Below are 548,709 nucleotides of genomic sequence, written 5' to 3'. Positions count from 1 at the left end.
TGGCATTTCTAAGTATCTTCTCTCTAGCTTAAGCCTCTCAGCTAACCTGAAATCTTTTCCAGGATTTGCAAAGTGAAGAAAAAAAAAACCCACAGCACTGATGAACTAACCCTTGAACTGCAGTTGACCAGTCACTTAAGGATATTGTGTCACATCCCTGTAAGTTTGGGCAGGTCATTCCTGGTTAAAATCAGTGACCCCAATGCTAGAACGTGGCATTTACTGCACTGTTGGGGGGGTTGAGGACAAGAGGACAAGGAGAATTATGGGGAGTATAGCAAACCCACCAAATTCCACTAAAAGGAAGCCACCTCCCGGTTTTAGGCAGTACCATCCATATCTTCCAAGTTATATGGCTTTCTGCCTTGGATCCACTTGCAAATCCAGTCTGCTAGACCATCGTGGCAAAAGGCCAAATAAGTTACCCCTAGAGAAAGACCCTGGCAAACAAGCCCTGGCTGTTTATGGCCACCTAAACCAGTCCTTTGGGAAAGTAATGGTCACAGCAATGAAAAAAAAAAAAAAAAAAAACAAAACCAAACATCTTTACAAATTTATCATTACAGAAAGAATAGAATACACTCCCAGACAGGGCAAATATTCAGTGATGGTTCCTCCATTATAGACACCATATGTTAACTCATATAAAATATGTAAATATTTAATGTATGTACTTACGTTAAATAATTTCCTCAAGCATAAAGATGCTTACAGCGATCATCATCAGAAGCAAGATACCTGGATAGGTAAACTTTTGGTCTAGCCAGTCACCAGTACTTATGTTATGATAATATGAAGAGCTTGTCAATATCAATAAACATGGATGGTGCAATTCATTCTGTGTAAGGTTTCAGAGCCTGGCAGAAGGGAATGCAATACATTATGCAGACTTTAATAAAACTGGGTCATACTTAACTATACCGGAGTTAGTGCTTGGATATGGTTGACTTAGTGACAGGATCACTCCAGTTTATCTTTGAGATGAGCTACTGAATGTGTTGATTATACAAATTTGTGTTATGTAGCTGATAATCATGCTATCAAATTCTACTAAAGGTTTTTTGAAACTCAGGACAAAGATATCGTGAATGTAATTAGAAACCCTTCAGCAAAAGATGTGACTTATTTTAGGAAACTCATAAGTAAGCAATAGGAAATATTCATTTGGGTTAACAAAATGAGAGGAAATTATTTGTGCTAAATTCTGCTGCTGTCATCTTATGGTCATTACTATCTTCAGTCAGCATTCTAGATATTTAAACAGATATCATCACTCAGTGGTTTCTGTCACTGATAGAGAATCAAAATGTCATGAGGCAAGGAAAAAATAATCAGATATCTTCTGAAATTAATAAATTGCTATAGAATATTCTCATAGTGATGCAGTGCCAAGTTCTCAAAAAATATAGGACTTCATTTCTTCACCAATGAAAGAACAACCTAAGACTTTGAAATTGTTCATTATGGTAAGATGATGGAGAAGGTTTAGGTTGGAAGATAATACAGGGGAAAAGAAAACCAAGATTCTCAAGTGCGGATTGCACAATAGTCATTTGGAAGGTTTGTCCAAACTGCATCTGGTTTGTCCAGTCAGTGAAATTTCTCTTGACAAGAAATTCCTTCACATCACTAATGTGCTAATTTATATAGGTCAGTATTGGATTGCTCTGAGGTCAAAATAATGTAAAGTGATAGAGAAAAACCTGATGAATGAAAAAAAATAGTTTTGGCTGAGGGAAGATGAGGGAAGCACAAGGAGAACAGGCACACCCAAAAAAGCAGACCAGATAAGGCAAGAAAAAGTATGTGAGGCCAATATTTGTGAAGCTTTTCTAACAGAAGTCTCTACCACAAATACCAAGGAGATAGATGGCCCAATGTAAGCTTTATTAAAGCTATTCATAATACAAGGTGACATAAAGGAGATAAACTTCTGGAAGAGACAGAACTCATCATTTGCAAAACACAGCTTAGGAAGCCATTAGGGCACGTAATGTACCTGTGGAGCTAGTAAAGTAAGTGTAATATGGCAAATGTGCAGTGATGTAGAACTACAAATTGGCCAGGCAACATGACAAAAAATTCTGTTACTCTTAAGGTAGTAATAGGATGTAATACACTTGGACATCTCCTCATACCATCACACATGAGCAAATTTCTAGTTCATGTATAATTCAGGCTCACATAATATAGAAGACTATAAAATTACCATCATAACCAAAAGCATCTCAGAAAAGGAAAAACTGAATCACAGAATCATAGGGGTTGGAAGGGACCTCAAGAGATCATTGGGTCCAACCCCCCTGCCAAAGCAGGTTCCCTAGGACAGGTCACACAGGTAGGCATCCAGATGGGTCTTGAGAGTCTTGAGAGTCTCCAGAGATGGAGACTCCACAACCCCCCTGGGCAGCCTGTGCCAGTGCTACACAAGCACTGTACAAACACAAGCAGCCAAGTAACTCGCTCCAAAGAAATCCAGAGAACTCGAGATAGGTGACTGCCATGGTTCAGCCCCATAGTGCAGCTGAGCCCCAGGCAGGACGGGAAGGAGAATGGGCAGGCAGAGGCAAACCTGGGGATGTGCCAGGACAGCACAGGGAGAGAGGAGCAGCGACGACAGGACTGTGACAGAATATACACAGTGATAACACAAAGCATTTGACTATCGACTGGACACTCTGCTCACACTCAGCCCATCCAGGACCCACCTGTCCCCTCTTATGGGGGCGTGATGTCATGTGGTAGAGAATACCCCCTCGGCCAGCTTGGCTCATCTGTGGTGGCTCCTTGTGGGAATTAGCTCTGTCCTAACTGGAACCAGGACACCAACTCAGTCATAGTCTTCAATATGAAAGTCTGAGGATGATGGCATCTCGACCCCCCAAATATGATGGCGTTATTTTCACACCAATTGAGGGAGTAAAGGGCTTATTTTCTATTGTAAAACCTTACTGATGTGAATCACAAGGAAGCTGTGCTTTTGGGAAAAAGAAACCTGAAAGTTTTAGTATGTGTTTTTTGTGAAGCCTCTTATCTCTGTCTTAATGAAAACCATACATAGATATTAGACATGCCATCAGAGAAAAGCAGATGTTTTTCCAGTGTCATTTGACTCATATGTTAACTTTGATCCTTTCAGGCATTGAAAAAGAAATAACCCTGAAAAATTACTAAAAATCAAAGCAGTGATAAGCGCCTACAGAATAGGATCATTAAGATTAATTCCACCACATAGTATCCCCTTGACTTCTTGGTTCAGAATTTTAATCATGTTGTGTATAGCAGGTCTCTCCTTTGTCTACTACAGCCAGCTGCTATAATGTTCTGATGAAGTTCCTTCATATATATCTCCCTGAACACGCCAGAATTTTGATCAAGCTTTCAAAGACTGTTTGCAGCTCAGCATTTCTGTTCACTGTGTCTGCACAAGAACGTATGGAAAATCAGTCAGGTTTCCAACGTGACAGACCTCAAACAGTCCCTTCAGGAATGCATCACATCACACTGTATTCCTTGCACAAAACTGCAGTTTTGTTGCAATAGTTTTGACAGCTAAGGTCTCTAGCCTTGGTTTGCTTTATGTACAGTGTCTCTATTGCCTGCATTTCATGCTGTTTAGCTTAAAGAGAACATTTATGTATCAACAACACATACCTATAGCAAGCAAATATACCAACCAATGCCTCTGGCATGCAGATCCTTACTACCTTTAAGCTATCCTGTGTTACATATGATAGTTTGTCCTGGTTTTGGCTGAGATAGAGTTAATTTTTTTTCTAGCAGCCGGTGCAGTGCTGTGTTTGGGATTTAGGATGACAGCAGTGCTGATAACACACTGATGTTTTCAGTTGTTGCTGAGCAGTCAAGGACTTTTCAGCTTCTCATGCTGCCTGGCCAGCAAGGGGCTGGGGTGCCTAAGAAGCTGGGAGGGGACACAGCTGGGACAGCTGACCCAAACTAGCCAAAGGGATATTCCATAACATATGACATCATTCTGTGTATGTAACTTAGGGGAAGCTGACCAGGTGTGCAACTGCAGCTCAGGATCGTGCCTGTCATCAGATCAGCAGCTGGTGAGCGATTGTGCTGTGTGTCACTTGTTCTGTTCTTTTGTTGTCATTGTTGTTGTTGTTGCTGTTATTATTCTCTTCCTTTTCAGTCCTGTTAAAGTGTCTTTATCTCAAGACATGATTTTTAGCTTGTATTTCTGATTCTCTCTGCAGGGTGAGGAGTGAGTGAAGGGCTGTGGGGTTGTTCTAGCTGCCTGCTGGGTTAAACCACAACACCTTTTGAACACGAAATTTTGTATGTGTATATGCAGACATATATATTTACATATGCACCTACACGTTACAGACCTCTGCAAAGCCGTATAGGTTACGTTGTGCCCAAGTAGCGTCCACTGAATGCAGTCTGGTTTTATTGGCATGTCAGTACAAGAATTACACAACATTAGTCAGTCTGATAGAAGATCCCTGAAATAGCTGACAGTTTCTATCTCACTCATCAAGTCTGCAGTTTTAACCTATTTTATTTTTAGGCTTCCGTACCATACCCACTGTTCTTCTCCTTTAAATTCCTGATGAGCTCTGCCTCTGCACTACGAACCCAGCTTCACCCTTGACCCAAAGCCTAACCTGTGAAACAGGGACCCTACTGAAGCACAGAGGACCTCAACACCCACCCTGCAGCACAGACCTGCAGCTGTGACAAAGGGGCACAGCCCATTCTACACAGCTCTCTCAATAAAGACACTTCCAACACAAACACATTAATAAATGAATTTTTAAAAAAAATCCTTGGCATATGGCTGCATAATAATATTTAAAACATATGGGCACACTTGTGCTGGCAAAGGAGAGAAAGAGCAGCCAAAGTGGGAGTTGGGGGGCTGTTTCTTTGCAGGTCAGCGCTGATTCGTGCCCCGTTAAAGGAAGGATTAACAGTGACCCATACGCCCAAAGCTATAAAACAGGCATGTTTTATAACTTGGCTGAATCTGCTCCTTGAAAAATTTCCTATATTGTAATGTATGTGTACACCACGTTCCTCGGGTAAGTTTTTTTTCCTTTTTTAATTTTTTTTTTTTAGGATATGTAAGCATTGGCTGTTACTAAAACTAGTAACATTATTCTGGAACACGTTATTTGGTACTTTCTTTTCCCCTGAAAATGTGAATTTGGGAAGCTATTTGAACTTTGCATTTCTTAAAAATGCAATCTCTATCAGCTGATACTTCTAGAATTTTGCTTCATTTTGACTATAAGTACAGATCTAACAACAAAACCAAATAAATGTTGGATGAGGTTCCTTTTTGAAGTTTTTCCACAATTTTATACCTCTATTTTTTCTGTAATGTATATGCCATCACTACAAAGTAAGAATAGTAAGAATAATTTTTAATAAAAGTAGATATGTAATATAGTTCCTCTTAACTTTCTGCTTTAAGTTTTCCTTGTCTGTAGACCAATTCCTTCAATAAGATCATGTATTTTAGGTAAACTAAATATTGCCTAGAATTCAAATGGATATTTCAGGGAGCAACAGATAAACTCCTGATTTCAGCTATTACACTCATGATAATGTAAGTTCTTATGGACAATTACATATTGTGTTTAGTCTTCTTAGTGCATTTTGAAAGGTTTAGTGAATATTTTATTTCTTTTTTGGTGAAAAAATCCAATTTCACTTTTAAAACTCTTTAAATGTATTAATTATTCTGAGGATCTTCTGTTTTAACGTTCACATCTGAAGGCACAATAGATCTTCCCAGATACATAGATTTTACATAACTTGTCCGGTTACTCGACGTATTTTTACTTCTGACTGAAAACCCTTTGCTCTTTACATATTCCCAATCTCCCCAAATAATTTCTTTTTGCAGTCCTTCTCCATTAATTCATTCCAGGAAGTCTTTGTTGGGCTCCTCATGCTTAACATGTCTGTTAGTCTTTTCTAAAGTAATTGCAACCTTATTCAAAGAGAAAACCCCAAGATTATTTCTTCTGGACAACCAGATCTAAACCAGCAGCACGTTCCAGAAATGTTGGCTGTATCTTTAGGGTTTAGCCCTCTACCAGATAGAAATTAGGGAACCATTGCTATAAACTCAATGTCGATGACCCCAGTTGGGCTTCCTTTTTCCAAAGCTTGCTAGACATGGCTTCCTTTGCATACATTGTACATTCTTACATCCAGCATATTGGCATTTAATAGTTGTCTACAAACCATATTTACACACACATACTTAGCCACTATTGTGTTTACTGTTCCAGTTTGTATGTATGCTCTGAAAATAGATTTTATGCATATGTGATTACCTGTGATAGATAACTGTATAGCTGAATAAGAAATAATGAAATTCTATCCATACACACACACACTCATCTCAAATCCACCTGAATTACTTTATCCATGCTAGGTTGCCAGCACCAGGATAACTAATTATTACTAAGCATCCTTCTGGACAGAGCAAGGCCTCCACAGTAGTTGATGGCCTCTCTGTTGTCACACGTGATATTTATTAGCATCTAAAATGAGAAACAGCTCAGAGTGTATCCTGTGACCATGCCTGGTAGTGACAAGGATTTTTGCCCTTCGCTAGCAGCAGAAGTGCTTTCATGCACTCCTCAGCAATGAGGGTGAGCACTGCCCCATACTGCTTTACCAGGTTGAAGTCTGTCTCTGGGGTTGATCTCCACAGGCCTCCAACAGCAGCAGACAGTATGGTAAACAGGCTCTTTGCAAAACACACAGAGCAAATGACACCTCCAAGCTTGAATTTCAGCTTCCTGCTTAAGTTACTTTCACATGTTTAGGGTTTTTTTAAAAAAAAATCCCTAAACATGTGACCCCAGTCATCGTAATTGCAAGTTTAGACAAGACAAAGCTGCATCCTGTTGCGGGCAAAGGGAAAAAGCAGCAATGGATGTGGCATTGAGTATGAAACAGATGAGGAAATTTTGACTAAATGCCATGTTGCTTTTTCCCCCATAATTCTGTCAAACCATGAAATGGACTGCCCATCATCTGCATATTTTGGGATTTTCACTCATCTTCTGAATTAGTCTATAAGGCCACAGTGGTTGACTTTTTTCCAATCAAGAACACCGTTTTCTTCAGTGAACGAGCTTGTCACTAACTTCAATGGCTTCTTAGTCCATATTCTGTTTACTTTTAAAGCACATGTTATTCTAGAGGTGGCGGAAAGGATGAAGCCTGGTTTCCTACCAACATGTTTCCTTCAGCCCTGAAGCTCCTTCTAGTCCCTTTGTGGCAAATAACCTCCTTGGCTGTCCTCCTGGAACCCTGGCTACCTGTCAGGAAACAGCACGCCTTGGACCCAAATGCAGCTCACTGTGGTCATGCCAGCCCCCATGCTAGTCACACTTGTCTGTGCTGGGAGTATCTGTGCACATCTGGCACACAGCTGGTACCGGTGTTCATGAAGGTCCTTCGAGCTTCAGGGTGATCAGACTACCCCTTCCTTGAAAGGTAAGCATGCGAACGGGACATGCTTTCCGCCCTCCTCCTCACATCCCACGAATGGGCGACCCAGCGGCACCGGGCGGCCCCACTCTGCTGCCTCCCTGCCTGGGACAAGCGCCCCAGGAGGAGTCGGGACCATCACTGGCTCCACCGGTTGATGTCCACAGTGAGAGCCCGGAGCAAGCCGGAGCCGTGTGCCTCCCCGGGGATGCCGGGGGCCCTCGGGGCCGGGCAGCCCGCCGACCCCCACGAAACCAAGGAGCTTGGCTCCCGAGGACCTAGCTGGGGAGCGGGAGGGGCGCAGCCTCCCTCGCTGACAACGCGGAGCGGTTCCCCCGCCCGGGGCCGCCGGTAGAAGCGGCTCCCGCCCCGCGGCAGCGCCCGTGAGCGGCTCTTCCGCGCCGCGCCCCTCCGGGCCGGCCAGCGGCGGGGCGGGGAGGAGGGAGGAGCCGCCGGCGGAGGAGCCGGGCGGGTTTCCTGGCGGGGCCAGCGCTGGCAGCGGGAGGGTGGTGCGGCGTGGGTAGGTCTGTGAGAACTTTGCCGAGTCCTCCCGGGGCGGAGGCGCGTCCGCGTCCGTGTCCGGGAAGAGAGCGCCAGCGGCCCCGCCGCCTGCTCGGCATGGCTGGCCGATTCGGCCGCGGGATGTGCTGGGGCAAGCGGGGCCGGGGCTGCCGTGGCGGGGGCGCGCTGCTGGCGCTGGGGCTGCTGGCCGCCGTCGGCTTCCTCGCCTGGCGGCACGGCCCGCAGCCCCGCCACGCCGCCCGCCGCGCCCCACCGCCGCCCGTCGACGCCGAGCTGCTGCGGAAGCCGGTGTACGCGAAACCGGCCCTGGACCCGGGGGCATTGGGCGAGCTGGGCCGGGCGGTGCGGCTGGAGCTGAGCCCGGCCGAGAAGCGCCGCCAGGAGGAGAGCATCCGCCGGCACCAGATCAACATCTACCTGAGCGACCGCATCTCGCTGCACCGCCGCCTGCCCGAGCGCTGGCACCCGCTGTGAGTAACCCCCCGCTCCACCTGCCGCTGCCTGGGTGACACCGAGGGCGGGTGGGGACGGGGCCCGAGGAGCCGCGGCCACCCCCGGTGCGGCTCTTCTGAACAGAGCGGTGCTGGGGGGCAGCCCTCAGCGCGGGGGTTAGTCGCGCAGCTCCCTCAGAAAAACTTCCTTTTCTCCCCGCAGGGGCTTTTGCTCGCAGCAAACAGCACTGGCTCGCCAAGTTAAAAACCGCCGGTGACTTTTGCCTGGCTCCCGGCCCTCAGGGGAAGTAGCGTGCGGTGGTGCCGGGGGTTGTTTCCCTCCGGTAGCCCCGGCAGTGTGGTTTCAGCCCCGAGGCAGTGGCATGCGGCCGTCTTTCTCCTCCTGCCGTCCCCCGGATAGGACACGGTAGCCAGGAGCGGACTTCTCCAAGTCGCTCCCAGCTTTCCCAGTGTTGTGCTTCCTAGACTTCAGCTTTGCGTTGTATCCACGTGACTTATGCCACACAGTATAAAACAGGTTGTTTTTACCATCGGGCTTACTGGGAACGATGTGGCTGGTGAGAGGAATGGCATAACCGGTTATGGGTCTGTGCCAAGGACAGAGCCCTGGCTGCAGCCCCCTCTCCCTCTCCCTCTCCCTCTCCCTCTCCCTCTCCCTCTCCCCTCCCTCTATCGTCTGTTGACATCGGTGTGTCCTGTCCTGTAGCTCACACAACTCTAGCTGTAAGTGCTGACTCTGAAGCATTAATCAGTCCTGTGGTAGGTCCTGATAAAACCACAAGACAAGTGCGAGGTCTTTTTACCCTGACAGAAGGCATGTTGTTCTTGGTCGTCTTTTATTCTTCCCTTAGAAGCAGGCTGGAGACCACAGGCTAACAAGGACTGGTTTAGTTGCGTTTCTACAGGAAGAGTTTAAATCGTTTTGATGAATTATTTTGGACTCCTGCCATTTCTCTCAGACAGGATGTCGGAGGAAATGGGAGATCGCAGTTGTTGAGCAGGGGATATTATAGATGGTGGGGTGGGGTGGGAGATACTTGAAACGGAAATAATATAAATGGTCAGAGGGATTTTGTTACAATGACACCATTTTTCTTGTTTGAGTGTTTGGATGTGAAAATGACAAAATGTATCCGAACCAGGAGTATCAAGGCATCAGTGACATAATATCAGAGATAATTGCCTTCTGGGACTGTATTATACTGCTGTAGTATCTGCTGGCACGTGCTTAAATGTAAACTATGGCAGAAACATCACAGAACATCTATGCAACTCACAGAGCAAATGTAAAAAATACCCCAACTTCCTCGAAGACAATTTTGCAATAAAGTTGTTAACCTTCTCTCTAAGGAAGGAAGAACACGTAAGAGATCGAAGTAAAGAACAAAAGAAGTGTTCTAAAAGGTATTTCAAAGCCTGTAGCAGTGCAAAATTCATTGCACTTCAGTGTGAGGTTAGAGGTTATACAGGTTGAAATGTCTAGTTTAGGAATAATTGATTTTTAATTACCTTTTTAACTGTTATTATTTCGAGGTTGGGAACCCTACTGTTTGAGATCTTTAATGAACATTTGGGTGATGGGTGAGGCTACAGTGGTAGGAAAGAAGTAGTAATGGTAGGCTTCACCTAGACTTCAGCTGTCCACAAAAATGATGCAAAGGCTCAATTTTTTTAGGTGTGATCAAAGAAACAATTTTGGTACTTAAAGGCCAGAAGGTGACAAATACACCATTCCTTTTTTTTTTAGTGGTTATTTGAAGGAGAACTGGAGAACCTGTGCTGGCAAGCCTTGGATCTCTTCCAAGCATATTATTTACAAACTGTGGTAACGAAAGGAATTATCAGCAGATAGGTAGGTGTGGTCTATTGAGAAAGAGTTGATTTTGCTTTTGTTAAGGATGATGTGTCTCACAAACCTATTAGAGTTCTTTGAAGGTCATAATTATATGGTCAGGGAAGTGTCCTGTTACTTCCACAGGCTTTTGATGAGTTCCCTTAAGATCTATGAAGGTGGAAATTCCTTGCATTTATAAATAACTGGATAAAAACTGGGAATCACTTGTTTTCTTTTGGGGTTTTCTCCTTTTTGGTTGGTTTGTTTGTTTGTTTTTTTAATAGTGGAGGATTGCTGGTGAAGAATCTGCATCCAGAAGTCTGTATTGGACTCAAAGCTGTGCCACTTCTGGTGTGGCTTCCATAGAGAAGTGACTGATTTGCAGCTCTTCATCCTGAGGGTGCTGAGCCACTGCAATACTGTGTTGATGCTTTGAGGGGATAAAACAAATTCTGTCACTTCCCTGGTCCAAAAATCCATTTATTGTGAAGCCTAAGGAAGTCCATCGACTAGAAAATACCAATGAAAGATTCACTAGTTATTAAGAGATACTATACTTGGAGACTTCATTCCGGGCTATGAGCTTTTGGTCTGTTTTAAGCATATGCTTACACTGTGGAAGTAAGTCTGGAAATTTTAGATCCCAAGAAAAATGGAGGATGAAAGAAAAGGAAATATAGATAGGCAACGTCCCCACAACCTGGATGCTTCTCTGCTCCTTTTAACCTTAATGTCCTCCCAAATTCATCAATGAACCTGCTTTTTGGGTGGTTTTTTTGTAAAAAAACACAAACACGTGAATCTCATGAAAAGTAGGATTTTGCTAATAAGATTGAGAATATTTGAACCACTAAGCCTTTACATCTGGTCTGCAAAATTATGTATACAAGCTGTTTCTTTATCAGAAACCGATGATAAAACTTCTTCCTGTTGCTGCCTGTGGTACATCCTGGACCTGCTGTCAGACCAGAAATGTGCCAGCAGTTATTTGCTAATACCTATATCTGGTAATACTGTGTAGGAAGAGAAGATGAATAGTTTGACTGAGATTACTCCCCAAAATAGTGCATTATTTGATGATATTTTGACTATGAATCCCTACACCAATGTTATTTACTTTATAATAAAGTTACTTCAACTTTAGGTATTTCTCCTGCTATAACGCTCCTGCCAGTTTAAATAATCAGAAGACCTTTATTCATTCTTGTCATCACAGAGCACTGTAATGTGTTTTTCTGAGAACTGCTCCTTTTTCTGTTGAAACACGGACTTGGAGAACCCAACGAGTTCTGTTGTTCCCTTTAGAGAGTTCCTGCAGCCTTTAACTGTCGGGCCTGGTAACACTGCGTTTCATTGTATAGAAACTCTTCAGTTCTACAGGTGGCTAGAACTGTGTGTCTGTGTCTACATGCATATACGTAAATACATCTAAACACATAAAAAATAAATAGAGATATAAAGAAACTATTAAAAATATACTTCTTTTGGTAAAATATGATGAGCAAGAATGTAACAAGTCCCTGCATGGTGGTACAGTTTATGCAAGGGTGAGAAATGAAATGTGCCATAGGCTCAGAGAGTGACAGAGTTTGTAAGGTACCTCTGGGGCTGTCTACTCTAGCCCCCTGCTTGAAGCAGGGCAGCATCAGTGTTACAGCGTGTTGCTAAAGGCCATCCTTGTCCTGCCAAATTGAGAAAGTCTCCAAGGATTGAGATTCAGCAGCCCCTCTGAGCACATCTTGGATTCTTTTAGATTAAGGACTGTCCTCAAGCACTGTTACTGATCTTAGACATGCTCCCTTTTTTAAAAATTTATTTTATTTTCGGTATTTCTCATAGTAGGAGTGGATTACACATTTATTCCTGGGATGGTTTCTGTGAAATCACACCAGCTTTCCTGTGGCTAACTCTGGTAACAAAAGGACTGAGGCAGGGATAGGCACTTTTGTGCCGACTCGGGATTTTCTGTTGTGTTTTCTCATGGTAGGAACCTGAATCAGCCCTTGGGCCTCATTTCACTTGTCCTGTCAAGCACGTGGATTTACAAGTCTTTCATGTCTTTCTTTTTACCTGGCAAAGGATTTTGAGTAGCGGCAAAAAAGCACAGGAAAGTTTGAATGTGGTCTGCAGAATAGTAATTGACAGCTATAAAAGAAGTTTAGATACTCGTTCTTCAATCCTAGATGGTTTTCTGTGTTTGGGAGAGGGTCTTTGTTTATATAAGTTTTAGATGTATATTTAAGTAGCTATGTATATCTATTTAACTGGCTGTGTATATATAAGGTAAATAGATATACACAAATACTTAATTTCCTCTGTCTCTGTCACTTATGCCTGTAGTATTATTTGGATTTGGGGATGTTTGAGTTTAGACTAAGGATCCTGCCCAGAGATTTTTGCAACTTCAAAACTGCTTTTTCTGTCTGTTCCCTGATTTGTACGTGATTCTCTTACAATCTCACTCGCTACTGTGTTTTGTTTATGGGGTTGTAAATACCAAGTTATGGAGGGCTGCTCACCTGGTAGTATCTCGCTAGCAAATTCCCAGCCTAATCCTTGAGATGAGTTTTTTGGTCCCTCTTCTCCTCCAGAAGTCAGCATCGGATTTTGATGGGCAGGCTGCTCCTGCCAGGAGTTTTAACCTGACCCTGTTCCAGGAAATGGCGCAGCAGCTGGGCCTTTCCTCCCCGGCCCACCGTGACTGCCTGACTTCACCCAGAAGCTTCTAATTTGTGAAATAACTGCAATGAGGTGGTTTTTTCTTTGGTGTTTTTTTTTTTTTTTCTTTCTTCAGCCCATATAGTAAAATGGGGCTCCTGGGAGAGTTCACCGCAGCAGCTCAACCACGCTGGCATGTCACTTCCCTCTATAAACATGCAGCTGGTTGTGGGTGTTCCCCTGCTTTAGGTTTGATCAGGGGTCAGGAGGCACGATGCTCTCCAGCTTGTGAGCAAAATGCTCTGTATAAGGCACTGACAGGTGTTACTTGGTTTAGGAGTTCCGTAAGGCTACGGTTGCTGGTTTGGGATTGGGCTTTTTCCTTTGTTGTGTTTGATTCCTGAGCTTTCCTGGAATGGATAATTGGATTCTGGTAACTCCATTAATTGTGATACTTTTTAGGCGTTAGTTCGTTGTTGGTTAGCAGGATTTTTTGCATTTATAAATGCTTTAGACCTGCGAAGTGGGTGTCTCAGGATGTCTCATCCCTCCCCCCTTGCACAGTTGAGTGGGGAGTAAGAAATCTGCAGCACTGACATTTTTTTTTTAAAAAAAAAAAAAAGGCTTGCTTTTTACTTAGCAATTGTAGAAACTTTGCTGTATTCTGTACTTTGATATTTACAATATTTTACTATTTTTGTTTCCTATATTCTATAAAAATGTGTCAGTTTTCTTTGTCATGATGTTCTCGCTTAATAGAAACCTGCAAACATTCTCCAGAATCGCTCACATGACTTTTTTTTTTGACCGTTTTTCATGACAGCTTCTGGTAGAGATCCTCAGCTTCCTCTGATGTCTAGATAAGTTCTTGGTTTCCGATTATTTCGGTTTTAACCTGAGAAAGTTTTCAGAGCAGTGTAGTTACCAGAAATTATGGTTTCTTTTTTTTTTAATTTATTCAAATAGAGCTCTAACTATACACGATTGTCTGTAAGGACCAGGTGCATCCACACCCTACTATTAATGGTGGTTACAACAACTTCTCTTTTTTTATATATATATATTTCTTCTCAGAATATTTTTCCTGCCTTGAGTCAGCTTACTCGCATCAAAATAAGTTTATGAACGTAGGTGTAGGAAATCATGTGGCTCATTGCAAATGTTAGGTGTGTCCCACTACCTTGCAATGAAGTTGCAAACACAGGGAATCATTTGAGCAAAATGAATCTGCTGTTTCAAATCAGCAAGATGAAATAAAAATTTTTTTTTTTCTCCATGGACACATGCAGAAATGCCTTTTCATCTGCATATCCAGAATCTGGGCTAGGTAGGAACTCCTGTTGCCCTTTCCTAATGCTTTGGAATTAGGAGAATCTTTGGATTTTGCAAATTTGTGGATTTTAGGATATAGTTGTAGTCCACCCTCAGAGGTGGGTTTTCTAGTCATTTTTATCTTAATGTATTTTTAATCTGCCTTAAACAGATTTGCTCTTTTTTTTTCCTTCCCAAACTTCTTTGCAAATATTTTCTGCCATTTCACACTTCACAGCTTTCTTCCTTGCTTCTCACAGTGTTTTTATGTTAGCCAGCATAGCCCTTCATTATCTGAACACTTAAAGCAGTGTTTGGCAGTCCGTCTTGTCAAGACCTTGTTGTCACTGGGAGAATCATTCTTTAAAACATCAAATAAACTGGAAAACCATTTCACAATATTAGGCCTCTGTTTTCAAAGACTTAATCGTATCATGGTGTCTCAGTGTCATGGTTTGACCCTGGCTGGAGGCCAGATGCCCACCAAAGTTGCTCTATCATTCCCCTTCTCAGCTGGGCAGGGGATAAAATATCTATTGAGAGGCTTAGGAGGTGAGTTAATGACAGGAGAGATCATTCTGCCATCAGTTTTCTTTCCTTTATACCACGTTAAGTCTGTTTTGCCTGTGACACTATCTAATTTATTACGGTACACAACACACACACACACACACTGAAACCAGAGTCAGATAATGAGAAGTGTGACCAGATCTTACACTGTGTCTCCCCACCCCTCCCTTCTTAGCAGATTTCACTTTATTCATGATTTCTCTCCCTTCTTCCCCCGCAGTGTGGCACAGGGAGGGGCAGGGGATGGGGGTTTCAGTCAGTTCTTCACCAGCTGTTTTCCTTCTTAGTTGGGGTGGGGGGTGGTGATGGTGGAAGGAAGTGCATTCCTCACACCCTTCCCCTGCTGCAGCGTGGAGTCCCACCCACAGGAGACAGTCCTCTACGAACTTCTCCAACGTGAGTCCTTTCCTACACGGCTTCAGCTCTTCACCAGCTACCCTGGCGTGGGTCACTGCTATGGGGTGCAGTCATAGAATCATAGAATGACTCCCAGTCTCATGAGCCCAGATTGCTCTAGCCTGGTCCTCTACAGGGTCACAAACTACCCCAGCAAACCTGCTCTGGTGTGTGTGTGTGTCTCCATGGGCTGCAAGTGCTGGCAGAGGCTTGCTCCAACTCTAGTCACAGTGTCTTCTGTATGTCTCCACCTGCTCCAGCATGGGGCCTCTCCATGGGCTGCAGGTGGGGTCATGGCCTTTTCCATGGACTGTGGGGGGACACCCACTCCCCCATGGGTTTCTCCACAGGCTGCAGGAGCATCTTTCTCTCTGGCACCCGGGGTGCCCCCTCCCTCCACTTCCTTGGCCTTGGTGCCTGCACAGTTTCTTACAACTCACTCCCTTTTCTGGGGGCAAAAAGCATCTGCTTGCGTTTTTTTCCTCCTGAATGTGATTCCCAGAGGCGCTGTGACCATCACTGATGGACTCAGCCTTGGTCAGCAATGACTCTGCCCTTGAGTTTTCTGGTGTTTGCTCTCTCAGGCCTGCAGAGCACTTCTAGCTGCACATTTACCTGGGCCACTGGGCTGGGGAAGTGTGGACCAGCATTGCTTTAATTTGTGCTGCTTAAGTTTTCCAGCTTTGCCCCAAGTAATTTGGCCAGTTATCAGCACCCTGCTGTTATCTGCTTTGCTAATGGGACTGAGACACACCTTCCATAAACGTCACGTAATATCCAAATACACATAGGGTATGTAGGTGTGCAAAACCAGGTGCAGCCTTTTCATGCTCAGGTAAGACTTTAAAAAAACCACCCCAAAACCAACACCAACAAAGAAAGGAAACAAAAACTCAAAAAACCAAAAAAACTGACAGTTGGATTGAGGTGGTTTTATGTAAGAAAAGAAATCAGCATGAAAAGTTGGTTAGTGTTTGGAGACGAGAAAAATAATCTGATTAATCATACCCTTTAATTCCACTGGTAATGTTGCGCTTCTGTATCCCAGGTTTTGATGTAATAGGGCTGCATCACTTTTGGCTCATACATTGGACTTTATCCATAGGTTGGGGGGAGAGGAGCGGTGATTCAAGCACACGTTCAGACGGGAGTAGGTAAGATGGCTTTGGTAAACTCTGTAGGCTGGCTCAAAAACCAGCGCTGCTGCTGTCATGTTGCTGAGCTCATTGAGCGACCTGCTGAACCCTAAGCTGCTGCTGGGAGAAGGGAGCAGTAGAAAAGGGGGGGAGTGGAGGACCCCACCATGTCCCTGTCCTCTGCCGTGGCTTTGGGAGGAGATGGTGTTTTCTAGTGGGTGGAGATGCCTGGCAGACCTCCTGAACTGACACTGCCGCCTCCGCAGTTTGCGGCAGGAGGAGAAGGTGCAGTTGGATTGAAATGCCCATTGCTCCAGATGAGCCATTTTTGCTCACAGCCACCTTTTCAGCACATGCCTTATTAAAAGGGCATCTGTTGGTTTAATTCGATATTCTAAGCCTCTTCAAATTAGGAAGGGGAAAGGAGGTGGTGGTGTGAATTGGCATGACCCCTGCCCACCATAGTGAACCCAGCAAGCCTGGTTCTTAGCCCGCTGCGTGTAAGCCTGCTTGAAGCAGGGTGCTGACAGTGTTTGCTGGATGATGCTGTGATGGTGCGTGTGTGGCAATGTCAGGTACCACAGTCACATAAATCAAGTTAAATTGGATAGAGCAGTGACACATACTGGCTTGAACTTTATGAGAGAAGCTACAGTATCTTGAATTATTGTATTTTCAGGCATTCATAATGAAAGTTCAAAAGCAAAACATATTTTCAGCCATCTAGAACAGTTTTTTTTTATTGACTGTTGAAAATAATTTTGATGTCTTGATTTTCAACACCCTTTTTTTTCCCCATTAAAAGTGTTCAGATACATTATTTCTAAAAAAGTGTACCTTTAGAAAGCATGAAATAATGGGAGCCAATTATATTCCTAACAAATCTTTGAAAACTCACAGAATGTTTCTTTTTTTTTTTTTCCTCCCCCTTAATTTTGGCGTATAGAACACGAAGTTTGGAGATTAAGACTGAATTTTCTCTTGCCTTATTGTCAGTGCAGTTGTGGTGGAAGTCTTGCATAAGAGTATGTCGCAACCATTCCTAATTAAGTCATGGCAGCATGCCCGGTGCACACACATTCATGCTCTCTCCCTATAGATACGCATCTCTCTCTAAGAGAGAAACAGCTCCTTACAATGAAATAAATTGAGTGATTACATTAATTGACACAAACATTCACTAAAATAGCCCATTTAATTTTGTTTAGGCATTTCCTGACTGATGTCTCCTTAGTTGCTAATAAATAACCTATTGTAAAACTTGCTAACAGAAGATTTTTGTGGTGTAGCAGGTTCCAAGGTTAAATTATTAAACTTGTCAGCCCTACAGTCTTGCTTAGACTGTGGCTTACAAATTCAGTGTGAAAAGGTAAAACTGAAAATCCACAGGGATGTGGACATATGATGATTCATAGACCTTTACATGTTTTGCTAAAGTTTGCATTTTGTGGAGGTAGATGTTTGAGTAGGTGTTGCCATGAAAGATCCAGGAAAGCTGGGATGTAGTGAACTTGGTTTTAGGTTGTGTTTTTCCCATCTAGGTATTCAGAGATTCTCAGCTAGACAGAATTCTAATATTTAAAATGTAGGTGTTTATTATAAATTGATAAAAGCTATGTCTTGCCATTTCTTGGTTTATACTTGGTGATCGAGTGGGAGGATGCCTGAAACATCCATCCACCTGGCCTGGAAAAGAGCGCCCAAGGGAAACTGGGCATGAGGGTAACCAGGGATGATGGTGTCTGAAGCATGTGTCCCAGCCCTCACCCCAGGAGGTGGTGACAGACACGTTTTCTCTGGGTACAGCTCTGCCATGTGCAATGACTCTGCTCATGTGTTCTCTAGTGAGGCAGCAGAGAACAGGAGCCATCAGAGGGCAGAGGCTGAGATTCTGTCACTCCCTCACATCACGTTACACGTTATTGTTGGTATCCATTATATATCAGCGTTTTTCAGTGAAATCCAAGTGGCCTGTGTTGTGGTTTCTTGTAATATATGTAGCTATTTATATAAAATAGGAAAGATCCTGTGGTTGAATACAATAATGAGAGTAGGGAAGGAGTATGTTGAACCACAAATGACAGTGCTTCTGTGATTCTTGGCTGTGCTTGAAAATGTCATGTTCACGGGCAGCTCATCTCGTGTCTGTGTTAGGTTTTTACAAACCCCTTGGTAGTTACAATAGCTAGATTCGAGCTGGCAGCCAATTGTAGGTACTATAGGTAGTTTCCTGTTTAGCTGTAGAAAAGTTAAACAGCTGCTCTGTAGTTAAACATCTACAGATGAGGGAAACCTGTATAGAAATCTGTTTGTGCTGGGTAAGTGTCCTGAGAAGGGTGAGGTGAATCGCCTCTGGATTTCTGTTTGTGGACATGCTGAGTCTGGACAATTTGCTCAGAGGTGGTCCCTTGCTTTTGTATGGCCAACATGAGATGCAAATAACCCTGTCTTGATGCCATCTTGTACTGGGAAAGGACAGTGTTACGTATTGGAGGGTGACACTGAAGAGTGCTCTAGTCAGAAGGTGAAACCAGCTTGCAGTATCAGCATTATAAATACACGTTCCCAGTATCTGTAAAAACAATTTTGGGCTGGTGTCACCCATTTGAATCCTCCCTGTGATTTTAATGGCTTTTCTGAACAGCTCAAAGCAGAGCTGCAATGATTCACTTGGGAAGTAGGAGCTTGGATACTTGGCTGACACACACAGAGAATAACGATACGTCCTGAAGTTTGCAAAGGCTAATATAGAAGATGTGCTGCTGAGGTGGCTCTGTGTAAAAAGGAGTTGGGGAATGGAAAAGCTCATCTGTCACCACTGGGCTTTAAGTCAGGTTTCATATTTGGTTGGGGATTGGGTTTTTTTGAAGCTTGTGTATCTTGTGAAGTGGTAATGTTTAGTGTCCATATGTGTGTTGCTTGTTATGCAATACTACTTGTAAGCAGTTCCATTTCAGGAATTCATTCTTTACTATTATTATTATTTTCTTACATTCTTGTTTTTCCAGCATTTAAACACTTCAGATTTGTAATCTCCCCAGTGGGATTATTTTTTAAGACTGAGCAAATCTCCTTGGAATTTCATCGAAAATAGGAAGAGAAGGAAAATTATGCTTCATTGTACAAACAATATTTGAGACTACAAGCAGTTGAGATCTTGTAGTACTCTACTAAAGAATATATGTCTTGGCAATAATTTCAAGATAAACGTGCAGATCTGCACAGAAGTTGGGTTTGGGGTTTTTTTCTGTGTTTTAAAAGTTTCAAAATTTTACTTGGTCTGTATATGATGATTAGTTTTCCCCAAAATACATGTAATGTATTAAAAAGTGAAGCTTTCAGTCACACTGTGTGTGGTTGGATATACGAGGTGAGAGATGGTTCCTTTCCTCGGTGGGTTGTCAACCTAGTCCAGACAACTTTTTGAGGGGAAGTGGACTGGAGGGGACCCGGGTGACGGCCAGCAGCCTGCCCTGCCACTTCTCTGCGCTTGCCTGCTGCAGACCTAGAAAATAAATTGTTCTTTTTCGTTTTGGCCTCTCTCTTGACTTCAGAAACCAAAGGAACGTGCGCTCTGGTGTGCCCCCAGAGAAGCTGACCTTTTCCCGCAGTGAAAAGAATGCTTGTCAAAGGAGGCAGCAGTGCACAGTGAATCACAAAACAGTTTGGGGATTGCCTTGCTCTGTGCCAAATCATATTTCCAGTCTCCAGCATGTAATTTTCAGGCAAATCCTTTGAAGTCTTTAATCTATAATTAGGCTTATAATCTTCTTTAGACCTTGTGGATTCCCTTTTTTAAATAACAGTATACAACATTACTATTCAGTGAATCTTTCTGACATATTTTGCAGAGAAAGCTTTCCTGGTGGCTTTCTATTTGTGTTTTTTTTTTCCTTCAGTTTTCTGAAATGTGTAGGTAAAGATCCCATTTCCATCAAGAAATGGACTGAAATTACCTGGTACAAGTGACTGTGATGTGCAAGAATAATTTTTTCCTGGCAGTGCTCAGCATAAATGTTTTTCAGTAGGCTAAAGCAAATACGTATTTCTAAAATTGGATTCACACAGTAGGTTTCTCTGTGGTTGTTTTTTTTTTTTTTAAAAAGAGTGAATTAAAATGTCACTCCTTTTTCATGTGCTAATACACATAATTTGTTTGGCAAAACAAATGGCTTCTGCCACCAGCCACTGGTGTGAGGCAGTTCTCTCTGTGAACACCCCAGGTTTGCCTCTGGACAAGTCACTGTCTGGAGGGATGGGTATTTTTGTACTTTGTGTCAAAGTGTGCGTGTATACAGTGCCTACCTATATGTACCTGAGCACACAGTGAAAAGTTGTTGCGTAGCATTCCTTCCATGGTTAAGAAGCAGCCTCCTGTGTGCCTCCACTGCCCAAGTATCCTTTGTCCTCTTTGCTTCCTCATTCGCAGGTATTTCTTATAGCAGTACACCTTACTCGCAGGTATTTCTTACTCAACAGGCTTCTTTTTGTTCCTAAGGAGAATTTTAATTTTAGGAATGTTCAGATTCAGACTTACTTTGTTTCTACCCTCCTTTCTGTATCACAGATCTTAATAGATACTCTGTCATCTTAAAATATTACAGACTGGAACTGTTCAGCGTAGAGAAAAGAAGACTAAGGGGGGACCTTATTAATGTTTATAAATATCTGAAGTGTGGGACAGGGGGAAATGGCCAGCCCCTTTTCAGTGGTCTGTGGAGACAGGACAAGGGGCAATGGCCTCAAGTTGGAGCACAGGAAGTTCCGCACCAACATGTGGAAGAACTTTTTCCCAGTGAGGGTGACAGAGCCCTGGCACAGGCTGCCCAGGAGGGTTGTGGAGTCTCCTTCTCTGGAGATATTCAAGACCCATCTGGATGCCTGCCTGTTTGACCTGTCCTAAGGAACCTGCTTTGGCAGGGGGTTTGGACCCGATGATCTCTCCAGTTCCCTTCCAACCCTTGTGATTCTGTGAAATTTCTAAGAAGTCTCTTTTAATTGCGAACACAGCTTCATTAAATAGTCAGCAAATACATTCTCAATGTGCTAGAGGTAAGCTGTTTTCTTTTAATGTCGTGTTCTGGGATTTTTTTAGAGAATTTTGGTTCCCCTAAAGAGGCCAAAGCTAAAAAGGACAGTTTATTTTCTAGCTCTGCAGCAGACAAGCTGACCGAAGTGATTTTTCTGTCACGTTGATGAGTTTTGGCTTTCCTTCTCAGCTCCCCATAGCATTGGTATTGGAGGACTCAGTGGTGGTGTCTTTTAGCAGGAGGGATGTCCTACCTGCTTTAGAATCTACCATGACAGTAGTCAAGAGAAGCTGTAGTATGTCCTTCTGCCCTGTACAAGCCCTGGTGACACCAGGCAGTGATTTGGAGGCATAAGAAAATTCAAACATCTCCAAACCATTTTTGTTGGTTTTTAATAAAACTGCAAATACAGAATGCTCTGAGAAAAAGGAAGAAATGGTAATAAATACTATAATTATTTTAAAATTCTTTCAGACCAGGGGAATCTTTAACAATTTACACATTTGGCTCAGCATGAAGTTTCTTGGCATCTTTACATTCATTTAGGGAAGTTCATATATATTTATAGGAGCCACATTCTGGAGCTTAATCCAAAGGTTTGCAAACTTCCTAGCTCTCCATAGAGCCAAACCCATGCATTTCTATGTCTGCCTGTGTTTTTTCTGGATTTCACTATTATATCTTGGCAGTTCTGTGGTCTTCCCAAATTCTGCTTCAGCGTGCATATGTTTCAGTTCTGTTGCTGGCTTTTTTTTTTCCTTTCATCTTTATAAGTTGCTGTTCTTCACAGTTATATTTTTACTGTCTAGCACTTGTTTTACTTTCCAAAACACAAGTTATCAGTAATTTATGCTACTGTTTTTATGGCAACGAAGTTTTGCATTTCTCTGGTTGTTGTTTGTTTTTTTTTTTTTCTCCTCCCTTTTCTTTTGTTTCTGTAATCTGAACGTGTTTTGGCTATTGGTTTGTTCCTGTCTACTTGAGGAAATTTTATGCAGAGATATTTGGGGGAGGGTTTGCAGAATTTCAGTCATAATACTGCTGTGGAAATGGGACTTCCAGAAGGCCAGCTTCCTCAAAGTGTTCGTGTGACTTTTCCATGTATGTAGTTTCTTTAAGATCCTTTATATATTCTTGTTTACAGTTAAGTAGCATACAAACTCTTCATTTGAGAATAGTTTTCTGAAAATGGACAAATGTCTTTGCACTCATACTAAATGTAAACCCCCCCCTTCCTTTACAGATGCAGAGAGCAGAAGTATGATTACTACAACCTGCCAAAAACCTCTGTTGTGATAGCTTTTTATAATGAGGCTTGGTCAACGCTTCTGCGAACTGTTCACAGCGTTCTTGAGACATCTCCAGATATACTTTTGGAAGAAATTATCCTTGTAGATGATTACAGTGACAAAGGTAGGAAGGATAAGTCTAAATTATATTGATTCTTATTGGGGTTTCTTGTCAAGCCAGTCAGAGAAGGAAAAGATAGGCTGTTTGGGTAACATGCCATAACATTGTATAACGTGCATCTCATTGGAAAATGGGTTTTCTTGTAGCATGCCAGTGAAAATTTGGGGTTCTGGACCAAATTTAGTTTAGAATGGGGAAGCAGGTTTGCTGTGGTGTAACATGAGTGCCTGCATACATAGATAACTATGGTCTGGTTGGAGCATCCCAGGTTTCCTAATTTGAGCAAGTTTCAATTGCTCCAAGGTTTCCCTGTTGTAAGGCATAGTAAGGGAATACCATGTTATCTGCTTTCATTTGAATTATGGGACACAAGACAATGCTGGCGTTTTCCACCATATAGGAACTTTGTTCAGATTAAAACTTTTACCCAGAAGCAGCTTTATGTAACATTTGAGACTCGCATAACAATTTGGAAATGAATCACAGAGGCAAATATGAAGCGTTCAGTTTCTTAAAAGTAACTGTGATTCGTGTCCATCAAAGTTCTGGGCCTTTTCCTTGGCCTTTCTGAACACGGGCAGAGTCTGAGTTCAAAGTGCCAGTGTCTGTAACAGCCCTGCAGCAAGGGCTACGGCACTGCAAAAAGAGCTCTCTGTGCCATGATGTAAAACAGTCAGTCCACAACTGGATTCTTCCTTACTTTTTGTGTGCTTGTTTGTTGGTTACAGAACATTTGAAGGAGGCTCTGGAAAACTACGTGGCTGGCTTGCGCAAGGTGCGCCTTATCCGCGCAAACAAGCGGGAGGGGCTGGTTCGAGCCCGGCTGCTGGGGGCCTCTGTGGCCAAAGGCGACATCCTGACCTTCCTGGACTGCCACTGCGAATGCCACGAGGGATGGCTGGAGCCGCTGCTGGCAAGGTGAGGTTACCGTTGCAGAAGGAGAAGAGAGAGTTCGGCAGGCTTCTGGGGTGGAAAAATGTCTGTTAGCAGCAGAAATCTGGTCCCTGAGGCAACGCAAATGTCTCCTGGCGGTGGGGTAGCGAATGGAAGTGTGGAAGGTCAGGAGGTGGATTTTTGTTTTCTCCTGAGGACCAGGCTGCTGCTTTCCCAAGAGGAAGGGAAAGTGTTTTTTTTCAGGAAGAACAATCCAACCTCCAGCTTTGAAACTGTCTTGGCAGAGGTGGCTTATTCTGTCATCGTGAGAGGAAGGTCTGGAAATATGTGTACCCCAAGGCATCACCAATGGCAGAGCAAGATGCACATAAGAAGATTGGAAGAGAAGTGAATAATAGTCTTTTAATCCTGAATGAATCCATCTTTCCAAAGTGGTTCTGATACAAAGGATAGGGAGGAGTTAATGTTATGTCAACACTGACTTTTACGTGGACACCATCTGTCCTGGGGCACTGTACTTTAGAGCAATGCAGTTTTCCATCTATCCTGCAGATCTGTTGGGCAGTTCAGACAACCTCCATTAAAAAAACCAAAAGAAGTCATCCTGAAGAAACTCTCCAGACCCCTAAAAACCAGAATACTAGTGCTGTCTTACAGCTTAGAATATCTGATATTCTTGCAACCTCATCCATGTGTAGTGAGCAGCCATGCATGCACTTCTACAGTGAGTTCAGCCACTGGTACACCTCACCGCGCACCCTGTGTCACATGCTGTGTCGCTTTTGCCCCTCTTGCTAATAGCTTAAGTCTTTACCCCCTTGGATGCTGCTAGCAGATAATAGAGTACCTGAATCAGGCCTCCTGGATATTTTACATTAAACCCAGGTCTTTTTAAAGCAGATTAAAAAAAAAAAAAAAAAGAAAACAAAAAGACCTTTCCTCAAGGTCAGTGGTTTGATCCTGTAAAGGTTCCCACTAGGTAATGTGGACTTCAGAGAAGAAGCAAAGAGAAAACACCAGCCCTATGCACACTGGAGAGAGATTTCCGAAAGCACAAACTGTCTTGAGGCCTGTGAGTCTTCCTGATTCCTGGTGGAGCTTGTGCTCTTACCCACGTCCATTTGAAATGATATTTGGAATAATATTTTAAATTCTTTTTTCTTAAAATTGTCATTTAACTTGCTTATAAATTTCAGATAGCTGTGGGTTAACTAGTTAGTGTGAAGAAGAAGGTAAAAAAAAACCCCAAAGAATAACCGTGGTTTTAACAACTGTCCAGTGAGACACAGATCATAGCTGCAGAGGTGATTCTGGGGTTCCTTCACTTCTTTAGCAAACCACTGGATGGCAATATTGAGGAAGGATTGGGATAATTTTAAGTGTAACAAATCCCCTCCTATAAAAAATTAGCCCTGGATGTGTCTTGGAATTTTTGCCTTTCTTGCCACAGATGCAGAGGTACATCTCTGAGAGGATGTTTGCACGGCATATCTGGCTCAAATGTATGGGAGCAATACGATTGTGTTAGCATTTTGCAGTGCAAACACAGTTGTATTTGTAGGCTGCTTGTGCATTGAACCATCTAGTTAATCCTTAACTTACAAGAAGGTGATGGCTTTTCACTTATGTGATTCCTGTCATAACTGGAAGCACGTTACAGTTTCCTAATTTTTACTCCTTTTCCCTTACAGGAGGCACAAAGCAATTTTTACGTTTTATTATGGTTTTTTTCCCCCGTGTGCATGTCATTCTCATTGTTTCATACATGAGTTTTATGCATGTGAGACTGGAGGCAGCAGTATTTGTATGAGCTCTTTTGTGCACTCTACCAAACAGGATTTCAGTAGGACATCATAACGAAGACAACAGCCCTGTCACATCTTCCCTCCAGCAACAAGAGACCGTTTCGTACTGAAGGCAGCCTTTCTCAGCTCAGACACTACTTCCTTGGAGTTGCTGCTGTTCTCTGTTGTGTTCAACTGTGACAAACTGCTCTGATTTAAGAGTCACTTGGTCAGCCTGTGACTCTGTGGGGTTTAGGTTTAGTAATTCTGTGAGGAACTAGCTCCCTTCGAATGACAGATACATCGCATCGCTCCCTTTCAGTTTTCTACTCCTCTGGAAATCAGAAGGGGCAGGGCTAAAAAGTACCAGCATCCTGAAGTCAAACAAGTCACTCTGTTTCACTGATCTGACAGGAAATGTCCAAGATGGGTGTAGAGAAGGTTGCTAAAGAGCAATTTAGGAGAAAGACGTTAGCTTGAATTTGTGTGCTTGGAGTTAATCTCTCCTGGTACTGACTGAGAATGGCCTTTCCAGAAGTACAGGTGAAGGCAAAGGCTCCCACTGCCATTTGTAAGGGCAAATGTTTTTTCAAAGGAATCCAGAAACCCCTGTAGTGTTGAGACACGGGAGAAAGGGGTTTATCTCCTTGTAGAAGTAGACCTGCAAGAAGTGTCTCCAGCTCTGATGTATTCTTAGTATGATAAAGATCTTGACTATCTTTAGATCAGCCTTGCTGATAGGTATGTCGTTCTGCAGTACTATCTTTTTTTCCTCCTTTTTATCTCTTACGTGTCCAGGCTTTCTGGAGGCCTCTTTCAGCTGTGGCTTGCTGTTGGAAATCTAATTCTCATGTTGTACATCTATTTTGTTTAATCTCATCGTTTCTTTTTTGAGTTCCCATTGTAGTGCTCAGTATAACTGTCTTGGAGATGATGCCAGCTCCAAGAACAACCACGTTTTTAAGGGCCAAGAGGCGAGCTAATTTATTATACATCTTTGCAGAACTATACAATTCTCAGGTGTTCTTGTAATTCCTTAAATGAAGCTACCTGCACAAAACAAAATAGACATTTTTGTTGACAGTGTGGTGCTGGCTATGGCAGCCAAGCCAGATGCTGAATGTCTTACCTCAAGCCATCTGGCACACCTCGCTTCTGCTGTCCAGGATGATTGATGCTTGCCAGGTGCCTACAGCTGACACTGTCCTGATGCATCCTCCCGATGCATCCTCAGCAAGAAATCAGTGGTTATTCTTGTAGCCATTATTTCCTTGTATTGCAGCATGAATTGCAAAGGAGCAAAACCACGTTTGGTATCTGTAAGCATTCTCTGTTCTTGACAGTTCTAGTATTTGAGAGAAATTTCTAATGGGAGGAAAAAAATGTTTTCTTTTAAAACCATTATTAGGATTGCGGAAGAAGAAACAGCTGTCGTCTGCCCTGTTATTGATGTTATTGACTGGAATACATTTGAGTACCTGGGAAATGCTGGTGAGCCACAGATTGGTGGATTTGACTGGAGGCTGGTTTTCACTTGGCATACTACCCCTGAGAGAGAACAGAAACGGAGGAAGTCCAAGACCGATGTCATCAGGTTAATTTTTATGCATCTTATAAACTCTGAATGTTACAAATGTTTTTGATTTGACTTGGAAATGCCAGGCACTGAAAAATATTTGAGAAATGAGTATATTGCTATAAATGACATATTTTGTTTAGTTGCCCTTTCTTCCAGAATAGCTCCTGCTCACAGGAAAAATATTCCTGGAAAAATACTGCTCGGAAGCTGAAATTCCCTTGTAATCTTCCATATGGAATCCTTATGGCACAGGTAGTCTCTTGATTCCTGCAGGCAAACTCCTGTAGATGCTTATCAGCACACAGGAAGGTTGTAACTGATTAACTAATGGTGAAGGGTGCTCTCTGTGCAAAAGCAGAGAGATCCACATCGTGAAAAAAATGTATTGTGGTCAGTGATGGAAAACCCACAGGAGCTCGTGCAGATGTTTTCCTCGTGGGCTTTATTCTTGCTTCATTATAAGGCAAGTTGCAGACCATCGGTATTACTTGTCACTCAATGCTGTATTTTTAGAAGGGGTAATGTAAGAGTGCAAACAGTGCATCTGGAAAACGGACACTGTAGATGAAATCCTGACAGCTGAGGGTCTGTGATGTTCAGCTTGGAAGCTGCTGCATTTCAGCAGTGCATTGTAAGAAATGAAGAGGCTCTTTGGTATTTTTAACATCACAGTTTTGTTAGTTGTTGCTTTTGTGTAGAATCTGTTATCTTATGGACTACAACAAATACAGAATGATTATTTTTTTTCAGTCTTTCCTAGGTTCCTTATCATGATAATAATACACAGGACTTCACAAATATTAATGAACTTTGTCTTAAATGCGTGTTATTTTTTCTTTTTTTTTTTTTTAAATGGGAAAATTGAGGCAGTAGTTTAGCCCTCCCCAACATGTATTAGTTCACATCCTCCTTAAAAAGAAAGAAGTTTCAAAATACAGCAAACGTTTCTAAAGCTTTTAGTTTATTGATGCTTTTCACCATGGCACAAATAATTGTCTTTGGCATGCCAAGGGGAAAATGATGAGGGATAAAGCTTCGTGGAAACCCGGAGACTGATCTTGGCAAGTGTCTGGAGAAAGCAGCAGTGCAGAGAGTTGTGTCACCCACAGCTGCGTTTGGAAAAATGAGACCTGGAGTGAGACAGAAGAGGTTGGCTGGTTTGTTTGGGTGTTTGTTTTTTGGGTTTTTTTTGTCTTTCTGTGTCACCTCATCTCATTCCATTCCTTGAAACAACATATGACGGTGTAAGACAGCCTTGCTTCAAATAGATGGCTGGTAAAATTGTTTTGACAGGTTAAGAGTAACTAATCTCCACACGTAGCATTTGTTAATAGTTACCTCAACGGTGATTTAGTAAAATTCATAAAGTGTCAGCTGAATTTAGTTCCCATTGGCATCATATGCATGTCACTTTAAAGAGGGTCACTTTCTAAGACTGCAAACAATTTGGAATAATACTGAACGAATAGAGGATTACGGACATGTGAACGCACTACCCTGCTGAAAGCACATCCCTTAAGCGCCCTATCACTCTGTGCCTTCGGGTCTCTGATGAGAATCGAGCCTTAGCCCCTGATTTTCTTTTCCCAAACGTAGTAAAAAGTTTAAAAAAACCCCAAACAACCCAAAACCAAACAACAACAGATGGGCAGAACTTTTTAGGAAGGAAAAAAAAGGCATTTTTTTAGGAGATGTATTTACTGAATTCTGCTCAATTGATGGCTGAGAGTTTTTCTGCTTGATATTAATGGGATCAGGGATGTTATTAATTATTAAAGCACAAATATTTATTTACTTATTACTTAAGTAAAATATATAAGGATACCAAACTTAGAGTTTCAGTGCTGACTGATTTAATTCTGCCACAAAAAAAGCTCATGTTCTGCTATATGAAAGTAAGAGACAAATCATTTATTGTCACTTAGGCACTGCAGTTGCAAAAAATATATTAACACAATGTTTATCTTCTCTGATTTCATGGTTATTTTTATTTAAATACATTTTGGAGCTTGGTTTGGATACAATTTTTTACTACTAAATTAAATTAAAATGACCTGATGATAACTAATCAATGACCAACTGTTACTTTGTATCCAGAAAAGACTGAGAAAATGTAAAATAAAAATATACTGTATATTTTATCCTTTGCATTGGTTTGTTAATTTTAATTTATTTTTTTTTACAGTTCAGTGTTACTGTTTTGTGTTTTACAGGTCTCCAACCATGGCAGGTGGATTGTTTTCTGTGAGCAAGAAGTATTTCGATTATCTTGGTTCATATGACACGGGAATGGAAGTCTGGGGAGGAGAAAACCTTGAATTTTCGTTTAGGGTGAGTGGCTCAATAGAAAGCCTCTTTTTTTTTCCCTGAGAATAAACCCTAGTTTAATATTTCTTCCTCAGATCCTTTTATTTAAGGAGGTGGATGTAATGTAGTTAAGCGTTAAGAAGGTAATAGAGATGTTTATTTGAATCTCTTTTCCGTGTTCTCACACTTCATCATAGCTGTATTTTTCCTTCCAAATAGCCATTTTATAACAATTTTTAAGAACATGTCTTTGTTTTGAATGCCAGTACAAACTGTAAGTAGTGGTGTGATATTAGTGGATGAAGTTCACATACTGTGGCTTGAAGAGGATGGTTGAGAAGCAACATTTACAATTCTCTCATGTGATTCAGAGCTCTCACTGTGGTCAATGGGAGTGAGCAGGAGGCAGCTGGTGGCAGGACAAGCCAGCCCCGGCTCTCCTTTAAGGCTTTGTTCTGTTTTGGTTCAGGAAAAGTTTTGTATAAAGGTTATAAAAGGTGATGGGGAAAATCTTCAGGAACTGTGAAGCTGTATCCCACTGGAGGGTGGATGAGATAAATAGCTGGAACAAAAAGGATTTCTGGCAAAGGGAGAGAGAGGAGATGTGAGACAATCCAGACCGACAAGCAAAACACTCTTGTCCTTCTCAACTCTGCTCTTACCTGTGCTGCTGCTGATTCCTGCTGACCACTGACTGCCTGTGGTTCACCCTGTGTCATGCTTTGCTTGCTGAAGCATTGCAGTGGTGGTGTAAAAGGCACACTGCAGGGATGGTTTTAGCTTGCAGGAAGTTCACAGCTTGGTATCTTGGATTTCCCTTGGGTTATTTTTCTGCTCATCAGGTATGTTTTATGGTCATATTTGCATTTCCGTGTGTCACCTGGATTGGGGGACATTGAGGGTTGATGGCTTTTGTTTTGTTTTTTTACCAGGTGAGAGCAGATTTCAGGGATAAGTCATGTGTTAATGTTACAAAACCACTTCCTTGAGAAGGGAGGGCATCAGCAGACTGTCTCTCTTGATGTCTGCCCACTAACTAGAGAAGCATGGCATCTTCCTGGCTGCTGTTCTTGTCTTCTGCTGCCCGTAATGCAGAAATCCTCCTAAAGAGGGCACAAAAATTAGGAAAGAAAATGATTAGGGTGATAAGCACAGACCTAGAGTTGACATGGTTTTTGCCTGGAGGAGGATTTCTCAGTTCGGATCGCTGTTTGATCTGAATTCATGACCTTTCTCATGTAGGAAGAAGTTTCTGGCCCAACCCCTGGCCTACCTGTCTTGGTCAGTAAATTCATCAGGCCTCAGCCTGAAGCTCAAGCAGCTTGCCCACCTCTATCAGCTCTGTGAACTTCCAAAGTAGGAGCTTCCCACCTGTCCCTAGTTCTGGTGCAGCCCTTGTTGATGTGCCTCTTGCAGTGGATCCCCTCTCTCTGCTGGAAGGGATTTCTTTTCTGTGGGGTAACTGGTAATTGCTCAGTCATGGAGTCAGGAGCCATGAAATAGCTCTTGATGAAATTATTTTTTTTGGCTCCTTTTGAGAGGCCAGAAGTACCAATAGATTGGGTTCATTCTTGGGGGTCCAAAGAAATGATTGTGCTCAATATCAGTTGTAACCCAAGGCAGGTGAAGCTGGAAACTAGCCTGGTGGTAGATGCCATCCCCAGTTAATTCTGGCAAGGGAAAATTGCTTTTCTTGCTTACTAGAAGGAGCAATGATAAGGAGGGAGTCATGCATGTTTGGGTACAGGTGCTTGCTGACCTGAGGCTTGCTGTGTTTCTTACTTTCGTAGCTATGACACTATTGTAGCAGAATAAGCAGAGACAGGAGACAGTTTAGCAGCAAGCTACATCAGAGAGCATGACACCTGTCTCCCACAACCGTGGCATAGCAGTAGCAAGCAGGTTGGATACGTGCCCACAGGCCTGGGTGATATACCTCTGAGTGCCTGGGGTCTTCTCTTTTCTCATCTTTTTGTACTGTTTCCTTCTGTCCAGATCTGGAATTCTTGGCTTGCCGTGAATCATAGAATGTGTTAGGTTGGAAGGGACCTTAAAGATCATCCAGTTCCACTCCCCTGCAGTAAGCAGGGACACCTTTAACTAGATCAGGTTGCTCAGAGGTTCATCAAGCCTGACCTTGAATGTCTCCAGGGATGGGGCCTCCACCACCTCTCTGGGCAGCTTGGTCCCATGGGAACAGCTGGAATGGGTTCATGTGACTGAGGAGGTCCCTGCACCCACTCAGCTCCTGTCAAATTGTGCCTGAGCACTGTGCAGGGAGGAGGTGGTTCAGCCACCAGCCGGCAAACAAAATTGCAGCAGAGAGAGGGGCAGGAACAGTCTTTTCTGCAGCTTATTCAGGAGGTAGCATGCTTCTTAATTTTTTTATGTCTTCTGGAGAATCATAAAGTGTTAGAGTGGAGGTGTAGGAGCTTAAAGAGCTTTTCCCATGTAGAGTTCATTGACCCAGCAACTGGGTCAGTTGTCCAAAGAACCTGGCAAGGGTGGGCATCCCAAGGCAAGATCTGGACTTTGACTGCAGGTTTCCATAATGCCCACCATCTGAAAAGAGAAGGAAGAAATACTGATTGTCCACATGCATCAAGATGAAAGCGAAAGTAAAAATGAATGTTACTTTGGCTTTGTGCCCCAGGGAAAAAGTAGGTTTTTATAATGACCTCTGAGCTAGACAGGTCAAGTAGAGAAGCATGTTTTCCTGCACACAGGCATGCAAAATACAGATGAAATCTTACACGTTTCATTGTTAAAGGAGGTGCAGATAGTTCTAGGAGAGAATCTTTTCCAGTGTCACTTATTTATCGTTTAGTACTCAATGTTGGTTTCTCACCTTGCTTTTTCTCCTTTTCCTTGCTCTTCATTTGTACCTGATTTTATATAGAGGCCAAAACATGTTTTCTATTTAAAAAAAATAAACCTTTTGAGGAACTGCTTAGCTGAAATACATTTTTGGGTTTTTTTTGTAATAGGAAGATAAAATAAGTTATGAGCTGTTTTAATAAAGGAAGAATTTAATGAGCATTGCTTAGCAACCTAAAGGTATTTTTTAGAGAAATTAATAATTTTAGTTATTGAAAAATCAGTTGTTTTGGAATTTTCTTTTGGACAGAAATTGTCCAGGGATATGGTCAGTCTGTTTCACTCCATTTAAATTAGACTTTATCCTTTCTAACTGTGCATTTTTACTTCAGTAGTCTTGATGGCCCTTTCCTCATATCTTGTTTAAAAATAGACTGATCAAAACACTAAAAAATGTTTGTATGGAATGTAACAAATACGGAAATCGTTAACCTGTATTAAATGAAATGGCACTTAATATTTGCTGACAAACTTTGCATGATAAATTTCAACTTTAAAAAAGTAATCCCGGGTATAGAAGTAATGATGTAAGCAAGGTATTCTTTTGAAGCAAACTTCAAAAAGGGAGATCTTAAAGTGAAAGTGGATAGGTGGTTTCCTAGCAGCCTTCGAAATGCAGTAGTGTGAAAATATGCAAATTGTTAAGGTCAGTACAGAATTCTAGATTTCTTCCATATTTCTTTTAATCTTCTTTCTGTTCATGTGACAAATCATAGAATCATAGAGTGGTCTGGGTTGGAAGGGACGCCAAGGATCACAGAGTTCCAACCCCCCTGCCACAGGCAGGGCCACCAACCTCCAGGCCTGAATCTCCACAAGGTTGCCCAGGGCCCCATCCAACCTGGCCTTGAACACCTCCAGGGACGGGGCATCCACCACCTCTCTGGGCAGCCTGTTCCAGCACCTCACCACTCTTTCTGTAAAAAACTTGCCCCTAATATCTAATCTAAACCTTCCCTCCTTTAGCTTTAGTCCATTCCCCCTTGTCCTGCCATTATCTGCTCTTTTAAAAGTTGAATCCCCTCCTGCTTATAAGCTCCCTTCAGGTACTGAAGGAAGCAAATGCGCTGCTTCCCCAAAAAGCAACAAAAAGAAGCCTCTCACAAAAGCAAGAAATTAAAAAAAAAATTAAATCCAGAAAGTAAAGATTATCCAATGTTCCCTATAGTTGAATAATGAATTACCTATACTTTTAAGGAAACCATTTGCTTTAAGAATGAACATATGTATTAGAGTGCTTACACAGGGTTTTTTTTTATTAGGCATGGTATTTTGCCATATGTGAAGGTCTGATGTCATTATCCAAAGCCAAATCAACAGAGACAACAGTCGTTGGTTTATAAATTAAGAAATTGGAGAGAAATCATGAGTAACTTGGAAAAAATGGTCTGAAGATAACATCCATCTTGTGTATGCTTAAATCCTTCTTCTGTAGTGACTTTCTCCCTAGGACTTGGAGGGATCTAGAGAGATGGGAAAAGTCCCCTCACTGATCTGTTGTCACGGTTGTTATTTGCTGCCTTGTAGTGTTGACTCCTGCTGTGTTAATCTGATTAACGTGCAAGTAAAATACATGTGCTGGACAAGATGGTTGTCAGGAAGCAAACCTCTCGACCCCTTAAACATCTCAGCTGATTTCCCTTGTCCTCCAGTTAGAAAGGAAAGATGAGCTGCCACCTATGCCTGGTTGAACACACAAGGAGAATGAGCTCACTGCAGTGCCAGTTCTCAGAAGACTTTTGCAGAAAGCCCATCAAAGCCATAGCTGATAGCCTCAAATTTATTCTAGTGTAGTAACATGTCCTTCTCCCATCTGAATGATTTTCAGAAGCCTTGTTTGAGGCACCCTTCAGAGATAGGGTGTCTGCCACATCATGGCCACGCACAGTATTAAACAGGAAATACTTAGCTGTGCTTTCCTTTCATTGTATCGAAATGGTGATCAGCAGGGATGGTGGGAAAGCAGCTGTGTGGATGAGCAGCCAAAAGTCCATGGATGTCAAAGGAGAAAAGTATAATTCCAAAAACTTGCACAGGGTGCTGAGGCTGCTGTATCCACTTGGTGCTCATTTATGGGAACCAGGGTTGTGTGGTTCCTGACCTGGGGAGCCAGAGGCAGGAGGATGAGGGCAGAGTTCTGCCCATTCTGCATTGAGATGCCACTGCTTCCCATGACAGCAAGTAGGAATATTGCACTAGGTAGGGGAGGTTGTTTGGACTTCCATGAAATAGTTACAGAATTGCTATGCTTTTTCTTTTCATGCATTGGGTTTGGGGTTCCTTTCCCAGTTTTCCATTGGAAACGGTTAGTTATGTTTTTATGATCAGGGACCCACATATCTCTTCTGAAATGGTAAGTATAGGAATGGGAACACAAAACATCATTCTCCAATGACATGACAAACTTACCTGTTTGGTCAGGTCAGCTTTTCAGTAGAATATAGGCAAAGTTTTATAGCAAGAAATTGGTTATTGGTCTTTTTTTTTTCCTTTTTTTCCTAAGACAGCTGTTTGTGTGGTTAATGTGGACAAGAAACATGCCTTTCTCCTGCCCCTCCCCCCTCCTGATAATGCCTGTATGACATGAATGGTAGACCACAGCCAGATGTACAGAAATATTGTGGACCATTTTTTATCATGCCTTTGGAGGAAGTGAAGCTAAGGAAGGGGTAATTCCACACCAGATGAAGCCAGAGATGGGAATATCTCTTTATTACTTCCAGTGATTTTCCTCTGAGTTGAAAAGGATGTTGTTAGATCCAGCTTACTCATCAAATGAGACACAAAATTACTGTATGTGTTGCTTATAGTGTGCTGTGATATTCTTGAGAAGGTACTATCCTTACAAAGGCTTGTTGTTCCTGTATCTTTCTATTTGCAAAGAGTCAAACTTACGATGCACAATGTCGATTCTTTGCTCAGATATGGCAGTGTGGAGGAAGCCTGGAGATCCACCCATGCTCCCATGTTGGTCACGTTTTCCCCAAACAAGCTCCCTACTCACGGGCCAAAGCTTTGGCAAACAGCGTGCGTGCAGCTGAAGTGTGGATGGATGGGTATAAAGAACTCTATTACCACCGAAACCCGCACGCTCGACTGGTGAGTTCAAGGTGGTCATTCTGGGAATTTCAATTGAATTTGCTTTCAATGAAATAGCTATTAATTTCTCTCATATGTAGCATGAAGTGGTTTTTATATCTGTTTCTTATTTCTCACAGATTAAGTGTATAGGTGGTTAATTTTTAATTCCTTGGGAAAAATGAAAAATTTGGTAAGATTAGAAGAAAGCCAAATCTGTGTCAGTACTACATGAATGAGTGAAAGAATGAAGTTAGGCAAGGTGACCCAAGTAAGGAGGAGCTGTTTAGCCTGAAATGTGTGCTTCTGTAAAATAGTTGATGCAGGAGTCTAGTGATAAAGAATTGCAGAAGAGACACCCAATAACAAATGCTAATCAACAATCTTCCATGGACAGTTGAGCTTTTAAGTGAAGGGAATCTTTAGCAAAATCACCTGTAAATTGTAAAATTTTGGATCAGTGTAAGACAAAATGGATCTTTGTTTGATTTACTGCTGTGTAACGTTTGATTTAAAAAAAAATCAATATTGCAAAGGTTAAATTAATTAAAATAAGTCCTGGGAACTCAGGTGGAAATGTTCCTAATAAACTGTTTGAAGTATTAGTTCTGGGTTTTGTTTTGGTTTAGGTTTTTGGTTGGTTTTTTTGTTGCTGCTGCTGTTTTTTATATTTAAACTTATTGTTTTCACTCTCCACGAGGAAGAAATATGTGGGATCATTTGTTTGCAAAATTTTTCAGGAGATAAATACTGTGAAAATTGAGTAGGTCAGAACAGTAAAGCAATTTCGTAGCTTGGATACATTTATCATGGGGGGCCTGTAGGCTGGAAGACAATAACACTGAAATATCCTCACGATGTCTAGAAATGACTTATATGAACCTCTGGCACAAAGGCCAAAATTCAGGCCTAAAAGAAATCACTCTGTGCTGTTGCTTGATCTCTCCAGGCACTTCTCTCTGCATGGTAAGTTTGGGAATGCTGGCTTTCTGTTTTCGTGCATGGGGAGAACTGCTCCGTTGTGGGCTGCTGGCACCTTTACCTGCACTGCACCAGGGTTTAGGGACCAGATCAGGGGTGGGGATGGAGAGCTTGCCACATGTTTGGGTGGCCTACCCCAACAGACATGCTGGGGGAAAAATGCTCTTGAAACCATTATGCTTGTAAAGGACACTGGAGGACGCTGGGGAAGCTGAATTTGGTTAGCTTCCATCTCGTGTTCCTTTGGATTAAACGGGCTAATTAGATTATTATAGTCCATGCATTTGTAATAATTGTTTTATTTTAACATCATGAAAGCCATTTAGGTTTTATTATTAGAGTCTGACTTTGAGAGCAGTGCGGGTTTTGTGTATCCGAAGACGGGAGCTCAGAAGGCAGCGCCAGGCTGATTCTGCTTGTTGTGTGCAAAGAGAAAACAGCAATAAAAGCTGACAGTTCTTCTTACAAAGTTCTGGGCAGCTGATGCCTGCGATGACAGAACTTTAACTTTACAGGGTGTTTGTGTGTTAGCACTGCAAGTTTTGCACACTGGCTTATTGTAGCACAGCGGAGATGTAAGCTGAGACTCGTGTGGGTTTCTGCATGTGTCAGAGCTGCTGCCGATGCGCTCTGGTTTCCGTAATGCTCTGCGCTCCCCTTGTCGCAGCGGTTGAGTTCAGACCTTTTCACTTCATCTAACCCAAATACTCAGTTCTGTAGCATAATGGAAAAATGATTGATGCCACGGCTGCGGAATCTGGTTCCGTGAAGTTTTGCTTCAAGATTAATGTTCAGACCTCAGAGCTAATATGTCATGCTGTTTGTTTATTCAAGCAGGCACCTCTGCCTCTGTTTTACATCTGCATGGTGCTTCCAGTGGTATTGCCACAGCTTTGAGAAATGCAAATAATATATTTGCAGTTTGATGAAAGAGTCTGTCAAGTGACCTGTAAAATTCGGGGGGCTGCAAATGGTATCTCGTGCCTGACTGTCTGAACTCCCTAGGCAACATAGAGGTAGATTTTTGAGGATGGATGTGAAAAGATGTGAACTCTGTTCCAATCTAAGGGGGGAGGAAAGTCTGCAAGGAAAGCTTTTCTCTGGAGTTTTAAGATTTCCTACTCCCCACCCACCAAAGCAATGAAGTTCAAAGGAAGCATTAGCAGCTTTTACAAATTTCATCAGTTCAGTGTAAAACTGTCTGTACAGGTAAATTGTAAACGGATGGTGGAATAACCTAAAATTCTCAAGATTCATTCACTGCTTTTGAGTTTCTCAATTATACAGCTAAAAGAAGTTTCATTTTCCAATATGCATTCTCAGCAATTGGTATCCAAGGACATTCTTACTTCCAGGTTTGGGGAGTTTGCTCAGAATATCTTCAAGTTTTAGGTGCACCATTCCAATTCTTTTTTTGTCAACATTTAACAAATATAAGGATAATGAAATCAAATCCAGCACCTTTTCCTTCCCCTTTTTTCTTTCAGGAACCATATGGAGATGTGACAGAAAGGAGACTCCTTCGAGAAAAGCTGAAATGTAAGGACTTCAAATGGTTCTTGGAGAATGTATACCCGGAGCTTCATGTACCTGAGGACAGACCGGGCTTCTTTGGAATGGTACGTGGCTGCTGAGAAGGGACCTCCTCACGGTTCTCTGGGTTCTTCTACTAACTCAGTGTGAAGGTATTTTTTTATGCTGAAAACAGTTTGGGATTTTGATAGGATTCAGTTAGTGTTGTTAGGCTTTAAAATGTGGTTTCTCTCAGAATCTTTATACTGGGGGATGCTGTTTATAAAGGAGTTTTGTGAGAGGGTAGGAAAACAGGTAATGTTGCCATGAATTGTATCTTCCAAGTGACTCCTTGGGAGTGTTAAAGGCAGCAAAGGATGACCTCTCCATTTGTTGAAATGTTGCATAACAAAATAAGAGAGCACCAAAGTGTTCTGGGGTTTAGTGGTCAACTTGAAAATGGGAAGAGTGTGCTTTGAGACATGTGTTTACACGCTTCATTTGATGAATGCTACAATGCCCTGATGACAGAAAAGAGCTGGTGCTGTCTGCTCCCACATCATACAGTGTTCTGTGTGTCAAAAGCAACATGTTCATGTTTAATCTGGAGGTCACTTCAGCACAGCTTCACAAAGCAGTTTTCACTGGTTCAGTATCAGAATATTACTCTTTTAAGAGCTGACAGGAGTTCTATGCTGTTTGCAGCTTACAAATAAATATAAACTATAGCTCCATGTATATCACATTACCATAATCTCATTTGGAAGGGATGAAGGCAGAGATGATGCAGCAAATACCTGCTGGTTTTTCAGAGGAAGCAGGTATCTGCTGCGTGTCTTATTAGGAAAACAAGACTGCACCTTTCTGCCAGGCAAAGCTGTATTAAAATACCCTCCCTGATTACAAATGCCACATTGACTTAGAAGTACTTCAGCTGGTAACTCGATCACTCTGCGGATCTAGCTAGGCTGCATTCCCACACTGCTGCATCGCATCCAGCCCCTATCACATGGTCTTGCTGCTGTCTGTTACTCTGTCTCTGCTGAATCTCCTTCAGTGGAGAGAAAAACCTGATCACTGTGGGCCTGCAAAGCATAGGGGAATCAAGTCTCCCTGCAGCCTTCCCTAATAGCTTTGTTACCTGTTAATGAGAAAGGTTCTAATGTGGAAATGCTGCAGTCTCCTTAGGGAGCTGTATTTCCATGGGGAGCTCTAGGAGCTTCTGTAGGAAGCACAGCAGTTGGCAGCAAAGCCCTTGGGAGCCTCTTGAGAGAGTAGCCACCCTCCTCCATTTGTCTTGGAGCCTCTAAGTATCTCTGTGTGAATACTGGCATGAAAGGCAGTACCACTACTGTCTGGTACCTTTAACAGGCCCAGGTGCAATGTTGGTTTGTTTTTTCGTTGATTTGTGCTGGATGTGTAACTGGCAAGATCAAAGACAGTTGAAGTAATAAGAAATTATAAGACTTTCCTTCTAGGAGCATTTTGGTAACCGTGTCCTCCCCTTCACCTCCATCCTCCACCCTCCAAAAGAAAGCCTAGACTGGTGGCGGTGATTCTGCCTCAGCCTCCTGGGGAGGGGAGGGGATGTGCACGGTTTCTTTCATGATTTAACTGCACGTGTCATCCTCAAGAAAGGTGTTGACAACACCTAGAAATAATAACTCTTGTTCAGAGCCGCTCGAGGTAGCTGCAGTGTAATTTAGGGGAGCTCTATATATTTCTCTTAAAAACAATTCTTACATGCTGTCATCTAGTTGTGAGCCTAATAAGAATACACCATTTCTGTATTTCTGGCAGGAAGAATTTAAGATGTGATTAAAGTGCGATTATACTCTGAGAAAGTGACAGTGCAAAAATGACACCTACTGATTCCACTGATTTGTGGATATTGAGTCCCATCTGCTAACTTCAATGAATCATTGATCCTGTTCTTCCCTCCTGCCTCAGCCCTGTAGTGCTTTTCCAGTTCACAAGCCCACTGTGTTTAACTCTTGGCTTCGTTAATGGCTCAGCTTACTGTGAGGTTATTTAATTCTTCAAAAAGATCACAAGGGGATATGGGGTTTCCTCTCTCCCTTGAAAGTCTTTTTTTTTTTTTTTTTACATTGAAGTTCAAAAATCTTTCTTAGGTAGCCCGTAGGTCGACCATATGTTATTGAAAATAAATGCTGAATTGCTGAGCAGCACTCAGTCCTGTGCACTGACAGTGAGACACTTGTGCTCATTTTTTCCTGATACATGGATAGATTATTTTTTTTACTGTCTCTACTAAAAGGTTAGCTGCCCAAAACTTTATTTAAACATAACTTTTATCTAAACATACAGAATTCTGAATATTTTTGCCTTGAGCTCTGTTTGCATTCTTACAAGCTGCTTGGGGCTTAGAAATGAAGGAAATACATCTCCTTGCTAGTAAAATTAGTACGCTTTGTACCAAATCATATAGCATCAATAAATCTGGAATGCCACAGTGCTGACTTCACTCAGCACTCTGAACAAAATCTTACTTTGAGAAGGTGTGCTATCAATATTATGAGTGTTCTCATTCATAATTTCTTTTTCTTTTTAACTTAAATCAGATTTTTCCATAAAAGTCCCAATGCTGGAACAGTGGAATGAGGTTCAAAATGTAAAATTTCAAGCATTAAGGCTACAGAGGCCATAATGAGATGAAATTTTGAAAAATATTTAAATTGCGGTAAGAGTTTGCAGCGTTAGATAGAAAGATAATGAACAACTTAATAAATTGCCACAAATGCTTCAAGGGTTATTCCTCTTTTTTTTGCATAGCGTCTTTGTAGAAGCACATTGTAAGTCCCTATTCACTGTTTTAATGCAAGGTCAAATAAAAATTTGGAGAGGTTAATCAGACTTCCCATCTGAGCCCCAGTATTGCTCTGTGCCATCACGTGTTAAAGCCAGGTGAGCTAGAAGCTCCTAGAGCTCTGAATGAGACTGCATTAAATTTCTTCTCCGGGCACCTCAGCTGCCAGGGTAATGGCACAAGGCATGGCCTATTTTATAGGTCTTTCTATATATAGGTGTAAGGAAGAAGTTTTTTATGATGAGGATGGTAAGGCACTGGAACAGGTGCTCAAGGTCAGGTTGGATAGGGCTTTGGGCAACCTGATCTAATGACAGATGTCCCTACCCATGGCAGGGGGGTTGGACTAGATGATATTCAGAGGTCCCTTCCAGCCCAAACCTGTTGGTAGTTGTGTGATTCTGTCTCTGTCCTTCCTTGGCTCAGGCAACTGCCACTTTTAACCCATGCGGTGCCTTAAGCAGCTGCATTAGCAGCGTGTATGTCTGGTCCTTGGGCTCTGTGCAGCTTTGGAACTTTGTGTGGGACATGAGCAAAACATTTGGACTTTGTCTTTTTTTTTTTTTTTTTTTGTGGGAGTGAAGCTGGTCTGCACATAGTAGGTTCAAATAATAAGAAATCAGGGTTGCTGGAAACGTTGATGATCCCTTTTGGGCACTTGTGTAGAGCACTGATGCCTCTCTTTTTCAGGTGTACCGTCTAATTTGTACATCACTATGCACTTGTCAGTGTGTTGTTCTTGTGCTTCAGTAGATGGGAAGTCTTAAAAAGGCCTAACCCCCAGGTCTGCACGCAGTGCGGATGGCCCACACGGATAGCCCAGGCCCATCTCAGCTGCCCCTGGGCATCGGTGGTGTGGGCATGGATAGAGAGCTGTCTTGTATTGAGTTTTAGTGTTGTGACGTTGCTGCATTGTGCAGCTGGGTGAAGAGAGGGGAACTGGGCAGCGCTACAATCTTTTTGTGCTGGTGGCCGTGGAAATGCAGGGCTGCAGCGCAAGGACAGTCAGGGTTCCTCTCCTCAAGAAGGTGCACTAAGTACAGCTGGCATTCAGGGAGCACATCTGAGGGTAAAGATCATGGTCTGTCACCGAATTTGGCTCTGAACTTGGCATCCAGATCCCTTTCAAAAGGCGGTGGTGACACAAAAAACAGGATTTTATTTCTCCTTTTGTGTAAGTTTGATCACTTGGCGGTGAGACCAGATTATGTTATACAAGATGATTTTCGTTGTTCTTCTCAGTTCCTAGCTGATCTTTCTTCAAGCTGAATGTGAAGCAGCTAAGTTGATAGATGTCTATTGTGGCTGTTTAGATGATGGCTTTTTGCACCACCTGTCCTTCAAGGCACCTGTGGCTGACTGAATCATTTGGGAGATCAAAAACTTGAATTTTTCTATTGGTGGCTTCCTTCCACATCTTCCTTGAAGACCGTCTTGTCTTCAGTGAATTCCCAAATGCTTAGAAATTATTATTTTTTTAAATTTAGGCCAGCTATAACCTTAAAAAAAAAAAAAGGAAGAAAGATTAAGTCTTAAAAACTATGAAGAATACACTCAGATCATTCCCCATGACTGCTTGGATTACCTCTGAGGTAAAAGGCTATCCCTAGTCAGTACCAGGAAGCTGTTGGCTTGCTACAGATTCACGTCTTAGTGCGTCCCACAGTGTCAGCTGCTCATACCACTTAATGTATCAGCACTGTGGTGGAATGAAGGGGATTCTTATCTATGTTGTGGATGAGGAGAAAGGTTGGCCGTGCTCCAGTGGCTTTCTTAAATAATGTAACAAAGTTTTAATGTCATAAATCTTTTGGTGATCCTTTGCTTAAAGTTACATGAAATGGATTTTATCTTAAAAAACCAAACAAAAACCCCAAAGAATTCCTTACCAGCTGTATTGTGTTGTTATATGTGAGTGTCCAGATGTTAGGAAACATCAGATTTAAATTTCTCCAAGAATTAGTTGCTGATTAGTACTGGTCCCAGCCTCCATGCAGGACGGTAACTAAATGGCAGAGTAGAGTACACCTGCTGTGCTGCAATAGGAGGCAAGAGTTGCAGAAAGATGCAGCCAGTGGTCCTGCATGGGCAGAACTTTTTAGAACTGAATTATGTGCTTTAATGGCAAGGTGATCAACATTTTTCTTGCTTCTGTTTCTCTAATGCAGCATTCTGCACAAGAATTAAGGTAAGTCACAGAGAAAATTTTGTTCTTATTGCATGACTTGTTTGTGGTAGATAAGGGGAACAAAGATAGCTTCAGAAATGAATGGATGATTACTGTTTTGATAGAGCTGTTGTATGTAAAAGGAACTGAAACTGTGTGTTCTCATTTGACAAGAGAAAAATATTACTTTTGCAAATTCTCTCATAGTTTTTTTTGCCTTGGAACAGAGGGTGGATTTGATTATTTCTGTTTTCATAAATGGTCCTGTGATCACATTTTCAAATTTGACAATTTTCATGTATGTCATTTCAGATCAGGTCCTTTAACAGCTTAGTATGCACTATTCCCGCAGATTAAGTCTTGAGTATCTATTAGGCTTCCTGATGTAGGTGTTGAGTTGACTAGAAGGGCACCATGGAAAAGTGCTTTGCTACATTTTATCATCCCTTGGAGCCAATAGGCAGTCAGGCAAAGTCATGTGTTGATAATCATGCTAATGAAAGAGCCTCTGATCCCTAGCACAGCTGCTGACAGCAACCAAAATCGATTTATGTTTTTATAGATACACTGTTTTTGAGTGGTTGTGACTTTTAAGTTGATGTTCTGATGCAGAATGTAGAAACACAAGAAGCTTGTTGCTTGGTTTGTGTAGTTCCATGGTAGTGTTAAAAATCATCTGTAAAAGACACTTCTCTTGGTTTTGTAACTGTGTTATTCTTGCCTGGTATTATGAGGGTAAACAAAATGTGGTCTCCTGACAGTGCAGTGGCCCAGTGTGTTCCCATCAAACCAAGCAACGTTTTATGTAGAAAGGATGCCCAGGGTTTTGGGTCAGGTTTTTTTGTTTGTGGTAAACTTGCATGGTAAAACTAAGGATGAATTTTGTCATACACTATTTTTGGATATTAGTTTATCCTCCACTGAAAAATTACGGCAGGTGCATAGCAGAATTGTGTTCAGAGAGGAATTAATAGGCAAAGCCTGTAAGGGTAGGGCTTCACTCCTACATCTCTACATTTGGCTCCAGCAGGAGACCCTTGCAGCCCCAGCAGCCCTGCAAGGGGCACCAAGCTGTGGTGGCTTGGTGGTCGTCCCCAGCCCCTTAATATAATCGCTGTTGCCTTGGGCCAGCAGCCCAGGCTTGCAGAGCCCTGAGAGCTTGGCTGTCTTTCAGTGGGAGTGGGCACAAGCCAGTGGAATGAAACTGCTGGGCAGCAGTGAAAGCAGAAGTTGGGAAAGCAAGAATACATGTAGAACACAAGTATTTAATTTTCTGACTTGTGTGGCTTGCTCTGTGGTGGCTTTGGGTCCTGTGGGATTTGTCTTGTTGGGTTGGGTTCAGCCTTCTGCAGTCCTCCCGTGTCCGTTCATCCTCCACGTGAGGAACTGAGGATGCAATTATCACGGCTGGGGAAGAGCGGTGAAATTACACCTTGCTGAAGGAACTCTTCTGAGGTTTGCTCTGCCGGTTCTTTTTGTCTGAGATATAATTACACTGGGTAACGGGGGCATTCAGCTTGAACATATGTTTACAAAACCTGTTTTGCTCTGTGCAATTTTAAATTTGGTTAAGTGGCTAACACTAGGAGCCAGTAATTGTTATGGCATTGTTTAATTTAGTTACTTTTGCCTCCTGGATACTTAAAATGCAAATCTGTGTTAATTAGCCTGTTTGGGTTTTTTTTTTTAAATAATGCAATTTAAGATTTTAAAATTTAATCTAAAAGTTATGCTACTATTCTGGCAGAGATCAACAATACTAGTAAGGATTTAAATCATACCTAGTGTTTCTTTCCAAGGATAAATCTTCTCCAATTTCATGATTTCCAGTCTTAAAATCTGACTGCATGCTCAACCTCAAGAGAGTACTGGAGTCCTTTAGAGAACAAATTCTTCTAACATCTCCCATTTGACAAACTGAGAAAAGGATGTAGTCCTTTTTTCTTAAGACAATTGAGCAAGTGGATCCTGAGGGGAAAAAAGGACAGCGGACTCTCTTGTTCTGTATGAGTTGCTGATGTGTTGGGTTTCAACACGGCTTTTCATAGTTTCTACTTACTTCACTTGCAAATATACTGGAACATGGTGTCGTTCCTAGGGGAAGCCATTGTGTCTGGCTGCTTCGGTGCCCAGAGTCAGGACGGTCCCAACAGTCTTGTTTCTCTGTAGCCTGAGAGAGATGTTGCCATTGAATCCATTTAATCAATTCCAATTAATTTGAATCAACTCTGGGATATAAACCTTATAGCCCAGCAGGATGGGTGTAATATCTTCCTCGCTTCAGATAATACTCAATGATATTCTTTTGTTTTGATTAGCTGAAGAATAAAGGAATGGCAAACTTCTGTTTTGATTATAACCCTCCAAATGACCATCAAGTCACTGGCCAGAGGATCACACTGTACCCCTGTCATGGGATGGGACAAAACCAGGTAAGGTTCATGTTTCATTTTCATTTTGACTAATTCTGTGGTTGCAATGTGAAAGGTCCAGTAAAAAGCATTGCAGTAGGCCTTGGAGAATAGGTTACCACAGTGAGATGATCTTAAATCTAATTTGGATTTTTGCACTGGAGGCTTTTAATTTTGTCTTTTGAGGTCAGCTGTAGGGTAAAAGGTGAAAGCAAGAGACAGCTATAATTTGTAGGGAAATGGTTCTTCTGAGATGACATTCTAAAAGTTGTCTTTACTTCAACTAGCATTAAAAGATTAAGGGAATTTACTGCAGAGGTATCGCATCACCGGATATTAATGCTGTTGCGTCTCTGCTGATGGTGCAATGCACCGGCGTAGCCGCCACAGCAGGCACCAGGCTGAGAGCAGCCGTGCTGCGGGAGCTGTGCAATTCCTGCTCCCTCTGCTGGCATCCAGGGAGGAAGGAGAGGGGGAGAAACTCCCTGGCTGCAATATGAACCGAGGGAAGAAAACGTGAGATGACACAGGAGAGTTGTGGAGCCTGAGGAGGGGAGACCAAACACGGGAAAGGGGTGAAACAATATTAGTGAAATGGGTACAAGGCATGGGAGGGCTGGCAGGAGCCAGGGAAAGGGGGGTGAGATGAGAGAGGGCAGAAGTTTGGGACAGAGGTGGGGCAGTGGGTGAGGAGCAGGGCATGTGTGGCAGAGGAAGGAGTAGCTGGGAGCTACAGAGGAGGAGTGTGAAACAAGCAGATCACTGGAGACCTCTTCTGTGGCGGGGGCACTGAACGTGGGAGCAGAGATGCAGTTGGCAAATGGGGGCATGAGCAGGGGTAACGGGTAGTAGTTCCAAGAGAAAAAGTAGGCAGGAGGAAGAGCTGCAAGTAGGGGAACAGAGGCAGGCTGAAATAAGTCGAGACATAGAAGTACAAGTGAGATGGGAAATGGAAGTCAGGGTTGCTGAACTTCCACCTTCTTTTTCTGGCTCACAAATAGCTATGATACCTACTGTCAGGACATGTCTCTCCATTTCTTTCCTGTCCCACCACCCTTTTGACAGTTGCTCTTAAATGATAACAAGCTGTTTCTGGTGGTGTGAATTCCTTAGCTCGACTGGCAGGTAACAGTGACAGGACCGAAACAGTCACATCCACCCTGCCACCTGATGGGACTGATTGTGACAAGGCTGGTGATCCTCTAGCTGTATTGACACTAAGGAGAGCAAGGCACTTTGTGGTAACCACAGACTTTCACAGATGTTTCCTGACAACAGGCAGCCCTTAACTTCTATTTTGTCCTTGAAAGAGAATTTGCCATCCTTACTCCAAGCTCTTCTGCCTGCTCTCCGATCTGCTCTCATCACTCTACTTGTTACATATGTACAGCTTTAGCAGCAAAAGCCTCCTTATAAAGCTTACAAAGCTTCACTCTAGTCTCCTGCCCTGCATCACATGTCACAAAACCCTCCAGTTACTCCCCTGTGTGCTATTTAATACTTTCTTTTCCATGTTGACTGGCTTCTTGTCTTTCTCTACCACCCTTGTTCTGTCTCTCCCCTGACTTACTTCTCCCACCAGTTACTACCCACATTGGGTCATGTTTTGCTCCTTTTCAGGTGCCTTTCTTTCCTGGTGGGCTCAAATTTTTAAGTCTCCAGTCTTCCAATCCCTTCCTCCAGTTAGAGAGCTTGTTCCACCATTCATCTCTTTCTTCCTCAGACAGCACTCCCTGCTACATACTTACACTGTCTCATTGCATAAAGGAATGACATTTACTCTCCAAAGTACAGCTCAGTAAAGTTATTCTCCAAAAATACCTTGATAGGATTTAACATTAATGAAGGTTAACTTGGTTATGTGTGTCTTACACTCCAGCACCCCTATCATCTGGCATGATATGCTAGTGGCAGGTGGCTGTTTATCTAGGGGACAACTACAAAAACTCTTTTCACTGGAAGCAATTCTCCACCTAAAGTGACCTCTGAATATCTGTGTGTGCTGTGCTGAGAGGAGAGAGCTCTGTGCTCACGCTTATTTATGAAGTCCAGCACCTATGCCCATTTTAGATCTCAGTAAGTAAAACCACCCTCAGAAAACGGAGATCCCTGGTAATTGGTTGTTATTTTCCCTTGAATCCATGGCCTAAGTGAGAGGGTTCCCTTCAGTCACTTTGAATTGCTTTTGTGTAAGCAGTAAGAAAGCTGACAGTGGGTTGTTTAAAATTAGCATGTTCATTATAGCAAGAAGGTGAGACTCCAGCTGCAGTGACAGGAGCTGAGTGCCTATAGAAGAGAGCCAGGAAAACAAAACACCAGCTATTTGGTGCTGGCACTGCTGATGTTTTGTGGAAGTATCTGCCCCAGCAGATGAGAATTAAAGGCTTTGAAATCCAACACCAATAAAGCCCATTGCCCTTCTTGGTATGGCTGGGAAGCAGTACAGAGGGCACCAATATGTGATGGCAGGAAGCCAACCTGATGTGGTAAGAGGATGAGAAACCTCTGAGCATCCTGCTTTGTCTGACAGTTCTCTCCCCTGCCCCCCAGTATTCTCATTTGCAGCTGATAGATTTAAGGCAGATAGGGAGAGGTGAACAAAGAGCTGAGCAAAAGCCTTTGGGCTTTCTGTGAAAGGGTATCAGACCTCATAACCCTGCTGTGGGTTCTACCCATCAAGTGCAGACTTGATCCTGTGCGCAGGAGAGTGGTACCCAAGCACAGAGAGAGATGAGAGTGCGTTTCAAGGTCCGGTAAGCCAAAATCTGCCTCTGTCCCTTGTACCACAGAGCAGTGATGCAGCTGGGGTAAATCCTGTCGATTGCCTCAAAAGTGGTAGACACCAGGTAAAAGGCCTCATCAAGGTTCCCAGCAGCACTCGAGGGAACCTGCTGGCTGAAGAGATTGATCTCATGTATTACTGGAGCTTGAAAAAGCCCAAAGCCTGAATTATTTATTCTGTTTGAAGCAGTATAGGGTAAAGAACTGCATAGTGCTCACTGGGCAAGGAGGCAGGAGAGCTTGGTTGCTATTACTATAACCCAGATCATTAATGCTATCCAGAAAGTCATGGAATCACAGAGCAGCAGAGGTTGGAAGGGACCTCTGGAGATCATCCAGTCCAACCCCGCTGCTAAAGCAGGATCACCTACAGCAAGTTGCACAGGATTGTATCCAGTCAGGTTTTAAATATCTCCAGAGGAGGAGATTACACAGCCCTTTTGGGTAGCCTGTGCCAGTGCTCTGCTACCCGCACAGTGAGGAAGCTTTTCCTCATACTCAGGTGGAACTTCCCATGTTAAAAGTAACCATTTTACTTGCTCTTCTCCTCCAAAAGGAGGGAAGATTTAGATTAGATATTAGGGGGAGGTTTTTTACAGAGAGAGTGGTAAGGTGCTGGAACAGGCTGCCCAGAGAGGTGGTGGCTGCCCCATCCCTGGAGGTGTTCAAGGCCAGGTTGGATGGGGTCCTGGGCAACCTTGTGTGGATCCAGGCCTGGAGGTTGGTGGCCCTGCCTGTGGCAGGGGGGTTGGAACTCTATGATCTTTGGACTCCCTTCCAACCCAGACCATTCTGTGATTCTGTGAAAATCTGGTGCAAATCCTTGAGAGGCCCTTCAGGAAAGATGTCAGTAGTAAGGAGTGCTCTGACTAGTAGCTGCTCCATCTACTCTTGATGCATCTGGTACAATCAGCAGTTTGCAGGTTTCCACTGATACTGAATATGAATTGCTAAAAATAGTTGTTATATATTATAAATCCAGTAATGAGCAAGGCTCTAAATGTGACCTTGTAGAAGTGGCAGCTGTAAAAAAAACCTGTCCATCCAGACAGAAGCGAGCAGGAGTGAAGCTTTTTTGTTATTCACAAGTCGTAGGCTTAAAATGTGTTCACTGTGGGGCCCAAAGTAGCAGCCTTTCTGTGCACCATCACATACTGACCCTGGGAACTAAAGCCTGGAAGCCAGGGAATAGCCCCTGCCTGTTAGAATTAAAAAAAAAAAAAAAAAAAAGGCCAAATATTATCACAGCTGACTTTTATGATGAGCATTTCCAAGATAAAGCAAATGTCATAGAGGCAGTGCAGCCTCTGCGTCATAGGAGCTGGTTCTATCAATTGGTTTCAAGGGGAAATCGGTCTCCTCTGAGTAGATTTCAACCTTGAAGTTGCTTTCTTGAAACACTCACTCCCCTTTGTGGCATTGCAAGTGAATGATGGCCAGCAGGTCAGTTCTAGGGGGAACCAGGGAGGTCACTTGCATCGCTGTCCGAAAAAAAGCAGTCAAGCTCCACAAGCTGATGCAGGGGACAGCGTTGGTCTGTGTTTGGCAGCAACATCCACCTTGGCAGAGAAATTCCTGAGTTTGATAAGAGGGGAGGGGGCAGAGGACATTCCATGAAACAACTGCCGTCAGTGTAAGTCTAGATCAGAGCTCTTACACACAGACCGGGATGACATCAGACTTTGTCATCACACGGTCCTGTTTACATTGGAACTCCGCTTCCAGTTTTTCTTTCAAGGTTAATTAGCCTTGGTGGTTGTTAAGGATGGTTTTGTGGTAGGTTGAAGTGTATGAACCATTTTGGAATAGGTACAGCCCCCTTCGCAAAGCCGTACAGTCTCTTTCTCTGTGGGTGAAGCAAAACAAAGGATGGTTCCTTCTCTCCTGCATCCATTTATTGCTTTCCACTAATGCAGCCATGCTACTGGTAACAAGCAGTTTTCTGATGTGTATAAAACTCTAATCTACTGGGTATAATCTAAATAAGATCTAAACACACATCCGTGCACTATAGTCATCTAAATTATTTACAAGCATGCTAAATACAAACAACTCTCAAACTCTGCCGCTCTTTAATGCAGTCCAGAAACTGGCAAGTGTCCATGATAAATATAAAAATTTTAAGGAAGTCTTCAGCCATAATTGCTGCAAAAGCCAAGATGTTTTACAGCACGTTCAGAACACCTCTGTAGAATATTGTACGACAAGCAAAGCCAGTAAATTGTCTTTTATTAAAGTTCTGTTCCTGCATAAAAGCAGCTGTAGCTGGTTTGCTCCAAATAATATCTTAAAACGCTCATAAAATAAAATGCTCATCACCATGCATCCTGAGCACTTTGTAACTGGAAATGAACCTTGACCAAACTGCATTTGAACTATGCAGCGAGCAGCTCCTTAATTAAAACTAACATTGTTTTGTGGCAACTGAATTAAGAAGGCATAATGTCAGGCTATAAACTGGTTTCTGCCCTATTTTTAAGGGTGATCTAGAATGTGAAAGTAGTGTATTAGAGTCAAATGTTCTTCAATACTGGAATGTCTGTCTTCCAGGGCATTTATTCAGCATTTCATACATTTTAAGCACTACCAGAGTAAAGCAGTGATGTGGTGACATTGATTTTCTGTAAAATAGTAAGCAAACAGCAGCAGTTAAGGCTCCTTGAATGTTTTCGGTGGAATTTCTCATCACAATAGCAACTTTAATATGTCAGCTAAATCACAGTATCTTAGTATACCCTTCTCCTTATAAATACTTCCTTCTGCGCATAGGAACTGACTGTTGTCCTTTGTTTCTTCCCTTGGCTTTGTAGTTCTTCGAGTACACATCCCATAATGAAATACGTTACAACACCCGACAGCCGGAAGTCTGTGCAGCAGTTGATCCGGGGTCCGACTACTTGACAATGTACTTGTGTCACGAAAACGTCCACGATATTCCTGACAACCAGAAGTTTGTTCTCAGAGAGGTAAGTGTGCCTCATTGGGTTTGGGTTTGGTTTGGATAGCAGGAGAAGAGTTGAGGTTTCTTTCTTTCTGTCCCACTGCCTACACATCGTGCTGGCCACAACACTGGCACAGATCTCTGGGACAAACCTGCTATCTTGGCTCTTAATGTCTGAACCAAGAACCACAGTAGCAGCAGCGCAGGTGAAGAGTGTGCCAGTCATAAGGAATAGGAAGATGAGAGGAAGGAAAGACCCTTTTGTAACTTCAGAGGAGTTGGGGAAGATGGCAGACCTCTCTTGGCCCATCTTGTAGACACCACATTGGTTTCTTGGACACCACTTCTAGTGCTTTCTGTGGGCTGCTCAGTTACCTCTCATGTCTTACCCTTGCTGTTGTCTTCTGAGAACTATGTTGCTTCCATATACCCCTTACCCAGCCAGTCTCACGCTGGCCTACTTCTGCCCTCATTTCCTTGACTTCTTTTATTTCCCAGTACTTACGCCACCATATATCCCGTATCCTGCCTGTGAAGTATCAACTTCACATATCACTGTTACTTTACACTCTTCTCTGCTTTTGAGCAGCTGCTTCTCCTCTGTGAACCAGCTGCTTTTGAGCAGCTGCTTCTCCTCTGTGAACCATCTCTCTTGACCCTCCCTGTAAGCACCAGAGGTGCTCCCTGAGCTTTTCTGCAGTCATGTGCAATTGTGTTATTTGATGCACCATCTAATAATACCTTCTGGTCTACTCCTCTCTCCGCATGGGACACATCTTTTCAGCTGTGGGGGACTTGGCAGATCTGTACCTCCCTTCTTTGACCCTAATGCCTGCTCCCAAAGGGGAGAAATACTGGGAAGTATGGAGTATATTAATAAGCGTGACGTGATCTTAGAAAACCTTGTGTTTAGTAGTTTTTAATCTCTGAAGGAGCTCCTGGGTGCTTGAGAGAAAATAAATTGGAAGAAAAATGATGGCCTTGGTCAGGTTCTGGAGTGTTATTATTTGGCTAAGGAAAAAGGTCACATAATATATCAAAGTGGTATATTTACATAATGTGTCTGTATAATGCATCTAAACTTTACAGGCTCCGTGGTTGACAAATTTCATGCTTAGATACTACCTCCATGATAGGTGGCAGAGTAAATTCTAAAGAAAAACATGAAAACTACCGTCCATCCACTAAATCTAGTCTGGACCAAAGCTCACGGTGATATTACGGCATAAACCAAAATATTTTAAAAGGCTGACTTTATAAACAATGTTTTATTTTTAATGCTGGCTTTTAACAGTGTTTGTCAAGGTCATGTTCATTAATCCCCAAGATGACACATATGAGATGAATCTTCAGTCACTTCTGGAAATAACTGAGAAAACACAGTTTTGGCTTATATCTGTGTTCCTGCCCATTAACTTTTAAAACCATTCCTGAAGTTTCAGATGCCAAATCCTTTCTCACTCATGATCAGCTTGTGCCTGTGTGTGATTTGAATGTATTCCTCTGCTCCGATTCCTCTTCTATTGCATTAAATCCAAATCACCAGACCCTGCTTTTCAAGGCGAGTGGTGGGTGAGGTGTCAGTACCAGGTTCCTCTTCCTTTGTGCGGAGAAGTGTTAGAGGCTGGGGAAGCTGCCCTCATAGATGTAGCGTAATCAAAAGATTTGAACAGCCTTGTCAGCAGCCTGGCAAGAATGAAGTTCTTACGGGCACCAAGTCAAAAATGAGCGAGGCGGATATTGATTAGTCCCCTCAAAAATCTGAATTATCACAGATGGAAGCAGGGAAGTCATTCAGCAGCTAAGTCTGTCAGCAAGCCCGTGAGCAAGTGCGCATCCGTGGCTGTGGCTCGAGGCGCCAATTAATGAGACACTCCTGATGAGGGAAAAGCTGGTTTTCAGAGGAGTGAGGCTTATGCTCTGAAACAAGGTGTTGACATACTTCTTTTGAGGCCATCAGAGGCTTTGGAAATGGTTACGTGTGGGAAAGTCACCTGGGCTATAGGAAAGGTCTCAGAGCAGGGCAGATCTCCAGCAAGCTACGTGAACTAGAGGTGAAATGTTCCTGGAGAGTCCCATGACAGGAGGTCCTGAGACCTCAAAATATGTTCTCAGGGAATCTGTCAGACCTCACACTGCTTGCTGAGACAGCTGTGCTGCCCTCCAGCAAAGCAAGCTAACCCCCCCCCGCCCGGCATCTGCAGGCAAGGGGCACGCTTAATTAGTTTGCCTTTTCTACTAAAAATACACTCTGTAAAGAAAGAGGGGAAAAAAAATTGCTATAAATATATGCAACATCTACCCTTACCTAGCAATATTTAAATTTTACTTGCAAGATATGCAGTAAATTGGTGAATTTGGGTAGCACCTGTACTGGGCTTTGTTTTTCTCTGCCCATACTCTAGTTCAGCAATGAAAGCGAATGAGTTAGCGCATCCTTTACAGGCGCCAGTCACTCAAAAGCAGCGCTGATCTAAGTTTAAAAGGAGAGTCTTTTGATAAAGTTTCAGAAATCATCAAGTCAGGCATTTTGGCCTCTCTGCATGGCCCAGTGAGAAGGATACGTCTGATATTTATTTGTTATGTGTCTCTTCTGATGCTTTTAAAACACCATGATACGCCTGTGATTTTTAAGACCTGAAAGCAAACGTTATTTCTGTCTCTTTGCAGGACGGTACTTTGTTTCACCTGCACACCCAGAAGTGTGTACAAGCAGAGTCAAACGCTTACAACGGTAACCCAGCACCGTTACTACGACCGTGTACCAACTCGGACTACCAAAAATGGTTCTTCAAAGAAAGGAGTTGATCCAGGTGTCATCTAGGATATAGCTGAATGTGAAAATGTTCTCTTTCTAGTCGGCAGTTACTCAGCCTTTAGAAAAATCACAGAAGTGATTTATTTTTGTATGGAAAGGACTGTAATTAGTTTACAAGCCTTGGATTTTGTTTTCAGGAGCGTTAAAAGGCACTAAGCGTCGAGAGCTACGTAAAGTGATGTGGTTACATCATGCCACAGACCCTGCTCCTCTCTTCTCTCTATTTGGCAGCTACATAACTGCCTCTGAAGTGTCTTAGGTTCTTTTCACAGTGACAATACATTTTTTTGAATCTACTGTGTGAAAGTAAGGCAGTCAAAATAATTGCACTAATGTTATCTACCAGTAACTTAAAAAAGTTTATTTTTCTACTAAAACTTTTTGCAGTTGGGCCTTTTTAGCAGCTAGTGGTTAATAATTCTTCTTGTCTTTTAAATATCAAGAAGGCAAACGTAGGCTGGATTCTGCCCTAAGTGGCTGCCACAAAACCCTCACTGAAGACAGTGTGGATTTGCACATGAGGGCAGAGTAGGCCTGCATGGTTTTGCACAAATAACAATCTAAATGCATACAGATTGCACATGCTTGTCAATACTATACATCAAATTTTGGGATGATTTTAGATGCTGATGGCACTTGACGAGTTTCTAATCACGCTTAAGTCTGGTTTGGGAGTAAAACGGGGATTTTCTTATCTATCTTAAAGAAATAAGGCGACAATATTGAAAGATGATGCTCTGGGAAAAGCTATTTAGATTCACCTGGACCTAGCTATGCATCCGTGTCCCAGACTGCACAACTTACTTTAAAATTATGTGACAGGCATAAAACTTGCAAGACCAGACCCAGCAATAATTCTTTTGGCAAATTTTAAAATTACAGTTTGAGAAAATGAAGAAATTATCTCTTTCACTAAACTGTGAATGTTTACATGGTTTGTATAAAAATGGTTGTATAAACAAAGCCAGTTTTGCAAATAATTGACATGATATGCGGCTGATATTAAGGCAAAAGAGAATTGTCTCTCAGATATGGCTTCCACTTTGTCTGGGAACTCCTTTTCTGGTAAGTTGTTCATGTCAGCACACACAGTCCCGTAGAAAAGGCAGGGTTTAATCTGCACCCAGACAGGATATTTTCCACTGGGGTGTGTGGAATCTGCCTTACCCAATCAGACAAGCAGTGTGTATAGCAGCGTGTTTGGTCACTGACCATCAGCATTGCAATGTTGATTGAAAGGCTTTCACCTCCTAAGGGAAACTTCTTTCTGTATCAGCTGGAGGTATGCTGCTGTGTAGAAGTATGAAGAGGTTGAAACCTCTTTTCCTGAGAAGCCTTGGCATCTGCTTCATTTTGGTTTGGATTTCTACCATTATTTGCCTTTGTTCACGTTGTCTATGGGAAACATGCAGCCCTTCCGTTGAGTCCTCATAAGCCCGTCTCATTGTGGCGCATCTATTTATATGATTAGGGTGTGGGGGGAGGGTTTTTTTCCTTAGGCAGTGCATATGTAGGTTCTTCCAAGGGCTTTCTAAACCCATATAGATCAGATGTTTTTGTGAGCACCTTTGAAGTTTTGTCTCTGTGGGCTGGACTGATGAAATTAATGTTAGAATTAATAAAATATTTTGTGATTGAGTGGAGCAGGAACTGTCTTTACAACTTTGACTTCTTTTCTTATGGTCACTGGTTTTATTTTAAGCCTTTTGCTGTTCTCCTCCTCAGCTCTGATCCCTGCAGCACTTGGGAGAAGACACCTTCCCTTTTCCCTAGCAGCAGTGGTGTACACTTTGTGGAGCCATAAATCAAAACTGGGTGACTGCATGAGAGAACTGTGAGAGCAACACAGGCTTTTCTGTTAATTTCAGCTTTGCCACCTTGACTGTTGATTTAATTACATTAGTAAATTAATGAGAGCCCCGCAACAACAGTTGTAGACAAAATTCACATTGACTTCTAGAGTCAGTGAGGTTTGCTGGGTTTTGGGACTTCATGATTTCATCACCAGGTTGTGGTATGCTAGTGGAACTTGGCAATTGGAAATTACTTTCCACGTCTTCCCACTCTGCACTTGTTTAGAGGGAAGTATTGATGTCTTGGGCTTCTACTTGGTCTTCTACATGCAGCTGAGCTGTTTTCTTACATACCAGCAAACCTGCTAGCCTGGGTTGAGTATTTGCCAGGCAAATGTACTTATGTTGAGTTCAGAAGTAGACACTGAATGTAGCAACGGCATCAGCTTGTCCCCCCTACATTGGCCTTTTAGTCCATCTACTTACCATTTTTCTCCTTGATATCCTTTTCTTCTCAGCTCATTGTAATTGTACTAATATCTGGCTTCAGGTTTGGAGGGTGAAGGACTCCATCAAGTGTCTGAGTCACAATACCCATCTTCAGACATCCTTTTGTGTGAGGTCAGGGCTACCTGCTGGGAGGTAGACTGTGGACACTGAGTTTCTCCTCAGCATAGAAAGGGGCTGGATGCCTCACAGAAATGGAAAATATGGAAGGACTTTGTCACAAATTGATACATCTGCTTGTAGCATCCTAGGATTCTCTTTAAAAAAAGAGAGGAATGCTTCCAACGTAGTCCAAATCAAGAGCCAGTAGGTGTCGTGTGTCCCCCCCTTTCTTAGTATTCATCTTTGTTTCATACTTAGAGAGGTGTGTCTCTTCCCTTTTGCCACCAACCATGTGAAGCACCCATAAAGGCTATAGCTTGTGACTCAAACTTCTCAATAACCTTAGATAAAAATAATGGGATACTGGCAGTGCAGGCTGGGGAAGCTCAAAGGTTCTACTTCCATTTTGTGCCACCGCTTTGTTCTAAACAAGGATGACATTTTTGAAATACAGAGACTGACTGAACAAATTGTCCTAAAATATTGTCTCAGCACACAGTATGCTGTATACAATCCTGTGATGGAGATGAAGAACTCTGTCTTCCAAATGGATTTTATTCCTTCCTCATCATCTAGCTGTGAATACAACCCCTCCTGTGTTTACTACCCCCTTTTTTTTAGGCATTATACTGGTTCCTTCCCCCTTGTTGTTTGGATGTCCCTGGGTATGGGGCATATTTGCCATGGTTGTGGCAGAAAAGACCAAGCTGGGAGAAGTTCTTCATGAAACTAAACTGTACAAAGTCTTTTTCCCAATTTCCCATATGCACCTTGTGAGGACAGTAATATGCAAGGGGTTTAACCTTTAATAAATTTAATAAATACAACCTGATGGTAAAATCTTTGAAATGAGAATTTGGGGTTATAAGTACTGATTGAACTTGCTGGTTTTTTGGAAATTAAAAAAAAAAAGTAATTAAAAAGTTTCTATTTAAAAATGCTTAATTCTTAGTCTTTGTATTCCTTTATAAAAAAAAAATTGCAATCCAGATTGCAACCTGGTGGCTAATTCTTTGTTGTATTTCTTTGAATTCATCAGGTAACTTTTTTGCTGGGTTTTTTTTTGTATTTTTTTCTTTTATTCTTCCACCGTTCTCCTTTCATTTAAATATTGTGGGTCTTTGACATGGGGTAGAACTTACTGAATTTTCATTTCAACAGAAGACAGTATATGAACCTTACTTCTAAGAAATAAACCACTAAAACCTCTGGATGAGCAGACTTGACCAAGCCATTATATGATGGAGGACTTTTAGAGCCTGCACAAGCACCCAGGAACAGCAGCCATCGTTGTGTACGCATCAGTCAGCGTGCATTGGAAACAGTGCAATACTGCACTGTTGAAATGACAACTCCAACCTGTGTTCAATTTTTTCTTGTATTTATAGGGAGTGGTAAGATTTACTGGAAGGAGAAATGCACGTTGGTTGGTAGCACCGGGACTGATGGGGCCGTGCCCCTGTTTTCTGTGTATGAAACACGGGCGGTCACAGGGTAGTACAAAATCTGATGTTCCTTTAATGGCATTTGGCTGTTCTAAAGCCTTTAGACTGGGAGATTAACTTGAAGTTGAGCTTTGTTCTGATACCCCGATACAAAGACTTCACAGTCAATATGCCTAGAGAGCCTATAGGGTGGGGATCACACAGTTGTGGACATACACGCTCCCAGCTGTGGGGTCTTCTGGTGGCGTTTGAGGATGCTGTAAAGGCTCATAACAAAGGCATGATTTTGCCTGTGCTAGCAAATTAGCTGAGGTAGGTGGGAAAGTCCTTGGGAGGGAGGGAAGAGAGGGGTAGCAGAGCTCCCCCCTGTTCTGTCCGGGTGTAAGCAGCACCAGCAATCACTGTGCTTCACCTGGAGCACTGCGGTATTCTTCCCCTTCATGTTTACAGAGGAAAAACAATTAGGTACGTATGGGCAGTACTAGAATTACTGTGCCTCCATCAACAGTTTTCAATCTTTTTTTTCACTTCAATCCATTACTCACTGACATTTATATGAATAGACAAAGCCTGTTTAGACCAGGCCTAGTCAGCGAGACTGTCAGGAATGACGTGGCTCTAGATGACATACATTTCGAGGCTTCCAGGGTTTCCAAAGGAGGTTGGAGACAAAAAAAGGGCAGGACCTTGTCAGTGAATTCTCCTAACTCCAAAAGCAAGAAGAAAGAAGGTGGAAGGTGCAGGAAGCGAGTTTCTGGCCTGATAGGTAGTGTGACATTTTTCATGCAGCATCAGGCCATCTCCCAGAGTGGGAGAGGACTTGCAGTGGATACAATTTCTTTCTTGGTGGTAAGGGGAAAAAAAAATCAGTTTTCTGGGTTTCTTGAACTTACCTGTGCTCTGAAGGTATTCGACTTGCAGCTGAAGAAATAGTGGTCAAGGGGGTCATACCAGTACAGATGCTTAGGCCTGACATTAGGTGCGAATTCGTGAATTAGATACCCCGTGATGAGCAAGCATCAAGCCTATATAAAGAATAAATCTGCTAACTGTGCATATGGTATGAGAAGGCTTAGTAACAACAGAGAAGTCAGAAATGATCGTCAGCAGGAAGACACTCGACGTCATTGTTCTTACTGAAACATAGCTGAAGGGCTTCACGTGATTGAAACGCTGAAGTGACGGACTAACATGATGGGAAGAAACTGACTTTCCATTTTTCAGGCAAAGAACAGGATTTACAACTCGTGTGAGTGGCTATTTTAGCCAACATGGAGCAAACAGATTGAGAGGGTGCCTGGTGTAGACCACCCAATAAGAATACAAAGCCTTTTTGCATAACAGGTGCAGGATGCATGCTACTTCAGAGGGTTTCATTCCAGGGGATGCGCTTTGCTGATTTCATGGTACAAAACATCCTGGGGGTTTCTCAGGGGGAAAAAAAAAAGGAGGGAGGCTGTGCCTGGCACCATCTTGAATGAGCTGTTTGGTGCGATTCTCCTCTCCCTGAAGTGAGCTGGGCATCCCTTACACATAAACAAAGGACATACCTCTGAAGGGAGGAATTCTCAGTGCTGAGAACTGGAAGGAAGCAGGGTTTACAAAGTATCACCTACGTGTATACATCATGCTGACATCTCTGTGAATAGCATGGATGTTTTTGATAGTCATGCAAATGAAATATTATAAAATGTCAGAAATAAAGTTCTTTGTTGAATCTAAATTTAGCCTTCGTGCATCTATTACACAATTGCCTTTAATTACATGATTTTCTTGCATTATGTTCCCTGGCTGGTTTTTGTTTGGGGTTTTTTTTGTTGGGTTTTTTTTTTTGGTTGTGGGGGTTTTGTTTTGGTTTTTTTGGGTTTGCTTTTTTTTTTTTTTTTTTTTTTTACAAAAGAAACTGTCTTTTTCATGCCTCGCTGAGTATACAGGAAGGATTTTGAGAGGCTTACTTTGCCTAATCCTCATTGTTCGATATCTGGCCTTATTTACTTCCCAATAGTAAATCCCTCTTCTGAAAAATAAAGGTTATTTTCTTTGCTTTTTTTCCTCCTTTTTTTTTTTTTTTCTTTTCATGAAGCTTGAACATTAGAGTCTCTTAGTGCTTCCGAAGTATTTATTACTCTATCTTCACAGTCTGACCATGAAGGAAGAACACCCCTGTTTTACTGACAGGAAATGCAGTGGCAAAAAAGGTGAAGGTCAGAAGAACCACATCATTAAACGCTCTAATTTAAAGTGTCATTTTTTGCTTGGTTTAAATGATAGCCAGCGCCTCTCCAGGCTCCTGCAGTTCAGACAGAAGAGCTGGGATTCACTTGACCAAAGGTGGTCACCTTCAAACCAGAATCGTACACATGGATGCACTGTATATCCTGGGGTTCCTGTTATGCACAGAACGATGTATTTTATTTGTTTGTTTGTTTGTTTGTTTGTTTATTTAAAGGACCTCCTGCCAAGCACCCCAAAAAATGAAGAAGGTATCTGATTTCCTCTGAAAAGCCTATCTGAGGTTTCTGGGCAAACAAGGGCAAATCTTGCCTCCCTGCTCCCTGGCTTTTGGAACAGTTCTTGTGCCCCACGACATATGTTAGCTCAGTCAACGTGGCACCTCCCAGGTGTGTGTCTCTGACCTATGTCCCCAGCATGAGAGTGCCTGGTGCAGCGTGCGGGTACCAGCGGCGGCCAGGCTCTGCCTCCTGTGTGAGGGCAAACCTCGGGCTTTACGCTGAACGGACCCAAGCGGTAACTCTTTCCCACCTGTGTTTGGGGAGGAGCGAGCAGATGCATCCCATTCTTAAAATAACAAGGGGACATTGCTCTGCTGCATCAGTAGCAAAGAAGGGCATCAGGCAGTTGCTAATAGTATTCGGGGGGTTAGTTCTGTTGTACCTCGTAACTTGGATGCAGGCTTTCTCACAGAAAACTTGAGTTCTCAAAAACTGGGGAATTGCTTTTAAAAACTAATAATAATAATAATTAAAACAAGCTCGGAAAGCTGATGACATTCCAGAGGTGGTGTGTCTGTGCATTAATGTAGCACCACTACTGTGAAATGATAACCCAAGTAGCTGCAGTCCTTGTGGACAAGAACCGGGGGAAATCACTGAGTGGTGCGGGACAGGCGCAGTGAAGAATGACGTGCTGTGGAACGGACCCTGACAAGCCTGGTATGTGCTGCAGATCAGGCTGAGAGTGGGGAAACATCACTTAGCCTGTGAAATTCCAATTAAAAATGACGTTGTATGAAATCAATATGGCACCGATCCCTCTTGGCATCTGAGGGAGATCTGTTCCTGGTGTCACGATAATCAGCTTTCCGGAGGGAAAAAACGTTACCGGTAGCTTTGCAGGTGACAAAAAACCTGCTGGACAGGTCGCCTGTACAGATAAGGCGCGTAGTTTGAGCCTAATGCAAGGTCTGACGCAGGGATCTGAAAGCAGGTCATGCTTTTTTGGGTGGAACGGACCCAAAATGCAGGGTATCCCACAAAGAGGACAACAAACTGGCTGTTTTTTTTTCTATAGGGATTAGTTCTCCCCACCTGCATGGTCCTTGGAAGCGGCTGGCGCTGAGGAAGCTGCCGAGGTGGCTGCTGGTGGCCCAGCGCCGACAGGTCACAGAGTGGGGAGGCCGCACTCGCATGCAGAGCGGAAAAGGGAGAGGTGCCTTGGAAACGCCTCTGGGAATGATTCCTGAGGCGAGGGAAAAGTCGGCCAGGTTATTTTATGGAAGTAAAACGTGGTGATTAATGTCTTCGCCCGTGTGCATGGGAGAAGATCGCTACGTGCCCTTAAGCTGATTAAAGGTGTGATGAGAACATGCGGTTGGGAGCTGGGATAAGACAGATCGTTACTGAGCAGGAGATACACCTCTTAATTCACGATTGAAATGATTCATCAAGGGATGTGGTGGACCCCTCGTTGCTGATGTCTTTGAGTCAACGCTGCTGGATGTCATTCCAAGGGAAAGGCTGTAGAGCAGGGGCTGTCACGAGGCTGCGGCCGAGGCTTTTTTAGCCCCAGGTGAGACCTTGGTGGTCTTAGAACTTCTTCACCCACGAAAATTCCAGCCAATTCAGTGAACAGGTGCCACTGTCACGCACGTGTGTGGTATAAGCACACGTGTGAGATGGATCTTCAGAGGTTTCCTGGAGCCAGAAGAATGGTGAGCAGGCATAGAGCAGCGAGGGGATGAAGGCAGGGCCCTGAGAAGTATTGCGTGTTGCCAGTGGTGACCCATGTCCCCTCCCGGGGCTGCAGAGAAGCGATGCACTGCCCAAGGGACTTCGTGAGACCAGGGGCCAGGGTGGGCAGCATGTTCCCGCAGCGGAACAGGGGGTCAGGATGGGACGGGACACGCTGGCAGCACGGCAGAAAGCCTTGGCCAAGGCGTGGGGCGTGCCCACGGCTGCCGGCCGGGGTGCGGGGGTAGGCGCGGGAAAGGGCGTGGGTTGGGGGGGCGGGGGGGGAGGCGGCAGTTTCTGCTGGAAAAAGAGAAGAGTTTGGGGAAACGACCCCCCTGCCCGCCCCCCCAACACCCCACCGCGGCTGGAGAGCGGGCACGCCGCCCCCGCATCCCGCCTGGCGGACCGGGGCCCTGCGTGTGCGCGCGCGCGGGGCCGGCGGAGGCGCGAAGCGGGAGCGGGCGCGTGTCTGCCGTGCCGCGTGCGGGGGGTGGGGTGGGGTGTGTGTGTGCGCGCGGAGCCCGCCCGCCCGTCCGCGCAGGGCAGCCGCGCGTGCGAGCGGGCCCGCGCGCGCGCCCAGCGTGCGTGTGCGCGCCCGTGCCGGGTCGCGCGTGGCGGTGGCGGGGGTGGGAGGGCAACTGCGCCTCCGCGCGGGGAGGGCGCCGGCCGGGCCGCGAGGCGCCCGCCGGCCGGAGGCAGCCGCGGCGCTCGGCGGCCGCCCCGCGCCCGCGGGTGGGCAGCGGCCGCGGAACAGCCCCCGCGTCCAAGCGGCCGCCGGCGTCCGGGAGCCACCTGGAGAAAGGTGCCCGACCCACGGGCGCTGAATACTGATGCCGTGAGGGAAGCTCGGCCCGGCCCCCCGCTGCCGCCGCACACTTTTCCTCTGCCCCCGGCCCCGGGCTCCGCAGCCCGCTCGGCTGCTCTTGCTCGACCTTTTGGGTCGGGAGCAGGCGGCACCTCCCGCCCGCGGCGGCGGCGGCTGCCCGGCCCGCCAGGAGCCCGCGCCCGCTGCGCTGCCCCGGCTCCCGGGGAATGCGGCACTAGCACCCCCGCCCCGGCTCGGCACCGCTCCCCTCCTCCGCCTCCCCGGCTCAGGCGGCGGGGGGAGCGTGTGCGTTCTCCTCTCCGGCGTTTTCTGCCGGAGCTTGCTTTTTTTTTTCCCCCTTTTGGAGGAGGAGGAGGGGGGGGGAAGGAGGGAGGTGTTCAATGAGGGCTGCTCGGGCCCCCCCTCCGCGCCTGAGAGGTGCTGTCCCTCCCTGAGAGCGGAGAGGGGGGAGAACAGCCGGGAAAGGCAGAGGCAGGTCCCGCTGCTTTGCTCTGCCACCGGGGAGAGAGGAGGCGGCTGGTGGGGAGCGTGCCTGTGTGTGCGTGGTGGTGGGGTTTATTTATTTATTTATTGCTCCTGGTGGTTGCAGCTGGCAGACCTGGAAAGGAGTAGGCGCCATTGCCAGAAGGATTATTGCCAGGGGAGGGGAGGGCAGGGGAGGGGGGGGGGGGGGGTGAAAGAGAGAGGAGACCCCGAGGCTCCCGGGGAAGCAGGGAAAGGCGGCTCTTTTCCTCCCGCCTTGGCTTCTGCCGCCGGGGGATGCGCCCGGACTGAGAGGGGCTCGGCTCCCTTCCGCCAATCTGTCCGTGTCCCCCCCCTCTCCTTTCCCCCCCACCCCCTCCAGTCCTTCTCCTCCTCCTCCTCCTCCTCCCCCCGATCCAGCAGCATGCATCCCTCTCCGCGGAGACCGGCCGCTGCCACCTCCAACCCTGCCATGCTACTGCTGCTCCTGTGCCTGGGCTGGGCACCGCCGGGCTGGGGCTGGCCGCGGGGCAGCTCCCGGGGGGCGGCCGGGTTGCCCCCCAACGCCACCACGCCGATCTCCATCATGGGCTTGATGCCGCTCAGCCAGTCCGAGGAGGACCAGAAGAGCAAGATCGGCCGGGGGGTGCTGCCAGCCGTGCAACTGGCTATGGATCAGATCCGCAACGAGTCCCTGCTCAACCCCTATTTCCTGGACCTGCGGCTCTACGACACGGAGGTAGGGACCGCCGCGGGCCCCGCGCCGCTGGGCGCAGGGGGAGGCGCCGCCGCCCAGTCCCGGGGCGCTGCGGGTGCCGGGGCGCAAGGGCAGCGCGGTCGCCCGGGCCGGGGCTGCGGCTGCCGGCGGGGCCGTACGCGGCGCCTCCGAGCCCGCCCTGCCCGCCCGGCCCCGCGAGCCGCCGGCAGATGTGAAGGCACCGGCGGTGGAGGGAGAGGAAGTGGAGCCGGCGGGCCGTATCCTGCTCGCCCCGCATATCCGGAGCGGCTCCGCCGGGCAGCCGACACTCGCTCCGGGGGCGTCCCTGCCCGGCGCGGCGGGGGCAGCTTGCAGGCTCGGGGGTGGGCCCGGGCGGCCGCTCGGGTGGCGGGGGGTGTCTCGGCGGTGGCTGGGATCCGCTGCCCTTGGCACGCACGTACACCGGTGGGAGAGAGGCTGCCTCTCGCTGGCGCTCCCTCGCCCAGCACAGCTGCGGCCGCATCCCTCTCCCAGCCGCTACCCGTTCAGCAACAGATGCACGCCGGCCACTTCGCTCCCCCTCCCCGCCAACGGGCACACGCTGACATCCCGATTTAGCCCATGCAGGCGCCGGGACGCGAAAGCCAGCGGCCGCAGCCGTGGCTGGAGGAGGAGGCGGCGAGGCTCTCGCAGGCTTTCGCCGGGTCTCCCTGCCTCCCTCTCCTTTGGCTGGCGCGGGGGAGCGGCTGGGCTCCCGCCCGGGAAGGGGGTACGCGGCGGCGGGCAGCGCGGGCGGGCGGCGGCGGGGCGCGGAGGCGCGCCTCGGCAAGAGTTAAATTTGCAGTCCCTCTCCCCCGCGGAGCGCCCGGCAGCGCGGTGGGATGCCTGCGAGGTGCCCAGCTCCGGACCGCCGCCCCGGGGCCGGCCGGCGGGTCAGGCCGGGCCGGGCCGGGCTGTGTGAGGAGCCCTGCGCGGTGCTGTGCTGGGAAACGTCTTTCCCTCGCCTGGGGGAGAGGGAGGGAGGCAGGTTAGCGAGGCAAGGGCTTTATTAAGTTGGTTCCCACCGCCAGCCGCCCCCAGCTGCGTTTGGTTTTGGTCACAACTTCAGTGAGGGTGTTCTTGCGGAGGGCAGGAGCCGCTTCAGTACCGAGGTAGTCCTGAAGATGGCAGGCGTTTCTTGGGTAACGCCGGGTGCTCCTCTCCGAGACAACCCCCGGTAAAGCGAGGGACTACTGAAAATCTTCCTGGCTGTAAATTTAAGGAAGCCTCTTGTCTTCCCCCCTGTCCCCCCCCACTTCGATTCTCGGGATCCGGCGTGGGGTGGGAGCAAGCTGAGAGCAGCAGTGACAGGCTGTACTCTTTCCTGATAGCGTCTCTGTCCCCAAAATTAATACAAAAGCCTCTCCTTCTAGGGTGGCTGATTTTTATTGACATAGATTTGTCATAGTGTATATATATATATAGATATATATATATCTTTTTTCAGATATCTGATCAGAAATGTGTGTATGTGAGGGGCAATATTGCTGGAGATGTTACGTAGGAAGGAGCATCGTGTTGTGTTATGTGAACAGGACTGAGATGTTGAAAGATGAAAAAGGGAATACAGGCAAAATCAGCCTGGAGTAGCTGTTTGTTTCCTTAAAAAAAAAAAAAAAAAAGGAAAAGAGAGAGTCTGAGGGAACTCAGCAATCATAATGAAAAGAATTATGGGGGATTTTCTGAATGGCATTACCTGTTTCAGAAAGTGAGGTATGTGTAAAAAAAATGTAAGAAATCACAGTTCTCCTAATCCCGTTTTCATTACATTGTTTCATTTAAATCCTTCCCTTGGATGGAAATGTTACAAAAATAACACATGCATAGGAAGTATAGAAGCCTAGGCAAGACCTTCCTTCTTCATAGAGTAACACCATGATCAATAAAGTGCTGCACTTCACTGCAGTCAAAATATTTTCAAGTTCTTAATACAAATTTTGGGTTCTGAATGATGTAGCTAGCCTTAAAATATTGGGGGGGAGGAGGGGGGGGGGGGGGGGGGGGAAGTGCCCTGTGGGGAAGTGCCCTGTTTGTTCTGGAATGAGCTTCAGTATCTTAAAAACTGCATCTTTACTGTTTTGTACTCCAGGGACATAAAGAATCAGGGTCATGTTTCCTGCTTGCTGTGTAGCTCTGAATGCTTTTAAGCAATTAATAAGCAGATGGTTATGGAATGCTAAGTCAGGTGAACGTATATATTTGGAGTACAGCTGGATCATTATTGCACGCTCAACAGTGACAAGTAAATAACCCGGTGCTCACGGGGAGTGCTAGATTGACCACATCCACACGGAATAGACTAATGGCTGGAATGGCCATTAGATGCATAATGGCAGTGCAAACTTTTTCACTCTCTTCAGACATTACCTTATTCCTTTAGTGCACTTATGGTAAGCAGCAGGGTAAATGGCTCGTCATGCCCACTTGGTCCTCAGCCTGTTTTCTGAGGTTGCCAATAAATCGGTATGCCTGAAGGGCCTGGATCCCTATCGTTGCATAATCACAGGCCAGGGAGCAGTTCTCCCTCTCAGGGCTTCGCAGGTGCTCGTGGCATCGTCGGCTCTTGAGGAGTGAATATGGAGCCTTGAACACACAGGATTTTTTGTAATAGCTTGAGAAATAATTGTAGTATCAAGCTCAGGAAATGTATGGCAGTGGTCCAGATTCTCAGATATTCTCCCTCATATCACTCCAAAATCTCCCATTTGCCTCAATCTGATGTTTGTATTGCAATTTTGCATAATACTTAAGAAGAAGATCATGAAAATTATAATGAAAATTTAAAAAATGGTGGGTTTTTTTTTTTTGTTTGGTTTTCTTTTTTTTTTTTAAATATGGATTCAGGTATTTTTCAGTCAGGGTTGAACTGAGTATTTGAGTTTACTTGAAATTTCTTGTTTGTGTATCGAAGCATTACAATGTCTTTACATTCTGACCAACCACTTGAAGAACTGCTGTGTGCCTTCTAAGTTTGGCTGTTGTGTGTCAGCACGTGAACTCGCTAACCTTTGAGCACGCAGGCAGCAGCGCTGGTGTTTTTCAAAGCCTTTAAACTGAACGAAGCACTTTGGTTCAAACCTTAGTCTGTGTTTCAGCAGGTTGTGATTGTGTGAATTACATCTTTGTTACAAAGTACGACCACAGCAAGCACATAAAATATGCAGAGGCTTCTTTCTTGAGTGTTTTTGATGGTTAAGTAAATGTATTGGGAGTGCGATCCTGGTCCAGGTCGCAGAACTCTGTTTTGCCACCCCATGGGCACATCTTCCTCTATTTGTGTATTCCTGCATAAGCTCAAAGCTCAGGCATAGGCATCTGCAGAAGTCTGGTCAAAGTTAGAGGCTTTTAATTTGCACTGCTTGTTTCGGTGAGAGCGGGGGGGCAACCTCTGGATGAGACTCTTAAGCAAAATTTGCTAGTGACGATATTTTAGAAACTAGAGAATTTATAAAGGGATCATCTGCAAAGAGTCTCTCATCCAAAGCCCATTGAAATTAATGGTGGTAATTCACTGATTCCAACAGACCTTGGCCCAGGTCCTAGAAGTTAAGGGTGCTTGATAGTTTATGGCTTTGGATCAATAACTGTGATACAATATTTCTTCTTTTTCCCAGTCCTGGGATTCTAACTGTAGTTGGTGGAAAATGCAAATAAATACCTTGCAAAATAACGAAATTAGAAGCTCTACATACACTAGATGTAGTTCACAACTTCATCTAAATCAGGAAAGATGGTTTCTGCTTGAGCACCCCTACACACATCTGTTACAGGGGAAAAAAAGCAGAGTAGCCCTAAAATAAAGGAACTGAGCATTCTAGTAGACAATTTTATCAATTTCAACACTATTTAACTTGAATCAAGGCAAAAAACTGACCATGCAGAAACTAGAGGAAGAAGGATAGTGGAAGAAGACAAGGACTTCAATGGAAGTTGGGTATCTTCCCTTGGATTTGCATCATACTTTCTGATTTCTTGCAGGAGCAGTGCTGCAAGTGGTGCACAGACAGACTGAATTTGTTTTGAATCTAAACGCGTATAGAAAGCTGTGTGTGCAAGTTGGGATTCTGTCACTTGTTTCTGAAGATTAAAGTGAGCCTTGACAAGCTGAAAAAAGTATCTTTCAGAAGTAAATGGGGTATGTTACCACAAAGAAGGAAGAATATTCATACTATGGGGATGAGATTATTTAATTTTCTCTAACTACTACAAACAATTTGTGATAATCCTGATATAATCTCATCTTTGTGTCATAATACAGTCTAATACCTTTAAATAGCAGGTTGGCATAGAAGAGTGAGCTCTGGAAAATGCGCAGAACTCCACAAAATCCAACCCAAAATGCAAGTGTTATTGACATTTATTACGTACTTGCCTCCTCCTATACTGTAATTAAGCATAAAGCGCCTTGCCTCATTTATCTGACAGGTACAAGTAGACCTTGCCCAAAAGAAGTGCCCACGATGTGTGTGTTGGTCAGAGACCCTTTGTCTTAGGCCGCATGGATTTGAGTTAACCCGAGAAGATCTGGATTGGAGCAGGGAAGCATGGTGTATCTGGGACTCTGAGGGTGAGAGCCCTGACACCCTCGTGAGTGCTCTGAGTCCTGAACTGCCTGGAGCGTCACTTTCATCTGCAGAGCACTGCTCAAAATGGGACAGACAAGGTGTTGTGGTCATCTGAGAGTAACAGTCAGCTAAACACACAAGGAGGTGTCAGGGTCTAAAAGAGGGTCCAGTTTACAGCAGGCTGAACTGGCAGACATTTGTTCTTGTCAGATGAGCTTGTGTCTGGCATATGTTGAAGTAGTTGGGTAATTTCTTACCTTTAAATATTACCAAGTGCTTGTGCGGTCTGATATATGCAGAGAGTGGAGCATTAAAATGCAAAACACTCTGTGTGTGGATGACGATCTCTGTCTACTCTGCTGGCGACGTTCTGCTCGGAAGGGACACACGTCTTTAAATAGGCAGCGTCCCTTTTGACTTTCGCGTAATATGGCTCCACTTGCGACATCATAACCTCTTTTTGCTTCAGAGTTTTGTAAACTTGGAGGGCACAGTCTAAAAGTTAAGTGTTTATGTTAATTCTGTGCTGGCTTTCTCCGCTGATGCTAAGGTGTGGGTGGGGAGAGGAGAGAAATCATGTATTCACTGCACCCACTCCTCTGGGTGCGGATCCCAGACCTGCAGAATGTATATCCTCTAAATATCTCTGCAAAGAGATCAAAGCCAATGTATCATTTTTCTGGCATATGTCTTGCAATTTCATGTATAACTTATCCTATGCGTGCTGCAAAACACACTGTTATGGAGTCTTTTGATTCAAATGCCAAACGCGCTCCCTCAGCAGAGAAAAATTACTTTTTTGAATAAATCTAGACAGAATTTTCCATTTATATTTGAAGAAAGAAGGGGGAGGCCCTATCCCCTGATACGGTTATCAACCGGAGTGAATTACTCAAGTTTGTGGAAAAGACGGGGTGTAATATCCTGGTGATAACTGTGAAGAAAATATTTGTGATAAGAAAAGGGAGAGGAAGGAGCTAGGGGAGAGAGATTTAATGACGGCATTCACACAAAAAGCTGTCATCCCAGTATTTTTGTAACGAAGCACACGTAACTACTTGGGGTGACAATGTAGGTAGCATCGCACGGCGAGGCTACAAAACACCACCTCCCGGGAATGATCTGAGCGTCGTGATGCACGCCTGTCTCCAGCCTTGTTCTCTGCCTTCAGCTTCCTTGCTTTATGGATGTTGTCATGGCACGTGGAGGAAGAACAATGCATTTGAGCGGACTGCAGAAGCTGGGAGCCAAACGGCTCTTCCATGACACTTGGGTGTAGGCCACTGCTATCACAGGAAAGGAGGTACTTTTCCTTAGGAGGGGTTGAACCACTGTGTATGGAGGTCTGGCTCAGGGAATCCTCAGTGGTGGAAGTTATTCAAGGAAAATCCTTCTGTGGTCCGTTTTGACTCAATTTTTGGAGTACCTGGGGCTACACTGAGCCCAGTCGGCACAGGTGTGACTCAGTGCTGTGGAGATGTGACTTGATATGTAGCAGCCCCACGTATCCCAGGAGCCTTATTGCAGACTGCAGGATTCCAGACTGAGAGGGGATGGTGGACATACATCACATTGTTTTGAATTTATTTTTGTACTAGGAATCCTGGGACCAAATTAGTGAAGGATCCTGAAGCTTTTCGGGAGTCAGGTGCATCATTCTCAGGTTTGTGGGTCTAGCTGAGATTTGCTGTACTTTTGTGGTCCCCTGGCTCCAGCGTTAATGGACCAGTAGCCTGAGTCCTGAAGCAAACTGGTTCGGCCACAGCATCGCTCCATCTTAGAGGGGGTAATACCCCTTAGAATAGCTGGACTATATTTTCAGTCCTGCTGTGTCTCCTCTTGCCAGGCCACTGGCACTTGTGGGATGTTGTTTTTTCCCTAGACAGAGAGTCTTCTATTTGCAGAGGGTAAGATCTTGTGGGTAAAATCTGCTGGGTTTGGGGGCCACTTGATGCTGTCTGCTGAGTGGAATGGGACACACTGACTGGCAAACACTTTTTTTAAAGGTTGTTCTCTTTTTTTTTTCTTCCTTGTGATGGAATAACCATGTAATCTCATTGCCAAGTCAGTGATTGATGTCCAATTTCTCTGCCGTTAGTTTTTCATTATCATCAGCCTTTAGTTCTGACAATTTCATCTATAGTATTTTCCAAATACGTATTCTGAAATGTGAAAATGAAAGCTAACAAATTAAAGGCAAATATCCACCTTCTCTCTGAAAATAACAGTCACAAAGGACAAAGAGTGTAAGGGCTCATTCAGCAGGGCTGTCCAAATTGTTGTTACTGAGGCTCCTGAGAGATGAAGTCCCAGATAATGGACTAATTGCTTTAAAGTGAACATCACGAGTTTGAGGGGTAGGCTTAGAAAACTTAGGTTTCCTACTACGGCCATGGTATTTCTCTTAAATAATTAATGAGTTCTAAGATCAGAGGACCATTAGAGTAATCCAGCTCTTACAATATAGGCCATATATTTCACTTAGGGATTTCCGCCTGCTTCCCTGTGAACCAGAATAGCTACTTTAGAAAGCCCTCCTATCTTGTCTTCAGCATCCCCCCAAATCCTCCTCCTCCCTGGAAAACTTTTCTCTGTGATTTGCTTGAAATCCCTTTAAAAGTCCATTGCTACTTCCAGCTTAAACTCTGCTGACCCTGTAACCACTGATGCTGTGAGAGCAGCAGCTCCCAGATTTCGCATACGTCGCTCTCCCTGCAACCCCTTCCTGGCTACAGAGCTGGGAAATCGCTGGCAAGGCAGGCTGTGCAGGGTGACCATGGCTTTATGACTGTTTTACGGTTATCCAGAGGATCCAGCCTTGTATGAAAGGCTCTGATGGATTAGATCCTGCTGGAATCAGAAGCCTTCTTCCCTTCAGATTGTCACAGACCATAGGTGGACACTTGGTTAGCTTGCTGCTTGGCAAGCTGGGTCTGCTGGATTCACGTGCTCTCGCTGGGTGGTTGATTCTGCGGAGTATTTTTTCAGTTCTTGGTTGAACCCCCTTCTCTTCTCTACATTCGCCTTCTTTCTAAGACCATTTTGCCACATTGCCCATTAGAGGAACTCATCCTGTCTGCCTGATTAAGTTATTTCCATAATCTCAGGCTTTTTGAATAAAGATTCGCTACCATCTATCTTTAAGACTGTATTTGTTCAATCTTTTCTTTCCTTAAAGAAGTTGCATATTTTAATTTGCCATTCACCTATGGTAGGCCTCAGCTTCTGCTGCAAATTCATACACACAATAGGTGTCTAAGTAACCATTTTACATCCAAAACCTCCAGGGAGAAGTAGTGAGAGGCCTCTTTTGGGATGTTAATTAACTTCCTTTCCGCTGTTTACTGCTCCTGCTTTCACAGGGAATTTCATGTTTTTCTAGCAAAGAACATGTATCTTTCTTTACAATTTTTACTGTATATAGAGAGACAGTTTTTGGCAGATTAACACTTGGTGTGGTACAAAATACAGCACGTAACTTTCTTCAAGCATTGTGGTTATCAGACCTGCGTTCCTGTGTATCTTAACAGCATCATACAGAGATATTTTAGTATACAAGTAGATTATGAAAAAGTTATGATTATTAAACTCTGCGTTTCTGTGGGGGTCTTTCATGTAATTTGAAACTTCTGTAAAAGCACCTTGGGTTTTGCTTTCCCCTGGGAGTTCGGAGAGCGATAAATGTTAATAATTTAAAGGAGGCTGACCAAGACAGAGAGCCGACTTTCCCTTTTTCCCCTTCTGCTTTCTCCCTCTCTAAAAATTATAAGCAGGAGGAAATTCCATGTTGTCGGTGAGGATTTAATTTGGAGGGGTGGATGTGCTAGTGGCAGGAAGACTTCATGCAATGTAGAAAAATGTGATACAAAAAGTTTTGTATTCCAGAGCTTTAAACTTAGCCAGACTCCTGTCTGCTCCTTATTTCTCACTGTGAAGAATGCTAATGGTATCAGCTCCAGATCGCTGCTTTTCCCCCCTCCCATCTTCCTAAAAAAACCCAACCTGTCAAAAAAAACCCAGTTTCAAGTTAGGTCCCTGAACCAAAGATTTGCTTTCCAAAAGCACAGAGTGATTTGCATTTTCTGTCAACATCAGTGGGAATTGCTGGATGCTCAGCACTTTACAAAGCCAGCCCACCTATGAAAACGTTGTGTGCTTCTATGAGGAGGAGACCTAGAATTGCCACTTCTAATTAAGAACAAAGGCATTCATAGTTACTTGCTTTAAACTTTCAAATTGCCTAGTGGAATAAAATGCTGATTTTGTTCAGCCTTTGGGATACAGATCCTTTCAGGATCAGCCAGTATTGTCAGAATTAAATATCCTTTAGAATTAGTTTATTGTGCCTCAAAGATCTTGTAGCTGAGAAACATGCAAGGAGCAGGCATTTAAAAACCACCATAATCTAAACCCCAGTCATTTTTGTAATTAACATCTATCTAGAAATGGTATGTTTGACCTTGGCAAAAATAACAGCATGTACGATGCAAACAAAAGGAGTGACGTGGTGGGAGTACTGTGTCCCAAGGGTCTTGTTACTCAAGGCAGGTCTGTGGGGCTGGCACAATTATGTCGCCGGTGGGTATCGGGAGGTGTTATCTCAATGTCAGCAGAAGCCCTCAGTGTGGTTATTGCAGCAAACAGCTCATTTTAACTCATCTAACAGAAGGGGGACAGTTAGGGGACAGTTTACTGAAGGGTAGGAAGTGTGTTTTCATTGACCAATAAGTTAAAAACTTTTGTATTATTAGAAATCCTTTTTTCATCCATTATAGAGCAAGTTACAGATTAAGCCGCCTGTGAACATTAAACTAGACTGAGTTGCTTCATTCTCCCCTCCCGCCTCCCCCCCCCCCCCCCCCCAGCTTCTTATGAATTCCTGTGGCTTTCTTCTGAGTCTTTTACAGTTTGTCATCTTCATTCTCAAAGTGCTGCCACTAGAATTTGATCTATTACTTCAGGAATAATCTCACTGATGCTGTATATACTAGTAATTTTATCTCTTTTCTTCAAGCCTTCTGCTCAGAATGGAGGAAATGAATTTGATCTTTGTGCTTCAATGCCAGGGAAAGGAAGCAGAGATGAGATTTTCAGGATACATATATGGAGGGAGGCACTAGGATTTGCGGCAAAGATAAATTTTCATTTGCCTTCTCCAGGAGAATCTTGCTAGCTACAAATCTGGTCAGTATTGGTAGAGCAGTTGAAAGTAGATATCCTGGTCATTTGGGTAATGGGGAGGTAAATAATTTTACCTGAACAGCCAGCTACTTAAAAAGCTGGGACACGTTAGAGCAAATAATAGTGTCTCAATATTGAAGCTGCTCTTGGCATAGGTAGAAGCTTGGTCTTGATGTCAGATCGGCAGTTACCATCCAAAATAAATCATAATGGTTTCCAATGCATTACTAAGGTTTCTTAGGATGTGTGAGCATGCTGTACTCTAATTACTCTGAGCGATTAAGCAGCAAGATCGGAGACACTTGGGACAAGAGGGGTGAATGATAACCTACTTTGAAAAAACTAACATTTGAGGCTGGGATTAGAACATCCTGTAAATGTTAATGGGTGTTACTCAAGGGGGAGGAACTTCGGTGTGGGAGGCAGGAGGTGACATAAAGGCTGGCTATATATTTAAGCTATAACACAGTTAATACAGTCTTTAGTCAACCTTTTACATGAACTAATAACTCTTGAAGTGATTTACGGTTCAGAAATACTGATCAGGGGATTGAGAACTCAATTTAAAATGCTATAAAGGCAGAGGATAATGTGGTAAAGAGGACAACACAGGAAAGATTTCTCCTTTTGCCTTTGGAAAATATGGGCAAGAGGCAATACGTTTATGCCAGGTGTTTGGGTTGGTGGTGTTTTATTCAGTTCTCAGGGACTGTGCTCCTACGAGGGAGCACAATTTCCTCCCACAGTTTCCCTCTCTGAGAATTACTCAGTTTGTGCAGATCTCACAAAGGAGATGCCAAGAGTGAGTCATCTGGTCACCAGCTCTGTCCTGAGGCTTTCAGCTAGCTCTTGCAAAAACTATACTGATCCTCACTATGCCGAGGAACAATTATTTACCTTTGGTAAAGCCTCCCAAAGCAGCAGGGAAGGCGGGGTTTAAAATTAAATTGCCTTCATTTTCTGAATGCTGAAATCATGTCAAAATTAGTATTATTTCAAATAATTGTGGAAATTCAGCTTCACATCTGAGAAGTGCATGTAAGATGCACTGAGGTGGCTGATTAAGATTTCAAAATTGTTATGTTTTGGTAGTAGATTCTGAGGGTGACGAGTAAACTCTGTAGAAAGATTGCATCTTCATTTGTTTGATGGGGGCATGACAATGTGCTTTTGTAGATAATAAGCCTCAGACTTATTCTAAACCAGAAAAATATACCTGTATGGTTAATCATGTGTATGGCAACATGGGGTTTTTTGGTCAAAGTGAAAACATACAGGAACATTTTGGTGCAAGTTTTGCAGGTTTAATTAGCAACAAAATACTGCATCTGGATAGTCAAATGTTTCTGTCAGGAAGTGGATTTTAAGGAAGCCAGTAAGATGAAGCTGCACTAGTACATGATCTTCTTTGTTCCTTTGGCAGGCATGGGTTAAAAGCCGCATTGCCGAGGAGACCCGAAAGTAGCACAAGCAGAAGAAAAGAGGTTGAAACCAGTCATGTATCTGTAGAATTAGGTGATGCTCCCTAAAAATGTATGTTCTTAATATGTATGGTACCATACATTTGGTACCATATGTTTGGTACCATATGGTACCAAAAACTATGTCATAGCCTCTGATGAACCGCTGGTCTCTCATGAATTTAAAGGCATTGGTTGGGCAACGGGGCTTGAATGAGGTGTGATGGAAGATCTGGCTTTTGAACACAGAAGAGGATATTGGATATTTGTGGGTTTGGTTTTTTTTGTTACCCAAATACGAGTCAAAGCTCTGACTCACAGAGCCCCACGTCCATGCTTAGTTGATGAAAAGATTTAGGCATAGGAAGAGAGCACTTCAGAATACCTTAGCTGCTAAGCTCCGTCAGCATGAATGCCTTCTGCTTTCCCCCCCTCCTCTCCCTTAGTGTTGTCAATGCCGAAGTAATGCTGGTAAAGAAGGCTGGTCCAAGGACTATTCACCAACAAAATCCTGTTTAAGCCTCTAAGAAAGGTATTAAATGGGATTTAAGCAACATCTTGGCCTGCACTAGCCCTCTGCTCAGGGAAGAATTTCATCCCAAGTTTGAAAAATGTTTAAAAATTATGTTTTCGATAATCACATTATAGAATCATGAGACTAAGCAACAGAAAACATCTACTAGGTCACTGTGTTAAATTGTTGCAGTGCTGGACTGTGCTACTGGAATGTGTTGCCTCCTTTGTGCTTTGCCCAGCTAATTTGCTAAATTTCAAGATCTAGGGAATTCCCATAATAAATTTTGACCCTGCTGCATTTAATTTGAGCACAGCCTTGTGCAGGAAGAAGAGCAGTATCTATCTCCTTCACTGCACGAAGGGCTCCTTGCCGCTGTGCTGCTTTCTAAGTGTAGGCGATAGTGATGAGGAAACGCAAGAGTTATGCATCAGGTGTTTCTATTTCACCTCATGTTTGCTTCCGAGAATTCATGGAGAGGAATAATAATAGATTGGGCTCTTTTCTTGTCCATCCAGTTGTACTAGTGAGTTGGCAGAAGAGTCGCTCTGGACAGTTAGTAATAAATTGAGCGTAGCTTCTGCTTGGGGCTATTCATTCAGCCCAAGGCTGACATTTATTGCTTCTTTATTGAATATTGCTTTGCTTTTTTTTACTTGTACTTAGCTATTTGTTTCCATGCCCTCACATCATGCAATATATAGATTGTAATTATAAGTTAGAGTATTTCTAATTAGACTTTATTTGGAGATTTTCTGTAGAACCTTTTTAGTTGCATGTCAGTTTCAAAATAATTTATTGACCTGGAGCCCTGTGTTTTGAAAACTAAAAAAAAACCAAACACCCTTACTTTCTGCAGCAAACTAATACTTTGTTTTGAAATTTCAACTGCTCAGAAAATAAATTGCCAAGCTCTGAACATATAATTTCAAATTTGATTTATAGCAAATCAAACTTCTGCCTATGAGCCCTTCCATTGGTTTTTCTTTCAGATTATTGAGTCATGAAAACCTTTGAGGTTTTAGGTTTTCCATCCCAGCTTGGCACAGGGCATTTCTTTTGAAATCTTGAATTTCCACAAGCTGGCAAAACAATTTGCCATTCAGCTGCATGAGTAATGACACTGCGCTGAAAATCAGAGCTTTTTTCTTCTTGGACAAACAAGCATCTCCCAGTCCAGATGTTCTTCCCCTCCCTGTCCCTGGGCTTGGCTCTTCCCTTTCCCTCCTTTGCCTATGACAGGATCCCAAAAGGTGCGTGGGGCTTTCTGCACAAGGGGAGAGCTGGCTGTTTTGAGTGGAGGGAAGGAAGGGATCGCAGAGGGTGGCTGCATACAGCCACGTAGAGGGGCATTGCTGATGTGAAGGGGGCAGCGAGGATGGCGCTCGCCTGAGGGGTGCGGTAGGCTGTGAGTGCCGGGGAGCAGAGGTGCACATCCTTCTCTGGTGTGGTGGTCCCATATCTATTTCTTTCTTATCCTGGTGAGTTGTGTTATCCTGCAGCAAAGAAGGTTTTCTCCAGTATTTCTATTTTCTGTGCATTCTCAGCATCCATTCCATTCTGTAGCCTGGCATATTACTCGGAAAACTGCAAATAGTGTGATGAAACTACTTAGCTAGCTACGACAATATGTGAAATGCCTGTCAAAAGCTATGTCAGTGTACTTGGGAGGACCAGGCGTGAATTCTATGTATGCTCAGAACCCGCACCGAGTGTAAGGGAAGCATGGGGTTTCTTAGCAAAGCAGAACCAGGCAGAGGATATACAGCTTCGAGCTGGTGTAGCTATTGCACCAGGAGTGTATCAAATATTGTCAGCACTCAAGACTGCGTATTCTTTGTTTGGTCTGTATGAAGCCAATTGAGAATGTGGTATGCACAAGGTAAAACAAACTGAAGCAATCTTCCAGCCCGGTGCTGTACAGATTGCTGCAAGTACGAGTTCAGTACGCAACCACTTCGATCAATCCCTAGAATATCCATTTTCAAAGGAATCGTACTAGTTTGTTTATCGATTTGTCACCTATGGATGAGTATTTCTGCTACAGAAATGTTTAAAATGACACATGTTTAAAATTAGACTTGGCAGAGCACTTTGCCTAGAGATTATTCTTGTGAAGTATTGATTCACAGCACTGCTGTGAGCTGGATTACTGTCCAAATTGGAAAAGCCAGCCGTAGAGAGGTCTTTATCCTTTAATAACAATTAGCTCCTTTCTTAGAGGGACACAGCTGACTGGAGCGAAGGAAAGCTGCAAAATGTCGGGCAAGCAGGGAATGTAAGGCCTGTTCCACAGGGATGTGGGCTGCAGGGGAAGGGAACGAAAAAGGAGAAAAGCACCAAGAAAGATGGTTTTCTGGAACTGGAAACTAGTCTTGTCGGTGCTGTTTGTGTTACTAATCACCAGGTGCTCTGAGGAACTGGATCGCACTCGCCTCTCTCTTCTTGGGCTTTCACCCATCAGCTGCCTGATTGATCGGAGAAACATAACGGCAGGCGTGTTGCCCGCTGTCCATTTAGCCTTGAAGCATTTACACAAGCACTCGTGGATGCTGAAGAACTATGAACTCCAGGTATTATTCCACGACACGCAGGTAAATGGACATAGGCGTAGAGTTGTGTAACGTTTGAGCCTCCTCCGTGAGCGTGGTTTGGGGAAAGCTTGCGAGTGAATCCTGTCCTGGCAAATCCCACTCTGCTGAAATACAGCAGATGTGGCTGTCTGGAAAGGTTTGTGCTGTTGGGTCGTTGGATACTTGACCGTGATGGGAATCTTGTGGTGCTGATCATGCCCTGCTGGTCCTAGAAGCAGGAATAAAGAGCATGCAAATTAGGAGGGATGGCAAACACCTATGGCTCTTTGAGTGTTTCTGAGGTACCCAGAAATTGTTCCCCAAACCCATGGCTTGCTGAGTCTCTCTGTTCTTCTGCGTTGTCTTCTGTGTCTTGCTCTTCCTGCTTTCTCCCGAGACGGCTCTATAGATCGCTGCCTCCTATTTCTCTTTCTTTGTAAGCAGGAGAGGGGTCTGTGCTGTGCCATCTGAGCAGAGCGCTTGCCTCTGTAAAGCCTTGCTTGCTAGTTTGGAGAAAAATTAAGGGCTGATAGGAGGAGCTCTGAGGACCTAGGTATAAAGAGTGCTATCTGTCATTGTTAACACTTGGAAATTTGAGAAAAGCAGTGCTTTTCCTCTTTCCTACTGAAGGAAGAGTTATCTTCTGATACCTGACTGAGATGTCTCTGTCTTCCCTGCAGAAATTAAATCAAGACTATTAATTTCTAAGGCCTGTCTTTTATGCTGAGACAACTATGACAAAATTAAGAGGAGGGACTCACACGTCAGTGAATTCTGGGACTGTAAAACTGTTCATGGGAAGATTTTCACTGATTTGAAGGTCCGCCTCCTGCATCTGAGGTCCCAACATTATGGAGCAGGCTTATACACACTTATATACATACCTGGATACACACTCTGTGTACAGTAGTAAACTGCTTAATATTCAGACGTTGCAAAACAGTGCTTCTAAACATTTTTTCTTATCTATAAACCTTTAAACATGGACTGTATTGTTACGATGAATTTATAAAAGTTTGGTGTTACTCCACCAATAACAGTTGCACTTGCCTTATATAATGGGAAGAAGGTATTCTATGTCTTGTCTTGAAGCTCTAGGAAACAATCCAAGGGAGAAATTAAAATGTGATTTTCATTGTGCATTTGGTTCATAAGCACCTACGTGTAATTTTTGAAGTGCTTAACATATAACAAACATGGTCCCTTATGCTATAAAGTTACTTGAAGGTGGCTTCCATGTTTAATAATGGAACACAAGTCTATCAGCTGCATATAGTCATTAAGAAAATGTCTGTCTTGTAAATTACTTTCAATATAATTCACTGTTTTATTTATTTGTTTATAAGTTCCTACTGGAAATGTAATTATGGATATGGAGGCCTGAAAAATGCACACGTCTTAGTTTGTCATGTAAAAAGATAAAGATATGCAGTAACATTTCAGCTTAAATAACCAGGAAGTGTGGATGTGAGTTTAAGTGAGCAGCAATTAAAACCTACTGGTATTTGCTCAGATTCTGTGCTTTTAATCCTGTTTCACTGGGGCTGGGGGGATGTGGGTGGATGTTTATTTGTTAATTGTGTTTGTATAGTTTCCAATTCTAGAAGCAACTCCAAAATATTTTTCCCGCATAAACTTTCAATGGATTTGAATTGCAGAACTTCAACTTTGTTGCACTGACCTCTGCAATTTGAATTTTAATATCAAAGTAATCCTTAAATATCTTTCTGTATCATCCCTGGGAAAAGACATGGCATGATGACTTGTAAGAGATTAACTAGATGTAAGGCTTGTAAGATTTCTGATTTTAGTTCTTGGCTCTGAGAGTAGAGAGCCCAGTCTTGAGTTTTAAGCACTGATTACAGATAGAGGTCCTTGGATTTAATAATTTCTCAGGGGCAGTATGGATGTGAGAGCACTCTTTCTGTTTGTTAACGTTGCAAACCTGGATCTGCCATACATAACCTTATACAACCTTCCAATTAACTTTCTTTTCAGTAGAAAATATAGATGGCTGGTTCTTTGAATGTGAGGTTTTTTCAGGAGTGGGACAGATAATCGACTTTTTGGCTTAGCTGGCTAGGAAAGGAGAAAAGAAAATACAAAAAACCCCCATTCAACTTGTATTGCTTTTGCCGAAACAGGAAATGTGAAGCAATCACGTTGCCTGAATGTAGCGTTGCACAGGGCTTGAACACCATTGCAGCTTGGTTCATGAGCACAGGGTTGGACTCCATCCTGTGCCTCTGGGGCTTGGAATTCATGTTCCCTGCCCCCCCCTCCCCCATGAGAGAAAGCACTGCCCTACTGCACCGCAGGGTGTTTTGGGGAGGGTTCTCCGTCTTTTGCTTTGCTGCTGTTTTATTTCAACTAATTAAGCTGTCACTGCTCCAGAGTGCGGACAGTAACTCTGAGGCAAAGAGAACACTCTCGCAAGAGCTGTCTGAATCCTTTGTATTAAATGAAGCCATTTCATCAGGAGCCTTTGAGAAAACTTTCTTCAGCAGAGTACTTTGTAACCCAGTGGCTTTGGCACTGAGCTAAAAACTGCATCCATTCTTTGATTGATTCCTTTCGGGCCTCCTATAATTTAACATGCATTTCCCAATTACCTTGTTGTCAGTTCCTTGGAAGTGGGAATCCCTTGAACACTCATGAGGTAGCACTTCCAAGCCAAAAAAATTTAAAAAAAGCTTAAATATTCACTGAGAATGAAGAGTGAGTGAGTGAAAATGATCTTTTGGGTTGGTGGATGGCTGCTTGTCCCTCAAGTGGTACATCAGTGTCTGCAATGTTTGTTTCTATCAGAAAGACAGTGTTAACAGGATGGATACTTCCGTAAACTCCAGTCACCCCAAGCAGGGGCATCTTGGAGAGGGGTGTGATGTGTTTCCCCGGCCTCTAACTGAAGCAGGGATGAGCTAGGGTTGTGTGGAGAGCCCTAATCCCTGAAGTGGTGGACAAAGGATGTGGGAAGGCAGAGAAACTCCTTTTGGGGATCTGTGAATCCAGCCATGGAACAGCTTTTTAGTGTAGTAGGGGAATTCATGCCCTTGAGGTTTTTACCCATGGGGGTAAGCAGCTAGGTATAATGGAGCTGTGTGCATATGACTTCATTTCAGTGTTTCACCATATGGCTGACATCTGGAGGCTCTCCTTCTATGCTATCCTTAGGGTGACCAGGCTGGTGGATTCTTACAGGCTTAGGCAAGTCTAAAAATAGTTTTATGGGTGGATAAAGAAGAGTATTTTGGTCTTTCAAAGTTATTCTTCTGTCCCTAAATAGTTTTCTGTGAGTTAGTAGCCAATACAAGGACTGTGAAGCCAGTGGTTTGATTGTTTGATTAGTGATAGTGTTCAGACGCTGTAACTGGGACATAGCTTGAGTATACAAATAGACTTAGCTCTACCACTGTGATTTTCTCAGGAGTGCTGATTTGCACTGAGTGCTCGTTGACACTTGGCTGAGTCTATCCTAATGTGTATTGTCTCTGACAGGGATGATACAACATGTCCCAGACTGACTTAAAGGCTGGTTGTCTTTACTTTGGTAATAAATTGGTTCCTTTGTAATGGAGTGACACAATAACATGATAGCTGTGTGTCAGCTTGTTTAAGGCATACCTTTATGTGCTTATTCAAAAACCCCCACAATCCACAACCAAACAGCAATGCAACAGTCACTGAATGTGACATTGATAAGCAAATTATTTCTACAGTGAAAATTTCAAGGCGTGTTTGTTTTTTTATCCTACCTAAATAAGAAAAGAATTTCTGATTCAGGCTGAAGATGCAGTAAACTGAAGCATTGTACTAAGTTTTTCGGATTGTACATGTACAGGAATTTCTTCTTAAAAGCAAGTAAATGGCATTAACATAAAACATCACTTATTTATTAGAGTATTTAATAAATGAGAAAAAAAACCCAACCAGCTATTGGTTTTCATGTGTGCACCTCATTACGTATGATCTGTGACTCCATCTTGTACATTCATGTCTTCTGAGGTGCTCTATGAAACCATCTGCCAGGGCAGGCATAGGAAACAAAAACATCTTGTCATTCAAAGAGTCCATGTTTGGTAAAGAGTTGGCAAGACATTTTGGAAAACTTTTGTAAATTGCTGTCCCATGAAGTTGTTAGAAGACTGCGTGGGCAACAGAACAGTTCTTGACACCTAACGTTCACATGAGCAAGGTACTGTATTTTGCCTCTTAGAGAATACAGTTTCTCAGTGCATTATTGTAGGCATGAAAATTGCAAACCATGAAATACTTGACAAAAGCTAATTTTAGCTTCCTAAACAGCCACATCACTATGCCTATTATTAGAACTAGTTGAAAAGAAGAAGAAAAGGTGTTCTGTTATCTGTATTTTTCCCCCCCAAAAAAAAGTCTTCATTATGATTCTCTGGCAACAGCTCTTCGTTTTCTAAATGATACGTTTAAGAAGGAGTAAGCAGATGAGCCTGGCAATATTTCTCACAAGCTGTTCTTATGAGCTGCCACCGAAGGTATCCCAGTACTGGGGTTTATTCTAATATTGTGCTTTGCAGTGCAGCAGAGGTTCAGAGATGTACGAAGGGTACACAATGGCTGCTTTATGTTAACCCTTCCAAAATGTTTTGGAGCTAGTTCTTATACAGTGAAAAGAAACGTAATCTTGACCCTGAAGGACTCGGTCGGTTATTCATTGATGCAATTCTGGTTTTTTACTCCACCGTAGTGTTGTTTACTTCAGGCCTTTGAAATGCCTCACTGTAATGTACCTTACGTATGTCAGAAGTGTATATGCAGGCATATGATGTAAATAAAAAAAGAAAAGTGGGTTTGGCTTTTTTTATTTTCCTGTTACGGCTCCTGAGCCACAAAGGAGTTTGAGCAGTGGAGTTGACTGGTGGATCCAGTGAGGGCTGGCAGCCCAGGAGTGCTGTGAAGCCAGGGGTGTTTCCATCCATGTCTGGGCCAGAAGGGCTGTGCTAGGACTGGGGTTCATCTGACCTGCCTTTGGAGGTCTGGGCTGGGGATATCTCCCTTCAGCTAATGTGGGGTTTCCTATACTGTTAAGGAGTCAGCACTTGTATGTGGAAAGATTCATCTGACCTATTTTAGGTGACTATTTTAAGATACAAAGAATTGTATTCTAGAGGAAGTTTATTTCTCTCTGTGAAGTATAAAGGGAGCCTCAGCTGGCTAGTATAGACGTCGATATTTCCTATGTGGAGGTCTGTATTGCGTCAGCTAGGAGCCTACCCTAGATGTGGGAATTTTAATGTAAAAAGCTGTGGTAACAAAGCATTTATGTCACCTCCGGCTTTCAGTGGGATTCCAGCAGACAGTCCAGAGAACTCACTTCCCACCAACCCCACCTTTACCAGTTACAAAAAAATCCTTCCTTGGTCCCTCATGTCTAGCCAGGAAACATGTAAACCAGGTCAGCAAAGCCATATCATGTCCTGGGAACCAGGGTGGTGGCAGCGCCCTGGAGCGAAGACCGCGAAGCTCCTCCGTGCCACCCCCATGGGCACCCAGGCAGCCCACTGCTGCCACATGGGGCATGGCTGCGGCACTGGTACACCTCCCCATCTGTAGCTCTGTCATAGGTGATATATTGTGATGCTGGGGAGACATACCCTGCCCCCTGGTCTCGCTTTTAACTTTGGCATAAGGAGGAAATTGTGAGCTTTTCAAGCAGAGCACAATTCCTTTCAAAATCACAAGGACTGTGAAATCACATTACTATCAACAAGCCTTAACTTCAGAAGCCAAGGAAAGGGTAGTTTAGACAGTCTTGGCATTATTTTTGAAATTATGTGTGCTTACATTTTAGTTTCAAAATTAATTTCACTTGAGATGGTAGAGATTTGAGCTATATTATACATTAAGAGTAAAAATTTAAAAATTTTAAAAGTCAAAGTTTAAATTACTGATTTTATAAAGATTAAATGTGTTAGTCCATACCAAAATGGATTATTTGCAGATTTCTCTTTCATAGGGAGATTCAGTGTTTGGGATTTTCCTAATAACATGGCAACCCCTTGAAAATATCTTCACAAATTTCTTAACAAAACCACTCGCTCCTTTTTTGTATCTCCCTGCTCCACTCATGGATGTTTTGCTTGTGTGAAGTTCTACACAGATATATCTTTTGTAATCTTTATTCTAGAAGTTTCATAAAATGACTCTTTCCGAATTCTGACATGGAAATAAAGACCTGTCAGAATAATCAGATTCTGGAAGAATTAGTGCATTTCAGTACATTTTGTTTAGGGCAACTTCAGTGCAAGTTTTTATGCCGGCGTGTTGTGTTTGAATGAATCCAAGTCTCTGGTGAATACTGTTGCTCTTGGAGCAATCTACATGATTTTTATTTGTGACTTGTGCAGTCAGCCTCAGAAGAAATACCACCAGCGATGTCTTCATTCCGCTGTCATTCTCAGACTCATCTTGCAATTTTCTTAGCTTTCACCGTAGAGTGGTAATAAAACAATGCAGGGACCTGTTTTGCTTCTGAAGGCAAAGAATTAAAGAAAAAAAAAGAAAGAAAAAAGTTAAGTTCTGGATCGTTTGCAGCTAGGCTGAAGTGTGGCAACCTTACAGACTGCTCTAAGGGTGCACTGTGAAGCGCCGGACAATTAATAGGCTGTCAGGACAGGTAAATCAAGGTGTCTTTTAGGTCAGAGGTGGCCAAACCACTTGACTGATTGGAGTAGTTCCACTGAAAGATTAATCATTTTGGGTTTTGCATCATAATTAAATTTTATTCTTTTTTTTTTTTTTTTTTTTTTTTGCATAGGTGATCTTGTGAATGCCATTCACTTTCAGGTACCATCTGTCCATTTCAGATACCAGCTAACACCATACCATTAGAAGCATTTTCTTGTTTGACACAGAGGTGCAGTAAATATTTTAAACAGCCAAAAGGAATCTGGAATAAAAAAAAAGGAATGAAGTGCTGGTTCCCTGAGGCTGTTCATATCCTACAGAATAACTGTTCTGGTTATTCTAATCTCTGATGTCCATTGTAGTCAAAGGATTTGGTCCTGCTGCCCATTTCCTCTGTCTGTGGCTCTTACCCCCATTTCCCATTGGAAGGGTCTTCTTGCTGGCGGTTAGCATATACATTATCTGGGCTTACATCATCCTTGCCCCAGAGCTCGTTTCTCCTGCCCATGACCGCTGACTCTGCGCGCCCTGTGATTTCTCATCTGCCCACAGTCAGCAGGAGAGGCAGGCGTCCAAGAGAGAGGAGTCATCAACAGGAGGCTGATGAAATGTCGTGAAGAGGAAGTAGGCGTTTCACAGGGTTTTAAAAAGAGATGGAACAGGAAAAAGCGTCGCCCCAATATCTTATGAGCAATTTCCAAGCACAGGAATCCTTTAGGAGTGTACAGCTTGGTACTAAGACCCAAATATTGTGAACAGAGTGCTGTATTAGAAGAAGTGGGGTTGGAAGGATGTTTGAAGAGGTTGATAGTAACTCCATGATGGTTTTAGCAACAGGAGGAAGAGGGAAATGCATTTTAATTCACATTTTTGTTTGGAATTGGCTTTTTGATGCTGAGTAGATCCAGTACTGCTGCAGTACTTACCTGGGTGTATTTCATAGATTACTGTCTGGAAAGGAAAAAAAATTCTGAAAATAATGTTAAGTGAATAATTTAAGGAAGACAGCGAGTTTTTTGTGATTCCTCTCAGTTTTGTGATTAAATAGTGTCCAGTTAAATATTTTTTCATCTTTACTATGAACACTATTGCAGGGATGTTGAATTGCATTCACCATTTTGTTCCTATTCTGAACTGCCACTAATAGATACAGGAATTCTTCAGTACATAAGAAAACTCACACAAAATTCTAATAGGTAGCTGGAATTCTATAACATTTGTGTGATACCTATTAAATTATTAAAGCCTTACTGACACAATCAGTCATATAGGGAAGGTACTCTTGATTCTATTCTTATTTACACTAAGGACTGTTTTATTGAATCCTGACAAGGTGAAGGTGCCTTAAAAAGGTTGGATTCTTAAGTCTGCTTATACAGAAACCACAGCCACAGCCAGAAAAAATGAGCTTCAGTGTAAACTTCTGTTCACAAAACTTGAAAAACAGTATTAGTAAAGTAAGACATTTAACTCGTGGGATGGGTGGAAATACAAAGATAAGATAAAAAAGTCAAGGGGTCATTTGTCTTAAAGTTGGTGTGCTGGCAACCACAAAGTTGTGCCATGATACAGGCATGGTTTTAAGCCAAGCCTTATGGTGAAGTGCCAAGCTTTTATACTTGGGACTAAGATCTATTTGTTAAGAGGTTGCATGAACAACTCTCTATATGGGAAGACATGGGAGGAACTGGTAAGAATCACAGAATATCCTGAGTTGGGAGGGACCTGTAAGTATCATCAGGTCCAACTCCTGGCTCCACACAGGGACAGCCAAGTCAGAGCATGGGACTGAGTGTAGCCTCCAGACACTTCTTGAACTCAGCCAGGTTGAGTGTTGTGACCTCTTCCCTGCAGAGCCTGTTCCAGTGCCCAACCACCCTCTCAGGAAAGAACCTCATCAGAAAACCTCTCCTTTGTAGCATAGCCTACTTACTAAACATCTGAGAAATACGGATGTCTCAAAACCAAAACAAAACTTGTAGGCTTTGTAGGGATACTTGTGTGTAAGTATTGGGATATCAGTAGTAGTTTCAATACAGTTGTCTTGGCAATGACAGACATGGCGTTAGAAGTGTTAGTAGGCTGCCTGTGGTGTGCTTATAACAAGAACCACTACTTCTTAGTTTCTGATTCACGTTGCTGCTGTCCTAAATTGGTCAAAACCTAGTAATAGATTGATTTGTGAAATACAGTAATCTTGACTTATTTAGCCCAAACTTCCACGGGCCATTTATGCTATTCATCAAGTGATCCCTACGTCAGATTCACCACTCTCCCTCAGAACTGTAATTTATCTTTTTGAAAGACATGCAATTTTTATTCAAGAATCTTCCAAGGCTGAAGAATTTACTGCATCTTTTGAAAAGTTGTACTAATAGAAAATTTTACATGTTACTTCTGGTTGAAATTTGCTGATTTTGTATTTTGGTTGTAATATATAATGCCATCTGTGTTAGATTTAAGATCCTACTATCATCTCCGTATACTGACTGTGGATCATGTTCATTTCAGCACTTTTATCAGCCATGATAAACAAAGTCCTTTTATTTCCTTGCGGTGAGGCAGAATTTCCAGGTGTTACATCATTCATTGAATTAGCTTTCTGAAGAGAGAACTGAAGAGTATCACCATTCTCTGTTCCCCTACTTGACTCCTACTTCACCCTCATGCTGTAGAAGGATGGTTCCCATAGCAATTGGCTCTGCTGTTCCTACTGATGTGCCGAGGTCTAAAGAACAAGAGGGATACAAATCTGGTGTAGGGAAAAAAAAGGCCTTTTTATTTTTAAATTGTGTATGAAGGTAAAAGTGTCTCTAGAAACTTCAGCGTGTCCTTGAGTTGTCAGCACACAGAGAGCACTTATTCTCCTGTCTTGGAATAATGCTGAGATCCAGGCTGGCTTCACAAACATTCAAACTGTAATTGTTTCAGCCTGAATTTTCTTGATAGACAGAACTGCAGTATGACCTTTTCTGCTTGAGAGAAATTTGAAGCCCATTTCCCTAATGACAAGAAAACTCATTAGCATGAGAAACTGAGGATATTTTAAGATTTTTACAGTGTATCAGTGAAAGATTATTGATATATAAACATGTAGTTTTCTCAATAGAAGAGATACGACAGACATGTTGCATATTTTTACTTTAAACTTACCAAAAAAGCTCATATGTGTAAATATGTGTACCTTTGCAATACTATAAGAAATGGGGTGGGATTGTGGCTAGTTCCTGATACAAAATCCAAATGACTGTTTCACCTTTCTTGTAGGAGAGCTCTTATGCTTTATAGATATTGCTCTGAATGAGAGCTACCAATAAAATGATCTAATTTAAAATGATGGTATTTCTAAAATTCCCATTACTTACTTTTTATTTAAACAACTACTTTCTACTAGAGTTGTAAAGCTTTCCTCCTCGACAGTTACTGAGAATATTTTCCTTCTTATTTTTATCTAAATACTGCCAGTTTACCCTTATAAAGTTCCTAAGCACTTTCCCTTCCTTTTATGACCTGATCCCTAACCAGAAACCATATGTATGGATAGGACCCATCAAAGCTGAACTGAAGTGAGATAAGTGATGATGGATACAAAGATGATGTCTGATTCATCACACCTATTTTTGGATGTGTGTCTGAGCTGGTCAGCCTTTATAGTCAAGACATTTAAATGTCTGCTTTAGGGTGAGATGAATCCTGTCCTAGAAGAGTGAGTTTCTTTCCACTGCCTGTAAAACTAACTTAGGATATGTATCAGAACTGTCTAAGTTTGGTCAAATGAATCACACTGTGTGTCTGGGCATATAGATATAGATTTGTTGTTTGCACGGTATGGATATGTGACAATCATTAGCTTGTTGACCAGCTGCTTTGCAAAGTTGTGCTTTTATAGATAAACCGATCTTCTCTTCATCCAGGAAATACTTTCAAGTCTGTGTGTGTGGTAATGGAGTGCCTGGATACCACCTAGGTTTTTACATGAGAGACCATCTATTTAGTGCCTGACAATTAAACCTACTAATGGAAGAATGTCTTTGCACCTGAGGGACTGCTACCTTCCAGCATCCCCCTATGTTACCTAATATGGTGGTCTCTTTACCTCCACAGTAAATTTCATGTTTGTCTGATTTTGTTGCTTCCAGTGCTTCTTATAGCACTGTGTTCAGATTTGGTTTTGTTATTGAATGTCTTTATTTTGTAGGATGCTTTTGGTACTGAATGATTTGGCAGCTTTGAAAAGTTGATCTCTTTTATTATTTTCTATGCATATTTCTAAACTAAGTTCCTTGCTATTATTTCCTTGTCTTGGTAGCACCTAGCTTAACAGCATCAGCACATTCCCAGCAAATTAACCAATTGTTTATTTCTTCCATATAAAAATGAAAATGTTAACCAGGACTGTTCTGACACTGATCCTTTGGCAGTCTAATCACAATCACCTTTCCCAAACTTGCAGTTTGTTTTTTATCAACACTGTGGTACTTCAGCCACCATTCAGACTACCCTGTCACACACATGTAATTAATTTGGTGAGGTGATGTGAAATGATATGCTGAATTTCAAATATTCTAAATGAATTCAAGTTTAGTTTTCAGTTAAAAACCCCACTCAGTGGGCAGGTGCATCAGGAAAGCAAAAACATTAAAGTGCAATGCATAACAAATGAAATGGAAAATAATGGATTCAACATTATAAATTATTAGATAAATCAGTGATGCTTCTATATATGAGCTGTACTCTATTCCGTGACAAATATGAATACAGGAGTAACAGACAGGATTTGGATATGGATGGTGAGGCTCATCAGAGGTCTGCAGATACTTCAGTCAGGAAAGACACTTGCAAAACGAGGGTCTGATCAAATTCCCACACTGCCTTATTTGAAAGAGGAGGTCAATCCCAAGTATCACATTCCAGGACACTTAACTGAGTTCTCCTAAAAATAATCCCTACCAAACTTTCTTTTTTTTTTTTTTACTGTTGCATTTTTCTTAGGTTAATTAAATATTCATTGGCCGAGACATCACAAGTAGAACCTCATGACCATGGCTTCTGGCTTCACTGGAGTATCCACATAAATTCTCAGTATTGCCAGCCTTACTTGAGTGTTTGGTTGATCTATTTTTTGTATTGTCCAATGCAGTCCGTCCCTGGAGGTGTTCAGGGCCAGGTTGGATGGGGCCCTGGGCAACCTTGTGGAGATTCTGGCCTGGAGGTTGGTGGCCCTGCCTATGGCAGGGTGTTGGAACTCTGTGATCCTTGGGGTCCCTTCCAACCCAGACCATTCTATGATTCTATGATAAAGCACAGGTTAGTCACAACCAGACAGTTCTGTCCTGCACCAGTTCCTCCAATTTGTTTGAAGTGAAATATAAAGTTGTTGCTTCTGTTGTTATTTTATGCAAAGGTTGCCCCAGATCATCCTTTCCTTCTTTTGACTCAGGACTGAGCAAACACAGCTTTTTTAAGAGCGTAAGGAAATGTGGGAAAACTCTTGAGTCCGCAAAATGAAGCTGCTGCCTTGGAGGCTTTCCATAGCACAGAAGAAAAAAAACAAGCAGGAGAGAGCTTTGAAGTGAGTGCTGGAAGCAGTGAGGAAGGTGGTGTGATGAATGGTCAGGAAGCCACTCTAGTGCTTTCATTTAAAAATAGACTTGCAGTCTCTTGAGTGGTTGCAGAGTAAAACTTGAAAAGGTAACAGGAATGCATTCAGCAGTCAAAAGGCAAATAAGCAATGAAGGATTGTTATGATTAGGTTCAGATTCACTACATGTTGGAGTTTGACTCATGACTTTTGACTATCTGTAATGGATGATACTAGAAAAAAAATGGATGAATTCATAATGTTTAGCAGTCAAGTAAGGACTACAGTACCTGTCAGCCCTTTTGCAGTGGTCAATTCCTGCCTTTTTTTCTCCTGTGCAGAGCAGAGGTCTGCATTATATTGTTCCATTTGTCTTTGAAGAAATATAACTTGTTAAAAATGTCATTAATGAATGTAGTTTTTCTATCTGAAACTTTATTTTGGATTTATTCTTTATAATGGTAAGCAACTGAGCACGTATTTCTTACAAGGCTTTTAAATTTACTTCTGGTAAGTGTGCAATTCATGTAGGTCTGATTGTGCTAAAGCAGAAATATGACTTGAAAATTTGTGTGTAACAGAGCAAGTAATTCGTAAACAAGGAATAAAATTGGTCAGATTAGAGTCATCAACATTTCTGAAAACAGTAATGTGGTGTAATAATACTTAAACTTTGCCACAGTGAATGGATTTGATGTGTCAGTAAAAATACACAGATCCTTAAATAGAAAAACAAACAAAAAATTGTTTTCAGTTCTAAAACATGTCACATAGAATATATGCCTCTAACTGAATATAATCCTCCTAAAGACTGAGGACACCAGGAAGTTGACAGTGGTGTCCTTCAGAGGCTGTCCAACACTAGAGGTGATGTTGTGTAATACCTGGAGGATGGGATGGAGTGCACTCTTAGGAAGTTTGTCAGTGACATCAGATTGGAGTAGTGGTTGAATGCAGGGGTCTATGCAGAGGGAACTCAACAAGATGGGGTTGAAAAAAATACAATCTGGGGCTCTTGGGTATAAGGCATTGACATAATGGCATGACTCCAGCAAAGGGTTACCAAGATGGGTAAGTGGTCTGGGGCATGTGACATACAAAATTTAGTTTAAAATTTAGTTTTGGAACAATTAAATGTAAGGGAAGGCAAACCAGATGTATTTGGTGGATCACTAGTATGAAGGCAAAGTGTAACTACTATATTGAGCTATATCATCTCTTCATCTCACGGGTGACTTTGGACCACTGAGATGATCCCTTATGAGGACAGGCTGAGGGATCTGGGTCTCTTTAGCCTGGAGGAGACTGAGGGGTGACCTCATCAATGTCTATAAATATGTAAAGGGTGAGTGTCAGGAGGATAGAGCCAGACTCTTCTCAGCGATGTCCAATGATAGGACAAGGGGCAATGGGAGCAAGCTGGAGCATAGGAGGTTCCATGTTTGTGTAAGGATAGCATAAAGTCTACCAATACTGGGGCCAGTATTGCTTAACCTCTTAACTAAGCATCAGGATGATGGGACAGACCGCACCCTCAGCAAGTGTGCAGATAGTAAAAAACTGGGAGAAATGGCTGACATAGCAGGTGGTGTGCTAGAGGGATCTTGACAGGCTGCAAAAAGGGGCAGACAGGAAGCTTACAAAGTTCAGCAAAGGGAAGTACAAAGTCTTACCCCAAGGGAACCGTAACACCAGTATGTGCTGGGTCTGACTAGTTGGAAAGCAGCTTTCCAGAAAAGACCTTAGAGGTCTCAGTGGACAGCAAGCTGAGCATGAGCCAGCAATGTGCCCTTTTGGCAGAGAAGTTCAGCGGCCTCCTGGGCTGGCTACATTAGGAAGAGCATTGCCAACAGGTTGAGGGACGTGATCCTTCTTGCCTACTTAGTACTGGTGACATCTCACCTGGAGTGCCAGTTCTGCACATGCCTATAGGTCCCTTTCAACCTCATCCATTCTGTGGCTCTGTGATTAGCAAGATGAGTTAAGTTAAGCCTGACTGGGAAGCACTGAATGAATTTCAGGAATATCTGGGTATCTGAAGTATTGCAGGCTGCTAATTTCCAGCTTTGTCCACGGTGAAAACCCCTGTATAACAACTAATGGGAAGTTACCTAGATTTACTATTTAATAGAAAACTGAAAGATAATTGGAAGTGCTAGGATCGAGTATTTCACTTAACCATATCAAAGAGTCGAATTTAAGCATAGTACTCCACCCCCTTTCCAGCTTCAGTTTGCAAAATCTTAGTTACATGAAGTAGTAGAGCCTGAAAAAACCCGACACCTAAACAAATGGCAAGACAAGGGAGAAAAGTGCATTGTGAAATGAATGGAAGGAGGGACCTGGCATTCTTATCATCCACACATATCTTGAATTCTGTAAGAACAGTAGGAATAAGATTGAATTGTAATCCATTAAAATGGGTTAATCAGTTAGGAGCAAGCCCGAATTTTGCCAATATTTATGCAGATCTGTGTTTTGCCATAAATATTCTGCAAAAGCACAAAGAAGTAAATCAGTGAATTGTTTGCTGCTCCTGCACTCCATGTCACAAGAGCCACCTGGCAGATAAACTAGTTTTCTTTGTAGCAGGTGGATGAAAACATCTCCCCAACAAAGCAAACAACCTGAGAAGAGTTCTGTGTGTCAGTATGCTGTTAATTCCTCAGCCTGTCAGAGAAAGAATTTTTTGCAACATTTACAAGTCACTGAACATTTTAACGTAACTGGAACCAGTCAGCAGTTGGGTTTGTCTATTGTATTAAACCTGACTCAAATGTCAGTCTATATGTAAGATTAACAGCAGTAGAATCACAGTTACTCATAACAAGGTTCCAAATGTGGAAAAATCTTGATTATTCAAAAACAAAGTATTTTATAGGCAATTTTTTTTGTTGTTGTTATTATGAAACCCTGTCTGGAACCCTGTCTGGAGTTCAGTGTGGTTTTAAAGCAGAAAGAATGGCGTTGCTATAGAAAGGGAGATCATTATCACATATCTGTTGTTTCTGGCAGTAATAGTAGTAGTACTATTAGTAGAAGTAGTTGTAGCAGTAGTATATTCTCACATGACATGTAGTCCTGAGGAGCAGCAGCTGTCAAAGTCGCCATCATCCTGAATCATCAGACAAGTACTGTTCAGTTCCTTGGTACAGGAGAGCCCTTAATATGGGCACATGTTGATTTGCAAGCAGTGGCTTGGGTGAATATTGTGGTGGGCTTTCTCATAAGCCAGGAAGTCTGCAGAGTTACACAGTGCCATGGATGGTGGGGCCATCACCTGGTGTAAGCCAAGGTGGGATCTGACACTCTTATGTAGGGCACTGCAGGATGAAAACTTAATAAGTTTACACGAGTCTGGTAGGAGCCCACATGGGCAGTCTTTGGGAGAGTGAAACAGGTATATCCATCAGACACAAAAGAAACACAAAACCATGTGAAGGAAGTTCTGCCAGGGTGACCAGAGCTTGAAAACCCATTGATGTGTCCTGTCCAGTGAATGCTTGATCCAAAACAGAGAGTCAGAGGGAACAGTTGCTGCTTCCTTTGCTTATTGAAGACTCCATGCCTAACAGGTCTGATAACTGACTTTTGGTGGTGTTCCATAGCTTCAAGTTGCTTTTGCGGTAGGACTTCCATAGCTATTGAGTAAAATATTTTTAATCTGTCTGAAAATCAGCAGCAGGCAAATTTGAGGCCGTAACCTGTGAATATTTCTGCTGAAATCTGAAAACAAAACTGCAACATGTTCTTCCATTCTGCCATCTGCACAGAAGTTCAGAAAACGATCTGTAGAGTTGTGTTGATATTTTTTCTTTGGTGTTAGCTGGCGGATGGAATTAAAAATTAATATGAATTGATGAACTGGAGAAACAATCTGGGAAAAAATAGGTACCATTCAATACAGACAAGTGCAGATTTTCAGCTTTAGCAATAGACAAAGTTAATAAATCCTTACTTGTCTTTAGGTCTTTGATGTGTATGACTTAATTTGGCAGTTTTCCTCAGTTTTAGATAGAGGGCTAAATACATCTTTGTTCATTACTGAAGATTATTAGAGAGGGTTTGGGACGATCAGTTCTTCATACACCAGTTGTCACATATTTACATTAGCTGTAACACATTAGCTCCCCACAGAATCCCTAAATCTTAATGAATATATATTTTCTATATTTAAAATATATATATATATTCAAGATCTCTTACCTTAAATGCATCAGAATCTTGTAAGAAGCAGTCATCTGATAACAACAAAGACCTGTAACAACATTCACTTAAATGCCTGAGAAAAGGTCATATGAAGTACCAGCTATTTTTTCTTTGCTTATCTCTTTTTATGTCTTATTTCTGCCAATTTTTCTTCAATGTTGTACAGCTCATTCACTGAAGATACGCATTTCTTCCTGCCTTACCATGCATGAATTCACATATTAACATCTGGTAGGATTTGCCAGATGTCACCAAAACTGTTTCTTAGCTTCAGTGCTGGAGATGCTATCTCAGCTTCAGATACACGGGAGGTTTGTGATTGCTGTGATGTTCTGTCCTGCTGTTTCTATATTTTCCACGCATGGGGCGTTCTGTGGGGGAGCTGCCAAAAGGAGGGAAATGCCAGGGGTATAAATGTACTTGCTGCATCATACAGAACAAACAACCCCACATTCCCTCTCCTTTTTTGTCGTGAAACAGCTAGGAAGAAGATTAAAAACTATGCAACAGACCTTTCAACTTGTGAAACCTGAAGTGTTAAATATAGTGGGGGTTTTATTGTGCCAGGAGTACTGAAATGCGGAAACCTCTCGAATCAGATTATTCCTAGAGCATTAAAAACATCCACTGTAGCGGCCATGCTTTTACCTGTTTAGAGGGTGATCATCAATTCTGTACCTCCTCTTTACATTTGTTTTGCCTCTGGCAGCAACCCTCCAACGCTGTGACTCTTCTCAGGACTTGGCATCCTTACTTTTGACTGTATCTGCTTAATTGTTCTGCCTGGTTCTTGCTTTCCTTTTCCACACATTTTCTTTCACACACACTGCCATTTCACCTTGTCCTTCTAATTAGCCAGATGATTATCTATAAAATATTATATTCTGTGCATAAAAACAATACCAGGAAATTAGCTTGCTATTTTAACAGCCCCACTGCCCTTCAATGGCCTGCTGAATCAGTCACTCAAAATATGACTGGAAACATTGATTGCTGCACTACTCCTAAATGAAATACAAATTTTCGTACTTTATCTTCTCATGGCTGGTAGTTTTAAATTATACTTTTGAGCATACTTTATTTTACTGTAGTTTATTTTGGGTAAATGGCTTTCACACATAAATCACATCATTGGTCCTCCAGCGAGTCTCGCCAGGAGGCATAAACTGGGTACTCTAAGGTAGAGTTCTTAATACTAGAAGAAGGTATGGCATCACTGGAATTCGAGGTGGGAGAAAACTGTTTTTGCTGTAGCACTGATCAGGTAGTGATCTCCTAGCTGAGGATATTCTGACAATACATGTTCATGCTTTCCACTCAGGAATGTGGTTATTCAGATCCTCGCATTTAATCATCCGATCTGGAAGGTACTTGCAGCGGTGGCCTGTTCGGTGTGTAACAGACTGCAAAATGTTACCTCTCCGCTGCTGACAGAGGATCCGGAGCTCACATTTGGCACAGAAATGCCAAAGGAAGTGGCTGATCCTTCAGTCGTAAGGGACAGATAATTTTTGGCAGCAGGAGGCTGATTCTGGATGGTTATGTGTAAGAGTTATACCAGGGACTTAAAAATTACCAGTCAGCCAAATAGGCAAATAAATAAAACAGATGTTGTTATGAAGTCATCTCCAGGCACTTAGATTTTATAAAACATGAGGTAGAGGGGGAAAAAAAAAGCTAAATCATTGTGAGAGGCTTACATATGCCTTGGTGAAGAGAGGAAAATTGAGAAGGAGCATTTGTCTGTCATACCAACAGCAAGTAGAGTTAACATACAGAGTTAATCTTAGAAGTTGTGACATACATTTTACACAGCAGCCGTTCTGCAGGGATTCAGGCAAACAAAAGTGACTTCACTGCTTTTGGGGTAAGGTTGCCTGACCCACACATTTTTCTCAAGAAATTGAAGTAGCATCGTTGTTGTTTAGAAAGCTGTGTGATCTATTGCTGGCATAGCAATAAAACATGTAGTGTAGCCTCTCTCCAGATCTGATAAGGAAAAAAAAAAGGAAGAGAGAATGGATACTTTGATGTATGCAGCATGGTGTCAGACAAAAAGCGTAAAATATATACAACCTTAGACTTTGCAACCTCCATGCAACCTCCATTTCAGTCTTCTTGGCAGATTTGGAACATAGACAATATGCTCTCTGCTTAAATTTTTTCAAGCTCCCTGATTTGTGTATATTTAATAGCACACTACTAGCAGAAGGTTATCAAGCCTCATGTTGTACTTTTTTTTTTTCCCCTTTTGGAGTGATAAATCGGGGATGGAAGAATGGGAAAGAAAATGAATTGGCCTTTCTGCAGTCTGAGAGTGTTGCCTACTGTCCATCCACTTGTACCCTGCAAGGCTAAAACGTTGCCTCACCAGACAGAATCTGATCTCTGTGGTCTACTGAACAGATAGATCCATCAAACAGCTTCTATTTATTTATTTATTTATTGGGAGAGATGCTAAATATTTTCAATTTAAATCTGTACTCTAATTCTGATATGCCTAGAATAGGTGTTGTCCATGCAGTACATTAGCACAAAGCAGACATCATAGCTTGTCAATCACACTGATATGCATGTTAATCACTACTTTCCTAGATTCCTTGTCATCCACAAGAAATGCCTTGATGGCATTGGGACCAGCGGCATCAACACCAGTACAACATCCAACTCAACATGCTGTCAAAAACCCTTCTCATCTTCCTGCAGCTCTTGCTCCAAACACTCCTTCCCCTCCCCCCACACACAACAAGATCCTGATGTGAGATCACAGGACAAGACCAGGCACCTGCGCATCAGGTCAAGAGGAGATGTAGGAGAGGCATCAGGTATGAACAACCCTCCTGTGATAAATCCCCCTTTTTATAACTGACATTTTTATGTGGCACGTTCACCACAGACGGATCAGCTGCCGTGACTGAACAGACTCAAAGTGTATCTGAACTGTGCCGGAGTGCTGGTCGGCTCCACCAGGAAAGCGACTCCGGGCTACAGATCTTGCACTTCATTACTCTGAGTGGAGGCCAAATGCAGCAGTTAATGTCATGGTACGGAGGGGGTGTTCCTGTCCCACTGGCATGGAGATGAACGGAGACCTTATTGCTGCCAGAGACTGATGTGTCACAGTGGGGCACAAGGCGCAGTCGCCTTCTGCTCTACGTTGCAATTGCTTTAAATGCCCTCGTAATCATCCCCTCCGCAGGATTCTTTCACTTCTGTTGACTACTACATTTCCTCACCTTCTTTCTTTCTCCAAAATAAGCCGTCAAGTCCATCTGTAGGCTGGTGAAAGAACATCAGTCCTATCCTCTGGAAAAAAAAAATATAATAAAAAAAGTCCAGGAGGTGTCACTTGAATATTTTTTCCTTATTTAATCAGATACAGCAATGCAACAGCGTTAACTCAGTGAAGCATAATTTAATAATAACTTACATTCTGGAGCGGTTTTGATCTAGCTGTCTGAAAACACTTTAAAACATTAATACATTAAATTTAACATTGTCCCTCTTGTGAAGTAGGTAGGCATTATAGCCTTAATTTTACAGATGAGAAAACACAGGCACAGAGAATTTAAATGCCTTGCCCAAGGTCAAATGAGAGATTCCTGCTAGAAGTAAGAAACTGGGAAGAGGAAGGAACAGTGTGCTTCCATTACTGTTGCAGCAGTCCGTCCAGCTGCTAGCTTTTTGTGGAACAAAATCTACATGCACTAACAAATACACTTGCTTATCTTCCTAGGTGTAGCAAGGCACTAGGATAAGTAACTTCATAATCAAGAGCATGCTTTTAAATTGAGAGAGTGCATCAGAGCAAGGAGTAGATCAAAGATGACTTTTTGACTAGCAAGTTTGTTCTTTGGTGGTAAACCCTCATAATCTGTAGCATTATCATTTTTTCTTGTTTCTTTCAAGCAGTTGTAAATTTTGAGAAATAAATACACTAAATAAGTAAGTCAGTGTGTAACCCTTGCAGTGGTTGATAGGTTAATGCAGGTTTGGACTGCTGCCTCTGGAGATGAACACAAAACCAGTTCTTGGGCATTCCCTGCAGTGGAGTTAAAAGAAGAAGAAACCACAGGGAGGTACAAGGTTGGGACAAAAGTGCTGTTCAAGAAGGCTGTCCTGACTGCGGGGGTTTGCCCTAAGAAAGAAGAAGGTCTAGATTGCTTCTAGGGGCTGCTCTGCATGAACAGGGACCTCTGGGGAGTGCCTAGGTAGGTCTGGAAATGTTAGCCAGAATAGAGGACATGTACCTTTTTTTCTGATTTTCTTCAGAACTTTCCAGAGTATGATTCTGATTAAGCACGCCAGTCAAGTGCGTGCCATGCCATGGGTCTTGTGATTAGAAAGAGCCTAAAGGCAGGTTTCACCATGGTATGTACAAGAAGTGCTGATGGTTCTGTGGAAGGATTTTATTCCAAGGTTTCTGAAGAGGGCTGGTAACAGCAATGTCAGAGGGTGCGAGCTGAGAAGCGACGTGCCCAAGCAGCCAAGACACAACAGAGGCAGATTGTCACGCTCTGGCCATTTGGGCAGATACAAGAATGGGTTTCAAGCCACTTTACTCTATAAGCTGAAGAGCTTTTCTTCAGAAGAGTAGGCCAAGTCTGCATGCGAAGCATGTCTTAAAGTTGATTTATCACCAATAAGGACTAAACCAAAAATTCTTTATTTCAGTGTATTTTAGTCTTACATGTTGGAAAGTTGTGGTAAAAGGCCAGCTTATATGATCCACAGAGTTGAAGTCAGCTTTCCACTTATTTGGTGGAAAACTTTATTATCCACATTGTATTGAGCGTGTGTGTGTAATCTTACTTCTGTTCTCCCTGGGGCCAAACAATTGATGCCCTCCTAAAGAGATTTTCTTTGTGGCTCTGGAGAATCACTTTCTTCTCTTCAGCTGTTCCATCTTGTTACATGGACTCACATATCCTAGAACTTGCACATTTCTGATTTTCCTCCCCTCCTTTTCCTGTAATCAGTTGCCTCCAGCCACTTCCATAAGTGTATATTGGCTTATTGTCAATTTGCCTAGCTTAATCTATGTAAATGCATACAAATGCTTTTATCTCTCTCTTTCTCTCCCCACTTAATTTCTTCTGAGATACTCTGCGTCTACTCTGATTTGTGTTGCATGCAGGTCTGTTTGCAAGTTTTGAATAGATGCATGCACTTATCCTGGACATCTTTGCTGCTACCTGCTACCTGCAAATTCCCTACCTGCAAATTCCATTTGTCTTTCAAGCAGTGCCTGTTGCATTCATTTGCCCCTCTAGAGACGTTAGGGATCTTTTTAGGAATCATGAGAAAAACCTTTTGCCAAGCAGAAGAGTCCTGCTAGATTGATTGTCTCTTTTTCTCTGTGGAGAAGAGAGCCAGAATAACATGATACTCAAATAGAAGACACAGTCTGACTGTGTACCCAGCAATCACGGTCCTTGTTCCACAGTTGCAAACTGGGAGTAGCAAACTCCCAGCTCCTCAAGCCAAGAGACAAAGGCTGTATTTCTGTCCAGAAAGTCCAAGCTGTGGGCTAACAGAGGTTAGGGAGCTAAAGAGGAGCAATGATCCCAAGTTAGGAGTAGGCTAAGTTTCCAGTTATCCTTTACTCTCTTGATTTTTTTTTTTCCATACCTGTTTCCATTTTATCATATGATGCTTCACAAATGTAATTTGTCTGCAGTCTATCTCACTGTTCTTAGTTATGTAAAAATACCTCTGGCCAGGGCCTCCTTCCCTGAACCTTTCTTCCTTCTCAGCCCCAAATCCCTGGCAGAACAGGAGAAATGGGAAACCTTCCTTCTGTGTCCATAACTTTGTCCTGAAGAACCCTTATTCAAGGGGTTGCTTTGTGTTGCTGCTCCTGAACAGTACTTGATAGTGTCTTGGGCTTAGGGTAGCATCTGTCCTTGAGGTGGTGTTGAGGAATGGACAGTGAGAAACACTGGTCCAAAAAAAAACCAACCCGAAAACCTTCTGAAACCAGCAAGAAAGAAAAACAAAGTAACCTATGCCTTGCCTCTTGCCTCACTGAAAGGGGCAACTGTTTGCTCCCTGCTGAAGGTTTATGTTGTATGTGGACCGATGCATGACATGAGGGTCATTCATATGCTGTGCTAGTTGCTGATGGAGGAACTGATACCCCAAGCCCACAGTGGGTTCTTTTTTTGTTGTGAAACAGCATTTTTTTTTTTTTTTTGTTGAGATCTGATCTGCATAGGTTGGCTAAATCTGTATTTATTTTTCTCTCAAGGCCTGTACAACAAAGGACACTTCCTCAGGGACTAACTTTACATCACCTTTTGGTGATAAAATAGCTTTTATGGAAAGTGTTATGTAAATGAAAAATACAGAGGGCTGCTTAGAAGGTCCAAGTGTTTCTTTACCCAGAAGACTAAAGTAGTGGACAGAGGGTAGATACAGCAGCCAGAGGTTTCTGCAAAGGTGTTTACTACCTTGCTCTCGTGAACTTCTTCTCATTTATACTGCACTCTATGGTGTATTGTCTTCTCACAAATACATTGATATATCAGAAGATACAGTAATAACGTGTTGTAAATATACCATATATAGTATACTATATTATAGCATTTATTATAAAATAAAATATAGAATAGTGTCAGAGATGGCTTCAGACCTTCAGGCACTTTTAAGGAGCTTCTTTAGAGTACTGGATGCGTACATGAGATAATACAGAAGGTTGGGACAGAGGTTTTGAGCAGAACTAGGTTTCCTTTTGTATGCAGTTATAATGCTGTATTTTGAAGCAGACATGGTCTCCAAAATGTCATAATTTTAAATACAGGTACTATAGAGACAAGAGTTTATTTAGCACTAAGGGAGAACTCTTAATTTCTCAGTCACTCAGGGGTCAGCTGATGAGGGAACAATGGGAAGGACATGGATAATCCATTGGTTATCAGAAAGGATGTACTGTCCAGACCAAAAGCTCAGGAAAACAGGATGCAACTCTGACAGTACCAGCAGCATCTAAAAGTGTCTGTCTCATGCCCTCTGAGCAGTTAAAATCTTTCCAGGGACACTTGCCTACTCCTGCCCTTGGGGGCAGCAGGGTTCTCCTTTGCAGTTTCTTGTGCAGCTCCCTTCAGGTCTGTTTGGGAGGATGAACCTGGATCTTCTGGCATCAGAAGTATAAGCTAGAAGACTTGCTAGAAGAGCATTACATCAGCAGGTTGTGATGTTAGGCTCTTACACCAATTCATCTGCCAGCAACAGAAAACTTGTCCATTATCTTTCTATTTTAGGAATCTCACTGATGTCTTTTATGATAATGTAGGTTTTGATTTTGATCTGAGAATATTTTCCTAGTGGTTTGGTGTGGTTTCAGAATGGAAGTGTTTTCAGTCTAGCTCTTTGCCAAAGGGGAATCTTTTCCCCAGTTGCTCTCTGCTGTTTTGGGAGCAGTTTCAGTGTGAGCAAGGTGTCCGGTGGGCAGGCGTTGTCCTTTCCACAGGCTGCTGTGCAGCAGTTATTTGCTGGCTGTGGACTGGATGGAAGCGTGTTTTTGGCAAGCACTGTAGCATAAGGAGATGTCACAGATTCATTACGTGCCATGCTCTGTCCTCAAGGCATAAGTTATTTAACAGCAGTCACAATCTTTGTGCTGAATTTTTAAAAATTGACCCGTTAATAATAATAATTTCACTATATGTTACCAGATTCCAGCATAATTTTGTATTTGCACAGTCTGTTGAAGTCCATGTATGCTTTTGCTTTCAAAATGGATGACTAAAAATACAAAGTTTAGTGTGTTTGCTCAGGCAATAAAAAATGCAAAATGACATGTAATATATGACAATTAAGAGGCTATTGTCACAAAATTAAGCAATTATAGTTTCAAATGCAATTGGAAATGAGATCTAAAACATTCTCCTCTTTTTGCAGGAAGACTGATGAGTCTGGGTAGGAAACCATGTAGAAAGAATCTTTGTATGAAGGAATTTGTTCCACATAACCATATTTTCATTTTCCCCTGACAAGTTCTCTGAAGATGCGTATTTTAATGGCTGTTGAAAATCTATTGAAGATCTGGTAGATAATCAGCATTAACAAACTTGCCTCCTCTGTACTTTTGTAGGATTGTCAAATACAATCTTAATTTGCCACAGGCATTGTAAGTTTATTAAAAATGACATTTTCCCATTTTCCTCCAAGCAGATGGCTCATATGTGCAAAGAAAACTAAGTTAGAGAACAAAGACTGTATGTAATGCCTTAATACTCCCCAGCTGCAATATTTCTGAGTGTCCATAAAATGAAGACCTGAAGCAGAGTCTTCTGATTGCTACCTGTGTGGCAAAAGTTTTTAGTGAGAGAAACATGAACCTACTGCCTAATTCTTGAGTAACTGTTTTTCAGATTGAGTACTTCATGTACTTCATCTGTGTATGTCTAGTCATGTAGATATATGGATATGTACACATATATACATGTTTGCATACTTGCCATACGCTTGACTATTTCCCCCTGGCCCCAAATCCACACTTGTTAACCATAGGGTTAAGTTTATGATAGAGCCTATTTCTGTCCTTTATTATTGGGATCAGATGTAATGTATATTAAGCTTGATCATTTTATCCTGGACATTTGCTTTACAAATTTAATTTAATACAGATAGGCTTTTTTGAGCTACACTACGTAAAGTCTTATGCATGCACAAGAGGAATTAGTGAGATTAGTGTCTGTGAGCACTCTGCAGGGGATTCAACATACAGCAATGATTTGGGTCACAATGACTTAGAATGTCAACGGTAGTAAAAATTTTTAGCATAAATTTAAGCTGATGCATCGTTCCAGCAAGCAAAACTTTTTGGACTTTTGACCCAGTGGCAGATCAAAAGTGTTTGGCTAACACCTCCTTCTGGAAAATCCATTCATCTGTCTAGGAAGAGCCAGATTAGCCTCTTACATGGATGGCTAAGTGTAAACAAGGGATTTAATGCTCTCGCGTAGGTCATGCATTGGAGCTAAGAGGTTCAAATACAAGACCTTCATTTCTTTGCCTCTTTCCCAACTCATCTCACATTGTATACACATCAGGGCCAGGTGTCTCAGGAACATTAGGACTACTGACAGTTGTTTCTTTGGGTGTCTTCAAGTGATTAATGGCAAAATTGGTCAGAATTTTTAACTTTTTGGTAAAACTGTGAATAGCGCGTAAGCTCTTTGCACAATCAAGAACTCGCTCTTTTGGTTTTCATACATTCATTTGAAATGCTTTATTTGCTTCAAAAGGATTAATCTTAATAGCTTTAAAAATGAAAGCCTAAAACTATCAGGAATTGTTGGCTTAGGACCTACAACAGGGAATTAGTGGCTTCCCACTCACCGCTAATGAGTGGATTTTTTTTTTAAGCTCTGTTTATTTATGAGCACTGTTGAATAAAATTCTCTTTAAACAAGTTATTTTAGGGAACCTGCTCTGCTTGACTTCAAAAAATATTCAACAACCATATTATTAACAAAATGCTATTTGCCCAAATGGCAGCATAACTTAATCCTACACGGAAAAAAAAAAAAAAAAGCAGCAGCCTCTTTAAAGAACGTACCTAGATTATTAGTAATTACTGACTTCCGAAAAGCTACCTCAAAAAAATGAATCTTTTCTAGCATTGGGTACTTTTGGGCAACCTAAGATACAAGTACATACTGTCATGCACTGTCATTCCATTTTCAATATATTATATATTCCAGAAAAGTCATATTTAAGGCGGTCAGCAATTTACTTTGCCTTAAGAGTATTAAGAGAAGAACAACAAGATTCAGTTATATGGGATAGCATAAGGTCCCTCTAAAACACCAGTGTTATTCCTTTTTCATGCTGGCAAAAAGAAAAGGATTTTGAACAGAACAAAACCAGACTAATAGTGGGGTGAATCAGATTCTGTATTTTAATATATGAGTGCAGAAGGAAAACATTTTTTTTTCCTTGTCTTTTTGGTACGAGTAACACTTCTACTACAGGGTTTTCTTCCAAATGTCCTGGTTTGAATCCACACTGTGAAAGACAAAACTATTCAGCCAAGCTTAAGGGATTTTGATTTTCATTCTTGCATAACCTCGGGTTTTGTCTTAAAATTTTATTTTTCATCTGGATGTCCTGTCCCTGGAGGTGTTCAAGGCCAGGTTGGATGGGACCCTGGGCAACCTTGTGTAGATCCAGGCTGGAGGTTGGTGTCCCTGCCTGTGGCAGGGGGGTTGGAGCTCTATGATCCTTGGGGTCCTTTCCAACACAGACCATTCTATGATTCTATGGTTGTTACAAGGCAAAATTATCTTTTTCCTGTAATGTTTCCATCTTCTGGACTTGATCTTTTTTTCCCTACCCAGGTTTTTCTTATTTAAATTTTTTGACCATGATGTTCTCTTCCATCCGTTTTTGTTCTTGCACTGTAATGCTGTTGTGTGTCATGTCTGGCAGTCAGCATGGTCGCTCCAGGGTAGGGCAGGAGCCCGAGCAGCTGCCTGAGTTGCAGGTGAACTTGGTTAAGCTGAACCCCAAAGCAGCCAGCCACTTCGCTTGTCCTTCTTGTGGATGCGCTTTGCTGTTGGGCTGGAATGCTTAAATAAGGGCTTGCCTGCATCTTCTCTCTTTCCATACCCAACAATCCTGAAAAACAATTTACTTTTCACCAGGAAGCAGAACTGCACAGCTCTGGCCATCTGTTGCTGCTTAGCAGGGGAGAGATTCTGGTCCTCGAAGAGCATCCCAGAAAGGTCAACTAGTTTCAGTCGCTTGAATTACTCCGTTGATAGGTTGACCTGTAATTGTCTTCTTCCACTGTAACAAATTAAAACTCTGTTACAGCGGGTAATGATTTGCTCCATTATCTGTAAGGTGGAGGTGGGATAATTTACTGCATTCCTGTTCTGTGCTGGAACTGCCCATCAGATTAATTTTGGGGAAGAATATTACACTGTGATAAAATGTAGCATTAAGTGGATTGTACTCCAGCTCCTGTGTCATCCAAGTGGGTATCTCATTGTGCAGTTCTGAAGTGATGTGTATGTAAAAAAGTGTTCCTGTTGGGTTTTTTTTTACTACCATATGTATACATATGCACACACAGAAGAGCTGATTATTGTTTTGACATCATTAAAGCTGTTTCTTGGGGAGAGAAGGCTTCAGATTATTATGGAAAATACATACATAACGATAGTTATGTATTATGTATATTTACTATATACATCTAAAAAAATGAATTAGTGCATGCTACCACAAATTAGTGAAAGTATTGAAAGTATAGAATCACAGAATTCACAGAATTGTAGGGGTTGGAAGGGACCTCAAGAGGTCAGCGAGTCCAACCCCCCTGCCAAAGGTATTGAAAGATGTTGCTGCCTGACAAGGAGCAGCACATCAGACATGTCAGTTTGGGTTAAAATAGCAACGTCTGAAAAATAAGTATATAGAAATGAATGGAGAAGGAACCATTTACATGCAACATGCAATTGTGTGAGTATCTGCCAAAAAACTCAGATTGAGATATTTTCTGTATCCATGGTAATGAGGCTCAGCAAGGCAGGATGTTACATGGCCATTACTGACAGCTCCCACAACTTAACCCGGCTCTGAATCACCTGATACACACAGGATCAGCTCCATCTTCCTAGCACCACTTTTTGGCCAGTTTTACCCATGCTTCCCATACAACAATCAGCTCTGTTGAGACTTCTTTTGAGACTCAAATGCTGGAAAGAAAAAAACAAAATTACAGTGTACATCAGGTGTGGATATGGTTTCCTTCAGAGCCCTTGAAATGGTGACCTTGCTGTATCTCCCAAGGTGAGCAGGTTCTTTCCTTCTCCCCCTCAGAAAAGCATCTGCATGTGCATTATCAATGCTCCCTTGGCTGTACTATGACATGAAAACCCCTGGATATCCTGGACCTGATATTGAAAAGCAGCAGGAAGTTCAGGAGGAGTGGGGGAGATGACCGATATTAACCAGAGAGGCTTCTGAAATATACTTTCTTCATCCTTTAGTACCACTGGTATGAAGGTTTTTGTTGTGTACTTACTCATTGTTTTGTGTCAGTGTGTAGCACACGAGTAACACGTGAAAATGATGTACCTCGTCCTCGCCTCTTCAGGGACAGGGCAGATGCTTCTTATTTTGCTTAGCCTTTTTCATCACTAGCAAATGTATACTCTTTGGGTTTAGGCTAGTGTGTTGTTCTGGGTTTTGGGTTTTTTTTTTTTTTTGTTTTATTTTATAATCTGAATAGCATATAGGTGGCAAAGCCGTGATGTGGCTAGAACGAAGTACAATTCGCTTCTCCCACAGGTGCACCCCATTAAAGAAAAGAATGAAAATTAAAGCAGTTGAAGGTAGAAAACACAAATGAGAACTGGCTTTAAGTGTGTGAGTAGACCCACTTATGTAAATCTCTGAATCAGTCTTCAGAGAAAGTACTACAATGGAAAGCTATAAATACGTTTTAATTCTTTGTGAATGAGGATCAACGTGAGGAGGTGTATTGCTCCAGTTTCAGTTCAGAACAATTTTATTCCATTTTAATTTTAAACAGTTATTAAAGTTAGATAGAGCTTGCATTTCAAAGTACGTCTTTAGGGTTGGTCAAAGGTAAGGTACATTGATACTTCAGATGTAACTACTAGTCAGGCTCTATAGCACCTTTTATGGATTCAAATATTCTCTTGGGTCCTTCCCTACCTTGTGCCATTAGATGAAAAATTCTAACAACAGCTGAACTGACTACAGAAAAATGATTAAACTGACAGATATGTACAGAAAATAGAAAAAAAACCAATTAAAGTAAAACACTCCAGGAGACATTTTCACCACCTTTCTTAAGATATTTGCATATATAGTTATACCATAAAGGTATTTGTAGCATACTCAACTCTTAGGTAGGAGTCTGTGTTAAAATACAATTGTATGGGCTCTGTCCAGTCAGGCATAGACTTCATTAGAATCACAGATGGACATGTTGATTTGAAGACACCTCTGGAGCTCATCTAGCCTAAGCCCCTGCTCCAAATTACACTCTCGCCTGCACTGCTGTGGGTCAGCCATGGCTCGATTAGCCAAACCCTGGAAGCCTCCAGGCTGCAGCCTCCACAGTCTTACTGGGGCACCTGCCCCTCTGCTGCTCTAGTGAAAATGTTACTGCTGGTGTCCAGCCACATGTCCCAGGCTGCACTTTGTAACTGTTGCTGAGCTGTGTGCTCCAGGCTGCTGACCACCCTGGTAACTGGACTACTGCTGGAGACCCAAAGCTGGATAGAGTATTCCAGATACAGCACCAAAGAGAAGAGAATAATATCTTCCCTCTTATAGTCTAATTACACCTAATTACATTGCAGGCTAATTGCATCATGTCATAGTGTTTGGGAAATGTTTGAGAAATACGGTAAGATATTTTGTAAAATAATGCTGTTCTTACAAGTTCCACAAAAAAAGTGGGGTGTGCTTTCAAGAAGTCTTGCCAGCCTCCACAGTGCTACACAGATCTGGGAAATCTGTGCCTGAGTCTTTAGCCTAATCGTAGGAAAAGGACTTCAAGATGCAAGGCTTATTTTCCTCACATTTAAGTTGAAGTTCATGCTTAAATTGTGGAAAGGAGGTAACATGGATGGTGATTGACCACTGGTTTCATCATCGCTTTCTGATGGACTCCTGCATATCTGCAACATAACACCCCTCTTGCATTGCTGTTTGGAGGGGTCGGGGGGCAGCACAGGGGACATCTGGGATACCTTTGTGTGTGCAGAATGCCTTCCATCTCTTCCCAAAGAGATGTCACTAGTCTCCACAAAGGCATTGGACACAATGATGTGAGGGATTTTGCTTCACCACTACTTCTGACATCTAGTTTTTGTTGTCTAATGAAATTGTAATATTATTTTAAAAATGTATTTTTAAAGCAGAGATTATTAATTACCCAAAAAATAGTAACTGCAGAATCTGTCTTAATTCCATACAATACACTTTATAATTTTTAAGGATATTAAGAAAAGAGAAGATGCATCCAATCACAAACTTCGTCTGTGCATCATGTGTAAGCTTCTATGTACAAATTGTATTTGAGCAGAATCTTTTCTCTAACTGCTGCTAACCTCGACTTTCTTTGTCCAGTTGGACATTTACAACATCATTTTAATAAAATGTGGAAACATTTCCTGCGTTCCTTTGCTTCTCTCAATTCAACCTTAAAGCATATTGGCTTCCTTTAGAAGCTTGCTCCTTGTGAGCAGCAAGATCAGAAACGGGGTTTAAATGAAACATGCCTTGGCATAGAGAGGCGGGGTCAAATCTGCTCATAATTATGAAACAGTTCAGGATTTGATGTCTAAAATGCTTGATTTGTTTATGTTAAGATAACAAGGAGGCTCCTGGAGGGCGTGCTTTGTCATATGATGCAACTGTAGTAACCAAAAAGATGTTCCTACCCCAGAAACCTTGTTCTCTGGGCGCAGGATGTACAGTGACAGTGGCACACAGCCAGCATGGTAGAAAAGCACAAGCAATTCATGTAAGAAAGAAAATGTTAAACAGACTGACAGGTGCGTAAGGGTTTGTAAGTGTCCCGTTAAAGGAAGTATTTGAAGGAACAGATTTTTGTGCATAGAGGTTTTTCTGTCACATAACGTGTGGAAGTGTGAAGACTTTTGTAGGGAAGATGACAATTCGACATAAAAAGCTGCTGTTGTTGACAGGGAGATGAGGCTTGATGCATTAGCTGTATGTTGAATTATTTGGGGAATTATAAACTGTAACAGCACTAAAGGGGGAAGTCCCAGATACGTATTTCATACAGTGCATAAAGTGACATAAGTAACAGTGAGGAAAGGAGCTAGCCATAGTAATTAAAAAAACCCAACATTCTTGAGAGGAGGGTGGAGGGAGAAATTGTACTTTAGGGGGGTTTTTACCCTCTGGATTCATAGCAAAAATGAAAAGTTTCCATTTTTGCAGGGAAAAAATGTCCACCCTACACATACATAAACCATAACTTTCTGGAAGACAAAAAATGGATTTTTTTACATTACTGAAATTTTAGTTATCCAGTTAAGTAAGAGAGTACTCCAGTCAGTCTCATATACCACAAAATTCAACATGACATAAAATCTTACATATGGAAACAAGTAACTGAATGACCAAGCAAAATCAAGAATTAGTTTAAGGAGAATCATAGAAGATTAGGAGTTGGAAGGGACCTCAAAAGATCATCTAGTCCAACCCCCTTGCCAGAGCAGAATCACCTAGACTAAGTCACACAGGAATGCATCCAGGTGGGTTTTGAATGTCTCCAGAGAAGGAGACTCCACAGCCTCTCTGGGCAGTCTGTGCCAGTGCTCAGTCATCCTCACAGTGAAAAAGTTTCTCCTTACATTCACATGGAACTTCCTATGCTCCAGCTTGCACCCATTACCCCTTGTCCTGTTGCTGGCCATCACTGAGAAGAGCCTGGCTCTGTCATTAATAAGGTCACCCCTAAGTCTCTTCCAAAGAGAAGATGCAGCTCCCTCAGCCTCTCCTCATAAGGAATGAGTTCCACTCCCTTAATCATCTTGGTGGCCCTGCGCTGGACTCTTTGAAGGAGTTCTATGTCCTTCTTGAACTGAGGGGCCCAGAACTGGACACAATATTCCAGGTGTGGTTTCACCAGGGCCGAGTAGAGGGGTAGAAGGAACTCTCTTGACCTACTAATCACCCCCCTTCTAACACACCCCAGGATGCCATTGGCCTTCTTAGCCACAAGGGCACATCACTGAGTCATGGTCATACTGCCGTCCACCAGGACCCTGAGGTCCCTCTCACCTACAGTGCTCTCCAAAAAAGAAGGCTGAGTTTAGAGTTGTATCCAGTAGAACAAGCTGTAGGATAAGGGAAGACTGGAAGGATGAAGTGGGAAGAGCTGGTGAAGGAGAGAGGAAGGGAGAAGTTAAGGTTGGATTTCTGGATTGGGTGGATGAGGTGGAGAGAATGGGGTAGGTGGGCAGAGGTCTACCCAGTGGGAGGGTGGCGGCAAGAGGCAGGGAGCCTGTGGAGCAGCCAGAACATGCAGGGGGCTATGGGGAGGAGCAGGGACTGAAGTGCCAGTGACAGAAATGACAGAAATTTCTAAGAGACAGAGAAGGGAGCAACCTGGAAAGTCACTGAACTGGCCAAGTCTGGTCTGTGAAGCAAGGACCTGCCTACATTTGGTGCTGTGTGAACAATAAAATTGAAGCAGACCCAGAAGTTGGCTCTCTTGACTATCCTGATGATTTCCAGTAATTGAGGGCATCTGTGTCAGACTATTGCTTCTTTCCAGAAGGTAACTTTGCAAACAATAAGTTATATTAACACTTCCAGTGCTAGTTATGAAAATATAATCATTCAAATATGTACTCAGAAAACTGTATCTATCTTGCCTTTCTCTGCCATGTAACACAACCCATTTTTGGATGCTTGCTATAGATTCTAGCAGGGATGTATATAACAGTCCCAGTAGCTAACACTCTTCCTCTGCTCCAAAACACACACAAGGCAGCCCAGGTAGATGAATTGGAATACACTGGCCAAACAATTAATATACAAGAAATATCTTCAGATTCCAAGTACAGATGCTTGCAGTGCAATGACAACTACTGAAATTTAAAAATGTTTTCTCTGTGTGTTTTGTTCTTGTTTTTGTTATCCTGTTGCTTTCTCAATTTGGTCCTTGGAATCTCCATTTGACAAAAAGACAACTGTTCTTTAATGATCTGTTTTCAGTGGCCACCAGAAGTGCCTTTGTCTAACTCTAGCTGCTGGTTAAAACAAGTGACTGACAAAAGGATGACTGAAAAGAGTCTTCAGATAATTTTTTCAGATTGCATTTTGGGTTTGGAAGAAACAGAATGATTGTAGTGAGCCAAACTCAAGACTTTCTTTTCCAACAACGATCACAGTACCAGTTTCACAGCTCTTTTTGAGATAAGGCACAGCACCAATGCTTTCTCCACCTCCTCAAACATTCCAGTTGAGTTTGTGATGCTGTAAGCGAGGGTTACACAGCTTTTTGATTTAAGAGGCTACTCAATTCTTTCAGCAGAGACTCTGGATACCGTAATGCACACGTAGGTTGTGTGTTAGCTAAAGAATGTGTGTGCTTTGGCTGGGCTAGCTGGAGCCCTTTGCTCAGCTCTCCTTCTACCAGGACCCAGAGCACAAGAGAACTGAGAGAACAGCACTCCCCTGGCCCCGTTCCTCTGTAAAGTGACAGGGTGGTGATGGATGCATCCTACGAAAATCATTTGCTGCTCTTTCAGTGCTTCTTCATAGAAAAGTGTTTTAATACACATATTCAATCAACCTAACTTTGCCCATCTAATTTTTTTCTGTTAATGAGATTGAATGAGGAAGGGAGGAAAGATGATGTCTAAAAAGTTTTAATTGCAGTCTAATAAGATTTTGCTGGTTTTTGGAACTCTCAGCATATTGTTGCCTTCCAGCTGGAAATGTACCAAAGCCAATCTGAAGCTACACTTGGAAAGTGTCCTGGCCACTGCCAAATAGAGGTTATTGGTCTGAGCAAGTCTTTGGGCTCACCCAGTAGTTCACTTCTTAGCAAGATGCTTCTGTGAGGGACAGGTGGACCTAGTCTACCAAGGCAGACAGGGTTTGTATGTTATTGCTGTTGGTTTGGTTTGTTTTTTTGGTGGGGTTTTCTTTTTTTTTTTCTCCCCAAATCAAAGCAAAGGTTTATTTGCAAATGTTTATCTTCCAGGATAATGTGATGCTTATCTTCCAGGAGTGTAAAGCACTAATGTGCTGCCTATTGTTTTTCTCCTTATCATTTCAGCATCTCTTTGAAAGTATATGAATATACATTTTATGCAAATTAAGGTTTACAAATCAACAAATAATAGTGTATTCACTGCTACAGATGCAGTTTTTGAGGTCAAGTTACAACCATTTAAACTTTTCTAAACATCTCTCTTTACAAAAATATATAATTTTTGGAAGCAACTGTCATGCCAGCCATTCTGCTATTCTGGATAACTTGGTTTTGCTCTGTGATGCTATTTGCTGTATCCAGTGTGGCTGATCTGTGCAAACATAACAGGAAAATGATCTGATTGCTGGTAATCCTGTTGTTCGAAAGGCCAGTCCTTGTGTGACATCGTTGTAGCTCTGCTTGTACAGTGTCTGGATCAAGCAGCGATTCTCTTACTTGTAGGAGCAAACAAGAAGTGTGTGTTACTTGGGAAATAAATTCAACTCACACGAGCTTCTTACTCCTTGGAGTGGACCTGTGAAACAAAGAAGAAAGAATAATTGCACAAATAAAGATATGGATATCAACTTCAGGGTTAAGAATTAGAATCTGCCAGAATGTGCAGAGGGAATAGAATGAGTGAAGTATCAGCCTGGTATCAGTACTAGGGGCATATCCAGGCCCGTGACTTTAATAATGATGAATGCCTGCTGTATATAGAAACATTTATGACCTCATGCTGTAATGTAGGTTGTCCTTTATAAAAAAAATACCTGGGTACATTAGACAAAGGCTTGAAGTGATTTGTTTGAAAATATAATTTGGAGATCACCCCTGCAGAAATATTACAACAGCAGTGTCTTTGGAAAGAAGTAATCAAACCAAATTGATAGCCTGGGGGAAGCAGCAGCTTTAAAATAAGATCATACCATCTTCAGATGGAATCAACAGCGTAATAACTTTTGCTGAAACACAGGTAAATTCATAGCTACTGACTCACTGATTTTTCACTTCATATTAAATTACTCCTAACTGAAAACTGTTAAAAAATGAGCAGTCACGCAGGCAGGAGACTCAGCGTTAGACGCTCTGCTTTAGAACACTTTCAAGCAACAGTTTACAAAGAAAACAATTATTTTTGACTTTCTGGATGCCTTTTGGCTGATACACCTTGCTTTGAAGGACATTTTGCTTTTTTTCCTGGTGCCATGGTAGCGCCAGCAACGGTAGTGCAGTTGTACGAGGCCTCAGGGGGGTTGGATACAAACACAGATGACACTATAACATTTGGCTGAGGAAATTCTTGATTGTAACCTGATAGCATAATGAACAACAGAAGGTGTCAAGTGTTATTACAGTTAATGGGCCTCAGTTTTCTTGTCATGAGCTCAAATATATCTAATCCTTTTTTGGAGCACAGCTTGTACTATGACAAGGCAAAAAACAATAATGTATAAATTGTCAGGGCTGCAAAAAACCTGGGCTTTGGGTTTGGTTTGGGGTTTTTTTCTCCCCCCCCCACCCCCCGCCCTGCTCCAGATGGAGGGGAATAGGTAAGTGGGAGCATATCAGAATAACAGAGCTTGTAAAAAGAATTAGTAGACTAGAGAAAAACACCAGCAGAAGGCAGAGGCAGCCTTCCAGTACAGCTCATGTCACGCTGTATACGGACTATCTTGTTTATGGCAAATGAAGCTTTGAAGTCAGCAGCAGCTGAAAATGCAATTGCAAGCATCAAGCCAGCGGCAGGAAATCAAGTAGTCCTATACAGAAATAGCCAGAGTCCTGGGACTTCCAGGATTCTTGCTAACAAAGAATGCAACTAACATTTAAAAAGCAGAGGTAAGGCATGAAGGGCACAAGAAGACACACATGCAAGACTGGGTTCTGGCAACAAAGAGCGAGTGACAGATTCAAGTGTACAGGTGACTGGTTCAGCAGGTACCTAGAGATATGGGTTTGAGACAAGGTGACCAAGATAAGGCAACAAAATCATTCCAGACAACTTACCAAGAGAGATGCAGCCCAAAAACTATTTAAAAAGTAACAAAATAAAACCCTATAAAGAGCTGAATGAAATAAGCCACAAGCCTTTTATTTATAACTGAAAAAATTTCATTATATTCCAGTAAATGGTATATGAGAAATAGTAAATGCATCCTTTATGACAGCAATTAATGTAAAGGACAGAAGCCTACTAGCCTAAAATAACGCATTGCTCTTCTTTAGCCTGAATGTTTTATCAACTGGTATTTACAAATTTTTGTTACCTCTAAGTATGAATAAAAGGGAACTGAAAAAGAGATTGGAAATATAACCTACTTGAACTGAAAAGAATTCCTCTGGAAATTTTACTTGCAGCATGTTGCCAGAAGTAAGCCCAATTTTTACAACTGTAATTCCTTATTGCGTGTGGCCTGAGGCACTTGCCAGCACTTAATGACAGAGACAAGAAATTTATAGCTGAGACATAAATACCATGAGTAGCAGCAAGATTATGTATATATAATGGAAGTGCAAGTCATGTACCACTACAACCATAATTTTAGAAGAATAAACACTAAACTGCCATCCTTCGGGAGCAATTTGAATTATTCCTATGGCCTGGTTATGAGACTTACTAAAGACCTGAACCTTGCCAAAAATGATGCAAGAAAAATAAAAATCAAAGCATAGAAGTATCTTGAAGGCCACCATGAAATGAAATAATAGAATAAAATCATAGGTCTATTGTAAAGTGATCTAAAAACCTCTATAGCCTTTATATCCAACTAATATGGTTTTCTCCTTTTTATATAGAGAGAATCAGCACAGGAGTCTCCCCCAGGGAGCAGCCAACTGGGGAAGACTAGCTTGTCATGGCTGTATCTTTAACATAAGTTTCTGTGGCTCTTGAAGCTCTCAACTTTCAGGTGGTCCAAAGTGCAATTTTTGTGCTAAAGCAAAGCCACACACCTGCACTTTGACACAGATCTTGCTGGGTAGGATGGATCCTAGATAATAGAATTGTTTTGGTTGAAAAAGACCTTTAAGATCAAGTCCAACCACTAAACCATACCCCTGAGCATCACACCTACACACCTTTTAAATACCTCCAGGGATGGTGACTCCACCACTTCACTGGGCAGCCCATTCCACTGCTTGATAAACCTTTCGGTAAAGAATTTTTTTCCTAATATCCAATGAAAACCTCCCCTGGTGCAACATAAGGCCATTTCCTCTTGTCCTATCACTTGTTATTTGAGAGAAGAGACCAACGCCCACCAGATGCTTCAGGCAAGTTGACAGTAGGGCTATCCAAGCTCCTGCTCCATGGCTCACTCCAGTTCAGCTGACTGCTACCTTGCAGTGAAACAGGAAATCATTCCCAGGCAGGGATTACTTCCAAGAGCTTGAATTAACTTTTTCTAACCTGCTCCTTCATTGAAGGAAAGGCAGATGGCAGGTGATTGCTCTTTGCAGAAAGAGAGCCAGGCACGTTGCCTGCAATGGCAATGCCTGTGCAGCAGCAGGGCTGTCAGCTCCAGATACTTCTCCACCCCTCAGCCAGGGCTGCTTCAGCAGGAAGACATCTGTAGAGCTCTCCCACTTGCCAAGCTTTATATTAATGGAATTCAACCTGAGCTTGCAAACAGCATACTTTTTTTTCTTTAAAAATATAAAAATAAAAATATAAAAAAAACACCTCCAGAAAACAACCAGCTATGTGGCCCAGCCTTAGTCACAGCTGAAGGGCTGTGAAGAAGCATTTCTGCTAAGGCAGTGCCAGTCACGGCGTGGAAATGCAGCTTTTCCCAGGTGGCTCTCATTTTCTGGGTTGCTGACTTGAGACCTCCGCCTTGGATCTGCAGGAGCACTGAGTACTTGCAGCTGCAGTTAATAGGAGCCGGGCTCTAAACGTGGAAGAGTGTGATGGAGCAAGTCTTCTGAAAAAAGCCACTTTCAGCACTTTCAGACTGAGCATGCTTTCAGATTGAGCACCCAAAATTAGTAGTAAGTGTGTGGTGGAGTTTGTGGTGGTGTTTTAATAACTTAAACCTTTATCTCTGAGCCTTGCTTTAATGTTAAAGGTTATACAATTTGTTCTTGCTGTAGGTGTGCTGTGCAAACAAATTTACTAAGGTATATCAAGCATGTGGACATTTTAACAATGAACTTAGAGGAATTACAGAAGAAATTAATTGCTTTTGGTATGAACTCACTTTGAGGTCGCAGAAAGGGAATTAAAGGAAGTATAATACAGTAAGGCTGTGTGCTGAATCAAGTAGGACGGGGTGAAGGGTACCTATTGCCTTCTCTTCCCTTGGTCTTGTTCTCAGAATCACATGAAACAATTTATGTGTACACTGGGAACTGCAGTGTGGTCTCTCAATGTTGTGTAATTCCCTTTACTTGAATTGCTACTGCCTTATCATGATGTAAGTGAGAAGGAAAAGATGTTGAAGGAATGAAGCCCCAGCCCTATGCTGTCCTGGGCAGTAACATGGTCTATAGGTGGATGCAGAACAGTATGAGCAGTAAGTTTGCATGCAAGTAACCTGAAGTAGTGTCAGGTGAGCATCAGTCAAATCCTTAGCTTCAGAAATTGGTGGTAGCTTATAAATAACAGGCCTGTAAGTAAATAAAACATGGCGTAGTGCTTATCCATAGCTTTTGTGGTTACTGATGTTTTTGCTGCTTTATTATCAGGATAGTGTAGGGACAGAGATACATCAAAGACTCATTGATGTGGCAATCTAATAAGGTCACCTCCTGTGACAGGAAGAGAAACCAACTGTGTGCCTGAACTGCTCTGTTTCTTTTATTTGTTAAAATGTTAGAGGGGAGACAGTGACCTGGGAAGGGGTAAGGAATCCTTAGAACTTTGTCCTCACTTTCTTCTGCATAGCTGTGGCTGGTGTCAGAAATGCTGTAGCTGGTTCTGATTAGTATCCATATAATCTAATTGCAGCCATGTTGTTTATGATTGATTGTGCTTAGGATTTTTATGGTAGTTTTGCACTGCAGTTAGTTGAGAAGTTGGAAGGTGAGTTTTGATAAATCTGCTTGTACTGATTTAAGATTTCCCCTGGTCGTTGGAAATTACCATCTTCGTTATAGCCAGAAGAGTGAGGCAAGTATTTGTGTTTCAGTCTCTCTTTCTTAACCCATAGTAGACTGAAGTGCTGATAAGAGTGACCTTTTGGTAAGAAGTCAGACTGTCAACAGAAAGGTCTGAAGTGCAAGCTTACCTCTTGTGCTCCCAGCTCATTGCCAAGGGTCAGCCAGGGGCAGAGGAACCCTGTCTGGTGCTTGTGCTAGTACCCAGGTGTCAGATGCAGACATTAACTTTTAAAGTTCTTGCCCACTCTTCTTTTCCTGTTTCTAAAGCTTTATTACTGATGTGATATAAGCCCACAGGTTGATGCACTGAATTTTTTATATCTGTATGTTATCAGTGTAAAAGCCATGGTGGGTTTAGTGGTCCTACTGAACCTGATGCCTGATTGTCATGGCTTAACCCTGGCCGGTAACCAAGCACTAGGCAGCTTGTGCCCTGTGAGGAGATGGGCAGAAGAATGGAAAATACCCAAAACTTCTCATGGATTGAGATAAAGACAGTTTAATAGGATAAAACAGGAAGAGAATAATAACGTATACAAAACAAGTGATGCATGAATGTAATTGCTTCCTACCTGCAGAAGATCCCTCCCTGATGCCCTCCCGTTCTAGCTTCCCCAGTTATACTGGGAGCATGGTGCCCAATGCAGGGAATATCCCTATGGCCAGTCTGGGCCAGCTGTCCTAGCTGTGCTCTCCCATCCTCTTGTGCACCTGGCAGGGTGTGGGAAGCTGAAGAGTCCTTGACCTAATGTAGAGACTACAGCTGAAAACATCAGTGTGTTATCAGCATTATTCTCGTACTAAAACAAAAGCACAGACCTACTAAAAAGAAATTTGACTCTACCCCAGGCAAAACCAGGGCATTAATAAATATGACATCTAGAGAATACTTTCTGAAGCTGAACTGCTTCATGCTACTAATGAAACAATTCAAATATTGAACATCAGCAGGATTTTGCAATATAAGAAGTCAGGCTCAATGTCATCTAATAAACCACAGATAAAATGCAGAATTATGAACTGGTTTGGGTTGGAAGGGATCTCAAAGACCATTTAGTTCCAACCCCCCTGCCATGGGCATGGATACCCTCCACTAGACCATGTTGCCCAAATCCCCATCCAACCTGGCCTTGAACACTGCCAGGGAGGGGGCAGCTACAGCTTCTCTGGGCAACCTGTGCCAGTGTCTCAACGGCCCTCATAAGAAAGAATTTCTTCATAATGTCTAATCTAAACCTACCCTCTTTCAGCCTGAAGCTGTTGCCTCTTGTTTTGTCACTACACTCCCTGATGAGTCGTCCCTCTCCCACTTTCCTGTAGGCCCTCTTTAAGTATTGGTAGGCGACAATTAAGTTCCCCCCCAGAGTCTTCACTTTTCCAGATTGACCAAGCCCAACTCTCTCAGCCTGTCTTCATAGGAGAGGTGCTCCAGCCCCCTGATCATTTTCATGGCCCTCCTCTGGACTTGCTCCAGGCATCCATGGATACCTTTAAACCAGTGAAGAAAACTGTTTCTGACATTGGCAGTATGTTCCTGAAAAAGATAATCAGCTTTTTTAATTAGCAGCAAACTAAGTATACTTTAGCGGTTTTCTGCAGAGGTCACCGTAAACCCTGGATAACCCCTCGGAGTCTTCCTTCCACTCAGTGTTTCAAAACCAGGATTTTGTTTCCCTGGATTTTGGCACTGAAACGATTCCAAGCGTCGCCCCATGCAGTGGCATGACAATACCTGAAAACTGGGACAGCATAGTCACAAGAAAGATTGCATGCTTTCACTGAAGTGCAAGTGAAGGAGTCTTTCTAACTCCCTGTAATAATGCGACCTCAGATGGGAGAATAAATTCTGCCGGCTTTTCTTATTACTTTGCTAAGCTATATTCTCTGAAATGAGTCACTGTCAATTCCTCTGGTTTGACCCAATTCAAATTAAAGTGGAAGTTCATCTGCCCTGATCTGATCAGAAGCTACACAGCGCTCTGGGAGATATAATGGTTGTGGAAAGGAAACTGTATACAATGATGAGCAAAAATACTGTATTACACCTACTGCCTTGCTCAGAAATATGGAATATGGCTCTCATGTGCTGGCTTTTTAATGTAAGGAATCCTTGTTGCACGTTCTCCTGTAAAATTCCCTCAAATCCTGCCTGCTTGCATTCCTGTTGTTTCAGCTTCTGTTGGTGTTTGTCCCCGAGAGGCTTTCACACTGGCCAAATCTGTCAAGGTTTGAAGGTCAGTTGCTGGTAAACGAAACCTCGCAGTTCTCACTGGTTTCCAGTCCTGGCCTGTGCTCAAAGCACTCGCTGGGATCCTGTAGCGTTGTGTCAGTGTTCCTCTGCGTCGTCTTGTAGTGCTGCTGGTAGGCAGCTGGGATTCAATGAAGAAGGGAGCTTCGTAATGTCCTTTCACATATTTGCAGATCTTAAACATTTTCTTTCACCTTCATGTTACCTATGCTGGGTTGATAAGGTAATTTGCTGTGGACTCTGTGGATGGTGAAACAAGATGCAGTACAATACTGCTGCCTGCCTCTTTGGCTGGTGACTCTTAGTTCTGCTATTCATTGTCTCCTATCCCAATTTGCCTGAGTAATCATTTCTGGAAAGCTGTGTATGCTTTGCCATCAAACTGCCTGTGGTGTGGGAAGAACATGAGCTGTGCAAGTTGTGCTGCTGATGACAGGCAAATTGGAGAGAAGGGAGCTGGAAGGGGCTTTGTGAGGCTGTGTTTTCCATGTACCTGTCCAAATATGAATGGATCGATTGTAACTGTCACTGCTCATAAGTGTTTGGCTAGCCTCTTCTTAAAAGCCTCCTATGATGGAAATTGGAATTCTCTTCTAGGCATATATTCTGTCTTTCAGTGGAGGGCACAGGAAACTTTTTCCACCTTAAAACTACGATTTAAGCCCATATTTTACTGCCAGCAGACACAGAGAAGAAAATGATGGCCAAGCTCCTTTAACTTGCCACTTATATATGTGAAGGCTGATGAATGATTACCAGTTTTCACTTTCCGGGTCAAACTGTCACAAATCCTTCAACCTTTAGCTATGAACTATACTTAGAAGTCTTCTGCTTGGTCCCATTACTCACCCAACAGGCAACTGTGGAGAGTCTGGGTGTTTCTAGTTTTAGCAGCCACCACTCAATGTGCTGGTAAAAAAGACCTTGCTGCTGTCATGCAGAGCAAAAAGACTGCTCCGTTTGTCTTATGGGCAGTGCTCTTCCTCTTATATTATGGTATGGTGCTTGTGTTTTTTAAGTATACAATACTTCATCAGCTGAAAAGACATCAGCACCTGCCCCCTAACCCTCTATTTTTTTTCCTGGCATAGTAATTTATCCTGTGTCTGTAGATCTGAAAATGTAAAATTTGCATTTGTTCTTGCTGAATTAAAAATAGAGGCCTGTGATTATAATGGGAGCCCCTAGAAGGTTAGCCAAACTAAGCTATTCAGTGAGGAGGGCTGCTTTCTTTTTGTCCTTTTCCCCCCCTTTTTTTTTTTCATAATACGAACAAAAAAGTGCTAATTTTCGGTTGATTGGACATTGGTTATGTTAGACTTATTATTTCTAATCTATTAAAGATGAAGTTTCAGATCAACTTAAAAATACATTTGACAGGAGCCTATAATTCAGGGGAAGACTTAGGAAGGCTCTGCTGACAGCTAGCTTCACGGTGAAACAAATGGTGACCACAGATCCACATCTGTCCAAGTCCACATGGATGTTTTTTTATGGTAATAAGGCAGGGAATAGACTCCTCTGTTCTTCCTATCTCTTTCTGAAACCCAGTCATGTCCTTCACGGTGAGAAGACGTGTCTGTTCACCAGCTGTGTCAAACAATGCTGCATGCATGTTAGCTATATTACTTCAGACCAGAAATTATCTCTATTATACACTTGCAGACTAAATCTTCTGTGGCTTTATTTAATTTTGGGACTTGTTGACAAAGCTCTGCCTCCGAGTCCATGCATACTGCCAGCTTCCTAGCTGAGTGACATTTGGGATATGGTATTCAAGAAGTCATCTGCAATTACTGACTTTAGGCTGTCTGCACTGAGCTCTTAGCAGTGAGTGTCTTTAGTTCAGACTAGCAATTTGTGGAATACTTCAGAAAACAGTTTGATAACCTGTATTTAAAAACAGTGTATCTTTTTTTACTTCATTTTTTAAGCAGGTTTTTTTCTTTTACAGAATGTGCCATGGTATGTAAGGAGTGGTGTTGTCAAAAATAACATTACAAAGTTCTCACCATTTTGGGTTGTTTTTGTCCAGAAGACTAAAACCAGCTCTTTGGTGTTGTCTACTGGATGACATCTTTAATCCCGTTAAGCCCCTACATAAGCAAAGACAGACAGAAAATGCAAAAGACCTGGAAGGTTTTTGTCTGTGACTTTCTCTAGTGATGTTACTGGTGGTGATTCTGATTCGCTATATGAGGTTCTTGGATTGCTTGCAGTGAACATGAGAAAATCTGTAGTATTCCCAGTAAGCTCATTACTACTTATGTAAACAATTATTCTCCACATTTATGTTTTTCTTTGCTGCACTAGCATTTTTTGTTAGCCTCTTAGCATTGATAAAGCAGTTTATTAGCTACTGCTCTGAAGAAAATCTCTGTGTAATACCTATCTCCTTCCCCTCCTCACCTTCCTTCTAAACCTTCTAGAAAATAATTTCTGCATTTAACCGATCCCATTGAAAAAGACTTTTCCTTATCGCCCGTGTCCTACATATACCTAGCATGTAAGAGGTTATCTGAACATCTGAGCCAGGGCAGAGGAGGCTAAAACAAAATACATGACACAATTAACTGAGAATGGGGGAAGCCTGGTAATGGCTCAGAGTTCTCCTTGTGTAATCAGCCATACTAAACTCTACATCTAAATTTTTAGTAGAAAAATACATATGAATCTCCAAAGCTTTTAGAAAGACTCACACTTTTGGGCTATGGATCTCATAGCCTTAAGGGAAGAGTCCAACCTTGCTGATAACAGGATTTAAGGTGGGGAAGTAGAAGTGCTAGCAATTGAGCAACTTATGTAAAATAATTCAGTAGTGCAGGAGTAGAGCTAGGACTTAAAATCTTGGTCTTGAGTATGACAGTTTAGCCCTTAAATCATGCTGTGGTACAATGATGTACTTGGAAAACAAACTAGCACTGATTCTGAAACAATACCAGCTAATAAATGTGATGGAAAAATGTTTGCATAGCTAGTCAGTGTATTGCCCAGAATGAACTATATGTAGAAAGCTGCAATGACAAAAAAAAAAAAAAAAAGAGAGAAATGTTTAGGGGCATGTTGCAGATGGTAATTTATGTAAGGCTAAATTAAGCTGATGCAGTAAACTATGGGTAGAAAAGAGCTCTATGCTTCTCTAAAAGATCCTAAGAATACACGATTTACTCTCCAGTGGTGACATCCCAGTTCCTAATGTCCCTGTTTCAGAGCCAGGTCACTGCCCCTGCAGTCCCCTAGTCTTGGCGTGACTGGGTGCCTCATGCAGTAGCAAGCAGAAGCTGCACTCTCTCTCTACCATTGTGGTGTGCCAGGCACTCTGGTCTCTTGCTCTGCTCCTCTGTCCAAGCTGAGATCTAGGGTGTGGGTGAAATCTTGATTCTTGGTTGTACATGTTCAGGATAGGTATGATACAACCTTATTTACGGTCCAAGTAAGAGCTTGGTACTGTTGTGTGAAGCCTAGGAGCTGGCTTGTTACCTGACAAACATAGATGTGCTTTCCTCCTGAGAAAGTGGAGTGGCTTTTGGAATGAAATATGATGAAATTCAAGACTGATGCATACCTATTTGTTCTAAAACCCTGGAATCTTACTTTAGCTAGACCTAACATGACATGTGCAATCAGTGGTATTTATAGATAAAAACAGGATACAGGTGCAACTTTAGACACAAAACATGAAGTGCTGAACAATCTTTTTTTCCTGCCTTCCTAATCTCCTGGCTTTAAATGAAAATTTGTGTAATAATTGGATTAAATAAAGAAAAAATTTGCTCAATGGAAATAAGTGGAAGCAACAAAGTGAAATACTAAAAACTAGTTCAGACAAAAAGATTTAAATGACACTGTGGAGAATGGTGAAAAAAGGACAAACTAGTTTAAATTAACACAGGCTTGTCTCGTGCTTGTTCATGTATATGAAATCCGGCTCACTTCATTCCTCTAAGATAACTGTATTTGTGCAAGAATATATATCAAACTGAGAATATATGTTGGCTAGAGATTAAGTAGATAACCTCATGATGTCCTTTAGACCTGAAATACTAAACTGCTTTAGGTCTGTCTTGGAGTATTATTTCTGTGTTAAAGTTCTAATTCTATCAGGGCCTTACCTTTACTAATCTGATCCCTGGCTGCTCCGACAGTTTCTCTGTATTCCTCCCAGTCTGCATGGCCTTGCTACCACCCTCTGGAGGCTTCATTTTTGTGTTTGAGGTTGTCCAGGAGCTCCTTGTTCATCCATGTGGGCCTCTGGATAGTTTTGCCTCACTGAATCTCTGTTGGGATGCATCGCTCTTGAGTTTGTAGGAGGTGATCCTTGAGCACTACCCCACTGTCTTGGGCTTCTCCTCCCTCCAGGGCTTTTTCCCACGGTACTGTGGCAAGCAGGCCAAAGTCTGCTCTCCTGAAGCCCATGGTAGTGAGCTTGCTATGCACCTTCCTTGTTGACCTGAGGATCTTGAGCTCCACTGTTTCGTGGTCACTGCAGCCCACAGCTTCACATCCCCTACCAAGCTCTCCTTACTGGTGGTTAAAACGAGGTCCAGCATAGCACCTCTCCTTTGATCACTTGGAGGAGGAAGTTGTCATCGGTGCATTCCAGTAACTTTCTGGATTGCTTGTGTTGTGGTATCCGTCCAACAGATTCTAGGCTGTTTGGAGTCCTCCATGAGGAGCAGAACTTGCGAGGCTGTTCCTGTCAGTCTATAGGAGAGCCTCATTCTATTTGGTCTTCCTAGCTGGGTGGCCTGTACAAGATTTCCACTATAGTGTTCCCTGTCCCCTCTGGCTCACAAGCTCTTGGTTAGCTCCTTGTCCATACTCAGGTGGAGCTCCAGGCACTCAGCTGGTCATTGATAAAGATCCACCTATTTAAACATTTCTATTGATTATAAAGTTAACTTAACATAAAAGATCTAAAAATTCAGTGTTCTGTCATAAACTAGAATTGATGAATTATGGGGATTAGATGAGATAGGTGGAGTTTGGTTTTTGTTTTTTTTTTGTTGTTTAAATAGCAATGGTGATTTACCTAATTATCTTTTTTGATTTCTTGGTAGAGATAAAAAGCAAATGTCTTTCCAGCACATGTGGCTTTCACATAGCATTAAGATGTGATTTCCTTCTAGTAGCTGGCCTGTAGAACTAGTAAATTCTTGTTTGATCCAATGAAGGTAAATTGCAAAAGGCAGAAAGGTTTATGGCATATAGAGATGTAGCCTGCATGCCAAACAGATAAGATCTGTCCAGATTCTTCAACTAGTTAGAAGTGTGTGGGAGAAAAGACCTGTATATACACATTTTCATTTTGTGTATGAAAGAACAGCTTTTCCTTGAGACACAGAAGCAAGAAATGCAGTATGTAGGGGGACAGATAAATAACTACTTTCTTCTCAGCCTTGTTTTATGTGGACTGTAGTCAAGCAGCAACACTTAGGTAGTTCATAGAATCATAGAATGGTTTGGGTTAGAAGGGACCTTAAAGATCATCAAGTTCCAAGCCCCCCTGCTATGGGCAGGGACAACTCCCACTAGACCAGGCTGCTCAGGCCCCATCCTCTATGCATGCCCCAAAACCGAAGTGTGGGACAAGAAATAACAGAAAAAGGCCACAGAAACAATCGGATTTGTGTTAAGAAGTGGTTTAGTAAGAAATACCTACCCAGAATGCTTTCTACTGGGAAAGTGATTGAAGAAAGCATGTGACATTAACCTCCCCCCTGAAGGTGTGAAATGAAACAATGCAAAGTTATGCCTGTGTCAGTGCCACTTACTGTCCTCACGGAAGAGCTGGACCTCTGGAGGAGGTGGCATGTGGCTGGACTGCCACATAAACCTAAGCTGATGGTGTCAACAGGCAGGCATTATCCTCTCCATGGGGTCTGACGAAACGTGCTCCCTTAAAATAAAAAGGTGTTCAAGCAAGTCTGAGGATGCTGCCAGAACCACTGAAGAATAACATGTACTTCTCTGGGCTGGACTGCCTCTGTAGAAGGTCTACAACCACCTTGATGCTGCTGGCACCCCAAAGTGGCTGGCTGATCTGGCTCAGTCGTCTGGCTTCAGTCAAGAGGCAGTGATAAACTACATACAAATCATCTGATAAGATATTTGTATCGAGTTGCTTATTTTGGTTTTATTTCTTATTTTCAGTGATATAAACTGTAAGATTCAATGAACGATGCAGTCCTTGCTGCTGCATAAAGCCAAATAGCCTCCAAAAAGGAATTTAGGCCTTCATTGCAGCAAGGAGTTGCTTAGTAACTGGTCCAGCGCAGGGGATAACATTTAGTGTAGTAAAGAATTAATTGCATGCCTATTGGAAGGGAAAAATCTCAAAGGCTGGCCAGACTGTCTCCCGTGTCAGGCAGGAACTGGAGAGCTGAGGTGAAAGAGGGAAAGCTGATATAATGGCTCTAAGGAGAGCTAGGCCGTAGGAGCATGCAGATAGCATGAGGGATGGCTGTATACTCTGAAATTCTGATTGCCACTCCTGTGGGAGGGACAAGGAAGTCAACAACAGAAAGAAGTGTTACAAAAGAATAGGAAGCTGCTCTTTTTTTGTGTGTGTGTATCTGTTTCTGCAGACATCTCCATCTCCCTTGGTATTTGGTATTCAGCAATGGACTGACTTGGTTCTAACTTTAGATTTCTCATTTTTCCAAAGAAATATATATTCCAAATACATTTGCATTTGTATCAGATGTGTGATATCCAATGATAGGAATGCATACATACCGCTCTGTACTGAGATTTGGGAAAAATCTGACCACTTCTATTACTTTATCTAGTGATTTACATAATCTAAATGTTTTTAAGAATCAGTTCTGAACATGCTCTCTTACTTCATTTTTACATAATTGGGGCATACTTATCATTATTTAGAGATTTGGGTCCCTTAAAATAAGTTGTTAAGCAACTTTAAAGCCTACCTTCTCAAAATTTTGTGAGAGAACTAGACATCTGAATCACGTTGACATTTTTGAAAATATTGCTTCAATCCTCTCTTTCATCTTGTAATTTTAAAGGATTAAAGGCTTGACTGTCCTTTTAAGTCACAAGCCTGCATTATCACTGAAAGTAGCAGCACTGTATTTCAAGATGCATAGAGCTATCTATCCTTAGAAGACTGCTGCAAGCATTGCTTGTAACCTAGATAGATATAAAGATCATCCTGAGAATTGGGATATCAGTGGAGACATGGGCAGTTCTGGGAATGCTGGGTTTGGGGATCTAGGCTGTAATTACAAAGCCTTTTAAAATTTTTTCAATCAGCAGTTGCAATTGTTTCAACAGACGCTGCTGTTGGATGCAGTAGCAGGTAAACAGAGAAACTCAAGTCAGTGGGAAGTATAGGAGGGAGGACATAGATTTGGGACTTGCTTAGTCTGAGGTACCACAGTAAATACACTCGGATAAAAGATAACACAAAAAACTGTTGGTGGGCTAAAAGCACTCAATCTCATGTGAAAAAGGTTGTTCAAATACTATTTTTCCCCCAGAATTGTTTTGCACATGAACTGAAGTACTAGCGTAGTATTAATGTTTATGTGTATCCCACTACTTCCTGATGTCCTGTGTGATACTACTAAAACCATCTGTCTCGACCTTGCCATTTGATTTCCCAGAATTAGTTGTGGTGTTGGTGATTGTCTTTTGCATCCAAAAGCATCTTTAGTAACAAAATGAGTCAGAGAGCTGTTAAAGAAGAGTATTCACCCAGCCATTTCATTGTCCATGGCTCTTCTCAAGCATCCTGCTGCAAGCCCCTCCGGTGCAGCGTATCTCGCTTCCCATAAACATTGTCTTACCTGAACTCACCTGCTTACAGTGTCCTTGGTTTTCACAGCTGCCTGGTTTACCTCTCCTTTCTTAAAGATAGCTCCTCAGAAATTCTTCCCTCCTACTCATCTGTTCTCACCTCCTTTCCCTGACCTCTGTGGTTATGCCATCCTGCTCTGCACCTCACCAAACCTCCAAAACATAGCATCAGTCCTCCCATACCCTGCTTCTCCACAGCCAGCCTTCCAGATACAGCTTTGACTTTCAGTAAAACAAATTCAGAGAGGAGGCATTTAGCTGTCTTGATTTAGTCTATATCCCAAATACTGTGTGTAAAACAAATCATTCTTCGTCTCTGCAGTGGAGAAGAAGTTTTATTAAAGAATTATTATACTTCAAATGACAGGGAGAATTTCAAGTCGCAAACTAAGTCTCATAAATGCTTCAACTTCAACTCTTCATATCGCTTCTTCTGCACCGAGGGAGTCATAAGCTTGTGTGTTGTCCGCTGCAGCTCCATAAAGTATATAAGGGAGCCCAGAAAAGCTCTGTACTATAATAGACAACATACAGCCATTAGATTTTTGTTAAACTCTGGCTGCTAGATTGATCTCTAAAAATACATATTTTCTTTTGCCACAAATTGTGACAGAATGCCTCTTGATTTCACCATTGAATAGACAAATGGAAGGCAATCTTTAAATTTATTAGGCATGACCACCTGTATAGGCTATGTTTGCTTAGTAAGTTTATTGGTTGGATTATTGAGGATGGTCAAATTACAGTATCGTGTCCACAAAGAGGATGATAAATGTCCACATTTCCGGTTACTACAGAAAGAAAAAACAATCAATCAAAAACATTGAATAGATAACATTGCAGGAGGACTGCTGATCTTCTCAGGGACAGCTTTTGTTTCAGAAGACTTTCTGGGAGAAAGACAATATCCTCTTATATATCTGAGCAGTAATAGAACCCGAGGTAACAGTATGAAGATGAGACAGGGAAGGTTTAGGTTGGATATTAGGAAGAGGCTCTTTACTGAGAGGGTGGCCAGGCATTGGAACAGGCTCCCCAGGAAAACAGTAGCATCACTGAGCTTGACAGAGTTCAAGAAGCATCTGGACGCTGCACTCAGTCCCATGCTCTGACTTGGTTGGCCCTGTGTGGAGCCAGGGGTTGGACTCAATGGTCCTTATGGGTCCCTTCCAACTCAGGATATTCTGTGATTTGTGAAGAGTCTCACTTTCTTCTTTCTGATCCCTGCCTGCTTGAGACACGCTCTTTCAGGATCCTACAGAGACTAAAATCTCACACGGACCAAAACCTGCTAATGTCCTGCAGCCATGTTCCTACTGCTGTCTTTTTGTGAATGCTCCGTTCTTCTGGGGCTGGTAAGGAAATGCAAAGCATCCAGTGCCTTGCATCTGCCACTGATGGATTCTTATCTGAATGAAAACGCCTCTTCGTTGTAGTAGAGCTTTAATTTTTCCTTTTTTTTTTTTTTCCCTCCATAGAATTCCCTCCATTTATTTAAACAAAAGGATATGGAACTAGCAAATCTTGACAAGAAGGTTGCAAACCATATATTGTAATATTACTATTATTTTTTTCATATTCAGTTATCTTTTCCCTGTAGCTTATACTGGCTTTTCTTGAAGCTAGGTAGTTCTGTCAACTGATTTCAGTCTGTCTCACTGATTTGAAAGTCTAACAAATCAGTTAAGTTGGGATCTGAAATCAACTAATAGCAACTTATTTATACTGCTCTTAATTCAGAGTGTTGAGATACCACAGCTAATTGTATTCATGCTTTGTGTACAGTATCAGCAAGAGATTTGGTATAATGTGGATGGATGCAGCAACTTGAAGAAGGATTTGGGCATCACTTGATGGCTGAAGAAACATCTGTGATTCTTGAGTGGATGAGTATATCAGGCGGTAATAGGAACAATTTATAGCTATTCTTAATTGAACATTAAGACCTTTACTTCAAGAGTTTACTCAGTTCTGTTTGATCCATTCAGCAAAGAAGGATTCAGAGTAAAAAGCCCACAAATCTACAAAAAGACTCAAAATCAATACAAATGATGTGGCATTTGGAAAAATAACATTAATGTGAGAAAAAAGAAGGTCTATGTATTTTATTAGAGAGTTGCTTAAGTAATGACCTAATCGCAGCCTGGGGCAGGATTGTGTTGGAGACTGTTGTGCAGGGTAGAATTGGCTGTAAACAAGCAGAGAAGAAACAACTCCTGTCCGAAACACCACCTGCCCCCTCAGTGACATGTCTTTCATTTACAGGAGGGTCTTGGTTTGGTAGGACACTCCCAGCTTTGACAAAATCCAAGAAGAAAATGATTTTGTATTATTGTTTTAATAGGAGTAAGAGGATTTATAGGCTACAGGCAGTGTAAGCGGGTAACAGGCAGGCAATGTTAAACAGCACATTTCTACCCACTGAAAGATAAAAACAGAATTACAAGTGATAGCTGAATTTAAGGAGCATCCTCTGAGATGTCTGTCACCTTAATTGGAGTGCCTTTGTGAAGAAATCGACTTTTTACAAAAACATAATTTTCTTAATATGTGGAAAGGGTGTTTTCATACAACACTGTCACAAATAGGGCTTAATGATTAGGAAAACAGAAACTTCCTGAAGTTCTGTTAAGGAACAAAATCCCAAATCCTGCAAGAACAGCAACCCAGACCCTAACCTCCAGCAAATAAATTAATGCATAATAGAACATCCAGTCTGGAAAACACTGCAGAGACTTAATTTGCTGCTTAATTAATAGAGCTTTCTGGTTGTGTTCAGTCATCTCAGCCTGCTGCAAAGGAAAAATAAAGGTTTTATTTGTTAGCCACAGAGAAACAGCCCAGCTTCAGTTCTCAAGGAGTTTTCACCTTCATATATTCTGAAAATAACAATTTACAAACGTCTGATCAAGTATAGGTAGTAAACATCAATAATGGCAGATACCCATGGACAGGATCTTTCTTTGTGACTATTGATTCCTAAATCAGAAAAAAATTGAATTGAATTTATCACTCTGCTCTGAATTTTCAAGTCTGTCCCCGAGCCTTGAAATGGGGTTAGTAGTAAAAACTCCTCAGATACATTGTAGCCCAAATTATATCAGTGTACAAGTGCAGAGTTCCCTGTTCATGTGGACAAGTCTTTATGCCATCTACTAATTTATTACTAAAAGTATTTGATTGATGATAGGGTGTGTTTGCATGAGATTAGATCCCAATACATAGGAGATGGTGCTTTTGGGATGGTAAAGCACATTTGTGACAGAAGATCTTGGAAGTAAAACTTGGAAGCTTGTGGAGCCGAGTAAGGGGCTACATTTTGAATGAATGGGAATGGAACTGAATCAGTTTGGGGAAGAAGGAGTTCTTTTTGATTCTTTAGCTGTGGTTCTGGGTTATTTAAAATCTGAGTTGTACACTGATGTTCTCTCACCCTTTTTTTGGAGGGGTGTGTGTGTATGTTTAGGCAAAATGCCTTCTTTTTCCCTGTTGGAATGAGGTCAGGAAATTTTCAGAAAAATACCTTCCGAGTCGATTCTTGAGAGGTGGGGGAGGAAAGAGGGACGGCGGCGGCTGCTGCTGCAGTCACATTTTGTTGCTCCCCGTAGGTGTTTTGCCCTGTTCCCCACCAGCAGGCGCAGTGGGGGACGTGGTGAGGCTTGTACTTTTGGAGCGGTACGTGGTTCCCGACTGCTGCGCAGCACCGCAGCTGCTGCGGGTTGGCTCGGGACCCTGCGCTGGTGGTGTGAGAAACAGAAACGGGGGGAGGAGGGAAACCAACAACCAGAATTTGAAAAAATAAAATGCAGATGGCTTTTATCTACAGCAATGAAAACATCTTAAGTTTGTCCACCGTTTCCATGGTGACCATGCCATCATATAGTCTCCCTGGGTAACAGGCAGGAGGAGGAGGAGAACACTTGGCGTCTTGAAATACATAAACCAGCATATTCTTACAAGAAATGGCTTTGCTCAAAACCAGATAGATAAGGCTGGGGGGTTTTTTTTGAGAACTGCATCTGCACTTGCATGGTCTTGCAGTGGCTCTACTGATGGGACTGTCAGCTATTGGGAAAGCAGTAAGCCTCTATGGCATCAGGTGGAATTATTCAGAGGTTTGTGACACCTGGATAAAGGGCAAATCTGCACATTGCATCCCTTCTGGTGTTGGGCGCAGTCCATGCATATGCTGGGACTGGGTGGCTGTGAAGCACCTGCACTGGAGGCTTCTTCATGTTTTTTTTGTCGTCAGTGTATAATTATAAGATACCCACCTCTTTCTCGTGCTGTTAAACTATTATGTAATATTGTTTGGCTTCAGGTTTGTGTTTTACAAGGGAGAAAAAGAAAGAAAAAAAGGAATTTTAAAAAAAAAAAGGAAAGACAGAAGGAAAAAAAGATATTTTCTACTGGTGGGACTGGACCTGGGTGGCAAGGGAGGGCTGCCTGGGTGCCAGCTGACCCAGGGAGAAAATCCTTTTGCTGGAAGCACAGATCGTGTGCTGTGCTGCTCTCAGGGAAGGGGTGTGACTGGGGAAACTCCAGCAGTGGCTGACAGGGCCACTAAGAAGAGGTCAGGTCACGTGTGGCAAGCAAGGATCTTTGCACATGGGGGCAGACCAACATGGGTTGGGCTAGGGTTTTCTTCCTGGGAACCCCAAATTGGCATTAGCCCTATCACCATGTGCCCCTGTTGCCTCAATTCCTTCTCAGTCTCATCTCTTTCCCTTTTTTCTTGCAGTCAGATGTGTGTGGGGGGGGTATGACTGAACCTTATTCCACCATGTTTTTAATTTATTCGTTTTCTTTTTAACTTTGGTTACTCTCTGCCCTGCCTTGCCCTTGCAGGTGGGTGCTGAGGTGGCCCAATTCCTGGGTACAAAGCATTCCTATTCAGCTGGGAGCCCAGAAGAACGCTCCACAAACATGTGAAAGGCTGGTTTTCATTTACATGAAATTATATTATGCATACATAAAAATGCAGTGCATATTTATCATCTGCGTCTGCAAGGCGCATGTACTGTGTTTGATAGATCCTGTGTAGAATGGGCAATTTTTTCCCTTTAAAAGGCAAAACTCCAAGCAAATGCTTCACTTGTGCTTCTTGGAAAGATCAGACACACAAAGGTGGACATGGGAATCTGCCACTTCAGCAACTCAGATAAGTACTATGGACCCAGTAGCCACTGTTAGCTGGGGCTGAAGTTGTTTGACCTTCTGTTAATTTGAAAATCTTGTTTATGGGCCAAGAGGATAAATATAAGAAGAAAATAAGCATATACTTTATATAAGTAAAGCCAAGCATTTATTCTTAATATAATTGAAATACTATGAGGCTGTTATTAATTTTAGAAAAAGTGAGACTAATAATGCAATTAAAATTGTTGCATGCAAACCTCTTAGGTTTTGGCCCATTCCTAGTGTTGATGTTCTCCCATTTGCTCTTCATCTGGGCCTAGAGGTTGGACAATCAGGTTGGTCCAGCAGGATCTAATCTTAGTAAACCCATGCTGACTCTTCCCAGTCACCAGCTCATCTGTGTGCCCAGAAATGTGTTACAAGAAGACTCCCTTAGTTTTTTCCACGACTGTGTCTGTGCTTTACTTTTTCACTCCCATCAGGATCGTGAACCCTGTTTCAGGGTAGCAACCTACCTCTGAGTATCGTGTGCCCACCCAGTTCTTCCCTTGTTAGTGAACAGGATGTTCTACCTTGTACCTCTGACACATTTCCAAAAATCTTCCCGACTACCTATGTCTTGCCATGCTTCCCGGCCAGCAGGTGTCAGGGCAGTTATAGTCCCTTATGAGAATGAGGGTCTGATCCAGAGGCTTTCTCAAGTTGTTTAAAAATCGTTTCATCAAATTCCTCGCTTTTGTCCTGTTATGTAACCTGCAAACACCCACATTGCCTGGCAGCTCTCAGAGTGACACCCCAGGACCCCTGCACACACCCTTCCCCTGGCAGCAGGCTTTGAGATGTGTCTTTCTCCTCTCCACTCCAGAGTAGGCTTCTCACAAGACTAAATGCTCTTGTCTTCTGCTCATTTTGCTTATGTAGTGAAGCTTCCCCCAGCAAGTCCTGTCTTCTGCAGCAACTGGTCCCACTCATCTGCATACTCCCAGCAGTCCCAAAGCTTGGTCCTGAGTTAGCACCTCTCAAAAGTAATCCTTTCCCCTGAGTGTGGGATGTAAGCTGGTCTAGCAGTACGGAGGCTCATGTTTTTCAGCCTATGTATGTGCTGCTGAAAGCTGCATAGAGATGTTCTTGTTAAGAATCACCTATTGGTTTTTGTGGGGTTTTTTGGGGTTTTTTTACTCCTCCTTTCCTGTCAGACGCAAACTTTATCAACAGAGATTTTTTGTATTTGCCTTCAGGAATGGGTCTGCCTTCTTGATGACCTTAATCAAAGTAGAGAGGTTTGAGATTTGGCAGCCTGTTTGTGTCAAAGCATGACTTGATTGATGGCGTAGCCAAGGTGAGATCATTACTCAAAACTGGAGGGTTGAATCTGCTTGTCTGTGTCCCAGGTACTTTGTAAGCACAGAAGCTGGTAGCTGGGAGTTTCCAAGAAGACAATTAATTTTCTTAGGTGAAAAAGAAGAGATGATTGGTTTGTCCTGTCCTGTTTTGGAGAATTATGGAAAGGAGAAAAGCTCCTTGCTGTGAGTCCCCAGCAGGTGAGTGTTGTAATGCTGGAAGTCCTGTAGTGGTGACTGTCTCTAGTTGGTGGTTTGGTGAGTTTTTTTGAACTCTCTAGGTGCACATCCTGTTACTATCACTCCTTTTTGTCTTGCCTTCCTGACTTTAAATCAACAGGCTCTCCACAAGATTCATATCCACATGGAAAACAGTAATTGGGACATAAGGAAGGCATTGCTTCCAGCCTTCGTACAGTTACTGCTACAGAGTTTATGAGGGAAGAACATAGATGTTAAACACTGGAGTAAATACACTGGCAGGAATCTGTGATCAGTAAATCTCAGGTAGAGCTCAGTCTGAGTTGACCTTGCATATTTTTATTCTGAATTTCAACATTTTAGTAATTTGTCCACTGAATGGTCCTTATTCCTTGTTGCTCAATCTCAGTTGATAAGGATGTTTTCGGGGAGATCTGGATTTTGGAGGACTTTGGGAATTAAAACCGAAGTGTAGGAGGAAGAAAGGAAGGAAATACTTTGTGACTTCCAGTCCAACAGTCTTTACAAACACAGTGAATTGGCATGCCACTCCTAAGAACTGTTACTCTCTCAGGGTATGCTAGCATTGAAGATGAAGTTTTCATCATCCTTAAACTTTGCTTCTGTAAGTAGGCTTTGATAATAAATCTAGGCTAAGAAATTGCTGCCTTTCAATTTTCTTTTCCAGAAAGTAATGAATTAATTGTTAAGATGTGGTGGAAAAACTCTGAGTTTACTCAGTGTTATGGTTTGACTGCTGTAGAATGGCCTGGCTGTGTTTGGGACAGCATGAATAGTTGTTTGTTTACTGTCTGGAAGGGCTAGTAATCCAACTGGAGGGAATGTCACGCTGGATCACAGTGATGACCAGGCTTTTTTAAATGGGACATTGGCTTTGTAGAATCTTACCTTGTGCTGATTCATGGCAAGGAAAGTTCTTGGTAAGTTTCATGGAAACGTCTTAGCATCCCACTATGGCTAATTTCCTATCTATGTTTCTGTTTTAAGATATTCCACAGAATCAATTAAGAGAGAAGTTGATTTCACCTTCCACACTTGGCAGTGTGTCTGCTTTGAAGTGCAAAACTGTGGTTTTACTATTTTATTGTTTTAGAAAGCCAGATAATACAGACCAGAATTTCAGTGCTGGTAAGCTAATCATAGTGCAAATAATGGGAAGAGCTCAGGAAGTTCTCAGAGGCATCTCTAATTTCACTGGATTTCTTTTTCTCCTCAGGAAAAGAAATGACCCTGGCATTAAGTAACTGACAGTATAATTGTGTAGACAAGGAGTAGCCACAGTGTACTTTACATGTGCAGAATCCAATTAGAAATGAGCTGTTCTGAGAAAAAAATACTTAATAACGCCCAGTGTCCTGGAGATTTGAGTCCCGTGTCCCTCAGCCTGATCTCCACATGCACTGCAATAAGTGTAATTTCAAGCTTTCTTTGTGTCCACTGTGATTTTTTTAGTCCTTGTTCAGCCTTTTATAGCATTGCCAGGTACCTCCTGTTCCTGAATGCCTTGGGAAGAGGCAGCTGTGGGTAATGTGGAGTTTTGTGTGTAGCCAGACAGCATCTGTGTGCCGACCGCTTGGCAGGCGACGGAGCTCGCGGTGCTCTCACCTTACGAATCAGAGTGCTCTGCTTTGCATCTTCCTGTTCCTCGGTCATTGGTTTGCATCTGACTTAAAATAATATCCTCTGGGGCGTCAAAGAGGTGAAAAGTTATTAAAGGAGGAGGATGGAGAGGAGGAGAGGATGAATTCCTGGAGGTGCAGGCTAAGACCAGGCTGAGAACAACAACCTTCAGGAAGTCGCTCAAGAAGTGAAACATGCAGAGAGCAAGACATGACGTTTCTTGCAGCTTTAGAATTTAGGGTCTGGGGATTAAAAGGAAGCTTTTCTTCATCGTGGTGGTTTGCTGTAGGTAAGACAAACCCTCCCCACGTGTAATGCGTTCAGTCTGTGGGAGAATCTGTGCTTACATCCCTGCTAGGGACTGATGGATGGATTCTCAGGGAAGCATTCAGACCTTGCCATTTTTTGGGAACAGGACAATCCTTTCTGGAACTGAAGTCCGGGTTAGCACGAGCCCAGAATTTGTAAACAATCACAGAAGGAATGAATGGTGTGGAGGAGGGATAAACAACACATTGAAACAGTGGTACGTTTTTAATTCATCAGAAAAGTAAAAGGAAGAGTCACAACTGACAGCTCAGGGTTTCCTCTTTGAAAGGAAGGTCCCTCTTGAAAACTGTTGATAGGGTAGAACCAAGGAAAAAAATGCTTATGTAAGCAGGTGTGTTTGTGCTGTATGGATCCCAAAGTGTTAAATATAAGTGGTATAAATGTGTTTCTAAAAATACACATTTATTAAGAATGTCAGCGGAGCCGCGTGAGCTTTCACCAGGGCTGACTTCCTTTCATATTTGTAAATCTTGCTTGCTTTCATGGTCTCTAAAGTAATTTGAAATTCCTTATTTGCATATTTATTTCTTAACCTTAACGTAGCAATAAAATGTATAACCATCTCCATTTTATTATGTATCTCATGCTTGATTTTAAATTAAAGGAAGAGAACCAATTCATTAAACTGTAAGCTATGACAACTGCAGGGATTTTTTTTTTAAATGAATTTTCCAGTGAGTGAAATTGTTTCTGTGTTTTTTATTTTTTTTAATCTTCTTTTTTTTTTTTACTGCAGCAGCTATATTTTGATATGATCATGAGACTTGGGGGTGGGGTGGGGGCTGTTTTTTTTTAATATATGTGCAAAGAACCGATGTCAAATGTATACCAGGTAATTCTGCACTTAAAACAGAACATACATTTGTTTCTTCAAGAATTGCCATGTTGATACTTTATTAATAAATACTCCTATGAAGCTGCTCTGTAATCGAAAACTCATATATATTATTGCTCAGGAGGAAGGGTTAGTGAGAGACCCCCTCGATTTACAAATTCTTCTGAAATCATTCATAAGTATTAGCTCACTTTGAAGGAGAAATGTGTTCTATATAAAGACAGCATGTCTACTCAGCCAACAAATCATGTGATTGGTATTACAAATGAGATTTTTCTAGTAGTATATTATTACCAGAAGACAAGACAAGAGAAATATTTCCTCCCTCAATGAGATTTCAGTGTCCGTAAGAACACATCTCATGGAAACATTTCTATGACAGCTATACTAAGTGTAAAATGAAATAAATGCTAATATTGTAACTATGTAATTCATCTATATGATCTCCGTATGGAAAACAGCCACTAAAAAATCTCAATTAATAATACTGACATTTTGTGCAGAAGGGAAGGCTGAGCGATTTGGGTGATTTCTTGTTTGCAGCGTATTGTATTTATTCTCTTTGGGAAGAAATAATTGTGCTTAAATCTTCATGTATTTCAATCCTACAAATCACTGAAGTATACAAATTGCTTTTCCAGGTAATGGACACAGTGTTCTAATAAGTGATCCTTAAAATTAAATTAAACGGTTTAAAATTTATTATTTATATAATATTTTAATGCTGTAAATATATATTTAAAAAAACCCAACATGTCAATATTGTCTTCTTCATCTCCAGTTATTCCATTTCATGCCTTCTTCTTGGGTTAGGAATATCAGTCTCCTTGAACGTCTTTGACTTGAGGTTTCACCATGATGTGATAGAGAATTTTTATTGTTCCCATATGCGAAAACGTGATGCTCTTCGCATCTTCACATACTGGGCCAGGTCTGATCTGCATGATGTATCTATATTTACTCTGAAAGATATTTCACAATGATTGTTTAAAAGGGAAAGTGACTTCCCATCTTCAAGGTTGCAGTGCAAATTGCTAGCTGTAGTCTAAGCTTATCCTCTTCAAAGGTGAAATATTCAAAATATTCAAGATACTCAAAACAGAATGTGGAAATTAAAAAATTATGAGGAGTCTAAGTTCTTAATCTCACTTGATTCCATTTTGATGTAGTTGGCAAAGAAACAGGACTAGTCTCTGCTCCTTTTGTTTGGTGGGGTAAATAAGTCGAACTCATTTAGCTTTCCCCTAAGATAGGCTTTCCATTCCCATTATTATTTTAGAGGCCTTTCTCTGCATCCATTGCACTATGAATTAGTCATTCTTGAATGTTATGATTTGAGATGCATGTGGTAGCCCTCCTTGGGTTAACCACCTCTGTCTGGAAACATTTGGGAAGATAATTTTTTAAATGACATTTGATGTTTTCACACCTAAATGGGATCAGTTGTTAAATTCAAATATTTTCCCATCTGTTTCCAACCAATGAGATCCAAACTTAAAAAAACCCCAAACCATAGTTATGGTGCCTGCTGAAGTGTGTTTGCCTCCTGCTGAGCCCAGTCTGGGCAGGTTCATGTAGTTACCCTTGGTGCAAGGCAGCGATACTCCAGAGCTGCTGAGCCAGTGTGCAAAGTCCCAGCACAACAGCAAGACTGCACCAGACCAACTGTTGTCATGGAAGCTAACTTGGTGGAAGATAGTCCATATGCAGTCAGCCTTTTGCTCCAAGGCATGTATTTGTCTTCAAAGTAGGGGAATCCTGACCATCAGTCCAAAAGGAGGTGCTTGCCTGGGTGGTCTTATACCCCCCATGGCCTGTTTCTTCCTTCAGAAAATGGGAGAAAACACTTGATGTCTTAGGATCTTTCATGTGCAATTTTAACTCTCTTACATTCATTTTCTTGAGTTTACTTATGAGGTGAAGGGAAGGAGAAGTAAATATGAGGGTTTTTTATAGTTGTACAAGCAGTACAGTGGAGTGCTTCCCTTAATTTTGCTTCACTGACAGGAAGAATTAGTTGCAAGAGTCAAAATCTTAAGGTGAGATTTAAGCTCTGCAGCATAACTTAATGTATTAGCAGAGACAAACTCTCATCTGTCAGTATGACTCTAACCAGGAGACTGTCTAGTCCAAAATCTTAACAGATATAAATATTGGACTTATATAAATATTATCTAATATGCTTAATGCTAAATATCTACCTTCAACAGTACCTCTGCTCTAAGGATATTTGCCTATGCGTGTGTATCTTCAAGAAACTAGAATTCCCATTATTCAGAACAGAAGCAGGATAGAGGAACAAGAAAACTGGAACAAGAGGCAGATGGAGACAGAAAGAGCGAGGGATATTGGGTGGGTTATGTGTGGAGCCAGAGACTTGCTGATTTCAAATGCTGAGTGTAGGAACTGGGAAAGGAGTGTGACTTAGAAATGCAAACCTTACACTTCTAAAAATTATCATTTGTTTTTGGTTTGGAAATTTTCAGGGATTGCAGGGTGGGGTTTTTATTTTTTTCTATTATTTTTTTTCTCTAACATCTATAGTCCATGTCTGCTGAAGGTCGGGGGCCTCTTACGTACATCAGATAGGAGATGCAGTTAAATTGCATTTAAATGTGTATTTAAGACTTTAAAAATGCCTAACTGCAAACCCCTCATCTCCACTCTGTGGAAGCCCTTCGCTTTGTTCCTCGTTTTGGTTATTTTTAAGGTTGCAAGAACTTATGTGTCACCAACGTGCAGTCTCACATCCTGACTGACCTGTGTTGTCTTTTACATCTCTAAGTGTTTCCAGTTGTACATGACACGAGTTGGGAATGCTGCATCCAACGTCTGATATGCTGCAGGAACAAAATGACTCTTAAAAGCGTGCCAGCATGGGGAGGAAGGTTGTAATTTAGACACCAAAAAGAGAACTAGGGGATGTTAATTATCTTGTCCCCTTGTACTTTTGTCAGTTTTTAAGTGACCACTATAGTTTTAATGTACAAAAGAATTCTGTCCCTTTTCCACTTTGTTACCTAATGGCAATTCATTGGCACGGCCACGACCTTCTGTCACAGTGTGACCTCAGAGCTGCTCTCTGCGAGCCAACTGAGGGCCGTTTTTTGCCATCAAGATATTTCAATTGAAATGAGAAATGAGATGATCTTAATCTTATTGAGAAGATGTGTAAGGAAAAAAATAATGTACATCCTCAACTATAGTAAAGCTGTTTAATTGTTTCATCTTGTATAAAATAGTACAAGGCGAACATACAAAGTGAAAATTAGTTACATGAATTTTTACATTTAAAAAAAAATCTGATCATTGCTTTCACAGTGAGGGTGACAGAGCACTGGAATATGCTGCCCAGGGAGGTGGTGGAGTCTCCTTCTCTGGAGATATTCAAAGCTCGTCTGGACGCCTATCTGTGCAATATGTACTAGGGAGCTGCTTTGGCGGGGGGGTTGGACACGATGATCTCTCGAGGTCCCTTCCAACCCCTATGATTCTGTGATTCTGTGATTCTGTATTCTTTTTGTGACAAGTGACGATAATGGCAGGAAACTTTGTTGCCTCTCTCTTTCTGAAGCAACTCTGTGATTCCACTTCAATAAATTAATTTCTTTTAACTAGAGATAGCCTTTAATCTGTTGTTTCAGTACCTAGATTCTCTGGCTATTGTTATTTTTCATGGTAGAATGTTAATCTTGAGTTATGGGACAGATTCATGATCTTAGATGACTACTGCCTGAGACTACACTTTACATTAAAAGCAAAAGTAAGCTTCTGCCCCAACACTTACAAAACAAACCTGGAATGTCCTCTAGTCCATATGTAAAAGAAAGTTTGCGCTGTTGTGAGGTGAATGAAGAGAGTAGTTTGGTGCATTTGGAAGTGAAGTAACTAATGTTGGTATGTATTGCTAATAAAAACTCACCATCACTTCTGTTGGGAGACGGCAGAGAGGGACAAACGTGTCGGGGAAGTGGGAACTGGGGATGGCAGCAGGGCAGCAATCCCAAGTCAGAAGTAGCAGCCGTGACTCAAACCTGAACACGCCCTTCAGCTGAGCGGTGCTGCCTTTCACTGTAGATCGAGGATACACGTGGTGGTTTTGTACGATTTGAGGAACATTTGGAATCCAGTTTCCTTGCCACCAGAGTTCCCTGTCTGACCTCTGACTGTCAGTACCAGATCTGTGCCAGCTTCCAACCTCCAGCTTAGTGTTATGTAAAGTGCTTACTATGAACTTACATACCTTAACATAATGTCAACTTGAACCAATAAGCAGTGGCAGTGAACCATGTTTTCTGTTATAGCACAGTCTTAGGAGGGTGTTGAAAGCTGAAGTGTTTCAAAGCTTGTTCACCTTCTGTTCTTTTGCTGGTTACCTTCCTGCACTGGGGTGGGGATGGATTGAAGCATGGCTACAAACTTAAGGGAGATGAGATGTGATTACAACAAACTTCTAACCAGAGCATGGCAAACAGAAGAGGTTTGGTTCGGTTCCTCCTCCGTTTTCCTAATGTTTGCAGTGCTCTGTCTCTGAGGAGCTGAGTTTCACCTTGCTATTCATAAATAGAGGTAACTTATTTGAGAAAGGGGAGATAATGGCAACTTGGTTAGAGGTTCTCATAAAGGCATCAGTTTCAGCAGCAAAGCATCTTTTCCTTTTATTAGAAAAATGGTTATCACTTCTGTGCAAGGAGACTCGAGCCTCCGTTTAGGGATGTATTCCTTCATTTAGGGATGTATTGGTGTGGCTGCCTTCAGGTCAGCTCAGTAAGCACGCAGACTTCAGTGCACCTATTCGTAGGCTTGAACAAGACCAGAGCAATGCTGTCAAGAAAAACAGCAGAGTTCTTCAGTTCTGTTCACTTAAATCTGTTTAGGATTATGATTTGACTTTGTGAGTCTCCTGGCATTAAGCTGCTTTAGCTCTGCCGTGTGCGCAGGGCGGCTCTGGAGCCAAGCGCTGGCGTCGTATGTTGGAGAACCGTGTGGCAATGCCTCAGCATCACCCCGGGTGGGAGACGGAGCCATTGGGTAGGGAGACCAACGTACCCTTAGGGAAAGGGGCAAGGGGCTTTTGGAAGAAAGGAAATGTTATCTTGCTCTCTATTTTACTTAGTAGATCTACAAAAATATAACTGCAAAAAAAAAAGTTTTTGAGGCAGCCCTTGTCCCATGTTCTTCCAGGGCTGAGCCTGGGAGTTTTCCAGTGAAAATGTTCTGTATTTCTCAGTACAACTTAGAGAATTGGTCTGGGAAGGAATCCACTGTTGGCAGCAGTCTTAAGCACTGTGTTGTTTCTGTCCTTAATTTTTAAGGATTAAGGGATGTACCTCTAGGCCTGCTCAAAAGATTAATGTAGAATTAATGTATGACACGTGTATGACATTAATCAGTACAACTTTAGGTGTAGTTTTGTAAAATACTGACCATCAAATTCAGCATGTTGTAACACTGTATTCTCATTTTGTACAGCAACAACCACAAGCTAACTGGCTTAATGCATTACATTTATAGGATTAAATGACAAAGAGGATGGTTTTTCTATATAGGGGTTTGTGTCTTTTTGTGTGTTGTTTTGTTTGGTTTGGGTTTTTTTTTTAATGATAGTAAAAGACTGAAGAAATTTCTTGTGTGGGTAGAGTGGAGTGCAGATAACCATGCTTGTGAAAACTTGCCATGTATATATGGCTAGAAAGGCACAGATTTAACGTAGAAGCTTTGGGAAGGGGGCTTCTTTCCTTCCATGTGTCATTACCAACAGCTGCTGTGGTATGGAGTCCTGTGCCATGAGGCAGTTACACGGCTGCTATTGCACAATTCTCTGGCCTTCTGGAAAGACAAATTCATGGTCCACTGCTGTAGCAATGAGTGTAAAATACTGCCACAGCAGCAGTGTCTTGCTTTTTTAAAACTTGTAAACTTAAATATTTTTAACTGGTACCAATCTATCATATATACTGCAGTTTTAATGCAAAATATTGAACAGTCTCATCATTTTTACCTAATGCTATACCTGTAATTGGAAGGGAAGGTTTAAAGCTTAAATTCTAAAGACAAATACTTCTTTCTTGAATTATAACTTATGTCCTGAGCTGCACAAGAAGTCGAGTTTGTTTTTTTTAACTAGACCAAGAGAAGTAATGGGTTTTTCTTTCCTTTTTTTTTTTCTTAGTACCAGGTGTCCTGATTTCAGCAGGGATAGAGTTAATTTTCTCTCTGATATCTGTTGTAGTGCTGTGTTTGGGATTTAGGATAAGAATCACGTTGACAATGCACTGATTTTTTTGTTGTTGTTGCCAAGCTGTCAGGAACTTTTCAGCTTCTCATACTGCCCTGCCAACAAGAAGGTAGGGGGCATCCAAGAAGCTAGGAGGGGACACAGCTGGGACAGCTGACCCAAACTGACCAAAAAGATATTGCATACCATATGGTGACATGCTTTGTTTATAACTTGGGGGGGTCGACTGTGACACGCAGCACCTGGAGGTCTTGCATGGTATCAACTTTGGGTGGTAAGAAATGTGCTGTTCTTTACTTGGGATTTTTTATTTATTATTACCAATTTCCTTTTGTTGTTTGTCCTGTTAAACTGTCTTTATCTCAGCCCACAAGTTCCCTCATTCTTCTGGTTCTTCCTTCCCATCCCTCTGGGGATGAGTGAGCGAGTGGCTGCCTGGGGCTTTGTTGCCATCCAGGGCTAAGCCACGACACCAGGCTGCAATATTAAAGATGCATTTAATGAGCAGGTGTGATCTAACTGCAAGATAGGCTGAGAAATATTAACTGCAAGGAAGATGGCAGAGAGCACAGAAGTTATGAAGCACGAACATTCACTGAATAATTAAAGGTGTTTAGGATGGCTGACGGGGTAGAGCAAACTATCGGTGTGAGGTTTCTTTGCTGGGATACAAAAGAATCGATAGTGGTTGATGATCAGTCCTTACAGACCTAATTCTGTTGAATTCCTTTTATACTGACGCTTTGCTTACGTGCTTTGTGTTTTGGAATATATGCCACCCATGGGTTTTGTTTGGAGCAAAGCCATGGGTTTGATTTTTTCAGCTTTTCTCTGACTGAAGGAAACTAAGGAGCTAGAAAAGATGTAAGAAACACAAAAAGAATGCCCCACTTGAAATGCCTGATCAAAGCACAGATTAAATAATCTAATATTCTGCTAATGTACAAATAAGCCTTTTTTGTGATTGCCCCATGGGTGCTGTGCAATAGCAGATGAGAAACCAAGTGATTGCTTGACTCTCTGTGGGAATAAAATTGACTTACATAGTGACAGAAGTGAGAGACAGAGTGCTTTTGAAGAACTTATTTGGTAAGATAACATCCACGCTTAGTATTAGCCTAAAGGAGTATAAAAACAAATTTAATTTGTTGTTGGGGAAAAAAAATAAAATCAGGAGATGTGGTTTTGTTACAGTTTAAAATTGTGAATCTGTGGCTACTGACAGAGATGGTGATGTTTTTTGTGCTACTGAGATTTGTTAAGTACAATCTGATATAAGTGGAAATCATCATAGTGAAATCTCTGGAGATGTTTAAATGTTGAGTGGGGGGGAAGTAATTGGAATGCATAAGAATTTCTAAATGTCGAGATACATGAGTAAATATAACTACCACTTGTAGCATTTGCAATTATTTATGAGTATTTATATGTTCAGAAAATATTGTGTATGATAGCAGTTACATAGTTTCATTGGCTAGGAAATCAAAGGAGTTGAAACTTGTCCAAATTCACAGTGTAAAGTGTAAGTGATCTCCCTATTACCAAATTATTAATATTCTTATGATAAACTGCTGGCATACACTGGTGTATATGGAACGCACGCAGTACTAATACATTTTATTATAACTGTTTTAATGTAGGATTTAGAGGCATTTCCCCCCAAAATAAAGCCTCTCCACAGGCAATAGAAACACTTGGGGGAAAACTATGGACATAGCCTCCATCAGCTCTTGTCTTTTCCCTCTTCCCAATAAGTTAACTGTTAAAATATAAACCAACTGTAAGTAATGATAAGATACATCTCAGCATTTGCTGAGAAAATAATTTTGAACTTTGCTATCTGAATGGCACTGAAATGAATTAGGCTAACGCTGGTAAATGTTCTTTAAATGTTCTCATTGCTCAATGAGTGTGTGAGATTTCCAGATACTCCCCAGCCCCTGCAGAAAAGGCTTGTGAACACGAGAGAATCGGGATAATGTTTGGGGTTGCACAGAATTAAATTTCTGATCTAAGCCACAAGCTGAACACAGAAGGGACTGTTATTCTAGAGGTTAAAGCTCTTGGGTTTTGGAAACACACTATCTAAATAAGCACGGTTACTCTACTAAGACTGTTAAAGCCGTAAGATTATTTATTTTCATTATTCAGTACTGGAGTTTCTGATTCAGCTTGATACCCACATGCAAAGGGAGAGTCTCAATGGCTATTCCAGCTCTATTTCATGCTGCTTGCAGGATATTTTGTGCCTCTTTCTGATATAGCTTCTGACTGCTAGCAACAAACTGTAGGTCTCTCTAGGTTTCAGACTCTGTAGCAGTTTCTCAAGGTGATGACTAGGTGTTTTTGTTTTTTTTTTTTTTTTTCTCTTTTGGTTATTTGTTTGTGGTTTTTCTTCTTTTTCTTAGTGTCACAACATCTTGTCTTCTAGGGTAAAATATTGTAGGCATAATGATGGTTCCCAGCAATATGGTACCAGGTTCCTTTCATGATTAAGATAGCTGATCTGTAAATCCTAACAAGAAGGTATCATGCAATGGAAGTCCCTATTTCTTGCTCCATCTAATTTCTTTATGTAACAAACCTGATGCCTTACAGGATTTCAGGCTTATACAGTGCTCAACTTTGCACATACCTTGGAGATAAATCCCGTATTCAGAGATGAGAAGAATTCATGGTAGATTGGCTTAATTCCCTTTTTCCCTGGCAGATATGCGGATCAGAATAGAAACAAGACTGTGAGGCTAAGTTGTCTGGAGGTGTATGTGTGGATTTGAGCACAAGGGCTGTGGCCGGAGAGCCTCGTTAACTGCCTCTGTCTTATGGCACGCTAAACAGCATCATGGATATTACTGGTGCATGTTTCATAATCCATTTATTTGTCTTTCCTAACTATGTTCTTGGGAGATGGCAAAGCAACAACACTCAACAACTCAGTTTGGATCAATAATCTGTGGGTATAACACACAAAAATAGTACTGTAATAAGGCCAGGAATTTGGGGGTTGTGTGGAATTCTTACAGTTACTGCAATGTGGTCTAATAACGTGGAACTTCTGAGTGGCTGGTTTAGATTTGTAACTTAGAACTTATTTTCATTGCTGGCTGAAGGAAGCAAATGTGATAAACTCTTTAAGGAGATTTCAGTGGTTCCTGATGCACTCCAGCTGAACAAGTTTCACTGGAACAAGGAAAAAGTGTGCCCTGGTGTCTAAGGGCTGTTCCTCTGCCAAAGGAAAATATCCATTGCTAGAAAACAGAGCCATTAGGGCTCTTTCCAAATAGAAAAATACAAGAGGGGAGAAAAAAATAAAAAATCGAGTATTATCAGCAGGCTTCAGGCTTTGTTGTTTTTTTTCCAGTGATGTCAGGCAAAAAGACCTCTAAAATGGAGTATTCTAGCGAGGCGCAGCCATTCGTGGCCGCGCGGTGTAAGTGAATGGAGCTTTCCATGCTCTCGAGCCCCGCTAGGAACAGTCAGATTTCTCTGGGTGCCACGCTCTGGTGCCTACAACTGGGTTTAATGATTTTGCCAGATTTTTTTATGACACAGTGGCATTAAAATTACCTCCCAGGCAGAGAGATACTTCTTAACAGTATCAGCAGTGTTTAGCACCATCACTTGCTTGAAAAACTCTAACAGCTTTGTATGATATATGTATCGTTTTCAGGGAAAGCTATGGTTTTATTGATCTAAAAATCATAGCTATTGTGGGCTGTTTTTAACTCTGGCACACAGAGGTGTGCTGGCCAGCAATTACAGTGTGTTTACATCTGGTTTTTTTGGGTCTGAAGTTACCACATTACCTTCACCACCTCACCCAACATTCACCTTGCTTCATTTCTTATTTGTTGCAAAGAAAGAGATTGCTTTTCCCAAATCATTAATTCAGGATGAAACATCATCTGAACTCCAAACTCTTTGGAAATTTAGGCAGATGAATAAATGTATGAAAGCTCCAAAGACAGAATTGCTTCTCCTCCAAGTCACTTCCTTGAGATTAAAAGATGCTGTCATTTAATTGAAAAAAATTATTGCCTAAAAATCACCAACCAAAGGACTCAATAAAGTGACTTCTAGGATTAGCAATCTTTTGAAGATGACAATACACCCCTGAATAAAATCCAAATTAAATGAGACTATTGAAGAGTTTTTGCACTTTGCCCGTTCTTCATTTTGCTTCCGTGGCCTACTTTTGAACTTTGTTAATTTAATGTGGTTAGAACCAAGTCCTCTGAAGATAGGGAAATTGCTGTAGCAAAGTCACTGCTTTAAGGAAGAGGAGGATTGGGCGTGTATGTGTAATATCAAAAGAATCCTTCACGAAACTGATTTTACAAGGAGCTATTGAAAATTATTGAAATTACTTTAAAAATTAGGCCACCAGACAAAGGCTTTCAGAAATGCTGCCAGGAAAAGAAGCCCCTATTACTGTTGATAGTGTCAGTGGCTGTTTGATGTGTACACAATCGTGGGTCTGGTTACAGTTACGTGTTTAATCATCTCTTACTCAAACTAAATGTAAGTGGAGTTAAACGTCCTTCTTCACAGTGATACCTAGACATGGTGGGAAGATAACTGGGTGCCTAGTAAAGCCAGATTACTGTGCTTTAAAAAGGAATTTTGCTTTTTTTGATTGCAATTGTAACCTGAAGGCACACATTGAAAGGCTGTGCGTGCCTCTGAGCGCTCCAACCAAAAGGAAACTGGGGCAGAAAGAACCGAAGAACCAGCAAATAAAAAAGAGCAGAGGTGTGAACGTGGCCTTAAGCAGATGTGAAGACATGCCCTTTGCTATACAGTGCACAGAGGAGGCAGTTTTGCAGTTACCAAGAGCTCGTTCACAGTGTGGCCAGCCCAGCCACGGGCCTACGGCGGCAGGAAAGGGGATTTCTTGCGCCTTCCCTGTGTGACTCTCCCCACCACCTGCTTGCCCCTGTTTGCAGGGCAAGCAGCTTTAGCCCACTGATCAGGTGTCTGAGGGGTGGCAAATCACTACTTTTCTGCTCTTTTGTAGTTTCTGTCTATTCACCGTAGGATTGGCTGACTGTCAAGACCAGATTTACCGAGAGGGTGGCAGGAGCAGTGGGAGGTCAGGGCTCCTTGCTCTTGTCAGCAGCAAGATGTTAGTTCAGCTTCAGTCATTGGGATAAGCCATACCTTCAGCTGTGTTAAGGGCACTGGTGGAGAAAATGCATGTGGATTGTTATAACAACCTAGCTTTTAGGCTTTTTTCTGCTCGCTGTGACTTCATGTTTTTCAGCAAGCGACAAGACTTTTAAATAAGGGCTCAAAAAAGCAACAAAGGCTCTACCTTCCTATGATGAGATCTTTGCCCTAAAAAAGAATGTTTCTCCCCACACATGTGTATGGACTGTCCTCAGAGGAGGTCTTAGTGACCTGACAAATTACTTCTAGTTTGCCCTTTTGAGGACAGGCTCACAGTGGGTTTGTTAAGTCTTGTGCTCGGGGGCCGGACTCAATGATCTCTTGAGGTCCCTTCCAACCCCTACAATTCTGTCATATCACTGGATTCAAGACACTGTATTGGCTGAAGGTAACAAAATTGGAAGAGCAGGAATGTAAATGATCTCACCAAAGGCAGAGAAGGTCTGTTTCCCATGATGGTGCTATCTGGTCCTTGACCAGCCTGGTCAGGCTGTCCCAGCCCCAGGTCAATCCTTGCACACCTCCAGTACATACAGGCAGTAACTCTGACAGTGAGATTCATGGTTTTGTCTATTGGGTTCCTTTGGCTGCTCAACCTGACATCACTTAAAGACAGCTAAATGAAGTGATGAGTGACAGTAGTTCACCCTTCTCATTCTCTGTTCATCACGTAGACTTCAAGCGTCAGGGTTTTTTTTGTGTAATGTCTCCTTGTACTTCCCCAGAAAAGATTTTGCCACAGATTTTGAATAGTAGCAGTAGATTTATTGAATTGGATGTGTCTAATCTTCCTGGTGTTTGTTGAGTGTTCACAATCAATGCTGTGAGATAGGTTAAAATGGATTTTTTTTGTTGTTACCTGGAACAGTCCAAAGTGCAGGCTCCTGACAAGAGACAGCATTGTGTTTAGAAAAGAGAAACTAAAAATGCACAGTACAAATCTTTATTTCCTGAACTAAGAAAAATTCAAGCAGAAGCAAGCTATTGTCTTGGCTGTATGCCAAGGGATTAATTTTGCCAGTGTTTAATCTACTATCATTAACTAAAAATGTTAGGATCTGTAAAAATGTTTGTTCTAGTGTTTGCTGATGACAATACTGGGTCTAGCAATAAGTTAGGATCCTACATGTAACTTTGTGGAAATTGAATCCACCGTATTAGCAATCAAGGGCTGGGTTTTAGCCATTTTGGAGTGTGCATAGAAATAAAACACATGGCCTAATGGCAGACTGCAGGTCAATATGAGAATCAGGAATGCAACAGTATAGCCTCCTCTCTTGCAGAGAATAATTCAGGCGAAGGAATTCATGCATGGCAATTTATCAGGTTGAATATTAATGCTGGGCTCACTGCAGCCTTCTGCCCCTCTGCTGACTAGCTGTACTCCTTCCTTGTCCTTGAATTATTTTTCTTAAAAAGATTTAAAGTTTTTAAATTGTGCTGCCTGCACAAGGTGGGTGGTGGGGAAGCTGGTTATTTCTGATGTTCAAGAAAGTGCCAGTTATTAGTTCTTTTTTCCCCTTGGGTATTTGCTGAGCTGTACAGGGGATGGGGAAGAACTGTATGAAAGCTGTTACAGCTGCTGCTTGCTGCTGTTCTCTGCCAAGGTAATTGTCTGGTGACAGTCCTAAAGGGCCTTGGATCACAGTGATTCCACTAGTCTGCTCATGCAAAGGCTTGTACCACCTTTTTTTCATGGTCAGTGGGATGGGATAAAGATAAGGAAGAAGGAAGAAGAGGAATATAGTGTAATATACTTCTTTTGAAGTTCCTAAATTATCTTCCATGAGTAATTTATCAGTCAAATCAAAGGTATGTTACACTCAAGAGATTATGCTAATCACAGAATGTGTTAGGTGGGAAGGGACCTTTGAAAGGTCATCTAGTGCAACCCCCCTGCAGTAATCAGGGACGCTTTTAACTAGATTAGACTGCTCAGAGGTTCATCAAGCCTGACCTTCAATGCCTCCAGGGATGGGACCCCCACCAGCTCTCTGAGAAACCTGTGCCAGTGTCTCACCACCCTTATAGTGAAGAATTTCTTCCTAATGTCTAATCTAAACCTACCCTGCTCTATTTTAAAATCATTTCCCCTCATCCTATAGCTACTTGCCCCTACAACAACCCCTCCTCAGCATTCCTCTGGGCCCCTTCAGGTACTGGTAGGCTGCTATAAGCTCTCCCCAGAGCTTTCTCTTCTCCGGGATGAACAAGCCCAACTCTCTACCTGTTTTCGTAGGAGAGATGCTCCAGTCCTTTGATCATTCTTGTGGCCCTCTTCTGGATCTTCTCCAAGAGACCCATGTCCTTCTTGTGTTGAGGGCTCCGGGGTTGGATGCAGTTTGACGCGTTAATGTTAATGTCACGAATATTTGGGACTGACATCTCATTCATGTTTATTGGAAAACAAAACAAACCAAAAGAGATTGTGGTGACAGTACTATATAAAGCATAGGAATAGCATGTCCTGTTTGCATCTCCTTATACTGAAAAAACCTTCAAATGCAAATTTCCTTAAAAATAAATTTTCCATACGGATTCTGCAATGTGTTGGACCATTTCCTCTTTATCTGAATGCCAACATCTGAGAATGCTAGATCTGAAAAAGCCTTGTGTAAACTGCACTGAATAACAGAGCATACAATAATGAGGCAACATACATGATGTTCTCCCAAGTGAAAATGGTACTGAATGCCCAGTAAAAAAACCCTAAAATTGGATGTCTGTTAGCTTTGCCACACTGGTATTTTGGATTTCTATCTTTTGAGAACTGATGAAACACTTACATAAGTTCATCACAACAGCAGTTTCTCAGAGGATTTTTGCTGTATGTACATCTGCTGCCGTAGCGCGTCCAGCTTCTTGGTGTTTATTTAGACATCTCAGGTTCTACCCTGCCAGTAGCCAGTGGGAATGAAGGACTGAAGTATTGATAAGGTGGTACCAAGACTCTTGGGTTAGACGCAGGTCTGAGCTCAGGATCAAGTGTTAGTGGAGCTGGAATGCACAGGAGACTGTAGGATACACAGAGAAGCGTAGAGAAGCTGCGTAGGCAGATGTTTATTTCTGTCGCTCTTTAGCACAAAAGTTTATGATTATGCTTGGTTTTAATTGGGCTCTGTATGCAAGCCTAGCCCTGGGGTGAGCGAATGCAGGGAGACAGAACAAGGGAAGATTTTTCAACAGAGTGTGATGGAGAAGGACTGGAGTAAAAATAATTGGGATGTCTCAGGGCAGAAGAGGTGCCAGGGTTGTGGAGTACTTGGAGAAGAGATGGGAACTCTGCAAGATAGTTTGCTCTTGTACATGCAATGTTCATCTGCTGTTTCCCTGCCTATTTTAATCAGATATTGAAATAATTGTGTATTTGATTGCCTAAAGGAAGTAATTTAAATTATATCTCTCCTTAAAGGACAGGGGCTCACAATCACAATTTAGAGGAAGATTATTTTACTGCATTTTCACTCTGGGACATTTTTGTCTGCCAGGACTATTTGGGTCCCCTTACCTTTTCTCATTTTGCCATCTCTCTGTTCCCACCCATTGCTACCTCAAATTAAATCTTCCCAGTACTATTATTCCACCTCCTAGATCTATATAGTACTTGCCTGAAAGACAAGATCCTGATCCTGAATGTTGTTCCCTTGTGGCTGCAGGCTTCTGTATGTCTCGTGACCAGTAGTAACTCCAGTGTGAAAGGTTGTGCACCCTACAGACAGGGAGCAGTGTGATGGGGAGCTTGGGTTTGGTTCCACAGGGTATATCGTATGTTGGCAGCTTCTGGGGCTGGTCCCAGTTTGAGGAATAGTCCTGAGAAAGGCAATGTATGGATACTAGGAATGTTTAATTTAAATCAGATTCTACTTTACTGGTCTGTTTACAAAGATTAGCAGATGCCTTCTTTCCAGGAATATAGCCTAGACAATCTGGTGTTTTCTAGGGGAAGTTGTAATTACATTAAGTTATAAATACCTTAAATGATTATAGTAATTTTCCTTGTAATCATTTAAATGAAATATTGAAATACTATCATTACTTTCACCGAGCTTTTGCAAACTCTGACTTGCAAGGAATTATCTTGGGACATCAGGAAAAGGCGATGCGTCCCTTCTTGTAGACTAAATCTTGTTATATTGTATTTTTCCTCACCTGTTTGAAGTTGCAGGGTGAACATGAGAGAAGCGTGTGAAAAATACCCACAGACATTGCTTGCTTGACTAAATGATTTTAAACAGAAATTTTAACTAGACAAATTGAAATTCATCTAGTTAGAACAATTACAGCAAAACAGTCGGATGTCAGTACAAAGAAAACAGCAGATGATACCAATTGTCCAGCTATCCATAGCAATTTGTAAATAATGCTCTTTATGCTAGCAGAGAGCGGATCCTGATGGAAACGTAATTTAAAAAAGCAAAACAAAATACAAGACTTCACATAAAATCTCACATGAGAGACGGGTTCCTGCTGTTGTTCTGCAAAAATGAACGCTGCCATTCTTTATCAAGCAGTTTATACGTGGCTTTGTTGCTGTCTTAAGTAAATGCTCGCCAAAGTTATCTTCAGCTTCACCAAAGCAAAGTGATTCCTTTTGGTGGTGGGTGTGATACAAGCCTCAGCCTAGAATCCTTGCAGTCTTTAAATGCACAGCTGCATCCCAAAAATGGGGTGAAGACTCTATTTTTCAGAGCTTGTGGGCACTGCTCAAAATTTTGCAGACCTTGTTGCATCAGTGGTGGAGTTACTGCTGCATTAGTGCTGCACTGGAGGCTGCTGTGACTGAACATGATGTTTTGAGGCTGATTTTGCCTGTCTGGTTTGCAGCTCTGTGGCTTTTTGCTCCTCTCTGGAAAGAACGTGGCTCTGGGGATACCTAATTGCAGCCTACCAATGCTTAAAGGGTCCTACAGGAAAATGGGACAGGGATGTTTCATAAGGGTGTGTAGTGACAGGACCAGAGACAGTGGCTTCAAGCTGAAAGAGGGCAGGTTTAGGTTAGGTGTTAGGAGGACATTCTTTATTATGAGGGTGGTGAGGCCCTGGCACAGGCTGCCCAGAGAAGCTGTGGCTGCCCCCCCCTTGGCAGTGTTCAAGGGCCAGGTTGAAGGAGGCTTTGGGCAACCTGGGCTAATGAAGATGTCCCTGCCCATGGCATGGGGTTGGAACTAGATATCTTTGAGGACCTTTCTAACCCAAATCACTCTATAATTCTATGAAATATCATACATTAATTTAGATTGAAAAGGATCTCTTGGGGACATCTGATCCAATGTCCTTGTCAAAGCAGGGCGATCCTGGAAATAGATTTCTCAGACCTTGTCCTGTTCAGTGTGGAAAAATTCCAAGGATGGAGATTTCTTAGGCTCTCTAACCTGTTCCAGTGCTTGGTCACTGTTTGCCTTTTTCCCTCTTTATTCAGAATTTCTCTTGCTGCAGCTTGAGACTGCACCTCATTAGGCACCTATGAGAAGAATCTGGCTCCACTTGTATTCCCCTCAGTAGGGACTATAAGACTGTAATTACAGACCCTGGTAACCTTTTCTTCCTGAGGCTGAAAGAGCCCAGCTTCCTCAGCATTGTGTTCCTCATGCATCATGTGCTTTCTCACCATCTCAATGGCTCTCCTTGGATTCTCTCCTTCTTATCAGTATTTCTTTTCTATCTGAATGCTCAAAAATGAGCCCACAACATGAAGTGCAGCTTCAGTAATGATGACTGTAAGACATTAGTCCATCTCCTCAGACCACTGGTGATGCTTTTGCTAATACAGACCGGTCTCCAGTTAGCACTCCCTACTGCATGGGATACTGCTGACCCACATTCAACTTCTTGTTCCCCAGGCTCCCACTTCGCTTTCCCAAAGGGTGTTTACTTCACCTGTCAGTATAAACTATTGCACCGGGCTATTTTTCTCCTACGTGCAAGACTTTGGATTTACCTGGATAAAATTCATGAGGGCTCTGTTAACTCATACATTTGACCTGTCCCTCTAAGGGCAGCCCAGGACTCCAGTGCACAAACATCATAATTTGAGTTGGCTGAACTTATGCAAATGAGTTATGAGCAAAGCGCCATCACTTTGCAGTTCCAACAACTTCCCTGAAAGAGAAAGTTGTGTCTTTCACAGATTTGGCAAGGTGAAGTCCTGTCTTCTGTCCTTTACCACTTGGCTCCACGGTTTCTGGGGTTGCTCTGATGTTCCCTCTAGCTTGTTCGGCTTTTTGTACTTTCTGAGGAGTTCCTGAATCATTACTGTAATTTATTGAGTGTCCAGCTAATATTCTCTGTTTTCCTCGCTCCTTATAGAATTAATCAATGGCTTGAGAAGAGGCTTTCATGTCTGTACATCTTCAAATTCTTTCTTCAGGGATCAATGGCATCAAGATTTCAGTCTAAAAAGGTTTAGTCCGACAAGCACTTGCTGGCAGGGCTTGGACTCAGCATAAAAGGAAGGTTAGCTGATTTTGACCTTTATGTTGAGAGCATTAGCTGATATTTAGAGGTTCATGTTTGTGTTTCTTCTCAGCTTGAGGTAATTCAGTTCTGACACTCAGGAGAGGGTTTATTTGTTGTTTTTTTGGGTTTTTTTTAACTGCCAGACACAAGAAGGTCTGGACAAGGTACCTGCTTTTCTGCTAAAGGTATCCTGAAATTATTTGAGTTAAATTAGGAGCATTGCTATGTCTAGATGATCAGATGGGAAAAAAAAGTATCTTCTACTCAGGTTCTTAATGTCTGGTTTTGTGGTTTATAGTAAGAGGAAATAAAATCCTCCCACACAAAATAAACTACTTGTTGTTGTTGTTAAGCAGAAGAAATATATTTTAGAAGACATTACTCAATCATAAGTATTTTCTTAGAGTTTGTAGTCCTAGAGTGAGTAGTGTTAATAGGAGCGCTTATAGAAAGTCTGTGAGATTTTAAAATGGGGCTTATTTGCAAATGGCAGACAATTGAATTATTTATAACAGATAAAACTGGGCCAACATCACATCTATTTTATTATTTCTAAATGGAAAACAGTGCTGTTTGCATTCTTTTGCACCATCCAGCACATTCTATGTATCACTTAATGCAGATACCTTATAGAAATGTGATTTCTTTGGAAAAAATTATTGTCCATTTGCTGAACTGAAACTTCCTCTCAGCTTAATTTACACAGGTCTTTCATGAGATTGGCATATTCCTTTACATACATTTGATTGAATGCAGGCTGTTTACCAGACCCGAAGAAATTTTAAATAAGAACTTACAAGGTATTTACTGAACGTGAGAAAGTGCAGGAACTAATGCTGGTAAACTTTTTTTTAAAGCCCAAACTAGGCTCTTAAATGACATTTCCAGAGGTGTGTGTACAAATTCACAGACGGTGATAAACCAAGAATTTTATGAGAAGGCAAATTATTTCTTTTCAGTGAGGAATATGGGGGGTGGCAAGTATAAAGTTGCTCATAATACACCTGATGGAGTTAATGCAAAAACAAGCTGAAAACTCACCAAAATGAGACTGTAAAAAGTGTCTTTTAAATTGGCAGGAGGTCAGTTAGCTGTGAGCTAATCTCTGCTTTCCGTATGTTGTATTATGGAGTAGAAAGACACAGCACTCCGAAGTTGGTTATCAGTAGTCTATGTGCCTTTTCTATGTTGATTTGAATATCAAAATACAAACCTAAGAAACAACTTCTCTGAGTAACACTGCAAAAAAGGCTTTAATTTTTCTAAATGAGTTTTCTATTGTGATCACAATTAATTAATTATGTTCTTATTTGTTTCTGATGCTTATGGTTGAACACACACTGTTCGTAGTTTATGAATAAATTCGCAGCAGTGATTGCAACACGCTGAAGAAAGCAACGGACAAATTTTCTGTTTTCCTTCCCTCAATAGAGTTTTGTTATCACAGCGAATTTAAAGCATGAGGAGTTCTGAAATCCGGAGGTGTAGTTGTTTTGTCATATCTGCTTCTAACTGATGTCTGTTGAAAAATTCTGTAAGCTGAGCTTAAAGAAGTGAATAAGCTTTTGTGGTTAGAGGAGACATACGACACTTTCTTTCCCCAACTCAGGCACATGTTTGCATGCTAACACACCATATGCCACCCAAATCCATGTTAATATTGTGCATTTTATGATTAATACGTGTCTTTGCCTGTCTCTGTTCTTCTTTGGTGTGGGTGTGAGTCTCCTACCTTCCAACTCGCACAGTAGCTTAAATTACATTTTGAGCACACGGGAAGCCGGTACTCTCCCAGTCTCCCATCAGTTTGCATCTAGCAGTGTCAGTAAAAGGCAGAGGGAGAATCTATCCCTGTTTGTTTTGCTGGTTTTACTGTTGCTAGGGAATACAGTCTCCACTGCGCCCAAGGAAGAGGCTGTTTGTTCCATGGTCTCATAAACTGGCACCTGAGACATTATATTATCACCATGTGCTTCTTAGCTCAGCCAGTTGCTTCCAACTCCATTTGATGGAGGGATTGGTGGGGTGGGTTTTTTATTGTTCTGCTTGCTTGTGGGTTTCTTCTTTACATATAGGATGTAGAAGTCTGAAGGTAAACTTCCATACTCTTGAGGTTGAGTTACAGGGCGTTGGAAAGAGCATCTCCCTTTGACCACCGTATTGTCGTTCCTCCTTAAAGTGTAGTGGTCAGATCAGTGCTGCAGAAGATCCGTGGCAACCAGCAGCACCATCGTCCTCCTCTTCCGTCTTTCCCTGCTTCTGTATTCATGCACCAATGTGCACATATACACATCCTGATTTGCAAAAAGAGAAAGGACGATGTAAAATTTGCCTTTCCTCATCCATGTGAGGTCAGCTGACCTATGTTTGAACAGCTATCAATATCACCTGGAATTGGCCAGGCTTGCTTTACCTGAAGTGGAAACCACTCGCATGAACTCTTCTCGGTGGGCTGTGGAAGGGTAGCAGCCAGGTGATGCTTTCTGAGCACAGCCTGAATAGAAAAATCTTTTACTTGGCGCTACGATGCCATCTGGCCTACAGCACTCAAGCCTGTCTGCCCTTGGATTTTCCCAAACCCACGGAATGATAGTACAGGCTTGCTAGTATTTGTTCTGGCTACTGTGTTTTAAATATATGTTGTGCCTCCCTCTTGTACCAACACTTTCTGGAGCTGGCAATTTCTGTGCAATTTCAGGTAACCAACAGAAAATCTATTTAGGTCTCGCTTAACACACCACTACTTTGTACCAGAAGGCAATTGCAATAATGTCTTTCTTCCACTTGAAACCCTCTCAGTGTTGTCTTTAAGAGCAGACATTTGAAATCTGTTAAGGTATTCAGAGAACTGGCTCATTTTAAGAAAGATTTCCCTGGGCAAGGTCATTGTTGATTAAATATTTCATCAATTCAGGACTTGCACGTTTTCCTTAAGGAAAAAAAAAGTGTGAAAATTTTAACTCATTCACACCTTTTCCTGACATAGTAAGAAATAAAATTGACCCAGAGCTGTACAAAGTACTCTTTTCTTTTTTTTTTTCACTTGAAAACATAGCATCAGTCACACTTGACAAAATTATTAAAATCATCCTATTAATTTCAGCCAGTTAAGTTGAATTAATTGAATCTTGCCATTTCAACTAGTGATGATTATGCATGACAGTCCATCCTTACGTGGCAGTGAGATATCCTGAATCTGCTCAGTTCCTTGTGCAATCTTAAAGCAATTTAGCTCTATTAGAGTACATATGTGTAGTGATAGGACAAGGGGCAATGCTTTTAAATTACAGCAGGATAGGTTTAGACTGGATATTAGAATGAAATTCTATGTCGCTATGAGGGTGGTGAGACACTGGACCAGGATGCCCAAAGAGGTGGTGGAGGCCCCATCCCTGGAGATAATTAGGGTCAGACTTGATGAAGCTCCGAGGAAGCTGATCTAGTGAAGATGTCCCTGCTTACTGCAGGGGGTTTGGACTAGATGACCTTTAAAGGTCCCTTCCAACTTTAACGCGTTCTATGATAGTGTAAGAGAAAGCAGGCTGTCTCAAGTAACTTGGTATTTGCTTTCCCCCCCCACTCCCTCACAGTGTCTGGTCAAGTTTAGCCTGAGTGAGTCTAGCAGAGGGGTTGTTCTAGACAGATGGAAAAATGAAGCTGTTTGCCTATCCAGGGACTAAACTCATCTGCGAATTCTCCACTATGATGATTCAGTAGAGTTTAGACAAGTCAAAAAAAGTCAATACATGGAGTCATGAATTCTGTCTGTGTGTATGAGCTTTGCCTACAGGGTGGGAGTGCCTGGCAAAGCGTTATGTGCCAAACTGGTAGCAGCAATTGTTGAGGTGCCAAACACAACCACGGTGTGAAGGTAATTGGATAAAGGGCAGAGCATTTGGTGGTTTGGAACTTCTTCATGGCACGTGTCAGTGAGTTTGGTTGTACACAACCAGCAGGAGTTCCTAGTGCAGTGAGACGTGCCTGAGGGAGTTCACATTGGGATTTTGTTATTACGAAGGAGAATAGCATGTATAGAGACACAGCAGTCCCTTTTTGGGGGTACAGCTCTTACTGCCTGCTTGCCACACAGAATAACTATGAGTTGAGGGATAAATGAGTTCATTGAGGGTGTGTCACAACCATATACCACATTTAACTAAATAAATTAGGTTGCTGAGCAAGAGAAATAGGCTGACCTAGTTAGGCTGAGCTGGACAAGCTAGCAGGTTTTAGCTTCTAGTATGGATTTGTTTCCAAGCTTGCACTGAACGTATTTGCTTTTAAACATCTGGGAGAGAGATCTGGGGCTGACTTCAGGTTTGATCTATGCACACTCTTGGCATTTCCCCTGCGTGCAGCCCAGCTTTATTTCACTATTGTTCTGTGTGTCCTATTTTTTTTTTCCCTTTTTTTCTGGAGCATGTGGAGAGAACCCCCAAGGGCTGATAGATCAAGGTGAGTAATGCTCTGCTGTTCGCAAGCTTAATTAAGATTCTCTGTAGGTGCTCCAAAGGGGGAGAGTATTGGTCATCCTGCTTGCAGGAATCCCGTACTATGCTGTTGAATCTAAGCGTTGAGGATTTATTTGGCAGTCTGCTGGCCTATCTTGATCTTGCAAAGGAGCAGATCTTTAACCAGGTTGCAGTTTGCAGTATTGAGGTGATACCTTGCTGGCATAGCTTTAAAGCTGGAGAAATTTTATGGCTGTTTGTGAATGTGACAGGACCATGGGTCAGACAGATCCACCATTTTATTTTTTTGAAGCAGTTCTTAATCTCTATTGATTTGTTTCTTGGAATGTAGACCCCCAACTACAACAAGGTGAGCCTTTAAATAGGGAAGATTCAAGTTAAGTTGGGCATAGAATATACTGAGTTGGAAGGGACCCATAAGGATCATGAAGTACAACTCTTTTATTAAATAACAATACTAAAAAAGTTATTTTTATTTAGTAACTTTAAAAAAGCTGTGTTTAAAAAAGCAGCTTTTTAAAAGTTACTAAATAAAAGGTTTGACTAAATACTTGTAGTAACCCTGCCCCTAGAGCTCATTAACTTTGAAACCTTCTAAAGCATATTTCCATTCCAGTATCTCCCTGTACTTCCAGGGCTGCTCCTTTTCTTTCCTTTGCCTCTGAGGCTCAACTTTGAGTCTTCTTGCCCATGACGCCTCAGGTTGGTGTTAGTCTGACAGTTCCCTTTAGGAATCTCTTTGCTGTTATCTGCTTACCTGCCCTATTTTGTACTCGGGAAGTTCTTGTGCGTGGAGGAAATGGGCAGTGAACCATTGTGGCACAATGATGACCTGCACAGTGAGTGACACCACTTACCATGGTTGGTTTGAACAAGGACTGCATTCGGTCTCTCAGATGCTGCAGAACAATCTGCATTTTTACTTCTTTTTTTTAAATTAAAAAAAAACCTTTTTCAAAATGCTCCCAGAAATGGCAAGTTGTTTGGACTATCTAGTTCTCCTGTGAATAACATTGTGTATTGTTACAATTTGCACTCCATGAAATACGGTGGGTATTGGGGTCAGGAGAGAATTTTAAGAGCCCTGTAGCTATTGCAGGCTAACGCTGTCTGCTGGAGAGTTCCCCTGTCAAGCATCACTAAGGCAAGCCCAAGTCAGCATTCAAAGTTTGGGTTTCAGCCTGGGGGAGAAAAAAGATACTCTGGTCTTTGGGAAAAGGGAGCAAGTGTCCTAGCTGATACTTGGATTTTGCAGGGTTTTGCTTGCTGCCGACGGTGAAGTCCTGTGCCTACTTGCACCCTGAATGTCATGCTATCCATGGCATAGTGGTTAAAGTAAAATTTTATCCTCTCCATAGTGTCTTCTGCCAGTATGGAAGGGGGTGGGTGGGTAAAGCACTATATTCACCTGTGCTGGATGCACTTTATCCATTTCCAGCCTGAGACTTCTATAAAATGGTGACTTACTGTAGTCTGGGGCCATGTTAATTTAAGCCAAATTAAAACATATAATGAATTTCATTTGGCTTTTATGGACTAACTTAAATGGTGGCTTATCCAAATGAGCACACATTATTCCTCCTTAAATAAATTGGCTTAGCAGAGTTTTATCCACTATAGACAAATTTCAGCAGTTTTTACATCACAGAGAGATTTTAATTAAAAATCATAGACGTGTTGAAGAATATTACACCTGATTTTCTTGACATTTGGGTCAAGAATTTTTTTTTTAATGTTCTTAGTTCATTAAGCCCTCTTTAAACTATTACTTTATCTGTTGTATTGTTTTTCTGACCTTTGTCTGTGTTTCCGAAGTTCTTGTTGGAGAATTAAAAAATAATAAAAATAATTTAAACAACGTTGCTTCTGAAAAAGCCATGCTGGGAGGAGCTACTTGTACCGCTTAGTGCTCTTTGTGAAGAACATCATCCTCTAAAGCAAAAGACTTTAATCTTAGTTTCCAGAAATAGCAGATGCTTTCTGACCTTTTCTTAAAATTCAAATATATTCTCAAGAACGCCACAGACATCCTTGTGATAGCTTAAGAGATCCTTTCACGTTTTCCAGGTAATCGACTTTCAGAAGCTATAAGAACAATTCTGAAGGGCCTTGGAGTCATCTGTGCCTCTTGCTGTCTCTGGTGAACATTTATTTAGAAATCTCTGCGGTTGTGTGCACTGAGAGACAGGCCCTGTTGCCGTATGACTGGGACACATACGGGGAGACTTTATTCCAACATGACACCCTTAAACAGAAGGTTACCAAAGAACTCTATTTCTGTATCAGAATAATGTCTTATTTTACCTTTCATGTCAGAAAAGTATCAAGATTTTCCTCTCCCCACCCCCCCTCCCCCCCTTAGAAAACTGGAGTCGTCTTCAGGAGCAGATAGGGCATGGGAAAGAAAGAATTCACGTAGTGGAGTCCCCCTACAACTGATTGTTTCTGATTGCTGAGGTCAAGTGGGTTTATTTATTTATTTAAAATATCATTGTGTTCCTACCTCTGTTTCAGTCACAGCTTACTACTCAAGAGGGGGGTGCCAGACATACCATAACATATAGTGGTCTTACTTAAAATCTTCCATTTTCTTCCATCTACAAGATCTTCCTGATTGCTATTTATAAACTTGTATTTTCCCCTTCTATGTTGTCTTCTCTTATTTCAGGCCCTCCTTTTATTTGCTGCACAGAGCGTAGCTGCAGTTAAAAGGAGTTTTTACCGCTTTCAGTACATAAAAATCTTCAGTGTACTGAAAAAGAACCAAGTCATCAGTTCAGCAATGCTGACCCTTACCTGTGTTAGGTGATTTTTGTCTTTCTCCCAAAATGACCTCCTATTAAAACCAAGTACATAGGCAATAGTAGACAGAAAAAAAGGAGATGGTAGGTGAAACTCAAATTTTCAAGGCAGTTTCAGAAAACTTTTTTACTACATATAGAATGCAATGCTTTTGAGAAAAGAAGGCTAAGAGGTGATCTGATTAATGTTTATAAATATCTGAAGTGTGGGACACAGGGGGAAATGGCCAGCCTCTTTTCAGTGGTCTGTGGGGACAGGACAAGGGGCAATGGCTGCAAGTTGGAGCACAGGAAGTTCTGCACCTACATGCGGAAGAACTTTTTCCCAGTGAGGGTGACAGAGCCCTGGCACAGGCTGCCGAGGGGGGTTGTGGAGTCTCCTTCTCTGGAGATATTCAAGACCCATCTGGACACCTATCTGTGTGATCTGTCCTGGGGAGCCTGCTCTGGCAGGGCGGTTGGACCCGATGATCTCTGGAGGTCCCATCCACCCCTACGATTCTGTGATTCTGGATTAAGTCTTGGTTTATTATTTTTGATCATGCTGAAAGTCGTATCTGTGAGCACTGCACACTCTAGATCTGGAAAAAAAGCCCAAATAGCTTATTTCAATGTGATCACACGCATCTCTTCACTTTTGTGACTTCTTCCCTATGTTCTAAAAAGCAGATGGCTTGAAAGGGAAGGAAATCTGATTGAAATATTCCAAGAGCGTGACTAGGTCTGGTACGATCCATGAAAACATGGGCTCTTTATGGCTGTGTAATAATAGATGGTAATGAATGAAGGGAAGAAAAAGAAAGATGAAGCAAGTACAAAATCGAACAATTGACATCAGTGACTCTGTGTTGAGGCTGCCAAAATTACCTCCCTTAGCTCTTCATTTTGTACTTGAGCTGCAACTGGCAAATCACTTGTAAATCTACTACAGCACATGTCTTTCTCTCAAAGTGAGAGGCAACAATATAGTAAGTAGTTTGCATCAATAAACTTAAGTGATAATGATCTCGGGGCTCAAGTGTCTGAAACAATTAGCACCTTAGAAGTTACTTAAATGTGAAAACAACTCACCTCTTAGGGGAATTTTAAAAAGCTTTTTGATGCAAATAAAGAACAGGGGTATTTTCCCCATTTGTTGAATAATTAAAAAGAATTATTTGTTTTGTTAGAAATCATTGTAATGTTGAACTTTAGTAAACATTGGAAAAGCTGGAGAGCCAGCTTATTTTCAAAAACTATTTGTTTTCTAAACATCTTTGAATATATGATGTTTCCTCTGCTATTCCTCTGGACTTTTATGCTTTTGCATAATTCTGCTTGTTTCTGTAAAATGTAATAGCACTGGAGCATCACAGCTTATACAGGGAGGAAGAAGCAGGAGTGAGTAAGGCCTTGGCCTCCCTGTCAATGCTGAGTGTACCAAAGTATCTGAGAAGTGGTAGAGCACTTGGATGTCAGAGAAAACAATGCAGTACTAAGACTTAGTTTTGATTTTTTTTATATATATTTATGCTGTAAAATTGTGAAGGTACACATGGAGCTTTAATTCTAATTTAAGATGACATTGTGTGTGAATATTCATCCATTTTAATCAATGCTGCTAATTAGTAAACACAAGTGTAAAAATGTCTTGTGCAATGTTATTGGGATTGATGTAGAAGTAAATGAGACTGTGTGTTGTGGGTGAGCAAACGCAGCGCGGATGTTATAAAATCCTTTCTAGCCCAGGAATATTTGAATCAACACCAATTAGATTCTGGTTTAGATGATGGGTCCAGCTGCAAAATAGTCCAGCAGAACTCGGTAACTTATATTGTGGGATCTGACTAATTGCTCATACTGCACACTGAGATCTCTCTGAGGCCCAAATGTTAGCTTTCCATTAGCGATTCAGAATGAGATGTTAATGTTTGGAATTCATGTTTACCATCTCACAGACGTCCTGGCCAGTGCTACCTGAATTACAATTTTCATTGCTGTGCAGCCCTAGAACAATAATTTCATTTCATCAATGGTACAGCCAGAAAAAAGGGGTGCAGTGGACCCTATCTAAAATTACTCAGGTTTCAGGGCCCTTCATGGGCTGCTTGTAGGTATGGATCCACCATCAACCTCCACGGGTGGAATCTCTACCCTCCATCATCTTCCATGGGCTGTAGGGGGACAATCTGTTCCACAACTGTCTTCTCCAGGGCTGCAGGGGAATCTCTCCTCCTGTGCCTGGGTGCATCCTGTCCCTCGTTCTGCACTACTCCTTGGTGTCTGCAGGGCTGTTCCTCTCACATTTTTCTCACCTCTCTATCTCAGCTATTTTTCAGTGTTATTTTACCATTTCTTAAATCACAGAGGTGTGGTCAGCATCACTGTTGAGCTTGGCTTTGGGCAGTGGCTAGTCTCTTTTGGTGCTTGCTGGAAGAGTCTCTGTTGGAGATGGGGGCAGCTCCTGGTGTCCTATTGCAGAAGCCATCCCTGCAGCCCTCTTGTTGGCCCACATCTTTCCATGCAAACCCTATACACAACTGTGAAAGGGAGCAGCCTTCATGTTGCAGATATTGCAAAATGTTTCTTGATGATCTGAATATCTCTCTCTGTAACAGTCACAGATCCAGGAGAGGCTTAAGCTTTTCTTTTTTTGCAGAAAGACTTTAACCTCCAAGCTGAATGAGACTTTACTGTGAGAAGAGGAAGTCAATCTGATCTCTGCTATTGCTGCATATTTAATCTTGGTGGAAACTTAGAGCCAATTTTGATTACACAGGATTTATCTACTTGCTATGCTCCAAATCCATTTCATATTGCAATTCTTAAATTGTCTTCCTCCAGTGCAAATGTTATATACTGAGAGAAATAGTAACAAGACAGAAAAAGTAAGATAAATAAATTAAAAAGGGATAGATAAAAATTGGAAGAAACTGCATGTTCTCCTTTTATAAGGAGAGACATAGAGGTTTTGTTTCTTTTGCTGGATAGACTCAGTTCACAAGTAGCGAACCAGAAAAAGAAAATGGTGTTAGGCAAATAGCTGAGCCTTCACAAGGTGTTAAAATAGCCTTTTAGGAAATGAGGTGACAGGAGAGAGAATGGTCACCCTTGCTCTGGAGTCAGTGGCACCTGACACAGAATATAAGAGCTGGAATGGGATGCCAAGGATCAGGTAAAGAAGTCTCAAAGGGTGTCAAGAGGTGTCAAGGTGTGAGGGCTAATTTCACTGAATAAATTGTCCTCCTATGCTGTGTCTGCTCCTTCTAAACCAAAATGAAACCTGATTCCTAGTAGTTAAAAGAAGGTAGAAAAGTTGTATATGGAAGAGCTCACCCTTTGGGATGTTCTAAGTAGTTGTTGGAGGGAGTTGCTTTTTTTTTTTTTTTTTTTTTTTTTTTTTTTTTTTTTTGCAGAACACAGAATGGCTACAGTAGTAGGCCAGGATTTGGTGCAAGCACTCAGAATTGTCCTGGAACAGATGGCTGAGGGGACAGGGCAAGCATTTAACCCTACTTCCCTCTAATGCTGCCCTAGCCACCAATGATTTGTGATTTTGGAGTTTCCTGAGAAAAATCACTGTGTCTCTGTTAAGAAGCTTTGAATTGCTTTTTGATCTATGAACTAGTCCAATTTCTTCTGATGTATTTGTGAACTTTTAACATTCATAACACCCCTGGCAAGATATTTCACACCTACTTTGCATGGTGTGAAGAAGTTTAGAACAAATCAAAGGAAGCGCTTTTTCTTTCAGTGGATAATTACATTGTCACTGGATGTTGTGGTTGTCAAAGCGGTGGTTCCAGGAGCAGTTGTACACACTCATGGAAAGGAAATCCAGCTGCAGCGATTAAATGCAAAATTATAATTGCAGGCTTTGAAAGTATTTAAGTTGCAGATATTTGAAAGCAGAGAGGATACCTCAGGAGAAGCTTGCCCTGCCCACAAACCCAGGGACAGGGTGTTAACATAGTCGACCTTCATTGCAGCCCAGAGTTGTTGTCCACATCTTCTTCACTAATTGTTTGTACTGCTTGATTAACTTTTAAAAAGTGAATGAAAATCAAACAAAAATAATTGTTGGTGTTCCTCATTTCTTAGCTCCTTTCATGCTGATACTCCAATGTGGAGTAAATTCCTGAGCAAGATTTTGCCGAGGATAGGAATATGGCTTTGTACCCCTATTCTCTCTGTTCAAGGAAATCTCATCAGATATTTATGAGCATTTGCATCTCTTTCCGATGATATTCAGCGCAGAGTGCTGCTGAAAGCTCTCGTAGCACTTGAAAAAGTTTGATATTTCATTATGCAGATAAACAGCTGTTGCTTATTCCCTCTTATAAAAGATTTCTAACCTCAGGAGCTCAATAGATCCCAAAGTTGTTTACTTCCATCATAACTCTACTTGTTTGTGTCCTGGTTCTGGCCAGGCCAGAGCCAACCTCCCCAAGCAGCCATCCCAGGTGAGCTGAGTTAGGCCCAGACTGTTTCCACACCACCTGATATCACTCCCTCATAAAGGGGGCTGGTTGGGGCACGTGGGGAGCACTCTTTGGTGCCTCCAGGGCAGTCTGAGTGTGGTTTCAGTGGTGGGCTGGTCTTTGTGTTGTGCAGCACTCTGTAACCTTCAGGTAGGTAAGGTACTCTGTGTTATCTCTGTGTGTGAGTGTAGTTGGCTGTTGCTGTTCTACATTCATGGTAATTTTCTCAGTAACCTGTCCTTATCCCGACTCGTGGAGGCTCTGTCTCTTTCTCCTCTGAGAGTAGGGAGTAGTGTGTGGTGCTCAGCTGCTGCTTGAGGTTGAACCACCACAGAGTGAAACACAGCTAACTGGGAAACTACTGAGCATAGGTGTCCAGCAGCTAGAAGGCTAAATATAGTCATGTATCTGACCGGTGCATCAGCTCACAGTTGTTCTCATTGCTACATGAATCTAAAAAATCAGTTAAACTAGAAATACCTGCTCTTCTGCTGGTCCTGTTTCTTCAGTGAAAGGTATCACGACCACCCTCAGTGTTTCAGTGTGCAGTCAAGATCGGCAGCACAGCTGTCTGTTTGCATGTGTAAGTCAGAAGTGAGCTGGCTGGCTGTAGTTCACATCACTGAAGTAGAGATGTTGATAATAATTTAGGTAAAAGAGCAGAACTGTCCAGCATAAAGCAGTGTTGGCTCCTGTGGGTGATGTCTTTTATCATTTAAGTTTGACATTTTTATGAGGGATTCTTTCCCCTTCAATGCTGTTAGTCATGCTCCAATTAGTAAGCCAGTCAACTTCTTGTCATCCACACGTGGCTAGGACTTTATAGCATCTGCTTTTTAATGTGGATTTTGGTTGTTATGCAGTTTATAGTTGTACTGTAATTATATTGGTGTGTGGTGTTGCTCCTGGTCCAAGTTGTAGTCATGTGGCAACAATTCAAGAACTTAACTTGGTTATGATATGCCAGGAATTTTAGTGGTCTCTGTGCTTGTTTTTCAATGATGTTGCCCCCTTCTAGAGCAAGATTTGCTTGTAGAAGACTGTGAGCAGGAATGGTGGCCTCTGTGATCTCTGGAAAGAGTCACCCTGTTAAAAGGGCTTTAGGAGCTTGCTAAGGATGTGTTTCCCAGACTACAGGCAGGAAGAAACCTTTTCTAACTGCTTGTCTATCTGGCTTGGTAGGGCTATTGTTTTTCTGTGAATGTTTATTTTTTAATGCTTGTGACAGACTGTTCTGTTGCTTGCAGGAAAGAATGTTATACGCTGTATGTTGTGAAATGTGACATTAAGCAAATGTGAAAGTCTGCTTTCTCCCATCTTTCCAATTTTTCTTTTTGTTTCTGTCCAGCCATGGCCAGCCATGGGATTAAGTTATTTTTTCTTTATCTCTGAGACATACTTTAGACTATTTTGACAGTTTTGCTCAAGGAGCAGACAGAGTCCTATTATTATTTGTGGTGGCCTAAAAGAGTTAGCTCAGTTTAGCCAACAATGAAGTACAAAGATGAAAACACGGTGGGCTTTTAACCGAATTGTACTGAAGATTAGCTCACAAATTACACACTTTGGGTTGATCAATAATATATCTTGGCTGTGTGAACCTTTCACTTTGGGAGAAATAAATAGAACTTTCAGCATACCTTCCTCGGAAGTTGCTATGTGATTTGTAGAAGTTGTTTTCATGCAAATATCTTGATAAACATGAGGAGAGAAAAAGCCTTATCATAATAGCGATTCTGAACCTCCCAGAGAAATCAAGCTATCTGGATCCCCAAGCTGCATAAAGTTACTTTACTGCAGTGAGAAACAATTTATGGGCAAATAATAGTTAAAAGATGCATGAGTGGTTTTTGATATAAGGGCAAATTTATATAATTTTTTCCTTGAGAGCCAACCTTTGTAATTTAGAATACAGAATTTTATTTCTCCACAAGTTTTATGTATATAGCACTTCACAGGCTATAGCTTTGATAGCTATTAGCTATCAAAATACTCCTTATTTCATATATGACTTGTATTCTTTTAAAACTATTATCTGGGGATACACTGAAAACATGTTACATAATAGGCAAAAAAATTAAATAATTCTGTGTGATTTTAAGCTGGTATGAAAACGAATTCAACAACTTCGGCAGCTCAAAATCACGGAGTGGGTGAGGATGATTTGGCTCAATGTCAGAGAAGTTCACATACTGAAATCTCTAGTGTCCTTGGCTGCTTGGAGAAGTAATGTAGCTGAGCCTTCTAGTTGTGTTGGAATAAACTGGAATAACTAGGGGGGGTAGGAGTAAGGCTGGAGGATGTTGCTTCTGCCAGTAATCACAATCTTAATTCCTCTGCAATCAGAGTTTGCCACTAATCTATCAAACTGACAAAGGCACTTCTGCCATAGTGGGTTTGGGGTTTTTTTGGTTCTGGGTTGTGACTTTTGTTGTTGTTTGGTTTTTTGTAAGGAAAATGTGCTATATTATGCAATTTTAAAAAGTCTATGCAGTAAAATCTATAGCTGTTTGAATAACTGGGACCAGTAATTCTCTTCTTGCAGATAGAATGCAAGGTAGAATAATTTTTCTTGTAGCATGTTAATTCAGTAAGAAGATTAATACAAGCTTGCGAACTTCTAAGTCAAAATCTTTATTCTCTTAACAGAAGGCAATACAATTACTACTTGGATGCTGATAGTAAACGAACTGTTTTATTGAATTGTCATAATGAAACAGGAGGCTGGTGTTACGATAGTTCTTATAAAGATTATATTTGAGGAAGGCTTTGCGGAGGAGACAAAAGAGGGTAGAAAATTTTGTATCAGAAAGATAGAAAAAGAAGTGGCTGCAGCTGAAGCAGTGGCAGCTACCGTTACAGTCTGACTCTGGCACTCCTGACTTCCAGTACAGCTTGGAATCAATTTCTTAACTTCAGGTATAAACTTTATTAAATTTTTTCTCCAAGTTCAGGAATTAAGCCATGACTACGTAGGTTGTTATGAATGATTGATGCCACCTCCATTCAAGGATTGATATCCCTATCTTTTTGCAGTACTGACTAGCATCAGCCTTTGTTTCTTGATTTTCAGTCTCAGTTTATGGTAAAATTCTTTATGCCTGAAATAATGATCAAACTAATTATCAGAGCAGCCCAGAATAAGTCTGGCTAGAAGGGACCTCAGGAGGTCATTTAGTCCAGTTTCCTACTCAAAGCAGAGTTAGCTGTGAGAGCAGACCAATTAATTCTTAACACTTTAAAAGAATATTCTTGTGATATTTTTTTGAAGGCTGCATTGCCCTAAATAACAGGATCTCTACTATATATTTTTGCACAGAATACTGAAGTTGGACTTTAAGGAGAGGTGACTTAGGAGTCTTCGTTAGAGACAGAACTTTCTTTACAGAGACCATGAGTAGTGACAAACTTTCCTCCAGCTATGGAAGCCCTGCTGACATCTGGTGCTAGATTCTACATTTTGCTTTGGGAAATGGTAGCTCTGAATGTAGAAAAGGTTCCAATCAACATTTTTTTTTTGTTGGGGTCTTTTAATTCTTTAATAACAGTGGTGTCACAACGAAATCCAGATGTTGCAGCTGTGGCTTGGAAGGACATAGGGGTCTTGAAAAATGTAAGGTGTGGGTTTCCTGTTCTTTTACTGCAGCGTATTAGGGGTCCAGAACAGAGTGCTCCAATTTTTCAGGTTTGTGAATTACATAGATGTTATATCCTGTACAGCTCCTACATCAGTGCAACCCCTGATTTTTTTATCCCCGCCCACTTGTTTATTTCTTAATTACATTGTGATGTTGAATGTGGCCTTTTTTTTTTTCTTGTTTCCCCCTCCAGTGTGACAACGCAAAAGGACTCAAAGCCTTCTATGATGCAATAAAATATGGACCTAATCATCTGATGGTTTTTGGTGGTGTATGTGCAACAGTTACTTCTATCATCGCTGAATCTCTAAAGGGATGGAATTTGGTTCAGGTAGGACATGGGAAGAAATATATTCAAATGCTCTTATATCTCTCTATCTTTTTTTTTTTTAATTTAGAAACAGTATTTGATGCTTTTCAAGATTAATTAACGTATTTTTTTTTAAGGTCAGTGAAATTAAAGTAGTAGCTGTTCTTTACACATATAGTACTGGATTTTAAAACTTGGCATTGTGCTTAAAACACTTGTATTGGGCAGCAGACGTGTCTCAGTGGATTAATTGAATAAAATACATTTCATGTTTCTCAAAAAGCAACCTAAATGAAACAGAGTTCGGTTATGGTAAGTGAGCAAATCTAGGGCTTATCCAGAGTTAGAGGAAACAACTCATCAGGCCTTAATTTATGCTACACAGGGGTCTTTACTTGGTCTCTACTCAGTCATAATGCAACAATTCTTATTGACTTTAAAAGCACTGGAGGTACATACCCAGTTACTACTTGAAATTTATCGGAATTTGACTCACAAAGCACATTTATTCCCAGATGTTCTTCTTGCTGACTTTGTCAAAGGTCAAGTTTGTGGAAAGGCGCTCTCTGCTGAGGAATCAGAATTTATTAATACTAATCTTTAAAATGCAGGTGATGACAGCATGGTTTTCTTAATTTCTTCAATAGTCTGTCCAGTACTGATATTCAGTGATTACCATGTTGGTGTGTGAACAGTGATAGCTGTTTGTGCAAGGTAGCCAGCCAGTTTTCAGCTTCTTACTCAGTATTCATATTGCCCAAAGATAAATTTGCATCATTTATATTGAAGAAAACATTCTATAGCAAAAAAATATTAAAGTAATATATAACAATTACCTGAGGATTCAGTTACAAACAGACTCCTCTTTTCCACTGAGAATACTCACTGAGATTAGTGCAGAATGAACAAATGAGGCATAATTAAGTTTGTGAAGAAGATGATGATCGGAGTACAAATGGGAAAATCTTAGGAGGATAATTAAAGTAGCTTGTTAACTGTGTTTGCAATGCTTGTCATATCAGATCTTTTTTTTTTTTATTCCTATGCTTCAGGATTTTTCCTGATGTGAAAAACATCAGTTCTATGGAAACTAAATAATAGTGTATCTCTGGGGAGAACAGAGAAAGCAACAGAAAGCTCAAAACTGTCGTTTAACACTCTATTAAAAATGGCCGAGTCCACTGTAATGAAGTATGTGGCTGGAGGTCTGGGTTTATTTTGGAATTTGTCACATGGAACTTGCAGCTGATGTAGGATGTTTAAAGGAGTTGGATTTCGTTGTGCTAAATCCTCTTCATTTGCAGTCAATTTCTGCCAGCTAAGGTCTGAAAACCAATTTGTTAATGCAGTTGCTCAGTCAATAAGTAAGGGCAATTAAAAAGCTTCTGTTTGCTTTTAAATGCCTGAGTTTGTCAATATGTGTGTTAACTTCTATAATGATATGAAACATTGCTACATGACAGCCTCTATTTCTTTGTATTTAACAACCAGAGCTGTGACTAAGTCTTCAACAGTATTAATGATATCAGTACATCAAGGGATTCTCTGCTGCTCGCGCTGGGTATCCTGCAGGCACTAGATAAATCCTCGCATGGCACAACTCCATTTTGCGTCAGTTTTTTTATATATTGATTGACTGAATGATGAAAGAACACATGACAGCGTGGCTGGGAAGTGTAGTGAAGCTTAATGGATAGTGTAAGAGCAACAGAAACAGTCTAAATACTGTTTGTGCAAGTGTTATGTCAGGTGGTGATGACAATATGTGTGTCTGCAAATCAGCAGACATAGCGTGTGTAAGGTAGTAGGGAAACAGAGTCCAAATTTCCACTCTGGATTCACTGGCATAAAGATCTTTGATTAAAAGCATAACTTGAACAGAAGGAGTAGATAGGAATCTGTATTTCTCGGAAGTGGAACAATAATGTTCAGCCTGATGATAAAATGCAAGACTGTCCTTCCTCAAAACTTGAAACTTCACCTCGGGGAATCGCAGCAAGCTCATGTAACTAGTTATAGGGATTTGTGATCGTGGTGAAGTCATTTTATGTTGCAATCAAGGAGAGGGGAAAACAACATGTAGACAAGAACTAACCAGACATTGTATTACTGAATAAAGGATATGCATTGGGATGTCTGGCTCCATCACTTTTTCCCTGTGCAAGCAGTCACGAAAATAGAGCTCTTAACCCTAGCAGTAATATTTGATTTGATTTACACAGGTGCTACGTGTTTGAGCAAAATGATGACTGTCTTCCATGCAAGAGAAATGCAGAACAGGATGATACAGCTAGTACTGGGAGGACCAGGGGAGAAAAGAAAGATTAACGGAATATAACAGCTGAAAAATTACTTTCCTTGGCAATCACAGCATGAGGCTGACTGCCTGCCAAACTTACCTGAGAGCCTGCTCACCCTGAATCTGAAGGTTCAGTGTGACTCTTTTCCTCTGCTTTGGGGAATTCTTTCTTTTCTGCTTCTTCCCTGGTCTCTCCAGTCTCCAAAACCATGCAACAGAATAAAAAGCGAAAAGAACACAAATGTGCTTGAAACATTCGTGTTGTATTTGTTACAGTAGTGATGATGGGGTGTATGTGCAAGAAATTTTTGCTAGACAGCTTCAGTCTCTACTCTGCTTACTCTATGCTGTTAATGACTGTTTTTTTGGCTTCACTAGTTAATCCAGTTCCACTGATGACCTGCAGCGATGTGAAAGGGAAAACTCTCAGAGCTTGAGAGGAGTCTCGCTCTGAAGGTGACTTGTGCTATTTCTGTACTGTACCTGGACAGAAGGTACTTCTCCATCTTGACAAATGTTCTTTCACTTACGATCAGCAGCAGAATGGGAGATTCTGTTCTCAACTGACTGCCTTCAACTGCTGGGTGATTTAATTATCTCTTACTGTTAGAAAACTAACGATTTTTTTAATGGAGCATTTGCTATCCATGGAGAGAGGGAGTTGTTCTATCCTGCGAATAGTTATGTCATACTTAAGGACTTTCACAAGGTATGGTAGGTGACACAGCCTGCTGGCTATTTCCTGAACACATGTTCTCAGTAGGGCAGATGCAGACTCCTGTCTTCCTGCTCAAATGAAAAGCTTCCCTCTGAGTAATCTCTGTAGCCCTTACTTTGTTGAGTGACAGAGCATGGGACGGGGGCCACGCATGCGGATTTGGTGTGGAATCTGTTTGAACCTTTAGCATTTTGTTCAAAACCAGCTGATAAGTCTCTGCTCATCTGCCAGTGGGTCATAAAGGCATGAGGGTACAGCACTGTGCAGTTGCTGTGCTGTAGGGGGAATATTTCAATGTCAAATTCTTCTGGATTCACCCTATCCCCATTCCATTTCACTTTCAAGGCCATTAAATGGAGTGAAGAAGAACTGTTAACACTATCTGCTCTGTGTTGCAGAAGACCAGTTACGTTTTTATTTCATACACTGAGGCAGTCCTGCTAGTATTGGGGCAGTTCAAACCAGAAGAGATTGTTTGCAGTTCAGTCTTTCTCCATGTCAATTTCATACAGTGGTGAAAGCACCTTAATTTTTGTAGATCGCTGTTTCTTCTATTTTTCCATTGTCATCTCTCACTTTTCCTGATTGCTATATTACTATAAATGTTTAAACAGGCCGTGGATTTTGACCAAACTGGTCATCTGTCTGGATTTGTAAAACACTCTGGTTTTGGAGATTTGTCTTTTCCTGTCATTGTGCTGTTCTCATTCTCTTACAGTGAGCTTGGTTTATGGTTTCCTGTAACTTTGGATATAAGCTTCTGCCAGAAACAAAGTATAAGCATTAGTGCTTTCTTGGGATATCCTCTGTTGCTACATATTCAATGTAATCTGGTCACAACTGCTGGCTTCTGTGCAGGTAACTGGGACAAGTGACCCAGTGATCAGATAGTTACGGCATTTAAAACAGAGAAACCCTGTTTTGGATTTGGCTTTTCACATTAGAAAGTTTTCTAAGAAAACTGTAGGTATTCTAATCGTGTATTACTCATTTTGTGGGCTGGAATTCCAGCCAAATGTAGGTCTCCTCCCATGTTAAGACAGGGCAAGTCCACATGTTTAGAAAGGAAAACTCCTTTTAGTTCTCTAGCTTAGTGTAGTTGAGCATTGAAGTGCCTACCTACCCTGAGACTTGTTTTGTTATCCCAGAGATCCATAGGCATTTCAAGATCCCATTTCTGACTTACCAGAACATTGCTGGTGTTAAAGAAAATCAATGATCTTTCTAGTCCTTGATTTTTCTTCTGAAATAAGCCTGATGTGATTGCATTGTAAGTTCCTCCTAAGAGTATCTGACCCCTCACCAATTGCAGCCAAGTCTTAACAAAGGATTTCCCAAAGATTGTTAGTTTCTATACATTTTTCTGATAATGAACTGCTGAGAAGTGCCATTCAGACGAAGAAGGAGAGGCTGCTGGACTCAGCCATGATGTATAGTGCTCCTTGTCCAGCTGCTCTTTATGGGAAGGGTTGAGAAGAGACTTTAATAACAGTGGAGAGAGAGTTGAGGAAATGCAGCAGGGGGGTGAAGCCCTGAAAGTTATGAAGTAGGAGCTGGGGTTTGTGTAGAATCTTAGGGCACTTGTGTCTATGGGGGAATCAGGCTTTATTAGCTGGCTCTGTTACTCATCAAAATTCTTCTTAGTAAATAATTTAATAACTATATGCAGGTCATAACCAGTGTTTTTAACACTTAAGTAATGCAAGTCATAACAGAGGTTTCTGTACTGGCCGCTAAATCAAATTTGTTCTTGTTAACATCTGAATTTACTTCCTTATGCTTGTTACCTAGAGCTCTGGCATGGCTATGTAAACATTTGATAAAAAATACTTTCTTCTTTTTTTTTTTTTAGATTCCTTGTCACATTTGTTCCAGCACAGTGAGTCTGTGCTACTTTTGCCTCCACTGCACAATTTCCGAGTATTATTAGTTTGAGCAGTGAAAAGGGCATTTAAACTAGTCTTTGGCTAAGAAGATTAGCTACTTCTATCTATGAGGTGCAGGCAGTCCCACTTGAACAGGCCTTTCTCCCACTGGAATATGACCCAATGCACCACAGAACTAGAGTCTTTGGCTTCTTGGCCCACAGTTCACCATCATGGTATTTTTCTTTTCTTCTTTACTCTCCTATTTTATCTCCTGGGATTGAAGGGATTTTGTAGACTTTCTGTACTTGTGTTGTACTTTTAACAGGCTGTGTGTGTGAAGCGATATTCCTCTTGAGGCCCTGTTACATAAGGTGCAAACCTCATGACATTCTGGTCTTGCTTTCAGGAGTTAGCTGAGCACATAAGGAAGTTTTGCTCACATCGCTGTAGGAATGCCCTGGAGCTCCTGAACGGGAAGGAAACACAGCAGGACTGACCTTCAGGCAGAATTTCATGTGAAGTTTCTCCTCATTTGAGAGAAGCTCTGGTGAAATTGGAGGGAGACAGACCTTTTAGTTCTGCTAATCCTCCCCTTGATACAAGCTCCCAGCAGGAGCACTGCAGTTATTGATGTGGCCCTCCTGATGCTCTCAGGTTGCTGCTGGGGAAGAAAACACATGGGGAGTTGAAGCAGATCATCAGTACCATACCTCCTAATTAGACAGTGTCTCCCTGTGTGTGGATGGATGGGTACATGCACAGTGTAGAGCCGTACAGCAGACTTCGGCTTGGAAAGGTATGTATTTACCCATAAACTTAGAGAAATGAATGTTGCAGTGTACCTGGGGAGACTAGTCTCAGGCAGAAGAATCAATTTAATAGCAAAAGTTTTATCACAGTGATAAAAGCACTGACCCTGATTCCATGTGAAGTATTTTAGTTGTACCCCAGGGAAAATATTAACATTAGATTGCTGTTAATGGCAGAAGTTTGGTCTAAAATGTTTAAATTGAAAAATTCACAAAACTTCCAGGCTGAAGTCTGGTAAGAAATGCAAATCCTTTGTTCCAAATGCACTGCAAGATTTAGGAGGACCTTCCTTTCCCTTCTTCCATCTTGTACTTAAATGTATGAAATTGATTTTCAGTGAGATGAGTTGGCTTAACCTGGCTTTCCATCAGTTTGAGATTGGCTTCTATCCAGTATTCACTTCATTTAAATATGATTAGCTGTTCTTTTTCATCTCGTTTGGCTTGCATTTCTACTGTTGGAGAAAACAGTAAATTACAGTATACAGTCTAGTTTGTGCCTTTGATCTAACGTCAGCCAGTTCAGTTCATTACATAAAGTGTGGAAATGGCTCTAGAGTTAGGTCAAAGCTGTTGATGACTGAACCTGTATATTTATTCTAACTATGATCTACATGTTCTGACAGAAATAAAAAAATCTTTCTTACTATTTTTCTTCTTCTTGGCTGGTTTTTTCCATAATAATTCACTTCTGTTTAGTGTTGGATCAATAATATGAAATGAATGATGATCTAGGGAACAGGCCTAGACTGGAAAAGCAAGGGTGTCACTTTGCTGTGCAGTATATTTTGGGCTTGGGAAAACATACTTAACTCTGAACAAATCAGATAGTCTTTCTCCTACTTACAGCCTTCCCTGGAATCTCAACAGGATCTTGAAGAAAAATGAAATAGATAAAAAAAACTCTTGCAAAACCCATTGTGCAACATACAAGCATTGGTGTTTTTCCAAACACAGAGCCTTGTACTTTAATGCTAGCTCAAGGTTTTGGTGAAGTAAGATATTTGCTACATCCAGCTTATTTTGCTATTAGCATAAATAATGACTGCATGTTTGGTTTTGTGGTTTTGTTTCTTTTCCCTGTGTAATTTTTATTGAATTTGATCTGTCTTACTGTTTATATTCTTTCTTTTTTTTTCTTATTTCCCCCTCTGCTTTGTGGCTTTCACAGCCCCTCAGCTAGTATAGACATACTGGGTAGAATCTTCCTCAGTTACCAGAACGTTTTCACTAGCACACATGAAGGTATCCCTTCATGTTCACTCAAGCTACTTTATTCCTATTTGCTGCTGCTTTTTCTGGAGGTGGTTCTGAGAAGTAGATGTGTAGCTTTGGTTTCCATCTCTTTCTTCTCTCCTCCTCCCTGGCCTGATATGATAGACTTAAGATTTGCTTCCTTGGAACATCCCTTGTGGTTTGGCATCTTCACTAAGCTGAATAAGGAGGACTGACATACACGGATTTCTCTTTTTCAAATTTGATTTTTATTTTTTTTATTTGTCGACGCTTATCCTGGTGCCTTGTTTGATACCTGTTTTCTGTGTGGAAACTGCTTAACCCCTGCTAAATTTCCTTCTAGCCCATAGCTATCAGTGTGTTGCCTCTTGACTTCCTCTGGGAAATGTTGTATGATTTGTGGTGATACATCTGTGTGACACTAGCATCCTATTAATGATAATCTTTGATTCTATCCACAGTTCTTCCAGCCCAAAGAATCATACTTTCATTCTTTAATCCCATCACTTTCTTTATTATGTGACCCACAAAACTGCCTCAAAATCTCCCATTGTTAGATGGGATTACTATAGTTTCTCAGCATCTGGAGGCTGAGTTTTGAACTCCCCTTTGCATTTTTCTCAATGTGTGACTTCACACAAATCTTAGGTTTAAGGTTATTATTTGAAAGCTAGCTCAGGGAGCTCGTTGGTTGCCCTTCTGTATATGATTTTCTGGTTTAAAAGTTACATAGATTGAAAGCTACCTCCCTTCACTGAAAATGTTACTTTTTTTTTGTTGGTTCTTAGCAATCATTAATTTCCTCCAAAATGTTCAGATTATAGTATTGTATTTCTGTGAAACCTCAAACACTTCAAATTTCAATATTCCAGAAAGTTGGTTTCAAATTTGTTTTACTACTGATTCCTCAAGTATGGTCTTGCTGATTATTTTCCCCATACCTATAATTTCCATAAGGCTGAAGTTGATAATTTTGGTATGCTGTTTGTCAGAGTGATTGCTTTCACTTCTTTCTAAAAGGTAACATTGAGCATGTTCTATAAGACCAGCTTGCTGGCCTGTTTCTCAACAGCTACCTTGGAAAACATTGGGATTGATTTTTCTCTAGTTCCTTTGACCAGTCTGGCTTGGGTGGCTCTATATGAAACAGTACCCTCTGCCATAGCTGCCCTTAGAAAATAGAGGACATGCCCTTGTCCTTGGAACACTGAAACCTGGCCACAGTAAGAAGGGAAATAAAACTAGCTCAAGGCAAAATTGTATGTTAAAATGTGTTGCTTCATGCTATGACGCCTGCAGTCTTAAATCTTCATTTTCTCCTATTTCAAGGTTTTTCGCTATGTTACAGTCCTATAGTAGGACAGGAAAAGCTTTGCCCTGAATGCTCTTATGGCAGCAGTTACTTAATTACTTATTTGGAGGGACAGCATAATTTGTAGAAATTCAGCAACAGCAACTCCTGGGCATAGACTGAAGAAAAAAAAAATCTCATAAACCAAGCAGCTGTAAGTGCCTCTTACATAATTCTGAAACGGAAACAAAATATTTATTGGCCTTCAAAATGAGAAAAAGCTTCATTATGCTCTGTTAAGGAAGTAATACATTGCTGATATGTTTATAAAAAATAGTAAGTGCTGAAGTACAAATCCCCATATAATAGAAGCTTTTCTAAGGACCTGATTCTCAAGTGCGCTGCTGTGTCTTTGGTATATGATTCGTATAGTATTACCACCAGTACAGTGTATGTCTTAATTCTTGGTGTTCTTAGTATTGCTTATCTCTGGAGGAGCTCCTGGGGACCCGTAGATCTTGCTGCATGCTATCACAGATTCATAGGGGCTGGAAGGGACCTTGAGAAATCATCGGGTCCAACCCACCCGCCGAAGGAGTTTCCCTAGCTCATATTGCACAGATAGGCGTCCAGACAGGTCTTGAATATCTCTAGAGATGGAGATTCTACAACCCCCCTGGGCAGTCTGTGCCAGGGCTCTGTTGCCCTCACTGTGAAAAAGTTCTTCCACTTGTTGGTGCGGCACTTCCTGTGCTCCAACTTGCAGCCATTGCCCCTTGTCCTGTCTCCACAGACCACTGAAAAGGGGCTGGCCATTTCCCCCTGCATCCCATACTAAAGATATAAATATTAATAAGGTCCCCCCCTTGGTCGTCTTTTCTTCAGGCTGAACAGTCCCAGCTCACTCAGCCTTTCTCCATAGGGGAGATGCTCCAGGCCACTAATCATCTTCATAGCTCTCCTCTGGACTCTCTCCAGGCCATCTGTGTCTTTTTTTTTTTTTTTTATACCAGGGAGCCCAGAACTGAACACAATACTCCAGGTGGGGCTTGACCAGGGCAGAGTGGAGGTGGAGAGGTTCACCTCCCATGACCTGCTGGCCACACTCTTCCTCATGCACCCCAGGATCCCACTGGCTCTCTCAGCCACCAGGGCACACTGCTGGCTCGTGGCCAACCTGTCATCAACCAGGACCCCCAGGTCCTCCTCCACAGAGCTCTTCTCCAGCAGGTCATCCCCCAGCCTGTACTGATACAAATGGTTGTTCCTTCCCAGGTGCAAGACTCTGTACTTGCTTTTGTTGAATCTCATCTGGTTTGTCCCTGCCCAGCTCTCCAGCCTGTCCAGGTCTCGCTGGATGGCAGCGCAGTGTTCCTGCGTGTCAGCCACTCCTCCCAGCTTTGTATCATCGGTGTACTTGCTGAGGGTGGATGCTATTCCCTCATCAAGGTCGTCAATGAAGATATTAAACAGGACTGGACCCAACACGGAGCCCTGGGGAACACCGCTAGTCACAGGTCTCCAGTCAGATTCTGCTCCACTGATCACCATTCTGAGCTTGGTCCAACAGCCAATTCTCAACCCACCTCATGTCCACTCATCTATCCCATGTTCTCTCAGCTTTGCTCTCAGGATGTCATGGGAGACAGTATCGAAAGCCTTGCTGAAGTCAAGGTAAATGACATCCACTGCTCTCCTTCCACCCACCCAGCCAGTGATGAGATCATAGAAGGCTATGAGATTGGTTAGGCATGATCTCCCCTTGGTGAATTCATGCTGACTACTCCTCATGACCACCTTCTCTTCCAATTCCTTTGGAGATGGCATCCAGAACAAGCTGTTCTATCACCTTTTCAGGGACAGAAGTGAGGCTGACTGGCCTATAGTTGTTCGGATCCTCGGATGTTAGAAAGTATTTTTCTTCTTGTGCCGTTCAAGACTTATAACTGTAGAAAGCTTAAGTACCTGAGACTAAACTTACATTTTTACTGAAAAATAGTTCCAGAATTGCTCCTTTTCACTCTTTCAGAATTTATTCTTGACCAGCTGTCTTGCAATCCCTAACTGTAGTTGCAAACCCAGATTTGCTTTGATTTCTTGTCTTGCCTTGATTTCATTTTTACGAGGCGAGTAGCTTGTAATTTCTGAACTGTGTTAAGTCATAACAAGTTTTGCTCCTAATTCTCAGCATGAAGGAAAATATAGTGAAGTGTAGGCCTCATCTTCCCTTATTTTGTAGAAGTCCATTCGTTAGACCTAATGTTATCCAACAGAGAGCCTAACACAAGCTGATTGATAAGCTACAGCAGGGCTGATGGTATAACCACAATGAGCTTGTTTTGTATTATGCCGCACCACTAAGCAAGGAAGCTTCTATGTTTTTTTCTAATTAAATACCGCAAGAGCACTATATGTATCAGGATGCAGATTCATTCTATCACTTTGCTTCCTGGAAGTAAAAATATTAGTGGCACATCTTCCAAAAGGTTCATTCAAATCCTTCAATATTCAGACAAGGGAGCAAGAAAATAGGTGACTGGCAACTAAAAAGATCTCCAGTTCAACAGTCTAAAATATTGCATGGAGTGCTTTGACCTACAAATTTATTCATTATTAAATGTTGCCATGTTGACATAAAGAAAGATTTCATTTGTTCTTTAAAGCAGGGCAAGGAAGTTCTTCATTGTAACCCTTTTAAAAATAAGAGCTTGTAAATGTGAGTGATAGTTTGAAGTAGTCTACAGTTACCTATCAAAAGCTCAGTGCTGGGGTTTGCATTTGTAAACAAACTCTCAAACTGGATCTGCTATACTATTTAAGGATATCTGTAGCTGCAAGGAAGAGGTTGGTTTTGGGAAAGTGGGATAGACATGCACCACTGATAACAATGTGGGTTTTTGTTATGAAGACATAGTTAGAATTGAAGAGATTATTTTCCTAAGGTTTCTTGTTTAATTTTAATAATCAACCCAAAGATTTGTTTAGGTAAGCAGGTTTTTATTGATTCTCTTTTGAAGGCTCTGAAAGCTACTGAAAGCAGAGTGACTGAGGAAACCATAGAGAAATTGAGTATTATGTTTAGCTCTTATTATTTGATCGTTATTTTGATAATAAACGTATGAAGACTAGGGTGCTGATTCTCTCATGTGTGTACCTACTTGTATGTGTACACACACACGTTTAGAATTATCTAAAACTGTGTTCAGCCCTTTTTAAGTCTCAGTCTATTGCTGATGGGGCACTATTATGTTTGAGATAAATGTAGTTGTGCTCTCTTACACTGCGTCAGGTTTAATTCTCATTCAGAAATGCGTCTGACATGCGTAGGTGGGTGCTACATAAGCAGCCTGGTTTGGATTTTTTTTTTCCTTTGACTTTTTGCTCTCCAGTTGTTTTTGCCCTTCATCTATTTTGTGTTATTCTGCTTGCTTATGAGACAAAGTCTGGTTTGCAAATCTGAAAGAGAACAAAGGATCAGAAGCGATAGCTTACTTTTATATAGGCTGTGTGTTGTTTGTGGATATTGCTACAGAGGTCAGATATACACATTACAGACTGTGATCAGACCAGTATGGAAGAAATCTGGCTATAGAGACAGAAGTTCTTACCTAGAACTAGACAGAAGTTTTTACCTATGAAATTTCATGCAATCTTTCCAAATCCTTGTCTCTTAGCTATTAAAAGGAGTGCTACAGTTGCCAAATCTGATAATGCTTAATGGCATTAACATTAATGTTGATAATGAGCTCTTTGAGTTGTCAGCATGAAAATTCTTGTGACCAATGTGATGATGTCCTTCCTTCTGGGAGCCTTTCTGACAGTATGATAAAGCATTGTTTTTATGTTGGCTTTGGCTTGGGAAGAAGAGAGAAAAAGCAGAAAATTGTTTCTTTACCTTTCTCTTTTTCTAGAGCAAAGGGCAGAAAGGTGCAACCATGGGGCCCCGAGTTCAACTGCCTGACACATCCACCTTTATTGATCAAGACCTCAAGTTACTGTTTTTGTGACTATAATTATCATAGAGTCACCTTATGCAGGGACTGTACTCAAAGTTTCAGGAGGCATATCCTCAATTATAACACAAGCCTGCCCTCATAACAACTGTGCTTGTGCTGGTTTGACTTGTCTCCTATCCACTGTCTAATGGCTAGACCACAATAAGAGATTTATGATTCCACTGCGTACACTGCCTCAAAAAAAGGCTTTGGGTTGGGTTTTTTTTCCCCTGCTTTGAATCATTAAAACAGAAGACAACAAAACTGAGTAATAATCTTTGTAGAAATAATTCTGTGGCTTGCTCTTTCTTGTTAGCCTCATTCTTAACTTTTCAATTTCCCATTGCCACAAACAGTGCTAGGAGGACTTAAAGGCAACGCGTTGCCAATTAGCCATGGCTTGCAGACTGCTCATTTGAACAGCAAGCATTTATTTTTATGTCCAGAAGTCCACATTTATTGCTGCAGATGAACCAACGGAGTGTACTTTCATAGTTAGTTCAGTGGTCTAACTGGTAATGTGAACCAGGAAAATGAAACTTTAAACGTTGTTGCCTGATATTCCACTGGTTTACAGATAGACTATTGCAGTATTGCCTTGCAAAGACAGCTTGTGTCTCCGATCACAAATGAATTCACACAGCACACGATGTTCTTGGTGGAGTTGTAAAGAGGAGAGGGCGCTGTGCAGTACATCTAATGGTTTATGTTTACATGGCTTGAGGGTGCTACTTAGGAAGTCTTAGTTGCTTGTCCAGTGACTACATAAATCCTACTTGAACGTGCTCCCCAAAAGTTGAATTTATAAGATTCATGGTCGCAAAAGGCAAGCCTCAGCTTCAAGTGTAACATTATTGCCTCAGCTCCCTCAATTAATAATGAAATATAGCTCACATGAATTCTACAGAGCTTCAGACTTGTTCATGTATGAACTGAGTTTAGTAACCTCATGGTTTATGAGGACACCTTGAGGGCCAGTCCCAGCATTCATCTCATAAACTTGTTATACTTTGCACTTGATCATGTCCTACTTCAGAGTGTAAATGTCTCATCCTACATGTTGCCTTGGTAGTCAACCACAGGGGCCTCCATGGTATGCTTGGTTCTGTCAGGAGGGCTCCAGTCCCAGCTGGTACTGCTTAGGAGTTTACCAGTATTTTAGACTGCAATTTCTACAGTCATTATTTAAAAAAAAAAAAAGTTACTTTTCTAAATTGTCATCATGATTATTGTGGCTGCTATCATTATTTCTGGGTTTGTATCTCCTTTGCTTTTGGCCTTTGAGAGAGGCAATTCTGTCTTGCTACAGAACATGAAAAGTGCAGTGAACCATCTCAAACGGTCCTAGCTCAGTGCTCACACTAGTGAAAGTAATGTTTAGGGATTGGAAGAGATACTGTCTCAGCTTCTTGTTTGGTGATTAGTGATTCAACTAAGCTCTCTGAGTATGTGTCACCAAAGAGAAGGGATGGGTTTGCATGTGTCTAGGTGCTCTACTCAATGTTTATATGGAATAATCAATATACCCACCTTTCAAATTTACTTGAAAACAGAAGGGTGACAATGAATGAAGTGTACGCATTTTCAGAGGATGCTTTGGGCCTCGAGAGCCCAGACTTGTAGCCTGCTCTCTAGGCCCAGCAGAGGGTGGGATTTAAGATGTGCTCCTCTACTTGGAAGGGCTCATTGCTCTAGCTCTAACCAGACCCATGTTCAGCACACCTGATGCATTCTGGTCCCATCCCAAGGCACTTCACTGCACAGCACACAGGGACAGTTAGCTTAAGAGCCGAACTTTATATTCCATTACTCTGAAAAAGCATTGGTGTTCTCAGAGTGTGTGTGTGTGCCAGGTTTTTCTGCAACTCTGTCTGTCTTTCATTGTACTGGGACCGCTCGCCATGTGTAATCGCCACATGTAAAACTGCAGTTCTAATTTTAACATTGCAATTGGCTGCTGTGGAAGTGGCTGTAATGAATAAAAGGGAAAGTTATTAGCCAAATCCTTTTTCCTGCTCTGCAGCCTAATAGTCATCTGGAGAAATCTCTTCAAAGTTGGTACAACACCTTTATGAGCTGAGTAGAGAGGAAGTTGCGTACCTCTAGTGTGGTTTTAAGCTAGTAGTATACATTGAAGACCAATGTATTGCTTGGGGGGAAAAAAACCTTCATGGAGACTCTACCTGATTTTTAAAAATGTCTGTGCACGCAGCAGCTCCCTTTTTGTGTCTCAGCCAGCTCCAGGTGCTGGCTGTGTATGAACCAGCATCCTATCTAGACGGGCTCAATTCAGGTTGCTGTCACTTACAAGCAGAAATAGGCTTTACTAAAATATGTTGTTTTTCTTAAACATGTTTCCAGCAGATATGATAGTAAAGGAAATGCTGTTTCTTACGCATGCTAAAATAACACATCCAAACACTTGCCCAGAAATCTGAAGACTTGCAGTTCTCCCCTAAGACTTGTAATTGCAGCCAAGTGCTGTAACCAGTAAGCTACAGAGATGCTCTCCCTCATGTGCTCTGTTTAATCATGTGGACATTTTAAATGCTTTGCTATGCAGTGTGGTGTCCCTGACGTGAGGTATGAGAAGGGTACACAGGGCAGTTGGCACCCTGAGTTTAGGATGATGGTAAAGACAGTTTCTGTGCCTTTAACTGAGGGCAGCACCCAATCAATGCTTACTTCTGTTAGGACAAAACTTACACTGTTTTATTGTTTCTAAAATATGAATGCACTATGCTCTAGCAGGCAGAGTGTGTACAGATAAAGATGTACCCAGCTGCTTGGTGTGTGGATGGACCTAGGGGTCTGCTACCTTGCCTGATGTGTCTAGTCCTTGCAGAAAGATGGAATTTGACACTCGTCATTCCCATCAGCTACCTATGCCCTATTTAGTATGTGGTTTGTTTTCAGCTCTGTTTTTGTACCACCATTGTTTGCAGTTCCTGCTGTAAGGAAGGTAAATGTGGGGCCAAGGCCAGTGTCTTCTTCTGGGCCGCAGCTCCCACAAGCTGTGTTCTATAGTGTTTTACTTCGTAGGTACTGGGGTGCTTAATTTAATCTATGAGTTTGTATTCATTATGCTCACAGAAGTTGCCTTGTACAACGTAAACACATGGTAAGGACTGAGCCAGAAAATACCTGGTTTATTGATTATAGCTTAAGGCTCATTTTCAAAGTTTCCTAAGTATGTCTAGAGGAAAAATATACCTCTTGTTCTCCCAGAGAGATAACTCAGAGTACATGACTGATCTTGTCAGCTGTATTTTTTTAATAAATATAGGATATGACATTTGGTATGTCTGAACTTATGTCTGTGTAGAATATTGTTCACTCTTTAGAGTCAGTTCAGGATAGAGTACTCAAATTACCTGTCTGACAGGAAAAATGACTTTTGGAGAGGTTTTTATGTAAAGGAAGGGAAACCTTCAGTTTACCTGTAATATGGTAGAAAACTTTTTAGAAGTACTCAGAGGAATAATATTTTATAGTTTAGATATTAATTGCACTCAATTTTCAGAGTGGTTTCCCTAATCACTACAGTGATTCTTTACCACCTTAACACATAAATCACAATATTCCTTATTTTACACACAGTTGTGACTAAAGCAGTCATTTTCATGTGTGAAAGTACTATACATGTACTAAAATCTGTGGTGATCTAGCTTTTTTAGTTGACAATCTACAAAACAAAAGCGTCAAGATTTCAAAACTTAGAAATTAATAAATAATTTTAATGTTTGCTAAGCTTTCGTCAAATTCAGTGACTATCTCCATATTTTAAAGATGTTTATCTTTGTGTGCTGATTCCTAGGTTCTATACACTTATTTATGTATAAGAAAACATTTATGAACCTCCAGAATTTTTTGTGTAACAGTATCTCTAATTTATATTTTTTTATGGTCAAAGAAAAAAAATCGACATGATACAAGTATTATAGAACATGCAAATTAGAGCTAAAAATATTGAAGTATTTATTAAGAGGTGTAATTTGATGAAATTGAGCAAAAATAAATACTGGTATCTGGCAGTATTTCTAGTTCTGTTTTTCTGTTAGTTTATATAGCTTTCTCTTGGATTAAGATGTATATTCTTGGTAATTGGCTGCATAAAATGGTATTAACAAGGTTGTTCTTTGGGGAAAGAAGACCACATGGGGGTTGGAGGTTACAAACTTTATACAAAGATGTCATGGGTCTGACCCTAAATTCAACTTTTCTTTAGAAACATACTTAAAATATCTGAAGCCATAAAAATGGAGCTGTGTTTGCAGTGCATAAAAGAGATACTGTTTTAAATGTATGATCTGTTTTTAGGATAAATATGTTTCCTAGTCTTGATACTTTAACATTGGAACAAAGGAAATTCTGAGTAGATACTGTGAAAACCTTCTTTAATGTGGGACTGGTCCAGCACTGGAACAGGTTGCCTAGAGGTGTTGTGGAGTCTCCATCCTGTGAGATATTTGGTACCTTTAGCCTGACAGTGTAACTAGCAGGTCAAGGGAGGTGATTCTTCCCCTCTTCTCAGCCCTGGTGAGAGCACATGTGGATTGCTATGTCCACATCTGGGCTCCCTTGTACAAGAGTGACGTGAGCCTGTTGGTGTGAGTCCAATGAAAGGCTACAAAGATGATGAATGGACTGGGGCATTTAAATACAAAGACAGGCTGAGAACTGGTTCTGCTTAGCACAGAGAAGTCTTAAGGGAATCATGCCCATGACCCTGCTGGGGTCAAATGAAGATAGACCCATACTCTATTCAGTGGTTCCCTGGGCACAAAACAAAATGTAGGACATTCTATGTTACTGTAAAGGTGACCAAACCTATAGAAACTGTGAGAAGCTCACCCTGGAGATATTTACAAATGTGCCTGAGCAGAGCCTTCTGCAATCTGATTGAGCAGACCTCACTTTGAGCAGGGAGGCTGGACTAGACAATGTGCAGAGGTGCCTTTTTACCTCAGCTTGTCTGGGATTCCGTGAATGTTCTGAGCTCCCTGTTCTGTGGTCCTGTGATTCTGAAATTGCTGAACTGGGGTGGTTCCTGTTACTTTTAGAATGCCAAAGATGGTTTATCTTTCACACATTATAGTTTTGAAAGTATTGCCATTATTAGTAATTGCCAGAGTATCCAAACTTTTAATTCTGGGTTCATGTATTTCTAGGTGATAGCCAGCAGAATTTTTGCAAGGTGATCTGTTTGCTTGATTTTTGCATACAAATAATTTATTTGATCATAGGACTGTAATTTATATATGTGAACTTTTTTTGTAGCAGTGGGTAATGATTTTTAGAGTGATTTCATTGGGGAGAGGGACGTGATCCCAAAACTAGGGATAATGTCATTCCTTACAGTGAGCTCTTCTGCAGTAATGAATTGTATTTTTTGTAATAGATCGTGTGTCGCTTTTGCTTTGAGCTGCCATCAGCTCAATGAAACCTTTAATCTAGTGGCATTTTTCTAGATAATTCCTTAAATAGTTCCAGTAGAGAACTTCTGCAACACCAATGGCTTTCAAGAAAGTATCTGTTGTGAAGTCACTTTTAGTGCTTTTCTTGGACTCAGAAAATGATAGCACATTACAAGTTAAGTACAACTCCCATCAAGTATCCAAACCAATGATTTACCCTGCAGAGAGAGGTGAAATTAAAATAGGCATTTGGAATTGCATACATTAAAGTCTGCACGTGGGGAAGATGGGAAGTGTTTCCCTCAGTTGTGTATGATCATTTCTGGACACAATGTGGGGGGGAAAAACTTCTTGCTGAGTATACTGCCAAGAGGACTGAGAAGCTGTCAAAGTAAATGGATTTCAGAAAACTCCCTGTGGCAGGTAGACCTTAATATTAAAAGGTGGGCAGCGTGTGATGTGGGCTTATGTAGGCTTAAAATTATTCTCAAGCAAGGAAAAATTGATTTCCAGAAACTGTGCACAGTACTGAAAACATTCTGCTTTCTCAGCAGATAATGACCACTTTTCCAAAAACTGCAATAATAGCATTTATGTTCAGATAAACAGAACTTATAACATCTCTTGCCATAATGATGTGTGGTGGTTCCTAAATTGTTAAGGTTATTGTTTTAAAAGCCAAGTTTCTGGGCCTCTTTGTAAGTTACCAAGCACACATAACAATCAAAAAATATGTCTGGCAGTAACATTCAAGAAGTCTTTCAAAAAAAAATCTTGTTAGGACCAAAAGCCAAAGAAGAGAGCAGGCTGAAGTGTACAGAAATAGCGTAATGAAACAGTGTCTGCCTTCTATCCTGAGTAGAGACTGGATAAATTGCATGTCTTCCTTTTCACTAGAACAAGGATGGAAACTGTGGGAACATAGGTTGGCTGAGATGGCCAGGAAATCACTGAAAAACAATATAGGGAAGGGAGAAAGCGTATTTTTAATGCAAAATTATAATATTTGGCACAGTTGCTAAAAATATCAATGGTCAAGACGTTTACCTGGTTATACTTGAGTTGCAAATGTGAACTCTAATCACTCATCTATAAGCAGAAACTCAACCATATGTATTAATGAATCCTGCTGGAAAGATAGACATGATTCGAGTGTTAAATTCAGCAGTCACAGCCTCTTTAAGAAAGATCAAGTGGGCAAAAGTCAAGAGGGAACACTCCAAAATAGCATTTCTTGTTGCTGTGTCAGTGACCTCTTGAAAGAAAATGAATATTTAAGGGATTACTCTCAGATTAGACAAATACAAAGCAAGTAATCAGTGTAAAGTTATTTCCTGATGTTTGCAGAAGACCATCAGATCGCACTAGAAAACAAGATAATGAGCTTGTGATGCAGCTATGATATAAACAGGGGAAAATGAAGATTTGATAAAGGACTTAAGCCTGAACGAAATATGTTAGAAATGTCAACTTCCTGAACAACAACAACACTTGAATATAGAGGTGTATGTGTTTATGTTAACACAGTTTATAATGGTGAGCTTTTAATAATATTACTCCATACCCAGCCATCTACAGGTTGCTCTGATTATAAAAGTGCCAACAACTGGTGGAAATCAGGTGGTAGGAACACTTGGAACACAACAAAGTCCTGAGCAATCTTATGTTATTAGTGCTGTTCTGGGCTGACATTAGTTCTAGGTGACTTCTGGAGGGTCCCTCCTCTTCTGCACTTCTAGGATGGTAAGAGAAAGGAGAGTAGAAACAAGATGTGTTTAAGTATATTGGGAACCAAAGGAATTATAACAAACATACTAGTTCACTGTTAGGAGGAAATAATATCATCAATAACAACATACAAACAGTAGAAGTGTTGATTTAGTGTTCTTGTGCTTTATTTTGGAGGGGGATTCTTCATCAGAGAGTGTAGCAATGGGACAAGGGGTAATGGGTTTAAACTTAAGAGGGTAGGTTTAGATTAGATATAAGGAAGAAACACTTCCCTGTAAGGGCAGTGAAGTACTGGCGTGGGTTACCCAGAGAAACTGTGGCTGCCCCCTCCCTGGCAGTGTTCACGGCCAGGTTGGATGGGGCTTTGGGGAGTCTGGTCTAGGGGAGGGTGTCCCTGCCCATGGCTGGGGGGTTGGAACTAGATGGTCTTTAAGGTCCATTCCAACACAAACCAGTCTGTGATTCTATGAAAATAAATGGTGCAGGCTTTTCTGCAGTAACCTGTGAGGATGAAGTTTTAGGTATTTTAGAAGATGTTTTTCTAAATAATTTTATATTTAAGTTTTCTGACAGATTGGTCAAAGAACCTTGTGACTGTCATGAATTTTTATGTCTTGGACCATTGAAGAACTTCAAAGGAACTGGAAGGAAGCTAACACTGCACTAGAAAGTTTAAAAACTATAAAGAATAGTTGGAATTGATACAGGCTGAAGTAAGTTCTACAAAATGCGATGTATGATAGAGGCTTTCACTTGTAATGAGCAGACAGAGGGAAGAGAAAACTAACCCATATGGATTTATGAAAAATAACCCACAAAGCTTGACTTGCTGTGATGAAACTACAATTTCTGCTAAGACAAAGCACAAATTTTATAACTTGGGTTAGTTCATAAGTAATCTTTCACAAGGCATTTGTCTTGCAAGGGTTAGGGAAGTATAAGTAATGACAGTAAGTCACTAGCACAGAGTGATCCTGATTAGTGAGAGAACAACATGTCTTAATATATTTAATACTCCTCTCTTCTGGATCATAGTCATCTCTTCTGGAAAGCAGTGTTCCTGAAAAGGACTATAATCATGGTAGATAATTAGCCCATTATCACAGTGTGATGCTGCAATCAACAAAACAGGATTCTTGGATTGATAGGCAGATAAATAGGTGATTTTTTTAGAAGAAATTCTATGTCCAGTCTGATGCCCATATCAGAAGGTACTCATAAATTCTGAAGCTTTCAGAGAACAGCTATGCAAACAGCTAAAATGCAGCAACATCTTCTCCTCAGAAGGAGAGATTCCAAGAGTTCTGCTTAGACCCCCAGACATATGACAGTGAAATTTTGTCACCTGAACGACATAACTTTTTATAACAACTTTAGGCTACAAAGGAAAATATCAAGAACATTTCAAAGTGGAAGGTAGACAAAATAAGGCTAGAAATAAACTATACATTTTTAATAGCAGAGATACTTGGCAGAACAATGTACTGAAGCTTTAGATCAATTCTACCTTACTAGCAAGTCAGGAGCAAATGTTTTTCTAATGCTATGCTGTAGGTTAAAGAAAATGCAATTCAGGGCAGTCCTTTGGCACATCATCCATCGTGTCGCCCTAGATCCTCAGAAGTATTCTGTCCAGCCTTATTTGCCAGTTAGCTGAACACAAATGTTTCTTTACTGGAAAGTTAAAAAGTTATCATTTACAGTATAAAAGCATGGAAAATGACCTTTAAAAAGAAAAAATCAGAAAACCTTCCTTAGATAACAGAGAAAGCTACTTACTGTCTTAAGTTGAGGGGAAAGGAAATTCAAAGGAAATTATTTATCTAGAAATTGCATGAACTTAAACTGTAGTGGATGTTAACGGTTCACTGTACACAAGATAAAGTAATATTAAAAAAAAAAAAAGCATGATTGACAAAGTTCTTCGCTGCTTTGCTCAGGTCTTTTCATAATTTGGATATCTGTTAGATATCCACAATGAAAAAATCTAAATACTCTGTCCTGATTTTTAAGGACCGTCTAGAGACAGACAAACATCTTTCAGTAAAGAGACAATATTTGGCATTTTCAGGAAACAGTGGTTTTCATTTTCAGCTGGAAAACATGTTCATGTCAATCCTTTTTCTGGGGATGTTAAGAAGGAAAGAGTGTTACAAATCACATTAGTTTGCAGGGAGAGGAAGGAATTATATACATTATACACAATTTCTACTTTGCTTTTAAATTCAAACAGCAATAATTTTATTAAATGTTTGAACTCCAATTCGTTAAATTACATAAAAAGAAAAAGACTCCATTTTCATCATTAGTAATTTTCTAGCTTTTCTATTGTGAAGAGAAGTTTGTCTCTATGCCCCCAAGACATCAGACATGTGACAGATTCTTTTGAGGTTATGAAGACATGGAAGTGCTCTCTGAGGAAGGTTGTCCTTGTGCTTTTCAACTGCATCTGGGCCCAGCTCGCTAGGGCTCTAAGGCAATACTTATGTTCTCATTTTTGTTCAGATCTGGAGTGTGATTTTGAAATAAATCCTTCTATTGTCCCCCACTTTGGTTTTTAACAAGGGGGGGGTGTTGGGAGTGCGTGACCTAGCTTCTACAAGGAAGAAGCAAAAACCCTGTGTGCTGCAGGAAGGAGCACAGTTAATTCTTCTTCCTCTAGAAACTAATGCTTGCCCACAGGACCAGTTTAGAGCTGACTGGTATGATGTGGTGGACACTGGGCCCTCAGCACCAGCTGTCTTGCTACGCAGATCAGCTCTTCATTCTCTGTGCTGCTCGCCAGTGTTCATGGCAAGCATGTCTCACACAGATCCTTGTCCCCTTTCTGTGGCAGGAGACACACAAACTACTCAAGAGGAAAGGACAATGCCTTCTTCTATCATATGTGCCTGGTAAATATTACTCCTGGACAGTTGTTTCGCTTTTCTGTGGGTTTGTTTTTTTTTTTTTCTTTACTCTTGCGTCTTTAGAAACTGGAGGAGTCATCTTGCAGTCAGAATCCTGAATTTTCACAGGTCTGGGACATGAGTCCATAGGGGTATTGTGATTTCACAAAGCTCATCTAATTGTCTATCTGAGGCCTTCTGCACTGTTGCTCTACAAAACTACTGCTTTGTAGAAGTTGAAAATAATTTGTTTGCAAAGTCCAATATCTTTAGGTCAGAAGAAGTAACTGCGATATTTAGTTTGACATTCAATTAAAATTCAAGCCAAATTTTTCTCCTACTGTACATCTTTGTACAGCCTAGTAATTTATGGCTAAGCTAGACCATATCTTTATAAAAGACATCCATTTTTTATTTAAAAGGTTCTACAGAGAATCCAGCATACCCTTAAGTGAGGTGTTCCATTGATTAATTGCACTCGCTCTTAAAATATTTCCAGCCAGACTTTGCTTAGCTTCAGTCTCCAGTCATTCATCTTTGTGCCTTTGTCTGTCAGGGAGCTGCTTGCCACTGAAAAATCTTTTAATACATAGGTACTTACAAACTGAGACTTTGCTGCCCTTGGGAAAATAGTTTGGTAAAAGCAACACGCGTTTTCAAAACGCTTTAAAAGAAAAGTAAGTAGAATTTAAACCATCACTTTGTTTTCAATTCTTTCCAATTTCAGGGGAATAACAAGCAAAGGAGAGGTACCTTTTTTCCCCCTCTCTTTCTATATGGTATAGTTATACTGAGTTGCAAGAGATGGAGGGAGATTTTTTTTTTACCAAACCGTAGTCACGAGTTGAAATGAAGAAAGTTTAGAATAATAAATTTCTTCTTTTTTTTATTAGATCACACGTCATCATTTTCAGAGAGTTACAGCATGCTTACTTTTAATGTTTTTAAGATCAATTGTGTCTCAAAGTTATTCCTATTGCAGATGCTACTGACTAAAGCTCTTTGTTCCCAAATGATAAAATTAGGAAAATATAATGGGAAATATGGAGAAGGTGGAGCCAGGCTCTCCAGCCTGAGAGCAATGGTAGGACAAGAGGTGATGGACATAAGTTGCAACATGGTTCGATATAAAGAAATTTATTTCATTTCTTACCACGAGAATGATCAGAGATTGGAACAGGTCCCTAGAGAGGCTTTTTAATCTTTGTCCATATTGATGCTCAAAATTTGACTGTACACAGCCCTGACCTACCTGATCTAAAAAGACCTTGCTTAAAGCAGGGAGGTAACCTGTATCATCTGCAGGGATCCCTTCCAGCCTGAATTAATCTTTCATTCTGTGATGTAACACCACAAGTGGGTTTACAGGAGCGTTTCAGCCTTTCTCTTATTGAGGGAAGCTGACAAGGGCTCCCTCCTCTCTCTAGTTGAGGACTTGCATGAATCTTGCTGAAAACGAACATCTGAGGTTGGGAGAACCACCTCACAAACAAATGGCCAGACCAATGAAGCTTTCTTCGGCAAGAAGGCCCACACCAGGCTGAAGGTCCCCATTACCCCTATCACCTGAGCAGGTGCTGTGTGTGAAGTGGTACTTATTAAATTGAGGCATGGTGTTTACATTTATTGAAAATTACATAGACTCTAACGATCAGGAAACAGAACTCATCTTTACTCGCTTGCAGCTTGTCTCCCAGTCCTCTAGCCATTACAAAATATTGCCTCTATCAGACAAGCCAATATACATGCAATGCAAATTAATAGCTAAGAGAAAAATGAATCTCTCATCCTGGCACAGTGTATTGTGTCACAAAATTTAAACAAGTATTATTCTATTACCTAATTCATTCCTTTTAATCAAACAAAGGATATGCCTGTCTTTGTGATTTTTCTATAAATAAACCATGAAGCCTGGAAATTTTAAAATTGGGGAAGCCAGGCTGTCAGCATTCAAATTCAGAATTGTCTCTAAGATTATACTCTTTGATATGCATCTGGTAAAAATAAGCCTGTTACATAAGGTCCTGATTTAGCAAAGAAATTAACTATATGCTTAACTTCCAGGCATATAAGCAAACCCAGTAGTATTCAGTAAGTACACACATCTTAATTCAAAACTATTGACTATGAAGAGCCATTGCCATTGTTAGGAATAAAACTGCATTTCAGTCCTTGTGGTAATTAGCAGTATGTCTGGTGGATTGGCTGGTTGGTTTGATGACTTGTTTTAGCAAGGCCAAATATTTCAGTAGTGTTAGATCTATGGTGAAGTTGTTTTCAACAAAATTTTCAGCTCCTTCGGCAGCGACAGTGGTCATATGATCAAAGGCATTTGATCAAATATGGTTACTAAAGACCCCAACACAATTCAACCCCTTTGATTCCATGACTACTTTGTTTTCCTTTTTTCTCACTCTTCATGTGCAATTATAAATCATTTAATTATTGCTGAACTCCTCTCTTCTTTTTTTTCGAATAATCTTCTCAAGATCACTCTGACTATAGCTAAACCAGAATTTTAATCTAAATTTAATTTCTGTCCCTCTTACATTTTTATTGCCGTTATTAGCATTCTTCTTGTACACAACACTTGCTTATTTGTAGGTGGGAACAAAGCAGTGGTGTTTCTTCTGAAAGAGTTTTTTCTGTCGTCTTATAGTCCCAATTGAAGATCTAAAAGTTACGATGCTTATCAGTTTCTAATGTGCTCTTTATATAATGGGGTGTGTGTATGTGGCTCTTATGTGGTTTTGTGGTTTGATTTTTGTCTGAATCTGTGTGGAGCATCATAAAAAGAGAAGCTGAAGACTGCTTGTATGCTGGTTATACACAATTCTCTGTGTGTATGGAAGGGTAGCTTTGTTTTATTTATACACAGAATGATCTTCCAGCTTTTTGACTAGGAAATATTTTGAATGTATTGAATGATGGTGTCCCTTCATAAATAAACTGGTCAGAATATGGTAGTGCATGTGTGTGGTTTGAAGGTCTTGCAAGCAATTTACAAATGGAAGGGTTTTATATAGATAGTCAGATATGTAGCTGTAATTTGTATTCTGATGCACAATGGCATTAAATTCTGATAGCAACTCCTGTGTTTTGCAGTAGCAGCTGTTAAATTCCATGGCAATATCAATTTATTTTATTGCTGAAGCAATACATTTCTTTCTCCTTGCTCCTGCCCCTTGCAAAGACATTAACTATAACTCAGAGTTGAAAACAATCAACAAATTTGATGTTGGGTTAATGGTTTCAACACTTACTGCGTGGAGAACACATGAAAGTATGGCCACATACCTTAGGCTTTGATCACTGAGATCTCACGCAATCCCTCTCTGAACCTGCCTGTTCTTGTGTGCTGGAGGAGAGACTAAGCTTGAAGCCTTTTAGAGAAGCTTTTCTTGGTAATTTCCACAAGTCTGCACTCCTGCTCTGTTCATTGGGTTGTTTTGACTCTGTGGTACAAAGTATGATATAAGAATCTTTGTGGAAGAGAGAAGAGCCTGGGTTAATGTTTCCAGCTCTTCCTGCTTACTCTGCGTGCCTACCAGTAGCGTTTGCTTCTCATCTTTTTTAAAGCATTCACTGTTGTCTAGTACAGAAGTGTGTTACAGGCAAATCTTCAAGGGTCAGATGTGAACAAGAATGGCGGATTTGTTTTGGTGCAAGAATTGGGAAGATAAAACATCACCTTCTAGCTTATGCAACTTTTTTTGTATATTTATATTGAAAATGAGAAGGTCTGTCATCAGAAGAGTAGTGATGCTCTGGACCAATCTTTCAGTAAGAGCAGTAAGACATTAGCAAGGGATGAGATTCTGACTTGAGAGGTCCTGTCCAGTCTACATTCCAGAGAGAGCGACATCAGAATTTACAAGGGTTGCGGTTGTGCCCCACCTGCCAGTAACCCCCCTGTCCTGGTTCCAGCTAGGACATAGCTAATTCCCACAAGGAGACCGCACTGGTGAGCTGAACTGGCCAAGGTGTACCATGATGTCACACCCCCCTCTCCCCGTGAAAGGGACCAGGCAGGGAGGGAGGGGTGCATCTGCGAGGCTTCTGTATGGGCTGAGTGCAGGCAGAGCATCTCGTTCATCATGGGGTCCGTAAGTCACCTCGTGTTATCACTGGTGTGTATTCTGTCACAAGTTCTGTTGTGCAGTTAGTAAACTGCTCCTTCCCCACCCCCACCATTGTTTTTGTCTGTTTCTCCTCCTGGTCAGGGGAGGGAAAAGTGAGCTGGCCCATAACAGGCCTTTTTGGCACCCAACGTGGAGCACGAAGGGTTGGGATAATGGCAGATCTGACCTGATCGCGTTAAAAAGGAAGCTGTGATAAGTGTTTATCGTGTTATTTAAACAGGCACTGGTCACAGTGATATTCTGGTTGGTCACATGGCTGTGGTATGTGAGCGTGCCCCTGCTCTATCTAATCTCTCCATGTTGCTGTCATCATCTGGGGAGAGAGCGGAGATCCAGATTCTCATGTTGTTGCGCTGTGTGATGCCAACTTATGATATCATTCATGGTCAAGAGCCTGAACTGGTATTTGTGTGTGGCATTTCTGCCATGCCCATGTCTGGGACAGCATCTCTCAACATCATTTCATAACTGTACCAAACTGATGGGGAAAGGGGTGGGGGGAAACTGTCTCCTCCCCTTTTGTCACCAGCTTTTGAGAACTCTGAATCCCCCGGGATGTTCAGGCCTTATGCTCCTGTTGCTCTGCCTCCTGAATGCTTTTCAAGTCTTGTTCAGGATTACGAAAAATTGTTTTGAGAATGTCACTGAGATATCTTCCCTAGGCTTGAAGGTCAGGGTAGCCAGAGACTTCCTCACTTCCCTACATGCTGTGCATGATGTCATACAGTAAGGAAGATCTCTTTGGTCAGTTGGGGTCATCTGTCCCAGCTGTGTCCTTTCCCAGCTTCTTGGCCACTCAGTCATCCTGCTGGTGGGGTGATGTGAGAAGCAGAAGAGGACTTGGCTCTGTGTAAACATCGCTAGCAATAACAAAAACATCTCTATATTATTAACACTGTTTTCAGCACAAATCTAAAATGTAGTCCCATGCTACCTGCTATGAAGAAAACTGTTTCAGCTGAAACCAGCGTGCACATGTAAAGACTCAACCCCAATGAATTTGAATTTGAGTAGTCTTGGTAGATGAATTGAACACACGGTTCTATGGGTTTAATAAAGCTAACACAAAAATACAGAACAAACATGATGGGTTAACTTTTAACTCCAGCATTGGTGGAACTCCTGGATTTTCTGTTGTACCTATGTTGCAGAAACTGTAGGAAGAATATTTTGAGGACTTGAATGTTACATGTACTAGAAGACTTTTACATGTAAATTTATGAAAATTGTGCTGTAAATGAGAATGCTTTGGCAAATTTTTTCATGATCTTTCTTCAGTCAAGCTTCTCTGAGATGAAACAATGAATTAGAGAACTTGATTTACAACCATGAGGTGACTTAGAGTGTTAGTGACCTTCTCTGACTTAGCAAACAAAACAATAAGGGATCCTTCACTTAGTTACAAAAATTCACAGGGAGACATCTTCTTACTTTGTAAGGCCTAGCTGCAGCTTCCTAAGAGTTGTGGGACCTTTGCAGTTACTGGAAGTCTTCCGAACAGTTTATTCCAGGTAAAACATGGGTTCTTGGAGGTTGGTGTGGGAAGGGTTGAGCAGTCTTCTTTTGCTCACCTTTTGTGAGGGGCCGGGTATGGGGACTGTCACACCCAACACTTTCTCTGTGTTAACCCTGTTTGCTCTCCTGCTGCTGGAAGGTAGAGATGAAGGTTTGAAATTAGAAAAGAATGTTTCTGTTTCTGATAGCATTGCTCCTTGTGCTCCCTGTTGACAGTGTTAAGAGCATTTTAAATCTAAGTTATAGTGGTTATTCTCTGCATTACTTTCTAAAGATTGCACATGAACACCACCGTCTAGACTGTTAGCTGTCTTATTGATGAGGACTTTACAAACAGTGAATTATATACTCCATAAGGGGATGGCTTGAAAGTGTCTCATTCCCTCTGTCAGTTTCCAGTATCTGCCATTGTAACAACCATGTAGTAACTCTTTCAGGAGGGCTAGGCAAGTATTGCTTTGCTTTCTTCAGTGACAACAGAGTATAAAAGGGGCTTTGTTATCTAGGAAGAAGACTGAAAAAGGAAAAGCAGTTTGTTAGGAAAACACTAGTGAAGATAATGGAGTTACTTTCAAAGACTTTCAAGTGCACTTCAGTAAATTGTCTTATAATACAGACCTTTGATGCAAATAAAATCAAGCCAGAAAAGTAATATTAGCTTCCTACTGACTGGTTGGGTACCCAGGCTGTTTTATTGATATAGATGACTTTTATATCTTTTACGTGCTTTAGTGGTTGTATATTTAGGATTACCAGAACCATAGTTTTAAGGCTGACCTAAAATCTACTGAAAGTGATGGTTTTTTTCCACTACATTTTGGGCTAATTTTTAATTCATTTAATTAAGTTAGAAGACGTATTTTCCCTAGTGAAAAAATCTATTGCCCTTGTAAATAATAAATGCATGCTTATAAATGCAAAAAGATTTCTCACCAAATTTGTTTTGGCACTGTAGACTAAATCTGTTTTGTAGAATGAATTTCTGATAAACAAGCTTTGTCAGCTTCTTACTTATTTAGAGCAAGCGACTTCATCCTTTTTGCATTGGTTTTGCTTTTTCATGCTAGTTACTTTTGCTTAGATTTTTTTTTTCTTGAGAACGTGGCAGCATGTATTTAAATGAAGTATTTTCATGTTTTGCTGCTTTGATTTTTTTTTTTCTTGCAGAGCAGCCTAAAAAATGCATGTGGGTTATTAATGTCTGTCTCTTGCTCTGACCAGAAAAATACTTGGCCTGTTGTGACGTTTCAGTCTTGTCTGAGAAAGTGTCTGAAAAGACTGTGTATAAGTTGTTTTTCTCTTACCACTTTCAGTGCTATTTTATGGGAATTTAATTTAATTTCGTTATTTTACCAGAAATATTTTCACTATTAGTAACTAGGGATTTAGCTGGGGTTACTCTTGAAATTAAAGGGCCAAATTGTGGTAAAATTCTAGTAAAGAAGGAAATCTTTATTGATGGGCGTGTTTGAGAGTTTTTGGGTATTGAGTTGCCTTTCTTCTGGTTGAGGAAAGCAAAATATAACATACATATTGGTATTTAAAAGCTGTTTGGAAAATTAGATCTCTGTACGCCCACAAAGTTTAATGTATGTTCACTGTTTAAAAATGTTGTTTAAAATTATTTGCATTTAAATAATTAGTTATGACTCATTGCAAATAATATGATGTTTTATAATCAGCTAATTCTGATGTCGTTTGTCAAACTGAGGCTATTTAGTAAAGTTTTAATCATAGCTGTTTTCTAAAAAGTATCATGTAAATACTAAACTTGAGTAAATAAGGTCTATGCACAGAGATGTTCGTGCATTTTCCATGTATAAAAGTTAACATCATAATTCTTCTGTTTTCTTTTTCTGACAGTAATTGAATTTTTACCTCCATCAAAGTCAGACCTATCTCAAATGATGGGTCATGTCACTGTATTTCAAACACCTTATTTTCAGTAACTTAGCTTAATACTTGTGGTGGGAGGTTTCCATTCCTGATATCAAAGGTACCAAAAGATACTCCCTTGACAATCGGCACTTTATTTCTTTACAAATGAGATGAGCCCTGTTTTTGCTGTCATTCCCTTTAATAATCAACAAAACTTTGAAGTCAGAATATTTTTAACTGAATATCAAGTGAGGAGTGCTTCACTGATCCTTGCTTCTCTGCAATAGTTTAGGGTTTGCTTGCTGGAATGCCTTTAATTTCACAGTCATAAAAAAGTTCTTTTTAAGTGTCTATCACTCAGTACCTCAGACTTGGAGCTGAAACACGCCTGCAACCCCACAGCTTTCCTCACGGTACCATAGTACCTCTAAAAGATGCCTGCTAACTCATCTGTGTCAAAATACTGAGATTGGTTTCTTCTTATTGCTTAATGAATGGTTGTCTGTGTTATCAGGAAGCTTTGATTAGTTTCTGACTGGTTCTGACAGCAGTTTCAAAAATACATATGCTAGCAAATACTATAAACTCCTCATATTGTTATTCCAGGCAATAACATGGCCCAGTATGCAGGAGTTAGCAACAGGTACTGCAAACCCACACTCTCCTCCTTTATTCTTCATTGTAGAGTAATAAAGTTTTCTACTTTCTTGTGCATGTCACTTCATCACAGATGACCATTTTTTAAGCAGTTATCTTCACCGGCCTGTAAAAGCCACAAACTTGTTATGCCTCTGCTGCTCTTGCAGGTTCCAGACAAGAAAGTATGGTTGTTTGAAAAAGCACATGCTGCTTGACTGGATGCCCAGAGCACTGTAAACATCTGTAACTTTTTTTTTTCTTTTTGCACTTAACAAAAATTAAAATGGCCTTCTGCATTAGAAATTAGGACTGAACACATCCTTGTGAGAAGGTCACCTTCTACCTTGGTACCCAGCCTGCGAACTGCCCACTTCCCCTCACCCATCACAGATTTCACAGTAAAGTGAGTAGAAGCTCTTAAGAAGGTGAAATAAATACTAATATCTAAATGTACTGCTGGTACACAGAGTAAATGTCTTGGTGAGACTGAATGTCACCAAGAGCTGGAAAGCGAATTTTAGAGCTGCTGTTTATTGTCTTTCTCTTTCTTTCCTGGCATTCTTAGCATTTTCTTTCCAGTTCATCCTCTGTTTCTCATTTACTTTTTCCTTCTGTGTTTTATTGCTTTTGAGAACTCCCAGCTGATCCTCCTGTGCTTCAGCTCCACTTCCTCTCACAACTACTTTCCAAAACAGGATCATTGAACAGTTAATGCTGGCACTTAAAATGAGTGAACAACCCAATTAGATTAACCGAGGGTAGGGAAATTCATGCCTGAGACTTTTATTCTCTGCCAACTCAGGAAGACAAAAGAACATCAAACAGCTCCCAAGTTCTGTCAGGCATAGCAGTGCAGTGTATAATTGGGACCATAATGTCCGTGCTGGTGATGATGTCGCTGTTTTCTGCTTTGAGGGGATAAGGACGTTTGGTGGGGTAGAATTAAATGAAAAAAAAATGAGAGAGTTTCATAGGTTTGAGTTTTTGGGGTGAACAAATAAAGATAACTATTTAAGCCTTCCTGGGAGTAAAAGGCAGTAACCAGCTCCTCTGATCTGCTAATTCATCCATACCTGTGGCTAGCTTCCTATGGATCAGGAATTTGTGGTTTTGCTCCAGATTAACACAGGGCATTGGAGAGAGAGAGCAGAGTCATTGTTCTTGCTCTCAAAAAATGATAAAACACTAAGATTACTTTTCCATTATTTAGTCAATGTCGCTGATACAGAAGGAACGTGGTTTTTCCAGCCATGAAGTGTGGGGTTTCTGTTTTTTCCTAGCTTTCCTGATCAAGCTTCCCATGTTTCTGAAGGGTTTTGCTGCTGTACCACTTATGTGTAAAGCTGGGGGTTTTTTTTTAAAAAATGCTTTAAGAAAAAGTTATTATCAAAGTGTTGGAAAACTAATTTATATGTAGTTATAGATATATGGGGTTTGGTTTAAAGTGAAATGTGTATGAACCTACATATTCATTCTCCTCTGAAAAAATGCTTTCAGGAACAAGATTTTAAAAATGTGTGTTTCAGAGATGAGTCCTGCTGCCTCATATGAGGTCAACACCATTGCCTTTACCAGCCAGCACATCAACACAGACCGGTCTTCCAGACATTTCACGCTGACCGTAACTTGCATTTTACCATTGCTTTTCATTGGCAGAATAGAGATAAGTTGCTGTCTTAGATTAATTCTTGCCGTCAATTATTTCTGTGCTCCATATCTTATTCTTACCTTTTGCCAGCTTTCTTTAGTCCCTCCCTCTGGGAAGGAGATGGCACAAGTTATGTTTGCTTTCAGCAGTCCCCCCCAAAATACAAAGTCAGTTTATTGCTTGTTCTTTATTTAGATGCCTTTTATTTGTTCAGCAAGGCAGCAGCTGAGAGATAGAGAGGATATATCAAACATTGTCTCTCATTTGCTCAGACCTGTTTGTAAGAGATCTCAGGTTTTACGCTGCTTTTAAGTCAAGAAGCTAGTTAGATTTTGACTTAAATATATTCTCTCTTGCTTTAATTGCATAAATTTCTGAATCAGTTGTCCTGAAAATGTGTTTCCCATTGGAATTTTTTGCATATATCTGTATTATTTATTTTCTAAGAAAGGATGGTATGTGAGTCATTGAAAATTTCCCTTCCTACACCTTAATTTCATTATCAAAAGGTGCCATTGAAATTTGTGTGCAATAATACATTCTTGCTAGCATAGTATTTTATTCTTGGAGCAGTTCTGTAAGTTTGCATTGCTTTTTATAAAGCTCAAAGACACCTTAAAAGACCTTTGCACTAGAATTCCTCTAAAATGATTTCTGATGGTTAGTTTTTCCTTCAAGATATTTAAAATGATAAATATTTGTCAAAACAAGTCATTTTTAGTGTTAGTTTCTCAGTAAGAAGATAGTTTCACTTTTAGTTTAATGAATCACTGGTGAACAAATCACGTCACTGGTTAATGATTGCAAAAGCAGCCTTCCAGCCCACCTGCTGACGGTGCTTCTTTTAACAGACATCCTGGGTCCTTTGTTAAACTCAAAACTTTTCAGTAGAGCATTATACCTGGGACAGTATTTAATTCCTTAAAGTAATTGCTCTTGCCATTCTTTCCCCAGCGGGCACCTATTCAGAGAGGAATGAGGCTGTTAACAAAGGGGATGCTGGTAATTCTGAATTCTTCCAATTTTTGTGTAGCCAGTGCAGAAAGAGAGAGCAAGAGAGTGCCCTCTAGAGAATAAGACCAGCTCCTGAGTTAGGAGTTGCCTTCAAGAAGAGTCTTTATCGACTGCAGAAGAAGGCTAGAGAAACGAAAATAGCACGTGTGACTAGCCTGGATTTCTAACTCATTAGGAAAGCTTAATTATATCAACATGTTGGAGATTTTTCTGTGATATAAATGCACCTTCCATCTGCACAAGCTTTTCAACCTTATTTTTTAGCGTTTTAGCTCCTAGTCAAAATATCTTCTCCATGAGTGTCTCAATTAATACAGGAATGTCACTGAAAACTGTTTCCAAATTTGTTTCTGAGAAAAATGTAGAAATCATTTGCATGGGAGGCAGTAAAACACTACACAGCCTCTTAATGCATGTTGTTCATTTTAAAAGGAATTTGCAAGGAGCTTGGCGCTCTCTCTAGCTTGCATTCCTAGTTGATAATATTTGGTTTAAATCAGCCCCTGAAAGTAACACTTAAAAGGAAAACTGTTTGACACACATGCAGAACACCTACCTTGTAGATCCATGCTCGGTATTATCTGATAAATATCAGCCATCACTTGCAAATAAAGCCTAAATTTTCTACTGTAAGCTATGTATGGTGCATTCTCAGTGCAACTAATTGGATACTTGCTTTCACTTGTTGTGTGGAAATACATATCTATGTATTACATTACAAGTTTTAGCTTTTGATCACGGAATTTTTTGTTCTCTGGGTTCACTTAAAATGACATGTCTTTCAAATACCAGCTGTAGAGTTGTATTCTTTGTACCACGAAGTTTGTTAAAAGTTTTCTCTCACCAAAATGAACTTAGTACAACACATACTTTGAATTGCTGCCCTGTTAATTTCCCATATCAGAACCTGCTTTTAAAAAAAAAATTATTCCTTTTTTTTAGGAACCCAAGGAACTATGTCCCTCTACTTTCAGTATGAGAATCTTTATTTTTTTTTGTCATCTTTCTGCTGACTCTTCAGTATTTGTTTCCAGTTTGTGCTTGCAAAAGGCTGGAATTCCTGGTTGAAAGTGTGATTCTGCAGAACTGCCTTTTGTTTGGTAGGGGTTTTTTTTGTTCTCCGGCATGCTGTACTTTTACCTGTGGATGTTTCCACTTTTCTCCTACATTTTTTGTGTACCTTTTGAGCCCACGCTTTTCCTGCCAAGTCAAGTTTTATTTCCGAAAGTAACCTCGCTATATTCAGATGCAATTTTGTCATAAATTTCATTTCCAGTTAATCCACATTGATGCGATTTAGCTGCATTACTTAGTTGCCTCCCATAACTCAGGGGCCTTATGGTGCAGCTGATTTCACATAAATAAAAGTGGGTTGTTTCCTGACTATGAACTTCTAAATATCGTTGAGTGAGTCACTCAGAAATTTCAAACAGGCCATCAGTTTTGAATGAGCAGGTGAGAGAAACTTATATTGTTAGAGCAAACAGTTCTGCTGGAATTAAATGATTTATGAAAGTGGAGGTGATTTATGAAAGTGTGAAGTTTTTCTGATAAGGGGTATTTTAAGAAAAACTGGTAATATAATTTCTGGGACAGCAGAATGGATGGACCAAAATTAGTAGTGGAAACATTTAATTACTAAGAAAGCTTGGTGTCATATTTGGAATTATTTTTTGGTTTCAATCGTTAATTGTATAGCAATGAAACATAAAAACTGGAAATTAAAGTAGGACTTTTCAGCTAGACCAAAATAAGATTTTTGTACAGAATTACAAATTTAGTTACTTTGTGGTTGTCCTGCAAAGCTCATCTTTTATAATTCATCCCCTAAACTCTCCCACTCTGTAGATTTGTTGTTTTTTTCTGGTATTAAATGGAGACCTGTCATGTTTCTTAGAAGTGTATAGAAGGACGTCATCTAAGCTGTCCTGGAAAAGAACTGGAAGGTAGGAAGATAGTGCCTTTTGGGTTGAAAGATGAAGTATTCTATTTTGAAGTGCTCTATTTCTGTCCCCATATAATTAACACGCAACTCAAGTGAGAATGGTTAAAAAACAGTCTGTGTCTTGGCACTAAGCACACAGTACAGTCAGACTGACAAATGACATCACTCTGGTCACCTGCTGGGCAGTTATACACTGACCTTAATGACTGCAATTAGCAAAGCTAACTATTTCAGAGCCTAGGATGTAGCTTATAAAAGTATAATAACTTCATCTTTAAACTGTTGGTTCAGTAAAGCATGCTGAGTTATGGGTGGTCTTCATGGAGGTTTCTTTCATTTTTGGAAACAACTTAACATCGGGAGCCATCATAGTTAAATGGAACTATTAGTCCCTCTGATGTAGGAAGGGACCTAGGAAAGGTCATGTTAGGTTTAAGTAATTGATAAAACTCACTGAATCTGAAGGCTGTTGCCCATATACTCCTGCAACTCATTGCAGCAGTTGAGGCAAGATTTGGTGTTTTGTTTAAATGTAGCCAAAGGCTGCTGTGTGTATCTCCAGTTCTCTGTTACTTCACTAAAGAACATACAGAATGCTGTGCTGTGTGTTTCCAGCTACTCAGTTGTGTTTCCTCACAAACTCTTTCCAAGTCTTTTTAATTTCTAGTCTTGATGTGGATCACAGCCATAGGAAAATCTACTTCCATTCCTGATTTTCACAGTGGTGGTATAATGGAATCCTTTTCTCTGCTTTTTAGCTTGTCTCTAAAGAAAAGAGAGAGATGCTTCAGTGGTTTTTTTATTATGCATTTATAGGATCCATTTTCTAATGAATGAATGGTTTCAGTTCCTCAGGTTATCCATCACGCACCGTACCACTTTTCTTAGTAATTTGTTAAAATTCCCCTTCCTCCCTCAAGAGTTCTCAGACATCTGCCTTTTCCCTTCTCTGGGCTGGAAATTTACTTTATCCTAGTATCCTACACTTTGACCTGCTTTTGCTTGGGTGGCTATGCTGACCTTTTTCTATTTACAAATCTTTCTGCAGCAAGCTTTGTTGGGGTTTCATGTGTTCTTAGGTCTAAGTTAATTTGCTACATCTGGATCAGTTTTGTTGGGTTTGTTTTTGAGAGTCCACCTCAGTGGAACATAATTAAGCCCCATACAATAAGGGTAGTTTTAGTCGGTAGGTACTGTCATACATACTCTTTGCATCAGCAGTTTAGTTTTGATATTTTATAGCTGCTGAGTAATTATTTTTGCAATCTCTTTCAGAACATAATACGAAGTTCCTAATTTCCATTTTTGAATCAAATGCAAATAGAATAAAAAAAATCACCAAACACCTTGTAGGAGAAGTATGTCAGGTTATCTGGGATAGGTTAAAGTATCTCGAACCAGATTTTAGAAATCCATCATTAAAATGATAAAGTTATGAAAGGTGCCACTAATTGTAACCTTCTGCATCATCTAGGCTGCACTGTTGAAGTACACAGTGGGGAAACATGGCGGCTTCTACAGAAGAGGAGTCTTAATACATTTTTGTACTTACTTTTTCAATGATTTAATTCTGTAGAGAATAGAGAGGTAGAGGATGTTTACACTGTACATCAGACAAAGAGAATTCCTTTTGTTAGAGATATCCTTTTATGTCTCAAATGATATGATAGAGCAAACAGAAAAAAATATATTGAGATACACGAACAGCGTACCAGACATTTGCGTTATCTATAGATAATGAATAAAAAATGTTGACAGTGTTTCCATTTTCTATTTCAGCTGGTTTTAAGGGTTCATTTACAAGGAGCTTTCTGTCCCATTTGGCTGACAAATACTGACGTCTGAGTCTTGATGCAATTGGCATCTTCTCCTCTTACTAAATCATTCATGAATGTTGCGCTCCTTTTAGTCTCTTTCTTCTGTCAATGACTTTGTGGTAAAAATAGAAATAAAGCTTTTTGGTTTCAGCGATTTGATGCATGTGTAGTTGATGCAGATCATTAGCTTTTTTAAATGCATAAATTGTGGACCCTAATTTTACTGTCTTCAGGCTTTTAATCTTTTGGTGGTATTCTTGCTGTTATTTTAAAGGAATTACTTGCTAATTTTTTTTTTTTTTTTACTGAATGGAATCAATATTTCTACAGTAATAGATAAATACCTACAAATCAGGATTAGTTAAATTATTAGTCCACAATATAAGCAATTAATAAAACTAGGGTTATTCAACTTTCAGGGGAAAAAAAGATTATGTATGGTAATGTTAAACACTACAGGGAGCTAAGGAAAATGAGAACTGCCTCCCAACTCCTTACATGACCTTCAGTTGAAAGGATTATTTAGTGTTTATAACTAACTAGAGGAATTTAATGCTTTAGGATGCGTGCTGTATAAGAGCTATGGAGCTAAAAGTTGGGAAAAATGTTAACCATAAGAAAATTTGTTGCCGCAGGTAAGCCTGTTGCGGTGTACAAATCTTTCTGCAGAAGTAGCAAAAGCAGAGAAAAACAGGGAATGTGGTAGTGTGTTAAAAGAAAAAAATGCAACGGTTACAAACTTAGAGATTGTAATAGGAACAGTGAACTGCTGATCTTTTCTAACTTGAGTCTGGCTGAGCAGTTGAAGGAAAAAAGACCTCGTTTACATCAAACATTTCTTACATTGAAGAAACCTTTTCGGGCCCTGCAAAAATTCATGTCAAATAAGACACACTTTCTGCCTTGTACTATTCTGCATTCCAGGAGCTTGAAATAAAGCATCTGAAACACTGGGCCTTTGCACTGAATCCGTGTGAGAGTTGCACTACTCATAAAAGCTTGCTCTAGGATGTCTTAGCAGGGATTGCCTTAAAGTTAATTGATAAAAATAAGTAGATAGAGGCACCAACAGATAGATACCGTACAAATCACACCAGAGTGTAGCAGTATGTAAAGTTTAGTTTGAAGTCAGTTGGCTTTTAGATTCCAAAAGTATTTTGCCCTTTTCCATTTTTTAAACTGCTTATCATGATTGTTTGTGTGGAAAATTGAACATGTTTGGTTTCTTTTTTAAAATGTATGTTTACTGCTAAATGAGTATAAAATGCAAGTCAAGAAGTGAAGATGCTTATGTAGCAAGAAAAACAGCATTTAGATTGGGTTGCAGGTTTTTGCTCTTCAAGAACAGGCAGCTGCTCCTTAGCGGTTTTTCTTTTTATAGATTTGAAAGAGAAGAGATGAGCAAACTCCAATGGAAAAACCTTCATTTGAATGGTATGAGAGTGTCTTTCACAGCAGAGGAAGCAAACTGTTACGTGAACTGTGTTCATTTTACTCAATATTTCTTTGATGAGAACTTGCCCTTCATTTGAAAATCTGTAAAACATTAATACAACTCTACCTCCTACAGAAAAATACTGTAATAAGTGATGGTAGTCACTTATTTCGGGGTTCAAAGGACCTGTTCTACTTAAGGTAACTGAAGTGCTTCACTTGTCTTTAGATTAGGCCTGTGCACAGGAACAGGGTGTAGGAGGTACATGTTCTAGAGTGCTTCTGAAATGAACTTGGATAACCACAAGGATGTGGTTGGAAGATAAGAGCACTGTTGTCCTCTGGGAAGTTCTCTCTCCCAGTTTTCTTCGCTCTGTGTTGAGGGGCAGTAGCTCACAGCTACATTGATGCCAGAAGATGATGTACTGGAAAAGCCAACAAAGTAGTGGTGCAGTGAAATGACATGACATCTGCCAGGATGTTACGTCAACTGTTTGATGCTGGATTGTATGATTTCCCCAGCACCAGATTAGGTCTCTAAACCCTTCCAGTATATATCTAGAGACTCTAGAGAAGTATTGTCCTTTTCTCACTTTACCTGTTCAAGTTTTTCCCCTTTCTTACCATCTTCTTCACTTACATGAATGTTTTCATAGCTCCTTTGCAAACTCATTTGTCTGTCTCATTGGTTTCTTTAGTGTCACACTGGTAATTGTTCCGTGATTTTGATAATTTTTGACACACTTTAGCTGTGCCTACTTTGTTTCTACCATCTCATTTTTGAAGTGGAGTATACAAAAGATAACTGGAAACAGTCAATCTTTTAAGCAAGGTGACATCATGGACGTAAATACACTGTCATAAAGATGCCCTCTGTTTTGCACCGTGATCTTTTTCTAAAAATTCTTCAATATTGTGTTGAAATTCTTGGCCACCATTGAATGCTAAAGTGACGTCTGCAGAGGCCTACCAACTGGAACCATTAGAGTGCAAACTCACACCTAATTAGAGCTGCAGGTTTTCTTTGGATATGGCTTCCTGTGCAGAAATACTATGCAGATGCAGATATACTGCCTTCATTGTGTCCACCTTGAGCTTGTTCGTCTGCCTGTAGAATAAAAATATCAATGGCATGGTATCATGCCCTGTGTGTGAACAGAGAAATAGGCAGTGTTTTTTTATAATTTTTTTCTAATTTTTGAGAGAACTGAAAACACTGACACAAAGCCACTTTCAATGCAGTTTATGTCATTACATGAAATGTTGCATTTTTAATTTGTTAGCAAATAAGGTAGGAAAAAGCCCTGAACCTGATATAGGAGGTCTCTGCAGCTAAAAGCCAGTTACTGGCGCAGATGTTCTCACCTGTTGCTGTCTTAGCTCTGAAGGTGACAGCTGAAAACTATGTGTAACTTTGAATACAAGTGTTAATAACAACTGAGACAGTAAAATGTAATTATTGCATGTTATTATACTATCACCTGTGCAGCTGCGAGGTGTAGACTGAATATTTTGCCACGTTCAATTAGAAGATGATAAAAGTAGCGCTGCAGAACCAAGTCAGTTAAATGAGAATTTAAATCACTGCGACTGAAGAGGCAATTGTAAAATCATCCCACATCCTAGCCAGCAAAGACATGCTTCAAGACTAGCAAAGCATGATTGTTTCTGATCCCCAAACCTCGTAGTTCGGCTGATATCTTGAGAGAGAGTGTTTGGCTTGTCAGGCCAATATATCATACAATTCCTTAATGCTCCTTGAGAAGTGGTAGTTGTGGGAAGATGGAGCAGAAGAAAACTCGACCCACCATGTCATCAGCACTGACCATTTGCATTCAACTTGGTGCTTGTTGTACTCTTTGCTTTGTCATCCAGTCTTTAACCAGCACTCCAACCAGCTTAGGGAAGTGCATCTACCTTCTCAGTTCGATACATTTTTCATTGCTAATGGTTCCTGAGGGGTTGCAGCACCTTCTGGTTTAAGATACAAGCCATAGAGCAATGACATTGCCAACTGACTTCTGTTCTAGAAAATAAATCAGTTGCAGTGATGGTTGATCACCTTTTTCTGGCAAGGATTTATATCAATGTTAAGACTCTTACCTTTACATTGTAAAGGCATGCACTAGTCCTCTGATTCCTGTTTCTGATCAAGTAGCCATTAGATTCATGGGGGACTGAGGTTTAAAAGCTCAAAAGCGAGATTTTAGAAGTTGCTTAGAACTCCAAAATTTTAGCTATGTCAGATGACATTTTCTATATTATCTATCTTTGACTGACTAAATAAATTTCTCATAAAACAAAGGATCAGTTAAAGTAAAGTAAATTAACAGAAAACATTACCTAGAAGGCTTTTATGGACAAAGAAATCCATGCATTTCTATTTTCATGACTTAGGTGTGCCTCCTGTGTAACACATGCTGTTCAATTCAGTAATCCTTGTAACACATCTATAACTTCTGTTTTAAGAATTATGTACTTCTCATCTACTGATTCATAAATTGACATCAATTAACTAATTAGCCCTCTCTTTGATACAAGCAAATGAGTTTCTGACATGTTGCTGTAGTGCTGGCATCCAACAACTCCAGTCACTTCTGTGGGATTCACAGGCTAATTAAGGCTGGAAGGCACCTCTGTAGATTGCCTGGTCCAACCCCTCTGTTTAAGCAGGGCCAACAGAGCTGGCTGCCCAGGACCGTGTCCAGATAGCTCTTGAATGCCTCTAAGGATGGAGACTCTAAAGCCTCGTTGGGTAGCCTGTGCCAGTGCTCTTTCACCCTCATAGTAAAAAAAGAAAAGTGTTTCCTGATGTTCATACAGAAGCTCTCTGTGTTTCTGTTTGTGTTGATTGCCCTTTGCCCTGTCATTGGGCACCACTGAGAACAGTCTGACTCCCTCTTCTTCCTTCCTTCCATCAGGTATTTATATACACACTGATAAGTTCCCTTTCAAGCCCTTTTTAGGTTGACAGACACAACTCAGCCTTTCCTCATAGGAGAGATGCTCTGGTCCCCAATTGTCTTTGTTCTCCTTTGTTGGACTCATTTCCCAAAGTCCTTATCTTTCTTGCAGCCTCATTTCTTCAGAATTGTTTATCTATTTTCACTCTCCTATTTGACAGTTGTGTATTGTGCTCTTTCAGGTCACCATTTGCTTATTGCAGAAATGCAACTCTAGAATCTGTACTAGTTTTACTTTGATACTGAGTGATGCATAAAGTTGGATTGTCCTTTCTACAGCTCTTCAAATGCGTATCAAGTAAAACGGAGAAGTACTGGTCTTAAAACTGGGGTTTTGTGTTAATCAGGGCACAGCAATCCAGACTTGAAACTTGAGAGTGTCTTTTATTTGCTGTAAACAAAGGAATTGGACAAATCCACCCAGCTGATGTCAACTGAAAGAAAACAACACTGTCCTATATAAGATGAGGCAGCTTCTTTTACCTAAGGAATTCCTCCCACTCTGTAGACTGTGACCTAGAAACAGCACCCATACCCCTGAACCCACAGCACCAGCATTTCCCCCAACCCCTCTTCTGATTCCCACCATTAGTGCTTATGTATAATGCATAGCTGGGTATTACTGCCTGGGTCCAGTGCACCCTCCTTCAGCTTTAAGGTTTTCTGTTTAGCACTCAATGAAACATTGATGGAAATTATAAATAAAAGCAAAAACTTAATAGAACTTTATCTTTTTTGGATATTGTTTATTTGAAACACAAGTACACTTTTACATGCTTCAGAAAAGAATAAAGGTAAACCCTAAACACGTGTGATGCAACCCCCTAAATGCAAGTGAATGCTGAAAGGAAAATCATATTCAGGAAATTTCTGTCTTGTTCTCAGGTGATATATTGAAAAAAATCTGAACACATTTGCTATAGAAATGTTATTAATGGGGAGTAGTTTTAGAACACAGAGTAGTGAGAGTTTTCAAATGTATATTGCATACTGTATTCTCACTTTAGAAATTAAATAAAACCTTAAATTTTGGCCTTCAGGACAGAATACTCCAGGTGTAGCAGGTGGAACTTTGATGTACAAGTCACAGTGAATTTCCATTTATTGGTGTGGAAAAATTGGAAAGATGTTCTCTTTTTTTCAACTAGTTTTTCCTATCACTTTCTGAAACTTCTTTCTTTCAGTTAATAGAGATAGGCTGTCCCTTACTAATAGCCTAGTATTGGCTTTTTATTTACAACCTTGGTGAAACTGTCCTAGTGACTGATTTATTCTGATCAATTGTCAACAGCATGATACTGTAAGTAGTGATGTAAAATAAAATAGAAACAGTTTTCAGCCTCTGTTAGCTTAAGAAATTACGTGCATATCATTCTTTTCTATGAAGTAATAGCTAGTCCTGTAACAGCTGCAAGTCTCAGAGTGATCCAGCCCAACCTAGTCTGCTTGGTCCTTACAGAGAAATGGAAACCACTCAGAGGGCTTGGAGTCAGAAATCTACCTGAGTGGAAAGGGAATCTACAACAAAATTATCTTCCCCTGAAATGCCATAGCTTTTCTGAGCATCTGTGTGACCTATATGATGTCTGGCATAGCTGTCAGGTGGAAAGGTCTTAAACTACTTGCGGTTTTGCATCTCAGGTTTCTGTGGATCAGTAACCCATTACTGAAAGCACAAGGACGAAGAACGTAGTCCTGATAATAAGTACTGAATTGTTTAAAAGTCTCCTTAATAACTAAGTGATTTTGATCTATGTCAATATTCAGTTTTGATGACTTTGTATTTTACGAAAAGTTTTAGCTCAGAGACAGACAAAAGTAATTGCAGCATCACTACAAGAGGGAGAGATCAGAATAGTGCTTTCAACATCAGCTACGCTTAAGCAGACATAACTAAAGAAAAAATTAATCTGGATTTACTTAGTGTTAAAGGCAGAGGTATACTCAGTGAATAAAAAATGGCACAATAGTAAATTCACCAGTCAAGTTGAGAAATGTTTTATCACCACTGTTTTGGTGCCCTGAGCTGAGATACAATCTATCTAGAAGACCGTAAATCCACATTGCATAAAGTTCCCTGTTAATGTTCCCCTGGAGACCTGTCTGCTACTCTTTCTTTCAGTGTTGTCCTCTCTCCACACCAGCTGTATCCTGGAAGTTCCTTGTCCTGGTCACCTTGTCAGTGAGATCTCTCCAATCATGGAGTCCAATGAGCCATGGTCTTTGTTCTTGTGCTCTTTCTGGGTGGTTTGGTTTTTTTTGTTCTTTCTTTTTTTTTAGTTTGGTTTGGGGTTTTGTGGTGGTGGGGTTTTTTTGGGTTTTTTTTACTGTCTTGTAAGCTTAACTGTCTCTCTGTTCTTCTTGGTGCAGCACGAGGAGATGATATGAAACACAATGACCTCCATTTGTATCTTTCTTAAGGCCTTCTCTCTTTTTTAAGACACTCTTTGACCTCACCATCTTGGAGTTCTAAAAGTCCAAGGAACACTATGCCTAAGCTAATTGTGAGACAGGGAATGGCAGAGCTACTCTGTAGCTGTGACTGTCAGCACCCAGCTTTCCCCACAAATTATTTCCTAGTGAGAGGCAGGCTACATTAGCTCAGTGTCACACCAGGGTGGTTTCAGTGAGCTGGGGGCCTGAGCTAGAACTCTTGCCTGTCACTGCGCCCTGCCTGCTCAGAATGAGTTTGCAGTTCTTAGTACTGTGCTCTTGTGCATGTTGCCCACACTTAGGGTAATGAGGTGTACAATTAGGTTATAGATCCTGGTTTTGTGCATCTGAGAGTGGCTATTTTCCACACAAACATGCACACAAAGCAGATTTAAATCTGTGTTAACAACAGTTCCGTGGCACGTAGTATAAATCTGAGTCCTTGCTCAGCTCTTCCCCCCACACACAATCCAATCACATTATATTCCACTGTTGCTTTTCATGGTTAACATCTCTTGTAGCATCACAGCAATTCTGTATTGGTGCCTATCTTAAACTGGAATACACCTGTGTTTCAGAATCTCTAAAATAATACTATGGTGTAAAAATTACAGTAAAGCTTTTCTATTTTTTTATGGTCTGTGCACTGGTGTCTCTTATTTGCTCTAACAGCAAGGAAAGAATTTCATGGAAACTGTAGATTTTCCAATATAAGCATAAAAATAGTCTGTTTAAGCAGAAAAGAGGTTTGGCAACTTTTACAATATATCAGTTTTTAGGATGCTTTCGAGTATTTGCAGTGCAATGTGGAATAAGAAACTTCTGCCATTTATGAGCTTTTGTGTCTTTATATCTGATGATCTTACCACATGTGTGTGTTTCCTGCTGTCCTGTATGGATATAATGGCGAAACCAACACTGGGCAAGTGAGTCCTGCAGGATGCATGGACGTAGCTAATGCAGTTGTTTTGCCTTCCCTCTTATTTTTGTCGAAAGTATCTCTCCATGGGCCAGCAGAATATAATTGTTCCTCTTCCTCACCTCATCTCCCAGAATCTTCCAATAATGAATCTGTCTAGCTTCTCAGAGCAGTTGCTTCTTGTAAGTAATGTCTTCATTACTGTGAAGGAAAAGCAAGTAGCAGTTCTGTCTAGAGTAGTCTTGCCTCGAAACTCAGACTCTCTTTCAAATCTTTATCACATTCCTTTTCATTGGAAGAAAATACAAGGTATGTATTAAGGAGAGCATGTTCTTTGAAGTTCACAGTTCTCTGAGGTGGTTTTCAGAAATTTTCCTGATTGGTTTTTTAGAAAGCTCTTGTTACCTGGTGGTAACGAAGTATTTCTAAGTGCTTGTGGTTCTAAACCACTGAGTTTTGTCACATCCTAGAAAATCTCCAGAGTTCCCCAGAATTTTCTTTTTGCAGAGCATGTACAGTACTTTTTCCCCTTAAAAAAAAAATCTAAAATAACTTGAAGTCACAATAAAGACTGCCAATATGTTTAAGTGTCTATTCCTAGTATTCCGGTCTAAACTCTCTAGCCAATTTTATTCTTGAGAGTATACTCTTTCAAATGATTTCTACTTCTTCAGAAAAAGAGAGTATGAAGTAAGAATTTTTTTTTCATGCTGAATGAAGTAATTTTAAGAATTGCAATTCTTTGGTTCAGAAAACAATTCAACTGAAAAGGAAAATAATTTGATTTCTGAAGCTGAAGAGTTTACCTGCTCCTCTACTCGATGTCATTATGACCAAGAGTATCATGTCTTCTCTAAATTAGTTTAAAGATCTTCTGCATTTTTCCTGTGATCTTAGATCTGAGTACAGTAGTGTAAAGTACAATATAATATTTGCTTAATCAACATGCCTATTAAGAGATGAGTCATCTGTGGCCTTGAAAGTGCATACAAAGAAAGATGTTAAGTAAGGCCCTTTAACCTATCATGAAAAATATAAGTACCCACTGTCTTGAAAGTAAAATTAGCAAATTAAGAATTAGATACAAATGCTTAACAGAAACCATAATTAAGCATTGGAGCAGAATGTTGTTTTAAAGTCAGCGTCACATGGATTATTTAATCAAGACTTCTCCAGCTTCACTAGAAATTGGGTTAAGTCAGATGTTATACAGATGATCTGACAAATTAATGTTATTTTAATTCCAGTAGTCCATTGTCCATGGTAAAATGTGATAAAAATGGTTCTATTTTACAAAAAAGAAAAAAAAAAGTAGACACAGAATTATGCAGGGAGTATTCTACAGGGTCCTCCCTTCCTCTTCAGCTCTTATTTTGCCTGGAAAGCTTGGTAGCAGTGAAAAATTTGCTACTTTATTAGAAGGTGGATCATAGTTCAAAAAATTTGAAGAAACAAGATACAACTCAGTAAAATTGCAATAGACTGTTCAAATGCTAATATGCATTAGCTAAGCTTCTTTTTGACACAGAAAAGCACAAAGTAAACACACAGTGTTGTTCTTCAAAGTGTAGGAGTCTGAAATGAAACTTATCTGAATAGAAACTTTTTTTTTTTAAACAAGAGATCTGATGTTATATACTTCACCACTATTAAAATACATAACTGATAGAAAACTTATACAAGCACAGAGTCACAGAATGGTTGAAGTTGGAAGGAAACTCTGGAGGTCATCTGGTCCAAATCTGCTCAAGCAGGGCCACCTAGACCCAGTTGCCTGGGACCATTTTCAGATGGCTTTTGAATATCTTCAAGGATGGAGACTCCCCAGCCAATCTGGGTAGCTCATGCAGTGCTCAGTCACCCTCAAAGTTTTTTTTTTTTTTTTTTTTAGTATTTCCTAATGTTCAGACAGAAGCTCCATTATTTCAGTTTGCACCTGTTGCCTGTGGTCCATTAAAAAAAAAGGCACAGGGCACCATGAAAAGATCATGGCTCCATCTTCTTGCCCCTACCTTCAGGTATTCATATATGTTGATGAGATTTCCCCAAGTGTGAACAGTCACATTCTCTTAGCTGTTCCTTTCATGTAAGATGCTCCAGTCCCTGTCATCTTCATGTCTCTTCGTTCAACTCTTTCCAGTGTGTCAGTGTTTCTCTTTTACTGAGGACCCCAGAACTTGTCCCAGAACTCCAGGTGTGGCCTTACCAGTGCTGAGTAGAGGGGAACGATCACCTCCCTCAACCTGCTGGCCAGGACAACATCAGCCGCCTTTGCTGTGAGGGCACGTGTCTGATTTGCGTTAATGTTTGTCTTCAATAAGCAGGGAACTAGTGCATAGCTGATCTGAAATCTGATGTAGTAGTGAATTATTGTTTGAGCATGTAGCCTTCTGACAGTGGTCTGTTGAAGTATAATCTCTGCACAGAAGGAAATGCAGATGAGTATGTTTAATCTTCATTTTGTTTTCTATCTATACAGTCTTGGTTGCATTGAAATAAAGACTGAATTAAGTAGTAAGATCCGCTTAGGAATAGTTATTTTTTAGTCCTTATCATGATAGATAAGTTTGGGTATTTCAAAAAATAACACTTGTATGTCAACAGCACGCAGCAAATGCCCTTATCGTTTTTTCTGGTGACATATCAAAATCTCTTGCAGTGAGCAAAACCTGATCATGGATGGCCTTAGAAACCAAGGAGAGGATGTTGAAAAGAAACAGCTTGGGTGGGGGAATTAAAAAGGGAAAATAAACTTTTTCAAACCAGCTCTTTACCACAAGTGACAAACAGGTTGTCGTTAAATGACAAGCATAAGGATCTATTTCAACTTCCATCTATTAGCTTCCAGACATTTTTCAACCTATCAGCTACTGTTACAAATTAGAGGCATTATTAATTCTACTGCTCAGTTAAAACCTTGTCCCCAGAAAAGAGATTTCAAGAATTTTTTTTGTGGGTATGAAACACTGTTTCTGTGATGCCAATTGCAGAAGTGGGTTCTGAGTTAAACCGATGATATAAGAATGAGATTATCCTATTCCAAGCATAATTTCTATGATTAAAAATGAGTTAAAATTAATTTTTGCATAATTAACCGGTATTCAAAATCCTTCTGCAAAAGAAGAAAACATATCTCTTGAGGTAGGATAATCTTGGGAAAAAACTTATTCAGAAAATGAATAAGTAAATCCCCCAAAACTTTTGTTGGTTGATTTTTCATTTTGATGGGTCCAAATTTCACAACTTCCTGATCACATTTTAAAGTATAGTTTGAATTTACTGCACCATAGGCGACTAGTGACTGGCTGTGTCATAATGTGCATTAAGAGGAATGAGGTGTGGACTAGCAGCCTGCCTAATGCAACCATTAGTTACTTACTGATACAGGTCCTTTAATTTCCATGTGGTCTGGGAAAACTGCTTAGCATGTCTGCTTCTCTCTTCTGCATAAAAAGGAAAGAGTTGGTCCATAATTTTCCCCTTACCAGACATTAACAACAGCAGGCATCCACACTAGTACATCATTTCATATGTGCAAGTGACTACAGCCTGGCTGGTTCAGTATGTAAAAAACCCCTGCATCGCAGCCCTGTGCATTAACCTTTTCAGAGATGCAGAAATCCTATGTTAAAGGGATACGCTGTGAGAGGGAATCTTTTATTAAAAAAAAAACCCACACCAAAACTTTTAACATATTGCTTTTATTACACTCAGACCATTTTTTAGTATTTTAAAGTGTAGATAAATCACTGTATTCTGAAAAGGTTGACTGGCATGCGTTTTCACAGAAAACGGGGAGAAGAGTAGCCACAGCCCTAGTTTTGATATTAAGGCAAGAGTGATTATTACACTAAACTTTTTGCTATTTTGTGCTCCTTGAAATATATTTTTACATTGAGATGCCTCTAAAATTTCTGCTGTATACCCATGTAACAAGATAGTAATTAAGCATTGAACAGAGTATTATTTGAAAGCCCAAGCTGTTGCATTAACAGCTCACCTTTTTCTGCCACTGAGGAGGATCATGTGGAGTTTTTCTTGCTCCTTCTTTCAAATTCTTGTTAAAAGTGTTTACTTGAAGAGGAGATGATGAAGATCTGCCCAGCAGTTTGGGCGGAGGCAGCACTGTGTGCACCCTATGATTGTAATGCTGTGGTAGGAGGTCAATCTTCTGCTTGTGCTACCTGGGGTAGCTGTTCTCCAGATACCACATCCAGCAACTCCTTGTTTGGTTGGGGAGGAGGAGGAGGGAGGTTCTGGCTGGCTCTGGTGAATTAATTGTTTCTTTATCAAAGGCAGCGGTGTATACAGGTACAGGGGTTCATTTCTCAGGGTAATCACGTCTTAATGTTTTTTTGGTCTGTTTTGTTCTCATCATGGAAGCAGAAGGGAGCAGAAGAACCTGATTTGTTGTTTGTGATTTATCATTAATCTACAGTCAAGGTCTCTCTGTCTTTCTGAAATTGTTTTGAAATCCATTGCAGTTGAAAGGCAAGACTCATGGAGACAGATGCTCTGCCTAAGTCCATACGTGACAAATTTAAATTTTGCAGTCTTGTGAGGAGTTGTTTGCCTGCAATGATTGATTGTTTATAAATGTAATTTCAATAGAAATCCATTAGTACTTTAATCCTGTAAACATGAGTAAATATTTCAATATTTTGCTATGAAATCAAGTTTACAAGATCACATTTTGTCCACTTTCTCTGAGCCATCAGTAACACTCTTGCTTACACTGTGAAGGATTCACAATATGACCAGAGATCTACAGGAAAGAGTGCATGCTCATTTTTCCTGCAGTCTGTTCTGGGATAGTTGTCATGGGCAGCATAGATTCTGTCAGCACACTGAGCATTTAGTCATGATGTAGCACAAAGTGCAGGCATATGGTGACCTTCAGTGCTTAGTGTTACCCTACTTCAATGATCAGGGATTGGTGTTTACCAAGTGCTTGCAGCAACGGACTCTCTTTCTCTGTGTTATGTGTATCTATCTATACATAATTTCTGCAGACATTTATTTTGCTTCACCAGTAGCTAATGACAACACACAGAAGGATCTGTCTTTGACAAACATCAAAAGCAATATGTGCCCCATATGCATCAAACTTGCAGGCTAAAGCAAAGCCTTTAGCGTGACTTTGGCAGTCATTTTTGGCAGAAAAAATTCTCAAATCATAAGATGCCTGAAAGTTAAATATATTGATCCTGTTAGGGAGCTTTGTGCCAAAGAATATGAGGTCTTGGGAAATGTGGAATGTTGTGAAGTAACGTATTTTGCTGGTAATTGTTGAAAATACCAAGTACGTTGCAGGCATTAAGGAAACAGGATCACAGAAGGCTTCCTGCTATGGAAAATTGAGGTTTATGGACAGCATACTACTTCAGCCTTACTTAACAGACAGCATTGCTTTTGTCCATTAGTTTGATTTTTAAATAAATTCTCATTAAAACATGAAGAAAAAGAAGTGGATAGGGAAAATAAAAAGCCCTATGCTACTCCCTGAAGAAACATCAGAAAAGCTTTGACTGTACTTCAGTGGACTCTCTCTTTCTATGCGTGTTTATTCATTTTGTATACGTTTACACAAGTATCATCTTTGGGTTTGCTATTTTTAATTAAAAATCTGGTTGCATTTACTATTGGCCTGACGTGACATAACATCCCATGCAGTCCTGATGGCAACTCAGTAGGCTACCACAGACACTGCGGTAGAGCAAATGCCAACTCACGCCTGCAGGCAGATGGGAAAATAAAACACGCATGTTATTTCCAAACCACTTAAAAAATAACTTCTCTTACACCATGAGATAAAAACATATTAAAGAAAATCTGTCTTTTTTACACATTTAGATAAATATGTTCTCTAAGACCAATTACACTGGGTAATGTATTTGAACAAATATGTAGCAATTAAGATTATTTTGTTGAGTGTATCTGCCATGCCTACCAATCGTATTGAGGCTGCATTGGTAGCAGTCGTCTTCACTCTTTCTCTTCCTTAAAAAGAAATTTAAATGTGAAAAACTGGAATTGAGGGAAATATTTGATGCAGTCTTTCTTTTTTTAACCTCTTGCATGTATTCAGTGAAAGCCTAACCAGTTACTGTTCACTAGGCACTTCAATGGCAGTTAGCATCTGTGCTTAACATTGTACTGGTGCCATGTTTCAGTTAGGATGGAATGACTTGTTCAATACCATAAAGCCAATACAGATGAGAAAAAAAAACCCCAAACAACCCAAACCTGCTGTTCAGCTTCTGCCCAAGGGGAACGTGCCTTTGCTTAGCTAGGATGCAGAAGAACCACCTTGTATAATTAAGGAACAAGTAGCTGCCATTCCTATTGCTTTTAGTCTTAAACATTAAACCATTTTTTCAGACTTTTGTGGTGGTGTTCATCATAAACATGTTTATTTTGTCTATTTTCTAACTAGGGATAAATATTCAGCTCTTTGTTCCAGGCCAGGTTGGATGGGGCCTTGAGCAGCCTGGTCTAGTGGAGGGTGTCCCTGCCCATGGCAGGGGGTTGTAACTGGATGATCTTTAAGGTTCCTTCCAACCCAAACCATTCCATGATTCTGTGATTATCCAGTGATACAGAACAAAACCCTAGATAATGGAGAATTTGTTGAATGCTGCCAGAAGTAGAAGAAAGGTGTAAATAATTGAAACCACTGCCCAAAGTTTATAAACTGTGTATTCAGCATAGGCTTCCACTGTTGAGAAAATCTTGCTTCATATATTGTCAAAATGATTATTTTTAGAAATAGAAATGATAAAAATATAAATCTTCATATATCTAGCATTTAAATTTTAAGATATAATGTTTGGCTCTCTATACAATTTATATAACAAGAAAAAAATTTTAAAATGTAGGTTAAACAATATATGAAGGTGGAACAGTAGGAGATTGAGGGTTCTTTTTTGATACTCTTTCTACAGTACTTATTCAATTTTCTATTCGTATTTAGTAAGTTTATTTCCATGCATTTAGCAGTTTAGCATTGTAATTTTTTTAATTTGTAAAAGGAGCAGAAAGATTGCTTCCCAGCTCAAAGAGTAGGCTTGTGGGAGTCTGTATGGCGTATCAATTAGGGCATATGGATAAAGCAAAATTTTCAGACTGGGTTAGTGATCATACTGAACTTACAGGCCTGAAAGATAGAACTTCATTCATACTTAATCTACAGTGTTCACTTGGTCATAAAAATCCAAGACTTTTCTTGTGTTTGGGCACTTCAATTTTTGAGTAGTTTTGCAAGCCGCAAATTGGTTTTCAATAAAAATTAGGTTTATTTCTATATTTCACCTAATAATAACAATAGGAGAAAATCTTAAAATCACAGATTGGTTTGGGTTGGAAGGGATCTCAAAGCCTATCTAGTTCCAACCCCTTGCCATGTGCAGGGACACCCTCCACTAGGCCAGGTTGCCCAAAGCCCCATCCAACCTGGCCTTGAACACAGCCAGGGAGGGGGCAGCCACAGCTTCTCTGGGCAGCCTGGGCCAGAGCCTCACACCATCATAATAAAAAATTTCTTCCTAACCTAAGCCTAGCTTCCTTCCTTTGCCTAACTTATTTCAGCTTAAAGCCATCATTCCTTGTCTTTTCACTCCATGGCCATGTAATCAGTGCTCTTCATCTTTTCTCTGGGCCCCCTTGGGTACTGGATTCTGCAACTAGGACTGCCTGGACCCTTCTCTAGGCTGAACAAACCCAACTCTCCCAGCCTGTCTTCATAGGAGAGGCACTTCAGACCCCAATGATTCTTGTGGCTTTCCCTGGATTCTCTCCATCAGCTTAATGTCTTTCCTGTACTGGGGAAATCATTATCTTTTCACGAGCAACCCTAGTTGGAAAGGACTTTGGGTACTTCATCATATCTTTATCATTACTGTCAATGCTCTTTTGTGAATCTAGTTTTTAAGCTTTTCAAAATGGTGATTGTACAACCTGTCTTCTCCAGCGCATGGCTAGCAGATTTTTTGTTTAATCACATCTAACTGGAATTTTTCTTGCTTCAATCTAAATTAATTTTTTTTTCTATTTGAAAAGAAGATTATTCTCACTGCCTTTATGAAAGAAGTCTTTGATATTTTTAAACACTCCTATTAGATCCATGGTCTATTTCCAGCAAGGTTAAGCCCCAATTTTTCCCTAAAGACTTTGCTTTCTGGACCTCTGGTCATTCCTTACACTCATCTCTGGGCACCCTCTCCTTGGTCAACAGCCTACTTGAAGTGTTATTCTCTAAATGGGGCTAATGTTCTTTTCTGAAAAAACACTTCTGATTTTTTTATTTATACTGGTGATCAGTTCTGCCTGTAAATGTGATAGCTTGAAAGTGAATCAGGGATTCAATAGAAATATGGGCAAGCTATGTCATCAAATTTTATGATTTTGTGTATTAGTTCTAATTTTGACCTTTACTTTTCTTGTAGCCCATCTTTACCTAGTGCTATTACTAATTGTGGTCAAATGCTTTTGTGTATGTAAAGCAATAATCCCATACTCAGAAAAGAGAGCAGTGGAGAAGCAGTGGCTTGAAAAGAAACAGAAATCTCCAGAAGAATCTCCATCTCCTTCTATCTTATGGCTGGTACTCATAAAATTACTAGCAAACAGCAAGAAACACACACTTGTTTTGAAAGAAATGTGCAAGAATATCCTTGAGGAGTCCAGAAACTAATGAATTCATGAGCTTTTTCATCTCTGTTTTTCTGTGTTCAGCTAGTTAGTACAGCTTGAACCACCAAGGGCTGTCTGAATTTTGACCCTGTTATTACCTTCCTGAAGGAAACAACATAATAAAGTCCAAAGAATTAGCTCAGCTGTCTGGCCATCGGGAGATGTGCAAAGGGAAATGTGATAATGGGATAAGCACTCAGCTCTGGTAAAGCCTGTGTCCACATATGGACGTGACACTTGAAGGTTACGTGCTCAGAGGTGAGCAACAAGAATAATTAGTGCAGAAAACTTGACCTGCAGAGAAAGGCAAAAGAACTGGAGTTGTTCAAGAAGGGTTGGGAAGGAAGAACTTAGCTTAAAGCATGAAGTGACTGGTAGGAGGGAGAGAGCATAGGCGGGATCTTTCCTCCACTTCAGTGAGAAAGACTCAGCTCAGACTTCAGGAACAAATTTCCAACTTCATTGTTTGTCAGACTATCTAGAGAAATGGAGTGGTCTGTCAGAAGACCTTAGGTCCCTTCCAGCCCGTTGTAGGAAAATCTGGCTTGGCTCCCATTACACTATCCTCCCATACCCGACTTCAGTCGTTGTTGTATGTTTAAAAGTTCTTCCTCAGCTTCTTTTTCTTCTGTAGTTGTGTATGCATGTTTTGGGGTTTTTTTTCATCATGGAAAAAATACTTTTGAAATCTCTAGCCTCATTTAACAGGAAGTCTGCAATCACTGGCTAATGTTCTTCAGAAATTAATTTTTCTGATTATCCCCCAAGCAATTTCTGCTTTGTGTGCTGTTACCAAGTTCCCATTCATAGCAAGAAAATACAAACAAATCCCTCTTGGCAAAATTAGAGATTCTTTACTTCATCTTTACCCTTTCACAGCATTTATAAAACGAGCTAGTATTCTTACACTATCCTGGTTCTTGTGTTATCATTTCATTTCTTCCTGCTGTTGTCTCATTTGGTGGATATAGTCCTCTTCCCTGAATGGGTAGAAGTTTTTGCTTCCTCCTAGATGTATTTTTCAGGTAATGTTTTCTGTAGCTTTTGTGCTGATGGTCAGCAAACATGGATCAATGTATGGATCTGGTTTGTCTATTAAGTCAGAATTTTTACTGGTCCTAAAAGGAGTACCTAAGACATAAATTGGACACAGATAAGCTTTAACTTAATTTTAGTTATAGTAGGAATATCAGCTAACTTTTTTTTCCCATGAAAAGTGTTGTGTTTCTTGTTCTTCCCAAACCTCTCTTAGGCAGAGAAGAGCATCGCAGTGGCAACGGCTGACATCCTACAGTGGAAGATGTATTAGTGTATGTTCTGCTGAGTACTTATGAAGTTACTGTTTCTCTCAGCCTGCTTGATGATCACATGACATTTCTAGTCATGTTCTAGTTCTGGGTTCTAGTTTTAAAATCACAACTAGCTGCTGTGGAAATGCCTGTCACAAACTAAATATAGAGTTAGTGGCCAAACCTTCCTCTCTGCCCTCAGCATAACCAATTAATTGATAAATTCTCCCAAGGCAACAAAAACCCACTTATGACGTGAAACAACTTATTACATCAAGTTTATGAGATAATTCCAATTTGGGGTCTTGCATGCATCTGATGTTAGATGTAGGAAGGCTTTGATCACCTAGAACAAAAGTTGTAGGAAGTAAATTTTCATGGGGTTTCTATACAGAGTTGGTCACTACGTCCCAACTTAAAGTTCTGCCAGCAACCAACATTTCTGCTTGTACATGTGTGTGAACTGCTGTAATCTGAGTGGTATCACACCTGGCTCCTGCTTAAACCTGATTTTTTTGATAAGTCTTCTGACAGGAGTGACCAGAAATCATGCTGTGAGAGTGTCTGTGCCCTGTGAGTGTGGACAGGCCTATTAAGAAATGCAGTAGCTTCCATGATTTCTTCTGAAGTATAATGAGAGGAGGAGATGAAGCCAAGAAAGGGAGGTATGAATGCCTTGGGTGGCTTGTCATGGCCTTTTGCACGATGCACATTGCTTGCCCTTTCCTGCTGTAGTTTTGGTCTTGTGGTTATGGTGATACCCTGGATGGTGGAAGAGGAAGAAGTGAGCAGCTGGAATTAAAGAGGAAGATACATCCTGGAAATCCTGGCTGCTAGGCTTTTACCCAAAGGATACTTGTAGTCTTGGCAAAAAGGCAGTTTCATATCTGCTTTCTGGCTTTCCCTTTCCCTTGGGCTACTGACAGCTACAAAAAGAAAGGCTCTGAGGTGTCTGACTCTTCCTGCAGGATGCCTGCTGGAAATCAAAGGCCATACGTGTCTTCTGGGACATGTACCTGCACAGCAGGATTAGGAGGTGCTAGTCTGAAGCTATCCTTGTCTCTTATTCTGGGGTCTCCCAACTCATGGTCACTTCTGAGGACCCTGCAAGGGAGGAGAAGCCAAGAATTTGTGGTTGAATCTGAAAGAGCCACCAATGGATGCAGGATTTGGAGGAGGAGTAGTGAAAGCAGACTCATCTGCCAACTCTGCAGAATTCAACCTGTTGGTTCAGTGAGATCACAAATAGGATAACCATCCATGGAGGGATGGTCTCTTAATTTAATTAAGATACTTCTCTGAAATCTAGGTAGGTGATTTAGATAAGGGTTAACTTGCAATGGAATTTTATTATTTAGCCAAGGAAAAATAACACAGCTTTTTAAAAGATTTTATTTATTCCTAATTTGATGACTGTTGGAAAATCATAAATCCACATTCACACTAACTTGTTAATTAGGGCCTTATTCTTAGTAAGTGATTAACAAACTTTGCTTGAGTCATCACCCACAAGCTAGTCAGTGGGCACATATCATCAGATCATCATTCGTACACAAACTCCCTCACTTTCAGCCTCAGCTTGTCAGCTGCCACTGGTCCTGGAGGAATGGACTGAAGAGAGCTGTCAGCTCTCAGAATTCCATTGCAACACTTGTGATATTCAGTGTTTCACTTAACGCCTCGGTTCCTGCATTGCTGTGTTATGCAAGAACCTCCATCCTCCCCACAAAAAGTAAATTCTTCTTTCCTTTTTTATTTTTTCCCCTTAAATGAATAGGTCAAGCTTGAACTATGAACCTTCTAGAACTGTGAGGGAAATGGGGGAAGGGAATGCCACTGTGATTTCTTTTTGACTTTATTTTAATTGAGGAAGGGAACAAGTTGGGGTTTTTCAGATACTGATGTTTGCAGTACTGTAAAAATTATTGAGGGTTTGTTTTCTTGGTCTATTTATCTCCATCACCAGTGGTCGGAAAAATTGTAATGGGTTAAGTGCTAAAATAGCTTCTTCTAGAGAATACTTGTGTTAATGATAAATACCTGGGCTTTCAATGCCGGGCAAGATTCATCGCAGGTAAACCATTCAGAAGAGGCATTTTTCTATACCCATGGGGAGATTGTGATCTATCTCCAGTAGACAGTTTCTTTTTTGTCTAAAAGCCCTGCTGAATAGTGGTTGGAAATGCTTCAGTGACATTATGCTGAGCCTGTGCCATGCCCCATCCATCCATTGTGAGGTAATTAGGTCTGTGTTCATCAGTAATTTCTGTCATTGTATTTTGGCATGTCAGGACTACCCATGTACAACTGGTTTGCCAGGTCCCGGTGTACCTTACAGCGATTTTTTCACCTGTTGTGAGTAATGAAGAAAGACATGTTGTCTCTTCTGAGGCTACCTGGCTTTGGAAGGAGTAGTGTTAAAAAATTTCTGTCACTCTGATAGGACGTAAAATAAAAGTCACAATGTGTGCTTTTTGTTTAGAAGGGTCACTGTCAGTAAGGTCATTTGTTTCTCCAGCTAATGGGGTCTCAGGAAAGTATTGACACACTTTAAGTTATGCGAGCTCACAGGACAGTAGCCCTTTGGCTCTTAAATGGTGACGTAAAAGTTCTGGAAAGCATATTTTACACATGAAATATTATCTGTGGGATGCTTCTTCTAACCTTTAGACCTTATAAGCTGTTCAGCTGTCATGTTTTTATAATGGGTAGGTCTAGGGTGGTTGTCATTATCTTGAAATGTAACACAAGCCGGTTCTTTCACTGTACTATTTGTGTTTCCATCCTGGTGTGCCTGAATGTCTGCATCAATGTACTACGCGAGTGCATTTTTCGTACTTAAAAATAGACTCAATAACCATCTTCCTTCTCTGCCTTTCATTTTGCAACTGCAGTAGCAGCTACATTTCCTGTCTCAATAGCACTTACGAAGCAATTAGGCAAATTTGGGACAGATCTTGCCACTGAATGCTAGACAGATTTCTCTTTATCCTCCCTAGGACTCGCGCGTGTGAAAGCTGACAGATTATACTCTAATGGCCTGGTTCTTTTCCTGCCCCTTCTAGAAGTGCTCTTCTTCCTTTACACACGGGCCATTTGATTTGGTGCCACAAAATGAAATTAATGGATCCTCTAATTGGTCATTTGTAGTTAATTAGTATCAAAAATTATTCATCTTTGTCTCTGTTGTACCTTCTGTTGTCTTCAGTGACTACTGCTCATGATTATGCTGCTGAAGGAAATTATTAGCACACAAATAAGAAAGGCTTATAAAAATAGAATAAAAAGGTGTTTTTTTAAAAAAATACCCCGACAGTAAAAATTTTCACCCTTTCTGTAAAATTTCACCATCTGAAGTAAACTGAGGGAGAAAATAACTTTTTTATCAAGTAAAATCAACGGTGCACCATGATTAACTGAGTATTAACAAGACTAAATATTCTGTACATTTCCTTGTAAAGGATAAATGTATGCACCGATCACACCCATCCGTCACTCTATGCCCTGTATTAAATAAACAAACCAGATAAATCTTCCCCAAAATGATCATTCTGATAAATGGTACTTCCTCCACAGTAGCAATGTGTATCAGTACATTTGTCCAACATACCCCATCATTTCCTGTTATTACTCCTCCCCTCCACTCACACACCAGCGTGCATCTTTGAAACTCTAGGGAATCATCAGCATGCTATATGCAGGTTTACTACCCTTCTTCTCCTGAAGAATTTCAGACACATATCTATCACCTTCTTGCAAAGACCCCCTAAGCCATCACTGCATTGGCTTTTCAGCACTTTAGGGGAAGTTGTCCACCCTCTTGTATTAGCCTGCTTAGGATGTTTGTTAAGCTGCTTAGAAAATATGATAGATTCAAAAGCCTTGTTAGAAAGATGTATCCCTTCCCTTGCTTCTTCAGATACAAAGTTTATTTTCTGACAACAAAAAAAAGCTCTGACTGGTTTAGCATGATTTAGCCTTTATGAAACAGCAGTGAAAAAGAAATAAATTTGATAACAGAATCAGTTATGCAGTAACATGGAGTAATTCAACATCTGTCCAAAATTTTAAAACCCAAAAGTTACTTTTAAACATGTTTTTATAAGAGACCTTAATGATTCTCAATGCATTAATAATATCATATGTTTAGATATATAGCATGTATAATGGAAACCGAGCTGATCCAAAGTGTTATAGAAGAAAATGCTTAAATGTTTGAAATATGAAATGGGGAAATTAAAGGTAATGAACTTTTTTTTATTAAGAAGAGTTGAAACTAATAATTTTTGTAGGAGACAAAGAAAAAAAATAATTCAAAATCTCTCCTGTGGAACTTGCAGATACAATGAAACTTGAAGTCAAGGAATGTTAAAATACATCAGTATATTACAGGATTCAGGGCCTGAAGTACGCTAACTATAGCTGTCATACTTTGTTGGTTTTGGGAATTATTTCACTCTAATATTTCCATTAACATCTCTTCGTTAATACGTGATGGAGCAAGTCCACAACTTGTTTTGAAGGAATCAAGCATTTTCAGGTTTTATTTTTAACTCAGATTTAAACAAACAGATCTACAGGCATCTTCACAAATAATGATAGTGGCGCCTGATTTAGAATTTTCCACTCAGACTCTCAGCTGTGTTAAACACTTTTTTTTTTAAAAAAAAAATTATTTTCCCAGGGTTCAGAAGCGGAGCCTCTTTCTGCATTCTCGGCATCCTGCGTTCTCGGCGGTGTAGCTTTCAATATTTTCACGTTGCTCAAAATCTGTGTGACTTTATTAGCACAGTGCTGAGCCTGAGCTAATATACCCTGCTGAGGGACTTAGCTGCGGCGCAGAGCTCTGGCAGAATATCTCCCGTTATTGTAAGAATTGCTTGTTAAACTCTATACATGTTGTTGACATAGCAGCGGCGTTTTGAAGCACTGACTAATGCTTCCACAGCTGTAGGTAGTATCAGGCACTTGGTTATTATTAGGAAAGTTGCCAACCTATTAGCAAATGTTTGTATGCACAGTTACTATAGCCAAAGGTACTCTTTGTTGTTAGGCACTACCGTTAGAAATAGTCTTGAAATGTCTTAAATCTCCCATTATTGTAGCCCCAGCTGACTGTGGAAGCTAATAGCATTGGCAAAAAGCTCCTTAGAAATTATAAGCAACACCCATATGCCAGCATTTGTTGCTAAGTGAAATAAATTGTTTCTAGCACCGCCAAGTTGCTGCAACCGCTTGTAACAGCTGTGAACCCCCAAAGTAGGCGATTAACGTCAGCCCGAAGCATTGCCGGCTGCCTGACGCAGCTTGTAACACCCGGGATCTCTGAACCACAGGACTCCTGATGGCTCCAAGTGTCACTGACTTCCTAGCAATCCATGTGTGCGCAACAGCCGTGTGCCCTGGAACACAGGATGCGCAGCATCTTCTCTTTTCCCGTCTTTGCTTGGCTCTGGTGAAATCTCATTGCCGAGACAAAACCTGAGGAATGTTAGAATGTCCATGAAGTTTATTGATTGCTGGTAAATCAGCTGATAAGCTCTGTTACATGAAAATGTTAGATTTGGGGTTGGTTTTAGGTTTTTTTTTTTTGTAATTTACATCCATCCTTGCATTTTCAGAAAAGAAGGGGGCTGGGTTCTCAGTGTGGCTGTACTCTATTTATTGCCATGGGGCTGGGAAGGGTTTTACAGTACCACTTATAAAATTCTTATCCTGGGAGCAGTTCCGTGCTATTTCCTATCTTGGTATAATTGAAAGCAGCCTGAGGATTAGAGATTTAGCTTCCAACTAAGAATTGCCGGAGTTGCGGCGTTGTGCCAGCAGCTTCCACCCTCTGCTTGCTGCCTGCGTGGGGAGCTGCAGTGAGCGTAGGAAGACTCAGTAATAAAACATAAACGTTTAAAGACGTCGATCTGTATGCGTATAAATGGCCAGTGCATAGGTGTCCTGCAGCATTTACTATGCCATGTTGCTGTCTATGAGTTGTAAGGCATGCAAATGATGATGTCTCTAGTGTTGCCAATGAGATACGCAAAATTACTGATTAATCTAGGATTACAACGGGCCAGACCCCAGTGTTTACCCATTTGCATTTTTGCAGTAGAAAGATTATTTCCACTCTCTCTACCCAAACTGTGCTTACTACTCCTTGGACTACTAAGCGACTATACTCAGATCTTGAAATCTTGACTTTCTCATTAAATTTGAATCTTTAGTATGATGAGCACACTGGATTGCTCTGGTAATTAAAGCGTTGGTCATGAGTTCTTGCAAATTTTTACTAAGCTTGTAGTTTATTTGCTCTCTTTTCCTAAGCAAGAATTATGAAATGAATCATGAAAGGAACAGGTTCAGACCAGAGTAGAAAAGAAGGTTCCTCAAATGCAGCACGGTTACGCTGTGGATGCCTTTGCTGCGGATTACTATGTGGGCCAAAAATTAGAACTTTCAAAAGTAGCCAGTCTAGATAAATTCATGGAAGGAGGGAACAAAAAAGCATGAGGAATACTGAATGCAAAGACATCAGAAAGATCTGTGAGCCACAAATTTCTGGAAGTTGGGAGTTTCCTTTGTAAGTGTGCCTGACAGCGGCTGAGAGCAGATGTCTAGGAAAGAGGCGGCACAGAGGTGAAGGAAATTGTGGTGTATGTCTTTGCTCTGACCTGGTGTGGCTGTTCCCCTGTGGTATATATATTTTTAAGCTTTTTTTGAAGCAGAGCAGGCCGCTTGGGCACAGTGGACCACAGCGTAAGTGTTTGCCTTCCTTTCTGAAAAACCCTGTTGAATAAATTTGAATGAATAAATTTGAATGTGTGGATTTTTTCCCATTCACCTCCTCAGACTGTCAGGTCTCAAGCTTCATGAAGAGGAGGGAAGTGATAACAAATTTATGGATGATTATCTTGGGTGAAATCTAAAGCTACTCCCTTATCCGCAGTTCTTAGACGGATGGCAGTTTCTGAGGGCAGAAGCAATGAGATAACTGTCTGTAGGATTTGTGAATTTGCATTTGTGAAATCATGTATTGGAATTATGTGACTCAGATAGCATCATTTTTGCAATGGCAGCCATCTAAATAATGAGACAGTAAGCTGGCTACCTGAGCCTGAAATACCGCACAGTAAATGCAGACACAGAAACAATACAAAGGCTTAAGGTTGCACTGTTACTTCAGATTTAGCGAGATATTTTCTGTATAACTCTGTATGAATAATAGGGCTAGGGGGCATAATTTGTACAGACTAACGTGTTTGTGCTACTAGCAGTTTGTTGGTAAAAAGGAAAATAGAGGGATATACCATACATCCTGTTCTCCTTTAGAGCTTTAACTCGCAGCTGCACCTTAGTGGTTTGTAAAAGTCATCATTATTGACTGTTTATTTTCCTGGGTTTATTTTTCTCTCTCTCTCTTTTAAAATATTTTCAAAAGATGAGAAGCATGGAATTCAAATATGCATGTAGGCATTTAAATATGCATTATTTAGTAAATAGATTACAGGGGTTGTTACTGGGGCCAGTACTGCTTAACATCTTCATTAATGTCTTGCATGATGGGGCCGGGCACACCCTCAGCAGATTTGCAGGTGTAACGGAAATAGTAGAATTGATTGATAACAGCAGATGGTTGTGCTGCCATTCAGCAGTATGTCGCCAGGCTGGAGATCCTAGCCAGCAGAATCTTCCTGAGGCAGAGCAAAGGCAATGCCAAGCCCTGCCCCTGGGGAGGAAGAAACCCCAGGCACCCACCCAAACAGGCTGGGGGCTGCCTGGCTGGAAAGCAGCTTTGCAGAAAAGGCCCCAGGGGTCCTGGTGGGAACCAAGTGGAACGTGAGTCAGCAACGTCCTCTTGGAGCATAGGTGGCCACCGGCACCCAAGTTGCACTAGGTAGAGCATTGCCACTAGGTCAGGGGAGGTGGTTGAGTCTTCTCTGCTCAGTTCTGGCTAGAGAACATCTGGAATGGTGTGTCCCTGTTTGGGCTCCCCAGAACAAGAGACATGTGGACATACTGGAGCAAGTCTAGCAAAGGGTTGCTGTAGTGATGAAAGGATTGTGGCATCTGTCATGTGAGGAGAACCTGAGAGAGTTATGATCATTTAGCCTTGAGAAGTGAAGGCTCAGGGGAGATCTTCTATGTCTATAAATACATGTATACATGTTATATTGTATAAAATCTTAGGATTTTTTTTTAATACTTCCATTTTGTAAGAATGAAGACAATGTTTTTCATTACAAACAACTTTCTTTACAGGAATCCAAAATAAGTGTAAGTTGCATATTCACAACAGGCTGTAGTTATGAATCACAGTCATGTTTAATGGCAGCAGCTTGGGCGTGCTGCTAGTGTGAGGTTTCTCCAGCCCTTTGGGTTGATGGGATGCTTGTTCTAGCTTCACCTTTCTACCCCACCTCATCCAGGAACAACTGATTTTTTCCTCTTCCAAGCAGCTAAAGAGGGGCTTTGAGGTTGCAGCAGGGAGAGAAGGGTGGCAAGCTTGTGGCAGGGTCTCAAGGAAGAGGCAAACGTCATGTACTGCATGAGAAAGGGGAGAGGTAGTAAGTCATAAGGGGGGTGCATGTGTAGTCCCACTCTAATCCTTCCCAAAAATGTCAGTAGCCTCTCAGTCTTTGAAAACTGTTGTGTAACAGTGCTGTACCTTCCTGAAACAAGCATTTAGAAACCCAGAAATATCTGGAAACTTTAACACTCCTTCTGGGGTCCTTGCCATCCTATGCCACCTCCTGACCAGCACCCTCCCAGCCACCACAATGAATCAAGTTCTGCCGGCTCAGCACCTGAATAAATGCATGGTTTTACTCGCAACGAGAGATAGAGGCTGTCAACATGGGGAAATTAAAAACATTGATATTTATGTGTAGCTTATGACAATAACATCAATAAGTAATAACATCATAATATCTGAATGATTGCATACTCTATGCGAATACAGAAAAAAATCTTTTCCATCGTCAATGGGGCCATTCTGTTTTCATGTGATCAATGTCTCAAAAAGAGACATCACTTTTAAGACAAAAGGACTTGAAACGATGATGATTTGAATGACATCCTGACACCATCAACATACTTTATACTCAGTGTAGGGAAGGATAGTATAATATTTCCATACATTGTTCTTTTTTCCAGATTCACTAATTCGAAACATTTCCAGACCATGTGTTTTTCGGCTTTACTCTGTTTTGCTTTTTTGGTTGAGGCTCCTACTGTCTCCAAGGAAACTTCATACCTGCAGTGCATGGTTGTGGGCAAAGAACAGTGAGGAAGCCTTCTATCCAACTGCCTCTCTTACACCTTTAGCTGGCTGCCGTAAGGGGGTGATTGTGCCTTGACTCTCCAAATCAAAACTAGAGGGAGCTTGGCCATAGTATCTGTCCAGTATCCTCTTTCCCCCAATTTTGCCATGCAGTTTAGGATAGAACAGGATGAGTTAAAGTAGTGATCCCCACTTTTTTTTTTTTTAATTTAGTCACATAAAGTATACTTCCTGTTATATTTTCCTTGCATTGCTCTTGTCTTTTGGTAAAGCAGGAGATGCAGAAAGCAGACAATGGAGAATGAGTGCTTAGCCCCGTGGCTGTGAGTGCTCGGGTGTCCTGCAGAGTTTGGGTTGTAGCAGGAACATGTAGTGTGGGCCTTATTCTACAACAGGTGATAGCAGTGGAAGTTCACCATCAGACTTCCTTTGCGCTAGTTGTGATGGTTTGACCCTGGCTGAAGGCCAGATGCCTGCCAAAGTTGCTCCATCACTCCCCTTTTCAGCCGGGGAAGGAAGAAATATATTGAGAGCTTTAGGAGTTTCAGGTAAAGACAGAGAGAGATCATTCCGCAATCAGTGTCATGGCCAAAACAGTCCTGGTTCTGGCCAGGTCAGAGTCAACCCCCACAGCAGCCAGCCCAGGTGAGCTGAGTTAGTGTGGGCTGTTTCCACACTACCTGACATCACTCCCCCACAAACAGGGCTGGCCAGGGAGGGGCTCCTGGGTGCCTCCAGGGCAGTCTGAGTGTGGCAGGGGCATCAGGTTGGTCCTCCTGTTGGTACAGTGTTCTCTTATCATCAGGTTAGTAAAGGACTCTTGTGTTAACACTGGGTGTGTGTAATTTGCCACTGGCTGTTATTATTCCCCTTTCATGATAATTTTGTCAGTAAACTGTCTTTATTCCCAACCCATGGGGGCTCAGTCTGTTTTTTCTCAGGGAGTGAGCAAGCGGCGTGTGGTGCTCAGCCACTGCTTGGTGCTGAACCACCATACAGACTTAACACAAAATAAAGGAAGTAAAACTCTCTAATTTATTACACTACACACACACACAGTGAGACCAAAGCACCTCCCCCCGCCTCAGCTTCTTAGCAGACTTAGCCACAAGAGGGCATTCCTCACACCCTTCCCCTGCTGCACCGTGGGGTCCCACAAACTTCTCCAATGTGAATCCTTTCCCACAGGGCTTCAGCTCTTCACCAGCTGCCCCAGCATGGGTCACTTCTATGGGGTGCAGTCATAGAATCATAGAATGTCTCCTAGACTCTTAGGCCTGGAGTGGGTGTCTCTCTCCCTCTCTCTTGCTCATTTCTTGTGTCTCTGTCTTCACAGGCTGCAGGGGCATCTTCTCTAATGCTTGGGATGCCTCTTCCTCCCACTTCTTCCCTGGCCTTGGTACCTGCACAGTTTCTTACATCTTCTCACTCCTTCCTCTGGGTGCAAAAAGTGGCTGCTTGCAGTTTTTTCCTCCTAAATGTGATTCCCAGAGGCGCTGTGACCGTCACTGATGGGCTTGGCCTTGGTCAGCCTTGAGCCAGCTGTCTTTTGCTCTGTGGGGCCTGCAGAGACCTTCTGGCTGCTTCTTGCAGAAGCCACCCCTGCAGCCCCTCGCCTTCACCAGAACCCCACCACGCAAAATTACAATACTTGCACATCTTGCAGGTTTGTCTGCAGCCTTAGCCATGTGGGTTTACGTCTGAAAGCTTAAAAGGAGCAGATGCAGGGTTTTGTTGGCTGCTGCTTAAGGTTTAAGGTGAATGAGATTGCTATTCAGAGAGGGATGTCATATGTGGATGGTGGATAATTTGTTTCATGATTCTACAAAAAAATCACTGGATTAAAATGGCATATCTTATTCAACAAAGGAAACAATTGCCCACAAAATTGCTTTGGGCATTTTAAGTAGATGTGAAAATATGATGCTATGATGAATGATGTGGTAGGGACAGTGTTCAGACTGGTTTGAGACACCTGACTTGAATCTTCAAGTGTTTTTAGGTTTGAGAGGAATTACAGTGAGAATTCTGTTACCTTAAACTTTTGTGCTGTGGTAAGAATTTTTCCAGACAGTGCAGTCAAACGTTTTGTGTGTTTATCTTTTAATATGATTTTTACAGAATTAGGGCACCAGCGTGGGATTCACTTGACCCAGTGCAGTGTAGGTGGCTGCATCTGATGATACAGTCACTGTGGTCTCCCATTAGTGCCTAGAGTAGTAAGCAGCAGATGCTTCTAGGGGCTGATGCATCTCGCCTTAAGGTTTATCCCAGGCTAGTCAATAGAAGTTATGATGTACTGATATAAATCACATGAAACTTGAAGCTTTACAGTGGTTTAAACAGTCTGGAAGGTAAAATTCCTCATGCAGACTTAAGGAAAGTCTTAGAAAGCCTATGATACCCTCTACTTGTTCTTCTCTGGGGTCCGAGTGAAAACCCGGGTCCTGAAAACCCAGGCTTTTCAGTGGCTGTAGACCTCTGAAGTTCCTTAGTTGAACACATGGACATGTAATTGTGCAGCTGGTTATATGCTTGTGTTTGCCTCTACCAGCCCAAGTACTCACAAAGCCAGGCTTTCAGCAGATTATAAACACAGCCAAGATTCCTCCTGTTCACCGCGTCTGTCCACTGTGTCTGTCCATGTTTTGTTTTGCACATCTCTTTTTTTTATCTTTTTTTTTTTTCTTCCTCCAGCATGTCTTTCTGTGCTCTGAACAGCACATCTCCTGTTCTCCCTTGTCCTTGTATCTCACCATCTCTTATTCAGTTTTGCGCTGTTGCTTATTTCCTGCAAGGGTTTTCTCTCTGCTTTTTATCTTCAGAGCCTTGTTTTGGAGTGGGTCAAGAGGTTGTATTCAAGCTGACTGCCTTCTGATCGCTCCTTATCTGTACTCTAGGAGGTGTTTTTCTGTTCAGAATAATCTGAATCTCTCTATAAGTGGAAAATTGGGAGTTCAGGAAGCTGTGGAACACAAACTATTGCTGTGGTAGAAATCACAGCTGCTGATTCCAGTAACTTAGGATAGCAAACTGGATGAATCTGATAATGAAATTAAGAACAGAAAAAAAAAAAAAGAGAGAAAAAGAAAACTGAGCCCTAATTATTTCTAGGAATTTCTGTGAACTTGCTGCAAAGATACCATACGCACAGTTGGAAAAATACTTCATTTTTACAAGTGCTCAGAGTCACTTGTAGTTAACCTCCTCTTTTCTTCCTGGGTAAGTGATACATAAGAAGTCTCAAATCTCACAGTCCTAGTTCTCTTGTATAGGTAAGTGTAAAGGTAAAAAAAACAAAGAACCAAAAAATTAGACAACAAACCCAAACTCATTTTTTGTTGGTTTAACAAACTTACCTATTTAACATCAGAGTATTTCTGAATAAACTATCAGTAAAAAAGGCAGTGGATATAGTCAATATGACTTTGTTTTTCCCCCTGATGCACAGTACATTAATATAGGTTGTAAGTCCATCTCTTGATTATTGAAAAAGTTGACATTCTTTTAACTGCGGGAGGTACTTCAAAATTCACTGTGAATGTATGTTAACATGCAGGAAAGTGTAATTCCTTAGGAAAAGCCATCCAGATAACCAATTTAATTTCTGAAGTCTGGCTGAGTACTAATGGGTTTATATTTTCTCATCTTGAGTCGCACTGATCACCTCTTCAAGGATGCTTTCCATTCACCTGCTGTTCATCCCATCAAGTTTTTGTCCCACGCAGAGGTGGTAAAGTTAGAAGATGTGTTCACACTTGGCAGAAATATATCAGAGTTGTGTTTGTAAAAGACCAAAGGAACTCAGCAGTACCCAAAATAATAGAAATCACGGTCAGTAAACTGTTAAGACCAATAGACAAAGGCATAAGATTTGTGGTTTAAAAAAAAAAAGGTAAAAAAAAAGCATAAATATGACAACAGTTTGGTCAGAAGTGTTGTATAAATATAAATGTCAAAAACATTGGATCACAAATGAGAGGGTTGAGAAGAGGCAAGTGCCTTTAAAAATTACAACGTAATCACTGCACATGAGAAGTGAGGAATAAATAATGAATAACATGAGATTGAATTAGGGAAGATGATATTTAAATGAGCCTTCCAAAACTAATAAGCGCTACCAAACTCTAATGCACGTACTGAGTTTTCGTGTAGGAATTCCTTCTCTCGGATCAATATACCTCTTGAAATATTTAAAATTAAACTATATTCTTAAGCACTTTCCTGGCTCTGTGCCAGAGGTCAAGCACACAGATACTCCTTGCATGTGAAAAATTAGAGGCTAGATTGGGTTTTGTACTACCCATGGATACGCGGAGTGATTTCAGCTTTTGTCTCACCTGGATGGATGGTGAGTTATGGAAAATACTGTAAAAGGAGCAGATTGATAAGGGCTGCTTTCAGAAATAGATAGGATTGTAGTGAACAGTTTTATGGAGTAAGTGACAAAAAAAAGATAACAAGGTCTAGAGAAAACATTCAGCTTTCAGCCTGCAGGAACGAAGATGATGGCAGCAACTAAAGAAGAATGGTTGAGAGATCTAATTGAAGTGTGCGCAATCTTAAATGGTGTAGATAATGGTAATGCTTTCTACCCAGCATGCATTCAAAGACCAGGGGCAAGTACTGTACTTAAAATCAAATGCAGACATAAAGAAACACTTATTAAGTTAATAGTAACTGCTGAAGTGACCTGCAAGGCATAGGTATTGAGAAAAACACATTGAGGATTATTCAGGCAACAATTAACTGATGTCCTGGGGGCACCGGCACCAAGGGGAAAGGCCTGTGCTGTCTTCTGCTTCCTTGAGACATTGGAGATGGGATTTTGGTTGTGTAACTTGACTCTGACCAAGGCTGATTGCCTTTTTTTTCCTTACTTTATTTTATTTTCTAAAAATAGATCATAATGCGTCCTAAGATTTTTCTACAGCGAATCCTATAAATTAGAAACCACAGAATACAGCTTTTATGCAGACAAATAGCTTTGTGATTTACATTGTCTGGGTATATCCGTGTGAACGTTTCCTAGTTGCATATGTTATGGAAAGGTTTTGTACGTGTAGCTTTCTATCTAGAGCATCTTCTTAAAATCACTATTGACTGCAGATGAAGAAAAGCCATGAAGTATGTGTGGTCTGGGTTCTTTGAGGCGGGTCAACAACATATTTGACATTTTAATGGCAAATATAACAATAATTGTGATTGGCATTTCTGCTGAAGGTTTTTAGTAGCAGTGTGACCCAAGTTGCCTTTGCTGCTGGGCAAGCAGTTCTTAATTTGCTGGCAACGTCTGTTGGCGAAGGAAGTTCCCTGATTTTTTATCAGTTTTAATTTCATCATCTTCCCTCCAGCAAACCCTTGATTTCTGTAACATAATCCTTCTTTATCCATTATTAGAGAAGGTGCAGTTCCAAGGAAATGCTGCTGGACTACTCTCTAAACACTCCTTGTGTGACGGCAGCACGCAGTGCTGAGGTACCAGAAAAGTTACAGAGCTGAAGGAAAAGACAAATTAGCCCAGACAGAGTGCAGAATTAGTGCCAGAGTATTGGTCCCAGGACCTGATAAGGCATCTCTGAGCTGCTCAACTCCATGTAAACAGCTTCTTTATGTATCAGTACATTGCATCGTGAGAATGTCATCTGGTTTGGCTCCAAAAACTGGGGATTTCTTGCTTAGGTTTGAAACATGACGATGAAGAAATAAACAAACCACTAATTCATGACTTAGGGCTGTGCAAAAAGCACATTTCAGTAAATCCTGAGTTAACACAGTGTGCTTTATTTCTTCAGATGCCATACTTGCAGCAAAAGAAATAAATACCCGAAAAGACAGAATTGGGACTGTATTAGGGTGTCCATACCACAAATGAACTGGGAAATTCTCATCTTAAATCTCACCAATGGTCCTTCCTCCCATTATAAACAGAGTGTGGGGCTGATGTGCTCATGGGAACAAGATGCCCCATGTTACACAGCTAAGGTGTGTTTGCATTGGGGAAGTTTTTCCGTCCTTTATATTATTGAGGTGTGTGTGGGGGGATTAGTAAAACATATTTAAAACCCAAATGTAGACAGAACAGCTGTAGTTTTAACATGTGTTAGCTGGATGAAGTCTGACAAACAAATACTAATAGAATGATAATAGTTTTGGGCACCCAGCCAGGAACACACTGTGTGAATAGATCTGGAAAGGAAAAAAAATAATAGATTATGGCAATATAGCCTGTTTTATCAAAGGTGAAATATGGTATGATGTTGTTGGTTTTCACTAAATTTTGAGGGTAGTCTGTTATAGACAAGAGAGGGTAGCTGGGTAACGAGAGTACGAGTGTAGAAGACTGATTGATTTGGGATGAATAATGAAGCAGATGAGGCAGTTGAAGCTGAATTCTGGTATAATCCAGGCCAGTAGCCAAATGCTAAGCAACTGTGACAGACAAAGACATACAACCCTCTCTGACAATGCAGTTCCATTTATGAAAATGCTCAAAAGATTGTCTTTTATTCATTTTGGAAAGAAAACCAAACTTTGTCAAAACTTCCATAGATCTGCCATTTAATTCCAACTTCTAGCTGTAAGCAAAACACCTGTGATAGGTGTAAATGATTTGGCCTGGTATAGATCTGAAAATATTTTCTAGAGAGCTGAAAAAAAATTAATGATTGCCAGATTTATCCCTAGTTTTTGTCAGTTTGGGTTTTTTTGAAGGTTGGGTTTGTTTTTTTTTAGATCAACTGTAACTTCAACTGTAATAGAACTTTTCAACCAATTGGTCAAAAGAAATATGCAATGAAAACGGAACAGCAGTTGTTTATTTTCCATGGATAAAGATAGAATCAAGTCAAGCCTAATGCTGAATTTTTACTTCTAGATGTGGTAATATGCTTGTGATGATTATGCCTCATATTCAGCTGGCTACCTACTGAAAGGCATAAATCACAGTCTTTATCAGCTTGACTGGTTGCACTCTTAACCACTGAATTGAAGGACAGTCCATAACTCCATGATACACTTCCTTGGCATGTCTTGGAAGCGATGTGAATGTATTGGGTTTGTTAGTCAGTTTTTATTAGAATTTACAATGGGTCCCATTAGTTGGACTTAGATTTGATCTATAACTTAGTTCTGTTCTGAACACCAATAACACACTTTCCTGTTTTCTGTTCCCTGCAATGTTCTAGGAATTCCTTTAACTTATTTTTAAATGTAGACTCAGGGTGGTGTGAAAAGGTGGGTGGAAGTTTTAATCTTCCAGCCCTAGAAACAGGTGAGGGTGAGGCAGTAATGCTGACTGTCTAGGTTGTTTTCCTCATTTTTTGTTTTTTAGCAGATTTACTATAGTTTGCAGCTAGTGTTTATCCTCTCCGTTACCTGAAAGCAAAACTCCCTTCAGCTGAGGATCAATTCAATCTCTGTTCTTCACCATAAACCACAGACATTATGGTAGTAGTGAATTTTGACACCAGAAGACCAAACTTTATCTCCTGGTCTGCACTCTGTCTTGCATTCAGACATCTGCAGTTCCTGCAGGATTGTGCTGGGAGTAGGTCAGACCCAGGTGGGAAGCAACCAGGACTGAATGCTCCTTTCTGCTGAGCTTACAGGCACACATCTTCCAGCTGAAGCACTTCTCATCTGGATTTCATTTTGACTAAACCAGTTTCTATCCTCAAAAATATCCATTCATTCAGTAACTAGAATTGCTTCCTGAAATGTCTCCAGAGCAGCATGCAGCTGAATATCAATCTTACTGTGATTGGATTAATTCACTGGAATGCCATCAGCATGGAGGCGGGTGCCTTCCAACCTTGAGACCAGCTGCAAGTGCTTTTTCTGGAAAGTCCCAGGTGCCAGAAGGCAGTCAGTGGAAGCAATTTCAGACACAGAATTAATGAAGGTAACGGTGGATGATATTGGGCAGGAGTATTTGGCAAAACACCTGATTATAAAAGGAACAGTCTCTAATCAGACGGGTAATGTGTTATGGATGATGAAAGGGATGTTTGTCCATGACATCCATTCCTGTCCAGTGCGTTTAATGCAATGTGTATTTTTATGTTCTCGCTGGGATGAGGCAATTCTGCCTATTTACCAGCTAGTGAGCCGTCATAGATACTCTCCCAGGCATCTATTTTGCTCTTGCTGCTGCCATAATGAAAGCCCACACAGAGTTTTTGAATGATCATTAGTTTCATTTGTTACAGCACTGAAGTTTGTCCAATCCCCTAAAATTTTCTGAATGTATGATGGAGTCTCCAGTTCTTTCATGCAAGTAAATACTTAAGAGTATTGTTAACGTGTGGCTGATTTACCACTGCTGGAAAAGCATGATTTCTTGTTATTACTTCCTTCTTCAGTCCCCCTTCTTTCTTTCAACTTCTGCTAGTATATCACCCATACTATCTGGGGATCAAGTTTAGAGTATGGCTAGCAGGGAAGATTGGCGCTTTTGATTCCTAGGTCTGGTTCAGATCCAGCCCCTTCCCCGTCTGGATACAGACACTCATACCACCAGCAGCTGTGCAGGCAAATCAGCGAGAAACATTATCTTGCTTTCTTGATCTTTATTACCATGTGTTGCTTTTACATGCTTTGAAGATCTAGGCAATGCCTCTGTCAGTGAAATTGCAGCATTTAGTTTCTTGTGTTGGAGCATTTTCCAAATATATGGGTGTTTGTGACCATCTTTGCAATGTTATTTCCACATGCCTTTTCTCTAAATCAACCATCAAAGTTGATTTGATGATGCATTTTGTGCATTAGGATGGGAAAGAACAGCTTAATATATCACTTTTTTTTTTACTTTACGTGCCTTCATATTACCTTTTCTCAAGGTTCTTTTGAATATTATTCATGATTATATATCACTATTTTCTTATTCCAAGTACTGTTGTTATATTAAAATTTATTCATAACTTGACTAGCAGGAAAATCATGTTCAGCAATAGTTTGACTGCACATCTGGGCAAGTTGGCTTGTATAGTAAGGTTATTGCTAATCTTTAAATAGTAAATTAACATTAAACCTAAATCTTTATATTTGGTATCTTTCAGTATTTATTGCAAAACTTCAATAATGTTCAATTATAAATGCAATTTCATTGTTACGATTTGATCTATTCTCTGTCTCTGGATTAAGAACGTATTGCTTCACTCATTACATGACATCATCTAATGCTGTCTTAAGAGTTGCAGCAGAAAAATCTTTTAACTCTTCATTATTCATTAGTTTCCATTCTGGTCCTTCTAGCTCCTGGGACCATCTAGTCACCACATGCCTACACTTGAGTATTATTATTGTCGGCATAGGCTTGTCAAAGCCTTAGAGCTCTTGGCCAGGCACACAAAGGAATGGTGTGTGGTGTCACAAGTACACGTTGCTGTAAATTATCATCTTCCCAAGTCTCCTCCTTGTTATTTTCCTGTGACATGATTCTGTACGTGCAGGCTGGTACTGTAGAGTATTTCCTATGGAGCTTTCAGACATTCTGCCTTCTTTTTTGGAAGTAACAGTTTGCATTTTCTTTTTTTTTTTTTTTTTTATAGGCAATACTTCTTCTTGTCTAAGTATACATGACATGCAATCTTTATTTATGATGATAATAAATGGTATCACCGATTGATTGCATCAGCAGTTTATATCCCGTTTCTCAATGTCGATTTTTCAGCATAATGTAGCTGTCTAGAAAAGGTACAGGAAATGCAGGTGATGTCTGCCATATATGAAAACCTCTCCATCAAGACTAGTTTTACAGCAATGGGGATGGGTTTAATTCTCCAGGGATCATTAATAAAACTCTTGTACATGACACAGTGCAGAAACCAAGGAAAATTAAGCTAATCTCTCCGGTGCTCAATAAGCTAATTTTCCCCATTTGCCAACATGAATCAGTTGTCTCTGCAGGTGACATTTTATTAAAGGGAGATTACCCTGTTACCTAAGGCTGTTTTTATTTTTTCTTTTTTCTTTTTTTCCCTCCAGTGTACAATACTGCACACACACATCATGTACCTGTGTTTCACAGTGTACTTTGGAGAGGCAGGTGGTGAGAGTAAAACCTCATTCTCAATTTGGGAATGACAAATCCAAATGCTCAGGGACCACCTGCCAGATGTCAGGAGCCCCCTTGAAGCTGCTGGGGAGTTTGTGGTGGGAGATGATTCTGATCCTTTGGACACTCCATGGGCCACTCTTTGCTTTATGAGGGGAGTGTGGTTTGGTACCCTACTGACTTTATGGACTTATGACAGCTTTGCTAAGGGTTTAGGTTATTTATTTACTTTAACTAACACAGTTCTTTTAAATAAATGTGACTCCTAAATAGTCCTGTTGCCTTAGATGAGAGTGACTGCTTACCCCAGGTATAGTTCTGCACTTTTATTTCTCCCAGACTTATGCATATTATTACAGTGACCATATCTAGACATAATGCTTACTAGAGGTGATAAATAAACCAAACAATAGAAGAACACCAGCCATTTCTGGCAGCTTCCCTTCCCTTTGCAGGTTTTGGAACTGCAGAGTGCCTTCAGCCTTCCCCCTTCTGATCTCTGTACTTCTATATAGAACATGTACACTGTACAGAGTGTTTCTTTTTCTGATTTTGCTTTACTACTCCAATATGAGGAAAGGCTGAATGTACTGGGGCTGTTCAGCCAGGAGAAAAGAAGACTGAGAGGGGATCTGATCAATGTTTATAAATACCTGAAGTGAAATGGCCAGCCTCTTTGCAGTGGTCTGTGGGGACAGGACAAGGGGCAATGGCCTCAAGTTGGAACACAGGAAGTTCCACACGAATATGTGGAAGAACTTTTTCCCAGTGAGGGTGACAGAGCCCTGGCACAGGCTGCCCAGGGGGGTTGTGGAGTCTCCTTCTCTGGAGATATTCAAGACCCATCTGGACGCCTACCTGTGTGATCTGTCCTAGGGAACCTGCTTTGGCAGGGGACGTTGGACTAGATGATCTTTCAAGGTCCCTTCCAACCCCTACAGTTCTGTGAATCTGTGAATATTCATCCAGTCTTACACACATCCAAACCTTTTCCATTGATTTCATTAGCGTTGCATCCCAGTTTCTTGAATGAATCATGCCAGAGCTAGATGCATCTTACCATTCCTCCTCCTGTACCGACTTTTTCTAAAGGGAGCATACTGTTACTACCCTAAAATGGGAAGATGCTTGCTTTAACTTGAAAGCATTTTAGATTGATGTTCTTTAATCTGCCACAGGTTGTTTCAGCTTAATAAAGGGTTATAGAGCTAGCGTTTACTCTGCTTCTGCAGAATTGTTTCTTTCTCCACTTTGTTTTAGCACTATATTTTAAAATCTCACTCTATCTGGTGGTGATCAGAACCATTCCATGAAACCATGTGGATTTTCAACAAAATTAGAATTTTTCTGTTTGAAAAATCACAGTCTTTCTGATGAAAATTTGATTAAAACATATATCTGACGCTATAACCACCCTAATAAAATTCTTCTCTGTACTTTTCAGATTTTTGGCAAAGCACACCAGTTCAAATTCCTTCACCTGGTCATTTCTCATATTTAGGCTGAAGTATTTTTCATAATAATTGCATAACATGACCTCTTCTCATCTCTTCTTTCCTCTCTATTATAAAATTCTACTTTCATTCTCAGCATGAAGCCAAATAAATTTCCCTGAATTCTGTGGGATAGTGTTTGGTTGGGCTGTTTTGTTTTGTTTTTTTAATTTGAAAGTAAAATGCTTCTCACTGGCTTTTTCAATTTTGAGTAATATATATATAAAGTGAAAAAAAGTCTTACATTTTATAGCTTCAGAACTCTTTATCGTAAGAAACTCTTTTACACACGTAGTGCTATCAGTTTCGTTTTAATGTTTTTTTTTTTTTTTTCTCTTTTGCACCATTTCTTGAATTCTTTTGCTTTGGCCCCATTCCAGAACTGTTATTTATTTCATTCTACTCAGTGGGTAAGATAAAGCTATTAGCTGTGGTCCTGCTCTGTTCCTCCATTGCTAGCAATGAAGCACTGCTGCTCGGCTCACTCTTGAGCCAGCTGTATGTTATTTATTTATTTTTTAAAACAGGTAGAATCTGCACTCTGACAGATGTGAGTCTAGGTGTAATGCAAATTACAGGTACAATGATGTAGTTAAATCTCACTAACTAAATTTGCATTGCTAGCCAGTCCAGGGAAGTGATTGTCCCACTCTGCACTGCACTGGTGCAGCCTCACCTTGAGTACTGGATGCAGTTTTGGGCACCACAGTACAGGAGGGACACAAAAATATTGGAGAGTGTCCAGAGGAGGGCAGAGAGGATGGGAAGGGTCTGGAGGGGAAGTCTTATGAGGAGAGGCTGAAGTCCCTTAGTTTGTACAGCCTGGAGAAGAAGTGGTTGAGGGGAGATCTCATCGCAGCGTATGACTTCCTGATGAGGGGGAGCAAAGGGGCAGGTGCTGACCACCTCTTTTTGGTGGCCAGTGATAGAACCCAAGGGAACAGCATGAAGCTGCAATGGGGGGGGGGGGGGGGGGGGGGCTAGGTTGGGTATTAAGAAGTTCTTTGCTGAGAGGGTGATTGGGTACTGGAATAGGCTCACCAAGGAGGTGGTCACAGCACTGAGCTTGACTGAGTTCAAGAAACGTCTGGACGCTGGACTCAGTCCCGTGCTCTGACTTGGCTGGCCCTGTGTGGATCCAGGAGTTGGACTTGATGGTCCTTATGGGTCCCTTCCACCTGAGGATATTCTGTGATTCTATGATTCTAAATCTGATTTCCAGGTACTCATATCACAGGCTTGAAATCTGGGTTCTGAGGAAGTTGGTGCAGTTTTGGTACTGACTTCAGTGGGATTCATCTGAAATAGAGGCTTGCAGTTGCTCTTTGTGGACCTTGCCGGTTAGCTGTGCTTTTGCTCCTATGTGGTCTGTGGGGTGTATGACAGGAAGAACATTTCAGTAAGCTAGATGGTGCAGAGATAAATCAACATTAGATGGTGTACTTGAAAGTCCTTTTACACTAATTCCTTTCATACTGGCTCCCATCTTTAATGATTTTGAGCGTATTAACACTGTTGTGGTTCTTTGGTGTGTGCAGACAAAATGCTCAGCTATAGAAACTCCTCATTACTACAGCTTTTTATACTTTTGATCAGAAAAACTTACCATTTACTCCGTGGACCTGAGTTAGGTGAACCTTGCCATTGTTCCTTGTTGCTTCTGTTACTTTAGTGTGGCTCTTTGCTTCTTTTTCTTAAGGATCAATCAAATTACATTCGATCCAAAACCATAATAACTTGAAAAGCAAGTCCTTTGCAGTCACCAGGCTGCAAGCAGATATGATGCTGAGATGCATTCCTCTTAATCCTTGATTTCTAAATTCAAATTTCTCTCTTTTTCAGTGAGGGATAAAGATCCTTATTTCCATTTTCATTGTGCAGCAGATGCGTGATGTTCCACATTACAAGGCTAGACAGAAAAGCTGGCTAGGAATACCTGGAAGACCTTTATTCTTTCTTTCCCTTAAAAACAGCTCCTTGCTAAGGAAAGGCAAAGAATATTGTTTTTCAAAATCAAGACTATGATATCACAGTACCTTATAATTTATTTTTAAAATAAAATATATAAAAGAGCAGTTACTATATTAAAAATATTTTATTTCAAGACTTGTGTGGCAGTAGGTCTTAAAAGTCCTCTCTAGCTAATGACTAGTGAAGAGACAAAAAAATCTGTTTTTAAATGATAGTGTAAACTCTTCAGCTGTACACACTTCAAGTTGTTTGGATTTCGACGTGTTTAAGGAAAATAAACCATGTTCAGGCTTAGGAGGTTGTAACGATGCAATATAGAATCACAGAATGTGTTAGGTTGGTAAGGATCTTTAAAGGTCATCTAGTCCAAACCCTCCTGCGGTAAGCAGGGACATCTTCATTAGATCAGGCTGCTCAAAGCAAAGCATCAAGCCTGACCTTGAGTGTCTCCAGGGATGGGGCCTCCACCACCTCTCTGGGCAACCTGTTCTAGTGATCTACCAGCCTCATATTGAAGACTTTTTTCCTAATATCCAACCTAAATCTCCCCTTTTCTAGCAACCCTTCATCCTGTTGCTACATGCCCCTGTGAACAGTTCTAAACAGAGTCTAAAATTGAAATTGAATGATGTCTCTGCCAGCATAAACCTAGATTTTTATAAACGTGAAGAGAAACTTAATCTCAGATTAAAATTGTCTGTTCTGAATGCCAAAAAGAGTTTCTAGTGCAAATATACTGAGTGGTTGATTGAAGAAAGTGTAGACTTAATACCGTGGTTGTAGATACCTATAGGCTTGAATTCACCTACACTCCCTGACTGTTTATTGCGTTTGAAAGACTAAAAGTAACTGTATTAGGAAGATAATTTTTCAATAGTCAAACCAATTTGCATTAAATTGATACTTTAAAAAATCCTCAACTACTATGCCTGACTGAAAAAACAGCTTGAGAAACACATTCCCACCAGCATAAAAGATACTATAGGAAGTAACCACAAGATTCATTGTATTTGGAGCATTTTAAGAAAATTAATATGCAGGTATTTTCTTTTAACTGTGTTTGAAAAATCATTCACAACAATACAGAATAGAATTCAACTTGGATGGAAGAATTCAGTGTTTTCTGATTTTTTTTGTTGCTTTGTTAATAGGTTTTTTTTCTTCTCTCATTGTAAGCATTCTCAAACCACATACAAATTCTGGTGGTTTCAGATGCATAGAATTAACCACTGAGTCCTCTTTGATAACACAGATCACAGGGGACTGCTTCAGTGGAAGAAACTGGGAGCCAGGGAAACTTCTGAGCTGCAGTCTTGGCTGCCATAATCATTCTCTCTGTTTCTGGTACTTTTTCTATTACCTGAAGATAGGAAGAGGTGCTACTGGAGGTTCACCCTGTAATTCAGATACATAGCACTTTGAGAGGGCCCCTTGGAACAATTCTAAATTTTTATGAAGAGAATGCAAAAGGAATTTGATGGGGAATTCATCACAGGGATTTACTTCCTTAGAGCTTCTTGCTCTGTTCTGTGCATAAGATGCATGATCTCAAATGAAGGTTTGTATACCACTGACTTTGAAGATTCCCTAGCTTAATTTGTAGCAGGCAGTTTATAGGAGTAAAATACTTTAAAAATCACTTTAAAAGTAAATGAGTAAATGGTGCTATTAGAACTTCTAAGCTGTATGATGAAAGTTTCCTACATGACTGCAAAGAGGTGGTTTGTGTCTTTTTGTTTTTCTTCTGGCTTCTAGATAACTTAAAATGACTTCAATTTATTTTTTGTTGTTGTTTGATTTTTTTCAGCTCTCATTTGCAGCAACAACCCCAGAGTTGGCTGATAAGAAAAAATACCCATATTTCTTCCGGACAGTGCCATCTGATAATGCAGTGAATCCAGCAATATTGAAGTTACTCAAATATTATCAGTGGAAGAGAGTCGGAACTTTAACACAGGATGTACAAAGGTTCTCTGAGGTAAGATTTGCATACTTTCTGGTACACTAAGAGAGCTACCACTATCAGACGGCCAAGGAGCTAGTTCCTCCTTTAGTAGCAGTTAAGTAAATATAAACAGACCTACTGTTTCAGTCTTGTTTGACTTTGTCTTGCTTAGTCACATTTGCTGTAGTGAATAAACCTATTTCCTGTCTGGGGTTTATTTGACTGTCTATAGTAAAAGCTGCCCATGGTTTCCCTTGAATCTTTTTTTTCACCAAAATAACCACTATTTTTTTTTTTTTTTTCTAGCGAAGGTGCCTTTATACTCTTTGACTTGTCCACAGAAAAACACTTGTATCCTGACATTGGTTCACATAAAAGAGAGACCAAATCTAATTCCATTGTGTTATTTTGTGGTTGTCCTGGTTCTGGCCAGGACAGAGCTAACTTCCCCAAGCAGCCAGCACAGATGAGCTGAGCTGGCCTGGGCTGTTCTCCACACCGTGTGACATCAACCCCCCATAAAAGGGGCTGGTTGGGGAAAGGCAGGTCTGCAAGGCTCTGGGACAGTCCGAGTGCAGTCAGGTGTCTGGTCGGTTCTTGCATCAGTGCAGTGCTCTGTGTTACCACCTCACTGGGTTGGTAAAGTTCTCCTCCCTGCTACCACCAGGTGTGTGTATGCTGTCCTGGGCTCTCTTGTCGTTCCCCTTTCGTTGTACTGTTTCAGTAACTGTCCTTATCCCAAGCCACAGGACTTTTCTGTTTCTGAGGACTGTTTCTCCTCAGAGGGAGGGGTGAGTGAGCAGTGTGTGGTGCTCAGCCACTGCCTGGGTCTGAACCACCAGAGTGGTCTAATTTATTATAAGCATCAGTCTCATCACTGAGAGGTAAAATCTGCTAAGGCCATGACTGAAAGTGTTGAAGGAGCTGACTGAGACAGACATTACTGAAGACCCAGAATTGATAAGATCAGGTACTATGCGCCCTCCAAACCTTCTGAATCTTACCCTGAGCAATGTTTTGGTCACAGAAATTACAGTAAAGTATGGGCCATGTGCCTTAAGTATGGTGTTAACAGTATAGTAGTTAAAAGAAAACATCCTGTAAGTAATCAGAGCAAGACAACGGAAAGAGTTGGCCCATTAATTGGCAGACAAATGAAATTAATAAGAGGCATAACAGTTTCGTGGTTGGGGTGTTTTTTTCCTTCCTCAGCATTCATTAAAAAAAAGGCTGACTGTGTTCTGAAGACTAGCATAATTAAAGCTAGTGAAGACGGTTTAAGAACAGGTTAGAGTCTGCTTAGATGATTCGGATCTTTTCAAAATGTTCAGCACAATGAATTCACTATGGAGTACTTAAGAAATCTTAGAGCCTTCCCTTATAAATGTTGAGAATTAAAGAATAAAAAGTAAGTGAATTATAGGGGGAGGGAAGAAACCTTGTGTTTGTCTTTCCAAAAAACACATAAAGACCCAAAGAATTACAGACAAGTCAGGCTAGACTTAATTCCTGGAAAGCTGCTTATGCAGATAAACTTTTTGGAACGACCCAGAAGATAAAAAGATGCTTAGCAATGACCAAAATGGATTTGTCGAGAATATATAATTGTAAAGCAGTTCAAACAACTCTCATTTCAGCACCCCGATGTAACACAGTATTGACACTTAAGACATACAGAGTATACTTCAACACTGCTTAATGCTCTTTAGATGTAAGTTGGAACATCAGGTCTGGTATCATCTTCAAGAACAAAGTAGATCAGATAGATTTAAAAAAGGGTTCAGTAATTTAGAAACATTTTTTATGAGACAGATGAGAAGTGGAAAACAACTGATTAGACTGAGTAGGTTGTTGAACCTTCATCGTGTAGGGTTTGTTAAGATAAGACTAAAAAAACCAACACAGGGATTCTGAGTCTTCCTTTGGAACAGAGAGATGGACTTCATGTCTGTATGAGTCACTTAACAAATGTTAAAACTGCAGCTTTCAAGGCTTTGCTAGTGCTGCACTTCAAAGTATTTCCACTACTCTTGAAGGGTAACCAACAACTTTCTGTGTCAGACTGCAAACTCAATTTAGTCTGATTCATCAAAGCCTTCAGGTAATTCAAGATCCAGTTAAAACTTCCTTGAATTCAGGTGATTTCTATAGAGAATGTTGAGTCCTCGGCCTGAAATTGTTAGACCTCCATCCTTCCTTTTCCAGCTCTGTACAGAGTTTCTGCCTTCCCTATGCAGATATTGAAAGCATAGAAAAAAACTGGAGAAAATAATTAACTTGCTGTCTGGGAGCTGTGAGGGGAGCCCATGACCCATGTGAGGGAATAGGGCAGGCCCAGAAGTGGAGGCCAGGCTCAGCCAAGGGTACAGACCATTAAGTAAGTCCATGGCGGTGATGCAGGTCCAGGGCTGAGCTGGAAAGCCAATCTGCAGGTCAGCGTTGGATCTAGTGATTGCTGGTCAGATCCATGATGGAGACTGAAGACACAAGAGGAAAGGTGTGGGTGGAGGTCCCAGAGGAGGGCCCTTAAGGCCTGTTAGTGACCTCTGAGTGCTGCTATAAGCCTATACATCCACTGAAACTATAGTTTTCCTTCTCAAGGAACATCAGGAAAAAGTATCCAAGTAATGTTTAAACTATTAATTTTCCTAACATTTTTTGAAAGTGACAGAATTGTTGAATAGCATCTAGAACTTATTGCTTTGTTGTAAAATCCCATTGAGTTTAGGATGTGATTCTTCTTTTCTATGCTGAAAATGTATTACAAGCCACTAAACCATATGTAACTTAATGTTATCTCTGTTTACTCTCATATAAAATAAAATAAGCAAAACTAAATTAATGAGGTCTTTACAGAAACCTGTGTAGTAACTCCGGTGGGTTTACTCTTAGCAGCAAGAGATAGCAATGCTCTCTCCTGTTTTTCCATCTCCCAGAATGACTGTATCAATTTGACAATTTTTATTTTTTAAAAAATCTATAACAATTTGTATATATATGTATATATATATGTATATATATCTTAATTTCCTCCAGTCGTCCTTCCACCTACACTCATGCAGGAATAGATATTGCCTTCTTAGAGAAGGCTTCATACACATATAGTTTAGTCAATAAGAACTCCTAACTACATCCCTTCAGCCACCATCTAACTTCTTTTGTTTTGGAGCGATCCGGTTTTTCTTTACTGGATCACCGTCTCCTTCTGTCTCGTTGCAATTTGTACTATGATCTTATATCCTGATAGTTAAAGCTCACTTAACTTGTCCAGAAGTTAGCTGCCCTGAAAGTCAAAAACCCGTTTGTTAATTTACCTGGCCCTATCAATCTTACTCCAGTTTATGTCTGGAGGCCAAAATTACACAGGATCTGTTGCTCCTGTGTGAACCCTTACTGCAGAGACTTTGCATCATTACCTATGTCCTTTTATTTGGTGGAGAAACTTCTCTTTCTTATAAAGAAATGTTAACTTCTTCAGCTGACATAGATAGAGAAATGTAGGGAGAGAGCAGAGAAGCTTATGCCAGCAGGTTTTCAGTTCTTGAGGCACATGGGCAATATCTATATACCTGATACTGCTAGCATGGCTTGAGGCTCCCTTTCTTGACATTGCTTGGATCCCAAGGCTTGTGACTTATCAAGTAACCTGAATTCTGTGGTTGCTGATAGCACAGCTCACAGTTAGTATCATTTGTAAGCTACACGGGTCTGTTTGTACAACCAGAAATGTGCCTTCTGTTGGATTAATGTTTAAACTGAAAAAGTTGTCTTATTATAGAGGTAATATACAAACATTATCAGTTCTGTTACTTAACTAGGGCAAATTCATACTCATTGTGCTTCTCTGTCCTAGATTTTGTGAATTGCTGCCCTGTTCTAATCCTCTGGGATAAGATTCTGTTTCAAAAGTTAATAATTCTATGGCAAAGGTTTATAAATGAGGTTACAAAATATTTCCAGGATTTTCAGCTTTAAGCATTTGCTGTGGCATATAATCATAGGATAATGTAGGTTGGAAGAGACCTCAGTAGGTTGTCTGGCCCAACTTGCTGCTCAAAGCAAGGCTAGCTTTAATGTTTATAGCCCCTGAAGAATCACAGCTGTTGTATAAATAGATCCCAGAAAAGCCCTGATCACGTCCTCCTTCCGACTCCCAGGTGAGCTTTCACCCTATTGGAGATTATGCAGCAATCGGTGCCTCCAACTTTGCTCCTGTCTAGCCCTACCTGGCTGAAATTGAACTTTGAATTAGGCAAACCAAATGATATTCCTGTGGTCTGCCTTTGCTCTGTTTCATGTTTCAGTGGGAAGAGTCATAAGAATGATTTCACCCTTAATTATTCATAACTGAATGCTGTTGGGAGCCACCAGTGTTGTAGAACATGTAAAGGCTTTGGAGTAGGACCATGAAACAGAAAAATGTGTAATGATGTACTGGTTTTCAGCTAAAGATCATAGAATCATAGAATCTTAGGGATTGGAAGGGACCTCGAGAGATCATCAGGTCCAACCGCCCTGTCAAAGCAGCTCCTTATCTCATATTGCACAGGTAGGCATCCAGACGGGTCTTGAATATCTCCAGAGAAGGAGACTCCACCACCCCCCTGGGCAGCCTGTGCCAGGGCTCTGTCACCCTCACTGGGAAAAAGTTCTTCCTCATGTTGGTGCGGAACTTCCTGTGCTATAACTTGCAGCCATTGCCCCTTGTCCTGTCCCCACAGACCACTGAAAAGGGGCTGGCCATTTCCCCCTGCATCCCATACTAAAGATATTTATAAACATTAATAAGGTCCCCCCTTAGTCTTCTTTTCTCAAGGCTGAACAGTCCCAGCTCACTCAGCCTTTCCTCGTAGGAGAGATGCTCGAGGCCCTTAATCATCTTTGTAGCCCTTCTCTGGACTCTCTCCAGGAGATGTATTTGCTAGCCAGTAATTCTAGTTTGCTTAATTCAGTATTCTGCTGCTGCTGACTGTGTATTTCTCATTTTATTTATACGCATTATTTGGATCATAGTATGTTTCAAAGTGAATGGACACTTTATTGCACATGGACACCAGGAGGGATTTTGGCTTCCCTGTTTCGTGGTAGGACACATCCTCTAGACTGGCTTCAATCATTCCTTTTTCCTCCCCTGTCATGTTAAAATTCAGTGAAACTGCATTTGAACGTCACATTTGGTGGCATATTCATGATATCTCTAAATATTTTATAATATATATTTCTCTCCCACTGAGTAGCGTGTCTGGGATTGTTTTGAAAACATGTTAAATTCCCATCGTCTCAAGCGACCCTCTGTTTTTCTGTACTTCTTAACAGTCATCTCCTTTTGTGATTTCTCTGCTTCTTCCTGGAAACAGTGAGAACTCCTAATGTAATTTTATTGGTGTAGGTGGCATTTCAAAAAGAAGAAATGAAAAGTGTGCAGTTGGCTAATGAGATAGATTAACAATATGAAAAATAAAAGATAAAATATCTCCTCTTGTGGCTGTTACAATCTTCATTGATTTTAATAACCTAAAAAATACATTGGTGACAAGTACTCAAGAGAAACAACCCTTGTAAGTGGACAAAATAGCATTTTTTTGCATGTCATTGTTAACATGCTTAGGATCTTGCTGCATTTTGTACACTGACATCTACTTCAAAAACCAGCAGGTGTTCAGGGTCCATTTTACATAAATTGAAAACATTTGATATCTATAAGTTTGAGTTCTCATTCAAAGAAAACACAATACTGGAAAAAAAGAAAATTGTTCCAAAGGAAAGAAGCTAGTAAAACAAAGTAGTACTTGTCTACTGCTGTAGAGCAAGTAGAATAGAAGCCTTAGTAATCCAGAAGTTATTGTAGCCTTGCTCCATCCCTTTGGAGTCTACAAACTAGGTTCTGTGTTAGTGGCCAGTTCTGATAAGAATTCACTGGATAAGTAGATACAGTGAGAGAGTTATTGAGGGGCTGGGAGGGGTTAGACATGGAAAAAGAAGTATCTGGTGACCTTTCAAATTTCAGCCAGGAAACAAGCTTGAGACACCAGTTTTTGATGGGAGTAGGTATACATTGTGCAGACTTCAAGGCATGGTTACACTCTGACTTCTCAGGCTTGGCTTCTAAGGAAAGACAGGAGAACAGAAATTGCCACTTTCCTTCCCGGTTGCTAAGAGGTTTTAGGGCAGCAAGAAAAATACTACTTTTTCTCCAAGGATGACCTTGGAAGCATCAAATTTACCAGATAATGTCAATGTTTGAGTTGGAATTTGTGAATAGTACCCAGTGATTTAATCCTAGAAGGAGCCATGTACCTTTGACTTTGAGAGCAAAAAAGTAGTAGAGAGGCAGAAGATAAAACATGTGAGGCACAGAAGGCAGTTAAAGAAAAATATGGGAAAAAGCATGGAGAGAACAAGAGCAAGAAAACATTATGAATGTCATTGTTTAACTGTAGAACTTTCCAAACTATCTCTTTCTAATGTTTCTTATTTTTTTACACGGTGTCTTGTTTTCCTCCTGTACATCTTTTTTGTTTGTTTTTGGCATAATTTCATTCTTTCCACAAAGCCTTTCAGGTTCCTTTTACTGGTTCATATTTTTGTCCCTAGAGGAAATGAAAAGATCTCTCTCTGCTATGTCTTTCCTTCCCTGGTTCCACCCAGGAGTTTCTCCCATCTCCATGTGCCTAACAGTTTTTTGGGGAAGGAGCAGTCTTATTCTAACACTGGTTGCTACAGTCAGGACAAAATAAAGAGATAGCTTCTGCTTTGATATTCAATAGTATTTATGAAGCTGACTGGTAACAACTTAAGGTTTTAGGCCTTCTTTGGAATATTAATATGAAATTTTTTAGGAAAAAGGTTGTTATTTTTTCATTGTTACTGGGTAGTTATTGCCTGTGGAGGAAATACCTTATCTCCATGAGGATGCTTGAGATACCTTGATATGGCCTTGACTATTCTTCAAACATTTGTTGAAATATATACTGTATCAAACGAGCTTTTCTTAAACATTTTTCCCCCCACTGGCTTAAAAAAAAAAAGACAACAAATTTTCATCAAGTTTAGATGTATACCCTGAAAGCTGTCAGCTACTGATGTACAAATGCTAGCAAAAGGAGGTCTCTATTAATCCAACTGCACATGTCATGAAGAAATGAGGCTTTGCTTGTTTGGCTTTTTTCTTTGCAATATATTTTAGGTTCCTGGTCTCAAGAAGCCCTGAACCTCTTTTCCCAGTCAGAATTGCAGTGAATTCACCAAACAGAAATATTGGAGATTCTGTTCTCCTTGTGGTTTTTAAATTGCCTTGTAAAACAGAAGTACGGGCATATGTGTCCCTGAGATCTTCCTTCATATCACCCTACTCCCAGTTTTTGCCTGATTTCTACAGCAAAGTCTTAGGAAAAACTTACTTTGAGTTCTGAGATTGCAAGGAACAATGAGTTCCCCTGTGCTGTCTTGTAATTTGTTCCTGTAACTCAAGTTGATACATTAAGGTCCTCACCAAAGGGCAGCCTTTGAAAGTGACCTCTGCTAATATCACAGGTTACTTTCCATATAAATGGGAAACTGTACCTTCGCTGGTTTTTAAGTGGTTTATGGGGGAAGAATTCCTGCAGTAGTTTAAAATGAAAGAGATATTTCTTTCAGTAAGAAACTTCAGAATCTGAAAGGAAGATGTTTAGGCATATTAAATATAGGTGGTCACTGGAATTTTCTGAAGGGCATACAGAAGTGCCTGTTGGCCTTTTGTGCAAACATCATGCTAGGAATTTTTTTTTTGTTCCCTAATACTTTTTTTTTTTTAGCTTCCCAAACCAAAAGAGGTTAGAACATCATCTCTGTGAATTAGACCTCTTCAGTGGTATTATTTGGTTGTGCTGTCTTGCACTGATTCATACTCCACTACTACCCTGAGAGGCCCCAAGGTTCCCATGAACTGAATGAGTCTTTGTCAAACATCAGGTGTCTTGAACAAAACCAAATCAAACTTAAAAATTTTTTAGAGAACGACTCACCGTTCCTTCATGTTTAAACCTCATATTGTGCATTCTTGATAGGTTGGTATTTGCTACACAAGATAAAAGGGTGTAATGATCAGTACCTTCTAAACCTTTTTATACCTTGTGGCTGAGAAACTCCATACAGTTAAGAGTTTCCTAATTGATCTGATCTAAAAATCACTTTATCTGAAACCCAGACTAATCAGACTCAAAGAAAAATATTCCCATTTAGATTATATTGAAAGAATGTTCCAAGACAATGCTGGTTGTAACAGATGTTAGCATTGCACATTGAAATTTTATTGCTTATACCACAGCATTGTCCTAGTTCTGTTTTGGGTTTTGCTATGCTTTGGTTCTTGTTTTTTAGAAAATGATAATACAAGGATGAAATTTGATTCTAAACAGTGATTTAACTTGTAAGCATTCCCCACACACAATAGTTTTGATTGGGTATCTAATTATCTTCCATTCATCAGGCAATTGCAGGATATTTTCAAATTAAAATCGATGGTGTAGTGATAAAATTTAAAAGTGGGCACAGTTGTGCACATGATGAAGATGAGTAGTAGGAAAATGTGATATTGTCCAAATCAGATCACTTCACCGAAATAATCATTTTCGAAACAATTGATCAAAATTCAGGGTCTTGATTGCTATGAGGTTAAAATGAATTTCTGGAAAAGTCATGGAATGTCTTTTGGAGTGATGAATGTTCCCGGAAGAGTGTGGAAATTTAACAGAATCCATTCCCTATGAAAGGTAATCCACAAACATTGCAGTTGAGCAACTGCTTAAAGTTAGCACATGCAGGACTGGGGTCATTTCTTAAGTTTGATTAAAAAAATGTCCATCTCCTGTCACTTTCATTATAAATTATTAAAGCAAGAATTAGCTCAGTATATGAGAGTAATTTTTAAGTGTTCTTGTGTGTTTTGTTCAGGGCTATTGTCTGTTCACGGATACATATATTTACTGGGATTTTTCTTTTAAACTGATCTTTTCCTAAGAATTTTTATTATTTCTGTACTATTCTGGTTGTGTCCAAACCAAATTTATACCATATTTTCTGTCTTTGTTTGTGCTTTTAGATGGTTTTGTGATGATTAAGGTTTGAGTTTCAGCAGGTTGTAAGACCTCACCTGCCCTGTGAGGAGAGTGGAACATTTGCAGGGCGAGAGAAAAGGCTTTAAGAAAGGACATTGCAGTCAATCCCCCTTGGACTTCAAATCTAGAAATGTATGAGAATATACATAGTGTTACATGGTCACTATTCTGCCTTCTCTTCGTGTTGCTAGTTTACTCTCTCGGAAAGAAAGGAAGTCCAATATGAGGATTAGCACTACTCTTCTAAGATTTTTTTCACATGCTCTCATTCATCCCCAAAACATTTATCTGCCCTGTCATTAGTACAATGCTATTCATCCTTTGATTATCAGTGTTTCACTGAGGATCTTGAGTGAATCAGTGATGTGGACCATTCTGTAGCATATGGCTCAGACAGGCAGTGTCCTAGAGAAATAAGAACCTAAGCTGTTAGCATCTGGCTGGTCTTTGTTCGTTTGTCTGGAGCAGACAGATTGATCTGCATATAATATGACTTCCAGTGCAGTTTCATGTTTTATTTACTCCTCTTTAAGTGCAGGCTGATGATGAAAGGGGCAGTCCTCCCCCACAAGTTTCTTCCTTCTCTTTTGCACCTGATCTTAGCAGTCGTTCCACAGGTCATGAATCAGCTCTTCTGTCCAAAGCTGATCTTCCACTGGCAGGGTGACTCAGGCTCTGTGGTTATTACTTTTCTTGCAGTTCTCATGTCCTTTGGGAAAGGGGGAACTTTTCTGTTCATGGAAACTTACTGGACATCACTCAAAGTACAGAGTGAAGGTGTTGTGTGGTGCATGTGTGAAAGCCAGTGTGAATACTTTATTTTTTGGCTTTGAGAAGTTTGTTCACCTCCAAGAGCGAGAGTGAGGCACACAGCGTATCTAGGCATTTTTGCTTGCTAGGAAAGAGTTTTTTGGTGATGAATTTTCTTTGGTCTTTGCAAAAATAAGTTGTTGTTAAAGTTACAACGGGACTTGTAGAGGTTTTGTACAATATTGCTATACTAGATTTAGCATGGCTCTTCTGGGTCCTGCTAAATATTTAGATGTCTTGAGAATATAAGGAGGTCATAGGATTACGATATCAGAAGTGGGGAAAAGCAGAAAGATTGAACCTTAGCCTAGGGTTGTCCCTCTTCATAGGAAATGGTCTGTACACATCCAGCTGTAGAGTAGAGGGGTCATTTATAGGTGAGAAGTGTCCTACGTTATTAAATTATGTCTTTTATTTGAGTGAGAAAGTGTCTTTGAGAAATGTGACCTGGTGAGTTTAATGACATTCCTCATTACCACCCCTTTTTCTTACGAAATTTTATTTGCCACTGGCATATTATATTCTGAGTTCCTTTGCTCCTGGTGACTGTCAGTAGGCCAATGGTGTACATGAAAATCAGTTTTTAAACACTTCCATAATTTGGAAAAAATATTCCAAATGAACAACAATCAATTTTGTTGCAGGTCAGTAAAACAGTTTGAGCTACTGATCTGTATAAAAACTTTTAGAAACGAAGGTCACATCAACCAGACAGTTCCACTTTCCAAATATCGTGCCTTAGTCTTGCAGCAAGACCAACTTTAAATTGACATCACAAATCTAATTCCAAGTCCCAGGAAACCATCATTTTCTAAGCCAGTTTAGACATACCTATAGATTATAGCAACATTCTGAAAACTAGCCTATTACTCTAAAGCACAAGGTAGGACTTTAAATCTGAGTTAGCTTTATCTGAAGATGTCCAATATCTGTTTGGGGTAACTATTGGCAGGACATCAGTAATGTTTGTAGTGTTTTAGGACTTCACTGAATTCTAGAATGGTTGAGGTTGGCAGGGACCTCTGGAGGCCATCTGGTCCAAACACCCTGCTTAGCCAGGGACACCCAGAGATAATTGTCCAGGACCATATCCAGACAGCCCTTTAGTATCTTCACAGCTGGAGACTCTGCAGCCATTAATCCCCACCCTCTGAGCCCAGCCATTCAGCTAGTTTTCAGTTTACCTCACTCGCTGCTTGTCCAGCCCAAACTACATTAGCTTCTTTTTGAAGATTTTATGGTACAATGTCAGAAGCCTTCCTGAAGTCTTTGTAGACAACATGCTCCATCACCTCCCTAGGGATCGATGCAAGGCTGACTGCATTGACATTTTCTCTCCTCCAGTCTTCAGGCACTTCTCCAAGTTGCCATGATTATTTGAGGGTTATTGACAAATAATCTTCAAGGGGTAGGGAATGAGGAAGTGGGGGGTTTCGGTCAGTTCCTCATGAATGGTTTTCCTTCCTCATACCCTTCCCCTGTGCCAGCGTTGGGTGCCACCCACAGGAGACAGCCCTTCATGAGTCTCTCCAACATGAGTCCTTTTTCTGTGGGGGCTTCAGCTCTTCCCCCAGCCCAGCTGGTATTTTCTCTGTCAGGCCCAGGGAAAGCTTCCAGATGTTTCTTGTAGAAGCCACCCCTGCAGCGCCCCCTTCCCCCCTGGAACCTTACCACACAAAACCACAACAGTCTGGCTCTTACACAGGTCTCTCCTGAGCACCAATTTTTGACTACCTGCAATTAGAAGGCAGCTGCAACAAAGGCTTCAGGCACATTGGGTCAAGGGTGTATAATTGTGCTAGTTAGGAGTTACTACAGCTTCCTTGAGCCCACACTGGCATGGCTCCCCTTTTTTCATCCTTGCCTGACAGCAGCAGTCACCCCCAAGTTCCTCAAGGGGGTCACAGGAGTTCTCTGATGATCCTGGACCTTGTCCCCAGAGAGTCCAAAAGCAGACCGCAGACACGGCTGCATAGATGCAGGAATAGAAACGTCTTAAAGGAAAGAATAATCAGGGAAACAGAGGACAGGAAAGAGAAATCACAGCTTAATTTTTTATCAAAGAAAGATTATGGCAGAGATGGTAAGATAATTGATTTCTTAGAATAGCTACAGTTAATTGCAATGTTTAGTTGTCCTCTAAGTTGTCTGGTGCAGTGCCCTGCAGGAGCTGGGTGGAACAGAGATGGTAGGATGGGTACAGGGGGTTCTAGGGCAGTTCAGGAACACAGCCAGTGGGAAGACTGCAGCAAATAGTATTATAAAGATATTTCTCAGGGTAGAGAAGATGACAGTGACTTTTCTTTTTTTAAAAGGAATAGCCCAGGGACCAACTCTTTTCAATATATTAATTCATTACTTTGAGGAGAACAAAGTATAAACTTCTGAAAGTTGTAGATGACACAGGGGATAAAGAAAACCCAACAACATGAAGAAACCGATCATTGTAAAGAATGGTCTGTATGATCTTGTTAATAGGAATCAGAAAAAGTGTAGAACTTCGCATGAGGTAGGCTTTACCTGTGGTAAGCTTCCTAGAATTTCAATTTAACAGATCCCAGCCATTACAGGATAGCAAGATAATGATGATGCTTTCAAATTCTCTCCCTTTTAAGCTCTCTTTCTTTGGAACATTATAGCAGTGGTCTTTAATATTTTATTACAGGTACAAATTTTGGTTCTGGAAAGTATTTTACAGCCTGCAGCATATGAAGGGACTTCCCATGTGTGGATTTTTTCAATCTATGTATCAACTGTTTGGTTGTCCCAGGCAGTCCTTTCAGTGATGAGTTCTTGTGGATTTTAGAAACACTGGGTTCTTATCCAGAATCTCCTTTTCCTGTTCTTTCCTCAATCTAATCAAACAGTACTGTAACCATGAGCTCCTTTTGCGAGTTAAGATTTTAAATTTGTTTTAATCAGTATTTCATCACTTTGTGAAGAACTTACTTAATGAAGATATTTTCTTTCTTTTTGCTAGACAATACAGAATTAATCAAACTCTAATGATTATTGGAAATGTTATAATAATAATCATACTTTTATGATATTTAAGATACCATTGAAGATGTTATAAGTTTATTGTGAACAATTTTTACTAGATGCATCTTTTTTAGTCCAGGTCAGACAAGCTACTTAGACATCATATTACTATTCCCTGGATGAATGAATGCGTGAGTGCTTCCATCACACACATTTCTAAACGTTAACTGTAGTCAATATAGCTAAAGAGAATTTGAGACAACCCTTTCTGTAAATGTCAAAACCTAAATTACTTCATGTTAAATAGGAGTTAAACTCACTAAAAGTGTTATTGCAGTGACTGTCTTGATGTCATCTCCAGAGCTCTTTTCAATTGCTTTGATACTAGAGAAAGCTTTGAGGAGTCCCATAAAGCTAGGCCTGTGTTTAGGTTCCTGGTCCTTAGCTCCAAGACCTGTGGCATTTAGTTGTTGTCCTCCTTATACAATTAACGGAATAGTGGATAAACAGATTTTGGATACATCCCCAAAATTAGACTCAGAGATGACTCCACACAGACTGAGGAACTAGCAAAGGTAGCCAAGAGTCAGCCTGGAGGTTTCTGTGTATTATAAATTCTGCCACTTTCCAGGCAGTTAAAGCCTTCCTCTGAGGCTGTAGAGATGTGTTTCTCTGCATTCAGGATTCACATCCCTGAATCTTTTTCTGGACCCAGAGATCTACAACCTGTACTTCGAAGGCTGGATGGAGGTCAAATCTTTCTATCAGAAAGCTACTTCTGCAGATGATTATATTTTTGCCTTAGCTTTTCCTTCAAGAACACACCAAGGAAGTGGAAATTCTCTTTTCCCTTCGAGTCCCCTGAAAGGAATTCAAACGCATGTCAGCGCACCACCAGGACGGAGCCCTAATCATCAGAGTGGCAGACATCTGCATCCTTTTCTGGCAGTAACTCCACGTACTTTAGATACTGTAATAAATGGGAGCACAGCCCATTCCAGAAGGGTACAATGTAGGTGGAAAACAAGGAATGTGTCCAGATACTTTTAAACAGATGCATAGCAAGAAATGCTTGATTTGCTCTGCACTGCTCTGAGGGAGGATGGTGGGTGGTGAATTCCTGTACTTCATTCCACAAATTGCACGTGTACTAGAGGGAGGAGGATTAGAGAACAGATAGTGTTGCAGAGAACATTTCATTTACAAAACGTTTTTTTAAGGTTCAGCCTGTATATGTCCATTGAGCTGCCAGTTGTGTGAATGACAAGAAATGAGCAGATGTTGGTCTTTCTCCTGCAGAGACTGTTCTAGTTGTTCCTTAGATGTGGACAGTAAGTAATGTGACATGAGCAGGAGCATCTTTACTGTGTCTTTGTTTGCAGCATATAGACATAGTGGAGATTTGTTCTGACATGTTTTGTATTCCCAGTCTAAATAGGGGTTGCTGAGGGAAGCTAAAACTGCACCATGAGAGACAAGACAGTACATGGCATATTGTAGGTCCTAATGGGCAGGCCAAAACTCCCTTAATACTCTGTGATCAAATGCAACTTGCCAGACAGAACACAGGTATCAAGGACTGATACCTGGTGTTTCAGGCTGAGCGAATTGGGGTTGTTCATCCTGGAGAAGAAAAGGCTCAGGGGAGACCTTATAGCGGCCTTCCAGTTCCTGAATGGCCCTACAGGAAATCTCTGGAGGAGCTGTTTGTAAGGGAATGTAGCAACAGTACGAGGGGCAATGGGCTTAAACTAAAAAAGAGTAGTTATTAGGAAGAAATTCTTCCCTGTGAGGGTAGATAGATATTAGGAAGAAATTCTTTCCTGGAACAGGCCTCCTAGAGAGGTGGTGGAGGCCCCATCCCTGGAGACATTCAGGATCAGACTTGATGAAGCTCCGAGCAACCTGCTGTAGTTAAATGTGTCCCTGCTTACTGCAGGGGAGTTGGACTAGATGACCTCTCAAAGGTCCCTTCCTACCTACAGAATTCTGTGACTGTGACTGGGGGAGGCTGTTAGGCCATCTCATTTGCATACCCTAGGGGACAGTTACCTTTCCAAATAAGGAAGTATGCAAGAGTATTTAGAAGAACACATTACTCGTGTGTGTGAGAATGAGGAGGCTGTGGCTTTGCAGTTATCTGGAGTGGTGCTTTGCATGGTGATTGCTGAAACTGTGACATCTTGCAGAAGCAAGAATCCATTCATAAAGCAAACCTACTATTCAATTTAGAACCCTACTCCTCCACAGTTCCTCTTGCCTTCAAGCACAGGGTGCAGTAAGACTTGTTTGCTGTCATTGAGAAGGAAGCAGGATTTTTTTTTTAATCTTACTTGGCTCACTTTCCCCCCTTGATTTGTGCTGAACTCCTCTGAATCTTGTCACGCCTCCAGCTTGTAACCTTCCCTTCTGTGATTCTGCTGTCTGTTGAGGTTGCATGTGCTTCAGGTATGGTCTTACTGTATCCTTCATCTATCTACAGTGATTCTGTGTTGCAGAATCTAGTGGCAGCACCTTTATCAGTGAAAACTGTGTCCTTTCATTTCCTCAAAGCCATTTACATCATTGCCCAGCTTCACTAAGGTGTTGACGTGTCTTCTCTCTCTAAGACTGTAAACCAGCAATTTATATCATCATTAAAATTACTAACAAGAAGGTATTAGGGAGGAAAATCTGTCTGAAAATGGTTTGAAAAAATTCTATAAATCTGCATTTTTACTATATGGTTTTGTATCCAGTCTTGATAATCACAGTAAGAATACATGAGTTCAGAGACCCCCTAGGCTAGCACTGATCCAAATTGCTGTGCTCATGCCGTGTGTTGCTTGCGAAGTTCCCAGCTCTGATATATTTCTTTGACTATACTGAAAAATTATGTTCCTTGTAATACTGGAGATTGTTGGGCTGTCTGCATCACACTGAAATGGTATGCCCTGGAGAAGGAGAAAAGGGAAATATCTGAATTATCTTTTGATTATGATAGGCTGCAGTATACTCTGTAGCCTTCAGCTCTTCTTTTGCTTTCCAGTTGTTTTCCTCACTTTAGTTTTATTTGTTTAATTTCAGCTTGTATGATGTCCTGATGTACTAGCAAACTAATTTGCCTGCAGCCTAGTAAAAATATCATTTTTTTTTTGCCTCTGTCAGGTCTAATGACTGCAAAAGTGTTTGCTCTTGCACTGGTGGAACAGACAAATGCTCTGTGTTACCCTTGTCAGTCTTCTCCAATCGGTCCTGAGGTCTGTCCTCAGACCATCTTTGCTTCGCTCATCCAACTTGCTGAAATGAAAAACCATGGTATTTACTATGAAGGTTTCTGTGATGGCTCCATCACTACCAGTTTCGTGGATGCTTTTTTTTATATGAATATTAGACAGGTTAGGACAAGTGCTTGTCAAAGGCAAAAAGCAAGAACTTGTCAACACCCTTTCCCCTGGAGACTAATTGTTTTCAGCTTTTCGTCTTCTCTTGGAATTACTTTTCCTTTGTGCAGCTTTACAAACACATACTAAAGAAATCCCCCCCAATCTGCCTGCCTTGTTTAGCTTAAACTTTGTGCCCTTAAAATGCTTTGCATTGCTTGTTTGCTTGTGTTTTTTCCACATAAAGTATTTGCCATTGATTTCTTAAGTTTACCTTCCTTTCTTAGGCAAGATTCTTGTATATTGTTGACCAATACTCCGGCAAATTTTTTAATAGAATACTAGGTAAAGATTGGTTCTGAATAGGCTTGGTAGAACAGAACTTTTCTCTTTTTTATAAGAAAGAAGAACAGATTCAGACTTGGTCCTCTTATACTCACAGTCCTGTTACATATTCACTGTACTAAAGGTATGCAGCCCATGTAAAGCTTCAGCTTTCATGATGAGCTAAGAACCTGACAGCACAACCGATGACTCAGGGCCAGAATGCACCTGTCACTCACAGGAATCGCTGTCTGTATGAGAGTCATTTTGTGCCATGTCAGACACCTAAACAGTGATGTCAGGCCTAAGATAATAATTTGGGATTGCAGTCTGAGTTCTGTGGTTTTTGTTGAGAAAAGGCATTGTGTATCACCACTATATTCTGTTACAAGTCCTGTTGTTGTATCCTCCTCCCTTTGCTGCCTCAGTAATTTGTCCTTATCCCAACTCAGGAGGTACTCACGAGGTTTGCCTTTGTCTCCCTCACCATGCTTCTCCCCATCTTGCCCAGGGGCAGTGAGCCAGCTGCTGAGTGGTGTTCAGCTTCTGGCTGGAGCTAAACCATGACAGCACCTCTCACCTTGAGGTTTCTCAGTAAAAAAATACCTCCTCCCTCAACAGTAATACTGTCCAGATTCCTATTGCTTTGTGTTGGCTAAACTAGGAACTGCAGTGGAGGGAGTTTGAGTCATGGTTGAGTGAGCTAGTGGTAGGCAGGGGTCAAAAGGATGGGGTGCAGGGTGATGGCAACAAGAGAGACTTCAGGAGCAGTAAAGCAGGGTGAAGGGACACCTGCCTCAAATGTACACAGATGCATACATCCTGGGAAACAAGGAGGAACATGAGCTGCATGTGCAGCCACCAGGCTCCAACACTGGATTAACTGAGAGAATGTGTCAGAATTAACATGGGTGGTATTCTGAAGTGGCTGGATGCAAGCTTTACAGGAAACACAGGCAAAGAATGAGTGGGATTGGGCTGCCCTCTATTGTGAAAGAGCAGCCTGGACACGTAGATCTCCTCTGCAGGATGGGTGACAGTTTGGCTGAGTTTGGCAGCATCAGAGAAGAGGTGACACTGTGATGTGAGTTTGCTACCACTCAGTCAGCATAAGGAAATGGACAAAGCCATTTCTTATCAACTCAAGGAATATTTTCCATGCATATACAGTGTTATACCTTGCAGGAAAAGCAACACTTAATTCTGATTTTTTTCCAACCAAGGAGTAGTCCAGGGAGAAACTACCATAAAGCTGACAGTGAAGCAGTCCAGTTCCACATACTTGGAACCTGAAGGATATGGGTTATCACATGCCTTGGGAATAAGGGGGAAAGTTAAACACCCCATTCTCCTTCAGGAACGAGCACATAACTCACCAGTTGTTACTTCTGAGCACAACAGACCATGAGCATCAACATTTAATGTCTTTTCCAGATGCTAGCCTCTTAGCACTTCCTCTAGCCTCCCTTGTTAATAGTCCCTTACCAAAAAATACAATAGAGGGTTGCTGTGTTGTGACAGCTATTCTCAGCTTTTGGAGTTTAGTGGCAGTAATTAAACAAGCCAGACAGCTCTGACTGAAATATGGAACATACCTGGGATCTGAATACTGGCTTTATGTATTTCTGTAAGAAGTGAAGGGTTAAATGCACTTAAACAGATTAATTTTTATTTCTCTTGATGAAATATCACTTCTGCTGAATGCATGTTTAGTTGCCAGTGATAATTCATGAAATGATTTACATTTATGACAAATCCAAGTAACCTTAAACAAGACTAGCAGATCCTTTGATACAGTGGCAGAAATTCTATATCAATTTAAAATGAAACTGTAGACTAGTATTAAATGCACATACATTTTCAGTTATCAGTAGGAAAGACCTCTTTCCTGTAAAATTTAATACAAGAATGAAAGAAGGAAAAATAATGCAGGTATTTTCAGATGTGCACAGTATGGAAGTTTGAATTTCAGTCAGCAGTGCAAGGGAGAAGAACATTCTGAGCCGTATTTAGGTCTGTCTGCAAACTTTTATGTGTGAAAAAAAGAAAGCTAAATGTGTTTACTTGATAAACAAATGCTAAACTCGATGGGGCTTGAGATTGCAAGTGTGGTCCTGAGAATATGTCTGCAATAAAAAGTTCTCACCTGTCTCCAAGACAGAAAGGACTTCGAAACAAGCTTTTGTTTATTAGGGCTGAGATTCTGTCTGCCTCCATTACGTGGTTGTGATGCAGCACTTTCTGACTAAAGCAGGAGTTCAGACTGAACGATTGATACATTCCCTTGTGGCATTAACTTTTTCTCTTTATAAAGCCTGTTAAGTATCAGTCAGTCTTAATACAGCATTGTGTAATATTGTGTAAAAATCTGTCCCTGAGTTTTTGTTGCTGAGCCTGATGTCACATGGTATAGAATATCCCTTTGGTTAGTGTTGGTCGACTGTCCCCAGCTGTCCCCTCCCAACATCTTACCTACCCCCAGCTTACTGACTTCTGGGGGTGGGGAAAGAGAAGGCCTTGACACTGTGCAAGCATTGTTGAGCCACAGCCAGATCAACGGTGGATTACTGCCCCTGGTTTAGCCACAAATGCAAAGCACAGCACCACACAAGCTGCTGTGAGGAACATTGACTTCGTAACTTCATTCCAGCCAGACATCATGTTACTGCTTTGTGCTCAGGTTCCTGCCAGTGACATTGAAATCAGCAGTGGTTTTCATCCGTGGATTTTTAATAGTTAAAAAGACTTGAAATTGTTTTATCTATGGCTATTCTCATTTTGTCAACATAGACACTAAGGTGCAAGTAAATCAAGATTAATTTTGGATGTGGGGATTAAAGTGGTTGCCAGTAACAAGTTCTAGATATGAAAGCTTAATTATATTTCTAACATGCAATTGTTGTTCCACAGTCAAAGTGCAGATATTTTCTTGGTTTCCTAAAGAAAAATGCTGTAGAATCTAACTCATGGATGTATAATCCTGTTGTCTCCTATGTATTTGTGCTCAAGAACACCAGAAGGCTGGGAAATGTACCATATTTTTTGTCACTGTCCTAATGGCTAGTGATACACATGGAAAAACATCTCTTATTTCATCTTTAACTTTCAGCCACTATATTTTATGTATTTTTGTCTGCTAGGTTAAAGAGATTGGAGTTAGAAAATCTCCTTAAGTAGGTAATTTATCATGTACAGACTGTATCATCATGATTCAGTTCTGTCTTAATCCATCTTAGAACTCATTTGCTCTCTTACTGTATAGTCTATTTCCAAATTGCAAATCAATCTTACGGTTTTCCTCTGAATTTTGAGGATTTTCTTGGCATTGCTTTTAGTGGAAAAACTGGATAGAATTGGCTATCTCTAGTCTTGAGAGGACTGTATAAGGACTCTAGGTACTTTAAGCATATGTCTTTTTCATAAGCATATGTCTTGAAGTGTATGTCTTTTTGCTGGTGGGCACAGGTTGCCTTCAATCCATGCTGCAATCCAGGTATATCCAGGCAACCTCTGAACTGTGCCCACCAAGGTGTGAGTAGGGCCAAGAATCCAATAGAGCAGTGCTCTCCAAATGGGGAAATCTATACCCCAGGGGCTGTGCAAGATGATCTGTTGGGGTGTAGGAAACTTCCATTTATATTTATCTAAAAAAAAAAAGGAAAAAAATGAGTTTGCTAATATTTAATATACAGACAGTCCATACGTCAGATGATTATGTAGGGTTCATGAGATGCCCTAAGGGAAGAGTGGGTATTCCTCAACATGGAAGGCTCGGCAGTGGTGTCCTCACTGAGTCATTCACTTTCAGTGTATTGTGATGTATCACAGTTTGTGCGTGCCCAGTTAAGTGGATTTATGGATTATATTATCTAGTTTTAACTAAACTACAAAATGGACAAGTGGCTTAAAAAGATTCCTGCAAAGAAACTGCAGATTGAAGATAATGCTGATAATGCCAGCACAAGGGAATGAGAAGAAAATTGCAGAGCTGACACTTTTACTGCTAGTCTGAGCTCTTCATCAGCCACATTATGGGTAAAAACGACAAGCTAACCAGACCTGACAGGAAGTCAGCCAAAAAAAAGAGAGCAAAATTATTAAGAAGACTATTTGAAATATAGATTTACAGCTAGTTACTATTGCTAATAATGATTCTTGCCCTAAGTGTATGTTGTGCCTTGAGGCAGTAGCTATTGATAGCTATTGATTGAAGCCATCATGACCAGAACATGAAGACAAACCTCTACAATTTTTTTTCAGTAAAGTCATGTGATAGTCTAGTACTTTACATAACTAAACATAATGATAAATGTTTAAAAGCACCTTCTAAGTTTCTTCCTTAATAGCAAAAGATAAAAAGCCACATCCCATTGGGGAACATCTGTTCTTCCTGCTGCGGTAAAAATGGCTGAAATAATGCATGGAAATATGGGGACAAACTGAAGTCCATTCTTTTGTTAGCAAATACTGTTGGATGACTTGAAGAAAGAAATATTGGCATTCTTTCCCCCTCTCCCTCAAAGGGAGGGAAGCCAACAATGCAGAAGAATGGAATCTTGCAACCACAAGAACCAGCAGGAGGAAGAGACGTTCCCCAAAGCCTGAGGTGCCCTTGCAGAACCACTGCACTGCTCTGTAGAATGAAGAGGAAGACCCGCCACATCCGGAGAGGTGCTGGAGCTGAATAAGGTTGCCCAACCTGCTCCCCATATAATGACCAGAGCAATTTAGAAAAGGTGATGGGTAATAGTAGTAGTGGCCTTTCTTCTGAGAGATACGGAGACACCCATTTGCTGACCTGACACACTCTAGAGATGTGTGCTTCTTACCAGGAGTCACCAAGAGACTACTGAGCCTCATACAGTTCACTCACTGCTGCTGTTTTTTCATGTGGTCACCGTTGATACAGCCAGGAGCAATCTGAGGAGTATCAAGAAGGATTACATAGCCCTGGATGCAATGGTGAGGAACCCTGGAGTCTGCGTGTCTTTTTTATCAGATCTCCTAGTGAAAGGGAAGGGGTTTGAAAGGGCCAGTTGAATCTAGCAAATCAATAAATAGTTACAGGAGTGGTGCTACAGCCAGGGGTTTGGCTACTTAGACCATGGGACTTGCTTTGAGAAATCGGTTTTACCAGGGTACAGTAGGATCCATCTTCTAGGGAAGGGGAAAAGCATCTTCAGTCATAGGCCTGTGAAAACATATAGCTTCTAGGGAGGAAGTTGCTCAACTTCATGATATCATTGTTTACCCTAAGATAAATAGCCTTAGGAAAAAGACCCACGTAGGTTCTTTTCAAACCATGACATTGTATGAAAACACTTGGATGTCACTTCCCCTTGTAAAGCTGAAAATGAATCTATTAAGCTCTACCGTGTAACAGTTTGGAGAAAGGATAGGAGATCCAAGAGATGCACTGCATTAAATTATATTCTTATTTTCTTAATTTCTCTTCTCCTTTCAGACCACACTTAGGAGTATCTCATCATCTGGTAACCTAGGGAATTTTCAGGGAGAGAGGGAGAGAAAGGGGAAGGATTCTTCTCCTCCTTTGTCTAGTAGACCTTTTTAGACACAAATATCAGTAGTAACGTTCAAGTTCCCCTTGATTTGATTTGCTCCTGTAATGGAGAGGAGATTCTGGATCCTTGTCAATGGATTGATACATAAAACATTTATTCACACAAATTAGTGATGAATGGTCAGTAGAAATGGTGAAAAGTCTGCTATAGAGATATGGTGGTGTTTTAAAAGCTCTCATATCAACTACACTTCTGGCATTTTGGAGTGCCCCCAGTTCCAGGGAAACAAGCTTCTCCAGATACTATCCACCAAAGTCTCTCAAATTAATTTAAATTTATTAAAATTAATAAATAAATGGAACTTTAAAGGATTATTCAAATCACAAGATCAACAATTCTAAATTTAGAAATGCCTGCACAGCTTTAACAGAAGTGTTCTGTAAAAGACCTTCATCTAAACAAAATGAATGCCTTTCTCCTGACCCCCAGTCCGATCCAGGACAGAATTTGCTCACATGGGCTACTGGGATTATTCCTTTTGCTTCTAGGTCTTTTTCTTCTTTAAAGGAGGGAGATTAGTTTCACAGGATAATAATGTTAAAAAAAAAAAAAAGCTAAATGCTATTATCTTTTAGATCAATTAAAGACATATAACAAATGGTATGGAATGTATATAAAACAGATAGAAATTATTTTTAAGGGGACGGTTCAATTCCAGTGAAGTCAAATGCATAAGCCTTAATATGACACCGCATGTATTCTCTCCTCCCCGAGAGAGCTAAAATAAAGCATTACATGTTCTTACGAAGGTACAGAATGTTTTTTCATGCCGGATTGTTGCTCCTTCTTGTGGGGATACAGAAGGGTAAAGTCTGATTCCAGGTGTTCTGTGAATTCTAGCCACAATCCATAATGTTAGACTGAAAAGGGCAGTGGCAATAGAAAGTGTCAGCACGCACAGCCAAGGAGATATCCACAATCCATAGCAGACAGATATAATTTTCACCATCTGAAGTTGCCAACAAGTTGCCCAAGGACACAGAATGAAACTGCTTGCTTAATTTGTAGGGTAAAACACTTTGAGTAATTCTCAGGTAACACAGAAGATTTTGCCTTCTGGTTTCCATAAGGAATTAAGGAAGTCATCTCAGTCGGTACCATTAAACTGCTTATATTTTTGTGTCCTTTTCCAGCCATAGATAAAGTTGACTTTACTGTCTTAAGCCAGACAGCTTGTGTTACCGTGACCCTAGAAGATATCTCTGTAGGAAAAGAGAATGTGAAGCCAATGAAATTAAAAGATGCCACCATGGTATTTTTGACTACGTTGCTGTAAGAATGAGTGCAACCACAGTAAGGCTTCTTGGGACAGCATGCCAAGGTGCAGCATAATGCCTGCTTTGAATAGTGTTCAGAATAGTATAGAATAATGGTCAGAATTTATTTACAAAGGACTTAATATAAGGCATACCAATAATTGTTGTGATTTCAAAAGCTTAAGGAGGATATATTAGAAGGAAACACTTGCAGAATATAGAAGTCTGCCAAAGGAGAAAAGGAAGTACAAGAGCAATTAACCAAGGCATTAACAGGTTCAAAAAGATGTGTGCAAGAGCCAGGGGAAAATGTCTTTTCTAGAAGGACATTTCACAGGTAACTGGAGTACGGCTTCAGCTGACAACTGAAATCTCAATGGAGGAAGTATGTGAATCAAACTGAGACGCTCAAGTACAGTAAATTATCACCACCATATGGCATCCTTCTGAGGATTCTGAAGTAAATAAAGTGTGAAATAACAGTCATACACCATTGAAGGAAATGTTGCTGCAAGGTTTTTTTCAATATTCAAAAAATAAATTAATATATCTGTATCTTCTTTAATGTGGAGGACCAGGTAGTAATCCCTAAACCCTAAAATAATGGTTAATCATCTAACAGTCCCAGAAAATAGGAAGAAAATGTTCTAATAGAAACATTACCTTATCTTGATTTTCCTTACTTTAAATTAGATCAAAAAGTCAATGTGATTTAAAGTTAACATAGCATATATTGACTGGATTAATTTAATTAGCATACATTCATGGAGCTATTAACTAGCTTGCTTATCTAAATGCCTCCTTTCCAAAAAGAATGTGGTTAGGGCTTATGCAAATTTTCAAGTTCTGGGGTGTTTTTAACACAACTGCACAGTCTCCAAAGCCTTTAGCAGAGGACATTCACGTCTCTCATGATGAATTTGGGAGAATCAGCAGTGTAATAGATGATAGTGTCATTATCAGTTCCTAGGGGAATGGATGGGTAGAGAGAAAGAGAGATTAGAAGCAAAAATAATAGTTTAGCCTGTAACTTGCTTCTCCCCAGATGACAGCAACTGCTGTAGCTCACCTTATGCCCGCGAGTGTCATTTGAACATCAGCTGTTTTTTCTGTTGCAGACTTGGAGCAACTTTCTTGATCCTTTAAGCAGCCTTGAACTTCAACTTGCCACTGCATATAATGGGCAGGGGAAAACTCTGTGGGCTTCCCAGAAAAAGCACAATTTGATTTTGTATCAAATGTATGGCACCTTTTCAAAATAGATTTGAGTAGTTGAAATTGTCTGCCTGGGTGTCTTTAATTACTCTTGAATTTGCCAGCTTTATTTTCCATTTCATCCTTTTCCTGAGGCAATGGGTGGCATTATCATGCTAACTAAACGTTATATATCATTAATTTTGCACGTGATCTGCTTCCACTTAATGTGCTTTCCTGACATTTTCTAGGATTGCCTCTGTTCTTTTTTGTTTGGAAACAGAACAGTAAAATCAAGACATTTCTTCAGGAAGCATTCCCTGACAGACAGACTCAAGTGAGGTTTCCTACATGAATAATAGTTGGCAGATTAATAGTAGGACAGAATTTGGCTGCTGCCATTCTTACCTGATAGCAGCAGTAGTCAAAGATGGATGATGCATAGCCACCACACAGCTCTCTCCTTCTGCAGAGATAGCTTCCACAGAAATCAGTGCTTCAGTGTTCTTGATATCTCTTCCTTAGAGATTGAAGAAGTTAAAAAAAAATTATTTTTAACCTGCAGGTGAGATGGAGGAAGGCTTGTGTTGAAGGTTCACCCCGAATTTATTTAAAACCTTAGTTGGTATTCTTGGGTGCACTGTTGGCCCAGAAAAGAAAAGGGAAGGACACAGATCAGTGGTTACTTTTACTTTAGTCAGGTCATCATGGTATCTGGATCTTTAGCTCTTACTTAGGGCAAATTTTCTGTTACAGTGTGCTTGAAGACTGCAGAAAAGGCATAGATCCTTTGTCAGAGGTTACTGCGCTGTGTAATGAATTTCCCAAATAGAAAATGTATTAGTTGTGTTTGGCCATTTGAACCTTCTTGCAGCATCAATTGAAAATGAGTTTCTTATGAGAAGCTTTATAGCTCATTGTGAAAGTAATACAAAATAGGTAGGTCTGAATGCGCTAACAAGTAAGTTAACAATATTGGGCACCAGTTGGGATTTACACGTGGAATTTACGGAAGTCCTTTCTGTAGATGAAATAATGTTGTGAGTGTGGGGAAGGTCTTTTTCCTCAAATATTCTATGTTATGTAGCCTGTCAGCTAGCCTGTAAGATAGTGTGTTATTTGAAAGATGGAGTAGTGTGAGGAGATCTAAAGGGAAGGATGCGGTCCCCATTGTGAAGACTCAACTACTAAAATTGTGAATTTCAGCCTTCTGGATTGTAGGCTTGAAAATGAGAAGGAATGAGATTTTTTTTAGTTCTTCACAGTGAGTGAAGTGCAAACTTTTGTTACCAATAATTATAGCCAGATTCACACTCCTGCCTTAGAAGGTCTGAGCTGATGCTAGTTTGCCAGGTCTTACAAAAAAAAAGGATGCAAAAGAAATTTGTGCTTCATAAATATTTGTGTTTTAAAAACAAATATTTATTTTAAATGTTTTTCTTTTTAAAATTTATTCATTTATTTATTTTAAAATTTTGAGGGTTTTGCATTACAAAAATGAATGAAGAAAAAGAAGGTGTGTGTCACAGAGAGCTGATCCTGAGGCATTTTGACAGAATGATTAGATCAGCAAGGCTTGAATGTGCAGAATGTGGGCATTTGCAAATCACTTGTTTCCTCAGATGATAATCCTATTGATCACAGGAATGGTATTAGTGAGGCTCTGAGTATGTAAGACACAAGAAAGTCAGTATGTTAGGCTTCTTACTTTAAAGACTCCAGAAGGCTTTTGAATTATTTTGGAAAGTTAAACATTAGTATGAAATTTCCATACATAAAACTGTGTAGAAGTGCATTGCTATTTTGGTGCCCAGTATCGTCAGTTTAGCTTATTCCAACTTAAGTGTCCAAATGGATTAAAGTTAGAGACCTCAGTACAATGTGCTGTGAAATTCCAGTCATAAGAAAGCAGAAAAGAATGGCACAGTTTAATAGATCCGTGCAAGTGAAAAGAGTTCTTTGAATGTAAATGATACAGAATGGACAAAAAGAGGGGGAAACATGAAATCTCATGATTACTTGTTTCTGTTCAGCAGTATCACTCCATTTAGAGTGTAACTTAGTTTTTTAATTTAGCAAAACTTATTTGCTCAGAATAAATTGAAGGTAACTTTTGCAGAAGGAAGGAACATGGGGCTAAAGCATGGCTCATATGATAAAATATTTGTGCCTACAGATATTATAATTTGGTGAAACATAATTATGTGATGATTTTGTATCCCTGAAGTATTGTCTGTTTTCCCTTTTTCACCTGGAAGAAAAAAATACATAGACTTACAAAGTTTAAACCACAGGGGTTGTTTGTTGGTTTGTATTTTTTTACAACGTTGTCCTAAACAAAATTGTTTGGAGCAGCACAATTCTGGGTGGAAAGTAAGTTAATGAAACGCTTTATTAAATTGTTCTTGAATTTTAAGCAAACCTGTCCCTCCACTCCTAAAAGGCCTAAGGCCAAATACCCCAGTGAATTGCAATGAGGACGCCTATTCCCATAGTGCAGACATGGAACAGAATTATATATTAGCTTGATATTGCTGACCTTTCTGCATTTAGAAGTTTCAGGAATGTGATTTGCTATTTTGGAGGGTTATTGAAATAGTAATAATTTCATATTGTCTGTATTCTCATAGGTATATTTTCTATAATCTCCCCTTCATCAAAATGCCATCCATTTTTTATTCTAGGTGAACAGTTCTTTCTTTTTAGTTTCCTGCTGAGGCTTGTATTTGTACTTTCCAGCTGATAACAACACTTGCTCCTGGATACAGAGGTTTTCATAAATATTGACATAGTCCCCTGAGTCTGGTGCAATTAAACCATTAGTAAATAACTATAGTTTCAGTACAGCAGCTTAGTGTATGGTAAAACTTCAAAGTTGGCGTGGGATTTCGGGAAGAAAAAAATCCCAGATACAAAAAGATTTTCAAGATTTTCACAAAAGTTATGATTTGTACAAACCTCCTCTACCAGCCAAGTAAAAGAAGCACCTGTGTGTTCTCCTTCAGTGGTTGGGTGGTCAGATTGAGAAAGGATGTAGGGAAGTAGCCCACTCCTCTCAACCTGTCCTCAGAACTTTTTATGAAGGTAAAGATTCTTTGGGGTTTCTAAGTTTCAGTGGGTGCTACTGGTACTGGAAAACCATTTAGAGACAGGGATTTAGCTACAGTTCAACTGCCTGTAACTGTCTGTATCTCAGTCATCTAAGCTCCATTAACGGTTAATGGAGAGAAGAGAGAAGCACTTCCAGGGTGCAATTCATCTCACCTGCTTTAGACATCTATTTATGGATGAGATGACTCATTCCTTAGAAATGCCCATTTATCTTAACTTTGGAGATACCCATGTAGCACCTTTCCTAGTTAGTGCTGGAATAAAAAATATTGCATCCGTCAAGGATGTGGAGACTGTATGTTACTTCTGCTTTCATTCTGCTTAATCACAGAGGATTTCACATAAAGATGCTTCCTTTAGTAATAACTCTTTTGGAACTTAGAACATTTTCTTAAACAATGTCTAATTACAGTTCTTTTTGCTTTTTTTTAATATCCCCCGTCACGCTTTAACCCTGGCCAGCCCACACAGCCACTAATTTCCCTGGCAGTACTGCGGAGAAAATCAGAAGAGTAGAAGGAAAAGCATGCTAGAGCATGGCCAGAGAAGAGCAAGAAAGCTGATAAAGGGTCTGTAGCATGTCTTATGGGAAGTGGCTGAGGGAACTTGGGTTTTTCACTCTGCAGAAGAAGAGGCAAAGGGGAGACCTTATTGCTGTCTACAACTACCTCAAAGGAGGTTGTAGACAGGTGGGGGTTGGTCTCTTCTCCAAAGTAACTCGTTATAGTAAAAGAGGAAATGGCCTCAAGTTGCACCAGGGAAGATTTAGATTGGATATGAGGAAAAATTTCTTCACCAAAAGGGTGGTCAGGCATTGGAACAGGCTGCTTAGTGAGGTGGCAGAGTCACCATCCCTGGAGGTGTTCAAAAAAGATGTAGATGTGGCACCCCAGGACATGGTTTAGCAGACATAATGGTGTTGTGTTGACAATTGGACATGATGACCTTGGAGGTCTTTTCCAACCTTAAAGATTCTATGACTCTATGAAAACTCGTGGATTGAAATAAAGACAGTTCAATAGGTAAGACAACACTATACACTCAAGCAAAGCAGAACAAGGAATTTATCCTCCACTTCCCACAGGCAGGCAGGTATTCAGCTATCTCCAGGAAAGCAGGGCTCCAGCATGTGTAATGATTACTTGGGAAGACAAACACCATCAATCCAAACAGCACCTCGTCTTTCTTCCTCCCCCAGACCCTTAAATGTCAAGCATGATGTGATATGGTATGGAATATCCATTTGGTCAGTTGGGGCCAGTTGTCCTGGCTTTGTCCACTCCCAGCTTCCTGTGCACCCCCAGCCTCCTCACTGGTAGGGTGGGATGAGAAGCAGCAAAGACCTTTGCTCTGTGTATGCACTGCTCAGTAGTAATGAAAACATCCTTGTGTCAACACAGTTTTCAGCACAAATCTAAAACACGGACCCATTGCTAGCTACTATGAAGAAAATGAACTGTTTCAGCCAAAATCATCCCACTTTCTCAATGAATTGTCTCAGAATTGTTTAGTAAATTGACTTTTTCTCAGTAATAAATGTCTTTGAAATATGTGCATATGAAAGAATTACAAATACTGTATGTTGTCCACCTATTATCACGTAATTGGATGTTGATTCCCTAATTTTTGTTTCAGTAAACAGTCTATTTAATACATGAAAACTGCTAAATAGGTTTTTTTGTAGGTAGTGTAATAGTGTGTGCTTTGAAAGAAATTCATTATAGCTTTCTAAGATGTGATTTATTCTTTTTTTCTGTGATAGCATGAGACTTTCTTGTCCTGCCCTTATTTCCAAATCTAGATCAAATTAACCAAAGTGGAGCAGATTTACTACACACTTTAAGTAGTTTGGGTTTTTTTTTTTATTATTTCTGTAAGTATTTGTTTGTCTAAACACATACTCTGAAGTTTGTGAAATTTTGTTAGAAGAAGATATATATTCTGTATTTTGCATTCTATGCTCTATTTGCACTCCACACATAATAATAAAATAGCAAAGATTTCTCATTTCTTGCTTAATTACTTATGCTACTGTCATTGGTTTACCAACTGTTAAATAATCTATTCTCAATATCGCCTCTATTTATTTTCATAATACCTAGCATAATAATTACTGCCATATAATATTATTATCTCCAGACCCTGTGCATTTGTTCTTCTATCTCTAAGAGTCAAGTGTGATGAACTTGTAGAAGAGTGGTTCTCCTATTTATCTGGAAGCAACCAGAATCATATTGCCTTCAGTTTTATAGAGGGTTTGTCACACTGATGGAATCAGGAGTATATTTTCTTCTTCAGCTTGTCCTTTAACACCCCTGAAATCTTACATCATATACCATTAACTTTGAGTCATTGCCTACTGTCTTTGGGATCCTTTCTGGCTTTGCAATGCACGGTGCATTTTTTCTTGTAAGAATGGAACCCTGCCTTTTCCATCCCTGCTGTATTAGGGGGAAGTTGTGTGTTTACTTGTTTTAGCAATCCAGTCCTACTGGACAGAATTTGTTTCTTCAGGCTGCTCAAAGTCCTGCTGTTGTGCAGGTCTTTAACATGATTGTAGATTAAGTGGAACTGAATCTGTTCATACATTGTCATGGTGCAGATCCCTGTTTCTTTTACCTAGTCACATTTTTATTTCACTGTAATATGTTGGCGTCTTCAAATACCTGATAGCAAGTGAACCACCTCTTGATAGGATGGATTGATTTTATCGTTTTTGGTGCAGAGAAGGCACCTTCTAACTCAAACTGTTTGTAAGTCAACTTAAATATCTGAAACAAACATCCCTCCTACCACAAGAACCCTGTGTTTCTAATAATTCTTTTTGTCCACAGCTGTTATGTTTAACATCAGTTCATTATTTCTGTGACCGAAAAAAAAACCCAAACCCATGAGAATGAAAGTTTTCTACTTTAGAGAATTTGGGAAAAAAAATAGAGCATTTTATATGTGACTTTATTAAAGTTTATGTTTAAATGTGATAGGCATGTATGGGGTTTTATGTGAAGTCATATTTACCATGTTGACAACCCAGGCAGAAAGGATGAAAATTGGCATTTTTTTAAGCTGGAACATGTTATATAAGAAAAAAATTAAACCAATAGAATACCTTATTTTTGTTCTGTTATTGTTGTGGTTATTATTATTAGTGCTGCAGTTGAAAACAATCAATCTAAAATGCTCAGATGGTTCTTGCAGGCAAGAGTTAGATTGATTGCATTTGTTTCCAGGTTAGATCTAGGTGCTAAAGCCCTCTTTCAATGAAAAAAAAGTAATATTTTCTTGAAAGCCTATGCTGCCAGTTTTCCCAAGTAAAAAACTCAGTATTCCAGGGTTCCTTCTTCCCTTCCCCTCACCCTGAAAACCAAACACAATATGTGGTTTTATTTAAAAAGAAAAAATAATCAGATTTCTATTGAATCAAAAAGGAAATCCAGAACACCTCTGATTCTATTCCTCCTTCACACAATAAGATATACTTAAATTTTCCTGTAAGTGGGTCTTTCCTAATACCTATAATATTTCACTTGTTTCTTTCAGTTTATCTATGCTTTATCTTTTGTTTTGTGTTGCCTCTGTGCTCAAAATAAGGTTCTACTTCCTCTTTTATTTTTGTAATCCCAAGTGGTGTGTGTATCAGTGAAAGTATAACTTAATTTTCTTCTATGTCTAAGGGCAATAGAAAATACCAGTATGTAGTAGTACACAGTTTCTCTGCTCCAGATACAATATTTCCTGAAAGTAAGTTTCCCTTAGTGTTTCTAAGCCTCTAAATGTGAGTAATGTGTTTGTTTCATTGGAACAAAAATAGGGATAATTTTGTTTGCAATGCATCATATATGGTAAGAGCTCTCTATCTTTACTAATCCCAGAAATCGTAATCTGCAATTACTCACGATTTACGTTTTGTTCATGTAATGAGGATTTTTTTCCTTATAATTCATGCATTTGTTTCATACACATACATTTATATCCCTGTGCTGAAACTCCTACAGAACAACATTTTAAACTACACAGTATAAATCTCAGCAGCAGGAAATCTCAGTAAAATATCTGACTGTATAATCCATCTGGTCTGACCAGTTCTCATTCATTAGGAGTCTCTTATGATCAACATCTGGTAGGATTAGGCCGCCCTGAACAACAAGGATTTAGCTTGCAGTACTTACATGCAGCTTTAGTGAACCAAAAGGTCATCGGAAATATCTGTTAAAAGCAAAGTAGTATGATTAATCTAAAAATTATTAAATTTATTTTGTAACTGGCAGAGTTAGGATTAAATGAGCAAACTGTGCCTTAAAGTATAATCTGAAACCCAGTTTGAACTGTTGATCGGTGGAGACCCCTGAATCTGAACTATCGTTGTTAGATTGACAATTTGTCATGAATTTTGCCTTTCTTTTCTGTTTTCCCGGGGAAAAGGGATTAAAATTGCCTTGAGAAAAATGAAATGTTGTCATCAAGTGAATTCTAGCTATTTAGTACTGGTGAGTAATGATCCCACTGAAGTGAGCAATGTCTGCTCACCTAAAACAAAATCAATACACTTTTACATCCTTGTGAGGTAGGGATTGTAGGTGGAGAATCATCATATGGAGGTCATAAAAAAGTGTGACAACAGCTGAAAGTCAGTGTCAGGGCCCCGAGAACACCAAAATCCCTTTCTGCCCCTGGCTGGCCCTCAAAGCCTCCCCTCATCCCACCCAAGACCACATTTCGGAACAGCCTGACACTTAGTCCCTGCTTCCCCATGGACTGGGTGTGCTGGTTACTCTCTTTCTTTATCCCAGACATTCCTGGGATGGACCCTGTTGGTTTTGACCCATTTCCTGGCTTGTCCTCAGAGACCTGCCTTGTCAGTATGAACCTGCCCAGCAATCACAGGTCTATGGCTGACCCTGCTTATTCTCACCAGATGCGATCCTGTCCTGGACTTGCAGATGGACATTCCCAGCTTTATCCTGGACCTGCTATATTGCTGTGAACCTGCCTGGAGGTCTAGCCTCATGGCTGAAACTGGCTGTTTTTTGCTGAGCTTGTCGGGGTTCATTCACTGGGATGCTGACCGGTGAAGTCCCTGGTCTGGTGGCTTTGTTGTTACACTCACATCCCTGTTTCTTTGGGAGCAGCTGACCAGTGTTGCTCCCAAACATTCACTTCCTTTCCTTAAACCTAAATCTGTCCTTCCTGATACAGACACAAGAGTGTTGTAATTTGGTCCCATCTAGACTACTTTTTTTTCCATTTTTTTTTCCCCAGCCCATTTAGTCATTCTGTGTACTCTCTCAATTTGCTGGAGATTAAAGAAATTGATTTCTTCCTTGGCAACACAAGTTCCTGGCTCCTCAAAATCCCTGTGTTTCCTCCTTTGCAGGTGCAGGGTCAGGAACTTTGTTGTTTACCTCTCAAACATCACTGAATTTCATAGAACAGCTATGAGGTAGACAAGTATTGCTGCCATCCACTTTGCACAAAAAGGATGCAGCCAGATTTGGTAGCGAAATTTCAAATCTTTTTTAGGTTATATGAGCTGTACTGCAGAGCAGCTCTGTCAGAATGAGGGATATAAGGCAGCTCTCTTGCATCCTGACCACTGCCTCAGGCACAAGGGTCATCCTTTTGTTCTTGAAAACTGATGTAAACCCTTCATTGTTTGGAGCTTGCTGCTAGGAAAACGTATTTACACCCCCGTAATTTTGAAAGTTTACCATACATAGATCTATTAAATATGTAATATGGTGAAATACAGCTTTTATCCAGGTTTGTACACAGAGCAGTGTAAAAGTACTCTTTTTTTTTTTCTGTGAGTGGAGGACTAGGGTCTCTAAGCACTCGTTTGTGAAACCTTCCAGGTTTCTGGATGCTCAGGTCTGTAGTCCCTGTTTTGGGAAGATGAAATGTTGGTGTCCTTAAGGTGTATAAAATTTATATGAATGGATAAGGGACTATTTATATGAATGTTAATAAGGGAATAAAGCCATGTGGAATTATACTACTGTATTTTAAAATCAATGCAAGATTTACTGAAGAACTGCAGATCCCCACCAGAGCTTAATGCACTTTTGTTACAACTTTCTGCAGCAGTCACCTCCAGTTGAAATTATCGTATTCTACACAATAAAGAAGCAGAAGTATAGTATTTTATAGCTTTCTTTACACAGAGGTGGTGAAATGAAACAGTTACTGCTGAGCTATAGCTTCTTGACACCAGTGATGATAGTCTTTACAGGACTGCAAGCATCTGTTAAAACAAAACATGCAGCATTTTCTATTCTGAGTTTCACAAATTGAATTCAGAATTGCAACATTTGCTACAGGATTTGGCAGAACTAAAACTGGAGGTGAGGCTGTGCAACATCTGATGTTGGATGCAGATCCAAATCAGAAGATTCTGTAGTTGAAGTTATTTGAAAGAAATTAAGAACTTCTGTTGGAAGAAAATTACAAATTTCAGTTCTGTGGGATATTTAGCATCTTTAGAAAGAAAGAAAAGAATCTGCGAAAGGTGACAAAAAGGTATGCAAATAGGAAAAAAAAAGACTGGAAAATGTAGTGGAAATGCCCCCAGACCTAGCACAAGATGAGATTTTTCAGACTTGGTCATAGCATTGAAAGTGGGAAAAAGCCACCTATTAAGTCTTCTAGAAAAATAATGTAAACCTTGTAAATAGCTCCTAGTATCTTGCTGTGATAATGGGAAAGAGACACCTTTCTCTTGGCAAAATCTCCACAACAGATGCGTCTGACAAGCATCCAATATCAGATTGTGGCAGTGAAGAGAAAAGGTTTCCATCTTCTCTGGCACTAAATCTAATAAGGTGTGTCTTTTGGGAGGTTAATCACTAGTTCAGTGAAAAGTCTAAGAGCTCTGAAGCCACAGAGTAGTGGAGCTCCAGCAGATGGGGCAGGAGGTGCCAAAGAAATTTCTCTGTGTCTGAAATGATGTAAGTGTTGCTCAGAAAAAGAAAAATATCCAATTGAATACCTTCAGTTACAAAGTTCATGAACAAGTTCTGCAGGGAAGGAATCACAGCAAGTCAGTAGACAGTCTGAAGTCTTACCAAATGTCAGCCTTGTGTCCTTCACTGAAACCTATGTGTAAGTGTCAGTCCATTTTAGTAAGATCTAATGTGGGTTTTTTACCATTTTTCTCAGGTTAATAGTGGCCTAATTTGACTAAACTGTGTATGGTAAATCAGCTGGTTCTACCCAAATCAGCTGAGTAATGTTAATCTAGTCTCTTGAGATTAAAAGAAAGACTAGAAATAATCCAGAAAAAAATTCATCGGGACAATATCAGAAAAGCAAACCTGCAATTTACAGAAGAAGGTGGGACAATAAGGATGTAAGGCGTAGAAACATATGAGGAGTTGTATGCCTTTGGAAAGTACAGTTCTGATAGCTAAGGAAAAGTTTACTTTTCCTAAGTAACTTAGGATAGTTTTAGTGAACTTTCATACTAGGTAGAATGATTTTAGACATCTGCTAAACCAGGATGAAGAGAGGTCTATTTTCTTTTGTTATCACTGATGGTTTGTTTCAGAAAAGCAATTTTTCTTTGTCCTGAAAAAGATGTGTCTCATAAAGAGCACTTAATGGCATTGATAAAATATCAGTCATTCATTTTACTAGTATGCTAGCAGAAAAAGGAGCCACTACTGATCATTTTTTGACAATGAATACATTGTCACAGAATGCACTTAAAAAGTGGTTATAACATTACAAAAGGATGAATGATATAACTGAAATCTTGGTAGGCTGAACATTTTGACTGTGCTTCTGTAAAATAAAATATTTTTTAATAAACCCCCCCTGTATGTCCACTTGTTTTCATCTGGGTAAAAGGTTATAATGTAAAAATGTGTCTTAGCAATTTTAAAGCATGGGTAAAAGGGGTAAGATGAAGCAGAGGCCATGAAAGAAGTAATTAAGCCAGCCAGTTCAGGGAATACATCACTGGTCAACTAAGATGCTTGGCAAAACCAGCTTAAAGGGAAGAGAAGAAAAGTTGTTTGAGGATCAATTAATGCAATTACTACATTACAAAAACCAGATTATGCTGCTTTGTCATGAAGGAATTTGCAAAACCACAAAGATGGCTTTAACATTCCTCTTAGCTGTGCTGCTATTTTAACAGCTAAGCACCATACTGAAAAAAATCTAAATGCATGGTAACCATAAAAGTATGAAATACACCCAGCAGAGCCAGTACTATGTATAGGTTGGGATGATACAAATATATATTAAAGAAAGGCTGAAGGATTCCTGAAGAGATGAGTTTGTCTTGAAAGCAAATCTGGCAGCAGAGCTCGGAAGTCTCACCTGTGACCTTGCATGTCTCAGTGCATCCCCTTTCTTTTGCTATATACTTAGGCATGAGTGTGACAGACTTTCCTCCCAGCAAATCTAGCCATAGCTGGGTCTTATTTTTGCATGGATAAAATGTCTTCCCTTTATATAAACATTATGGTTATTTCAGTTCAAATGAAGAAGTTCCTACTCCTGAAGGACAGAGACCACTTCCTCTTCTTTACTTGACCATGTTGCAGCATATCGAAACATTTTAGACTGTTTTGAATGGACTGTGCTTCTTGCTCAAAGAATCCAAGGAAAATGAGGGTTAGGAGGGAGACTGAAAATCTGTAATTCCAACATTCCATAGAGAGGGTCATTGGAAAGTATCAGTATATGATTTATACGCTTCTAAATTTTCCTCTTTAATATCACATGTATTTCTCTTCCATGTATTGTATTTTCTGTTTGAGATACATGTTTTGCTCCATGCTTTTCTTGTCCTGTTTCTGATATAAGAAATAAAAAAGACAATCAGGGCAATGAGTGTATTCAAAATTGTATTAAATTAAAATTGGGGTGCTGTTCTCTTCATTTTGGTCTCCAGATAAAATTATATTTGCTCATCTATTATGAACAGTAATGTGAAATTCTGTTTTTGCAGTCATGTGACTGGAGGAAAACCATGAGTGTTTAAGACAGAAAACCTTGAAGTAGTTATATGAAAAAAAACCCACCCTACATCTGTAAACCAAATTACTTGCATACTTTCTGGCTTCTTTGTGCTATTAGGCAGCTCAAAGAGAACAGTCTCACCACTATAAAAAACCACAGGTGATAAAATCTATTGATAGATGTTTGCTTGTGTCAGCCTTGCACAAACCATACCACTCGCTGCCCCATGCAGCGAGATCCATGCTCTAAGAAAGGGGGAAGGCACAAATAAGTGCTTTAAGCTTTGCCAATCCCTAACAGAAGCAAGCTGAGCTCTGCTGATTCGTGCTTAGACCAGCTGACAGACTCAAATCAGCCTTCAGCACTGAGAAAACATAAGAGTTTCCTTGATGAGTCTTTTCCGTTTATACAGTCTTAGACATCACTTTGGCTGCAAGAAATATTTTGGTCTTAACAGCACTAGAAATATAAAAGAATTGTCCATCCCCGTGATGCACAGTGATGCCCACTGTGAACTTTTTGTCATACGTAGTAAAGCTCTTAATGTAGTAGACCTGTTGATGGTAGATTATGGAGGTAAAAAGAACAGTGTCTTGATCCAATTTTAGGCAAAATGGAAAAAAAAAACCACGGGTGCAGTGATCATCAAGATCATTGCTTGTCATTACAGTGATATATGTAGTCCATCTGCTTCCTTACTGTCAGTTCACTAGTTTGCTTTGTTCTCAACTTCTGACAGGTGAGGAATGATCTGACGGGTGTCCTGTATGGTGAAGACATCGAGATTTCAGACACTGAAAGTTTCTCCAATGATCCTTGCACAAGTGTAAAGAAGCTTAAGGTATGTGCTGCTGGTTGGGGAATAAAGAGAAAGTAATGATTATGCCATGGATTTAATTTTTTTTTTCCTTATAAAGCAGGCTAATAAACCAAAATTTACGTATGAATCATAGAATGGGTTGGGTTGGAAGGGAGCTCAAAGATCATATAGTTCCAACCCTAGCCATGTTAATAAATGGTGTTTTGAGGGCCTAGTCCTGCTTAAGTCAATAAACATGAATATCCTAAGTTTTTATTTCCTGATAGGGGCACAAAGTAAAACAAGTTGTTGTTAGCTCAATGTTTGTACCTAAAACATCACTCTTGGTGATACACGTGTGAAAACTCTTGAGGTTTAGAACCAGAACCCTTTTAAGTTGAATTATCATGTAGCAAAAGCATTGAGCATCTTTTCGTTGGCTTCATTACATATTTTAGATTAATTTCTTTACTTACAATTATCTACCTTATTTCATATGAATCACAGGAAATAAAAAATAAGAAAATTGATAGCAGAATACTTCACTATCCTTCTCCTGTTATGATGATTTATAAGGTTCCTGGTATCACATAAAATTAAAACAATATTTTAGCATTACCATGCTGTGCAACCAACAATAAACTAGACTTTGGAGACATGAATCTTAACCTGAATGTGAACATGAAAAAAGGATTGCACAGCAAGAACAAGCGCTTTCAAATGGTGAAGACCATATTATTGCTGGCATGTATAACAGATGATCAAAGCCACAAACCTGCAAATACATAAATATGTGTAAAACAGGTTTAAAGAAACACAATATACTGAATGGTATTAAAAGACTAAAGCAAGTATACTGACCTGCATAAAACTAGGCTGCTTCTGAAACTAACTGAAAAAGGTCTGAAGCATGGTAAACCTTAAATAGAGTGTGCTTTATTAGTTTCAGAGTCTAGAGATGCAAACCTGAATGTTTAAAGTATAAACAGGTGAAGACTATGTTTATAAGAGGCCTTTTATGTCTGTTTAGTCTAAGCCAGTTTGCATTTCCTGCCTGAGGTTGAAAAGACTCTGGTATGTTACCAGTAAAGTCCACATTTTTGACTATGTCTTTAACCCTGGCATAAGAAAACTAAGAATTCTGAAGGCAGAGCTATGAACTAGTGGGTGATGTAATAACTAAAAAAAAAAAAGCATGTAAGCATGCAGATTTAGGCTGAAGGTTAAGAGCAGCAATGAGATTTTGGCCTTCCTGTATGTCAACAACATGCAGCTTGTTTTATAGGCAAGACGAGAAGACTCTATCAAGCAACATATTATGTCTTGATTTGCTCTTCAAAACAAACTACTACAACAATAAATAAGCAAGTATCTAGACAATCGCTTATTCTGCACATATAGGAATACAGGGTTACTTTTCTTTAGTTAAATATATCAGGCACAACTTAACCATCAAGTTCTGAACATGTTCATTCTTTTCCTCAAGATGTAAACTTAGTATTAGTTAAGCTAGTATCTGCTTATTGTACTTGGATTAAAATAGACATAAAATACCTTTTCTTTTCATAAAAAAGTTTAATGAAATGAATGATTGTGCAATATAAAATAGAAGTATATGTTATGATTTGCAGAAATATATGTTTAATACATCACCTTAAATTGTACTACATTGACTCCAACCTCTTTGAATCACAGTTGGAAAGTAAATTTAGGTGTAAAGGATATCTTTAAAACCCAGCTTTCTGTTCAGAGAAAAGGGATGTTGGATGATATGCATTTGTTCATCAATGTAAATAATTAAAAATTTGAAGCATGCACAGTCAAGCTGTATGAGCAATAACACTTCAGCTTCCAACTTTCTTGTGTGTAGCACACAGGACAAAAAATTGCTATATATGAATTGCAGTTCAATGAAACCATTTCCATGTGATTTCCCAAATACGGTAGCTGTTTTGGTTACTGACTGAACATGATCTCTCATTCTAAATGTCAAGTTAATTAAGTTTTAAATTTTTGGGCCAGGAACAGGTTTGGATGTGGCCTCAGTCTAAGCAAATGATGTTGCACACTGTCACAGACATCAAGTTTTGCCAGCATATTAAGGTGGTGGGAGCTGACATCCTCTAGTTCACCTTAACCATCAGTGATTCCATAGCTAAGGCCAGAAGCTGAACTGTAGGTCATCAAGTAGATATGCAGGCACTTAGAGGGAAGAACATGTGGATACCTCTATTGACAAAGTTACTCAGCTTTGAGTAGATTTAGTGATAACATCTTGACTGTCAGATACATGGTAGAGAATATGACAAAGTATCTGAGCTGTTCAATTTCATAAAGAGCCTGCCAAGACATTGACTTTTTCTGGCAGATGAGATATTGTAGCAATTCTTCTCTGGAAAGCTGTGTAATACAACATTTTGGTGTTATTCATTAGAAATGAGACAGATTAAAATCTGATCACAGAAGGGAAGCTGTGCAGGCTGAAAAAAAAAAAAATAGCTGCCTATTCCAGCATAATGTGCATCACTCAAAAACTCTGAAAAGGCTAAAGAGTGTCTCATATCTGAGTCTGTTAGAAATGGCAGTGGAGGAGACAAGTTGTTCTTCATCCCTCAGTGGAGCATCTTAATGTCTCGATCCTCACTGTCTTCAGGGTTTCAGCTGTGAGTAGTACTGTATTGGATTTGCAAGGCAAGGTTTTGATATAGGGGCTGCAGGGGTGGCTTCTGTGAGAAGATGCCAGAAGCTTCCCCTATGTCTGACACAGCCAATGCCAGCTGACTCCAGGGTGGCCCTGCTGCTGGCCAAGACTTGAGCCCTTGGGCAACGGTGGTAGTGCCTCTGGCATAACATAGTTGAGATGGGAATAAAACAACTGTACACCAGAAAACTTTAGCTGGAGAAGGGAGTGAGAATATGAGAGAAAAACAACTTGGCAGACACCGAGATCAGTGAAGGAGGAGGAGGAGGAGGAGGTGCTCCAGGTGCAGGAGCAGAGCCCCTGTAGCCTGTAGAGAAGACCATAGTGAGGCAAGCTGTCCCCCTGCAGGCCATAGAAGATCGTGGTAGGGCCGAATTCCATCTACAGCCCATGGAGGACCCCACGATGGAAAAGATGGATGCCCAGGGAGGCTGTGACCCCTTGGGGTCCAGCTGGCAGGACCTGTGGCCCTGTGGAGAGAGGAGTGAGTCCACACTGAAGCAGGTTCGCTGGCAGTACTTGAGACCCTGTGAGGGATCAATGCTGGAACAGTCTGCTCATGAAAGACTTCACCCCATGGAAGGGACCCACACTGGGCCAGTTCATGAACTGTGGCCCATGGAAAGGACCCCACCCTGGAGCGGGGGCAGAGTATGAGGAGTCCTTCCCATGAGGAGGAAGGAGAGGCAGAAACAACATGTGATGAACTCACCACAACCCCCATTCCTTGTCCTCCTGTGCTGCTGGGATAGGTAAAACTGGGAGTGAGGTTAAGCCTGGAAAGAAGGGAGGGGTGGGAGGAATGTGGTTTAATATTTGGTTTTATTTTCTCATTACTCTACTCTGAATTTTTATTTTTCCTCAACTGGAGTCTGTTTTGTCCATGACAGTGAATGATCTTTCCCTGTCCTTATCTTGACCCGTGAGTCTTTCTCATTATATCTTCTCTCCTCTGTCCAGCTGAGGAGGGGGGTGATAGAACAGCTTTGGTGGGCACCTAACATCCAGCTAGGGTCAACCCACCACAAGTACCAAGGACACTTTATACTTAGTGGGTAAATAATATCCTCACCTGTAAGCAAGGAAGAAGGGAGCAAATGAGTGGTTCATTTTTGAGTCTGTACTGTAGTCTTCATTTATAAAACATATTTTTATGGAGGGTCCACCACAACTGTGGGTAAATGTTCTTCATTTTCTTGTTTGAACCTTAGTCCATATGGGAACATATGTATTGCTTACTGAGGGGCAAAGCTTAAATGCTGATATTGCTACTCTAATCTCTGAGAAGAGTAAATATGACAGCTCACCATCTGGCAAATGGTCTAAACATTGGTCTTTTTATATAAGTGCAGTTTTGGGAGTTGCTTTCCCCCTGGGATGTTTTTAATCATCTCATAGATCACCTGCCTGGTTCCATGAATTAAAAACTCTTCTGTCAAATTCACTTTAGCTCCATGCAAGCAATTTACAACTCTATGAGAAAGAGTGCTTGACACTTGCTGGGATGCAATGAGTGACGACTTTGGTTAAAAGAAGTTACGCTGTGTTAACTTGCATCAGTCCCATGGGGGTTGGTGTAAAGAAATAGTACATCTGTGACAGGAAGTCATGCCATTTGATACTCAGCTAATAGTGTAACTGAAGGAGGGAAAAATTATGCATGAGACTGTAAGGTGGTCATGTACCCAGACCAGTGAGCACTGAAATGAACCCAGCTCTGATAAACCTCAGAGCTGACTTCACTGCCCACCCAGATAAAATCTCTGCAAGGGATTTGAGCCACGTCCAGTTGCATGAATTTGAAGCTTCAGTTTCCCCTGTGCAAAACACAACCAGTAGACCCAAGCCTAGCACTGAATGGATCTAGGCTTATTTACTGTGTTAATTGCAATTCTTTAGGAACAGATTTGGGAAAAATGTGGAGGGATATGAAAAAAGCAGAGTTGAAGAGAAAGAGGCTTAGTGAAGAATATATTATTGCAAAGAAGAGAAATGTTATGTATGGTAGAGGAAAAGCCATTGTAGAGACTTTCTGAAATTAGTTCCATCTACATGTGTTCTAATATGCAATTCTTTACTTACATGTTTGCACATTGAATTATCCATTCTCTTTAACTGCAAGCCATGAAAACCCAAACACTGCATCTCATAGCATCATACTGATACCTGCTTGGTTCTAGAGCCACAGCTGATCTTTGAACTTAAGCCATGAAGCTTTCTAGTTGAGTGTCACAGATACTCCAGAACGGAGGGGGGAATAGGATGAACTATATAACTATGCAGTTCTTGTAGTGTTTTACAGTAAAAATTTCACTGAGGGAACTGTACTCTGGTTTATGTGATCATCAGGTGGAAGTAGTGTCTTAAGGCATAGTGCACTACTAAAGGCATTAGATCTTCAGTTTGATGGTTGTCGTGTAGCCAGTGAGCAGCATTGCTGCACAGGCACTATAGAGTTACTCTCTATACCTTGCCTACAGTCCCCAGTGCCCTAAAACTATGAAGCTGCACATTTTCTGGTTTGGTTTTTTTTTTTTTTTTAATTTGGTTCTCGTCATGTTGTAAAATTAGAAAAGAATTTATTAAATTTTAAGTTTAATTGCTAGCTACTGGGTCATTTATTTTTTAACCAAACTTTTTTACTCTTCTTTTCAACTATGAAACCCGCATTTTTATGATCAGTGAAGTCAAGTGATTCATAGTCAGAAATCCAAGGTGACTAGAATTATTTTTTTAAATGTGAAAAATAGAAATAATGGATGAAAGATATTATTGCTGCATAATTCCTAAATCTATTTATTGTCCTTACAAAAATGGTAATATCGTTGTTGTAATCTGCATAATTTGTTTGTTTAGTTTCATGTGACATTGTTAGATTTGTTTAAAAAAGAACCTAATCCGCTTCAGTAAGATTGACATTACTTTATCAAACTCTGCCTAAATAGAACATTAAAGAGAAGTGGTCTTACTGCAAGTGCACAGGTTCAGAATGAGCAAATCATATTACATTCTTTCCAGCTTTAGCCATGCAAAGAGTGATCCTAATTTCATGCATTTAGTTGCAGAAGCATTCTAGCATCTTTTTGCACTGTCCATCTTAACATTTTCTGTTCAACAGGAAGTAAACATTGAAATTACCTAAACTGAAAATCTTTGATAAATTGATTTAATTAAAACTGAAATGTTTTTGCCACTGAAATTCACACTGAATCATCTGTTACTTTTTTCCTTGGAGAGGGAAAGAGCTATTAGTAATTCTAACCAAGTGTTTTATAAAATGAAAAATTAGATTTGCTCAAGCTTTTGCTGAGACCTCAGCTTTTTTGTGAAATGAAAGGTAATATTAAGTCACAGAAAGCTCTCTGTTCTGTGTTTTATAGGTGTTAGCAGCAGTTTTTCACGAGAGAAAAAAGCTAGCCCTGTTCCTGAGGAAATATTTTCCTGTATATTTCAGAATATTTTCTTAATATATTTCTAAGTATGAAAGCAAAATGATCGCTTAACTTCAGTTATAGATTCTTAAAGAGTGCTGATTTTTTTTTTTACTGTGTGGAGGTGGGAGGGAGAAGGAGAGGAGGGATTGACAATGTGTTATAGTGACTGTAGAGGAGATGTATGAGTAAAACCTTTAAAATTTACTAAAGCAGGCATAATATCAAGGCATTTTATCTCCCAAATCTTCAGTCTCTCAGCTTTACAGCATTAGTTAATGTGGGCAGTGAAAAGCATATATTTTCAGCTGGTTTTATCATGCAAAATTCTAAAAGAAATCTTGCAAGGAATCAAAACAGTATTTGAAATTTTAGTGTTGTTGATTAGTAATATTTGACAAGATAAACATTATAGGTTTATTCTCATTAGTGGTTTTGCTTAATCATTTTCATTAAAAACCTCAGGTGCTCTCTCATATAGTACTTCAGGTCCTTGTACTTATAGAAAACGGAATAATTCTGAATTAATTTTGCTGTCTGAAGCTCTGATCTGTGCTAACTCTCCACACAATTGGAATGGTCAAGTGAAGTGGTTTCTGGAAGGTCTGCAACTGTATTTAACTGGCACATATCTTATTCGATCTGCAGGGTAATGACGTTCGGATAATCCTTGGCCAGTTTGATGAGGAAATGGCTGTGAAAGTTTTCTGCTGTGTAAGTAAATATATATATATATATTAAATTGCATATCAGAACAAAGAATGTGTTACATTTGAATAAAAAATAATTCGACCATAAACATTTCTTCGTGGTGTTCACCTCGGTCAACGGTTATATCCTAAACAGAGCTTACACATGCTTAGCTCAACTTCTCCTTCAATAAAATGCTTTGTACTTGACTTCAGTGGAATTTAGGCGTGGACTGAATTGTTAGCTGGTTCTTATTGCTTTCCTGTAGAGGAATTACACACCAAATTGAGCTTGAGCATTTCTCTTCAAGTGATATACAGGCAAACACTTTTATACGGAGCAGCAGATATAAAGAAATGCAAGATTTGAAGCCTGCCCAAGAGCTGTGCCCTGGTAGTAATGTGTCCATGTATGTGGTTTTGCATGTTTAGCTATGAAAGAATAAGAAATTCAAGCAGTTCCTATACATGTTAATTAAGCAATCCTTATAATTTCTGCTATTCAAAAATGTTGCTAATTGTACAGTTGTCATTTACTTCTGACTGTTGTACATTTTATGTTTTTTACATTAAAGCAAACATTAGCTTGTAAACAATGGGGTTGCTTTTAATGAAAAGAAACATAATAAGCCCAGCATACCTAAAATTCTTTTTTCTGACCATTTGTTTGTGTGTGTGAATATGCTGAAAACATGCACAGTGTGATTACCATTGAAAACAGCAGGATTAAAATGTGTATCTTTAATTGTACCTTCTAACAAACAAGCAGATTTTAGTGACCTAAAATTTGTATTGCCATTGAATTCTTAGTCTGAATAACCAGATCAATCCTGTATAAGCCAAGAACACAGTAAATATAATGGAAAAGTAATAAAGATGGCATCTAAATTTGAGAGGGTGTTTTTTAGTGTTCGCTTTGTTACCTGCTGAAGCAAGCAAAGGAAGGGCAGAAGTTCACAACCTGAGTGTGCCATACTACACATTGCAAACACAGATTGGCTCATATTTAGCAGCTGTCCCAGTTGCTGCCAAAATTTGGAAAGGAGATTGTAGAGTATATGTGGAAGGAACAAGATCTGTTTGCATCTAAAAGGAAATGGAAAATACAGTCTTCTTTTTTTAATTCTTCTCATCTTTGATAGGTCTTTGTATATAGAATTTTTTTTCTAGTATTTAATTTGGATTGACAGAGGTAATCTCCCATTTTTTCATTCCTGGAAGAAAGAATAGTCCTTCCACAGCCCAGATGCTCCTTAAATCTCTTGTGGTTGGGCTGTGTTTTCCCACTGGAGGGGTCCCAGTCAGAACTGTCTTCCAACCCAACATTAGACAAGAGATTAGTCCTTAATTATGCCACTGTCCTCAGTATCTCTTTGCCTTCCCCTGCAATCCTTTTCTAACCCTCTGTGCATGTGAGGCCACTGAAGAAATCCTAGAAGTCCTTGGAGGGGCAGGGTGTTCTCTTGTCTGCACCACTCTAACGTGAAGGAGTTCAGGTGGGGATGATTTGGTACTAGCACAGGAAATGTGTGTAACTTGAAGCAGTCTAAAGAGTGATGGCTGCTTCTAAAGTACATTACTGTCAAAAATAATGCAGTGGATTTTTCTGGAGCCTGGAAAAATCTGAGAGATCTTGTATATAGGCTTGTATTAATGTATTTATATGAGAGTTCCAGCAAGTGACTGAATGTAGGAGAGGGCAGTTCAAAGTAGGTCACTTATATATTAATGTGCTACAATATGTCAGTAAGCTTGTTATTAGTCATAAAATATATTGTTGACTCATACACTCCTACAACTATGTGTCTAAGATTGCAATAATTTAGACATCTCAAGTTTTTTAAGCCTTTTACCCAGGTGATTCTTCTGACAGGTTTCACTTGTGATTCCTTGTTTTATTTTGCCGTGTGGCTCCAAAAGCCAGAGAAAGACTTTGAATTTCTTAAAGGAAGGTGCTATTGTACTAGTGCAAGGTTATTATTATTATTTTCTGATTGTGGTTATAACTGGAATATTATTTGCTAATGATGTATGTAGGTGGGAAAATCTTTGTAGTCTGCCTCAGTCTTCTGTCTGCGTTCAACAGTCATATGCTGTGAGGTTCCCTCAGGACATCCATTGGATTTTACATAGAATCATAGAATCATTTTGCTTGGAAAAGACCTTTAAGATCATTGAGTCCAACTGTAAACCCAACACTGCCAAGTGCACAATTGACCCACGTCCCTAAGCACAACATATGTGTCTTTTAAATACCTCCAGGAATGGTGACGCAGCCACTTCCCCAGGCAGCCTGTTCCAGTGCTTGACAACCCTTTCTGTGAAGAAATTTTTCCTAATGTCCAATCTAAACCTGTCCTGGTGTAACTTGAGGCCATTTCCTCTTGTCCTATCACTTGTTACTTGGGAGAAGAGACGACATCCACCTGACTACAACCTCTTTTCAGGTAGCTGTAGAGAGTGATAAGTTCTCCCCTCAGCTTACTCCAAACCAAACAACCCCAGTTCCCTCAGCTGTTCCTCATAGGACTTCCGCTCTAGAGCCTTCACCAGCTTCTTTGCCCTTCTTTGGACACAAGATGCTCATTTTCATTTTGGCTGGTTATTTCCTCTCCCTCCCTCCAAACACACATACAGACAAGATGCAGAAAACATACTGAAAGAGAAATTTAATAAAAGACAGGCTAATTCAGTGCAAAATAAAAAAAAGTGACAGGACTGAAATGGATGTTAGCAGGTGTTTCCTTCATTGATTTCATTAAGCTTAGCTATTCATTTAACACTAGTGTCAAAAACATTGATTTTAATTGTATGGGAAATCTTATCTTTATAATGTTTTCACCTCAGTGGGCTGTATGTAATGGTTTTTTGTGCAATAGGAATTAGGATATTTTGCTCACAATGTTAACACCTCAAAAATTGAAATGGTCAACTGTGTTGGGTAGACATCATCTTTTCCTTTTTTTTTTCCCCTTCATTTAAAATTGCACCCTCCCAAAGAGAACCTCAATTCTGTAGAAAAATTTTATTTTAAAAGAAGTTGTTAGTGAGAATTTTCCCAACATATTGTCTTTAAGAAATAGAGATAACATTGTGTAGCCCTGCACACATCAAGACTGATGCTGAACTGATACAGTTATCTGTCTGATGACAATTAAAGATGATGACTATTATGCATAGGTCATCAGCTTAAGGTGGCTCTTTTAGTAAGCATTTAATAATAACTAAAGCCAGGCTTCATCACCATGGAATAGAGTTGAGTTTCTTCATAGTAATTAGTAATGGGTCTGTGTTTTGGATTTGTGCTGAAAACAGTGTTGGTAACACAGGGATGTTTTTGTTACTGCTGAGCAGTGCTCACACAGAGCCAAGGCCTTTGCTGCTTCTCACCCCACCCCACCAGCAAGTAGATTGAGGGGTGCACAAGGAGTTACAAGAACTATTATGTGTAATAGTTAGGCGCGATGGAGCCCTGTTTTCCTGGGGATGGCTGAACACCTGCCCGCCCATGGAAAGTGGGGAATGAATTCCTTGTTTTGTTTTGCTTTGCTTGTGCATTTGCAGCTTTTGCCTTATTTATTGATCTGTCTTTATCTCAACCCACCCATTTTCTCACTTTTACTCTTAAAATTTTCTCTCTTATCCTACCGGGGAAGAGTGAGGAAGTGGCTGTATGGGGTTTAGTTGCTGGCTGGGATTAAACCATGACACCCTTTGAAACTAAAACCTGTAAGAACTGGTCTGTATGTATTCAAAAAGTGTAAGAAAGATCTGCATACCTCAAGCAAATTTGTCTTTTTAAGCATCAAAATCATCTCCATTTAGCAGGATCAACAGGGAGGAAATGGCAACAAACCCCATTATCTGGAAGCCAAACACTGAAATTCCTGAACACTAACAACTGTGCTGTCACTAGAAAAATGACTGCATGTTTGGGGTGCTCAGCTTTGGAGGAGCTGATTTTGTTTTGTTCTGTCTTCCCCAGGCTACGTTTCAAGCCCTGTCATTCATTTTGAATAAAGAGCTGCCAGATCTTAAAGTGTTAGTGAGGGGTTTATTGCAGGAATGGGAAAGATTCAGTGGAACCTTGTTGGGAAACATCCCTTGTTTCCAGGAAGGAATTCATGATTATTTGGAAACTTTCAATTTTTGGTCCATATCCCAGGACGCTTACAGTTTATGAAGGAAACAAGCTCAAGTGCTTATGCAAAGAAAACATTTCCAACAGCTCTGATTTCAGAACAGTTCACAACCAATACTTGTAACATATGATTTGACATTTTCCTCTGTACAGAGCAGGGGAAGCTATAGAAGATTTTTCTTATCTAAAAGTCTTATTTTGTGTCTGTCTGTGTCCTCAGTGATTTGAAAACTGTGAAATAAGAGGCACTGTATCAGTGAAAACTCTTGAATGACCTACTGGTGTAGCGGAAACTTTTTCAGACGTCAGGAAGTATTGCAGGATGGGATTGCTGTTTTTCTTGCACAAAGACCTGGGATGCAGTGTCACCATGGCAGTCATTAGGAGTGGAGACAGGCAGGAAAGCAGATGTGTTTCTAGAAGGGTAGAATTAACCAGCAAGAGAAAGACAATTTAGGTGGACTGTGGGATAAGTAACACATGAGATGCAAGACGCTGTGTTTCAGGCAGGGGCACTTTCAAGCAACATTATATACAAATACATAAAATTTGACTTTGGCTGAACAAAAACTTCTGTAACCAGGATCCAAGCAAATCTGCTTTGTGAACACTGCGTTTATGAACCGAGTTGGCACCATTATACTAGCCTTCACAGATTTAAAGCCCCGTTTTAGTTTGGGTGTAAGTGTATTTTAGGAGGCTGTCTTACGTCCTTTTTCTTTCTATTCGTATTTATTTTTTCGATAAGCCTTTGGTATGATCTTTGGGATACTTTTCAAAACGGTTGTGTTCTGAATGACTAATACGTCCTGTTTGCATTCTCATAATTTCCTCCTTCTGTAAAATTTTCTGTGAAATTGTAGCAGTTTTCCAGTTAAGAGCTCTAAGGTTACACCATGTATTTCTAAAAATTGGTATTTTTATCTTATAAGTATGTCTTGTACCTTCAGTATTGCTTACATTAGGAGCCAAAGAAGCATGAAACCTGCTGTTTTGAAATGGATTCTGACTGAAATGTCAAAAGAAAAATATCTGGTTACAAGACAGTGAGAGAAACATCTGAGATAAAATCTGCTAATTTTATCCTAGAACACTTCACAATGTAAGAGAATATCTATTGTGAATAGATCAGATTTTAGGCACAACAGCATATGCCCCTGCCTAATAAAGTATTTCTGTTTCCTGGTGTATGTATATGCTGTGTATTGAAAGTGCATAACCATCATCTCAGTATTTTGGGGTACAGTGTGTTTTTTCAGTATTGAAAAAATATGGAACTTCACCTGAAGGAATTTCTTGCTGGGGAAGAAAAAATCACTGAGAATTGCTTGCATTATCAATTTACAGTTGCTTCATGCTCCTCAGAAGCTGCTGCTTACCTGTGGTCTGTTTCAGCACAGTCACATAATTCATATTTGCAACATTATGTTTATGGTGCCCAGCATCAAAGTTTTCTTGTTTCAACTTACCCTGGTTTATGCGGTCTTTAGGATCATATTAGGATGTTAATACCACAGTGGTCCTGCCACCCATGTAATAGTTGTGTTATGGAGAATTTTCTATGCAGATGCAGCATCTTCTGCCAGTGTTCCTCTGTGTCTCCCCCAGTTTTAGAATCCAGGATTTTATTTTTCTGGTTTTGAATAATGGTCTGTTGAAAGCAAAATAGATTTTAGTAAATTCTGTTTTTGTGTCCTGAATTTTAAAGAGAGGATTCTTCAAGAAAGGGGTCTTCATTATTAACAAGTAATTATTCTAAACTCTTGAAAATACTTGTGTGTCCTTCACTTACACCACAATTTCATAGATAATGTAAAAAAAACATGAACAGAAAGCAATTGCTTTTATGTTCAGTATGTCTACTACAATGCTTACTAACTTCTCTATTTTTCTTTCTTTGCAGGCTTATGATGAAGAAATGTATGGCAGCAAATATCAGTGGATTATTCCAGGGTGGTATGAAAACCTTTGGTGGGAATCTTGGATTAATTCCTCACAATGTCTCAGCAAAAATCTTCTTGCAGCCATGGAAGGTTACATTGGAGTGGATTTTGAACCTCTCAGCTCAAAAATGTTAAAGACCATATCAGGAAGGGTTAGTACTTTTCCTACAACTATTTTATTATACCATCAGTTGTCTCACCAGCAATGCACCAAGGAGGGAGGTGAAGCTAAAGGGTTGTTTGACAAAGAGAGCTGGCAGTCATCATTGTTAGTCTTATCTTTCCAACGCTTTCCAATTTTTAAATACTTAAAAATCAATTCCAATTCTCTACGTGGTAAGGAAGCGGTAAAGTATCTTGCTTGAAATCTGTCCTCTTCCACCTATATAAACATGAAAGTTAAATGTACAGAATGTGTTGTGTCACGTCAGTTTAAATAGTTGAACACCAGAAGCAGAAAACTTTTCCCTTTAAACCTTATCCTGCAAACAGGATTTCAATGATTTCATTGGTGATTTCTGCCTCTCAAAACTAGGGGGTGGGGCTAGTTTTAAATATGTTGCATTTCCATAAATACCATAACACTTTATCACAGAACAAATTCATACAAATTCTGCCCAATGAACATGCCTGATTTTTCTGCTTTTCATCTTTTTTTCTCCTTTTATTCATGCCTTGCTGGGTGAGCAACTCTACAAAAGGGCAACTCGTCATAAGATAGCATAGAATAAAAAGCACAGTAAACTTGTAAAACATAGACAAATGCCAACCAGGTAATTTCACATGAAGCAAATAGTTGCTCACGTAAAGGTTATTTGATTTGCATTATTCTTTAAAGTGTAACCAGACCGCTAGTTTGCAGGGATACAGACTTACTCTCTGTTCTAGCATTATGGCTCGCCACCATCTGGTATCTTTGGTTGGACTGAAACCTTTTATACAATAGTTGTCCTTCACGCAGAGAAGCAAACCAACTGCTTTTCAGTCTCTCTGTCTCCTAGATTTCCCTCTCAGTCTCACCATCAGTATTGTAAGTCAGGCAGCATGTGGTTTTGAAATTTTAGTTTCTTTTCTTTTTGCTTTTGCTTGTCTTTTTTGTATTAGCCATGGGAATGGAGGGTGCTTTTTGAAGTGTAGGTTTGGACGCAGCTCTGTAAAACGTTCAGTATTGAAGTAAAACTGAAGTTTTCATTCTCTTCAGACCCCACAGCAATATGAAAAGGAATACAATGCTAAGCGTGGTGATGGGCAATCCAGCAAATTTCATGGTTATGCCTATGATGGAATATGGGTGATTGCCAAGACCCTGCAGCGAGCAATGAAGTATCTGAATGCCACCAACAAGCACCAAAAAATTGAAGATTTTAACTACACAAATCACAAACTTGGCAAAATTTTTCTGGATGCTATGAATGAAACCAACTTCTTTGGAGTAACGGTAAGTCCTAAACTGATACTTGTGGGGTGAGGAAGGCTTGTGATTTTACATCAGAAGCTGAAACAAGCATTAAATTTTAATTACTCTTGAAAAAGAAGCACAGGTGTGTATTTCTTCCACAGTTCTACTTTATCTTAAAAATTAATGTTGTTGCTTTGAGACTGTTGCTCATTGCCTGTGTTCTGGTGCCAAGTGATGACACTGTACAGTTCCTCAGTTACCAGATTTTTAAGCAGGGATGTCATCTGAATTAACAACTCAGGGTTGTCTCAAGGGAACTGCAAGTGTTGCAAGCTGCAGTGACCTATTAAGTTGCTCTTTTACTCATTGAGGAGTAGCTGGAATGTGATCTGAAAAGACCAATTTCTCTCCATCTTTTTTTTTTTTTGTTTTTGGTAATAGGCTATAGTACACTAATGTCTCCAACTCCAGTCCTGTATATCCTAGCTATTCTTACAAAATACTTCAGCAGCCATTTAAGTTAATGTAAAAAAATATTGTAATGTGAAAACATTAAGTATGCCCTTATAATTTGTGTTTTTTCACCATCAAATACAAAGCATCCTGACTGTGACTCAAGAAGAACTGGTTACATTTAGCAACTCCTCCTGTTATTTTCAACTGCGCCATTGTGAATTCAGAATAGTTTTTCTTTTTCATTTAATTGACCTTGCTTCTAGTTTTTAGCAGAGTAAAGCAGACAACAGGAGTGTGGACCTAAAACTTCTTAATTGTATTTGAGGAAATGTCAGTCAGAAGTCAATGGCACAGAGGTGTTGAGGAGTCTGCAGAGCCACACTCCTTCATCGAGAGATGCACAGGCTGCGTTTCAGGGAGAACGGTCTTCACAGTTCCCAACAGCAGCGAAGAAGGAACTTGGTGGAACACGCTTTGTTAAGCAGTGTCCTCTGGCTGCAACGTGTCTAGATAAGGGAATCAGTTTTGAAGAAAGGCGTGTTTCAGCAGTGCACAGAGGGAGGTGCTTTTAGGCACATCCTCACAGCAAGAGTGTGCAGAAGGTTTCTGCCACTCTGCAGTATCTTGTCAGATTCTGGGCTCATGTTAATTTAAATTGTCTTGGATAACGGCTACCCTCAAAACTTGTGGAAGTAGCAGAGCTAAGCTAGTCATACGTGTCAGACTGGTTCAAGGAACAAATGCCTATGTATAAACAGCCACAATAAACGCAGGCTTAATTTTTTCTGTACTTGTTAATTGCTGAAGAAACCTATGTTTCATATCACAATACAATTGAAATCAATTCAGGATTTGCAGGCAAAACCCAATGACGTGGCAAGAAAATACTAGAATCTAGTTGCCTGGACAGTTTGAATTTTGCTTTCTTTTTACACTGAATTAGAATGACGGTTTCAGTAGAGGAGTTGGGTATCCCCTTACATCCACAGCAGAACTGGATCCTTCATAAAACTTTTGGTCAGTAGCAGCCACAAATCAGACTCTGCAGGGACTCAGATATGTGTCCCCAGTTATTCCAAGTACAGTATCTCCCAGTGTGGTTGAAATTGTAGGTAGACACTTTGTTCTTTCCTCTTTTTGACTGCTGTTTACTCTTGACAGCCAATTGTGGTAAAGTTCATAGGTATAATGATCACTGATTAATTGCCCTTCAATAAATGAACCCCAAATGAACCCCAAACACAAACAAAAAACACCCCAAAAATAAACCCAAACAACAACAACCCAAAACCTCTAAGATGAAGGAGGCTCTTTTTTTTGCTTAGTTTCAGAGACACCAGCCAAACCTCATATGTGAACTACATCCCTTCAGGGAGGGAATGAATCAAAGTTTCACCAACCATATTCAGCCGTGTTTACTTACTTTATTCCCTCAGGTATAATGACTTTTAAAGAAATTACTGAACAATTATTCACTGCATTTAGTGCTTGTCTGAGGCGCTTTGTAAAACATTTATCTTTAAAATTGGGCTACCAAGTCATTGTGATAATGCACAGCCCAAATCTTATATTTGCAAGGATCATGCCTCTTGTTCCTGTAACACATTCACAAAAAAAATTTTAATCAGAAAGGTATGGAGAGAAGACAATCATAAACAGCTATATTTTCTTAGGCTATAATTAGAAAAATAATACTCAAGTTTTTCCAGACAGTGTGAGGAAGAGTTTTATAGCAGATATTAAAAGTTTTGCATTTAAATGTCCAAGTAGCTGAAGGAACAGTTTTATTCTTACCAGAAATATTTTTAAACTTTTTATTCTTCAGGTTCATAAATTGCTGTCGTTTGTGACCTAATTTGAAACTTTGACTCAACATGAAGTTTTAGGCTTTGGAATGACAAATCTCATTTTAATACTTTTTCCCTGAAAAAGTATTTTCATATAAACTTTTTAGAATTTATTTTACAAATTTATTCTCCAGAAAAAGGACACAATTTTATTCTTAGGTATTTACACCAAAGATAAAATGGATTTCTGAAAAAAATAGAAATAGAAGGAAGGACTAAATCTTATCACTATCCAAATAATACAGTAAAATATGTTGTTAGTTATTAGTTAAGGGGAGAAGGTAGACAAGAAGCTGTAGACCAGAATCTAAAAATGTAAAATGTATTAAGAGGCATCTTTATGCGTTCTGTGAATATAATATCAGAAAGACTGTCATGTCATAAATAATAAATCCCTTTACTCAACTTTCATTTTCTTTGAAATTATTTATAGCCAACTACAAAAATATAATCACTGATGAGTGTTGTATTTCTGTGGATTTTTTTAAACAATTTTGAAAAGACTTGCTGGGAGTTGCTGATTACACAGAATGTCATTCTTTCAGTTGTCTGTTCTTAGTTCTGTTGGTTTTCTTTTTAAATTTTTTTCTTTTCCTTCTTTTTTGTTTTCTTTTTTCTTTATTTTTCTTTCATTTTTTCCCTTTTTTTCTTTTTTTTTTTCTAGGAGGCAATATTTAGAAAACAGTTTAGGCTACTGTCCAAAGACTTGACAGGACTAATCCTCTTCTTGTGCATCAGAAACTAAGTACATAGATGGTACTTATTTTAATTCTACTTCAGAAATCTATTGGAAAGAAAACTATAGCTATTCCTTAGACATTCCTGAAGGTTTTGCTCTTCTGGATTTTCACTTAGCAAAATGGTTCCATTTCCTTCATCCTTATCTGACTTACAGTCCTGTTGGTTAACACATAATTTTCTCATGTGTTTTGAATATAGAGCAAGGAAACATATATTTGGTGTTTTACCAGAAAACAGTAATATAATTACCTGCAATAATTTTTCAAAGTTAAAATGGATACTGTTTTACAGGTACAAAAGGACTTTGTAATGAGAAATGCAGTATGAACAAGCAAAAGACCTGCAGGGATGTTCCTACTGTTTTGTTAATCTGAATGTCCTGATTCTGCAGTCAGATTTCCTGACGTCGGCTGGTTTGAAGTCTAGTAGGGCATTGTCTTGTTATGATGCTTCATCTGCAATGAGCAGCTTCCAGAACAAGCGTCTTTTTGATTTGGGACTAGCTTGGTTTTCATGGTTTGCATTTTCCTAATTCCTTGTTTTCCAGAGCAATTACTTATTTTTTAATGGCAAAGTTGTTGCAAGGAAAAAAAAATCTCTTTAGATTTTGTACAATTTTTTTTTCTCTTAATCCAGATAAAGACATTTTTGTAAACTGGATTCGCCCTAGTGGTTTATAAACTGCCAGATGCCTGTTTCCTTCCTAAATATATCCCTCTTCACGGATAGTGTGCATCCTTCCCAATAACCTTAAAATGAAAGACAAGAAGTACTCACACAGTGACACAGTTTTTTTGTCTCAGGAGTCCCCTTATGCAGCTGATAGAGCCACTGAAGGTAATTTAGAACTGGAGAATCTAAAGAGGTCTTTGTTGCAGCATTACTACTTTGAATCAGTACAGAGAGATGAAGTGATGCCAAACATTGTCTATCTGGTATGTCTATAAACCTGCAACTCAGTTATACAGCCATTTATAGCGTACTACCTATAACATGGCCGTTGTGTATGTGCAAAAGCCAAAGAGAATTTTCCACTGAGGTAGAATAATTCTCCTAAAGTAAGATTGTTTGCCTAAAGGATAATAAAAAACCCAAGAAAATTCTAACTTTATTTTATTAATAGTTCTCATAGTATAACACGCAGGCTTGATAATTAGTGAAGTATTAGTGCTGTCTTCTTGGGATACTGAGCCATATTTAGTACATACTGTATCAGAATAGAAGGGTTTTGTTTTAGTCATTTTTTTCCCCTTGCTTTTCCCTCTTTGTAAATACTGTAGATGGTTACATAGTACTTTGCAACTAGACTTATGTTTATATTTGTTAGGTAAAAAAATGTTGGTTATACTTGAAAAGATACTAAATACCACATTTGTTCTCAGCATAGTGAAAGTTTGTATTGGTTCCATGGGATAGCCCAGTGGTGTGGAAAACACAGTGTATGTTGGGGATAAGTTTTAATTTATTTTTTATACAGAAGATTAGCTGCTTTTTAAAAATGCTTTCCTCTAATTTTCTAATCTTTTCACCTTTGTCACTGATGTTATGTCATGAATGTTACCATTCTCCCTGGCTTATGCACGAAGTCCAGGAACTGTTGGAGTAGGGTATTCTGTTGCTTGAGGTTATTGCTATTATCTGTGATTATAAATCAGGCTTCAGAATTACTAATTTATTTCTCATCCTTATGGCCTTCTATTATTTGTGTGTAATGGAAAAAGAATTACACTGGAGGAGAGAGAAAATTAAATAGACTGTTGTCTTTCCTTCTATGCAGGCAGAGTAGCATCTAGCACAGTAGGATAAAATTCCATCACAGTAGCTGCAGAATTGAAACCACAGCCATGAAATAGCTTTCAATCTGTTCCTAGCATCCTGCATGTGAGTGGATCCAATCGTGTTTCATAACTGCAAAAATGCTTATTGATATGAAGTTTATTTTGTATTTTGATGCTGATTATTTCTGAAGTTTGATTTTAGCAGCTTGCTTCCACTTCCGAGGCTTCAGTAGCCAGTGTGCTGTACAGAAATCTCAGAAACATAGGAGATGTTAGCATCAGAGTAGGGACAGAGAGAAAGCATTTATTTTGTGTCATCCTTAAGACTGTTACATTAAGGAATATGTTGGTCTTTGGCAGAGAATCAGAGAGAATGAGTGTGGACTTCAGGAGACTGAGTTTACGCTTAACATAGGGGTCTAACAAACATTTCTGTTATGGCATTGATCAGTGGGGTTAATTTTGCATGAACAGTTCCGAATTAAGCCTCAAGACCTATTAATACCAGAACAGGGCAGATAGTAAAAGTATTGGAGGAGGGCAGAAATTTTGATCAAGTAAATCCTTGTCAATCTAGATTAGTGCTTTAAAAATACGCATAATTTCACGGGGGCAGGAGTTAGTGTGCAGTGTAATGCCTCCCTACAAAGCTGCCTGCTCCCGAGAAAGGCTTTTGAATGTTCTGTTGAATTTGACCTGGTCTTAATTTTGGGTGTTTGAAAATTTGCAGTTGGACATTATCCATAATTAGGTCACTTGAGGGAGTTCAATAAGCTAGCAAGATTCTGTGATTCTGTAACTTGCTTCCTGTTACAAGGTTTATTCTGTAGCATGATAAAGACGAATACTCAGGGTCTGGCTGTGTTCAAGACCTCCTATATCGTTTTCTGGTTTTCCTGAACCTTGCATCTGAGCTTCCTCCAGCAGATATAAGTGTGGTGGATCTCTTACTTCCTAACTCCCCTCCTGACTTCCAGAGCATTATCCAACTCAAAGGAGCAAATAAAAAGCAGTACAGGTTTATGAAATAATTTGCTCTCTATGAAGCCAGTTAATTTGGAAGACTCCTCAAAATAGTTAAAGCAAGCCATCGTTGAATTTGCATAGGGTCATAAGCAATGTTTGTTCATTAGGAAAATTCAGTGTAAATGTTTTCCATCTGCCAACAGTTTAAAACTGCATATAGAGGGAAATCCTAAGTTTGTAAAGTGAGAACTGAGATTAACTGTGACATTTCAAGACTAGCCCTCAAGCTAATGAACAATGGTCAATTTAATAGATTTAGTAGGTTGAAAATAACAAAGGCTTTAATCTAAAGTTGTAGAAAACTTATTGCTGCATCTGGTATTCTAATAGGTGGATATTTGATGAAAATAAATTAATAACATACATTAGCAGAAAAGCTAGTGAAACATTTTCTGAGATGAGGCTAGCATCTCTTAGCTTCCTCTGCTCTATATTTAATTTTGTCTGTATCGAGACAGTGTTTGACAGAATACGAGTATGCCCTACAAGATGCCTTGTTGCTACTTTGGGTACAGAGAGGGAAAGTCCTTACAAATAAGAAATAAAGCACCCATGAAGGTGATTGCATTATCTAAGTGGTGGTGCATGTTTGTGATTCACAGGGAAGTTCTCCTTCAGGTTTCTGAAGAAGCAAAGCACATTTCATTTTTTTTTCCACCACCCTTTTTTTTTCTGAAGTAGCAGCATCCCTAAATTTGTCATACATCTTTTTTTCTTCTTTTAGTGGCACCAAATACAGGGATACCTGGTTTTCTAGCTGCCTACTTCAAATCTGCCTTTGGTTTAGCATTTGTTTTCTCTTTTGAATTTGACAAAAGACTAAAGAAGAAATACAATTATGAAATTAGGAAGCACTATCCTGCTCCAGATCAGCAGTTAAGCTGGGAGAGGGTTTCAGAGAGCTTTTTCAAGGCGGTTTCTCCCTCTGCCAGTTGGTTTTGTCTGAGGTTGGTATAGAGGTCCATTTCTAAAAAAAATACTGAAAGAGGAGACAGCCTGTATACACGCTGGACAGGCAACATAGAAACTGTGGGTTCTCATATCTCTTGCACGAGTAGGAGATTGTTTTTCCTCATGGTTAGATGGCTTTTTGTGTTCCAAAACACAGAAGTACTGAGTAGTACTAGGTGTTTATTTGCCACCCCTCCAGCACGTAGTAGAAAAAGGAGGAAAAATGTTATATACCTTCTTTCTTTGTGGCAAAGCCCTGTGATGGGTCTATTGAAAAAGGGTGATAAGGTAAAATCGGACAGACACTTACAGAGGAGTGGCCCTCTTGCAGAATGTGTGCCAGTGAAATAGCAACTTTGAAAAATAGTACAAAATCCAGAGTACCTCTGTCCACTTACACCATGACTTCAAAAAATATGTCAGTATATCATGATGAAAAGCAGATGACACATCAGCATGGATCTCTGGCGATGATCCCATATCAGCAAGAGAATATGCACAGCATGTCTCTGTTCTCCATAAAAAACCTATGGAAAAGAGTTAAGGATTTGCAATGGATGCTGTAAGAACTGTTTTGACTGAGTCCCTCCTGCTGTTGTAATCCAAAATGGAAAATGTGGTGCCAGGTGTGTGGTCCTGACTATGTTGCAAGATTCTGATTTTCTGTTTGTGAAATTTTGCCACTTCTGCCACTGAAACAGCAGCTGTAACCTTCTGAGGAAGGACAAGAACATTGCTGTTCAGGGATGTGCAGAAGGAAAGTGAAGCATCATGGAGAAGAGAAAGTCTCAGGTGTTTTAATTGCAGTTCTTGATAGCTGTGGTAGCATTTTATGTGTCAATTAATACAGCAGCCTAGCAAGCAACTGTCTTGAACACTATGAATATGTAAAGCAGGGTAAAATTATTTCACATCCCTTTTCAGTATTGTTGTCTGTAAAAGAAGACTGTTCCTTCCCCAAGACAGAAATGTCTTGAGTGCAGAGGGGACAGATGAAGCATCTAGAGGGTCTGGATTCTGGATGGGGAGGCCCTGGGAGAGGAATTAAATCCATAGCTATGTCCCTACTCCCCCACATAATAACTTAAGAGCAATGAGTCTAGAAAGAAAGACTGCAGGAACAGGTGTATTTAGAAGAATATGATGGGGAAGGAAAAGATTTCCTGGAAGACTTTCATTGGGAGTTTCCGGTCTCCAGTGCCTCTTGTTCTTGTTCGGATTTGCTTAACAGTATGTAGAGTTTAACGGACGCCTTCTCACCCAACTGTGCTTTTCTTGAAATTGCATTTATTGTCCTTGTTGAAGAGCAGACTGCTAACAGTTTATATTCATTCCATAGAAATATGTCTAGATATAGACATATATACATGGGCCATATGTTTACTAGATGGACCGTGATGGTTCTGAAGAGCCAGCTAGGTTCTTTTATTGGTACCTGGCAGGTGGTGCATGAATCAAATGAGTACAGACTGGTACAGGCACAGTTGCATTGTGCTTCCAGGTGAGGTTTTGCAGATGATACAATGACATATAGGAAAAAAAATCTATGAATTTCAGACATTCCAGAGTAATAGTCGTTTTCAGTGGCATAGCTATTCCTGCATTTGATGTCACTAAGGGAAGAAAAAAATGTATGACAAATCTAGGGATGCTGCTGCTTCTGTCTGCTATGTTTCCTTTTGGAAGGACAATCAAATGCATCTTCCATGGGTAATTCCAAGCCCTCAGCTTCCCAGTGACTTGGGGATGAAATTGAGCAAGTGTAAAGCAGCGTTCAGCTGCCACATACTCTTTTGGTACGCACAGTGGTTGGAGCACCGAGGTTAGTTGTCCCGTATCAGTCTACAAACTCTTTCCTCAGACTTACCTCTGTTTCATCTATCTTCCATCCTAGAAGAGGGCACTGCAGAAGTACCCAAGTTCACTTTAAGTTTGAGATGCGAATGCCCTTCAGTCACGACTCTAGAGTTAAAAACGACTATGATTTTAGAGCTAACATATTTTAGAAATGGTATAAAACTGAATTCCTGAGTGCTTGAGGGCATTACAGTTCTTGTTTTATTTTCCACGGGAACAGATGTTATCCCTGCTGCCTTGGGATTGCTCCAGCTCTGGTAATTCCATTCTGTGTACCTAAAATTCTCACTGAGATTTCAGATGGATAAGGAAGTTATTATTTACTAGCTTTACACTGGGACTCCTCTGAGACAGTAAATGCCATAAAAGTGCAAAATTTTACTATTATTATTCTCACTTTTGGTATTAGACATTGCATTTTATTATTATTTCACTGTACAGGCAAAATATAGTATTATTTTACTGGTAAATCTAGTCATATCAAACATTTAATTTGATCCTGTTCTTCTTTCAGTCAGTGGCAGATCTCTTTTAGCTTCATCACTAGCAGGAGGTCCTTACCTAGCAAAGTGCTTTAATAAATAATTTGTGGCTATAACTCAAAATGTTATTCTAAAATCTTTTTTGTTCACAGAAAATTTGAAAGGAAGTTCTGAAAAGCTTTCTAGAATTAATGAATATATTTTAAGAGTTCCGATGAGTTGTAGTGCTGTAAGTTAGTAATGAATGATTAGACACATAAGCTTGTTCAAGCATGTTTGGAGAATGCCTCTAGATAGTGTACTGTGTGGAATGACATGATTTAGATGTCAAATAACTGTGAGTGATTAAAATAATGCTGTGGAGTATAGCAATTTAAAAAGTAATATCTAGTGATGCCTATAAAAGGCTGCAACTTCTAGTACAGATCATGTAAATCAAAGAAATGCTGAATATTTTAGTGATCAGACATGCTTATTATATACATTATTTTAGCACAATAGTGTAATTCTTAACTGGGTATCAAGTATTTGGAAATATGAAATATGTAAAAAAGATAAAGGAGAAACCTCAGAGGGTGTACCGATAATATTGTCATCGTAGCAGTAGGGAGACTAGTTTCATAAACTATCTGAAGAATATATTTTCTACTGTTCTTTGAGGAGGTGTTAATCATTTTACTCTAAAATCTTCTCAACATCTGGTTATGTTAAGTATTGAGAGTTTAGAGAATGATTAAAGCACATAGATGATAAATACATTTCTAGAAATGCCAAAATCTCAAAGCAGGGTCATTTAGGAAATAAATTATGAAGTTTAAGATGAGTTCTAACCTGCTTATTTTATCCTTTACATCACTCATTTGGATACTCTAAGAAAAGAAATAAACCAAATGCATTGCTATGATAATTTTCATGCTACATTTACAAAGATCTCTTGATTTAGGTTAATTGGACTACTTCTCTCATTGGTGAATAGTTGCATAGCAAAATTTAATTTATGTTTTCTATTCATCAGTGGGCAATTTTAAAAAGCTTTTAAAAGGAGTCTTTTTTTGTCTTCAGTGAAAGTGACCCACATCGGTGTTAGAAGAATTAGAATTTAGGCTGGTGGGAATTTGTGTGTGCACCTAAGAGCAAAATTTTCCCTTGGGGAATATTTTACAATGTGACATTTTTACTTTCTGGCAAAAACAAAAAATTAAAAAATTAAACTTTTAAAAGTGTATTTTAATTCTCTGTTCACACTGCAGTACTTCTGAGATTTTAGCTTCAGTAATTAGCACACTCTCCGCTGTTGTTAATCTTCGTGACAGCTCAAGGCAAAAATATTCCTTAACTTGAATATAGCGTTTCGCTGAGTGTGAATCCACCTGTAATGTTAAAAATGGTGTTATTAGCTGACTTAGCCTGGAAATGCTCTGAGGTTGTCAGGTCTGATGTTCAGTGGCTTATATTTTCATACATCACTGCTCCTCTTTTCTGGCAGTCATGATTTCTGTGATGAACTAGTTTTCTTCCTTGGAGAGGTGCTCCAGTTGCAAATAGGATTCTTGGAGCCTTCAAGCATTTTAGTGAAACACAGAAAAATTAAAGTAATATAATTGCATTTATTGCATACAAATGCACCATACATTTTCAAAGAGTTTTCTAATATCTTTGGAATCCGCTTTTAGAACTTCTGTACTTCTTAACTTTTTATTATCTTCTCATACCAGGTGGTTGCCTAAGCTATTGCTGGTGTTGATGGCTTTTGAATTGTCTCACCTCTCCTAGCGAAATGTCAAGATAGTGTCCTCTTTAAAGATTTCATAACACAACAAAGATCTAACACTTCAGTAGAGTGTATGGTATGGTATGGTAGGACTTCTTCCCCTCTTGAAGAAATTTTTATCCCTGACCAACTCAATTGATCAATTTACAAGTATTTCTGCTCTATAACTTTTAGGAAATTAATTCCAGGATTCTGCCTTCTGCATGATCACCCATTTTATATTTGGCCTGTAGTGACAGCTGATGTTGTTGGCATATGACCTCAAAACACTTGACAGGAAGCTGTCTATTCTCTTTTTTATATATAAACCATTATGCTTTACTTGCTGAATCCTTGTATGTGATAATTTTCCCAGTTTTGTGATTTGTGATGACCTCAAATGCACCAAAATTATAACCGTGGCTACTAACCACTGTCAGGAATCAGATTATTATTGTAGAGCATGGTCTGAAAAGAAGTTCACTCATCTCTGTGTTGTTGATACTTTTAACACTATATTTCTATATATCCAGCCTCTAACATCTAGCCAAAGCTTCATGAAATCTTCTTGTCTCTCCTAACAAGTCTTTCTGCCACTCATCCAAAAACTTGCTGGACTGATCTGACAATGTTAGATGTTGTGTAGGTGACTAAGACAAGCAAAGCTTTACCCAGCCCTCTCACTTAGATGTGATCAAGCCATTTCAGTTGAGTGACCCTTCATCCTGTGCATAATTGGCAGTTTTGTGTCATGCGCTCATGTAGTCTCAGTAGGTGGAATAAGAGGTAAATCAGATGAAAGCAACCTAGCTCTAACCAAAACAACATAACTTAAATCTGAAGAGTGAACTTACAGTCAAATAATATCATAGATCATGTAAATAAAGCTGCTCAGGGCTGACATTTGCTCATCACTGCAGAGAACAGTCTATGTGCTACATGGTGACGTGTAGAATTCTGTCACTGTAATGCTAACAAACTGAAGAATTTTCCAGAAAAAATCAACACAAATCAAGGTATTAGAGAGAGTGATGGCCTGGCAGTGTGTACTTGCAGCCCAGAAAGCCAACTGTATCCTGGACTTCATAAAAAACAACATGACCAGCAGGTCAATTAAGGTGATTCTTCCCCTCCATTCCACTCTCATGAGACCCCACCTGCATCCAGCTCTGTGGTCCCCACCATGTGTACACAGACCTGTTGTAGCAAATCCAGAGGAGGGTCATGAAGATGGCCCTACAGAGGGCCAGAGCACCTCTCCTATGAAGACAGGCTGAGATGATTTGGGTTGTTCAGCTTGGAGAAAAAGCTCAGGGGGAGACCTTATAGTGGCCTTCCAGTATCCGAAGGGGGCCTACAGGAAAGCTGGAGGGGGACTGTTTACAAGAGCAGGGAGTGGTAGGACAAAGGGTAATGAGTTTAAACTGAAACAGGGCAGATTTAGATTAGATGCTAGGAAGAAATTCTTCCCTGTGAGGGTGGTGAGGCCTTGGCACAGGCTGCCCAGAAAAGCTGTGGCTGCCCCCTCCCTGGCAGTGTTCAAGGGCAGGTTGGATGGGGCTTTGGGCAACCTGGTCTAGCGGAGGGTGTCCCTACCCATGGCAGAGGGGTTGGAACTAAATGGTCTTTGAGGTCCTTTCCAACCCAAACCAGTCTGTGATTGTATGAGTCTATGATACAAGAGTTTGCCATACACAGTATTTCAAAATCGGCAAAAAACTACAGTGATTTTCTGTCTGTGATGAATTAATACATGTTCTGTCAAATCTGTTACCAGTAGCCAATCCTTTAATTGGAAATCTTTGAAAAATGCAGTTATAGATTATTCTATACCTTCTAAATCTATCCTTTTTCTACCTTTTAATTTTGCCTCAAAAACTGGAGTGTCAGGAAATGAAGGTCTTGTCTCACCTGTCTGTCTAGTCCCTCATGCCAGTGCTCAACTTAATTTCTGATGCGGCACAGTGATTGTGCTGTGTCTGCCTGGAGACTGTGGGGCTAACAGCCTCAGCAAGCTCCTGTTGAGCTACCTTGGTTAAACTGTTCTTCAGGAGTTAAAATGTTCTTCAGGCGTTACAAAGGAGAGGAGAAGTTACAGTGATCAGAAGTGCACGTCTCAGCTGAATGTGAATTCTGTGAGACAGAGGTAAAGTTTTGTAGCCTGGAGGCTCTTTTTCTGCTGAACTCAGATGTTTGCTGCATACTAGAGAAGCATGTGAGCACCTCCAGAACTGGAAGCTCTGAAGCTTGGCATTTGAGACCCAAAAGATCTATCTGTTCAGTTAATTTTTTTCTTTTTTCTTTGCTTTGCTTTGCCTCTTCTCTTTTCTCTCTTCTTTTCTCTATTCTTTTCTCTCTTCTTTTCTCTCTTCTTTTCTCTATTCTTTTCTCTCTTCTTTTCTCTATTCTTTTCTCTCTTCTTTTCTCTCTTTTCTCTCTGCTTTTCTCCCTTTTCTCTTTTCTCTCTTCTTTCCCCTCTTTTCTCCCTTTCCCCTCTTTTCTCCCTTTTCTCCCTCCCTCCCTCCCTCCCTCCCTCCCTCCCTCCCTCCCTCCCTCCCTCCCTCCCTCCCTCCCTTCCTTCCTTCCTTCCTTCCTTCCTTCCTTCCTTCCTTCCTTCCTTCCTTCCTTCCTTCCTTCCTTCCTTCCTTCCTTCCTTCCTTCCTTCCTTCCTTCCTTCCTTCCTTCCTTCCTTCCTTCCTTCCTTCCTTCCTTCCTTCCTTCCTTCCTTCCTTCCTTCCTTCCTTCCTTCCTTCCTTCCTTCCTTCCTTCCTTCCTTCCTTCCTTCCTTCCTTCCTTCCTTCCTTCCTTCCTATCTGTCTCCCTGACTGTCTTTCTTGGAAACCTTTTCCTGGTGTCTGGCTACCCAATTTCCTCTCCATTGTGACAGTCTCATTGATATAGAAGCAAGGGAAAAGCTTAAAAAAAGCAATTATGACACCACGAAATTTGATAAGGGATTAAAAATTTAAATTGCCTCAGGTAAGAACACACAGATCAGTTAAATTGCATCTAGAAGTAAATCAGTCAGACTACATGTACAGCTGAGGAATAATTGTTTGCTGGTCCCTTTGGGTAAGTGCAAAACAAACCAATACAGCCTTAAATACTGGGTGACATACTGAAGCGTAAGCTCTGCGTAGACCTCAAAGGCATCACAGAGCCATTGTAAGGACCTTTGCCTTGTAAACTCTGAAATTGCTTATTGATTTGCGAATGTTTGTGGGATTTTAAAGCTACTCTTTGTAATGGCATTTATCCTATAGGCTGTTCTTTGAATGCAAAAGACTGTGGTGCTGTGGAAATTTGGATCCGTTTGTACATAGGTGATGTCTTCTGTCAGTTTCCATGTTGTAGATGCAGGTTATTTTACAGAGGGAGGCCAAAGGGCCACAATTAGCATTCTCAAAAACACTCAGTGCTCCGTTTTCAGGCTGGTGTTTCAGCCCTGTGCATCTGTCTCAGTGTCGTTTTCCCTCTTGCAAAAAGTAAAGGGAAGGTTTATGGAAGGAAAGGTGTGGGTATTTCCCAGAAGTAGGAAAGACATTTGTTACTGGGAATTTCCTAACAGTACAGCAGACCAAATTGCATGCTTTTTCTCTGCATTAGGTCTGTTTTCCATTAACCGCTGTTAAGCCCCAAGGGATGCAGTAGGAGCCAATTCCCTGCTTGGAGGCAACCCCTAAGCCGTGAGGCAGGAGAGGGAACCTGCTCCCCAGCACTTCTGGCACACGTCCCAGCTGCTCCTGGGGTACAGGAAAAGCTGTGGCAGAGGCAACAGAAGTCCCTGTAGATGTGGTTCAGAAAACATTTGGATAAGTTAAGTGTTATGGATCATGAATATTCATTTCCCTTCTAAACCTAAGTAGTGGCATCTAAGTCACCGGACTCATAAGTTTCTGTACATGCTCCTGCATATAGCACATACATGAAAAGAAGGAAGAAAGGAAGGGAAATATTGTAGCTCCTTCACTGATTATTTCTTTTCAGATCTGCTTTTTGTATTTGAGCATTTGGGGTTTTTAAAATTTGGGCATTTTAGATTACTACATTTGTATGGTGCATCAGTGAGAAAATGTCAGCTCTTAAAAATGTTCAGGCAAGTAAAGATGTAGCTGAGCACCTAGAATATTGATTTTCTTGTGCAAGTTATTATTTAGTACATACTTAAACATGAGCATGTTGTATTGTATTTCTGATTGAAAATAATCTGTAACTATGTCCATAGCAAAGTGGATGATGCACTTTATGTATATCCTGATAATCATATTATCTGCCTAATACATTCAGGGTATTTTAGATAAACATTTTGATTAATTGTTAATTTGTTAAAGGCTTACCGAATTATGAGTCCTAAAACAGAGCTGTATTGGAAAGGATTCAATAAAAATTATAAAATATAGATAAAAGATCCTACTGATTGCCCATTTACTAAAGTCAGACTGCATATTTCTCCACTGTAAATCAAGGAAACATGTAACGTGTAACCAAATGTTTCAAACCTTTAGAATATTTTTATTTATGTATTTATTTAATATAGATATTTAAACATATCAGAGTATAGCTTAATTTTTAAGTTCTTTCTTTTACAAGATAAGTTGTACCCAAGTAAAAGAACCATTTCCCATATCAAGTTAATGTTTTAGTAGTGTGTCTTTGTGGAACTGTTCTACAGTATCAGAAATGCCAACAGTAAGAGAGAATAAACTTGTTATACAAAATGTGAGTATTACACAATTTTTAATGTGCATCTCAGTGAAATTAAAGGCATGTCAGACTTGGGTTTTTCAATGAAGGCATGCCACAGCCTGGGGGCTTGTCATGGCTGAAAATCTACTTTGTGACATGCTTTTCACTTCTCTGAGTGACATGCGAGGCAGTGCTACAACCCAGACTACAGTGCTAGCAAAGATACACCATGTTAGACTTTTGCAGACTGCATGTATTTTGTAGTCTTAAGTTATATACAGAAACATAAAAAGGACATAATAAAATTGCACTAATTAATTCAGCACTAGGTTGGCTTTACTCTTTGAGGTCTGCAAATGCTTTTTAGAAAACAGGAATCATGAACTCCTCTCAGTCAGTAACAGAACACAGCTGTATGTGATGCAATCCCAATACAACAGAAAACCGAATTTTCTCTTGTGTCTTTCATACCAACCATATCCCAAGACTGACTTCCACAACAGTCAGTAATGTTCAGCAGTACATAGAAGATACTGACCAGGGAAGGACCTGGTCTAAATGCTCCATAAGGCACTAAAATTATCTCATTCGGCAGTTGATCTCGTATGGGAAGGGGGACAAGTTAAAAATTTGGAAACATGGGAATTCCCTCAGGTTTTGCTGAGATTTTAGGAATGAAAAAAAAAAAAAGGATGGCTATCTTTCTCTGTCAATGTAAAATAATTTACCACATTTTTGTAAAAAGAATTAACTTGTCATGGTAAAATACTTAACCTGTGTTACATTCAAAAGATTCTGTTGTTGTTCTTTCGATCGTCTTTCAGTTATAGCTGTGAGAGAAGTTACTTGTAACAACCACAACCTTTTAGGTAAACGCAACTTTAAGTTCAAGTCCCTTCAACCTTTTTTAAGTGGCAGCCAATATATGGTACAGTTTACATTAATAATTCAGACTCCACTAGCTGTGATTTAAACACTGATTGTAGCTTGTGAAATGCACCCGGTTTCATTCACAGAGTAATGCAGATGCTTGGTGCAAAGCCTTGAAGCCCTGCTCCTACAGTCTGTGCCTTACCACTATCTCTCCCACTCCAAGACAGCACTGCCTTTTGCAATTACTTCTGTACTCACAACAGAATCCTACTGGTCCTGACAAAATCTTGACATTAAAAAGCTTTTCCTCTCTCCTAGCCTTCTTTGTGTGGTAGATCTTATCTGCTTCTCCTGCTATAGTTCTTCATTAATTACCTTTGCAGTACCTAAATGAAAAAGCTTTATTCTTTGCTGACTGCCTCCTTCAAATATTTGTGGCAATATCTCTTTTTACTTGTTATTCAACCATTTTGTATAGATGGAAAGATCTTAATCCTCTCCAGGAAATTAATCCCTCTGAACTTAATTTGATTTAAATTCCTCTACGGATGCATACATTAAGAAGTGATGTGGCAGTGAGTAGGCCATTGATTTAAATGCTGTGATCTGAGAGGGGAAATAGTACTTGACATGCATAATGTTGGCAAAAGTTGCTTTTGTGTTGTGGCTTTCCAAATTTCCCTTCATTAATTCACATCTGCCTGCAGTGGCAGTGTTCGCAAGTGATAGTGTTCTCCATGTAAGTTATTGCAAAGCTTACTCCAGGCAGACAGTGGCACTTCCACTTCTACTTACCCTTTTCCCTTCTTGTCTCTAGACTGCACATTAGCTTGTTTAGATCTACTTTATTTTATTTAATACAGATAGTTAAACATGTCAGGGCAGAAGAGCTTAGTTTTTAAATTCTTTATTTTACAAGGTAGGTTGTACCCAAGTAAAAGAATCATTTCCCATGTACAGTTAATGTTTAGTAATGTGTCTTTGTGGAACTGTTCTACAATATCAGAAAGGCCAACAGTAAGAGAGAATCAACTTGCTAAAATTGTAAATTCCATGTTACGATAGTCTCATTGTCCAGCACATAAAAAAATGATCTAGCAATTATTATGCTATTTTTTAGGATTAGGGAGTTTTTCCCATAAATATTCTTTTTATCAGAAACAGTTTCCTAAAAGCATATATCCAATTATAGCTTCAGATGAATCACTTTTCGTTCCAAATTTATGTAAGGCATCCTTGGTAGGAAAAGGAGGCGGGCTTCAAATGCACGACCTCCTAGTGGAGTTTTATTGTACACACTGACTACTTTGCTGTCCAGGTTCCTGTAGCCTGGATATTTTGTTCTTTGATATTGTAATTAACTGCAGAAAGGCAGTACTGCTAAAGCAGGGCATTGTCCTTGGCCTTCCTCTGTGCACTCTCTTTGCAGGCAGGGTAACAAGGATGCCTTCACTCACAGAATATGTCTAGTTTCTCTAATGTTAACAAAGCCAAGGCCTTTGAGTGGTTCTGGTATTCAGTATATAGTACCTATGCAGTAACTAGCATGCATTTGTACTCACTGATTGCGGGCATGTAACATCAAAAGTTGGATGTGTCAAAATTCTCCCCAAAACTACCGACAATGCTGATGTTGATATTTTTATGTTTAACTTGTGTCAGTGTGGGTGAAGTGAAAACCACATAAAAAAACCCTCCAAAGCAAAAAGTAGGTTATCGAGTTACCGTAGAGTATCAGGTGAAACATGGAAACTTGTTCCTACTAGTTATGCAGGAAAGATGTATGTTGAATGATACTTTGTGGAAGTTGTTGGGAAATAACTGTTTTAAGAATCTGTTTGAAAAACAAACCCTGACCTAAGCTGATTTTACTGTAGAGCAAAGGTTAAGTGCAAGTTTATAGATGATGTAACTGGCAAACCATCAGTTTTTCAAAGGCCGTATGTCCCCATACTGCTAAAAATGGTGAAAATTAGTAAAAATAAAACCTGCTTAGAAACCAGATGGTAGTGTTTGCTTCAGCAGAAGGGGTCATAATTCCCTTTAGATTAGACATCCAGGATACAAAGCAAGAAAAGATGACTCAAAGAAAAGTGTCTTATGTCCTTGTCTCGGGCACGCTCTTCAGCTTTTCCACCCATTTTGTCTTACTGTTTCCTTTTCATCAGAAAACCTGCTATGCTGGATATTAAGTGGAGTGCTCATGGGCACTAAGGATCCAAGAAAACTCTTCCCTTGCCACTCAAATAGTGGTTTGTTGCTGTAGAAGTAATGTACCAGCAGTAATCTTGGACTAGTGAATGTGAATCTCACTGCTGTGAATTAGGCACTATTTCCAACTTTTCCTGAAGTGATACTCTGTGATAGGCTTGGACAATTTCCTTGTCTGTATGGTGTATGTTTTAGAAGATAGACACAAGAATCATCTCTTAATTAGGGTCTTGCATCTAAGGAAGAACAACTCCAGATGCCAGTGTAGGTTGGGGACTGGCCTGTTGGAGAGCACTGTAGGTTAGAGGGACCTGGGGTCCTGCTGGACAGCAGGATGACCATGAGCCAGCAATGTGCCCTCGTGGCTAAGAAGGGGTGTGTTAGAAGGGGGGTGATTAGTAGGTCAAGAGAGGTCTTTCTGTACCTCTACTCTTCACTGGTGAGACCGCACTTGGAATATTGTGTCCAATTCTGAGCCCCTCAGTTCAAGAAGTACAGGAAACTAATTGAAAGAGTCCAGCACAGGTTCACCAAGATGATTAAGGGAATGGAACTCCTTCCTTATGAGGAGAGACTGAGGGAGCTGGGCCTCTTTAGCTTAGAGAAGAGGAGATTGAGGGGCGACCTTATTAATGTTTGTAAATATGTAAAGGGAAAGAGTTAAGAGGACAGAGCCAGGCTCTTCTCAGTGACAGCCAATGATAGGACAAGGAGCATCAGCTGCAAGCTGGAGCATAGGAGGTTCCATTTGGATGGAAGGAGAAACTTTTTTCACTCTGAGGGTGATGGAGCACTGGAACAGATTGCCTAGAGAGGTTGTGGAGTCTAGGTGATCCTGCTCTGACGGGGGTTGGACTAGATGATCTTTCGAGGTCCCTTTCAACCCCTGCAATTCTGTGATTCTGTGATCTTAAGTGTTGTGGAGCATGTTAGAAGTCTAGCCAGCAGCCAATAAAGATTTGAATGCATATTCTTAAAACAGCTGTCTATATGATCTTTCTTTCTGATGCATGGCATGTCGTGCAATGTGGCTGCATGAACAAACTTTTACTGCAATTGTTACACACTGAAGTGAGAAGCCAGATTTGACAAAACTTGAAAGTTTTTGCTGAGTCTGATGTTTGTTGAAGTTCTGTAGTGGTTGTGGGTGAAGTGGGAAAAGGAGTAGAGAACTAACCCAAGGCTTAAGCTCTGTTGAATGAATGTACCTTGCTTTCAAGAAATCTTCTGTTTATTTCAAACATTGTGCTACAGTATTTTCTGTTTACATCACTGTGTAAAAGAGATCATGGAATCATAGAATGTATTGGGAGAATGTATTGGGTTGGAAGGGACCTTTAAAGGTGCAGTAAGCAGGGACACCTTTAACTAGATCAGCCTGCTCAGAGCACCATCAAGCCTGACTTTGAATATCTCCAAGAATGGTGTCTCCACTAGCTCTCTGGGCAACCTATTCCAGTGATCTACCATTGATAAGTAACAGGAAGGAGGCCAAATGCCCAAAGAATTCTGAAGAGCGTATCATGACAGTACCCTGAGTTCATTACAGGGTGGGCTAAAGTTGTGCAGCAATAATGTGTCTGCCTGATTAGCACCATTCTGAGATACACCAAATTTGACTGACTGCATGTGGTGACCAAACAATCTTGATTTAACTTAACTCACATAGAGACAAAAAGTACATTTTTTTTAATAACTAAATTGTTATATATCTATTGGGAAGAAGAGAATCAAGAGGAAAAGCTTTCTAGCATGGATAGAATATTTTAAAAAAACCCAAAACTCCACTAGGAGGTCGTGCATTTGAAGCCTGCCTCCTTTTCCTACCAAGGCTGCCTTAGATAATTTTGGAACAAAAAGTAGTTCATCTGAAGCTATAATTGGAGATATTCTTTTAGGAAACTGTTTCTGATAAAAAGAATATTTATGGGAAAAACTCCCTAATCCTAAAAAATAGCATAGTATTTGCTAGATCATTTTTTATGTGCTGGACTACTAGACTATCATAACATGGAATTTACAATTATTTAATTAAGTACAATCAAAATGGAGAATACTTTTCCTGCCATTTCCCCATTTCTCACCTGTACGTTTGTGTTGCATGACAAACCAGTTTTTTATGTACACTTTTAACATTTATGTTTTTAAAATGAGACTAGTTTCTATCCAACTGACCATCATTTTCATTTAGGAGGAAATAGATGAAGAGTCATCATAGTGCTCTTCTGCATGTGTAAATTGTACAATTAAGCACTGTTGAATAAAGACAGCTGCTGGGTTCTGCTGTAGCTTCCGTGGGAGTATGTGGCCCCATGTAAAATGCACTTTGTCTGGACAAAGAGGTTACGGTGACCTATGGTAGTCCACATACAAAATAAAAAGTCTCATCCTTCTTATGGAGGGCAGGTAATAAGAAAGTTTCCTTTGCTTGATTTGACCTGGAATATTTAGCTCATTTTTTTCCGTGGAAATACTTCCGTGAATAAAATCTCATTCGAGTGAATAGTGGCTCCTTGCCTAAGAATGAGTCTTAAAGAGGTTCAGAGCCTCAGAAAACCTCCAAATTATGGTCTTATTAATAAGTAGTGCGTGTTCTGTGTAAAAATAGTCATCATTTGGACACATTTTGACAAAAAAGAAAAGACAGATGCTGTCTTGAGACAGAAATTTGTATTAATTAGACTTCACTGATGTCAGTAGAGAACTTAAGGTATTTTATATGTTACCGTTGATCAAATACGGATTAGAATGACTGGAGACATGTGTTTTCTCCCCAGACATTGCCTTTAAATAGGATATTGATAGTCTCTTGGGAGTTAGATATAAAAAGGTTTGCAACTAGAAGCAATGTCAGAGTGTGAACGTCGTGTCTTTCTCCAAGAGTATGAACGTACCAGCAAGAGTATGAACATTATGTCTTCGTCTGTAAGACAGACTGTGTCCACCCTGGGAGATAAATCAGAGCGCTCTGGAAATTGTACTTGGCTTCAAGCCACAGGAATTGTTGTCAGGATTTAGTAAGTAAAATTCCTTCTCCTGAATACATTGAGTGAAAAAAGTCACATCGCCATCAGCAAGTGTCTCACCTACTCCAGTGTAGTCACCCAGCCACATGAAAGAGGGAAGACTTCTGGTGAGAAAAAGAAGACCCTGACAGATAAAGGTTCCTCTTTCTCCACAGGTTACCAATGCACATTATATGACAGTTTGTAACAGAAGAGAGAGAAAAAGGATTGAAAAACAGTGCCGCATAAATTCCTCTGTCGAGTTTGGACAGTGTCATAGCCCTTCTCTGGAGACATTCAAAACCCACCTGGACATGTTCCTGTGTGATTTAGTCTAGGTGATCCTGCTCTGGCAGGGGGGTTGGACTAGATGATCTTTTCAGGTCTCTTCCAGCTCCTAACATTCTTTGATTCTGTGATAACCCAACAGCACTACCTGGTACACAGACCTGCACTGAAACTTCCTGATCATTTCCTACGAGTTCCTGTTCAGAGGATAATTTTTCTTCTGTTACCAGCGACACAGCAATATGGCCCTTCTGGGGAATTTGACTTGGTTTTGGTGGCTTCACAAAACCAGTCTAGGATAAGAAGCATCTTCCTTATATGGTTATTCTAAGCTTTTGAAAACAAGATACTTAATATGCTAATAAGATTTCCATTATAGCAACGACCGCTTTCTTGTCTGTTAATTACGGACACTTTGATCAGTCAGCATTAGTACTGTGCATAAAATAGCTTTGCAAATATTTAATAAATGGGTTTGTGTTATTAGTGTTTTTAAAGATAGTTGTTGCTACAAATGAAGAGATTCCTTTCCCAGCTTAGAATGCAGAGATAAAATGTGATCTAATTTGAGAAGCAATTGTTTGTGTTAGCTGTTTTGCAATTATTAATTCCTTTTATGAGCGACAGAGAGAGTGCAGAATCTCCTTTTAAGTGCTGTATCCTCATTCTAGCTGGAATTCAACATTGTCAGATCACTTCAGTATAGTGAAAAACATCATAAATATTCATTGAACGCCAGTGGCAGAGAAGGAAATACTTTCTTATTCTAATACCACTTTCATTTGAGACAGATGAAATAAAAGGCTTCTCATTAGTTATTTTGGGACATTTAATACACTATGGGAATGCCATACACTTGGCCGATTAGCATAGAGGATTGATGACAAGTACTAAAAAAATAGAAGGAACTCATTTTTAAGCGCAGCTGTGAGTACAAGGTTCGCTGCTAGTGTGCAGAGTGGCGCAGTTTGTCAAAGTATTAGGAAGAAATTTAGTCCCGTTCAGTTCAGCGTGAGTGTGTTGACCGAGATAAGGAAAAGGTTACGATACGGGAGATAGCCAGGGAAAATAATGGAAGCTGTCATTTGTCTTCCTCCGGGCTGTTTAGATATTATTGCTGTCTTTCTTCATGTACTCCTCTCTAAGAAGCCGAGCGCCTGATGCCGGAATGGTTTAATTACGGAGGTGTCAGCGTGAGCTTCGACAAATTGCGCTTATTTAGAACTTGCGGTCTTGAATCTTTTCTAGGGAAATTGAAGAGTCCTGTGTCTTCAAACAATAGTTTCTTTGTTTTCCAGTGAGTTCTCTTTCCAGTTTAATGCCTTCTAGTCCTTGAAGGTCTGATCTCTCAAACGAGGCTGAAGAAAGCAGCCGAACTGATGGGAGCAGTTTCTATACCAACATCGACCAGGGAGGCTTTTGAGTATGAGGCAACCTTCTCTTTTCCTGGGAACGGGAAAACAGGCAAAGTGAGCACTGGGCCACTGGACTTGCCTTCAGAGGTCTTACCCGAGAGTCAGTTCAGCACCCTCCACAGAACAGAGTTGCAGGACTTCAGGACAAGCCGAAGTGCTGCCAGCAGCAGTCCCGAAGGGTTTCCATTGGCATCAGCTTTTTTCATTGCTAGAGCACACTGATGGGGCTCCAACAGGATGCCAGCCCAGCTCAGCACAACACAGGGGTGTGGGGATGGACTACTGCTGTTGAGATCTTAATCTGGGGGAAAGGAAACCCTGTCGTGTATCTAAATCACAGAATCACAGTGCAATCCTTCTTGAATAGAAGTTAGGGAAATCAGTGTGCATGTGTGCGTTTTATTCTTTAGAGCGATTGTGAGTCAGCCAGAAATTATCTGTTCTGTTTGGTGATATTCTGCCACCATCAGCATTCTGGTACGTATTTTTTTCCCAAAAATTTAAATATCTGAATATTTTCAGTATTCCATAAATGTAGGATTTTTATATTTTCAAATAAAACATGTAACATTTTCAGCAAAATATTTTTAGTATCAGGAAATCAATTTAAAGCCCTTTCTCCACTTGAGTAAACAGGGTTTTTTTCTGTTTTTTCAGAATTATTTTTTTTCTCCTTTTAAAATGTAGTCTTTCTTCTTCTTTATGCAAGTAAGAGATATATTAATTTCAAAGTCTCTTCAGTATTAAAAAACTGAAGAGTCTTATTCTGCCAGATTATCAGAGGACAGCCTTAGTCACTGCATGAGCAAGTGACAAGACACAAACTTTTACTACACAACTTAATTAGTAATGCCCATGTATAGACATCATTTAAATTAAGTGTTAGTAAAATGTACTAAATCAAACCTAAGACTAGAAGTCAAGGTCTCTTTTGTTTGGACTACGCCCCATGAGTAGGCAGCTTGACCTCATGGGCAAGCCTGTCTGAGTTCATGGGAAATATAGCAGAGTGGCTTTTACGTAGTAGTTTGATGCTGGGTCACAAGAAAAATGAGTGAAAGATGCAGCTAGAGTTTAGCTCTAGGAGAGGTGACCCTAGGTTGGACTGGATGGGTTTGGAGAGCCCGCATCAATATCAGCTCTTGAACTTAGGTTATTGAATATATTCATTTATGCCTCACACTAAAAGTAGGAGTGTTATTGATGCAGCTTGTTGACAACATGTATTTGAAAGGCACTTTTAAGGTAGAAGACAATAAAAATATCATGTAGGAAGAACTGAAGAATCTTGATGGTTCCAGTGAGAGACACTGAAGGAAACAGAAGTAAAGCATTGCAAGGGTCTGCACTGAGGCAACTCTCTGCTTTAGACATACCAGAGGCATTTAAAGGGAATGCAGATGTCTGAGATTCAGACAGCAGCAGCCCAAATAGTTCCTCCCCATCCTCACTTTCAGGATGCTGAAATTCAGTTCCTGCCTCCACTCTGGGACATGGTGTTCCCTATATGTTTTGTGCGTGAGAGAGGCATTTCAGAGTAGGTAGGTAAAAGCCAACTTCCTGTGTATGGAAGGCATCTCAGCAGTTCTTTTCCTCTCCCTGTGATGGCTCAGAGAATACCTAGTATGCTGAGAGAACTACTTATTCTTACATAAATATTAGCCAAAAACCACAGGGGGAAAAGCTGTTTAGTCCAAATTATACTATGAGCCTAAAAGTAAGAGGAAATTATACTACCAACCAAAAATAAGAGGAACCTGAAAACTAGAGGAAAACTTAAAATGTCCAGAAGATTCAGGTTCAGAAGCAATCTTCTGATGGGAATGATGTAAAGTAAAAAACTTCCCATGCTGAATTTTATAACTCCAGGAAATAGCTTGGATATGACTACTGCCCCTTGAAAATGCATTGATGGGGTAGTAATTCCCTTCTGCACTCAAACTGAACACGTTTTCCTGTGTAGATCTACCAGCTCACTCGCCTGAGTGCATCTGAATGAGCCTGCACAGCATGGTGTGGATACTATATTGGGTATGAGAATGTTGAGGTAGGAAAGAAAGAGAGATGCCTAACCCTTAGCTATTTCACATCATTAATTGGACTTTGGGCACTGCCTTGAGTTAGAAGAAAAGCAAAAAGAACTCAGTTTACTAATGGTTGCATTTCTTCTCATTCCTGCATATTAGCTAGTGTGACTCAGGGAGTGGCAATGAAATATCTGTTGCCTTGTTTTCTTCCCCATCATCACGTCTGTAGGGAATCTTGAAGAGTGAGCATGCATTCTAGGCATGTCTAAAATTTGTAGTATGACATTGATTTTAAATTAATTTTAGGCAGAGAATGTATTTGAAACAAAGAATTTCACAAATGTTTTTTTAAAGCATCATTCACAGTGGGAAGATGTTGAAACATCAGTAAGCCTTAACTTCAGTGTTCTCAAAATGTAGGAAAAGTGATCCCAAAGTAATACTAAGCTCTGTTTTATGGAGTCTGAGGAGAGCTACACCTTTGAGAGCTCTGATATGTGCCAGCTGGAAAGCTGTTATGCTGTGTAGGATCTAAATGACGCTGATCACTCACAACTCAGAAACCGAACTGAGCCTCTTCCAACATCTTTGGATCAGACTGTATTCTGAAGAACATGGAGAAGGCTGTCTTTCCTCCATAAAACTGCCACAAGGATATAAATAGAGAATCTTTAAAGTTTCAAAACTACACCAATTATATCTCAGTGATTCTCTGCAGGCTGTTGGCGCAGGTTAGAACAGCCCGACAGATTAAAATGGACAAAGAAAAAGGGCTGAATTTGATTTTATGAAGAATATTTTGCTCAGACCTCCTTCCTGCCACTGCCTGGCCTGTTCAAATCTCCATGCCCTGCAATGCTAACTCTCTTTTCTTCAGCCTTCGGTTGGAATTTGATGCTGATGAAAGCATCACCTGGAGGGATGCCGTGCTAAAGGAGTGGAAGAGGATGAAACATCTACTTCATTTTCATCAAACAGAGCTGTCTTCTAGAGTGCTTTGTGATATGGAAAACAATACAGACCAAATCTGAAATGTAAAAGAAAAGTAATTCTAAGAGTCCTAGGATTAGAAATTGGCTTTTTAGCTTTACAGAAATAGTCATATTAAAAGTCATGATACTTCTGACAGTTGTCAAGTAAAGCCAAAACTACAACTGGGCTAAAATAAAAGAAGCCTGCTGTAAATTTAGATGAACAAAGATTATTGTTGTTCCACTGTGAAATGGAAAACCATCCCATTTCAGTGACTGTCACTTAGAAATATGTATTAGAAAGTTAATGTCCTGGACAGTTCCTGTGTGCTTTGAGCTGCCTTAATTGATTTGCCAAAGAAAGGTTTAAAATCCTTTAGTCACTAGAAGCATTTCCTGAATATTGAATAAAAGGGGTTGAGTTCCCGAGTAAGAGCTTGTACTGTGTAAAGAGGGAAAATAAGTGTTTGTGTTCTAGGCATGGGATCACTAAACCCCCCCCAGCTTTTTAGATGATTCCATATGGTCTTTCCTGACTTGCATCGCCTCACTCTTCTGTCTGCAGGGGAATTTTCAGGTTTAGAGTAGCTGTGTATCACTGGGAATGAGTCTCCTACCGTAGCCTTTTCTCTAGCCAGTAGCAAGAATCATCCAAGACTGACAGGTATTCATTCTTAAGAAGAGATTTGTAAAGCTGTCTGGTCTTTGTGCCTTTTATTTTTCCTTTTAATTATTATTATTTGCTTTCTAATTAAGGCAGTTCTGAATTAAAGTTGCTCTTTTAGAAAGATCTGAAGATAACGTGCTCAGCACTTGCACATGAATGATGCCAGCGTGCTCTCCTTTGGGTGCAAAGACCTTGCTAAGAAGGTAGGCTGCCTGCTCATTAAGAAGAACACAGTAAACAAATTAACCTGCATCCAGCCAGTGTGGCAGACCCTGGGCAGGAAGAAGTGCAAGGAGAAGAGGTGCTGGGCTCTTGCAGTCTTTTGGGTCATCATCAGAAGAAATGAAATACAGCCTGTGCAGTTGTGCTCTCTGCTGGGATTAATGTAGTTTAAAGAAAATGGAAGAAATTACTTCAGAACATCATCTGAAATTGCACTGTTGAAGAGATAGCGCTGCTGCTTAATGCGGTGTCCTTAAAAGGCTTTATGCCATCTCTTCTGATTCATTCTTACAAAAGCAGTGAAAAAAAACCCCAAACCCATGGTGGTGGAATACAATGTGCTGTTATGCTGTTTCTACAGACACACAGAACTGGAAACTGAAATCATCAGGGACTCAACCTCAGAGGAACAATTCTGAACGTCACCTCAGCAGTTCATATTTACTTTTTAATGCACACTGAAAAGGGCTCGAGTTCCTAGTCCCAGTGCTTCAGACTGTTTCCTCTTCTCTTGCCGCCCTGAAAGACAGGTTGTTTACATCAATGTTTTTACACACATCTGAAAGAGACAGTCAAGTGGAAAGGAATTATTTTGCTCTTACTTCAGAGGCCAACATAGATCAGGAAAGTGGCTAAATGGTAGCAGTCAGCACTTGATTACATGTATCACCAGGCTTGACAGCATTTGTTGCTAATAATTCCTGTGCCTGTCATTTTGTTTCCAAGGATTCAAAAAAACTTGCCAAAAAATGTGTCAAGTAGATATGTTTCACTTTCATTTCTTTCCTGTCATGCTTTTAAACCTAAGACCACTAATGACGACCATATTTTAGGCGGCCAACAAAGAGCTTACATGGGAACTGGGAGAGATAGCAGAAAAACTATCGTGGGATAAGAATGGTATGGGAAGAAAGAATGGTGAAAACCAGCATCCAGCTGCTCTGCTGTAAAAATACATTTGTGAGTGACAAAGCATGAAGATTTCTTCTTTCTTCACCCTCAGTGGCCAGCAAGTGCAATAATGTTTGATGCATGATTTCCTGGCTAGCATCCTCTTTTCCCCCACCTTTCCCTATTTACGAATTGCTGGTACCTTGGCAGGAACATTATTCCCTTAGATTTGGTTCTGTGCATAAAATGGAGGGCTCAGAAGTTAATCATATAGTAATAAGTTAATAATATGTTAATCACACTTTTCCTTGCTGCACTGAAAAAAAAATACATGTGATTGTGCTGTCGCATTTTAGCCTACCTGTGTGAAATTGTGTATATGCATCTAAATGCTGATCTCATGGAGCAGCTTAGTGTGGGATCATGTCCTGTCATTGTGCTGGCAACAGCACACTTCTGTGCAAAGGCAGCTGATGACAGACAAAGCTGCTGAATTGGAGGGAAGAACTTTTATCCAAAGAAATTCTGTCCATTGCCCATCTGATTCCTGCACTTCCCTGGAAAAAAAAAAAAAAAAAAGAGATTGAGTTTATGGTAAAGTACAGATAGCAAAATATTAGTCAGAAATAGAGGTATGCTTCTAAACAGCAAAAGCATCTGTTTAGTTATGGATAACCTTCCTCAGGAAATAAATAAGAAAATTGCAAGAGGGGCTTAGAGAGTGAAGATAGGCACACACACTCCCTTCCATCTCCTGTAAAGAAGAGACTGAATGGATTGGAACCTTTTATTTAGATGGGAACTAAGTGGCGTCACGATGAAATCCTGGTGGTAAGGCTTGCAGTACTTTGTATTTTCACATAATCCTAGATTCAGGATGTATGTGAAAGGCACATAAAAATGTTCTTATACTCTTTTGTTGAAGGAGTTTTTGTAATGTATTTTAAAAAATCATCAATGTTCCCTGAATTCTGAGATAAAACTGATTTTCCATTTACCAAGAGTTCTGTCTACCAAGAGTTCACAGAAGAAGCTACATAAGAATATACAAAGTGTCCCATGAGGTCAGTAGACTGATAAACAAGCAGTCCTCACTCAGTGCAGATTTCAGAAGTTCACTACCTGCTGTGCAAAGGAGCAACATGAAAACCAGCACTGATTTTTTTCTGGTTTAGACCGATGTCCTAAGAGTTTCAATGAATGCCTCCTAGTACCGGTATTATGAGGTTTGATGAACACCAGTTCTTCATTCTTTTTTTTTCCATCCCTGTCATGATTACCAGGAATTTTGTTTCATCAATTTATCTTCCTTCTTCCCCACTTACTTTCTCCAAAGTTATGTTTTCATTTTCGAGAAACCTCCTCATTTGTGAGTGTATTTTTCAAATATTATTCCTGTGGTGCAGACAGACATTTAATGCATGTGCAGTTTTTCCTGCTGTTTTATGCCTGCTCTGTCATAGCTAGAACACAAGGAGCTGTTTAGGAGAGAACAGGGGTATTGCTTTGTTCAGAAAATGTTAGCCAAGACCAGATTTTTAACTGTGCTTCACACCTGCTCTTTGAGCTGCTCTGCTGCTGCTGCTGCTCTCCTGACACCAGTGTTCAGTTACCCAAAACTTTCAGAAAATGTCATAAGAGAGAAAACAGGCAGGGAAATTAAATCCCTTTGAATCGTAAAGTATTTGAGTTTAAGTCTTCGGTCACGAGAATGACTTGTGACAGAAACACCTTTCCTGAAAATAGTCTCAGGGTTTAGAAAGCAACAGTCGCTGTATCTACTTTGGTCAAATGTTTTGTTCACAGAGGTCTAAGGATATAAAATCATGGTTTCAGAAGCACTGTTGATTATATGGAGCATTTTAATTTTCACCAGCCTCTGCCTTCTGGTCTCCCCTCGCTGTTCCAAAGGTGACAATTACCTCTTTAGCCCACAGAGGGTGACAACTTTATTGCTGTCTCCCTAGTATCCTCTCTTCACTGTGTTTACATCTCCTGTGCTTAGCTCTTTGTCTCCAGCTAATTGAGTGATGTAACTAGGTTGAAACCAGAAGAGTTGTGCAGAAGCTGCCCTCAGCTGGAAGTTTGCCGTTTTGTTTCAGAAGCAAGGTTAGACTTGCCTAGCTAAAAGCTTGTGATGTTACTCTCAACCATATCATTTGATAGGCTAAATGATACTCCCTTTCTGTACAGACGTGATGTTTGGAGGGCAGAAGAGGTTATGCATCACAGCGCGTACCTCTTCACCACCTTGAAGTTGTAGAGCCGAGACCCACAGAACACCAGCTTGATGTTTTGTACGTGTCTGAAAAGACATGTCTTTGGCCAAGGAGTCCTGTATGACAGAATTGAGTGTATGTAACATGTAACAAGACTGTCTGGACTGCATGACAACACAAAAAGGCTTCTGAAAGGAGCTGGGACTAACAGCGGGTGTCTTGCTCCCTCCCTCCTAGCTCTTTCTGCTAGCATCTGTGTCCTTCCAGGGCTCCTTTTGTGCTGGCTCTGGTTCTGGCACAGGAAAGCAATTCAGGAACAGTATCTCCCCCACTTGCCAGAACAATTAAAATGAAAAATAGTCACTAAATTTCTGTACCTGAACGGGCCTACTGGAAAGCTGGGGAGGGACTGCTTGCAAGGGCATGTGGCGGTAGGAAGAGGGGCAATGGTTTTAAACTAGAGCAAGATAAGTTTAGATTGAACATTAGGAAGAACTTCTTCATTATGAGGGAGGTGAGACACAGGAACAGGTTTCCCGGAAATGTGGTGGAGGCCCCATCCCTGGAGGCATCCAATGTCAGGCTTGATGAAGCTCTGAGCAACCTGATCGCGTAAAGATGTCCCTGCTTACTGCAGGGGGTTTGGACTAGATGACCTTTAAAGGTCTCTTCTGACCTAATGCATTCTGTGAATCTATGATTCTGGTTAAATGGGCCACTACAAATCATGCAGGGGCCTGATGAATGCTGAGCTACCACTAGGTATGTGTAGGACTGTGCAGCAAGGACCAGCATGAGAGGGCAATACCTGCCCTTTGGGTGTAAGCAAGCCCTTTGGTTTGCTGTCTCGTGATGCTTTATCTTCCTTGGCTCCTACTTTTTATGGGACTTAGTCCAATAAAGGCACTATGGGATCAGAAGTACAGCTTGATTTCAGCAAATGTCACAGAACTTAAAAGGACACTTTTAATGGTATGTTCATTATTCTTTGACAATAATGCACTGTGGTTTAAATTCAAAATATACCTTCATTTGCCTTCATTATCCCACCACAAGCACTTATTTAAATGCTGTACTTTATATTAAATATCCAACTAAGGAACCTCAAAAGTGACTGAGGGTTCATTTTTGGAAAAAAATTCTGACAATTACTTTTGGAACCGATTTGAGTGTGTAGGCTGAGGCATTTCAGCTAAAGCCACTGGGGATAAACACTGCTGGTTTGGGAGGTATCTTGCCTGTAGGGCAGAGTCCCAGATTACTGGGCAGTGAAGTGAAACTGAGGCAGTGCCCTGAAATGTGTTGACCCATTAGAAAATGCTCGGGGAACATGCATCCTGTGACATTTAGCTGTCTTGCACCCAGCTATAATGTGTGTGTCAAGATATTCATGATATCTCTTCTCATGAAGAGGTATTTGTGTTATTAGTTTAGCTTGAATATATAATTATGATGTTTTAAATTGACAGTAAGATGCTGAGTATAAGCTGAGTATATAATAATAATTTAAATAAATAAATAAATGTTTGGCACCATGTGGGAGGAACACTGTTGGAGAAGGAAGCAAGCATGGTCTAGAGCAGACCTTTTATGTATGTAGAATACTGAAAAATCACAGAAATAGCCTCTACTTATTTCTTTATGTGGTTGCTATATTTGAGACACTTTGCAGAAGAAAATACCCAGTAAATGAAATGATGGTCAAAGTGCAGACCTGGCCCTAAGAGATCAACTAAGAATCTTCTGAGCTCTGGTTTTATTGACTGACAAAGAAAGCTTAAAGACATGAATGAAAAAAATGTGTTGGCTGTAGGGTTTGGTGTATGAGGAATGAGAGGATTCTAACTTTGGCATGGGCCTGTATCCAAAGCTGAGTAGTAATACTGTCAGTGATGATGCAAAGAAACTTCTAATAAGTACTAGTGCTCTGCAGCTCAAAAAGAGCTTATTGGCATTTTCATAGTATGGCAAAGTTAACTGCTTTCTATCCACCAGGAAAACAAATAGTGTGTCATAATCAGCTGCTCCCAAGTATCGAAATATTCCCCCATAAAGTCAGGGGAAGTCCCATGTCTAAAACAATGCTAATGTTGGCCAAACTTTTGTGAGTGCAAATGGATGATTGTTGTGGAATTCTTATTCTGATCACCAATAAAAAAAAGGCAAGAAGGAGGACCCAGGAAATCAAAGGCCAGTCAGACTGACCTCATCCCTGGAAAGGTGATGGAACAGTTTATTCTGGAGGTCATCAATACGCATATGGAGGAAAAGGCTATTGGGGGTTTCCAACATGGTTTTACCAGGGGGAATCATGCCTGACCAATCTGATAGCTCTCTAGGACAGCATGACCAGCTGGGTAGATGGAGGGAGAGCTGTGAATGTACCTTGACTTCAGAAAGGCTTTTGATGCTGCCTGTCATAGCATCCTCATAAACAAGCTCAGGAAGTGTGGGTTGGAGGAATGGACAGTGAGGGGGGCTGAGAACTGGCTGAATGCCAGGGCTCAGAGGCCTGTGATAAACGGTGCAGAGTCTAGTTGGAGGCTTGTAGCCAGTGGTGTGCCCCGCAGGTCAGTGCTTGGTCCAGTCCAATGTATTCATCAGTGAGCTGGGGGAGGAGACAGAATGTACTGTCAGCAGGTTTGCTGGTGGTACAAAACTGGGAGGAGTGGTGACACACCAGAAGGCTGTCCTGCCATTCAGTGAGACCCGGACAGACTGGAGAGTTGGGTGGAGAAACACCTAATGATGTTCAACAAGAGCAAGTGCACCTAGTGAGGAGCAACCCCAGGCACCAGTGCAGGTTAAGCGTTGGTCTGCTGGGGAGCAGTGCTGCAGAGAAGGACCTGTGAGGAGAAGGACCTGTGAGTCTTGGTGGACAGAAAGATCTCCATATGAGCCAGCAGTGTGGTCTTGTGGCCAAGGTGGCCTGTGGTACCTTGGAATGCATTAAGAGCATGGCCAGCAGGTCGAGGGAGTTTATCCTCCCCCTCTACTCAGCCCTGGTGTGGCAACATCTGGAATTCTTGTTTCCAGTTCTGGGATCACCAATTTAAGAAAGACAGGGAACTGTTGGAGAGAGCCCAATGGAGGGCTAAAGAGATGGTGAGGGGACTGGAGCATCTCCCTTATGAGGAAAGGCTGAGAGAACTAGGGTTGTTTAGCCTGGAGAAGAGAAGACTAAGAGGGGATCTTCTCAGTGCTTATAAATATATTAAAGGCTGGATGTCTGGAGGATGGGGCCATACTCTTCTCAATGGTGTCTAGTTGACAGGACAAGGTTCAATGGGCACAAACTGGAACACAGGAAGTTCCATCTGAACATGAAGAAAAACTTCACTTTGAGGGTGACAGAGCGCTGACACAGGCTGTCCAAAGAGGTTGTGGAGTCTCCATCTCTGGAAATACTCAATACCCACCTGGATATGATCCTGCGCAACCTTGTCTAGGTGATCCTGCCCTAGCAGGCAGATTGAACTAGATGATCTCGAGGTCCCTTCCAACAACCCCTACTATTCAATGAATTTGTGATTGGTGCCTTAAGGAATGTCAATTCCAGAAAAAAAGATGAGGATTGTACATCCAGGCAGGGCAGAGATTGTCTTTTTAGTAATGGTATAAAGCACAGTTATGCGGCATAACAAAGTGCATATGAACAGGAGGGAAATCAACGTTAGGCTTGTAAAACAGAGCTCACAGACAGTATGCAGAAGAAACAAGGTGATGGCATCCTTCTGTGTGTCAGCTGTGAGACTGACACTGTTAAAGCATTTGGTCCAGTTCTGTTTTTCATTTGTAAAGGACATTGAAGGAGTGTAGCTTTTGGAGAAAAACAACCTGAATACTGCAGCAGGAACACTATGTCCGTGTCTGCTCTGGGCTACCTAAAGCCCCAGTGAAAATCTGGGAGTGCTTTCTCACCCAGCACACAGGAATTTTGGAGTCTTGAGGGGTTTAAGGTGCTTGAGACTCTGTAGCTACTTGTCACATGTTATTATGAAGCAGCATGTTCCCGAGGAGCAGAGAACCAAGCAGTAACTGCAGCTACACTTGCAGCTTGGATGCCCGAGTAGTAAATATGTACTGTCATGGATTTACTAGAGATTTCTGCTTCAGGGCTTCTTGCTGATATCTTTTTTTTTGTTGGTTGTACCCTTGAAAACAGTTTTATTCATTGGATTATGCAGGGAATAAACAGCCAGCTTCAATTTCTCAACAATTGTTTTTATCCCCCTCTTAGTAACCGTATGTGTGACATACAGACGCTGTAGTTTTTCAACAATACCCAGGACAATGTCAGAACTCATGAAATAGTATTAAGAAATTTTTATTCCTTTTAATAATCAACTTGACACTTTAGCATTTCCCAGTAAGATTTAATGAAAGTAAAACACTCTGACTGAATAATTTTGCAGATAACAAGAACATTTTCACATGAGTTGTTCCATAACTTTCATCACCATAATCCATATCTTTATTTATTTACTTCTTAGATCAGTAGAAGTCTCAAATTTTTACACAGGGGAAGTCATTGAACAGAAATACTTCTAAATCTATACCTCTCTTTATATTTTAAATCCATATTTTTACTTTTTTTTTTACCTGATTTATGTTTTGTTGACAGTTCCAGAACATATCAGTGAGAATGTATGTGTTTATCTCTAGTCAGCAGATGCATGTGGCATATGTCTGTCCTGCTGAATGATAAAAATGTGGGTGACTTTACAAGAAGTGATGATGATAATACTGCAAACCAGTTGTACTTGGTATCTAGAAGATTTCATGAGCTGGTGTGTTATGGTATTGATAATAGTTGATAATCATAGATGACTGTCATCACAGTTGATAGCAGTGATACTTGCTGTATATTTGTCTATAAATAAGGACTCTAGTAGACTACAATTTACAGTCCTGTTATCTTGTAATAAAAGAATAAGAGGAGACAGAGTTAAAGTGAAAGGCAATCCATATAAAATAAAATTTAAAAAATAGTTTTTCCATTTAGTGAAATCTTTTAGCTCTAGAAATCTCTGACAGAGGTCACAGAACCAAGAACTTAGCAAGGTTAAGACTGGATTGATCATATATCTATCTGTGTCGCAAGCGATACTTATATAGCACCTTTACAGCTTGAGTATTTTCTACTGGTTTTACTTAAACCAAGTAGCCAAGTGCATTATGATTATCTTCAAACAAATGAAGGGATATTAAATGCTACTTCTCCAAACTGAAGGAGATCTGGATGAAAGCTGCTAAGGTGCACACAAACGTTTTATGCTCTCTCCTGGAGTTGTGCTAGCAAGCACTAGATGAGGTTTAGCTCAGCTGGATTTCAGGAGGAGCACCTCCTGTGCCCTTCTGCAGCTGTCACCAACGTCTCTCCCTACACCAGCACTCATTTCTCTTGCTCTCTTTGTCACAGTTTTGGGGCGGGGGGGTTGGCTTTCACTGCTTGCGCTTGTTGAAGGGTGTAGTCTTCTATGTATGGAAGGGAAATGTTGCCTTGTGGCTTGCAGGAACCCCGTGGGGTGTGTGTGCTGTACTGCCGGTCCGTTGAGTGGTTCCTTGCAGGGGCCTGATTCAGATGGCTGCCTTCAGTACCATCCCTTAGTGACCAGAAGGGGTTACACAAAAAGGGGCTGGCTTGCCCGGAGAAATGTATTGTAGCCTTGCATGCTTATTGTTTGGTTTCTCTTATCCTGATATCTGCTAAAACCAAGATTCATGGAGAGGATAACGACCCAGCAACTGAAACAGCAACTGATACTAAGGACACTCAGCGCCCCACTGCAGGTTCAAAATACTAAAAGTACATCTTAGCGTAAATGAATGAAAACCTCCTCTTTCATACTCAGTCACGAAATAGCTGAAGTAAGGGAGAAACTTAACAAGAACTCCTCTTCATTTAAAGTCGGGGAAATGGGATGAAATGTGGGAGTAATTTGCTAGGGATATGTGAGGAGGTTTCAGCCTTCAGTGACCATTATTTTGAAGAGTTACCACGTGTAGCACAGCAAAGGCATTGTATTTAAAAAGAATAGTGGGATGTCTGTGCTGACACAGTACAAAACCAAGCCACAAAAGCTCCATAATCGTTGATTTAAGTAGATAATAGCACAGTTTGGAGAACAATATGAAGAACGAAATGGGCAATCATTTTCTTGTGTGATCTTTGCTAGCTTTTAGATATCTGTGATAAAAACTGTGGCACAGTGAAAATCGGTTGTTTGCCTATCATCACCTGAGATTCAGTAAGTTACTGCCTTTATCCTACCACCATTTCCATCCATGAAAAGTGGGTGACAACGCAGGTCAACTTTCTAAGGCCATTTGAAGTCTGTGGAAGAAAGCTTTAAGGAGGTGTTTCTGAGTTATTTTAAGTTTGGTTGAATCAGCTCTCTTCAAAGTTTAAACCTTTCATGGGTAATTTTAATAATGAATAGAAAACAATTGTGATGCTAATGAAACTATTTATAAAACTTTAAAAGTATTTATTTCTTTTATTTAGGGTCAAGTTGTTTTCAGAAATGGAGAGAGGATGGGGACCATCAAATTTACACAATTCCAAGGTAAGTTGCAAACAATTTAATTTTCATCATAATTATGTATGTTGTTTCAAACTTGTCTATCAGATACATTTATTTCAGGATGTTTTAAATATGTAAAATTCTTTTGAAAAAAAAACTGCTTGGAGGATGCAGGAAGATAATTAGAAAGTTTCCTTACCTGTTTAAAATACTGTATTTTGAACCCTGAGCGTTCTCAGTTATTCCCAGAAATTTTTCTAAAAAAAATCCACATACTTGTAAAAACTGCTGTAGATCTATAACAGCCAACAGCTGTCAGAAAAACTGCACTGGTCAGCTAAGTATCCACTTCTGAATGCAGTTGTTCGAACCTGAAGAGGAACTTAGGGAAGAGTTTTGCTGTTAAGCTCTTCGAAGCCAGTGTTTGTGCTCTCTGAAGGCTCGCTTTTGACATTCCACAACTGCTTGCTAAGAGTCGCTTCAGGAGTCAGCCCCTCAGCGTGCAGAGGACACAAGCTGCTGACCCCGTCCCTCGGAGGCAAGACACGGCACAGTGCGGCCTGCCAAGCCTGCTGCATCCTCTCGAGCCTAAGCAGCTCCCGCTGGGAATGGTCTCGGCAGCAGAGGCTGCGAACGCATCTGTGGGGATTTGTCAAGGGTCATTTGGGGCCAGGACAAGGTGCTTGCCTGGGAGAGTTTTCTGCAGGAGTGGTGGCTCAGAGAGAACACGTTATAATTGTTTCTGTGGTTTATAGAGCGCAATTCCTGTGTTTGTTCCTAGGCTGAGGTGAAACCAGGGATGGTAACAGTCGGGTGGTCTCGTGAGAGTAGTAGTGAGAAAGCTGGCAAAGCCTTTTCAGACAATTCAGATGCTTGCACTCCCTTTGTCTTCGGGAGATCACTTTAAATATAATCTTGCTGACCAAGTTAAAAAGGCTCATCCTTTAAGCAGAAGTTGTCTGCTCTGTGGGCATTGTTATTAATGAACAGCAATGCACCTGAGGGGATCTGTTACTCATTCCAATTTACTCAAGCAATCTTTGGGATTGCTTTTGCCTTCACGACTATAACTGATGCTATTAACTCATGTTCCCTGAAGCATTTCTGCCCACTAAAACTTTACGGACGTCATCTCATGATAATATGACTTAGAAATTCTTGCTCAACGCTGATGATAAACATAGATCTATTTCTCTCCTCCTTTCCCCCTCCTCATTTTTTTGTAGTAGTTTTTACAACCACATGAAAGAATCATGAGAAAATATTATAAGTGATTTTTCAAGAGCTGTTTATTCCTCAGAAGTCTGAAGGAGTCCTTATGCATTATACCTAAGTCAGCTGAATGTACCGTTCTAGGGCATCTGGACAAGGAGGAATTTGGCACATTCCCACTGAGCATTAAGGATGTGATTTGGAATCACGGAGAGGTGCAACATGTGTTTTTTGAACTAATCTGTAGAAGCAATAGAAGGCCGGGATAGCTGATTTTATAGATTTTTATTTCCAACTACTCACACTGAGTTTTCTTTATGTTTTCAGTTCCACATCAGATCCTATTTAACACCAATGGTTTTACCATCAGCTGAAGTACTGTTTGGTCAGTAAGAATGTAGGAGACAGCCGCCCTTTTCCATTTCCCTGCAAATCAAAATTACTATTTCAGAACTGGTTCAGTCACATACTTGGGATTTTTATCATCAGCCAAAGGTTTCCAGGTAACATACAGAAAAAGAAATAACCCCAGATCCTATAGAATATCTCTCATGCAAGCAATTATCTGTCAGCACATCTGAAGCCTGATCTTAAGTTCTTCTTGAGTTTCTTACCAATTTTGGAAATAATGTACAAAAATGTATGAGAAATTGATATAAGGAGCAGTATAACAACATAGTTGAAAGGCATCTATTTTTTTCTTTTTTTAACTTCAAATGATTTTCTATAATCATTTTCCCCCTGTTCTTTCATGGCTACTGTTTTATACAAGGCTTTTATGTTCAATACTTGCAGTATAATTGTAGAAAGTATTAATTTGTTCAAAAGAATCCTTTATTAGTTAGGAAGCTTTCTGAAACGTTCACATTAACTTTTAATAAATCTTGGACTATTGGGGAAGTTCCTAATAATTGAAAGAATTTAATTAAATCCAGTACTTGAATTGGCAAATGGGCTTTTCCTTTGTAATTATAGCTGTTATGTGCTATCAAGCTTGAGACAGATATAGAGCTCACTTGTAAAACATTTATATTTTTTTAGAATATGATACAAATCTTGATGATTTCTAGGAAAAAATAAAATAATGACCACATCAAACATGCCTTATAAATGCTTTTATGAGATGAATGGCATATGTTAAATGAATTATTAGCTAATTATCCAAGTGGAATAATCTGGAATCATCAGTTTTAGTGTTCTATACCTCGAGAGTCATTTTTTCATTTACACTGGTTTATAGCTTTGTTAATGTGAATGAAAATACACAGGTATCACAAGTAGTTGAGTGCAGAAGAGTAAAACAGGTGAATAGGTAGTCGTCTATCAGAAGTAGGATTCCTTGGCAAAAAACACCATTCCTCACTTGCCAGGGGAGAATATTGGCTGGGTAGACTCTGGAGCTTCATTTTATGTTCTTTCCTGGAAACTTTTCTGCTAATGAGACTATCTGCAAACATTTTGGCTATGGAAGAAGCAGCCAGCCATGTCTGCCAGAGGCAAGGGAGAACCAGCCTGTGAGGGTTCAGAGGGCAACTGCATTATGCCTGACAAACTTTGATGAAATTTTGAATCTAGGAACAGTTTTTCCCAAACTCAGGCTAGTCAGCCCCCTTTCTCAGCTTCTGTGCAGCCTGTTAGTTTTGCAAGTGGTCAAACAGATGGTGCCAGAGATAGCTGTGACCGAGCTACTTACTGCTTTATAGATCATGAATACCACCAGCAATGATTTAGTATGCAGCAAAGGACACAAAGCACATGTAACAGCCTTTTCTTCCCCTACCTTACTGGCAAATAAAGAGCAGTCTGTCAGTCTAGCTCAAATATCCAAGAGATGTTTGAAGCTGGCATCCTTCCGAATGAATGGCAGGTTTTTCCACGGGTGACTATTCTAATTGTCAAGCATGCAGCTGAAGTAGATGGCCAAAGTCTTTTGGCTAGTGAGAACTGGAAGAGGGACCTGGCAACTGCTGTGTGCCTATCAAGGAGCTGGGAGGGCAGTAACAAAACTGAGACTATAGATTTCTGAGATACAGGAGGCTGCAAGAACTGATACATACCTGTCCTTCAAAGTGTTTCACCTTGGTAGACCTTTTCTGGTTCATCTGACTGGAGCCTAAAAGGCACCTTGCTTTCAGTTGTATTCCTGTTTCCAAGGTACAGTCCTCAAAGGGTGTGCCTTAAATCTGGAGTCACTGAATATTGTCATTTCTGATTAGGAAGATGAACTAGAATGTGTAATTATCAAATGTACAGTGGTATCTGAGGGAGCCAGCAAGCACAAGGGAGACTAGGCAAGGATTGAGAAAAATATTAACAAATTGAAGAAGCAATCAGGAAGAAACAGAATACAGTTTATTTAGGTCAAATTCCTGGTGGTACATTGGGAATAAAACACTGTACAAATACTGTGAACAATTCACCAGGACATAGTTATACATAAGAAGAACTAAGGGTTGCAGTGTGTCATGGGCCAAACATAAACAAGCAAAAGCATGAGGAGAAAAAAGTCTGTACTGTGATGTGTAAATAACAGTACCCTTTTAGTCTACCCAGTGCCAAAAGGCTACAGCTAACTACTGTGTCCAGCGCTGACTTAAAGGAAGCATGTAAAGATAACAGAAGATCAAACGAAAAAAATCTAGGCTGCTCAGAGAAGATGGTAGAAATATGAGACAACTGTCACTAAATGTTTACATGTCCTGCCCTCAGCAGCTGCCTGAGAAGTAAGGGATTTAAATAGTAGCTGTGAAGATCTGAGCCAAATACTAAGAAAAACTTTCTAATGAAAAGGGTATTTAAACTCTGCGTGGTGCATGAAACTTCTGCCTCTAGAAGTGTTGAAGAAAAAGTTAGACAGACCTCTGAAGTGGTGTAGATGAATTCATTGTGCCTTGAGACAAACAGATGACTTACTGCTTCTTGAGGTCTCTGCCAGACCAGCTGTATTTTGTTTCGAGCTACCGCTCCTCTGCAGTGTCTGTTACAAGATTCTGACACTCTGTTTACAAGTACTCATCCACTGTATGCTACCAATGCCATTTGTTCTATTTCTTTTAATTGTTTCCAGTATGAAACATAGGATAATTGTGAAGCCCTAGACTGGCTGTTAGATTATTTGTAAGGAGGAAACATAGATTTAATTGCTTTTCCAACAATGGTAATGGTTTGGTGTTTTCCTTTAAATCCAATGTATTATTTGAATGTGAGATGCTTAAGTAATCTTTGGGGCTTGGATCCCTCGTGCAAGTGAGGATCATCACTACTGATAGGTTATTATGTCACACGCTCTCATCCTTCGTCTTCCGGTCTGTCAGTTTTGATTATTTTTTCGATGTTGCACAAAACTTCTAGCAGGACAAATAGTGAAAGTCATTATCCAGACATATATATATTGTATGGTCATAAATAGAAAGAAATTAAATTTACAGTTCTCCTCAGTCAGAAAGTGAATTAAAGATGGGATTTCCCAAGTATATGGTGACTCTTCTAATAATTTTTCTCTAAATAGGTACTATATGAAAGGGAAGTGCTGCACCTCCCCTTCTTCTGATGCACTGTAAAGAAGGGATTCCTGATAAGTTCCTGACAGAAAGGAGTGATTCCTCTCCAACATACACACACAAACACACACATTAAAAAGAGAAAGTGCTGATAGTTCAGAAGTCTATCATTTACCTCCTGAGCATCCCCAAATAGAAAAGTGAAACTTATATTTGCCTGTAGCAGTGGAGTTTAGTGTGCAGAGGTTTTGTAGTTTCAGTGCCTAAAGATGCAAGACTTGAAAACCCATTTGAATCTAACCATAATTATTTGTATGTCTGTACTTCACGAATAGCGGCATTAGGTCAGATAACAAGCTCCATCCAGCTCAGTATCCACTTGGTAATGGGTACGGAGGGAAGGATATGACATATGCCAGTTATGTGTGTCTTCATCAGAACAGGCATATATAGAATTATATATTCTCTGCCGTGTGCTCTGAGTTCCCAAAGGCAAGTGTTTTCATGACTTCTGAAGCTGGAGGGTGTCTTTGGACCATCAGGTTTAACAGTCGCATGTGGATTTATCCTCTCTTCAGTTTGTTGTATCTTTCATGAATCCGTTTGTACTTTTGGCCTTCAACATATCCAGTGGCAATGAATTTTGCAAAATAATTATGTGTGTAACAACTAAAGCCCTTCCATCTGTTTGTTTGTCTGTTTTAAACTAGCTAGCTCACAATTTCATCGGGCATACCCTGTGTCTTGGAATGTGAGAGGCAATGAATAATTGCGTCTTACTATCTTTTCTCATGTCATTCATGTTTTACCCAGCTCCCATCAAGAGCAAATTGAGCATTTTGGTAGGGAACTTTTCCTTTGGGAGCACGGCCATGGGAGACCACAGCTTTGCAGATAGCAGCCTTCAAGCTGGCTATTTTAACGCTAGCTGTGTACTTCTGTACCATCCAAAGTTGCAGTAAACAAGGCAAGAGTGGTTGGGAAGAATCAGACTCCTTATTTTGCCCCAGGCAAGAAAGGCAGGCACGTGTGAGGAGCAGGGGAGACCTATTTGTTGCCTGTGTTTTATAGAGCAGTTCATCCCTCGAGAAATGGTTTGGAATGTGCAAGTAATTATTACTTGGACAACCACACACGGTATAGAAATAACTGTGGGTTTTATAGGATTCCACTTCAGTTCATCCAGCATACTCTGAGGCATGAAGTGTTCCATAGGAACTGATAAGTCTCTGTCACTAATTTGTACAAAGGTGTCTTGGGGGCTATCTTAAAACCATGGACCAAGTTTCAAAAGTAGCAGCAAAGAAAAAAAAGTTGGAAAACAGCAGAAAATAGTGTCTGCCAGTTTGAAGTATCCATCTCTAGAAAGTTGAGAGATTAGTACCCCACTGAAGAAATGCTGTCTGATAAGGACCTAAAAGAATTGTCAGCTGTCTCCTCCTGAACTCTCCTGCTTTTACTGCAATTTAAAAAAATATGTATTTTTTTACGATCAGTATTCAGAATCCTACCTCTGCTAGAGTTACCTTGTTCAAATGTTTCATCTCAGGTGAAGTACAATGCTGTCCCACCTTTTCACCACCCAGTCCTCCCCACCTTTTGAAGAGAGGCAGTCTCTATCTCTCGGGCTGCAGAGCCACCCCAACCTGCTGCTCTCTGCAGAGCTGTGTGCTGGCACGTCTCTCCTCTCAACATCTCAGAGAGACAATTTTTTTTCTGGAAGGAGTTGTCATACAGCTTCTACAGAGGGATGCAAAGAGCCAGAAGACTTACGAGAAATCCGTCAGATCCTGGTATCTTTTATGGGAAAGTTTTTCATTTGACATAATTAATAGAGAATGCAGACTATTGCAATGACATTGTCCCTAACCTGTAGTTCAAATATTTCCCCAAGAGATACAAACCCATGGAATAGAACAACTTTAATTCTTAAGGAACGGAAAAGGAGAAAATTAAGTTGATCTAGGTCACTAGAAGGACATAGATTTATTACCTGACATTGCAGCATTTGAACAGACAAAACCAGAATATTGTTTAGTAGAGCACCATGGAAAGGTTTGTGTAGTTGTAGGCTAGTGGTACTGAGAGACAGTTCTAACGCCTGACAGGTCTCTTAAGTTGAGGGAATTTTATAACAAAGAGTATTCGAAAAAAATTTCCTTTCGCCAGCTACTTCTGGAGTGGTAGGCAGTGTTATCAGTGTTGTGAGAAAACAAAGATGATGGGCAGACCTATCACAGATAAGGGAGATGAAGAAGGGACGCTTCTTAAAAAACAGCAAAGGCGGGTTTGCTCACTGTGTAGGTGACCGAAGGCAGCTGTGAATCATATGCTGCAGACTTCACACACACATTGGTGCTAAACCTTTGAGAGCCCAGGAACAATGTTAATCCAGGTATTACCTCCTTATTAAGGGTACACAGGGACTGAATTGCTTTTCAAATATACTAGTCCCCCTTTTTGCATCCTAATCATGGTTTCGGTTTGTTCTGTCATTAGAAGTGCTAATTTAATGTCAAGTCATAGCTGATCATGCAGTCATTGTATTGGCACCTTGTTCTCTGAGCTGACATTTAGCTTCTGTAAAAACAATCTGTTTTAATACATAATCACTGGAAGGTAGTTCACAAATTAAAGAATTCTGATTCTGTAAACGTGGCAATAGAAAATGAGCACATGTAGTTAATAGATTTAGGAGGAGAAAAACTTGTGAATTTTGTTTCTAAACGACCTTACGTAGCAGTCTACAACAGCACGGGTGTCATTTTCTGTCTTGAATCATGTTATTTAAAATAACTGTATTAAACTTGTTGTGCTTCTGTGATAAGCATATCTCTGTTTACTCTCAGTGTATCTTGCTGAGCTGCTTGAACAGGAATTTATCACCCTCCTTTTCAATAGAAACGAAGTGGGGATGCCAGTTCAGGGAACAGTAGCTTTTCATTTCTTTATTCCCACTGACAGTATAGACCCTTTGTAAGTCATATTAACTGACTGAGAGCAAGCTCAATTTCAGAGTCCGATCTTGCAGACTCTGAGAGTCAAAAAAACTACAGATATTTAGGACTTAGGCAAAACATCTTTAAAAAGCCTACTATGAACTCTAATGTCCCCTTGCCCCAGAACCAAAGGACTGAGTCATGCTTTTATGACACTTGAGTTTATTGGTTCAGAAATTGAAACCAAAGGGAGAACATGAATGTGGACTGTTGAGAAAAATGCCTGATTACAATTCCATCCATCTTGGTATTTGTTATCTTCAGGGGTGCATGTATATTTTTTTCCGTAAATGATTATGGAGGACAAAGGATGAATCCTTCATCAGTAAATTATTTCATTAGATTGATCTGGTACATCTACCTGTACAGAAGTGATTTCACCACAGATGATTTAGCAGTGATTTAGTTCAAACTACTGCCAGAATGAAAAATGAATTGAATTAATACTGTACATGTAAGAAACAGGGTCAGACAGAGGGATAGGGAACTGTCATTTGCACATAAACCCAAGCGCTAGTTTGTATGATCCCTAACTGCTGACACAGAGCTGTTGGATACCTCATTGTGCTCTCACTGTATTGCTCCCCACTTTATTTAACCTCTATGCCATGGACACATTTTTCCTCATTGAGCTGTTTTCTGCATATCCAAGTCAGAGCTATCCAGGCCATGTTTAATCTTGACAGACTGTGTACAGCCTTTACTGGTTAATCACTTGTATAGGACCACGTATGTATAATAATAAATTTCCTTTTATTTTGCCAGATTTGGGATTTTCCTGATCTAACTAGATGGGCTCAGAAGACCCACTTGACATGGGAAACACTGGCACAGCTGTCTGGTCAGTGGCTGGGCCACTGCAAATCATTTTGGGGCTACCAATAAGGGCTACTTTGAAGGAGGAGAAGAGCAATACCTCACTAAAAGGGTATCCTCTAAAGTCCTCCTGCATGGCTGCCCACCAGCTTTTGCACTGAGCAGGCAAATCCTTACCTCAATGGAAAGTATGCTGTGGTTCCCAAATTAGCAATACAGATCCCTAGTTCTGTCCATTTTAAAAGGCCAGGTTATTTATAGTGAGGCAAAGAGCTCCACATTCTGCCCTGAACAGTGTTGAAATGGAAAGCTGAGCACATCAGGGGAAGCAGGTACCTGTGCTCCTCAACCTGCATATCAGAAAGAATGAGGTATCTTGCGTAGAGAAACCCAAATCCTTGAGCAATCAACTTCCCTCCTTTACAAGATGGCTTGTACCACATAGGTTAGGGGATGGAGCCACAGAGAGTTTAGTGGCTTGCAGGGATGTTGCATATTCATAAAAGCTGGCAACTCCAGCAGGCCCTTGAATATGAAGCCCGTGCTGCTTGCATTTAGGAGGGAAAATAAGGAGATGTGCCCCGCACAGAGCAAGGAGAACTGAGCCTTCCTCTCATCCTGGCCCTTCAAAAGGTCAGTGCAGAAAGTGTTATAACACGAAGTGATTTTACCCTGACTTTGCTAATGTGACATTTGGAGCATGGTTGTTGTGGTCTCATGTGACAGCAGGCGAGTGTTGTGTTGTGTTAGTAAATGGCAGAGGACCTGATAGAGAGGAGGAAGTCGTTCACATGTTTAGTCTGTGCTTCCCCCCTCAAAAAGGAAAGACTACAAAAAGCCCCTGAAGTGTGAATCACAAAGGTCAGTAAATACATGAGGGGCTCATTGATTCAGAGAAGAGAGCAAAATTTTGGAAAAATCATTCATGGATTTTCACACCCAGAAAACATTAAGTTGGATTTAAGGTTGTGGTTGTAAACAGAAGCTATAGATCATCGAAAGCTTTTTAACTGCTCATATCCAGGTTTGATAAATTCAGCTGACAACCTGTATGATAACCTGCAGCGAAATGCTGGATTATTGCCTGTGTGTTACAGGTTCATTTTTCAGCACTGTAGGCTTCTTTTAATCACTGAAAGCCACCCAAGCCCAGGCAGCTTTAGGCTAGCTGATGATCACAGACTCACAGAATCATGGAATAGTCTGAGTTGTAAGGGACCCCAAAGACCATCTAGCTCTAACCCCCTGCCATGGGCAGGGACACTCTCCACTGCATCAGGTTCACCAAAGCCTCAGTCAACCTGGCCTTGAATACTGCCAGGGAGGGGGCAGCCACAGCTTTTCTGGGAAGTCTGTGCCAGCACCTCCCAAACTTTACAGTGGCAAATTTCTTCCTTATGCCTAAACCTACCCTCTTTTAGTTTAAACCAATCACCCCTGGTCCTACCACTCCTTGTACTTGTAAACAGCTGGTCTCCAACTTTCCCATAGGCCCCTTTAGGTACTGGAAGGCTGCAGTAAGTTCTCCCTGAAGCTGCCTTTTCTCCAGGCTGAACAAGCCCAACTCCCTCAGTCAGTCTTCACAGGAGAGGTGCTTCAGCCCTCTGTAGGGTCATCTTTATGGCTCTTCTCTGGGCTTGCTCCAACAGGTCCACATTCCTCTTATGCTGGGAACACCAGAGCTGGACAGAGTACTCCAGGTGGGGTCTCATGAGAGCAGAGCAGAGGGGTTGAATCGCTTCCCTTGACTTACTGTTCATGCTGGTTTTGATGCAGCCTGGGATAGGATTGGCTTTAGGGGCTGCAAGCACACATTGCCAGCTCATGTTGAGCTTCTTATCACCCAGCACCCTCAAGTCCTTCTCCTCAGGGCTACTTACAATCCATTCTTGACTCAGCCTATAGGTGTTCTTAGGATAGATAAAATCATGTGATAGCAAAAATCAGTAAAATCAGTAAAACTCAAACTGTGCTGGCTCTGGAATCAGTGGGATTTACAGAAGCATGGGATCTGGGAAGGATTCTGGGCTTGTATGTTATAAATACATAAATATGTATGTATATAAATATATATATAACTTGCATATCAAGTGACCTACTGATACCATGTACAACAGGATAAGTAAAAATTCTATCCCTCCCCTGGTTCTGTTTTGGACTTATGCTTCTTCTTCCCTTATTGATTCATATTTCAATTTTTTTTTTTCTTAATCCAAAGTTAATTTTTTTTTTTACCCCTCTATGATCTGTCTACATGTATGGAAGAGACTGACTAAATGGAAGAAATGCAAAAGATAAAATGTTAGGGGTAAAGATAACTGAGTGGTAAGACTTACATTTCAAAATCACACAGGCATTTTGAAATGCTACCCAAAATAGATTCTTCTCAAATGGAGCAAATCTGAAACCTAACTGTTTTGTAAGGTAGTCAGATAAATGCACCTCCCTCAGCTTCGTAACTGAAGACTTGAGCATGTAAGCAGTTTTCCAAGCTTTCCTCCCCTTAGACCTTTGTTGTGATTGACAAAGGAGATCTTGCCAGAATAATAAGGTTTCTTGCTCTTTTACTGAATTAAAAATGAAAAATGGTCTAGGTAGGAGCATTGCAAAGTTCCTCAGCTCTACCTTGCGGAATTTAGTGTTGAGACTTTCTTAATATGAGATCCTAAAAGGAAGAAAAGTTTATCTTAAATGATCTGTCAGGTTCAATTTATTTGTGGTAATTGGCCTGGGGCTCTCGTGTTTAGCAAAATCTTGGCTGTTCCTGCATGGGCAGAGAAGTTGGAAGAAAAAGCTCTTTTTGCTGCCTACAGATGCACCCTTACAAAGCAGTTAATCTAGCAGCCCTGGCAGGACTTCGTATCCCATAGGCCCACGGACAGATGCACTGGAACAACAGCTCTGGTTCTGCATACATCCCTCCTTGTGCTGGGCAGCAGATATTAGCAGAGAAGCACGCTGCCCCCTTCATGACAGATTTGAGGGATTACGTGCCGGGAATTAGCTTCCCACAGCGCTGCCATAGCCCAGCGTGGGCACCAGGGAGAAGGTGCACTCATCCCAGGGGCTGCTGTGAGGCGTCGCCTCTCGACATGCATCACAGTTGTGCTTGTTTGAACCCCAGAGTTTGCTTTCCTTTTCCTGAACTTCAGAGAACTGCAAGCTGCAGGTGAAAAGGATGGTGAGAGAAGAGATGATTTCTAGGCCCTAACAGGATCTGTTGCTTTGTGCTTTCACCAAGCCACACTAACACATAAAGAGCACATGTAAAAGTGGCTGGGCAGCATCCTTCATTGCAATACAATTATCTTCATGACTAATTTACAGTCATTCAAGCAGTATTCATTCCAGGTGGCATTTATATTCTCATGATTAGGATAAATTTAGGGTGAAATATTATGAAATTCTTTATTTAATAGTGGATATATTTCATTCGCTTATTTTTCTTTCATCTTCTTGACTTTGCAACTGTTATTAAAAACAAACAAAAAGGGGGGAGAGGGAGCAAGGGCATGAAATGTGACATTCACATATCATAAACCAAGTGCTTCAAAGTCAGCAAAGCTCACAAGTATTTTTTTCTCCTTCTACTCTTAACTATAAACTGACTAATGCTGAAAACCTCTAGCAATTGAAAAGTTACAAGCAGCTGAGGTAAGCTCATTCAAACTCCAGATGCAGGAACTGGAATACTCTATGCTGACAGACCCAATTTTAACTGGGTGAAAGATTAGGTCATAGAGTGGCTTTTAGTCACTTTGCATTAAGAAAGTGAAATCCTGTCCCTGTTTTACATTGCTCAGGATGGACAAGGAAACACAGAGTTGAAATGTTTCATAATGTTACTCTAATTCAGTCACATCGTTGCCCACTTCACATTTACAAATAGTTTCTTGACCAACATAGAAACAAGAAGGCTGCACAAAATGGGCAGGAAGGAAATAAAAACCACACGGCTCTCTGCATTTCCAGTTTGTCAGTCCTCTTGACACCAACTTCATTGGTGTCCTCTCAGAGCAGAGTACTGCTATAAAACCAGACCTTGAAAACCAAGTTCAATTCTTCCTTGGGTAAAAAAAGCTAAGAACTTTACGCTTGGCTAAATTTTATATAAAAAATAGTGATGCACATATACTGTTGTGTCAGCATAAACAATGCACTGTATGCCCTCTATCACCATCATGTCTGTATTTTCCAGTCTTTGTAGAGGGCCAGTAGCAATCAATTCATGAAATATCAGTAAACCCACTTGTGCTTAGACTAGAATATTGCCCTGTGTATTCCCTTTCCTCAGAGTATATGAAATTGCTGGGAATTGTCCTCATCTGAGACTTGTGAATTGCTGTTCAAGAAAATGCCTCTGATTACCTAAACAAAAAGATGTGGCTGCCTCATAAAGGTCCAAGATGGGAGGAAAACTTCCTGGCTCATACACGTGGAAGGTTTCCCTTCCTATGCTGCAATTTAGCTGTCATTCTTGAGGATGGGAATTTTGTCTCTAGTCCATAATTATGAGACTAGATAAAGATGTAAGGGAATATTTAGATTAAATGTCAGCCAAATCACTGGGTAACTCTACGTAACAGTCAGGCGGCAGAGCAAGCTGCCAGGGAGGTTATGCCATCCACTTTTCATTTTTTCAGAACAGGCTAGCCTTTTTTGCTACTAAAGATGATGTTAGATAATGAACCCTGATGGAGCGGCCAAGGACAAACAAAACTGAACAATAGATGTTTCTCCTTTTCATCTGGAATAATTCTAAAAATTGTACTGTTCTGTAGAAATCAATAGCTGATCTTTCAGATGGCTAAAATTCAATCAATAGATAAAATATAAGTGGAGCTGTATCACACTGAATTGGGTCAAATAGCATTGGAATTGGGTCAAGCCTTTAGGAATCCTTCCCTACTGTTGATTATAAGGAGCACACAAGGTTTTAAAACCAGCTTACTGATTTTAATCAGTAATAGCTTCTGGTATGATGAAATACTGCTGTGTATATAAATACTTTAATTAAACAGTGCTTTATGAAGGCGGTGTAGTTGTACTGTTGTAAACTCTGAGCCTGATCCAATGCAGTTCTAAGTAGATCGTGAAAAGTTCAGTTGGTTAGGTATTCAGGACTTCCAGCACCTTGTGCCATCAAACCTATAATCTGACAGACAATGCAAGAGACCTTGTTTTGGACATCGCTTAAAGGTTCATCTGGGGCTATAGTTGGTTTTAATTTTTAAGGTATTGTTTCACAACTTACTTTGATCTCATTGTATATAATAAAAAACCCGAACCAATATTAGTAAGTATACAATTATAGACAATACGTTCTTGAAACATTTGAAACACAAATCCTTATTTTACAGCATCACAGAATGTTAGGGGTTGGAAAGGACCTTGAAAGATTATCTAGTCCAATCCCCTGTCAGAACAGGATCATCTAGATTAGGTCACAAGAACATGTCCAGGTGAGTTTTGAATGTCTCCAGAGAAGGAGACTCCACAACCCCTCTGGGCAGCCTGTGCCAGGCCTCTGTCATCCTCACTGTGAAAAAAGTTTTTTCTTACATTCACATGGAACACCCTATGCTCCAGCTTGCACCCATTGCCCCTTGTCCTATCTCTGGCTGTCACTCAGAAGAGCCTGGTTCCATCCTTCTGACACTGACCCTTTACATATTTATAGACATTGATCAGCTCTCAGTCTCCTCTTCTCCAAGCTAAAGAAACCCAGCTCCTTGATGAAATGCAAAAAGTGCTGAGACGCTGGAAAAGGTTGCCCAGGGAGGTGATGGATGCCTCCTCCCTGGAGATGTTCAAGGCCAGGTTAGAAGGGGCCTTGAGCAGCCTGGTCTAGTGAGAGGTGTCCCTGCCCGTGGAAGGGCAGTTGGGATTTGATGATCTTTTTGGCCCCTTCCAACCCAAACTGTTCTAGGATTCTATATATGAAGCCTCAAAAAGCTGAAATCAAAACTCAATAGCCTTGATGACTATGAAGCAGGTATCCTTTATTTCAGCACTGGGCGCACAGGGGATCTCTCCTCCTAATGTGTGTGCCATTTAAAGGAAAAATTCTCATGTTTATACAGATTAACTATGCATATTCATTATATTTCTAAGATGAATTAATAACAGGAATAATGAGCTAAATCAAGCAGTTCTATAGGTTTGAAATCTGCAGTCACTTCTCATGTAATAAAGTTTAAATAACAAAGTTATTTAAACACTTATTTACTGGCTCTTGATCTTGTAAAAAATATTTTGGTGCTGACAAAGAGTAAATCAAACAAAATTACATTTGCAAATTTGAGAACGCAGCATCCTTGCTGAGAAAGCCCAAATTATATTTTTTTAGTAATCCCAGTTAAGTTTAAATTCAGATTAAATTAATTTTAGATTCATCTCCTCCCCTCCCCCTTCCCCTGGCACAGAAATTTAGAGAACAAAGCAAATCTGAAGACTAGCTCCTCAGGGCAGGACTGGTAGGCACATCACCCTGAATGACTTATTCTAGCAGGACAAAGGAAAAAAGGAGGCTAACTTCCTAAGTTATATTTCTTGGGTGCATAAAGGTTTTTTGTACATGCAGGTAACAGTAAACTCCATGAAGTTATACCATCCACAGACCAGGAAGCTTTCAGCAAGCTTGTTAATGCCAAGCTCCATTGCGCTGCTTACCCCTCCATGCTGAACTCTGAATGGGAAGATCCATCTGCAGCTTAAAAGGACTTTTGTTACACTCAGGCTTCAGCATTTAGACTGACTTTAAAGGTAGTTTGGAATAAGAAATTATTTCAATAAATTAATTTTTTTAATAGTTAATGGCTTGAGAAATGTTTTTCATATGTATTTATGATGCTGAAGCTTAGTTGTACCTGAACAGTGTAGTTGGGTTAGGGACTCAACAGCCTGTGAGATGATGAGAGTTTCTTGTGTGTGGTAGCTTAGGTCTCTTTGGCAGAAGGCTGTCTTGTCTGAGCAGTCTTGTGGGATGCATCATCTCAGGCTGTTGAGGTCAGTGCCAGAATAAACTTTTAAGAGCACAGAAATGGTTAGAATCATAGCTGGGTTTTGGAGAATTTGTGGGCTCCCTGAAGCATCTCTCTGGTTGCTTGATGTCTCAGACTTGGTGGACGTCCGTGGCTGACTTTGTCCCCTTGTGGCAACTGCTCTTCAGTGCAGTAACGTAGTTCAATGTCTAGTGGCCTGAGTACAGATGGAGCTTGAAGCTAACTCCTGAGTCTCTCTTATCAAATTTGTTATTAGCACAGAATATTTTGACAATCACAGCTTGCCAGGAAAAAAAAAAAGAAAAAATAAGGAAAAAAAAGGAAAAAAAAATTAAATCTTTTTTTCTGGAATATTGTTTTCCTCTTTTTAGTATTTATTAGACTTTCATAAATTTTGCTAAGTGTAGTAATCGTGTTTAATACCTGAGAGGGAGCTCTAAATATTTAAAAAGTTATGCTTTGCACTTTTTAGTTTTTCTCAGCAATCGAATAACGTTGCAAGATTAATTTATTTTTAATAAGAAAAGAAAAAATAATTTAAACAGTAATGAGAAGTGTAAGTTAATTTCATTAACTCATGATTTATTTACACCAAAAATGAAATACTGAGAAAAACTGTAACTTGATTTGGAGGTAGTCCTTTTAAAATTGGCTTTAAATCTCTTTCTTTTATTTCTGATTGCTATAAAAGCTATAGTAATACGATTTTAGAAAAATACCATCTGAGCTGGCATGCTTTTAGCAAAAAGTAGTTGTAGTAATTCTGTACAACTTGATCTTCAAGAGGCTTGTTTTCTTTCCGATGTAGAACTAAATTAGTCATACAGAGATTCCGCTAAGAAAATGTCTCATGCAAGAAGCAGAGAAATTCAAGATTCTTCAAATGGATTTTTCACCAAATTATGTGTATAGTGCTCTGTTGATTATTAAATTACACTCTGTGATAGGTCAAGGTATAGAATAAATGATTATCATTTGTTTTAAGTGAATGGGAATTAGATAATTAAGAAGCATATTATTGGGTTTCAGATAGCAGGTAATTTTGTGTTTAAGCTCAGTGAAAGGTTTGGATGGGGTGTAAAGAAGGAGCCTTTTATTAATAAAATAGGAGCAGGAAATTGGACCACTTCAGAAAAGACTTACTCAATTTGTCATACTAAAATCAGTGGGCAGGTTTTCACAAATACAGTATTAACTGTTGGCGGTAACAAACAATGTACAAGCTAGATCATAAGATGGGTTTAGTTTTTGCTTTGAGCTGAATCCTATTATATTTCAGCATTATAGGTTTTACAGCATTTCCTTTAAGAAATCATCTAAGACTTGGAAAACCCAACTGAGGAAGGAGAAATGGTAGATCTGAGAATGTTTCTCAGCCCTATAACCCTGCTGAAATTTAAAAAAACAAACCATGAAGAATGATGATATTTCGGCACGGGTCAAGTTTTCTGTTGGCTTTATTAGGGACAGTTGTGGTATATTGCAATATAAACATGGTATTTTTCACGTATTGGGAGGAGGGGAGGGAGTCAAAGCTATGAAGGGATGCAACATTTTGAGGTTAGGAGCATGGACTGGGGAGGGCTGTGTTGTTAATGCCTGGACCAGGAGAGTTCATACTGTTTTCATGGTTGCTCCATGATCCTTCCCATACATATGGACAAGGAATGCCAGAAAACGCATGGTGAGCTGTCCTTGAATATAAAATCTGCCAGAATGACAGGGGCACACCACACAGGAAAGAGCCCAAGCGATGCATCAGGTTGACAGGGTCTCAATGAGGGTTGCAGAAGCGAGAATCGCTCTCACCCTGCTTGTGTGAATTGCGGCACTGTTATCCTCTACAGCTCAGGTATGAAAAGCATCTGCAGAAACAGTCCTGGAACAGATTATAGATGTTATAGAACGTTTTCTTTAAGAAATTACGATTTCTAGGAATATATCTACTGCTGCATCCCAGAAATTATTAAGCAGAGCAAGGCAAAGCAAGCTAGAGTTCAGTGTTGGTGCGGCACATGGGAAGGAGGGGTGCTGCCAAACAGCAGTGCTCTCCCATGAATGGCACCATTGAAAAGGAGCCAGCGGCTCCTCTTGCAGCAAGGGCATAGCAGAGGAGGATGCCACACGAGCGCTGCTCTGTTCAGCAGCTGTGTTTTCCCCGTATTTACACGTGCTACTGATGCAATGAGGACTAACATGGTCTAGTTAAGTGAAAAAGTGTTTTAGGCAGGGTAAACTTTTGGTATAGGCAGACCCTGTATTAGCAGGTGGTGTGGCAGACAACAAGTGCTGTAAGTTTGGGCCTCTTTGTTGTCCCTTCTCTTTCCTGGTTCTGGTCCTACTAGAACTAAGATGAGGACATCTCCGTTCCTTCAAGAAAGTTATGAGGTGCTAGATGCTGAGACAGTAACACTGTTGAGATGAAGAAGGTGACAAGAAATAAGGAGAGGACCACAGCTTGAATTTGGGGACCCCAGGTTTCCAAATACGCACAAGAAGCATGTCTGCTTCTCCTGGTTATGTTTCATACGTTTCTGCTTGCAGTGTGCTCATGAGTGTTGATCTTTATTGCCTTACATCCCATTGCCCTTGTTTAAATCAAAGTTATGTAAATCTAGGAGCAAGAGATCTGTGCTAGATTTTTCTGTACCTACCCAAGACATGGGAAAGCAAGACAGCATTTTTACATCATATACTGAAAAGCAGGTAGTAAGAACATTTAACTTGCCTTGCTAGCTCCCACTACTCTGTAAAAGCTATTACAGAAGAAGCAGTTGTCTACACGAAGGTGGGGAGACAAAAGTTGTACCTAAGTTTAAGTAGTCTTTTTCAAATATAGTTTTATACTAAGGTTCTTAAAATTTGTTGGGTCATTTGTTGTAGATTTATGGTCAAATATATGCTTTTTATAATTCTGCTCTCTATAAGACACGTGACAGGTTATGATTCTGTTCAATTCAACCTTTTTTTCTTTTGTCCTAAAACTTTCTGTAAGTTGAATTTCCACTGAGTGCTGTAACCAGGGAGGGATTGGCAGCAATTGCTTAGGTACACACGCACTGAAATACCACTTAACGTATGATTTAAATCCCCTTCTCATAGTTGGTTTGCCTTTCTCACTGTGGTTTTGACTTTCAGACTTGTCACAATTAGAGATCATGGCTGAGTTTACCTTTGTAGATAGCTTATAGTAACTTTGCCAACAGTTTTTCAGATATTTTTTCTTGAAAATGTTTTTGACATTTCCTCCTGCTCTCATACTCCAAATAAGCCCCAGCTTTCTTTACTCATCATGCTTCTACAATTTTAACATTGTCCCAGACAAAAGACAAAGCATTATGATGGGACAGAGAGACAAGCATCCCTCACATTTGAAACACTGGGGTGTTTTTTTAAGTTTTGATTCCAGTTCTAATGAAAAACTGATGCCATTAGTTTTACACAGCGCTCTTCCAGAATTTTGTGCATCTACAGAGGTGATTTAATCTAGTCTTTTATGCCCAGCCAATTGCAAAGCTGTTCCTGTTCTTCACTGTCGTATTGCAACATGGTGATGCATGAGAAAAAACGCATACTTCTGCTTTTCTAGTCTTAATCAGCTTTTCAAAGAGTTTTGCCTTATACTATATTTCATTCCTACCAGCATAAATCTTGTCCCCTTGTAACAAGTTAATGTTCAAACTAAAATCATCCTTGCTGTATGCTATCATTTTTCTGGGCAGAACAGATTCTTTCAAACTAAGCGTTTTGTCAGATTGTTTTCTCTCAGTTCCTAAAATATCAGTTTTGATTCTGGAAACTCTTAGATGAGTGTATTTAATGTTTTGCACAAAAACAAAGCTATGCTTATGCATAAATGGTTGCATATTCTGGTTGTGCTTTGCCAGGCGATGTTGTTCCAGAGCTGTCTGTCAGGTATATTATATAACTGCTCTATATTAATTATTAAATCCTTTATTATTTAGAGTAATTATAATTTAATGGCTGTAGCTTTCCATGGGAGGGTTTTTTCTCTTAATGCAGGCCTGTTTTCTATAGCTATTCAAACTCTAGATGAAGAAATAAAAGGAAGAATAAATCGGGATTTAAAATTAACTGACATAACAATTAAATATATCACATACTAGAAAAAAAATTGAAACGGTCATTAAAGGGACTATCAGTTCAAAACTCTCTTTGTATCTTAATCTGTCTTCCACACCACTTTCTTCTTTTTAGTAAAATAGGTGTCACTCCTAATTATTATTAAGAGGAGATTACAGTTTGCTCTTTTTCATCCTTTCTGTTTTTTTGCAGTGGATTAGTAGTACAAAGATTACCCAAAACAGGTTGAAGGAAGTGGAAGTTCACTGAAGTGCCAGGGAAACAGAGTTGTTTCTCTGGAACGTTGACTTTTAACAAGTTCCAGTTGAAATGTGTTTCTTTCCTCTTGAATACAAGATCAGCTTACAGGTTAAAAAAAAAATCTAACCAAACCAAAATGTTTTCTTAATGAGCTTTCTTTTGCAAATACATGTTTTCCCCCTGTAAGTTTTAATACCATTGGAATTTAAAAGGAAAAACAAAGAAATAGAAGTGGTGATAAATTTTGCAGTTCAATGCTGAAACAGATCCTACTGAAAGGTACCGGTAGTAACTGAAGGAACCCAAACAGCTCTACTGACATGAAAAATGTGTTTCAGGGTGGGTTAAATTCTGACTTAACTGTTGCAGTCATCTTACGTTTCAGAATGGTTTGGGCCTCATCCTGACATATAATTCACATATACTTATACGTCCAAAGAAGTGTGTCAAATGGAAATCCGTAAGTGAGGAATATCCTTGTAGGGGCCTATGGGGCTGGGCTGGTACACAGAACTTTTCAAACGCTGCTTTTTGGAAACCCACCACTTCTTTTGCAGATCAGCAGTTTCCCATGAGTGGATCCTTCTCTTCAATCTGTCTCTTAAAACTGGTGAGAACTGAGGTGGATGTGGTCATTTTTTCTAGCTGCTTATTACTTCACACAGGGATTTCCTTTTTTCCAGAGCCTGAGGGCATGGGGCTGCACAGCCTCACCGCCTGCACCCCTCGGCTGCTGCCCCAGGCTTTAGGTTCCTCACCCATGCGCTTGCCATCTCACACCACCCCTCCTCCTGGTGGATATCCCCAACTTTCCAAACTTCTCAGGTAGCCTCTTGGGAGTCAAAAAGGCAAGCGAGAAACACAGACTTCAAAGAGGAATTTCCCAGTAGCCATTTCTGCTTGCAAAAACTCTCAAAATAGCACTCCTGAACACATTTTTTCTCACCCTGTGAATCGTTTGAGTCTTGGGTTAGATGAGTGTCCTGTGCTTGTGTAACATATCTTGTTGTCTGACTCCCTGGTGTGCCATGCCTAAATGTATCATCGGGGACAAGTCTGTCCCTGATGGGGACCGTACCTCCCCAAGGACAGGGAAATACAATCTGTCATCCCATGTGGCCCCAAGCCCTGATACAGGCTTCTGCGTGGGGAGCTGATTATCAAGGGAGGGCAAGAACTTGAAACTCAATGTCTGTGGCTCTCGATGGCTCTTTGAGTGACAGCTCTCTTGTTCATCTCAGCAGTGGAAGCTGGAGAAGTGATCGAGGGGAGTATGACTGCTTGGTTGCCTTTATAGTCTCCCCTGTATCTTGGCAAGGGGTTGCTTGCAGATGCAGGTTATTATACAAGCGGGTGCTTTGTTGCTCTAATTTTTTTTCCTGGAATGCTTCCCCTACTCCTCCTGAATAAAGTGTCTGGAATAATCCAGCCTGGACGAGTCAAAACTGTCTTTCTTGTACTGGAAAAAAACCCTGGCAGTTACTGTAGAAATGACAGAAAAGTGCATGGAGTTTGCAGCTTTGTATAAATGTGCTCAATGCTGCCTCTGCTACCTTATTTTGTATCTTAAGTTGAGGGCAGTGGGAATTTTGCCTTTGGGTTTGACCCTGAAACATGAAGAAGATATTGAAAGATCTTTATATGCCACAGTGTTTTCACAGGCCACCTGGTGCAATGGCAAAAGTGGATATTCAAGGACATAGTGAGTCGTTCAGATCCAACACTCATAATACACACAACAGCTGCTGCTCACCTCCCATCTCAGGCCTGGTAATTGTGAAACTCCAACCTCTAAATAATACAGTCTTAACTCTGAAAGAATTTAAGGATGCAGTATATAAGTAAGAAGCCAGAACATCTCGCTTTCTGACCTCTCAGCTGGAGCACAGCAAGCACAGCCTGCTGCGAGGCTGCTCAGCATGTGCTGAACACATCCCCCCCCCCTCCGCCGCCTTCCTCATGGGGGGAAGCACAACCCCAACAGATGGTGAGGGAAGGCCCTAGTCATATAACCGTAGCTATGCATCCAAATGTGCCATAACGGAGCCTTTGTTTTGTCCCTGCGTTGTGTGAGATTACCAGAAAGCAGGCATGCCTTGCTAAGTGCAGGGGAAACAGCCTTGGTGGGAGGCACTCCGTCACATCATCATGTCTGTGCAATAGCTGCTGTGCTGCTCTGCTCCTGTCCTCTGGCCAAGCACTCAGCTTCTGTGGTGGGGGACATTTCTACTTCTGTCACATTGTGCATTTAATTTTGGTGAGCGTATAAATTAGGAAGGCCCACTCAACCTTCAAAAGGAGGACTGCATCATGCAGCTTGTTCCCTATATCTGAGCAGCCCCCAAAAACACAGCAGCAGAGACTTGGCATCACCATTCAGGTCAGCTGAAGTTATCCACAGATCGGGTTGTGCTGTGCGTCACCACACTGACAAGAAAAGCCTCTCTGGGGAACCACGAGGTAACCGTGCAAGGTTTTCTAAGTAACTGATTTGGGTTGGGGTTTTTTATTTGTCTTCTCAACTGCAAAAAATAAGTGATGCTTCACATTGGATTGAATTAAAAATTTTGATTAGAGATGTAGCTAGGTAAGGGTAGGGAAACATTTCTTTTGGACATCCACAAGAAAATCAAATTAACCATTTAACTAGAATGTTAAACATACCATGGGAGGAAAAGGTCACCCTGATCTCCTGTCTGATTCAACCAGAGTGTGCTGGAGTCAGTCATCCAGGTCCCCCGAGGCCATCTTTCCTCTCAGGACACTCCCTGGGGGTGTCTGGTCACATCTCCTGTCAGGTTTGTAGGGAAAGCTTAAGTGCTGAGCAGGCAGATGGAAGCTGGGATAAGGCTACTGTCTTGGGTGTCTTGTGTTTTTCCGCTACAGGTGAACTTTTACCAGGTGAGTCAGGAAAGACTGACAGCAGTACTATTCCCAGTCATTTCTCCCCTAAATTGCACTGCTTGGTGAATTGGGCTCAGGTTCATGAGTAACTTTTGGGTTAACTAAAAAAACATTTTCTGGTAATTAAATGATTCAAATCTTTCTTTTGCCAGAATCTCATGATAGTGCACACTGTGCCTACTCAGACTTAGTTTCCAGGGCACCAGAGAGAGAATAATTGCATTTATTCCCCTTGGATAAGAGATCTGGACACACTACTGGTCTGTCATCTTGCGTTTCTTTGGACGTCTCATAGATTGTCAAGATGGATATGCTGCCGTCCTTTGGTTTTTCTGTCCCTTATCTTTGAATTAGGGCAGTATCATGGTATATCTCGAATTGTGCCTCACAGTCTCTGACGTTTCAGCACTCTGAAATGAAGCTCAAGAGGCAACATAACAGCCTGTCTCACTTGCACCTCCACCTCATGCGCAGTCCTGGCTTCAGTTGTCCCTCTCCCAGAGAGACTCTGACAGATGGAGCTGCTGCTGGGCCCTGGGCTGCTGCCAGGGGGACTTCTCTGCAGATCAGTGGCATCCACGTCCAAACTTGTCACTGCCTGGATGGCCCTTCAAACTTGGGAAGCTCCTGGGGTGTCTCCCGGGAAGCCCGCCCAAGCCTGTGTGTTTGCACAGGTTGATTTCTCAGCACACCCACAGTAGAAAACAGACTAGTCTGTGAGAGTAAAGGCACTCAACAGCACACAACAATTAATAAAGTTGTGTTGTTATTTAATAATTGAGAAAAATTCCTTCTCGTGGTGGCTGCCTGTAGATTTACAAATGCAATGCTTTTCCCACTGTGCATTCTGAGTCAAGAAAAGTACACTGATTTTGGACTCTGATAAGAAGCAGTGATTCCAGGTGATAGATGAAATAAATACCAGGTTTTGTTTGTAGACGGTGCTATGTTTAGGTAAAGATTAATATTAAAAAACACACATATACTCACAGTCTGAAGTGCTGTATGGCTTCAAAGAATAATTTACTATGGCAATTTAACTTTCAGAATGATGAGGATTTTCCTTCTCTGAAAAATTAATCAAATCATAAAAGGGGATGAACGATATGATAGGAAAACCCTTAGCTGGATTGAGGTGTTGCACATGCCTGTATCCTAAAATATAACCATTACCATACCTATTTGAATATTTGTTTATATCTTTTAACTTCTCTGATGGAGTTAAAGGTAGTTCAAATTACGGCCATGTATTTCAATGGTTATACAGGTTGATTATGATTATCAGTTAAGAATTTAAGATAGTGTAATCATATATAACCTCATTTCAAACTCTTACAAAATCTATTAAGTATCCTAAGAAACAGGAACTTCTTTTAGAAGCTCTTTACACTTACTTTATCACACCAGTCATTATACTTCGTGGATAATCTGCCTTCATTATTGTATATTTGTTTATACCTTTCTTGGTCTCGTGAATGAAAGGTATAATGATGCTGTTAACAATCCAGATTTTAAGAAGTAATCGTGTTATTTTATTTTTTTATTTCATTGTGTGGCACTTTGATACACAATATGTAAATACTTAAGATGTTTAGGTATTAAACCACATGAATTTTATTACTAAATTTCTATGCAGAGCTAGAAACTGTTCTAACAAGCAATATAGGAGATGGATGTAAAATCAGGAAGGTAAAAACAAAGGTTAAAAAGAATCAGTAAAATTAACTTTTATAAGGTTTTAAAAATGCAGACGCTTGAACTTTTTATGGAAAAATCTTCTTGGGCTATAAAACAACTAGATGTTTTTTATGAGTTCAGATACTTAATGACTTTTTATGTTCTGCTTGCTTAGTTGCTTGCTGTGTCCTCTTGGCTAAATACCATTACTAAGGTAGTGAAATAAGCCCAGGGTTAAGACTTCTTAGCTTTTATCCTGACTTTAAGGCTGACATACACTGTTTGGCCTTTGGCTGGTTTAACCTTTCTGTCTGTTTTGCTTTATGGATGAATGAAAGATAGGACTTGAGATCTGGCCATGAAGAGTAATAATCACTTTCTGTATATGCTGCATTCATAACTCTGGATTTCCTGTGCGTTGTGTGCATTGGAATTCAGGATTTCAGAAATAAACAGTGGACAAGAACTTCAAGTGAAGGAAGTAGCTATGCAGGAGTTAAAGATGAAGGTAATATTTCTTTGGGCAAAACCAGAATTTTAACTCTTATACTTACAAGGGTAAAAACTGTGGTAATTCAAATCCTTGCAAAGGTAACGTATTTTTCTTCCCTTATTCTTTCTTTTCTGGAAACTTCTGCTAAAGAATAATCTTCTGTCTGACCTGACATTTTCTTCCTTATTTGAACTGCGATTCTTAATCTCAGCATTTCTGTCTTTAAACAAAGAAATGGCTGCCTACAAGTGGATAGAAATTCATGAAAAAGGCTTTGCTCATTCATTATTTATAAGCTTTTCTTCTGATTTTTTTTTTTAATTGGAAACTTTCAACATGTATTGGATGTTGCTGATATGTGATAAGGATAACTGAAAAGCTTCCCGGTCCTCTTTGACAAGGATATATTATGAAAGTTAACATTACATTAATTTGCTAGTAGTTTCTACAGGATCCACAACATGAAATGTTTCTGTATTTATTCTGAAGCAAATTAGCTTTCATGATGCTTGGTTTGATTCAGCAATGTAAAGGCATTTGAAAGAGCATTTCCAGCTTTCGTGATAGATCATTATTTTATATAACAGCTTCCAAAATGAGTGAGATGAAGGCAAGACAGGTTAGAAAAGACTTTGCAGGCAAATTGCACAGGACTTACTGAAATATGGGAAGCATTCTCAGACTTGCCAACAGTTTGCCATCTCCAACTTAAGTTTTTAATTAGTTGTGTTCAGCCCATCTTGTTTCCTGGGCCTTGTTCCCTGAACACTCTTGCTCGCAGGATTCCAGTTATAGTGTGTGACATTCCGTCTTCAGGAGCCATCACAGTAGGCAATGAAGGAATGAGAAAGAAGAGCCAAGACCTGTTAGTGACAAATGATTGGTATGTGACTAACAGTTTAAAGTGCTAAAGCAAAACATTAACCCTTCAAAAGGGAGTGTGACTGTAAGCCAAACAGATCAGAGGCAAGCCATCAGGTGTCTGTGCATCCTTCACTGCTTGCGGACTGAACCCCTGTCAAAGAGTGAACAATGACTTGTGAATGGTGAACTTTCAGATAGGTTAGCTGTGTCCTTGGAAGTCTGAGTACTTGTGCAGTGGCATGATTTTTGATTCATATCTGGGAGAGTTATTTGAAATTCGAGATTAAAATCTTTGCAACTTTAAGTGTCATTCTCTTCCTAAGGATCTGAAAGCATTTGAGGTGCGTATGTTTCAGCTGTTGGCGGCTACTTGGGCATTTTCTAATACTTTTCTGAGATCTGATAAGTAAATATTTCCCATAGCTGTCAGCAGCCCTACTGGGCTGTGATGCCTGGATGATGAACACTGTGGAAGAGCTAAATATTTCTGTTGTAGGACAAGGTTTAATTATTTTGGATCCTAAGATAGTCTGCTAACTGCTGAATATCAATAGAATTGTAGAATCACAGGCTGGTTTGGGTTGGAAGGGACCTCAAAGATATCTAGTGCCAACCCCCTGCCATGGGTAGGGACTCCCTCCAATACTCCACAGTGCCCAAAGCCCCATCCAACCTGGCCTTGAACACTGCCATGGAGGGGGCAGCCACAGCTTCTCTGGGCAGCCTGTGCCAGGGCCTCACCACCCTCACAGGGAAGAATTTCTTTCTAATATATAACATCTACCTTTTTTGTGTTCAAACCTGTTACCCCATCCTATCATTACACTCCCTGATAGATTCCCTCTGCATCTTTCCTGTAGACCCCCTTTAGCAGGAAGATTTTCTCATGTGCTGGGCATCAAATCACTCCCACTGAATTATCATGGTTAAGCAAGAGGAATAGCTGTCAAAAGAGTGGGAGAAGGGATTGTTTAACTGACGTCAGGAGAAGGTTTTTGGGGGTACAGTGATAATTTCCTGAGTGGAGAAGCAGGAGGTGATATATAAAAAAATTTTGAAAAATTTTTCAAGGAGAAGGAGATGTGGAAGCAACACCTTATATAGAGAATTTTTTCAGGATGAACTAAGACCTAGATATGGTGTATGCTTTCAGCTACAGGTTATATCTTTTTTCTGCTGCTTCTAAGTTGAAAATAGCCTATGTAATGAGAAACCTCAGTGACCCTTACTCTGCCTGGAGAATAGTCAATAGTAAGTTTATTTAATTATTAATTAATTTATTAATTAAAATATATATTTTTTGGAAAGTGAATACTTATCACTTGCACAGGTTTATAGTTTGCATGAAGCTAACTTTAAAAGAGCTGCTGTGATATAGGAAAGTAATAGTAGCATCAAGCTACAGTGATTTATTTAAAGCTTTGAAGTCCTTAATTTTCATTTACAGCCATGTGGTTTGGGAACCATGGTAATGTTAGGGCAGCCCTGTTAATTTGCCTTTGTTCTGGTGACCTAGACATAGTTTTTTTTATGGATATGACCAACTAGATGTGTTGGGGTTCAGGAATGCATTCATGTAACAATATACATATTTCTGTAACTTCGTAGGAAAGTCTGTTATTTTAGAGTGCCTTTACTATTATAAGCATAAATTATACTGGTATGAGCATTTTTATATTGATTTAACTGCATCACCACTGAGGTTACTCGTACCATTTCTGTCATATTGACATACTTGAAGGTACTGCAAGATGAAGTCTTAGTGTCATTAGGAGGTAGCCAGCATTGTCTACATAGAGGAAACCAAAGGAAATCTATCTCTCCCATCTCTTAAGCGTTTTGAGTGCTTTCTCACATCCTTAAACACCTCTCAGAAGAAAGTATCTTCCTGAGGTGTGAATAGGTAAACTTATAAAAATGTAGTGGAAATGGAAGTTATAACATACAGTGAAATAAATTGAAACTAAGTGTAATCTCTTCTGGAAATTCTCAGTGTATATGGTAGTGGTTTGTTTTCCTTAGCTGATGTCAGTTGCAGGATATTTTTTGCTCTTATTCAACAAGAACATGTAACTACCTCATGTGCAATTAAAAATCTGATGTATTAACTCTGTGAAATGTGACCCAATTAATTAAGTGGTAGTGTGTCAATTTGTCTGGAGTAGCTTAAAGTGGGCTATAAAATCCTGTAATAAAACATACAGAAGAAAACATTTTAATTCACCTTTAAGAGCAGTTCAGTTCTTCGTTAGCAGAAGGCTTTCATCTTGGCTGTATAAGTAATCTATTCTGTGACAGTTAATTAATGACAAAGGTTAGTTGTTTGTAATTCTCTTAGACAGGCGTAGTTTTCAGTCATGTATTTCAGGGCCAGTTTTCTTTGGGTTGGTTAGTTTCCATACTTTTATGTGCCTGCAGGAAAGAACAACTGTAGATTCAAGTTCTGAAATTCCACCACTCCTGTCACATTATTGACAAATGTTATCTTACAAAACAAGTGTATTTTCTCTCATATTTTTCTTCTGCATTTTAACTTGAGCAGGGAGGTTTCAATGCAATCTCTCTATAAAGACCATGAGTATGGAAAGATAAAAATAATGAAAGCATTACAGAAAGGAACCAACATCATACTCTGAATGTTCTGCAAAGCACTTTGTTGGTGTGTTTACTTGAAGGAGTTCCACTTCCTCCTGTCACTTTGTTGTTGAACACACAGAGATTTTGATAGATATGAGCTACATTACACACATGGTGTAGTAACTTGAATAATTCCGAATTTCCCAAAGGAACTTGAGGGAATGACATATAGAAAAGTAAAGCCTGCAGTCCCATCCTTGTCTGCGCTGGCCAATGCAAGAGAGCAAAGAGCCATAGTTCCGCCTCCTTGCTTCTTTTATTTAATAATATTTGGAGGTAACGTTGTCACTGGTCAGCACTTGTGCTTGGGGAGCCAAGAGACCAGCAGCTGTAGTTATACACTTTTCTGGGAGTACAAAAGAGCACAAAGATTGCGTCTCTCCCTCAGCACCCTTGTAAATCATATCATGAAATGGATATACTACCCTTCCTCTCAATAAAAATATGGATTATTTCCCTCATAGACTACTTCCTACAATTGTAACTGCTTTAAGATATCAGATATCTTTATGGCTTTTCTTGACTTTCAATAAACTTTGTCGTGCGCTCTGTGAACTGTCCTTTCGCATTTCTAAGGGGTGAGGCATTGATAATGTGGTTCCTAGGTACTAAACACTTTTTTCTCCACACTCGTGGATTTCTAAGTCCCCAAAAAAGTCTCGCTCCTCAGCTAAGTCTGCCATGGACGTTTACTTACCCAAATAGCGCTACCCAGCTCCATTCCTATAAGGGCTGGCTTCTGGTACCCAGGCTGTGTAGTTGTAGGCTGCCTCATCTGTACTGCACTACGTTGCCGTTATCATCAGTCACATTCTCAGTGTTATTTCACCCATAAAGGAAGCTGTGTAAGAATTTATGAATGTTGAAAAGGAATGGCATTGTATGTCACACAAAGCAATCACAGAAGAAGTTTATCAATTGTGGTACCTTTCTCAGACCACAGTTTTGTGCTCTATTTTGTGTATGCTTCCTACCAATTATGTGCTGGTCACATCTAACCAAGTCCCAGTAAGTGCTACATACAGAAATGTTTGTAGAGAAATTATTCTTTCCCCTTTGCTGTTCAGAGCTATCAGGCTGTAACCTGCTGCTGTCATGTTGTGGCTAGCCCAACACCGGCGTGCGTGTCCTCCCCATTTAATATAAGTAGATGCCGTGGACTCTCTCTAAGCATCTAATGTGCATACTGTATGTCAGTATGGAATCTGGGGTTTGTCTCTCTCCTCTCTAGGTTGTGTTTTGATGATTTAGATCTACAGGTGATAGCTGTCATGCTACAAATAAAGACGGAAGTGAATTAGTTCTGGTTTTAGCAAAACCATTTTGGCTTTTAAGTGACTACTGGGAAGATTTTGTTGTTCGAGACTGTCAAGGATTTATGTATACATCTACTTCACAGAGAATTTTCAGCCAGTGACAGAAAGTATAAACTTCTATTTACTCCCAAGAGTATGTAATGCTTTGTGGATGGGCTTTGTGAAATGCTCCTGGAGACCATGAGACTGTACTTCCATTCCAAGCTATTCTTAGGGCCTCATAAGTGAGTGATGCTCGTGTGCAAGGCAAATTAGTTTTCAGAGCTGCAAACTCCAGCTTTTGACAGAGGTATAACAAATGTCTGCTAGATTTGCTGCCCAGTCTACAATTCTGCGTAAGCAACTTTTAGCAATAAGAGGTGCAGTTTATGTAAGGAGAACTTTTGTCTCCTGTGAGCTCTCATATTACTATTAATCAGTTTGTAGATTTTACTCAAATGGAGCTAGCTGCTCCATTCAGCAGAGCTGAACAGGTACAATCACTTTGAGTGAGAAAGGAGAAAAGGTTAATGTGGAGCTGTTGGGTGAAATAGTCTTTTCAAATTTGCCATCTAGTTCAAGATCATCAGCTCCCAAAATCAGTATCACAAATAGGGTCATGAGCTCAGAATTTAAATGTAAATTACATTGTGTATGCCCAGGCACAGAGGCCTTAAAGAAAACTTTTGGCTCTGCTGAGCCAGCTTATGAAAGAAAACTTTAGCCCATGTGCCTGTGGTTTATAAATCTCTGATCAAAATGTAAAATTTTTAGTGTAAAAGTTATAAATAAATAAGTTCCTGCACTTCTAAGCCATACTAAAGTTCAACAGAAATAGCATCGATGCCAGATGTTACCAGAAAGGTGGGACAAATGTGTGGCAGCTAAAGTAGCCAAGGCAGCAGCCAAACAAATCGAGTTCCTATAGCTGCATGACTCTGTTAGGTGTAAGGGAGGCCATATATGTGACAGCAGTCTCAAAATAGAAAAAAAAGTATAAATTTTAGCTCAAGAACATGTGAGCTTTAATAATATAATAAGTAAATTTTGCAGTTGTAGTACTAATGAGTTGCTAATTCCCAGTCAGAATAAGAGATTAGATTCCCAGTGTGTCTATTAACTAGCCAGTCTAATCCATACTGGCTGGAGGTTTCCACTATGACTCCCCAGGGAAATATTTCACTAAGCAAGATGTCCTGGTTGTTTAAATGAGAGTGGAATGTGAGATTTGTTCTCCCAGTGAAACGCCCTGCATGGTGTGAGCCCGTAAGTAAGTGTGGGCTCTTTAAGCTGGAGACGTCTGTGCCCGGTAACAACAGTTCCCTGATTATGTAAATGAGCTTTTAAAAAATACTTTGCATTTGTTTAAAGTACCAGAAATATTTCTTTTAATGATGTTAGCTGTCTGGCATGCTGCTTTAATAATTCACGCACTCTAGGCATGTTTCTCTTCCTTCTGACGTACTGTCAAAAAAGAAGGCAAAAATCAGTTAAATAATTGAGAGCGTGTGAACTGCCATAAACAATCACTCTTGCTTGTTTCCCTGCAGAAAGAAAGGAAGTGAAGGTGGGAGAGTACAATGCTGTGGCAGACACGCTGGAAATAATCAACAACAGCATCAGGTTCCAAGGTAGGAGAGAAAACTGGAAAGCGGTAAGGGAATGACATGGGTGGCTGTATGCGGTTTGTAAGACTTCATGCCATCACACAACTGTTGTAGGATTTCTGGTAGCATAAAGCTGTGATGCTGTATAAAGAGAAAGGGAACTGAGCTGTGCTTAAAAAATGTAGAGAGTTCTGTACAGAAAATCACTATGTTTGTATACTTGTTTTTCATTCCAATGACCAGGACAAATTCAAATTTATATGTGTACAGATGTTCTTTGGTATTTCAACAAACTGGAGATATTTCTTCTATTTCATCCCCACCGACCAATAATGTTCAAATGTCATCCCCATTTCCCACTCCCCCACTTCATCTCACCTGAGGGATGCTCTCACGTGCTGTGTTTGCAGACGCAAGAAGGAGGTGCTTGTTTTTCATGAAAGAGAATCATAGGACAACAGGGGTTGGAAGGGTCCTCTGGAGATCATCTAGTCCAACCCCCCTGCAAAAGTAGGGTCACCTAGAGCAGGCTGCACAGGATCATGTCCAGGCAGGTTTTGAGTATCCAGAGAAGAAGATTCCACAGCCTCTCTGGGAAGCCTGTGCCACTGCTCAGCCACCCTCAGAGTAAAGAAGTTTTTCCTTACTTTGGGAAATATAAGGACACATTGAAAGACGTCTTTCACAGAGTTAGAAAATAGAACTTCAAAATACCAAGGCAATCTTAAATTCTGGTCCCCCCATGAGGGACCAGAGAGGGTGTTCAGCCCAACTCCAGGGGGTTCAGACCACTCCCAAGGTCCACATAAGGCATATAGCTCATGTGGTTGTATCTTCTTGCCAGTTTATCCCATGCTGTTCTGAAGTTAACATGAGACTTCCACTGCTCTCACAGCAGTTGGAGTGTGGGCATACCCTCAGCTTTCTGAGCATAAGATCATGGCAGCCAGATGTCAGCTGAAATGAGTTTTAAAGGTCTCTTATCTTGAATAAAGGCACATGCATTATTTTTAAACATAATAATTAAGAATTAATCTTAAGTTCTGCTGTGGTGCAATTCAGTAATGGAAAGTAGAGTTAGCTTCATGAGATCTGTGTGGTTTCCCCTGAGGGTGGCAGATGTGTGTGAAGCTGGTGTCCCCTGTGTGCTACTACACTTGCCTCTAATGTCCCAGCACCCAAAGTTTGCAGGAGCGTGACTGGAGTTTCACTGCAGTGATGAAATCCATGGACAGCCTGTCAGCCTGACCATCTGATGAAGCTTTCCACCCTTCCGTTTGGCATTCTTTGCTGGGCTTAAGAGAGCATAGCTACATGTATTTCTCACATCTGTCAGGAGGATGAGGCTTTGGAAATGAAGGGTGCAGAATCTGCCCCATTTCCCAAAAACTTGGAACCTACCAGATTATTTTTGCACAAAAAAGAAACTAATTATGTAGTTGAATACTGATGCAATGCCATTAATTCCAGAGAATATATACAGCATGACCCAAGTTGCAGGAGACAGGTTTTGTTGAAACCTTCATGCTTTTATGAAGAGTAGATGACAGGAAAAATTCTCTGTTCAGGCTCTTTTCAGGATGAGACTCATAGTTCTTGTTCTGATCACATCTGGTGTACCTTTCACCCATATCCTGTCTTAAGATGTGACTCATGGTGAACCTTCTCCATTTACTCTTCTCCATTAACTTTTCATTGAGGCAGTGGTGTGTTCGATGAGGACACTGTTGTTACATCTTCCAAGAAGTATAATAAACTTAGTAACTTTAATTATTTGAAATGTAGAGTAGTAAATACAGCCCTGTTTAAACCATTGCATAAAACTTCACACAAGAGAACAATAATTCATGATATTAGAAGCAACAGAGTTGAATGACAATTGCATAAATAAGAAAATACATTTTATAGAATCGGTTTGTGTATATTTAATAAGTACAAATCGTGTGCATTTTAGATACAGAGGGGGGAGGTTCATTGATACAGGTCTTTTAATTCCGGTATCTGCTTTATTGTTTTTTTGGCTTGTTACTTGTTGCCTAATTTTGTGACATGTCATGCACTGCAAACACACGCCCTGAGGTGGGAAAGGGAAAAGGGAACAATCTCAGGTATTTTTCTCCAATACCAAATCAGCACAAGGTCCCTTGGCTGCCACTTTATTGTGTTCACCTGGAAGGAAATTTTTTTTGCAGAAATGTTGGGAGTAAAGCCCAAAGCATAGTGAGTTTCCTTTGTCTGAATGGTTTCAGCTCAATTGGCATAGGTAATGTTATTTTGTTGTATAAATCCTTGAATATTCTTCTAACTGCAAAGCAGTTACAGCTCACTGATCAGGGGGTCCACAGAACTCTGGCTCTGCAGCTGTTGTGTGCAGTGAAGCTGCTCTGCCCCATGTGGTGGTCCTCCCAGCCCCACGCAGAGCTGAAGTGAAAGGATGGGCTCAGACACTGTAGGGCACACAGATTTCTTTCAGAAGGATGGCAGTAATGCAAAAGGTTGTTGCCCAATCCCCCTGCACCAAGGGAAAATTTAGTAAGCAGGTGAAATGGAGTGTGGGAAGGATGTGATGCAAAGCTTTATTGCATATGCTTCTCATTCAATCAAGAAGCCTTTAATTATTGGGAGCTGACTGTCAATCAAGCCCATGGCTTTAAACATAGTTTTTAATCTCAGATGTTCAAGTCCACTTCTGCAAGGATTTGCAAAGGGGGGGTTGTCCCTTTGAAGCTTTTGCGATTCTGTAGTTCCCTACCTCCCCATCTCCTGGGGCTTACCCTACCCTGCCCACAGCTCAGGACCCCATTTCAGCCCCTCAGGGCCATTGATCTCTGCCCCAGTGATGCCACCCACAGTGGTCTCCAGCTGTGGTAGGTATCTAGACAGGCCATTTCAGTTTGCCCTGGTGGCAATGACAGTGCAGAGAATGATGCTCTCTGTTTTCTACTCATTGCTTTTACACCTGTTTTGGGAAAGCATAACCTCCTGGTAAAATTTACAGTCATAGTATGCATTTTAGCATTTATTTACATTTCAAAATTAGGATAGATAGCATATATTTTACAGGTTTCTGCATTAGGGGTTTGGTGTGGTGTTTTTTCTTCCAAAAAGATTGTTTACCTGCCTCAGAAATGCAAACCTTCTTGTCAATCAATGTGACTAATGTATTTCTGTCAAAGTGAGTGATTTCATCAGCTACTGATGTGGTTCACAGTTGCTAAGTCTGATAAATTGAGGTATAGGCAAATTTTCTTACAGAAATTCTACATCTGGATGAGCTTTAGCCTTTTTTTCTTCTTTTAATCCTAGGACTTGAGCCTCCAAAGGACAAAACAATTATACAAGAGGAGCTACGCAAGATCTCCCTGCCTCTCTACAGCATCCTCTCTGCCCTCACTATCCTAGGAATGATAATGGCCAGTGCTTTCTTGTTCTTTAACATCAAAAACAGAAATCAGAAGTAAGACAGTCATGTTACTTTCATCACTACTTCTTTTAAATTTAAATACCATGTTTGTGGAGTCTGTCATCTATGTCTATATATATAAGGAAAATGTTAGCACTGTGGAAAGATGATATTTTAGAACTATTTAATTGAAATCAATGTGTAATATATTCACATTGAAACAGATTGTCTGTTAAGACAAGTTCTTTTATACTGTCTGTAAAGTGTAATTTTTTTATTTGTGTTTAACTGTCTGCTATTAATATTAACCGTAGCTAATTAATCCCTCAGTAAAATAAGAGTTTTTACTAAACATTCAAAACCCTGAAACAATGATATACTTTATAAAACACCAAATAGTATGCATGCTTATGGATTTCATGGAGTTCTACAAGAAGGGTTATCTGTTTGCTTGCTTACGAAACACCTGCATATATTGCTCTAATAGCCTAAGAAAGTTCTTTTCCTCTTTAATGCCCTATCACTTCTTGTCCATAGACTAATAAAGATGTCCAGTCCCTACATGAACAACCTTATTATCCTTGGAGGGATGCTTTCCTATGCATCTATTTTTCTTTTTGGTCTTGATGGATCCTTTGTCTCCGAAAAGACATTTGAGACACTTTGCACAGTAAGTAATTCCATATATTCTACTTGAAGATAGTCTTGCAGGAAGCTCTGCAAGAAAAGCAAACAGAAAAGTTCAGTACTTGGATGTCTCATTCCATTTAATCACTGATCCTCTCAATTCATTCCTGATATTTTCTGGGACCAAATTCTGAAACGTGCACAAAGCATTATTGGTATTGTCATTATTTGTTAATTTTTTTATATTACTGTTTTTGTTGTTATTTTTGTTGTTGAAAGCTTCAGGTGCATTGGGATTTGGCTCCTGACTAAAACAATAGGCATACTTTCTAGTTTTGAAGTTATACATATGAAAATGATTTATTAAAGGTTGCGTTCATAGCACAACTAGTAACATCTGTGCAGCTACTCTGTTTTCTTTATAGATCACATGTTATTTTAGACGTCAGGACTGCTGCTTGTCCCAGTCTTTTTACAGTCTTTTTGGCTGAATCTGCAAAGACTTCTACTACTGTTTCCAGGGTATGCTATGAACTTACACAAGTCGAGTTCCATGTAAAATATATTCTAGTTAAACCAAAGCAAGTGACTCTGAAACCAAAGTAAATAAGTCTACCAAGAAGCTTGTAATGCCTTAATTGCTGTCTGTAATATGCAGCCTGGCGTAGAGAGGTCACTTCAAAGAAGGGGGAAGAACTTGACTGTAAGGATCTTGCTGCCAAAACCCAATAGAAACAGTGTTTAGACTTATCATGACAATATTATTAATATTATTTTATCCTCAAAAAGTCCTAAGAATATGCTTGGCCCCCTGCCTAAGAATATCAAACCTACTCAGGAGTTATCCTCACTATGGTTTTGATCCTTCTTCGGTCTCTAGAAAGATGCAGTTCACAGAACCTTGTTTTAGTCTGAATTTCCGATGTCATCATTTTAGAGAGAGAATAATTCATAGCATGAAATTTGGATGCCTAAAGCTAGTTGGTGCAGATGGATCCCCAAGTTTCAACTCAAATCCTCCCTACTGACTAGAACCATTATAGAAGTGAAGTATGTGACTAGTTCAGTTATACCATTCCAAAACACTGGAGACTAACAGTGTGCACTAGAGGGTATAGCGTCGGTGAACATAAAGGATTTTCAGTACACTTTGGTTCCTTACTGGGGACCAGACACAACTGTATTTTAGAAAACTAAAAGCTAGCAGGAAAAGAAAGGAGAAGGAGAGAGTATTCAGTCGTCCTACAGCTAGAGTACAAATTGACTGTAGAGCTAGAAGAAATGTGCCTCAAAGCCTTCAAAAGGATGATCCTGTTCAGTTCTCCCAAACTAGTATATAGCTCTCGGAATACTAAGGGCCCAGCAGAAAGTGGACGATGCAAGAAGCAATTATGCCCTTTTTTATGAAAGAGCTTCTAATGAAGCACAAGTGTCTTTGGGAAGCCAGTTGCTGTTGATGTCGATGTCAATCCCCATTCTCTTCACACCCTCTGTTGCAGAAAAATCTAGTGTCAGGAGGTGCAAATTTTAGGTCTTGATGTCTGCTCAGCCTTGAGGGCCTTGTATTCAGAGCTTGTGACTTCACTGCCAGACTGTAGACCCCTGTATGGCTACATCCCTTCTCTTGAAGCAGCCAAGCATTGCTGAACAGAAGGAAAGAAAGTGGGAACCAGAGGTACTTATCAGCACAGAGCTGTTCTAGTGAACAGGTTTCCATCCAAATTTAGCTATAAAAAACTAAATTTAAGGCCTCCTTTAAATGTGAAACAGCTCAGTCTTAACTCTGAAAAATGAACCAGCATCCCAAGTCCTGTGCCTCCGAGCTAGAACATTTCTGCTATCTGATTTTTTTCCACTTTTCTTCTCAAAATGTAACCGCTAGTCTCATACTCTAAATGCAAAAACATTTAAGTGGGGGATGTTTTGTTTTGTCTTATCTTACATATCTCTGCTTTATTTTTTTTTATTTATGTATCATGTTATGTTCAGTCTCTGTGTGTGTCTGCCATAGAGGGAAAGATTGGGACAGGCACTTGAGTAAGATAACTACTTAACTGACCAGTAAAGGGAAGGAGTAGGGGACAACACTGTGTTCTTAAAGCCAAACTATGATTGAGAAGGTTTGCCACATACCTTAAATATAGATTTTTTGTTTCTTTTTTTTTACATAGTTTAATGTTATATCAACAGAACAAAAGTCTGTGAGGTTTCTCCCCAGTCTCGGCTTTCCAGTTTTTTGGTTCAGTAGAGAAGCATTTCTGATTGTGCTTTCCTGTGCATGGGTACCGATTTATCTCATGCACCCCAGTTTTGTTACCCTTGTAGAGGCAAGAAACCCTTCAGAAGCAACCTCTCAGGAATTTTTTTTCTAACCTCCTGCTCATTAAAACAATTCTTATGCGTTTCCTCCTAAAATTTTTTTTTTCCATTTTTTTTTCCAGTGAGCTAGCTTATGTTTCTCCTAGAAATAATCTTTCATGTCCACCATTTCACTTTCCTTTTATTTAGAAAACACCAAATTAGTGCTAGGGAAATCATAACTATAGATACATACCCAATTTTTTCTTCAGTAACTCTTCTGTATCTCCTTCTTTTTCCCCAAAACATCCACTAAGTACTGGGTACAGCATGTACATTTGGCTCCATGTCATGAACATCCATATTTGCATATGGGCAATATGCTTCGTGGTTTCATAGGGTCTACTTAGATACTGGTTCTTATAAGATGAGGCCAATACAAATTTCTTTTGATCATCTTTTTTCCTGGAAATATGGTTTTGATTACCCATTCTAGCCATATTAGAGATTACTTTAAAATTCCCATTTCATGCAAGACTGGGGCTTAGTCTTTAAAAGACCACCTTCAGTGGAGAATGATCATAACAATCTATTGAGTCAAAAACATGTGGGCATAACAGCTACATCTCAGGCACGGAGAAGAGCCATGTCAATGAAAGGAGATTTTATTTATTTATTTATTTTCAGTAGGGAAGTAAAAAGTTTTGATTTAGCTTTTATAAGCACAGGCAAAATTAAAAAGCTATCATTAGTGTTGTCCCTTCTCTAGGCCAAGTAATCACCCTCTTTGTATTCTATATTTCAGAAGCGATTAGATCTCACTAGAGTAGCAGTATATGCACAAGAGCAAGTTTATTTAATTAGATATGTTATATATGGTCTCTGATTCATTTTCTGATCATTTTTTGATGACCCTTAATAGGACATCCTTAAATAGTCCTGATTCTATCCATAAAACTCAGAAAAAATTGTTTCCAAATTATATTCCCAATCCGGTGTGTGTGCTTTCTGTGTACCCAGTGTTTGTAGCATTGTTTGGAGGGTGAAATGTTTCACAGCCTCTAGTATTTTTTTACTTTTCTACACCCTACATCTACATATGGCATATGTTTTATATTGTAACATTGCAAGGACACTGAAACATGGTCCAAAATTACACCAGCAACACCTGAAAATTCCAAAGGTTTTCTTTGATGAGTTATACCACCATTTTCCACTCTGTAAGGCAGAGGTTGTAGGAGGACGTGGAATATAAGTCAATATGATGAAATGTGGAACCGAGTGTTAAATGTATGTAAGAATCAGCCAAGCACTTCAAGTATATGGTCAAATAATTTGCTGAATAGGGGTATTATATAAGTCTTTGAAATTATATAGTGTTGACTCTGTGCTAGAGTGGGTAATTGGTTCCCAAATTATTTTTTATCTTGGTATGTCCATTTTCTATAGAAAAGTGGTCAAGTGTATTTAACATAATAATTTGTGTTCCTATGGGAAGAATTCATAATACTACATGTGTCATTATTTAGTTCCTTGTCAGAATTAGAGATTAGGTGTCATATTGTAAAACTCCAATTACATGGAATTAAAACTGTCCAAAGCAGTGAATTCTGAGATAGTGGTCAGCGTATTATAGAACCATTTGATCGTGTCTCACTTAATAGCAGTTTGATTACTTGGGTATTACAGAACTGTTAGATCATATCTGTCCTAATAGCAGTTTTATTGGTTGTACAGAATAAGGAAAAGCAATACAATATTTCATTAAATGCTTATGTGTGCCAAAGTAGAAAGTGCTTCAGATATGAGGGAGAGAGAATGAGAATGAACTATCTTTGTTTTCCATCTCAGAATTACCATGGTATCATAGCAAAAAAAGGAGATAGAAGTAAGGGTGTGAAACGAGATGTGATGCCAACTGAAAAAATGCAAGCAAGTGGAAAAATAATTGAAAGCATTCATTATATGGGAGAGAGAGACTTGAATTTAGCAATGCCAGTGACATCTCCTATGAATAGAGTTTAAGCTGACATACTAAATAGAGATACTTAAAATAGAGAGTATTAGATACAATCATAATGTTTAGACTTCTGTAATATATTCTACTGAGAATTTCACACTTTACATTTAAGGCGAGTAATGTCATTGTAAGTTGGAGCTGCAAAGAGATGAAAGGCCACTACGGCCTTAAGGAGGAGCATAGTCTCTCTTCTCTGTTATGCATCTCTCCCAGGTAGGCAAATAAAGTGATGTTCGTATTCTCTGATTATTACTGATTAGGTTGTAGCTGAAAATAAGAATGTTTTTAGTACTCCAGGTTGCAGTAAAATGCCCACAGTCTCCACCCAGAAAGGTTTGGTGTATTAGGTATTAGTAGACCAATCAACTCTGCTTCTCCTCAGTCCTGGTAGTCGTGAGGTGTAGCAGCACTTTCTCTGGGAGAGTTGCTGTGCAGGGTGATTGGAGTGATAGGGAAGGGGTAGATGATTTTTTGGAGTAGTTCAGTATAGGATTCACATTCTCTTGGGAGATACCTGTTCTGGAGATAGATGTTGCCTTCCAGAATTCTTCAATGGTGTTACATCAAAGATAAGAGGATCCAAGTCTTATGATCTATACAGCATGATTTGTCTTGTTTGTCTTGTTAACTACCATCATGGCCATGAATTTCCAAAAGCAGGCAGATATTCTGTGATTCCTGGTGATCTGCCTTGCATAAAGTCAGCAGCGTGCATGAGCGTTTTTGTGTATCTGTGGTGTTCAATGGTGCCCTCAACCACCCCAGATTGCACTCAGGGTATCAGATTTCTATCAGTTGCTCTCAGCCATGATGCAGTGATTTGGAAACAAGCTTTGTGCAGAAAGAAGGAACCAAACAGTTGGGTGGAGAGACAGAAAGAGAGAAATAAAGAGTAGAAATGCCACTGATAAAGTTTAGCTGCCTACTGCAGTGTGTGTGACTATCCAGAATTTGTGTTTTTTCTGTCAGACATCCCAAGAACATGTACATTCATGGCAACACTAGATGTTGTAGACCTTGTCTTCTCAAAAGCATACTTTATTTCAGAAGCACCTAGAGTTTTTAAGCTAATACTATTCTTAATTGAGGATCATGAACACTTCTGTGTCTGGTAGCAATATGGAAGTTCTTTTTTACTAATTTTTCTTAGTCTTATGTCTGCTCTGCTCAGAGAACAGTTAGACAAAGTGGAACTCCACGGTCCATGCCACACCTTTTCTTGGGGAACCCTGAACCTGTGCAAGGTGAGGATTGCAGGGTGGTGTAAGAGCAGAGAAGCATTCTGAAAACCACATTAAGAATAAGCTGAGATGCTGTAGCGAGGAGCATGGAGGAAACACCGGATGTGAGGAGTTATGGAATGGGTGTCTAGAGATGGGGCAGACTGCAGGGATGCTGGAAAATTTGATAACAACCTGAAAGTCGCAGAATTGGCTGAAAGCAGTTCTGGAAGCAGAGACTTGCCTTTAATAGCACAGCAAGGAGAGGGACAAGATGTATGAACCTTCTCTTTATTTATTTGTTTCTGCTTTTTCTTCAATTATTGCTTTGGGTTTTCTCTAGCCATTTTTAGGGGGACTGACTAAAAGCAAAACATCTGGGCAGTACTACCTCAAAGCTGTGGCTGTCTCTTGGACTACACCCTGTGCCATCAAATAGCATCTAGCCTTGGTATTCAGTTAGCAGTTGATGATGTGCTTCTTATTCATAGTCATGCTCTTCAGGCATTACCATAGGTTTCGTTTGGGTGTCCTGCTCCCCCCCAGCCTTCTTCGTTGGGCTTTATATATGTCTAATTTGTTTCCTCAAATTCTTTAATGTTGACCGGGAATTAAAAGAGCAACAGATCTACTGAACTGCAAAAGGATTTGGACCTCTAATCCATTTCTTTGTCTCTGAAAACAACAGCTTTTATTTGTATTTTTAGTCTAGCCTTTTTCATTTTGCATGTATTCTTTAGTTTATTTCCTACTTAATTGTTTAGCTGTTAATTTTAATCTCCTTTTTCTGTATAATCACTTCCATAATTGTCCTCACTGTCGTTCAGTCTGAGACTGATCTCAGTCCTATTTAATTCAAAGGCAATTCTGTTACTGAGTTTAACATGAGCCTGATCAGCTTCTATTTTAGTAAATGACATTTTCTTGTGGAAAAAAAACCAAACGAGACAAAAGTTGTGAAACTGAATAGATCCTTGAAACAAAATTATTTCATATGCTGAAGCAAATACACTGCAACCTTGCCAGAGACTTATTAAGGTAATATTTTTAGAACATTTTGACTCTTCTTCAGTAGGACAACAGACAGATTTTAAAGCCCCCTTATAGAATCAGGAGCAATTGTAATATCTTCTGCTCTACCCATGGTTTAATTCTGCAAAATGGTCTGAGAAATATTAAGAAATCTCTACGGGAGATCTCACACCATCTGAAGAACCACTGTACTTAATTTATGTGATAACAGCAGGATTCAAGTCTCTAATGTTATTGACACTTAATATTTTACAAGCATTGTGTCAGTGCCATACAAATTCTAAACAATAACTTAAAAGTTGTAAACATGGGTCAAAATTGTTTTATATAAACGAGGAAAGTATCATTCAAATGGATTAATTCATTCTTTGGGACCTGCCTGTGCTAACACTGGGGATTTTGCCATGATTAATAGAAGCAAGATCAAGCCCTAGTGAAAACTTGTTGATATGACACACTTTTGTTCATCATAGTTATCCTTTATGCCCCGTAGTTGGCCAAGAAAAAGATGTGTTAATTTTCACCTCATGAGTAGTCCACAGAGATCAACGGATTAAAGATACTTGTGCTTTTCAAGGATAAACCCACAGCATGGTTTATTCTCACGTTTGTTACTTTTAAGTGCCTATGTCTAATACTAAAATGCCACCAAGCTGCTCAGAACTAATGTTCAGCTGCAGCCCGACCCTGCAGACACAGCAGCTTCCAACCCAGCACATGTGCAAAACTGGCTAATTATTGATGTTCCCGAAATGAATCAGTCTGAGTCTCATGAATTAAGCTGAAGAATGTCTGGAGGGTCAAATACTATGAAAATCTGGTGGTTTGACCCTGGCAGGAGGCCAGACGCCCACCAAAGCCGCTCTGTCACTCCCCTCTTTAGCTGGACAGGAGAGAAAATATATATTGAGAAGCTTAGAAGGCAAGATAGGGACAGGGAGAGATCATTCAGCAATCAGGACCATGGGCAAAACAGACTCAGCACAGAATAAAGGAAAGAAAACTCTCACATTTATTACACTGCACTGCATGCCCAGTGACACCAGAGTTGGGTAATGAGAAGAGCAACCACATCTTAAAGCACAACCTCCCACCCCTCCTTTCTTAGCAGACTTCACTTTAGTCATGATTTTGCTCCTTCCCCTGTATTGTGGCACGGGGAGGGGCAGGGAAGGGGGGTTTCAGTCAGCTCCTCTCGAGTTGTCTTCCTTCTTAGCTGGAAGGGGCATTCCTCACACCCTTCCCCTGCTTCAGCATGGGGTCCCACCTACGGGGAACAGTCCTCCCCGAACTTTTTCAACGTGAGTCATTTCCCACAGGGCTTCAGCTCTTCACCAGCTGCCCCACCGTGGGTCAAATCTATGGGGTGCAGTCATAAATCACAGAATGTATCTCAGTCTCTCAGGCCCAGACTGCTCCAGCCTGGTCCTCCACAGAGTCACAAGCACCACCCCCGCAGCAAACCTGCTCTGGCATGGATCTCTCATCTCTGTCTCTCTATTAGTTTTTATCTCTCTCCACGGGCTACAAGTGCTGTCACAGGCTTGCTTCAATGTGAGTTGCAGCGTCTTCTGTATGTTTCCAGTGTGGGGTCTCTCCACGGGCTGCAGATGGGGTCTCAGCCCTTTTCCATGGTCTGCGGGGGTACACCCGCTCCACCATGGGTTTCTCCACGGGCTGCAGGGGCATCTTTCTGTCCAACACCTAGGGCACCTCCTGCCTGCACTTCAGTGACCTTGGTGCCTGCACAGTTTCTTACATCTTCTCACTCCCTTCTGTGGGGGCAAAAGGTGGCTGCTGGAGGTGTTTCTCTCCTAAATGTGATTCCCAGTGGCGCTGTGACTGTCACGGATGGGCTCAGCCTTGGTCAGCAACAACTCCGTTTACAAAGACCTTCTAGCTGGTTCTTGCAGAAGCCACCCCTACATCCCCCCTCCTCCACCAGAACCCAGCCACGCAAAACCATAGCAGAAAGAAAGGTTTTAATTTTGTCGTTGTTTTTTAAATCCTTTATAGTTAAGGTCTTGATCTGCTAAAAATGCTTCCAAGGATCTTATATCTGACTGATTCCTTAGGAACATAGTCTAAATGTTTTGCTAACTGAAGAAGAAACTGATAAAGAATGAAGCTGTTTCACTATCCTGGTCAAATAACTGTTACTAAAAAAAGGAAAAAAAAAAGTTGTCTCCTGAAGAGGTGTTGAGAAATTTGTAGCTTTTTATGCAAGACATGGCAGTTCTTTGTGCTGATATTTGTTTTTCTTTATTCCTGATTCTGAGTCTTTAATCCCATATTCTTGTTTGCTTGTTATTGGCAACTGGATTAGTACAGCAAATATAAATCTGCAACGCACACACACTAAAGAGAATGTGTAGTATATTCATTTCAGAAAGTTGTGGGTTTTTTCTTTCAAGTTAACAAGTGAGTAAAATACCTCATTTTCTTGATCAACTGCATTTGAAATTTTTATTTTTGCTTTCATGAGCTTTGTGCCTTTCCAGGCATTCCTTGTCAGTTCATGACTGCGTGGTATTTTGAATGCATATGCAGTGGTGGTCATGGAAAAATGAAGGAACTTCATTAAAAGTGAAACTTTTTACCTTTCATCGATTCAGCCTATTTTCCAAGATAACCTTATTTTACTATTTTATATTCAATTGTAATTGTCTTAAAATCAAATTTGTAAAATAAATTCAAATAATATCATATACAAGTTTACAGTATATTATATATAATATATATTACATATATACAATAACAGTTTATTATATATATAATAGTGTTTTTATTTGTGAGCTTCATTCTTAGGTTATATAAAAACGGAAAGACTTGTATTCCTTTGTTCAGGATGTTTCTGGTGGTTTCACCACTTACTAATTTCTCTTTACTAACTCATTGTTCACAATTACATGGCATCTTTTATTAAGAATGGGTTCTAATATCAACCTTATCTCCTTTGACACGTGTGGATCATCTTTGAATGATAGAAAAGAGAAAATTTATAGGAGATATATAGGAGATGACAAAACATCTGATTCAAAAAAGAATTAACCAAGGAATATAAGCAGATAATTGATGGTATATCCTAAAGTTCAGTGAAGGCACATGGAATTTAGTAATTACCTAACCTTTTAGGTAAAAAGGTAAACAATAGCTACTTTTACAGATCATCCTGTTATAGGAGCATAGATGTTTTAAGGTTTTGAGTCTTGTTCAAGTAGATATTCAAATGCAAGTCTCCTGTCTTCTACGGAGGTACCTTTCTTGCTCATTTGGTGGGTTTTGGGTGGAGGATGATCTTTCTAAGCTGCTTCTTTTGAATTGCATCATTAAAAACTTCCAACATGAGTGAATTACTGACCAACTGTGAACATCATGGTCATGGTCACCAGTTACTGCTGTTATTTTTATCATGTCCTTTCAAATGAGTGATGTTTTGTATAATACATTTAAGAATATAAATGGGGAGATACATGAATTTCAGAGGTTTTTGCTGATTTCTAAATTTTTCATTTTGCTGCCTGCAATTATGAATTATAGCAGACAAATTCGAGGTAATTTTCTTAAAAATTAAAAATTTATTTTCATCTGAAACTTACCATCTCATTCTTAGCAACAGTGATCTCATTTTGACAAAATTCCATGGTATGTTTAAGCTAGAATGTTTCCCATATAGCCAATAGTTATATTATCCTAATTTGCTCAATCTAGTTCAGGAATACATAAAACCTTTTGAACCAAACATGCTACAAATAACATTTTTCTGAATATCGGGTTAGAAACATATTATGAGCATAATTGAATTTATTACTGTTCCCAAGAGGCAATTACTGTTTCACTGAGAACAAAACAGTCTTATTAGGGACATGAAAATACCATGTATCTGTTTGCCAAATATATCACTAAACTGTACACAAAAGGCTGAATACTTATTAATAGCAGCAAAAAGACTGAATGCTAAGTATGGTTATCGCCGCTCAATTGATGTGAAGTCAAAAAAACCAAGATGCAACTGGCTAATGTGAACATGTTGATATGAAACGTATTTTATGGATCACTCAGAGTCGATCAAACTGTGGTTTTACTGAATTTAATAGCATAACATATGATAATGGATAACGAGCACGGACTTGAAAATAATATGTAAGGTAAAACTCACATGGTTTGCCTCTAATCGCCACTGGTACATGAGGAGCTGTGGAGATCCGTCACCCCCTCCTCCTTGTTGTCTAGTGAGGATATATCAAACTGCAGCCCTATGTGGGGTACCAGCAGCACAGATATTTTAATAGCAAGATTAACAAGAAATCAGTGAGCTAGCTATACATTCAGGGGCAATACCAGCAATGCAACCAATAAACCACAACATCAGGCATTAATAACATGTTAATATATACATAAAATACCTAAATGGTCCTCTGTATGTAATCCCAGCATTTTCTAGTGAACTCACACGCTGAGTTTCCTGCAGACACCTCCAGCTCACAGGACGCAGTGGTTCTTCTGGGGGTGCTTGTTCCCCTTCAGGCTCTCATCCTGTAGGAGATGTGGGCTCCCTACCTTCATGTGAACCTCTGCAACCTGGTGATTCTCACTCTGGTGAGACAGCACACACACACCCTCTCCCCCGCCCCCACCTTCTCACTGGCACACTCAAGGTGCATGTCCCTGTGTGGTGCACAGTGTTGCCAGGTATTGGGCACCTGCCCTCTCAGACAATTTTGAGAGACACTCCTCTTTGTCAAGACCCAAGGTGCCTGTTCTGTGTGTACTTTTCTCTCATTCATGATTAATGACCATACTTATTTATTCACTTATGTTTAGAAACTATTAATTTTATGTCTCTTACTGATTTATCGATATTTTTTTGAGTGAGGTATATCTTTTTTTTTCTTTTACACCTTAATACCCAGCCACTAATGCTTACTAAAAATCAGAATTCCTATTCTGCAGAAAATCTGCAGGAAAAAAAATTACATTTTTAGAACAAAAATGAAAATTCTGAAGCTGTTTTGAGAGGCAAAAATTACATGACATGTATTTAGAAGTGAAACATGTAGATTATTCCTAATAGTAAACTTGGATACCAAGTTTTGCAGCTTACTACAGCACCTAGTTTCTCATCAGTACTTATGTCCTAAAGTTACAATTCAAAATCAGTAACTGTTCAGAATTCAGATATACGACCAGGTTTAGGTCATCCAACACTTCTTTTTCTTTTCTTTTTCTTTCTTTTTTTTTTTTTTTTCTAAAATCCTTTCTCAGAATGTCCTGGTTTCCGCAAATAACATTTTTTTAATATCAAAAAAACCTTCCAATGACCAAGGATGCATGGTCCAGAAGGCCACAAGAAGGCTTGCTTTTCTCTTTTGTAGCTTTGCCTTCCCTGTTTTTAGTCATTGTCTCTCCCCCGGTTTTTCCGTCCACAAGATACGGTGCGTTTTATTTTTACTCTTTGTTGATATTTGTGCGGCCTCCTTTTTTGACAGCTGACCCAGGTGGAGTTTTTAGAGGGAGGGAGAGATTGTTTCCTCCTCCTTATGATTTCTCAGGCTCTCAGATTCAAGTGTAGGCTTCCAGCTACCTGCTGTGCCTCTCACATGGTCTTCCACCTGCTACGCTCTGTAGTTTCTGGTCCCTTTCTGAGAAAGAAAACAGTCTGTTCAGGGCAGACAAGCTTCCAAACAGCAAAGGTAATGAAAAGAGAAATTTCCAAAGAAAGAAAGAGCACTGTGCAGAGCTTACTACTACTGTGAAAGTCACAAGTTTAGCTGAAACTAGGTCTGAAAGTGAGGACCTACCTGCAAGGTTGCTATGGGCAGATGGAAAATTGTACAAGAAGCTTTTGCAACTCCTGTTCTGGACTCTGTGGTCAATGTTAGGTTTTTTCTCTTCAAAAATAAGTCATTCTAGTTTTACTCTAAAGAGAACATGACTTTTTTTAGTTCAGAGATCTAACACTTTTCTCTGGGAACCCAGATAGGAGTATGTCAAAGCTGTGGCCAGCTCACAGTCCCTTTACTTTGTAAGCTCACCAACTCCTTTGTCCTTTGCAGGTATTATCTTTGAGTCAGGTCATGTCCCCAAGGTCTGCCCACCAATGCGATGCTCCTGTCTTGCTATTTTTTACTATGATAACTTCAAAGTCAGTTTTTCTTCTCTTTTCAGAATGCTTAGGTTCTGCATTAAGTGATGCATACATCACACAGTACAATTTCCTCTTAATTAGCCTGGATAACATCTCTATTTCTTTGTTAATGTCTGTTCCTTGGGTAGTTTTTATAGTCTTAGTCTCTTGTTTTCCTCCACTAGTTCCTTCCTCTGCCTGCACAGAATACAATAAAAGTGGGAAAAAAAAAAGGCACAATATTGTAACTGTGCTGTGTTTTTATGTATGTTAATTCAGCTTCCAGACTTGCTATATTTGGCAAGGGGCTTGAGGGAGGAGAAAAAAAACAAGAAAGCAATGAATGAGACAATTCTGTTTTGAATATTTTTTTCTCAAGATTTGGAGGAGAAAAAAAAAATTGGCTGATCTGATGATACCCACATTACCTACTGAAAATTAAATGGTTTTGTCTCTTTTTTTTTTTTGCATATATATATACCTATTTAGGTCCGAACATGGATTCTGACAGTGGGATACACAACTGCATTTGGAGCAATGTTCGCAAAAACGTGGAGAGTCCATGCAATTTTCAAAAATGTAAAAATGAAGAAAAAGGTGAGGTGAAGTAAACTCTTTTCTCATTGCTCTGTTAACATAATTTTCTAACTGTTTTACTACCTTTCCTTGATGGCCATGCTTGACCTGACTCTGTTCCTATGTTCAAAGATCCCGTGTGGTTTAATATAGGGGCTTCTTGGTCTCATTTTTAGTCTCTGAGAGCTGGAGTTGAGAAGGAGCCCTTCAGTCTTTTAAATGAGAGCTGGACAATGGAGGTTGCTGTAAATTTTCAAAGTGAATTCAGATCCTCACTCTTATTTGGGATGTTGCTTCAGCATCCAGAGCTCTTCTTCTGGTAGATTCAAAGCTGTTAATGATTTTTTTTCTGTGTATGTCAGGTATTACACACAAGTTTCTGGTAGGCAGAGGCAAAGAGAGAGTGCTGCTTATACGGTATTTCTAATTTTGATTGAATTTGCATAAATTCAGGACTGATCAGAATTGAACCATGGTAGTTGTCTCCAGCATTTTTGATACTGAACATTTTCTGTGGACAATTAGGCTCAGCTCAGATCAGGGGTAGTACAGTACTTCATGTTTGGGTTGTCTATTTAATATTTTTTTATTCTTTTAGCACACAAAGTACTTTTAGTCAGATGATTTTATTTAAAAATGGGAAAAGTAGTGAAGAGGAAGAATTTTGAGGGAAAAACATTAAGAGAAATAAGTATGAAACAGAGGAAAAAAACACCCTTGTATAGTGGGAAGTAGTGCTAAATGCAGTTCCTATGTAAAGCTAAATAATTTTATTCTAGTAAGTGGAGAAGAGCAATTTACACCCAAAATAAGTAGAACAATATTTCAAAATGTCATCAGATACCTCAGTTACACTGTGTGTGTGCTCATGGAAGAGCAGTTTTGGGGTTTTTTTTAGAACTATGTCATTGTTTCTACAGTTGCAATTTGTCACCAGAAGATACACCTATCCCTAAACAGGTCTGGATTTAGATAGAGTAAACTCAGTTTCCGAGAGGATTTATGTCATAGGTTATAAAGGAAGTAAGGCTGTAACTGGACCTACCTACTAGAGTCGAGGGTGTATTTCTCAAAGACCTTAGACTTACTGTATTAAAGACTTTTCACTCAAAGCTGAGCCAATATCTTACTTCCTTGAAAAATTAAATTTTATTTTGCAAAGATGTTTTGAGCTATCTTGGTACAAATCTTTGTAAATTAGCAAAGTTACATAAGATAATGCCAATGTTACACATCAAAGGATTTCCTTAATAACCTTTATTATCCTGAGGATTTTATAATTTCTACAGTGCATACTATTCCAAATAGGAATGAACAGATACTTCAGTGGGCTGTCACTAAGTATTTGCTTTATTGGTTTTTTAGAAAACATTTCATTTTAGAGCTTCAGGTTGCTATGAAATATTCCATGTCATTGTCTGCTAATTAACTTCAAATTCTGTGTGGTGCCTGTTCTTCCACAGGCCCATCAACACCTGCAAATTGCAATTGTTTATTCACAGCTGGTATTTAAAAGTGGTTTAAGATCTAAAGTTAAAAAGGCACTGACCAGTATAAGGGAGAGAAACTTACAGAAATCTAGATGCTTTGAGTGATACTGGAAATATCAGGGACATTAGGGCACTTTATTCCTTATTCTGGAATTAAGTAAATAGTGCTGTTTGTTCTGTAAACGTTAAAGAATGGCAATTCCACAAATTGTCTTGGTTTGCTTTGTTTGGGTAACCCATTCCAGAACATGAGCATGAATCATAAAAGGCAACAGTTTCTTAATGCAAAACAAATTAGCTATCCATGATAAATGTTTGCTAGTCATACATTTTCTGTCTTTGATTTGCCAGGATAGATAAAGCTGGTTTTAAGAGTTTATTGAAAAACATGGCATTCTTTATTTATGTCTTACAAGAAGGACTTTTTAGATGTACTTTACAGACAAAACATTTTTTGTATCTATGGAAGCACAGACAATACAAATTTTCACAAACAATTTCTAAAGTAACAAATAAGCAAAGGTAGTGCTGCATGAAAAAGCACATGAATGTTTTTTGAATTAGCTGTGCCATGACAGAGCAGACTGGTATTAAAATACGAGGAGTACAAAGCTCCAAAATTATTTAAGTCCTGTGGATCCTACTCATCTGCGCTCACTTCAGTGTCCACCTGATTTTAAGTATGACAGTAAATTTTGACATTTAGCTATACCACTTCTGTCTGTTATCCTGGATATTTTCATAAGGAAAATTTGCCAAACAGTGAAAAATATTGGTTCATTCATTTTGTGGAAGTGAGTTTTAAGTAAGGGAGAGAAGAATGTAAGGAGTGAATCCATTTTTTTTCATGAGATAGGGAAAGTATGTTTCCAAACTTTGGACACCTATCCTAATTGTCCAACATGGCTTTGTGGAGAGATGAGTGGATTTCTCTCTGCTTGTGAGAAATATGCTATAGCTCCATTTGAGCGCAGTGGAAAGTGGAACAGAATTATATAGGATGTCCTGAGATAGATGAAGATTTTTGTTAACTTCTGTTTATAAACCTCTGATAATTCTCTTATTTTCACCTATTTGTACATCTAGTCCTTTGGAAAGAAATAAACAAAAATCAGGATACACTCCTCCTGCTATCAGGCTGCTCACTGGCAAATTTTCTATGGCTCCCAGAGCTCTGTTGCCATCTTTGATCTTTCTAGGGCTCAAAGGAAACAAATTAAAAATGTATTAATTTTAGCTGGATCTGAAGCAGAGGGATGCAAGGGAATCAATTTTTGTCAAATGAAAACTACAAAATCAGTAGGGGAAAATAAATTAATTTCTAGTTTTAAAGAGAAGTAGGGAAAATTGGCAGTATAATAGAATTAATATTAAAAATAACCAGAACACTTATAATAGAGGTGCAATTCTGGTTTTGATGCATCTCTTTTCTGTTGATTTGGGCAGCAGAATATCTTATGCTTGGTGAGAGGTTGGGACTGCTATCATGTTTCCCTCAGCAGAGAAGGAGGACTGGCAGTGGATAAGAGGAGAGAGAGAACACAAGTGGCAGGAGAGCATGTGGTGTCATAGGGAAGCTTTATCTAGCTGAACCCACTGAAGAAGCCAGACCTTCTGATAAAATTTAGAAGGTTGTGAAGCTGTTTTTTTAATGGGAACTGCATTGTCTGAGGCTTGGCAGGAGGGTGGGGGTGGGCATTAAAGTGGTCCTGCTTAGTGACTGCTCCTGCAGAACTCCAGTATTCCAAATAAGGACCATTCGCTTGTGACAAATACCAGAATAGTAATTCAAATGCAAAGCAATGATTTGGATAGGGAAGCACTTGGGATTAGAGACTGGGAAAAACAGCTGAGAATGGAGACTGAATTTGGGTAAGAACTCATGGAGACTTCAAACAAGATTGAAAGCCTGCAAAGGGTTGAATGGAGGGCTGTAGGAAGCAGTCAAGAAAGCAGAGTATGGTGGAACATAAAGCCCAAGTTTGATATTGAAGTGGTGAACTTAGCTGAGGGAGACTAGGTCTGCTGTAAAATTAGAGTAGGATTGAAAGTTACAGGAGGGGATGGTAGGCCTAACAAGTAAAGACTTAGAAACTAAAACAGGAGTGGAAAAGGAAGGAAATACAAGAAAAAGTTGAAGCTAGGGCTGGCTGGAATAATCACACACAAGTGTGGGCAGAGCATAAAAACAGATCTGAGGATTTTTAGTGTTTCACTGCTCTTTTTTTTCTATTACTATGTATCTATAAAACCTACAGGCAAAATATGTGCCTTGTCTTCCTGCTATGCTGCTGTACAGCTCATGATAGCAGCTGGTTACTCTTTTAGCTCGAGCTGATGAGGTGTGCAAAGATCTAAAGGTTCCTTTTGCTGATGCGTGCAGCTCTCTATAATTGAATTCTCTTTCTTTTCATTTTCTTTAAAAAGAATGGGCCCATTAAAATGTTAAAAGGCTTATACTGTGGCTTAAAAAGTCAATCATTGGAAACCTACAGCTTGCTAGGATCTCTACAATGTCCATTTGTTCCCCTATGTGCCTTATAAGGACACCCGTGCAGCCTTAGTTTTCTACAGGGTGCTGGTGTCATGGAGCAGGCAGTGAGGCTGCTCTGGGCATGCAGCAGGACTGTGTAATAGAAGAGGTATTTTTCTGTTGCAGTCTTTTTCGCTTAAAACAGAAAAGAATACCTACTGAAAAGGCAGTAGGAGTTTTGAGAAAGGCGGACGCATGTTTAAGACATTTAAGTGCCAACTTGAGTAAAAATAATTAATTGTCAGTTATTTGTTACACTTTAGAAATCTCTCTCTGAGCAGAGTTTTCAGAAAAGGATAGCACTTTTTTTCGAGAAGCAAATGTATATTACCTGAGTGAGAAAGAGCAGGAAATCTCAAAGACTTCGGCTTGCCTTCCCACTCCATGTTATAACACAAACTTGGCCACCCCACCTCCCTAATTCATATACCTAATGGTCTATAAACTGAGGTGAGTGGGAAACTGGAAGAGGTAGGTTACCATCCAGTGAGGCACCTGGGTTGCTCTAAGCAGCCCCCAGTCCTGACCCCTCCAGTCAAGGTGGGTAGCGGCTGACTACACGCTCTCACCCCGTGGTGCCAGTGTCAGGGAAGCTGTCAGTACCAGCAATTGCACAGTGTCCCTGGGGAAGAAAAACACAGAAAGAAGAAAGCAGCTGAAGGCCACACATTTATGAGCTTATATATCTTCTCCTCACAACTTGTCTCTGTTTACTGCTACCCCCATCCCTCATCTGAAAACCTCTTTGAGAAAGTTTATAGGATGAGTGTAATCTCTAGTTACAAACTTTTCTGTAGTTTTTTCAAGTCACCTGTGGAATTTAGAATTTATTGCAACCTATGATCTTTTTCACAAAAGTCCTAAAGAGGTTGGAAAGAATATACTCATTATCCTATCCATTTTAAAAATGGACAAAGCAAAGTGTTTCAGATTAGGTTGACAGAAGGTCAGAACCTCACAGGCCACATTGTATTTACTCACTTAAATGCCTTTGTAGAAGTGGTTCTTTCTCTATTAGCATAAATCATATTACCTAATAATTTCTGTCTCTAACTGCTGCTATAAAATATTTTCCCAGGTCACTTTTCAGACTGTAAATATTTATACTTTTCCAGGACATTTTTTTTCAATCTAGCTAGAGCCTTTTATGTGTATAACAAAAAGCTATACGCTGGATTTCCCCTAGGATATACATGTATTTCACTAGGCATATACGAGAGATCGTAAGTCTGAAAAATACATAGGATCCAAAAATTTGCTTTGGGTAACCATACCAACAGTACAATAATCTATTAGGGGCCATCTGCTGAAAATGAACCAGCATATGGATACCTAAAGAAATGTTCAGCGTTATTGTTCAGTCTTTGGGAGTAAGAAAGAAGACAGCAGTTTGAAATTTGCTTATGTTTGGGATTTTATTTTATTTTTTCATTATGAATATTTATGACTGGACCAAGTAATCCATGATACTTACAGTGTGGTGTAAATTATTCAGGTGTAGCTTCATGGGTTATTAATATATAGGCACAGTACTTCCTAAAACGATGTAAGTGGAAACCAAATTGTTTTATTACTTTTTTCCCAAAATACCTATAACTGTAAATTTTAAGTCCAATGCTTTGAAAATAGTCAGTGTAATCCTAGAATCCATATTTAGATGTAAACTGTTTTTTGTAAGAGCTGATCAGCCAAAATGCTGGCCAGGGAACAATAGGAATCACATTTCTAAAATTTACATTCATATAAATATGGATCAGGGAGCTAAATCTCAAGCTCCTGTCACAGAAAGAAGTCGAGCTAATGAACTGTACATCTAGGAGAAGAATCTGCTTCTGAAGTAATTTCTGTATGTAAATCTCTGCATGGTTCAGTTTGATAAGGCTAAACCTTAGTAGCAGCGAAAACAATGAAAATTCTTTCTGTGAAACGTAACTGCTCAAAAAACGGTGCTACAACCATAATTTCTGTGTATTCTGAGAGTAATGGATGACAGAGAAATAAAGAACATGTCGCTATACAGTGTGAGGCAATTTATCCCTGAATAGCTTGAAATTAGATTGTAAATGTAATCAAGTGCATTGATGTCCCCAGCTATTTGGTAACGATGCAGTATGGTTTCCCACAGAATTGTTCATTAAAGAAAATATTAAAGTCTAGATATTTTCATGTTATCTCAAACAAAATCAGAACATTTCTTCCAGACCATTCAAATCCTTTGTGCGCTTTTTTCCTAAAGATTGGGATCCCTTTTAGCACTGCAGATGAAAATTCACATCTCTGGCAGAAATTCCTCCACACTTGTGGCCCATGTAGTCCCAGGCTCAGCAGATGCATTTCTCTCAGGGGTGAATTTGACCTGCTTTGTTGGGATACGCAGCTCAAGGCAGCATGCCTGGCTTTGCTTAGAGTGCAGCACAGAAGTTATCATGATGCTAACATCCGTTCCTAAGACCCTTCTCCAAAACATTATATAGCAAGAATGGTTGGGCTTAACGCTGCCAAGTCTCACTTCTTTGTGCTGTTTTGGTTTTTAAGACTACAGTGGTTTCCTTTTTTTTTTTTTTTCCTTTCAAGAGAGTTTTGTGAAACTAGCCATGTTATGTCACATGTGTGCTCCCTGAGGTTGAATTAGCAATGTTAGCAAAGCAATCATCTCTCCAGTTCTCCAGTGAATTGCAGCCACGATTTCAGGCTTTCAAAGATGAGGAATTTTGTAATTTCTTTAAGCTGTCACTGAATCCCTTCTTTAACCTGTGTAAAATTTATATCTTCTGCTTACCCTAGAGAGCATTCCCTACCTCTCCCCTCCCCCTCCCCAGGATGTTCCACCTCTATTTAATATGATTTAGAAAAAGGGGAAAGATGTTTTCTAAATGGATAGCTTCTCCTGGGGTGTAGAGTCAACACATCGACATTTGCAATGCAGTTATTGAGAGGGTGAGTCTGCCCAAAGGTGCTCTTTGTTTATTCTGAGCATGGGTCAGCAAAGATGAAGCATTCTAGAAATGAGTTCTTTAGCAGGCTAGTGATAGTAGCTATTTCATTGTCAAACCCAAACTTTTTGGTCATATCCAATTGTCTGCTACTATCGGTTGTACCACTCACTCCATTATCCCAGAAATCGTCAAAAATTGTCAAGTTGTCAGGCTGTAGATCCTCATGGAAAACTAATTGATTTCTTTCATTTAAAAGTAGATATACAAATCTTTCATCAAATTAATCAAAACACCTCTAAGAGAGTAAAATGTCTTAAGCTCAGCTTTTTACTCTGAGTGTCTTACTGGTCAAAAAAGCTTGCTACTACAAAACATGTTTTTTTAAATGTTAGCATTGACTCATTAAAACTAATGTAATTGCAGTGTGAAAATTGTTCCCAATACTAATCATAGAACCTATTATAGGAAATACTCATAATAGCTGTTGAAAAAACATTGTGGAGTTATTGGGAACAAGTGCATAATGTGTTTTCAATAGTCCTTTTTTCTCATTGCATTGCACCACAGAAATTGAGAGTGTATTGCAGAATAGTCCTCTAAAATATTAATATGTTTAATAACTCAAAGATAAATATCTCCCTTGGCCCATGTATGGCAAAGTTCACTTATCTACCAGTAACTCTGCATCACCGACCCCATGGCACCATCCCACCTGTCCTGACTCACTAAATGTTGAGGGGCAACCATAAGGTGTCTTCCATGCTGGAAGAAATTAAAAGGTAGTTTACGCAGTGGAGAGAGTATACAGAAAGCAATTTTAGGAGGAGTTATATGGTCCCATTTTCCAGCCTTGAAGACTTCATAATGTTTTCCCTACAAGCAGTTATCTTTTTTCTCTTTCCCCTCCAGTTCAGAGGAAGGACTCCTACCAGTGCAGTTTCTCTACGTACCATGTGGAGGAACATTGGGTGTCAGATTTCTGAGGCCCTCAGTAATTGCTGCCAGTGCTATTCATTTAATGGAATAAAGTCTAGGGAGCTTCACAGAAGGATCCTTTAAAGAGGGTATCCTCTCTACAGGATCCGTTCCAAGAGTCTGGGGAAGGGGCAATTTAAAAAAGAAAAAACAACCACAAAAAAACCCACTAAAAAAATCCCTAAAAGGATAAAATAAAAAAGTAAACAGCATTCAGTGTTTATCCAGCTAGTGCCAGAAGGCAACGTATGGATCTGTCAGCTAGAATAAAAGAGGTTGATCTACATTAAAAAAAAGGAATTGACTTCTTAAACAGGAAAAAAAAATCTAAATTTTCAATGAATAAGTAAAGGTATATATTTACATTAAAATACATAAATAAATATAAAATTACTCCCAGATTTTCTATGCTTTTACGAATTCAGTGAATAATAATTAAAAAAATAACCAACCCAATGACACTGATGCATCTTCCTTTAAAGATATTTTACTCTAAGGGAGCTGGTAGAACTTTGTTCCTGGTAACATAGAAAGTAACTCTGAAAGAAGGACTGGAGGGAATGAACTATTCAATCCATGCTGGAAAGCTCTTTGTGGAACTCGGAGAGCACAAAGCTAATGTTGCATCCTGGAGAAGAGGGTGCGTCTTCATTTATAAGACTCCTTGTTCTTGTTCAGCTTTAAGGTCCGCATTTGCAGAGTTGGTTCCTAATCAGGTAAAAAAACCCCAAAGGTTTGCCTTAGCCTTAACTACAGAAAGCATGCTTAATTGTTGTTGTTTCCCATACACTGGCTGAGGACAGGGTCCTGCGGGGCACAGCAGATGTGCTGTAGCCCCACAAAAGGTGTGTGAGATAATGACCAAACTGACAGTTGAAGTTGCCATGGTGGCTAATCCGGTCTGCTCTAGAAAATCCCAAAAAGTTTCATGAGAAGAAACGTCATCACCGAGCTTTAGACAGATTTTTTATCTCCTGTGATCAGACCACAAGGTCCATGGAAGATCAGGACTTTGACCTTGAACTTGTCTTCATGGTCACAAGCTTTCACAGTCGCCGAGAAGAAAATGGCCTGCTGGCTGCTGTTGAGTGAATTTGTTTTGAGGACAGATAGCTTCAGATCCAGATATATAGTCCAGACTGGTAGCAATGGCATTTGTAACAGTGGGCAGATCTGCCAGGATGAGACAGATTCACCTATCCAATCACAGATGGTAGAAAATATTACTCACAGATGCTGCTGTATGAGAGCTTGGCTTCAGCGAGGAGTCAGGAGCACTCGCAAAAATGGATTTTATTAGCTACTGTGCATTTCTCCCAAGGCTGATTTACTGTGTGTTTGAAGGAAGATGAAAAAGGGGAAAAAATAAGAATCTTCCTCTGGAATGATCTATTTGATTGTAAGGAGCCTCAGTTGCTCATGACTTTCTTTTGTCAGGCAGAGAAACTGTAGGATTCACAAGATCTGAGTCAAGACTCCTTCAGTGCATCTGGTGTTTCCCAAGGAGTGAATGTACCGAACTTGAGGAGTGCTGGTGGGTGGGAGTGATGGCTGGGGAGAGGGAAAGCTGGGTTTCCTGAGGGTGGAGGGGGTAGATCATCAAGCCTTTTGGAATTGCTGCTTGAGATACACCAACAGCATTTCTCAGAGTGAATTTATGTTAGGACAAACTGCTAGTCACTAGCAGAAGTAAAAAATAATTGAATCCTAACAGCTCGTTCTGAAAAGCTAGCATTTTGGTGAAGTTTCTGAGCTACATTACAGCAATGGATTTGCCAAGGACGGAGCGGGGTTGTGATGGGGGTGTGAGGTGGCTTCAGGAGCCCCACTTTCAGCCCCCTCACCCTGCGTGCAGCATTGGTAGTGCTGTGTTTTAGAGAGCTCATTACAGGAGCACTGATTGTTTCCTCAGGTTATCTTACGGCTTTTGTTGTGCTTGCCTTCCTCCTGGCTGGCTGGCAGAAGTAAGGGATGAATAAGACCTGCTGCCAGTGACAGCTGCTGTTATGTACCTCTCCCCTTCTGTCCAGAACAGGGCCATTCCCAGGGTAATGCAGAAAAAATGCTTCAAGAGGCATCCAAGAGAAAGCTCCACTCTTTTGCTGGATTTCTGCTTTTATTTGTTATATTAAATACCTGTCCCCTGCCTCCTAAAAGGGTTACCAAGCTTACATGAGACCTAAAATATGAATATTGGCTTGCAATAGTGCAAGGTCAGCTACAAATAAAAGATGCACGCAGGCGAGGAGGGAGGTTAGCAACGTGATCCTGAATGTTACTATGAGGGGTTTTATGACCCTGTTAGTGAGCAGGTAATCAGTATTACTGCTTTTAATAGTGTCCTTTCATGCTTTTGCTTCTGGCATTCCTGTATAAGTTTGATTAGGTTTGATAAATGTGATGTCTGATAAATTTGCATCTAATGCAACCCTACTTTTAGTATCAATATAGTCTGTATAAATTTAGAATATGGTGGGCTAATTGTCCCATGTTTTACCACTCCTAGGTAAAATGTTCACTATTTTGTTAAAAAAAAGAAGGCATCACTACTGATGTTTGGGGTGGTTTTTACAAGGAACATTAATGGTTCAGTAGAGCAGAAGGAAATATTTCTGGCAGATTCTTTTTACATAGCTTTAAGTTTCTCAAATGCATGGGAGGGGAGGGGAAGGAAAGGACACATTTCAGAACACTAATTTCTCTTATCCTAAATTGCACCCAAGATAGGTGGAATGAATTGTCCTTCGAAGGTTTCTGTCCCTGCCCACAGGCTACTGAGAGAGGCTAGACACATAATGGTTAAACAGCCAACTTCAGTAAAATAAACCTCATCAATTAAAAAAGATAGACCAACCACAATACACCGATAAAACAAATTAGCTAGCCACTTAAGAGGAAGAAAAATAAACATGGCTTGAGGTATCCAAATTTCACCTAAAATTACATCTAAATCCAAATTTCTTTGGACTTAATTCCCTGTGGGTTTCTCTCCCATGTCTCTACTCATACTAGGAGCAGCACTGGGCATGTTTCACCCACGTCCTGTTTAGAGGCATTTGAAAAGAGATAGAAATTGCACGGGCTTTTCCCACAGAGGGCAACCTCAGTGACTGATAGTCCTTTTTCGGCTTTGACTGTAACTCGGTGAATGGCTGAAGGATTAGGCGCAGCTATGCTTGGTCCCTATGGACAAGGGACCAAGCCGTGCCTGAGAATCTTTGCTTAGTGTCTGCTTTCCTTTTAGCTTAACGAGGAAACACATTGCAACAATCTTCCTCCCCCTGCGCCTCCCACCAAGACACCTTTTCCTTGCCAAGTTCTGCTTTGCCAAACCACCCAGCAGTGAGACATGCCGCCATGAGAGCTTCACCTTTCCCCTTCTCCCTCCCTCTCCAGCCGTGCCTGTGCTATCTCTCATGAGATGGGCGCACTGCTTTATTGCTGCTGTGAGCATGTGGGAAGCATCATTTCCTGGTCCCTTATGATGATGGGAGCTACATGGATTTAAATAACTGGTCTCAGGAAATGAAAATAATGCATCAAGTCCTTAAAGTCATTCTGATTGCTAGCCTTGGTTCTACGTGTCCTTTACTCCGAATGATTTATAAAATAAACTAGCAGATTAACAGAGCGGTGCAGCATATTGCAGCAACATCTTTCAAAATAAAGAACGCGCCTCACTGAATAATATGAGAACCAAACTTTCTAAAGTTCTTCTTGCCATATTTCAAACTGTATTCATTTTTATCGTTTCCTTAAGGAATTCAGTGCAAATGCAATTTATTCTAGGCAGGAGTGCCCGCCTTGGCTGTATTGAGATTAGCTGACACTTCTGGCTTTGTAATGTGTTTTCAAAATCCTAACAAGTTTATCAAATTGAACTGGAATAATCACAGTTTTATTAAGCTGCTCAAGCTTAGTATTTTTGAATATTTAATTTGGATTAAACTGTCTGTTTCTGAGAACCAGAACTAGGGACACATATGTGGTTTTGTCCACGTTAAAACAATTTGGCCGTATCTCTTGAATGTTGGATGAGAATTTAAAAAACATGAACATAGGCATTAGAGGACTGACATGAAGTTGATTGAAGCCCGATACTTGATCGCATTTGTGACTTTGCATCTGAAATAATGTACTTGCAGTCTATTTTTTCTGTGTTGCTATGTATATGACAGTAGAAATAAGCTGGGTATTGCATGCAGCTATACAAGATGGCAAGACGGCACTTCAGTTGTTCTTTTTAGTCTAGTTTTCTTTTTTTGAACCTAAAAGTCATGTAAAATTCTAACCATGTTTTATGTTGCATGTGCATAAAAGCCCCTCACTTTTGTAATATGGAAGAAATACATCATTCTTTTCTGCTCTCCAGTAACATAAGCAAATGTTAAACATACACACACTCTCTCAGAAATGAACTTATTTTTAATAGGTTTTGAAAAACTGAACACTGTAATTCTTAGTGAAAACTAAACTCTGTCTTAATTCCTGCATCTCTGCAAAATGTAATGAACATTTTTCCACATTTGCATACACAACAGTAGTTCTCTAGAATATATTTTTTTAATTTTCCAGGAGTTAACATTAAACCTGGACTTCAGTATTAATATTTAAGAGTCCTCTTCATTTCTTTTTAGAAGTTAGAATGCAATTTAGATACTTATAATAAAAATGAAACTAATTAAAATAATTTTGTGTCTTCTTGTTTTTATCTTCTGGTATTTCTGACAATTTTCTCTGTTCATTGTTAAAAACCCTTTTTATTAGCAACTTGTGTCTTTCTCCCTATGTAGGAATAAAGCTATAGAGGGATCTATCTCTGGCTCATGGGAATCTCCTCCCTTTTTTTTTTGTTTGTTTTTTTGTCTCTCCAGATCATTAAAGACCAGAAGCTGCTTGTGATAGTTGGAGGGATGCTACTGATTGATCTTTGCATCTTGATTTGCTGGCAGGTTGTGGATCCTTTGAGAAGGACAGTGGAAAAGTATAACATGGAGGTATGTCCTCAAGCCTTATGGTTGCCTATCTGTATCTACAGCTTGCTGTGAGACCAAAATAAAGATGCACTAGGTATATGAAAGCAGGTCAAGCTGTGTATTTGGGGGAAGAAGGGTTCTGGTTTTTGTAAGTAAATAGAAATTAAATAACTGCAACCAAGAGAAATTGTATCTGTAGTTGGAGGTGCCATCTTTCTGTCACTTATGAGAGATTTTAAATGAAAATGTTGAAAACACAGGAGAGTCCTCTGCTGAGACTAGACTCTCTATCAGAGTCTGTTGCAATAAATAATAGATTATCAGAACCCATTAGCAGATTTCAGTAAGAGCTTATTCAAGACAAGTGCAGGAGAGGTCACTGCTTAGACTGCATTCTTTGTGGAGATGTTCAGGATTTATGTTACCTATTGCTATATTTATTTTCAGTAATAGCATGTGCATGCACACAGAGTGATTGTTCCTATTTTAATGTCTTTCCCAGAAAGGTCATGCCAGAGATTTTGATAGAGAGGAGGTAATAGCTTAATGCCATTTTTACAAATTTTCCAGAATTCTGGTAGGTTTCTAGAAGTAAAGCTTTCTGGACAAACTGACAGCAAGAGACATGACAACACCAATGCAGAACTAGGAAAAAAAATAATCTCTGTATGCAGGTTAGCAGTGCTTGAGAGTTTATTTGCTCCAACATGGTAACTGGTGATATTTGAACAATATTTGAGGATAATCTAGAAGTGTTGGTAAGTCAGTAAGACTTACTGGCAGTCGGTAAGAAAAAGAACGGTAGTTTTCTGATGTTACCATGAAACAATATGAAACTTTATTCCATTGTTTTCACTTTGTTCTTACTTTGCAATGCAGCTCCAGAATTTTATTAGAAGATTGTAATGTTTATTTGAATAAAATTTGTAGAAGGTATCTTAGAATGATCCCTCCTAAACTACAAGGGATGCCTTTCAAGAAATCGTTTTAGAGTCTGAAAAGATACATCTCAGTTGTTCCCTAGAGTTTGGATTTTTTATTTGACTCCCCAGTTATTGTGGTTGCCAATACAAAAAATGGAAAATGTAACTGAAATTTGTCTTGTGGAGACACTTCTGCTTTGTGTTTGCAGAGCTTGAAACAATAGCTTGTCAATAGCTTTGTTAACTTCCTTTTGTTCCATCTGCATTGCACCTGATATTTCAGTTATCAGTGTTAACTGTTTCACTGCTTATATAAAACCAAGCATCATGGGATGACTAGTCACAAAGTCCAACTAAAATGCTTTTTCCAGTGCTCTGGGTGCATGAGCTAGGATGACTCATTGAATTTTTCCCTGAGCAGAAGGAAGCCATAACATAAGATCCTGATACCTGGTCTTGGTGTGTTCAGTCAAGTGAAATTTCAGTAGACAGCAGCAGTAACTGTGATGTTATCAAATTATGAATACCAGATATTTGAAAAATAAGGCTTATTGTCATTTAAAATTCTTGCAGTTGCCATGTGAACATATCGGTGTGTGTTCTTTGCTCGTGTGATGTGCACACTTAAAACCTCAGAGTGCTTGTTCCGTGTTTGGTGCTCTCTTGGTTGTGGGGCTGCAAACCAGTTCCCTGAACTTTGTATCAGAGCTGGAGTTCTCTGGGAAATCACATTCACACACAAGAATGTGTAGTATTTTGAACATTCAGACTTGAATTGACTTAAACTTGCTGCTAGAGCTCTTTGCTGTTACTGTAAGTGGTGTGGAATGTATTTTTAAGCCAATGGATTTTGGGGAGAGAAGGAAAGTAAAGTATCATGCAAGAAAATTTGGTCATTAAAATACTATACATGTTTTTATCTTATATAAGCAGTGAGGTGACCTGCAGTTTGCTTTCCTGAAGGAGACCTCTTCAGGTCTCAGAACTCCTTTGATAAAGCAAATGGCAATTGTATTTGCTTTTTTTCCCTGGGTTTTGTTTTGGGTTTTTTTTAATTATTTTGGTTTGCTCTTTTAGTTTCAGATTTTAAAATGTATTCTGCAATCGTGAATTCTTTAGTTGAGCTTGCCTGAGCTTTTGTGTGTTTGAAAAGTACTTATCACGTAGTAAACACTACTGGAGGCAAGGTTCTGATATATCTTCATGAATGTTATGTCATGTATAGTTCTTGTCCCATATGCTTCTGTGAAATAATTTTAAAGATATATTTTGTCTTAGTTGAAGTTGATCCAAGTGATAAAGACTAAACTAAATGTGGGCTCCAAAATTGTGAATGCAATCAGTCTTTCGAGCCAATTAACCATTTAAGTGCTGTTTTAGCTATGAATACTCATTGGCTTCCTATGTGAAAGTTCAGTATTTGGCTGCTATAGGGTGATCCTCTTTTAAGCGTGCCTTCATATGTATCAATCAAAGTAACCAGCACAAGGAGCCTAAAAACTGACTGTGGCCTTTGCTGTTTGGCATTACTCAGAAATAGTTCATTTAAATGCCATCACCAGCAAATTATCAAACAACTTTTAAAAATCCAGACTCCTTTTCCAGAGTTGTTTGTGAAGTCAGGCTATCTGTGCCTTAAAAGCTGAGGATGGGCAGTCTGCATCTAAAAATACAAAGGAAAGGCACTTGGGGTGACTCTCCAACCCCCCGACAGAAGGAAGAAATCAGATGGGATGTTGGGTCTGACAATTTTCAGACTGGTCTCTGGCATCCTGACCCTAGATGTGAGGTTTCCTTATGAAAAGCACATCTATGTTTACCATGAGAGATCACAGTAAAAGTGTTAATGACTGAGCCCTAATACATCTCGATCCTCCAACCATCAGTAGGGCAGTGATTTGGTATATGATATATTACCATAATCATTGGATAAAAGCAAAAAGGTAACAGATGAAAGCAGGGACCACTTGAAAATTTGAGTAGCTGTACGCTGATGTCTGAGAGAAGAACTGTACAGTTCCTCCTACCTACACTCCCTACAGAATGCTTTAGACTGCATTCTCATATAATCTAAAAGCATCTTCTGACACAAAATGCTTCTCAGCTTCATAGGATCATAGAATGTATTGGGTTGGATGGGACCTTTAAAGGTCACCTAGTTCAACAGCCCCGCAGTAAGCAGGGACATCTTTCCTAGATCAGGTCACTCAGAACCCCATCAAGCCAGACCTTGAAGCCTTCAAGCAGTGGTGTAAAAAAATGGGAATTTATCCATCATGTTACCTTTATCCATCTGTTTTCCTTGTTGCATCGGCTATAATATTTTCTACCTTTGCTAATGTTTCAGACCAGTGAAGAGACCAATCACATTTTTCCTCAGTAAGTTCTCCGTAGGCTGAACTTGGAATTTGCTTTTTTCATTGTAATTCACCTTGTTTATCATAAATGCCCTAAGGAAATGATCTGGTCTCGACTAGGTTCCTGCCAGACTAAGTTTCTCCCAGTTATGTGTACTGGAGTGCAACCTCCCTCTCTCCATCCCGCCAGCTGGGATCTTGGGTTTGACAGTCCATGAGGATTTACAGTATCTCTACGTCTGCAGCTGCAGAAGAGCTTGGGTGACAAGGCTCTACTGCCTGTTTCCAACCATCTGGATTTTGTCCGGGTTTTTTAAGAAGGCAATGTTTATGTGCAAGGGTGCCCTGTGTGTTTTTTTCCTACTGCCTAACAAGCTTTGTTTACCAGTTTCAGTCAAACTGACAGAGCAGACACAGCTCTTGAGGATGCAGCGCTGCTATGGATTTGATGGAAACAGCCAGCTGTGCCAGCTGGGTGGAGGACAGGTTCTGGTAGTTCCCTTGTCCCTAGGAAGAGGGTCACAGAGTGAGTTTACCCCTCTAAGGACAAACATTATAAATGTCCCGCTACAACAGAGGAGCTTCACACTTAATTAGACACAAAGAATCCAGCCACAAGACAGAAATACATAGGAAGCCAGCTTGCTCTCCTTTTGGTTGCTCACTGGTACACCTGCGCTGGAATGAAACCACAATCTGAAACAGCAAAATCCTTCTACAAAGTGGAATCTGTTCTCCATGTGCAATAGCTTTATCATAATTCAAGTATATATCTACCACAGCTTAGTAAGTCAGACTGACCTCTCTCTTGTAATACAGGGGTATAGCAGTTCTTTTAGCTTGAAATCCTCTGACTGGTTTGTCTTCTCCCCATACAATATCTGCAATGCAGATTGAATCACTGAGGGCTTGGAAGATAACCAATAATAATGTTTAATGGATAAGAACTTGTATGCTAGAGGAAATGGACTAGGTTTTATCATTCCCAAGGTGTGTTAAGACTCAAGAAAAGTAAATCTTTTCATGCCAGCTGACAATATTTCTTGAAGAATCTTAAAACCTCTCTATCCAGGGCAGCAACCTTTGCACTCCTTAGTGTCTTATTACCAGTTATGTAGTTCTCTCTGTGATGTTTCCTCTACTGCAACCATATGATAACATCAATATTTTAAAATAGACTTTATTGTGGTATCTGAAATACCAGTATTTAATGCTTCTGAATTGTCCTGGGATGTTAATAAACATGAAATGGAGAGAAAACAAAAAAAGAGAACAAAGTGACATTTTAGAAGTTACAGAAGAGAAAACCAGACCACGGAGACAACATCCTATTTGGTCTTCTAGCACTGATACAGAAATAAAACAAGGAAACTATGCCCATGTTTATATAACGACATTCCTATATAAAAATATCAATTTGCAGAAAAGATTGAGTATGCTAGAGGGATGGAAGTGCAGTCAAAGTAAAGCTGGAGTCAAATCAGATTAGTAAAATAAATTATTTTAGTGAGTGAGGTAGAATCCCTATGTGTTCCAAGTGTATAACTGCGTGAGCCAACACATGTCACTAACCAACAAGCCAGAAGGTCAGCTTTGACCCATGTGTAGAGACACACATGGGGTGATACAGACTGCAAGAGCGAAAAATGCCAGTGTAAATTGGATGGTTGTGCTCCTCAGACTTGTGTAGAGCAGTGACTGCTTTGTAATTTAAGAGGTAAGAGAGAACTAGCACTTAATTTCATTCTGAGCAGCATACAGAATCTGTTCCAAAGTGATGATAACTGAAGGACTTTTCTCTATCTTCATATTTACATAGTTCTTAGCCTTGATAGTTCTTGAGGGAGCTGGGGGATGTTTAGCCTGGAGAAGAGGAGGCTGAGGGGAAACCTTATCACCACCTACAGCTACCTAAAGGGAGGTTGTAGAGAGGTGGGCGATGGTCTCTTCAGCCAGGTGACAGGAGATAGAACAAGGGGAAATGGCATGAAGCTGTGCCAGGGCAGGTTTAGATTGGATATTAGAAAAAAATTTTTACTGAAAGAGTTGTCAGGGCCTGGAACAGGCTGCCCAGGAAGGTGGTTGAATCACCTTCCCTGGATGTGTTCAAAATAAGGGGTAGATGAGGTTCTTAGGGATATGGTTTAGCAGAGGATGGGAATGGTTGGACTTGATGATCTGGATGATGGACTTGTGTGATTCTGTATTACTTGATAGCTTTGAAGAAGCAACAAGCAAAGATGATCAAATCAGTACTCCAGAGGATCAGTGGTACTCCAATTCAGAAAGGGAAACAACCTTAAACTGAGGAAGCCTGTTAAACAGACATTAAAGAGGACACTGTAGAGTTAAATCTTTGATGGTGCTTAGAGAGTATTAAGAATGTCATGCTGGAGACAGAGAGTAAATGCATGCCACATGTCTTGTAAGACTTGAAAAAGAAGGGATTTGGTGTGACAGAAGAGCAGGAAAACATCCTTCAAAAAGATGAAATTGTATCCAAATGAGGAAAATAGAAAGGATCATAAAGCGTGGTAAGTTAAATGTAGAACACAATAAAACAGTAGAAAAAAAAAACTTCAAAAGGCAAAAAAACAATAATAATAAATATTACTCTAAATATCTGTAGCAGTAAGTTTGCCAGGGAATCTTTGGGGGCAATATTTGATCAGAGCATAAGAGCACCACTTGCAGAAAACAAGGCCATGTCGAATGGTTAAATGATTACTTTGCTGCTTTGTTCAGCAAATTCTTTGTGGCAGATCTTGTGGAGATCGCTGTGCTAGAAACCCTTCTGATGAACTCACCGAGGACTGACTGGAGTTGCTGGTAGGAATAGAGAAACAGATCAGAACTAAATCACTGGAAAGAGATTATATTCTCCCAGGCTTTCTAAAGCAATTCAAAGGAATAATAGTCAAACTACTGACAGCAGTATGTAATCATTAGCTCAGAACTGCTTTGATATCTGAGCAGAAAGTTACAAATGTCTTGCCATGTTTTTAATACAGAGTGAAAACCTCAGAGTTGTAAGTTAATGTCTGAGGCAGGCCAAATTATAAAAATTATAATCAGGACTGGAATTAGAAATAAATATGTTACATGGAGGGAGAGTTGACATGGCACTTGTGAAGGAACAAATCATTCAAAAACTCTGTGAAGTCCGCTGAAGAAGCCAGCAGGCGTGTGAACAGAAGCTGACACAGCCTGCTACTTCTCCAAAAAGGACTCAGCAATTTCTTTCATCAAAGGCTCTCATGGAAATTAAACAGCCATGGAAGAAGAGAGAAGCCCTCGAATGGATATAAAATTCTTTAGAACAAGGAAACAGAATTAAGGAATTAAAAAAGTTAATTTTCCAGGAAAGTGATGTAGGCTGCAGAGTCCCTCAGGACAACTCCCAGTCTCCGTGCTGGGACCTTTGTTGTTCAGTGGAAGAGGAAGTGATTGATAAGATGACAAAATTTAGTGGCTATAGTAAGTTGTTCCAGAAAGTAAAAATGATGGCTGATTGTGAAGAATTCTGGAGGGATGTTGCTGCAGCAGCAAATCCAGAGTTGATTATCTCACATGATATTCACAGTCACACTGATATAGAGGAAGTTGGGGTTTTATATTTTGATTTCAAGTTCAGCTGGAGGAAAATAAACTAGGTAAATTCGGTACATCTTTCATCTCATTCAGTAACACAGAATAAGCCTGACTTAAAACAATTATAACCACTTAAGGTTTTTATTCAAATAACTAACCCAGAACAAAATCACAGTGTTAGATGACCTGACCAAACTCTGCAAGCTCCCAGAGATGTTGAGTATAGTCTTGGTAGATGGGTGCAAGCACACTAAGACTGGAGGAATAAATGGTGTTCCTGAGTATCTCATTGTCTTCTCTGTGAGATTGCTCCTAGTGTAGTACCTGAAGAAATGAGTATTCCAGAGATACTGTTTGGACTTCATGTGAATTCAACTAAATATACAATTCCAGAAGCCAGACCACTGATAAGTGAGAGGTGTGTGAACATAACCGAGATGTGATGTAAAGAAAACTCAGGAAGAAGTTCATGTATTAGATGTGAAAGGAAAGGGAGGGTAAAAGCACGTCTGAGGTAAAGCGCGGTGCTGTACCCTAATAGTTAAACTAGTTAACTAAGAGCAGAGGCCACCAAATATAAAACTTTTCTTTAGATCAGCCTTTTGTGCTGTGAAATTGATTTGTCTTTACATTTTTAAACAAACATTATGTGAAAATGTGGATTCGACTGCACAAATGTAGATGAAATATCATTTTCATGGAAAATTTTACTTAAGTTCTAGATCAGTTGACTGCATGCTTTTCTAGGGCTCTTTCATAGCCTTTAATATTATTTTAATTTTGAGGGTTTTAAACTTTTTTTTTTTCTTTGCCATTAAACTTCAGTCATGACACTGTTGCTATAAGAACTGGAAAATACTCTGGTCCAAAACTGTATGCAGAGGAGGGAGAAAGAGAGTGTGTGTGTGTGTGTGTGTTTGTATACACATGATAAAAATTTAACATAGGTCTGGAATTGTTAAAGATGTCTGGTTCAGATTCACATGCTCAAGTAGATTTATGCAGATTCTTCCCCATTTTGAAACAATCCGGTCATGTTCTTTTATCTTTCTGCATCTGTATATATGCATAAACAGATGTTTTTAGGGGGTGTTGTTTACATCGTGCTGTTGGGCTATTCAGTCAGCTAACAGCTGGATCAGAGAGAACTTTGTCAAACGCACATTATGAAATGAAGAATATAATTGGCTGAAGTAGTTTCTGGGGGTGTTCAGCCTAATGCAGGTCAGAGCTTGTTAGTCAATTTGTTCTCTAAATATCATTACACCCATCTGTTTCCCCTACTATTTTTTAAATAAATTTAATTTCTTTCCTTCCAATTTGAAATATTACAGACTGCGGGAGCCAAATGTCTCCTGAAATCTGTAGCCTGCTTTCAAACCCTGCCATTGTAGCTCGCAGCAGGCGGCCCGCCAGCAGTAGCTGAAACCGAGAACTCTTACTTGCATCTGCTGGAGCCCACCAGTGTCTGGCAGCCGTTCCAGAGAGGAGGAAAATGAATGGCCATTAGAGTCAGCTGTAAACCTTCCACCGGCTCAGAGGATCTAGAGCAGGTCCAGAGAAAGAGTAAATATTAAAGAGCAAAAGCTGGTTTACTTCTCTTTCTCGTTTGACATTGGTTTCCAAGGAAACAGAACAAAACGTGAGAACTGGGAGCCGGCAGCTGAGATTGACTCAGCTGGTGGCTAGTCCTGCTTCTGTTCCCATGGAAACACATATCAAATTGGCAAAAATAAAGAAATAGGGCAGGGTCAGTTCCAAAATGGCAGGATGAATGGCTGCTGTTTCAGCTACTTAATAAGATGAGGCTTGCTGGTATTTAGTCCTCTTAAATAAGCAATTCCAGCTTTAGTTCTGGCTCCTTTATTTGCTTCCCAAGCTCAGGAACATCTCAGGAACTATCAGAAGCTATCATCAACAAGACTTGTAATTCATCTTGTTCAGTGGCTTGTTTGCAACAGTGACTGGCACCGTTACTTTCAGTGGTGGATGCTAAAAACATGGAATGCACATCTGAGACCTCATCTGTCATGCTTAAATTTTCAGCCAATCATGGTTCACAATGAGAAGTGACTTCAGGAGTATGGTTGTGTATAACTCATAAATCTTTTGTACGCTTGATACTTGAATACTTTTGTGATTCCCATAAATGTCAGGTGGGTTTGACTCCTGCTAACTTTTCACAGTTCAGTGTAATTGCTAATTAGGCACTGTGTGAATGACTTCCTTTTCCAGTTTTGGAAATGTTTCTGTTCAGTCCCATTGAGCATACGTTATTTTTCTTTGAGGGAAAAAATAACTGAATCTTTTGCATCTACTCTTGCAGTACCATTCATTGCTATACATCTGTGTGTTTACTATACAAACTTCTTTTCCTCTTATCTCTTTGGTAGACAGTCCTGATCTTATTAAGCTCTTTTTCCTATGACACAGAAATTCTAAAGCATACTTTTTAGTTAAGATGACTAATATTGCATATTTTAGATGATCTGTGTAATGGTTTTATCTATTATTCATCCTGTTCCTTATGTTTAGTGTATTCTTTGTCACTGTTGTACACCATTAAACAAAATTTTGTTCATTGCTGTCATAGTGATTCCCAGATTACTTCCATGCATTAATTAAGACCCCAAGAAAATGTATAAGTAGTTCCACCATTTTTAGGTGAAAAGGGCTGTACTGTTATGGAAATCTAATTCCATTCGTCATCATATGGTGCACTGATCTGAGTTACTCTCCTCACAGATCTTTAGATTCAATTAACCTCAATATTTTTGTCTCCATATTTTCCTGCTTATGCTGGTGAGCACCCGTGATTTAACTGTGGAATTACGGTTCTTAGAGTGGAGGTATTACTTTGGAATATATGAACATGATACTGGGGGGTTTTCATGTATAATAATCATTAATTGTGCTGTTGTCATGTAGTCACACTTCTGGCATGTTGCTGCTGCTTTGTGAACACTTAGTCATAGTTCCTCCAGTTCGGAGGAGCAGTTAAGGACCCATTTTTTCCACTGCATTTGGTGTTCCAGACTACTGTTTCCCCTTTGGAATTTCAAGGTATAATCCCAGTCCTAAGAGAAGTAAGCTATTGGAGGAAAGGAAATCAGATGTCAGGTATCTAGCACCAGTAAAGTTATTACCTACGTGTGTTTTAAAAGCAGCCACTCACTGCATTTGGTAACAACAATGCAGAGATTGCTTCACATACTGCAAGACTGCCATTGAATGATTCACAACCTAATTGCCATTAAGAGACACATGATCTATCACTGATACCCAGACGGTTCACACAAAAGGCACCATGACAGTTTTGCTCATTCACTAACAAGGCTCAGTATACAGCAGACTCAGTGGCACTCCTTCCCTTTAAACTTCAAATACGAATAGGGCTACGAAGATGATTAAGGGCCTGGAGCATCTCCCCTATGAGGAAAGGTTGAGTGAGCTGGGACTGTTCAGCCTTGAGAAGAGAAGACTAAGGGGGGACCTAATTAAAGTTTATAATTATCTGAAGCAGGGGGATGCAGGGGGAATCAGCCAGCCCCTTTTCAGTGATCTGTGGAGACAGGACAAGGGACAATGGCCTCAAGCTGAAGCACAGGAAGTTCCGCACCAACATGCGGAAAAACTTTTTCCCAGTGAGGGTGACAGAGCCCTGGAACAGGCTGCCCAGGGGGGTGGGGGAGTCTCAATCTCTGGAGATACTCAAGACCCGCCTGAACGCCTATCTGAGTGATATGTCCTAGGGAGCTGCTTTGGCAGGGGGGTTGGATCCGATGATCTCTCGAGGTCTCTTCCAACCCCTACAATTCTATGATTCTATGATTCAATTCTATGAATGCACAGGATATGTTCCTTCAGAAACCAGAGCCAAAGTTAGCATTGAATATATGCTCCCTGGAAAGGCTGCAAACAGCTACAGAGATGGTATAGGACCACATTGACGCACTTTTGTGGTCAGAAACTGACTACTAAATAGCAATATACCTGACTTTAGAATATTTCAGCAGTCATTCAGCAATGCAACACTTGCAAGGGCTTAGAAGCTCATCTCATATTCTCTCCTGGTTTTTCCAGAGATAAATCTCCAAGTGAATCTCTGGACACAGTTTTACTTGAACTGCATATTAAGTGTCAGGATTTAGAGCCATTATGATCCAGACAGGAATATTTTTTGCTCTTCTGTCAGTGCTTTGAGCTGTTCTTAATATCAGAAGCAAGAAAGACGAAAAAACACTCCCTCTGCCACACACCAAAGCCTGATAAAGAAAAAGTTTCAGAAAACAGACTCCAGGAACTGATTGATCTTCCTCATTGCATTCTATCCTGGGCATTCAATGTACAGCCCTTTCTAGCCCTGTAACGTCTCTCTGTTGTTTTCTGGAAGCAAACACCACTGTATAAAGACTGACTGTAATGCTTATGTCAGGAAACAGATGCTGATGCAGATGAAGCATAATGAATCACTCCAAGAATATGCTGAGGCTGCAATAGAGACCAATAAAATCCTTCTACTGGGCTTCTCTGAAGACAGTGAAATTTGTGATAAAATAGCTACTTAGGATAACAAATTGTCTAATGTAATTAATGCTTCTTTGAGGGAAGATTATCCTTTGTTGCTTCAAATATTTAATAGGCTAATACTGAAAAGACACACCCTGGGTACTCTTTAGTCATGAGCAATCTTATGGAGAAGGCAAACCTCAGCTTATATTGGAACTAGATGATCTTTGAGGTCCCTTCCAACCCAAACCATTCTGTGATTCCATAATTCCATGAGCAGATATAGTCATTATCACTCCCCTGGAGTGTCCATAGTCTTGGCCAAGGCATTGTACTGAAAGGTCTTAATGGCGGTGATGGATTAATCTGGCCATCAGTGTGGAGAATCAAGCTATCTAATCACCTGCCACAAGGTCTTTGTACAGTGCTTGGCCATGCAGTAATGCCGTCTCATCTAAAAGATGCACCTCAGCTTTGTACTACAGCTCCTTCAGTGCTGCTCCAACCAAATAGGTACTGACATAGTTTTAGGTAGAGGTGCCACGTGGAGCACTTCTGTTTCTAGCAAATGCACGGAGACAGTGGACTAGCTAGGCAGCATGGGCATACACGCAGTCTATAAGCGGGTGGGAGAGTGCTGGAAACTTAACCCGTGTAAAACAGACTTGTGCTGGTGGGGAGAGGGCCTGGAAAAGAACTTCCACACACGCAGCCATCCTCTTTATGTCTGTGTGCTGGAGGTCATCACTTCTGTATTTGGTTCTCCTGAATTCCTTACTGTTGCTAAGCTCTCTTACAGAGCAGCTTCCGTAAGTAAGACTATACCATTTTGTACCCAAGCCTTGAAGACTTGTTCCCACCCTGGAAAAGCAGTGCAGTCTTAGTTGTTTATACATTATCATCTGCAAAACACCAATACAATGAATTTGGACATGAAAATACAGATATTTCAAAAACTTAAAAAGCCCTGCTAGTACCAGCACAGGATATTTGCTGCAAGTGCCTTAGACCATTCTCTGCTTGGGTTTCTCATACAGTAGCAAATCAAGGCCATGGGATGCCTGTATCTTGTGTATGTAAAGATTGCTTCTCCTTAGAGGGTAAAGTTGTTTCTTCTCTGATAAGCATACTCTAAAAATTCAAAAATATATTTTATAGGTGAGAAAAAGCTTTTCTGGGATCTGCCAAACACTAGAATGAACTTTCTTGCAAAAAAAATGCGGATTATCACAAATCTATCTCCTCACTCCTACGAGAGCAAGGACTGTTTCTGAATTAGCTCTCTCCAGCATCAGTATCCAGCAGGATGTGTTTATGCATATGTATTTTTATTTTCAAACATCCTGCTGTATGTTCTTCTCTCTCTGGAGAAAAAAGAAGAAAGACGTAATAGCTGTTAACCTCATTGTTAATAGGAGCAATATGCATTAGCAGTGCTTCAGTGATGTGTATATCCATAAAAGCTATAAAACTGAGGGCGCTTTGCTTTATAATGGCCTGAACCACCCTAAAGTCTACTTTCCAAACTGTCTTTGTTCTGACAGCTCTAGAAGCTGCATCTGTAGTCTTGGAGGTGTGTGCCTTCCTTCCATGCTTCTCCACTCTCCTGTAATGCTTACTCCTGTCATTTCCATGAGCTCTCATGCTTACCAAATCTTACATCATGCTTGCTTTCACCAGTGTCAAAGGACAGCAAAATTGGGGCTTAGGTCAGCACAGTTTTAGATCAGTGTCTACATGTAAGAAGCTATTAAAGATGGCAGTTAAAGACTGCAGGTCACCATGGTTTAGGTACCACCAGGCGGGTGTTGACATGCTTGTGCACAGTCAACTCAAGGCTTCTCAGTAAGATATGATTTAATGGTTTGTGGTAAGAATCAAATATAAATGTTTACTAACTTAACTTTGTAGAAGGTGGTAGAGCAAGTTCATAGTTGATGAGAGTGGGATGGAGCCTACGATGAACATCTTACAGAACTTGGGTGTGTGATAGCGGCCAACGGTGACTGAGAAGAGTCAGAGATTTGGTGGGGACACCAATTGTGTGACAGAGAAATGGGGGAATAGTGCCTCATAAAGAGTGAGACCCACTCCCTACAGCTGTAGCTGCCCTCTCTCCTTTTTTTCTGGTAGTAGTTTATGCGGCATGCATTGTGTCTTCTTTGTATAGGAGGCAGCAAGGGTACTGCACCTCCCAAGAGTTGTTCTGTGACCTGTAGTAGTTCTCTATGCACCACTGCCTTTGAAGTCTGTGTCTAAGTCCATCCCAGTGTGAGGACAGTCATCTCACAGCTTCCACAAGTGCTTCTGTGTGTTCCTAGACATCATTCTCACACCATGTCCATTATAGCATTTAAAGTGTAGGAGCAGCACTTACTGTCTTTCAGCCCTCAGGTTTAAAAGCAGTTTGCATGAAAAGACATTTTGCCAGTTTTTGTCAAACTACGTATTATGTTAGCTTATTTTTGACAATTAAACAACAGTATTCTCTCCGGGCATAAACTGCGTAATCAATACTTAATTATAAGTATATAATATATATATATACTTATATATATATAATATATATATAATTCAGGGAGATGGTAGAGTCTCTATCTCTGGAGATATTCAAGACCCGTCTGGACGCCTACCTGTGCAATATGAGTTATGGAGCTGCTTTGGCAGGGGGGTTGGACCCGATGGTCTTTTGAGGTCCCTTCCAACCCCTATGATTCTATGATTCTATGATAATTTTCTTTAAAATCTTCTGAATCTTGGTGGAGTAATTAATTTCTGCTACCTGAAAAGAAAGATCTGGTTTAGAAATTTTGTCAACGGTTTTTTCACTAGAAAACGCTGAGGCTTCATTCTTTTATCATCTTCTTAACTACAGCAATTTCATGGATCCATTCTTTTGATTTTCAAGTGCATTTAAAAAAACTCGGTGTTGTCTTTTATCTACTTGATCTTGAAAACCTGTATTAGCTATTCTATTTTTTTTCTCATAAAATTTCTTTTCTATTATATATGGGGGATTTTTGTATCAACTTCCTTATTGTGATTATATTGTAAGGGACTCCCAGATATCTTAAATAACATTTTCTATTTAAGTGCCTTGGAGTACCTATTTCTTTATTATTGCCATTTTATTCAACAGTTTCTATTCATTCTGAGATACTTTTATTGCTTTCTCATGGAGCATCTGTGACCCAAGTAAGAATTTTAGAGATCTGAGAATCTTTCTAAACAGTTGATAGTCCCTTTATTACTATATTAGGTTAGGCTTTACAAGGTGAGAATTCTTGCTTTATGGAAATACGCTGCATACATTTTAAAATCATTATTCCTGTTTTTTTAATTAACAAATAAAAGACTGCATAATTCTTAGTAGTGTAGAAGACCCTCTTCTGATGTGTGCTACGTAATTAGATAATTTAAAGGCACATTATTTGTTAAAAAAAATGCTTCTCTAAATATCTCATTTCAGTATGTTGCGTATAGACTTACATATATGTGTATGCATGTGTGTGTTGTTATGTACACATATAGATATATATTTAACATCTTGGCCATTGATGTTTCAGTTATGATATCTGGTGAGGGACCACATGTCCAATTAAAGACATCTTTTCTATTTATCTAACCCTTGATGTGCATGTATTTTTTTCAAGATGCCCAGAGCAGGGAGTGTCTCTTGCTTTCTGGCAGTCTTGAATGTGCAAGCACCTAACTTACCTCATAGAATCACAGAATAATAGAATGGCATGGGTTGGAAGGGACCCCAAGGATCATAGAGTTCCAACCCCCCTGCTACAGGCAGGGACACCAGCCTCCAGGCCTGGATCTACACAAGGTTGCCCATGGCCCCATTCAACCTGGCCTTGAATTTCAAGATTCCATGGGCATTTCAAGATTCCCTTGTGGAATAGTATAGGACCCAAACATAACTGAAACAACCAATGGTCCTAATAGTGGTAGGCAAAAAGCTGGTTATCTCCCCTGTTATATATGTCTTTGCACTGGATACTTCTCTGCAGAAGAAAAGGAATTTTGATCTAACAGCTTTGATTCGTCTCCTCTCACTTTGTGGGACTGCTGCAAAAAAAAAAGTAGAATAGAACACCTACATCATAAATTTATAGTTAATCATAGAAAATAGTTTACTGTGGAATTTTCTATTTCCAACAATGCCACTGAGCTAGCATCTAACTTTGTGCGGCAGATGAAAGGACAAGGAAAATATCTTGCTGCCAACATGGAGTATTTCTTCAGCTGTGTCATATAGGTTGAAGGTACATATCTCTAATGTTTTCACTGGGATCTGATATTACAGTAATGCTGTTATCAAGGTTTTAAAGCAAAGTTTTTTTCCTATTCTTCATTTGCATATACTAATATACAAGAAAGAACATGTAGTTAAAGCACTGTGGAGACCCATTCAGGCTGGCAATGTGTGTGTGATGGAAGATCATCAAATAACACTTTAAGAAATGGCATTACAAAGAAATCAGGCTGGAGCAAAATGGAAAAGATCACTGGGGGAGCAGGACTGTGATAATTTGGATACTTTTCCTAATTTGCAAGTGTTTGTGTTGTTTTATTTAATAAATTCATAAAAATGAAATTAATCTGAAATGAGAGTGATAGCAGAAATCATCAAAGTAATTATTTAAGCTGTTAAAAAGATGAACTTTGACAAGTCATTTCCACAAGTCACTATGATGCTGATTTCATAAATTTAAATCCCAAGCAAGATTCCAGTTTTCAGTGAAAGTTAAATGATAGGTAGAACTGAATGTAAAAAAATGCAAAGTGATGGTGAGATCTTGATACAACAGTATATGGTTATAAGAAAATGTCACCTTGATGCTCAGTACAGGCAGAGCTACACAGAGGATTGAGAAGTGTGGAACAGCTTCCATCCAAGGAACAGGTTGAGCTCACTTCTCTGTGGAAGAGAGATGGATGAGAACAGGGAAGCATAAAAACTTCAGTGGCTTAGAAAATGTGAATAGAAATGATCTCATAGTCTATTCCAATACAAGAAGTAAGGAGCTTGAAGTGGAACTGGCACATACAATAACCACACAACATGTAGTGCAGATGGAGAACTTTTCTGCAGTGTTGTCCAGCCTAAAAGCTTATATGGGACTAATGCAGCAACTGATGGAAGAATAATCTTTCAAGAGGTTTTAAATACAAAGACATGAATGACTTCACTTTCAAGCAATCTTTGGGGGTAGATAATCAGAATATTCTCAGATTCTTTCCTCGGCAGGGGTAGTATGGTAGCACTTGAGACGTATTGGGCTACATAGATCTTTGTGAACAAGTACAATTGTTGTTATATGCAACAAAAGCAATAGAAAACACTAGCCACAACATACACCACTTTGTTCTGACATCTAATTTTAACCCATAAAAGACTGGCTCATCCTCTATCCCAAGGCAAAGCCCAAAGTATTCCCATTGCTATCTCATGGAACAGGCAACTTTAGCTTTTTCCCTTTCCAGCCTGTTCCTTCCTATTTATCTGTTACAGCGCTCCAGCCATGCAAGTCTTCCCACCACATTTCCGTGACCCCAGTGAGGAGGCAGCCCTGTAACTGTGAACATATGTCTAATTTTGCTTAAACCTGGCCAACTGTGATCAAAAAATGGACTCATAAAGGAACAGGTACATGCAAAAGATGTTGGGTTAATAAAAACAAATGGAAAATCTGTTACAAAAGAAGTCTAAAAAGGCACGGTTTGCTTAATTTTGTAGAATTGGTGCCAAGAGAATATATGATTACTATCTCTAAAATTCATGGAATATTAGAGACCAGGAGAGGAGACGAAGTATTCAACCTGTATGTCGGTGGTGACACATGAGAAAAATAGTTAAAAATTGATCATGAGTAACAGAAGCTGGAAGTGAGAAGATGTAAAGCACTTGATTAGATGAATACTTAGACTTGTCATCTTTTAGAGGGATAAGGATTTAGCATTTGAAATTCAGAGTTTAGTAAGTATGTGAATGAGATTATATGATGTGGAGACCGGACCCATGTTTTGGTATTTATGGACTGGGCCCCAGATTTTTACAAATACTTTGTGAAAACTGCTTGTGTTCCTGTTTATTTTCCACTTAAAGGCTGGCAAGCTTCAACTGGATTTTGTGATATTTTTTCAGCCGCAAATGGCTAACACAAGACAGAGAGTACCACAGCTATCACTGCATCTCCTTTAAAATGGTTCATTTGCCTCAGGCTTTAGGATTTAGCTGTAATGAAGATGAAAGATTGATGGCTGACTGCTGACCTACTTTGAGGAAATGAAAGAGCAGGTGGCATGCTGCTGACTAGGAAAGTAAAAGGCTGTGCTAAATGCAGAGAAATAAAAGCATGGCTAAATAAAGTCTCTTAGATCACAGCTACTTTTCAGTAGCCCGACATGGAATAGTACACATCTGGGAACCTCAAAACCTCTTTTATGTATATGTGTATGTGTGTGTGTGTAAATATATTTAACCCATTTGAAATAGTTATTTTCATTTTGCGTAAGAAGGCCCAGTGAATTACTGTTAGGGCTTTGAACCTATCAAACTGTCACAGTGTATTGTAGTAGCTAACAGGCAAAGTTAGACAAGGCAAATTTCAAAAAAATATATGGCTTTAAATATGACAGACTTGTGACAGTGCTTGCAACAAGCTGTTCCCCAAGTTTTTTTTTAACCTTTGGCAAAAGAGAGGCATTTACATCTAAATTCAGAAGTAAAGTACTTCCAACTGTGTGACACAAGTGTTTAATAGCTATTGACAACCAGTCCTTCAGCAAAGAACTGCCACCTTTTGGCTTGGAGCACTGTACTCTGTGTCGGGAACTTCATACATGAACCATGACAAGGGGCTAAAGGAAACCATTTTCAGTTTCTTGTTAGAAGACTTGTGTTAAAAGCAAACTAGTAAGTACACTGGTGAATGAACCAAATGTTGACCCTCAAATATGGCTGCAACTTCTTATGACTGTCAAGTTTATAGAAAATGGTATCATTTTTAAGCTAATTGCTTTCATTACAAAGCAATTATCTTCCATGTTTTGGAGCAGGTAGAGAAGAAAAGACCCATATTGCCTACCTTGAGATCTAATGGGAAATGGACTGAGCTGCAAGCCAAGAGACTGAGTTGTAAGTGAAAATCCTCCCCTTAAATTTATCATTTCCGCACTTCCAACAGCCCTCCTTGTTAACTACAGTGTCATGCTGACATCCTGGAGTGAAAGGAAGTTCTACAATATAAGTAGGTCCCTTCCATATTCATCTTCAGCTGGCAACAGGACCCTTGTATGTCATTTAAGACACCTAATTGTCACTCATTTGGAGAAGAGTCAAAGGTGTGTGCCATTTTAAAATCAACTCTGGCTCTGACATTCCCTTCAGTAAGTTATTATATAGGTTCAAGAATATGATAAAAGGCAACTTTGTGGATTTTTAGATTCTTGTTCTTTTATATAGAGAGCTTTTATTTTAGTCTTTGGGTGCTATTCAGACATGGGAGATATCCAGCTATTAGGCTGTCCAGTCTGTAACTATTTCCAAGACCTTTCCCTTTTTAAAGCTGGGAATAAAATCTGATTTTAGCAGCTGACATGCAGCTCATATTCTAACATAGCTTAGTAACTCATTAGTCATTTTTGTACTATCTTCTTTTATTTTCTGCCTTTGAAAAGGGAGACAGATAGAGGAAGTGGCCACTTATTATTTTGGTGTTATTCAAAGCCTTACAGTGATTTAGATGGATAAAGGGGGAAAAAACACATATGTGTATATCAGGGAAAGTGCCAAGTGTAGAAAAGGAGAAAATTGACATTTGTTTTTAATATTTGTGGTGAGTACAAGAGACTTGCAGGAAATTCTGAATTTGTATCCTAACAATAGAAGGTATTATGTTTGTGTATCCTATAAATGACAAAATTTAATTTCGTAATGTTTTTCTTCAAAAGAAGTTTGTTTTCCAAGTTCTTGTGTTAATAATTATGGGTGTGGTTGGATTAGGGTAAAAGAAAATTTGCTATCAAGATTTCCTGTTCTCTGCTTTTAATGTACCTCACCAGGTCTCAGGTAGCTGTGCATACAAAGCTATTATATATATCAAATACTTTTTTGGTTGCAGTTGTACATCCCCTGTCATAGACTCTCCATCACACATTCACACTGTTTTGGGGGGCCCAAATTAAATGCCTTGTGTATGAAATTACAGTCCATGGAAATTTACTTCCATTAGGTACTGAAAGACTTAAGATGTGTCTTTACCCCTAGATGCAATTTATATAGGAAGTTGAGAGGGTTTAAGTAAAGGTGTATACTAAAGTGGATGTATTATGTGACATCTCTAAAATTATTTTGACGTGGCTTATCACCATTTAATTCACATCAGAACTCTTTCTGGTGTACAGTTATTAATGGAAAAAATCTTTTAATTCTGTGATTTTTTTTCTACCTGATTAACTGAAATATTTTTAACTTTTTTTTTTTAAATTAAGCCAGTGATGTTTATTGTGCAGGGAAACCATGAAATTCCAAGCTAGCTAGTTACTTGTCACAAGGACATACTCAGTCTAGGTGAAATAAGTTGAAGGATTGGAGTCTTGTCTGTTAGACTTTTGAGTACTTGGATTAGGGTCTATTGCTGGTTTTTGTACAAAGGGATCAAATACAACTCATGGAAATCAAGTAAAATATAGTTTGGTTTGGGTTTCAGTTTTTTTATTGATATTGTCAACTAAATTATTCATCATAAACAATTTGTGGGATTTATGATAGGAGTGGCCACTAAAAAAACATTCAATAGTGATTTAATCCTTTTTTTGCCCAAATTTTTGGTCACTACCCTCCTCTTTCTTTTTTCCATGTTTGCCTAAGTCTTTCAATGAACGGAACAGCATCTTCTTCTCTTTGATGTATGTCCCTTTTGATTAGGAGATCATCAATTATTTAGATTGTTCCAAACCTTGCAGCCTAATACTTTGAACATAAGACTGTAAGTAGAGCATTTTGAAGATCAGTGTTTAAAAATAGGTCATGTTTTTCAAAAGACCAGCCAATTCAGTGCTTGAAAATCTGGAAAATCTCCTGATAAACATTCAGTATTTGTTAACCTAATATGGACTTGTTTTTAAAACATTAGCCATATTATTTTCTCTACTTAGAAAATTTACCTAGCTTATGCATAACATTTAATGCCAGTTGTATTATTAACAGATTCTATTAAGAGACAAGAACAATGATATTTAAGTGGTTTTGCTGGAGGAAAAGAAGGTATTTTCCTAACTTCCCTTTATCCTTTATTTCATCTAGTTTGAGAACCTTGTAAAATTATTGGTGTTTTTCTGCTATGGTAATAATTTGGTGCATGTTCTTTATTATTATTAATAGTAATAATAATATTTTGCATTTCTGAAGCACTTTTCATCTGCCGACCTCAGTTCTTTTTGCAAACAGCTAATTAGACTTCAAAACACAGTAAGTGGTGTTATACCCACTTTTCTGCAGGGCAGTACTGGAGGGCAAACCATGCTGCCTCTCAGTAGGCAGTCCAGGATGCTTGAAAGGATGAGTAGGAACCCCCATGAATATGCATTGTGAATTAACATGCCATGAGGGAACTTTTCTTACTTATTCCAACTAATTAGCTCATGGCCTGATAAATGAAAAGGACAGAAATTTCAGACTGTTCCCTGCAACTGCATGCTTAAAAGTTTTCATGTCATATGGTGACAGGCATGGAAACAGCAAAGCTTTTCACAGTGGCTTCATGTGCCAGAGAAATTCAAACAAAACTTACTAATTATTTTTTGATTAAATGGTATTTTCCATCTGAAACCGTTTCAAATGGTGACAATTCTATTTCTTCCAGTTTTGGGGTTTTTTCTTTTCAAATGAGTGATGGCCAAGTGCTTTCAAGAATGTAGCTCCTGATACTTGATTAATTTTGGTGTCTCTCAACATGCTGTGGTGTTTTAAGGACTGGCTGTGGCATACAGATATATTAGCAATTTTCCCTCCACAGAAATCCTGATACAAAAAGAGTTACTTCATCAAACCACACATTCAGTTTAACATCCTCCTTTTTAGTGATCACATCTATGAGTGACTGGCCTGCTAAGTGGGGGGAGAGCAGCAGATATTGTCTACCTTGACTTTAGTAAAGCTTTTGACACAATCTCCCTTAAGATCCTCATAGAGAAGTTGTTTATTTAGGGGCTGGATGAGCAGACAGTGAGCATAATTGAAAACTGGCTGAAGGGGCAGGCTCAGAGTTTGGTGGTCGGTGGCACAAAGTCCAGTTAGAGGCCAGTAGCTAGTCAATACTGTGTCCAGTCCTGTTCAATATCTTTACTAATCATCCAGATGCTGGGGTAGAGTGTATCCTTAGCAAGGTTGCTGATGACACCAAACAGGGAGGGGTGGTTGATACATCAGAACATAGTGCGGCCATCCAGGAGGACCTTAACAACAAGCTGGAGAAATGCACTGACAGGAACCTCATGCAGATCAACAAGAGGAAGTGTTAAGCCCTGCACCTGTGGACAAACAGCCCCAGACACCAGTACATGCTGTGGACCGACTGACAGAATGGCAGATTGGTGGGAAAGGTTCTGGGGGTCCTGGTGGGCACCACATTGAACCAGAAACATCAAAGTGTCTTTGCGGATAAGAAGGTTAACAGCATCCTGGGCTGCATTAGGCAAAACATTACCAGCAGGTAAAGGGAAGTGATCCTTCCCCTCTACTTAGCACTGGTGAGGCCACATGTGGAGTGCTGGGCCCAGTTCTGGGCACCCCAGGACAAGAAAGGCATGGACACACTGGAGAGAGTCCAGTGAAGGGCCACTAAGATGTACAAGGGACAGGAACATCTCTCCTATGACGAAAGGCTGAGAGAGCTATGACCAAGCTGGGACCATCTTATCTATCTATATAAATATACGAAGGGAGAGGGCAAAGAGAACTTCTCAGTTGTGCTCAGTGACAAGATCAGCAGCAGTGGGCACAAAAGAAACACAGGAGGTTCTTTCTGAACATCAGGAAACACTTTTTCACTGTGAGGGTGACAGAGAAATGGCACAGGTTTCCCAGAGTGGTGTACGAGTCTCTCTCCTTGGAGATACTGGAAAGCCACCTGGACATGGTCCTGGGCAACTGGGTCTAGATAGACCTCCTTGAGCAAGGGGGTTGGACTGAATGACCTCCAGAGATCCCTTCCTCCCTTAGACATTCTGTGATTCTTTGATTCAGTGAAATAAAAAGGTGAATTTCCTAAGATTCTAGCTCAGGGCTGCTTGGGATTTCCTCTCTGCTACTAATTTTACCTTGATTGCCATGGAACCAAAGGCAGAGAAGCAGAAGAAAATGAAGTAATGAAGCCTACAAGTAGTTTCTCAAGGGAACAAGGAACTGAATAAGGTAAATTGATAATAAATAAAACAAAAACTATTGCTCACTTCATTGAATGCTTCAGAAAATAACAGAAGTATGTCTTTGAATGCAGAACTGTCTGGATTGGTATTTTGCATCTTTTTTAATGTCTGTAATTTCTCCCTATTATCTTGAGAATTATTACTAGTATCATCACACAAAGACATGGTTCAATGTTTTCTGAGATCTGTTGTGTGCACAGATGATATTAGAACAGCAATGAAAATATCAACTACCTAAGTCTTATTTTAAGAGCAGATTGAGGTTTAGATGGCTGTCCTACAGACAGGGAATTTCACTGTAAGTTTCAGCTTATGTTTTAAAAAGGAAGTATTTACTCTTCGCAAATATTTTTCCTGGAGTCCGGGTAGAAGGCTATGGGGAGATAAAATGCATTACTAACATGGCCAAGTGGAAGCTGTGAAGCTTATTGTATCAACTGCTTAGTATTTGAAAGAGAAAAGAGGTGAATCTACTCGTAGAAATTCCTGTCTTTAACACCCAGAGTACAGAATGGCATTTTGTCATCTGCATCTCCTGAAGCAGCTCCTCATAGCATATGTTGTAGGTTTTTGGTCTCTCTCTTGTTTCCTTTGCTGACTCAGGCCCTTTCTCTGCAAGCTCTTCTGCACAGCCATCAGCACGTGCTCAGTGGCTGAGCTGTGGCTTTTCTGAACACATGCACTCTTCCCTTTACCACCAGATTCTGAGTTAAGATACGGAAGATTATTTGAGGAGGGGTAGTGCCTTCTTTCTTTTCCTTTTTTCCTTTTCCACTTTTCCTTTTTCCTTCTCCTTTTTCTTTCTTCATTATTTGTAGTGCTTCTCTTCATAGAAAATAAAGATTCACTTGAGATAGTGCAGGTGAAAGAGTACTGGTTTAGGACTCCATGGGTGAAATACAGTTACAGAAGGCAAAAATGTGAAGGTGGCATGTTGTAAAGTCAGGAACTACTGGGAAAATTCCAACAAGAGGCTGTTTATCAAAAATTGTAATGTGTTATAAGGAAAAGCATTAGGAAACTGTCAAGCAGTCTGAAGTATTTTGTTTTTTTTTTTCCCTAATTCCTAATAAGCAGAAAATCTCAAGAACTCAGAAACCACTAAGAACCACAGTAACTGGAAATTACACGGATCATCAAATACAGATTATAGACTCTGTGAAAACCAGTCTTCTGCTGATTTGTTATAGACCTACATGAAATCTGGGTGAAAATAATTCACTTCATAACATTAGAAAGAGTGGATTATCCCCAGAGAATGTCTTCAAGGTCTTCAAGCTGCAGAATAGCTGTCGCCCCTTATGTGACCTATTTTCTGTGTTTTGGCTGGTACAGCAGAACAGCTGCAGACCCTCTGATCTCATTCTCTGTTAGTTTTTCAGAATAAAACTGTTTGGTGTGTAGGCATCACCATTTATCAGGCTATCCACAGGCTGCAGTATTTGCCCCAGGGGTAATTCTGATGGAATAAGGGCTATAGCAGCAAGTGATATCACCTGCTGGAAGAACGAGCTGTCAGCAACAGAAATGATCAGAGAGTTTTGTTTAGGCAAACTACAAATCCATCTTTTTATTTTCTTGCTTGTCATTTTAATGTAACAGATGTCTGTTATCAGGACTTCTTCCCAATATCCAGCAATATTGGAAACACAAAACCACAATTCTGTGTATTTTGACTTTCTACAGTTCTGAAAAGCACTTGGCACGTATTCATATTTTGGCAAGAAAAAGTTGTTTGGGTTTTGGGTTTTTTTTCCATTTATCATGGTAATACATGTGGCCCTTCTGGCTGGAGCACTAAGATGATTAACACATAAACTGTTGCTAACTTGAAGTAGTTACCAGGTATTGACTAGACATAAAAACACTGGGTGTTTGGAGGGCATGACTTCTTCTTCAAAATTCATCTGGTCACAGGTGTATCAGCTAAGATGCTTCCTGTAATGTAGAGCAAGTAATGACACTCAGAGGAGGAGCTCAGCCTGGTCAATGCTCTTTCCAGAAGTCCCCAGGCTGTGTGCTGGACCCCTTCTGAGGATAAAATAGATTGCTGTCCTGAGAAAATGTGTTTTGAAGTGACTTGTAGACACCTCTTATCATTTTACACATTATTAATACACTAGAGATTTTAATTTTTCACTGGGTGTTTTTATTATAAGAAGTCCAACTTGCTTGTGCTCTTCCCATTCTCTTTTTTGATTCACCAGTTCGGCCATTAATTATGCACCCTGGCAACTTCCAGATCAGATGTCTCCTGTGAAGTCTTTTGTCTCCCTTTTTCACCTGTTCTCCTCCTACACACCTTCTCCCCAGACTTGTTGCATGGATAGAAAGGGGACAAGAGGAAGGAGTAAAAAGGTGGGATCCACTTTTCAGATGGAGAACATGGAGAGAAGCAACCCTACTATCAGTTATCAAAAGTTTGACTCCATCACTGTTGCTGAGAGATACATCTGCTCCTGAGTTAGGTACTCTGCAGTTGTGGACTTTGGTCACCCAACGTAATGAGTCTCATCTAATTTTACCAGGAAAAGGACCTTTTGGTTGTTTATTTTATTTAACCTTGAAGGAGGGTGGAATCTGAGACTTTCTTGCTTTAAATAAGGGGTCTTGGATATTTTTGGCCTTCAGTGGGGAAAAAAAAACCAGAATCAACCACAACACAGCAAACCCCATGATTTTAATCCAAAGAAACTATGGACTCTAAGCCCAGAGCAGGAGTTAGTGTCCAAGGCCTCCTTCGTTTTATAATACTTGTAGTGTGCATTTCCATCTCAACACCCATGTGCTCCTTTTACGTTGCAAATATCTGAAAAAATTGTACCAGATATGTCTTCTATTTCTTGCTTTCCTTCTAGTACTTCTATTCCAAAACAACACAACCACCAGAGCAGCAGAGGTGTGTTTATTCACCACATCTGCACAGTCTTTCCAACTAAACCCACGTGAAAGAGACATAAACCTAGAATATGCTCTAAATTATTTTATTGTTTATTTGGGCAGAATTATTTTCCCTCAGTCTTGTCACCCATCCTGTTTATCTTGAAACATCAAGATCCTGAAAATTCTCTTCTTTTTGCTGCATACACTTGCATGTCTAATAGAAATATAAACTCAGGTTATAACCCTGAGTCAATTCCTGTTGAAACCGACGAAATAATATTACAGAAATTAGTGGCTTTGGAGTGGCTTTTCATTCCCTGGTTTCCTCTACTCAATCTCTTTCCCTCTCCCTCTGCATATTTTGCATTTTCTCTTTTAATTCTTTCAGCTTCCTCTTGTCTAGATTACTCTGTTCCTCTTTATTCATTCACTCTTAACTTTTAACCTACTACTCTCATCTCAGTTTAGCTATTGAAAGCTTCTATTTACTTGTCCTTCAAAGAAAAATGTTTTTCTTTGTTGATTGACTGCCGACTGAATATGAGCCAGCAGTGTGCCCAGGTGGCCAAGAAGGCCAGGAGCATCCTGGCTTGTATCAAAAACAGTGTGGCCAATAGGTCTAGGGAGGTGATTGAGCCCCTGTACTTGGTATTGGTGAGGCCTTGAGTACTGTGTTCAGTTCTGGGCTCCCCAACATAAAAAGGACATTGAGGTCTTTGAGCAAGTGCAAAGAAGGGCAACCAGGCTGGGGAAGGGGCTGGAGGGCAAATCATATGAGGAACGGCTGAGGGAGCTGGGGATGTTTAGCCAGGAGAAGAGGAGGCTGAGGGGAGACCTTATCACCACCTACAACTACCTGAAGGGAGGTTGTGGAGAGGTGGACGATGGTCTCTTCAGCCAGGTGACAGGAGATAGGACAAGGGGAAATGGCATGAAGCTGTGCCAGGGCAGGTTTAGATTGGATATTAGAAAAAAATTTTTTACTGAAAGAGTTGTCAGGGCCTGGAACAGGCTGCCCAGGGAGGTGGTTGAGTCACCATCCCTGGATGTGTTCAAAAAAAAGGGTAGATGAGGTTCTTAGGGATATGGTTTAGCTTAGGATGGGAATGGTTGGACTCGATGATCTTAAAGGTCTTTTCCAACCTTGTGATTCTGTGATTCTTTCCCCTTCTGAGGACATACCTGTGTTTGGTTAGCTAGATACTTCCTTTTCTGCTACCTTACCTCTGTATCTGATGAGGCGTGCGCTGGTTTTAACCACCTGGATGTTCCCTGATGTCGTTCTACAGCAAAAATGTTAGGGTCACTGCTACTGGTTTCTTTTATTGCTACAGTTTTGAATTTGACCATATTGCTTCAAAACAAGCTGAAAAGCAACCCCCCTATTTTCTCCCTGAAACATCTAAATCAAATACAGATCAGATCTTTATCAGCCTCTGAAATTATTTCCCCCCCCATTTTTTCTCCTAGGTGCCTGCCTTTCATGTCTCTGTGTAGTTACCAATGAGACATGCAGATGTGCACCTACAACTAAGAAGACACTGTCTTTCTCCCAAAATTCCAGAATCTTAACTACAACACAGAAATAAAAGCTAAAGGAAGGAATTCATCTTTAAGTAGTTAACAGTACACATTCTTAACAGAGCTCTATCATAAATGTTCCTACACGCAAAAAATGCTCATTTGGAGAGAATTATGAGTGGCCATTCCTGCTACTGTTACATTGTCAAGAGAGTCATATTTGAGTTGGAGCAGTATACGTCCTTGTTTTCCAAAACTGCTCACTACACTGGCTCATTCTGATTTGAACACTAGTATTATCCTTCTCTAAGGCACTTTGCTTGAAAGCTTTTCCACCCATTGACAGTTGTCTGACCCGATCTTCACTTCCACTTAAACTTTTGTACACGCTTAACACTTTCCCTAGGCCTTTGATTCATGTGGCAGCCTTCAAATATGTCTTCTTGTGCTGAAAAAAATACACAGAATTCTTCAGCTCCTTCAGACTGAGAACCCCAAAATAAACAGCAGAAAGAAGTGTTTCATATGACAGCCTGTCTCCTACAGAAAACAGCTGTGAAGTGCATAGACAGATGGCTGCTGCAGGCGAAGCATATTCTCAATGTGCAATAAATCAGATTTTTTTTCATAAATATTCTTGCCATTTTTTTCTAAATTGCTGTTATATAAAGATTATTATTAACATTGAACAATGGGCTATCGATTTCATCCTCACTGCTGAATGGGAGAACATCATAATTCACTTGAAACTTCACTGGCAAGACTCTCCTGAGTGGCAAGGAAGACTGTTTTGTGCTCCAAGAAGTATCTTAGTTTTGGAGGTGACACGCAGATTGTAAATTGTAGACACAGCCACCTTTGACAGTGTTAGCTGCATTCTTTCCATTAACATGCTTATTGTTGGAGTCCAAACAGCTGACACTTAAGGAAAAGCCTATTTATCCTTTCCTGAAATATGGAATTTCGACTGCTCACTGTTATCAGCTTATCCCAACAATAGTGAGATTTCTAAACCAATGATATTTTAAGGATACTATGTGTTACTTATCTTTTCCCCTTTACTCAAGTCTCCTCTCTCACTGCTGCTTATTTTCCATCCACCAAAGTTAACCACTGACAGCATCAAGTTAGCCCATACAGTCTAGTGTGAAATTCTGCACAACTGCAACTAATAATTTAATAGTTGAGTTGAGAAACATAGAAAATTTGCCTAGATAAAGTGTATATTATGCAAAACTGAACTATGTGGATGACTATACTCTGTAATTATGAATGCAAGTAAATCTACATTTTTATTTTCCCATACTTTGGACGAATTGTTTTATCCCACACTGCATGCTCAGAAAGTAGGACTCGGCGGATTGTTTTCCCTTCTTCTTTTCTTGTTCTTAATAGTCCCTTTGGCAGACAAAGAGCCATGTCTGCTTCACTAGCCTGGGGGAACTGTCAGACCTGACAGACTGCTGAGCCTCTTCACTTTACCCATGCAGGCTGGGTCATAGATTGGAAAAAACCCCAACAAACAAAACAAACCAACAAACAAAAACCATTTGGGAAAACTTGACACTGAGGCTTCAGCCTGACAAAGAGGAATCCTGAGCCAGGTCTGAGTGAGAAGTCAGGAAGAAATGGGTCAGAGAAAATAGTATAGAACAGAAATACTGTTAAATTCCTGATGGTAAACATAGTTAATGACCATGGCCAAGCAAGGTCAGTGCTGTTCAGTGGCCTGAGATGAAAAACCACTCATCAAAGACAGTAATGGTTGATGACGTATGAGTCTTACCTGTGAGGGATCTATCACTTACTGTTGCAAATTAATTGGATTTGTCAATAGTGCTCTCTTTTATGCTTCTGGGGTATTCACTTTGTGTCTTCTGCCTTCTCATCATTGTGGCATGAACTAATTAATCATCAAGCATCCACCTGATTGCAGTAATTAAGTTTTCAGCCATGCTTGGATTTAGGTTTTAAGTCATGACCTTTCAACTCACCACAAGCTATAACACTCATGGGAAAGTTTGCTATGATATTCAAGCTATTGTAGGAATCCAAATCACACCCATAATCTTTCACAGAGATAAAATCCTATACTTTAATTACTACTATTCTTTAATTACTACTTTGCAACTTTATCAATCTTTTATTGTCCAGGGGTTTTTATTGTACATAAGATGTATGTAGTAGCATTGTATGCATGCACTAAAAAAGAATCTGCCAAACATCATCTTTGTCATTCTGCTATTAATTCCTTTGGGTTTTTTTAATTTTTATTTTATTGATAAGATTCTGGAATATTATGAGAAAGACAGCATGGTCCCAGTTGTTGGTGCACATCTGTATCCCTCATTGCACAAGGAGAGAAGTAGTCAGGAGCACTCAAGTGAAAGGTAGGAAGAATATAGATGAAGAAGGGCAGCAATGGTGCTGATTGTTTATGGTAACTGGCAAAGGTGAATAAGTAAGTTCTACAACTCACAAATTCTTGCTTTTAGTAAAATACATATGTAATAGTATATGATTCAGGAGTTTTGGTAGGCTTAACTCTTAGAATCACATAATCACAGACAAGAGACCTCAAAGAACATCTAGTTCCAACCCCTCTGCCATGGGCAGGGACACCCTCCACTAGACCAGGTTGCCCCATCCAACCTGGCCTTGAACACTGCCAGGGAGGGGGCAGCTACAGCTTCTCTGGGCAGCCGGTGCCAGGGCCTCGCCACCTCACAGGGAAGAATTCCTTCCTTACACCTAATCTAAATCTTTGCAGTTTCAGTTTAAACCCATGAACCCTTGTCCTATTGCTACATGTTCTTGTAAACAATCCCTCTCCATCTTTCCTGCAGGCCCCTTCAGGTACTGGAAGGCTGCGATAAGGTCTTCCTTGACCCTTCTCTTCTCTAGGCTGAGCAAGCCCAACTCTCAGAGCCTACCTTCATAGGAGAGGTGCTTCAGCCCTCTGTAGAGCTATCTCTCTGGCCCTCCTCTGGACTTGTGTACTGGATGCAGTACTCCAGGTAGGGTCTCATGAGAGTTGAGTAGAGGGGCAGACTCACCTCCCTTGAACTGCTGGTCACATTGCTTTTGATGCAAAACAGGATAGGACTGGCTTTCTGGGCTGCAAGCACACATTTCTGGCTCATGTTGAGATTCTCATTCACCAACACCCCTTCTCTTCAGAGCTGCTCTCAATCCGCTCTCTGCCCAGCCCGAAGCTGTGCTTGTACTTGCCCTGATCCATGTGTAGGAACTTGCACTTGGCCTTGTTAAGCATCATGCAGTTCGCACAGGCCCACCTCTCAAGCCAGTCAAGGTCCCTCTTGAAGGTGTCCTTTCCCTCCAGCTTTTCAACCGCACTGCACAGCTTGGTGTCATTGGCAAACTCACTGAGGGTGCACTTGATCCCACTGTCCATGTCTCCGACAAAGATGTTAAACAGTGCCAGTCCCAGTACTGACCCCTGAGGAGTGACTGACCGTAATTTTTTTACAGCAACCATCCCTCCAACTCCATATCCACCAAATGGTCCATCCAGCAGATCCATGTATCTCCAATTTAGAGACAAAGATGTCATGCAGACCAGTGTAAAATACTTTGCACAAGTCCAGGTAGATGACATATGTCACTCTTCCCTTATCCAACAGTGCTGTAACCCCCATCATAGAAAGCCACTACATTTGTCAGGCATGATTTGCCCTCAGTGAAACCCTGTTGTCTGTCACCAATCACCTCCATACTTTCCATGTGCTTGAGCATAGTTTCCAGGAGGATCTGATTCATGATCTTGCCAGGCTCAGAGGTCAGACTGGCCAGTTTATAGTTCCCCAAGTCTTACTTTTTTTCCTTTTTAGAAGGGGGTTGTATTTCTCATTTTCCAGTTAGAGGGAACTTCACTGGTCTGCTATGACTTCTCAAATATGATGGAGAATGGCTTAGCAACTTCATACACCAGTTCTCTTATAACCCCTGGATACATCCCATCAGGTCCCATGAACTTGTGCAACTTCAGGTTCCTCAGATGTTCTCAAATCTGATCTTATCCTACAGTCTTCCAGGCCCTCCATTCTCCCAGTCCCTTTGCCTTCTGTGACCAGGGCAGTGTGACCAGAGCCCTTGCTGCTGAAGACTGAGGAAATAAATGTAAGTAGCTCAGCCTTCTCCATATCCTGGGTAACCAGGTCTCCAATTACATTCTGGAGAGAGCCTGTGTTTTTCCTCATCTGCCTTTTATCACTGCCATACCTATAACTTTTCTTGCTGTCTTTGACATCCCTGGCTGGATTTCTTTCTGTCAGGGCTTTAGCTTTCCTAACTTGATCCCTGGCTGTTCAGGCAGTTTCTCTGTATTCCTCCCAGACTGCCTGCCCTTGCTCCCACCCTCTGGAGGCTTCCTCTTTGTGTTTGAGTTTGAAAAAGCAAGCAAATATTCTGTCCATGTGTTCAGCATTCTTCTCAGTGGTATATAATCCTTTATCACTCTGAAGTGCTCTCATAACTAAAATAGTGGTGATTTTTTTGCTATTATTTTATGGGTTTGCATTCAGTTTTTTCTGTTGTGTTTTACTCTGTTTAATGTTATTTGCTTTGCAGGCATTGAGGGCAGACTCTGGTGGCCTGTATGTTCTTAGGGAGCTACACACAAATGTTATACCACAGTTTGCACCTCTGCTGTTTACAAAAAAAACAAAGCTATCTTTCATTATTTGTTTGTTATTTTCTTCAGTCCTGTCCTTTCCTGTTTCTCAGTTTCATCTTCTGAGAAGTCAAAGGGACTTGGACTCTTTCTGGGGAGCTTTAGCAGTGTGTATACTTCGCTTAGAAATCCCTGTCCCTTTCTCTGCAGACACTTGGGTTTCACCAGTGCACCTAAGATTCTGTGTCGACACATTCCCCACCCATGTTGTACCTCAGCATATATCTTTCTCAGCATATATCTCTTTATGTATTCAATCTAGTGTGTGTCATCAGAGCAAGTCTAATTTATACAGGTAGAAAAACTAAAACCACAGCAGTGTCAGAGGCTTTTGTGAAAAAGGTAGAGGAATTGCTCTTGGTTCAGCCACCCTAACTGGGATATTCCCCATCAGTCCACCTTTAGTACTGCACTACCTTTTCCTTTCTCTTTGTAGTGCAGTATATGCTGTGTGGGTTCTGTTAGGTTCAGCTTCTCAACATCTACAGTTCCCTGTATCTCTAATAAGACCAATGGGGATTGCTACAGCTGCAGTGGCTGTGTGTCCCAGTCCAAAATGTACGGAGTAGGTCTGTCTCTGCAGATTTTGTCTGAAGCTAGGAAGATGTTTTATTGTACCAAAGATACTTCAGAATGTGACTTCCTATCACAGCTAATCCTCTTCTGGGAGTCCAAAGCTGAAGGGGCGTGGGATGTCAGACACACCTCTCTCGTAAGCTTTTTTCTGGCAGCAGTGTTCGTGGCCCACTGCTCAGTGTGCTGCTGCTGCTTTGAATCTCATTCAGAAGAGCACCACAGAGAGCACAGGCAGCTAAAGCGGGGCTGTGGATTGCACTTCAGAAGCTGATGCCAACCACTTCAAAGTCAGGCACCACCACGCCATGTCTCACACTGTGCCCACGTCCCTTTGCTTAGCACACCTTTACATTTTTAATCTGAGAGACACAGAAAATAAATGCTCAAAGGCAGCACTTGAATCACCTCTTTCATCTGTTGTGGGTGTCAGGAATGCGCTCCACACTGAATGCCTTATCTCTGTCCATTGCAGTGGCAGCAGGGTGAGGCAGCCCTGCCCAGGCACAAGCTGGGTAGTCAGGCTGGCAGGAGGCAGGGCAGGCTCTCTTCGGATGCGTGACTTGGAGAAGCTGACGGGCTCCAGACATGCCATATTCCCTGACTGGACTGTCCTCTTCTCGTGTTGAGTCACAGGGGCACTACCTGTACTGATTAATCATCACTTCCCACCTCTGCTCCCTCTCTGTGACAGGCCTTTCCTCTGTGTGCTGGTGCTCGGACATAGCGAATGTGGCCATGCTATTCCCTCATAGCGTAAAATATTCTGCAGAGGTGTCTTACTTCCAAAAGCATTCCACAGCTGGAGACACCTCACTTTTCATAAAGGATCTGCTTTTAGCAATCTGAGAATTCCCTTTTCTACTTGTAAACAAGTTTTAGATAAACTATAAATATAAGGAAATACTTCCCTGAAATGTATCCCTTCAAAATTCTTTCAGGTGGGTATCTAGGACATACTTATCCTTCATAAAACTATGCTAATTGCATTTATTTCTAAATTCAGTAGTAAAGTCCTATTCACCTTACGATCATTTCTCCTCTTCTTATACTGCTCCTCCTATTTCTGGCTCCAAACAGGGAGAGCCACTTGCTGATCACAGAATCACAGAATTGTAGGGGTTCGAAGGAACCTCAAGAGATCATCGGGTCCAACCTCCCTGCCAAAGCAGCTCCCTAGGACATATCACTCAGATAGGTGCCCAGGCGGGTCTTGAATATCTCCAGAGAAGGAGACTCCACCACCTCCCTGGGCAGCCTGTCCCAGGGCTCTGTCACCCTCACTGTGAAAAAGTTCTTCCACATGTTGGTGCGGAACTTCCTGTGCTCCAACTTGCAGCCATTGCCCCTTGTCCTATCCCCACAGACCACTGGAAAGGGGCTGGCTGATTCCCCCTGCATCCCCTGCTTCAGATAATTATAAACTTTAATTAGGTTCCCCCTTAGTCTTCTCTTCTCAAGGCTGAACAGTCCCAACTTACTCGATGATCCCATCATGGCTCTTCTAGAAAGTATGTTGTCCCCATTACAACCAAGCAGAGGATGAAGATTTTGTTAATATTTCACTAAATCTGCCATCCACTTGGTTCACTCTTTTCACAGTTCTTCTCTTAATATTATGAGTTTCTGACCTGCACAATTTGTATTGGTATTACAGATAGCTTGAGGATAGTCTGACATTTTTACCCCTTGTATTTCATGCCCCAAATCATCTTCTGCAAGCACCTTAAGTCAGCTTTCTCTTTCTTTTCATGAGTATAGTAACACTTCACAGTCTTACATCACTTCCAGATTTGGTGAAGATACAATTATACACCATTATAGGAACACATTGTAGCGTATTAGTACGATCCATTTTAATTTTCTTTGACAGGCAATATCACATGCCTCAGGAGATGGTGTGAAATCTTCACAAACACAAATTGTGCTGTTATGTACCCATGCAGAAAGTTTATTTCTTTGCCACAGCAGTCTGTTGCTGACTTATGGCTGCATCATGTCCTGTCACAGCTCCTGTGTCCATTCCAGATGAATTTGCAAAAGTATCTGAATGTATTTGGTTCCCAGGTCTTATTGAAGACCGGTGACACTTGTATTCCTGATTCTTTTAAAGTCCCAGGATTTTGTCACTTCAGTAACCTCTTTTGTTAGATATTTTTTCCTACCCACCCACCTGTTTGTGAAATCACACACATTGTTACCTGGTTCCTTCTGCAACCACACATTTCAGCAGAGAGTAATGTCATTTTAACACTGTAATACCTGGGTTCTGAATAAGGACACAGATATTTTCTGGGAAACTTCCTGAAACTTGCTGTTCTCTACCTGGAACTGCACTGACCAAACAGTAACAGAAGTTAAAGAGCACCTCTGAACCACTTCAGCTGTGTTTCACTACCTAAAGAAAAAAGAAAAGGTTATTTAAAAGGAGCTTAAGTACCAACAGCTAATTTTTTTCTAGGAATGAAAAGCCACAAAGATTAATAGTTTCTGATCTGAGGGGGTGCTAACTGAAGAAAATGCTTAAATATGAAACTGATTTTTGCTAACAGTGTCAAAGGGACCAATTGTGTTTTTTCTTCTGACCTACAAATCAGAAAAACACTGCCTGCACTAATAATAACAAACATACTCTTCCAAATTCAAATTTTTTAATGGAAAGACAAGGATGTATTTAACTTGAAAAAAACCCCAAACTGTGGGCTTTAATATAGAGAAGATAAGCTTAGGGTGTTTTGAATATTAGCTCTTTCCCATCAAAATAAACAATATTGTTTTTCAAAGACTAATACTTTCATTTTTAATTTCCATGAGTTTAAGACTTTAAATTGTCTTCAAAACAGTGAAAAATGGGAGATAATTACAGATTTTAAAATTTTGAAATTAAATATAAACATTCTCTTCATATGGGAATTGCTGTTAGTGTATTTATTTTTATTAGTAGACTGAGCAAAAAATTGTTACAATTACAATTCCAACTATTTTAAGGCTGAAAATGTATTCCCAGTGCTGACTTATGTTTCTTAAAAAGACTCTATACGAAGTGAAGCATCAGACTGTGAACCAAGCTCAGCCATTGAAACGTGCACCAGGAAAATCTTACTCAATTTAACAGCTAAAGCTGTTCCCTTTCCAGAGGCAGATACAATAAGACCTTAAAGGCTGTGAGGCTAAATTCAGATGTTGTTTATGTACTGAGGGTAAGACGTCCTTGCGAGCAGCAATCTGTGGCAGTAACAACAATTTATTTGGATGGGGAATGGCAGGATGGAGGTAGCCTCATGGTGCAGTGAAGGCAGAGCGTCCCATGCCTGGAATTTCATGGACAGTTCTGGGCTCACCACTTACCACCCAGCTGATCTGTTGCCTTCTGTTTGGATCATGTCCCTTCTCTCCAACTAGAAATACTGTAGTTGCAGCAGGCAGAGGAGGGAGCAGGTTAATACACACCTAGGCAGCAGTGACCTGTCACCATCCACCCTGAGCTGCAAGGTCAGGATATTTTAGTAAGGTAGTCATACACAAAATGAGATCGATAGACAACTGATCAGATCCATTCACTTAACAAACCCAGCTTTCTTTGATTTCCTGTAGATCATGGTAGAGATGTCTGAATATATTTTCTAGCAGTTAAAAAACCCAAACAACAGAACAACCAAAAAACCAAAACAAAACCACAGAAACACCTTCTACATTTGAAACTCGCTGCCAAAGTTATTGGCCACCATCATTGCAACACATCATTAGCACCTTAACCTGTTTTACAGTTTTCTCACTAATTGAAAAATATTGTTTCAGCAGCTCTTTTCTTAAAAAATAAAAGGTTAATTAACATCCAGTGTTCTTCACAGAAGTATTTTATGAATGTTATCGACTTAGGGCTGACAAAAACAATAAAGGAAGATAATTTATTCTTTCCAGAAGGGTGTATTTACAGACAGAGAAGTTTAGTGATTTGTCTCATACCTTTAAAATTGCTCTCCAACACCCTAGTTGCATAACATAAGGTGGGTTATTTTGTTTCAGAGTCCAGCTGTCTATTAGTTACACACTACATCTTTTGATACTGTCCTGCCAAAGTTGTTCTGGGGATCCTGACAGCTGCACACCTAAAAAAGTCATTAATTGGCTAAGGAGGGTACAACTTCAGTGTTTACCTGATATATTATCTACCCAGAATTGTATGGATACAGTGCTTTTTTCCTGGGTTATCAACTTCTGAAAATTAAGGTCTAAAATAAAACTGATGATGTGGCCTTAGCTTCACAAGAACTCAAAGTTATTTCTATTACAGCACAAAGTGGGGAATTTTTCTTTTCCTCTGCAGCATTGTGGGATGCCTGGGCTGAGTAATTTCTTTGATGTGTAAATGCACCTTAAGAAGGACATTAAATATTTCAAGTAATTGGTATGAACATGAAATCTCTCATTAGTGTCTGCTAGACAGCTGCAAAGTGCAGATAAGAAAATGCATGTGCTAGTACAAGAAAATATTCCAAAATTCTTGAGGGAAGATTTCTGTCTAGAAATGCCCCTCTTCTTTTTCCCCATTCAGTCTATGTTGATTGAACCTGTGTCTACTGCAAAAATTCTGGTTAAGTGGATGGGTAAAACACTGTGTATGTTAATCAGCTTGTCACAGAGGCTTTTCCTTACAGTGACATGACATCCAGGATCTAGGCTACAGACCAAAATTTTTTTCCCACCTCCTTGCAGGATAGAATTTGAATGGTGCTTATTTAAAACACTTTAATTTGTTACATGTTTGATTTTGAAATGCGTTTTCAATAACATCCACTGAAGTCCATTCTGAAACTGATGGGACTGTCTAAAATGAAATGACAACAGTAATTAACGTTCCACTTCATGGTTAATTAAAATAGATTATATGCTAAGAAAACACAAACTTCATCTCATGGAACTAGTTAATTAGTCTTCTCAAAGCAGCTTTTATGAGGCCTGTTGCTTTCACAAGTTTAAAATCTGTCTGTAAGAGTAATATGGATGTAAAGTAATCATCTGGACTGTTTCTAGGAGAAAGTTTGCTTCCTCACACATACTTCTGGCAGTTTCTGAGAAAGGCTGGATACATAAATTCACCCTTCCTGAGACTGAGCAAGGTGTCATTGAGAATAAAGAACCTTGGAATGGAAAAGAGGGCTGATTTTCAGTGTTCGTTGTGGTTGCGTACTGCACTGAGGAGAGAGGGGGAGTTGGGCCTACTGCAAGTATAACAATATTGAATAATCTAGTTTAGTGGGGAGACTGGAGAAGAAGGCTAGAAACAGTAGTCCTGGATGTTTTCCAGATACATGAGCAGCTAGAGCTGATCTAATGAATACCTGATTTTCTTTTAATGGTGCTGTGAAAGTGGGGCAGTTGAGGCCCTTTGTAGTGCAGAATCCCAAGGTGAGACCAATTTTCCGTATTATCCATAGTTTGACCTGCATTATGCATTAGCTGTGAATTCTTTTACAGATTTTTTTTAATTTGCAGCCTTCTCTGAATATTACTTTATTTCATACAGATTTAGTACTGATGAAAGAATGTGAGCTGGTAGGTTTGGTGAATGAAGCTTTATGTGTACAGATGAGGACTGAGGCAAATTTTTTTCCTATAGTGGTCTGTGAGTAAACTAAAACCAGGAGGGAGAGGGAACTTCTGTAGGTAACAGGCATTTCAATTACACTGGTTTTCCAGTAAGCATGCAGATCATGGTGATGGATAGGGAAGCTGAATCCAACAGTCAACAAGATCACCTCCTGAGTCTTTTAGGCAAGAATGTCTCTAACATCCTACTGAACTGGGATGCAGTACAGTAGATATTATACAGAAGAAATGGTCTGTTGCCAGTGAGGCCAAAAGGGAAAACACTAGTTTGATGTTACTTAGAAAGAAATTAAACTTTAAGAGACTACAATAGATATCATCAGGTAATCAAAATCAAGAGCAGTGCTTGAGCTAAGTTATGCCTTACCTCAGTTTTGTTGTATATCCTGGACCATAAGTGGTTTCCTGACTTTCAGTTCTCTCTGATATTCAGAATGAATGTTTTCCTTTAGTGCTCCAAGAAGAACGATAGCACAGCGCCTAGTAAGAATTACAGTCATAAATGATGCTGAGATTGTAAATTAGATGTTTGATGCCTGTCTTGTCTTCCTCAATCCAGGAACAAGCAAGTGATAAAAATGCCTGGTTTGTCCATTAGTGCTAACTATCCATTTGTCTCAAGTTGTCTTAAGTACATAACCAAATTAAGTTTAACTTGGAACATTTTTTCTCTTCCTGCATTAGTTTGAAATTTTTGCTTCCTTTTCAGACCTGATGACCAGGTCATAAATCTGTAAATTTATTTGCTTTTTTCCAGTCAATCTAACAAAATATCTCACCTCCTCCTACAAAACCTGCTTTTCTTATGTCATTAAAACGCTAGAGCCGGAACAATGCAAATATTGCATATCTTTTAGGAAATTTGTTCTGTGCTGCAGTGAGCAAGAGAAAATATTTGTAGGTGTTTCATAAAAACCTGGGGTTTGTGTTCAGCTCTGCCTAAAATATCCTGATGTAACCTCATGAGTAAAATGCACAATATGTCCTTACTCCTGAACAATAGCACTAAGAGGCCTTGACTGATGCTAAGGGGTTGAAATGTTCAGAAATATTACCATATGTAAGTGGGAGAGCTGGGACTGCACAGCTCACTGAATGTTCCTCTGAGCTATAAATAGCTTTTGGAAAAGGTAGCAATTGCAATTTTAAAATGCCCAAATACACACAATTCATAACCCTGCTGTCTTGCATTACTGGCTATTTTTGAGCTTTTTAGAGCCTAATCTAACTTTTGTGCTGGGTATTGCAATCTGGGCTGCTTATTTTCAAATACAGCATTAAGGCAAATCCATAAATACCTGTACACAGAGAAAAGATGAAAGTTAGCCAGCCTTTTGATCTGGCAAACAAAAGGAGCATGGTTTACTGAGTGACAATCAAAATTATCAATGCCCACATTAAGAAGCAAGACAGAACATTTAAAATACAGTAGTAATGAGAGATTAGGCCACCCTTGTCATGTAGTCAATCCCTCTGTCTTTGCAGCCCTCAATTCAAGACTAGATAGCTTTCTCTCAAAATGTATTCTAGGGCAGATCATTTTCATTTGCATAATAAAAGAGAAAGTTCTTTCTGTGAAGGTATCCCTGGATAAAAGATGTTGTCTCATTGATATAGTGGAACACATTCTTTAACAGTGTTTCCTGGCCAGAAAATGTATAGCTTCTGCACTTTGAGCATCAACACAGCATTCATTGAGCCAGTAACAGAGTTTACATATATGAGAGATACTGATTAATACACAGAATTTGCCCGTTATGTTCACTGTTTTGATGAGACAGTCAAGAGCTTACATAACTAAAGTTGAAGATGAATGCTTACAGTGGTATGATTCCTAGAATGACAGGATTCTGACAGTTTTCTTTGCTAGAATGAATGTAAGAGATAGCTTACTCTAGCAAGTAAGCTTACTCAAGCTTACTCAAGCAATCTGGTTTTCCATATAGAACAGGACATAACAGATATTCCCATAATTGACCTAAAATTTTGTTGCCTGCTAATAAAATAATTTTAATGTTATATAATATTTTTCATATTTGCTGATTTTGCAGACCATTTCATTGCAAATCATAGCTCACAGTAAAGAATTTATTTCAATTTGTCACCTTGATCTTAGAATAAATTAGGGAGGAAATCTACACTTTTGTAACTCTAATTCATTATTGCTATAAGCTAGTATTGTGATTTAGTTGCATTTTCTCTAAAGGACTTTATCTCAAGTGACCAGTGAGAGAAAATTGTAGTCCAAATATTATCTCACATGTCAACTTTTGCTTGTTTGCTTTTCAGACTTCATACTATTAATTTAGCTGAAGGGATTGGCCTTGGGGTTGGGGAGTTTTGGTATTTATTAGGAATTAACCTTGAGGATACCATTATAACCTTGCATTTCCATGTTTATCTGCCAAAAACATTCACTGTGGTGAGTCTTCAATCTCAGAGAATTATTTACTGACTGTGGGCAAAAGGAAAGGAACTTGAAATTAGATTGCATTCAAACCGCAAAAGACATAGTGATCCAATTTTGTGTTGCTGTGAATTAATCTCCTTCTAGTCATCCCAGAATAGAAGGTTTCTTTGCCATTTTGTAATCCGTTTCTTTTTCATCTTCCCAATTACATTGATAATTATTTTCTATTTTTTCGTTATCCTGGTATAATCTGTAAATCTTTCACATTGGGAACTTCACACCTTTTCAGGTCTCTGGAAGAAGGACATATCTTCTTTCTAAATTCTGTTGCAAACCAAGAAAGTATTTCAATGTGTTGTACACCTTCAGCACATGGATAGTCACGCAGAAGTCAACAGGTGACTCAAAGAGAAGCATATGGTTACGTGTCGGGGTTTGGGTTTTTTCAGATTTGGATCTAAAATCATGCTGGTAAAGCTTGAATATAAAAAGCCCTGCTGTCATTCCACAGTGTGGAAGAGCAGGACACCTGATGTATCCCCACATTTCTTGTCTGCATGCTGTGAAGTTATATTTTGCGGGATTTCTTTCTATATGTGTGTGTGAGGTTAGAGGAAAAGCTGATGTAGCGGAATCCTATACAACCACAAGCAAACTATTCAGTCTTCACTGTGTAACTGGAAGGCTGGATGAACAGTTCTACTAATGTTTGGCAGAGATAATCTATTTGAGTTCTATGAAGACTGACAGAGTAATATCAGGTTTCGGTACAGTAACCAAGGTTTTGTTGCATAGATACAAAACAAGATTATGGCCTGCCCTCTATTCCAGGTTTATTTCATTGTAGAGCTCTGCAAAGACTTTCTATTTAGATCACAGAATAGCGCTGGGTTTTCAACGTTCATTTCTCTCATTAACTTTGAAGGGGCTAGATTTGGATGCACCATTGGTTTGCGGTTTCTCTTTCACATGCATTCTTTACATGTAATTGTAGCAGATGAATGAGGTTGTGTTTGGGTAATCTACTTAGCATAATTCATTAATGAAATCAGATTTTTTTTTTTTTTATGTTGCACGTTTGTATGATGGAAAGCAGAGGGACTTCTGGGAGCAGGGTCAAAGTCCAACTCTCCTCTCTCCATCTTGGATTTTACCTATCCAGTGGATTTTTACTTTCTTGGCATTTGTGTGGAGACAGGTCCGTGTTAACTAGAGGAAAATTAGGAATTCCTGTTTTTTGGTAGAGTTTGCTGCTGTTACCTGTTGCCTACTGTATATGCAGTCTTTCTCCCACTGGAAAGGGTAGAGAGCTAGCTGCAGAAGAGGATTCTCATTCTGGATCTGGGCAGAGTGAAGTGCCTCCTGTGCAACCTTCATTAACAAGCTGAAGCACCTGGGAGGGACTGGTGGTCCGACAGAGCCTAGCAACCCTTCTAGGAGAGCTTCCACTTTGGATGAGCTTTGGAAGGGCATTCAGAAGCGCCTTGGTTCCCATCAGCTGTGCTCTAGCAGATGGTCTCTAGGCAATTTACTGCCACCAAATATCCAAGCCTGATACCTACCAGAGCTCTCCAGGTCATTAACAGAAGTGACAGAATGACATTTTGGCTGCCGCAGTGTGCCGCCTAACTGATTAACTAAAAGAATGTCAGCAATGATTTTAAGTGTCTACGTGAGCACTGAATTGCAGCAAGTATATCATCCATTCTGCCATGTCAGCTTCAGTGGCAGTAACCTGAGCCAGAGGTAAACAGCACAGATTGGTGACCTCTTGAATCTTCATGATTTCCCAGAGACCACAAATGGACTGTAAGCATGTCTTTGCTCTGAGAATTTAAATGTCTAATTTGGACATTTCACTACATAGGTACTTTGAATCACTCTCTCTTTGAAATAACACAAAACAAAAAAGTCACAAAAAAGCCCCATACCTGCACTGGGTTTTTAAGGCAAATATTTGGAATTAGCCCCTTGTACCGTGTGTATATTGGTATTTTTTGCAGTTCATTGCTCTTGCATATATTTTTTCCATCCCTTCATGACTTTGCAGTGACCTCTTTTCTAGAAACTTGAATTTTTAAATGAAATATATTAACTTTTTCTCCTGTAGCCACTATTTTATTTAGAGTCAAAAACCAGTAAGAGATAATTCCTTTGCAGAATCCATGCCAATTAGATCATGCCAGCAAGCCTGGTCTCTCAGGTCTCTTTTCATTCTGCTTAATTTATCATTTCAACCCATTTGCCAGGTTTAGATGTGAGGTTTATTGGCCTAGAATTGCCAAGATCAAGCCCTGGAGTTTTTAAAAATACAGGCATGACCGTGGTTGTGCTTAAATAGGACTTCATTTTTCTAACTACTTTTTAAGTATAACTGTTTCCAAAACAGACTCTTTTCTCCCCAGCCTACAATATTTAAGGGATGTGGAAGAAATGCACAAAAGTACCAGTTGGCAGCTGAGTATCAGGCTGAAATGTCTGAGATTCTTTTGCAGTCTTACCTCTACAGTGAAATTCCAGCAGGACAAAGACTTCATTATATGCCACAAATTATTGTGCTGAGGGTAACTTACATAAACCAAAAACTGTGATCTGCCCTTCGAAGAGGTGAGAGAGGATTGGTTGTAGAGGATGAATCCTGAGCTGAGCACCCAAGGTTCCTGAAGGAACACGCCAGCTTTATCTCCGTACTCTTCAGTATGCCACATCCTGCCCTTGGGTTTTCATGGGTGCTGAAAGTGCTGCCTTGCCTTAGAGTTCATCTCAGCAGGGATGTGTCACTCTCACGATAGGTCTCAGATATTGGAGCTACAGTTTGCTTCCTTCCGATGTTCTGCTGAATGCAACAGAATCAGTACCCACACCTCAGAGACCAAGGGATGCTTTACAGCATATGAAAAATTTACTGTTAGAAATTAATGTAAATTACATAATTTCAGCTGCCAAAATACAACATTAAAATAAAAATCCTTTATGGTTGATCATACTGTTCCATTGGTACCATAAGGGATCCATAGTTGGCATTGTCAGTGCCTTCACTGTTTCAAAGTGGATGTGGAAAATTTTTTGTGTATGTTGACTGTCAACATCTGATCACAAAGCTTTCACTGTAAGACTGAGCCTATCCAAGTTCATACAACAGCAATTTAGATCTGAGGCTCCTTACAGGTCACAATTAGAGAACTTGTGCCACGGTAACGAACAAATTTAAAAGAAATTAATGATGGAGCGTTGTAATTCAGACAGTAAATGTTTCATTCATCTTTGACATCACCTGCATATGGCTTTTCAAACACTGCTGATTTTGAATGCACCTCGGGCAATGTGTGAGGGAGTTTAGATGCTTCCATGGGAAGGCTCTGATGGAAAAGGAATAAAGTCATGCAATAAAATATTTGAAATAATTAACCCCAGCAGATTAAGGTCTAAGGAGAACCCTGCTCAGTTTGGGATGTCTTAGCCATTCACATTATTAGTGTAGTTTATTAATAGTATGTCAGTGTTAAACCCGTATTCACTGAGCAGGACAGACAACTGGCACAAAAGAATAAAAGGGAATCTTTTGCTATAGGTCCTAATACTTTGTGTGTGCAAACCGTGGGTGCTGCAAATTACTGTCTGTAGTGCTCTACATATAATACACTTAAACCCGTAAAAATATTTTTTTATATCCCTTAAATGTGTAAGAAAAACTTGATCTCAAGGCAGAATATCAGTGAACCTTAGGAGTATTTATCTCAATCTATTCTGATTAAAGAATATGAAAGAAATAAATTATTGTGGAGGGATATCTTTTACTACCCGATTTAGCTCTCATCCCTCTTTCTGAGATTTTGTGGACCAATATACCTAGTAATGTAATTGCTAATTTACTTGGATAAATATCAGTCATCTATTTCTCTTGACCTTTTGGTCTATTTAAAGCAAAAAGGAAATACATATTTATTGTTTGCCAGCCCTTTTTTCTGTCTCATTTCACTGCACATGTTCTGGAATCCAGTTTTCTAGGCAAGCTGACTGCATTCATTCCTTTCGCCATTCTGCCATCTGTGAAGTAATTAACTTCTGACTTATGGAAAAAAAAATCAAGAATTGAATTACAATCATTATATTTGTTTCCCAGTACCCCTAAAATATAAGCAGTAATATTGTTTCTGTTTAAGCCAGGGCCACACATGAACATCCAAATTCTGGAAGTTACTCACAGCATCCTTTACAGTAGATATTTTAGTTTTCTTGTAGCTCAAATTTTACTCTTGTTACTATGAACAATGCTACAGTGAGAAGGCCATAATCTATGTTCCGTTGTGGAAAAAAGCAGGGAGTTGGCAAACCATCTATTTACATGCTTTGCCTGTACCAGTTCACAGTCTGATGAACAAGCCTGAAGCATTCAAGTTCACGCAGTAGAGAAACCATGTGTAGCTGCTCGTCCAGGTTGGTGCACTGATTACTGTCCTTCCCTGATGTTTTAATCCCATTGAGTCAGCACAGGATGAATTAAGAGACCTGACAGAAGTAATTGTTGCCTTTACCAGTTGTCCCACCCCAGGCCCTCAGCATTGCCCCTTCCAAAGCAGGTGTGGCTGAACTACACATGGTATTTGCAACCCAGATGATGAAATAAAATTACAGTGTCTCTGGCACTTATTTTCTGCAGCAGTTTAGGGACAGCTTCAATCTTTAGACATGCGTAATGCAACAGCTTCAGGCATCCTACTGCAAACCTAACTGTGATTTAACAATACCAGGATTACAGTCTTTCCTTTAGAGCTTCTGATGTTGCAGAAAACACTTCCTGGGATGGTCCTTTCATGGCCTTTTCACTGCAGTACTTTCTGTGGAAGGGTCTCCTGTCTCAGGAACAAGCCTTTCAAATAACTGTCTCACTTGGCTGCTGGTGATACTTTACCTGTTGAATGAGCTGAACTGACTGTGGATGGTAACTGAGAAAGCACAGTTTCAGGCCAGGAGTGACAGCAATCATACCCAAAATAGGGTTACAGTATAACAAACTATTCATAAGCCAGCTCTCCTAGAGCACCAAAGATCATCCTACCAGCCAAAAAACCTGAAATTGCTGAACAAAGATAGGGAAAGACTAAGCCAGAGAGCGGATGTATGAATCCACACTCAGACTTTGTCAGATGGGATTTGAAACTGCTGCGTCTGTCTCAGGCCTGGAAAAAGAGTGGCAGAGCCAGTCTCTGGCTTTCTGCACCTTGCAGAAAGTTAAGGATTCATCCCAATTAACCATCAGAGCACATAAGCATTGCAGCTGCTCTCTTCCACAACCTTCACAAATCATGTAGGTAAACTTGATTAATTGTTAAATGAAACAGGTTAAATATACTTACTTTCTAACCTGTTCTCCTTCCCAAACATTCTGAAATTTGTCCAGCTATATTTAGCATTTTTTCCCAAGGGGAAAGGAAGGGTTTTAATAGAATTTAAGCAGGTTTTAGTTTGACTTCTGAGAGTAAATGACTAGTGAACTATGCGTTGCCCACCCCACTCCAGAATTTTATTTCCCTTCTGACAGACCACAGATTTGGGTCTTGTTAATAAAATTTTAAAATGCAGATGTGTTTATGTGCACCTTACAGTTCCATCCTGTAGTCCTAACTATGCATTTGAAATTATAAATATAGGTTTATACATCATGTTCTTGAGGAATGTGAATGGGAGGCCTGATACTGCTGGAATGAAAAATCTGGCATAGTATTAGCCAGCAGAAATTTTTGTCTCCGTTTCCCCACTTGTGTACTAAAAGTTACTTACTTGTGCTCCTGCACAGCCCAAACCAATGTTATTTTTTTCCAGGGATTCAGTGAATGTTGGCATAGTGCTTCAGAAGGCAAAGAGCTCATTTCTGTAACATCTGGTGTAAGATGGTCCAATCCCCCCAATTTGTGCAAATCCTCCTGTAGTTTAAGTCCTCTGCAGGGTTTTATTGCCTGAAACCGTTTGGTACAATCAGTAAACTTCAGTAATGCTCAGTGCCCTTCTCTCTTTATATAAATATGTAAAATAAATATTGCTTATATTAGCTCTGAAGGATAGAACCTCTTGACCTTTCACCCTGCTGAACAGTTTGGAAATGGCAGGTTTCTCCTATTGTGTGCTACAGCCATTGTCACTTTATTAATTTGTCAGCTAAATGTTGAGTACCAGGAATAGGACTGACTTCTTGGGTAGAATTGCTGCAGAGAGGTTTGACACAAGAGAAGTACCCTAGGTAGAGGCACCGTTCAGGGAGGACAAAATGTGCCAAAGTTTGCAGGGGCCTGTTTTGCTTTGTTTTGTCTGACAGATCAAATGTTAAACCTAATCATCTCAAATTGTACCTATCAGTCGCTTACAAACTTAGCAACTAGATTCTCAGACAGTTTCCCTGGCTCTGAAATAAGTTACTTTCATCTCCAGTTTCTAAGATTGTCTTTTTAGGAGCAGCTTTGCTATCTTTAGAAACAGTTGCTGGTTTTAAGAATAACTTGCATAAACAGTAGGTTTCATTGCACTGGATTATGCACAGTATTTTCTGGATATATGGTAGAGCTAGCTCCGTATGCAGAAGTGCCCAGGAAAAGAAAGGAAATGTTTTCTAGCTGCTAAATGTTAGGGGTTGATTCCATCTTCAATATTTAATTGTTTTTTATTGCCAGCATTGCATGGTTGAAATATAGACACATTCAGTGTAAAATCCTATAAAATCCACCTGCTGAAGTAGTTGCTACCCATCTTGAAGGTCTGAATGCCAGGCATTAACATCAGTTTCATCCATTTTACCTTTTACTCAATAAAACTTTTGAGTCTTTGGTATTAAATAGGAAAATATTGTGTTATATGTAGCTATCTGTACAGACTTGGACCACTTCATTGCTACCATCATAAGCCCAAGGCTGCTTAGTTCTTAATCATTAGTACAGTAGCAATTAAAATAGCCTCCCAAATGTCCTTCTTGTGGATTATTATGATAGACATGGTATGTCACATGAAATACTTCAATGCTGCTATAAATTAAAACATAAATGTCTTCATATTACCTTCATCTACAGTTTTCTTGTCCACCACTGGAGATTAGAGGCTTATACTAAATGTTGAGGGGCCAAATATGAGGCAGTTCTTTATGGCTAGCAGCCAGCAAACCTGTAAAAGAGAAGTTTCGGGGATAACTGACATGGAAGAAGTGGGTTTAGCTCAGGAGAATCATATGGATCATCCTGGGGTGGGGCAGTGTTCCTTTGGGTAGTGCTGCAATCCTGTACCTTGCCCTTGCCATGAGGGATGAGTAGCACCTATTCGCACATTACACACCCGCCATCATTTGTCCCTTTGCTCTGAGGCTTTTCTTATTAGCTAGAGTTTTGTATTTACTTCATAGATACAACCAGTCTAGCTTAAACTACATAGCTTGCCTGTGTTGGGGAGGAACAAATGCAATGCCTCCTGCATTTCTATTAATTTTGCTACCTGAGATTGTGGTAACATTGGTGAGTTTAGTGGTTTTGCCCCAGCTGAGAGTCAAGCCCCACACAGCAGTTTGTTCTTTAAAAGGGGGTTGGAGGGCAGGGAGAAGAAAAACCCAAGGAACCAAAACCTCACAGGTTGGGATAAGAATAGTTTACTGGGATAGCAGTAAAAAAAATAGATATAATAAAAGGACTTTATTACAAAATATATGAAACTGGTGATACACTATGCAGTTTCTCACCGAGCGGCACAACTCAGGCCGTGCCACCCAGAGCTGTCCCGAAACTGTACCATCCCCAAAACCATGCATCCTGGAGTTGCCTGCTCCTCCCCCCACCAGCCTCCCTTTATGATGAGCATGACATAATTGGCATGGAATACCCTCTTTGGCCAGTTCAGGTCACCTGTCCCAGCTCTGTCCCCTCCCTTCTCATTAACAGGGAAATATGAACAACTGAAAAGTCCTTGATTGCTTGGCAACAACTAGAAACATCTGGGTGTTATCACAGGTTTTCTTGAGTCCATATGTGTTGATGTTCAGAGTTAGTGTAAGACACATTCCTTTACTCAGGGAGCAGCAAGGACCCAGAGAGCAGGATGTGCTTTTGTGTCACCAGAGACTTGGTGGACAACTGTCAGTACCTATTCAGTACGCTGTTCGTTCTGCTGAGAGGCTGAAGCTTGCCTCTTTGGAAGCTGCAGAATAAATATCCTCTTCAGTACATTCTTTCACATTATTCCTTTCAATCCTTGAATGAAATACCATCTGGTCCTGATGACTTACTGTAATTGCATCTCTAATTGCTCTGTAACTTCCTCCTTAGAGAGTTCAATATGTGTGAAAGACATATTCTGATTTACCATTAAAATTGTCTTCAGTAAAGCTATTCAGTTATCAGGACTCTCTTCTTTCTACGTCTTGCTGTATCCAGACGTTGGATAAAGATAATGGTTACCATAAGGTAGGATTTTTCTGGCCTACAGGAATCCTGCTTTGCTTAAATAGAGATGTTTTTCCTGGAAAACACATTACAGATTGGACAAGGAAAGAAAAAAGGTGGATTAGGAATTCCTTAGCAATGAAAAATCTGATATTTATTACCAGTTTTGTTGCTTGATCTCTGTTGTTGATGTCTCTGCACCCCAGATTGACATTATCATTGGCAATCACATTGGCATTATACCTTTGTTATGGAATGCATTCCTGCATTTACTGTCTCTGTCCCCTACTTTATTCTGATGATGCTCAAAGTCACACTTATGTCCCCCACATTTTTAAGAAATATATTCAAGTACTGAAAATAATGAAAAAAAGATTTACACACATTTTTCCATCTATGTTCACGCATCTTTCTGGCCCTGTAGTTAAGATGTAATGCATCATGCCTCATAGATAAAAGTTGTTGAAGCATGCCAGTTAATGACAGATGTCACCAAAAGGTTGAAAGTTCTTTGTGACAGCTAAACATCTATTCTTTAATCGACTTCAAGCCCACACTTGAATAATGGAAGAGATAAATGGAATCTTTTTTGATGCATGAACCAGTAATAGCCTAACACAAGAGCATACTGCAAACACAGCAAGACACAAGGTATCTTCTCATCTCCTCATAAGAAAAATGATTAGCAAAGTTAATAAAAGCTCCCTTGCTTCACACATTTTTCAGTTGGGATTTCTTCTTCTCAATCACCCGAAATCATTTTTAGTAGATTTTGTAGACCAATGCCTATTGAAAAAATTTACTTGTCTTATTTCCACCCCAAAGCTTCAAAATTTCTGTTGGTAGCTGTATTGCTAAATGTAGGAAAAATGAAGAGCTACAGATAACATAGCTGACAGTTTTCCCTTATGGATCTTCAGCTCAGGATGGTGGCATCAGTCTTGCTCGTGTTCATTAGGATGTAAGGATTTTTTTGCAACTCTTGATTTCACATCCATTCTGGGTTCCATCAGATTAGCCCTGGGATCCTGAGTAGTTTCAGCAAGATTGCAGGTCAGTATCATCACTGGCTGGATGGACGGGCCCAAAGGGTGGTGGTGAATGGAACCAAATCCAGCTGGAGGCCAAGTCACGAGTGGTGTCCCCCAGGGCTCAGTCCTGGGTCCAGTCTTGTTCAACATCTTTATCAATGAACTGGCTGAAGGCATTGAATGCTCCCTCAGTAAGTTTGCAGATGACACTAAATTAGGAGGAAGTGTTGATCTGCCTGAGGGTAGGGAGGCTCTTCAGAGGGATCTGAACAGACTGGACCAAACAACGGGATGAAGTTTAACATGGCCAAGTGTAGAGTGCTGCACATGGGACATAACAACCCCATGCAGCCCTACAGGCTTGGGGGAGACTGCCTGGAGAGTTGTCAGGAAGAGAAGGACCTGGGGGTCTTGGTTGACAGCAGGCTGAATATGAGCCAGCAGTGTGCCCGGGCAGCCAAGAAGGCCAATGCCATCCTGGCTTGTATCAAAACCCGTGTGGCCAGTAGGTCTAGGGAGGCAATTGTGGCCCTGTACTCAGCATTGGTGAGGCCACACCTTGAGTACTGTGTGCAGTTCTGGGCTCCCCACCATAAAAAGGACATTGAGGTCTTTGAGCAAGTGCAGAGAAGGGTAACCAGGCTGGTGAAGGGGCTGGAGGGCAAGTCATATGAGGAACAGCTGAGAGAGCTGGGGATGTTTAGCCTGGAGAAGAGGAGGCTGAGGGGATACCTTATCACCACCTACAACTACCTGAAGGGAGGTTGTGGAGAGGTGGATGATGGTCTCTTCAGCCAGGTGACAGGAGATAGGACAAGGGGAAATGGTATGAAGCTGTGCCAGGGCAGGTTTAGATTGGATATTAGAAAAAAAAAAATTACTGAAAGAGTTGTCAGGGCCTGGAACAGGCTGCCCAGGGAGGTGGTTGAGTCACCTTCCCTGGATGTGTTCAAAAAAAGGGTAGTTGAGGTACTTAGGGATATGGTTTAGCATAGGATGGGAATGGTTGGACTTGATGATCTTCAAAGGTCTCTTCCAACCTTGTGATTCTGTGATCAATATGGTCACCATAAATCTTTGTATCACAACGTGATTATAATCATTATCCCAGATGACATCACTTGCAAGATTCTACCTAAGGCTACTTCAGAGCTGGCTGCCAGTCCAAAGCAGCATATGGACATTTATAGTATCACTTCTCTAGCGCTGTCCCCACACACGGGTGGTGAATATGCACAGTCTTGGTGTCATATTTCTCTCCCTTCAAATGTATGGTCATAGCAGATGCCTCAACACATGCAAACAGAAGGCATAGTCGTCCACTCTTATTGAAAATGTATTGAAACTCAGACAATCTGGTTTGTTTCCAGCAATTTTGTTCCCCTAAAAAAGAAGTCACACTTCACAGACTGCTCTGGTCCCGCTATGCTGACCATACTCACCTTGTAAGGGAGCAGTTTTCAACCTTATACATTCAACATGAAATAACTTGCACAGCATAGCAGTTACCAGGTGTAAACAACCACCCACCAGGCTATTTTTAGTAGTCAGCAATCCCCAGGCTGTCAATGCAAAAGGCCAATCCAGCCAATAGAAGAAGGAGTATGAGTAATGCATTGAAAACATACCATTTCATGCCATAAGAGGCCACACTGCAGGTCCTCTCTGATATGTCCATTAGCATCCATATGAAACATATTTATGACTAGAATGCAAGTCTATTTGCTGTTAAGAAATGAAGTAATTCAAAATGTGTTGTCTATGTGGACCCTATTTATCTATTTTTCTTTCTCTCTGCATCACCTAGCCATGCTTCTAGTGTGACTGAAAGTGGTAGGTGGAATACAAGTTTCTATTATCTCCAAGAAGAGATATTTGAATCCCTTCGATAAACTCACTTACCAAAGAGTATAAGGGATATGAGACTATCCCTATGTACAGGGGATACACAGAGATAAATATTTCATAAAACTTATAATAAATTCAGTGAACATATGCATGTCAGCTGTTTTGGTTGGTGGGAGGAGGGGTTGTATAGAATAACATGGATTGTTTGATTTCTTTTTGAATTCCTCTCCCTCTTCTGGAGTCTGTGTGTGTGCAAAGCTGAATGTTATTTTTGCAATTGTTGGTGCCTCTTGTGTTAAGCTATACCACTGCTACAAAGACATTTATACTGTTCATATTATTAGAATTTGTACAATTGGTTATCTATGGTATTAGAAACATTCTTTCCTAACTAGCTGAATGTATTTCTATGTTTTGGGAGTCCTTTATTTATTCTAGATGTAGGTTTAAACTACTTGGGAAAATTCTTTTCCTATCTAAAAGCATTGCGAACTCTGTGGCAAATTAATACATATTAATATGACAAACTCATTCTTCCAACACAGTGCTTGTCCACTGCTGATTCACCTTTTTTAAAAGTATTAATCATCTATGCAGGAAATTCAAATGGTACTCATGTGATAGGCAGTAAATAAGGAAACACTGTTTCTTTGTTGTTTGGATATGTGGCTGGCTGTCCGCTTTCAGGTTCTTTATGGCAGAGGAGAAGGTGCAGAGGGAAGGTGCTAGCTTTTATATGGATTTGATCAGAATATGCTGGAAGGGAGTATTCTGCATTAAATTGCTTGGTCCTGTGACAGGTTAAAACCTATGAAGTTTATAAATTATTTATATTTAATAAAGAGAAGAACACATTCTGGCAGAAATCTAAGGGTTACTGACCCTTTCTTTTAAGATACAGAGACAAAACACATGATTTGTCTTCAGGCAAGAATAATTGAAATGTCATCCAAGAACCATGCACCTTGACCTCTTTTCGCTGAGTAACACACCAGTTGCATGGCAGGTGCATTTGAAATATTAAATTTTGATGGAAGTGGAAAGTACAACTAGAGCTAGATGCATATGTCAGCAGAAATAAGTGACATGGCTAATCTACCAGGAACAAAGAAGTATCCTACCCACTTCAGACAGAGCACCTGCTCAGACACTGCACAGCTAGAATGGTGATAGAGGTAGAGTTCTCTGATAGAATGATGAATTTTGTGAGATTTTTACAAGGAAATGCTATGTACTCATTGGACTGGGATTTGAGCAGAAAAGTGTATTTAATCCAGAAGTAACTGACAGCATGAGAGATTGAAAGGGTCAAAAGAGGGGAAAGCAGAAAGTGCTTTCTTAGAAAAGTAATTTTTTATTCAATGTAACTAAACCAGTCTAGATGAACCTTCCAGAGAGTCAGACTAAATAAAATATTCACACAGGCTATTTTAATCTGGTCTCTGTCTATTCTGTATAAATCTGTTTCTAATCTGTGTTCCCTTGCTCAGTATAAATAATATAGGAGTAAGATTGTATAGCCAAGACAAAAATACAAGGCCATAATTTCTCAATGGTCTCAAATCCAGCCAAAAAATTGAATGCCTGGATTCTGAGGCCACTTTCTAGAACTGTTATGTCCTCCATCCTACTGATCACTCCTGTGGGGAAATGGAGGAGAGATTGTCCCTTACTGTGCAGAGAAAACCATTTTCCTTTCGAAGCAAAAAGAGATTTTCCCAGAAACCTCACAATGATATGTTCTGATACTCTCATCACACAGCTAGAGCCCGAGATTTAACCACACTGTCATTAAAAAGAACAATATAGACCGTGATACACAGTCAATTAGCCAGAGCCGCTTTGCAGAAGTGAATATTAAGAGGTGCATTGTCAATTGACAGGATGATATTTTGTTGTGCGTTAGCAGTATTGGCCTCTTCTGTATCACCTGAAGTCAGTTATCATAGCAAACCAGACTAAAAAGGGTTGGGGCTTTTTCTGAAAGATAATTCTCTTTCAATTCAAAATTGCACCGCTGCTCCAGCAGTACTTATCTGCAGGTGTTTGCTGGTGTAGACACATCCAGAGAACCTTCTAGGCTTTTCTTATTCTTAATTGAATAGGTGCAAACAGTGGTAGTGGCCTCTCCATGTTGTGATGGAATAAAATAGCAAGAAAATGAAGCTGAGATTCTGTCCATCCATGCCATCAATCTCTCGGGGCAGAAAAAGTTCCTCTCTTTTTTCTGCCATCAGCCAGTGCTAAAACTGCTCTGTTTGATGCATTCTGGCCCCCAAATATCCTGGATTCTTGTGCATGAACATCAGCCCAACCAACTTCACAGACTGAGTTATATTAGAGTTGAGTAAATTTTGGTTTAAGACTTGAGGCTCTGTGAAGAAAAGTTTGGGCCTACAGAATAGCATTACTGATCGACACCTTTTGTTCTTGATTTTGCAACTCTAAGCTGATATGCAATATTAAAACAAACAAACAGAAGATCCACAAACAAATTGAAAACTGAAATTAAAGAGAAAAAACTCAAGCACCCTAACAGGGACTTGAGCAGAATTATGTAATTAAATCCCAAACTGCTGAAGACTACTGTGCATCTGTCGCCTAAACCAGTAACACTCCATTTGTTGCTTTAAAATCCTCCAGAATGATAACATACATGATGAGTTGTCTCAGCCTTGGCAGAATGAAGCAAACTCTTTACCTTGTTTTACCCCGTACTTGTAAGGGAAGCATCACTCCAGTTATTAAGCTTGAGCAGCTTAATTCAGGCATCATTAGGTTTAACTCACTCTGACAAATGTAAACTTCAAAACCTCTGTGACAGTTGCCCCTTTCTTGTAAAACATAACCTTTTATATAGCACAAGATGATGGTAAGCTTGTTTGCCTGAGAACTGGGACACCAGTTTCAATTCCCTCCTCAGCATTTAAGTTCCCAGTTCATCAATCAATGCCCTAATCACCAGGCATTGACTCTTCTTTGTAGGAACGTTTGTCTGTCTCCTGGAAAATTATGTCACTTTGCATTATTGGATTGGAGACACAAACTGTCTTTGTAGATGATTGATCTCTAATCTCAAGGTTACTTATTTTGATGTTTTATTCAATGAACCAGGAAGCTGTTGCCCTCTCCCTGATCAGTGTTCTAAGGTGCAAATTTTTACGTGAAAATGGAAGACCACTTTTTCCCTTAGTGTTGTTTTTAAAGAAAAGCTGAGACGTATGTTTGATGAGTGAATTTTGTGGTGGAGAAAAAAAAAGAAGAGGAATCTGGATAATGTGCCTAAGAAGAAAGATTTAATGGTCCTACTATCCCGTTCCCTAACTCCAGGCAGCTTTCCATTCAAGGTACTAATTGTTCTGGTTCCCACTTGAGTATATCTGTCTAGGTTCACATATCCAATCTACCCACCAAACCTGTGAAGGCAGGTGGCTGAAAGATATCCATCCCTGTCCTTACTTTTGTGATCATCATTTATTGGATCCAGCCTTGAGAGTGCATTGCTGTTGGGCAGAAGCAAATTAACTTTATGAAATGTAGTTTTTTAAATTCCTTCTTATCTATCTAATAAATTGCATCCTTAAAAAAGAGAAAGAGTCTGGCCTAGAGAGTTAAATTTATCATGACATTAATCTGACTATGTTTTTACTCTGCTTAAAGTTTAATTTGATTCTTTCTCTCTAATAAATCTCATTTTAATTAAGACAGCCCAAAATGAATTATAGGGACTGTTACTGGGTGCTCATTGCTGAATATTTCAGAGATAAACAAAGCTGACTCCTGCCCTCAAGTGAAGCAGAAACAGCATGAAGGCATAAACTCTGATGGGCATGAGATTGCAAACTGTAACATGAACAAGAACTACGAGGATTCTACTGGTAGATCTTGGCTAGTAGACCCTGTACAGGCAGTGAAAAAACCTTCTAATCTATGTAGGAAGTGCATAAGATATACTGTCAGGCCTACTTAGGTTTTTAAGGGTTTTTTTTGCAATGGCCATCCAAGTACCACATGCCAGATGTACATAGCAGAGCTGGAATGGTATGTACAAAGTCATGTACAGATTTGACAGTACTACATTACAGCTGAGCCAGTGAATTTCAACATTTATCTATAACAATCTGGCTGTCCCAGTCAAGCACTTCTCCTCTCCTTAGAAGAAGACTATCAGTGATGCCAAACTATACAAACAGAACTCGGTTCTTCTTTCTAATTTGCATTGGCTTGAAACGGACTTGTTCAGATATACTTGAAGGCAGAATTGAGTCCATAAAGACCCCATTCCTTCAAAGTGTGACGTGCATGCAAATAATTCAGCCTACAAAGATTCCCATTGACAGCACTAGCTTTATAGACAGATGTAAGGTTTTGCGCAATCAATACCTTTGACAAGAGGGAAGTTTTTTGAACATGAGACGCATGACTTTTCACAGCCATTAGACATGAGTATTCAGTACAAGTTCCTGCACTTTAATTAATTTAAAAAAAACCCCAACAATAACCCTCAGAGTTTTTCTTCTCCATAGAGTATGGCTAGATACATGGTTCTCTTGGTTTACCAGCAGATATTGCCAGATATAAACCAAGAAATTTCTTGGACAGCACATGCTTTCGTACTCTAAAACTATGTTTTTATTTAAAAGTCTGTTCAGCATAAAAGGGTCGTGAGTCCTTGAAGAGTTTATTAGACTCTGTGAACTGTATAAATGAGAACAAAAGATTTCTATTCCAGTGTTGTGCATCTGGTGCTGCGTGCTGTAGTATAATTAAAATCAGTTACTGAAATGGTGATAAGGTCACAGTTAGTATCTCTATCAGGATAATAAACTCTGTTAACTTTTTTCCCAAAGGAATGGACTCACAAGACTGAGGTTTTAGATGAATAGGGCACAGACTGTATAAGGCAGTTGCAAATGGTAGAATAATCAGTAGAACTGTAAAAAGATAAAAGCAGCAGCAACTGATTATGTTATAGGTTGATGCCATCCAGTGGTTCAGTAGAGCACTGAGGTTTTGAGCAGTATCTGGTGCAAGATCCCATTCAGAGGGGGTCACAGAATTGTTCCTCTTCCATACTGACATTATAATTGAACTTGACTATGTTTAGTGATAATCAGTTTACTTATGTTCTAACCTACAGTTACATAATTCTCCTCTTATGTGCTTTGGCCTATAACATATACGCAGACATATGTGTTGTTGTGTGTCTGCGTACACATACAGGCAGCAATGTTGCATAGTACAGTCTCCACATAAAAGGGCACATCTTGGAAAAGCACAGTTCTTAAAAGGGAAAGCAGCATTTTTTTGCTGAGGTATGCCAGGTTAAAAATGTGCACTCCAAAAGTGGAGCAATTGCTTTTTTTCAGAGCTTCACACAACAGTAAACTTTCTATCTTAAAAATATGCCCATGAAGGGGACACAAACTAAATTTGTCTCATGCAGTTCTGAATGCTGTTAAAAGTAACCTACCTACACTATCATAACAATATTGCAATTTATGGATGTGGTCTCTATTTAGAAAATAAGAAACTGCAGAAGGACTAGGTGTAACATGGGTTTCAGACTGATGCATAGCATTGCCAAGCTGCCGAAAAAGTGCCTGTAGTATTTTTATAGTGTTCAGTAAGCAGAACTGATACACTGATTAGTTTCAAATTAGCAAGTCAGACAAGACAAGAAATCTGCTTGGTACTTTTTTGTTATGTACTATGTTAATTATTAATCCTCAAAAAATGTTACTCTATTTTAACAACTTGAGTTCTTCAGTTTTGTGCCAACAGGATTGTTGATTTTAAAAGGAACACAATCTTAATTAGAACAAAATACCCCCTCTTCAAGAAAAGTTCTGGAGGCATGAAAATCCATTGTTAATAGTCAAATGAATAAAGATCTGTGGTAAAAATAGAGTTACTTAGGTCAAAGTTGGAAGACTGGATTAAGTGTGGATTCACAATAAATCTCATACCTGTAAACAAGTTGAAAGAATACAAGATGTCATCTGAACTTCGGTATTTGAGGAGTTCTTATGACAAGAGCATGTGTCATCTCAGTTACTTTATAAAGTCTCTGCAGACAACATCTGAACTCTACACTCCTAATTCAGACATCCTCTTTTCAATGGTCTGCGGAGACAGAACAAGGGGCAATGTCTTCAAGTTGGAGCACAGGAAGTTCCACACCGATATGTAGAGGAACTTTTTCACAGTGAGGGTGACAGAGCCCTGGCACAGGCTGCCCAGTGTCTCCTTCTGGGGATATTCAAGACCCGTCTGGACGTCTATCTGTGCAATCTGTCCTAGGGAACCTGCTTGGGCAGGGGAATTGCACTTCAGTTGCTTTAATTAAGTGGAAACTCTTCATGACCAGGGTGTAGGATGAAGAACAGCACCAAATCTTGGGGAGAGCAGACGCTCTTCCCCCTCCATTCAGAAACAGACATTACCATCACTGTCTTATGTGCCCCAGCCCTAGCTTGTTCATCTGGAAGGAGACCCTGTCCAGGGACAGTACCTAAATAAAGTAATCTTTTCTTCTACAAACATACCGCAAACATTTCATGAGTAATTTTCAACTCCCTCTTTCACTAATTCCACTGCCCACGCCTCCTATTCTTCATGGATTCAGTGAATGTGTTAGGTTGGAAGAGACTTTTAGATGGCATCTAATCCAACCCCTCTGCAGCAAGCAGCAACATCTTCACTAGATCCAATTGCTCAGAGCCCCATCAAGCATGGCCTTGAATATTTCCAGGGATGAGGCCTCCACCATGACTCTGGGCAACCTGTTCTGGTGGTCTACCACCCCACATATTGAAGATTTTCTTCCTAATAACCAACCTAAATCTCCCCTTTTATCATTTTAACCCATTACCCCTTGTCCTATTGCTACATGCCCTCATGAACAGTTCATCCCTAGCTTTTCTATAGGCACCTTTCAGGTGTTGGAAGGCTGCTATAAGGTCCCCCCAGAGTCTTCTCTTCTCCAGGCTGAACAAGCCCAACTCACTTAGACTGTCTTCATAGGAGAGGTGTTCCAGCCCTTTGATCGTTTTTGTGACCTTCCATTGGACATGATCCAACAGGTCCATGTCCTTCTTGTGTTGAGGACTCCAAAGCTGGACACAGTACTCAAGGTGAGGTCTCACCAGAGCAGAGTAGAGGGGCAGAATCACCCCTCTCCATCTGCTAGCCACACTTCTTTTGATGCAGCCCAGGATGCACATGGCCTTTGTTGCAGATGCACACTGGTGGCTCATGTCCAGCTTCTCATCCACAAGTACTCCCAAGTCCTTTTCCTCAGGGCTACTTTCAAGCACATCATCTCCTAACCTGTATGGAGGTTGTCCAACCCAGGTGCAGGATTCTGCAATTGGCTTTGTTGAACCTCATGAGGTTCACCTGGGCCCACTTCTCCAGCCTGTCCAGGTCCCTCTGGATGGCATCCTCCTCCTCTGGTACATTAACCTCACCACTCAGCTTGATGTCATCAGCAAATTTGCTGAGGGTGCACTCAATCCCACTGTCACTATCATTAATAAAGATATTAAACAGCATCAGTCCTAGTACAAACCCTTGAGGGACAAGGGAACTCTTCTTCCCCTCTCTCCAGTCTCCTTCTTGCCAAGGGACGTTCAGAGTGTCTTCCTTCCTATAAAAGCATTCAGAGATGTCTTTTTAAACCATGGAGACAAGTGACAAAGGCAGGTAACGTCTGACAGCGCTGCAGAGGACTGGATTCTAAGCAGAACAGGACCCTTGTTTGTATCAAAGTTAGCATCTCAGGTGGAAACATTCAGAAAAGAAAACCACTAAGAGAAGATACAGTGTAAAGTTAGAAAAGATGCATCAGCACTAGTTATCTCAAAAGGCAATGTGTTCGTTTTAACCTTCTCTAATCCCAACTGTCTCTATTGTTGGCATCTTAGAGACAGGGAAGTGGTAGAGCTGGAGGAGAAGAGAGATTTCTTCTAGCACTGGTTGAATGTGTATTTTTACAAGGATTGGATTTGGATTCATAGAAGTTCTCTATTCATGCTGTTATGGTCTGTGAAACACAGTATCATTGTTCTGGATTAGTCAGCATACAAAGAAACGTGAGTTTGGAAAACTTCTCAATCTTTGCCTTAAAATGAGCCTGAAGAAAACTTCTTTTCGCAAGTATGCTTATATGATACAACAGTTTATTTAGGGGATTGAAGGAGGTATTGAGACTTATTTCTTCTTTTGAGAATGAAGGTTAGTGCTAAACAGCTCTGAGAGATCAGAAACAGCTCCCACTACTTTCCCATGCAAAAATCACTTCGCCAGTGATTCCAGATTGGAATCCCTGCAATTCGCTGTGGAGTGACGAGTATAACATCAGCATGGCATAAACATATTTTTAAGTACATTGGAGGAATTACTAGGTTATAGTGTCCTCTGTGGAGATTGCATGATCTTCAACACTGGGTTGGGTAGGAAGCAGTGTGCGGTGATCAAGGAGAAAAAACAATTCTGTGTGCTCCTTATTCCTCCCTCCTCCTGTCCCCCCTCTCCCTTCCCTCCCCCTGTAAATAGCAGAAGCAGAAAGTGAAAGCAGAGGGCTGAGAAAACATAAAGTGACTGACAAATGGAGTTATCCCATTTCAGTTTTGACAGGAATGCAAAGGGTGCTGAAAACAAGCCAGTTTCCTGGCAGTCTGTTTCTTAGGAATTCCTATCTGTTCACAACAATGTTTGAAGCAGCAATTGAAACTTTTCATTCAAGTTACTAAAAACGCCTTTTGCATGCCTAATTCATGCAGCTTTTCTGTCCCCTTGAGTGGCAAATAGCACGCAGTTAGTGTCATGAGAGCTTTTCCCAAACTTGTGAAGACCACAGCATTTCAAATACAGACCTAAGGTTTTTGTTAACGGGGAGTTGCCTTCTCTTATTTAGTAATTATTACTTTTTTCTTTTATCTCAGCCCCAGGTGGTTACATTTTACTTTGATCAACTGTCTTGTTTATACATCACTTGTCTGAGATCTGAACAGAGAGAAACATGACTGTGGAGAAGCTTTGAATTGGCATTTATGTGATTTAACTTGTATGAATAAGTTTTGGATTAAACTTGGCACTTTTTTATCTGTAAGTCTGGATAGTTTTCATAGATGTTGGGATGGGGAAGCATGAGTACATGCGTTTGTTACAGTAGCTACAGATGCTTTATCTAAGTTGTAACACGTAATTCTGTGTTCCATTGTATCCTTACATCGATTATTCCCCACCTTCTCCAACTTCGCTCTTGCCTTTCCCTGAGATTCAAGAAGAGCAATGCTGTTTGTTGCGGGATGCTTAAAGTTAGCAAATGGCACGGGTGAGGAGAGTAAAGGAGTTCTCGGGGCAAAAAGCTATCTGCCTGTCATGTCTTCTGCAGAGACTGCTTCCCTGGTACCCTCAGAGGCTGCAGTGTGGAATAATGATTTCAGTAGCGGACTTTGCCGTTATTATTTAGATCCTTTTCAGACTATTTAGGACTTTATAGGCTTAAATTGTCCTTTCACTTCCACCCAGTAGCTCACTGGAGGCTGGTACAATGGTGCTGAGGTTCATAGTGTAATGGGCTTAACTCCTACTCATCCATCCACGTAACTAGGTTTCAACATCTCAGGCATCACAGGCAAGCTTTTTCTGAGAAGTGTATTACAGCAACCTTATTTTGGTGAAGCCTGCAGTGGAGAGGAGTCAGCTCAGGGGAATGGACTGGTCTCTGCATTGGAGTGCAGGAGCAGCCTGGCCAACCAAAAGAAGCCCCTGTGTTACAAAAAGGAGTTTGCCTGTTTAAAATAAGTTGCTGAAATAAACCAGGATGATGATCTCTCTGACTTGGTTAGCTGTATAACACCTGAGTGCCGAGTTCATCCAGGTATTGGATAATATGTTCTACCACTCCAGCAGCTTCCAACAAGATGAAGCTGTAGGACTGCGTACCGCAGGGAACTTCCGTGCTCCAACCAGGAGTCCTGGGAGTCACGCAGCCAGGGGTCTCTGTTCCAAATAATGGCTCATCTCACAACATAATGGTCTATCTTGTTATTTAAAGCATCCAGATTTTTTACAGCAACCTTGAAGTGTCTTGTTACTGAAGGTTTTTGTAGGAATAACACTTGTAAGCAGTATTGTCTGGAAGCTGAAGCACTTTCTAGTGTTTCTCACAATTCTTTGCTGCACTGCATTGTACTGTAAGCTAATTAAAACTGTTGCCTTTCAGAAATTACGGTTTCCTAGTGGAATCTATAGCAGAACTACAATTGAGATTGCTGTAGATAGATCCCACTGGATTTCTTGTTTAGCCCTGTCAGGCTGCACTGTCCAAACAGTGAGATGGTCTGAATTCCTGAAGACTTGTGATGTGCAAAGGCAGTTGGCAAAGGTAGGATAAAATATGCAATCAGTGGGTTTGTTTTGCTAATGGTTGTTAGGAATTTGAAGCCAAGTCTATAGCAAACTACTTTTGTTTGTCTAACCATGCATATGGATTACAAAGGAAGGTCTTCCTGAGGAGGACTTTGAAGGAGGGTAAGAAAAGGAATTTGTGGCCTAATGCAGAGAAAGAATTCAGAAAGATCTGTTGACTCCTCATTACTTTTTCCTTCTAAAGAAGCAGTCTTGGAACAGGCACAGTTCAATAGTAAAAGGAACAAAAGGCAAAACCCAAACACAGAAGCAGGAACAGAGATAATGTAAGTTCTTGTTATAATTTGTAATTTAGTTAAAACAATGTGCAATGTTTAAAATTGGATTATGAATTGTTGACTTTTAACTTGGGCATTCAAGAATGCTTTGACTACAGTAGAAATTATTGTAATTTTGTAAAATACTGCTGAGGACAAAATATAAATTGTAGAACAGTCACCCGGCCTTCAATAGCCAAAAAGTTACCAAAACAAATTGTTAAATTATCAGTTTATAGGCCCATAGATAATAAAATAGCAAACATGATATGAAACAGCCAACATCAATTCATCAAGAACAAAGCAAATCAAATCAATGTTTTCCCTTTTGACAGTGTAACTGGTCTAGTGGACAGAGGAAGCAGTAGATGTGATATATTTGGATTTTCTAAGGCCACTAGTTACATTCCCATCAGAAACTCAAGGAAATGTTCTGGATGAAATTGCCATCTGGTGGGGGCACCCACTTGTTGCAGAAATGTACTGAAAAATAGTTAATGCCAGTTCACTGTCACATTGGAAGATGTTTTATGTAATGTGCTTTACAGACTTTCCTGTGTTTTGTTCCAGTTTCATTAATGAGCAGAAAATGCACATCAAAAAAGTTATGATTTCTTTCTTTTTTTTCCCACTGACAGTATTTTGGAGGGTAGAAATAAAATTCAGAAGTCACAGTAGTTTGAAGAAGTGGTCTGAAATCAACAAAATTATATTCAGTAAACATGAAAGAATTGCTATGGTTACTGGGGAAGAATAAAATGCCCAAATAGAAAATCTGTAATAAGTGTGATAATACTGTATAAAGGGGCAGGGTGGATCCCAGTGTAAATACAAAACTACATTTTGATACTGCTGCAAAGGGAAGGAGCAGCTGAATTGCAATGTTTGGATGTAAAGCATAGGAAATAGGAGATATTTTATTTTACATTGCATTTTAACTGTACCATTATGTCGGATGCTTGGATTTCAGGAAAAGGTAAACAAGTTGCTAAGTGTCCAGAGGAAAGTCCAAAGAGGTATTAGAGGTTTAGAAAATGGCTTGTGAGGAAGGTTTGAGAATTGGCTGTTTTGTTGTGCCACCTTTATTCTACACTAAACAAATATGAGAAAGCTTGTCATAAAAAGAGCAGTTAAAAATTAAGATTATTGTAACTATGAGAAATCGAATTTCCTCATCTCCATTGAGGACAGGACAAAGGTAGGTAGCTGAATTTACCCAAGAGGGAGTTAAGTTAGATGCTAAGAAGTAAGCGTAGGGACAGATTGTGCTGGAACATGCTAACTGTGCAGTCTCCTTCACTGGAGATTTCTGAGGACACATTAGATGAATGTGTAATCAAGAGTGAGCTGGATATACTTCATCATGTCTCAGAGTTTTCTTTCAGCCTAGCTTTGTGTGATTTCTACTTAGTAATGCAAATGTCTGAAATTAGTACTTAGGTGGATTCTAGAAAGTAGCTCTTAGGTGGATTCAGGCAATAACATCTTTGCCAACAGACTGGCAGTAAAGCCTGATGAAGAGACCTTGAAGCTAGGAATGAGGAAATGAAGGGAGATGATGACCCGCAGTCTATTGTGGAAGTGGTGGGCAATGTTGGCAAGAAAGTGCAAAGGTTATGGTAGACAAGGCAGAGCTTAGAGTAGGGTGAAGGAGGCTCACCTCAGCCACATGCATGCAAACAGGGAAGTGCCAAGAGGAACAGCATTGCAGGGGGAGCCCTCACACTTTCTGAGAAATCAAAAGACTGGAGCACTTCTCTGAAATGCCTTTATGCTAATGCATGCATGTAGCATGGGGCAAAACCAGGAGGAATCAAAAACATCTGAGCAGTTGCAAGACTACAGCCTTGTACAGACATGGTGGGAAGGCTTCTACAACCAACATGCTGCAGCAGATGGACACATGTTCCTGAGCAAGGACAGATGAGGAAGGCACTGGAGGCATTCAGCTTTTTGTGAGAGACTAGCAGGAATTCATGGAGCCTTGCCCTGGGACAGACAATGAGCCAGTCAGCAGTTTACGGGATAGGATTAGAGGGCAGACCATATTGTATGTTACAGACTGCATCATCAGGAAGAAGTCTGTCTTCAGATATGGGAAAAGCCTCATGTTAAAAGCCATGGTTTTCATTGGTGACCCAGTGTTTGCAGGGTGGCAATGCACCATTAAATAAGCAATCCTGGGGATACATGTGATGCATTGATGAGAACAATCTAACAGTGGTGACTAGTGATCCAACAATGGCTGATGCTCCATTGGACGGGACGCCTGCAAACAGGGAAGGGTCAAGGATATGAAAGTTTGGAGCAGTCTTGACTGCAGTGACCAAGAGATGGTAGATACCTCAATCCTGAAAGAAAAAAACATGGCAAATAGGAGGAGCACAATTCTGTATTATGGGATAACAGAATGTGGCCTGATGAAGGATCTGCTTGGAAAGATCCCACAGGAGATGATCATTGAGAGAAAAGCAGACCAGGATTGCTCACTGATTTTCAGGGATTACATCTTGTAAGAATAAGAGTGACCCATGCCAATGTGAAGGAAGTCAAACCAAAGCAGCAGCAGGCTGGTGCTGCTGAATGAGGAGCTTCTGACTCCACTCGGACCTAAAAAGGAATTATATGAGAGATGAAACCTGGGAAAGGTGAAACTAGAAGAAGATAAAGATACTTCTTAGTGTGTAGGAATGGTGTTAGGAAGGCTAAAGCCCAACGACAGTTGAATCTTGGGAGATACAGAAAGGGCAACATGAAAGATTTTTACAGGCCCATTAACAACAGAAGAGACATGAGGGGAAAATGTGGGCTTGACACTGAATGGGACCAGGGACTTGGTGACATGGAAAAGGATGAGGTATCCAGTACCGCCTTTAGTCTTTACTGATAAAATTTGCCCCAAGGAATGGCAGACCCCTGAGATCAGTGGGAGCAATCTGGAGCAATGATGTTTTGTAGTCAGTTTGGAAGATCACATTAGGGGATACTTAAACCAAATGGACATACGCAAATCTGTGGAAGCAACTCAATGCATCCATGAGGCTGGTTGATATCACTGTAAGACCACTCTTGATTACCTTTGGAAGATGATGGTGACTGAGTAAGGTTCCGGAGGACCAGAAAACCGAAAGATCACTGTTAGCATTGATATGGGCAACCACAGGGATCCCGGGAACTACAAGCCAGTCAACCTCCCCTTAATTCCTACAGAGGTGATGGAGCAAGTTCCCTACAGAACCATTTCCAAACATTACTGTGGTTTAGGCATTTGCCAATCCTTTGTAGAAAAATGCATTTTAAAAAATTATTTTTAGTATAATATGCAGAGTTTTCATGTCCAGAATGCCGAGGCTCTGCTAGTTAATTGACCTTGCTAGTTGAATGTCATTTACCCTTTTGTGTCTCAACAGATCATGACTTTTAGCTGTCGATGAAGCTCCACATAGTCAGACAACATCTTCCGAACAGCACACTCTTACTTCAGAGTAGGCACCATTTGCAAAAAAAATAAAAAATAAGAAATGCCTGTTTATTTTGAACTCTCCCATTTCTGCATGACCATCCTAATGCCATAGTTGGGCATAATAAAGTGGAACAATGTGAGACTAGTAGATATTCTGAATGTAGACTGATTGCAGTTGCAGAAGCAATAAATTCATTTTTAAGGGAACAATTTTCAGGAAGTTTAATTTGCAGAGTGAGAAAATTAATTGACAGCATGGGTAATTTTCATCTTTCCATCCAGCAAGGAGAGAAAACTAAAGGGAAACAGTGAATATAATCGAAATGACAGGAAAAAAGAAACAGTCACTCATAATTGTACATGGAGACAGCGTAATTTCTTTCAAGAATAAGATCAGAGGTGCTTGAAAATTACTTTCAATAGCACTGAAAACGTGAATGATAGCCAGTCAACTATATATTAGAGCCAAAACAGTTACACAGTAATTCAGATACTTTGAGGGCACAAATCCATATTCCCAATTTGAAATTATTTTCAAAATCAATAATTCAGATGGAGGTGACAAACACATACCAATTCTGCATTTATGCATAACCTGTATGTTATACTCTTGATGCAAAACAAACAAACAAACAAACAAAAAAAAATCAACTTTGTAATGGAAGGGGAAGAATTATACAGCTGTATTAAGCAAGGCACTGCTGTGGATCTCGATCGAGGCTGCAGGGAAAAACTGTCATGAAAAAATAAAGATATTTTAATATTTGCATTTCTTCAGAATTAGCATAAAATTAAAATATCTAAATATTTAGGATTTTTTATTCCATAAAACACAACAACTTTTTGTAACGAGCTTGTTTTCACATTCCTGATGTTCATGGCTCAGGGTGCCTCTTTTCAGGTTCTGGGGGTGGCTCTGCATGGGTTATGGATTTTGCAGAATTTAGTGCTGTTCTGAAGGCTGATAATTAGCAACTGGCCTAAAGGAGTTTTCTTGCCAAACTGAGCAGAGTGCAAGGGAACCACAGCCCTTCGCAACACGTTTCCTTTGCTAGGGGCGGTGGGATACTACTGCATTTGTGATGCTAATGACCTGTCTTGTACCAAAAGAATCCCTGGCTGGCAAATCGTGCCTGGTTTATAAATCCTAGCTACTGGTTGAATTGTGACAAGTAAGCGAAGCGGATCTTATAATCTGGCCCACATGACTCCTTTACAAAGTAAACATTATCAATGAACACTTGACTTCCTGTATCCTCAAGGAAAATTGCTTTGGAAGAAAAGACTGCTCATGAGTGGCTTTTGATAGCCTCTTTTCAAATGCTTATCTTCCTGGATCAGCAGGCAAGCCTTGTCTGTTAGGAGGGCTCCACTCTATCGCCTTGTTTGGGATACCAAGGGTAATTCACACACATCTGTATCTCGGTTTTCATCATGTTTTGTTCTGTGGTAAATATCACTTTTATTGACAGCTATCAGCCTTTCTGATACTCCTCTCTTGGCTGGAGATGTGAAATTCCCCAGCTTCATTTTTTTATAAGAGCATCTCCCGGAGATATAATGAACGGCAGCAGGGGTTGGAAAAAGCACTTGGTAAGCGCTTAAAACCCGGCCTTTTTTTCATTCTTTGTGGCAATTTGCACTCACGATAGCGCTTACACTGCAGAGCAGCACGTCCTACATGCTTAGCCTTTCCCACCACCGAAATACCTCAAATTCGTATTAGACCCGATTGCAAGAAGAACTTCCACATCAGGCTGCCGCTGGAATTAGTTACATGTAAAACACTGGCTCTGTAGGCACTCCAGAGTGTCTGCAAAAGAAATAATTAATACATTAATAAATAAATAATCATGCTGTCACTATGAAGGACGGAAGATAAGTGCTGGCATGAAAAGGGTGCCGTACCTGCGCTTTCAGGGTGCCCGTGTAATCTTTGCTGCATGGCACAATTATACTGCAAATTGCGATGCTTTCCTTGTTTAAAAGAAGTCTTTAACTACTAAAAATAGCTGTCTGTCTGAGCACAATGTTACAAGCTTCTGCCCTATAGAATTAGCCCAGCAGAAAAATGCCTCCAGGCAAAAAGAGGCAAGGCTGAACTTGACCCACATCCTCAGGTTTTTGTGAGCGTGAACCCCATGGGCTGTTGAGTTGGTAACAATTAGAATTGCAGAAAGTTTTTTTCCTATCCTGTTTTTCCTCTTGGCAATGCAAAGCAACGAGAAGACTAAATGCAAAATAACTATGTTAGTACACCCATATCACAAATCTAAAAGCACTAAGAAAGCGCAAAGTGAAGAAATAATATTATGGCTTCAGAAATAATACCAGGCAATATCAGAGATGTTTAGGTATGTACCTGTAAGTCCAGCTGGATTTTAATCAGGGAAGATAAGAAAATCAGTCTACTGCCTTGCAGTTTTCATGGTGTTGTCACAAGCTTCATGCTTCTGATGGTTTTCTTGCCTTTCTTATCTCCTCTCCTGAAAAACGGTTTCTTTGTCCTGTTAATTTCAACAAGATATTGATTATGATTAACATATCTGTCCTGGCCATACTTCTTCGAAAGGAGAAGTGAACTCATTCCTGATGTTACATGGTCTGCTTTTCATTGCGTATTTTAAAAACTGTGGGACTGCTGCTTTGTTCATTGTCCCCTTAATTAGCCTAAGGCTATGTAGCCTTCATATAAAAAAACCCCATTAAATATATTTTAATATATTTAAACTTTTATTTAAGTGCCTGTGGAAATACCATATGTATTTTATAAATAAGATTAAAATAGGGATAAATTAGGGACATAAATGAAGTTTCTAAGTCCAACATTTTGCTTTGCCCCTTGCATCTTAAGGTGGAAAAGAATATTGGGAGAGAATTCTTGTATTTCTTTAAAATCCTGTCAACTGTAATGCCATAGAGTGGGCTTGAGTGTATGTGTGGAAACACACTCGCTGCTGGCAGCAAGCATCCCTGGGTCGCTCATGCTACCACCATCTGTGACATATGCGCTATTTGGCAGAGGGATTTCTCTGCATTTCCTAGGAGGCAGGTCCCATCCATGCCTTTGCTGTTGCCATGGCCACATTCTCTCTCTCAGCATCCTTGAGTGGAGAAGAGTGTGATCTGTTGCTTCCCCAGAAGATTGCCTATGTACTTTCCGCTTCCTTGTGTGACACATCAGTGTGCCAGAATGATGTTTCTTGGTGAAATGATGTTTCTTGGTAAAATACCACAAATTAATGAGACTTAAACCGCAGAAGTGGGTAAAACAGATCCAGAGAGGTCTTTAGCCATTGGCAATTGGTGCTCCTCATTTTAGCATTGAATTTAGGAGTCTTATTAAAAAAAAAAAAAAAAAAAAAAAAACAAAAACAAAGAAAAATATTTATTTATAAATATATACTCTAAGTACATGGTTATTATATAACATGTTATACCTACCGGATAGATTCAAGTTTCAGGATACATAGTGAAATTTGGGATGGAATTTTGGGGGGGAGGGGGAAAAGAGCAGTACCTGTGTGCTGGTTCAGGGATTATCTCCTCACATACTCACCACTTTATCTTATTTCACAGCAGCCCTATAACAGTAAATATTCCTATTTTTGTAAGAATAGTTTTGGTTTCTCAGTAAATTAATCTCTTTTTGTTAGCTTGCTTTGGTGATAACGTTTTACATTACAGGCAGCTGCTCTGTAAAGATCGAAACGAGGAGTATGCGATAACCCCACGAAGAAGGGAAGCCAGGCTATGAAGTGCTCTTTCTTTGTCCGGGTGCCAGCATTATGAAGAATCAATACAAAAAGAGAAATTAGAATGAGAAAGAAAGCAAACATAACTGTGTCTCTGCTGCTGTGGCTCTCAGGCAGAGCTTGTTTCTCAGTGTTAAAACCTCGTCCTTAAACAGGAAGAGAGGAAAACAGGGGTAGTACCGTGAGGTATGAAAAAAAAAATGAAGCACTCCAAGTTTAGGACTGTGTCTTCCTCTAAACCAGTGACGAAGACCAAGGTCATTTAGAGTTAGTGACATGAGCCATTTACTGTGCCCTTCAATTAGAGCAGGATTTAGGCCCACATACAGGTGATTTTCTTTGCTGCATCCTCTGCTGTGTACAAGTGACTCCTAAATCAGTGATGACATCTCAGTTTAGTGCGATGACTTTGATAATCATTGTTACCTCAGGTATGGAGGGGCAGGGAAGAACACAACAGCCTGTAAATGCCTGCCACCGCAATATAGTGACAATATGTTCCACGACTAAGGAGCAGAGAGATCCTGGAAACAGTTTAAGAAGTCATGGGTAGAGATAGACAAGGTTTCAAGAGAAATATAAGGTTCAGGCAGCAAGGAAAAACACAGTTTAAATGTCGGATTGTATGTCCTTTAATTGGGATATTAGTGGTGCACAGGAAACTGTTTGGGTTTTTGACCTGTAGACAGGCATCCAGCAAACTCAGGCATGCATCCTGTTCATAGTTCATACACATTGCGGGACAGGGAGCTGAGTCAGCAGAGGGTTACAGTCCTTCCAGGTCCAGAGCAATGATTCAAAAATAACAGCCTTAAAATAAACGGAAGAGTTGAGCGTGAGGCTTCCGCGCCGTCTCCTGGGCTGCGAATCCGTTGTGCAGCTGAGGTGGATAGTTAGATTCAGAAAGCAAAGCTCAGTGATTGTTGGCTGTGCACAAGCGCCTCTCTTACGAGGAGGGATTTTTGCAACCTGCTGTGCTCCAGAGCCGAGAGCCACCTGCTGGGAATTGGCAGCGGTGCTGTGCCCAGCCGAACCCAAAACTCTCTATTTGCACGCTTCTGTTGGTTACTTACTCCTAGGATTTCTGTTTAAGAAAAAGTTAAAATAATTTAATGGGGTGGTGTTGTTGTTGTTGTTATTTTGCTTTTCTAGGCATGCAATTGTAGCTATTCTTTGCCAAACAGTATCCACTACCAAAACTTACTGTTATCTCAGAGCCAGACAAACCCTTGTAGTGAAAAAGGGAATCATCTTGAAGCACAAAATCACTTGCTCAGAAGTACGTTACAGATGTTGATCCAGTTCACCCACCTCTTCAGCCAGATGCATGTCACATTTGAGCTGGAGAAGGGGACATCATATCTTTCTGCCTGCTGGCTTGGGGGCTCGAGGAACTGTGGCAGACTGGACAGGGCTTGATTGGGATCTGTTAATGGGCCCTGTGCCCAGCACAGCAGCAGGGTAAGGCTTTTTCTGGGCAGGTAGGGATTGGGAATTCATATCCACTCAAGCAAAGGAGAGATCTGAGCTTGGAGCTCCTGAGCTGTAAATCCCTGAATGGTTGAATGAACCCATCCTTTCTTCTTGGTTTGGCAAGTCCAGGCTTTCTTTAGCATTGTTCTTTTGACAAGTTTCTGAAACGGGGTTTTCTCTAAGGGCAAATGAAATGTTCAGGGTTTTTTTTAACAGAAAATGTTATATTTTTTAGGCATAGTAGGAGAAAAAAGTGGGAGAAATCTATATGATCAGCATCAAATGTGAATGCTTGATTCAAATCTTGCTTGATTCAGCTGAGTTTTAAAAAATCTCACAGCCTTAATTCCAAGTAAGTTAGATTTTATTATATTCTTACCAACATTTCAAAGAGAGTGCTCAGAAAGAGCTCTACCTGTATTGTGCATCAGAGTTTAAAGAGGGTGCTGGAAATTCTTTCAGACAGTGAAGTTTTGAATTTCCAAGTTTTGCAGACAAACAGAAACTTTTTTTTCAGAATTTTGGGCATCCTTTAGCCTGAAAAAAATATCTTGGAAGATCTCTCTCTTAGCAGGAAACAATGGCAAGTGTTGTTATTTTCTATTGTTTAAAAATATAACCTTCTCGTAATTAATTAAATAAGCACTGCAGAACTGCTATGAGAGGGTTGAGTGCACTAGATAGTGTAGATCTTCTCTTCAAAGAGAGGTTGGAAATTGACTTACATGCCTCTGCAGGGCAATCCACCTTTCTGGGAGAGCCATTTACCACACACTTTCTCCTGATGTCACCTCATCCCCTTCTTTACAGCCCAGTTGCATTTTCCTGTGCCCACATGACGTACCCCCTGCCTTCCTGAAGCATCAGGCATATCCTCAGATCAGTCACACCACATGCATCTGGCTGCTCTGACCTTGCTGCTCATTCACCATAAAGGTCTGATATACATTTTCTGCCTGTGGTCTGTTTCTTCCCTGGTCTCAGGAGAACGTGGGGGCAGCTGTGGGCTGAGGGCAAGTCCTGGCAGGATGCACACAGCCTCAGAAACACCAGCTAAGCCTCCAATTTGTAGAAGAAACATCAGCCCAGCCTCTTCAAATTTTCTCCTTTTTTAAAACATCAATCTTTCAATAGAATTCTTTCATGTTTTTAGTCTTATTTTTCTTTCCTTGGTTTTTAAAAAACACATTCTCAGATTAATATGCTTCACGTCAGAGGCATTTCCAATCTGAATGTCAGAGTAACACTGATGGTAGTTCCTCTTCTTAGTACATGAGCTGCTGCTTTGTCTAGAAGATCTTTCAACAAGACAGCTTATCATCTCAGAAAAAAAAACTGATACAGAATTCACCATGCCCTTTCATCATGTTTCAAGTTATTATAAAATCTTGTTGCCAAGTGTTTTCACTGTAAAGGCATTGAAACAGAGTCACAGAATCACAGAGCAGCAGGTGTTAGAAGGGACCCCTGAAATCATCTAGTCCAGCCCCCCTGCCAGAGCGGGATCACCTGGAGCAGGTTTTAAGTATCTCCAGAGAAGGAGACTCCGCAGCCTCTCTGGGCAGCCTGGTCCTAATGCTCTGTCACCCTCACAGTAAAGAAGTTCCTCCTCATGTTTAGGTTGAACTTCTTATATTCAAGTTTATGCCCATTGCCTGTCATCCTGTCACTGGGCACCACTGAAAAAAGACCGACCCCATCCTCCTGACACCCACCCCTTTAGTATTTTAGCATTGATAAGATACCCCCTCAATTTTCTCTAGGCTAGAAAGTTCCGAGTCCCTCAGTTTCTCTTGGTAAGAGAGATATTCCAGTCCTCTAATCATCTTGATAGTGCTTTTTTATACCCTCTCCAGTAACTCCCTGTCCTTCTCGAACCAGAGAGCCCAGAACAAAGAAAAAAATAATAAAGATTTCTTATTTTGAACATCAACTTTTAAAATCCTTGTCTCAGATAAAGTATAAACCATGTCAGATGCTTCAGAATAAACCTTAACTGCTTTGTACTTTTCACCTGGCTTGTTGTGTGCGGAAGCCTTTTGCTGCAGTTCTGTCTTACAGAATCAGCTGCTCACTGTGAGCATTCAAGTCGAGCTGCTGATTTTACAAACATGCACATACACCTGTCAAAGCCATAATTCACATTAACCAGAGATTGTAAAATTAACATTCTTTTCTGAGCTAGGTCACATGTGATCTTTTAAGTCTGATGGAGCAAGAAACTAGGACAGAGACAGTTTGTGGTCCTGAAATTCCTGCCCTTAATGTCTTAAAATGCCTGCGATTCCAATTTCAATTGGCATACCTCCTGTACCACTGGTGATTCAAAAGAATTGGTATTTTATTTTGAATACCATTTATTTGACCTGTAGAGAACAATGCTATTACAGGAAGCAAAGTGCTACCACATTCTAAACATCCGTAAGATAGTTACTGAAGAGCCACCAACATGCTAGTGGTTGTAGCACTTGACCTGAGAGGAAAGGCTGAGGGAGTGGATCTTGTTTAGCCTCAAGAAGAGGAAGCTGGAGAGCGATCCTAAACATCGGCTCTCCAATACCTACGAGGATGTTGCTGAGAAGAGGGTGAGCTTCTTCTCAGAAGTGTGTAGTGGGAGGAGGAGAGTCAGTGGGCACAAATTGAAATGAGAGGCTTGGACTAGACACAAAGAGAATCTTTCTCATGGTGAGCAGCCCTGCCTTAAAAACAGGCTTCCCAGAGAGGTTTTCCAGTCTCTATCCTTTTTATGATGCAACTGGATGAGTAACTGGGTCTCGTTTCATAGCTGACCCTGCTTTGAACAGTGGGTTAAACTAAAGAATGGGTCCCTCAGGTCCCTTTCAACTAGAATGTTCCTGTGAACCTATGATACATTGTTTTAAAGGAAAACTGTCTAAAAGTATGTCAGAAATATACTTAAAGGCAATATTGACACAGTAAGAGTTGAATGAGAAAACCTCTGAGGTTTAACCATCTCAAGAGACCTCCAACAATGTCATGCTAAACTGGATTTGTTCTGATAAAGGAGCTTTGCCATGATTATAACTAATGATCCCTAGAGCCACAGGAGAATATTATTTCCTTTCCATGTCACAAGCATGGAAATGTCTTCAGCAAGGTTCGCAGTGGGAAGGAATAACTACAGTCATAGGAAGTTCTGGCAAGAGGAACTCATGAGCGAAGTGTCGCATCCTCGTGTAACACCGGCTGTGCACTAGAATGTGTCACTTCTGCTTCCACAACTCTTTTTAAAAAATTTAGCATAAAGAATCTAAATACTTCTAAAGGCTTATATTATGTTATTGTAAGATTTTGCAAGCTATTTCTGGAGTTATTTGAATTTTATCTAGATGTAAAAGATGCAGGTTAGGTGTCATTTCTGCTCAGTCTGAAAGGATGCTTCAAGGCTATTTGCTGTGGCTGCTGCAGTTTTCTCTTTTTCCCCCAGCTAGCAGTAAAAAACTATGTGAGGTATCCTTACAGATTACATGTTTTGTTGTGTCACATATTTGAAACAGCAGAACAAGCTCTAAACATTAACTTTCCTGTATGCTTTAACTACGCAGTGTAGGGAAGTTCATTTCAATCAAGTGCTCACTGCAAGTTTCTTCCCATTCTTGATGATGTTCTTGTGAATAAACTCAGAATTGTTTTAAGGTCTATCCTTCTGTCAGTGATTAGCTTGGTCCTGGATTTATGATGTCATTAATTTAGCACCTATGAACAAAAATTATTAAAAAGCAAATTGAAATATTCAGTGAAATATAACACTATCAGAGACTCCAGCAATTGTCAAATGATATGTTTCTGCAAAGATGCCTGTTCTTTTCAGGCATATAAGAAATATTTAGCTGACAACTTTGGTATATGAGCCTCTTCAGGAATAATTACTTTGAAAATTAAGAGAAGACCCACAAAGTATGAGTCACTACATCCAGTTGTGAAAAACAGATATATCCTGCATGCTCCAGTAGTCCCATAGGAAGAAGGTAGGAACTTTGAAACACTTGTGCTGGATAAACCTCTCACTTTATAGTATGACGCCTAGAGAGAAATGTAATTCTAATAAATGAAATGTGTGGCAGCCAATGAAGATACCCTTGGAGTTTCACTTTTCAAGTACAACAGAAAGTGAAATGGCCTGCCTTCAAATACCCTCCCGGTGTTTTGAGGGAATACAAGATTACCATTCCTTTCAGACATCACAAAACCTGCAAAGCATTCATGTCCTTTATACTTTCTTTAAAGCACTTTGTGCGTGCATATATTCTACTGAGATACTCTCTTCTCAGGACTACCTGAGAAGAGTATAGAGAGCAGCAAATTTTGAATGGATGCAGACTTGAGCAGTTGCATACATTTTCAAAAGGTTTTCTTACAGTTTCTCTCTCTCTTATCAGAAAACACTAAGTTCTAAGTGTATCGCAAGAAAAAAATTGTATGTATTATGTAAACTGGTGATCCAGGCAAACATTATTCCATTACCAAAAAGTAAGTGGAATTATTACCTTACATTTTAACTGTGAAAGTCGGAGGATGGTGCTTTTATTCTGCTACCTTAGTTCAAAAAACAGCTCAGAGGCTTCCAGGAGAGGCTGGCTTCATATAGCTGTTGGTCAGAAATAAACGGAAAAATGTAAAAAATTGATTTACAGTCAAACGTCTCAAAATCAGTATGAAGATCATGGTTACTTAACAAGGTCTATATAAAATTTATAACTAGGTAGCACGATTTAGAGCTGACCACAAATTAATCAGTTAAATTGAAATTGTTGTGAAACGATTTGAAGGGAGTGAGGAAAGGGCAGCAAGGAGAAGCGTAGCGTAAGGGTTTCCATTTTGAAGAGTAACTTTATAGTTGGTAACAGCGGTAGGTGTCTGTGGCACACAGTGATGAAAGTGGAAAATATAAGAAGATGAAAACAGAGGGATGAAAGAGAAACTTCAAATAATAGGAGGACAACAAAAATCATGAAAGCATTTAGTTTGTGTGCTTTCTAAAAACTCAGGAAAGACATAGGAGCTAATATGATATATAAAATAATTAATGGTGAAAGAGGCCGAACAGTGTATTTACTATTTCTAATATGACATAAGCAAATTGACAGCAGAAGCCTTCATTTTGTCAACACATTTTTAAAAGATAAAATGGTATATTTTTCAGACTCCACATAATTAACCTGTTGAACTCCCTAATGTAAGAAACACAGAAGAAAAAGGTTCAATACAAAAGAATAATAAGGCACATAACCTCTATACAAGTTACACTCTTTCAGAGAAAAATTAAATTTCAGCAGCTTGTGAGAAGATTTTTTTTCTTTTTCCCTTGGAAATATGGTGAGCTAGCAAGTATTGTAGGCTTTGCAAAGCCCCTCTGGAAGCAAGGTACCAGCTAACTGGGCTGCTGGTCTTATCTACAGTGACAGTTCCTTTGTCTTTGCTATGGTGCAGTGCAGATATATTAATTATCCTAAAAAATGCAAAAAACACTGAGAGAAATTATGTCTTTAAGCGCAGATTCACACTTGTCTTGGTGAAAGATGAGCACTACTTCAAAATAGCAACAGCAGTAAAGAAGACCTGACTTTTTCTGTAATGTTCTATTTAAAGTCCACTTAAATGAAATTAAATGCTAGCAGCAATAAATCAATTCTTTATGTAAATGGAGCAACTCTGCTAGCACAGCAGGAGTTCGTGCTGCTTATATGTTGTTGTGACACTCCTGGGTAGGTCATTCCTTCCCTCCCATCCCCCAGTTCTCACAAGCACTAAAGATTTCAAAGTATAAGGTTGAAGCTTCATTTCCTACCAGGTTTGTCCTTGATATTAATTAATTAATTGTCATTTATGCCATGAAAATGTGTTTTGTGGCAAGACACAGGTGGGATCTTATGATGGTCAGTACAAAATACATTCAAAGCTATGGATAACCAGGTTGGTAGATTGGCATAAAGGTCTGATAACTAACTCAGGATACTGGTGTAGTGTAGTTACTGTCTTTGTGGCTTTGGAAAATCCATTTAGATTTTCACTTTCACAGTTCCCTGCCACTAAAATGGGACACTCATTCTTTTCAAGATACATAGGAAGTTCTCTGCTGTTGGGATAGGGAGCAGGAACATTTCAATAAAATGTATTCTTATTTTTAAATCCCATCTATTTTAAGGTACCATTCTTTCATTTTATGGAACTCTTAAAAAGGTATTAATTTTTATTACTTTATAATAAAATAGATGGTGAAATGTCTTTGTGTTAATTCTTTGTCATTCTTACAAAATTCCTATGAAAAACACATGGGTTTCCTTCTCTTTTTTTGCCAAATGAGTGATGACACAGATAATTGAACAGTTCCATATTCTACCAAATGCAACTTACCTCTAATCAAGTGTTGTCCATACATGAGAAGGCTTAGAATATTAAAGGCTTAAGGTCAGGATTAGCTGTGAAAGCTGTCTTCATCCTCAGGAAACAAATTAAAGGCACTGACTGTTGATTGAATGGATGATTTTTTTAAAAAAATCAATGTAGATAGTACATATACATCTTCCTGTCAGCATATTTTCAAAAAGTGACTAGTATGTGAATGTATGACAGCATTACTCCCATTTAGAAGAAATTATTTGTTTACTCTACACAAGCAGGCACCAGGGATAATTTTATTTAAAAAGTATGAGAAGATTTGTTGATAGTACTTTGGAGTGTTGATGACCATACTGCCTCTTTATTTTATTGCCTTCTTGGTTATTTGAGTCATACTGTGATTTGTCAAGAATTGTTTAATATACCTTGACTTCTACCACATTTTGAACTTCTTTTCTCCTTCTTAAAGCCAGCAAAACAGCTGGCAGGATTGATTTCTGTGCCACGTGTAATGAAATGTTAGACCAAAAATAGAAGAGGATTAGAGACACTGAATGGCCAGTGATTTCTGTATTCCAGTACACCATCTCAAAATTTCTCAGCCTCCTTCCTAATCTGCATACCCTGCTGTTGACTAGCTGCCTTCGTTCCTGCCAACCACTTTCTTCACTGCTGCTCGGTGGTGAAGGAGAATTGGGTCCATTTTCAAGTGCTTGCATTGGTCAATAGAATTCTTGACCCCAGATTAGATTTTTAAGTTCTTTATTTCTGCATCTTCAGTTGACACCAAGCTGAGTAGTGTGGTTGACACAATGGAAGAAAAAGAAGCCATGCAGAAAGATCTTGACAGTCTTGAACCTAATGAGGTTCAACGCAGCAAAGTGTAAAGTTTTGCACTTGGCCTGGAGGAATCCCAGATACACATACAGACTGGGAGAAGAGCTCCTGGAGCGCAGTCCTCTGAGAAGGATCTGGGGGTTCTGGTGGATGGGAAACTTAACATGAGCCAGAAGTGTGCTCTTGCAGCTCAGAAGGCCAATGGTATCCTGGCCTCCATCAGAAGAGGGGTGACCAGCAGGAATGGGGACGTGATTGTCCCTCTTTACTCTGCCCTCGTGAGGCCCCATCTGTGTCCAGATCTGGGGCCCCTAATACAAGAAGGATGTGGAACTGTTGGAGAGGGTCCAGAGTAGGGCCACGAAGATGATTAGAGGGCTGGAGCACCTCCCCTACAAGGTGAACCTCATTGCAGCCTTCCAGTACCTGAAGGGAGCATACAAACAGGAGGAAAATCAACTTTTTAAAAGAGCAGTGCTCTCCACCTTAATTGTTCTGGTTGTGGACTTTGGTCGTGGTGAGAATAGTCTCATAAAATGTCCTCCATCTAACACATTTAAAAGAATTGCCTGCTATTTATTCCTGTGTCTATATACCCATTTGCTCTTCATGTTTCTAATGGCTGTGTTTGAGACAGTTCTGAATTTTCATGATAGATATAAATAGAATTTGCATTGTATCTTTATCTATTCTCCTCTAAGGAAATTGCTTTTAATTATTATTTAAGGTTCAACTCTAGTTACTGCTAAAACCATCTTCTGCTTCTAACTTCAGGACTGAGAAGTGAGCTGCAACTAAACATGAACTGAAATAATTAAATCAATTACTACCTTTGGTTATTTTACTGTTCATCTCTGTAGCCTTTGTAGTTTCGGAATAATAATGTCCAAATTCATTTTAGCTGAAGTCTATTTTTTTTTTTGGTTGCAATTCATGCCGCCTTCTCAGTAGTCAGAACTAGGTCTTACTTGAGGCAGTCATTTAATTTGTAAAGAATTTTTTTCTTGTGTCAGTATCGCTTTTGACCCTTTTTATGTGAATATCTGGAATAATACATTACTGTCAGTTTATTAGCTTCAGTTGCAATTTATCTCCTTTGGCATTATATGCTTGATAGGTTTTTGTATGGTTGGAAGGCAGCATTATAACATGACATCTTTGTGTTCCAGATTGGCCAAATGCAAATGTAGTTTTGAAGTTAAACCTAATAGTTTCTCTTTGGCTTGGGGACCTCTGGATACAGTGGGTAATTTCTACCAGGTTTCTTGTAGTCTTAGCGTCATGGTCTTCTCTCAGACATATCTTTCCCTTTCCCACACATCATAAGTAAAGGATCGCCTGTCACTCAGCTTCCCACAGGCTGAGCCACCCCAGACCACACAGGCAATGTGGCTGCCTCCCTAATGCTTCCCAGCCTTGTAGAAGCCTTGTAGATACTTTCCCAGCCTTGTAGAAATGTGGCTGCTTTGTTCTCACCTCCGCCACTAGAAAGGAAAGAAATCATAAACAGGCAATGACAAGGATGCAAGGAATTAAATTAATTAGGTACTTGGAAAATGTTCAGAGCAAGGAGGGCATCTCCTTTGAACAGCGGAAGATGGACAGAGGCAAGGGAAGAAGAAGAAACAGACACGTTAGTTGTGAGCTGGCAGTAGTATTTGTTGCATGGCAGTGCATGGAAGCACATGGAAGGCCAGCAATAGCCAAAGTGCTGCAGGAGGTACTGCAGGAGGTATGTGGGAATACAGAGTCAGGACCCCAGATTAGTCTACATTCTTAATTGCCTAGATGCCTCATAGGCACCTAACTGCGAATTAACCTTGTCACACCTTCATATAGTTGCCACTTCTTCTTGCAGGCTTCTGAAATCCTAACTCGATCTTTTCAGATGGCCAAGTGTAATTTCTAGGGGAGAAGTGCCTAAACCTTGTTTGCTGTTGAGCAGCCAGAATCCTCCATCTCTGCCAGGGGTCATGGACTGAGCCCTCCTCCATCTCATCCTCTGTTTGCACTCTTTGGAGCACACTCTCTGCACTAAAGGACTCAACAGAGATCACAGCAGCATTAGTCTCTTTAATAAACTCTGGGAATATAGGATGCACATTTATAAATTTTTCAGCTGTCTTTTATAACATTTCTTGGAAAAATACCTTGGCCTTTCTGTTTGCACGATCAGGAGCTGAGAATACAACATGCCTTTAACCAAGCGTTCAGATTTTATGAATCGCTGTCTGACTTTGTTCCTCCTCACCACTCCATTTTCACAAAAAATAAAATTAAAAACCACAGCAGATCTTTAGGATGTAGCATTTAGTATCCTAGGTCCTTCCTGTTAACCTCACCCATAGTCCCTTCTCCCTTGGATATTTCAACTTACAACAGATTTACAGATTTGGCACAGAAATCAGAAGAAATGGCTTCAATTTTGGAACATTTTATTAACATTTCTATCCATAAATTGAGCGTCATTTCGATGCTGCAAGTACACACACTCTGTAAGTCCAACAACTGTTTAATTGTAATAGTAGGCTTTATTTTTGAAGACTTATTTTTTTAATTGGAAATCAAATCCCAGCCGCCTGACTGAAACCCGCTGTCATTTATGTAAGTGTATCAGCAGCTCCACTCAAGCCACTGGAACTGTACCAGGGCCGCTGAGAATACTATCATCTTTAGAACAGTATAAACTTATTAGGATAACTGTTTGATCTTGTAAGTGAATTTAGCAAGCTAAAATCACCCTTCATCTAAAGCAGATAATTACATTACGTCTAAATTAATTGATTTATTTGATGGTTATATCCTGGAGCCTGCCAGGATCCTGAGAGTCCCTCTCTCGCTACTGCCTCGCTCGCTTCCAAGGATGAAAGTGATGGGCCTGGAAGAAATGCACAAGTTGCAAATGCAAATGTGCCACCACCCACTTCTCTGTTATTTATTGCTGTTTACATAGCAGCTCAGGTTTGTGTGACGTATCATGCAAGTAAAGCGTCAGGTTGCTGCCTGACAGGACAGGAAGCCTGATTGTTCACCACCTGGCTTAGGCATTGCTGCCTGCACACAATGAAGGTGATGTGTGCGTACCCTGACGGCAAATGTAAGCCCTTCCTTCCCCTGCTCTCTGTTACATTTGTGTTAGATGGTTGTTCATGGAGGTATGCCAGCATGAAAGATGCATGCTGGGGTTCTGGAACAGGAATCAGATTCGATGAAAGTTTGCTACTGTGACAGGAAAGGGGCAGCAAGAATAGCTTGCAGTTGTAGAACCCTCTTCAGAAGTGAAATTTTGAAAGGCAAAAGGCAGATGAGAAAGAAGTGAAAATTCTTTCCCATACCTCCACCGTTTCCCTTTATTTGTGTATGTTTCCTCTTTCACCTGTGTTGCATTTTTTATTCCTACCATTCACTGATGGTTTCAAAAGTGGTTTAAGGTCACCCATACAAGAGTATGGGTCCAGTTCCTTAGAGCGAGGTGCACCATACACCACCTCAAATCCCTTTAATTTTTGTCCCAGGCTTCAACATACAGACAGTCACATGGTTTTTTTACATATCTTGGTGGTGTTATGAACACTGGCTAGCGGGTACGTCCTATAGACACTCTTGACAATAGAATATGTGTGTAAAAGATAATGAGAGGGAGGGAAAGAGAAAGAGAGCAGGAGACACATCTTTGATCTATTCCAAGAGTGACGAACATGTGAGTTGGGATTGGACCTTATTAAACCCCAACATCTATCAATCAAAACCACCAATTCTGAGAATTCGGGCTCCATTAGCTCCAGCTGATGCAGGAGTACTTGTTTAAACACAGAGTGAGATGGAAGAAGTCATAAAAGTCTATCTGTTAAAACTCTTGCTTCTGGTAGATTATATAGTAATTGTCATTGAAATTTAATTGTAGAAAGTCATATGAATGTGGCTAAACACAACCTAGGAAATTGCTCTGAGAAGAGTATATTCTGTATCTTGGGAGAAAAGTAAAACATCCTGTAATCTAGCAGTTGCTATGGAAATGCTTAAATTAAATGTAAAGCATGCATACATTTGCAATACACCCAGCACTTTGGGAATTGTGGACATATGTTAGGGGAAAAGCCATATACAACATCACTACGCGGAAGACATGGGATTTCTTTCTGCGGGTCTGTGTATGGAATATTCCACCGGCATATCTCGACTTCATTTTGAGTGCAGACCAAAGCCCACACTTGAATACCAAAGTACTTCTTTGCAAACTTCAGGACAAGACAGGAACCTGGGCCTGAGCTAAGTGTGCCGCCAAGCCTCCTATCTTCACTTCTCACTACAGCTTGGCTGGCTTTGGGCAAACAAGCTGAATATGGGTTCCCTTCTAGAAGGGCCCTGCATGGCACCACAGAAGATGGCAGTATGCAATTAACTCTAGGTGATCCTGTGTGGATGACTTCCAGAGGTGCCTTCTGACCTCAGTTATTCCGTGGTTCCTTGATGTTGGAACACATGAATAGCCTGATACTGCACTGACCTCCAGGAATCTGTCCACTGAGTTACAGACGTTCTTCGGAAGACATAGTTATAAAAAGAGAAAAAAGCACACCAGGCTAAATTCCACTCCCTTACCCCCATTCTTCTTTCACTGCAGATTTCACATAGACTGGGGATTTGAAAGTATGCACTTTGCATGATCTTCTGAAAATTGATGGTTGGCTCAGAAGACATTCTTTTGGCCCCAGAAGGAATCCTTGGTGACTGTGCTGTTTACTAGATGCTCAAACTGTTGGCAGTGTGACCTCTGTGCACTAGGGTGAAGACAGCACACTGTGGCATTGGTCCTGGTCATCTTCAGTAAGTCTTGGAGTTGTTGCACATGCACAGGTGCATATATTACAGTATCAACAATGAGTGGTTGGATGCAATGCCTCTAAGGAGCTACCAAGAATCACTAGTGATTTTTATTAAGGGACACAGGACCTACTCTCAGAAATCAGGTATAACATGCAAGAAATATGCTATGACTTTGACACAGATCTAGAGTGAGGATATCACTTAAAAAAACCCCAAAACCTCCAAGTTTCTGTCTGTTCTGATGCTGTTGTGGCAAATGTCTAATCAGCCTGCAGACTGTGACTTACAGAAACATCCTGAATCTCTATGTGCTTGAAAGACAGTTTTTGTAAGGTGGTTTGGGTTTCTGTTTTGATCTTCTTTTTAAATTATAGTTCTGAATTCTAATGCAAATTAAGAGAGGAACGTGCAGCTTTTCAAATGTCAGTTTCCTCTTAAAAAAAAAAAAAAATCCGTATGGAGAAATGTCGTGTGAAACTGTATAACACACATACACACGTGTAAATCTTATAATACAATTAATTCAATTTAATCTAAGTCTTGATCATAAGATATGAAGTAGCTTCCCTCCCCAAGGAAGTTGGTGTCTTTTTGCATCACTGTTTTGGTTTGAGAATGCACTTCTGGAGTGGTTCTGAGAGACAAAAACAAGAACGGGTGTCATTTTTGGTGAAACTAAATCTGAAGGTGTGCTCCAAAAGGGTGCTTACTGTGCTCCATCCGCTGACGGGTATTCAGACTGACAGACTTTGTTTGAATAGGTGTGTTTAGCCCAGGTCGTGATACAGGTGGCATTTCAAAGTAGCTGCAGTTGTAGAAATCCCGTCAAGCTTGAAAAATGCAGAAGATCACAGGTGTAATCCTGCCTTCACTAAAGGGAGAAATGAAATTCCCATTCACTTTGGGCCAGGCATTGTACGCCTACAGTAGGCACTCTCCCTGCCTTGGCAGCTGGGTGACAAGAATGAACAACTACAGCAATCGATTTTTAGATACAGCTACTGGATCCAAAGTCATAACATAATCTGAATTGCACTTATCTGCAGAGCTAGAAAAATACACCCTTTTCCACCCTTTAGCAAAGACACATTAACCCTGCTGGACAGTCGCATTAATGGATGGCTTTAATAACATCATAGCTTGTTTGTTTGCCCCTGTCTATGCGCACAAATTAAATCCCTCTGCTAACGCAGCCTGCACCTGCTTGTCTTTTACAACCAATTTAAATGCTATTCCCTACAGATGTGAGTGCTCATCATTCGTTAATAAGTGGTATGATCATGGTAAAAAAAGAGAGAAAAGTATATTCAGTCATGTCCTTCATCTGTGTATTTATTCTTTCTATTTCTTACTGTTTCATTTTGACAATGATGGATTGCTAAGGGTTGAAGGTGCCTGAGGACTGGAGGAAAGCAAATGTTACTCCAGTCTTCAAAAAGGGCAAGATGGAGGACCCAGGTAACTGCAGACAGGTCAGACTCACTTCCATCCCTGGAAACATGATGGAACGACTTATCCTTGGTGCTGTCTCTAGGCACATGAAGGATAAGAGGGTTGTTAGGAGTAGTCAACATGGTTTTACCAAGTCATGTTTGACTAATCTTATAGCCTTTTATGAGGATATAACCATCTGGATAGGTGATGGTAGGGCAGTAGATGTGGTCTGCTTTGACCTCAGTAAAGCATCTGACACCATCTCCCATAGCATCCTTCTGGCTAAACTGAGGAAGCGTGGTCTGGAAGTATAGGTTGGGGACTGGCCTGTTGGAGAGCAGCATAAGTGAGAGGGACCTGGGGGTCTGGTGGATAGCAGGATGACAATGAGCCAGCGACGTGCTCTCTTGGCCAAGAAGGCCAAGGACATCCTGGGGTGAATTAGAAGGGGTGTGGTTAGCAGGTCAAGAGAGGTCTTTCTCCCCCTCTACTCTGCCCTGGTGAGACCACACCTGGAATATTGTCTCCAGTTCCAGGCCCTTCAGTTCAAAAAGGACAAGGAACTACTTGAAAGAGTCCACCAAGTTGATTAAGGGAGTGGAACTCCTTCCTTATGAGGAAAGGCTGAGGGACCTGCATCTCTTTAGCTTAGAGGAGACTGAAGGGCGACCTTATTAATGTTTATAAATATATAAAGGGAAAGAGTCAGGAGGACAGAGCCAGGCTCTTCTCAGTGATGTCCAGTGATAGGACAAGGGGCAATGGGTGCAAGCTGGAGCATATGAATTTCCATGTGAATGTAAGGAGAAAATTTTTCACTGGGAGAGTGATGGAGCACTGGAAAAGACTGCCCAGAGAGGTTGTGGAATCTTCTTCTCTGGAGACATTCAAAAGCCATCTAGATGCATTCCTGTGTGACCTAATCTAGGTGATCCTGCTCTGGCAAAGTGGGACTTGGACAAGATGACCTTTCAAGGTCCCTTTTAACTCCTAATGTTCTGTGATTCTGTGAAGATAGCCATTCCTATGGGTGGATAACCCCACACCCTGTTGCAGGAAATACCAGTAAAGACAGTGTTGTGTCCATATAGGCAAATGTTTGATTAGGGAGTTTCGGATGTATGTTTATATATATACATATATATATAAATACATATATATATATATATTTTCGGGTGTATGTTTATATATATATATAGTCAGAATGTTTATAAAAACTTCTGACAAAAAAATCCAGATGGAACCTGGTGGATTTGATTTCATGCTGTGTCTTTGTAACCCGTGGCATAGGCAAATGTTTTCAACCACAGCGTTAAATGTTACTGGATTCTTTTGAGGCTACTTTGGCAAACAAAGAGCCTATTAAAGAGACAATTGGGAGTCATATTTGTTAAAATATGTTGGAAATGGAAGTGAAAGCATCTGCATTATGAGAATATATTTTTTAATTAATAAGAATATATTTACTCAGCTCTTATAGATCAGAGAGTATTGGAGGAAACATTGCTTGTCACAAGAGACACTGGTCCTCAGGATTGGTTTGATTCACAGGTGAACAATGCATTTCTCCATGGTTAGGTTCGTGGTCACTTGATTCAATCCAAATTGTGACTATTTGATACAGGACTTAAAAGCAGTGTGCTTCAATATACTATGTTGAAAATGAAAACCTTTCATCTAGTCATAGTTAGCAGATATATTAATCGAGTTACCACAGACTTTATTTCTTCGGGGGGGGGGGGGGGGAATATTTGAAGAACAGTAAAAAGTCAAGATGTCACCATAAAAGATTGAATACCGAAGGCCAGATTGTGACAGTTTGCTCCTGTAGTGCTACGGTACCATTTAACATGTGAATGAGGTAATGATGTCATCTGTCTGATTTTTAAGCATTAGATTCATATATCCTTATTAATTTTTGCCCATAATTTATTCCACATGTTGTCCTAATTACTACAGTGACAATTATTAGTGTAAAAAGTAAGTGTAGCATTGGTACTATTTAATTGAGGCTATCATAAACTGTCTCTAAGAAGTGGGTTCATGTAACTTTTATTCTCATAAAAAGTAAAAACATGAAAACTCTAATATTCTGAAATTTAAGATAAGAATTTGCATTTTTTTTCCTTGAAAATAAGAGTGTGAGTGCTTTGAACCAACTTTACTTTGGTGGTGCTTTAAAAATTTTTCTTAAACAATTGATGTTCTAATCCCTAAAATGTATACAACCAACCATGCTCCTTAGTATGTAAACTGTGGAGTTTTAACAGGTTAGTTAAATCACAGTCTACTCAAATTTTTACATTTCTTCATCACATTGTTGTTATCCTACCACTGCTCAGTGCTGGATGCATTCATTTATTCATAAACAAGTCTATGAATTGCTATCCTATGTCTTTCCCTGCCCATTCTTCCCTGGATGTTCTTCAAGCTAATAGACAGGTTTTTTATTAAATAGGGATCAAAACAATGTACTTGTATTTTGCCTTGAGAGGAGTTCCTGTTCCTGAAACAATAATACAGTTTCTGATTCCTATAGAGGTAAATTTCATAGCCTTCAACAATCTTCTAAGACAGCACTTTTCCATTTCTAGACAACATTTGCTGCTATTTAATTTGTTGCATTGAATGTCTGATGTATTCATAAAGTAATGTCAAGGTGATTGCAGGAACATTAGGCCTTGTTGCCATAGAAATACACATTTACTTACACAAATACATTTCAAAAGGAAAAATCACTTTTACAAAAGTTCATAAAAAGGTAAAATTATTTTTTAAATATTGATTAGGTTGCATAAGGAATTATTTTCTGGGTTTTGTTTATATATGTTAACTGGAGGACTGTCTATGAGATTGAAGCTGACTCAGTTCGTACCCCACTAGCTGTTGCAGATAATGGCAGAAGGAAAAACTATTTAGGGGGAGCATGTGAACCCAGACACTCTCTGCTTTATCCCTCTCCTCCCTTTCTTCTTAGTTTGGCAGGCAAAAGGGAGTATTTTGACCGCTGTTTCATTTCTTCCACACAGTCTTCTTGAACCAAAATGGTGTAATGTTTCAGTCTTCTAAAGGTTTCAGTATTCTCTTTCTTCCATTGGATCTCAGCATTTCTGCCAAGGTTTACTTCTGTCCTTGAGGTATTTCTGAGGCTCTTATTTCATCTTCTGATTAATTTACAAAAAATCAGCTCTGCCATATAATCTGCTCTGTTATATAGAGACTCATGTGATCGAGTTATCACTACTGACATTTTTTTTCAAGTCTCAGATTAGTTATAAACACAGTTTGAACCTTCAGTTTCTCATTGGTAAAGAAAACTTCTTCCAGCAGAGGAGCTAAAATGTCTGATCTTGTCAAGTTGGATCATTTAGTTCTTGCTGTAGCTGCTCCAGAGATCCTCAGTGTAGGTTTACTTTGGGGAAGGTCAACTAAGCGTGCTGTAGCAGAATATTCTTAATTTTCCTTAGCTTCTCAAAGCACATTAGCAAAATTGAGATTTCCTGGGGCCATACCACTGCTGCTTAATCTTACCCAGCTGTTGCTGGTCTTGCTCCAAGGAAGTCCTGTAGTACTGCAGCATCCAGTCCAGTACAGAGTGCCAGAAGGTCACAACTCCTGCCTCTTCTAGTCTTCTCACATTGCTAACTTAGTGGATATATGGTGACAGTGTAACAGGTAGTGATCAGGTAGTTCAAACAGAAGAGGTTTGTCTTGAAATGTGTGACAGCTGTAGATGACAAGAAAGTTAATGTAAGGTCAGGTTGGATGGGGCTTTGGGTAACCTGGTCTAGTGGAGGATGTTCCTGCCCATGGCAGGGGGTTGGAACTAGATGATCTTTGAGGTCGCTTCCAACCCAGACCAGTCTGTGATTCTATGACTCTATCAATGTCAACTGAGACAAACCTAGCTGACACCTGAACAGCTATTCCTGAACAGAAACCTTCCTGTCCTCGTGCTGATGCTGCCTTTCTGCCTATGTTTAGCTTGTCCTCTGCCTGTCTTCCAGTGAGCAGCAAAAAACGGTATGGAAGAACAAAGGCACCAATCCACATACTGTTTCTTTTCCAGGACTTGATCTAAGAAATTTAAAAATTGGTATAAATGTAGAGCTGTCAATGGCTGTGCTGAAAAAGAGTTTTTGAAGACTTTTATGTGAGCTCTAGAGGAGCTCTAGAAGAACCACGCATGGTCACCTACGAAATAATTATGTAATAGGCATTCCTAACAAAATTACGGAATGAAGGATGAAATTCCTTATTACAGCCTATTAAAAAAAAAAAGGATGGATAGATGCAGAGGATGGTGAAAGCCCTTTGTCTCAGAAATAACCATCTCGATCTTCAAGGGCAGTAAAGATTACAGGCTTTGCTGCCAATACTGGATCCTGAAACAATCCTTTTATACTAATGCCTTACACATCTGCACTGGGAAGATGCTTGTCAGTAAGATCACCAGTGCCCACCAGGACATCTTAAAGTTCACATGGCAAGAGAAAAAAATACAGCTATGGATATCCACTGTATATTTAGTTATAGAAAAAAAAAACATAGAAATACATCAGAGAATGGTTACAGATCAATGCTTCCTGTAATTCTAAGTTTGAAAATAAGCATTTTGTCTCATCCAGATCTTCTAGTACCAGAATTCACTGAAACATATTCTTATAAATAAACAAATCTACTACTTTTATCAAGAAGATGTAGGAATTGCAAGGTAGGGCAAGTTCAGAATTATCTTCCTATATTATATATATATCAAACATACATACATATATGCCTCAAAACCAAAAAAGTCATCTAGATGATATGGAGCTTAACAATGTCTAAAAAAACTATGGAAATATAAAATGGATTTTATGGTTGCTAGGTTTGCTTGGTTGCTTGCTTTCTTATCAACTGATAATTCTTCTGTTTTGTACCCAAGCAAAGGACCAGCAACATTTAAAGTGTGTGGTAGACTTGTGTTAAATGAAATCTGGTCTGACAGATGCTGAAAGAAGATAAATTATTTAAGAAAAATGTTGCATAAAAGTTTTACTGCACTGAGAGAAAGAAGAAATTCCCATGACTACCTGCTTTGCTCTGAATAACGTCAATAGAAATGACAACACTGAAAAAGCTGTTTGTAGAAAAGAAGACGTAATGGAAAAATCAAAAAACTCCATAAGTGCTATTCTTTTTGTGTTTTGGGGCCATGTAACTTTCAAGGTAGCTTAGTGCAACTATTATCAGTTCTTACTGTCAGCTACTCCTATGAAGTAGGAGAAATACTTGGTGAATAAGATTTCAAGTTTATCTGTTTTCTTTTCTATAGCTTTTAAAATATCTTAACATCTCTCTGTTAATTTAGAAAACAGAAATTGAGAGATTTTATGGTGCTGGCAGTTTCATACACACTATGAAACCTTGGGTATTAATTGTGATATTAATCCTGGATATTACTTCGGGGCATCCATGACCAGCATACTGTGCTCCATGCCACTCTTCAGAATTCAGGAAACATGCTGGTCCAGTGGTCCAGTGAAGAGTACTAAGACTTGTTGAATAAAGATAAAACCTGTCCATAGCAAAAAACATCAGGACGCTCAATTTTTAGCTTATCAAGGACAATGTTAAGGGTTTACTGGGGCAAAATCTATAAACAGGAGCAAAAGTTGTTACATACCCTTTCAGTTTAGTAGACAAAATATGATAAGACCTAAGAGAACCTGGCACTAAATTAATTTCTAAAATAAGGACTAAAATTAGGGCCAATTTTTTTGCAGTAAACAACATTGAGTGGGCAAGAGTTCTGTAAGAAAAGTTTTATTTCAAACTGGACTTCATGCAACGGACATGTACATCCTGTGTTTTGCTGAATATGAGACAATTACCACAATGGTTTTATGTAACTGTAACACTAATATAACTATGGAATCCTAAGCATCATTTCAGATTCCTTCTTTAAGGTGTCATCTAAGTTTCCAAGAGTAATTTTAGTAGCTGAGAGCTACATCTTTCACAACTGAAGCAACATTCTGCCCAATATGAAGGCATGCTATGTGTACCTGGATTCACCTGTACTCACCTCCAGTCTGTAGGCTTTTCTGGCACAATTATGACAGTAAAAGTTTTAAAGATGTGTGGTTCATTCATTGGTGTCACTCTGCACTAATATAGAATCAGTCATACTATCAAGTGTAAATCTTCAAAAGTAATTTGTCAAGACCAGGGTATCTTGCTGCTGCTGACATTCCTTAATTTAGTTATTGAGATATTTTTCTCAGAAAACATTGATTAGTCATTAGATTTATATACTTTTAACAAAAAAGGGAGTCTCAGTGACTTTCCCCATGCAGAAATATTTTGGTAGAAAAAGTGCTAAAATGTTCTTGTTGACCTTTGTTAACTAAAGAAAATCTCTTTTTAATTCAAAATGACCTTTATTTTTAAAATGGAGCTAGGTTATATCATATAAGGTTAACAGTTTTAAAAGGTCAAAAGCAAATTAAATCTTTTGAAGTAATAAAAATATTTCTGTTGACCTGACCTTTATTTATTTATTCATCCATTCAGTTTTTGGATTATAGTATGTAGAAATGTTTCTGAAATATAAGCATTGCAAGGTGTGAGAAGAAAATTGAAATCTTCAAAACTCTTATGACAGATAAATGTGTTCATGTACTTCCATACATTAAGATGCACCTTACATTTGACCATCAACGAGAAATTAGGAGTTGGATGACCTAATTCTAGAAAGACTTCAGAGGAGATGTAGGTGCTTCTGCTACAACTATTGTGATATAACTAGGAAAATATACATATTTTAACTAGTCTTAGAACTTACAAATTAAAGATTTGCTCAAAAAATTTTAAAACAAAGGAAAGACCTCCACTTAATGTGTCAGTGCGGTCATAATAATAGCAACAAAATCCTCCAGTACTGGGTTGGTGGACCATCATTTAATAATTTTTGAGAGTATGAAAAAATAGGTGAGGAAATTAAAATGTTCCTCGTGTTGAGAAATAATCCTTTTTATTTGCCACAGCCCAGAAACTATCAATTTATCAATACCTGCATAGGGGTACAATGGTCTCCACTTGCCTCTGAAAATGCCATACAACCCTTCTATATTCTTGTCTCTTCTCCTACACCTCATATGTATGATTTTAAATCTTCTTAGGGAATTAATTTTTCACTTTCCACATAAAGGGTATTCACTTGTTGTCACTGCAATGTAAATAGTCACAGTGAGAAATACTGTCAGGATCCATAAATCAAAGGATTAAAGCACTAAACAGAAAGGTGGTTATAGAGTTGACAATGTTACCCTTCTTGGCCAAAATAGATGGGCACAGTTGAGGACCTGAGAGTTTTTCTTATTGGGAGGAATAACCAATGGTAGGTTCTGTTAGCTGCTGGCTGCAACTCTGGCTTATTACAGGAAAAGTGCTAAATCCTGTTTCTCTAAGTGCCACAGAAAGGATGATAAGTCACACCCTTGCTTATGATATCCTGATTAGCCTGATCTACTTACTGCAGGAAGGGTGGACTAGATGACCTCTAAAGGTCCCTTCCAACCTAACACATTCTATGATTCTATTATCTGCAAAAAGAGCCTCTAGTTTGGTCCCAGCTGGGGCCACCCTAACAATTTGTCTATGGCTGTCCTCTGCATTGTTGCACTACCATTCTCTATGTATTTTACATACCTCCACATTCATAGAATCCTAGAATCGTGGGATGAGTTAAGTTGGAAGGGACCTTTATAGTGGTCATTTAGTCCAACCCCCTGCAGTAAGGAGCTTCATCAGGTTGTTCAGAGCTTCATCAAGCCTGACCTTGAGTGTCTCCAGGGATGAGACCTCCACTGGCTTTCTGGGCAACCTGTTCCAGTGTCTCACCACCCTCATAGTGAAGAACTTCTACCTAATGTCTAACCTAAACCCACCCTGCTCTAGCTTAAAACCATTGCCCCTCATCCTATCGCTACATGCCCTTACAACAGCTCTTCCCCAGCTTTCCTGTACATCTATTCAGGTATTGGTATGCCACTATAACATCTAACTGGAGCCTTTTCTTCTCCAGGCTGAACAAGCCCAACTCTCTCAGCATATTATTATTGGAGAGGTGCTCCTGATCTCTTATTACTGCTGTCTGTTTCTATTACCATAAGCAAGAAGGTGTTGAATTGTTCCAGCCACCAAGAAGAGTGCTTGGCATGGCCTCCAATGTAGCAGGAAATTTAGTTAGGAAAGGAAAAATAAACTAGAAGAAGCTGCACGTCCAGCTTGTTGGCTACAATTCTGGGCAGCTTCACAGGAAAGGAAGGGAAAATATTCTTCCTCACCTTATGAAGCCAATATCAAGTGTGTACTTCTGGAAGAATCTGTGCAGTGCAGGGGGGGGTCTGGTTTATAACAAAGGTCTTCATTCCTCTAACCTGCTTTCCTTAGGTATCTTGGCCTTTTGCCCTCCTTTCAAAGAAAGACATGTGTTCTACTGCTGAGAGGGCTTTATTAAGCCTTTGTAACACTTATCCCTCTGCCTCCATGCACATATGCAGAAACGTTTCATTATTCAGTCCCTAGATATGTAATTGGGGCAACATTCTCTGAGGGAATAATGTGATGTAAAATTTCTAGTGAAGAGATTGCTGAGTGCAGAGTGGGAAGTCTTAGTCATAATTTTTTGAAACACTCCATGATATAAGAGAATTTTGCCTTTTCCATTTCATCACTAGTCTGCATTTGTTTGCAGGGATCACGGGGGTTTCTTTATTCAGCCTAATCTATTATTTTGTATTTCACGTTAATGCAAATAAATGAAACTGCTTGGATTAGGGGATGATATTAATAAAAACACCAAGAAATCTCTGGGAACATTTTGGCTCTCAGAAAACAGTTTCATTTAAATAAAAATGAAGGGCCACAACAGCAAAATAAAAATCATTAAGTAAAGTGATGTTATAAATAATGCTGCCGAGAGATTTTCTTTACAAATAAATGTATGGACACATCACAATATAAGAGTTTATAAAAAGTTCTCCTATCATTTTATCATCTTTCAATCACACTAACTTACAGTATGGATGCTTACTGCTTTATGGAATTATTTGTACAAGAGACAGATGGAGAGCTAGAAAGTAGGTTTGGTTTAAAGATATTACAGTGTGACTATCACTGTGACTGTATTACCAGACCTTATTGTTTCGGAGCAGTAGGAATTACAGCAGTTCTCTCAAATGTGTTTCTTTTCTGCCTTTCTTTATTCACTCCTATCGACTTGTAAAATTATACCTCTATTTGTAGCAAGCTGAGTGATATAAAATAACTACATTAATACTACATTAATGCCCTGGAACCCCCAAACATGTTAGTACTTTTTCCTTGGCTTACATTGTACATCTAGTTTATGTTTTAGAAAACCAAATTGGGGATGGGGGGGTAGGGGGATAACCAGATAAAAATATGGGATAGACCTGTTGGTATTGCAGCAAGATATCATTTTCCTGTGCAATGATTTCCAGCTAGTGAACCATTACAGAATTAGTATCCCATATGTATTCTATGCTAAAATAACACTTGGAATGAGGATTTTTTAGGAGTTACAATGTAAATAGGATTTCTTCTGAACTGCTGGAAGAGTTTAATTTTTGAAGTTTTCATGAAGCCAATAATGCCTAAGAGCAGTCAATTGGCAGAGGTGGAGTGAAGAGATAAATTTCAGTATAACAAGAAAGTTAATGAAGCAGAAAATACCCTGTAATCACCCTGGATAGCCTATAGATATCTGTCACATCACGTCACAGGGGCAGGGGAGCGTGTAGTCACATCTACCTGAGAAACCTTGCATCCCGAAACACATCATTCCACAGCTCTGTGCAAATCCTCCTCTGGAGTACTTCCCCACCCCATCCCACCCCAAGCCGCTCCTCCTGAGGGTTAGGTAAGAAGGGGCATACTGGGCCCAAGGCTGTCCTACCTCATTCCCACCTAAGCCTAAGGGGTGGGGTTATAGTTCAAAATGATACTGCCACGCTGTGTTGCTGCATTACTCATCATCACTGAGGAACCATTGGAACCATTGGAAATGTCAAAAAGCAATCACAATTTCACAGAATCACAGAATTGTAGGGGTTGGAAGGGACCTCCAGAGATCATCGAGTCCAACCCCCCTGCCAAAGCAGCTCCCTAGGACATATCACTCAATAGGCGTCCAGACAGGTCTTGAATATCTCCAGAGAAGGAGACTCCACAACCCCACTGGGCAGCCTGTGCCAGGGCTCTGTCACCCTCACTGTGAAAAAGTTCTTCTGCATATTGGTGCGGAACTTTCTGTGCTCCAACTCAAAGCCATTGTCCCTTGTCCTGTCCCCATAGACCATAGAAAAGATCCCCTCTCAGTCTTCTTTTCTCCAGGCTGAACAGTCCCAGCTCACTCAGCCTTTCCACATAGGGGAGATGCTCCAGGCCCTTAATCATCTTCGTAGCCCTCCTCTGGACTCTTTCCGAGAGATCCCTGTCTTTTTTTGTACTGGGGAGCCCAGAACTGGATACGGATCCTTGGCTTCATGCATTAAAGTACTTGAAGTGACTGGAACATTCTGTGTTACAACCTAAGATAAACTTAAGGTTTCTAAAACTTTCACAAAACACGGAGCAATTTTTTTTCCTTGTTTGCATCACTTGTAAATGTCACTAATTTATTTTTAAGTCATACAGTTAATATAAATAAATGCTGTTTTAAAAGTAAGTTACAATCTAAAAAAATCACACATTTTCATTTTAAGTAATTTTGCAGAGAGACATCATAAATAATTGCAAAACTGATTTTAAATGTAATTGCAAGTCATTAAATTTATTGAAATTGATCCTTTTCCAAGCAAACAAACAAAAAAGGTTAAATAGATAAAGTTTCCTTCAACGTTTTTCTGGTAGATTTCTAATTTTTAAATTTAGTTTTAAAAATTCCTAATTCTAATTTCTAATTAGAAATTTAATGTAGAATATTGCTTCTCTCTCTGGAGCAACAAAAGTTGGAGTGAGAATTTTTATACTGCATCATAGTTACAAGAAAGAAATGTGTTTTTCTGACTCAAAGAAATAAGGCACAATAGACTGAATTCCTCTCAGATTTTCTAGGCAATTTGATCAACCTTTATATGGTGACTCCTCCTGTACAGAAATGGGTTTCTGTGCAAATTAAGTACATCAAAAGATATGGGGCTGAAGCAGTTGCAACTACTTAATGAAATAAGCTATTGTCTTCCACCTCAGATTATGGGAAAAAAAATAAAAGTAACATTCCTAAACTTTCATTCTCACAGGAAGTTTTTCTACCCAGATAGCAACTGATGTAGTACGCTGTCTTGCTACAGTTCTGCAGTCATAGTCATCAACTGTAAAAGTTTTTACAAATATAAATAATATTATTTAAATATTTTTTTTAAAATCTAAATTCAACTCTGATATCATTTTGTCCTTGAGGCCTGTGTGATTCATACTGTATGTAATGGACATTGTGGTTGCTCAGAACCTCGTCTTTATCTTCTCCGGAGGTCAGAAGATTTATGTTTCTCATTTCTTTTGCAGGAGTCATGAAGCAGCCAGGTGTAAGGATAGTTATTTAGTTGAAAGCCTGCTTCTGTTAACAGAATCCTGCATTCCTATACCAGAAAACAGCCTTTACTGTCTGAAAAAGTACTTTGCTCACCTTTTAAAAGCTGATTTTCTGTTCCATGACCGAATAGTCCCATGACTGAACCAAAGAAAAATGTGAAGAAAAAGTCTTTTAATCAATCACTGTCCTGGATTGTTAGAGTATTACAGAAATGACCCAGCTTCTCAATTAATATTGATGAAAAATTAAATTGGCCACTGGACTGCAAGAATCCAGTAACAATTTTGTACATGGCTGAGCTGCAATATAGGATATGATGTGATCTGTAATGTTTCTGAACCCAAGCTCAGATATGAACAAGCTTTTATTCTAAGTTTCCTACCAAATCTTTAATTGGAAGATACTCCAAGTGAGCTACCCCAGTTTAGTATTGCATTTGCTATCTTGCATTCATGGAAAGTATAACTACACAAAGTAAAAAATACATGAAACAAAAGGGATCAGTTTCCTGGCAGATCTCTTTTTTCTATCACAGTTGTTTTCCTCTAAAAATACCCTCAAAGAAAGTAGACAGCCTCTGATCCTTCTCTTTCCATCAGTAACTGAGAGCTTGACTACAATGCACTGCATGCAACAAACCATATGAATCCTTTTGTGGAACACCTTTGCACCTGGGTATACAGTTTAGCACAGAGGAGGGCCTGTTACAATGGGCCTGTAAATTTAAATTCTTAATGACTTTATAGTACAAATTAACTACAATTATCCTTGGGGGAAAAAAAGTGAATTAAAAAAGAAGTAAGGATGATCTTCTAATTTAGCAAAATCTGGATTTTCTGATAACGAATCATATTTCAGCTCCATATGACTGTTGAATGTGCCAAATTAAACATGCTAGAGATGTCTAATTCGTGCTGCAGACTAGTGATAGTATACAGTCATTATGCCAGCTAGATGGAAGCCATTTAAAGGGGAGATAAAACAGAGAGTGGGATGGCATACAAAGACCATTTTTTCCACACAACAGGCGAGTATCATCCTGTATTTTCCTATACTATGGGAACAGTACAGTTTATTTTAAACCTAGTAAACAGAAGCTGCAACTGTTTACCTTATGTTTCATATCCGTCTTTGGAAAAGGCTGAGACCTGATGTTCTGATTTTCTCATTGATGAATGAAGGAATCAGGGTGTAACTGATGGGCAAGGTGGCTGGAGCACAATCTTATGAGGACCGGCTGAGGGAATGGGGGTTTTTAGCCTGGAGTAAAGGAGGTTGAGGGGAGACCTTCTTGTTCTTTATAACTACCCGAAAGGAGGTTTTGGCCAGGTGGGTGTCAGTCTCTCAAGTAACAAGTGATAGGACACAAGGAAATGACCTCAGGTTGCACCAGGGGAGGTTTAGATTGGGTGTTAGGAAAAATTTCTTCACCAAAAGGTTCATCAATCATTGGAACAGGCTGTCCAGGGAAGTTACTGAATTACCACCCCTCAAGGTATTGAAAAGATGTGTAGATGTGGTGATCAAGGACAGAGTCTAGTGGTTAGTCTTGGCAGTGTCACTTTAATGGTTGGACTTGATCTTGAGGTTCAGGGCTTAATCTCCCCTGAAAATTTCCCTGCTTCTTTCATGTGGTTTTTATCTTCACACCTGCCTCTGGCAATACCCACTGAAGACATCGCTCACCTTTTACAATGAGGACCTGCCAGCCTGTAGGTAATCTGTTTACCAGTTTGGGTTGCTTTCTAGACCTAGCAGATCTGATGTAAAACAAGCGTTTTACTGACAGTGATACACAACTCTTGTGTGAAGTGAGCAGATTAAACTGTTTATGTTGAACTGCTGAAAACATTCAAGAAATTGATGTCAATGTCAGAAACCTTATTAGGTTTCAGAAGAGGTAGGAAGGCTTCAGCCTAATCACAAGATAGGAGGTCTTTGGGCTTTTGAGAATGACATCTGAAGGGCATTTAGATTGTTTTCTATAAAAGGAAAGGGCAAATTTCCAGTACATATATAATCACTGGTAGCATTTATGTTGTCATCCTCTCTAAAGCGGTAACAAAGTGCACAAATGGTGGATGATTAGAGAGGTCAGTGAAGTGCTCCATTCAGCTGTAATTGTAGAGTTTTCAAAAATTCTTTTGACATCAGAAAATATCATATGTTTTTTTAACCCAGCTTTTTTTTCCCTGTGATTAGTTAATTCATGCAAAATCAGGGAAGAAACAGAATGGCAAATTAAAAGCAGTAAAACAGGAATGTCATTTTGCAGTAGCAGTAAGTAATCAGCAAAATCAGTTTGCTGTAGAATTGCTGCTACCTGCCAGTGCTGAACTCCAAACGCACAAGACCTCAGTGAAATTTTGTTTAAAATACTACCACCTTGCAGATCTGGAAGGGACTTTGAAAGAAGCCCTGCCCCGTGCACACTTTTGCTGATGTGGCAATCAGTTCTCTCTTTTCCTGCTCCCCCTTGAGCACTGCACAAGACTTTCACATCTCACATAGAAAGCCTGAACACACTGTTTTACTTAGTTAACAGGCTTTAAACTATCATTGCCTCATAAAATCTGACAATCTACCTACTAAGATGATGTGACTTCTTTCTAATCGTATGTGAAAACAAGTTCTGGTTTAAATTTCAGCAGATATTTTTTTGCCTGGGTCTCACTAGTGGGGTTCCCCAGGGCTCCATCTTAGGTCCAGTTCTTTTTAATATTGTCATAAATGACCTGGACTCAGGACTAGAGAGTGTCTTAAGTAAAGGAGGAGCTGTTGACTCTGTTGAGGGTGGAAAAGACTTACAGAGAGGCCTGGACAGATCAGAGAGCTGGGCAACCACCAACAGCATGAAGTTCAATAAGGGCAAGTGTCTGATTCTACACCTGGGAAGGGGCAACCCTGGTTGCACACACAGACGGGGTGATCGGACGCTGGAGACTAACCATGCTGAAAGAGATCTGTGAGTCTTGGACCACAGCAAGTTACACATGAGCCAGGAGCGTGCCCAGGCAGCCAGGAGGGCCAGCCATATCCCTGGGGTGCATCAAGCAGGCCATTGCCAGCTGGTCCAGGGAGGTGATTGTCCCACTCCACAGTGCACTGGTGTGGCCTCACCTCAAGTCCTGTGTGCAGTTTTGTGTGTCACAGTACAAGAGGGACAACAAACTATTGAAGAGTGTCCACAGGAAGGCAACAAGGACAGTGAAGGGTCTGGAGGGGAAGTCTTATGAGGAGAAGCTGAAGTCCCTTGGTTTGTACAGACTGGAGAAGAGGAGGCTGAGGGGAGACTTTATCGTGGTCTATGGCTTCCTGATGAGGGGGAGCAAAGGGGCAGGTGCCAATCTCTTTTTGATGACTAGCGATAGAACCCAAGGGAACAGCATGAAGCTGAGACACAGAAGGTTTAGGTTGGACGTTAGGAAGAAAATGAACAGGCTCCTGGGGGAAGTGGTCACAGCACTGAGTTTGGCTGAGTTCTAGAAGTGTCTGGACACTGCAATCAGTCCCATGCTCTGACTTGGGTGGCCTCGTGTAGAGCCAGGAGTTGGACTTAATTATACTTATGGGTCTCTTCCAACTCAGGATATTCCGTCATTCTATGATTCTGTGATACTCAGAGTTGGTTAAAAGTGGTAGAGTCCTTCAGTCTAGTGCAAGTGGAGGTTTTAATCTAGGGACAAGGGAAACAAACCATGACATTGTCCATCACACCAAGTGGAAGTCTGCATTATTTGAACTCTTTCTTGTTTCATAAAAGTATGAAACTGAAGTAGGGGGAAAACTTTGCAGAAAGGATGCTGAGCTGGGCAAAGGAAGAGACAGTCCTGTGCTGACTGCCCAGCATGAAGGAGAGAAAAAAAAAAAAAAAAAGATGTTCCGATGGCTACAGGCTCAAATTTTACAGAATTTACATGATTCCAGACCATGAGGGATGTAACAATTGACATACTATACTCAAAGAGGAAAAAAAAATCTCTGCAGTAGACATAGCACAAGATTCTTTGTGTGGCTTTTGTCCCCTCTGTGTCTACCTCCTGTTTGTTACATTTCTTTTTACAGTATATGAGAACTTCAAAAAGACCGGTGGAAAAAACCTGAGCCGTGGACTAATGCTGTGACCACTGAAATCCATAGTAAAATTCATATCAGCATCAGAGGCAGCTAGAATAAGCTTTAGGATATTATTCAGGTCTCTCTAAGGTCCTTACACACATAATTCTATGTTTCAGTTGCTGAAAATGTGATTTTTCCTTAGCTCATATAGTAATGATTATTCTCTGCATGAGACATTTTACACATGGGAAATTGCACAGGGAAAGAGGAAATTGCAAAGCACTGGGAAAATGAGGTACAGAAAGTTATGGCTGGGTTAATCTCAGCTTAGCAAAAGCTTCAGATCCAGTCTTTCCAAGTAGAAAGGAAAAATGGATTTAGGTATTTCAAGGTATTCCGAAAAATAAAAGGGACTGGAAGCACACACGGCTCCAAGTAGCCAACAGGAGTTTGCTGTGGTACCTAACTAAACCAGGATCTCCTAAAATCACATACAAGAGGCACCTTGTGTTATTAGACAGTGTACAACATTAAAAAGTGTTTGGAATGCCGTAATATCTAAATGCAGACTGCATAGGAGCTAGTACCCATGTCAGCTGGGTTTCTTTTCCTGTTGTAAAAAAAGGGGGGGTGGGTAGGTTGGGGGTTGTTCTTCCAGGTTTCTCTGAGTCTTGATTATAACTTCTCCTTCATACAAACAGTCCCGATAGTCTGCAAATCCTCTTGATTCTGCGCTTTTCTACAGTCTCCTTTTTGAAGTAAATGGAAAGCCACAAAGCTTCCGGCAGTATTAAATTTTGCATAGATGTTCACTTGCTCTAAAGGACGTTTTTCCAGGTTTTCGATGATTTATACTCTCTCCTAAGCTACTGGAGTAGTTTCCATAATAAATGGGCTCTGATTTAGCCCATGGTTATCAATGAGGAAACACAGCAGTGTTTCATACATTGTTTATCAGCCATTTGCCAGTGTCACAAGAACTGCAGGTGAAAGAAGGGATGACTTGAAGCGCATTTATTTTCATGCCTGTGCGTTCAAGCTGTTTGCCTTGTAGAAAAATTGGATGTCCTGAAGCTGATAAATGTGACCAACACTGCTAAAGACGGAGTGACTTCCGACTTTTCCTTTCTGGTTTGCAGTAGAGGTGACCTCACCAGGTGGTAGCTGTCACGCAGTTGTTCTCCTCCGATCTTTGCTTTTCACTGTATTCTTTTGCAGGTCCATGGGTCTGCAGTCACCACAAGTTACTTTAAAGCTGTCAATTCTGTGCTCTGCACAACCTCAATCTAATGAAAATAGATTTAAGTACCTCTGAGGTCTGAATCCAAATAAAACCTGAATCCAAATATTCCACCTTTTATTTCTGCAGCCGGACCCTGCGGGCAGAGATATCTCCATCCGGCCAATCTTGGAACACTGTGAAAACACTCACATGACAATTTGGCTTGGGATTGTCTACGCTTATAAAGGGCTGCTGATGGTAAGTATAGCTCAGTGCACAACACTGACTTCAAGCTGCTCCTTGCTGATAGGCATGAACTGAACAATATTTGCTTTCCTGGTGGCTGGGAGCGAGTTAAAACTTCCTTGAATACATCTTTTACAATTAGACCTGTTCTGAAGTTCATTTAGGTGGTAATATGTGGGTACATGGATGCATAAATTAAGACTCCTATAGCCCTTATGCCGAATACTATAGCTCTACTGCAAACCAATAGATTAAACTGGGGAAAGATGGGTCTATGAAAGACAACAGTGTAAATAAAGAAGCCTGACCATCTTAATTCCTTTAGGTTCTCCAAAAAGGTGGAACTAGATTATTCTAGCTATTTGCTTCTGAGTGACCAATGTCCTTCAGGAACAGTCACGGGAGAAGCAAGATGAATTTGGAGCTTGAATCAAAATAACCCTTTTGTCACTGAGGCCCATCTCCACGGAAAAGATTTATTTACAAAAGGGGAGCCAGGAATCTTGAACCTCGGCGGTTTAAAAAGGAAGCAAACCCAAAAAACCCAAATGAAACCCCACCTGTAAAGGTGATTATTTGTGATTAAAAGCTCCTAAGCCTCAAGGTTTTAAAAACATCTGATTTTGACAGCACTGACCAGCTGAACACCTATCTTGAGCTGAGCCCCATCTGGATCCTAAACCTAGATAAACATTAGTTTACACTGCCCAAAGGGTTCAATCTGTTCTGTGTATTTGTAACGTGCCTGTTCGTCTGGACACCCGTGAAGGACTGGGCAGCTGCTTCCACTCAGCATGGTTGGTGCTGCTGCCCTGAGGCAAGCCAGGGAGAGGGAGCTGATGGCGCCTGGAGTACTCCCCTTCCCTCTCCACAGCAAATGACCACTCTGCTGGGCTGCAGAGTCCTGCTGCTTTTCATGCTGCTTTTTTTCAGGCTGAAAGATCTTTAAATACACAGTATGAACTTCAATGGGAAGGGATGAGAGTTTTTGTTTTGGTTTGGTTTTTTTTCAATTTTGAACAGTGAGTAGCTTTGTGGTCAGATTGGCCTTCTGGCAAGTGCCTTCAGGCCACCATGTCTCTCCAGTTCCCCAGGTAGAAGCTCTGATCCTGGAGCTACTAATCAAAAGGAAGCCTTCCTTTCAGAAAAGAGGACAGGGAAAGGGAAAGGGAAAGGGAAAGGGAAAGGGAAAGGGAAAGGGAAAGGGAAAGGGAAAGGGAAAGGGAAAGGGAAATGGCAGCTTTAGGTGTAGATGTCTATTTTTAGGAGAATGTCAAAGCAGGCTGTGAAACTAAGAGCTGGGACGTAATTCATCCCCTTCAAATGGATCAGGAATTAGGAGAGAGTCCACATCTCAGCATTCCTTACTGGGCAGCTCTGAGAGGCTCTGGATTCACTGTAACCTCAGCATGTGGCACAACATCATTTTGGTTTGATTTTTGTTTTGATGGCAAGGCCACCAGAAGTTACAAGCCGTGACACTGACCAGCACAGGAACCACAGTAAAATACAACTGTGTCTGTCGGCATAAAACATCATATTTTATGCAAAACTACAGCACACCTCCTCAAATAGTACAAGTACAAATTGTATCTGGAGCTTCTTTGCACACCAGTGAACTAGTCCAGCTCCACACAGACTGGTACAAACAAAAGGGAACAAGGGCTCCTTCAGGCTGTCAAAGCCCGTGTACCATAGCAGAGCCCATCTGCAAGTCCTCACTTGGAGCTGGGAGCTTATGAAATTCCTGCTTATATTTCTTTGTTTAATTTATCCCAGTTGCTGATTTTGTCTCTTTTTTAAGCCGAATGTTCCAAAGAGACATGGCTAAACTGGAAAGCATAGCTTTCTTGCTGACAAGGTATTAAACTTTATTGCAATATTTATATTCTATGTGGTGAAGGTTTGTATCTGTTAGGTCACTCATCTTCAGGGATGAAGTTATTAACTTTTCATCCCTCTTCTAGCGTATTACTTCATTATTTGCTTGAGATATCTGTCAATAAATTCCTGCTCTCTACTTGTGAGAGTATTTTTCACTTTACATATTTAATTTTGCAAAGTTTTACTTAGCTAATTAGTTAAAAAGAACAATTTTTTTCCCATACTTTTGCTATTTTCCAATCTCCTTGTGAAGAAACTTGGGACAGTTCATTTTGTATTCTCACAGGTAGAATTTGCCAGTGTTCCTTATACAAGTATGGAAGATATGTTTGCCTGTGGTTCTGTTTGAAAAGTAAACAAGTAAATACATTTGCTTCACTTAGAGCAGTGTAAATAGACAAATTAAATAAAAATTCCTTTAAAATATACCAAAGGATTCAAATGAACAGTGGGTTTGTTTGGTTGAGATTTTAGGGTTTTTTTCAGAAATAACTTCAATCATGTTTTCAATTAAAAATCTGCCATTTGTTATTAAAGAGGGAAAATGTCATCATGTATTTTAAAAATGCGTTCTTAGGTAATTTTCTTTGAAGTTCCTCTCAAGTGTGAGTCGAGCTGGACAGTGATCAAACTGCATTGTTCCCACTGTTCCTTTGCCCTAGAGTGGTTTGGTGGCAGGTATTGGCAAGCATGTCGTACCGTTTTCTACAAGATCCGTGACTCACTTTGTTTAAGTTTGCAAATGCCATTTGGCATTACTCACTCTGCTTATTTCAGGCACACAGCGTTTCATAACCACCAGTGAAACGCACACTTTTTATTACACCCGTGCCCTTTTATCACACAAGTCGCTGCAGATGAAAAAGGAAGCTGCTCTTCTGTACCACTTAAATAATTGCTGTGGTGAGTTATGTGAGGACAACGTGATTGACGCACTTTATCTCGGCGCCAAAGATGTTTGTGTTCACCACACATACTTTGCCTTCAGAACAAAAACCAGAGCCTCTCATGTTGCTGTATCACTTTATAGAGCTTTATCTAATATGGAATTCCTCGCTTGGTAATAGTAAAATACCTACCTCTAATTTACAGTGAAAAGCTAGGATCGCTAATTAAAATACAATGCAATATTTAAGGTGAAGTGGCTTAATGATTTATTCAGGCCACAGTTATTTATGGTCACCTCTTCTGGTCTCAGAATGAGAATACAGAAAAAATTGGGTGACCCATAAGAGTAATTTTCTTTTCTAGCATGAAGATACAAAGCCATAATGTCCATTCTGGTCACTTAAATATGCTGATGTGTTGAATAAATCACTCAGGGTATGACAGAGTGGGGAAGGGAAGGGAAGGGAAGGGAAGGGAAGGGAAGGGAAGGGAAGGGAAGGGAAGGGAAGGGAAGGGAAGGGAAGGGAAGGGAAGGGAAGGGAAGGGAAGGGAAGGGAAGGGAAGGGAAGGGAAGGGAAGGGAAGGGAAGGGAAGGGAAGGGAAGGGAAGGGAAGGGAAGGGAAGGGAAGGGAAGGGAAGGGAAGGGAAGGGAAGGGAAGGGAAGGGAAGGGAAGGGAAGGGAAGGGAAGGGAAGGGAAGGGAAGGGAAGGGAGAGGACATTACTCACCAGGTTGTACAGATTCCTTCTGTATTAAAGTAAGCAAACATTTGAAGTCAGATTCACAATTCTTTGATTGTTTTGAAGGGATGTGAGGAAATGCTTCCTAACTGCAGGAAGGTTTCTCAGTTTTTGGATTCAGATGCCTCAGGACTGGTGACCAGAGAATAATAGGAAGAAAACCATCCTAAATCTTGCTTTTGTCATGGTGTTAATCTTCTTAGTGACCCTAGCCAAGTCCCACCATACATATGGGACTCAGGTTTTCCCCACTTCAGGTTCAGTTCCTAAAATGAAAGATACAAGTTCCAAGTCTGCCGGTGTGTACATGGTGACCAGCAGTTACAATATGTCCAGCTTTTATTGCTGATGCAGACATGGTCATGTGTTATCAGTGCTTACACTAACATATTTCTGAAGGCTGTGAATTATTTTTCCGATCTCAGCCAGAACATTAAGGATGGAATGAACTCCTCCAGGGTGTTTTGCCACATACTAGACCTTACAGTTCAATTCCCCTCTTACTGATAATGCATTTAATTAACATTAATCTCAAAGTGTACATATGTTGAACGTTTCATTGTGTTGCTGATGTATTATTACCATTAGCTATTATTTATTTACTGAGAGACAGACTTTCAAGTTCAAGGTATATTTACAGTTTGGCTGTTGCTCTATGTATCAAATCCTACTTTTGGCCTGTAAGTGTTAACTGAGGGGCTTTTATGCTATAACTAATGCTACTGACCACTTTTGATGCACAGTTTTTAACGTATGGTCCTTAGCTAACCTTGCTAAGGATGAAAGCATTGGTATTTTATGGTGGATACAGAAAAAAACTGATGCATACATCTAATAATAAAGGTCGCTAAGACTAAGAAATTTAATTCTTTCTATTGCTCATATTCCAGCATTCTGTTTTGGTCACTGTAGCTAACATACTGCACAACACAGATGTAACTAATTTATGAAGCCAAATGAAGTATTAATTCAAATAAAATACATTTAGGTACTTCCAGTACCTAAAGGGACCTACAGGAAAGATGGAGAGGGGCTGTTAACAAGAACAAGTAGTGATAGGAGAAGGAGCAATGGGTTTAAAGTAAAAGAAGGTAGATTTATATTAGATATAAGGAGGAAATCCTTCCCTGTGAGGGCAGTGAGGCCCTGGCATAGGTTGCCCAGAGAAGCTGCGGCTGCCCCCTCCCTGGCAGTATTCAAGGCCAGGTTGGATGGGGCTTTGGGCAACCTGGTCTAGGGGAGGGTGTCCCTTCCCATGCCAGGGAGTTGGAACTAGATGGTCTTTGAGGTCTCTTCCAAGCCAAACCAGTCTGTAATTCTATGGTTCTGTAACTTTGGGATAATGTTCAATCTTAATTTCAGAAAGGAATCCCTCTGCTCCCTGAGGCTCTCTAGTTGCTAAGTTGAATTTGTCTAGCTCTGAATTTTAAACCTTGAACCCTGGTGGGTCTTGCACATATGTTATCCCTTTTTATCTAAAATTACCTGATGTCTTTATTTCCACGCAATGAACCCTGAGTTTGGCAAAATTTCTGTGACTTTTCTAAAAATCCTGCTAATTGTTTACAATTCTCAGCCTTTGCTTCCTCTGCACCATTTCCAGCCACAATGTTATAGTCTCCTTCAAGTCAAATAAATACGGGATGGCATTAGGTTCATAATTTTAGGAAACCTATCCTTTTTCCAATAGCTTCTCATTAATAGTTACACGCTAAGATCTATCGCCTCAATTTCAAGCAATTAAAATTTGTTGTATTGATTTTGTATCATAACTATTTTTAAATAACAATGCCATGCAGTATTAAGACAAATACTACTGAGAGATCCAAGTAAGCTGCATAAAAAAGTGATTATCTTTATGCAGTCTTGCAATCTCATTGAAGAAAAAATAATAGCATGTTGAATTATATCTCTATCTTCTTTTTGTCATTTATTGCTTGAGTTCATGTATCAGCCATTTAATTAATTTGCTTAGGATAGAAATTACCATAATAACTCTGTAATCACTGAAGATGTTCTACTTTCTTTTTTCCCATATGGCCTCTTATTATCTTACGTGGAGCTTTTCCAGAATTCCGAGAAATACCAACAATTAAGTCCAGCAGTCCAGGCAACTTCTAAATCAGTTCCTAAAACTGCTTGCAAGTTAGCAGATCTCTCTGATTAAAACAGCTTGTCTTGACAGGGTGTTCAAGAGCTCTCTTACCGCTGGAATAAGCTACATTTCACTGTTTTGGCAAGACTTGAATGCGTTGCTCCATCTCTATAAAAATACAGGACAAAAATATTCATTAAGTATATCTTATCATGCCCTATTACTATTGAATTTGTCATCTTCCAAGGAATGAATCATTATTAGGATTCCTTTTCCCTCCACACACATTTTTAGAAATCCTTATGAATTCTGTTAACACTGCTAGCCATTCGTTTTCTACTATATATTTATTGTACCTTTCCACTACCTGTATTTTAGAACTTCTATTCATAACCATCACTATGAAGTTCCTCTTTTAAACATTTGTCACATTCTGTCTGCGCCTTCATGCAGTTGTATTGCTTGTTTGTCTTAAATTCCACAACAGGTAAGGAAATCTTCTTTACATTTGCAAAGTTTAGGGCACCAAACCATACCCAAACATCATCCAGCAATATTAGGTCATAAATACTGTTATTGCTTCCCCTGCTCTCTTCTCCAACAGCTTCCTTTGCTTCAATGGCTAATCCAGAAACGTTACCTTTGCAATGTTTTCGTGCACTTGGAAGTTGATTTGCAAAAAAAAAAAAAAAAAAAGGAGTTAAATGCCACAATTTAGAGTTTGGGCTGAAATCCATGCCCAGCGGCACAATCATCAGGCAGCACGTGGTGCTCTTGCTTTGGTGGGCAGGAGCAGAGAGTGGCTGAACGGGGTACATGGACCTCGTGAACCTGAAATGCCTCTTCTCTGAGCTCTGTCAGAGGTTGGTTGTGTGAGAGGTACCAGTAAGCAAAGAGGTACTGAGCCTGCTTTTTGAGCAGGAGGTTGCACTAGACAATTTCTTCAAGTTCCTCCCAACTATTTCACAACACAATATTTAAAAACCTTCCTATTCTTAATTAATATCTTTATCAAATTAATATGTTTTCTGTGAAGAAAAATTGAATAGTCTCCCAATTATGTTAAAATTCCTAATTATTGTCTTTACCTTTGATTTTTAACTCATCTACTAGCATTCTTTCCTAATTCCCTTCATGATCAAAAAGAGCAGTGAAAAGGAGGGACTGCCGCCTTCTCAATTTCGTTGCAAGATCCTAATTCATATTTATGGTGGGTTTAGTACCAGCCCATCTGTCCCATCTTACAATCATTAGAGAGGAGGATAACTAAGCTTTGTGGTGGGGGAAGGTAGTTTATAGTAATACCAGATATTTATTATATCTTTAATAAAACATTGACAGAGTTTTAGATGCTAAAACATACGTTACCATATGGTTTTGTAGGATAACTTTTTTTCCCTAGTATGACCATAAGGAAACTTCAAATACATTCTTGAAATATTGAAGATATTTCAGTATTCCCTTACATGTCTCTTGGCATCAGTTTCTGTTTTTATCAGAGATGTTTGATGGTTTTAGAGTGTTGTGAAAGCCTGTGGTAATCTTATGCAGGAGACAATATAAAGCTATTCCACAGTGCTATTTGCCCATAACCAATTCCCTATTCCTTTCGATGTAGTTACTAGTGTGTGTTTCAGGACTAAGCAGAAGTTAGGTGGAGGAAAGTCAAGCAGAGTCTGAATAGAAAGAGGGAGAAGGATTTATTAACCTGTTGATTTGGAGTATAAAGTGTAGAGTTTTATCTGGATGCATGTTGCTGGCCATAGCTTTATGCCACTGTTTTTCCATCTTACTCTCGGCAGGACCAGACTAAGGGACCCTGCGGTGTAAAAGATTTGGCTGGGACCTTTACAAAGAAAGCTCTTCCGCTGAAAAGCTGAATATCATATCTTGCCATTAAAAAAAATAATTAGCTATTATGCCAATGCTCAGTAGATCTATTTAGCTTCTCTTTAGTACTGCCTATCCAGAGCAGCTCGGTGAAAATGAACTAAAGACACAGCTGACTCATGCTTGATCAGAGGAGTAAATGATGGTTTAACATCAGATTGTACTGACTGTCCTTTCACTGAAATCAAAACATGCCTCTGTCTGTGGTGATCTGGATTTAATGAATGAACATGACTAGAGAATTCCAACTTCACAGTTACTTCAGACTGAGAGGTATTTACAGGTCAGAGTCCAGAACTGTGTTTGTTTTAAGGGGCAGCAGGAGACAAAACCTCCCAGTAATCTAGCTAGGAAAAACAACAAAAAAAACCCCAAGCCCACACAAGCAAAAATCCAAACCAAACTGAAAAATATCCCCAGATGTAAGACCTCTGAAGTAAAGGCTTGCTTTTGTTCTTTCATGCTGCACAGCAGGGCTGTGATCCACAAGTAAGCTCAGTAAGTGCTATTACAATACAATAATTAGCTGAAAAGCTGCAGCCTGGTCCAATACATAATCTTTCCAAAACCATACCCTCCAGTTATTGGCAAGCATGACTTCTGACAGGATTTGAGACCTTTACTTTGGTATTCTCTGCTCTTGTCTGATATCCTCAGTATAATTCTCTTTCTTTATCTTTTCTAATACTGCTTGTAAACCATGTTCAACGTATAAGCAGACATGACTTTGAAATGAAACATAGAGACAAAATGGTTTAAGGACAATACAGGGCAAAAGGGAATATAGGAGGATAAATAATTTCCTGTCCATCATCTGCCAGTCTGTGCAGTTCAGTAGAAAATTAGATATTTGATGGTATTAATATGTTACAGAATCACAGAATGCTAGAGTTTGGAAGGGTTCTAGGAAGATCATCTAGTCCAACCCTCCCACCAGATCAGGATCACTTAGACTAAATCACACAGGACTGTATCCAGGTGGGTTTTGAATGTCTCCAGAGGAGACTCCACAACATCTCTGGGCAGTCTGTGCCAGTGCTCCGTCACCCTCACAGTGAAAATGGTTTTCCTCATGTTCATGTGGAACCTCCTATGTCTATATCCAGTTTGCGCCTGTTGCCCCTTGTCCTATCATTGGACATCACTGAGAAGATCCTGGCTCTGTCCTCCTAACACTCACCCTTTACATATTTATAGACATTGATGAGGTCACCCCTCAATCTCCTCTTCTCCAAGCAAAAGAGATCCAGCTCCCTCAGCCTCTCCTCATAAGGAAGATGTTCCACTCCCTTTCCCTTAGTAGTCCTGTGCTGGACTCTTTCAAGTAGTTCCTTGTCCTTCTTGAACTGAAGGGCCTGGAACTGGAGACAATATTCCAGGTGTGGTCTCACCAGGGCAGAGTAGAGGGGGAGGAGAACCTCTCTTGACCTACTAACCACACTCCTAATACACCCCAGGATGCCCTTGGCCTTCTTGACCACAGGGCACATCGCTGGGTCATGGTTATCCTGCTATCTACCAGGACCAGCAGGTCCCTCTCACCTACAGTGCTCTCCAACAGGCCAGTCACCAACCTATACTGGTACCTGGGCTTTTCTTCCCCACATGTAAAACTCTACACTTGCCCCTGTTGCATTTCATTACATTTCTCCCCTCCCAGCTCTCCAGCCTGTCCAGATCTCATTGGATGGCAGCACAGCCCTCCGGTGTGTCAGCCACTCCTCCCAGTTTTGTGTCATCAGCAAACTTGCTGGTGCTGCACTCTGTTCCCTCATCCATTGATGAATATATTGAATAGTACTGATCCTAGTACCAGTATGCCGTGGATCAGTAAGCATTTGTTACTGTGTTAGGCAGTAGTTCTGTGAATGAGATTTAAAATGAACATGCTAGTAGAGTTTTGAGGAACAGTGTTAAATGTTTTCCAATGCTTCAGCTAAAAACAGTTTTATTGTATTCCCAGCCATCACAATGTAGTCAGTACAAGATTTTTAAACAATAAAGTTCGCCTGTTAAGCTCTGTAAACATAAGCCTGTTATCCCTCTGAGGCAGCTTTCTCTTAGAAAGCAATGCAGCTTTCTCTTAGTGACCAAAATTCTATCATTGGCCACAGTGGTATAATTCCATTGTTTTCAGATACTGTTTTCCCCATATTTGTACAGTGGTTGTCTCACAGCCTTTTTTGATACACTGACAACAGGGCCTAAACTCACCATATCAACTACTAGAAGGTAATATCCTAAATCAGTGTAATGACAAACTGAAGCTGCCTACCCTTATCCAAAAGATGAAACAAACCAATCTTACCTGTAAAGCCCAAACATTCAGAGAAAACCCAAACCAATATTTTATGACATCAACAAGACTTCTATTTAGTAGACCAAAATGGGGAAAGGCTTTAAGTTAATGACTAACAATGTAGGAAGCCTTCCTAGTTGCATTCTCAGTGTGTCTTTGGTTGAGATTCCCAAAGGGACTGAAGTTGAACCATTAGATTTGAGAGTAGATTATTGTGATCCTTAAGTTTTAGATGTCTGCTTTCTATAGGCAAACGCATAGCCCCGAGTTATCCAAACTCCTTCTGTGATGCACAGCATCCATCAGGAACCTCAAGATGGGAGTTGCCTAAGTGAACTGGTATAAAACAGTGGGGACAGATATGTCCTACCTCTCTCTAAATCTAGCACATCGGCACAGTTAAGAACTCCCTGCTCTACCCTAGTGTGTTCATGCACACCTTCTCTAAAGATTGTTTAATCAGAATTCTCAGCAGAGATCAGAACTAACATCCCACACAAGTGCCCAAGTAATTAAGACAGTCAGTCTCTCATTACATAAAGTCTGACAGCTCTGAGAGAGTTCCTTCTGAAGACAGCCTCTAGTCTATGGCTAGGGAGTGCATTTCAGGCAAAATTTGGAGTTGTGTCATGTTGTCCAAACATAAAAGCTATGCAATGTTCATCATGACCACCATTGTCTTGAACAAAGGTGGCTGACCCTGTATTTTGTGTGGTGCCCAAGCAGATAGATCTTCTCTGAGAAGTCTACCAGCTTGAGCCCTCCAAGAGCAATAAGAGGGGGGACAGCTGCATTGCAAATCCCATCAAGCCTTAAATGTCAAATTGTGGAGCAGTCTCGAGACTTAGGTGTCCCCAAGCATAATAAGAAGTGTCATTTACATAGCTGGGGAAGATTGGGTAGTTTACAAACCAGGAGTAAAGAGCAGCTCAATTTGAGTACTGACAGTCCGTGTTTTTAACTGGAGCTCATATGTTTCATATTCAAAACCTGTCAAGAAGCCTCAGAAATCCGGACCTTTCGCTAACAATGTGTGCATCAACCAAGCCACTTTAGGGACTTTCCAGATTCTTCCAGTCATAAAAGTAAATCTTTCATTTGTGCAAATTGGCTGAGCCTCAGGAAGGGGGAACACGAGAAAGACAGATGGAGGGAAAGCAAAGTGTCCTGTTCCCTTAGGAGGTCTCTGTCTCAGAGGAGAGATCGTACCAACTGAATGGAATCAGGCAGGCAAACAAGGAACACCTCTGGGATCTCCACTGGCCAGCTGCAAAAAACTGCCAGCTTTTATCTATGCTGGAGTCTCAGAGACGAGCTGTTACTTTTAGAAAAGGAGAGTTCCCTTCCTGAGGCAAGAGTTTTACCCAAAATGCCAATAAAAATTGAAAACACTGCTCTCGAATTTATAGTGCTTCATTCTGAGGAAACCCACTTGCTGCAAAAGTCTCTCTCTTTCTTTAGTTATCATATAAATAAATATCTTCCCTTCATCTGGAAGATACTTAACCATTTTCCATGCTGTTCTCAATTATAAATGAGAATGGTCCAAACCATAACCCCCACAACACTGTTCAAATTATCTTTTTCCATTATAATTGATATTTTAAATCGCTTTATTACTGTCTCAGCTATAAATTCATGCCCATTATTTGTAATAAGTGCTGGCCTCATTTAAGTGTGTTGGCTGCATTCCCAGAATAATGCTTTTGGAAGGGAATCTGCTCATAGAGGGAGAAGTGGGGGAGAGTAGGGGATGACCTACAACCCTAAAAATCTCATTAATAATTAATTGTAGCAGGAGCAGCTAGAAATATTCTCCATAGTTAATCAGAGTCTCATCCCTTCAAAAACATGTTACAGAGATACACACACACACACATGCACAGAGATTCCTTCTGCCCCTCAGAACAGCCCAGCCCAGCCCAGCCTGTTTGTCAGTTCAGGGGCTGGCAGAGTATAAATGTGCGGCACAGCTGAGCTGTGCGGCAGCCAGAGCACGGGGAATGCAGAGCAGGCAACCGCTGAGACAGCGGAGTGCCTGGAATAGGTTTGTATCCTCAGTAAAGTTACCGCTGGTGGACATCCCCAGTGCTCTCAGGGCGGCACAGCAGGCCGTTTGCTGCTGCAGAGTGTCTAAAGGAGTGTCTGTGCCCTCCATATGCGCCCAGAGTCAGACCTGAGAGCAGAGCAGTGCTGCCTGCACCCGTCCTTATTGGAATCTTCAGCTGGGTTTCCTGAGGGGCTTTAGAAAATGCATTAAGGGATGAGCTGCTACTCTGGCACAACGTTATGCAGCTCGATAAACAGCTGATCCACCTCAACTGCGCTGTGTGAATGGCTTTGAGACCCTGCTCTCCTCCAGGTAGCTGTCAACATTTACCTTGGCCTCTCAAGAGCAGCCCCCTCTCACGCTTTCTTACAGCAGCCACTACTTTTCTTCCTGTACTTCTTAGGCTTCTGGGAAGGGCAGGGGAAGAGGCAAGGGTGAGGTGTGGGTTCTAGTCCTACTAGAGTTTGGGGGTTGGGCTCGGTCTCTTGAGGTCCCTTCTAACCCCTACAATTCTGTGAAACAGAAGAGATGGGCCAGTGACAAGGGACTGCCATGGAGACGGCCAAGTCCTACAGGGAACAGGGTGGGAATGGTGCACAAGGCTTTGGTAAGGGTTTCAAGGGCAACTGCTGCCTCTGTTGGTGGGAAGGGCCACCCCTGCCTATGTATCTTGACTGGATTGCAGCAGTGCAGTAGCATCACAAAGTGGGTGAGCAAGAGGCTTGCCTGGTCCAGGCAGCACTTCCAGCCTGTCACACTCCATGGGCTGAGAGTAGATGCCTAATCCACCAAAGCCTTCCAGCCAGGTCTGCTGATAAAGGTGTGGCAGAGTAATGTGTACTGTAGGCAAGAGAAGGACAGAAGCCAGCCAGCAAGCTCAGCCATGGGAGTGGCAGGCTGGAGCTCAGCAGACCACCTGGGATTGCAGTGCCTGGGTGAGTTGGTTGGTGGTTGCAGCCTGATGGTTTCTGTGGGAGTGCAAAGCAGCTGAGTCACAAATGGTTGGGGGTGTTGCCATTGGTAGTTGAGGTAAAAGCTAAACAACTGATTAAGGAAAGTTGCAGTTATTAATGTCCAGTTGTCACTACAGTTGAAAGCACATAAGGGCAAAACTGGGTTAGTACAGCAAACATAACTCTGTCAGTCCCTAACTCTCCTCCTGTGCTTGGCTGGCAACCAACCAATGGTCTTCTTGCCTTCAAAAGTCTTTATGTTTTTTCCCGCAGGCAAAATCCCGTAGATTTTTGACTAGGTGACTCTAATTAATCCACAAATTACATCATCATAGACCTCTCATTTCCTGGATTGCCACATGGGTCACAATTGTTTAAAATATATTATCTCCAAGGAATGACAGTGGACAAATGTGATGGTCTGGGAGAAAGGTTACCAAGGTTAATAGCAGTGTATTTTTCCTTCCTTTCCCTTTCTTGTCTGTCACTGCAGTGTGATCAGAAAAAAACTAGAAAACACAGAAGCTATGTCTTAGGTCTTAGTGAGGGCTCCTCTCCCTGTCCTTCCCTTCCCTCCAATGACATCTGCTGTCTGCCATTCTTCCCAGGGCACCATATACTCTTACCAGGCTTTGCCTAGGTTTGTAGGCTGGGTTACGTATCTAAAATGTCTCGAGTTCCTTTATGGTCTTACTGTGCTGCCAGAATTTCTCTGAGCAATGTAAGAGGAAAAAAAAAATAAAATAATGGTTTGCAGCAGTTCATGTTGTAAAAGAATCTAATTGAATTTCAAGGGATGAAGTTGGCTTCCTTACACTAAAGACTTTCCCCTGCTGAATTGCAAAAAAACATTGCAAATAACAAAGGGGCTAAAACTTAAAAATACACCAAAGAAACAAGCAAACAAAAAATTGCCACAGGAATGTTTCATGCCAGAAATCATTAGACAACTGCAATTGAAAGGCCATTACTGACTCCCACTATAATAAAAGACATTATAATTGCAGTCTGAACAACTGGGGTGACACTTTCTGGATTGTGGATTTGTCTCCCATGGGACATATCTTGGCACTGCTGTTTATTAATGTAGGTGATAATCATACAATAAATGACTGGATTGATAAGTGTATATTGAGAAGAGCTCCTAAAAATAGCCAAAAGAACAACGCACATTACATCTTTATTGGAATCCTTGAGAACAAACAGGAAGGACTGTCATTAAAAATTACTAAAAGTAAAAAATAAAGATGGCCATAACATTGAGAGAATTTTTTTTCCCCATCACGATCAATTCCAAGATTCACGTTTTTCTGGTGAGAGCAAAAATCTGTTCAGGTGAGCGAAAGAAATCACACAGGTAACTAGCTACTGAATAAAAGGTAGGTGTATATCTCTGTCTTGTAATATCACCTATATTTTTCAAGTAAGAAAACATACCAGTGTTAAATCAATGCTTTTTCTGGATGTCAGCCAGTTCCTCTTATAATTATCCTATTTTTTCCTTCTTTTACTATTTCAGTTATTTGGGTGTTTCCTAGCCTGGGAGACACGAAATGTCAGCATTCCTGCTCTGAATGATAGCAAGTACATTGGAATGAGTGTATACAACGTGGGAATTATGTGCATTATTGGAGCTGCTGTTTCATTTCTTACTCGGGACCAACCCAATGTGCAGTTCTGTATCGTTGCTTTAGTCATAATATTCTGCAGCACCATTACTCTCTGCCTTGTGTTTGTACCTAAGGTAGGTGAATTTGTTTAATGTGTGCCCAGATTTATTGGGGTTCTTCCCTTGTTTTGTAATTGTGATTTAATATGCACAAGTCTGTTGCCTTTCCAAGCATGGGGGATGTGTGTGAATTCTAAACCAAGCCCATCTATTATCTCTTGTCTCTGAGAGGAAGAGCAAAGCTTCATGAGATTTTGGAGAAAGTGTAATATACAGAGTTACAGGACAGTGCTTCTAATATCTTTACTGAAACTGTTACTGGGGAAACAAAGGTGTTTTTCAATGGAACAGACCCCGTTTCCAACTTATAGGAATTTTTTTGGAAGCACAGCAAGTGGGCATTCAGGAGACACAGGTCCAGTTGACTACCCTACCACAGCAAGATAATCAGGATCTCTGCTTCCATACCTATAAAACAGGAAGACCTTTTTTACTTCACCAGCATGCTGTAAAGTCAACTCTGTTGAAACCTCCAAGGTCCTGAAGTATGGTGGTAGAATAAGCTTTATCAGTACTTCAGAGGGAAACTATACGTACACTGCAGATGCTGACACTGAAAGTATTTTTATTAACAGGTATATTAATGGACTAAGCAAGGCACAGCCTGGGAGGCATATACTTCCATTTATTTTTGCTCTTTGAGGCTCTAAAAGAAACAGGAGGCACAAACTAGTGATGGGAGCTGACTTCTAATCTGAAAAAAAGCAAAGTTCGTTCTCCAGGACCAACTAAAACTGGAATGTTCTTTAAAGTTCTGCAATTGACTTCCCAAAAATTAAAAAGCTTCACAGACATATATATATATAGTCGTATTCTTATTTAGGATCTTTGTGAAGAATCACAACTTCATTCTAAATTAAGGGAACATTTGCAAACACAGCAATGGAGGGTACTTTGAAATGCTGCAAAATTTAAGTGTGTATGCTGTATGAAAATGCATATTAAACCTCTGATGCCAAAAATACCTCCACAGACTGTCAGAACTCTCTTCAAAGAGAAAATATTATTAATGCTGTGACATGCTCTTCTGCCCCTTCGCTTTCATGCTCCTTTGCCCATCCTTCATTTCTGCTGCCACAGGCTGATTTTCTGTTTCCTTTTTTAACCCCTTTGTCTGCTCTTCTTTTAAACCCCACTTGCCCTGCCCTCCTTTTTTCCTCTCAGTTCTTTCTACGGAAAATATAAACATGAACCATAGCCTTGTAGCATGAACTACGTCAGCTCATTCCATGTATTGTCAGGTTTGCAAATGCTTGACTGTTTTGCATTCAAAATGATCACTGGGTAAGCTAGAAAAAAAGAGTTTGAGGCAGGAGCTGGAATGCATCACTTCCAATGCCCATGTGTGTGCTTTCGCATCTGGACAGTTCTTCTTGCACTCATGTACTTTGCCCTGCGTTTCTTCTCGTCATGCTGTGCCACAGTTACTGCAGGGCAGCTGGCAAGCACTCTCCTCCACAACCTGCTCCAGCACAGGTTTCACAATAGCCTGCCCAGACCCCACAGAAGATTAGATCTGACATCACCCAGTTAGTACATCTAGGTAAGATGTCAGTGTGAGACAGACACCAAATCTCTCCCCTTAAGTATGTAGTCAATTAGCACAGGTTTTGGTGATGTAGGAAGATTTCTGGTGAGATATTAAAGCCTATGGCTCATCCAGCACAGAAGATGACACTGAAGACTCAGAAGAATGCACTTCCTCATTTATTAAACTGTGTCCAGACAGATGTGAGTAGTAATGTTTTGGGCCAGGTGAGTACTTCTCTGCTATACAGAGTAAAACATGTTCCTTTTAACTCATCTCCAGCAGTCTCTTGGGCTGACAGTGATGGAATTCAGTTTTGCCCCACAGCCCTTTTATGAACCTAAAGAGGTGACTATTCAGCCATGTACACAAACTAGGGAAAGAAACAGCATTTTCCCCTTGCTTCTTGTCAGCTGTACTAATTTTATTTACTTATACCATGGTAATTACTATACCTCTTCCGTTAAACCTCCACCTCATCCACTGCCGTTTTGTTCAGCATCAGGTGCCTCAGAAAAACATGAGGAAAATCCCATAGCCGAGTAAGATAGATCAGGGTAAAAACATTCCTCACTCTCTCCATGTAGAGTTATCTTTAAATGAAAATCTTGATATCCATTGTACTGCATCCTACTTACAGTAACTATAGACATTCTTGTTATCCCATCAGAAATTGTCCAAACATTTTTGAAACTATTGCAGATTTCTGCATTCAAGTATGTCTTGTAGAAGTGATCTGCAGAATTCAAACATACATGACATATATTTTTCCTGTTGGAAGTTAACTGCTGTGTCTACTTACCTTTTTAAGGGCCAACAGGTCTATAGTATTTTTCATCATACTCATCGCTTCTTTAAAAGAGGCAAGCCTAATATGTATTCCCCTCATGAAGAAATTTTCCCATGTTTATCTGTGTTTATCAAACTTCCATGTCTTTCCATTCTTTCTGCTCTATCCCTTTTGAGACAGAACACTGTGCTCACTTCTAGTCACCCACCGAGTGCATACCATTATTGGCTGCAATGGCATTAACATATTAATTTTGATCCAGTTTCCTGCAGAGCAGCAAGGCAAAATCAGTTCTAGGGGGCCAGGGTTAAAACATTAATTTTCTGTGTTGGTAGCATTTTTTGTCTATTTGGCATTGACTTATAGATATTCAGCATTGACTTTTTGCTGAAATTGAAGCTGCACAGATGTGAGACAGCAAGACAAAGTTGCACTGACTTTATGGCCAGGAAGAAAGAAAAAAGCTCATCTGACCTCATGCCATGTACAGTGTGAGCCAACAACATTGCCCATGGACTTTTCCGTCAGTCCACACCATGTGAATTATTTCATTAGAGCATATGTCCTTGTGGCAAAACATCCAGACTTTAGCTCTGAACTCCCTGATGAAGATGAGTCAAATGATGGATGGCTATATTTCTAGCCTACCTTCAGTTTGAACTCAGACCACATCAAATTGCAGAGCTTTTATCTTGCAACAGTTTTGCCTGCTAATTTAAGAAGCCTTGTAATTACCATTCTTCACCTTTAACTTCGTTTTAATGCAGTTTTTGGTCTGGGAGTTAGACATGCCAGTCATTACAACCAGCCTAATTAGAATCAAAGAAATGGGGCAGAGGAGAAGCGGGGGGCTCTAGGAAGACTCAGCTACAGCAGGTTGCACAGGGTCTTGAGCAGTTGGGTCTGGATTATCTCCAAGGATGAATATTCCCCAAACTCTCTGGGCATCTATGCCAGCCTTTGACAATGCTTACAGTAGAAAAAGGATTTTCTCTGATGTTTAAATGAAAAACCCTGTTTCTCAATTTGTGCCTCCCTTCCTTTCGTTGGGTACCACTGGGAAGAGTCTGGCTCCAGCTTCTTTACGCTTCCCCATCACATATTTAAACACATGAGTAATGCCTTCATCTCAAGCCCCATCTCAAGGCTAAGCAATCATCAGCCTCTGCTTGTATCATAAAGACTCTAATCCTGTCCAGCATCTTTGTGGCCCTTCACTGGGCTTTCTTCAGTATTCTCAGGGAGCCCAAACGTTGGTCCAGGTGTGCTCTGACCTGGGCTGAGTAGCAACAAAGGATAACCTCCAGCTCATGTTCCACTTGGTGTCTACTACAAGCCTCAGTGCCTTTACTGAAAAGTTGCTTTCCAGCCAAACTCCCCTCAGCCTATTTGGGTGGGTGCTTGTGATTTCTTTCTCCCCAAGGCCAGGATTTGGCATTTACTTTTGCTCAGCTTCCAGAGATTACTGTTGACCCAGATCTTCAGTCTCTTGACATCCCACTGAGTGGCACAATTACCTGGTATAGCAACCCCTCCTCTTCTTTAAGGATCAGATCATCTGGAAACATGATGAACATGTGGTCTGGCCCACCATCCAGGTCACTAATAAAGATGTTAAACAGTATTGATCCTAGCATGAACCCTTGATGTGCAGCACTAGTGACTGGCTTCCACAATTCTTTCAGCCTGGGAGTTCAGACAGTTTTTCAGTCTGCCTCATTGGATGCTTACTTGGTCCCTACTTCATCAGTTTGACTGCGAAGACGTTATGGGAGACGATGTTAAAATTTTAGCTTCAGTCAAGAAAAATAATTCTCTCTCATCATCTACCAGCCCAGTCTTCTGATTGAAGAAAGCTATCAGGTTGGTCAGGCAGGATTTCCCTTCGTATATCAGTGATGACTGCTTCTAATCACCTTCTTGCTCTCAAAATATTTGGAAGTGGTTCCCAGGAGGGTTTGCTGCAGCACCTTCCATGGACTGAGGTATACCTGACCAGGCAGTATATTTCCTAAAACCCTCCTTCTCGCATCTCTTGAACACAGCCATGACATTTCCTTTCTCCTAGTCCTCAGGAACCCCTCCCAGCCATCATCACTTTCCAAAGGTAATTCCAAATGGCCTCACAATGGCATCGGCCAGGTTCCTAAGTCTTCAGGGATACACCTCATGAACTTCTTGTGTTCAATTGCATCAGGGTCCTTACGGGTGTGGGATTTCTGAAGGCAAGTTGTACCTGTAAAGACTAAGTTGAAGAAGGCATTGAGTACTTCAGCCTTCTCAATCTCCTTTGTCACCTAAAAAAGGAATTTTGTTGTCTTCAAGCATTATCCTGATCTGAGGACTTGGTCTGTAAATATATGACAGGGACCAGGTCCTTTGGTGTCTGATCAGTCATATCTCCCTCTGTTAGAAGTTAGGACCTTATTCCATGCCACTGCAGCTGCAGAACAGTTTCATGCTCCAAAGAACAAGAGGAATCAATTCCAAAATGGGACTACACCGCAACATCTAGCTGGGCTGTGCTTACAAAGTGATTTCCCTGTCTCTCCTTTCAGACAACTCAATACCTTTGGATTTATGATGCCATGCCTTTGATCACAGGGCAGGGAGCTCCTTCCGCATTGTCTGTATACAAATATATATGTATGGTGCTTGGCAAGTAATCATTAATTCTGTATTCCCTAGAGTAATTTGAGAAGCTCTCTCTCCCCCTTGCCAAACAGCTAGTAGATTTGTCTCCTAGTGTTGAGGTGATATTTTTCACATTGTCACTGAGTGTTAGATCTTACTTATATTTGCTTAAATTTAATATGCTTAAGGTTAACCTTTTCTTTTTACTTTTTTTTTTCAAGTGGCTTATTTAATTTATTTCAACAGATTTGGTTTATTTTGGGTCACTAAAACCTAATTAAGTTTCTGCTATCTCCAGAGGGCAATCTCCCATGGGTTCTTTCTGCTAATACTCCTGCTTCCTGCCTCTCTCTGCTTGAGTGTTACTTGTAACAGTAGGAAAGGAGAAATTTCAGATGAAATTGTGCTTTGGAAGAGAAGGGCTTGGTGGGTTGGTGGTGGGTTTTTTTTTTTCTTCAAGGACTATATCCTTTGAAAGTATAAATATATCGATGAAGGAGAAAAAAATGTTTGATGAAATATTAAAATATGTTTTCACATGCTTAAAATCCAGCTAAATGTCTTTTAAATCATTTCCCCCTCATTTTTTTTAAACCCTTTCCTTTGCAAAAATCTTTTCAGTCCAACCAATTCTGTAAAGTTGCTCAGAAATTGTCAAGTGTTGCCCATGGCCAACAGCTCTCCCTTTGCAGAACCCTGTGTGGGGAAGCCAGAAAGGAAGGCTCGGTTTACCTTCCCATAGCTTTGAGACACAAAAGAAATAGCTGCGAAAACAAAACCATCTGCAGGGTTTCTCAAGGCTTTTGAAAACCTTTCAGCTCATCACACTGAGGACGAACCCAGATGCGGCCACACAGAACAGACGATTCCAGTTTACCCAAAATCAAAAGAAAGAAGATTCAAAAACGTCCACGTCAGTCACCAGCGTCAATCAGGCCAGCACATCTCGACTAGAAGGGCTGCAGTCAGAGAACCACCGCTTGCGAATGAAAATTACCGAGGTACTGTGCATTGTACACGCTGCCAGGCAATATTTAAAATTAGTTTTATGCAACTCTCTAATCTGCTTCAGCCCCGACTACTTTTTAGATGAAAAATTTAGCTCTCCCCGTAGCAAAATATTGGAAGAATCAGCAGCAGATTATTTATGTGAATAGCTAATGAATGCAGAGAGTGCTTAGCGGGTGCCATAAAACGACTATGCGCCTTAGCGAGTTAAAAGGAAACTTCCCCTGTTTGTTTGAACAGGCAAATGGCCCCGCTGCTTTACATGGGCATGCTGAGCACCACAGGGCAATAGCTGTAGAAGCTCGACCTCTGTATGCAAGCATCAGAGAGACCCACAGCCCCAGGGTCACTTGAGCTGTCTCTGTTCCTGTTTAGGGCTGAGTTCAGAGACCGGCAGTGCTGTTAGTTCTCAGCCTCTCAGAGAGTTTGTTCAGGTAGACGGATTTTTTAGCATCTTCCATGAAACAATTAAATCCTTGCCTAAGGTGGGAAAGACCTTTATGGTCACATAAGCTGACCCTTTTGGCACAAAGGCCACAAAGTTTCTTCAGTCTCTACTGAAAGAAAGACCAAGTACATGGAGCACATGAGTTCCATTAGAGTTATAACATGTACATTTTTAATTATGACAGACGTCAAATAATGACAAACCATCCTTAAAGACTGCCCATTTTCTGAGGCAAGATAACCATAACCAATCTCTCCCTCTGCCTCTCCCTCTAACCTGAAAGTCTGCCTTTGGGGATCGAGGGGACTGTGATTTTTTTTCTTCTCCCAAATCTTATTTCCAATTTTTACCCTCTGGGAATGTTATGCCAGCAAGGGCAATTTAGTGCTAGCTACTAGGCTAGAGTTTAAGGCATAAAAGATAGAAAACACAGGGATACTTTCTAAATCACAAAAGTATGGACCGTGCTCAGCCCCCAAATTAACCATGAGCTGGATTTTCGTCAAAATTTCATACACACGGAGACAGAAACAAAAAGTCTAGGAGGAGTCTGCCTTTCCAAGAAAGGTGAAAGGAGTAAAAATAATCTTTAGGAAAACAGAACATTCCTGGAAGACATGACTGCCCTTGCTCACGTGGCTGGACGTGCCCCCAGTGCCATAGTGTGCTTATATTCTCTTGTGTGGTTGGTAATTCAGCTGGTTTAACACAGCGTTTATAGCTACACATGCCACACTCGTGTGCGCAAACAGCAAACAGACTGGGCTTTCTAATGCCTGTTTCCTTCTTATTCAACACCTTAGTTGCTTTTCTCATGTGCCCTGCATGCAGTAGCATGGCTGATTTTTAGAGGCAGTGATTTTTAGTGGTAGTGTTGCAGCGCTGTGAGAAAACCGCATTTGGCTTGGCATGGCAATTGCATTACCTCCTGCCTTCTGGCCTAATTATAGAAAGCTGTGCAGTTGCTGCAGGCACCTGAAGCAATGACTCTTGAATTCTGAGGGATGCATGCTCTTTCTGTTTTGCAGCTGGACAAAGACTTGGAAGAAGTCACCATGCAGCTTCAGGACACTCCTGAGAAAACAACCTACATTAAGCAGAACCACTATCAGGATCTTAATGACATTCTTAGTATACGGAACTTCACAGACAGCAAAGGTGAGAGTAAAATCCATCAGTAGCTTAACCCACTATGGTTTTGAATAGTAGTCTCTTTGGTTTGGTTGCAGAGTGCTTGGACCTTCATAAGATAGAGCTTTAAATGTTTTGGTTGCATGTAGATTCACATCATACAATAAGCTATGTGGTACCCACTGAGCAGCTATTTCTCTAGATGTATGTCTTCTATGGTACGCCTTACGTGTATAATATGCATGGGAAAGTGAGAAACTTTTAAAAGTACACTTGTGTTCAGAAGTCAAGTTTTTTGTGCTGCTTTGAGGGAGGACAGTCACAGACCATTTCAGATCTTGTGAGAGTAAATCAAGCAGTAGGAAGCCCACTTTAATATGTGCTCATCTGAGTAGGATGTACAAATCCTGCTTTTGGACACTGCTATCAAGCACATAGAAGAGAAGCATGTAAATATTTCAGTGCAGATTTGGACTCTAAATGTAGAATCGAAGGCACTCATGTATGAAAATTCTTCCCTAGGAACTGATAAAAGAGGATTTCATGACTACTGTAATATTCCTAAGTTGTTTCTACTGTGTCTCTTGCATCGCTCCCCGAAGAAATATCTGCGAAAGAATTGCTTCCATTAAAGCTATTTCACATTTGGGAAGCAGTAAGATCTGGCGCATAGTCCAATAAAGTGGGAGCCAGGACACCCGACTTCCATTTCTGACTCTGGATCTAGTTTGTGACTTTCAGCAAATGACTTTTTACAGCTGGATATTACTGTAGTCCAGGAAAAACTAGTTGCCCCATGTTGGGAAGTCATAGACTCACGTGTTTGCTGCAGTCCGAGGCTCTGGCTTCCTATTGATGTGGCAGCATAAGCTTGGTTAAGAGAATAGAAGCTACTCCTGCAAATATAGTTGTTGAAGAATAATTTTAGAACAACAGCAAGAGTTCATAAATGCTTTTGAAATGCACTGAAATTTTGGTTGGATAGGGTTGCTTTTGCATACAACTTTTGTTTTAGCCTGGGTATACACTTGCTTGTGTAACTTGTGGTTGAAAAAAAAAAAAAGAAAGAAAGGAAGAGCTCCACAGAGTTCCCAGTGTCCTTTTTAAAATTAAAAAACAGAAGGGGGGAAAGGAGGAAAAGGAAAACGTAAATAGCTGCTGGAGGCGTGTGATTATTGGGCTGAGATCAGCAGCAAGAACTAACATCAGTGAGTGGGATGAGGCAGTTTTACCAAGTGTTTGAAAGGAACACATACAATGTTCCACTCATGTCAGATGCTGCAGTAGAAATGATAAATCATGAATAATATTTCAAGAAAAAAAAAAGAGATATATTACATGGTGCCAATTGCCCATCTGAGTTTGTGTATGAAAAAAAATATATTCTCAAGAGATACGCTGGGTATAAATTTAGGACAGGATGCTTTCCCACAGCAGGTTGCACTCCATTAGCAGTAGGATGCTGGCAAAGAAATCAAGGAGAAAATACAACCTTTCTGCTCTTACTTGTGGCTCTATCTACAAAAGACTTGGATGCCTATCTGCTGCTGTATGCTGCAGCATCCAGGAATGTCTGTGTTCCTAAGTTTTCCGTGGTACAATTCCGTAACTGCTACACTGCTGCTGTAGGGTACATATCTAAAATCACCTGTACCTACAGAGGCTGAATGCACAGGGAGCTATGTCCTGTTGGGATATACAGGGTAGTTATTCTGAAGTTGTGGGACAGTTTTCTGAACGAGCCCACCACATAAAGCTCTGCACAGAACAGAGGGGAAGGACAAGAAGGATGTTTTCCCTTGGCTATCTTTATATCAAACAGGTTAAAGTGTCCATTCATCTGGGAATAAGGAAGGTCTGGATCCCAGTTTGTAACAGGAATTTGAAGCTTGGTCCCATACATGGTGGCAAATGCCCTGGACATGAGTATTAGGGAGTATCTTGATCCTGACTCAAAGGAAATCAAATATTCATACTTCCAGGCTCTGAGCCACAGTGTTCAACCACCCTTGCTAGCATTTTTCTGCCCCTCTGTTTCTGTTTCTTCTGCCCTTGTCCCTTTCCCCATTTCTCTGTCCCTTAGCTACATGTCTGAACCTCCTCTGTATTTCTCTCGCTGCATCCATCCCCAAGAGTCGAGCTATGTGCTTAATTTAAATTTGCCATTCCAATCAAAATAACAAGGCTTTGGAGAATTCATGCTGCTGAGTCACTGCTGCTTCTGTGCAGATGCAAACAGACATCACTTAAATGCTACTTACAAAAATTCTGGCCCTTACGGCTACAGGAAAGCTAACTCTGACTGACATAACTATGCTTTCTGTAGCTCTGCATTTCGTGTAACTTTCTGTAAATGAAAGTACAGAACCTTGAAATTATGCATCCCTGACGGGACTTGAGCAAAGCAGCTTCAGAATTGTAAATAATTAATTATCATGACCTAGAAGTGACCGTGTGTCTCACCCATGCAACTGGGGAGGCTGGTCCGGTGTTGTTTTTTAAGGTGATGACAAGGTTTGTGCCTACCTTGGACCTTGTAAAAAATGTGAGCTGAGGGAGAGGGAGCAGGACAGTGAAGAGGGATGCTAAAAATAGCAGCTGACTTGGAGCTAAAAATCATAGCAGATCATTTGCCACATTTGCATTGTGGACACAGCTGAAGCCTGTGTCAATCTTCTTTATAGAACACCTTGCTGCCCTGACGGAGTTGACACAGAGAGCGGGACACAGTGTATCCCCTTTGCTATTGCTTACGCAAAACCCGGACACGGTACTTCAGAGAACAGATAGTAACACAGGACTTAGCAATGCATCTCAAACAAGTCCTAATCGAACTTTAGTGTCATGGCACACTTTAGTAGGTTTCTGATCTGTAAAACTCCTAACTCCTATAGCCAAGTGCCAACGGAGGTTACCTGATTCTTACCTTCCTTCCCCACCACCATCATTTGCATCAGTTATGGACTTAGGATACAGAAGTTGAATTACTTCAGCCAAAATAGACAGACACAACTGTGCACTCACATAGGTGCCTAACCTCAGGCAAAAGTTTCATAACTTTCAGGTTCCTGGCTAGCAGCTAACAGCAACAGCTCCCAGTGTAGCCCTGGAGCTTGTAGCTGTTGGAGGGACTCCTTCTTCACAGCACATTTCAATTCAGCACATCTCATTTAAAGAGAGGCATTATCCCAGCTCATCTCTTGTTCACCAACCATAATGTCCCTGAGACATCTACAGCAATTGGCTATGTAAGAAAAGCAATTAGGAAAATGTGGTTTGTAGTTGATGGTTTGATTGCTTTCCTTGAATGCAGGCTTTTGTCTGCACTGCCAGATAGATTGGTGTGGTCAAGCAGTTCTTAACAGGCTTTGTGGACCATGGCTCTGGGACATCCGATGTAGTCCCCAGTGTGAATTTAAAGCACATCACCTTAACTGGTAAACTCCTCAGATAATTTTGAGTCACTGTGTCTGCTAGTGACCTTGGGTCTGTACACAACATTAGCTTCTCCTCCAGTTTGCCTCTTTTGGGATCTGGGCAACTTGCTAGAGCAGCAGAGACACAGAGACACAGCAGAGACAGCCTGGGTCTGGGGCAGGGATGGGCTGTGGGCGAGATCCACATTTGGCTCATCCATCCCTGTATCTAGTGGTGCCATTCAGTGAGGAGACCCAAGCTAGCAGACACTGAGTTTCCCAGGCTGACATTTGGAAGAAAGGAGGACAAATGCTGGTAACTGTGATGCTGTGTAAAGAGAGAAGGTTGTGCCGCACAGCTCCAGGGGAGACAAACCCTGACACGGGGCACAAATCAGAGCTTCCCGAAAGAGCTCACTCCACCCATGTAGCTGGTGTGCCAGAAACAGGAGAGACTTTGCAAAGGTAGAAGTTATTTCGACCATGCAAGCTCTTGCAGGGATAAAGTTATGGAGCAGAAGAAATACAGAGGGAAGATACTACATAGTTTTGGAGGGGGGGGTGTGTGTCAGATAATTTTGCTACCCTTGGAATCTTACAGTCTCAGTCTATTTGTCTTCTCTTTGACATTTGATTACATGAAATTATTGCTACATAAATGATTCATAGATTGCAAGAGTTTTGTATAAAGCCAAGCTCAGAAGAGAACCTGCAGAAGCATCTCCGTGTGTTTCTACCTTTGCCAGTGCATTCCAGAGTAGCACATCAGGGAAATTAAAGAACGATAGTCATGCTATGGAAAGTGCATGAGAAACAAAGGTCAGCCTTGCAATAGCCCCCACTTATGAACAAGCCCTTTTGGCAAGTTCTTTCTCAAGCACCCTAGCTTGCTCAGAAAGGGTGGGTTTTTTTCTGTTTTGCACCAGAAAAGAGTCTTTACTCATTGCTGTAAATGGACTGGGAGCATTCATTTGCATGTCAGATATGCCTACATACTGTCAGTTGTCACCCCACTCCAATGTTTCCTAGTGTTAGTTTCTCCTCATGTAAAAGCAGCTCAAAGGAAAAACAGCTTTCAAAGGCATGTTGCTTGTAAATGCAAAGCAAAACAGAGTTCATCTCAGATAAGGGCAAGGGGGAGGATCACTTCTATGAAGTTAGTGTGATTCAAGCCACAGATTGAACTGAGATTGAAACCGCAGATTCAAAAGAAAGGTTTTCAGAAATAACTCCTTGAAAGGAATGCTGTCATAAAGAAAAGATACAGTTCATTATATCCCTTGTATATAGAGATATGTATACTAGTTTCCATGAAGCCTAGCAAATGGATGGATTTCAATCCTGAAATTGGAGCTTATTTCTATTTCAACAGGGAGACCAAACTGCTGGAGATTCAGTGCCTGCCCTTTCTTCAACAGAAATAAATCTGTAGTAAAGGGAGTTTCTTCTGGTTTAAAGCAGTGTAAATCAGAGGAGAATCTTGTTGGCTCTTCTTTTTAAAAAAAAACAACAAAAGATCTTCCTTTCAAAACATAACTACAGAAATCATGATTTGGACTGTGTGGTCCTGCAAGCTTAGTTCAGGAGAACTTTCTTATGATACCCAGCAGATGATGTGATTATTTTATTTTTCTTTTCATTTTGTTTTCTTTTCATTCTATTCACATGAAAAGCAGAAACTGGCTAGTCTTGTTTCACAGTCCAAAAACCAGAACTGTGAAAAAATTACAGTAGATTTTTTAAATCTACCTTTAGCTTTAAAGTTTCCGGAGTTCTTTAGTAAATCAGCAAGGTTATCTTTGCCAGCTCTTATAAGTTATTACTAAACCACTCTTGGTTCTTTGTGGAACATAAAATATGATTTCTAACAAAGAGAAAACAACAGTGGAATTGAAAGGTGTGGGGTGAAGAGCAGTCCTGCCACCTAGTTGTAAGCCATTGGAAGAATATGGCCACCAAAGCGTGATGATGAAGATGTACCATACAGCTGCAGTGTATGAATGTCAACAAACCTGGCTTCTGGTCAAAGAAATACAGCTTCTAAAATCTTGGGAGAGACTGCAGCAGCAGCAGTCACTTGGTGTTTTCTGCCTGCTGCTGAACAGGAGTCATTAAAATGCACGCCGTGCTAGAGCCAGCCCAGGTAATTTTGACAGCACCAGGTTGCGGGGTGATTATACATACGGCAGGTCTGAAGCGAGCGTCACCCCTGGCAGAGGGAGAGGTGAGCAGCTGGGAGCAGTGACCTCCTCACTGAGCCCCTCGGCAGCCAGCATCGATGTGCTCTTCTTGCCTCTCAGAGCTTTGTAATTGGAAGTCATTTCCCTGCTGCAGGCAGGCAAAGGTCCTGGGCTAAAGCCTTCTGGCTCTCTGCGACAACCGGGCAGCAGGTTTTGTTGTCTAATGAACCCATCAGTGAGTGCCACGTGAGGCCCTTGAGAACTATTTGAGAACAGTTTTCTGAATGGAAAGTAGTCAGGCATCACTTACCCAGACTTCTGAGTTCCGATTTGAGGTCTACGAAGGTGAAAATTACTTAGAAAGTGCTTCTGGTTGATGTAAATTCAGTTTAGAAGGTAGTTAGATCGCCCCGGTGCAGCTTATTCAGTAGCATCTGCAGTGGCAGTGCCCTGAGAATGAAGGGCATTTTTCAAGTGTTATACCTGACGGACAGAGGAAGAGAAGATGGGGAAGCTCTATAAGCAGTGCAACACTTTCCAGGGGAAACTGGGAACTCAAATGTTTTCTGTTTCCCTTAATTTATTTTATTTCAGTTGTTCACGTATATAAAATCAGTTTCCTCCATCCTTATGTTTTTTTAAGTTCTTATGGTGACAGTGTTTTTTCTTTGAGCTCCAGCTCCTGGGAGCTTATGACTAAGTGAGAATCTTGTTCTTCGTTATTTAAATGAAAGGTAAATTTAAAAAAAAAAAAAAAAAGAGAGAAAGATATTCTAGTTTCCATAGCTGCAGAATACAAAATCTAACAAATCCTCTCTCAAAAAGCTTAATAAATAAGAATCACCTGACTTTTTTGTATTTTGAAAGAATCAAAAGCCAAAGGAAAACAAAAATGCCAACACTGTGTCTGTTTTATGTAGATTTTGCCTGTATTTTTTTTTAACCTGGCACATTAAAACTTGTATATGGTAACCTTGTGTACAGAAATGTATGCAGATTATGAAGGGAGAGTCATCTGCAGCAGTGGCAGAAAAGGGTCTATTAAGAATAACACACAGTGAGAGATGGGCAGTTGGTGTTGAGGGGTGAGTAGGCAGAGAATATATGATTTCTGCTCAGCTTTAAACTAAATCCCCCCACCTTCTTGACAAGGACCACCTCCTTCTCACTCGCTCTTTCTCACAGAACAACTGAAAGCACAAGAAGCATCTTTAAGTTTAATACATTAAATCGCATCCTCCCAACGCCCAACAGTTGTGTATTCCAGTCATTTGATGAAGAGTTTTATCTCCAATGGCTTTATAAAGGCTTAAATTGCTTATCTTGGCCAAAGGAGCTGCTACCCTAAAGTAGACCTGTTCCATCCCTAATTACAAGGATTGCTCAAATTTCAACTTTGGCCTGTCTCATAAAGTGTGCAGTTTTCATTGTCAGCTTAGATCAGCTCAGGACCGAGCATTATTTTTAATCATGGAAGCAAAAAGTGTTCTTTTCTACGGGCCTGTTTATAGGCATCAAAAGGCTTTTATGCAAATGTCAAGCTCGATATACATAGAAATGTGATATATGGAAAATAAAAGCTGAACTCTTGTGACAGCAAATGCCATACCAGCAAACTCCAGGCTGCCCTGAGATGATAGACTTCATTGCTTATCTTAGCCACTGTCAGATTTGACTCCTCGCTGTCCTCCCTTCACATCTAAACCATCACCGAATCCTGTCATATCTCCCTTTTAAGCGCTCTCCTTGCAACAACTGAATTTCTGAACTCTCTTTTTGCTGACATTTCCTTGCCCCAGCAGAAGCGGCTTCATGTGTTCTGCTCACCCCCTTCCTCACCCAGAGACCTTCATCTACCACGCACCGCAAGTGACAAACCTCTTTTCCCTCTCTTCTGAGCTGTAGCCACCCTTACGCCTGCCCATTCTTGCATCCTCACCTATTCAGCTCTTCCTGAGTTGCTGGTCAGATTTTTCACAGCAGAAGGCGAATGCTACACAATAATACCAGGGCTGACTGCGCCGGGAGGGCAATTATACAAGTTGGAGTTTGTCTTCAAAACCTTCCTGTTTCTGCTTCTTTCCTTACTCTTTCTTCCTGCTGCTTGTTTTGTCCCACCAGTGCTTGCCGAGTATGTATACATTCCTGGCGTGCTGGGACCTGAGCATTATTTGGGGCTTCTGAGAGTTAGTAGAACAGAAAAGCAGCTTAAGCCTTCAATGCACACTGGGTTTTTCATGCCATTTTCATTTTCCCTTCAACATTTTCCTGCTTTTTCCCCCCTCATACCGATTTTTACATTCAAATCCTCCAGTGTCCTTTTCCAGTTTGTACCTTCGAGTCCTCTCCCATGCTGCCTTAATGCCTGCAGCAATCACTGTTTCTCTGTGCGTGTGGCAAACGACTGCTGGTGATGGATTTGGAGCTGCTCTGTAATTATTTATGAAAACTGTGCGCTGTCCTCATTACTCAGATGTTTTCCATGTGACTTTATTTGGCTTAACACAGCAGGAGACTTTGGAAAAGCAGGCAGGAACAGAGAGGAACCCCGGCAAAGACAGCCTTCTTAAAATGGCTGTGTTGGTCCGCGTTCCTCGGGGAGGAACCAATGCCATGGGGTTCGTTCAGCCCAGCTAGCCAGGGACTCCCAGGGCTCCCGGGGGAATCAAGTGAAGCTACCTACAGGGAACATGATGATCTATATTATCACTATGCAGTGAAGAAAGCTGCAGGAGAAAGCTTAATGAAATCATTAGCTGTCCTTCCTGCAGACAGCCTATGGGCCAGTGCACCTGATATGAATCGTATCTCCGTGCTAAACGCTAGTAGATCGTTAAATGATGGCTCTTAATTGCTTATGTGATTGCAAGAGTACCAAGGCTTTATGCATCACTGAGATCATAGTAAATTTTTTTAATACTTAAATAGGATTTTTTCTTTGTATGAAAAGGCAGCAAGTTTTGAGTGCAAGATAATATGATGTTGCAATTGCATGAATTTTTTACACAGCCTAAGACTATGGGAGAGAACATGATAAGGTTACATAGAGATGGACAAAAAGGTTTGGTTTGTGGGTGTTTTTAAAGGGTGAGCAGGGGGGAAACAAAGGAAGGACTAAAGAGGTTTTGCCCCTTATCTGTTTCTTCATGGTAGTTCCTAAGAAAGTGCACATCACCAAAAGCATAAGCATACCAAAGGCTCACAGGGAAGCCTGAGACTGTACTGGAATATAGAGAGAAAGTGTTTAATTTGTGGCATTATGAACATCTGGAAAGTTTTAAAATGAAACAATTTTAAAATGGTCACTCAGTCCCAGTAAAGCAAACCTGAATGTGTTGTCTGTCCAGATGGTGAGAAAGCTGTTTTGAAAAATCATCTTGATCAAAATCCACCAGCACAATGGGGCTCGTCAGACCCTTCCAGAACAAGCAAAGATCCTATAGAAGACATCAACTCTCCAGAACAGTAAGTATACATCATTGTACACTGGTAGAGAAGGAGGCACCCCTGCTCTCCGGGGTATGCATGTACTTGCACGCGCATGTTTTCTACTGTTTTAGCCATAAATTCCAGTCTGGACACCTGCTACCTTGCCAATAAAACATTAATTTAAATTATTACATTTCATCAGACCCCATATTTCTCTTTCATGGATTTTTAAGGGAAGACCTTCACCTTAACCCTTTTCGGACAGTCCTAGCTACACGGGAAAGCCTGAACCGTTAGCACCGGAGAGTGTGAATGGGCATCTCCTGAAGCATCAGTGGGCAGCAGCATTGTGCTGTGATGCCTTCCTGCCACCAGCTCACCATCCTCATCGGATTTAGAGGCATTCAGGGGCACTAGATCCCAAGATGCTCCAAAGGCAAACTAACATACTTCTTTGGTCTTGTCAGAAACATCCATAATGTGATGTCTAAAGTTTCTGTAGAGGTACAGGACAAGCTGTGCCCAAACACTCATGTACGTTAAAGGGGAGAAGAGGATGTACATATGTGCACACACATGTTATGGCTGTTGTCAGCAGTCCAAGTTCTTCCCCACAGCAGCCAGAAGGGTTTGTGATGTGCATAACCATCCCGTTCCCTTTCAGTCTTAAACTAGCTAGAAATGAAAACAGTCTTAGGGCTTTTCAACGTTGCCATAGCAGCTGGACCTGGGTTTTGGCATAGGAAAGTGTGCACCAAATAGTTTCCCTTAGAAATAATGCTGTGGCTACAAGCAGAGGATGGAACAAAGCACTTACTAGATTCATGGAGTGGAAGTAGTGTTATGGTGTCGGCTTCCCTCTTCTCTTCCTTTCCTGTTCCTCTCCAGGAACTTAATAAACTCACCATGGGCCAGAACTCAGGGAAGAGTCATGTTCATTTGTCCCTGCATCAGTCATTTCCCCACAGCTGCCTAGTTACAGGGGCATTACTTCATCATCACCTGAGCTAAGAGCTGACAGTCTCCTGTTGTGTACATGGGCAACTTGGAAGCTTATCTAAAACCAGAATAAATTAAACAAATTACTAGACAGAGGCACATGTTACATCAGTGACAGCAAACCTGATTTCAGATAGCAGTTATTGCCTGGTACTACCTGGTGTAGGAAAACACATGCATTTCTAACCGTCCTTGCACTCAGAAAACAAACCCCAACCCAAACCTGCACAAGACTTAATCCACACACACGCTCATGCACAAAACTAAAGCTTCTGGTAGCAGAAATATCTGGTTATTTCACAAAAGCAGGGCCCTCGCTGAGAAAGGTCTGGTGACTTTATGGGGTCAGCAGAGTGCTTTAATGCATAGCTATTAGAGGGCTGTCTTTTTCCAGCACCATTTGTCAGAAATAATGTCGTGTGAATGCAGCCTCATCTGCACGTGGCCCTCTTACATTAAGAGAGATGCTGAGAAAAACACAGGCACTCAGATAATCCAGTTCTCCCAATACCGATTAAATACGGGACCCTATAAAAAAAAAGACATATATTTGGAGTTGACAGAACCTCCTGTAGGCTAATGGCAACTGCTGAGAAGGCTGAGATTTCCTAAAGGTCACAACAACGGGTCAGTACAAATCCAAAGTCACTGACATTTATGGAAAGCAATTAATAAAATCCTGCTAAATCAAAACAGTGTCATTCAACACTAGCACGGCTGTGACTGTGCCAGGTCCAAGGGTCAATGTCTCCTCTGAGGACACATTGGCAGTTTGGGTACCAGACCCATACCACCCAGGCACCATGGACCTGCTGGAGCAGAGAAGCATAGCAGTCTTCAGGACTGGGGTTTAGTGATTCCCTTTCTTTGACAAGAGCTTGTCCTTTTCCAAACTTTGTGCTCTTTAAGAATACAGTTATTCATGCAAATGCTTTATTTTTTTTAATGTCTCTGGCAGCACATCTGGCCTTCCATGGTTATTAAATATATCACTTTTCTCAAAAAAAAAAAAAAAAGAAAAAAGACAAAGACAAGCTGTAGTTTGTACTTTTCTTTCTCATTTCACTGCACACATAGGGCATCTGATAGTGGTAAGTCACGTAGTCTATCAAACCTATTTCTTATTCAAGAACAGAAATCTCAAGGACATTAGTCTGAAAAATATTTCCTCTTTTCCACAAATGTATGAAAGGAGGATGTTAAGGTAATAGTTTGCCTGTAGAAATGGTAACTCTTTATTTGCTGTGCCAAAAAAGAAGCTTCCTGAGAGTCCAATCCGGAGGGCTGGCATCTTCCGCTATGAAAGGTCTTGTAGAGTGCAGAAGAGAATTTTATTTGTGGTTTATTTCATTCTTTCCTACCACCTACATTTGACTAACTGCAAGTGTGATCTCTCATTCTACGGTTGTGTCCAAAATGAAGGCACAGCAGCACGCCTGCATTTCAGGCTCAGCACAGGAACTCGCTTCACATTTGTTTCTGGCGTGTTGTTTATAGCATCTCAATCAGCATGTGAAAAACATTTGGTTTGTGCTTGGCTCGCATTTAAAACCCTGCCTCTAAAGAAAATGCAGTCTGTATAGCTGTGGAACAGCCTTAAAGCAGGAGCATTGATGTTTTAGAGTTCCCTTTGCCTCTTACTCCCTTTCCTCCTGCGCAGGACCCAGTAGGTAATCCTAAAGGTCACGTAAAATTTGTTGTAGCCAGTCAGATCATCAGACACGAGAAGCAAGAAGAGGGTGCTGGCTGCTTTCTCTCCTACTACACAGTGGAAATTAACCCTTCCTACAGCAGACAAAGCAGTGCTGGTGCATGGGCTGAGGCCCCCGCACTTTGATTTTTCCTGGTAGCATAGTCCCTAGCACAGCTGGATCAGATTTCTTCTGTTGTTCTTCTCCCAGGTAGTGCTCAAGGACGGTCTGATATTCAGAAGCCCTGCCTGGGGGGAACTTAGCTGCACAGATGGAAGCTGCACCATGCATTCAGGTCCAGAGAGCAGCCTGAACCAGTTCAGAGTAGATACCGCAGTTCATTTCCCAGTAAAGCTGTGTGTCTCTTGAGCAAAGTCAACTCCTTCCTCTTCCTTGGGTGTGTGACCTCCTGGGGCAGATCCATGTATCTTATCTGGACACAATACTTCAATACTGGTTTTATCAGTGCAGTGTGGTGAGATATTAATCAGGATACAAATCAGATTTGTATTCCAGACTGATAGTGACCTGTTTACTATCGATCACATCAATCCGCTTATCTGCACTGTGGCCACACACACGCATTCAAAGGGGTACCTTCCCTGACCCTTGAAGACATTCTTCTGCCTTCATTCCTGCACAGTGTCCCATCTCATCAGTGATCTACATTCAGTGAATTAGTTTTTGGCACTGTTAATATTTATACTGATCTCATTTTAACAGCAACCCTGTGCAATAGTCTTCCAGATCTCAGAGTAGAGGTGATGGCAGATTCCTGAAGAGCCCACCAAAACCTGCCGGTTTGATGGACTATTTCCTATATGTGGTCATTTTTGCAAGCTTAAAAGCAGCTAATTGCTGAGTAACCCTTATAATAGAAACCACCTTGGGTTTTTTGAGCTAAAGCTCTGCTTTTAGTAGCATTTATATGGCAGTCAAATATGCTGCTGGAGCCGGTTATGTCAATTTTAGTACCCAAACATTCTCATCAAAAAAAGGTGGTTCTGACTGGATTATTGCATTACAGCCATATGCCTTGGCATGAACATGCCTCTGTTGTTCAGTTTCTTCACTGACAGTGGTTCATTGTAGTGTAGCTATGATCCTACTCAAATCTGTTGTTAAAATATGGTGGATTTAGAATGTTTAGTTTACTTGCTACATCTTCCTTTATTGCAGCCTTTTAGAACTTCAGCTTCCCACCAGTTGCTAAAAATCAGCATTAATGGGCTGAAGAATTGATTGAAATGAACCCTGAGTGCTTCAACACAGTTTACATGCTCCCACAGATCTTCAGATGTTTGACTGTAGCAACAGCTGTCCCAGTCAGCCGTACTTTACCAAAAGACCTCATCTGTGGCTTTGTATAGCAGAACCAAATTCTTTTTCATGTGCCTGTGCCCGCTTTGTAGCATCATGAATTCCCACCCATGTGCACTGCATGGTGGCCCTGTTTCCACTGACTCTGGAAGTCAATCTTTCACCTGTTTTTATTGATCCTGAACAAGTGTCTTTTCTGTGCAGAGCTGAGGGTATGTGCTTTATTCTAACACAGGACGTTGATAAGTGGCAGCATTGATAAGCGTGGCACCACCTTTCCTTTCCATAGTGGTTGCAGAAAATCACTAACACTGACCATTCCAGTTCATATTAGCTCAAAACAAATTGTATGCCACCACCCTGAAAAGCACTGACAAAACACAGCAGGAGTGGAGGAGGGGGGAGAGCACTGATATTGGAGGGGGGAAAAAAACACACAGTGAGGAACAGTACGAGATTTACTTTCACTTGAGGAGAAAATAGCAGTTTTGTTAGGATTTTGTTACTTGTTTTGTTTTCCCCCTAAGAGATTTGCCTAAACTCTTAATTGTGTGTGAGTCTCCAGGCTACAGGCTTCTGCCCCAGTTCCAGGAACCAAGTTTTCAAGTGAAAGTAAACTTTAAGTCCAGTTAAAGCAAAATTTGCCACCCACCGCAGCCACCGTTGGCATAGCCAAATAAACATGCTTTGTCCATGGTATGGCTAACACTTAAATGGGTGGAAAAAAAATCCCATTCACTTGATTATGCAACTGGATTCCCTTGGAATAGCTTCAAAAAGCTCTTTAATGAGAAGTCTGTAACAGCTGAACAAAGTAAGCATTTCCACTGGTGGGAAAATAAGCACAGGCAATTCTGCGTTTGACCCTGCAAGGGGAGACAGAATGACAATCCGCAGCGTCGGGCTCATAAGGATTCAGCACGTGGAAGCAGCGAGCCATGCTGCTGCTGCACTCCTTGGGAACAAGGCATGGGTTCATTGATACCACCAGAAAGAGTCAGGCACGGTCGCAAAATAACAACGGATGGATTTTGTTTAATCCCAGGGATGCATTGCCAACACGACAGCGATCAACACTGCAGATTAACAACTGCATCGAACTTTTAAAGGGAGATGGGGAAGGGAGGGGAAAGTGAGAGTTTCCTGGCTGGGCAGACTACAGCTATTTCCAGCCCATCTCTATCTAAACAAGCCATAGTTTGCTATGGTGAAGAAACTAAAGAGAGGAGGCATTAAATTTCTTTCTCTTTGAATCCGTATACTGCTTGGTCCCCAAGCAGTGCAGTGGATGTCTTGGTAGCTGTCTCTGCCTCCTAACACAAAGCAAAGAAGAAATGAAATGTCATTTGAATCAGAAAGACTGTCCAAAGGCAAGCTTTCAAACATACACTTCTCATAAGGGCCTGTCTATACACAGTCATTATATCAGATAACAGGGAAATATAAATTTAAAACTCCATTGTACTGACACAATACTTTGTATGGGCATTTTTCTTCTGGAATCAAAAGGCCAATCTTCAGTGCAGCTCTGCCACTTTGACATCCGCCTTCTCTTTAAAAAGTCCCTCTGTGTTTCAAGAGTGAATGTCTCCAAATGCAGGAGCCATCCTGATATGATAATGTCTTAATCACCGAAAACATCTCTTGCACTAAAAAAACCTCAGCTGGATTTTTATTTTCTAAAAGGTGCAGGTACATCCACAGCATGGGGGTAGCAGGATCCTTATCCCACGGCACCATCCTCTCCACAGGAAGGGGTTGGTGGGTGTATCTATGAGCACAGTTTAGCATCATTTTTTAAAAGAAAAAAACCAAAACAAACCAACCAAAGCCCTGCAGGATCAGGATGTCAATCTGCTTGGGAAATTGGATACAGAATGTTGGGTTTCTAAATACTTCATTTTGGTATGTGTGGTGGGTTAAACTGTTTGCAGTTTGCCAACTCCTCGGTCACACAGCACCAACTGCGGGAACTCGAGAGCAACCAGACCTAAACTGCAAAGGGAACAACTGGGAAGAAGCCATCAGCCCGTCCCCTCCCTCCATGCCCCTGCCTTTGCCTAAGCTGGAGATGCAGAAATGCCATCCTTAATTCTAACGTGGGTGTGACAAGCTATGTGTGGCTGAAAACTCAGCCTGCAATGGACATCGTGCATGTCTCTGCAGTTAGCTGGGGCTCTGCACGCAGGAGGTCCCTTGGCAAAGGGCAGGGGGTTGCTAAGCCCTCGCTGTAAACTTAAGTTGTTCCCTTTTTCTGCTATCAGCAGCCTAACGATTAACCTGAATTTCAGAAGTCGGGGGATGCTGAGAGCGCACCCTTGGATTCTTTTGTCATGTCTAGCCTGTCAGAAGAACTCCCCAGGGGGAAATATCACTGGGGTGGCATAGCTCAACAGCACCCAGTGCGATGCTCTCAGCATTAACCCTCTCTACCACCACAGCAGTGGGTGTGGAAAAAATCCTTGTGGTGACCTGCAAACATCTCAAGTATGCGGTGTATTACATTTTCCCCTTGGCTAATGCTCGTCTCTCTCTCTCTCTCTCTCTCTTCTCTCACAGCATACAGCGTCGGCTGTCTTTGCAGCTGCCCATCCTTCATCACGCCTACTTGCCATCCATAGGAGGAGTTGACGCTAGCTGTGCCAGCCCGTGCGTAAGCCCCAGTGCCAGTCCTCGGCACAGACACGTGCCGCCCTCCTTCCGAGTGATGGTTTCAGGGCTGTAGGGAAGGGAGATCAGTGCTTCCTGAACTGCTTTTAAGTACTCAATGACTGGACTAAACATCCGACCTAGAACTCTGCTACAAACACATAACATTGGCTCTTACCGCAGAGGAACTACCGCTGAGGCCATCATCACAGGAGTGCTCGTGTAACTCGTGTGGGAAGGCAGAGGAGAAGGACACAGGGAGTTTGATCTGTAGCCTTATTCATGGAGTTTTTATTTCTTCACGTAGAAGTCACTGGAAAACAAACAAACCAACCAACAAAAACGTTTCTTCCCAAATTTCTACTCGCAACAAGGAGGCTGGGAAATACAGATCTTGCAAAAAAGACACTAGGAAAAAAAAAACAACAAACAAAGCCAACAACAAACCAACACTCAAATGTCACTGAGCTTTATGTGGCTGCTGAGAACATGCAATTCTATACTGTATCCATGTAAGGAAAATACAACGGTTGAGCTATACCATATTTATTGGAATAGATAACACTCGTTTTTACAAGAGTTGTGTTGAATTGCTGGAAACATTCTGCACTGGTTAGTCTTGCTTGTTTTCATTTCAGGGACGATGTTCGATAGGGAAGGAGGATTATGAGAAATGATTCCTCGGGTGTCATTGAGGCTCTGCAAGCAGGGTCACCTCTGACTTGCAGCTGTATGGGAAACCTAAGCAGAGGCTGAAGCTCCAGCTCCGAGTTGTCACCAGCTGGAGAGCTGCTGGTTGGAAGCAGAGCACCATCCCTTCTCCAGGGTTGATGGCAGTGGCTGCTGACCCACTGCAGCTTCATTCTTAGCAAAGTTTCTGCTCCTGTTTCAGAACAAACACCACCAACCGTAATGTACTAAACTGTCCAGAAAGGTCCTAGGGCTGATACGAAACTGAGGACGGATGGGTAGTAATGTCTTAATGTCACAGGACGGATTGTTTTTCATAGTTTGTTTGAATTATGTCACACATAATTACAATAAAATTAATTTAGCAATTTGGGGGTGGGGGTGGGGGTCTTAGGGCACAGCACTTTGCTGCTGCAGGCGAAGCCTGTAGAGCACATAGATGTGAATATACACTATGTTTGCTTTGTACCTGCGTGTGTGACAGTTGTAGTGGACAATAGAGAGGACAAATCGGATTTACCAATAGAATATTTTGTCTGAATTCTTAAAGGACTCTGAAAAAAACAACCCAGTGGTTTTATACTTTAGCTCCATCCCCTGAACTGAAGTAGTTAGAAGGAATGATAGTGGCACACTGTCTGGACCGGCTCTGGAGCCAAACCCCCAAGCACAGATGAGACACACACGCAGCTTCTTCTTCCAAGGGACTGGGAATGTAGCATCTCCCTGCCAGGGCTAAGAATAGGGGGGATCGGGGGGGAGGGGGGAAACACGTGAAGCACCCACTAGGCTCTCAGTTTTCTTCGACCAAGGCCTGTGCACCTCAGACCAAACCTTTGGAAGGATGTTTCAGCAATGACTGAAGCACAGCTGAAGAGGTTCATTAGCTGAGGGACTTAACAGCAGCTTTCACAAGCTAGCATAAATCTCCATTAAAAATACAACGCACCTCATAGTGGCCAAAACCAACATGAATATCTATCTGAACCTTACAATCAGGAGCATCACAAAATACTTCACTTGGCACATACAGTAAGAGAGGTTATGGAAATACCTGTAGCTTTTAGAACAAAAAACATGTAAGTATAAACACAGATAAAATAGAAGTCATTATTCTGTTTTAAGCACTAAACACTGACGTCGTCACTCAATGTGTGTTGACAGTATTCTCTTGCTTTATTAATATCATCAGGGCCTGGTTTATTTTAAAAGGAATGTTAATTTTTAAAAAGAGAAAATTAAGATATTGTATATAATGTATACACAAAGATCTCTGTAGAAATATTATTCCAGTTTAGCAGGAAAAAAAAAAAAAAAACAAACAACAAAACAGAACAAAAACAACTCAGAAGTATCGGACCATTGGAGGTGAGTGTGTGTGTGTGTGTCTGTAAATTCGTGAATACTGACTGTGTGACGTTTATTAGGTTTAAACCATGCAGTACATTCTTTGTCTCGATGATACTGTAGTTTCTCCCATAACATTTCTTTTTTTTTTCTTTTTTTACTTTACTGCAGATAACGAGACCAACCAAGTGAATATAGCTATTTAATGTTTCTGTTCTTTTATACTGCAGCAAAAATGTACTGTAAATTTATGAAGAGGCTGTGCCCCAATGGCATTTTCCAATGATGTTAGTGCACAAATGCTTTAAACTAGACTGGAACTGCCAGAATAAAATGTAAATGAAGAATTTCTTGTATAACCTTATACTGCATGAGATCAATTTTTAATAAATTGTTGCAAATCTGTTTTTATGAATAAAATATATAAAACCAAGCTTTTTGGACTCTATGCCCTCTCCCCTCCTCCCACCCCCCAGAAAAGCCATTTTTAATGTGAATGTGTGTGTGTGTGTATGTGTGTCTGTGTGTGCGTACACATATGTGTATATTTATATAAAAGCCTACCTTGGAGAAGGAGGAATCCTATTAGAACACCACATTGTGCAGAAGAACTTTTTCTCAGTGAGGGTGACAGAGCCCTGGCACAGGCTGCCCAGGGGGGTTGTGGCGTCTCCTTCTCTGGAGATGTTCAAGACCTATCTGGACACCTACCAACGTGACCTTACCTAGGGACCTACTTTGGCAGGGGGGGGTTGGACTCAATGGAGGTCCCTTCCAACCCCTACAATTCTGTGATTCTGTGAATTGTAATGGAAACTCAAAATACGCAGCCCAGTAGTTCAAGGGCTCACAACTGGAGAAAACAGACGAGCTTCTGCCCTGAGATACAATTACTGCAGCACTCAGGAGTGAAGCCTAAGCTCTATTTCAAATGGGAAAATAAACATATGCTGAACATTTTACATCCAAACCACACTTAACACATGCAGTATCCTCCCTTGCACCTCAGCGAGTGCGAATTCAGGAGAGAAAGATTTTACTGTTTCACGTAAATTATTGAAGCCGAGCCAATCTTCTCGCTCTGCATTAACATCTCTGCTTCAGCAAAGGAGAAGTTGCTGAGAATAATCACCAGTTGCTTCCCAGGGGTGGCTGAACACCTGCCTGCCCATGGGAAGCAGTGAATGAATTCTTCCTTGCCTCGCTTCGCTTGCGTGTGCGGCTTTTGCTTTCCCTATTAAACGGTCTTCATCTCAGCCCGCGAGTCTTCTTACTTGTGAGAGTGATGCTCTCCCCCATCTCACTGGTGGGGGAAACGAGTGGGTGGGCGGCTGCGTGGGGTTTAGCAGCTGGGTGGGGTTAAACCATGACGAAGTGAAGGCCGAGGCTAAACCTCTCCATCCAGTTACACGCATGCGGTGGGGTTTTGTGCCCTATACCAGGTTCTTCTGCATGGCCGAACAGGAGGAGGGTGGCAATGTAGTGCAGCTAGAGGAAAGAGCATTTTTAGTTGTTTGCTTTTCAACAGGAGCATCCTCAAGCCAGCACAAAATGACATGAAGCCCAAGATGAAGCAGTTCAGAGCCACAGCACATGTGTTTTTCCATAGGTTTCTGATGCAGCTTAGGAGTCCCACCGAACACACGCGAAAGAGAAAATACCAGTGAGGAGTGAACAGCATGGATCGTGGCTCACAATGCAGAGTGCCAGATGGCAGGAGAAATTCAAACAGATACATCAAAGTTCATTCACGAAGTTGGGGGGGGGGGGGGGGGGAGGAAAAAGTCTGGAACGACTTTATTGTGAAACCTATATTCAACTGAAATTGTGGGAGGTTGTGAACAGCTTAGAGTGGCTCCAGAATAATAGGCAACCAGAACAAAGCCAAAACATTGCTTTAAAAGGTCAAGAAAAAACTAAGAGGGATATGTCAGGGGAGCAAGTTTACCCCAACTGTTGAGTTTCCAGAGTCACAGCAAACAACACTGCCAGTAAAATCACAAGATTGCTGTTGAATTCACAGACAATCACTAATGTTGCATCACTTTGTTCAAATAATTCATAAAATCATGGACAATAAGGAAAGAGCAAGAGAAGCACTTTTTCATCCCTTAAAAGATGTAACACTTTTTCTTAATGGTTGATAATCTAATAATTTCTCATCTTTTCAGAACTTGTTTGCTTGTTGCAAGCCCTGGAGCAGTGTGCCCGCTCTCCCCAAGAGTGGATTAGGGATTCTGTCCATTTCTGCTCAGGCTTGCTTAGCTACTGGAAGTCACAGAATCACAGAATCATAGGGGTTCGAAGGGACCTCCAGAGATTCATCGAGTCCACCCCCCCCCCCCCCCCCCCCCACCCCGCCAAAGTAGGTTCCCTAGGAAAGGTCACACAGGCAGGTGTCCAGACAGGTCTTGAATATCTCCAGAGAAGGAGAATCCACAAGCCCTGGGCAGCCTGTACCAGGGCTCTGACACCCTCACTGGGAAAAAGTTCTTCCACATGTTGGTGCGGAACTTCCTGTGCTCCAAATGGGGGCCATTGTTCCTTGTCCTGTCTCCACAGATCACTGAAAAGAGGCTGGCCATTTCCCCCTGCATCCCCTGCTTAAGATATTTACAAACACTAATCAGATCCCCTCTCAACCTTCTCTTCTCCAGGCTGAACAGTCCCAGCTCACTCAGCCTTTCTTCACAGGGGAGATGCTCCAGGCCTTTAATCATCTTCATAGCCCTCCTCTGGACTCTTTCCAGGAGATCCCTGACTTTTTTCTACCAGGGAGCCCAGAACTGGACACAATACTCCAGGTGGGGCCTGACCAGGGCAGAGCAGAGGGGGAGGATCACCTCCTTCGACCTGCTGGCCACACCACTCCTCCTGATGCACCCCAGGATCCCATTGGCCCTCAGCCACCAGTGCACCCTGCTGGCTCATGGCCAACCTGTCATCCACCAAAGTCAGACTAGCAAGACCTGTCCCTGTGTTTCTACAGCACTCCATAGATATTGGCAGGGCTTTTCTGCGCTCCTGTATGCAGCCCAAAGGATAGGCCAGTTCCCCTGTTCAGCAGACTGACACTCCCTGTCACTGACTGGTTTAGTACGGATTTTCTTCTTGCTGCCTGAGGAGACTGATGGGTGTATTACAGTGGCTTAAACATCATGATTTTATCTGAGCTTGCTTCTCATATTTGCCAACTGCCTTTTCCACCTCTTGAGATGGCGAATAGCACTTATGGCCATTACTTTAATATGCATGAATATTATTCACAAGTGCACTCTCAAGAGCGCTCTGCCTCTTGAGCCGGCTGGGATTCTGCCTGTGCACCACTGAGCTTTTCACTGCCCACTGAATTGCACTGCAGAGGAGCACTGATGGGTTGGGGGCTGCCTTGGAAGATGTGGGGAGGGGATGGCCAGAGCCTGTGTTGGGTTGCTGGCAAGGGCAGCCCTGGGTGGTAGTCCTGTTACCTCGGTGTTGCCACATACCTCTCTTGGCTGCAGACATTTCTAGCCACCAGTTTTGCAAACTGTGACAGGTTTAAACCCCTTTCCTTCCTGGTGAGGTGTTGCAGTGGGCCAAAGGAAGGGAAAGAGGGAAGGGCATGCAGGAGGAGAAAGGAGGGAGGTGCACCTCCGGTCACTGAGCGCATCCTTCACCAACTCCAAAAACTTGGCTCCCACTAACGCCATCAGAGCCGAGCACTACATGAGCATTTAGACACAGAGATGAACTTTAGAGGCTAAATTCAGCAGAGGTCAGACAGATCTGAGGACTGGAGCAGGACGTGGGCACAAGCTGTAGGGACAGGGCAGCAGGCAGCCTGTGGGCTGAGTCACCAGCAGGAGCATGGCAGAAAGGAGCTCAGACAACCTTGAGCTTCAGGAGAAAGGACAGACATCCTCATGCGTCGGCAAACACAGGCTTTGACTGGAACAGAAAGATTTTTATCTCCTGACAAGAGGTTATGCAGCAGGAGACCTGTACCCACACCAGCTCGGTGCTAATGGGTGTGATTGAAGTGGAGAAAAGTACCAGCTAAATTTGTGACCTACAGCTGTACCTGCTTTGAGAGACCACATCACCCACATACCTATTGCTGCAGGATCTCCTGGGCCCTGGCCCGCTCTGCCACACAGTGTAAAACCCTGAGCCTGTGCAGCTGGACACCCCACTTGTCCAGGCCTATGGAAAAAGGAGAACAAAGTAGAAATTAAAGACTGGGGAGTAGCTCATCCTAAAGGCATTCAAAGACATTTCCAAAGACACCAACTCTCCCCATGATGATTGGCAGGCAGAGGGAGGGCATGAGGGAAAGCACAGTAACAGAGAGGCAAGGACAGCAGCTTCACCCCAGAGCTACAGAGGGAGGGTGACAAGACAAATATTAAAGGCTCTACATTAACAACTCTGTAAGCCCCACAACTCATCCCAACTCTCAACACTGGAAAGAAATCCCCCTTGGTTTGACTTGGCTCATGCTTTGGTCATGGGAAGGCACTATTTGAGCAAAATAACAGAGCTAAAGGGAGAAAAGCATAAATGTATCAGAACAATCAACACACACATGGGAGAAGGTTGCTTGAGAGTCATAAGGATGCAAATGAACAAGGGACTCAGCTGCAATTGCTTCTGAGGAAAAGGCATCAATGTCAGCATCGGATACAGGCACCCCTTGCGAAAGATAGTCACTGTCATCCCACAAAGCCAGCTGTACAAACAAAGCTGTTAAAATTGTCAGAACTGAAGCCAATGCCACCACCACGCTGCCTTGGTGTTGCTAGTAACTAAAATGGGAGCAAATGTCCTGGGAGTTTGGACCTCAGTTGCTAGTAGGCTCAAAGTTTGACATTCAGTGCCACACTCCAATAGCCCAGGTGGCTGCCAGGCTTTTGTTATTACTGGAGGGCTGTGGGAGTGTGAAGTTTGCAGATTACCAGTCCTCGTGAAAATTTTACAGAACCTGGTTCTTACACACATACACAGACGTTTGGGGTTTTTTTCACTGGAGTGCCTTAGGGTGTGGTGAGATGGCATATTTCCCATTTTTAAAAAGGTAGGAAGGAGGGTCCTGGGAACTACTGACCTGTCAGCCTCACTTCTGTGCCTGGACAGATCATGGAACAGATCCTCCTAGAAGCTGTGCTGAGGCACATGGAGGATGGGGAGGTGATTCGAGATAGCCAGCATGGCTTTACTAGGGGCAAGTCCTGCCTGACGGATCTAGTGGCTTTCTACAATTGAGTAACTGCATCATGACAAGGGAAGAGCTACAGTTGTTATCTGCCTGGATTTCTGGAAGGCCTTTGACACGGTCCCCCACTAGATCCTTCTCTCTAAGTTGGAGAAATACATATTTGATGGGTGGACTGTTCAGTGGGTAAGGAATTGACTGGATGGTCACATCCAGAAGGTGATGGCCAATGGCTCCAAGTCCAGATGGAAGATGGTGACAAGCGGTGCTGTTAAATATCTTCATTAATGATATTGACAGTGGGATTGAGTGCACCCTCAGCAAATTTGCTGATGACATCAAGCTGAGTGGTGAGGTTAATGTGCCAGAGGGAGAGGATGCCATCCAGAGGGACCTGGACAGGCTGGAGAAGTGGGTCCAGTTGAACCTCATGAAGTTCAACAAAGCCAAGTGCAGGGTCCTGCACCTGGATTGGGACAATCCCTACAATCCATACAGGTTAGGAGATGGTGTGCTTGAAAGCAGCCCTGAGGAAAAGGGTTTGGGAGTACTTGTGGATGAGAAGCTGGACATGAGCCACCAATGTGCATCTGCAGCCCAGAAGGCCTACTGCATCCTGGGCTGCATCAAAAGAAGCGTGGCCAGTAGATGGAGAGAGTTGATTCTACCCCTCTTCTCTGCTCTGGTGAGCCCTCACCAGGAGTACTGTGTCCAGCTTTGGACCCTCAATACAAGAAGGACATGGACCTGTTGGAGCAGGTCCAGAGGAGGGATGAAAAAGTTCAAAGGGCTGCAGCACCTCTCCTATGAGGCTAGGCTGAGAGAGTTGGGCTTGTTCAGCCTGGAGAAGAGAAGACTCTTGGGGGATCTTCCAATACCTGAAAAATGCCTAGAGGAAAGCTGGGGAAGAACTCTTCACGAGGACATGCAGCAATAGGACAAGGGGTAATGGCTTTAAACCAGAAAAGGGGAGATTTATGTTGGATATTAGGAAAAATATTCTTCAATATGAGGGTAGTAAATCATTGGAACAGGTTGCCCAGAGAGGTAGTGGAGGCCCCATTCCTGGAGATATTCAAGGTCAGGCTTGATGGGGCTCTGAGCAATCTGCTCTAGTGAAGATGTCCCTGCTTACTGCAGGAGAGGTTGGACTAGATGACCAATTGGTCCCTTCCAATCTTACACATTCTATGAGTCTATGATTCTCCCAAATACACACCTTACTGTTTTCAGAGGCCTCCACAGAATTTCCCTTTGAGATTACAGATTCCTCAACTTCAAGCTGAAAGTGCGGTTGAAAATCTGTAATACTATTCTTGTAATTAGGAATCTTCTTCTAATTAGGAGCACCATTCTTTGAGGACATTTCAGTCTTCCCCCCACCCAGGCAATATTCTATATTTACTGCTTTTAGTTTTAAAACCCAAGAATTAACTGACATTTGAACTTAAATAAGCGATTTACATTGAGAGTAAAGCTCAGCAAAATGGAAAATGTGCATGAATTGTCCTAGCATAATCCATGTAAACAAATAAGAACACCACTTGCTAAAGTTCAAACCTGTCAGAGGTATTGCACAGGGACAAATGAAAACAACTTCAAAGCAAAAACAAGTAAATGAATCCCAGGTTTAACTGGGCTTCTTAGAGGACAAAGTCAGCTCTCAGTTATCCTTGAGAGGCTGATTCAAGTTGCCACAACCTGGGATCAAACCTGTCCACTCCACCTGCTAGGGCCTCTTTGAGCACTGCTTGTTAAACCTACCCACATCTCCACAAAAAATGGCTTGTGAGTTTTTGAAGGTGAGTGAATTAACTCTGTAATTCAGACTAGCATAAATGAATTCTCCATAGACCTTTTCTTGCTTTGTGTGAGCCTACCACTCCT

The 548,709-nt window shown here is 40.5% G+C and overlaps 2 protein-coding genes across 2 annotated transcripts; both read left to right on the top strand.

Moving 5' to 3' along the window:
• Positions 1-8,106: 8,106 nt before the first annotated feature.
• On the top strand, positions 8,107-53,754 carry GALNT12 (polypeptide N-acetylgalactosaminyltransferase 12; the record flags this gene model as incomplete). Its single annotated transcript, XM_084279752.1, has 10 exons — positions 8,107-8,480; positions 22,641-22,810; positions 23,536-23,725; positions 26,894-27,079; positions 29,278-29,395; positions 35,171-35,347; positions 37,795-37,926; positions 45,132-45,245; positions 50,816-50,971; positions 53,617-53,754. The coding sequence occupies 10 exons, from the start codon at positions 8,107-8,109 to the stop codon at positions 53,752-53,754; spliced, it is 1,755 nt and encodes a 584-aa protein (XP_084135878.1).
• A 9,759-nt stretch (positions 53,755-63,513) lies between these two features.
• On the top strand, positions 63,514-539,670 carry GABBR2 (gamma-aminobutyric acid type B receptor subunit 2; the record flags this gene model as incomplete). The annotated part of the gene is made up of 19 exons (XM_084260450.1): positions 63,514-63,828; positions 170,385-170,522; positions 249,683-249,853; positions 287,246-287,347; positions 294,086-294,151; positions 300,171-300,362; positions 301,412-301,648; positions 338,481-338,541; positions 369,795-369,875; positions 373,158-373,308; positions 373,792-373,924; positions 387,068-387,175; positions 399,963-400,085; positions 501,746-501,856; positions 516,162-516,386; positions 522,142-522,324; positions 523,808-523,937; positions 532,854-532,971; positions 539,505-539,670. 19 exons carry the CDS (start codon positions 63,514-63,516, stop codon positions 539,668-539,670), a joined length of 2,811 nt encoding a protein of 936 aa, XP_084116576.1.
• Between the last annotated feature and the right edge of the window lie 9,039 nt (positions 539,671-548,709).

Source organism: Gallinula chloropus (genome assembly GCF_964237585.1).
Source record: "Gallinula chloropus genome assembly, chromosome: 2".
NCBI lineage: Eukaryota > Metazoa > Chordata > Aves > Gruiformes > Rallidae > Gallinula > Gallinula chloropus.
Note: the sequence above shows the minus strand (reverse complement) of the source record. Positions and strands in the feature narration are given on the sequence as shown.